General features: G+C 36.2%; 2 protein-coding genes across 4 annotated transcripts in view; both read right to left on the bottom strand.

Annotated features, from left to right (window-relative positions):
• Positions 1-16723, bottom strand: part of LanA (laminin subunit alpha) — a 1191635-nt gene extending 1174912 nt beyond the window's left edge. Inside the window, exon 1 of the mRNA XM_090391815.1 lies at positions 16319-16723. Coding sequence (XP_090247941.1) covers positions 16319-16723 — 405 coding nt within the window. The remainder of the gene's footprint in view (positions 1-16318) is intronic.
• A 39683-nt stretch (positions 16724-56406) lies between these two features.
• l(2)gd1 (lethal (2) giant discs 1) lies at positions 56407-529851 on the bottom strand. 3 transcript variants are annotated; one of them, XM_090391229.1, is made up of 23 exons: positions 529670-529851; positions 509497-509644; positions 476871-476974; positions 471247-471489; positions 459871-459967; positions 426795-426956; positions 406263-406375; positions 384645-384726; positions 366751-366873; positions 334455-334609; positions 305662-305734; positions 301280-301429; positions 275195-275334; positions 270299-270355; positions 264782-264913; positions 246423-246481; positions 232391-232507; positions 206398-206462; positions 192153-192205; positions 129128-129179; positions 111253-111352; positions 88171-88261; positions 56407-58554 (listed from the first exon to the last, which is right to left on the bottom strand). In XM_090391229.1, exons 1-23 carry the CDS (start codon positions 529736-529738, stop codon positions 58435-58437), a joined length of 2505 nt encoding a protein of 834 aa, XP_090247355.1. In that variant the 5' UTR covers positions 529739-529851; the 3' UTR covers positions 56407-58434. The 3 variants fall into 3 exon arrangements, with proteins under 3 accessions (XP_090247355.1, XP_090247356.1, XP_090247357.1); XM_090391230.1 differs by lacking the exon at positions 529670-529851 and adding an exon at positions 529364-529564; XM_090391231.1 differs by lacking the exon at positions 529670-529851 and adding an exon at positions 529417-529564.
• Between the last annotated feature and the right edge of the window lie 13563 nt (positions 529852-543414).

Raw genomic sequence — 543414 nt, 5'->3', positions numbered from 1 at the left:
TACAGATTATTGCAAATTCATCCCTGAAGTCAAAGATTCATCAGTGCAAGCTACTGTGGGAAAATGTCCATAATAATAACAACAATAATAATATTTTGCAGACTATTTTGCCCAATGTCCTCTGAACTTCAATTCCCTGTCCACCATGACCCTAAATCCCAGGCCTCAATTTCTAGCAGTGCAGCCCATCAAATGTAATACATCAATTGGAATCTTTTCAGTCCAAAGCACATAACTTTACACTTTTTCACAAATACAGATTATTGCAAATTCATCCCTGAAGTCAAAGATTCATCAGTGCAAGCTACTGTGGGAAAATGTCCATAATAATAACAACAATAATAATAACTGCTAAAAAGTTCATAAAAAATTGCTTTGTAAACCGGTGTTTGTAGAATGTCCGGAAAGCAGCACGTGCTATACATTCACGAAATTCCTTTCTTGCTCACTGAGCAGGGGAAAAAAAAAAGCAGACAGGGCATATAGTAGACACACATACACGTTATTTCAATAACATCACATTGTCTGCTTCGAGTTCCGACTAAGTTTAAACACAGGACTTTACCATTCACATGTTAAAGAAACTATGAAAGCATGCTGATATCTGATTTTAAAAAATAAATAAGGGAAGTCACTCCTACGACAATAAGATGAGATGTGATGCAGGACGCCATCCCACTTCTTTCCAGGAAGGCCTTAAACGGTTACTAGAATGAAGCTGCGGAATGCTAAGCATAATGTTGAAGTCAGGGTTAGGAAGATTAAATGCGCTGCATAATGTGGGGCACTGGTGACCCTTTTTAAGACTTATGAAAACGGTCCGCTAATGATCTGAAAAAGAACAGTTTTTAAACATGGTGCCTGACTATTAAAATCGTGTCAATATTATTTTTATCACAGGCCCTTTATGAATGCTCAAGACCATTGTAAGGAATGTTCATAATATTCAAAGCAGTGTTCTGTTGACTCTGGAATAGAAAAGAATGTTAAAGATACGCCCCATAGCTTGGTACCTAAATATAGCTAAACGGAATCTTTCAGTTCTATTTCAGCTTATTTTCGGCAGAAGAATACAGACGCGTGCGCGTATTTACAAATCATTTATTTACAAAAAGCTTAATACCTCATTGAAGAAAGTAGTACATATTTTCTTAATTTATAACATCAATTCATCATTTTATTCTGCTAACCAGTTATTAGTACTTTTTTTTCTTCAATTTGTATTTATAGCACTTTTTTCAAAACTTTCTTCTACAATACTATTCGGTCGTGGATATCAGGAATCGTAAATAATTGGAGTATTGCACTAGACTTGTATTTTATATTTGCTTGGTGTGATGAATAGACATTTTCCCTTAACAACAAATAGAATACACTCTTCAGACAGAGTCACGATCGTAGAGAATTTTCATAAAGCTTGTTTCATATATACACAAAAGAGATTCGCTAACATCCTTTCAAAGTATAATTTTTGGAAATCGGTAAGCATCCAGTTTCTACCTCTTACAATCGCCAAGGTTTGTATGCATTCGGACGGTGTGCAAGATAAGGAGCACTGTTCCTAATACTAACTGGTGTGTTTATTTATATGTGCTCTCTCTCTCTCTCTCTCTCTCTCTCTCTCTCTCTGTGTGTGTGGGGGGGGGGGGGGAATCGAACTAGTCGATTTTACTAAGCTATTTTCAACACTCAGCCACGTATCCCTGACACATGTCGCATTAACATTGCGACATGAATAAGGGATACGTGAAGTAAAGTAATAATAGGCTGACCATACATACCGTTTTGAACGGGACAGTACCGTTTTATATTTATTTATTTATTTATTTATTTCCAGGCCATCCCATCGTTTTAATAAAAATGTCAATTTTGTCCCGTTTTTAATAAAAACTATAAATATACTTTAATATTGGTCAATCATAAATTATTATTCATAACCTATAATCGCATATAAATATCATGGATACCAGTGATTTGCATAACCATGGAATTGCATTGTTCGATACTAAATATCGATATCTGCAGTAATTTATTGAGAGAAATAATTTAAAAAAAAAAATGCATGTTGGCAACACTTGCGCGTCTCAGACGTGGCGTCTGTTCTGTTGTAGCGTTAGTTTTTATTTTGCCTGTATGGTAACCGGGGCGTTGTTATTCAACTGGTGGTTTAAATTTCATATTTTTTTTTTAAGTTTTCAGTCATTTTTTAAAGCTTTAAGTCTATCCTTGCAATGTCAAAGAGGCGAAACTGCAGTTTTAATGACGATCTCCAGAAAGAATTCAAATTTATTAAACTGGACAAGCTGTGTAGTGATGGAACAAAAGTGGTACGCCAATTATTCAAATTAAGTGGATATTGAATCCAACATTATTTCAAAGCCGAATAGAGAAACTACAAGAGTTTCTGAAATAATGTTGGATTCAATATCCACTTAATTTGAATAATTTTGCATCGCCGAAGTGAAGCCTTTTTTTTTCAGGGGTATGCCAATATTGTAATGTCCATTTTTTCGTTGCTCATGGAAACAGAAGTGACATCAACCAACATCTACGTAGCCAGAAACATAAAGATGCTGAAAAGACGCTGGCTTCAGTTAAAAACATCAGCTCGTTTATGGTGAGATGTGATAGCGAAAGCGATAAAATTGCAGCAAGTGAAGCTCTTGTAGCACCGTATCATACTGTGCGCCACGGCAAAAGTTTTCGCGCAAACGACTGCTTGTCATTTGCGTGAAAAAATAAAATAAATGAACCAAAATTTTCTTCAGCACTTACCAAATCAGAAGCAGGAATTATCAATGTTTTATCACCACACACATATTATTGGGCGAAATAATAGAGGATTTGAATAAAACAAAAAGCATTGCAGTCAGTTTAGATGCATCAAACAAAAAAGACAGAAACTTTTTCCAATTGTGTGCGGTACATTTTGCCAAATTGTGGTGTTCAAGACAAAATTATAGACTTTATTTCCTTACCTGGTGAAACCTCAGACATACAGTGTGTTTATGTTGAAGGAAGTAAGTGACAAATTTGCCTTACAAAGCAAAATTGTTGTTTTATGTGCAGATAACACGAACACCAATTTTGGTGGTTGCAAAAAACTTGGCAAAAATAGTGTAATTATGTAATAAAACTTTTTTTTATCGTCTTACTTTTTTCATGAATGCAGAATATTACTTAACTGCCCCGTTTTTGTCTCAAGGAAATATGGTCAGCCTAAGTAATAATGAAGTAAATGTGAAGTAAAAGTGCAATAATAGCAGTAAAAATCACTTCTGTTAAATATTTTCTCTGTGCAGTAGTAAAAGTGCAATAATAGCAGTAAAAATCACTTATGTTAAATGTTTTCTCTGTGCAGTAGCGGACTAAAGCGTGTTAGTCCACATTTCACAAGTACTGGGGTTAATCCACTTTTACGCTCAATGCCTCAAATATCTGTGAAACGAATATTTAAATATGCTATTTTCAATGTTTGTGTTTCAATTTTTTGCAACAGCAGCTTATTTCGTATGCGATATGAAATTGGATAATTCGTGGAGGTTAATTTCGTTGCCGAAAACTGTCCATAATAATTCCGCAATAATAATATTTTCATGTAGTACTATCATTAACATCCTATACATCCCCTGAATTTACATATCAGGAATTTGATTATGATAATTTCGTTGCCATCTCCTGGTGTAAGGGCAAAATAATAATTCACTGTTATAAAGAAAATAATTTATTAAATAAAAATAATGAGTAAATTAAATAAATCAATATTCGGTATCAATTATTTTGTAACTCTTTTTGGCAAAAATTAAACTCCTCTTGAGCAAAAATTCATTGGAAACCAGGAGCGCAACAATGTAATTCGACTCAGTGTGCATTAGTGTTCGTTTCAAAGTATTATGTACTTGAACTGGATTCAGTATAGTTTCAAGCACTAGCGGTTCATTCTGTTAATTTAAAACAGCATCGCTTTCAATATAGAGATACCGCTTCATCTGAAATTACAGTACAAAAGAGAAACATGCCAGGTATGCACGTCAAGGAGGAGAATTTTATTTATTTATTATTATTTTTTATTCCCTAATTTGGTACTACTTTCGCATCACTATTCAAAACAGAAATGTTTAATTCACATGAATGACTTTCATTTATGAAATCTTGTTTCATGACTAATTTTTCATTCAACACCTATTAAACAGATAGGATCAAGAACGTTACTGTGAGATTTAGAACTCATTTGTCAGCACCCTTAACCAAAGACCAAAGGTCGAGGTGAAATGATCTGAACTGTACTGCTCACTTCTTAAGTCAATAAAACGATGACCGTGAGAAAAGGCAGGCTGTCTTCTTTCCCCTCTGAGTCCACAGAGATCCATCAATAACTATTAAAAGACATCCACCAGAATGCATTATTTGTGAGCAGTGTTTTTTTTTAATTAAATCTTTGTGAAAACGTAGAACTTCTTTTTTCTTGAAAATATGTTTTGTAATCAGCAACATAATTTTTATCTTCCTGAATTCCAGATATTCGTCAAAAATTGGAGCACCTTAAGGACATGATGGGGTCGATCTCAAGCAGACAAAATTTCAACACACATAGCATACAATGGTCCATTACAATTAAAGTAGATTACCTTTTAGGTGATAAGTTAATGCATTTTACTTAAACATGTACAATTATTTGCAATATACTTCCAATACTTTTACCACCATTCTCGAGATGGTGATTGGTCTGTAATTTTCTACCGCAGTCTTAGAGTCTCCTTTATGCAAAAGAACTATTTTAGATTCCTTCCACTCCCTAGGGACCTTACCAGAGCTCAGACTTAAGTTAAACATCTAAGCAGGAGGCATTGATAATTTCTTGCGTTTTCACGTAATACCCAAGCTAATATCCAATCCAAACCTACAGCAGTATTTGCATTTAAATTCTACAATATCCTAACTACCTCTGATTCATTAACTTCAATTATCATGTCAGTTATTGCTACATAAGATACATTTGAGAAATCTACAAATTTTGCAACCTCCCAAGTCAATTAGGTCTTCTGAACCTATGATCAGATCCAACACTCTCACACAACCAATTTTTCTGGGAGCTTCAAATAACGCTACAAGGGCTGGAACAGTTGGCTTCATCATAAATGAAAAGCTAACTAAAAATATTATTTCTTGCACAATCCATTCTGAACGACTAGGAACACTAAAATTAAAATTTGGCGAATCCGTAACAATAAAAATAATAGTAGCCTACGCACCCACCTCAACAGTTGACAAAGAAGAAATAGAAAATTTCTATGAACACCTACGAGAAACATTACAGAAAAAAAAAAAAACATACACAATAGTGTGGAGATTTCAACGCAAAGATTGGTACAGGATTTATTGAAGAAAAATACATTGGACCGTGAGGGAAAGGGGAAAGAAATGAACGAGGTGAACTCCTCGTTGTAAAATTGTAGAAGCAGAAAGGCTGTACATTATGAATAGTTTCTCTAAAAAGAGAACTGGAAAAAGATGGACTTGGCAATCTTTAAATGGAGAGACAAGAAATGAAATTGATTTCATCCTAACAGATTGCAAAAGAATAATAAAAAAAAATGTCGAAGTCATTGGGAAAACCTACTGAGACATTCATTCAGACCACCGTCCAATAAGAGCCACCCTCAAAATACATTTTAAAAAAATGAACGCATACGAGCACAGTCCAACCATAAAAAACGCTCAAAACAGATAAACCCAGACGAATTTAGAAAAAATGTGGAAGAAACCGACTGAAAATTAAAAAATGACATCGACGAAGATTTAACAAACTTTAACAATCAATTGATGAACTGCAAAGAAAGAACCTCGTATGAACCTCCTCCTAAGACCAGGGAACGCCTATCAGCAAGAACAATAGAACTATTGAAGAAAAGAATACTGAAAGATACAGGAAATGATCGTCTAGAATATAAAATTATTTGTAAACAACTGAGGCAGAATATCAAAGACGACTATTTATTTCTTTTTCTACTTTTTTTAGGCTCCGCAGTAGCCTAAAAAAAGTAGAAAAAGAAATAAATCTAAAGCAACCACTACCGTCAGCCTTCATAAACAATCAAGGAAATAGACACACAGAGGTGAAATGGAAAAAATAATAAAATCTTTTATGAGAACCATCTAAACAAGTAATCAAGCTCCAGTACCAGACGAAAATTTGGAAATACCATCTGTCCTACCTGAAAAAGTAAAAATGGCTATCCACCATATGAAAAATGACCGATCACCAGGAATTGACGGTATAAAATCTGATGAATTAAAAATGGGTGGACAAATACTCTTTAAAGCTCTAGCAGAAAGGTTTACCCGATACATACAATTAAGGAAAGTACCTACTGAATGGAAAATACCAAAGACCATAATTCTGCATAAAAAAGGTAATAAAAAAGACATTAGTAACTACAGACCCATCTGTCTATTAGCACACATATAAAATATTCGCCAAAGTCATCCTAAACTGAATACAAACCTTCATCAATGAAAATAGTTGCAAAGAACAGCTGGTTTCAAAAAAGGCTTTTCGACAATAGACCACATTCGAACTATTACTCAACTAACAGAAAGATGCAGAGAATACCAGATTCCACTTTGTCTTCTTTTTATAGATTTTAAAAAGGCATTTGACATTGTTGAGCATAACGCAGTATTCCAAGCTTTAATAGAACAAGGCGTAGAAAAAGCATACATCCAATTCATAAAAGATATCTACAAAGAAGGCACAAGAAATATCACCCTTTTCAATCATCCGATTAAAATTAACTTAAGTAGAGGAGTACATCAGGGTGATGTCTTATCACCTAATCTCTTCACATCTACTCTGGACAGCATCATTCGAAAAATTGACATGAAAGATGGAACAAACATTGATGGCGAAAATGTTAAATATCATATTATTCGCAGATGTGGTATTAATATCTCACTCACCCAAACTCTTAGAATCAATGCTGAATAACATAAGCCAAAACTGCCAAAAAAATTGGATTGGAAATACACCCGGACAAAACAAGATGGATGAAAAACAAATACTGTAAAGTTCATACAATTCCTCTAGAATCTCACACCATTGAGAAAGTTGAAGAATACATCTACCTCGGCCAGTCTATAAAAATGAATAATGATATAACAAATGAAATAGCAAGGAGAAAAAGAGCTGCTCGGATAGCCTTCAACAAAATAAAATCAATAATACCAACCGAAACATAGATATAGAAATAAGAGCCCATCTTTTCAATAGTCACATCTTACCAGCATTAACTTATGGCAGTGAAACATGGAACACAACTTTAAAAGAAGAACAAAAGCTTTAAAACAACTCAATGTGCAATAGAAAGAAGAATGTGCAATATAAACAAAATAGACCACGTAAGACACACAGAAATCAGGAAGAAGTCTGGACTCACGGATATAATAAAAGCAATCTACAACAGCAAAAGAAGACTGGCAAGACATCTCGCCAGAATGAGACACAACAGATGGACAGTCAGAGTTACAAACTGGTATCCGAGAGAAACCAAAAGGAAACCTGGAAGACTAGCCTTAAGGTGGGAAGACCCAATGATTAAAAAAGTTGGAAAAAAATAGAGAAGGCCCAAGACAGGAGTAGCTGGACTCTTTATGACCTGCAGTCATGCAGAAATCCTGACAGAAATCCCAGGTTCATCAAGATAATCAAAGTATCTTGATTATCTTGATTATATATCTTCTACGTCACCTCTTGTAGTCCCTGGACTATAGCAACAACCAACTGAATATTTGGCCACTATTTCATACTAGCTAATCACTCATTTCTTTTAACCAATGTTTAAATAAATGATTTCTCAATCATTTATTCTTTTGATATTTTGCTAATATTAATACCCTTACTTTTCAAGCAAGTGGTAACAGCAGATTCAATGTCTTCTCCACGAGTTTGTCCTGTAAGTGACAGTATATTGAGTGATTCTTCCTGAGGTCCTTGAGAGTTTATGTATCTACAAATAAGTACAATCTGTGCAATGTCATCCACATTACATAATTTGTCACAGGCAATGGAGAATCCTGGTGTTGAATTTAATCTGTAACCTGCTGATTTGTTATATCTTCTGCCATTCGTATAGTTCTGTCTCTTACAATCTTAGCAGATAATGGCATGTCTTTTATTTTTGTAATTATTTCCGCTTTGTTTTTAAAATCGCAGAAAAGATATTCAGACATTTTAATAAAACATTCTTTCACATATTCGCCGTCCGTAAAAGGTTTTCCTTGTTTAATAACTTCTTGAACGGGCAAAACCAGCAATAGTTGTATTTCTTGATTCTTTTATCCATTTGGAAAATGAACATTTAGTTAGGTTTACTTTGCGTTACAACTTTTCTACTGCCTTTTTTCTTCAATCTCCCCGTGGATATGTTTTGTCAAATGTATCGTGTTTTAAAAAATATCTTTGTATATTTGATTTTTTATTGTTTGAAAGCTTTTCATGGCATGTTAAACACATTGGAAATCCTGCTGTATTTGCTACAAATGCGTAGGTTTCGGTCCATTCAATTTTAAACTACCGATTTTCTTGTTCTACCTTTCTCTTCTTTGCTGACATGTTAAATACTATAAAAATATTTTTATTTTGTTAATATTTAATTTAATGTTTCAATATTCACGTTACCTAACACAAGCATTGCAACGTCCACTACAAAACCTTTATTTATTTTAACAAAGTGAGAAGATTTACAGTCCACACCTGCACTATATGCGAAGACAATGGGCGCGTTCAGACAGGCAAGCGCTACATATGCTAGCCTAGCGTGACGTCATAAACGTGTCAGAGTCAACTGCTCGATCGTAGCAAATGGCGACCGTAGCGATCGCCATTCGCTACAAATTAATTTAATTTGTAGCGATTAATTTTCGCTTCAAGGGGGCGCTGGCATAGCGCTCCGCCTATGCGAGCGCTCTGATCGTGCCCAATGTAAACTGACGTTTGAGTATCGACATATGGTTAGGGGTCATTTGACTTACAAAAAACTTCTTTTTACTTCTATGATCTTTTAATAACGAAAAGAGCATCAATTATTCATTCAAAGAGCCGTATGCGGCTCCGGAGCCGCAGGTTGCCGACCCCTGGGCTAGATCTTACGAAAAATAAGCTAAATTGTTAACACGCAGTTTAACAGAAATTCTCTCTAACAAAACAAACCATATCAAAAAATAGCCATCTATTGATCAAGTGGCGAGCTACAACTGTTTTCTTCTAATGGTTTCTATGTGTACGAATTTTTAAAAATTTTAATTATTTTAGTCCAAAAATAAGAATATCTCTAAAGACGAAACCGCTGAGCCATCAAATACAGAAAGTTAGCACTTAGAAAACAGGTAATTTAAATAAATAACTAAACACATCACAGGCAATGGCTAGCTAAGTTAGCTTGCAAACAAGCTTTCTTTTTAATGATAGTCCCAACCGCGAAAGGGAAAAAAAAAATTATGATCTAATTTTCTCTTCTTTTCCTTTAACAGCCTTGGTTAACACTGTGTAAAATGTGAGACATAATTCTTCAAGGACGGAGAAGACATATTGAATTTATTATTCTTTGTCACCAATTACAATTTTAAAACTCAAATAATAATAATAATAATAATAATAATAATAAATATATATATATATATATATATATAATTTTATTATTATTATTATTATTATTATTATTATTATCATTATTATCATCAACACGCGACCTCCATGGAGTCAGAGATTCATCGTGGGAGGTACATACAATGCTCATCCAACCTCGTCTTAAACTGATTCAATGTGTCCACATCCACAACACACTCAGAAAATGCATTTCACTTACCAACCACCCTTCACGCAAAGAACATGCTTCTCACTCCTTTGCTCTCACCCTCCTTATACAGTTTCCAGCAATGAAATGCGATCTTTTTTTACTACAGCGCTTTTCGTACTTAAAGCAGCAGATGATTTTGTTTTTGCTTTTTTAATACGGAAAATATTTTTTCGATTTAAATGATTTAAAGGCCTATCGAGACAGCATATGCTGAAATAGAAATGTCCTACTCTTGACAATTGTTTAATTAATGTTAATTAAACAGTTAATTAATGTTTTTAAAATGGACCTCCAAAGATTAGTCTACGGATTCAATGGAGGTGCCTGTGTATAATAATAATATTTTTACTTTTAATTAATAATTGTTAATTCAATAAATGGCTCATAATTACCAGGCCTGTTGGTAGAGCTGATAGCGTTCATGTTCCAATCGGTGGAAACATAAATTCAGTTCCCAATGCAAGCACTGAATATTCGTTGCAGATTATTTCATGTGAGATCACTACCAGCTTACTGAAGGCCTGAAATGCTCCTCTAAAACAGGATTATCCACCTTCATTTATTTATTTATTTTTGTAATTAACAGTAGGTAAGGTCATGACATCATTCTAATAGTCATGTTAGAGTAACATCACATTTTTGAAGGTGAGTTACCCGATCTCATACAGGGGGAGTAGAGTTTTATTCTCGGAAACTCGGGTTTTTAATCCCGCGTACAAGCAAATTGCCTTCAGAACACACATACACACAATTTAGAGACACCAAAATTATTAGTGGTGATGGTGGGCAGTAGATGGCATTGTGTATAGATGTGATGGTAGTAGAAGTTCTGTGTACTTGATGGATTAAATGGTGGGGCCGGGAGTTGAAGAGTGCCCTACGGCGATGAGTACTTGGAAGTGTCATGTAATAATAATAATAATAATCTTTCCAGGCAGGAGTGATAAACAAAACTGGAGGGTGGGAGGGATTTAGCGTTAAAAAAAAAAAAAAAAGCTGGAATCTCTAAGATAGATGCAAGTAGCCATCATGAAAAGTAATGTATTAGGTGTCAAATTATGAAAACATCATATAAAGTATCGCTTTAAATAACAAACAAATTTTACATAATGTCATTTCATTTATTATTTTTGACTCGATTATATATCCCGTCCCATTTTTTTTAAATATTTTCTTTCTGTCTGTGTGTGTGTGTGTGTTGGAGGGGGGGGAGAAAGAATGTGGATGGATTGGTCTAATACAAAGTTTCTAAAAGCAGAGAACGAATATTCCTGTGGGCACTGATAGGTTCAAGTGGCTGCAGGGAAAAGAATAAAATACATATAACTTTTTGTTGCAGAAATTCAATAATAATAATTGTTATTATTTTATTATTAATTATTATTATATGACTCCTTCAACGAATCGCTGAAAGATACTCTGCTTAACATAACCACCGTCTACACTTCTTAATTCTATATCTGCACATACTGCATGCAACTTACAGTGTAGTTTTTGTAGTATGTGTAGTTTTGTTTGTGAACAAAAAAAAACTACACATACTGTGATTCGGCTTATACAATCACAAAATGTATGTGATTGTATAAGCCGAAAAAACTTGGCTTATACAATCCTTACATCACCACCATCTTCACACTAAGCCATCTACATCCCAGCAACAGTATTGCTGCCTATAAGTTATTCCTGTTCTCAAGGCCAAGTTGAAAAACCCGAGTTTCCGGGAGAGACAAAATCCTGCTACCTCCGTAGGAGATCGGCTAAGACACCCATATAAAGATTTCTCTTGTCACAACGAGAATCGAGCTCAGGCCTTTTCCAATCGAAGGGCGCGCAATGTACTATCGTTCTTCCAATTGCGCTACGGAGGCGCTTAAATTGTTTTTTTATAATCTGTCGTGCGTCTCAAAAACTATAAAATCATTTTATAAAATCAAATAATACAGTACAGATTACATTATATATCGACTTTTAAAACACTGAATACTGTATTATCTGGAAATTGCAGCCTTATCATTTAGGCTGTGGTCAAGTATTGTGTTTGCTTCCATTGGTCAATGGGCAGATTCTTGTGTTGATGTGAGCCTAACAATCTTATGGCTATCAAGTCCACGATTTAGCCTTCATGTCACACACGTGTTTCAATGAGTCATTTATTATTTGTAAACTAAACGCGCTGAAATATTTTGAAATATTAAGAGTACTACATGCGATACTTGTAGCATTAATCCTATAAATATTGGGCTTCAACTGACTGCATGAGTTTAAAGGAATATGGGGGGGTGAGAATTCCTCACTTTCTATGTTCAAAACTAGGCATAAAACTGATTAACTCTGATAATTTCATCACGGTTTGAGAAAATTAATTTGCAAGCTTATAAGTTTTATTTTGTACTTCCAAAGTCAGATTCCTTGTTTGAATCTGCACTGTAACGCACGCATACTAAATTTAGAAAACTAATCAGCAATCGAATGCAGCACTGTTTCTCGTGTCTGGCTTGAAAGGGCAAGAAATATTAATATTTGAGTGAGAAAAAAAAAAGTACAGGGTGGCCATAAAATAACTTTCCCTCTTTTTAGGCATCTGTAGCTAAAACCAATAAACGGAAAGCGCCAAAATTTTCCCTATCGGCGACTTTTGGTACTAAATCTTTTTTCGCGGAAGTCATCTCCCATACCTTCGAAAGTCTCAGTATAAAATGTGGTCTCATTCCGTGTATTAATTTTAGCTACAGATACCTCCAAAGAGGGAAAGTTAATTTATGGCTACCCTGTACTTCCAATAATATACATATAAAATGAAAACAAACTTCGAAATATCGATACAATCAATCATTCTATAACTGACAGATTTTTTATCTCTAGGCAATAAAAAATTACACGAAAAAAAAAAAAAAACTTTTGTACACTACGTGAAAAACAGAATAGATCAGATCTCAGAATTGATTTCATTTGAATACGAGAAAATTTTTTTCTTAAACAGAATGCTTCTGAAGCCAGTTTAAAAATTAGTTCCTGCCAAACTTAGCCATGTCAGAATTCGCATGAAACTTGTAATTTGTGAAGAACACAAAAATCCCATACTATCTTCGTATCTACATATTACGTCCAATGACCTGTTACAAACAGCTCTTATAGAAGGCTTATACAAACCTAATTACGATATGGTTACGTCTCCAGCGTTACAGCCATGTCTGTCATTGTGTGTGCGTTCTGTGAAGGGTTGTTTTACAGGATAGGACTTCAAATGACATATGACAGATAACTTACAACTTATAGATAGATAGTCCTCGCACTCTAGATCGGATTCGAACCATGGTCTTTCAAGCTAATGGGCATCATCGTTAATATGACTGCAATATATGAACTGGTATTCCTAATCTGCCTACAGTGCGGCAACCAGTTCAGATCCCTCAATTTTCTGCTATTAATTTGTCAATTTTGCATTGTTTGCAACCATGTATATTGACAACACAAATTAACAAAACTATCACCAGAACAAAGTCCTGTGGCATACCACTTGACAACAACGCCCCCTCCCCCACCTTCTTTAAGGAGAGAGGTGGAGATGGTCAAATAGATGACGTAGGCACTTTCCGGCCAACAGGCTGTGGGTTCGAATCCTACTTATTGGAGGCCTAAAGGGAGATTGAAAAGTTCTTTGTTTGATTTCTAAGCAGGATTCCTGCATTATCTAGTCCTTAGCCCTTTCATGGTAATAATGAACCATAAGCTTGAGTAAAATTAAAAACAATAACATAAATAAATTACGGTTACTAAATATCGTACGCAGTATGGAATTATTGTTATTCTAAGTCAGGGCTATCCAACCTTAGGTAATCCAAGGACCGAATTAGAAAAAAAAAAATTATCCTGGGGGCCGCATCACAAGGCGTATCTAGTAATTTGGTGAGCAGCAGCAACACAACCTCGGAAGCTGAACAAACGAACACTTCTTCTTCTACGCGTTATTCCCGCTTCCTACGCAGGGTCCGCGTGCTACCTAGATGCGACTTCCTGTCAATACCACTCCCAACCGACCCGTCGCCTGGTCTGCCGCTGGGGGGGGGATATATTTTTGACTGTAGAGGCGTATGTTCACGGGGCCGGTTTGCCTGCTTGCGGGATGAAAAACGCCAGATAAACTGGCGGAAAAAACCCTACTGACCGCGCCCAAGACCGGCTAACTTGGCTATGCCTGAGGAAGATCCTCAAATTCCTCACGTCTACAACAGGAATCGAACCTGGGACACTCCTTCCCCAGGTATATGGTTGCGAAGCGCAAAGCCACTAGGCTAACCGCGCGCTGAACAAACGAACACTAATTGCGCAATAATCGCGCGCTCACATTCCCTGTGAGCTCCTGGGAGCATGCGCGTTGGAACAAAACAGTGTAAGAACGCTTCTTCGACACATCTAATATTTGAAAAATACGTGGGTATATAGTGATGTAAAAATACCAAATAAAATTATCAAAATCGAGATTATCGATTAGTGATAGAATTAAAATATCTAATACGCATTCGATTCAAATTGTTTTATTTTTTCGCTCGTGAAAATCAAAACCCACAGGCGGGTCGCATGCGACCCGCGGGCAGCTTTGGACAGCCCTGCTCTAAGTAATGAAAAAAGAGCACGAAAAAATAGTGATTGACTTATATAATACACTTATAATTACACTTATAATCACACACACAGACACACTAGTGTGTGTCTGTGTGTGTGTGTGTATATATATATATATATATATATATATATATATATATATATATATATATATATATATATATATATATATTCTTATAACTTCACGGGCTTTGCAACTTATTTGAAAATTCTTTATTTGTTTAATATAATTGCCTTCAACATTTCGAATTTCTGAACTTGTATTATAATCCAAAAGAGCGGGTACCAATAATTATAGTTTTCATTTTCGCCTTGCATGATGTGAGTAAAAAATTATGACGATACAAAATGTGACTTCTCTACTTCGGCACTTCTGTGAGTTCGTTAGTTGAAATTTATGATGTTTTCATATTGAAGTTATTACGAAAAACAGTTGTCATTTTAAAAGCGTTGTTTTTCTAGTATCTTGCTACTGTTCATCACAGAGAGAGAGACTTTGGATGTCCGTGATTTCTCGGAAAAAATCTCCGTCTCCCCCAACTTTGGATCCATCACTAGTTAGAGTGGGCTATCCATGATGATGACTAGGGAATTATCCAAAGAACAGGAACTGTAGAAGTAATAAATTTTATAGTCCTCTTTTACTTGCACAGTTATAAAGTAGATCTTTTGCAGCTGCTGATTTAGGATGTATGAAAAGAAAACGGGGGATAAAAATCGCCTACTCTTTTAGAAACCGAAGTAAAATTTTTGGGAAATTTTCAGTTAATAGTAACCTAACCTGTTCGTATGTTTTTTTTATTATTATTATTTATTTCAAATACGCATTTAAACCTTAAAGTAAATGTTATAACTTTGTGTGGGGGGGGGGGGGGTGCGTGCGCGCGCGCGCGCGTGTGTGTGTGTAAAATAGTAATGTGTATTCATATTAGTCGCCCTGTCTACCATATTTAAATTTCTCATACATAACAATAACAAACGAAAGTCTGCACACTGTAGCGACTTAATAATATTGGAAGATATTTGAATTTAAAATATATATTTATGCTGAAAAACAAAGTATTATTTCTGGTAATGTTAATAATGTACTCGTACGTCAGTAATATTATATTAATACAAAGACTGTATACGAGTACAGTCTTTGTATTAATATATATATATATATATACATATATTTAGAATTAATAATTATACTGACTAGAACCCGACGAGTATAATAAAAAACTTTAATGAATCACAACTAGTTTCATCGGAGTTCCGACTTCTTCAGGTGAATAAGAAATAACTAAAATTTACAAAAACTAATTCGGTAAAAAAAATGGACTTTTTTTTTTTTTTTACCGTATTAGTTTTTGTAAGTTTTTAGTTATTTCTTACTCACCTGAAGAAGTCGGAACTCCGATGAAACTAGTTGTGATTCATTAAGTTTTTTATTATACTCGTCGGGTTCTATTCAGTATAATTATTAATTCTAAATGTATACATCCCGAGTCAACACTAGTAACAACATATATATATGCGTTCAGGAACATTGACTCGGTTGTTATGATACATTTTAATAAAAAAAAAATAAATGATTAAAACCGAGAATAAATAAATTTATTTCGGTTCTAGTCATTAAATATTTTCATTAATATATATATATATATATATATATATATATATATATATATATATATATATATATATATGTATATATATATGTCAAAGATACCAAGCGCTATTTTAAACCTGGTTTTACCTAACAACCAAGTTATATATATATAAGTGAAATTTTGATTATTACTTTTCCATTTATGCAAGAAGATTATGATTTAATTAAAAAAAAATACATCACTCACCTGTCCAAGATCAATGGTAAGGTTGATCTCATTGTACCTGTTACCACGGGACAGCGGGGGACTTTGCCACCAACGTTGGGAGCCATCAATAGCGTTTTCGGCAGGATGAGCTCGTTTTGGATCATTGGGATCGCAATAATCGCAAACTTGTCCCTGAATAAGATTAACATTAGGATTGTCCTGTCTGTCAGTATTTGCACCGACAAGTTTACAATACAATTCTGGTCCAGAAACGCCTTCCCCACAAGTTGCAGAAGCCCATATTTTGCGCCCTTCAGCCAAATTAAAGAAAGGAGGATTCAGGACTTGTCCCGCTGTTCGCGGAACAGTAAAGCACGTGAGTTGCAACCATGCAGTCAACGCTGCGATAACGAACTTCCCGCTCCCTCTTTCCTCTCGTAACATCTTGTTTACTCTGAGCGTAAAGACTGGAGCGAAGAAAGTTTATAACAAGACAAGTCCATTTTCTTTAAAGGGGGAAGGAAAAGACAAGCCTCATTAATACCGTAACATCCCTGAAGGAAGAAGGAGGGAGTGACGGAGAGAGAGAAGGAGAGCATGCTAAAGTAGCGGGAATTTGAAGCAGCGTTTGTTGCAGAAAAAATGTGAAAATTGTGTATGCCCTTTCTCTCTCGCTTTGTTTGTAGAATGAATAATAAAACTTAATTTTATCAAAATGATAAGATTATTTTGAATGCTACAATTATATACTGGATGACCTTTTCTAATTAGCAATTAAGATATTTATCCCCTCCCTCGTCCACATAATTCATTTTGCAGACGCCCATTTAAGAAAGAAAACAAATCGGAAATCAACGCAAGATTCGTTCCACTACAAATAAATACATGAATAAAAATTATTCCAAATTTTGTTGAAACTACAAAAGTAGTCGGTGAACAAGTGGGTAAAAAATACTTGTGTTATTTTTTCGCTCATTCATTGATATATAATAGCTATATTTATAATACCAACAGTTATGAGAATTGTATTACAGTTTGAGAAGGAGACTATATGAGTCATATTATAAGACATACAATTACAAAAATATTAGTAGCAATGAAAGCTAGCAAAGGTTGGTCGATTGGTAGAGCCTCTACTACTAATAGTTCAGTTAAGTAGTTTGAGCGCGGTTAGTAGTTGGAAGGGATCCAATCGTTCGATGCTGTTGGCACACTCTCCCTCGATGAGTCTTTGGACTCCCTGAAGGTGTTAAATAATAATAATATAGTTATAAATCACGTTGTTGTTATTTATTAATAATATAATGATGGTGATAATTCGCGCCTTTTTCTAATTTTACATGTTTAGTAAATGTCCGTAAAAATAAAAAAGGGAATGCAAAAAATAATAATAATAATAAATTATTATTATATGTTATATGTTTCATGAGTCACGTGACTGCACAACTAGTCGTTTTTAGGGAATTTAGAATAAGCAGTCATTCTAAATATAAATATGATTAATAATTATATAAAACAGTATCTGTGAGTACAATTACGCAATGAAAACAAAAATAATTTTACAATCAAAAACAAGTCATCATTTGTATTTTGGTAAGTTAGTTCGCCAACCGAGAAATATAAGACATTTTATTTTAATTTAGGTGTATTACATTTATCACTTTAAATTATTATTATTATTATTATTATTATTATTATTATTATTATTATTATTATTATTAGCAGATTTTCTCTAACAAAATAAAGATTACTGTTGTTTAGTTTGAAGGTTTTTCGTACGTATAACAACAACCATTTCCCTGATTCCAAGACCAGCGATAAATTCGTGCCATGGAAATAAAAATATCTGAGTAAGGCTAAAGAATTTTATTAGCTCCCAAGTAGAAAACAAACTTCATTTCTTCCAATATGCAGAATTTTTGCATGAATAAGTTATTGCTTTCGGGAGGAAACATTATCTCAACACAACACAGTCGATAAAACAAGAACCTTGAATACTTAATTAAAAGCAGCTGCTTGGTCTTAGCAAATAAGAGGGATCTTCTTCCTTAGAATTTTCCCAGCACTTCGGTCCAACAACTAGACAATGGGGGAGGGGGGGTATCATCTTTTACATCTCCGATTCGATATTCTTTTTCTACAAGAAATGAATTTCCTTCGGAAAATTTTGTAGCGGATGTCACCAAGACCGTTGAATAAACTATACTGCGTGATACTACGTTATGGATAACAAGAAAGATCATTTTATGAACACTTATTTAATCTTTTTTTTTTTTTTTTTAAGTTAAGGGATATTACATTCCATATTGTTTAAAGCTTAAATAAGTTCATGTCGCCGAATTGAAGCCTTTGGCTCTTCATATAATTAGTAAGTTATTTAATCATATATTTTAAGAGTGCTGTCTACTACTAAAGAGACCATTCTCGGGAGAGAATAACCCAGGAAGAGTAAGATAAAAAAAATTGAAGAGCATGTGACAAAAGAAAAGGAAAAAAAGTGCTGCACAAATATCTTCGTAAATTTGCTTCCATTACTGTATTTGTACACGAAAGAAAACAAATCTCAAAGATTCGACAAGATTTTACAATAAAGGAATCACAAGACTGTTGGTCCCCGGAAGAAGAAGAAGAGGGAAGAGAAGATAAGTCGTATGAGACCGGCTAACTCACCTTCCGTTGAAAACCTATTACAGCGATCTAGATGAGATTCGAACGCAAGTGTTTCCATCAGATGGACCAATGTCGTGACTGTGCTATGAATAACAAGAAGTGTATGTCGTCTTTGTATATTAAAGAGCTATTATAATTCTTTGACTTTAAATATTTACTTACTTTTAAATTTCTAAATTGAAAAAAAAAAAAAAATCATCTAAAGTAGCTTCCCTTCTTGATCTCATGTTAAGAACATTCGTAAATAAATTCATTTTAAAACTTTAAGATTGGTTTCGGAATAAACATGTTTTATTACTTACATTACAGTTAAAATCTACTCATTTGGCACATTTGTTCATATGCCTACGATGAATAGTATGCATTTGTACGGCATAGAAAATCGTACTATTTTCCAAATATAATTAAAAAATATTTTTTTTTTCTTAGTTTTTATGCCTTCCACCCACAAAATGATATAAATGTATAGTATATTAATACTGTGGATAGGTTAAGGTTTATTTTGTTTAATTTTTTTTTTCTAATACACTTTAGGCCTTCATGCAATTTAACTCTCATTCATACAAGACATTCATAAAACTTTTTTTGCAAAGGGCTCGCCCGGTGAATGGATAATTTGAGGAGTGGGTGCGCTATCCACTGCGTCAACCAAGCCGGGGGAAAAAATTAATTAATTAAAAAAAAAGTCTGGTACCTGATTTTCGCTACACAATGACGCAATAAAAATATGTAACTTGAACCATCGCGCGTTTGTTAAATTGCCCTGTTGCCTACAATAAGGCATCAAACTCCTTTTTTTGAACAGCGGTTATCCCATTTTGTTTGCTTAATTAATTTTGAAATAGTTATATCATAAGGTTGACCAGTATATTATGACACCGAAAATACTCTTGTTTATTTATTTATTAAGAACAGCTTCACGTTTCACTATCTTCCTTCTGGTAGCATTCTCAAAATGAATCTGCAAAACAACTAGAAAATACAAAATATGAAATTATCCAGAACTCGCTGAAAAGAATATCAATTCTTTTATTTATTTAGTCAATCGAGTAACAATTCAGAGCAGTTTATGAGCTTGAAATATCTATCGCACGTGCAACTATTGCAGCGAATAGTTCTTAAGTAGTTGTTGGTGTAGTAACGTCCAATGTGCTGAAAGATGGAATAAGTGATTTTATCCAACGTAATTGAAAATGAGACCCTGCTTTCTGTTCAGACTAGAGTTTGGGCGAAATACTTCACTAGATTCCCCGAAGCGACCAGACGGAAGTCATTTTGAGATAAGGCATCAAAGTCGTGGACCAATCCACTTCATAGTTTTCTATGGAGACATGGGCATTGAGTCCTGACTTATCTCCTCGATTGTAAGAGACGTCGTTGCGGTATTCACTCCCCATAACTACATAACTTCTCCTAGTCTGACCTATATAAATACTGCCACCAGGATACTTTTGGAAAGCAAATACTACTGTCTGTGGGAAATCTTAAAGGCTTTGAAGCTGCTAAACTGATTTACATATAAAACTGTTTGTGGATTATATCTTCTCTGATCGTCCATCATCCACCTTTACTGTGACAACAATCTTCATATATATATATACACACTTAACAGTGTGTGTGTGTATACTGTTTAATTTAATTATATCATTTAATTATATTTGGTGTATAATAAATGCTCTACATTGATATAATTATATATCATTCCATTATTGATATACTGTATATCTTCATTACCGTATAATCATTATATATCATTAAATGATATATTTTCCTGATTTATATCAGTAATGATGTGAATCAAGGAATGTTAAGCATTTTAAGGATTTTATTTTATATCATAAGAATTTATTTGACGAATATTGACTCAGTTTTAGGACCGAACTTCGTACTAGATATCGAAACTTCTTCCCTTAAATCACTGCAGCTACAAAAAAGTTTTTCGTTTTACACTTTATATAATACTTTACATAAACATAGGATAAGAGGAAGTGCGGCATAAGAAAGTCCACGCAAAACAGAATTTGAAATAAAGTTTTGCAAGTTCCACTTTTTTTTTATTTATAATTAAAAAATCATTCTCTGTCGTTATATTTTCGTAAAAGCGCTACGAAACCGGTTGTTTATGAAACTAAATCTAACCGACAAGTTTCTATACTTAATTATGTATTAGTTTGGTGTATTAGATCCTGTATATTATTACTTTTCAGCAATAATACACAGGATCACAGACTATCAAAGACAATATCAAATAATTACTATTGTGTAGTGGCTAATTAATCTACCGCGAAATCCCGCGGTGAGGGAAGTTTCAGACTTTAGATGTGCTCAACTAAAGTTTACGGTTGCTCCACACACACACACAAACACATAAACACGAAAACAATACAAGGGGTATCTTTGTGTTAATATTTATTATATTATATTTATTATGTCATATTATATATATATAAATACCTTTCGACTAAAAATATACACCTTTCGACTAAAGGTGAGTGATCCGGTCTCACACGGAGGTAGGTGGAGGGTTTTTCGTCCCTCAGAACAGGCAAATGGGCCCCCGTGAATACACACACTTCTACAGACAAAAATACCTTCCCTCCAACCTCAGGCCCTGCGGCAAGTCGGTTGGGATTTACGCGCGTTAGGTCATATCATGTAAAAGGCTGTCCCCAAATAGAACTGAGAAAAGACAGAAGAAAAAAAAGAGGAGAATAGTCTATTTCTATTTTCTGTTTTTATTTAAAAAATTATTTCAAGGTAAACATGCACATTATAATTTTAAATCAGAAATATCACACTATTTTATTTCTCTTACTGCGGTTACTGAGAGGGAGGGTTACAATGTTGACCGTAACGACGCCGCCATTTTTGTGCAAGGGGTGGTTCAGTACCAAAGGTTTGCTGTTTAAATATTTTCATGTAGGAGTTAGATAAGGCTGGAGCCAAAGGTGAATTGGTGATTCTATTAGTATGTTATTAAGATTACGGATGAGTAACCTGTGGGTGGGAGATCTTTAGTACCGCTTAATGCAGCCTTTGAGCGAATTTCAAAAAATATTACTTAACATCACAGATGATTGAGATTAAAAAAAAAAAAATTCTTAAGCTTACAAAACCAAAATTATACCGTTCTATATAATTAAAAAATTAATAACTGGTATGAGACCTAACACTCAGAATCAGGGAAACTAAATTATAATGGGATGAATGGTGAGAATATGAGTGTAAGAGCAACATTGTTATATAATTCTGCTGATGACTGGAATGGGCAGTATCATGGAAATGACTACGAGAAGAGAATGATTTTGCCTTTGTGTTCATCCAGTGGACCCAACAAACGTGTGCAAAGATGTCTACGAGTACATCTATAAAGCACTGGAAAAGAATAGAGATCTGCAAGAATAGAATCTGCAAGTTGTCCAACTGTATCATACAGACTGCAAACAAAAGCATAGAAAAGAACATACAGGTAGATTATGTCTGTACACGAATGTTTGGAGTATCAGAAACAAAGGGTTTGAGTTTGTTTGACTTGGTCAATATGTTGGAACCTCAGATTGTAGGCAAAATCAGACATACTAACTGGTATTGAGGGTAGAGGATACAGTATTTATAGAAAGGATAGGAGATGTGGGGGATGCTGCTAATGATATCGGATGACTTGAATCCAGTTAGAGTTGAGATCTATGATTGTAGTACTACTGGTAACAGTATTTCGTGTGGCAATGAGTTTGAAGCTATCTAGTGTGATGGAATCTAACAAGATGAATTACATAGTGGGGTGTTGTTATAGATCTGGTGGATCAGTTGCTAGTGACGAAGAAATGCATTACCAAATAGAAAAGATGAGTGCAAAAAGAGTAATCATAACGGGAGACTTTCATTATTCAAATAATGATTGGATTGCAGACAGTGGCGTAGCTAGAGCTTTTGCCGCCCAGGGTGGTCCCTGAGTTTGTCGCCCCTCTCAATACACAACAAAAATACTACAAAAAGTCAAAACGATAGGGAAAGAAATTAAAACACTATGCTTATTTTAGTTGTAAGTATACAGTAGTTGTTGAAAACTAATTATTAATTAAGTAATAAAATTACTAAGTTAACATAAATAGAATAACCGCCGAAAAATAAAATTGTCTCACGTGAAAAGTGCCGCCCGGGGGGTCGCCCCTTCCGCACTCCCCTAGCTACGCCACTGGTTGCAGCAAAATCCCATGAAAAGAATGAATTTGAATTTATTGAGCTGTTGCGCGACAACTTCCTCATCAACAGGACGATGTCCGTTATGAAAATTATAAGCAGCAGGCTAGAATAGTCACAACTTTTGTACGGAAAGCTAAGTCTAAGTATGAAAAGAAACTGGCTATGCAAGCTAAAGACAATCCACAAGAATTCTATCGATATGCTGCAAGTAAAAGAAAGAATGAATATGAAATAATAACTCTTCTGAATGCAGATAGTGTGAGCGTAACAGATGCAGAAGAGATTTTTCAACTAATGAGGTCCATTTTGCTAAAAGAAATCAACCTGGTGTATGCAACACTGAGCTCACTTCTACCTCTTCACTGGATGAAGAAACTCACGTATATGATGAGGAGGTATTAGAGCAGTTGCACAAACTAAATAAAAATAGGAATAGGAATAGGAACAGCAATAGGAACTGATGGGATATAAGCACGGGTACTAAGAGAGTTTTCAGCTGAACTGGCCATTCCTTTGACCAGGATATATAATTTGAGTCTTAGAACTGGGAAGATTCCACAGAAATGGAAAGAATGTATGGTAATCCCATTGCAAAAGAGTGGTGGGAAGACCGATGTAACTAACTATTCACCAATCAGTATCTCAGGAGTGGTGGTGAAGATTTTAGAAAAATTGGCTAGGTTTCGCATTCAGAAATGGGTTGACAGTGAATCTTTACTTTGCTATGAACAGTATGGGTTTACTAAGGGAAAGTCATATTTTAGCAACTTGCTCACATTCTATAATAATGTTACTGTTGAACTGGACAAGGGGAATGGATACACCATTCTTTTCGATTTTGCTAAGGCTTTTGACAGAATACAGCATGGAAGACTGTTGCATGAATTGCAGAATATGGGTTTGGATTATAAAATATTAGTGTCGATAAGAGGACAACTGACTGAGAGATATCAAAACGTGGTATACGGAGGATGCGAGTATGCAAGATTTAAGGTAACTAGTGGTGTACCACAAGGATCAGTGCTTGGTCCACTGTTATTCAATCTGTACATTAATGATATTAGGAAAGATTTGACAAGCGACATACAGCTATTTGATGATTATGCAAAGATAGGTAGAGTAATCAGGAATGTTGCTGATATGCAGTACTTGCAGAATGATTTGAATAGGTTGGAATTGTGGGCATGTGAAAATGGATGTTATTTCTCTTTCAGTAAATGCAAAGTCATGCACTTAGACGTGATTAGATGATATCCACTGTCATATTATATTGGTGGGATTATGCTAGAAGAAACTGATTTGGTTAGGGATCTTGGAATGTTAGTGGACAGGAAGTTTAAGTTCAGGGACTATTGCAATGATTGCAAAAACAACTCGAAAGATATTTGCAATGTTGAAACAAACGTTCACATGTAAAGATAAGGATGTTATTTTGCCTCTTTACAAGACCTTGATATAACCTCACTTGGACTATTGTGCGCAGGTCTGGTCTCATGGTTTCATTTGTGATTCTGATACAGTGGAGAGAGTGTTAAAATGATATCAGGATTGTGAAATACTGATTATGAAGAGAGATTAAGAATTTGTAGTCTGCAGAAACTTTATGTACGTTATATACTTTCTGCAAACATCAGAAAGAAGGATGATATGATTGAGACTTAGAAACTTCTGAAAGGATCAACAGGATTTCAGTTGATAGAATTTTTTCATTTCATGAAAGGTGGGGAAAGGACAAGAGGGCATTCCTGGAAGCTGAGAATGAATGCCACTAAGAAGGGGATGAGGGTCAGTTTTTTCTCATAGGGTGGTGTGTGATTGGAATGGATTGCCATTGGATGTTGCCTGTGCAAGCAGTGTGAATGAATTCAAGAATAAGTATGATAGCTGGTGCGTGTAGTATGTGACCTCCCTCGATGAGTCTCTGACTCTCTGGAGGTCTCTCTCTTAATAATAATAATAATGAAATAGGTTTTGTTTGACTGTCTATAGATGAGTGCGATGCCATATTTTATTGCAACAGTAGGCTGTGATTCTGCGCAGTAATCTGTGCATGTTTTTATTTTGCACGTTTTCTTTTGGAAGTTTACTAACTGCGAATAAATTAATAAATTTGTGTATCTAAAACATATTCTGATTTAATGGCTCATTTGTGTTATCTGATAATTACTCACAAACCAAGTGATATTGATTTGAATTGTAGTCCCGTAGAAATGTCGTTTGCTTCCAAGTGCGGAAGATTGCCAGAAGATAGGCCATTACAGGTTTGATTCAAGTCTCTGACAAGTATGGTTTCCTCCTAGAAACTTGGGATTTTAAACCCCAACTTAAGTGAATCGACCATGGAATTCACACTATTTCCGTTAATGGTATACAGTATTATAGTACACCCACACTTTGTAGAGCTTGGCTTGGCTTTCTGCCAAGAAGAGTCGATTCATGCTGAAGGGTAGAAAGAAATGAAAGATGTAGGAATTGGTCGCCAACATGCGAAATCACGTGCTTTCTTGTCTGTCTGTACTAGTTTAAAAACTACAATGTTCGTAAAAGAAAAGCAAGCTAAATTTTCCGACCTGTAATAATAAACAAACTCATCACAGAAGATGGATTGATTACCCTATTATCGGAATGGATTCTCCTTTTTGTGAATCCATTCCTTTCTGCGCATGTCCGGTGATGGAACATGCGCAGAAGTGTCGAATTTGTGGGCGCACTATAGGACTAAAGGCTACGAAATGGTTGGTGTCTTTCATACTCTCCTCTCCGGATGCCTATAAATCTCATTACCTTAGCAGTGATAAAATTTTTTTCCACTTAATTATCAATTAAATTAAAAATGCTAAGAAATTGTGTTCTTGTTTAATCCTTTTTCCTAGTGTAAGTAATAGTCTGTGCGCAAAGTTTCTTCACGATAGCCTTCATGTATATAGAAGTTAATGGATTCACATTTTTGACTTATTATCCCATAATGTATAATTCTTTCATTATGGGAAGGGCCACTACTCAAACCGATAGTAGTGGCGGTGATGAGACCTCAATAAAGGTCGAAACCGTTCTGGGTAGTGGTCCTTCCCATAATGCATAGCATTATGCAGACCCAAAATAATGTGTTTTGCATTATGGAATACTAAGCCAATAAATTTGAAGTTATTAACCTCTATATAACAAAGTATTCTTCTCAAGAAACTTCACGAGAACACTTTGTTTGCTTATACTTGAATAAAGGATTAAACACGAATTACAATTTCTGGGCATTTTTAATTTAAGCTAGCAGTGAAGGCTAAAAATGGAAATTGGTCCCATCAATTTTCAAATATGTGCTAAAGCGTCCTCTCCCACTCCCTTTCAAGGATAAAAGACAGTACAGGATTTATTTATATTTTGTGAGTGTTAACGTTTAAACTTTAACACTCACTGTATTTAGTGTGCACATGCACCTAAAAGGTGAAAATCGCGTTTTGCATGTGCTTTTCAATGCACACGTAAATAAGAAAACAGTTCATTTCCAAAATGGAATTATTACATGATATACGTAGTTGAAATCACTTCGGAACAATAAAGATGTCGTATTACAGAAGTTTGGTGATATAGTTATAAAAGTCTATTTTCAAGTCTGAAATGGAGATGTTTCTAAATACGAAAGGAAAACCATTTTCTTCAATGTGACTTCATATTTGCAGTTCTGAAATATTATTCGAATAAAGTGAATGTCTATCTCAGTCTAATTTTTAAGATTTTGGATTTTGAAAACTAAGTTCCGCATGTTTTGGAGACGAGTGTTGCACTCAAAATATACTGCCTGGAAAGAAGTCAATGGAACCAGAGTGTGAGGAACAAACAGCCATGACTCCCAACTCAATAAGATGTAGGATCGCCTTTCGCTGCGATGACTGCAGCAATCCTACGGGGCATACTTTCCACAAGCGCATGATACGATCAATGGGAATTTTGGACCATTCTTCCTGTAGGCCTGTAAGAGGTCTTGGACTGTTGTGGAGTGGACGTCTTTTAGCCTAACACACGACGCTCCAGTTCATTTCACAGATGTTCATGATGGTTGAGATTAAGGCTCTGTGGAGGCAGGTCAAATGAGGTGACGTTCATGTCCAAAAACCATGCAGTTACATCAGCAGCATCCTTGTTACATGGTGCATTGGCTTGCTGAAAGAGACAACAGTCAGCTCCGTAGACACGCCACAAAACAGGAAATATTGAATTTCCAGAATGTTCAGATACCTCTCGGAGTTCAATGTTTGTGGTACCACAAACAGCAGTTAGATGCCAAACGAGGTAAAACAGGACCTAACTATCACTCATCCCCACCTCCGAATTTCATAGCTTGGGTTGCGCACTCTGGTAAGTGACGTTCATCGGGCATTTGCCACACCCACACTTCCATCTGCTTGGTAGTGGGCGTAGCGTCATTCGTTGCTCTATAATACAGCTTTCCAAGCTTCCAAGTCCTACTGTACACCCTCTTTGCACCAGTGGAGATGACGTTGCAAGTCGGTTCGGTAATGCAGGGCTTGCACATTGATTTCCTACCATGGAAACCCATGTTATATGCGTTGGTTCTGAATGTTTGTGTGTGTGTGTGTGTGTGCGCGCGTGCGTGCGTATTCGTGTTCCAGTCGATGAGGTAATGTTCATATCCAAAATAGATATCAGCAAACAATATACCCTATATATTGTCCAATAGTACCCTATTCATAGACAGCATAAGCAAACTTCTGTTTGAGGGGCCCCAATGCAAATATTAAAATGAGGTTCCTGTCTTGATGTTTTATGGGAATTCGGTTTCGTTTACGCCAAAATGCAACCAATAATAACATATAGTATGCCTTTCCGCAATTCTTTCTGGATATTGTCAAGAATAAACCTAGAATCTACACGATGTCCACATGATTAAATTTTATTGGCACAAAGTGGCAATTTCTATAAGTGATATTAATTCTTCTCTAACTGAATAAAATTTAGTAAGAATTTGTGATATCCGTCAAAAATTGCTGAATCGTTTCAATTTTGAAAAGTAGGCAAAATAATAAACTAGTATGTCTAAGAGTTCATATGTCAAAAACATATTGATGTTTCAAAAACAAACAAAAAACACTACGTCTTTTTGAAACACACCTCGAACTTTTACGAAAAGCGCCACTTGATGGAGCTCTTTGAATAAACTAAATGTGTCATTGACATGGTCATCAGCAATGAAAAATTCAACTCCAAGAAATTCAGATTGTACTGTATGCAATCAATAATAAGAGAATATTAAGCCTTATAATCTCTATCTCACTACTTTCTGCAATTTGCCTACTGAATTCCAAAGTTGGGGTTGAAAAACAGTCCGCCTACTTCCTTTTTTGCAGGAAAGCATGCGAAATGACGTTAGTTGATTTATTTATTATTTCATCATTTTGCTAATTAAAACACTTGGTGATTAGATATGTTCATCTATTTTTTTTTTTGACTGACTGAAACTGAGAAAATAGATAAGTTAATTTAATGGAGCATACAACGTTTCGTCAAAACGATTTCTTCAGGTGTAATAACACTTAAAACAAATTAAAAAGAAAATCCATAAAAACACAGTGCCATTATAATAACAGACTTGTGAACTGAAGTTAAGTTTGTCTTAAACCAACCAAGTAAAAGTGAGAACTGAAAGATGAAAAAATAAGGCATTGCATGGAAAATACCTTCACAGCATAGAGGACAGCAACTTGACCTGGCAATGGTTGAGAAATGTAGCACTAAAGAAAGAAACAGAATCGGTAATTTTTGCAGTACAAGAACAAGCCATTAAAACCACGTTATGAAGGCAAAAATACAAAAAATTCAAGAAGACAGTAAATGTAGATTGTGCAAAGAAAAGGAAATAACGGTAGACCACATTATAAACGGATACAACAAAATCGTACAAATTGAGTACCGTAAAAGGCATGATAACATAGCTAAGATAATCCACTGGTATTTATGTAAAAAGTATGGGTTTAAAGTATCTAAAGACTATTGGAAGCATAAAGTTCACCAGAAAGTGGTTGAGAATGAAAAAAAAGCTAAAATACTTTGGGATTTCAAAATTCAGACTGACAAAAGCTTGGAATGTAATACACCCGATATCACAGTGGTTGAAAAAAAAAAAAAAGTGAAAACAAGGGTGTTCAGTTTATCGAAATATCAGTACCAGGAGATAGTCGGATTGACGACAAAGAAAATGAAAAAATTACCAGTATCGCGATTTGCAAATCGAAGTTGAACGAATCTGACAAAAGAAAACTAAAGTTGTTCCCATAATAATAGATGCTTTGGGCGCCATCCCTAAAACATTGAAAGAACATCTAGAAGCACTCGAGTTAGATGGATTAAAAATTGGGCAGCTGCAAAAGGCCGCTTTGTTCGGCCCAGCTTTCATTTTCAGAAAGTATTTCCACAACTCATAGGCCCTTGGGTAGGGCTCGAATCAGTGGAATATAAACAGCCTTTTCTTAAGACTGAGGAAGCAAATCAAACTTTGATGAATATCTCACTCTCTCTCTCTCTCTCTCTCACACACACACACACACACACGAATTTGGTCGATTGATAGAGCCTCTGCTTTTAATCGCTCGCTAAAACTTATCAAGTTTGAGCGCGGTTAGTAGTTGGAGTGGGACAATCGTTCGATAGTGTTCGCACACTCTCCCTCGATGAGTCTTTGGACTCCCTGGAGGTGTCACATAATAATAATAATATTATTATTACGCCAAACTTATTATTTGAGCTTTCTAAGAAAACGAAACACGAAACTAGTTGTGCGCTCAAATAATAAATGGTGTTTTTTTCTATTTTGGTATCTCGGCTTCTAGTCATTAAATTTATTTAATCACACACATACAAGCTTATAACATGCATATATTTTTTATTTTGTTTGTGAAAAGCGAAAAAAAAAATCTAGAGGAATGAAATTCGCGTAAAAGTTTCAATAACCTAGCATATAAACGATATATACTTCGTTGAAGACAAAAGCAATGCCTTCTACATCATATCTACTTTGCTCCAATTTCTGTGCGACTACCCACCGGAAAGAGATAAGAAAATATATATACTGTTTATCAGATGGGTTTGCCAAGTCTATAGCACAATTCCGGAAGTTACAGAAGAAATGAGGCTTATCAGGATGTTGAAAAGGAAACGAGCAAGAATGTTAACTGCGTTTGTACGCAAGGAATGGTATATAAGAAATCATTAGAAAACAATTAATCCCTTTCTTTGAAAGGGATGTATTCAGAAATATTTGCTTGAGACAAAATGCTAATCATTCATCTCTTCTGTCAAAGAATTCCTTTTTGTGTTTATTTATTTATTACTATTAAAAAAAATTAGAGATATATCGTTTCTTCAAAGACAATAAATTAAAATCATTAATATGCAAAAGAACGAAATTGTTGTATTTTATTTTTTATTTATATATTACTGGTATATTTCATTTTCTGTGTAAAATTTTGGTACTGCTTTGCCCTAATTACTGACTGGGTAATTCATTCGTCGGGGAAAAAAAAAAAAAAGACTTGGTGCTGAAATTCGGAAAACGAAATCTCATTATTCCTTTCATTTAAAGCGAATATAATAGTGATATGTTCTGTAATAGTGATAAGTTCCTCCTCTTGCTACAACCGAGGTTTTTCTGTACGGTTACATTGTTTGCTTTGACTCTACTGTACTGTGCGATTTATATAGGCTATTCAGAGAAAATAGGGGCTGGTGAAGCAAGAAAGGAAGGGGAGAAGCAGATTCAGTGTATTTGAGATGGTTTCTAAAAGCATTTTGGCCTGCAGTGCGTCATCTTTCGCAGGCTTAATATAAAGCATGAGTGCTGGATCAGCAGAGTGGTGCCATGGAAATATCTGTAGAAGAGACATCATGCTGAAACGTGAACTGTTGAAATTAGTCAGTGATAGGGGATTCATTGACCAATTGGTTCTCTTTCTCTCCTCTGCACAGTATGAAAATACCTTAGGGAAGTTCTTGGGTCACTGCTCCAAACATGAAATGAGAGAAAAGTTTCATCTTGAGAAGAAAAGATGCAAAGTTTGTCAGAGACTAAGGAAGCATTTGTGGTAAATATTAGTCCAAGAAGACGTCTTATTATGTCTGGTGATTTGCGTGAATCGAAATCATTTTATGCGTGAAAAAGGATATAAATACTCGTTTACCATGACAATACCTCGAATTGTGTTTGCAAGGCAAACTGTGGTGTCTGGAGCGCTCCTGTCGGCCTTTGAAAATCCGAGGGAGAGAGTGTGATTTTCGTGCCGGACCGTACCCATATCCGCAGCAGATCTTCAAGATGAACAGCCTCTAGTCGATAGAAGAACGTAAGGGAAGTCGGCAAGACGGATCCGTAACCTCGGGACAAGAATTGGCTCTGAGGACTGGGGGGTCCGAAGCGAGTATACCACTGCACTGGGACTGGGCAAAACTGTCCGGTGATGGAACGGTTGAGCCAGGACCAGCGTCGGGGCCTTCTCGTGGACTAAAACTAACAGCCGATTCAGAACTGGCATGGACCAGGGGAATCCGACTGTCTACTTAAAACAAAGCATATTGCGAAATGGCTTTTGAGAGGTGTTGCCGCCAATGTGATTCTACAGTGATCTGAATGTTTAAGTGAAAGAATATCAATCAAGTTCGTGGGTAATTGGCGGGAGTAAACATGACTCTCCTTGAGGTAGACGTGTTGGATGAAGCTCTGGTCTAGATGGTTGATGTTTCCTACTATCTATTCTATTGAAACTTTTCTTTAGGAGAAGCCTGAGTGTGAAATAGAATAATTTATATTTTTGGTGAGAAATTTTATAAAAATATTGCAGGATAACATAATCACCAGGGGAAGCCTGGTAAGTGCAAGATAGAATAATTTATATTTTTGGTGAAAATTTTATAAAAATATTGAAGGATAACTATTTGCCTGGTGAGTGCAAATAGTTATCCTTCACTTGATAATTCCTGACGATGCTCACGCCAGTTCAGGTCCGTGGGGAATTGCCATATCACCGTGCACCTACGTACGAGCTTTTTCGTAGAGAAACCGGCTATCTGACTTCCATTACTTGAGTTGGGAAGAGGTGAGAGTGCCCTTAAAGATTCTCACTGTTCCCCTATGCACATACACCGTAGGGAGGTTCTTTCTCAATCTCAGCGGCGTGGGCGTGCTCATTGGATCGAGTTGGGGGGTTCAGAATATACACCCACCAATAAAGGTAAAATCCTTAAAATTAAAAATAATAAAACCCTTTATCAGGGTAGGGGGAATAGCTCCTAGTTATGCGTTAGTAGGTTATCTAGTAGGTTATACTTACTTACTAGTATGTAAGTTAGACAAAGGATAATGAATATTAGCATGGCAATTAATATCAGACAGGTGCAAGTTTGACCAGCCAAATCCATGGCAGGCGCTGACCTGGCGTTAGCGACAGCACGAACAATAAGCCCAATTGGTAAGAATAATAATACAGGTTTGTAACATTAATGAAAGTGGCGAGTGTGGCTATTAGTCAAACTCAGGTAAATGCATGAACTGAACGACTTTAGGTTCATGTACTATTAAGAACTGAACGTCTTTAGGTTCTTCAGACAAGGGTGATGGCTAAGAATAATACAGGTCTGTTAAATGAATAAATGTTGAGTATGGCTATTAGTCATACTGTGGTATGTGCATGAACAGAACGACTTTAGTTTCATGTACCACGGAGCATTAAGGACAGAATGACTTTAGGTCCTTAATGTGAAACGGGGGCACATTGCCAAGAGAGAGTCTGACCTGATATATACTAGAATAAGAGAATAGTAGTTGGGATGATGAACCTCAAGGCTGATGCAAGTGTATATTATAGGAGACCAAGATGGGCTGACCTGATGATAAAGATTACAGGTTAGTTTTATCCTACTGATGACTAGTCGTTGCGATAGTAATCCTGCTCAGTACGAGAGGAACCGCAGGTTCGTTCGGACACTTGGTACATGTGCTTGGTCGAGTGACCAGTGGTGCGAAGCTACCATCCGTGGGATTATGACTGAACGCCTCTAAGTCAGAATCTCGTCAAGCCACTGCAACGATACCGTTCGTGCCTTGCCCGTTAAAAGGCAGCGTTAGCCGGAGTTGCTTTCGTACTGTCACGGTGCAATCGCTCTGGAGATGAGGCCACTAGAATGGAAGCATCAAGGCAGCCGTTGAGACTATGTGGCAGCTGCTTCCTACACTGCACCATTCAGGTGTGACGTGCGGGCACCAAATCGTCCACAGACGACCTAGGTATTGGTCTGGGTGTCTTGCTTAGAAGAGCAGCCACCATACTGCGATCGATTGAGACATCCTCTGACAGTGTCTTCTGCATCATTCCCAAAATTTGTTGTGCTGTCCTCACAATTTTGACATGTCCTCTAAAGTTCAGATCCTTATCCACCATCACCCTCCACCTCCAACAATATATCCCCACCAAGAATAAATTCTGCATCACATCTTTGTTTACCAAATTTTAAAACATTGAACTGGCATCCCACTATGTTCCCATTCGTTCAATCTATTCAAGTTTTCTTGTAAGGCCACACTGCTCTACTCCTCATAGTTCATCCCAACTTTGCATCAACTGGAAACAACTGAATATTCCCATCCAAATCTTCCTCAATATCATTAACATACAGGCTAAAAAAGCAATGGTCCTAACACAGATAGATCCTGGAGGCACACCACTAGTAACTTTCCTCTTTTGGGATATTATTCTATACACACCTTGTTGACATCTAATCTCCAACCCCACTGTTCTAGTTTGACTATCAACTTTTTATCATGCAGTAATCTATCAAACGCCTTTGCAAAATCTAAGTATCCTACTATTATATACTAAATCTAAGTATACAGCTGCTGTCACCTTACTGTAATAAATAAGTAGATTACAAAAACATGACCTCTCTCTCTCTCTCTTTAGCAAATCCGTATTGTCCATTAATGATAATACCACTTTTTCTCAACCCAATTCTGGTTCTCACCAGCTTATCCAACACTTTGCTCACTACATATGACACACAGATTGGCCTATAATTTGATTCATGAGTTCTGTCACCTCCCATATGAAGTAGTACAATCTTGCCTTCCTTTCACTCCTTTGGAATTTGACTCAATGTAAGACTCATATGAAACAAATATGTCAACTCCATGGCCCATTCTTTCAAAATACATGGTGATATATCATCAAGTCTCAGAGCCTTATTAACATCATGTTCACTCAATTGCCGATACACCATCTCTTGCTCACCCACAGTCAGTCTCTTCTCCTCCTCCTCATCATCCACTGCTCTCAAACTCTCCATGTCACATTCACAATGAAAGACCTTTATGAACTGCTCCTTAAATATTTTAACTATATCCTCTGCAGCAGTTGTCCTTATACCATTTTCTCTAACATGATTCTACTATAATCTTTTTTTTTTTTTTCCCTTTTGCTGGCTGCATATAGAAAGACCTACCTACTTTTTTTTTTTTTCCTTCATTAGCTAACTACTGCTCATATTGTACTTTCGCTACCTTTACCAACTGAGTTTCCCTCCTTGCTTGTTGTTCTTTTGTACTCCTCGTGAAACTGATTATTACAATTTACCTTATGTTGCCTCCATAATGTCTTCTTTCTCTGTACTACATGCTTGATCTCTTCATTCTTCCATTTTGTACTGACGTTATGTATTTTTCTGACCCTTGGAATACATTTAGCCATTGCTTCTACTAGTTAGTTCTTAAATAGCACCCAAGTAGCCTTGATCTCCTTTTCACCCAACTCATTCCATGCTACAGTTGCAAGCTGTTTCCTGAGCTTCTCATTATCACCAGCCTTGTAGAGTCACATATACTCTTCCTTCACAGAAGTCCACACATGGCTGGCAACCACCAAGGTAATCACTTCATGGTAACTCTTACCAACTGAGAGAGATCTGACACCTGATTTATAATGACATTCTCTGATGAGATGACCAAATCCAAGAACCTGAAATCCTTGCATAGCCTCTATCTCAGGTAGCTATCACTTAAAAACTAGAGAAATTCATTTTCTCTAGTACTGGTTGCATTCTTGTCATTCCAATCGACATTGATGAAAGCATTCGGGCACCTAGTTGTAATAAAAAAAAAGTTTTAATTACATTTCTAGTACTGAGTGGGACCACCTTTGGGCTGAATGACAGCAACTACCCTTCAGGGCATACTTTTAACCAATTTCTATATGTCTCAATAAGAATATTCTTCCATTCCTTGAGCAAAACTATTCCTCACTGTTGATGATGGCCACTGTTTTCTTGAGCAATTTCGGCAATCTAATTTGTTCCAATGATGTTCGAAGGGGATGAGGTCTGGACTCTGAGTTAGCCAGGCCAACACGTCGTTTTGTGGAAAATAGTCTTGGACATGCAGTGAGGTTCAGTGTGCATGGAGCATTGCGACTCTGCAAAAATCATTGCGAAACACACAAGGGTCACTGCTAAAGTGTGTGTGTGTGGCTTGTTCACAGCAACTCTGCTGTGGTAACCTAAGGTATGCAACTCTCTGAAAACAGTTCTAGTACTCATAGATGTCCCTGCAGCATTTTCCAGGTTGACTGCGAGGTCCACCACTGATGACGAGGGATGCTCGAACATTCCAAGACAAGAGCTTATCGAACTTGATCAGTGAGTGCCAGTGGTCCAAGGGCATTTTCCTATGGTAGCACCATCAACTTTCTATCTACAAATGACATAAGCAACAGTAAATTTGATATACTGAGACAGGTAGCAATGTCATGGACAGAAAGACCACTGATGTGACACCCAACTACCATCCCATGTTGGAAGTCTGTCAGATCAGCTGAATGTTGCATCTTGATATCGAGTACAGTGCAAAATATGCAGCACCTCTCACCTTTTATTACCAGACACTCCTTAAATATTTGCATGTGGTAGATCCAAAATTTGAATGGCAAGTAAGATGTCCAAATACATTTGTCAAAATTGCATATATTGCCATAATTAAAAGCATCCATAATGAACACCCTTATCCTATTTGATTAGCTAATTTAATTACACATTTCATGGTCACAACCTTTCACATTACCAGGTCTATAACAACAATCTAGTATTTCATTCTGTTCACCTCTATCTCACCCCACTGCCACTATTTCTCCCTTGCATCTTTGCCTTGTATGGACATAACTCTTTTTCTATCATCAATAGCACTCCATCTCCCCTTTTACTCTATCTTCAGGAAAAATCATCATACCCTTCCATCTCTATTCTTGTCAGGATGTCATCCTTATCTAACCATATCACACTTATTCCAACAGTTTTTGGGTGAATAAACTCAATCCATTCCATTTCCTTTGTTTTTGATACTTCTAGCATTCATATAAACATAACAGCTCATTGCTAGATCTATAATAAGTTTTAATGATACCACTTATTAGATGTGACTTTTGCATACCTCCCTCCAGCCATTTCTTTTTGTCCTTTTCCACCTCAGTTCCTTCTTCAAATCCAGGTCATCCCATTCTCTTGTCTACATGCACGAGCACGCACACACATTCACTTTCTCTCTGAGAATCAACCTTTCTCACTGTGTTCTCCTATCCACCATGAGTCTTCCCATTTCCCTGTTTGTCTTGCACACTTATTTTCTCATTCTCTACACTCATGCTAACTACTTTTCCAATCATAAGCACCACTTCAATTACTCCTTCCTTACTTAGTCTCCCACTTTTTCACATCACGTCTTACTTGCTGAGATTCATTTGCTGTACTAATTACTCTCCCTTCCAGCAGCTCGCTCCAAATGACTCACACCAAAACCATTCAAATTGAGTCCATCACTCTTATGCAGTTGGATTCATCCTTCAAACTCCTTCCACATATTAACATACTGCACTCCTTTCTCTTTACACATTTCTGCTAACATATCATTCATAATCCTTGATCTCTGCCTCATCTTATCATTGTCATACCTGGGCAACACACACACTGACTACCTTTCCTATAACATTATTAATCCTTCCCAACAACCTCCACATATTCAGTCTTACATTCTCCTTATCACCAGTCAAGTCATTTGTTATTACTACTACTAACTCTTTTGCTCACTTACTCCTCATATCCAATGTCTCGATCACTCTAGTAATTTTACCTCCTGGAAAATAAACATGGTACATCTTATCTTTTACCACACCTCTAAAAATTGAATCCTCACACAATGCCATTGTGGGTCTTTTGCTATTGCTTTCATACCATCATTGGTTTCTGTCTTTGTTGCTCTTCCACACACATATCTACAATTCTCTTCATTTTACCCTGCATCTGCTTTATCTCTTGCCTCGTCTTCACCAACTCAGCTTTCAAATCTTGTATAATTTTTTTGCTATCATATCATCAATTGCACAGGTTTGTTCAGCATCTACCTTATTCACTCATCTTACCATTAATTGTATTCTGTTTTTCGAATTATTATTGCATGCTTTCACACAACCTTCAACTACCATTTCAAAATGCCCATTGCACATTCTTAGCACCTTCTCTGAACAAGCTGTTTAATTTGAGCCTCACTTCTGGGAAGGTATGAATGTGGAAAGAGAACAAAATAGTTCTAATGCATAAAGGAGGCTCCAAGACAGAAGTTGCAAATTACAGGTCTATCAGTATCTCAAGAGTAGTGGTGAAGGTATGGAGATGTTGGTAAAAGGCAGAATTCAGGAATGGGTGGATAGAAATAAAACACTTTATGAGGGAGAGAAACATGGTTTTGTGCAGGGTAGATCATGTTTTAGTAATCTGCTTGCTTTTTAAAGTGATTGAGTTAGATAAAGGAAATGGTCAACAGTGATAATGCTGAACTTTGCAAATACAATTGATAGGAAATTGCACTTAGAACCCTGTTATATAAATTGGATTAAACTGGGATGATGCTGATGATATGAATAAAAAGACAGCTGATGGACAAGACATAAAAAAAAAAAAAAAAAAAAAACAGTATAATGGGGGTGGGGGCTAAATCCAGTGGAATGCAGGTGACTAGCAGTATGCTGCAGGGCTCTGAACTCTGGGCGTTGCTATTTAATTGTACGTTAATGATATATAGGAAATGATCTGATGGGAAATATTCAGTTGTTTGTTTACGACACAAAAGTGGGTAGAACAATAGTTAATAAAGGTGATGTAGAGATCTTGCAGGATGATTTAAATAGTATGAGCAAAAGCGAATGGTTGTCAGTTTGATATGCCAGAATGTAAAGGTATGTATGCATTTTTGGATGTAAAGATTACCAGCTACATATACCATTGATAGAACTAGACTACAAGAAATGGATGAGACTAGAGATTTCAGGGTGCTGGTGGGCATAGAGCATACTGCAAATGTAGCTAAAATAGTCTACAGGATTACCTGGTTACTGAAGAGTGATAGATGAGGAGGTTTGTTATACCTCTTTATAAGATTTGATAATGGCCATAGCTGGACCCACAGACCTGTTCACTTGGCTTTCTTGGGGATGTGGAAGAGGTGGAGAGGATTCAGAGGTGAGTCATCAACATGGAATGCATTCGCTGAGGATAGACTGAAGGTCTGTTGGCTACAAAGGCTAACTGATAGGTGGAAAAGAAGAAAAATGTGATAGACACACAAGTTATTAAAGAAGTTTTACAGGATTGACACGAAGCCTTTTTTAATTCATGGCAAGAAGCAAGAAAACAAGGGGTGACCCCCTAGAAATTGTGTAAGAGTGTGGTTAGCAATGGTGTAAGAATATGGTTAGCAATGGTGAAAATTAGATATATTGTTTGGAAAGTGGTGCATGGGTTGCCAGAGGTAACTGTGAGTTCTCCATCAGTGGTGAATGATTACAAGTAGTGTTAATAATGGTTAGTATGGGTCCATGATGAGTCTTTGATTCCATGGGGATGCCTAAGAAAATAACAGTAATAATAATAAACTTATATTTTCATCTATCCAATTTTACATTCTGCCTATAACTGGACTTTTCATCTTCACAACCAACTGATGCACAAACTGGCCTATAGTTTGCCACCATGAATCACTTCCCCCCTTATGTAGTTAAAACTATTCTTTTTCCCTTCCTCACTTCAGGAATTGAAGGCAAAATAGTATTCAACTTTTTTTGATCAACCAAAAACACCAGGACACTATTCCAAACTTCATGGATTGCCAATATGACATGCCATCATATTAAATGATATTCCTCTCTAACAAGAAAAACACTGAAGGTAGGTGCCTTCCCTGATGTCATTAGTGCTTCATTTTTAACTGAAGTCAGTCTTGCATGCTCATTCTGCTTTCTACTAGTCACATAGCTATATGATACCAAGGTAGGTCATCTCTCCCACCACACACTTTTTTTTTTAAATATATATTTTTTAATATTTTAAAAAATATTAAAAATATTTTTTAAAAGAGTTCTTTCAACTGCACACACACACAAGTTTATAAAGCCTACAACACACCAGTACTATGTGTGTGTGTGGAGGTGCAAGTGGTTAGATGTGTGATTGGAGGAAAGTGATGGAATGGTGGTAGCTGGTTAGGTGGAGTATTGCTGATGAAGCAGTCACAGAGAGAGTCCATGTGAGGAGAGAGAGGGTATTTATTTATTAAATGGACTGCTCTCTTCTGAGCAATCTCTGGGAGGTTTTGGGGTGGATTTGGGATTTCTAAAGTGTTAGTATTTGTGATGGAGAGAAGCAGCATTTTGAATAAACAATACAAAATTTCTCAGAGGCTGCAAGGAATTAGAATATACAGGGTGTTCGGGATAAATTTGACATATTTATAATTAATTATATTTTTCCGTAAGTTACATGTATTAACACACACTTCTCTTCATTTAAAAGTTTGGACCCTTCTTCATTCATATACAAGATGTCAGAAAGGATGGATAGCTGGAACCCACCTGAATCATGGAAGAGAATAACTTGTATCATGATGATTCGTGCCCGCCATCAAAATAAGGATATTACGACTGCTGCCCAATGCTCCCTGAATACAGTAAAAACAATCAGGCATGAACTAGAGACTTGCAATGGTGACTACGAGGATGTAGCAAGAAGAAAGATCCCTAGCAGACGATCTAATTGCGTTCGTACAGCAGAATTCCTCGCAAATCTGCAGGAACAGGTGTTGAAGAACCCTGGCATTGGAATTCGGGCTTTGTTCGTGGAGTTGCTAACTGTAGTCAAGCCCTGGATAACAAGGGTAGCCAATGGTAGGCCGTATGTATGGCAGCAGGATTCGGCCCCTTGCCACACCTCTGGGAAAAGTCAAAAATGGTTGTCTGAAAATTTCTACGACTTCACCAGTCCAAATGTTTGGCCTCCAAACTCCCCAGACCTTAACCCCATGGATTATTTTGTATGGGGTGCAGTTGAAAAAGACACCAATCGCACTTCCAGTAATACAAAAGCCCAGTTAATGGATAAAATTAAAACAGTTTTTGCGGCCCTTCCCAGGGAGACTGTAGCATCAGCTTGTTCGAGGTTCCAAAGCAGAATTGAAGCTGTGATCGATGCTAATGGTGGTTATTTTGAGTAAATCTTGTTGATAGTATTGTAATTAACTCTGCCTGTAATGTTTTTTTGTCAATTCATTAAATTTAATAGATACAAAGAAGATTTTCTTTTTCCTTACGAAACTGTCAAATTTATCCCGAACACCCTGTAATGTATTTGTTCTAGGAAAGGACAGATATGAAATTCAATCCAGGAAGAGAAAACTGATCCCAATAGATAATTAAACATTATTAAAAGTAAAGGGAGAGTAATGAAGCAAGATCTTTCTTCTGAAAAACAGGACAAGACTGCATTTCAATAGCATTAAAATTCACTACCTTATCCTCACCACACTTGAGAATGGTGAGGAAGTCAGTTTTTAAGGCATAGTCTTGAAGAATGAATCACTTGACTACAAGGTTTCATGAATGAAGAGGAGGAATGGAGTACCATCAGTACAATGGCAGTACAACCAGTGCCTTAAACTTTGATCTACATACTATCCTTCAGTGGGACAAGGAACAACCTTGTCATGTTCAATGCCAACAAAATACAGTCCTATCTTTTCTCTTTCAAAAGAGTTCTCAGCTCACCTGCACTTATTCTCAGTAGTGCAAAAATCACCAGACAAGATGACGGCTTGGTTGGCGTATCCACTCTCCAGCAAAAAGGCTGATGGAGAGTGGATACGTGTGGTTTGCTGGAGAGTGGATGATGTGGTTTGCTATAGTTGGTGGATTGAATGAAGACGGTGGAGATCGACACAAAGAGTAGGTGCCCTCCCTCGATGAATCTTTGGACTCCTTGGAGGTGTCACGTAATTACAATAATAGCAATAACCAGATCAGATCTCTCTGTTTGGACTAATGTTTACCTCCAGTCTTTTCTAGCATAAATCAACAGTCTCCTCAGCATCCAAGAAACTAGGAATTCTCTTTTGTTCAAGAGGCTATTTTACACCCAACTAACTCTTTACTATATACAAATTCCAAATCTGACCATGCTTAGAATACTGCTCACATGTTTGGGATAGTACACCTAAAACTTCCCTTAAAATCCCTGATGCTGTCCAGAGGCAAGAAATTAGGTTCATAGATGATCCCTCTCTTACAGTTTCACTTTAATCTCTATCTCATAGATGCAGTTTCTGCACTGTCTATTCTACAGGTACTTCCATGGTCACAGCTCCATCAAACTGGCAACCATCAGTCCTCCACTTTCTATTGCACCTGTTACTACAAGAACAACCCAGCATTCCTCTATTATGCAACTGCAAAAACACCTAACCTGTTTCTCCTCTTTTATTCCATTCACCTCTGTCCTCTGGAACTTCATTGTAAGGTATTCTCAAGCTATAACCTGCAGCTCTTCAAAAAAAAAAAAAACATCAATAACCTTCTATAGATTTTTGAAGGCATTACAAACACATACACCATGAAGCGTAATGAAAGTCCTCAGTCCAGCAAAGATTATTTTAGTTACTTGATCAGAGCAGGTGTTTGATTTAGGAGAGCAGAAAGTGAATAATCAGCTCATGAAAAGGAGGCAAAGAAATTCCAGAGATAATCATAACTAGCGCAGTACCACAGGACATGAAGTTAAGACTGGCTGGGAGAGGGTTGATTGCAGAAAAGGAAACATGAATAAAGTTATGATAAGAGTTACCAAGAGTAGAGGTCACATCTGCACTGTATATGGAGGGAAGCTGGTTAAGAAAGGTCTAGGGTGTTAAGAGAATGATGAGATTTATCCAGTAATCTGGTAGATAGGTGAACAATTTGTGTTAATTCATTATTAGTCAGAGAAAAAGAGCCAGTTTGAATTATAAACTCAAATACACACACATATTTAGAAGGTAGCTTTTGGTATGCAACAAAGGAAAAATACCTGAAAACCTAAAATTTTTGAATTTAAGTATTAGCAGTTTTTGTGTTTTTGAAAAATTAAAAACAAAAAAAATTCCTCCTTTTTATGCATTTAACTTTCACCAGTCCAAGATATCTTGGGACTATTTACACTGTGCATGGCTTAAAAAAATCTCTGCTTATATAACACTTCTATCTTTTCTGTTTTTGGGAAAACGTTTAATTCAAAATGGAAAAATCGAACTGTTTTTAGAAAATTTTACAAAATCACTTATCAGGATTATGCATATAAAAATGTGTTAAATCCACATTCCTTCACAAGAAAAAAAAAAGAATTTAAAAATACATATATCAGTTGAGCAAACAAGGTATATTATCCAAGTTACCAAACCATTATGATTCCTCAAGAGGAATTATTGATTAAGATCAATCTGTTAGTTTTCTTTTCTGCCATTCAATTTTCAGTGGGAGTTCACTGCTGACCAAAATATGTATGCACACCATTCTTAACTTCTGTAATTTTTAATGAAACAAATTCCATATTTTCATTGCAGTAACCTTAACACTGTTTGATTGTATAAGTTATTTATTATATGCATTATATTATACAGATAAGAAAACTGTTAATACTAATGTTTAGTAATAACAGCATCAAAATATACAAGGCACAGTATTCACGTCTTAAGCATTAACAAAGTTTGCTGAATCATTACTTGATGAATGTGAAAGAACTCTCAATTTGCTTATTTTAAAGCATGAATGCTGAAAAAAAATTTACTGATTATAAATAGCTAAAGTTTTTTTATAAACTCCTATTATCTGATATGTGATTTTCTTTTTGCTAACCAAAGATTCTTTTGATAGTTCATCTTTAGAAACCTCATAATGAATAGCTTAAGTGTTGCTGATGATTATTCATAGTAGTGCTTCACATTATTAACCAATATATATAAACTAAAACCATACTATGTCAAACCATTCCAGATACACGAGGCTCCAAGAATTCACAAATCCATATTCTCCCTTTATCCCACAGTTGAGAGTATAGACAGCCCCCCACTTAAAATCTGTTACTCATTCAACAACAATCCCTCTTCTTTATAAAAATTCTATTCACTTCAAAACTTTAATTAAAAAATGCTTATCTCTAAAAATTCAGGCATCACAACCAATTTTGATATTACTTCTCTACCAGTGTACCACTCATAAAGCCACACTTATTCCATGACATATTATTTGTATACCTGAATTTGAAAGAACTCAACATCACTATATTCAAACTAGTAGTATGGCTACACTATGAAGATTACGTGCTTGCTATTTAGCCCTTACGTAATATGTTAGACAACTATTTTAGTGCAATTAAATAGCCAATATTCAAAAATACACTCCATAATGGAAAAAGAAACAAATAACTGTCTTCATTTCCTGGAGACACTGGTCACACATTTTACAAATGGTTCATTATCTTTCCTTGTTCATAAAAACCTACATATACTGAATAGGAGGTGTGTGTGTGTGTATGTATATATATATGTATGTATATATACAGGGTGTTCGGGATAAATTTGACATATTTATAATTAATTATATTTTTCCGTAAGTTACATGTATTAACACACACTTCTCTTCATTTAAAAGTTTGGACCCTTCTTCATTCATATACAAGATGTCAGAAAGGATGGATAGCTGGAACCCACCTGAATCATGGAAGAGAATAACTTGTATCATGATGATTCGTGCCCGCCATCAAAATAAGGATATTACGACTGCTGCCCAATGCTCCCTGAATACAGTAAAAACAATCAGGCATGAACTAGAGACTTGCAATGGTGACTACGAGGATGTAGCAAGAAGAAAGATCCCTAGCAGACGATCTGATTGCGTTCGTACAGCAGAATTCCTCGCAAATCTGCAGGAACAGGTGTTGAAGAACCCTGGCATTGGAATTCGGGCTTTGTTCATGGAGTTGCTAACTGTAGTCAAGCCCTGGATAACAAGGGTAGCCAATGGTAGGCCGTATGTATGGCAGCAGGATTCGGCCCCTTGCCACACCTCTGGGAAAAGTCAAAAATGGTTGTCTGAAAATTTCTACGACTTCACCAGTCCAAATGTTTGGCCTCCAAACTCCCCAGACCTTAACCCCATGGATTATTTTGTATGGGGCGCAGTTGAAAAAGACACCAATCGCACTGCCAGTAATACAAAAGTCCAGTTAATGGATAAAATTAAAACAGTTTTTGCGGCCCTTCCCAGGGAGACTGTAGCATCAGCTTGTTCGAGGTTCCGAAGCAGAATTGAAGCTGTGATCGATGCTAATGGTGGTTATTTTGAGTAAATCTTGTTGATAGTATTGTAATTAACTCTGCCTGTAATGTTTTTTTGTCAATTCATTAAATTTAATAGATACAAAGAAGATTTTCTTTTTCCTTACGAAACTGTCAAATTTATCCCGAACACCCTGTATATATATATATATATATATATGTGTGTGTGTCATCATCTGTCACAAAGTATGGCATCCCCAAAACACTTATGCACAGTCACCTTTTTAACCAATGGCTACAATTACTATACAATAAATAAAATACTACCTAAGTCCTTCACCTGACACACACATCATCATATCCAAACCATTTCCATCCGTTATATCTAGTACAGAAAAGATAGCAAAGTTCTTTGAAAATATAATCTTCATGCTATTTTTCCATTCAACTAGCAATCTTCATCCATTTACACATATTGGAACACACAAATTTCCAAGTGCCTGAAACAACTTAGTCTATTGTAGACTAGAAAGAATGAAAGATAAGATTTATTAATACCAACCTTCAAGAATATAAAAGAATATATATGCTACCATCATTATGGCAAGTTAGAACAGGCAAAACCATCTGGACAGATTTGAGGACAAGAGAAGCAATAATGAATCATATGATAGTAAAAATGTGTTGAAAGAGAGGTCCAGAATATGTGGATATTTGGAGTACACTCAATGATGGAAAAAAGTGTATGTGTGAGAGATGGGATGCATTTAAACATAGAACCTAAAGACACAGGTACCTAAAGAGATTTTTGTTGTATGGGCAAGTAAGAGGGTTAGAATAGGTAAACTAGAGTTGCCAAGGTGGAAAGAAATTGGGGAGGAGGAATAATAATAAGTATCGTACTACTGATAATGTAGTGATGTTTCTCTATAGAAATGCCAAGAGTATCAGGAATAAAAGTGAATATATTGATGGAAATGAAAACCTCAGCTTGTCCAAAGATTACTGGGGTCAGTGATATGGTTGATAGCAGTAAAAGTTTAGATCATATTTCAGAAGGATTTGAAGGGGTAAACACAGTCGTGAAATGTTCTATGATGCATAAAAAAAAGTTATTACAAATCAAAGACTTTTTTTTATGAAACAGCAATGCCTATGAAACACTACGTCAATCTCATTAATTATGACTACTAAATTAAACTACCAAAATTTGAGAGATGACAGTCATTTTAAGGCCACATCCAGTTAATTCATAAAAGTCATATTTAGGCTTCTCTGAATTAATTTCCTTTTTCCTGGCATACAGGGGGGCCATGATAGAATGTTAATTTCTTTTACCACTTACAATTCATTTGTTTCCACAACTGACTGGTTGAGTGATCTGTATTCTGTAACAGTACAGCTATTAGTGACATAAAAAAACAATACACTTTAATTAATACTATTTTAATCCTCTAGTGTTCTTTATATTGTGAAGTGCTACTATGAATTTAGAAACTTTGTGTTTTTAAAACAGAAAATAGGATTATATATAATTCTGATGAAAAAACGTATTTTAAAGATTTTTAAAAAATGATAATATTCTACTTTTTTACTATATTAACTTTATACAATCTTTTAAAACCAAAATTTCTTAATCTGTCAAATCCACATCTGATTATCTTTAGTGTTAGTATTTTTAGCTTAAATGCAAAAAATCAGAGTAACTTTTGAAGCAGCATCTTCTGTTCTGATCAGGCTCTGACTGCTATCCAAAATGCAAACTAATATGCCATGTCACATAAAGTACCACATCATTCTCAAAATATTTAGAGCAGGAGAGTAAGGAAAGAGAGATTGAAGTGGTGCTTATGAATGAAGAGGTGGGTAGCATGAGTGAGAGGAGAATGAGAGAAGAACAAGCGTGCAAGAAAATCAGGGAAATGGAGGGGACTCAGAGTGGACAGGGGAACACAGCGTGAGAAAGGGTGATGCTCTAAGAGGATGTGAATGTGTGTGTGTGTAGACAAAAACAGGAAGGGGATGACCTGGGAAGTAGGGAAAACAGTATATCTTCCAGCATATCCTGTGGTGAGTGGCCAAAAGCATGGTCAGCAGGACCCAAGTGTCTGTTCTGGTGGAACCAGATATAGTCCTTGTGCTTAAAAATTCTAATCTTGGCTGTCCTGCCTGTTTGGCCATAGTAAGACAGTTTGCAACTGCAGGGGACCCGATAGGTCTAGGGAATGTGGCTAGTCATTGGTGAAGTGGATGAGGAATGCTGAGTATTTATGTGGTCTGCAAATTTTTTTTGTTTTTTTTTTTTATATTATGCTCATAAACATAAACTGTCTGGAAATTTGGGTATCGTCAAAAATGATACTGGGAAAAAAGGTTATTTTTTATGGGAAATAGTACAGAACTGGGTTTTATTAGCATTGAAATTGATGAGGCTAGCTGAACCCCATTGTAGGATGGCTTGGAGATCAAAATTGAGGGTGGTGGCGGTTGATGTTCTGTAGGTTGAGGTGAGCTGTATAGGGTAAGGTTTATCAAATGCAAGCGAGGAGTGTAGTGTGCTGTCGTCAGCAAAACTGTGTATTGAGTTGGAGGTCAACTGAAGCAGGTCATTGATATATAACAGGAAGAGGGTTGGTGAGAGGACAGAACCTTGTGGAACCCCAGCATTAATTGAATGGTAAGAGGATAGGGAGCCATCCACCATCACACACAGTGTGCGTCCAGACAGAAAAGCTGGCAATCCAACTACAGAAGTCCTGGGTCAGACTGAATGCTGGTAGTTTGCTTAGTAAGCCTTTGTGACAGACCCAGTCAAATGCTTTGGAGATATCAAGTGCAACCACTTGAGATTTGCCAAATTTTTCCATGGCATTTGTCCAGTGTTGGGTGACATATGTGAACTGATCTCCTGTTGATCGGCAGCATTGAAATCTATACTGGTGGTCATTTATTAGGTTTGTGTCTTCAAGATAGTGTAAGAGTTGGGAATTGATTTTTTCCATTACTTTTGACAGGACTGAGGTAAGCGAGATAGGGCAGCAGTTGGATGGCAGTGACTTGTCCCCCTTCTTGGGAATGAGCTGAATATAGACCAATTTCCAATTTGTGGGATAGATTCCAGTGGAGTAAGAGTATATATATATATATATAGAAAACATATGATAAGAGTCAGTTTTGGTGAGCAAGCTTTCAGGCAAATTGGGGGAATGCCATCAGGGCCAGGAGACTTTTTCGTGTCTAATTTGGACAGTATTTTTCTGATCTCATCCTGGCAAAAGGATATAGGGGGCACTGTATGTTGGGTGTCTGGAATGGTTGGGGGACATTTGTCATCGTCAGTTATGCATGCATTGGAAGCAAAGTATGAAGCCAGAAGATTGGCTTTTTCTGTGGGTGGTGATGATGCAATAGAGCCATCTGGGTATGATAAGGGCAAGAATAAGGGTCGCCACTAGAGGGATTCGTAGTGTGTAGTGTTCGTGAAAGTTCCTGATAAGATAAGCGTTATTTTCAGTTATCGTTGATATATTTACTTTAATATTGCATAGTTTTGTTTCCTTGTGTATCTTAGTGCATCTGTTTGTGTGTTTTTGGCGTTTATAATTTATAATTTGATAAAATACGTTACTAGTAATATGGCTCCAGTACGAAGGAAAATGGCAGCCAGTAATGATGGTTCGCCATCTTCTTTCAAGAACGGTAATGTAGAGGAGATGATTCAGTGTACTATCTGCAAAATGTACGCTTTGCAGAGTGCGGTCAGAGTGTGGTTAGATGATAATAAAGGAATGAATGTGTGTAGAAAATGTAGGGAGAATGAGGAATTGGAGTGTATTTCGAATCGTGAGTGTGATATTTTTGTCAAACTTCAGAATGAGGCAAATAGGGATATGACAAGAAACGACGAGGTTGTACCAGAGAATTGTGAGAGTGTGAATATAGAAAGTGTGAATGATAGTATTAACGGTTTCTCAGAGAATAAAAAAGATGAGATAGATGCAATGAGCGAGATCGCGTTGTTGAATGGTGCGATACAAAGGGCAAAACAGCAGCTAGAGCGTATGAGCAAAAGTCGACTGATTGAACCAGCCAATAATAAAAAGTATGAGAGGAAAAATAGGCATATGAGTGTGAACATGAACAAAATGAAGGATAGAGTGCTGTATGGAGATTCGTTAGTATGAGGTGTGTTAGTAGAGGATTTGAAAAAATCGTACCAACCTGGTGCGACCATAAAGGATGTAACTGAGTCTATTAGAGAGCAAAAGGAAAGGGTGAAAGAAATGATTGTTGTGGCAGGTACGAATGATTTGAAAGGAGATAAAATGGAAATGATAGAAGACTCGAATGAATTGTTTGAGGTAGCAAAAGAAAAGAGTGAGAGAGTTAGAATGATTAATCTTTTGCCACAGTATGACAGCGAAATGTTTAAAAGGAGGGCCATAATTGTGAATGACTTTATGCATGGGTTATGTATGACGAGTGGTGTGGAATTTTGTGGATGTGTGGAGTGAGTTTGATGGGCGAAAGGATTTATATAAGATGGATGGCTTGCATTTGAATAGTTACAGTGTTAGGAGACTTGAGAAAGCGTTGCTGAATGTAGTAGATGTGCAAATTCAGGGAAACTAGATTTATTAAGGGGGGAGGGTAGATGTACAGTCCTTAGGGAGGCAGTTGAATGTATGAATGAATATAATATGCCCGAGCGAATAAGGACAACAAATCAGAGTGGGATAGTTAATATAAGGCATCAAGGTAGGAGTGGGGCTAATGGGGGTCTTAAATTCATGTACACTAATGCTAGGAGTATTAGGAACAAGAAGGAACAGTTTTTGGCCATGGTTGGCACTTCCAGACCACTGGTTATTGGTATTAGTGAATCATGGCTGACTGTAGATGATATAGATAGTGGGATTGAATGTGATGGATATAGTGTGTTCAGGAATGACAGGGAGAATAAAATGGGGAGAGGAGAATTGTTGATGATAGCTGATGAGCTACAGCCAAGGAGAATAGAAGTTGAATTGCAGGATAGAGAAAAGAGCACATCTGAGGCCATTTAGTGAGAGATTGTGGCTAGCAGAACTAAATATACTATTGGGTGCTGCTATAGACCAGGTGATGGAAAAGATGGTGGTGACAGTATGCACAAGCAAATAGAAGAAATGGGTGGAAGGAGGGTAATTATTATGGGAGATTTCAACTATGGTCGCATTGATTGGAGTGAGGAGAGGAAACATGGGAGGAAGGAATTGGATTTTATGCAGTTATTAAGGGATAACTATCTGCGACAGCATGTAATGGAAAATACTAGGGGTCAGAGAGTGCTTGACCTAGTAATTACACAGGATTTGGCTGTAACAAATATGACCACATTGCCACCAATTGGTGAGAGTGATCATAGGGTCTTGACTCGGGAGGTGGCTAAAGGTGTGGAGTTTTCAATTAAGACAGGGTACATGTGGAATTATTGGGCTGGAAAGTATGACAAGCTTAGGAGTTTGATTGGTTCAGTGCCATGGCATGTACAACTGCAAGGACTAGAAGTTGATAGTGCATGGGAGGCAGTTAAGAAGTGTTTGCATGAAGCAATGGCTGACTGTATACCTAGAGTCCGAATAATAAATCAAGTAGGGGTTAAATGTATGAATAACACCATTAAGCTTGAGCTGTAAACAAAAGAAACACTATGGAGGGAATTTAAGGAGAAAGGTGACCGGCAGGCACATGAACGGTGTAAAGCGCAGGCCAGAAGGGTAACGAGTGTGGTAAGAAAAGCAAAAAAGGATTACGAAAGAACATTGGCCATGCAGGCTAAAGAGAATCCTAAACAGTTTTTTAGATATGTAGCAAGTAAAAGGAAAAATGTACATGGCAGAATGATTTTGAAGAATGCCGATGGTAGGGAGGTAACTGAATCAGTTGATATAGTTGAGTTACTGAGTGAGCACTTTGCAAGTATATATCAACCAGGTGGTGACATTGCAGAAACGAATAAACCAGTAGATTATATGGGAATTGTGGTGAATGAAGTGGAGGTGAGTAGTCTATTGCATAACCTCAATGTCAATACATCCATGGGATTGGATGGTATACCAGCTCGTGTCGTATGAGAAGCAGCTAAAGAATTGTCGGTACCCTTGACCATTTTGTTTAATTTGAGTCTCGGGTCTGGGTTAGTCCCGAGGGGGATGGAAAGAGGGGAAAATAGTTCCACTGCATAAAGGAGGTTCCAAGATTGCTGTTGTAAATTACTGACCGATTAGCATATCAGGAATCATTGTCAAGGTCTTATAGAAATTAGTCAAGAAAAGAATACAGGATTGGATAGATGAAAATGGGATATTGTATGGGGGACAACATGGTTTTGTGAAGGGTAGATCATGCCTCAGTAACTTGCTCATGTTTTATAACACAGTGACGGCTGAACTGGATAGGGGTAATGGGTTTACAGTGATACTACTGGACACTGCCAAGGCCTTTGACAGGATACCACATGGAACCCTCATCAGTAAACTGGAGCAGATGGGGATAGATATAGGGTTGGTGAGATGGATAGGAGGATGGTTGAAGGAGAGATACCAGAGAGTGGTTTATTCAGGAGTGGAGTCTAAAAGATGGCTTGTGACTAGTGGTGTGCCGCAGGGCTCTGTTCTTGGACCACTACTTTTCAATTTGTTCATCAATGATATAGGAAAGGATTTGAGAGGAAGTGTGCATTTGTTTGCTGATGATGCAAAGTTGGGTAGAGCAATTATGAGTGCACAGGATGATTTGGATAGTTTGGAGGACTGGGCTAGGAAAAATGGATGTCAATTTAATGTGGCAAAGTGTAAGGTTATGCAATTTGGGGTGAAAAGAATAGCAGCAGTATATCGCATTGGTGGAACCGTATTCCAGGAGATTGATGAGGCCAGGGATTTGGGAGTGCTGGTGGATAGGGAATTGAAGTTTAGGGGGCACATTGCAAAAGTGACTAAATCAGCTCATCAAATCACTTGGCTTCTGAAAAATACTTTAACATGCAGAGACAAACAAGTTGTTGTTCCTCTGTATCGAGCCTTGATAAGACCCCATCTGGACTATTGTGCCCAGTTATGGGCACCAGGGTTGCTTCGTAATGGGGAGGAAGTGGAGAGGATCCAGAGACGAGTGACCAAGATGATAGCAGGTCTGTGGAATGAACCTTATGAGAATAGGTTGAAGATTTGTGGGTTGCAGAGATTGAACGATAGGTGAAGGAGGGGTGATATGATTGAGACATTCAAATTATTGAAGGGTTTTTATAAGATTGATCCAGAAGATATTTTTGAAAATATGACTGGTGGTGGGAGGACCAGGGGCCATGCATGGAAGCTGGGCAAGAGCGTGGTTGACAAGGGTGTTAGAGCTAGGTTTTTTACTTGGAGAGTGGTGAATGAGTGGAATAAGCTTCCAGAGTCTGTTGTGGGTGCTACGACCGTGAATGAGTTCAAGGCAAGGTATGATAGATACTGTGACAATGTCGAATAGTTGTTCTTGACATGATGTTAGGGCCTCCCTCGATGAGTCTGTCGACTCCTTGGAGTTGCCCGGAACAACAATAATAATAATAATAATGTTGGGCAGAAGTTGCAGCCAATTGCTTTGCTGAGAGACCAAAAGGCTCGGCTGCCATTTAGACAGGCTGCTATCCTGTCTAAAGTTTCATGCTCTTTGATCTTTCGAACTCTGTTTTGGAAGCATTAATTGTTTATTTTTTACATCTATTTCGGGCTTCAGTATAAGCTCTAAAGGAGCATGAGGTTCTTGATTTCAGTCAGTTATGATATGTCTGGTGTTTCATCTGTACAGCCTTGGCACATCTTTTGGAGAACCAAGGTTTCGTTAGGGAATGGCAGTTCAGAGTACTGTGTGGAATGTATGTTTTCATTCTAGTGAGGATTACTTTGGTAATAATTCGGTGCATATGTTTGGGTTGAAAGGCCAGAAGCAATAGTCCAACTATGGTAATGTGGCACAGAAGTTGCAGAGGCTGTCCCACTTGGCACTGCTATAATGCCAAACTACTATTGTATGAGAGTGTCTGTGTAAAGCATTGTTGCATGGGGGGGGGGTGAGCACTAGATTGTGGTCAGAATTGCCCGTGGGCTCACTACTTTCACTGTGTATTTGGAGGGGTCATTAGTGAGGAAGAGATCTAGGATGTGGAGTGGTTTGGGTTATCTGGTATTCTGGTTGACATCTGAACAAGTTGTGTAAGGTCGTTAGTGATGGCAAATGTTTCAGCATCTCTGCCTGCAAGATCTGTACAACTGGAGGAGGAAAGCCAGCTAGTGTTGTGGACATTAAAATCTCCTAGGAGGATAATTTTGCTGTTGGGAAAGAGGAATTGGAGAAAGTAATTTTTAAGGAGAGGAAATTAAAGAGCTCAGAGTGGTTGGTTGTGTTGGGGGAACGACAGAGACAGCAAATGAATTTGACTGAGTGGGGAGGAGATATTTTCAACCAAAGAAGGTCAAAGTTGGGTGATTCTAAGTTGCGTGCTCTCTGACAAGATATATCAGAGCTGTTATAAGGATTATAACAATTATAACCATAGGGATTGTAGCCAAACTACTATCCCCACAAAATATTAAAACCCTGTAACTGAAAACCTCCTTCCCTGTTCAGAACAGAGATTACTCAAGATTTATCACCATTCCATATATCTGGAGCACATCCGACAAAATTGACAAAAGTTCTAAGGAAATACAACCTTACAACCATTTACAGACCACATAAAAAATTGGCATCCCTTATCCGTTCCATCAAAGATGGAACAGATAAGGGATGCCAATTCCATCATCGCTAGACCTATCAGGTCCCCTTGCAGTTGCAAACAGTATTATTACTGCCAAACTTATTACAGCTTTGGGCACTCACCACAGGATATGCTGGAAGAAGGCCACTCAATTATTACATCTTAGCAAATACAAATATGAGAGGCTATTCCTCGGATCTTTCTGAGTCCTGAAAATCTTTCCAAACCTCAAGGTTTAGGATCACTCAGTGAAGTTTAGAGTGAGCTTATAGATCACTCAGAATTTTTGTAGAGGTATTCCTGCACTTTAACTTACCTCAATAAAGATCAAACCAGTCAGGGTAGTGGCCCTTCCAATAATGCACAGCATTATACATATACAAAAGGTTGTGTGCTTTGCATTATGGGATACTAAGGCAATTGATGTGAAGTCATTACTCTATATACAAGTAGTCGAATCGTGAAGATACTTCATGCAAAAACATTGTTTGCTTACACTTGGATAAAGAATTAAATCAAGAATATAATTTCTTGGCATTTTTAATTTACAGTATAACTAAGTGGAAAAACTGTCAACAACAAAACGTGTCAGTTATATTTGCAATTTCTGAGATCAGTTTTCTAGGTTTGTCATTGGGCTGGCAAAGGGTGTATCTGATGATCAAGGTTGCTTATGAACTTATCTACATATTTTGAAATTTGGTGAAATGGAAGAATATAATCTTTTTCTTATAACAAGAGAAATATTAATGTTCATGGGTTAGTGTTTGTGCTACATAATCATATATGATACAGATCAATATGCAGCTCTCAACCATACAAATAATGTTTTCATTAAGAAGTAAGTAGGAAGAGACTAAAAAAAATATAATCTGAAGTGTTTGTTGTCAACAATAGGTAGTAAGATATTTTAGTATGTGATAGAAAATGTCAGGAAAATAAAGATTTCAAAGGCTGGTATCAAATAAAAAAAAAGAGAACTGGTTTTCTTTCTTTCTGCTGTTTTTCAACCAGATTTGGTTAATTTAAAACACTAAATTATTATAAACTACAACATAGAGCATGGAAAATTCCATATCTGGGACAATAAGGTTTTTTGAAATTTGGAATCCACAGATAGGATGCATCATGCTTGCCTATGGAGTTATAACAAAAGAAGTGGAGTAAGCAAAGGATCTTGGGGTGATTGTAGATAGAAATTTGAATTTCAGAGGGTTTATTGCAAAGGTTATGTAGACAACGACCATGAGAAATAAAATGGTGGTTGTTCCACCATATGAAGCTGTGATTTGGAAATGACTAGTTGATAGATAACAGTGCATTCTGTATGGGAGCAGGTTAATTAAGGGGGGACGGATGACCAGTGAAGCAGAATCCTGTTCTTGGGCAAATGTTTGAAGGGAAGATGCACTGTTGTGGAAGATATTAATAAAAAACTAACACAAAATACTTTACGAGGATCAAAATAGGCTGATGTGGGGGATTTCAGTTCAGTATAATGGAACTGTGCTCAGTAGGTTGTGTATATAAGAGATCTGAAGGATAGGAGCTAAAGTTTAAGGGACATATTACAACAGTCACTCAGAGGACTGCTATATTGAGAAAGATGTGTCAGAATAAGATGATGTGCTTCAGATAAGGCACTGATCATGAATACTGTGCATAAATGTGGCATCCTGAATTTGCAGAGGACAGGAAAATGCTGAGGGGAATTGTTTTAACAGACAAGTGATTAAGATTTTATTATGAGTTTCAGATGTTAAGTATGCAAATATGTTGAAAGTAATGTGATGCGATGCATTTGATAGAAAGGAGAGAGAGAGGCAATATGATTGAAAAAAAAAAAAAAGATTAATCTTCATTTTATATATTATTTTTAGATTAAATATTTATTGTGTAGCATAAAAACTATTTGGCTTCAGAAAGTATATTTAATTTCATTTCTAAGCTCAAATATGTGTTTATAATCATTAAACATTTAATTATCACTGCTAACAAAAATATGAAACTACTGACATGCATTTCTAATGTAGCCATATCTGAATACCATATCAAATTAAACTTGCATAGAAATTATCATGATTGTTTCACCTTTAACACAAGTGTAAGAAAGCAGCACTGTTGGTGCATGAAAGTATCTTCACAACTAAGCTATTTGTATATAGATGATGATGACTTCACATCAACTGCCTTAGTATTCCATTATGCAAAGCACACTTTCCTTTTAAAACTGCATAATGCTAGTGAGTGGGGTATCACCATTACTATAAACGTGATACACTTTTTTATAAGGTGTCACTTTTTATAAGGATACACTTTTGTATAAGGGAAATATATGACTTCTGCATTAATTCAATCTTGAGTTCTAGCTTTTCACTGATGAGACCTCAATAAAGGTTGAAACTTTTATTGAGTTATCTATAGAGAGAGAGAGAGAGATGCCCCCCCCCCTCTTCTTAGCATTATGCACTTCCAAGAGGAAATATGCTTTGCTTTATAGGATACTAAGGCAAGTGATGTGAAATCATCAGCCTCTATTCACAAGCAGCTTAATGGTGAAGTACTTAATGTGCAAACTGTGTTTGCTTACACTTGGGTTAAAGGATTAAACAAGAATATAATTTCCTGGCAAAGTTTTATTTACTTAGTATTTAATATGAATATCATATATTCTTTAAGAAATCATGCATTGCATATGCACATGTACAAATTTTATCCAAAGTATCTCTATAAAACTGATTATGAAAAAAATGCTTTGTTGATGCAATGGAAAAAAATTTACAGATAAAAGTTCGACACTTCTCAGTAATAGCATTTATTTTTAATACATTGAGTTCAAAATGATCAGTTTGATGTTTACTATTATATACATTTAATGTATTTAATTTTTTTTTATTGCATAACAGAAACTACAGTGAGTTAAATCCGAATTTTCAATAACTAAAATCAACTTAACTTTAAATGTTTAGGCTTGCCTAAACATTTAAACATGATCAAAATGTTTCTTAGATATTAAAATACTTCATTAATAATGGTTACATTTTCAGTCTGAAACAATGAATAAGATTATATCAATATTACTTAGATCAACATAATTATTATATCAACATAAAGAGTGCATAATTTTAAAGAGAGAAAGATGTTTTTTTTTAGATTATTTCAACTGTGTATGCTTAATGTCTGGCACATCATATGTATTATTAACCCACTAGGTCATCTGTGTAGGTTACATTTAACACAACCATTATATTATATTATATATTTTTCAAGAAGCCTGAGTTTTCTCCACAGTTACACACTATGATTTTGGTTATGTGCAACATTTTAGAAAAAAAAAGAAAAATTACTAACAACAATTATTTTAGCCATTTACAGTGGTAAATACCTAGTATACAACAAAAATACATAGATGAAAAAAAATTACAAAGCACAGTTATATCACAGCATATATCTAGGCTAAGTAAGAAAGACAATGCATTTAACTAATACAGAAGAATACAATATATACAATATATATACTATAAATTCTGTTCAGAGGACGGTTACTGTATTTATGAAGAGAAAGGAGACTGAAAGAATGAAAATATGCAATAACGTAAAGCTCACCTAACCTATTCACAGTAAAATTACATGAACAATAAAACTGAAACTTTTTTCCAAAAATTCTCTTTGCACTGAAAGGCTGAATAACACAAAGCATGTCTCATTTTCAGAAATCACATTTTTACTCAGTAGGAGATAATTTTCAGCTTTTATTAAATGCACATTTGCTATAAGTGGAATCTAGCCATTATTACTATAATTAAGAAAGAAAATAAAAACTATACTAAAAATGTCCGTTTCTGTCATTTATGCCTATTGTTTTGGGTAATGTGAGATTTCTGCAACACATCATATAAAATTTAAATAATTCTCAGTAATTTAAAAAAAAGTTTAAATTAAATTCTCTTTTTTTTGTTCAAGAATGAAAAATATTTTAACACAAATAATCGTAAAATCATCTCATTCTAATTCTATTTCACAAATTTCTTTACAATATATTTTGCAATAAATAACTTTTTTTAAAAAAAAAAATTGTTTTTATTTATTTATTTATTATTATTTTTTAACAATTCAGTTTCATATATATATAATAATGTTACACTACTTGCATACTTAGGCAATTTGTAACTTCCAATTATTTCTATCTCTACAACTTGGCTGAGTCAAACAACATTTCTTCTATTACAAGTAGAGAATTTTTGATTTAGTGTGTGCATATATATTATTTTTTCCCCAAATTCTATAAAGAAAAATATACTGAAATGACATGTCTATGCAAAAAAAAAAAATAAAATAATAATAAAAAAAAAAGTTGGATAATTTTCATAATTTTGCAGGAAATTATATCGTTTACTCCATAGTTTACTCCAACACAAGCAAATAATAAAAGTTTATATGCAAAGTATATTTAAGACCAGCTATTTGCATAATGTGAGCAGTTGCCTTAAATAATTCACAATGTAGAGCGCACTTCCTAAGAAGTGTGATCTGCATTGTGAATTATTTAGAGCAACTTGTAGTAAACTCTACTGTGCTCATTATATGAGCAAATAGTCTAAATGATAGTTCACTTGCAAAGTTATAAAACTTTATTGCTTGCTTATACTGGGATAAAATATGGATATAAACAAAACTTTAATTTCTTGGCATGTATAACATACTCATTAACCAAATGAAAAATGTTTTTCGCAATTCTGCAACATTTTTTTAAAAATACGTTAACTTCTAGCAAGTATAACAAGAATAATGAAAAGTTTTCTTTATTCAGATTACTTTGTAGTTTTGTTAGCTACCGATGACTAACCACCGTTCTTTTACTTCCTCAATTTGTTTTGCAAGGAGAGGCTCTCGGATGCGTACCTTAATTTCAAGTTTTCCACCACATGGTTTTCTTCCTTCCATAAGCTGTAAGGGAAGCCATAAGAATATATCAGCTGTCTATAACCCAGCATTAAAAAAAAAATATATATATATATATATATGAAAAAGCTTTGACATACTGAGAGAAAAAAAGATGACTTGGTATATTTGAAAGGATACTACTAGTTTACTAGTTTCGTTGAATAGATCAACATCTTCAGGTATCACAATCAAAGAAATATATAAAGAATTACAGAGACTTAAAATTGTAATAACAGAACAAGTACAAAAAAGACAGTAGCATGTTTCAATCTCTCTCTCTCTCTCTCTCTCTCTGACGCACACGTTGTCTCTGTTCAGTATTGGCGCACTCGCGACAGCACGTGGTATACGCTTGTTTGGAACTCAAGCTTGCTTTTTGTTTTCAAACACGCTACTGTCTTTTTGTACTCATTCTGTTATTACAATTTTAAGTCTCTGTAATTCTCTATATATTTTTCTTTGATTGTGATACCTGAAGATGTTGATCTATTCAACGAAACTAGTAAACTAGTAGTATCTTTTCAAATATACCATGTGATCTTTTTTTCTCTCAGTATCAGTCATTAAAGCTTTTTCATAATATTCCAACCGAGTAAAAATGAATTCTGAAAAAAAAATTAAAAAAAAATATATATATATATATATAATCTACTCTATACTATAAAATGATAAGCTGAAATTGGAAACGGATGTGATGTCGGCTTGAAACAGATGTAGGCTGTAACGTTTTTGTGTAATGTTTTGAAACTCAGGGGCTACCCTGGGTGTCGAGTCTTCAAAATTCGAGTCATCAGAATTCAAGGAGAACTGGCCTATCAGTCCGGAACACTGGGGGGGGGGGAAGCAGACCCCACAGTACAATATAACATTGCATGAGAATATATACATGTACAGTTGTCCCTTGAACAACACGAAGGTTAGGGGTGCTGACCTTCTGCATTGTTCGAAAATCTGCCTATAACTTTTGACTTCTCAAAAACTTAACTACTAATAGCCTACTGTTGATTGGAAGCCCCTTACTGATAACATAAACAGTCAATTAACACATATTTTGTATGTTATATGTAGTATATACTGTATACTTAAAGTAAAGTAAGCTAGAGAAAAGAAAATGTTATTAAGGAAATCGTGCAAATACATTTACAGAAATGTACTGTATTTATCAATACTGTAAGCTTACGTCATCTGTTTACAAGATGAAACATACGTCTGTCAGTACCTACATCAATACTGTCTTATATGATATAAAACACTGTAGATGCTATACGTATTACTAACACTTTCTTCTTCTTCTAGCTTATCCCACTTAAGTAGGGTTGCTGTTCTTAACAAGTCTCCTCCACATCCTCCTGTCTGTAACCACATCCAAATTCTTCATCCTCATATCCTCTTCTACCAGCTTCATCCATCTCTTCTGCCTGTGCTTCCTCCTCTCTTGCACATCCATCTGCATGACCTTTCTTCCCATATACTTGTCACATGACCAAACCATCTCAACTCCCTCCTCGTCACATGACCAAACCATTTCAACCTTAACTCCTGTATCTTCACTCCTAAGTTCGTAACTTTCACTGTTCTCCTTAGATAGTCATTTCTCAGACACTCCTTTCTAGTCACACCACACATTCACCTAAGCATTCTCATCTCCGCTACCTCCATCCTGCTGATGTTATTTTTCCTCAGGGGCCACAGGTTCAATAGCATATGTCATAGCTGGTCTCACCACTGTCCTGCAGATTTTTCATTTATTTATTTACTTATATTTATATTTATTTACAGGTATAACAATTCATGTACTGATAATGAAGAAGCAGCAATATGATTATATTAACCTAGTGTAATTGCTTCATGGTAGCCTAGCCTATAAACTAATGAATGAATCATTATAAAATGTTTGTTATGCTAATTAATTTAACTAATTAATAATAGTTACTTTTATGCAGTTATGATTTAATACTGCATCTTTACGTGTGTTTACATTTCTCTCAACTGCAAATGGCGTCATGTACGATCTGTAAGCATCTGTATGCATAAGTTTTGTAAATTTAACTTTTTTATAATAGATTTGTGTATATTTTATGGTAGTAAATGTTAAAATAGACTATTATCTACATATATTTTATGCATGTGTGATATACCTAACTTTTTCTTAATGTTTTTGATATTTCTAGGCTACATGGTTCGTCTGCAAGTTTTTTCAAATTGTCGCAAATCTCCAATAAATTTTCCAATATACTTATTCAGAAAAATTCACTTATAAGTGGTCCCTGCAGTTCAAACCTGCATTCTTCAAGGGTCAACTCTACTGTTGCAAGTCTGTAACAGTTGTTACAGACTTGCAACACACACACACACACATGCACCACAAAACTAAGTGAAACATTTGGAAAAGACTAGAGTCCTAACTAGGTGGGGCACCCTGAGTGGGCACCTGTTGGTAGCCTAGGATGTAAACTGGGATCTCAAGAAGTATTAGTGTTTCCCATATTTTGGGAAGTTTAGCAATATTTATTTAAATGCAACCATATTTATTTAAATTAGGCTGATTTCTGAGAGCAGCTGAAGATCCCAGAAATAGTCTTTCTCCTCTAAATTTACTGTGATGGAGCATGGTGGTCTTTTTCTGATTCTATGAGCTCTATATCTAAAGTATGGTCTGCTAAACCTGATTGACTGCAGTCATGACTACAGATGTATTTTTTGCGTTCTTCCTATCTGTCCATAGTAGGCCAACTTGGAGGAACAGGATACTTTTTATAGTCCAGGCACAGAGAGGGGGGGGAGTTGATCTTTAGTTAGCAAGCTTTCAGTGGAGCTTGAAATCAGTGCAGAGATTGCATTTCTTTAAAATTCTGTCTATTTTTTCTGAAGTGCCTCAAACATAGGGGATGATGACAGCATTACTAAAATCTTTCTAAAGAGAAGGTCGAGGATCCTCGACCTTAGAGGTAATTACAAACACACACACAACAATAAGTAGAATAAATTAGACTATTTTAAGCATAAAGTCCTACGAGGAACACCCTCTATGGATGCTGCTGGGTGGGGGACCTAAGAATTAATCAGGCTTTGTGGACCATGCTTTCCCAAGATTTGGGAAACTTAATTCTTTCTCAAAAGTGAAGGAGAAGAGTCATTAGCGAGAGAGCAGCTGACATAAAAAGGAAACGCTAGTTTTGTTGGAAAATCTAACCAGCAGAGTAAGAAATGAATACTAGATGTATAGCAATGTTTTGGAAAAATTTAAAGAAAACAGTGAAGATAATAATAATGGTAAGCACCTGATAGATTTCTGCTTAGGATATGAACTAGTCATTACAAACTATGTTCCAAAATAAACATACATAAATTATTATTATTATTACATCAACTCTCCTGGAGTCAAAGACTCATCAAGGGAGAGAGGTTTATACCATTAACGATTACATACATTATATAAGAAATATTCCTTATATTACATTACATTACAATGTGAAATAAGTATACATATGTATACATTATACATATATATGACTTTTGTAATATATATTACAAAGTCCACAGACTTACAGAAAATCTCTCATACTTGTAACATATATGTAATACATACTGAAGCTTAAACTCATTCACAACATATTCAGGCAATGTATTCCACTTGCCATGTAAAAATAATACTTCTCACTCTCTTATTCACCACTTCCTTGCACAATTTCCAGGGATGGCCTCTAGTTCTCGCCTCTTCTTTATTTTCTACTATCTGAAAAATCTCTGTTGTATCCATCTAGTAAATACTTCTCAAGAACTTAAATGTTTCAATCATATCACCCCCTTTGCCTTCTAATCAGCTAAACTCTGCAGATTACATGACTTCAATCTATTCTTATAGCTAACATTCCACAGTCCTGAAATAATTTTTGTCAACCATCTCTGCATGTTCTCCAAAGTATCTCCATCTCCTCTAAACCACGGTGACCAGATTTGACCTGATCAGGGCCTTACAATGGAATCACTAACATTTTATCTCTGCTGATTAATGTTCATCTTAATACTGCAACAATCCTCTGAGTTGTTTTAATCATCTTTGCAACATGCCTATTAAATTTAAAATTTCGATCCACCATAACCCCAAGATCCTCTAGCATACTTTCACATAGAGTATGCAGTATTCCATCTGCGGTTCCCAAAATTTAAAACCTTACATTCAACAACATTAAACTACCATCCCCATGCCCACATTTCCAGCTTACTCAGATCCTTCTGAAGAGCCATTACATCAGCAATACTCCCAATAACCTTCTCCAGCTTCATGTCATCTGTAAACAACTGAATATCTCCTTGAATTTCAGGGACAATATCATAGATATAAAGGTTGAAAAATAGTGCTCCTAGCACAGAGCCCTGTGGAACTCCACTAGTTACTTTCTTTTTTTTGATATTGTCTCTCTCTCTCTCTCTATATATATATATACACACACAACCCTTTGATTCCTATCAGACAACCAATTGCCAATCCACTCCACCAACTTAATATCCATACCCATATGTTGTACCTTAAATATCAGTTTATCATGTGGTACCTATCAGATGCCTTTGTAAAATCTAAAAGAATTAGTGTATGTATTTCCCTCATCAACCACTCTTGTTATTTTATTATAAAAGTTAACAAGATTACTGAAACAAGAATGCCCCTTAACAAATCTGTGCTGACCACAGATAATGTTATTATATTGTATAACAGTTTTTACCAATTATTCTAATACCTTAACAACCACAGAAGTAAGACAAATTGTTCTATAATTTGATGCCTACAATCTTCCACCACCTTTTATGCAGTGGCATTATCTTACCCTCTTTCCACTCCCTAGGAACTTTTCTAGTTGCAAGGTTTCATTAAATCGGCAAGTCAAGGGAGTTGTTAGTTCTTTAGTGCATTCTTTTAAGACACATGGCAAAATTTCATCAAGTCACAGATTCTTGCTGACATCCAGAGTACTTATTGAAAATATATCCACTTCACCTACTTCTAATTTATTAACTCTCTCCATCCTCTTTGTCATAACACTCACAATCACTCTAATAAAATAATCATTAGACAGCTCTACAATATCATTTGCCTTGGTCATTAGACCACCTTTTCCATCTAGCAGGACCCATCATCCACAATTATTCTTTTTTTTTTTTTTGCTAGCCACATAATGAAAACATTTTTTAGGGTTGTCTCTTGAATGTAGTGCTAGCCTCCTCTCATATTCTAATTTGGAGAGAACATAAAGGAAATAAGAAAAGTTTTATTGACTATGTTATGAGTGATATTTTCACAATAGTTCAGGATAAAAAAGAAAGTATTCGGCAACTTTTAGAGATGAATTGTAGACTCAAATGTGCCAATATTATTCAGGATAAAAGGGGAAAAAATAAAATAAAACAAAAGAAAACCTTGGAGACTCTATGTGTTAGTATAAAAAAAAAACTAGAACTTCGTGGAATCAAGAAGTTAAAGGAGCATTCTGAAACCTTTCTCTCATGCTTACATGGTGATTACATTATGGAAAATTATGGAGACAACTACCATATTAGAGCAAAACTTTACTTTAATGTAAACCAAAATGAACACTTGACATTTCGATTTTCATATCAAGGTCATCACCTGGAGCATACATATATATATATATACAGAGAAACAAGCTGCACTACAACCTACATGGTTTGGTAAAGTTACTGACCAACTGTTACAACAATTATTGGCCCGCCCTCTGGTGAAAAAAAACAAAAACAAACCTTTACTACACCAAAGCTAGAGTCCTATTATTTATTATTATTATTATCTGTTGGGTTACAAAATTAAATTGGGCTGAGAGCAACATGTTTATATATATATATATATATATGTGTGTGTGTATGTGTTAAAGATACCAAGCAATTTTATATGCTAGGTTTTTTTAATTCTTTTTCCCAAGTAAGCAAACAGACAAGTAAGTCAAGTTAGTGGCTGCATGTTAAATTGCTTGGTATCTTTAATATAATATATACCCAAGGTAAAAAACTTTCTATATATATATATATATTATATGTGTATATTATATATATTTATGTATAATCACAGTTTTTTTAATTTTTTTATTATATATATATATAAACATGTTGTTCTCCAGCCCAATTTAATTTTGTAACCCAACAGATAATAATAATAATAGGACTCTGGCTTTGATATAGTAAAGGTGTTTTTTTTTTTTTTCACCAGAGGTCAGGCCAATAATTGTTGTAACGGTTGGTCAGTAACTTTAGCAAACCATGTAGATTGTAGTGCAGCTTGTTTCTCTGTATATATGTGTATGCTCCAGATGATGACCTTGATATGAAGGTTGAAACGTTGGGTGTTCATTTTGGTTTATATTAAACTAAAGTTTTGCTCTAACATGATAGTTGTCTCCATAATTTTCCATAACGAGCATTCTGAAACAAAAGAAAGCATTACTTTCTTTTGTTTCAGAAAATTCTTTTGTTGAAAATTCCTAGCAAGTCAGTCAACAGAGAAAAATATAAGAAAGCTGTAGTTGTCTCCATAATTTTCCATAATGTATTCTGATCACCATATAAGCATGAAAGAAAGGATTCTCATCATCCATGGAGATGGTACTCACAAGCATTGCAATCAGTATGGTAAGCTAAAGATACGCGTTTCCCTTTTGATCAATCGGCTGGCCTTTTTAAAGAGATGCAGAGACAGTAATCTTTTTCCTAACTGCATCAAGCTGAAAAAGAAATTTACTTCTGCTAAAGCACTTCGTATCTATGCACACACAGAGAAAGCAATACTTAGAGAACAAATCCAAACAATCAACAAAATCTAGCAATAACTCAAAATCCAGTTTTAAATTTGCAATCCGAATTATCTAGTTATATGAATCCAGATATTTTGAATGTGCTTGAGAGAATCACTGACAATTCGGCTAAATATATTCTAGAAAGTAATAAAGAAAAACTAAAGGCCAAATTACATAATTTAACAACAGCAAAATTTGAATGCCAATCATACGAATCCAACTGATCAGGATCTCTTCTCCAGTAAACCAATCTCTTCTTTGGTAAACAACTCCAACAGTGAACAACAAACAAGTGAGAAAAAGAGCGACCAACCACATGCAAGTAATAGTCACGTGATCAACTTATCAAGCCACACATTAAATAATGGTCAACTTGCATTACTTGATAAAGGCCTTAACTTCGTTAATAAACTGGATTATACCACATAGAAAGAGGCATTAAGTATCTTCCTATTAATATAGCTGATAAAATTCGGCTAGAAACTAGCAATGTTCGGAATAAAAAGAAAACCTTCTATAGCAATCTTACAAAAACAGAACTAGCAGCAATCGATCATTAAAAGCTAATCAAGATATAATTATAACAAAATCGGACAAAGGTAATGCCACTGTCGTCCTTGACAGATCAACTTACATCCAGCAGATGAATCAACTAGTCTCCGATAACAGCACCTATCAGCTTGTAAACTATAATCCAACTAACAGAATAAAGAAAAAAGCTGAGAAATTACTTAGTCTGTCACTTCTTGGCTGTCAGACACTGTTAAAAAAACTTATACCCCCATTACGCCCGCTCTCCCGGCCGATAGTTGAAGGAATAGACAGCCCTAATGATCACCTAATCAAGAAATTAGCATCAACACTCAAGGAGTTGGTAGGTCATTCCCACTCCTACATAAAGAACACACAACACTCTATAAACAAAATTAAAAACACAACACTCGGCAAAGATGATTTATTAGTCAGTTTTGACGTTTCTGCCCTTTTCACAAATGTCCCAATCAGTGACACAATTCTTCTTCTCCTACAAAACAAATTTCCACTCAACATTACAGCCCTCTTTGTCCATGTACAATGTCCCCCCCCCCATTGCTGACTTTTATATGGAAACTTTTGAGCAAAGTGCTCTTGATTCCTTTACTCTAAAACCTACAGTAAGGCTTAGATACACTGACAATGTTTTCGTTATCTAGCCACACGGTCGACAAACTTTAAACACATTCCTCAGCCACCTGAACAAACAACATGAACGCATAAAATTTACTATCGAAATTGAAAATCAGAATTTGCTCCTGTTCCTGGATACACTGGTCACAAATTTACCAGTGTATCCAGGAACCTTCACAGTTTACCGCAAACCTACACATAATGGCCAATATATACATGCTAACTCATATCACCACCAATGGCAAAAATTTGGAGTCATTAATATCCTTAAAAACAGAGTTATAACAATTTGCTCCAATCAACAAGCTCTTAAACAATAATTAAAGATTATTAGCAACACAATTATAAATAATGGCTATAATAAAAATACTATTAATAAAGTTCTTCATGAAACTTCATCAAAAAAGAATATAGATTACAGTAAAACCATAGCCATCCCATACATTAAAGGGTTATCAGAAAAAAATCAATAGAATCCTACACCATTATAATCTCATTGCCACTTTTAAACCACCTATAAATTAAAAAACATATTTGACTCCTCTAAGGATCCTCTCCTCCCATTGGCACATCCTGGAGTTTATTGCACCTACTGCACTGCACCTGAAACTTACCTTATATTGGTGAAAATGGATGTACAATCCCTATACATAAAAAATAACACAAAAGACACATTAAATATAACAATTTTGGTGAAGCAGGCCTCTCAGATCAGGCTTTCAACACCCTACACCAAACTGATTGGAAAAGTACCTGCTCTTTACATCATACAAAAACCTGCTATGAAAGAAAATTTATAGAAGTCCGTGAAATTCTGATTAACCACCCTAATCTCAACAATAATGGTGGCATAAAAATTCCAAGAAATTAAGATGACACATATTCAGCCTACTTAGTATCTAGCATATTTTAGGACTTGAAGCAATTTTCAGCTTTTATTGGAAACTATTCCATACCAATTAGTTGAAATTTATATGTATAATCACATTTTTAAAAAAAAAAAATTATTTTATATATATATATATATATATACATATCTAAACATGTTGCTCTCCAGCCTAATTTAATTTTGTAACCCAACAGATAATAATAATAATAAATAATAGGACTCTAGCATTGATGTACTAAAGAGTTTTTTTTTTCACCAGAGGTCAGGCTAATAATTGTAACGGTTGGTCAGTAACTTTAGCAAACCATGTAGATTGTAGTGCAGCTTGTTTCTCTGTATATATGTGTATGCTCCAGATATGACCTTGATATGAAAGTTGAAACGTCGAGTGTTCATTTTGGTTTATATTAAACTAAAGTTTTGCTCTAACATGATAGTTTCTCCATAATTTTCCATAACGAGCATTCTGAAACAAAAGAAAGCATTACTGAAAATTCCTAGCAAGTCAGTCAACAGTTACCCTGTCAGACTACAGAGAAAAATGTAAGAAAGCTGTTTAAAAACAGCTAAATAAAAGTCATGGGAAGACTTAGGTAAGAATACAGAATTTATATATCATGAATGTGAAAAAAAAATGTTCTGGAAGGTATTACTTAGCTGAGAACTAAAGGAAAGAGTAGTGTAAAAGGAATCTTGATGATAAAGATGACTGAAGATAAAGATATTCTGGATGTTTATGAATATTTATTTTGAGAGATTGTTAAATGAATCAAGCAGTAACAGAACTGGAGTAGAACATATTCGAGAGGAATATTTTCTTGTATTTATGTATCAATATTTGAGGTTCATGATACACCTAAAATGAGGAAATCAGAAATGATCAACATATGCTCAAAATTCTTAGTAGATCCTCTGCATATTTCAAAGAAGGATCAGCTCAGAATTCTGGATGCTAGAGGAGAACTCTCTTAGTATCCATCTATTTAAAAAACTGCATTTCATAATTACAGAGGAATTTTCTTACAAAGTGTTCCTGGTAATATGTAGGCATATATATACTCAAGAAGAAGCAAAGAAAAACTGTGAACATGAAACTTAGAGAAAAAGAAGTGCTGGGTTCTAGCTTAATGTTAATACAGTAATGATTTAATGCAGGCATGTCAAACTCGTTTACCTCCAAGGGCCAAATTAAGAATTATACATCAAGCCACCGCAGGCCGCAAAAGAAAAAAAAATCTCGAAATAAAGAGGAAACAGATTTTTTAATATTTAACATTAGAGTATATAAGTACAAAATAAAACCATGTTACAAAAATACATATAAAATATAAAGTTTACATATTTAAATAAAATTATACATATCAGTTTTTTGAAGAAACTTGACGTTTTTCATCAACAAAATCTTCAAAATTTGGTTGAATTTGTTGAGCTGTAGTTATTTTCAATATTGCTTGCACATGATGGTCTGTTAATCTTGCTCTTTCTGCAGTTTTATTATTCTTTAAACTTCAAAATAGTTGTTCGCATAAATATGTGCTACCGAACATAGATAAAATACACCCAATTGCACATAATACATTGAGGTATTGATCGACTGATAAATAATGCAATGAAAATGTTGAAAATTATTATTACCTTGTTCTTTGCATTTTTCTTTTAAATTTGTAACAACTCTTTTAGGCCTGTGTAGCTCAGTGGAAGTGGCGTTTGCATCCTCTGCACTTGGCCGCGTGAAGTTAGACCTAGGTTCTAGTCTAGTCGCTGACTGGAGGAACTTTTTCTAAGCCTATCTTCAACCGGTTCCCGAGTTAGTCGATCTCTGGCACAGGCAAGCGGGTTTTTCGTCCCGTAAACTCAAGAAAATCGACCGTAGTACCCACATTTTTTCAGATAGTGACATATCTTGTTAGGGTTAGGTACCAAGAGATGGCAGCACTTGTTTGACAGCCTCTTCATCGGTGGCTGCTTTAATTAGTGATAGACATGGGCAAGCTATCTCTGATTGGCTACTGGTGGAGATTGAACTGCCCACTCAGTCTCCAAAAGCTAGATAGGGCATAAAGGCCTTTTACTCCCTATTAGGGAATAAAAGGCGTTAGTTGATTTTTTTTTTACAACTCCTTTAATAACACCAGTCATGGCAGGAGCACCATCGGTTGCAAGACAAACTAGCTTTATTAATGGTAAATTGTATTCATTCAAAACTTCCATAAGGGTATCAAAAATATCAACTCCAGTGGTTGTATCGTGCATAAAAATGATTTCTAGAAGTTCTTCACTTACTTTTAAGTTCATATCACATCTACGAATAAAAACAGCCAGCTGAGCGATATCTCATATATCTGTACTTTCGTCAAATGCAAGGGAATAATAGGTCTGAAATGTTGGAATTATTGATTTTAGTTTATTCCTTAAGTGATGATAAAAGTGATGATTCCTTAAATTGATGATATGGCTATATCATCAATTCTGCTAGCAATGGTATTTCGAGATAAATTTATATTTTTAAATTTCTTTAATTGATTAGGACACAACACTTCAACTGCTTTAATAATACATTCACGAATAAATTCCCCTTCAGTGAATGGTTTCGACTTGCTTGCCATTAAATATAATAACAAATAACTGGTTTTTACCATAGCTCTATTATCTTCAATAGATTTGGTAAATACACTTTGTTGATTTTGAAGTGTCAACTTTAATTCTGACAATCTTCACGAAGCTTCGCAACATATTTGTCAGCAACTATAGTTTTCTTTATGATTTGTATCGTAATGCCTTTTAATATTATATTCTTTGCAAACTGCAATAGAGTTTCTACATATTAGGCATAATTTCAGGAATGGATGGACAGGAAAATGAAACCTTAATGGAGCAGCTTGCTTTGTGATGGGTAGGAATGCTTTATTAATTTACTCACTTTTTTTCCTTGAATACAAAAATATTGTAACTCCCATTTTTCTTGAAAACTACGATGTTCTTCTTCAATTATTCGTTTTTTACTCATACTGGTTGAAGGTTTCGACATTATTTTTATAAATTCTTTATTAATTATAAAGAAAACACTACACTTTCTTGCGACTTGAAACTTACTAACGGCTAGCTTCCGACTGCTGTGGTTAGCAGATGTAGCTGCATATGCAGACTTGCTCATTAAAATTTGATATTTATGCAGTGGGTAACAAGATTTTTTGAAATGACAAATAGAACATTATTTCCTTTAGAAATTGCAGAGTAGTTTGGCATATAAAATAATCTTAAGTGGAAATGTTAATTTTTTAAATATGTTTATTTAATTCGGTGTTGTCAAAAGTTAAATAACCATATTGGTTACAAAGTTTGGCGGGCCGCATGTTACTTGTCGGTGGGCCTCATGTGGCTCGCAGCGGCCCAGTGTTTGATATGCCTGCTTTATTGTATAGTTTTCTGATCTTTCACAATTTTTTATTGGATGTTCCCCTCTTGTTATGCATCCAAAGAAGTCTTCTACGAAGATGGAACTAGTCATGCAATCTACTTAAGTAAAATAGTATTTTTACTTTTATCTCTCAGCTTTCAGTAATTTAATCTCGACTGTTATTTATTATTCAGAGTGCATTATGAAGTGATATCCATATATATGATGAACGTGACCTAAAATCTAACAATAAAATTGGAGATATTGGTTTTCTACTTCGTGCAAATTCTATAATGCTACTAAATAAATCCAGTACAAGTCCAGGACTTCTTATCTAAGTGAGTAAAGTTTTGCAATGAGTTACTTATGAAAATAGCAATAAAAAAAAAGAAAACTAATAAAAACTAAATGAAAACATAAACATAAAAATCATCTGCATTCTCACTGCAGACATACCGAACAAGTAAAATTTTTGTCAATTATTGAGGTACAAATTTTAGTGAATATGGCCAATTAAATTTGGAAATAGATAACTGAATAACAAAACTGGTATTGTTTTTGAATCAGTTTTATCTTATGGATCCAAGAGTTTTGGGTTAGAAACAAAACAGTTGATCAAAGACTAGAAATCAAAATCTAGTTATAGAATAATAAAGTAAGTTTCATGGATTTACACATGCAACAAAAATTATATAGAATTTATTCAAAAACTCCAATATATTTCATCCATTGTTACATGGACATTGTCAGAGAGATAGACTGTTAACTACATTCAAAAGCTGAATCAAAATAATGAGTCATAAATTATGCATATATTAGTAAATGCCTTGATCACAGCTGAAGCATATGATATTATACTTTTAGAGTTCAAAGGAGCAACTGTAGTAATTTGCATAGATTAAAAAAATTATTAAAAATAATTCTTAATAATAATAAAAAATTATGAACAATTAATAGCGATCACTTTCCAAAATTTATTTACATTTGATTTAAAAGCATATATATTGTATTCCTTGGGAAACATAAAAGGAAGGTGAGGGAAAGACTTCCACAATACAATAGTGGTAGGGATAGAGGAAGAAAAGAAACTTGTTCTGTGGGTTTCAAGTTAAGGAAATGTGTAGAACTACAGGTAGGTGATTATGACTAGCTTAGAAGAAAGTAGTATCTGATTGTATGCCCAGGGTCAAGAAGATAAATAAGGCAGGACTAAGATGGATGAGTAGTATCATTAATGGGAGCTCCAAAAAAAGAAAATGTTGTGGAATGTATATATAAGGAGAAAGGTAATTGGCAAGCTCACAAAAATTACAGAATACAGACAAGAAGAGTGTGGAAGGCAAGATAAGATTATAGGAGGAAATTAGCTGAGCAATTCAAAGGAAATCCCAGAACTTTTTTTTGCTGATATGAGGCAAGTAAAAGGAAGAATGACACTGGAAGGGGAAACTTTAATGAAAGTTCATGGTATAATAAATTTAGTTTAATCCTTTATCCAAGTGTGAGCAAACAAAGTTTGCACCTGAAAATATCTTCAGGACTGAGGTAAGGTAGTAACAACAATGGGCAACTCGTAGCAAAGGTGGACCAAGCTAACATCACTCCTATCTCAGCATCTCCCAAAATGCAAAACACATTTCCTAGCGGATATGTATAATGTTATGCATTAAGGGAAGGGCCACTACCAAAACCGGTTTCGACCTTTATTGAGGTCTCGTCAGTGGGAGCCAGGCCAGAAGTGAAGATACCAAGGTAGAAGCAATGGAGAGGTCATCTTTACCTATAGGAGTTGCCAAAAGGTGTCCCACCTTATTATTAAATTACTCTGGATTTAGAGAAAGATGTTGAAAGTTTATTTTTCACTTGGTAAACTTTCAACATCTTTCTCTAAATCCAGAGTAATTTAATAAGGTGGCACACCTTTTGGCAACTCCTATTGGTAAAGATGACCTCTCCATTGCTTCTGCCTTGGTATCTTCACTTCTGGCCTGGCTCCCACTGACGAGACCTCAAGAAAAGTCGAAACTGGTCTGGGTAGTGGCCCTTCCCTTAATGCATAACATTATACATATCTGCAAGGAGATGTGTTTTGCATTATGGTAGATACTGAGATAGGAGTGATGTTAGCTTGGTCCACCTTTGCTACGAGTTTCCCGGTGTTGTACTACCTTACCTCAGTCCTGAAGATATTTTCAGGTGCAAACTTTATTTGCTCACACTTGGATAAAGGATTAAACTAAATTTATTATAGTCTAAACAAGTGAAAAATAAAATTTCAAAGTTCATGGTAGAGATGGGGTGAGAGAAACAGAAAAATAGATGAGTTACTGAGCAATCACTTATAAGAGTATCTCATTCAAGTGAAGATACAGCAGCATTAATGTGAGAAAAGAAGTCAATGATTTGGAAGTGCTTTTAAATATTGCAGAATTTTAATGAGAATGTGGATATTAGATGCTGCAATATTTAAAAGCACTTCCAATCAGGTTTTCGACCATAGAACCCACACTATTTCAGACATTAAAAATATTGTGTTAGGGACCACAAGATGGCAGTACTCGTTGAGCCATCTCTTCACTGTGGTTGCTTGGGCCAGTTATCTCTGATTGGCTACTAGTGGAGACTGAACTGCCCACTGAGTCTCCAAAAGTTAGATAGGGGTAAAATGGCTTCACCTACTCCTTATATAGGAATAAAAAGCATTAGCTGATTTTTTCTTTTTTTTTTTTAATTCAGGTTTTTCATCCTTCAAAAAAAGCAAACCAGCCAGGAGAACATGCACAATTGAAGACAAAAACAGAATATTACAATAGCTTCATATTTGTTTCATAAGATGGTGTCGTACTGCCTGTATGGGACTCACAACTGTTGTATTATCATACGCTAATTAATTAATAGCAGAGTAAGAAATCGATTCCACTAAATATATATTAACATTTTGGGAAAATCTGGAGAAAAGGTTAATAATGATAACGATAAGTATCTGTTGGACTTCTGCTCAGGACACAGACTAGTCATAACTAACACCATGTTCCAACATAAAGATGTGAACATAAAGTTCACAAGGAGAGAAAACACAAGAAATAAGAAAAGCCTCATTGACTATGTCATGGTTGACAGTGATATCTTCATGCTGGTTAAGGATACAACAGTATACAGGGGATTTGAAATTGGAAGTGGCCATCACTTAGTTCTAAGTACAATTCTAGCAACTGAATTAGAAACCTTTCTGCATATATACATAAAGTCACTTATGCAGCATATATGCAAAATACTTGGTTTTGTGCATTACCATGTCTTCTAGGCATCTATTTAAGAATGTTGCTGATCAGTCATTGCCAACAGTGCAAATCACAATGTGAAAAAGAAAGGGTCTTTCAGAGTTTGAAAAATGGCTTATTGTGGGTGTCCATCTGGCTGGAGTCATGATTTTGAAAATAGCAGAGCTAACTGGTTTTCAAAAGGTGAGACATCCCAGTGTTTTGTAAAATGTTCTGGGATGACTACTGAAAATGGTTAGAAATGGAAGAAAGAGTACTGTAAAAGGAATCAAAGATGATAAAGGTGATATGAAAACTAAAGTAATTACTCTGAAAGACTGTTAAATGAAATAAGCAGTGACTGAACAGTAGCAGAAAATCTTCAAAAGGCATGCAAACAGGAGTACATATCGATTCTTGAGATAGAAAAAAAGGCAGCTAGCGGAGATGACATTCAACCAGCAATGCTCAAATATAGAGGTATAAAAGTTTTGGCTACACTGCATAATTCAGAGGACCTTGTCAGAAGGTTGAATTCCAAATTACTGGAATAGAGATCTCATAGTTCCCATCTCTAAAAAAGTGAATTACAGAGGAAATTCTCTGCTAAGTGTTCCAGGTAAAATTTATGCAAGCATTCTTGAAAAGAGGCAGAGAAAAGTTGTGAAAGAGAAACTTGGAGAAGAACAAGCTGGGTTTAGGCCAAATAGAGGTTTTCAAGATCAGATTTTCACTTTTCAAAAGTACTTGAGAAATCATGCAAATATTATAAGGATCTGTACTTAATTAAGTTTTGTAGATCTGAAAATGGCATGTGACAAAGTGCCTAGAGAAAAGCTTTTCAAAACACTACAATTATATGGGTTAAATGAAACATTAACATTATACAAAGCAATATATAGTCTATATTTAAGTTGTAAGTCAGCAGTTAGAATTGAAGGGAATACAGGAAGATGGTTTGATGTAAACTCAGGAGTAAGACAGGGATGTACATTATCTCCACTCTTATTCTTTGTCTATATGGATCACATTATGAAAGAAAGTGGTATTAAACCTGATATTAGAATTGGAGATATAAAACTTAGCTCTTTGTTTTATGCAGATGTGTTGTACTCCTAAACATATCTAGTGCAAGTCTTCTGGATTCCTCAATAAATTGAATAACAGCTGTAACAAAATGAAAATCAACAATAAAAAAACGACAACAACCAAGACTATGAAATTAGGTAGGAATGTAGCAAGCAGCTGCATTCTCAATAGAGATCTTACAGATCTCTAAGGATTGTAATCTTTGGGGAAGGCAAGGTGTGAAGACTGTTCCAAAGGACAGAAGTAGAAGGAATAATAGAGGATGCAGTGAATTTGGTTTGGTGAGTTTCAAGATGAACTGTAAAAGGATGGCATGTCAGCAATGGCTCTTGTTTTAATGATTTTGGAGGAGAGTGGAGAAATAATAGTGGCCAATTCAGCAGAGCACTGTCCATGAAAGTATCTGTAGAAGAGGCACAATACAGAAACTTAACGTCTGTGAGAGGGATTGAAGTGGGTATGTGAGAGGGATTGTTAATTAGCTAGATTGCCCTCTTCTGGATAGAAATTGAGCAATCTTAGAGAGGATTTTGGTGCACCACCCTAAATATGGGAGCAGTATTCAATGGCTGGGCATATTTGGGTTTTGTATAGGGTTAGCAGCTGTGAACTAGTGTCTTATGCTAAAATGTACACCAAGTTTTTTTGGTGGCTGCAGAAATGTGATTGTGCCAGGAAAGATCAGAAGGGCAGGTGTCTGAGTAGAGAAATCTAGTTGTGTTTAGATATTTCAGTATTACTGAAGAGGGAGAGATGTGACAGCAAAATGACACCAAAACTCAGACAGGATTGAGTTTTGGTGGCATTGAAGTTTACAAGGTTGTCCTTGCCCCAGTGGGATATAGCTAGAACATCAGAGTTCAGATCACTGGTCATTGTAGATGTTGAGGATTCTAATATTTGAGCACTACAAGGTTTGTTGAATGGAAAAAGAGGAATGGGGTGTACTGTCATCGGCAAAGCTATGGATAGGATTTAAAGTCTTAGAGAGCAGGACATTTATATACAAGAGGAAGAGGGTGCGTGAAAGAATAGAACCCTGGGGTATTCCTGCATTGGTGGAGAAATCTGAGGAGAGTAAACTGTCCATCATGACACGTAGTAAGCGACTAGCAAGAAAGTTAGCAATGCAGTTGCAGAGTGAGGAAGGCAGACCATAAGATGGCAGTTTAAGTAGGCCCGTGTGCAAAACCTGACCAAATGCCTTTGAATTGTTGAGGGCAACCATATGAGTTTTGCCAAATTTCTCCATGGCTTGAGTCCAGAGGTGGTGATAAAAGCAACAAGATCAGCTGTGGAATGCAAGTGGTGGAATCCATACTGATGGTCACTGATTAGTTGGCATGATTCCAAATGGTTCAAGAGTTCATTGTTGATGACCTTCTCCATAATTTTGGAGAGAACGAAAGTGAGAACGGTTGGACAGTAATTCGTTAGTTGACTTTTATCACCTTTATTTGGGATGGGCTGGATGCAGACCTGCTTGCACGTTGTAGGGTAGATGCAAGTTGAACAGGATAGATTGAAGAGGCGATACAGGATAGGTGTTAGTTCTGGGGCACAATTTTTTAACACAATAGGTAGGATACCATCAGGACCAGATGCCTTGTTTGTGTTCAGGTTACTGAGGATTCTATGGATTTCTTTTTGTTGGAAGACTATGGGCAACATGAAGGGAGCTGTTCTTGATAGAGCGAAGGGAACTTTGCCCAGGTCATCAGAATTCGAAGAGAAAAGTGATGCAAGTAAGTTGGCCTTGTGTTTTGGTGAGGTAACAACAGTAACATCCAAATGTGAGAGTGGGGGAAATCTGGGTGGGCAGAAGTTGCACCCAATAGACTTGGCAAGGGACCAGACAGAGCAACTGCCATTTGTGCAGGAGGTGAGTTTGCAACATTTGGTCCTATCAAAGTCTGACTTAAACTTGGTGATGATTCTTTTACAGTTGGGAGCTGCAGTGCAGGCAGCTGGAGTTTTGATCTTGAGTCATTTCATGATAAGCAGTTTTTTTTTTTTTTTTTTTTCCTTTTACAGCATTTTTGAGAACCAAAGCTTGGATGGTGGCTGAGAATTTGGAGTGGAATGAGGAATGCCTTCATTCTTGTGAGAATGATGTCTGTTATTCAGTCCAAGCAGGTGTAAGGATTGTTTGAATCAGAAGAAATGAAGCAGTAGTTGGACCATGGAAAGGAGGAATAGAAGTCACGGAGGTCCTCCCAGTTGGCACCCTTGTAGTGCCAAAGGACACAAGACTGAGAATGAATTGGTGCATGGGAAAAGAGCAAAACTGTGGCAAAAGAGACTTTATGAGATTGTGGTCCAAGTTATCAAGAGGATAACTGACAATCATAACAGTACATGTGGTAGAGGTCAAGTGTGTTGGCAAATTGGAGGGGGTTGTCAGGTATTCTGGTAGGAAGACTGATGATCTGAGATAGGTTGTTGCTGATGGCAAACACCTAAGCCTCCCTGGTCAGTGAAACTGGAGAAGGGGAAGCTAATGTGAGTTCTGGATACTGAGGTCCACAAGAAGAATGACCTCACTATTGGGGTAATTTGACTGTAGAAAGTTGAGCTTTAGAGAGAGAGAGAGAGAGAGAAAGATAGTTGAAGAGATCAGAGTGGTTCACAGTTTGGAGAGCATATGAAAAGGGCAGGTTGGTTTCGCAGAGAAATTTTCAGCCAAAGCAAATCAAACAGTGGAGATTCAAGGATGTGTAGTTTCTGGAATGGTATGTGGGCTCTGATAGGAAAAGTACTTAGGGTTTACATGACTATATGTGGCGATGCACATAATTCATATTGCTGTTTCTTTGTGGGTGGATTTTTTTATTATTTATTTATTTATTTATTTTTTTTAATGAGTTTTTTTGAACAATCTTATGTTGGAGAATGTTTGAGATCTGTGGTAAAAATCATATTTTTTGGATTGTGGGTTATTTTACTTTGTGAGGAAAAGATAAAGAGGAAGTGGAGCATGCAGTGAGAGGTGGCAGACTCACAAACATACTACCCACACAGAGGGAACCTGGTCTCCTGTCCATCCATGGCCTCGACAGTTCCCTCTGCAGCCACAGTATTTGGTCTCCCTCCAGTGTCATGAACTGGCAAAATACGTGGCTGCAGGATTTGACACTGGCTGATTGGGAAGCCTCCAAATTTGTTACTAACTGGTTTGGTCAAGTGTACTATCCAGCAGCTGGCCCACAGAACCATTTTACTGCTGTACTCTCAAATGGAGAGGGTCCTGGTCCCTTACAGTGAGACTGGTATGTCAATGAGGGTGTCACTCTCACTGCATGGGGGGAAAGAGTGGAAGGAGACAGAAACCAGAACCCTTGCTCTAGCAACCAAACATGGCTGCAGCCATTTCAGATCTCTAATAAGCAAGGTGGTAGTATTTTACTGGGTGATGAAAGACATCTACCACCTAGAGGTCTAGTTGACATTTCCTCCAACTAGGAAAGATATACTCTTTTGGCAGCAATGCTCATCAGGTTTGCCAGAGTCCCATTTGTGGAAACAGGTTATAGGCTGGAAGATGGAGATGACTTGACTGCGAGAGGTTATATATTGCATGTTTCCAATAGCCCAATTGGAAACATGCCAAATTTGAAACATTCTCTCTTTTTCAGAACATACTTAAATGTTGCTGAAAGTGCTTATGCATGTGCATGCACACACACAATCTAACCAATGGCTATAAACCACCTCTTCAATCAAAGGGGGGGGGTCCTTTTTTTGGCCCATTTTATTGGCATATAACAAAGTTCAGCAATTTGCTTAGAAATTAATTTTATCTTGTGTGCTAATGATGTGAACACAAAAAGAGTTATCAGGATGATAGCTCGTTGTCATTTTGGGAAAATGTCTGTATGATGGGATAGTTGGCTGAGTGGTTAGTATACCTGCTCTCCAACCAATGGGCTGTCAGTAGAATCCCGTTGTGGGCATGGATGTTTGTGATTACCTTTAAGTGGAAGATGAATTTCATTGCCCAGAGTGATACCAATACCTCACTTACTGAAGATCTGAAGTGACTCAAAAAGTTCCATGTTTGGATTCCAGAGCAAGGTTTCCAGATTGTGTAAAACAAAATACAAAAAAATATATAAAAATTAATAGAAAAAATTCTTACTCATAGCACTATTCAGGGTTACATCCTTTTGTGAGTGGAAATCACATAAAGAAAAGAAAAGCACTAATGCACAGAGTTAACAGTTCTGAAGTCCACAACTGTGGATTATGGTTTTCATTTTTTTTTTTTTAGACAGTTGGAGATGTACTGAAGAGTTGTTCAGGTAATAATGTGCCTGAGATATGATTAGACAACTGCCTAAAATAATGAATGATAGGGGGATGATGCTCCTTAAGAAGGCTTACTTCATCTAATCATCATCATCAAAGCACAGAGTATCTGTTTGGAGATAAAGTAACCAAAAGCAACTGTTTATGTCTGCAACTTTTATTATTAAAAGACCAGAAGATAAATGATAAAATATACAAAGAGCCAACAAGTTTCACTAGCCACTGTCTAGCATTTTCAAGGCTGAACTGGTGTGAAAACAAATGCATTGAGTTACATTTCAAACATACACTTTAGTAACTGTTAGGCCGTTACATTTTGTTCCTTCTGTTTGAAGGCGTGCATGTGTTCGAAAGCTTCAGTCAGATTCCGGTACATGACCACATGTTTTGTAGTTATTTGCATACTGTAATTCTGTCGAACTGAGAGAGATGATGAGATTTTTCCATATGTCTTTAAGAACAATGCCCTGATTTCTATTTAAATTATTGCCTGTGCGTAATACCACAGCTGCTTCTTTTAAAGTTCTGTATCTGTAGTCATTCTCGATGTAAGGCATAGAACTGTTTTTCCAATCTATAACGTGATTTGATGTTGAGAAATGATGTGCCAAACCAGATGTGATGATTCTATTATGATTGACATCCCCCACATGTTCCTTCTGTCTTATTTCAAAACTTCTAGAAGTCTGACCAATGTAAGAAAGGCCACACGTGCATGGAATTTCATACACTCCAGGACATTTGAAGAAAGGTACCTCATCTTTAGGTGATCCTAAGATATGTTTGATCATGGTAGTTGGTTTAAAAACCACTCTGATGTTACGAGCTTTTAACATTCTCGCCAATTTTGTGGAAACTGAATTAATATATGGAATGACAGCTGTGGACACATATTGGGGTACTGTAACACGTTGTTGGTGGTTGTCTTTAAATAGCCATTTGTTTCAAATGTTAGAAGGGTATCCATTAAGAGATAGAGTGTTAGCTATTAGTGACAGTTCTCTCTGCACATCTGTTTCTTTTGAAATAGACCTTAAGGCTCTATTACTGAGCATGTGAACAAAATCAACTCACTACACAATAAGATCAAATTCACTATGAACTAGAGAAGAACAAAGAACTTCCTTTTCTTGACATCCTAGTGAAGAAAGAAGATAACAATTTCCAACTGTCCATTTACAGGAAACCCACAGATACTGGTAGATATCTACATTATTCATCCAACCATCATAGATCACAAAAACACAGCATCATTCACATGCTCTGTAATAGAGCCTTAAGGTCTATTTCAAAAGAAACAGATGTGCAGAGAGAACTGTCACTAATAGCTAACACTCTATCTCTTTAAACAAATGGCTATTTAAAGACAACCACCAACAACATGTTACAGTACCCCAATATGTGTCGCTGTCATTCCATATATTAATTCAGTTTCCACAAAATTGGCGAGAATGTTAAAAGCTCATAACATCAGAGTGGTTTTTAAACCAACTACCATGATCAGACATATCTTAGGATCACCTAAAGATGAGGTACCTTTCTTCAAATGTCCTGGAGTGTATGAAATTCCATGCACGTGTGGCCTTTCTTACATTGGTCAGACTTCTAGAAGTTTTGAAATAAGACAGAAGGAACATGTGGGGGATGTCAATCATAATAGAATCATCACATCTGGTTTGGCACATCATTTCTCAACATCAAATCACGTTATAGATTGGAAAAACAGTTCTATGCCTTACATCGAGAATGACTACAGATACAGAACTTTAAAAGAAGCAGCTGTGGTATTACGCACAGGCAATAATTTAAATAGAAATCAGGGCATTGTTCTTAAAGACATATGGAAAAATCTCATCATCTCTCTCAGTTCGACAGAATTACAGTATGCAAATAACTACAAAACACGTGGTCATGTACCGGAATCTGACTGAAGCTTTCGAACACATGCACGCCTTCAAACAGAAGGAACAAAATGTAACGGCCTAACAGTTACTAAAGTGTATGTTTGAAATGTAACTCAATGCATTTGTTTTCACACCAGTTCAGCCTTGAAAATGTTAGACAGCGGCTAGTGAAACTTGTTGGCTCTTTGTATATTTTATCATTTATCTTCTGGTCTTTTAATAATAAAAGTTATTTATTTTAATACATCAGACCAAATATGTACAATTTATGTTTATGTCTGCTTTAAATCCCCCCCCCCCCCACACACACCCACATAAAGGGATGTATACTATGAATCATGGAAAAGTTGACTCCCATGTCTTTATTAAGAACAAGGAATATATTGATATAGGTCATAGAGCATGACCATGGAGCAATGGAAATCAGTCCTGCAGTGATAATCCATGTTAAATGCTCTTTCACACTGACTGCATGTGAATATGGAGAATACATTTTAGCTAAGAGTGCCATCAAAATGATAAAATTTGGAAGTGGCAACATAATGTTACAGGGATTTTATCTTGATATGGATTAGGATGGTTACAGTGCATGCAATCCTACATTGTACGTTGATGTTCTGAAAAACTGCACATATCTGTACTGTGACAATTTTATGGTATGAGCCCTTACACCTCTAAAACAATAACTAAATTTGGAGGACTGCAAACACCTGATTTGAAAAGAATAACATCAGAACACTAATTGCCAACAGAGTCCTGACTGCAACCAAAATACAATATTTGTGAAGTGGAATGCAGAATCAAGGTGTAGTCAAATCACCCCCTTTCATTAGTGGAAGTTACTAATGCTTTAAAGGAGGGGGAGGAACTTAATGCATGACTTTCTACAGAAATTAGCAGAATGTGTTTCACAATGTTGGCATTTATTTGGCCAAAGGAGAACATATTTTTAATTTTTGTGATTAATCCTACCAAAACTTGTCTCAACGTTTGGAGGTAGTGCTTTAGTGAAAGGATACACAAGATGTCAAGTAAATATAATCTTCTCACCATTTTTAAACCACACATCCAACTAGCAGTCCTTATCCATTCAACTTCCAGTTCTTTTTTTTTTTTTTTTTTAATGTGTGTGTATTTACCCACACAAAATGTTACAAAACCTGAAATACAACAGTGGACAAGTATGGACAAATGATTAAAGAAGCAATCTCTTAACAAATTTCTTGAAAAGTTGGGGGTTGAACTCTTATGAAAAAACAGTATGGGAAATGCTGTTCCAAAGAACAGAGGTAGATGGAACAAAGAGAAATAATGAGAATTTGATCTGATGAGTTTGGAGTTAAACTAAATATGGATGTTGACCAGTGGATGCTGATGTTATTACATGATTAATGGAAAGCATTGGAATGGTGGTGGTCAGTTTAGTGGAGCAACACCCATGAAAATACTTATAAAAAAGACAATGTAGAAATAAAGCACCTACAAGAAAGGGACAGGAGGAAGTCTGTGAGAGAAGAGTCACCTATTAGTTTTTGTATACAATCAAGAATTGTCAGGAAGGTTTTAGGTGCATACCCAAATGTGAGAACAGTATTCTAAGGTTGGTCTGATTTGAGATTTATAAGGTAATAGGAGCTAAGCAGGAAATAGTATTTTGAATTAAAAAGAATACCAAGTTTTTCAGGGGTTGTGGAGATACTGATTTAATATGTCTACATCAGAATAAGCTGGAAGTGACAATTTTTTAAAAGCACTGAAGTTCACTAAGTTGTCTTCACCCCACTTGAGAATGGTGAGGAGATCAGTGCTTCAGATAACAGATATGGAAAATATGAAACTTCAATCATTTAAGTACTACAGGATTTTCTGAAATAAAGAAGAGGAAGGGAGAATACCGTCATCAGCAAACCAATGTAATAGGATTTAAAGTTAGAGAAGGTCACTGATGAAGGAAGAGCATGGGTGAGAGTACAGAACCCTGAGTTACTCTGGCATTGATAAAGAAATGAAAGGAAACAATTATGGTAGTAAAGAAACTGGTTGCTGATGACCTTCTCCATCAATGAGGGTACTGAGGTGAGGGCAATGGGACAACAGTTTGATGGCAGACTTTTCTCTGATTGTTTAGACAGGCTGAATAAAGTCTTGCTTCCATGCTGTTCTGTTGATGCTGGATGAACTTCATGGCATTTATAGATGATACAGGATGGGTGTTAATTCTGGAACACAAATTTTGAGCACAACTGAAGAATATATCATCTGGACTAGAAGACTTATTATAAAAATTAATGAGCATTTTTCTTATGTTCTCCTGACAAATGATTAGAGGAGGTATGCAGTAAGCAGTGTGTGGTATAGCAGAAGGTGATTTGCCTTGGTTATCCAAACAAGGAAAGGCAGAAGTTGTGCCTAACAGACTTAGCAGGACCCATAGAAGGCTCAACTGCGAGCTGTGTAGGAGGCAAGCTTATTGCATTTTGCCTTTACGAGGTTTGCTTTGGATTCGTTGATAATTTTTTACTTATGATGAGTATAACGCAAGCTGAATGAAACACTGGAGTTTTTAACTTGAGCTATCAAATATATGCTGTATTTTTATCATGGACTGCATTTTTTAGAGAACCAAGACTTGGACAGAGTTCAAGGATTTGCAGTGGAGTTGGGGATGATGACTCTCATTCCAGAAAGGATTATTTTGATTATTAGTTCAGAGCGAGAGTTTGGATCAGGAGAGCAGAAACACGAATTTGACTATGGAAAAGAGATATAAAAATACTGGAGGTCCTCTCTTTTGGCACATAGTGCAATAAAGGTACAAAGTTGAAAGTGGCTGGGAGGAGATCAAGCTACAGAAAAAAGAGATCTGGATAAGATTATGGTCAGATTTGTCAGCATTGTATCTGGAAGGATAAGCTGGTTAAGAAAAGGTACAGAGTAGTGGAAGAATGATGGTCTGGTATTCTGGGTGGTAGGTTCACACGTTGACTAATTGGCTAATATGTAAATTTGCCACTGGAGCAAATATGTTGTTACGTTGTCAATACAATATGAAAACTCATAGTTGGCAACCTAATACAGACTGCCAATTACGAGTTATCTCATAGTTGGCAGTCAGCTTTCTTTCTGGTTTGATTTGTGAAGAAGTAGAATGGGAGTCAGTTTTTGTTAAGAACATTACAGTCCATAGGAAGATATTCTCACAGTTTTGGTAATAGATTGTATGAACTTGGCTTTTAGAGATAAGAAGTCGTCAAAAAAAGGCAGCATAGTTGTCTGAATTAGAAGAGTGGTAAAGGGGAAAATGAAAGCTATAAAGTCAAGTAAAGAAATCTTGGGACAGAGCAGGTCAAAAAAAAGCAGGGATTCCAGGTTTGCTCTTCTTTGGCAAGGAATGACTGATTTCACAAAGCATGCTTTTCTCCCTTGTGTTTTGTGGAATGCATCATACAGTAATTGGGATTGATGAGGTGGACTGTAGTCATGAAGGATGCCAGTTGGTATTCACTTAGGAATAGCAGATCTGATTTTAATGCCTGTAAGCAGTAGTACAAGGTGTGACAATTAAATTTTTGGAATTGCCTCGTACTATTTGCACATATGGCAAGTCAGGGAGAACCATATGACAGTGCAAGTCTGGACTATCTGTGCTATTGCTATATCACATGGATGTCATTTATATCAGACAAAAGTTTGGTATTATTTTGGTCTTTTTTGGGGTATATATTTTTGTTATTTTTCACAAATTTTTTGTTGTATTTGTTATGGGAGATTTTTTATATTAAGTTTCATGACAGACTTGGTGCAGGGACTTGTGCACTAACCCCAACAAAGAGAGTGGCCACACTACAATCCAAGTATGGTCTTGACAGTGCCCTTTGCATACTACTATACTTGGGCTACTTCCAGGCATGACGTGCAGAGTAAACGGCTGGATTATTCGTCAGCTGATTGGGAAGCTTCAATAGGTGCATTACAATGAGTTCAGTCCCATGTACTGTCTAGTGGCCAGCCTACAGAAATTGCTTCAATGCTCTATTCTCATATGGAAGAGGTGTGTTGAGTATGCTCATCAAAGCCACCCACACTACATGTCAGAAGACAGGGAGAGAGACAGATATCAGAGACCTCACTCTGGAGACAAAAGATAGCTGTAGTCCATATCTGCAATAAGCAGGGCAGTGATATTTCACCCAGTGATGAAAGACCTACCACCTCATGAGCTAGTTGGCGATTCCTCAATCTAGGGATATATGCATATGAACTCACAATACTTGCCTCACCAAAGCCTTGTTTGAGGGACTTGTGCACTAACCCCAACAAAGGGAGTGGCCACACTACAATCCAAGTATGGTCTTGACAGTGTCCTCTGCATACTACTATACTTGGAAAACTGGCAATAATACAAAAAGGTAAGGTTGACTTGACCGAAAAAGCAACTATACATGAGGGTGGCCTGAAAAGTTCACGGCCTCGACCATAGATGGTAACACTATCGGCAAGATTTTTTTTTCTAAGTTAGTACGTCTGTCATAAGCATCCATGTGAAATTGCAAGTCATTCTAGCATGTAGTTTGTTTTATACAGCTGTCTGAAACAGAAGTGTTCTCTGTATCCAACTTGAAATGGATAAAATTGAGTATCGATGAAATGATAAAATTGCGGTTATAAAATTCTTTGTAAAAGAAGGTTTAACGGCAAAAGAAATATTCGAAGTTCATAAAAGTTTATGGGCACTCTTCTCTTTCGTTTTCGACAATTAAGAAATGGGCTGCCGAGTTTAAACGTGGCTGTACGAAGCCAGTTGTTCAGCGTCAAAATCGGTTCCATCAGCAGGAAAGGTCATGGCATCAGTGTTTTGGGATGCTAAAGGCAATTTGTTTATTAATTATCTTGAAAAGGGTAAAACAATAACCAGGGAAAATAACCGGGGAATATTATTCTGATCTTTTAACCAGACTAGACGAAAAAATTCGTGAGAAAAGACCCGGTTTGCAGAAGAAAAAAAAATCATCTTTCATGCACCTGCGCACAAAGGTGTTTTGGCAATGGAAAAATTAAGGGATCTGCACTATGAATTGTTGGAGCATTCGCCCTATTCCCCAGATTTGGCTCCGTCTGACTTCTATCTCTTCCCAAAACTAAAACTCTTCCTTGCTAGTCAGTGTTTTTCTTCGAATCAAGAGGTGATTGCAGCTGTATTTTGCAGATCTTACTGAGAACCACTACAGGGACGGGATAATGCCGCTGAAGCATCACTGGAATAAATGTATTAGTTTTCAGGGAGATTATGTTGAAAAATAAAAATAATTTTGAAATTATAAATTCGTTTTTTTCATTGTTAGGCCGAGAACTTTTCAGACTACCATCGTATGTTGAGCACCACAATCCTATAAAAGGTCCAAATGGTTGATCCAGTCTTTAGTGTATCCATCTCCAATTAACAGACAGTGGACTTGAATCTCACAACGGTATGGATGTTTTGTTAAATAGAAGATGAATTTTATCACCTGGTGTGAGATCACCACCCTGCTTTTACTTGAGGTGTGAGGTAGCTTGAAAAATTCAATGTTGTGTGTGTTGAGCAGTTTCTGGATTATCTAATTCTTAACTCCTTCAGAGTAGTAATTATATACTATTGGATAACAGTCTTTTGTGGGTGGGATTCACACTAAAAATATATACACACACACACACACACTCATATGCCCTAGAGTGTATAACAAAAAATAAGATTAAAAAAATAAAAAAAGAATAAGAAATAAAGAGTGCATCACACACACACACACACACTGATATGCCATATCAGAGTGTGTAATTTTTTTTTTTTAAGTGTGAATCCCACCCACAAAAGGTATAAAGTACCTAGTGCTGAAGATCGGCCTATTTTGTATAGACAGGAAGTGTTAACCACCTCGCCGGCCATTATGGATCAAATACACATCCTCATATGCTTTGTGTCCATCATATATTTCAATGGAATATCAATGGTATTATAATTTTAACATGCACTTCGCATCCATGATACCTTTGACGTCTATAGACGTCTTGGCTGGTTGCGTGGTTAATATCTGCTTTGAAGATCATAGGAAACATATAATACCACCATTAAGACAAATAATGCTAATAATAAAGTTGTGCATGACTTACACCATGATATGTCATCCTTTCATAGAAGTACATGTGAAAGAAAATGACAATGGTATACAGAGGCCTTTAAAATCTGAATTGCTATTTTTAAAGATAGAAATAATAATGCACCATTCCCCTAATCACAGAAAGTATGGCTCCATTATACTCAAAATCATGGTGCCCACTTTCAGCTCTAGCTTTAGTCCCAGAAGGCATTTGTTGGTTTTAGTCCTTGCTTTTCAGGTAGAAATTGAACTGTTTAACTGTATGTTAGTTTTTTTTTTTTGTCTAGTTGTCTCTAACAAGTGCTTTTGTGTTCCGAGGATAATGGCTTCAATTCTGTGAAATATCAGCAGAGTTTAGTAAAATAATCAGTTTATTTTCTTTTATTATTATTAACATCATTATGATGCTGTGAGATCAAATATTAACATGAATAATATCTAAAATCTGTTTCTCTACATGTTGGACATTCAATATATTTTGCAATTTAATAAAGGGACTGCTTTTGAAATTTTAATAATATGAATATATAACACTTTTTATTTAATATATATATTTCAAGTTGAAAACATTAATATAATATAAATTACTAAAATTAAAAAAAAAAATCATAAATCTGAGTTTAAAACATTACAAGCAATTCAAATATGTAAATGCATCATTCACTTACATCAAAGCTGTTATGAATAGTACATTTTTTTTCCAAGTCAACCAATTTTACATTTACAGTTCCAAGAAGGCTATCACCTCTAAAAAAACCACTAAGAAAAGAATGAAAAAATAAGAAAAAAATGATATTTTAACAGAATATATACTTAATAAGGAATACATTTTGTCATCTAAGCAACTATATCGATTGAAATTAAATGTAAGAAATATTATTTGTACTATTTGTAAGAAATATTACAACACTAGACCCTCCCAGCCAAAATGCACATAATTTACCAACTGTGTATTCAAAACACCCAACATTCTCCATTATTTACTTGCTCAATACATGGCATACTGTTAGTGGAGAGATTTATGGTAATTTGCAGAGTCATCTTTTGGTAGTGAATGAATATGGATAAGATGTAAAACAGTTTTCTCCTCTCCAGTATGAGAGGGGGAAACGTGTGATTTTAAATTTTGCATGGAGAAAATGGGCTCAAAGTAAAAAATATATGCATGTGTACAGAGAGAAGAGGAATTACCAAATAACAACTATACAATAACACTTGTCATTATATTTTACGCTAAGTTTTGTGCAGAGGACAAATGTTATGTCACTTAGTCCCAACAGGACAAAAATCTTTCAACAAGAGGTATCCCTGAAAATAATAACTACAATAAACGGATATAATAAGAAACACATAACACAGTAAATTGTTTAAGAAAGATAAAAAATTAGATACAAATATTCAAGTTTAAGTTTTTAAAACAATAATCAGCATGAATGCGTAACTGAAAATTCAAAAATAAAATAAAATAAAATAAAATAATAATAATGACAATGCAAGCATGTTATAGAGAGTGGTATTTTTATTTGTGGCACCGCTAGCTGAAAAATTATTGCACTATTAGCATTCTCTCTCTCTCTCTCTCTATCTATCTATGTATATTTATATTCTCTTTGACAGTGGGTGGATAGGGATGCAATACATAGTGGGGAGCATGACTTTGTAAAGGTAGGTCCTGTCATAGTAAAGTATTCACATTGTATAATAAAGTGACAACAGAATTGGATAAAGCTAATAGCTACACCATGATACTGCTGGACTTTTCAAACGAGTCCGACAGAATACCACACGGAAAACTATTGGATATAAAGCTAGTAGAATAAATGGGGATGGCTGACAGACACCAAAGAGTAGTATAAGGTGGAGTGGAATCTAGGGGAATAATGATGACTAGTGGAGTACATCAGGGTTCAGTACTACTGCCACTACTCTTTAATTTATATATCAATGACATAGGGAAAGATTTAAGAAGGGATATTCAGTTGCCTGCTGATGATGCAAAATTGACGAGGACAATAGTTGATAAAGGTGATGTAGATATCATGCGGGATGATTTAAATAAATTGGCATTGTGGGCAAAGGATAATGACTGTCAATTTAATCTTGCAAAATATAAGGTTATGCACTTCAGGTTGAAAAGGTTGCATATGGCATATGATATTGATGGTATTGGATTGCAGGAAATCAATGAGGCTAGGGACTTGGTGATAATGGTGGAAAAATAGTTGAAGTTCAGAGGGCATATTCCAAAAGTTAGTAAAATAGCTCAATGAATTACTTTGATATTAAAAAAACACGCTAACAAGTAAAGATGAGGAAGTTATTATCCCCTCTTTATAAGACTACATCCTGACTACTGCACACAGATTTGGTCACCTAGGTTTCTTGGGGACCAGGAGGTGGTTGAGAGGATTCAGAGAGATGAATGACCAAGATGGTGACAGATCTGTAGAATAATCCCTATGCGGTCAGGTTGAATATTTGTGGGTTACAAAGTTTGGTTGATAGGTGGAGGAGAGGAGACATGTTAGAAACTTTTAAGATATTAAATGGGTTTTATAAAATTGATGCAAGTGAAAATTTTTAATATATAACAAATAAGTCAGAGAACTACGGGCCACCTGTGGAACTTGTGTAAGTGTATAAGTGTGGTTAGTAGGGAGTGTGCGGACCAGATTTTTTGTGTAGAGAGTGAGTGGAATGGATTTCCAGAATTGGTTGTGAATTTCCTGATGGTGAATGGTTTCAAGGAGAGGTACGCCAGGATTTTGTTTATAATGGTTAATCTGGGTCTCCCATGATGAGTCTCTGGACTCCATGGACATGCTGTAAAATAATAGTAATTATAATAATAATATTCTCTCTCTCTCTCTCTCTCTCTATATATATATATATATATATACAGAAATCCCTCAATTAATGTCCTAATGCGTTCTTTAAAACAGGCGTATTAATCGAAAATGCACTAATCGAATATAATAACCTATGAGAAAAAGTATAATTCATTCCTCATTTCTTTTTTGAACTTTAATTTTTTTATAAAAGAATTAAGGTATGTCTCAAGGCCTAGTTAAAGGAAAATCATGAAGCTGAAAGACAATAAAACGTATTCAGAATATAAATTTTATTATTCTACTTCTTAACAAAGAATTTCAATTCTTTGTTAAGAAGTAGAATAATTTCAATTAAATTTCATTTCAATACCGTATTGAAAATTTTCAATACGGTATGGCCCTATTGCCTCTTCTACTCTTCTGCAAATTTTACTGCTTCTCTCTTCATCAGGGTCACCCTCTAAGCATTGCACTTAAAAACTTTGATTGTACGAAAAATATTTTAAAATTGTTTCTGTGAAATCTCTTTTGGCTGACTATCAGTGGTTAAATTTTCTTCATATTCTTCGGGATCTTCCCGCTGTGCATCTAAATTTAGCAGGTTGGAATCACTCAATTCTTCAGAATGAGATTTAATTAACTCTTGGACGTTATCATTGTCAATCTCATCAAAACCCAGTTCACGCCCGATGTTGGCAATTTCCTCAAAAACATTATCCATTTCATTTGAAAAGTTTCCAAAATCTTTTGCACAATGTGGAAGAATGTGCTTCCAAATGGCTCGCATATTGCTAGCAGTAATTTCTTTCCAAGATTGATGAATATTTTCAATAGCAGATTTAACATTAAATTTCTTCCAGAATTCTACTAATGTCATAGAGTTCTCACCAGATGTTGCTTCTATTGCGTTTAAATGTTCTTCTTAGCCCTGTAATAATCCACTGGTCCATAGGTTGCATGAGAGAAGTTGTATTTGGAAGTAAATATTTGGAACATAGTATACATAGCATACATGGAAGTAGTGTAGTATGCCATTAAAAATAACTTTGTAAAATGTTTTAAATCGGTAACAAAATTATTTCATTCTGGTGAGTGATTTTTTAAAATAGTTAGCCATAAAAATGTATAGATAGAAAATTTTTAAAATCTGTAACATTTATTTTTACAATGTATATAGGTGCACTAATCGAATATGGGTATCGAAAAAAATGCATTAATCGAAAACTCACTATTCAGGGGCGCATTAATGGAGGGATTACTGTGTGTGTGTGTGTGTGTGTGTATATACACAGAGCCAGCGCTAGGGTCTTTGCCGCCCACATGCGTCTATCTAAGCGCCCCTGTAATGATCCGGGAGTGTGTGTGGTTCTTTTACGATAATAAAAATTTAAATTATTTGAAATTTCTTAAATAAATTTTTTGACAGAACAGCCACACGTTGGTTTGCTAAATGTAATGAACCAGGGTTGTTGACTAGACAGGATAATTGATAAAAACCCTAATATTCAAAAAATTCTCAAACGTTAAAGCAAATTTTGATAAAGCCACTTCACTTTAATCATTGAATATAATGATACAGGGATTATAGCCTTCTCACCAACCCGAATCGCTAACAAAATTAAAATGAAGTTAAAATTTATTTGAACTAAAATTTAAAAAATTCTTGCATTTTACAAGTTAGTAAATTCTTAGTAACGTGTAAAAATTTTTTAATAATTTTTATAAGTGGAAAACTATCTTTTAGGAAAATAAAAGAAACTCAAAATAGATGAGAAAATAAGAAAAGAATTCAGAAATAATTAGAACATTTATTCAAAAAATAACATCTTTACAGAATAACAGAAAATAAATTAAATTACATAAATATACTTGAATTTTTTTTATTAAAATTTTAAGATTTTTGATTTCATATTCACGAAATTAGAAATAATGGTCTTAACATCTAATTCCACACATATATCATTATCAATAGCTATTAACGGCAACTAACAAGCCTTTTTTGTGACATACTTGTTCTTAAGTAGGTTTTAATTAATTTCAACTTGGAAAAGGAATGTTCACTGCTCACTACACTAACAGGTAAGGTTAATAGTATTCTTAAAGCAATTGAAAAGTTAGGGAAAGATAAATTATTGGACACAATAAAATTAAGAATATCAAAAGGACTTTTAAATATTTAAATTATCCTTCCGAAAAATATCCCGGAAAGCATAACTTGTCATATAGTTCTATTGCATTTACGTCTTTATTGTCGCAGTCCTTCAAGAGAATCTAAATCGTCACAATTTTTTCATAAATCTTCGTTATTAATTTGTAGTAATCTATACAAGAAATTGAAATTATCATAATATGTTTTTAGTTGTTCAAAACGTTCTATTAACGAACACATTGCAATGTCTAGAAGTGTATAAAACACATTCACTCTAAATTTATCTTCCGGCGATCGTGGCGTTTAGTCATGATGCTCCTAGTTAAATTGTCATGTCTTCTTTCGTCGTTGAACTTCCGTACCAGTTTTAAATTCTTGTTCTCCATCCACCTCTTCACTCAGTTCTTTTGCCGTTTTAGAACTTCTTTAAAATTTGTATCTGATTGATACTCTTGTAAGAATATTTTTAAGTTTTCGATAGATTCTAAAGCAAGTGTAATGTTCATATTTTTGTCTTGAAGCATTTTACTCACAGGGTTTATTCTGTTAAGTAAATCGTGCCCAGTTATAAGAGAGCAAATAAATTCGTAGACCTTTATTTTAGCGCACAATGTTTGTGCTTCATGCTGAGTTTCTTTATTAAAATTTCAAAAAGCGCATCATAAATTTCTCCTAACTGATATCGTAGAAGGCGGATTGCATTAATTTTGCTTTCCCATCGCGTTTCTGATGGCTGTTTCAATGTTAATTTTTTTAAGAACTTTAAAAGGATTGCCCAAAGTTTGTAAGAGAATGAAAAGAAATTTTATATTTCTTCAATAATTGCAAAGAAACTAATTGTATCTGCATTCACTTTGGCTGCATTGTTAATGATTAAATTTAGAGTATGAGCAGCACATGGCACGAAAAAGCTCGAGGATTTTTGTTCAAAAGCAAAATTTGGAGCCCATATTTTTTCCCTTTCATATTTGCCCCATTGTCATACCCTTGACCTCGCATGTCTTCAATGGGAATCTTCCATTTTTTCAGTTGTTCCATTATTGTTGCACATAAGCCACGTCCTGTGGAATCTGATATATCTGCAAAACCTAAAAAGTTTTCCTTGATCTTGACAATTCCATTGTCACAGGAAACAAAGCGAATAATAATGGTCATTTGTTCTGTTTTACTTGCATCAGGTGTGCAGTCTAAAATTATGGAATAATATTTAGATTTTCGAATTGATAATAAAATTGTATCCCTGATTGCATTACTTAAAGTTTCCAATATTTCATTTGACTGTGTTTACTCAAATAGTGTACCCGATTGTTTCGTTGTAGGGCCCTTTCAACATGATTTTCCATAACACGATCAAACATAGCAAACAATTCAACTAATTTTAAGAAATTGCCACACTACATGGAAATAGATCAACAGGCACCATAGTGTGCGGAACAAATAGCCATTGTGCCTACCTTAATAATATGTAGGACTTCCTTTTGCTGCAATCACTGCAACAATCCCATGGGGCATACTTTCCAGCAAATGCACAATAGCGATCAATGGGAATTTTGGACCATTCTTCCTCTAGGCATATGAGATACTGGACTGTTGTAGGGCAGATGTCCTTTGAACTAACCTGACCCTCCAGTTCATCCCACAGATAAGAATGAGATTTATATGGTGAAGAACTTCAGCACTTCTGCTTGAAAAGTCATTTACATTTGTAGGTACTTCTACAAATAATAGGGTTGAGATCAGGGCTCTGTGGAGGCCAGTCAGTTGTAGTGATGTTCACGTTCACAAACGACGCAGTTATAGCAGCCTTATGACACGGTGCGTTGTCTTGCTGAAAGAGACAATGGTCAGTTCCGTAGAAATAGAACAAAGTAGTTCACATTGCATTGTCCAGATAAATCTCGGAGTTCAATGTTCATGGATCCACAAATAGAGGTCAAAGGCAAGACCAGGAAAACAGGACCACACCATCACACTGCCACCTCCAAAATTCACAGCTGGTTGACACTCTGGTAAGAGACATTCACTGTGCATCTGCCACATCAACAACCATCCATCTGCTTGGTAGAGGGTGTAGTGTGTGTGATTCATCACTCAACACAGCTTTCCAAGCTTCCATCTCCCAATGCACACACTCTTTGTACTACTGAAGACAATGCTGCGTTGGTTTGAGTAATGCAGGGTTTGCATATTGCAATCCTACCATTGAAACCCATGTTGTGAGCTTGGTTCTGAATGTTTTTGTGGAGAATCATGCTCCAGTCGATGCTTGGAACTTCGCATTCAGTGTAGGCTGATGAATGGCGATTTTTACATATTATCCTTCGTATCACTCTATGGTCATGTTCAGTGAGTGTAGTGGGTCCTCCACTGTGAGGCAGCACTTGAAGTTGACTCCCTGCATTTCCATCTCAGTATGGTATCACTGATTGGTGACCTGATATGGCCCAGTAAATATAAAGAAATGTATGACATTATGTGGGTTTGTAAACTGATGTTTTCTGCAGATTTTTGCAAACATTTAAATGACTTGAACCATAAACTACAGGGCTCTGGTAAGACTCTTGATGTCTTACCAGAGCCCTGTAGTTTAAGGTTTAAGTTTAAGGTAATGACATAAAGGCATTTGAATGAAACTAGGAGTTTGTAAAAGGGATGTAGATAGTGAGAGATTTAGATATTTTCCAAAACTAAAGAAATACATCAATGATCGTCAAAAGAATGACAAAACAGACCGATGTAATGCCTTCAAAAGCTATTTTTAAACATCATTGTGTCAACTGCTGAGCAGTTCTCTCTAAGATTTGTTAAGTTCAGAGAATTACAAGAGACGGCAAAATTCATTAAATTTTCAGACACTATAAAACTGGATGAATTAAACTTGCAGATGTTTTTGTGGATAAATATGGATGATTTTGAAATGCAGTTGATTGATTTTCAAAGTAGCTCAATTTGGAGGCAGAAATTTGTTGACCTCAGAGTTGACTTGGAAAATATTGTAAAGGAGCGAATAGAGATGGGAGTAACAGAGAGAAGTGCGGAAAACGAAGTACTAAGGACTTGGAATACTATTCTGGAAACTTTTGTATGTTTAAAAACCCTTGCAACAGCATTACTATCCATTTTTGCATCTACATATACTTGTGAATCAATGTTCTCAGTGATGAACTTTGTTAAGCCTCGTAATAGGAGTAGCCTTACAGATGAAACTTGTGTCTGATTGATCTTTATAAAAAAACAAAAACAAAAAATTCAGAATTATTGTTTACTCTTTTGCTGATGTTAAAAATTGTCTTTAAGTTGTGTGGCTGTATATGGCACTAGAATTACACTTAAAGGCAAATAAAAAATATCCATGCTATCAACAACAGAAGGACTTTTAAATAAAAATTCTCATTAATTTTTACAATCATTCAATTTTACATCACTTACAATAATCACTCTTACAATATTCTTTGATTTTACCACCCTAGTGTGATTTTGATTATTTGAAAAGGTTCTTCCAATAGTTAAAAGACACCAAATAATAATATGTTCCCCAAAATTTCAGTTGGTATGTGAGAAAATTTTTGCATCAAAGATTTGGTGATTTTGGCACACATGCTTAAAAAGGTTGTCCACCCCTGAACTAGAGACAATTTACTTTGTAAACAAATGAAAACACTCTACAGTTACATCTGTTTTCCAGAGTGTTGTAACAATATAGTACACACCATTTGACTACTTGTATATGGAAAATATGTGAGTTCTACATTTGATTCAATCTTTTTTTTTTTTGAGTGCTCATCAAGTAAATGCTACACCTAGGAAGAGTTAAAACTGATCTGGATAGTGATCTTTCCTATAATGCATAGTACCAAGCTGTTGGGAAATAACTATGGAAAGGATAAGTGCTATTTTATAGAGTAACTGACAATATTGACTGCATTTCAGCAGAATCCTTTTGTTCAGTTTTGATAGCTTAGTGTAACTGATAATTTTTTTTAAAATTGAATTTTAAAGCCCACATTGAAAGAAATAGAATGTGAACAAGATCGGCATGCTGTAAGGTGTGAAGATCAAATGTAATTAACAGTCACAAAGTTTTCAAGAATCGTTCATTGTTGTGAGTGCAGCATATATGAGTGGTAGAAATGTGAGGGATATGTTTGGAGAGAAACACACACAGAGAGAGAGGGTATAGGTTTGTAGAAAGTGTGATACTTTGGATTGAAAGTTATTGGTGAATGTAAAAACTGACGGATGGAATGAAAGCTAAATATCTGCAAGTGCAAAAAGACTGTACAAGTGAAAGAATGTGCAAATGAAGAAATAAAAGCAAGTGGACATGAAAGAAAGTAGGAATGAGAAAATGAAAGTGAGTGAGACTGTGGAAGCAGCAAAGAGTGAAGTTATCAGGATGCAAGATTTGGAGAATGAGTTGATTAGAATGAGAAACGAAATGAAAAATATGAACACTGAGATTAGGCATTTGGTGGAAAGGTATGAGAGAGTGTAAATGGATAGAATGAAGGAAAGTGGAGGGAAAAAAGGTGTCAAATGACTTTAGAATATCCATGTATGGAAATTATATTATTAAAGATATGGAAAATGAAAGTCCACAAAATCTGTTTTCCAGGAGGGAGGATGTGAAAATGATTACAGGTGGTTGTGGAAACTAATGATTTGGTTGGACATAAATATAATGTGAGGATGGAATCAGAAGGTTATTGAGGAGAATAAAAGAAGGCAAAGTGGGTGGAAAAGCTGTCAGTATGCCGCCAAGGTATGATGAGTTGAGACGAAGAGAAAAAATCATAAATGATATACTGGCTGAGCTGCACGAAGAGAAGGGAGTGTAGTTTGTAGATGTGTGGCATGCATTTGAGGGAAGAATAGATTTGTATAAAAGAGATTACACTTTTATACAAATAGGAGAGTGGATATTGGGAGTAGTAGTGAATGTGTATGGGGATGGTCAGCATGGGAATAGGATAGCTTTGGATGTGAGGGGGATAGTTGAGTCTGAGGAGGAATATGGGGTAAGTGGTGATAAAGGCAGCTGGGCATGGGAAGGTGTATGGAAATTATAGCCAACAGGTGGAATGAGTAGGACTGGTTATAGACCTATATGCATGTGAACTGCTGTGTTTAAGAATGAGGATAGAAAGACAAGGGGGGGAGGGGGGAGAAAGTAATTCTCATAATAGCAGGAGAGTTATATTCACATGAGATGGAGATATAAGAGGAAAATAGTGGCAAAGGTTTTGAGATAGTGTAAAAACTCGATTGTAGCTTAAATATTCCAAAGCACATTACATCGATTTTTTACTTAGGTCAAGTCCCATGAGAATGTTGTAAAAATAACTTGTTTGTCTCTGTATATTTTGTATTAGATATTTTTGTAAATAGCCCTTTAGAAATTAACTGTATATACTCCTTCAATAAGAATATTTCAGAGTGTTAAAAAACAAGGCAATGTTTTGCCGCCGGAGCTGTATGTAATAGATCTACATGGCAGCATAAGAAAGGTTGTTTATAAACTTTGTGTGTATGAGAAAGACTTACAAGCTCTGCACATAAACACCTCCAAAGTCAGTCAGAAAGGTTTAAACAACTTTCCGATGGCCGACAAATTACAATCAACAGAAAGCTCAGAAGAGAACAAAGAGCTGACCGAACTTGAAACTTAAGATGAAAGAATCATGCCGAATTCTTCGGGGGGTTACAAGCCTCAGAGAAGGATAATAAAAAGGGACTGAGACAAGCATAAAGGGCTTCTTGGTTCGAGATGTCGCTAGAGAGAGACGACTTCCAGGCCAGAGAGAGAGGGCTTCGAGACGTTGCCGAAGAAGGAAAGGCTTCTAGTCATTGCCAGAGAGAGGGAACAAATTCGGGAGTCCATAAGAGAGAGTCAGTTGGCGGCAATTACAGTTTCTTAGAAGTGGGAGTTCAAGCTATTGGAGACGGCAGTTGTCCAGGCATTTTTGGCGAGCCAATGCAGAGGAGAAAAGGCGATGTAAATTACCCGAAGTGGCTTCGCTCGGAAGTTTTTCTTTTCACCGTGGGATAACAACCTTTTGCTGGTCATAGTTCACACCCCACTACTTTTCCGTCGAAATATATTACTGAAGCCAGACATTCCTGAGGAAGCTCAAGATCTGAGAATGAAAGAAATGCCATAAGACTGTAGTGAGACTTTTGACTGAATGTGTGATGCAGAGTCTTTTGTGTGTTAAAACCTTTTGTATATTCCCTCTCATAGTAGATTGTAGATGGACTTTTAAGAGATTGTTCAATAGTAGTAAGAATTGTCATTAAGAGAATTGATTGGCATATTGGAAGTTGATATAAAATTTGTAAAGATAACTTAACAGAGAGTTAGCTAACCGTTTTGCAAGTAACTAGAAGTTTAATAAGTTGAATTTGTAAGCGGAGAGTAAATAAGATTGTGAGTTAAAGAAGTTAATTAGTGTTAAAGTAAATAGGTTATAATTTATGCTAAAGATTTTATAAATGGATAAAGAAAGCAATCTCCCTAATGTTTAAATTCATGTATATTTCATAGTAATGTAAATAAATTGTTTTGTTCTTTTTTGTTAAAAGAGTGCTGCCTGTTAGTTTATTTTTACAACTGCACTATTCCTAAATAAATCGGACTTGTGAGCGGAAAACTAAGTGATATAACCGAAGCGTAAAGTTAAGCAAAAGTATAGACCACGACTGTTTGTGTAAAGTTTCATTGAAGGAATTTGTGTTAGAGAGAGAAATCTGCTGGCCGTATTATTGAGTTTTATGCTAATTAAATGATATTAGTGGCACAGTCTAAATTAAATAAATTTTCTAGTATCTCAGGCATAAGACTAGTAGTGTGAAGGGTAGATAAACATAGTACGTAATAATATAAGCAAGAAAGATTCAGAGCAAGAGAAAGCGCACACAGCTAAATTAGAATAACGGCATATAAAGATATAGATAATATATAGAAAGTATAGAGCAAAAGACATTACAAGTAATAAATAAATAATAACAAAATATTATTACAAAGGCGCAGTAATTCATTTACAATAGTATTGTGAGCTGGAGGTTGACAGGAAGACATATTTAGTGGGATGTTGCTTTAGACCAGGGAATGTGGAAGGTGGTGATGAAGAAATGTATCGATAACATATGTTAGTGAACAAGGGAAGGATAATACGAAAGTTATTTGAAATTTGGTAAAAAAATAAGTTAAACACATTTTTTTGGAAAAAATCACCTTTATTTCTCAACATAGTCTCCATCGAGATCTACACATTTGGTCCAGCGAGTTTCCAATTTTTTCATCCCATCTAAAAAGTAGGATTTGTCAAATTGTGCAAAATAGTCATTGACAGCCTTGATGACATCCTCGTTCAAAGAAAATTTTTTCCCACTCAGCCAAATTTTTAAGTTTGGGAACAAGAATAAGTCACATGGGGTCAAATCTGGAGAATACAGTGGATGTGGAACCAATTCGAACTTCAATTCATACAATTTTGCCATTGTAATGGCTGATGTGTGGGACGGTGCATTGTCTTGACGAAAGAGCTTTTTTTTCTGTGCCAATCTTGCCGTTTTTCTTCTTTTAAACTGTCTAACAATGATGCATAATCTATCTATCCCAATGGCTTTAACAGGCCTTTAAGGCCCACAACCTTCCAAGCATGCTTGGATTTCGTAACCGAAATACGAGGATAGAATGGTCACTCCTATGCCTCAAGGTATTCTTGGCTGTATCCCTGTGTGTTCAAGGGGCCGGTTTGCCTGCTTGCGGGATGAAAAACACCAGATAAACTGGCGGAAAAAACCCTACTGCCCGCGCCCAAGACCGGCTAACTTGGCTATGGCTGAGGAAGATCCTTCAGCTCCTCACGTCTCCGACGGGAATCGAACCTAGGACACTCCTTCCCCAGGCATATGGTTGCGAAGCGCAAAGCCACTAGATGCATAATGAACTTCTCTTATTGTCTTACTCTTTCTCAAATAGTCTATCATGATAGTTCCTTGGGAATCCCAAAAAAACGGAGGCCATCACCTTCCCAGCCGACAAAACAGTCTTCGCTTTTTTCGGTGCTCTTTCACCAGGCGCTGTCCACTGTTTTGACTGCTGCTTGGACTCAGGTGTGTAGTGGTGGATCCAAGTTTCATCTACTGTCATGAATCAACACAAAATGTCCTGCGAATTGCGATTAAACATTGCTGAACACTGCGCTGAAATGTATTTTCACATTTATTTTTGATCGACAACCAACAATCGCAGCACCCATCATACACACAGCTTTTTCATGTGCAATTTTCGTGCAGGATATTATACACCATTCAACTGAGATGCCTACAATCTCAGCAATCTCACGCACTTTCACTCGGTGGGCCTCCATGACGATACCATGGATTTTGTCAATCATTTCCTTCATAGTGAGCTCAGTCAGGCATCTGGAGCGCACTTCATCTTTGATGGCCTCATGAACACGTTTAAATTCATTTATCCAAAAATAAATAGTCTTTAATGCTGGTGCAGAGTCCCCATGAACTGCATCCAACTCGGCTTTGATCTGTGCGGCAGTTCACTTCTTCAAATAAAAGTGTTTTATCACTGCATGAAACTCGTTTTTCTCCGTTTTTATGAAAAACGCAAACATGGTCATTTTAAATGTTTGCCAAACGAGAACTACACATCGCACATGGCTAAAATTTTGCCAGGGGTCATGAAAAAGATCATACGTGCCGACACTGGTATGTATGAATGAATTGTATTACTGTCTATTGGAAATTTACCAAACTTTTCAAACAACCCTCATATATCAAGCAATTCCAATTTTGGTAACATACATTGAAATGAAGAGATATCACTCGAGAATAAAGAAAATGAATTTGAGTTCTTGAAAGACAACTATCTTGGGCAGTATGTAAAGGAGGGCATGTGAAGTTTGTCTTAGATTCGATGATTTTGTCAGAGGCAGGGCTGGTTTCATGAGTGTGTGTGACAGAACTTGTGCTTTGTACAGAATATAAATATGAAACATTCATATTTATTATTCATATTCAGATTTAATATGGAATTTACTAAATTATATATTAAATCTGGTAATTATTTTACAAAGGAAATGCAATAATGAAGATATAATTACAGAGCTCACAGATTGGTGTTGCTGTTGCCAGACAATCATGGAAATAACCACTGGTTTATATGCATATATTCTTGTGACTGGTATTAATTCTGTTCTGAATCATATCTTTGTGAGCTTCAGAAAAGAGTTGCTTGGAGTGCTATTCTTGCATTTCTTATATCAGTTTTCTTGTAATTAAAAATGTCTTTGAATAAAAAACCAATTGTCAAACATCCCATTGGGAAAAGTACTGAAAGTTATAATTTAAAAAAATTATCTGAAATTTATCCTAATGTTATAACTTATGAAATACTATAAACCAACCCAGTGATAGTTGCATCTGCAGAAAGATCTTTATCTAATTTAAAACTAATCAAAAATTATTTCAGATCATGCATTTGTCAGGAAGGTTTGCATTGCTTGTATCAATTAAAAATGAAATAGCTAAAATTAAAATTTTGAGGACATAAGAAATGACTGTCAAAAAAAAAAGGAGTAAAGCTATGTAAAACTGCAAACTTTTTTTTTTTGCAAGTTTTAACATATAAAAATTTAATAAATATATTTTTGCATCTACACCCACATAAAGACATTTGGGGCTCTGCATTTGTATTTTGCACAGGGCCCCACAAAATAAGGCATCAGTCCTAATAAGAGGAGGAAGTTATTGTGAGTAGGATTTCACATTTCCCTCTAGTTAGTGAGATGGATCAAGAAGTGATCACCTGAGTGGAGGCTAGCCATGTGAAGACTTCTGTGAGGAAAGGATATAAGTGAAACTAAAGGCCAGTGATTATGAAACGCTTAGGAAACAGCTTAGAGTTATAACGTGGAATGAGGAGTTAAGTGGGAAGAAGATATATGTTGCTATGGCACCGACTAAGAGATATTTAACAACATAAGGCTGAATAAGGTAGGTGTAAAATAAAGTACGATGAAAGAAGGGATTAAGCATGAAACCTGGAAGAAGGCAGCACAAGATGAATAATGGTAATAAGCAGTTGCACAAAGGATGTAAAAAACAGACCAGGAAGGTGACTAGTTGGTAAGGGTAGGAAGAATGCAGCATAAACAAAAACTATCAAATTGGGCCAAGAAAAATCTTAGTGTTTTTTAATCTGGTAAGTAGAAGGCAGAATGATTAATGCAAGACAATGTTAATAAGATGAAATGGTAGATTGTTAACTGCTGCAGAGGACACAGATGATGAATTCGGTGAACATTTCATCAGAGTGTTTCATCCTCATCAGCATGAAATCATGAGAAGCCCAAGTTTTGAGGAAATGGGAGAAGATGGCTTATGGGTGAGCAAGAAAAAGGTACATGAGGAGTTAAGTAAGCTTGATGTCAATGAGGCAATAGGGCTTAATGACATATCACCACAAGTTAAGTGAATGTTTCAGGGAGTTGGTTTCAGCCTTGGCTACCTTACCTGTTTAATAAGAGTCTTACAACAGCACAAGTAGCATAGGAGTGGAAGGAAGATAAAGTTGTTGTGATTATAAGGCTGTGGATACAAATTATACACCAATCTGTATATCTGGAGTTGTAGTTAAGATGTTAGGAGAGGTTGGTGAGAGCTAGGATACAGAAATGAGCTGATAGCAGTAGTCTCTGTGATTGTCAGCATGTGTATGTTAAAGGGTAGTCATATTTTATAAATTTCATTGTGTACTAAACAAGGTGATGAATGTATTGAACAGGGGAGATGCATATACAGTGATATATTTAGATTTTTGCAAAGGATTTTGATCACATGACAGCTGGTAACTAAATTGAACCAGATAGGATTTGATAATAGACTAGTGAGTTATATCAGTAACTGACTGTCAGATAGGTATCTGACAGCCATTAGGCATTATTAGAAAGTTGTATATGGCAGTGCAGTATTCTGAAAGAGGAAATCAGAGGGTAGTCACTAGTGGTATGCCACAGAGGTCTATATAAGGGCCATTAATATACAAACTGAATGAATTGGAATGGGTTTTAACTTGTGATATTCAACTGTTTACAGATGATGCAAAATTAGGAAGAGCAATGCACAGTCAAGTAGATGTTATGGCCTTACAGGACTTGAATAGATTGCATGAATGGGCTGTTAAGTGGAACTGAGAATGCAATGTTGCAAAGTGTAAGGTTTTGAAATTTGATAAGTAATGATGGGATGCACAGTACACTTGGTGGGGAAACTTTAAAGAAAGTAAAAGATATTAGAGATGTAGGAGTGGTAAACAACGTCACTCCTGAACTTGGGGCTCTTCCTGAAATTCAGGGATCATATTTCACAAGTTCTGAAGTTGACACATCCGATTGTGACAATGATGAGGAAGACCCTGATGTGCAGAAATAAAGAGGCTATGGTTCTTCTATATAAAGCTTCGACCAGGTCTCACATGGATTACTGTATATTTGGTCTTATTGGCCTGGATCTCACACAAAACTGCTTCAAATGCACAGCCACCCTCCTACCTATCTTCCCATCCTATCTTCCATGAAAATATTAAATGCTTCACAGTCTATCCCTTAACTCGATGATTTGCTATTAGCCACTGGGTTTTCATGATGATGTATTAGAAAGGATCCATAAAAGATTCACTAAAGTGGTAACTGGTCTTTGGAATGTGAGGTATGAAGACAGATTGAGGGAATGCAATTTGCAAAGCTTTGTGAAAAAACTTAAGGAATTAAGTTGGAAGCAGGTGAGTTTGTGTGAAGGCACCCATGAGGCGAGTGAGTGTGAGAACAACCAAGCGTGGAGTCTGGTATCTCAAACAAAAATATTGAAGAGGGTAGTCAATTCAGGAAGTAAGGGTGATTGAGGAACCTAAAGGGATGTTTCAGTTTCTATATACTAAAGCCAGAAGTATCAAGAACAAGAGGGAGGAGTTTTTGGCATTGGTTAGTGCAACCTCACCAATCATTTGCTATTAGCCAAGACTCACTAATGTAAACATTAGTGAGTCTTGGCTAATAGCAAATGATGGAGTTAAGAGATAGACTGTGAAGCATTTAGTATTTTCCGGGAAGATAGAAAAGATAGGATGGGAAGATAGGTAGGAGGGTGGCTGTTCATTTGAAGCAGTTCTGTGTGAGATCCAGGCCAGTAAGATCAAATATACAGTTGGTTGTTGTTATAGGTTGTGGGGGGGGGGGGGGCATGGAAGATCGGGGAGATATGCATTGGCAAATTAGTACAATAAGTGCAGGTTGAGGGATTATTATGCAGGACTTCAACTATAGAGATATAAATCGAAGGAAGAAAGATCATATGCCATGAAGGAAAAAGAATTTAGACTAGGCTCCTTAAGTCTCAGGTCTAGTGGAGTTCCAAGGGAATGAAAAGAGGGCAAAATAATTTGCTTGCATAAGGGAGGTTCTAAGAGTGCAGTAGCAAATTATAGACCAATCAGTATCTTGGGTGTCATGGTAAAAGTACTGGAAAAATTGGCCAAAAAGAGAATCCAAGAATAGGTGAATAAGAATATGACACTGTATGAGGGGGCAGCATAGCTTTGCGAAGGGTCACTCATGTGTTAGTAATTTACTAATTTTTTATAATAGAGTCACAACTGAGTTGGATAAAAGAAATGGCTATATGATGTTTCTGCTGGATTATGCAAAGGCATTGACAGAATACCACATGGAACTCTGTTAAGCATATTAGAACAAATGGGAATGGACATGACACTGGTCATGTGAATAAGATGGTGGCTGCTGGACAGATACCAAAAAGGGGTATAATGACCTATGGAATGTGGAAACCCTTAATCTACCTATGAGGATAGATTGAGGGTTTGTTGCAGAAGTTGGTTGAAAGGAGAAAAATAGGGGTTATAATAGAAACATTTAAGTTGCTTAAAGCATTTTACAGGCTTGATGCAGGGGAAATGTTTCCGCACTTGGCTAGAGGGACCAGAACAAGAGGTCATCCCTGGAAGTTGAATAAAAATGTGATTAGTAGGAGGTTGGAAGACTATATTTTTTGCTTGGAGAGTTGTGAATGAGTGGAATGATTTTGATCTCCTGCAACGAGAATTCAGACTCCATGAAGGTGCCCATACAATGATGCACAAATTTTGTTTGCTTACACTTGGGTAAAGGATTAAACAAGAATATAATTTCTTGTCAAGTATAATAGAATCGAGTGAACTTGAAGTCTTTTAGCTAGGATAGATGAGAGGAGCTGCAGTTTTAATATTAATGCAAGGTGCTACACTTTGGGATGCACAGATATAAAGCTACATACTGCATGAGTGGAGAGGTGCTTCGGGATCTTGGAGATGATTGCAGACAGTGGACTAAAGTTCTGAGGTCACACTGCAAGTATCGCAAAGATTGCACTACTACTACTACTACTACTGTGATAAAAAGTACACTGACATGTAATGATAAGTTGTTGGAGAAGCTTGTGAGAACTAGAATCCAGAGTTGGGTTGACAACAATGGTATTATCTTTGATGGACAGCATGAATTTTCTAAAGTGAGGTTATGTTTTAGTAATCTAATTACTTTTTACAATAAAGTGACTGCTTCCTTGGACAGAGGAGAAGGATACACAGTAATATACTTGAATTTCGCAAATGCTTTTGACAGAGTACCTCATGATAAGTTGACAGTCAAACTAGATCAGATGGGGTTGGATGTTAGATTAGTGCATTGGATTGCAGACTGGTTATCTGATAGGTATCAACAAGTTGTGTATGGGGGGTGCGATATCCAGGAAAAGGACAGTCACTAGTGGAGTGCCTCAGGGGTCTGTTTTAGAGCCATTGTATATTAATGATATTGGCAAAGATTTGGATGGAGATATTCAGTTGTTTGCAGGTGATGCAAAGTTGGGACGAACCATAAAGAGTAGTGAAGATGTTGTGGCCTTACAAGAAGACTTGAATAAATTGAGTGATTGGGCATGGAAATGGGGATGTGAGTTCAATGTTGCAAAATGTAAGGTTTTAAAATTTGGAAAACAAAGATGGGATGCAAAATTTATGCTTTGTGAGAATATATTGTTGGAGGTAGAGGAAATAAGAGATCTGGGGGTGATAGTGGATAAGGATCTGAAATTTAGGGGACACATTGCCAAAATTGTGAAGACAACACAAAGGCTTCTGGGAATGATGCAGAGGACACTGACATGTAGAAGCAGGGAGATTCTTGTTCCGTTGTATAAGTCTTTGATTAGGCCTCACATGGACTATTGTGCCCAGATTTGGTCACCGGGTTTTCAGAAGGATGAAGAGATGTTGAAAAGGGTCCAAAGGCGACTGACTAAGGTAGTTTCTGACCTCTGGAATGTCGAGTATGAGGAAAGATTGAGAAGATGTAATTTGCAGAGTCTGGTGGAGAGGAGGAAGAGGGGAGATATGATGGAGACCTACAAGTTGGTAAGGGGTTGTTATAGGATCAATGCTGGAGAAGTTTTACAGAGAATAGTGGGAGATCAGGGGAGAACCAGAGGTCATCCCTGGAAACATCTATAAAGAGGGTGTGAGTAGGGGAGTGAGAGGCAGGTTTTTTTCGTGCAGAGTTGTGAATGATTGGAATGCCTTGCCTGAGAGTGTGATGTCTGCAAGGAGTTTGAGTGTGTTTAAGACATGGTATGATGAGATGTGTGTGTGATAAAAGGACCTCCCAGATGAGTCTTTGACTCCATGAGATCTTGGGGTAATAATAATAGTAATAATAATAATAATAATAACTATTTTGCTTGCATAACAGTTGGGAAATTTTATCTATAAAGCACGTGATTTCGCGTGTTGGCGACCAATTCATACGTCCTTCATTTCTTTCTCCCCTTCAATGATAAAGTCCACGAGTTAATTAAATCTCATTCTGAAGAATTGAGTGATTCCGACCTGCTAAATTTAGATGCACAGTGGGAAGATACCGAAGAATATGAAGAAAATTTAACCACTGATAGTCAGCAAAAAGAGATTTCACAGAAACAATTTTAAAATATTTTCCGTACAATCGAAGTTTTTAAGCAGCAATGCTTAGAGGCTGACCCTGATGAAGAGAGAAGCAGTAAAATCTGCAGAAGAAGCAATAATGCCATACCGTCGGTTGTATGAAAAAAAAAAAAAAAAAATGCCCGCCAAACTAGGTTAGCTCAATTCTTTGTTAAGAAGTAGAATAATAAAATTTATACTCTGAATATGTTTTATTGTCTTTCAGCTTCATGGTTTCCTTTAACTAGGTCCTAAGATGCCTTAATTCTTTTATAAAAAAATTAAGGTTTCAAAAAAGAAATTTGAGGAACGAATTATACATTTTCCCATAGGTTATTATATTCGATTAGTGTGTTTTCGATTAATGCACCTGGTTTAAAGAACGCATTAGCCACACTAATCGAGGGATTGCTGTATTACATCAGATCTCCAAAAAGAACGCATTTTTTTTTATTCTTATGTCAGCCTTCTTGCTAATGACTTTTAACCTCTTTCCGATTGGTACCTTCAGTGGAACCACAGGCACAGATAGGGCTTATTGTTCCACTTCCCATTTTGAATTGAAATTGGCTTCATTCAAGATGTTTTTCTTTGTAACGCTATACCTGATTGTGTTGCCTAAATAAATCACCTTAAACTTATTATTTAAAAATATCTCAACTGCTACTATATTTCAAGCTCATGAAATCATAATTTCTATCCCTCCCCCCATTGGTATCTCTTATTGCAGTAGATATGTTCATGATGGTCTATATATTGGTAGTGAATATGGCATTAAAAAATTACTGCATCTTTTAAACATCTTTAGCCACAGATTGCAGTTATTGATTGAACATAAGAAAGATAAATTGAAAATTTTTCTTAAAAAAAATTAACCTTAACTAGATCTGCTCATCATATTAACACTAAAGTACACCACAAACCTACATATAACGCCAATTACTTGCACTTTTCTTCTTATCACCCTTACTATATAAAAAAATTTGTCATATTAACACAATCTATCAGTGCATACATTTACTCATCATTTATCATGGCTTTAAAACAAGGAACTGCACACTTCAAAGATATTTTCCATCTTTGTCAATATCCTCTATAACTAATAAGCTGTGTTATCCAGTCAGCCCAAAATCATATTTTTACCTTCCAAAATAAAATATCAAAACCCTTGACAATAATCTTAAAATTCCCATATATATACAAAACATCTACAAGGCCATCCATCACATCTTTAAATATTTAAAGCAAGTTTTCACCACTAATATATTAACTACAGAACTTATTAAAACATAAAACCAGATTAAAATCCTCTGGCTTATTATCATGGCATAATGTATATAAATTTAATTGTTAATCTGGCTGCAACATTTTTTTACACTGGATCCACCATCGTACATAATTAAACATTACTGTGATTGTAATATTCATATATCTGACTGTTTACATCCTATAGCAAAGAAACACACAAACAAAAAATGAAAACAATATCAACAGAATCTCACCACTGAAATATCACCACATGCTATACAATCCAAATACATCCCTCAGTGAGATTACCATTATTAATTTCCAAGATAGCATAAGCAAATTACAATGATCTGAATGGATTGCTATAAGAAATGACCAATACATCATAAACATAAAAAAAGATCCTACTTAATCACAACCTCACAGCAGTTAAATAAAATAATTATTTCCTGTTCTCAAACCAACTCGATTCCATTAACTTCTTTATTCCATTAACACCATGTGACCAGCACATAGCAAGTTTTCACATTCTTGACTATCTAATGTCAGTTTCTTTACAATGGCCAGCATACATCATATCACTGACTTGTGATGTATTAGAATTTTTAATTCTTACACCCATATCTTTTTAAATTCATACTTTTTTTCTTTTGAGTCATTACCTTTTATCACTTTATTTATTATTGTTTAATTCTTGCCATCTTATCTAATTCACTGATTTACATCACTAGTACTTTAGTGGTCTATAAATAAACAGGGCAAACATATACAATTCCCTAATCAATGAAATTGTAACCTGGTCAGAATGCCACAAGAGAGGCTCCTCCAGCAGGCCCTCTTTGCCAAGCCAGAGGGTGAGAGGCCACATGGAAAGGTCAAGGACTCGCTGGATAGATTATATCCAAAACCTTGGGTGGACACGTTTGGAAGTCCCACCAGAACACCTGAGATTGGTGGTGGAGGATCGTGACTATTGGAAGTTCCTTTTGCAGCTTCTTCCCCCACAATCCAATTAGGAAAGCTGGGATTTGAAGATGGATGGATGAAATTGTAAAATAAAATATACTTCTTTTTCTGAATACACTTGTTGCATGAATTCTCGTTGTATTTTTTGTCTTCTGTGACTACAAAAAACATGCAGGGCCAAGACAAATAAGATTTTTACCATCACCCAGCACAAAAACTGGATGCCATTAGCACCTTAAAAACTATTTACAAAGATGAACAAATGCTAAAAATTGATTTTATAATCAGTGACATTTCATAAATGACTGACTCGGAAATACCCTAGTAATAGTAAAATAAGGCCACAGCCATTCTTGACAAAAAAGGCATACTGAAAAGAATATGCAGAATGCTTTCCAAGTTATCTAAATATACTATTTTACAACCCCTACATGAAATTTAAAAAGTCAGTCTAACTCTATCAAAGAATTGTACTCTCCCTTTCTGATCATGTCTTAGAGACAGTCCATACAATTGAATGGAAAGGCACATTCCATGTCACACTAAAACATGGTTTTGAATGGAAATTCAAAGAAGCCTGTAAGGGCCGCATCAATCAATGACAGACCAAAAATTTTTATATATTTCGATGACTCACATTCCACATTACCCTATTTCAGTATGTTTATATGACAGCCAATCAAAATCTCCAAGCAGGATGCCAGGACATGTATAATGTTAAGGTCAACAGTAAAAAATCAGCTATTCTACAGTTTACTGTAGTAAGATGTAGTGTATATTGTGTGTGTGTGTGTGTGTGTGTGTGTGTGTGTATATATATATATATATATATATATATATATAGTCCAAATGTTATGTATCTATGTTCTAAAGTATAGCTGCTGAAATTTATGTAATTAAGTTTAATTGAATTATAGTAGAGCTTCTGTAGCTCAGTCTGTATAGATGAAGTTCTTTGGTTGGAAAGAATTGGGTTCGATCTCATTCATGAAGTGAGGAACCTTTATCTTGTCTCTTTTGACTAAAGGTGAGTTAGCTGGTCTCATACAGTGGTAGAGGGTTTTTTCAGTCAGAAACTTGTCCCTCAGAACAATCAAATTGGCCCAGTGAACACACACAGATTTATAGCCATTAATACTTATGACAATATGTGGAAGAGATAGGGTCCTCACCACATGTTGTTATGCCCATAGTCAACCATAAATCACATTATGGTAGTCAATTCCTGGACAGATGTACACGAATGAGAGTAGTCTCTACAAGTTTTTTTTATTTTAAATCATGAATCTGAATTCATTTTGGAAGGGACTAATTAAGCATTTGGACAAAGTAAAAACATTTCATTACTGATAGATGATAAAAATGTTTTATAGTGTAATCACATAGAATATAATATATGGGTAGTATAAAATGTAATGCTATAAAACTTTTCATATGTAAAACAAACTGCCTTTTATAAATATAAGCTCTTATAAATTTATAAAAATTCTGCAACAGTATTTACCCTTTTGAGAATACTTCCAATTTGACAGCTTGTCTTTTAAAACATCTTGCTAACTGTCGGGCTTTCCTATTTATGTTGAACTTAAATGATGCACTAAAGACTGAAAATAAAAAGTAGAGATTGAAATCATAATTTGATTACACATAAGTCATCTATGAAAAATGCTCCACATTTCAACATAATTTCATGAAGAGAAATTTAGTGCCGCAGTGATAGGGTATCTCGAATGATCTGAGCTACACAACACTACAACAAAACAATAAATAGAGGAACACTTCCATGAAAATTAAAATATTACACTAGTGGCCAAAATTGTGGAAATCTTTTGGAAAAAGTGTATTTCTGAGGTTTGATGGCTCATAACACCACTTTTTTTTGGAGTAATACCATAAAATTATATATCAATGGAACGATAATTTAATGAAGAATGTAATGCAATAACTTTTATGAAGGATTTTTTATTAGAACAGCAGTTATAAAGAAGAAAAGTGAAACACACAGAAAAAATGAGATATATAGATACAAAAATTCTCACAATGTGAGTTAATACTTAGTTCATCATCATCATCACGAATCATGGGCTCACTGCCCGTTGATGTCCGATGCCTGCTTCACTATCTTCTCCCACCTTTCTTTGTACAGTGCACAGTGTCACAGCTTTTGTATGCCCATTCCACACCAGTCTTTTATATCGTCTATCCATTCTCTGTATGGTCTACCTCTTCTGTTTAAACCATAATAAACCATAAACCAAATAATAGTTGGGTAACCTTTAGAGTTAATTACGGCCTTACAACGCCTTCCGATGGAGTGAACCAAGATTGAATTACTGCTTCTATTAATTGGATTTTATTGGTGGGTTGCTTCTGACTAACAAATTTCTTTGGTCGGCTCCATAGATTTTCGATTGGGTTAAGGTATGGGCTATTCCCAGGCCATTCCAGCAGTGAAATATGATTATCTTGAAACCACTTTTTGCACACAGCAGTAACACGACATGGAGCTGAATCCTGTTGAAATATAAATGCTTCATTATCTTGGAAAAGATCATGTGTAGAAGGCTTCACTTTTTGCACACAGCAGTAACACGACATGGAGCTGAATCCTGTTGAAATATAAATGCTTCATTATCTTGGAAAAGATCATGTGTAGAAGGCTTCAGCTTGGGCTCAAGTATTTCATTTATGTATTTTTGGGCATTTATATTCCCATTAATCATGCAAATTCTGCCCACACCTTTTGATGTCATACAACCCCAGATCATAACACTAAGTGGGTGTTTCACGGTAAGTGTAATGCAATCAGGATGCAAATCTTCTCTGATTCTTCTCCTTAAGTATTTTATGCCATCACTACCAAACAGGGAGATTTTGGTCTAATCACTTCAAATAACACTGTCCCATTGTTCTGCTGTCCAGTTAACATGGCTTTTAGCCCAGTTTAATCTTTTCAACATTTGTTTGAGAGATAAAAATGGCTTTTTTCGTGGAATTCTAGACCAAATTCCTGCAGTCTGCACCGAACAGTCCTTGCACTCAACTTCACATTGTATTGCGCCATTTCATCTTGTATACACCCAGATGATTTTCTTCTGTCACATAGGCACAGTCTCTCAATTCTTCTATCATCACTTGCTGTTGTGCACCTTTTCTTGCCTTTACCAGTCTGGTTTTGTAGTGAATGAGTCTCCTTATACCTCTTCAAAAATTTAGAAATGCCACCTTTGGTTAAGTTTCCACCAATTTTTCTTCTAATTACTTCATAAATGTAGACTTGTTCACTTAATAGTACTAATTTACACCGCTAATTTCTGGGTGACCAGTCAACTCTTTGCACCATTTCTTTAATTTTATTACGTTTTACAAGCTCACTAAATGAAAGAACACACAAAAAAAACCCAACCAACTTGATAGCAAATCACATAACACACTGACAAATGTCCTCCTTTCAGCTCCATTACATGATATCAATAGCTGAATTCTACTGTGACCTTATTGGCTCATTGCCAAAACAAGATGACACCTGATTGGCTCTCTAAACACTCATGCTCATTGGGTACATTCAAATGAAGGAAAGCTACGTCATATCAACCTAAGCAAGTTGTGCTTCTTTTTTCTGGTTATTTGGCTATAACTTTTCATAGAATACAGATAATTGAACAAACTTTGTTGCGTTACATTCTTGATTAAATTATCTTTCCATTGATATATAATTTTATGGTATTACACAAAAAAAAGTGGTGTTATGAGTCATCAAACCTCAAAAATACACTTTTTCTAAAAGGTTTCCACAATTTTTGCCAACGTATTTTGGCTAGTGTATGTATATTACTAGTTAACAATCTGCTGTTGGTATTCTCATGAATGGTTCATTCAATCGTCTACAACATTCCATCGAAAGAAACCCTAAGAATGAAATCTTGAAATGTGGTAGGAATTCAACTAATTCAGCTGCACTGTTAAAACTGTTCAGGATAGCAATGATGTAAAAATGCTGACTCAGCAAGATTTAAAAAAAAACAACGTAATTCTATACATTTCTTGAGTGAAAGTTACACAGGGTTAATTAAACAGCTGAGACAGATTTCATCCATTATAGTACACTACATTAGTCAAAGATTTACAAGGTTTCAAACAATATTTTTAAATTAATACTTCAGTACTTGACTCACTAGCAGCAACATAAAAAAGTGGCTCATTAAGAGTATTTGAAAACTTGATCATGCATTTTGCTAAAAATGTTTTTTAAAATTAATATGTAACATATGCAGAATATAGTTCCTTACAGTTTGTTCAATATCTAAGAATGGTGTTGACTGTGTGTACAAGAAAAAAAAATCGTGAAACTACTGAAAGTGATATCAATAACATAATATCTCTTGTCATTCTTGTCTTTTTCTATTAATTTCTTATGCTGAACACTATCAGAAGCATTATTATAATCTATAAAATAAAGATAAACATCTTTCTATGTTTCCAAGTTTCCTTCTAACATCATTTTGATATTGAAGACACTCTCTCTCTCTCTCTTATTCCTGTTTTTGCACAAATCCACTTTGGATGTCCTTTATTTCATGCACTACTTTTGATTTTATTCTTTCCAGTATGATTTGTAATGAAAATTTTATTACATGGTTCATCAAGCTTGTTGAAAATTTATTTATCACTAGGTTAGACTATAATAGATTTAGTTTAATCCTTTATCCCAGTGAGAGCAAACAAAGTTTGCGCCTGAAAATATCTTCAGGACTAAATATAGTGTTGTACTATCTTATCCAGTAAGTAGTGCAACACCAAGGCAACTCGTGGCAAAGGTGGAGCAAGCTACCAGGCACTTCTAACCCAGTATCTCCCATAATGCAAAACACATTTCCTATGTGGATATGTATATGTATACTGTTATGCATTAAAGGGATTGGCCATCTACCCAGACTAGTTTCGACCTTTATTGAGGTCTCTTCAGTGGGAGCCAGGCCCAGAGCTGGAGATACCAGGCAGAAGCAGTAGCAAGTCATCTGTGCCTATGGGAGTTGCCAAAAGGTTTATCACCTTTTTTAAAAATTACTCTGGATTTAGAGAAAGATGTTGAAAATTTATTTATCACTAGGTTAGACTATAATAGATTTAGTTTAATCCTTTATCCCAGTGAGAGCAAACAAAGTTTGCGCCTGAAAATATCTTCAGGACTAAATATAGTGTTGTACTATCTTATCCAGTAAGTAGTGCAACACCAAGGCAACTCGTGGCAAAGGTGGAGCAAGCTACCAGGCACTTCTAACCCAGTATCTCCCATAATGCAAAACACATTTCCTATGTGGATATGTATACTGTTATGCATTAAAGGGATTGGCCATCTACCCAGACTAGTTTCGACCTTTATTGAGGTCTCTTCAGTGGGAGCCAGGCCCAGAGCTGGAGATACCAGGCAGAAGCAGTAGCAAGTCATCTGTGCCTATGGAAGTGCCTGGTAGCTTGCTCCACCTTTGCCACGAGTTGCCTTGGTGTTGCACTACTTACTGGATAAGATAGTACAACACTATATTTAGTCCTGAAGATATTTTCAGGCGCAAACTTTGTTTGCTCTCACTGGGATAAAGGATTAAACTAAATCTATTATAGTTCATCAAGCTTGTTGGTCTGTTATCATCTGACAGCTGAAGACTTTTTCAGGATGTTTATAAAGATAGAATTCCTGAATTCATCAGGAATATATTCCTTAGCTCATCTATTCCATTTTTTCCTAGGGATTTTACACAGGAATGAATGTCATCTTGACCTGGTGCCTTTTCCTACCTTCATTTGCTCTGTAGTTCTTCATATTTCTTCTTTTGGTAGTGGAGGACCATCTTCAAGATTGTTGAGCTCTGGTTTAATTTCTCTCTCTCTTCTCATCTCTGAAAAGATCAGAAATATATTCACAATACATCTTTACTTTCTTCAGTTTCAAAATAACATTTTGCCATCACTGCTTTTGAAAAGTTCCATGATCATTTATTTTTTGGTATACCTCTTGAGTTAGTGATTTTATTTCTAGGGCTTCTATTTTCTTCCACTTGTTAAGCCATGTTTCTTTGACCTTTCTGAATTATAATTAATTTAATTGTAGTTATTTCTGAATCTATAATATTAACTGAATAAAATTAAATTACTAAACATTGCTCTTAAAGTGCAAGTATAGAATAAAAGTTATATGAAGCGGTAGTGCTGTGCACTTTGAAGACTTTAAAAGCACATAGGGCTGATTTAATGCTTCAAAAACAGTGTGAATATCAAAAGCATTGTAAAGCATGGAGAGGTAGGTAAAAAAAAAGTGCTGATAAAAAAAAGTAGCTGAAGCCTTTAAAAATGAATACTGGGAGCATGTTGATCAGGAGAGTTATCTTTGCCAACATATTTTAATGTAGATGAAACTGGTCTCTTAGGGAAGCAAATGCCCAAGAGAATGTACATCACTTAACATGAGTCTGGTTTACATGACCTCAATCTGATGGTTGGACGGAACCAAAGCCTGGCAGAACCCTCATCTGATGGCTTAGTAAATGTTTCCACAGCTATAAGAAGAAGTGTTTGTATATGTTCTTGGAAAATATTTGAATCAGAATATTGGGAACAATAATCTAACTAAAGAAATGAAGAATAGAAATCATGAAGCTCATCCAACTTGGTGTTTCTATAATGCAAAACAAAAGGCAGTGAGTAGCTGTGTGAGTATTGCTAAATGTGGAAAAAAAAATCAACACTAGTAAATTATACTTGACAAGCAATCATATTCTTCTTTTGATCCTTTACTTATGTGTGCACAAATAAAAGCTTACATGTGAAGTAGCTGCATGACTAGACTACTTATATATGGAGACAGATGATTTTGCATCAAATTGCCCTAGTATCCCATAATGCCCAACATACTTCACTTTGGACATGTATATACTGCTGTGCATTATGAGAAGAATCACTACACAAACTAGTTTTGTCCTTTAATGAGGTTTCGTCAGTGTAAGACCCCATGGAGATACCAAGAGCTGAATTAATAGTAAAAGTCATATACGAGTAGGAAAATTATATCACCATATCATCAAAATATTCTGGATAAGATATAGTTGCAGAATGTTTTTGATGAGGGGTAAATTTTTTGAGGAGAGAGAGGATGAGACAGAGTTATAACAGGTTCTCATTAAAGTTTGAAACCGGGTAGTACACTTCTCAGAAGGAAGTCAATGGACAATGCCATGTAATGAGTCAAGTGTTTGTAGATAGTGTAAATTGAAGGAATATGATGCTCCCAAGTCAGTGCAACTGTGTCTGCGTGAAATGGCTGCAAGAAGGGAACTGACAGAGTTTGAAAGGGGTGTTGTGATAGGATGCCATGGTGAAAGCCTGCCTGTTTGGCAAATTGTTGACAAATTGTGCCATCCCAGGTGTCAACAATCAGTGATACTGTGAGCTGAAAGCACAGGGAGCAAGCGCTACCTGCAGTGGACGACTCCCCACACTCACTGAACATGACCCTCAAGTGATATGAAGAATATGTAAAAATATGTAAAAACTACTATTTGTCGCCCAACTCCTTATTGAATGTGTCCAGGTATTGAATTGGAACACAAATCAGTACAAAAAACATTCAGAGAGGCTTAAAACATAGGTTTCCATGGCAGGACCACACGATTCAAGCCCTACATTACCCAAAACCAACATGTCTTCAGAGTACGAAGAACGTGTACAGTGGGAAATGGAAGCTTGGAAAGCTGTGTTATGGAGCGACGAATCATACTACCCTCCCTACTAAATAGGTGGATGAGTGTGAGTATAGTGTATGCCTGGTGAATGTCACTTACCAGAGTGTGTAACCCCCAACTATGAAATTCGGAACTGGCAGTGTGATGATACGGTCCTGTTTTTCCTGGTTTGGCTTTGAACTCTGTTTGTAGTGCCACAAACAATGAACTCTGAAGGATATCTGAACATTCTGGACAATGAAATGCTTCCTAGTTCGTGGAATTTCTATGGAATTGACCACTTCTTTTTTGGCAAGCCAATGCACTGTGTCATAAGGCTAGTACTGAAACTGCATTGTTGTTACTGTCATGTGGTGTTCCCCCAATTACCTCATCTATCTCTTAGGACAGGTTGGGCCCTCTATTATGGGATTTTAAGTATGTATTTTTTTTACTGCAGATCCACGTGTGTTCACGAGCCAATTGCTGTAACTGTGTGGTTTTTGGATATAAATGTCACTACATTTGACTGGCCTCCACAGAGCCTTGATCTCAACCCTACTGAACATTTGTGGGATGAGCTGGAGCATTGAGTGAGCATTCAATGGATGTCTTCTCATAACAGTCCAGACCTCATTATATGCCTACAGGAAGAATAGTCCAAAATTCCCATTGATTGCTATTGTGCGCTTGTGGAAAGTATGCCCCATAGGATTGCTGCAGTGATCGCAGCAAAAGGAGGTTCTACATCTTATTAAGGTGGATGCCATGGCTGTCTTCCTCACACTATGGTGTCTGCTGACCTCTTTCCAAGCAGCAGTGTATCTCTAGCTATAATGCATGGCAATATGCATATCCAAAAGGGGGGAGGGGTGCTGGTAATTATGGGATACTGAGGCAATCTGATATGATGTCAATAGCTTCTATATACCAGTAGTTAAGTTGCAAAGTTACTTCACAATGGAGAGACAGGAAGAACTGTTGACATCCGTTTTGGTAAACATAAAAAAAAAGACATTTGGTACTATCGTTATGGAAAGTCGGTCTAGCAGCCTATGCCTTGGATTCCCCCTCAACACAGAAGTCATAAGTCAGAGAAAGCATTTTTGGAATCAACAGCAGCTTTAAAACATACTCCAAACCTCATACGGATGTATAAATTTATCAAAAATCTGGGAGGCAGTCATTTTAAGATCTAATTAATGCTTCTTTTCTCTCCTTTTCCAACATAAATGGCACCAATTAGGATTTTAATTCCTTATGTTGCCCATCATAAATTTTTTTAAGCTAGTCCCACTGTTATACCAAATTACTGTTTAGTGTATTGTGACAAACTGTTCTTGTGCTCTGAAGATGGTGGATATAATACCAGCAAAATATCAGCTACTAAGTTAATAAATATTAATTATTCTCTTATCATTCTGTGTTGTAATCAATACCATGAAAATAACTAAATACCTAGTTGATGTACATGGTCACCTAGTTTTCCTTGTGATGTGGAAACACTAGAGAGGGTCCAAACACAAATAACCATAGTAATATCAGGACTCTGGAGTGTTGGTTATGAAAAGTGTTCGAGGCAATGTGGATTACAGTGGTTGGTGGATAGCAGGAAAAGAGGAGATACGACAGAGACTTAAGTTAGTTAAGGGATTCTATCAGATTAGTATAGAAGGAATTATAAAAAGAGTGGATGTTAAGATGGGAAGAAGAGGCCATTCCTAGAAGTTGTATAATAATAATAATAATAATAATAACAACAACAACAGAGTTTCAGGGTTCTCTGCACTGAGAGGGATTGGTGAGTGGAATGCAATGCCTGAAAGTATGGTGAGCATGGAAACTATGAATGTTTGATGATCTTTTTGTATGAGATACTGTATGAACTTTCCATGATGAAGCCTTTCACTCCATAGAGGTCAGATGTTAATAGTAATAATCTTTAAAAGCAACTAAAACAGCGATACTTCAAATTATATACAATACATTATGCTCACATAAGATCTGGCATGTGCCAATTTTGGGAATAGCTCATTGTCAAGTGCATGCTAATCAATTATAGTTTTTTCTGTGCCAAGAATTTGTCCATTTCACTCTCTGATATATCAAAGTACCCTGTAGATGTTGACTTTGTAAAAGGAATTGTGGAAGCAAATGCATCTTCATCTTTCAGTTTTTATCTATATAGTTCATATGTTGTAGCCTTGCAAAAGAACTTAAATAGACCAGGTGAATGGGCAAGTGTGTGCAGATGTCAGTTCAATGTAGCAAAGTGTAAGGTTTTAAAATTTGAGATGGAGAATATAAGATTGGTGGGATATGTTGGAAGAAGTGAAGGAGATGAAAGATCAGAGGATGATGATGGTGGATAGCAATACAAAATTTTGGAGGTATTTTACTTAAATTGTGAGAACAGCACAGTGGATTATGGCAATGATGCAGAGAATAGTGACATGTCAAAGTAAGGAAACTTTGATTCCACTGTATAAGGCTTTCATCAGACTGCATATGGATTATTGTACACAGATTTGGTAGCCTGGTTTTCAAAAGATGACTAAGTCAGTTTCGGAATGTGGAGTATGAGGACAGACTGAGAGAAGGCAAAGTGCATAGTGGACAGAAGGTGGAGAGGGACGTGATAGAGACATATAAGTTAGTACATAAGGGATAATTACCAGATTCATGTGGATGAGGTTTTTCAAAGAATGGCTGGAGATAGGCAGAGAGAACAAGAGGCCATCCCAGGAAAATGTATAAGGAGGGTGTGGATGGAAGGCAAGGAGCAGATTTTTTGTATGGAGAGTGGTGGATGATTGGAATGCACTGCCTGAAAGTGTGATGAGTGCAGAGACAATGAAGCAATTTAAGTCAAGGTATGATGAGATGTGTGAGTAAGAGTGGAACCTCTCGCGATGAGTCTCTTGATTCCATGGAGGGCTAATGATGATAATAAAGCATAAGTTCTTTCTCATTTACATATATCTGTAAAAAGCACCTAGAAGATGACTCACTCTAGTCTTTGATTTCCTTAACTAATTTTTGTTTAATGATATTAGTAATAACTGATACAAATTCTTTACATATCGAGTCATTTCAGTATTCTTTCTACTGGATTGGACCTGTATCTACAAGCACTTTTCACAGGGCTAGCTATCAAGCTTTTGAAGTCAGTTAATGGTTTATTGAATTTAGCTACATAATAGGATGTATTATAAAGGTGCTTAGGATATTTAAACATTTTAGAATCCATCTTTCCTTTCAAAGTAACTAGAGATAACGGGTTTTCTGGGAAATTTCTTTGTGTCACAGAAAATTATGTGAGAAGGATGCCTCTTGAAATCTAAATATGTTCACTTTGAAAGGTCTCAAAAACTTTGTAGCAATAAAAATGCACCTTCTTCTTCTTTTTCTTCATAGATATAATTTGTATTATATAATAGGTAGTGGTGAATATCAGTGACAAAAGATAAGTACTTTCTGGAAGTTTTTAGTGAAAATTAAATCACTCTTTTTGAACCAGTATATTTATAAGTGTTTGTGTGATTAACTATAAGGGCAGTGTGTGCTTAATTTTTGCTTATTAAAGATTTAATATTTGTTTTATTGTACACTATATTGTGCATCATGACACCGATGCACAAAACAATGGAGGGAGATTTTAATGTGCGTGATTATGTTTGCTGCAGCATGTGTGCAAAATGTATATCCTTTGCAAAACAAAAGATTTTTGGGGGAAGAATATAACTGGGGAATGTGTTTGCCGAAAGTGTTTTGTGAGTGAATGCCATAAGTGTAAAGAGAAGAGTGATAGTGGTGAGCTGAATGACGAAATGCATAATAATGTCATTCATGTAGTTAGTGTTGCAAGTGGTACGAGTGACTGTACAAATGACACAGTGGAAAATGAAGAGAATGATCAGATAGTAATGGAAAAGATAGCGCACTTATGTGGAGTTCTTCACAGGACAAAACGTGAGATTGGATGGTTGGAGAAACACCTGAAGGATGGTATGACAGAAATGAAAGAAAGAGGAAAGAAAACAGAGCATGAAAATAAGGCCTGAATTTTGTAATAAGTCAGATAATGGTTTGAGGAGAGTGTGATAAAGTCTTGTATTCCTGAAGCTAAGGCAAAGGATGTCAGTGATGCTATAAGGATGCAGAGACTTAAGGTGAAAGAGATGTTTATTTTGGCTGATACAAATAATTTAGCAGGGGACATGTATGGTATGCGAGAAGAGCTGCTAGTGTATGTGAAAACGTAGAGTGAGAAAGTGAAAGTTGTGTTGCCATGGTATGATAAAGGCAAGTTGAGATGGAAGCTATGATTACAAATGAGTCGTATGCAATGCAGAAGGAATGATTTGGAGTTTGTGGACATATGGAGTGAGTTTGATGGAAGGAAGGATTTACATAAGGTGGATGGCTTGCATCTAAATGAATTTGGAGTCAGGAGGCTTGAGAAAGTTCTGAAGTGTAAAGTCAGGAAAACTAGAATGTTTAGGGGGAGATTATTATTATTATTATTACGGGCAACTCCAGGGAGTCATTGGACTCATCGAGGGAGGCCCCAAATCATATTCATCACAACTATTTGACATTCATACAGTATCTATCATACCTCGCCTTAAACTCATTCACTGTCACAGCATCCACCACAGACTCAGGGAGCGCATTCCACTCATTCACAACTCTAAAAGTAAAGAACCCAGCTCTAACACCTTTACTAACCACACTTTTGCCCAGTTTCCATGGATGTCCCCTAGTCCTCCCACAACCAGCCCTGTTCTCAAAAATATCTTCTGAATTAATTTTATAGAAACCCTTCAGTAATTTGAATGTCTCAATCATATCTCCCCTCCTCCGCCTATCAACCAATTTTTTGCAACCCACAAATCCTCAACCTGTTCTCATACGGTTCATTCCACAGACCTGCTATCATCTTGGTCACTCGCCTCTGGATCCTCTCCACCTCCTCCCCATCAAGAAGAAACCTAGGTGACCAAATCTGAGCACAGTAGTCTAGATGGGGTCTTATCAAGGCTCGATACAGAGGAACAATAACCTGCTTGTCTCTGCTTGTCATCGTATTCTTCAGCAACCAAGTGATTTGATGAGCTGTTTTGGTCACTTTTGCAATGTGTCCCCTAAATTTCAATTCCTTATCTACCAACACTCCTAAATCTCGTGCCTCATCAATTTCCTGGAGCACGGTTCCACCAATGCAGTAAACTGCCGCCAATCTTTTCACCCCAAAATGCATAACCTTACATTTTGCCACATTAAACTGACATCCATTCTCCTTAGCCCAGACCTCCAATCTATCCAAATCATCCTGTAAAATTTTGACATCTTGTGCACTCACAATTGCTCTACCCAACTTTGCATCATCAGCAAACAAGTGAACACTTCCTCTCAAATCCTTTCCAATATCATTGATGAACAAATTGAAAAGCAGTGGTCAAAGAACAGTGCCCTGTGGCACTCCACTAGTCACAAGACGTCTTGTGGACTCTACTCCCGAGTAAACCACTCTCTGATATCTCTCTGTCAACCACCCTCCTATCCATCTCACCAACCCTATGTCCGTTCCCATATGCTGCAATTTACTGATTAGAATTCCATGTGGAATCCTGTCAAAGGCCTTGGCAAGGTCCAGTAGAATCACCGTAAACCCATTAGCCTTATCCAGTTCAGCCGTCACTGTGTTATAATACGTGAGCAAGTTACTGAGGCATGACCTACCCTTCACAAAACCATGCTGTCCCCGATACAGTATCCCATTTTCTTCTATCCAATCTTGTATTTTCCTCTTGACTATTTTCTCTAAGACCTTGACAATGATTCCTGATATGCTAATCGGTCGGTAATTTACTACAGCAGTCTTGGAACCACCTTTATGCAGTGGAACTATTTTCCCCTCTTTCCACCCGCTCGGGACTAACCCAGACCCGAGACTCAAATTAAACAAAATGGTCAAGGGTACTGACAATTCTTTAGCTGCTTTTCGTACAACACGAGCTGGTATACCATCCAATCCCACAGATGTATTGACATTGAGGTTATGCAATAGACTACTCACCTCCACTTCATTAACCACAATTCCCGTATAATCTACTGGTTTATTCGTTTCTGCAATGTCACCACCTGGATGATATATACTTGCAAAGTGCTCACTCAGTAACTCAACTATCTCAACTGATTCAGTTACCTCCCTACCATCGGCATTCTTTAAAATCAATCTGCCATGTACATTTTTCCTTTTACTTGCTACATATCTAAAAAACTGTTTAGGATTCTCTTTAGCCTGCATGGCCAATGTTCTTTCGTAATCCTTTTTTGCTTTTCTTACCACACTCGTCACCCTTCTGGCCTGTGCTTTATACCGTTCATGTGCCTGCCGGTCACCCTTCTCCTTAAATTCCCTCCATAGTTGTTTCTTTTTTTGCAACTCAAGCTTAATGGTGTTATTCATCCATTTAACCCCTACTTGATTTATTATTCGGACTCTAGGTATACAGTCAGACATTGCTTCATGCAAGCACTTCTTAACTACCTCCCATGCACTATCAACTTCTAGTCCTTGCAGTTGTACATGCCATGGCACTGAACCAATCAAACTCCTAAGCTTGTCATACTTTCCAGCCCAATAATTCCACATGTACCCTGTCTTAATTGAAAATTCTACACCTTTAGCCACCTCCCAAGTTAAGACCCTATGATCGCTCTCACCGATTGGTGGCAATGTGGTCATATTTGTTACAGCCAAATCCTCAGATGTAATTACTAGGTCAAGCACTCTCTGACCCCTAGTATTTTCCATTACATGCTGTCGCAGATAGTTATCCCTTAATAACCGCATAAAATCCAGTTCCTTCCTCCCGTGTGTCCTCTCCTCACTCCAATCAATGCGACCATAGTTGAAATCTCCCATAATAATCACCCTCCTTCCACCCATTTCTTCTATTTGCTTGTGCATACTGTCACCACCATCTTTTCCATCACCTGGTCTATAGCAGCACCCAATTGTATATTTAGTTCTGCTAGCCACAATCTCACACCAAATGGCCTCAAATGTGCTCTTTTCTCTATCCTGCAATTCAACTTCTATTCTCCTTGGCTGGAGCTCATCAGCTATCATCAACAATACTCCTCCCCCCATTTTATTCACTCTGTCATTCCTGAACACACTATACCCATCACATTCAATCCCACTAGTTATATCATCTACAGTCAGCCATGTTTCACTAATACCTATAACCTGTGGTCTGGAAGTGCCAACCATGGCCAAAAACTCTTCCTTCTTGTTCCTAATACTCCTAGTATTAGTGTACATGAATTTAAGACCCCCATTAGCCCCAACCCTACCTTGATGCCTTATATTAACTATCCCACTCAGATTTGTTGTCCTTATTTGCTCTGGCATATTATATTGATTCTTACATTCAACTGCCTCCATAAGGACTGTATCTCTACCCCCCCCCCTAACAAATCTAGTTTCCCTGAATTTGCACATCCACTACATTCAGCAACACTTTCTCAAGTCTTCTTACACCGTAACCATTCAAATGCAAGCCATCCATCTTATATAGATCCTTTTGCCCATCAAACTCACTCCACACATCCACAAATTCCACACCACTCGTCATACATAACCCACGCATAAAGTCATTTGCAATTATAGCCCTCGTTTTAAACATTTCACTGTCATACCGTGGCAAAAGACTAATCATTCTAACTCTCTCACTCTTTTCTTTTGCTACCTCAAACAATTCATTCAGGTCTTCTATCATTTTCATTTTATCTCCTTTCAGATCATTCGTACCTGCCACAACAATCATTTCTTTCACCCTTTCCTTTTGCTCTCTAATAGACGCAGTTACGTCCTTTATGGTCGCACCAGGTTGGTACGATTTTGTCAAATCCTCTACTAACACACCTCGTACTAACGAGTCTCCATACAGCACTCTATCCTTCATTTTGTTCATGTTCACATTCATACGTCTATTTTTCCTGTCATACCTTTTATTATTGGTTGGTTCATTCAGTCTACTTTTGTTCATGCACTCTAGCTGCTGTTTTGCTCTTTCTATCGCACTATTCAACAATGCGATCTCACTCAATGCATCTATCTCATCTTTTTTGTTCTCTGAGAAACCATTTATACTATCATTCACACTTTCTACATTCACACTCTCACAATTTTCATGTACAACCTTGCCGTTTCTTGTCATATCCCTGTTTCCTTCATTCTGAAGGTTGACAAAAATATCACACTCACGATCCGAAATACACTTCAATTCCGCATTCTCCCTACATTTTCTACACACCTTCAATCCTTTATTATCATCTAACCACACTCCGACCGCACTCCGCAAAGCGTACATTTCACAGCTAGTACACTGACTCATTTCTAAATGAGCAACCTAAAGGTTAGTATGTGGGAGTAAAAGGTGTCTCACCTTATTATTAAAAGAGTATTTTAAAAATAAGGTGAGACACCTTTTGGCAACTCGCATAGGTAAATATGACTTCTCCATTGCTTCCACCTTGGTATCACCACCTCTGGGTCTGGCTCCCACTGACGAGACCTCAATAAAGGTCGAAACCAGTCTGGGTAGTGGCCCTTCCCTTAATGCATTGCGTTATACATGTCCGCAAGGAGATGTGCTTTGCATTATGGGAGATACTAAGATAAGAAGTGATGAGAGCTTGGTCCACCTTTACCGTGAGTTGCCTCAGTCCTGAAGATACCTCAGGTGCAAACTTTCTTTGCTTACACTTGGATAAAGGATTAAACTAAATTTATTATTGTTAGTTATACTTCTAAATATATCTAGTACAAGCCTGAAAGTATTCCTGACTAAGTTGAATAAATGTGATAAATTTGATATGAAAATCAGCAATAAAAAGACAACAACAAACAGGCACAAATGGCATGAATGGGAACCTACAGAACAAGTAAAACATTTCAACTATTTAATAAAGTACAGTTTTTAATGAAGATGACAAATGAAATTTGGAAAGAAACAACAGAATTAGCAATGCTGGTATGGTAGGAAATCAACTGAATACAGTTATATGGAATAAGAGAGACATTATTAAAACACTAAACTGTATAAAAGACAGTATTCAAACTTAACTTATGGATCTGAGAGCTAAGTTAGAAATGAAACATTTGATCAAAGACCTGAGACCACAGATATGAGAGTTCTGAGAAAGATTGGGGGGGGGGGGGGTTGACAGATGGCATCAGTGACAGTATCATATTAACAATGAGAATTTCAAAATATTAGGAAAGAATGTGACATTGTTAACAGTTCTGTGCCAGGTCAACAAGTAAAAATAAATAAATAAATAAATACAAATTAAAAAAAAAATAAATGAATAAATAAAAATTAAAAAATAAATAAATAAAAAGAGGAAGACCAAGATGTCGGTGGATTGATACAGTAAAAAGCACCTCAGAAGACAGAAATATAAGATCTGATAATGTTGAAGTCTTGACATGATGTAACTTTTTCATGCAAACATCATGTAGCTTCCTCAATGTGAGGGTGCAGCACTATATCCTTCCAGTTCTCTCTGTTGACAGCTCTTGTTGTTTTAACAGTCATATGATCCTGTCCTTGATCTTATACCATCAAACCATGTCCTTTTTTATCTCTTGATCCTCTTCCCATAATCCTTCCTTCTTTTCATGCAACATTACCACATAATATCCTGTACACTTCCTGAGGATACACCAGGAATTTGATGATGATTATGGAAATATTTTACTGAACTACAGAGTCAACCTTTTCAAGTTCTTGTTCATCTACCTATTGTCAAAAAAGGCTCAACAAAACAGTCATCTGTATCCTTACCTCACTCACAACTTTGAAGTGGCACCTTGTCAAGTTCTGATATTAGATCTCACACTGCATTTACAGTGCAGCATCAACAATCTATCATCAAATATTGCCAACAACATCAGTCTTGACATATGTAACATTTTTATGCAAACTCTGCTGCCCAAAAGATCTCTCCAACAGCCAACTCTCTTCATAAAATATGCAAAGACAAAATTATGATAATTACTAGAGCCAGTATGGGTAACCCTGCTGTGGTTCTTAAGACTAGTGAATACAACTGAAAATGAATGTGTTGTTCAGAGACTACACTCCTTCAAACTTTTAGATTATGATGTGCAGAAAATCCCCCCCCCCCCCCCCCAAAAAAAAATCCTTAAAGAGACTTCTTATAAATGTTGCATTTTGGTCCTCTGAATTAGTTAAAAACCTTAAGACTTTTATCCTCAAATATTCACTCTGAATATAAGGATTACATAAAATTATTAAAACTCAACAACTTCTTCTACTATAGTCAGATTCCTCCCTCTTTTAAACTAGCCAAACATTTAATCTCCTTTACTGGCCATACTTCATCTTATATAAAAAAAATTCTTCCTACTTCAATCTTTAATCTAAGAAGGTTATTTTTGACATCAGTTGTTTATAACAATATCCCCACCCGCTTCTCAAACTTCACTTAAAAAAAATTTTCCCCCAACATTAGTGATCTCTTCAATTCTGCCATTTGGAAGGACAGATAGAAAGTATAACTATTGGAGCATTGTGAAATGCTCTTGCCACTGTCATTCTCAAACCTTCTGTGATATATTGATGATACACCAATGATGTGTTGTCCATTTGGTGACAAGGCTCAGACACATTAGACTCTTTCCTCCTCGACAGCCAGCACCCCAGAATTCAGTTCACCATAGAAAAAGAAACTAATAATAGCCTATCTTTTCTAGACACTCTAATCGTATGGCTTCCCAATAGTATAGTACTCTTTCTTTCTAAGTTTACAGAAAACCTGCAGGTAAATATATTCCATAAACTCCCAGTACTAAACAACAAAAATTTCTAATATCTGATTTCTTATTGACAAACTTTCTATCAATAAGAAAAACAGGTACCCATGAACTTCTGCAATATAAGTGGTTTATCTGAGCTAAATGTTAAATCTGATTAAAATTTAATTACTTTCATTTAAACAATAAATAATTAGTATTCTGCTGAAAGAATATATTTTAGAAAGCTCATAACAAAGATCTCATTGCTAATTAAAAATTAAAATTATCAGTTTTTCTTTTATTATTATTCATTAGAATCTAAATTAGTTTCCTTGGATAATCACTTATTCAAATCTGAACATCAGAATGTTTATTTAATTGGGATGTTATTTCGTATTTCATATACTGATCAGATCTAATATGGCATGATAAAGCTTTTTTTACATCATGGATTATTTTACAAACAAGGAAAGCAAAAAGGACAAGAATTTTAATGAAACTGCAAGAAATCTAATTTAATTAAATTTCATTGAGACTTTTCTATATTATACTTCAAAGCACAGCAAACAACACTTTTTTGAATCTATCCAAGCCAATAAAAGTGGATACATAATTCTTCTTACCACTGATTATTTAATAAGGGATGGTATCATACGAACAATCTTCCTAATGACACTGCAATCATTGTATTTCTGGAGGAAAATAAGTAGTTTGGCTACTCATTTTTCAAACCAATGGACAGGAAATCATGACTTCCCCTATCTATAAATTTCTTGCATTTCCTAGTCAAATTCTGCATACAAATTATTTAATATATTACTAACCTGGATTATTAGTATTCTTCACAGTGTGTGTTTTATCTCTTTGAGGATTATCCTACATAAATAAAATCAAAGTTATTGAATTATATTATCTTTATAATATATAAATACATATAAATAAGTAAAAACAAAGAAAATCAGTTTATTTTTTATCTGGTTTTTAATGGTAATCCATAAGAAAAATTTAAGATTTGTCTTATAAACAGCATTGCATGCCATTTGAGAGGTATCCTATGGAATTACAGTTTTGCTTACAGATTTTCCTTTGCATGAACTTATTACACTGATCACCACCACATTTCAGCATATCAATTAGCATACGAATAGAATCGAGATGATCACTGGGTGGTGGTCAACTATACAAGGGCTACTGTGAGGAGGGAAAATCAATGCTGCTTGGAAACAGGTCAAGAAATATTTAACAGCAAAAACAGCTGAATATCTTCCAAAAAGTATTACATTAAACAGAACAGGTGTTGTAAAATGGATGGTGAGATTAAGCATACAATGTAGAAGAAGGCACTGTAGAGGAGGTATAAGATGAGATGCAATAATCAGTTACATGAACACAAACAGCAAGCTAGGAAGACGGCATGTTTGCTAAAGAAAAAGAAAGTATGGTATAAGAGCAGTGATTAACAAATCAGGCCAAGAAAAATCTGAGGGAGTTCTTTTGATATGTGTAAAAGAAAGAGGGATTATGAGAAGATACAGCTGATGGACACAGTAGACAATTAATTACTGTGGATGTTACATTCAATGAAATGTTTAATGAGCAGTTCATTAAGGTCATTTCATGATGCTGAATGTAATATCATACAAGACTGAGTAAAAAGGCAACAATATAGGGAGGCTAAAAGGGTGTGAGCAGAAAGTATATGTGAAACGAAGTAAATTCAGTGTTAATAAAGTGACAGATAGGACATGATTACAATTACATGGGATATTAGCTCAGGTTCTATGAGAATGCACAAAGGAACTGACAATGCCTCTGACTAGACAGTTAAATTTAAGTCGCCTCTAGTAAAGTCCCAGAGTAATGGCAGGAGGGCAAAATAATTCCTTTGCATAAAGGAGGCTCTAAGTCTATGGTAGCAAATTTTAGACCAATTAGTATCTTAGAAGTAGAGGTGGTAAAAGTACTGGAAAAGTTGGTCAAAGAGAAGAATTCATGAATGGCAGATAAGAACATGATACTCTATAATGGGCAGCATGGCTTTATGAAGGTTCAGTCATGCCTTAGCTATTTACTAACTTTTCATAATAGAGTGACAGCTGAGTTGGATAAAAGGAATGTTGGGGGGGGGGGGGGGTGGGGGGGGGGGGGGGTGGGGGGGGGGGGGGGTGGGGGGGGGGGGGGGTGGGGGGGGGGGGGGGTGGGGGGGGGGGGGGGTGGGGGGGGGGGGGGGTGGGGGGGGGGGGGGGTGGGGGGGGGGGGGGGTGGGGGGGGGGGGGGGTGGGGGGGGGGGGGGGTGGGGGGGGGGGGGGGTGGGGGGGGGGGGGGGTGGGGGGGGGGGGGGGTGGGGGGGGGGGGGGGTGGGGGGGGGGGGGGGTGGGGGGGGGGGGGGGTGGGGGGGGGGGGGGGTGGGGGGGGGGGGGGGTGGGGGGGGGGGGGGGTGGGGGGGGGGGGGGGTGGGGGGGGGGGGGGGTGGGGGGGGGGGGGGGTGGGGGGGGGGGGGGGTGGGGGGGGGGGGGGGTGGGGGGGGGGGGGGGTGGGGGGGGGGGGGGGTGGGGGGGGGGGGGGGTGGGGGGGGGGGGGGGTGGGGGGGGGGGGGGGTGGGGGGGGGGGGGGGTGGGATTATTAAAAGCTTCTTTCACATACTGAAATAAATATCAAATGATCACCTAAATAATGGAATGAAAATGTTCTTTCTAAAAGCAACAAATTATAACAATGTTTGATATAGTCAAGTCCCAATATAGTAAACTTGTAAGGATAAAAGAAATAAATTAAACTTGCCAAGAAATTATATTCTTGTTTAATTCTTTATCGAAGTGTAAGCAAACAAAGTTTGCATGTGAAGTATCTTCAGGACTAGGCTACTTGTGTATAGAGGATAATGACTTTACATGAATTGCCTTAGTATCCCATAATGCAAAGCACACACACACCTTTTTCAGGCATGTATAATGCTATGCATTATGGGAAGGGCTACAACCTAGACCTCTGGAATTCTGGCATTTGTTATAGAAAGTGAATTTATTATAATAGTAAGTTTAGTTTAATCCTTTATCCAAGTTATAGCCTAACCAAGTGAAAAATAAACTCTCTTATTATAATAGTGTTTGCTATGGTGAGTGATGACTGTATAAGAATACAGTCAACACATAGTTGCTAATTAGTAACTATGTCATCGTTATTATTCTAATTATTCATGAATTTCATGACAACTTTTACACAAGATTACATCTGAAGCTATGAATTATCAAAGGAATGATAATTCATAGCTTTTTTTTTTTTTTTTTGTATTCATTGTAATTCTCGACATGAATTCTAATGGTTTGTCCAATACAAAAGAAAATAACTTTTAAAAGAAATTACATCTACAATTGTATTATCAACTTGTATATAGTAGAATGACCTTCAAGTGGCTGCTTCTGACTAGACACAAGTAACTGAGAGCTAAAATTGAAAAGAAATGTTGATTTATGGAATACATTGGTATGGATCATGGGCAGTCTTGCAAAAAAAGATTTTAAGTGCATTCACGTTGGGTCATTCTGATCTTGCAGGTTGAGAGGAAACATTCCCCATCACATATCATGACAGGTTCTTTGAATATAACCAAATCTATAGAGAGGAGGAAATACATTGCTTTGTTGTAGGATTTATTAGAAAACAATAATTAAGGAAGGTGCTGTATACGAATTACTAAAAAGGTGTAAATATGTGAATCATCATTAACACGTTCGCTGCCAACTACGAGTATACTCGTAGTTGGTATATGAGCCTCACAAGCCAACTACGAATATACTGATATGTCGATTACCGACCTCCTATACCAAGCACGAGTTAACCCTTAGTATAAGTACCTTAATTTGGACCCTTCGCTTGTGAATAAAGCGGAGAGCACGTCTGGGGGCTTGGTAGAAGGGAAATAATTTCAGCTAAAATATAGTATATTATATATGTGCCTCAGAAACCAACTATGAATATACTCGAATGTTGATTACCGACCTCCTATGCCAAGCACGAGTTAACCCGTAATTTGTAAATCAAATTAAAACTAATAAAATCAATAAAATAAAAACCATTTTATTCAAATTACGAATGATACACTTTAAAACAATTTTCCATGCACAATGGTGGTTTTTCCTGGCAAACAGGACAATAATAACATGTTTCACGTCGTTGTTTGTTTCGTGGACATACTCGGCATGGCTTTTGTCGGGCGATTATTTTTTTCTGTAGGTGGTAAAATTTCCAAATAACGAAGATTCCGAATCCTGCTGATATCCTGTGATGCTGTAAGCTCATCCATTCCAACAAAAACTGAGATAAATTGATTTCTAAATTTTAACGCAGTCATTGCATCTCCAGTAATTATATTATAAAATTTATGTGCATTTTGAATGTATATATCAAAAATGCATATTGGCAATTTCTTTGGCCATCTAAATGTATTTCGTAAGACAGAATAATAAGAAAGCATTTGATCAGAAAGATTGATGCCTGACATACCCAAATTATAGTCCCTAACGATATTTGGTTTTAATTGAATTTTACCATTCCGATTTTTTGCTTCAACCATTTCAAATTTGTGCATATTTGAAATGAAAAGAACTTCCCTCTTATTGTTCCATTTGCGATCATTAAATTCATCATCGCTCATATTAGCGTAAGCTTCTCATTCTTTATCAATAAGTTTTCTTTTACTGGTCATGGCGAAACTGAAGGTTTTTAGAGACTAGACCCAATAAAGACAGTCATCAGCGCATGTGATATATAGGTGGGGTGATACGAGATTATTCGTAGTTGGCATATGAAACAAAATTCTGTCTGATAGATAAGCAGGCTACGAGATCACTCGTCGTGACCTTGAAGATGCGAAAGCGCTTGCCGTGCAGGAACAAACTATGCCTGAGGAGCGTGGCAGCGAACGGGTTAATAAGCCAAGTGAGAATAGCAAATATAAGGGAGAAAAAGAACAGGTGAATAGAAATACTTTCATTACTGGCAATTAATTATTAATAATTTACATTTTCGATATTGTATGTGTATGTCCTATAAGTTTCTGGGGCAGAGCAAATAACATAAATTCTAGACATGTATGTTTGCATTTATGATGGACATAAAAAAATTAAGAAGAGGGAAGGAAATTTGTTTGCAAAATATAAGTAATTAACCAATAATAAACACTAGTGGCCATAAAATGTGACATAGCATTACTGTACTTTCCAGAATGGGTTATTTTTCTGTATACAGAGAAGATGAGGACAATCAGAAACGGTGGAGGCACTTGTTTTCTTCTACCTCAAGGGTAAATTTAATTCTAAGGTACACTGAATTAACTTTTTCTCGACATTCATGAAGTTCTGACAAATAAGAATTCCATATAGAAAATACATCAATAATAGTTGAAGAAATAGGACACCCTCATGTCACTTTAAAAAACTTGTTTTGACAAAAAAAAAAAAAAAAAAAAAAAAAAACCCGAGTTTATGACAAAATCAAATAATTTTACAATATCAGAAGGAAAATCAGTGCATAATGTTATAAATGTTGTTTCCTGTTCTTTTTTATTGTTATGATCTAAGATGTCATTATTTAGGTAGGGGGCATTTCTTTTTGATTCCTCTTTATATGTCTTATCGATACTCAAACTACTTATCAATTCTGTGGCCGTCACTTAGATTGCTCCTGTGTGCAAATTCAATAAATAAAGAGACTGCCCCTGGATTGAGCCAATTCCTTTATTTGAAAATCTGGAGCTGTCACCTTGTTGGGTCCTGGAAAATTTCTTTGTTAATGCTGCACCATCCAGAACCCTTAGATTAGAAAAAGCTTCTTAATCAAGGAGTGAACTCTCAGAGTGACACATGGTTATACAATCTATATAATAACCAATGTACCAAGTTAACTAAATCCCTTATTTCAAATTCTCATTGCAGTCGTGGTCTTCCCCAATTAACTAGTTTCACTCAGGTTCTACTTGATGAGTGGTGCATTGGATTCATTCATCAGGCAATTTGTTAGGTGAAAGAAAAATGGTTTATTCATAAAACTATCACAATACAAATTTACAAGACTTGTCACATAACTAAAATAAATCTTTCTTCTAAGTTACCAGACTTAACTATACATAACTTCAGTATTCCTAGTAAAATTCTACCACGAGACAATAATAATTATGAATCAATTCACTGATCTCTAACAATCGGATCTACAATTTCTCTCAATGCTTAACTTGTCAAATTTCAAGCATTACTAAACTATAACATACTACATACAAATTAACACCACACTATATCAGAATTCACTCTCAGAGATAAAACATTCTGGTATCAGGCTAAGCTCTAAAGTCCTGTTTCATATCTTATATAAGTTCCACTAATGAATAATTTTGCAAATTATTACACACAAAGTTCTTTTATACACACAAAGGAAACTAAAAGATTCGTACGTTACCGGGACCTTCGGACTTTATCGGGTCTATCTCTCAATCCTTACAATTCTTCCCACAGATCATTCCTTCTTCTTCTTGACAGTTGTTTTTTTTTGATGGGCCAGCTTGGAACTCACAATCATGAATGATCCTCTCCAATGTAGATGAGAACAGCTCTGCTTAAGTTGGTCCACGTGGTCTAGCATGACAATCAGCTTGTGTTGATTCTCCCGCTTTACTGACGAAATGCCCGCACTTGGCAGCGTAACTGCTTCTAGACATCATTCTGTTGACTGCTCTCATGTATTCGTCTCAGGGAATTACTTGAGCTTGGCCCCTCGAATGACCTGCACCAAAGTTGAGAGAGAAGAAAAAAAAGCCTACGAGAGCTCCCAAACTAGCGGCATCAAGCTTTTTATATTGTACCTTGAGCGGCGCTCCTACAGTGTCATACCTTTCCGTTCGGCACCTCCTTTGCATGCGGTTCCGGTCCTTCTCCTCGCGTCTCCCGGGAAACTCCTGCACATAACTTACTCCATGCATACGTGACTGCCGTGGGGCATGTTACTAATCCAAGTGTCTCGTTTGCGAACCTTGAACTCACTTTTACATGCTAACATAATTCTCATCAAAATTTCTTCCATTGTTAAATTTACAAGAACAGGTAATATTTTCTTACATAGAATAGTCCAATATTAAAAGCGTTTATTTAAAATTTTCAAGCAATTAACATCTCTACTTATATACAAGTATTTCTCTCAGTGCTTTGATGCTTGTAAAATCCTGAATGAGATATTTCACAATGAAATCTCTTCATTCAAGATTTAACAATAATAATTCTATTGCGTGTGAAGAGTAATCAAAACTAATTTAAACAGCTGTTGGCAGCAAAGATAATCCTGAAACTTTATCCTAAATCTTCTGAATATAGAAAGAATTTCCAGTAAATCTGGAAAGAAGTTCAGACATGTTTTTAAAATTTATAGGCAAGACAACCTATACAATTTACAATCTGTATCAAAGAAAGATTCTCTTAATGGATCTTAGGAAGATTATAAAGTCAGAAGCTCTCTTTTAACTTTTTGATCATGTCTGCATCCCAAGATTGCCCTTCACCCAGAATATTACTGTTTGTTGAATCAGATCTCTGGAGTTGTATTTATATCCAAATGATCCCAAAGTAGAAGATTCTCTAAAATAAGTTATTTTTATCATGAATGAAAACCATTTGTCCATTATCAGCCTTGGTCATAATGATATTCTTATTGTGCTTTAGCAATGTTAGAGCTAAAACATGTACTAATGTAAACAGGACATGTGTTGCATGAAATTGAATCTTACTTGCAACAGAATAAAGGATGTTATCAGGTCTTCATCCATATAAAACAAAGTCCATGACGGGAATGGTTTCAGAGCTATTGCATAATATAACCCTTCAGACAATATAGAGATTTCCTTGTTAGATAATGGACAATCAGAAATATTCATTACTGTTCTTTTGGTGTCAACACGAGCTCTAAGAGAATGATCCTTCTTGTTTAATAATAATGGAAACTTTTGGATATGATGCTATTTAACTTTCATAAAAACACTTTGTGCTGAGTTTATGTAGACAGTATCATAATTTTCTATTGATAAAACATTCGATAATTCTGCAGTGACAGAAACAAGATAGAAATTAATAAAAAAATTTTTTTTTTAGTTTCATTGATCTGATTAATTATAAGAGAATAACTAGCATGTCAATAGATGATGTGCTTATGAAGAATGATAAAAAGTGCAATTTCACAGCAATCTGAAATTACTTGCACTCATCTACGTTTTTTAAAAAGTGATAGCTCTTTTCATTTCCTTTCCCAAAACAGATGCCAAGAAATTATACTCTTGGTTTCGACCTTTATCCAAGTGTGAGTAAACAAAGTTTGCACATGAAGTGTCTTCACAACTGGGATAGTTGTATATAGAGGCTAATAACTTCGCATCAATTGCCTTAGTATTCCATAATGCAATGTACATATCTTCACAGACATGTATGATGCTATGCATTATGGAAAGGGATACTACCCAGACTGGTTTCGACCTTTATTGAGATATCTTTAAGTGTGGGGATCTCTCCAAAAACTTTGAGTGATCTACATGATCACTCTAAATCCCACTGCATGAACACATCACTCCAGGACAGTGTTAAATCTTGAATAAAAGGGGATTTTGTAAAATAATACCTTTTATTCAGATTTCACAAATATCAAAATCCTGCTAAAATACTTGTATATTAATAGATAAACTTGATATAATTCTAATAGAAATAATGTTTTCTTTCTTGAATTATTGAATAATATAATATCAAAAGCTCTGTATGAGAACAAAAGAGATTGCATAAGTATACCAAGGTCAAGCTAGAGTTCCAGACAAAATAAGAGGATTAGTTCATGACCTAAGGCCATCATGTACGCTAAGGTCAACATTACGCAGGGTTTTCCTGTCAATGTGCAAGGATAAGCAATGGTATCGGGTGTAAAATATCGAGGTGCTGAGTGGACAATGACGTTATAACGGGAAGGTCATCGGAACCACATATATAGAAGTTGCAGACGCCGAGAAGGGGGGTGGGGGCTCACTTTTTTTGTTCCTGTTATTTCCAGAGAGCAGAAGTTCCAGTACGATCGGGAGTGGAGTGGAGTGCCCGGGTCCAGTTATGCAGTCAAGTAGTGTTCCGACATAGGATTTCGGACTTTACATGGCAGAAAAGTTATCATAAACCGAGGAGATTATGCAGAAGTACGAGGTTCGACAACGGCAGCTTCGCTTCGCTGAGATTGTAGACATCGAATCGTGACCGTATTCACAGATCTACATACATGAAACAAAGGCCAAAGGAATGTAACAGCTAGAGAAACTCATCCAGGAAGAATCAGATGAACGAAATACAAGCCACAGGAATTCAGTTGATGTTCGCAAATAAAGACCAGAGAGATCCCGACTTCACAACCAAGTAAGAACTTTCCAATTGTATAGTAGGAAGAATAAGTAGTAAATTTTGTGACAGTGAATGAATTTAACTAGAACTGTACTTTATGTAGTGATGCAGGACTCTAGGAATTAAGCCATTAGTAGGAATTAATTGCTCTGTATCAGAGAACATAACTAAATTGTGAAGTGAAATTTTTTTTAGAGTTTGATCAAAATAGATAGTTCTTAAACCTGAGTTTAGTCTAAGGTATGCTGAATAATTAAGGAGAAAGAATCTAGTCACATGGTCCCAGTAAGATTTTATGTTAAGGAACAGGAGTGTATATAATATGTCGGATTGTTTAATAGAGCTTTTATGCTAGACTTAGTCAAATTTAATGGATGACAATTGTGTAACTCTTTCTTTAGTAACGAATATATTCTTTTCTTGTCAATCAATTAACTTAAATGCATCGCTCATAAACTGAACCTATACAGATAAAAACTGAATATAGTCACGACTGCATAAAGAGAGAGACTTACATATTTATTGTATAAGGATAAGGTAGAAAATTAAGGATTGTGTGTCTTACTAAGTGTTTTATTCTTGGATAAAGAAAACTCTCTTATCTAAATAATTTTGGTGGCACAGCTTAAATAAATAAATTTCCAAAATTTGAAAAAGAATAATCACTTGTAATCAAACAAAGAGATTGGTTCCAGCCCAAGGCATTTTCTTTGTTAATAGAATTTTGCAGACACAAGCATTATGTTAGTAGCGGCCAAAAAGTTTGAAGTACTCGTAGGATTAAGACTAGACAGAATTTTATAGGATAGATAGAAGACAGTTGAAGAGCTAAAGGAAATATATGTAAATAGCATAATAAGATAAATATAAACGAAAATAACAAAACATTTTACAACAGGAAACTTGGGTGGAACCCAGTGACAGGCAATTTCTATTCTATTTCCCAGGAAGGAAGCTACCATCAGTATCAGTGGGAGCTAGACACAGAAGTGATACCAAGGTTGAAGTAATACAGAAGTCATATATTTCCCATACACAAGTAGTCAAAAGCTGCCACACCTTATTACTAAAATTCACTGGATTAGAGATAGATGTCAAAAGTTTTTTCAGTTGGTTATACTATAAGTTAAAGATGCCAAGAAACCAAGAAATATTCTAGGCATCTTTAAAAATTTATAGGCAAGACATCCTATACAATTTACAATCTGTCTCAAAGAAAGATTCTCTTAATTATCTTCTTTAACTTCTTTATCTGAGTGTGAGCAAATAAAGTTTGCAAGTGAAATTTCTTCATGACTGGGCTATTTGTATATAATAATAACGTATGATACCTTTTGACCATTGTATATGGGAAATATATGACTTCTGCATTACTTCAAGGTTGTATGAGAGATAGAGGAAAAAGGCCTCAGATCTTTTATATTATCATATAGCCAAAGGCTATCAGTTTTCTTTTTCACCAGTCTTATGCAGATGAATAACCAAAAGATCAATTGAAACGAAAGCATAAAGATGACTGATGCACAGGTAGTTAGACTTATCTGTGTTAACTGCCTTGAGTTGGCCTTCTCTTCCTGGAATTACTCTTCAAATATCCGTGCAATTGATCATAACACTACATTCAACCATGGTGAATATTGCATCATGTGGGTGGTTTATACCACCTAGCCAAAAATTTGATATCTCCTAGAATGCTTCTTTCTAAATACAAAAATTGTCTGACTGAATAATAAAATTTCTGCAATACAATATTATAAAGCTTTTTATGTCATATTGCTGGTTTTCAAATGCATGTTTCTTTCTAATCTTTCATTAATTATAAAATTCAAAATTCTCTTTCCATTGCTGATGGACAGTGAGAACTGCAAAAAAAGAAAAAAGAACCTGTTCTGTTGTAAGTAATGGAATGTCCAACACATTACATTCTATTCCAAATACACAGGGAAAGAGAGCAGTTGTAGAATGCATGTTCTACTGTTTCCATTCAGTAACGGATGTCGCAGACTGAATCTCCGATTTTAAAGTACCTCCATTTGATGGTATTGACTAGAAGGTGACTATATGCAATTCTTCAAGCAAGATCCCTCCTGTTAGGATATCCTTGGAACTTCAATAGGTTATAAAACAAAGTGTTGTTGTCAGTAGCCAACTGTGGAAGTTTGTGGCGAAAGAGGTTAAAGATTTTCTTTACACCAAATTTTACTTTTTTTAATGGGAATAATGTCAATGCCAGAATGTTGTAGCAATCTTAAAGTCAAGAACGGAGTGTTGTAGTATTCAGGAACAATCTCAGCTTTTGGACTTTTATAATCATTTACTCCAAACAGGGGAAGATTAAAACCCAGGTAGTAAGAGAAGGTCTGCACACGTGTGATTTGTCTGCAACATTTTGTGGATTTCTGAAGATGTATTGCTTAAATAGCAAACTTTTAAGATTGGAAGTTCAAAGTCTCATGCTTCTCTGATAGTTGAAGAAATTCCATTTTAAATTCTTGGTAACAGCTGGACCAAAAAAAATTGCACAGGCTTACATATAATTGATTTTCTTCAGCTTCTGTAATGTCTGTAATATTTATTATGTACAACTGAGGCTTCAGAAGAAAAGGAAAATGGCCCAATTTTCCAGTCCTCTAAGGTTTCAATGTTCTTGTATTATAAGTTCTTGAACTAGTAATGATGGGTAAGTGGAGAAGTGAATTCCAAATATAGTGAAGGGTTCTCTCTTAGGGGGTTAGTCCAAAAGGAATGCCACCAAGATCCCATTTCTAAAAACTTTTAATTTTGTCTTGTCTGCATTAGCAGTTAATCCACTGATCACTTGCTGAATTTTTTTGAAATACAAAAAAAAGATGCGTCTGGAATCATTAGCCTTAGAAGCTGTTATTCTATGTGACGCACATGTATTGCCAACTTCCTGCAAGAAAGGTTCAAGAACAAATGCAAAGAGTAATTGGACTAAGAGGGTAACCTCGCTTGACTCCTTTTTGAATTTTGACTGGTTCTGATAGGAACACACTAACTAGGAAGCAGGTAGTTGAATTGGTATAGGCTCCTTTAATAAAGGACAGCAGCTTTTTACCCACACCAATTTGCTGGAGGATGTGGAACAGAAAGGGATGCCAGACATTATCAAATACTTGAGTAAGGTCAACTGATAGCACTATCATTGGCTGTTTTTTTCATATTAACTAAGAGGAGTAGCTCACATAGCAGAAACAAATTAAATTCTACTGCTCAACTCGGAACTCCATACACCTGTGCTTTTAATTATGTATCTCATTCCCAATTTGAGCCTGTTATTGATAATGCAGAAAAATATCTTGTAGTTCTCCAGCTGCTGATTAAGATATGATCAAGGCTTTGGAACGAGGATGGTATGGCTTGCTGTAAATTCACTTGGTATGCATCCTGATGAGAGAAAAGAATTAAAAAGTATAATCAGAATGGGAAGAATAAAATCCCAGACACTGTGGTAAAGTTCTATCCACAGACCATCATGTCCTGGGGATTTTCTTGTCTGGCATTCTTTATAGGATGTGGTAACTTCAGATGCTGTAATGGGTCTGTCAAACCCATCTTGAGTATGAACAGGAAAGCCATTAATGTTCCAGAGTTATAATTTCCCATAGTACTGCTGTCTTCAAACAGATTTTATAGTGTTTATGAAAGGAGTCAAGGATGTCTTGAGCGGTGCATTGATAGTGAAGACAACACAGATTTCAGTGATAGTCCTTTCTTCACAGAATTTAGTGAATTGTCTATTGAAGAATGCAACCAAAGGACTAAGTGCTGCTGTATTCTTATTTTAAAATTTCTTTCTTCTAATTGTTTCTGCCTTTCACTTCTATCTTTATTTTTTAATGTTTCTAATGCTGTTGCTACATACTATAGTATTGTGTTGGTTTGCTATAAACCAGCTTCTCTTTTTATACAGCTCTTTCAACTTTTTTCTTCTGAGAAAAGCCTGTTCATTGCCCCCATTCAATCATATTCTGTTTTACCACTTGTTTGAATTTAAACCACATATTTAAATTATTCCAGTTTGAACAGAGTCTGGAATTTGATTGAAAAGATCAATAGATAATTTGGTGGAAGTGTCTCCACAATCCAGAACTGATCTCTACTTGTTCCAAGCAGCAGAAATGAAGTAGAGATGGATTATGATCTGACATGTTGACGTCAAGATGTTTTATCGGAATTATCTTATTCATAAGAGAAGAAGAGATATAAATTTGATTAAGATGGATACCAATACCTTGATTCATATAAGTGTAAGACTGGAGATTAGGATTGCGGATCCTCCATATGTCTACTAGTCGAGAATTGTTGAGACACATTTTTAACTGTGCATATCCCACTTTTCCATCCTGGGATATCCTCCTATTTTGTCTAATGTGGGTTTTCAATACAGTTCCAATTTCCAGTTGCTATAATGTAGTCGCACCATATAAATATGGCTGTGATTCCTGGAAGATTTTTTGTCCACCTGTTCCATTGGATGGAGCATAAACATTTGCAAACCTTATTACACATCTATAGTATTTCCAGTCTATTGTCAAGTTTCTCCCTTCAGATACAGAATGACTCGAGACAGGGAGGCAAGAATAAGAACTTCTCCAGCCCTGTTAAATCTTCTAAAGCTCCAATAAGAAAGAAGTGGAGATCTATCTGTTAAAGTTTTTATATCTTTATATCTGCAGAAGTATGATTCTTGGAGAAACAAAAATCTGATATCATGACGTAGCATAAGTTTCCATATAGCTTCTTGTTTAACTTGTCTGTGGAATCCTCATACATTTAATGAGGCAATGCATAAAGGAGATCATATGATTAGTGAGGTGTCACTGGTAAGTCTTTAATTTCTAGATTTTGGATGAACCTGATGATGTCTTCAATCTCTGGAGGAGCAATTGTGTAATCTGCTTCTTGTAAAATGTTTTCCAGTTTTTTCCAGTTACTTTCCGTTATTTAAATTTCATGCTATCATTCTTAATTTAGAAGCTAGTTATTTTCTTTTCATGAAAAAGAAAAAAGAAAATTCAAAGAAAACTTTGAATCAGTGAACTTTATTATTTTTTCTTTAATTGTATCTCTTGCTTTCCCATCAATTAGTGAGATGGTTCCTCATAGTCCATAAATTCTTCTGAGCCTGAGGAGTCATTTGACGCTCCACAATCTTCTCCATCTTTACGTGTTTTTTTATTTCTTCTTCTTCTAGATTTAGTTCCTATTTTTAATACATCTTTTAATTTTTTTTTTGTTTATCCTCATTTTTTTTATTAATTCATCTTTTCTTTTTGATCATCTTATCTGCATATTAAGTTCTTTCAGTTATCTTACAATTTCTGTTTCCTCTCCAGTTTCTCCTTGTATGACAGTTTCATTCGTTTGCATTTTGTCTTGTATCTGTTCAGTTGCTATAGTAGGTTCATTATTGATAATTTCAACTAATGTTGTTCCACCCATATTTGACTGAGAAAGTAGCTCCTACAGTTCTGGAATTTTGGAGTTAATTTCTGGCTGATTTGGTCATGCACTCTGTGATTTTACCAAGTATAGTTTGTTTGAAAGCAGCATTACTTTACTAGACTGAATTGGAAGATCCAATTCAGTCCAGGAACTCTTCTTTATGCCTCTCTAATATATCTGTTCTAATTGGCTCTACCACAGTACTCCCACACTTTCGCCAAAAGTTCTGAACGTTGCATTAACACTCGAAAGGTGTTAATTCAATATTCAGAACTTTTGCATTTCTGATAGGGTTTGAGACACTGATTAGCGATATGTATGATCTCCATACAGTTGAAACATTTATCCTGGAGTACAGAGGAAGCAGGCACTGCCTCCTCTGTACTCCAGGATAATTCACCATAACTCAAGTTGTACCAATGTTGACAAAATTTAGTACGGGCATCTTCATATCCACTGTAAAGGTGACCTTACCTGAAAACCAGTTTGGATCTATATATATAAAGCATATATATACCCTTTCATATGTTACTGATTTTTCCCATTTCAAGAATGTCTGGATAAGAATTTCATGACTGTTCTCTCTATATATATTATATATATTCCATTTGAAATCTCTCGATTTTTACTGTTTTAACCTGGCTTCCTACCATTACAGGAATTACTGTGCTGCCTTTTAATGTAAAACCTTGTAAGAGTTTATCCTTGTTTCCACATCTTTAACTACAAATTAATTTTTCCCTCTGCCATATGGCATGAAAGAATAAATCTTCCTAGCACCAACTATCTCTTTTAAAACCTTAGTTCTTGCTTTTTCACATCCTGGAATTTCAATTCCTAGAGTTCGCACCCTTGGAGAAATTGGTACTATTATCTTAGGTAAGATAGATTAAAAGCTCTGCATTTAATTGTTAGAGGAAAAAAAAAAAACTTTCAGTCATAAGACTGAAATTAAATAATCCTGTGATATAGAAACAATTCTACACCACCAGCAAATACTATATTTTAGCTAATATAAAACGAATGTCATGATACAGCCAAAAGTAATCCTGTATTACAGATATTAATTACCCTACCAGAAATCTTAATATTTACTTAAAAAAAAGTGGGGGTGAAACTATCACTAGTACCAGTAAAATAAAATCAATGTAAAAAACAAAACAAAACCAAAGTACTTATCTTGCTGAAATCCGAAATATCATCAGTGGAAGCCAGACACAGAAGAGATACCAAGATTGAAGCAATGTAGAAGTCATATATTTCCCATATACAAATAATGAAAAGTTGTAACATCTTATTATTAAAATACTCTGGAGTAGAGCTAATTGTTGAAAGTTTTTTCACTTGGTTATAAATTAAGCAAGAATATAATTTCTTGGCTTCTTTAAAATTATTGAAAGTTTCTCTCAACATACTTCAATGAAAGAAGAAGTGTTCAGACCTATTCCTCCGACATGCTTTTTATATAAGAAATAGGTCTGCAAACTTATACATACATAACATATATACACAATACACACTGCTTGGAAAGAAGTCAGCAGACACCATAGTGTGAAGAACAAACAGACATGGCACCCACCTTAATAAGATGCAAGACGATTGCTATGAATAGGAATTTTGGGGCTGTTCTTCCTGTGGACATGAGGTCCTGGACTGTTGTGTGTGTGTGTGTGGGGGGGGGGGGGGGCAGACGTCTATTGACCTCACTCGAAACTCCGCTTCATCCCACAGATATTCAATAGGGTTGAGATCAGGGCTCTGTGCAGGCCAGTCAAGTGTGGTGATGTTCATGTCCACAAACCACAGAGTTACAACAGGCCTTATGACATGGTGCATTGTCTTGCTGAAAGAAATGATGGTCAGTTCCATAGAAAGGCCAAAAAAAGTAGGAAGCATTACATTGTCCAGAATGTTTAGATACTTTTTGAAGTTCAATGTTCGTGGTACCACAGAGGTCAGAGGCCAAACCAGGAAAAACAATACTATACCATCACACCACCACTGCCAAATTTCATAGTTGGGGTTATGCACTGTGGTAAGAGTTGTTCACCAGGCATCTGCCACATCTACACCTGTCTATCTGCTCAGTAGAGGGTGTGGCATGATTTGTCACTCCATTACAGTTTTCCAAACTCAGTGGTGCAAGGAGCGTGTACCAATGTACACACACTTGCACCACTAAAGACAACGTTGCAGGGTAGTTCAGGTAATGCAGGGCTTGCATATTGCAGTCCTACCATGGAAACCCATGTTGTGAGCCTTGGTTCTGAATGTTTTTGTGATGTTCCAGTCAATGCCAGGAACTCCACATTCAATGTGTTGGATGATGAATGGCAGTTTTTATATATTATCACATTTGGTGAGTGTGATTGGTCCCTGTGCTTTCATCTCAGGATGAAAGCACAGGGACCAATGATGACCTGAAATGACCCAATTTGTCAACAATTTGCTGTGAAAAATGGCATCCTATCACAATGCCTCTTTCAAACTCTGTCAGTTCCCTGCTCACAGTCATTTCACCCGGACAGTTGTCTTGCAACTGTCCAGGTGAAATGTGACTTACAACATGGCATGATGTAATTATGCCATGTAATGAGTAATTGAAGATTTAGCAAAAGATCTTAATTCAACGTCATTGATCCATTGCATTTGCAAGAACTTGGAATAGCGTCTAAACATGGCAAGTGGATTCCTCACAAACTGATGAACAAGAATCGAAGAGAGTGTGTCAACATCTGTACTGTTCTTTCTCTAGAAGTTCAATCTCTGTTTTTGAGTTGTGTAGTCACCGGTGATGAAAAGTGGATAGTTTACAAGATTGTTAAGTGCTGAAGGCAGTAGGTTCATTCAGGGGAACAGGCTAAACCTCAGTCAAAACAAGACCTTCACCCTCAGAACGTTTTATTAAGCATTTGATGGGAGATGGTTGGTATTATACACAAAGTCAAACAATCACAGCTGAAGTATACTGTGAACAACTCGATCAATTGAATGAAAAACTGAAAGAAAAGAAGTGTTCTCTGGTTAATCAAAAGGGTGTTGTTTTTCACCATGATAACACATGTCCTCATAGTGCAAAAATCACCTGTAGCAAGATTGAAGAAGTTGGCTGGGAAAAGCTTCCACGTCCTCCATATTCTCCTGATTTTGCATGTTCAGATTACTACTTATTTTGAAGTTTGCAACATTTCATTAATAAAAAACAATATGATACATTAGAGGCATTGAAATTGAGCCTATGCAATTTTGTTGCCTCCAAACCTCCTGAATTCTATAGAAATGCCATTATGAAGCTTTCAAAATGTTGGAAGAGTGTTATTGATACAAATGGAGAATATATACTTGATTAAATTAGCAAGTGATATACCTTTTATATCCTTTCAAAATGTCATGCTAAAAAACATTTCTTTTGGGATAATCTGATATATATATATTATAACATATTCAAATTAAGTGGATATTGAATCCAACATTATTTCAAAGCCAAATAGAGATACTACAAGAGTTTCATGCCAAATATAGAAACATAGAAACTATAAAAGTTTGGGTGGATCCAAGCATAAGCAAACCTTTCATGACAGGGGGTAACTTGTAGTAAAGGTGGAGTAAGCTCTGATCACTATCCTTAGTATTTCCCATAATGTAAAACACATCTCCTAGCGAGCATGTATGGTGTTATACATTATTGGTAGGGTCACTACACAGACCAGTTTTGACCTTTGTTGAGGTCTCGTCAGTGGGAGCCAGACCCATATGTAAATACTCAGGTTGAAGTGATGCAGAACTTATACTTACTTTACCATATGAGTTGCCAAAAAGGTGTCACATCACAAAAGGCACCAAGAATTACTGAAAAAAAAAGAGCCAAAAAAGTTTTACTTCGGCAATACAAAATTATTCAAATTAAGTGGATATTGAATCCAACATTATTTCAAAGTAGAATAGAGAAACTACAACAGTTTTACTTCAGCGATACAAAATTATTCATATTAAGTGGATATTAAATCCAAGATTATTTCAAAGCTGAATAGAGAAACTATAAACGATTCGGCAGATCCAAGTGTAAGCAAACTTTTCATGACAGGGGCAACTCGCAGTGAAGGTGGTGTAAGCTCTGGTCACTATCCTCAGTATTTCCCATAATGTAAAACACATCTCCTAGTGGACATGTATGATGTTATACATTATGGGGGGGGGGGGATCACTACACAGACCTGTTCCGACCTTTGTTGAGCTCTTGTCAGTGGGAGCCAGACCCAGATGTAAATACTCAGGTTGAAGTGAAGCAGAACTTATACTTACTTTAGCGTATGAGTTACCAAAAAGGTGTCATATCACAAAAGCCACCAAGAATTACTGAAAAAAAGAGAGCCAAAAGGCTTCACTTTGGCGATGCAAACGTATTCAAATTAAGTGGATACTGAATCCAACATTATTTCAAAGCCGAATAGAAAAACAAAGAGTTTCGTGCCAAATATAGAAACTATAAAAGTTTCGACAGATCCAAGTGTAAGCAAACCTTTCATGACAGGAGCACCTCGCAGTAAAGGTGGAGTAAGCTCTGATCACCCATATTTGTCACTTTTAATTATGTATTAATCATGTATTTATCACTTTTAATTATTTTAATACAGCAAATAAAACAAATATATTGGAATAAAATATTAATTTCTCTATTTTGTAAAATCAAAGTTAAAAAAACAACAGACTGATTACAAACTCACAAGTTACAGGAAATGCTGGTTGATTAAAAAAAAAGCTAATGTGAAATTTGGCATTGTTTGGACCTCACAATATTTTCATAGTGAGGTTACTATGAATAAGTGGCCAATCGCAGACAATCATCCAAATGATCATTTGTAATTTGGTTTCTTAATTAATTTTTTATGACGTTCATATTTGAAAAAGCAGATTCTGACAAGTATGTCGATCCGAAACATGACAGAATTTTTCGTGCAATATCAGTTAATACTGAAAATTTTTCATGTGTATACTTCCAAATGACTTCATTGTTTATTGATTTTAAATGTAAACTATTCTGAATGTTTATTATCTCAAGTTCTACTTCAGATTGGTTTATATCAGTGGTCGCCAAAGGGGTCGATATGACACTGTTAGGGATCGATTAGGGGTCGACAGAAAAATATAAGACATCATTGTATGGGTAATATTTAATTCGGTTTTAAGCGTCTTTTTTGCTTGTCCTATTATAATTACATAATAGTAAAATATAGGGGGGTCGATAACAAGTCAAGAAACTCTTGAAGGGGTCGACGGGCAAATAACTTTGGCGACCCCTGGTTTATATCAAACAGCCCACTAATTTTATTTGAAATTTCTGTGATGTTTAATTTTTCTTGAAATGGATTATTGATAAAAGATACAATCATTTCAGTTTTATTAAAATCTTTAAACTTGAATACATTTCTTCCTCAACTAATTCTATTTCACGAATAAATTCTTTTAAATCACAGTGTAGCGAAGCATTTCTTGATTTTGTTCAAAAATTTTTAATAAATATGGCAGATGTCTAAATTCACGGTGATTTATATTTTTCTTTAATAAAAGTAAGTACTGTTGGAAACTTTTTATTGAACTTAACATGTTAATTAAATTTTTATCTCTACCTTGTAACTCTAAATTTAAATTGCTTAATTTTGTACAGAAATCTACTAAAAACGATAAGCGTAACAACCTTCTTTTATCACTCAATTGTGGATAAATATCTCCTTTTTCATCAAGAAAATTTTATATCATTAATTAATACAAGAAATCTTTCTAAAGATTTACTTCTGCTGAGCCAGCAAACATTATTGTACAACAGAAGTTTCCTATCATCATCTGCCTGTAATTTAAATAACCGCGTTTGCAGGCTTTTCCTCGAACAGAATTTACAATTTTAAACGTAATATCCAAAACATCTTTAAGTACACAGTACTTGTTGGTGAATAAAACAGTTGTACATTAAAATATCTGGATATTTGTCATCGATTTTACATAACGAAATGAAGCCTGATTTATTACCTATCATTGCAGGAGAACCATCAGTAGTAATAGACACAAGTTTAAAAAGTGGAAGTTTGTGTTGTTTCACAAATCCATCAAATGCCGAAAAAAATGTCTTCTTCCCTAGTCCTTCCCAATAATGATACAATTTTCAAAAGTTCTTTACTTGAATAATCTTGAAATATCATGCAAATAAATACCATTAACTGAGCAGTATCAGTGAAGTCGCTTGATTCACCAAATTGTAATGAACACGCAACGCACCGGTGAACGTCTGACATTAACTGAGTATTCAGATCGGCACTTAAAATTTCAACTCTTCTCATAACCATTGTTCTGGAAAGTTGTAAATCTTTAACATTCGAAATGATTTCTTATTTTTAAAATCAGAAAATAAAGATTCTGTTGCTGCAAGAAACGATTCTTTTAACTCTCCATCAGTAAAAGACTTTTTTGCTTTTGCTAATAAATAACACACTTTCAAAGATGCAATAGTGGCTGACACGTTTAGTGGCTGATATTGGTTTATTTATTACTTTTTGAAATCATTTGTTGTCCAGAAAGTCCTGCCTTTAAATTTATAATTTTTGATTCACGTACTTGGGAATTTTTGGGAAAATCTTCATCATATTCCACATGTAGCGATCGAAAATGTCTCTCAATATTACCTTTTTTTTGGAATTGCTACAGATGAATTACAAAACAAACAACAATACTTTCCATTTATCATTGTAAAGAAATAATCCATTTCCCATTCCTTGTGAAAATGATATGTCTTTGAATTCTTTGATACAGTCATGATTATCCTCAAATTAAAAAAAAAATAACTTTTAAATATTTTATTAAAATAAAATTTTTTTATAACTTATCAATTAGCAAACAAAATAATGGTAAATTGAACGATAAATTTAGAGCAACTGAAACAACTGAAATTCTAACAGTGGGTAGCGTGTGATGTAGTTACAAGTAAACACGATTATAAATGAAACGCATACGATGTGCTTTGCTTATAATCGTATTCACTCGGCTCGCTGTTTGACTTCCACTGATCCAAATTAATTCATTTACCCGGACTTATAAGAAAATTACTGATTTGACAATTTTAACAAAAAATAAATAAACAATAGCAATACACTTAAAGAGAATTAAAAAATAATACAAAATAATGATAAATAAAATATTATGTTTTCAGTTTTAATTAAATTTGTAAGTAAGGAGGAATAAACAAGATATCGACCAAAAATCGCTCCGTGATCGACGGGTTGAATAGCACTGGTGTAGAGCCAACTGGTTCTAAGAGTTCTTCTCAGTGGCAGGATGAGCCTGTTACTGAGGGGAACAACGCCAAGATTTTGGAGTTTGTCTGGTACTTGAATATTCAACAAAGGTCGAAACCAGTCTGGGTAGTGATTCCCACTATAATGTATAACATCATACATGTCTGCTAGGAGATGTTTTTTATATTATGGAAAATACTAAGGATAGTGATCAGAGCCTACTCCACCTTTACTATGAGTTGCCCCTGTCATGAAAGGTTTGCTTACGCTTGGATCTGCAGAAACATTTATAGTTTCTATATTTGGGATTAAACTCTTGCAGTTTCTCTATTCAGCTTTGAAATAATTTTGGATTCAATATCCACTTAATTTGAATAATTTTGCATCACCGAAGTGAAGCCTTTTGGCTCTCTTTTTCCCCCCGTTTTTTAACATAGTTTAGTAAAACAAACTCTAAGGTAAGAAAATCGGTTTCATCATATAGTTTCTTGCATTAATAGATTGAAACTATTCAGTCTATTGATGCAACAGGATGACACATTCTAGATGTCTACTGAAATGAAATTAGTATAGTTCTTGAACTTTAAAACTGTTAACTCCACTAAGAAAACATTCCTAATCTTTAGTGATACTTTATAACAAATTTCAAGCCTACTAATGGGCTGGTGAAATGCAATTACAGCCTCTCATCTCACGAACTCTTCAATATTGCTCATGCTGCATTTTTTTTTCAAGGGCATGCAACATGCTGTAAAGATCTACAGCCTTCCCAATTTTGAGGTTACAGCAGTAAAGCAGATGGACCACCATCTGCTACTGTGCTATCTGTACATCACAGGTAGCGCACAACCCTGAACTTGATGGCAAATGTACTGAGAACAGTCTCAATCAGCTGTTGCATAATCCTGCTGTCTAGGCATTGCTAGACAGTGCCTAGAGTAAACTGAACAGTGGTATGCATGGCATGGGACACTGTTTATGGTATGAAGACTGGATGCTCTCTGCATGGGCAACATGTCTAAGAGACTATAACTTCTCACTGCCTGCTTCTTCTTCTTTTTGCCCTCTCAACTTCCAAAACACCACTATGGCAGTAAACTTAAATACATATAGTATCAGCACAGATAAAATAAAACACAAACCACCCTCAAAAAATTCAAAAATAAATTTTTTTTTTAAATCTCAAAAAATCTTTGCAAAAAAAACTCATCAACACTACTTTACACACCAACCTCCATGGCATAAATGCCAACTTAAACTACATGCACCACTGTCTGCAAATTTCACTTCCTGATTTGAATGAACCTGAAATTGCATCAATAATAACAACAGTCCACTGCAAGTTGCAAATACAGTCTGTAGGATTCCTTCTACTAGACTACACGTTTTTGTGTTGTCTAGTATTCCATACTGATGTGTCTATTGATTTCACAATTCCAAAAATCATGCTGAGCTCTTTGACATCTTTTCTTTGAAGCTTAATTTCCCACAGTCTAATTACCCAAACAGTGAAGAAATCTTTCTTGGTGACTTTAATGTCCACAAATCAAACTGGTTTCCTTTTCCCAATTCCATTATGCAGAATGCTAGATTTTGCTTGATTACTGGCTATGTGACATGGTTGTCTTCCAGTTATATCATCCTCCCTCCCTCCCTCTCTCTCTCCCTCCCTATTGAGATAGATGTTACATGGACTGCAAATGAGGCTATCTATCTACTAGAGATTCTTAGGCCATTATTTTTGTTGAGTTCAGAGTGAGAGATTAACATCTCACCACAATTCACCACAAGCTTTTTTTGAATTTCCATTCACACCAGGTTTTGGTATGGTTTAAGGAAATAGGTAGCTTTCAAACTTTTGTGACATGTTTCAAGGTGAGGGATCAGATTCCATAATTGCTGAATATGATGTGTTGTGTCCTTTTCTTATCAGAAATGTGTGTTTAGTTTCATTGGTTCAGACATTCACAAAATTAAAATTGCTGAATATTTTGGCTTTTGAATATTCGGTATTTGGAACATTTAGGTTACAATATGATGTGAAGATATCGTGGAAAACCAGTTGAATACATTTATATCAATAAATTAAAGATACCAAGAAATTATATTATTATTATTATTATTATTAAACAAGACCTCATGGAGTCAAAGACTCATCTAGGAGGTCCTTTTATCTTACACACACATCTCATCATACCGTGTCTTAAACACATTCAAACTACCCGCAGACACCATGCTCTCAGGCAAGGCATTCCAATCACTCACAACTCTGCACGAAAAAAACCTGCCTCTCACTCCCTTACTCACACCCTCCTTATACAGTTTCCAGGGATGACCTCTGGTTCTCCCCTGATCTCCCACTATTCTCTGTAGAACTTCTCCACCATTGATCCTATAACAACCCCTTACCAACTTGTAGGTCTCTATCATATCTCCCCTCTTCCTTCTCTCCACGAGACTCTGCAAATTACATCTTTTCAATCTTTCCTCATACTCAACATTCCAGAGGTCAGAAACTACCTTAGTCAGTCGCCTTTGGACCCTTTCCAACATCTCTTCATCCTTCTGAAAACCCAATGACCAAATCTGGGCACAATAGTCCAAGTGTGGCCTAATCAAAGCCTTATACATTGGAACAAGTATCTCCCTACTTCTACATGTCAGTGTCCTCCACATCATTCCCAGAAGTCTTTGTGTTGTCTTCACAATTTTGGCGATGTGTCCCCTAAATTTTAGATCCTTATCCACTATCACCCCCAGATCTCTTATTTCCTCTACTTCCAACAATATATTCTCACCAAGCATAAATTCTGCATCCCATCTTTGTTTTCCAAATTTTAAAACTTTACATTTTGCAACATTGAACTCACATCCCCATTTGCTTGCCCAATCACTCAATTTATTCAAGTCTTCTTGCAAGGCCACAACATCTTCACTACTCTTTATGGTTCGTCCCAACTTTGCATCATCTGCAAACAACTGAATATCTCCATCCAAATCTTCACCAATATCATTAATATATAAGTTAAATAGTAATGGCCCTAAAACAGACCCCTGAGGCACTCCACTAGTGACTTTCCTTTTCCTGGATATTGTATCCCCATACACAACTTGTTGATACCTATCAGATAGCCAGTCTCCAATCCAATGCACTAATCTAATATCCAACCCCATCTGCTCTAGTTTGACTGTCAACTTATCATGAGGTACTCTATCAAAAGCCTTTGCGAAATCCAAGTATATTACTGTGTATCCTTCTCCTCTGTCCAAGGAAGCAGTCACTTTATTGTAATAAGTAAGTAGATTACTAAAACATGACCTCCCTTTAGCAAATCCATGCTGTCCATCAAAGATTATACCATTGTTGTCAACCCAACTCTGGATCCTAGTTCTCACAAGCTTCTCCAACAACTTAACCACAACACCTGACACACAGATAGGCCTATAGTTTGATGCTTGAGTTCGATCACCTCCTTTATGAAGTGGCACAATCTTGCCCTCCTTCCACTCTTTAGGAACTTGACCAAGTGCAAGACTCGTATTAAAAAAATATGTCAAGGCAGGTGTCAACTCTCTGGCACACTCCTTCAGAATACGTGGTGATATATTATCAAGTCCCACAGCCTTATTTACATCTAGTTTACTCAACTCCCCAAACACCTCTTGCTCACTTACAGTCAGTCTCTCCTCCCCATCATCAACTGCTCTTAATCTCTCCATGAAGTCACATTCACAAGATTGAAAGATGTAGAAAGTATAGAAAGTATTTTTACCTTGGGTATAAATATGTTAAAGATACCAAGTAATTTTAAACCTGGTTTTACTCCATTTCCCAAGTAAGCAAACAGACTAAAAGTCAAGTTTGCGCCTGCAATTAATGCAAGTCTAACTGATCCCACAGGTAGTGCAGGACCAGGGCAACTCGTGGCAAAGGTGGAACAAGCTCCGATCACTAATGTAAAACATCATACATCCCCTTCTTGGAGATGTGTTTTGGCATTAAGGGTAAATATTAAGATTAGTGATCGGAGCTTGTTCCATCTTTGCCACGAGTTGCCCTGGTCCTGCACTACCTGTGGGATCAGTTAGACTTGCATTAATTGCAGGCGCAAACTTGACTTTTAGTCTGTTTGCTTACTTGGGAAATGGAGTAAAACCAGGTTTAAAATTACTTGATATCTTTAACAAGATTGAAAGATCTTTATGAATTGCTCATTAAGTATCTCCACAACACATTCTGCAACAGCTGTCTTTATACCATTTCCTCCAATCAATGTCATCCTTCCATAATCATTCTTTCTTTTGCTGGCTACATATCGAAAGAACTCCCTAGGATTCTTTTTGGCTTCATTAGCTAACTGCTGTTCATACCTCTCTTTAGCTACTCTCACCAACCAAGTCACCCTCCTTGCCTGGTCTTTGTAGACCTCATGAAATTGGTTACTTCCACTTCTCTTATGCTGTCTCCACAATGCCTTTTTATTCTGTATTGCATGCTTAATCTCTTTATTCATCCATCTCACACCTACCTTATTTAACCTTCTCACCCGTGGTATACATTTAGACATTGCATCTACTAAATAGTTTTTGAAAATCCCCCAAGCTGCATTGATCTCTTTTCCAGCTAACTCCTCATTCCATGCTACATCTGCAAGCTGTCTCCTGAGCTCTTCATAATCACCCCCCTTGTAGTTCCACATATACCCTTTTTTCACAGGGGTCCTTGCACTGCTGGCAACCACCCAGGTAATCACCTCATGGTCACTTTCACCAATTGGTGGATGATTTGACACCTCATTTATAATTACATCCTCCGATGAGATGACCAAATCCAAGATCCTTAATCCTCGTGTGCCCTCTGTTACATACTGTCTGAGGTAGTTATCCCTCAAAAACTCAAGAAACTCATTTTCTTTACTTCCAGTCGCTATCTCTTCAATCCAGTCTATATTGCCATAATTAAAATCACCCATAATGATCACCCTTTTCTTATTTGCTTGGCTTATTTGACTATACATTTCACTATCACCACCATCCACATTACCAGGTCTATAACAACATCCCACCAAGTATTTGATTCTATTCACCTCTATCTCACACCATACTGCCTCAAAACCACTGGCCCTATTTCCCTCTTGCATCTCTACCTTGTATGGACATAACTCTTTCTCTATCATCAATAGCACTCCCCCTCCCTTTTTATCCCTTCTATCCTCACGAAACACATCATACCTTTCCATCTCTATTCCTGTCAGGATGTCGTCCTCATCTAACCATGTCTCACTTATTCCAACAATCTCTGGGTACACAGACACAATTAGTGCAACCATTTCATCCGCCTTGTTTCTTATGCTTCTAGCATTGGTATACAAACACAACAAATCATTTCTGGATATACAGCTAGTTCCACTGATACCATTCACTCGATGTGCTCTCTCCATGCTGGACTGGGGCCATTTCTCTTTCTGCTTCTTCATTTTAGAACCCTTTGCAACAACATCTGTTTCCTCTTGATCCCTGGTCATCCCATTACTTTCCTGCCCACACATGCTCTCACCTCCTCTTGGAGCATCCACCTTTCTCACGCTGTGTATCCCTGTCCACCCTGGGCCTCCCCGTTTCCCTGCTCCTCTTGCACACCCATTCTCTCATTTTCTATACTCATACCACTCACCTCTCCATTCATTTCCACTTCTTCAATCTCTCCTGTCTTACTCTCCTGCTCTTCCACATCACTCCCCTCTCGATCTGATTCATTTTCTCTATTCACTTCTCTACCTTCCAGCAGCAGTCTCTCCAAGCGACTCACACCATAACCACTCAAATGCAGTCCATCGCTCCCATACAGCTCACTTCATCCCTCAAACTCATTTCACACATTAACAAACTGTACACCCATCTCCTCACACATTTCAGCCAGAATACCATTCATAATCCTTGCTCTCCGCCTCATTTCACCACAATCATACCTAGGCAACACACTGACCACCCTTCCTGTCACACTATTCTCTTTTATCTTTCCAAGCAGTCTCTTGACATTCATTTTGACATGCTCTTTGTTCTCTCTCAAATCATTTGTACCAATTAATACAATTAACTCTTTTGCTCGCTCCCGCCTCATATCCAATGCCTCAATCACTCTACTTATTTTACCGCCTGGAAAACATACCTTGTGCATTTTATCCTCTAGCACACCTTTAATAATGGAGTCGCCATACAACGCCACTCGCTCAACCTTCATTAACTCTTTCATGCCATCATGATTTATTTTAATAGTTTTGACCTGAATTCTCTTAATTTCATTCCGCATCCATTTCATTTCTTGCCTCATCCAATCTAATTCACTTTCCGAACCTCGCGACACATTCTCTCTATCATTAAATCTTTCTAACTTTCTAACTCTCGACCCCCTCTTCTCACATTCCCTCTCATTCATCCTTCTTTGTTTCCGTACTTTCGGTCCAACATACGTCCAACTTTCACTATCATTCTTCTCACTTTCACTCTCATTTATCTTTCTTTGTTTCCGTACTTTCGGACTAACATGCGTCCAACTTTCGCTATCATTCTTCTCACTTTTACTGTCATTCATCTTTCTTTGTTTCAGTACTTTCGGTCCAACATGCGTCGAACTTTCGCCATCATTTATTCTTTCGATTTTTTTTACTTGCGATTTCTGCATTACGCAAGTTCTACTTTCATTCGTTCTCTCAATTTCGTTTCTTTCCACCTCACTTTCGTCCCTTTTAACATCCATTACGGTTGTCAAATCGCTCTTTTTCTTTTTTCCTGATTTTTTAACATTTTTTCGCTTCTCTTGCTCACCATCCATTTCTTTCAAACGTGCAATCGCGACACAATCAGTACTAGCACTTTCTGTCATCAATTTCATATTCGCATTCATTAGTTCTTCGTTCAGGTCACACTTCGCACACACCCTTCTTCCATCCGCACTAAACATCCACAAATCATTTATGTAATCGAAGGAATACATATAACAGACCTCACACTTAACGAAATGACTGAAATCTACATTCAAATAATGGAATGACAATGCCGCTGCCATATATACTTGGTTTAATCCTTTATCCAAGTGTAAGCAAACAAGTTTGTGCCTATACTATTTTCAGGACTGGGGCAACCTGTGTAAAGAAGCTAATGACTTCAACATCACTTGCCTTAGTATCCCATAATGCTATACATTATGGGAGGGGCCACTACCCAGACTGGATTCACTTTATTGAGGTCTCATCAGTGAGAGCCAGACCCAGAGGTGATACTAAGGTTGAAGTAATGCAGAAGTCATATTTTCGTATAAGATATGACAATTTTTGGCTACTCGTATATGAAAATAAGACTTCTGCATTAATTCAACCTTAGAATCACCTCTGGGTCTGGCACCCACTGATGAGCCCTCAATAAAGGTCGAAACTGGTCTGGGTAGTGGCCCCTCCCATAATGCATAGCATTATACATGTCCGTAATGATATGTGCTTTGCATTATGGGATACTAAGGCAAGTGATGTGAAGTCATTAGCTTCTTTATACAAGTTGCCCCAGTCCTGAAAATAGTTCAGGCACAAACTTGTTTGCTTACATTTCGATAAAGGATTAAACTGAGTATCTAATTTTTTGGTATCTTTAATTTATAGTATAACCAAGTGGAAAAACTTACAACACATATTTATATCAAATAAAAGAGAAAATAACTAAAATAGCAACCTTTACCTTATGGATCTACAATTTGGATAGAAAGAAAACAGCTGATCAGAGATATAGAAAACAGATATGAGAATTTAAGGAAATTAGATGAGTTAACAGATGACATCAATGGCAGAATCATATTAAAAATGATAAAAATGAAGATATCAGGAAGGAACTTACCATTAGCATTCAGGAATGGATAATCTAAGGAGATATCATCACTTAAACAGAATGGGAGAATTAAGGTTAGCAAACCAAGTGTTCAAATTCTAGTATGGCAAGAAAAAGACCCAGGAAAGGACCAAGGTGCATTTCATATATTTTGCACTTCTAAGCATATTAGCTGATGTAAATATGAAATGAAAATAATGAATAATGAAAACACAGACATTTTTATTGCAGGAAATGATCCAGAGAAAGAGGAGACTGGCAGGACATGTATTAAGGGGATCAGCAGGACACTAACAGTTTTAGAAGGAAAGATTATGGGAAGAGGATCAAGAGGTAAAAAAAGAAGGACATGGTTCGATGATATAAGGTCATGGACAGGATCATGTGACTATGCTGAAACAAAAAGAAGAGCTGCCAACAGAATAGAAGGACATGGTGCTGCACTGAGGAAGCTACATGATGATGGTGAAATATGAAATGAACTGAAAAAAATTGGAGACCTGAGAAATGAATGATTTAATATGAATACAATTTGCTGATAGGAAGATGGAAATGAGATATCCTGTACACTCCTCCTCTCTTTGAGGGTATACCCATCAGGAAATGATAAGAATGATGACTTAAAGAAAGTCAAAGAACTATTTGAAATTAAATAGCAACAAGATAGAAAGCACACTTTCCACACAATTCCTCTTTTTCCAGTTATTAATTAAAGCTATTAATGAGCTATTTCAAATTACTCGCAAAGCTCTGAAGAAGAAAAATAGGATGGATTTAATTGGAACTGACCTGACTAATGGGCAGATACTTCTCTTTGAAAAATAAAAATAGCTAATTGGAATGTCCTTTGAATCACACACAAAATTCATGAGCTAAACAGAGAACTAAAAAATAGAACATTGATATAGCAGCAATAACTGAGACAAAAAAGAAAAAGAACAGATCTCAAATTCTGGAAGATTATGTTAATGATCTTCTCTGGAGTTCCAGAAGACAAATGAGCTTCATCTGGGGTTGAAATTTGGATTAAGAAAAAATGGAAAAACAAAATTTTAGATTATATTTGGGTATCAGACAGAATAATCAAAGTTAGAATGAAAATTATGAATCAAGCATTCAATATTTTCAGAATTTATGAACCAGTAGATGGAAAAGAGGAAGAGACTGAAGAATTTTATGGAAAACTTTAGGAATGTATTGATGAATCAAATAAAAATGAAGCAACAATCTTGATGGAAGATTTCAACACTAGGCTAGAGTGGGAAGTAACCCAATAATGGAATGCATTGGATCAGAGGAAGAACTGGTAATCAATAAGAATGGAATTTTATTAAGAGATTTCTGCATATTTAACAATCTAAAAATCAGCAATACTTTCTTCAGGCATAAAAATACATAAGTACACATGGGAAGCAAGAGGAACAAAATCAATAATAGGTTACATTATTATTAACAACTAAATAATCATGGATACAAGGATTTTTAGAGGGAGCAAAATTGATAGTGATTACATGTTAGTTGAAAGCAGATTTGAATTCATAAAAAGAACCACATACTTCAAAAGAAAAACGGTAACAAACCAATATCTAATAAACAATTTAAAATTCACCTCCTAGAACAGGAAAGTATTAGAAACTTATATAAAAGCAGAATAAGAGATAAAATAAAACCAACCACAAACAATATTGAAACTGACTGGAAAAATATAAAGGAAACCATACTAAAAGCAGTAGAAGAAAGTTTAGGATACAAATCAAGGAAAAACAAAAAATGGCTCAAAACTTGGAATAATGACTTAAAGGAATTAATTGAAAGGAAAATACAGGGTTTTAAAATTTTTTTTTGATGTTGAAAGTTTATTTTTCACTTGGTTAGAGTATAATAAATTTAGTTTAATCCTTTATCCAAGTGTGAGCAAACAAAGTTTGCACCTGAAAGTATCTTCAGGACTGGAATAAGGTGGTCCCTTAATGTATAACATTAGACATATTGCAACGAGATGTGTTTTGCATCATGAGAGATACTGAGACAGGAGTGTTGGTAGCTTGCTCCACCTTTGCAAGGAGTCGTCCTGGTGTTGTACCACCTTATCCCAGTCCTGAAGATACTTTTAGGCGCAAACTTTGTTTGCTCACACTTGGATAAAGGATTAAACTAAATTTATTATAGTCTAACCAAGTGAAAAATAAACTTTCAACATCTTTCTCTAAATCCAGAGTAATTTATTAAAAAGGTGGCACACCAATTGGCAACTCCTATAGGTAGAGATGACCTGCTAATGTGTCTGGCTGGTATCTCCACTTGGGGCTGGCTCCCACTGAAGAGACCTCAATAAACGTCGAAACTAGTCTGGGTAGTGGCCCTTCCCTTAATGCATAACATTAGACATATCTGCAAGGAGATGTGTTTTGCATTATGAACGATACTGAGACAGGAGTGTTGGTAGCTTGCTCCACCTTTGCAAGGAGTCATCCTGGTGCTGTACCACCTTATCCCAGTCCTGAAGATACTTTCAGGCACAAACTTTGTTTGCTCACACTTGGATAAAGGATTAAACTAAATTTATTAAGCTTTTAAAATCTATCTGAAAATAAAAACACTGCTGACTATATACAATATAAGAAATTACAGGCTGAAGTCAGAAAGCTTTTCAGAAGTATACACAGAGAAGATTGGAGTAAATATGTTAAATCATTAGAGCAGGATATCACTGGACCACAAAGAATAGTTTTTAAAATTTTCAGGCAACTACAAACAGCAGAAAATGACCAATTAAGAAATAATTTAATTTCCGAAGAGGATTGGATAGAACTAAAACATAACGTGGAATGAAAAAAACGAAATACAAAACATGACAAAACTCACAAAATTGAAGATACTAATATACAGGAAAGTACAGAAGAAATAGTAATGAAAGAATTAGAAAAAGAATTAAAAAACTCAAGAAATAGAAAAAGCCCTGGTCTGGATGGAATATGCATTGAGTTCTTTAACTATGCAGACAATAGCTTAAAAGAAAGCCTATTTAAACTCTTTAATAATATCTGGAAATATCACAAGATCCCAAAAGAATGGGAAACTGGAGTAATAATAAATATTCACAAAAAAGGTCCCAAAGAGAAATGTGGAAATTACAGAGGCATTACTCTCTTAATAACAGCATCCAAACTATATGCAAACATCTTAAAGAATAGACTACTTAAACATACAGAAAATTATTTAGAAGAAGAACAGTGTGGTTTTAGAAGAGGGAGAGGATGCGCAGATGCCTCTTTCACAATGCAACAGATCACAGAAAAAAGAAAAGAATTTAATCTGCCCACTTTTCTTCTATTTATTGACTATGAAAAGGTATATGATAACTTAAACAGAAATCTGCTCTGGAAAATATTACAAGATGATAAATACCACCTAAATTAATTAAAGCAATAAAAAGTCTATACAGAGAAACAAACATTTGCATCAAATTTACAGATGGAACATTATCAGAATCTATAACTGTAAATAACGAAGTAAGACAAGGTTGTAGCTTATCCCTAATCCTATTCAACATTTATATAAACAGAATCCTAAAAGAATGAAAAACAACTGTCAAAGATGGAATTAAACTAACAAATAATAAACAGATAAATAGAATACTTTATTACTTGTTAGTTCAGAAGATAAACTCCAAATTGCAACTAATCATCTAAATGAAATAGCAAAAAAATTTTTAATGAAAATATCTGAAACAAAAACAAAAGTTATGGCAATGAGTGGAAACACCATTCAAAATGTCAAAATTATGCTTAACAATAAAATAATAGAACAAGTTACAAAATTGAAATACTTAGGAAATATAATCTTGCAACTGATTCACAATTGGAAGCAAGACTACAAATTTACAATAGAATAAATGGCATAATTAAAAGAAATTTTGGAAAACAAATGACTAAAGAAATTCAATTAAGATTACATAATATGATCTCTAAACCATCTTTCAAATTTGGAAGTGAAACCAGGATTCTAAAACAAAGAAACAGACAAAGATTGGAAGCAGCACAGATGAAGTTTCTAAGATCTCTCCTGCAACTTACTAGATCAGATAAAAAGAAAAACACAGAAATAAGAGAACAATTAGATACAAAGAACATCATACAAGAAATAGAAGAATACTAGCAAAATTGGCTACACCACATGAATAACAATAACATTCCCAAACTAGCATATAAATATAAACCTATAGGAAGAAGAGACTGCAGATGTCCAAGACTAGGATGGAAAGACCAACTTCATCTGCAGAGCATAAACAGGGCATAAAAAGCCTATACCTGAATTGCTCAGACGACGACGATGATGAGCTATTAGTTATATCCAAATAATTAAATTATATTATGATAATCATAAAATTCCTGATATATAGCTGATTACTAACTTCCTATCAACAATTTTCCTCTTAGTCTGTTTTGTCAAGACTTCAATATTAGAGTTCATAATACAATCTTCTAATGTACTTCTAACTGCATCAGCCCACCTAGACCTCTGTTTACCACTTGCTCATCCTAGCATAAAACACCTGTTTTCCACATTTATTCTCCCATTCCATTTAAGATGACTATACCATCTTAGATTAACCTGGCTCACACATTCTTGAATGCTGACAATTTCAACTTCCTTCCTAATATATTCATGTTTAATATGATTCTGCTCACTTCCTAATTTTCTCAGAACTCTCATATCTGAGCATCTATCCCTGATCAACTGTTTTCATCTTAACCAAACTTTTAACTCCATAAGTTATAGTTGGTTGGTTGGCCTATTGATAATTTTTGCTAATTTCTCTCTTACTGAATATAAATTTATTCAACTGACTTCTCATGCCACCTCTACTTATTCTATTATAATTTGCAATCTTCACTAAAAGTTGTGCCTAAATAGTCAAACTACTTCAATAATTTTATTCAGGATGTCAATATTATTCATGATCTTAATTAATTTCACAGATTTTGTGTTTTCATTGCTGATATTTGATTTGTTACAGCACTTAATCAATTTAGCTACAATATGAAATGCATTTACTTAAGAGTATGAATCTGCATACCGGGCTGAGATTAATACTTCCAATTTTGATATTAATTCTGATGTTACTTTCCTTCACTCCATTTTTGTTCATCATTTTCTCATAAAGACTATGATTAAAATTGGAAGCATCCTTGTCATCATCGAATGCTTGACATGTACCCTTCTCAAAGGATGCACAGAATACTATGACAGTATTACATGAAAAGTTTGCATTATTAATTACTTCATATTAACAATTTTGCTCCAAATTAATCTGTCATGCTTCCAACAATTCCAGATTTTACATTCGATCTTATAAGGCACTTCTAATTGTATAAATATGCCTAGATCTCAGTCTTCTTCTGGGTCTTTATTCCTATCATCTTGGCAATCAATCACTTGGTCTGATAACCATTTCTCTCTCTCATTCTGTCTGAGTGACCATATCACATCAGATTAGCTCTGCTCACACATTCCTCTTAATGCTAACAATGTCAATTTCCTTCCTAATATCTTCATTTCTATATGACTCTGCCATTGAAGATGTCTGTTCACTCTTCTAATTATTCTCAAAACTCTCATTTTCGTTTTCTCTAGTCTTTGTTCAACAGTTTTACTTTTAATCCACTTTTCATATCCATAAGTGTTAAAATTAGTTTGAACTCTGTCGCAAATACAAATAGTTTAGTACTTTGCCTACTTTCCATTTTATTGTAGCTAAATTTGCTCAGTTAACATCTCACCTTACCATCTTTGCTAATTTTGTTGTCTATTTCCATATTTAATTTGCCATTTTTACTAAAGACAGTGCCTGAATAGTTGAATATTTCACTTGATTTATACGTTTTCCAAACAGATGCAGCTGTATAGTCAGTATTCCTGATTATCTCCATAATCTTTTTTTTTTTAACACCTCCAAGGAGTCCCAAGACTCATCGAGGGAGGACACCTACTCTACAACTCTCTGTCTCCACCACTATATCAAACCTCTACTACCATGATCAACTACATCAACGGCATCTACTGCTCACCACCACGACAAATATTTTTTGTCTGTAATTAAACAGATGCAGCTGTATAGTCAGTATTCCTGTCTATTTCGTATTTATTTATATAATATAGAAATAGATTTATATCACAAAAAAAAAAATACTATATAGCTGTATAGTATTTTTTTTTTGTGACACCTCCAAGGATTCCCAAGACTCATCGAGGGAGAACACCTACTCTACAACTCTCTGTCTCCATCATTATGTCAAACCTCTACTACCATGATCATCTACATCAACACCATCTACTGCTCAGCACCACAACTAGTATTTTTTGTCTGTAATTGCGTGCGTTCTGAAGGGCCGATTTGTCTGTATGCGGGATCAAAAAACCGAGTTTCTGGGAGAAAAAAACCCTGCTACCTCCATATGAGATCAGCTAACTCACCTTTAATTGAAAAAAATCCATATAAAGATTCCTCCCATCATGACGAGAATCGAACCTAGGCCTTTTCCAATTGAAGGGCACAACATATCATCGTTCTCCAATTGTGCTACCGAGGCATGTATTTTATTGTCAATTTTCATGCCAAATTTGTTCCAGCAGCTATTCAATTTAGTTAAGGAATCAAGCAGACTTGTACATTTATTTAGGAGTATAACATCACCTGCTTAATGTAAGGAGCTGAGTTGAATATCTCAATTCTGATGCTGGGTTTAATGCCACTTTGCTTCATATTTCAAAAAAAAAAAAAAAAAAAAAAAAAAAAAACGAAAGATCACCCCTAACCCTTGAGTACTCTAATAGCATTTGGGGAGAAGCAATATTTCATTTTTTTCCCCATCTTCCTTTAACTTACGGTGGAAGCCTGCCTTCTCTCCAATGTTTGGCCTACCCTCATACAAATAACTGTAGTATTAATTAGTGCAGCACTTTTCACTTTATCTTTGTTTTTAACAACTGTAACAATAGTAGTGCAAGTTAAGTTTAGCCTGCGATTTCTCTGATGTTCAATATACCATCACTACTTTCATAATTTGAATATTAGCATCTAATGTAATAGGTTTATGCATCTTCTTTTCACTGGAAGCAACAGCACCCTTACTCTGAATTTTATTGCTATTATTAATAGTAATAAAAGAAAATAGTTATAAACAGTTTATAATTCACAACGAAACACAGAGAGATGTACTGAACAATGAGATCATAAACAAACAGTTTACAAAACTGCACAATCGTTAATTCACAGGAGCACAATGTTGCTCAAAGTGTTGCATGAGTGAATGCAGTGTCACATACAGTAAGTACGCATGGATTATAGTTGAAAAGCATCATATGAGTGGATCATCATAAAGAAAAGCATAAGGCAGGGTATCACTGTATATCAACAATCAATGTTAGAACATTATTTAAAACTGGAAAACTTAAACTGTTGAAAGAGAATTTATTTTAAAAAATTTAAGCAGAGTATAGTAAATGTGTCAGAGACACATTGGACAGAAAAGGAATATGTTAACATCCAAAATGCAAGAATAATTTACTCAGTAAGAAAAGATGGGGTACATAGAGAAGAAACAGCAATCATAGCAAAATAAGCATCTTTTAAATTTAATAACAGAAATTCCTCACTATCTTCAAAATTAATTTTGCTAAGATTAAAGGCAAAAGAAAAAAAAAGCCTATGCACTAGATCACTATCATGGGAATGATGAATATGTGGAATTTCTCTCCACTACACAGAAATTGGTAATACCAACAGAAAAGAGATATTGATAGTAATGGGATAGAAGTGACAAAAGAAATGAAAGCGGCAACAAAGTCCTTAAAATTTGTAAGACAATAAGATTGATGATTACTAACATTTTAATTTTTTCATAGAGATAGTCACAAATACAGATGGACTCTACCTGACTGGGAAAACTAAAAACTGTATTGATTATATCTTAGTCAACAAAAAATGGAAATACATCATTTCAAAATGTAAAATCTTTAAAGAAAATAGATTCTGATCATTAAATTCTGTCAGAATTTCTATTCTATTAAATTCAAGGCAACCTTCAACAGGAAAAGACCTTTAAGACTTGACAACTCAAAATAAAAAGACTCCAACACACGTGTTTCAAGAAAAAATTAATTATAAAATGGAAGACTTAACTCCTGAAAACAGAGAAAAATTTTCATAAAAAGGAAAGATTAAAAAATAAAAGTACATATAAATTTAGAAAGCAAAATCAAATTGGATAAATCAAAAAGGAGATATATGTCAAAATGCAGGTATCGATTATAATATAAAATTAGTGTATAACACAATAAAAGAACTTTCAAAACATACAAACCGATTGACTAAAATGAAAGGTAAAAGAGGCAATCTGATTGGTGAAGTTAAAAAAAAAAAATTCTGAAATCTGGACAGATTATTTTAAACAAATTTTTGTAAAAGTTCAGACTGAAAATTATTAAAAAAAAAACTTTGACAAATGTGAGGTGACTCCAAAATTAAAGATGGAAAAGATGCTGAAATCAGACAGATGAAAAGAGATAAAGCTCTGAGAAGTGATGAAACACTGACAGAGTTTTAGAAGTATGGAGGAGAAACAGCACAGCATTATTTAGTGGTTATTCAACCAAGTCTTAAATTCTGGGGAGAAACACTGACAGAGTTTTAGAAGTATGGAGGAGAAACAGCACAGCATTATTTAGTGGTGGTTATTCAACCAAGTCTTAAATTCTGGGGAAATTCCTAATGACTAGAAATTGGGGAGAATAATTCCCATACATAAAAAAAAGGCTGTATACAGGAATGTGAAAATTATAGACCAATAATCAGGGCTACAGAAATACAACTTAAATCTACCAGCCCCCCCCCCCCCCCAAAAAAAATACTTGCCAACTGTATCAGTCTATTTTATATAAATAAATGTACCCCAGTCATTTTACTATATGATTTTTTTTTTACTTTTTGTTTCCAATTGTAGATGCATGTACCAGAGTAATAAAATTTTTAAGAAGTCACATACATGCGTAAATGACATAAATAAATGTTTTATTTATGTCAAGTAAACAAACAAAAAAATTACAATAATTTTCCTAATTGTAAAATAACAGTCAAGTAACTGTAAAATAACTGTAAAGTAACAGCAGTAGTGTGAGGTGAGTTTAGCCTATAGCCTCTCTCATCTTCGACACACTGAGTCTTCTTGTCACTAGAGCAAGATACCTTTACTTTGAATTTTACTTTAAATTAATTACAACAATAAAATATAAGTTAGAAACAGTTTATAGTACAGAGAGAAACACCAAAACACAGAGTGGTAGTGAGCAACAAAATCATAAATAAAACGAATTCATGAATACTGCACATTGCTTAAGCACTGTATGAGTGAATCATCATAATATGGAGCATTATTATAGATGATCTTTTATAAAACTAAACGTTTTGATTACAAAAGTAATACATTCCTTGTGATGAGCTGTGTTGCAGTATATTAAGTACACCACAACAGTTCATTACAACTCAGTATGTTTCTTTCATTTACTGTTCATAATGAAGGGCAAATTTATCTAAATTCTCCATAAACAATAATTTAATAGGAGAGACAAATAATTACATGAAAACAAGTTTACTGATTTACTTAATGAATGAAACTGTATTGGGAGAAAAGAATAAATATTATTTTTTAAAATAATAATTGATAACATATGTCACACATGCTGTATTATGCGTAAGGTTAACAGTGAACTAAATAAATGCATTGATTTGATTAAAAATTTATTTATTGGAATGATAACTGTAATTTTATTAAAATATATTCATGATAGGAAAAACTTACGTTTCTCGCACACTTTAAGTATGTGATATTTACTGCTTTCAAGTAAACCACCATAACTACATTATTATTATTATTTATTATTATTACCACCATACTAGCATGGAGTCAGAAGACTCATCATGGGAGGCAAACACTGTTACACATAAAGCCCATCCAACAGTACTTTAAACTCATTCGATGTATCTGCTTTCACAAGATCATGCAATGCATTCCACTCACCAACCACTATCAATGCAAAGAACCTGCTCCATATGCTCCTGCTCACACCCTCCTTATACAGCTCCCAGGTATATCTCCCCCCCCCCCCTCGTTCTATCCCTTCTCTCATTCTATGAAATATTTCATCCACAGTAACCTGGTAACAACTTTTACCAACTAAATGTCTCAATCACATCCCCTCTCTTCCTTCTATTAGGCTTTGCAAACTGCATTCCCTCAGTCTACCTTCATATCTCACATCCCAAAGACCAGTTTGCTAGTCTTCTCTGGACCCTTTCCATTATATCTTGATCACATGAAAAACCATTGGACCAAATGTGTACAAAATAATCCACACAAGGCTTTATACAATGGAATCATAACCTTTATTTCTGCACATCAAGGTCCTCCACATCATTACCATTATCCGATGTGATGAATTTACAACAGGCGTAATGTGGTCCCTTAATTTCAGATCCTTGTCCATCACTGTAACATCTCTTATCTCCTCAACTTCCTCCAAAATTGTATACTCTGCATCTAATTGTTGCCTACCAAATTTCACAACCTTACAGTTTACAACACAGCATTGACAGTTCCCACTAATACAATTAATTCAAGTCCTCCTGTAAGGCTACAACATCTGCTTGATTCCTCATCATTCTCCCCAGTTTTGCATCATCTGTAAACAGTTGTTTATCACCAGTTAAATCCATTCCAATATCATTAATATACAAATTTAATAACAATGGTCCCAAAACTCTCTTGTGGCACACCATTAGTAATGTTCCTCTTTCAAAACAGTGCCATTCCTATACATATCTGATGGCCATTCACCTACCAACTCACTAGTCTATCATCCAATCCCATCTGCTTCAGTTTAGTGACCAACTTGTGGTATGGGAATCTCCCTTGTTTAATACACTTGCCATCTTCTTATAGTATAAGCAAGTTTGTAAAATTTTGCTATACTTGTCACCTCTTTTCCCCTTTACTTCCTTTTGCTCTCATATTACTTACTTTTGTTCCATTTCTCTCATTTACGCTAACTTTCATTCCTTCAGTCTGTTTTGCATTCACTAACTAACAAAGTCTTAACAAAATATTGCAAATCCATACTTTCTCTCATCTCCTGTTCAGTTTCTCTACAAACACATCTTTCACATTTCTCCATGTATACATGCTGTACTCATGATATCAAACCACTTTTGAAATCTACATTCTTAACAGCATTTGATCTTCACGCACTTGACAAGTTGAATTGGTGAATACTACCATTGTGTTCCATTCAATGAAATTCAAAAATCCAATAAAATAAGTCAGTAACGAATCCACAAGGTCAATAATCATGCAGACACACTAAGATATCAAAAATAAACAATTGTATACTAAAATGCAAGCAATATCGCCAATTATTACACAAAATAGCACTATATATATATATATTTTTATTTTTTTTTATTTTTTTTTATTTTTTGAAACCCTTTACTAACAGTAAGCACTCAGCCTATAGTGGCCAAAAAACTATAATATGCAATGATGGTTCATTTTTCTTGCTTCATGACAGAAACATAACTTACTGCATATTTATGAAGTCTTTCATATAGAAAGAAAAACGTTTCAAACTTATCAATTGTTATGTTACAACAATGACAACAGAACAACTGTTAGGAGAAAGAAGATACAGCAGGTTGAGTTTTTAATGACTCCTCACTTTTTCACAGTTTTTCATATAGAAAGATAAATAAAGTAGAACCTTAAAGGAGAAAAAAGGATGGAAGATAGTGAAGATGATTTATTATTATTATTATTTTTTTATGTTGCTCCCACCAACAAAAGGTTATTAGCAAACCTATAGTACATTTTGTGCCGTGAGTGAGTTAATTTTATTTTTATCAAGAGAGATATTGAAAGTTTATTTTTCACTTGGTTAGACTATAATAAATTTAGTTTAATCCTTTATCCAAGTGTGAGCAAACAAAGTTTGTGCCTGAAAGTATCTTCAGGACTGGGATAAGGTGGTACAGCACCAGGATGACTCCTTGCAAAGGTGGAGCAAGCTACCAACACTCCTGTCTCAGTATCGTTCATAATGCAAAACACATCTCCTTGCGGATATGTCTAATGTTATGCATTAAGGGAAGGGCCACTACCCAGACTAGTTTCAACCTTTATTGAGGTCTCTTCAGTGGGAGCCAGCCCCAAGTGGAGATACCAGCCAGACACATTAGCAGGTCATCTCTACCTATAGGAGTTGCCAATTGGTGTGCCACCTTTTTATTAAATTACTCTGGATTTTGAGAAAGATGTTGAAAATTTATTTTTCACTTGGTTAGACTATAACAAATTTAGTTTACTCCTTTATCCAAGTGTGAGCAAACAAAGTTTGCGCCTAAAAGTATCTTCAGGACTGGGATAAGGTGGTACAACACCGGGAAACTCGTTGCAAAGGTGGAGCAAGCTAAAATCACTCCTATCTCAGTATCTTCCATGATGTAAAACACATCTCCTTGTGGATATGTATAATGTTATGCATTAAGGGGAGGGCCACTACCCAGACTAGTTTCGACCATTATTAAGGTCTCTTCAGTGGGAGCCAGGCCCAGACGTGGAGTTACCAGGCAGAAGCAATAGCAAGGTCATCCCCACCTATAGGAGTTGTCAAATGGTGTGTCACCTTTTTATTAAATTACTCTGGATTTAGAGAGAGATGTTCAAAGTTTATTTTTCACTTGGTTAGATTATAATAAATTTAGTTTAATCCTTTATCCAAGTGTGAGCAAACAAAGTTTGCGCCTGAAAGGACAACTCCTATAGGTGGAGATGACCTTGCTATTGCTTCTGCATGGTAACTCCACGTCTGGGCCTGTCTCCCACTGAAGAGACCTCAATAATGGTCGAAACTAGTCTGGGTAGTGGCCCTCTCCTTAATGCATAACATTATACATATCCACAAGGAGATGTGTTTTGCATTATGGGAGATACTGAGATAGAAGTGATGTTATCTTGCTCCACCTTTGCAACGAGTTGCCCAGTGTTGTACTACCTTACCCTAGTCCTCAAGATACTTTCAGGCGCAAACTTTGTTTGCTCATACTTGGAAAAAGGATTAAACTAAATTTATTATTATATTTTATTTTATCAATTATATATACAGGGTGTTCGGGATAAATTTGACAGTTTCGTAAGGAAAAAGAAAATCTTCTTTGTATCTATTAAATTTAATGAATTGACAAAAAAACATTACAGGCAGAGTTAATTACAATACTATCAACAAGATTTACTCAAAATAACCACCATTAGCATCGATCACAGCTTCAATTCTGCTTCGGAACCTCGAACAAGCTGATGCTACAGTCTCCCTGGGAAGGGCCGCAAAAACTGTTTTAATTTTATCCATTAACTGGGCTTTTGTATTACTGGAAGTGCGATTGGTGTCTTTTTCAACTGCGCCCCATACAAAATAATCCATGGGGTTAAGGTCTGGGGAGTTTGGAGGCCAAACATTTGGACTGGTGAAGTCGTAGAAATTTTCAGACAATCATTTTTGACTTTTCCCAGAGGTGTGGCAAGGGGCCGAATCCTGCTGCCATACATACGGCCTACCATTGGCTACCCTTGTTATCCAGGGCTTGACTACAGTTAGCAACTCCACGAACAAAGCCCGAATTCCAATGCCAGGGTTCTTCAACACCTGTTCCTGCAGATTTGCGAGGAATTCTGCTGTACGAACGCAATCAGATCGTCTGCTAGGGATCTTTCTTCTTGCTACATCCTCGTAGTCACCATTGCAAGTCTCTAGTTCATGCCTGATTGTTTTTACTGTATTCAGGGAGCATTGGGCAGCAGTCGTAATATCCTTATTTTGATGGCGGGCACGAATCATCATGATACAAGTTATTCTCTTCCATGATTCAGGTGGGTTCCAGCTATCCATCCTTTCTGACATCTTGTATATGAATGAAGAAGGGTCCAAACTTTTAAATGAAGAGAAGTGTGTGTTAATACATGTAACTTACGGAAAAATATAATTAATTATAAATATGTCAAATTTATCCCGAACATCCTGTATATATATATATATTTTTTTTGTATTTTTAATTTATTTTTTACTTCATCTGGAAATCCTTCCCTAGAGAACAAACATGGAACTTTTTCAAGCCACTTCAGTTCCTCCAATAAGAAGGGCAGTAATCTCACACTGGGCAATGAAATTCATCTCCCACATAAAGACAATCACAAATATTCATGCCCATGGTGGGATTAAAACCCACAGCCTGTTGGTTAGAGAACAAGTAATCTAATAACTTGGACATCCATGCCGGCAATTGGTTTATGTTAAGACTTTTACACAAAATCAGCAAACTAAAATTGGAAATGTTTTTGTGATTCTTTAAAAAAGGAAATACCGTAGTGTTCAAATTAAGGATTTCAGATCCAGAAGTTTTATTTCCAAATCTCTGAAAACAAAACTCCTTTAATAAATTCATTGGGAGCTACCTGTGATCAGTAATGTAACAGAAAATGAGATGTTTTAAAGTGAAAAAAAAAAGAAAGAAAGTGTAAATTATGCAAGAAAATTAAATATTTTGAATGCATTTAGAAAGAAGTTGTCAATTCACTTGCCTGTGCGAAGTTGATTTTGGAGTACTGCCAATAGCCATATTAAGTTACTCATATAAATTATTTATCAGAATTGTGCAAAACAGAATTGAAGCAACTTATAAATAACATTCTGGATAAGAGAAATGGGATTTAAGAGGGGGAGATCTATAACTGATGCAATCTACACTCTTTTACACTTAGCTGAAATGATGTAGAAAACAAAATGTTATTTTATACACTTTAAGCACACATTTGTGACTCAATAAGCAGAAATAAATTGTTTGAAAAGGAGGAAAATATGCTCAATATCATCCTTCAGTAGTATGGTGACAAAAAATTTAGAGCAGTTGAAACTTCTGCAATACCAGTTGAGAGAAGTGTCATGCATGGATGTCTGTTTTCCCCATATTTCTTTTACCTGTGCATGGAAAAACTACGTAAAAGAGTCTATTTCAGAAAACATGGGAATAACTGTGAATTGACAAAATTTACATCATATAAAATATGCAGATGATACAGTTATTAGATATTAAAGAAAATGTAAAGTACATGAATAAAAACCCATAAAAACTATGAAGATGATGTAATGCAGATAAATTTTAGTAAAATCAAAACAATGGCAATAGGCAGAAATTGAGAAGAAGTTAACTTAGAAGTGGAAAGAAATAAAGTGGAACAGAATAGAAAATTCAATTACTTAGGCAGACTGATCAGACACAGGCTAAAATTATGAAGAAACTATTAAACGCAGAATAAATTTATGCTTACAAATATATGGAAGAATGCACATCTTTCGAAAGAACTTAAAATCAAAGTGCAGCTGACTGTTGAACAAGAGTCAGCTGCACTTCGACTCTTCGCACAGTCGAAAAATTCATGTATAACTTTTGAATCCCCAAAAACTTAGCTATTAATAGCTTACTGTTGACTGGAAGCCTTACCGATAACATAAACAGTCGATTAGCACATATTTTGTATGTTACATGTATTATATACCGTATTCTTACAATAAAGTAAGCTAGAGAAAAGAAAATTTACTAAGAAAATCATAAAGCAGACACAACACATTTACACTACTGTATTTATTGATAACGTAAGTTTGCATTGTCTGCATACAAGATGAATTCTCTCTGCCAGTACCTAGCTCAATATTGTCTTATATGATACAAAACACTGTACATGTTATACATATTACTAACAGTAGGAAGTTTTTTCCCACTTGGTTAGTTTAATCCTTTATCCAAGTGTAAGCAAACAAAGTTTGCACCTGAAGTATCTTCAGGACTGAGGCAACTCGTGGCAAAGGTGGAGTAGCTCTCATCACTTGTCTTAGTATCTCCCATAATGCAAAGCACATCTCCTTGCAGACATGTATAATTCTATGCATTATGAGAAGGGCCACTACCAATGACTGGTTTCGACCTTTATTAAGGTCTCGTCATTGGGAGCCAGACCCATACTAAGGTGGAAATAATGGAGAAGTCATAATTACCTATACGAGTTGCCAAAAGGTGTCTCACCTTATTATTAAATTACTCTGGATTAGAGAAAGATGTTGGAAGTTTTTTTCCCACTTGGTCAGACTACAATAAATCTAGTTTAATCCTTTATCCAAATGTAAGCAAACAAAGTTTGCACCTGAAGTATCTTCAGGACTTAGCGAACTCCAAACTTCAAAAAACTTTTTCTAAGCTATGCGGTTCATCTGTGAGTTTTTTCAAAATATCACAAATCTCCAAAAAATGTTCAATATATTTATTGAGAAAAACCATGTATAAGTGGACCCATGCAGTTCAAACCTGTGTTGTTCAAGGATCAACTGTATATAGTTCATTGGTACTCTCCAATGCAGAGACTTGGGTTATCAAACAGAAGTAAAAACAAAGATTGATAGGCCAAGAAAACAAGTGGTTGAGGGTAAATAAATGAAACATCATGGAATGATATGAAACCCAATTGGTTCAGAAAAGAATTACACACCTCCTCCTGATTTATGTTCACACATAGACCGACACTCCACTGTGCAGGCATTCCAAACCAAAATCCTACAGAATATGTTGGTTAATACTTAATAAAAACCCCTCCACCTTCGTATGAGACTGGCTAACTCACCATTTGATTGAAAACACCTGATAAAGGTTCCTCACATCATAGATGGAATTTGAACCTGGGTCTTTTCAATTAAAGGGCTGGTCTAAAATAACTAATCTACATAGGCTCCCATTTAGCATGCTCAAATTCACCAATTTCTACTCTTTCTTGTTTGATTTAACAATGTTCAAAGTAATTACTCTAAACATCTAGAATACTTCATCATCAGTTTCATGTGACCTTTATTATATTTGATTCATTTTGCAGAATTCCTTCTGCCTTTCATGTATTTTCCTCTGTAGTGTAATTGGAAGAATAACTGCATATTGCATTCTTCAATCAGATAAGACCTGAGTTCAACTTTAATGATGATAGTTATCATTATATGGGTTTTCAGTTGAAGGTGAGTTAGTCAATCTCATATGGTGGTCTCAGTAGTCCCACACACACAGTCTAACTGGCAAGAGAATATATGCAATTAAAAGACAAAAATATCCTGGTCTTCTTGGAGGTTTCACATAATCATAATAATTTCTAAGTTTTTTAATAGTCTACAGGACTATTTTGCTACATTCCCAACAGCAAAAACATTCGATAGATTACACATGATAAGTTAATGTACAAGCTGCAGAGGATGGGAATAAATAATATTAATAGTGTCGTGAATGAACCTAGCAGTGTTTTTGAGCTGCACTAAGAAGAGTGTTTTTAAGTAGTGTATAATTGAGGCTTCTTTTTTGTAAAATTATGCTTCATAATTTTCATGCTGGATACAAGTGTCCTTCCGTAGTCATGTTGTTGAAATTTTGTTGGTTTATTTGTGTTGTGCTAGTTGTTTGTTCTTATTGCTTCTGCTTTCTGAAAATGGCATCCATAAAGAAATGCACATGTGCAGAACACAAAGCTTTGGCCCTGGATTTTTCCCAGTGAATGTATTGTGAGAACTGTTTCATGTATGCACCAGAAAATGTGAAAGATTTGTGGACTGTTGGAGTGAACGAAAAGAAGGAAAGCATTAAAGTGTGTGAAAAGCATATTGATAGGTTAGAGCATTTTGAAATGGTAGCTAGCATTGAAACTATAGTAGAAGAGATTAAGCAGGAATTGGTGAAAATGAAAAGAAGCATCTGGAAGATGAGATTAAACATTAAACACCTAAAGATGTGACTGGCAGATGAGAATGAGAAGGAAGAAGTTAATATTACAAAAAAAAAAAGGATAATTGCATATCACTGTATGATCATTAAATCATTACAGGTGTAATGACTTCACAGAGAAGGAAAGAGCAGAAATCAGAATTAGTGGTAGTGGGCTCAAATGACTTAGTTGCTGAAAAAATGAATGTTGATAGAGACTTGAGGAAGTTGCTGCAGGAAGTAAAGGATAATAGTGTTGTTGGAAAGGTACTGTGTTGCCCAGATATGACAATAGCTAATTGAGGAGAGCAGAAAGTTAATGAATAGCAAGATGGCTGAGTTGAGTGAGACAAAGATGGGTCAAGTTTGTAAATCGGCAGTGAATTTGAAGGAGAGATGGAATAGTTTCAAGTTGATGGATTGCATTTGAGTGGGTTTGGTGTTGGGCATTTAGAAATGCTACTGTTTTCTAAGAAGGCACAAAATCAAGAAGTTAATGAAGCTAATGATCAATGGGTACTTGTGAAGCAGGATAGTACAGCCAAACGAGTTGTACGACAGGAAGAAGATGGATATGAGTCTGAAGATGTAGTTGTGGCAGGGCAAGTGTGAGGGAATGCATAAAGGTGAGGATGAGACAGGTATGAATGGCAATCAGGATTAGGGAAATGGGAGTGGTCTGACTGAGGAGAGAAGTGAGAAATGACAGCTAGAGTAGAAATGTTGGTGCTGGTAGAATGGCCTCAAAGACACAGGAATTGTTATGTTTATATTCAAATGTAAGGAGTATTTGTAATAAGCGAGCTGAGTTTATTGCATTGGGTGAGTCAGTATGTCCAAAGATAATCGGTATAAGTGAAATGTAGTTGTTCTGCAGATGATGTGAATAAAATGTGAATGTTAGGAATAAAAACGAAGGATATACTATTTTCAAGAATGGTAGGAAGATGAAAGGAGGAGAGGGGATGCTCTGAATAATTGCAGGAGAATTGTGTCCACAAAATATGAAAGTTGATAGTATATGTGCAGATTTTGAATCTGTGTAGTGTGAAATTGAAATAAATAGGCTAGTATATCTGATAGGATGCTGTTATAGGCTAGGGAATGTAGAGAATACTAATGATTGTGAAATGTTAAGGCAAACTGGTTGGGCATGAAAAAAGAGGATGATCGTGATAGGAGACTTTAATTATATTTAATTTATTTGTGTGCAGTTCCTCCCGTTCTTTGACTGCCTCTTAGGACTGGTTGAGTCCTCCTAATGAGGGATTAAGTACTATATCCTATGACTGCAGCCTATGTGTTCGTGGGGGCCGGTTTGCCTGCTTGCCAGATGAAAAACCCCAGAAAACTGGGGGGAAAAATTCTGCTGTTTATGGCCAAGATTGGCCAACTTGGCTATGGCTGAGAAAAATCCTTAAGTTCCTCATGTCATCAACGGGAATCCTATGACTGTAGCCTGTGTGTTCATGGGGCCGGTTTGCCTGCTTGCCGGATGAAAAACCCCAGATAAACTGGGGGGAAAAATCCTGCTATCCACACCCAATATCAGCTATGGCTGAGAAAGATCCTGAAGTTCCTCATGTCATCGATGGGAATCGAATCGAACCTAGGACACTCCTTCCCCAGGCATATGGTTGCGAAGCACATAGCCACTAGGCTAACCGCATGAACACTTTAATTATAGGAATATCGAATGGAAGTAAGATAGTGCACAGGAACAAAGAGAGTGAGTTTGTTAAATTTCTGAGGGATTAATTTCTTAAGCAGCATGTAATTGAAGCACTTAGTATTTAGTGTTTTGGATGTGGTGAAAACTTCATAACATGTAAGGGAAATGCATCACACCATCTCATACTGCCAAAAAAAAAAGGAGAGGATACATGTGGAATTATCCTTTTTTGCACAGCTGATCTATACAACTAGCTTCAATATGTTGGATAGATCAGTTGTGCAAAAAAGATGCTGCAAGTGTATGGCAATTCACAAGGCAGTACCTGACACAAACAATACATAACTGCGTGGACAGACTTATGTGTTCATCGTACATGTTGTTTATTTTTTAACAGTATATATTAGAACACAGAAAAATAAGTAAATAATTAATTTATTAACTTATTGCTGATATTTCGCTGGTGTTATAACCGGCATCTTCAGAGCACAAAAACACAGTTTGTCACAATACGCGAGACTATAACAACATGGTGTAATCAACAGACTAGTTAAACAAAATTGTAGCAGCAACACGAAGACTAGAGTCCTGATTTTGGGGCCCTCTATCTGAAAAAAAAAAAAAAAAAAAACAGCTATCACATAAGACTAGAGTCCTAAACAGAGAAAAAAACCGGTACTAGTTTTTTTATTAAGATGATTGTCTCCCAGATTTTAGGCAAATTTATACAGCCATATTTGTTGAGATTTGGAGTGTGTTTCAGGGCTTCTGTTGCCTCTAAGAACAAGCTCTCCAACTTGTAAGAGCTTCTGTGCAGTACTTTTGTGTTCTTCCAGTTGATCCTGTGTGCAGGGGTATCCAGAATATGGTCTGCTAGGCCCGACTTGCCATAATGCCGACGTACACTCCTAGATGTGATAAAGGGGGAATGCTGTCCTTAGGTGAGCGGATAAGGGTTGCTAATTTGCTCCATGGTCTGAATGTGGTGCGTAGTTCATGTTTATTAAGAATTCTTGAAATCTTTTCTGATGTGCCTTTAATGTATGGGATGGTGACTATTTTGTTGTAGGTCTCTGTGGTGGATAGTGGGAGGGGTTTCTTAGGAGCATTTAGTATTTTGTTTATCTTATGGGGATTATAGCCATTGGCTAAGAAGGTGTGGCATAAGTGAGCCAGTTCAGCAGCAAGAGCATTGTCATTGGAACAGATTGCTCTCGCTCTGTGGGTTAGCGTTTTTAAGATACTATAATGTATCTTACCATTGAGAAGGGTGATGGTGTGATTATTTGTGTAAATATCTCCCTGTATGTGTGGGTTTTCTAAAAACTGAAAATGATAAGGAACCATCTGGAAGACGTGTGATAAGTGTATCCAGGAAGGGCAGACAGTTATTAGCTTCCAGTTCCATTGTAAAGTGGATTTTTGGATGTTGGCTATTTAAACGCGCTAAGAATGTTTTCAATGTCTCTGGGCCATGTGGCCAAATAGCAAGCACATCGTCAACATAGCGTAGCCAAAGTGTTGGTTTGAGAGTGGCTGTATTGATTGCTAGTTTTTCCAGGTGTTCCATGTAAAAGTTGGCTTGGGGTGGGGGGCATGGCTGTCCCATCTATTTGTTTGTATATTTTCCCTTTCCATGTGAAATATCCTGCATGTATTGTGAATTTGAATAGTTCAAATATATCAGGGGGGGGGGTGTGACTTCAGTAGATTGAGGGTTTCTATTAGTGGTACATTTGTGAATAGTGGGGTGATATCAAAGCTTACCATTAAGTCTGAGCTTTTTAGGTGGGCTGAATTTTTAACAAAGGAGGGAGAATTGTTTGTGAGGGTGGCTAGTAGCTTAGCTAAATGTCTAGTCAGTTTGTATGTGGGACTATTTATACTGTCCACAATTGGGTGTAAGGGTGTACCTTGTTTGTGAATTTTTGGTGCTCCATAAATCCTAGGTGTTTATACATGGAAGGGCTTGAGTTTGTTTACTGAGTCTTTGGGCCAGGAAGTGACTTTTTTCAATAATTTACGTGCCTTATTCTTTTGTGTGTTGGTGGGATTGCGATCTATAATTTTGTATGTTGACTGATCTTGTAACAGTGTCTGCATTTTGTTTTCATATTCTGTTGTGTCCATCACCATGGTTGCATTCCCTTTGTCTGCTTTTGTTATGATAATCTGGCTATTATTTATTCTATAGCTTTTTTACAGCAATGATTTCCTTATGCGGGATATTATTTTTGGGAGGCTTAGACTTGATTAGGATGTTAGCCACATCTAAACGTATGTTGTTGGCAGGTCGTATATTCCCCGTTCGATGGATGCCATTATTTCGGCTTTTGGAACTTGTTTGGGAGTCACGACAAAATTGTACCCTCGACTTAAAGCACTAGTGGCTTCTTTGCTTAAAGTGAGCGAAGATAAATTCACGACGACGAAGTCTTGTTGTCATTGCGGTCGTTGTATAGTGCTGCGTTGTTGAACTTATTTTGCTGTCGGTTTTTGACTATGTTGAATTCTTTTTTAGCTGTTGTGTCGGTGATGTTATCTAGGATTTCCCATAGTTCTGTATTCAGAATATTATATAGTGATTCACGTAGTGCATTGATGGTTGTATTTGAATTTGCTAATTCCAGACGAGTGGTGTTGATCTGTTCACATAATAGCGCTACAATTGCTCGTTTATAAATGTGTTGGGCGTTGGCTGAGTGGAACTTGTTTTTGATTTTAACATAGTTCGGTATTAAATTGGTGTCTCGACACCTCTTTAAGAAGGCTAACCTGTTCAGTTGCCGCACCAATTTTAACTTCCATTTACCATATTGTCGTGTCTTGCGTACGATATCGTCTCCGTGAAGAATCCTTAAACGTGTGGACAGACTTATGTGTTCATCGTACATGTTGTTTATTTTTGTTTAACTAGTCCGTTGATTACACCATGTTGTTATAGTCTCACATATTGTGACAAACTGTGTTTTTTGTGCTCTGAAGATGCTGGTTATAACACCAGAGAAATATCAGCAATAAGTTAATAAATTAATTATTTACTTATTTTTCTGTGTTCTAATATATACCGTTAAAAAATAAACAAAATGCATAACTACATTCCAAGGGTTAAGCGAGTAAATAGCATAGGAGTGAAATGGATGAACAGTGAAATAAAGAAAACTCTATTAAAATTAAGGGGATAATAAATCCCACATTGTTTTAAAACCGAATAAGAAACTCCTTTTACAGGCACGCTTTCCTCCATTTCTAAGCTTCTTCAACAACCTCCAGAATATCTTACACCTTCTTGATATTTATTTTCTATGTTCTTACCAAAGTCTTCCCATGACTTTTGTTAAGCTAGTTTTACACAGTGTTTAGCTTCTTACATTTGTTTCTGTATTCTCTAAGAGCACAAGCTGACTTATTTTTCAGAAACTTTTGATATGCTTTCTTCTTTTCCTTCACTGCCTCTTTAACTTCCTGTGTCCACCACGGGGGTTCTGATTTTTCTATCCTTGCAGACAACCTCACTACATGCCTCTCTGGCTGCATCAATCAATGTTTTCTTCAGGATTTGCCATTGACTCTTCAAGGTTTGGTTCCTATTCTCGAACTCTTTCATTTTTTTCTTCAATAATGCTTATGTCTTTTAGTCTACAGTTTACATCTCAGAGCTGCTCAACTTTTATTTGCTTTAAAACTTTCTTACATGTTCTTCTTTTCTGTATGAAATTCAATTTTATCCTACTCAAGACTAAATGGTGATCACTTCGAATTTCAAATCCTCTGTACACTCTAGTGTCCTGCACCAGTGGGAAAACATCACTATCAACAATAACATAGTCAGTGAGACTTTTCTTATTCCTAGCGTCTTCTCTCCATGTGAATTTGTGTACATTTTTATGTTGGAACATGGTGTTAGTAATAACCAGTCCATGCCTTGAGCAGAAATCCAACAGATATTTGCCATTATTATTAGCTTTGCTCTTTTCTCCAAATTTTCCCAAAATATTTTTGAATGTCTCACAATCATTTCCTACCTCTGCTATTTAGATCCCCAACAAGGACCAACTTTTCCTTTTTCATTGTGTCAGTTGCTTTCTCTGAAGCCTCAAAAAATTCCTCCACTTCTACCTTAGTAGAACCTTCTGTGGGACCATAAGCACAAATAAGTGTCATTGTCCAGTTCCCCATTCTCATATTTGCCCACATTACTCTACTTGAGACTGACTGCCATTCGAGAAGATTAGCATTTTTTGTGTTCAATACTATAGCTACACCTTGTTTTCCTTGATTGTCATTGCCTGAATATAACATTTTGTATTTATTGCTCAGAAAAATCTCACCAGATTTTGTCTTTTTTGTTTCAGTTACCCCTATTATGTCAATCTGGTACTTATCCAATTTCCTCAGCTAGCTCCATTTCTTTGCCATTCAAGCTTCTTATGTTGATAATACCAATCCTGAACTCTGGTGACGAGTTGGAGTGTGTTTTAAGATTTGTTCCAGTAGCTGAATTTTTGCTATTTGCCCTGGTTCCCTGGTGAAACAATGGGGTCCCTTGTTTAACTGGGTGAAGTCCCAGCCAGCATGCAATTCTGACATGTTGTACAATCATTTTATATTTTAGTTTAAGCCAATAAAAATGCAATTTGGTCGGCTAAATCCCAAATTGCCAGCCCATCCTCGTTTGTTCAGTATTCAGGCAGATACCTAACAGGGTGCACAACGAGAAGGTGAGGATTGGACATTAGGTTAGAAGCTCGGGTCGGTTCTCCACATTCCTTTAAAGGCAATGTGGAGGTCTCCTCTCAGTTATACAGCTTTGACCCTTAAGCACCCTGCAGACTGAAATTTAGAGGGAATGTTGCTAGTGTTACAATGGCTGCACATCGTAGTGCTACTATGATAAGAATTACTCTAACATACAGGGATAGGGAAGTGGTTGTGCCATGAATAAAGCATTAGTCATACCACACTTGGACTATTCTGCTTAAATCTGGTGTCCCTTTGTTTTCAGCGTGATGTGGAAACATTGGAGAGGGTCCAAAGATGAATGACTAAGACAATACCAGGACTCTGGAATGTTGGCTATAGAGAGAGGCTGAAGGAATGTAAATTCCCAAGTTTGGTGGACAGGAGGAAAAGAGATGATATAATAGACACATTTAAGTTTGTGAGGGGATTTTATTATTAATCCAGATGGGATTATAAAACGATTAGAAGATGAGAGGGGGAAAACCCCAGAGGTTATCCCTCGAAGTAATGTAAGAGTGTGATGAAGAAGGATGCGAGGAGTAGATTTTTTACATGGAGAATTTTGAGTGAATGGAATGCATTACCGGAATATGCTGTTAATGAGTGTATGGGTTAAAGGGGTATATGGGATGTATGGAGAGATAGCACCTTAGTATCAATGTCAGCCGCTGATCTCAGGGTCAGGATGTTGGGCTCTGGTCCTCACATACACTCAACTCTCACTTATGGCTCCAAGAAGTTGGTAGTGCACACCAGCGGCCACACCCCGATAAACCGCCTCAGCTGGCGGACTAAACTTAGTGAGGGTATCAGCAATAAAGAATGCTGTAAATAGGGAATGTCACCCTTTATGTGCAAGAAGTCTGGAATGGTCAAGATGGCAGAAGAATCAACACTGACTGATCAATGGCATCAAGGGCATGACAGCAAGATGTGCAGCACATCGAGGGCACACTCCTGACATCTAAGGGACTTGTGGCCAGCCATCGTGGAAGAGATCGGAGCCTCACCACATATTTATCCATTGTCAACCATGAAACACACCATGTCACAATATGAAGTTAGAGATGTGGTTGAGACTCCTGTAACCATCAGCTCTTATAGCTACATAGAAGAAGAGCTTGAAACCGGGAATTGTAAGACAAGAACTACTAAGGTAGTGTATGAAGATAATATCCCAAACCCTCCAGGGAGGATATTCTCAGATGTCCCTTGTCTGAAAACCAGGAGCAATCTCTTGAAAATAGTAACATGGAACATCAGAACACTCTACGAGGTAGGCAAATTAGATAACCTACTCCAGGAATTAGAAGTGATGAAGGCCGATATTGCAGGTATCAGTGAAGTGAGGTGGACAGATACAGGCATAATAAGAAGAAAAAATCACACTATAATCTACTCTGGCAGCGACTTACACCTTAATGGAGTAGCGCTTGTCCTAAGTAATAGAATTGCAAAGTCTCTACAGGGATATTGGCACATAAATGACAGAATCATAACAGCCAAAATAACTGCACAACAATTCAACCTGTATATTATCCAAGCATATGCGCCAACCCAAGATCACCCAGATGAAGAGTTCGAACAATTTTATGAAGACATCCAAACTGCAATCTCCAGTGCTAAGTCAGATGATGTTATTATAATGATGGGCAACCTAAATTATATGTGGAGTAGAGACATGGACACTCTCCAATCTGAGTGTGAAAAAACTGGAGGCCTCTGAAATGTGGATGCTGCGAAGAATTATGAGAATATCATGGAAAGACAAAAAGACAAATGAAGAGGTACTAGACAGAAGCGTAAACAGGAGCCTGATGAAAGAAATTAAAAAGAGAAAAGTCAAATATTTTGGACATATTTTGAGACATAACTGCCTACAAAGGACACTTCTCAAAGGAACTGTTGAGGGAAAAAGAAAGAGAGGAAGACAAAGACTGGAGTGGATGAAAAATATAGAAGACTGGATCTATCTCTCATATGAGGAATGCAGCAGAGAGGTGCAAAATAGGACATGGTGGAGACACATGGTAGTCAATCTCCAGGAAGAAGACACCTGACAGGACAGGATGATAAATATGTTGTCAGTTGAATGAACTTTCCACGATGAGTTTGCTGACTCCATGGAGGGTGTAGTAATAATAATAATATCAAAATCATCTCATGACTTCTAATTAGCTACTTTTTTTGTAATGCTTCTTGCATTTTTCTCTATTTTTTCAGGGCATATGCTGAATTACTAGCAACTATCAGTATGTTTCCTTTTTTTCCAAGACTGCCTCTTTAAATTTCTGAGTCTGCCATGCTGTTCTGATTTTTCTATCCCTGTAAATAAATCTTACCTTACAGCTCTCTGCTGAATCAATTAATGTTTTTTTAAGCCTCCCAATGATTCCTTAAGGTTTGATTATGTTTAGGAACTACTTCATTTTTTCTTTAATAATATTTGTATATTTGAGTAGTATACAGTTTACTTCTGAAACCAGTTCCACTTTGATCAGCACATTTTAAAACTTTTGTACATACTTTTATTTTCAATATGACATTTGTGATCATTTCCTATTTCAAATCTCCAGTATATTATTTATCATGAACCAGCATTAACATATCATTATCAATGATAACAATGAATGAGACTCAATATAACATAGCATGCTTTCATTGCTAAGAAGCACCCATGTGTTTGAATGAGCTGGCTTTGACCTGTGATCTTCGCAAACTTGAAATTTATAAACTTGGAATTCACCGAGATAACCCTATTATCGATAAATGGTTTAAAGTGTAAAGAATTAAAATATGAAGGTTGAAAAATACATGGCCAATGATTAAAATACCAGAAGAGGATAAATAATATGGGAAATAATTTAAACCTCAAAAAGGATAGAGGAATAAAAGTGATGTTGCATAATTACAGTATATGAACCGTTTCAACATGAAGTCATGTTTAGAAGTGTGCTCTTCACACTTCTGAAGACATACTTTGCCTTTGTGTATTTTTTTTAGCCTTCATATTTTAATTCTTTACAGTTATCATATTTAATTCTTTTGTAACTTATTCTTTTACGATGTTCAGTTTCTTATGCTTTAAACAATTTAACGATAATAGTATTATCTCAGTTAAATTTCAAGTTTCTGAAGATAAAATTATTACATTAAGTACTCCCAGTCTGCCCCAAGGTATGTATCTCAAAATGCATTATCTACGTCATAACAGTTTTAATCATTAAATCACAGGTCAAAGCCAGCACATTCAAACACAGGGGGTGCTCCTTAGCAAAATAAGCATGCTGTGTAATACTGATTTGAAATTAGAAGAGCTACATGAAAAAATTTCAGATATAGTATATCATCTCAATGAATGAGACTTTTCTTGTGTCTTCTCTGAATGTGAATTTGTGCACAACTGTATGCTGAAAATGGTATTGGTGATGAATAGTTTATGTCTTGAACAGAACTCCAGAAAGTAATTACCATTATTATTAGCGTTGCTCTTTTCTCCATTTCTAAACACATTACTAAATGTCTGGTATTCATTTTCTATTCTGCTGTTTAGATCTCAATGGAGGATCAACTTTCTCTCTGTCAATTATCTTCTCTAATGAACGAAAAAATTCTTTCTGTCATTAGATGTGAGCAAGCATCTTTTGATGCTTGCTCACATCACTCCACTTGAAACTGGGTGCAATTCAAAATCTTCTTCGTGTTCGTTGTTCATCATTACCTGAATATAACATCTTGCAGTACTAATATAATATCCTGATCATCCCTGAGGGTACATGTCAGGAATTTCATGATGTTGATGAACATCTTATACTTGCTATTTGAAAAAATATCATATCACCAGATTTTTGTCTTCTCTGTTTCAGTAACACTATTTATATTGATGGAATACTTCTCAATTCCTTCTGACAGTTCCACTCATTTTCTATTGATACTTCTCATCACTTAATTGTTGAATTTTGCTGATGGTGAGTTTATTTTCATTTCAGTAAAATTATAGAGACTACAACAATGTTAGGAATAATTACTTCAATTTCCTGACGTTTTGATCTTCATATTAGGGTCATCATCTGGAGTACACACACACACATATATAAAGACAAGCTATATCATAGTTCAAAGAGTAAGCCAAAGTGACAATAATTTGATCAACCGTTATTCTACTGGCCTGACCTCATCAAAGCTATATTCTGTTTATAATATCATCATCAGAGAACAAATTCATACAGATAGTTTAATACAGCAAAAGTGGTGGCCTAATCCATAATTTAACATGAGTGTTGCTATATGAGAGTTAAGATTCCAGATCACTGTAAGTAATCTGGGACCTTAACTATAATAGTTCCATGACGACGATAGTGCATTTTTGTTTTCCACCAATTTTATATCAAATGACCTTTCAGCATCTAATTGAGTTCTAACTTCTGTCTTAAAGGTTAAGTAAAAACTGTAATGCTCTGTATAATGTCCTGTTTACATCATATGATTTGTAATATTTTGAACAGCTTTTTTTAATTGCTACACTGTCAATGCCTTTTTCATTCTGATCATCTCTGGCTTACCTGAGATGATCAGAATGAAAGCCGGTCTGAAACCAGTTTCTTCAACAAGTTTCTCTTCTACAATTTTTTTTAGCTTCTTCTCAAGTATGTTTGTATAAATCTTAACTGGAACATATGTAAAGATATTTCTCTGTAATTCTCACATTTTATTTTATTAACCTTTATTTATTAAGAGAAGAGTGGAGAAGATGGACTCATGAAGTACTCAGCCTGTCTTGATGGAAGAGAATCAATCATTATTTATTTACTTTTTTAAAGATAGGTACTTTGAGATTTCTACTCCAATCATCTAGAATTAAAAATTCTAGCAACGCTATCTGAATTATGCAGCAACTACAAGATATTTTAGCATTTCTGGTCAGGTGTGACTGCATTCTTCTTGAATATTTTTTACCACTGGTGTGTTACTAATTCTTTCATTTAACAATCTTTATCTATATAGATCACATATGAAGGAAAGTGGTATTAAATATGATATCGGAATTGGCGATGTTAATGTCAGCTCTTTGATTTATGCAGATGATGTTATACTTCTAAATAAATCTGCTACAAGTTTGCAAGATTCTTGACTAAACTGAATAACTGTTGTAATAGATATGGAATGAAGGTCAGCAATGAAAAGACAAAGACAATGAAAATAGGTAGAATCATTGAAAATGTCAACTGTGTTGTGAATGGAGAACCCTGTGGAACAAGTAAAACATTTCAACTACTTAGGCACGATTTTTAGTGAAGATGGTAAATTAAATAAGGAACTAGACAACAGAATCAACAAAGCTGGTATGGTAGGAAGTCAATTGAATAAATTCATATGGAATAAGAGAGAAATTAGTCGGATCACTAAATTAGCTGTATTCAAGACAGTGTTCAAACCAGTTTTAACTTATGGATCTGAGAGCTGAGTCAGAAGTAAAACACTTGACCAAAGACTAGAGACCTCAGATATGAGAGTCCTGAGAAAGATTAGAGGCGTGAACAGATGGCATCAATGGCAATATCATATTAAAAACGAGGATATTAGGAAAGAACTTGACATTGTCAGCATCCAGGAATGTGTTAGCAGAGCTAATCTCAGGTGGTATGGTTACTTAAACAGAATGGGCGAAGAAAGATTAGAAAAACAAGTGTTTTCTGCCAGGTTGGCAGGAAAACAATCCAGAGGAAGACCAAGATATAGGTGGATTGATTATGGTACAAGGTGCCTTAGACGATAGAAATATAAGATCTGATAATATTGGAGTCTCAACAAATAATAGACTGATTTGGAGGAAAATTGTAAATAGGAAGTTAGTAATGATGTAAATTTTTAATGTAGTACTATCATATCCTGAACACCCCTTGAGGGTACAAATCAGGAATCTGATGATGATGATAAAGTAATTATTCCAGACATCCAAAATATATTTATTCTCTTTATTAACCTTCTACGATAATCTTTCCTCCACTTCTAACCTTCATTTTGTTAATAGCTTCCAAAGTATTTTTTCATCTCCCTGTTATTTATCTTCCAGATTCTTACTAAAGGCTTCAATGACTTTTGCTATGTTTGAAACTGGTTTACTCTTACACACAACTTAGCTTTCTTACATTTTTTTTCCTCTCTATAATCACTTGGGGAGGGATGATAACTTACTCACACGGAACTTTTGATATGTTTTTTTCTCCAGGAATGTCTTGGATCTGCTATGGGGTTCTGATTTTTCTATCCTAGCAAACACTTCACCATATACCTTGTTGGCCAAAGCAATTGATGTTTTCTTCACAAAGTCTGCTACCAAGTCTCCAGATTTGGATCTTGTTTTCCCAACTCTTTCACTTTTGTATATATTTTCTTTTCAATACAATATTCTTTTCTTTCTTTTTTTTTTAACTGCTTAAAACTATATGGTAATCATTTTGTTTATTTTTTAACGGTATGTATTAGAACACAGAAAAATAAGTAAATAATTAATTTATTGCTGATATTTCGCTGGTGTTATAACCAGCATCTTCAGAGCACAAAAACACAGTTTGTCACAATATGCGAGAATATAACAACATAGTGTAATCAACGGACTAGTTAAACAAAATTGTAGCAGCAACACAAAGACTAGAGTCCTGATTTTGGAGGCCTCTATCTGAAAAGAAGTAAAAAAAAAAAAAAAAAGCAGCTATCACATAAGACTAGAGTCCTAAACAGAGAAAGAAACCGGTACTAGTTTTTTCTTAAGATGACTGTCTCCAGATTTTAGGCAAATTTATACAGCCATATTTGTTGAGATTTGGAGTGTGTTTCAGGGCTTTTGTTGCCTCTAAGAACACTCTCTCCGACTTGTAAGAACTTCTGTGCAGTACTTTTGTGTTCTTCCAGTTGATCCTGTGTGCAGGGGTACCCAGAATATGGTCTGCTAGGCCCGACTTGCTATAGTGATAATACTGGATGTATCTTTTGTGTTCGTTGATGCAGATGTTCACAGTTCTTCCTGTTTGACCGCAGTAGGCTTGATTACATGAGCAGGGTACTTCATACGCCCCTGGATGTGATAAAGGGGGAATGCTGTCCTTGGGTGAGCGGATAAGGGTTGCTAATTTGCTACACGGTCTGAATGTGGTGCATAGTTAATGTTTATTAAGAATTCTTGAAATCTTTTCGGATGCGCCTTTAATGTATGGGATGGTGACTATTTTGTTGTAGTTCTCTGTGGTGGATAGTGGGAGGGGTTTCTTACACCATGTTGTTATAGTCTCGCGTATTGTGACAAACTATGTTTTTGTGCTCTGAAGATGCTAGTTATAACACCAGCAAAATATCAGCAATAAGTTAATAAATTAATTATTTACTTATTTTTCTGTGTTCTAATATATACCGTTAAAAAATAAACAACATGTACGACGAACACATAAATCTGTCCACACGTATATGGTAATCACTTTCTATTTCATATTCTCTGTATACTGTTGTGTCCTGAACCACCAAGAAAATAACTATTAATAAAGTGAAAATAAGACTTTTTGTATGTCTTCTCTTCATGTGAATCTGTGCATATCTTTATGTTGGAGCATGGTTTTACTAATGATCCATTTATGCCTTGAGCAGAAATACAGCATGTATCAATCTTTTCTCCAAATTTTCCCATAATGTCTGTATCTGGGATTCATTTCATACTCTGCTGTTCAACACCGACAAACTTTTTCTTTGTGTCAGCTGCCTTCTCTAATGACAAAAAAAATCTTTCACTTCTGCCATAGTAGAACTCACTCAACAGAACTTAATGTGGGAGTGCAGGCACAAATAAGTCAACTGTACAATTCTTCAGTTTAATTTTTATCCACACTACTCTACTTGAAACTGCCTGCAGTTCAATTCATAGTTTATTTTTGTGTTTAGGATTGAATGCTATAGCAATTCCTTCCCTCCCTTATCACTACCGTATGTACCATCTTCTAATTATTATTTAGAAGAATATCCCCCAAGTACTTCTTTAATTCTTCTGCCAGTGTTATGTTTTTTTTTCCACTGATAGTGCCTATTATTCTGATGTTGAGTTTGTGTTTTTCACTTATCATTTTCATATTTTATTGTTCTTCTTGGTCTATCAAAACAGCAAGGACCTTGTTTACCCAACCAATGATAAACCTCGAATAGTTAGCCTACCCCAACCCAACTATCCTACTAACTGGGAGCATCACAAGAAGGTGAGGAATGAACATTAAGTCAGAAGCACTGGTTGGCTTGCTATGTCCAGTAATGAGCTATAACATCATCATCATCAAATTCCTGACATATACACTCAAGGGGTGTACAGGATATAATAGTACTTGGAAGTCGTTTTTTTTTCCCCCACTTGGTTAGACTATAATAAATTTAGTTTAATCCTTTATCCAAGTGTAAGCAAACAAAGTTTGTGCCTAAAGTATCTTCAGGACTGAGGCAACTCGTGATAAAGGTGGATCAAGCTCTCATCACCTCTGGGTCTGGCTCCCACTGACAAGACCTCAATAAAGATCGAAACCTTTGAGGTCTTCCATCAATTATATGTCTGCATGGAGATGTGCTTTGCATTATGGGAGATACTAAGACAAGTAGTGATGAGAGCTTGGTCCACCTTTACCACGAGTTGCCTCAGTCCTGAAGATACTTCAGGTGCAAACTTTGTTTGCTTACACTTGGATAAAGGATTAAACTAAATTTATTATATAATAATACTACATGAAAAATTTATATCACCACTAACTCCCTATCTACAATTTTCCTCCAAATCTATTTGTTACCTGTCAAGACTCCAATATTATCAGATCTTATATTCTTTCTTCTAAGACACTTTTTACTGTATCAATCCACCTTCTTGGTCTTCTTCTGGGTCTTTTTCCTGCCAACCTGGCAGGGAATACTTGTTTTGCTAATCTTTCCTGTGCCATTCTGTTTACATGACGATACCATCTGAGATTAGCTCTGCTAACTTCCTGGATGATAACAATATCAAGTTCTTTCCTAATCTCTTCATTTTTAATATGATATTGCCATTGATGCCAAGTCATATTTCAAATAAGTCATATATATGCCTTTGACACCTATGTGATCTATAATCATATAGCATGTAATTAATGTAAATATTAATTATGTAATTTTTTTTGTTAATGAAAAAATTAACTGCAAAATCATGTTTTGTTTTTCTTTTTTTAGATTAAGTTAAGTCTAACTTTTCATTCTATGAAATAGATCACCTGGGAATCTATATACCTATATCTTACACTCTGAATGCATGTGTATAGTTTGAATCGCAATTTTTTCTATGATGTTTAAAAATATCTTAAAACTTACAATCAAAGATCACAATTATGATTCAAGGTGATTTATTTATTATACATTTCCTCGCGTATTATTTTTTTACTGCTAAATAATTTTTGTATAACAGACTTATTAAACTCATAAGGAATATTCTTTACTATAAAAGAAAAAGACATAACTTACATTTGGAAAGGGAAATTCAATCTTGATATATGAGTCAAGATCATCTGGTTTACCTATAAGGTTAAAACTTGATAGAAATATGTATTTTATTAAAAAGAGAAACAAATAGCCTAAAGGTGTCAAAACAATAAACCTCTAATATGCAAGCTGAAACTATCACTTTGCTTATCAGGTACATGAAGTAGCTTGAAAATTTACATTTGTTTTCTAGAACTCAGTTTTTAGATTATTATTATTATTGTTGTTCCGGGCAACTCCAAGGAGTCGACAGACTCATTGAGGGAGGCCCTAACATCATGTCAAGAACAACTATTCGACATTCACACAGTATCTATCATACCTTGCCTTGAACTCATTCACGGTCGTAGCACTCACAACAGACTCTGGAAGCTTATTCCACTCATTCACTACTCTCCAAGTAAAAAACCTAGCTCTAACGCCCTTGTCAACCAAGCTCTTGCCCAGCTTCCATTCATGGCCCCTAGTCCTCCCACCACCAGTCATATTTTCAAAAATATCTTCTGGATCAATCTTATAGAAACCCTTCAGTAATTTGAATGTCTCAATCATATCACCCCTCCTTCGCCTATCGACCAATTTCTGCAACCCAGAAATCTTCAACCTATTCTCATAAGGTTCATTCCACAGACCTGCTATCATCTTGGTCACTTTATGTGACCTTTAGGCACCCACAGTACTAATGTGCTATAGGTTTTCAACCATTTATAGGTAAGATTGCCATTTTAAAACATGATAGGAGCATAGTAATATCACAATGACACAAAGTTCACTTCTTGTGCTTTCTTTAATGAAAACAACTTACAGTGAAAATAAACAGACCTTTGTAATTTTATATATATACTGGGGGGGGGGGCTTTGCAGTTTGCATCATCTGCAAACAGTTGTATATCACCAGTTAAAACAAGGCCAACATCATCATTAATATATAAATTAAATAACAGTAGTGCCAAGACAGACCCATGTCACACGACTAGTGACTTTCCTCTTCTGAGATACTGTATTTCTATACACAACTTGCTGATACCTATCTGAGAGCCAGTTGCCTATCCAACTCACTAATTTATCATCTAATCCCATCTGCTTCAGTTCAGTTACCAATTTGTGGTGTGACAATCTATTAAAAGCTTTGGCAAAATTAAGTATAATTTTGTCAAACATATTGTATTGTATTGTAAATGTATTGGACAAGGGCGATACATATACCTTGCAGACACCAAGTGTGGTGTCTGTAAGGAGTTTGAGTGTGTTTAAGAGGACCTCCCAGATGAGTCTTTGACTCCATGAGGTCTTGTTTAATAATAATGATAATAATAATAATATACAGTGGTATATGTATCACCCTTGTCCAATACATTTGTCACCTTCTTATAGTACACAAGCAAGTTGATAAAACACAACCTCCCTTGAACAAACCTATGCTGACAAGCACAAAGAATATCTATGTTATTACCCCACTTTTGTATCCTCTCTTTCTCTCACAAACCTCTCCAATGCCTTTAACTACAACTGCAGATATACAGATTGGCCTATAATTTGCAACCATAGCTTTATAACTTTCTTTTGTAAAATGAAACAATTTCACATTCCTTCAACCCCTTTGGGACTTCTACTGTTGCAAGACTCTTGCTAAACACATACGCCAAGGCTGATGCTATCTCCTTAGAAAAATTCCTTAAGATAGGAAATAAGAGTTAATGATATATCATTAACTCCTATTGCCTTACTGACATCTTACTAAACTCCTCACATACGTCTTGCTTGTTTACTACTGTCTTCTCCCATTTCATTCTCTACACTTGAGATTCTGATTTCACACTGAGATTGAAACACATTGATGAACAGCTCACTGAATACCTCGATTATGTCCTCTACAGCAGTTACCAATCTCCCACTCTCATCCATTAACATCATGTTACCATAATTATTCTTCTTTCTACTTGCAACATATAGAAAAAAACTCTCCAAATCTTGGCTTGATTTGCAAATTTCTGCTCATAATACACTTTTGTTGTCCTTACCAACTGAGTCACTCTCCTGGCCTGTTCTTGGTATTCTTTGTGCAACAACTGATTTACCATTAATCATTTTGTGCTGCCCAAAGCCCTTTCGTTCAGATTTCATTCTTCACCTCTCATTCATCCATCTGACACCTGCCCTATTCAGCTTTCTGACTTCGTAATACATTCACACACTGATGCTGTTAAGTATTTTTACATTGCATACTCTGATGAAATGATGAGATTTAAAACTCTCAATCCTCACGTGCCTTCCTTTATGTACTGCTTAATATAGTTGTCTGTCAAGAACTCAACAAATTCATTTTCCTTATTCCCAAATGCTCCACCTATACTGTCATAATTAAAATCACCCTTCCCTTGGTAACTAATCCAAGTTGCTTATACATTTCTTCCTCATCTCCCTCCACATTCTCTGGTCTACAGCAACATCAAACTAAATATCTCTTCCTGTCAACCACCACCTTACACCACACTGCCTCAAAACCATTGCTGCTATTTCCATCTTTCACACTTACCTTATGTTGATATAACTTCCATGCTATCATCAGCATTACACACCCCTTCCATTCTTTGCTTTCTATCCTTGCAAAAAACACTGTAACTTTCCATTTCTATTCTTGTCAGGATATCATCTTCTACATTGTAATTTTCTGAAAAATAATAGTTATGAATAGCCAACATATAAGCCTTTCTACTATGATATCATCTTCATTCAACCAAGTTTCACTAATTCCAATGATTTTTGGGTGAATAAACTCAATCAGCGAAACAATTTCTGATAAGCCTGGTCTTTCTAAAACACAGTAGTTCACTTTTAGGTCTATAACCAGTCCAATCTAAGCCACTTGTTGGTTGTGATTTCCACACTATACCTGCCCATGCCTAATCACCTTTATCAATACTTACCCTTATGTACGCTGAGTCTCAACTATCCTACTTGCATCCCGATCATGTCAAATTCTATGCTGATCATCCCCATTCATGCATTTCTTACTACTTCTAACATGCAATCTCCCTTTGCCATGTCACTCTGTCCACCTGGGCTCCCCTTGTTTCTCTGGTATTCCTATCCTAGTAATATTATTTCCGATGTTGAGCACTTTGGTCTCTTCCATTCCATTCTTCCGATCTTTCACTTCACCTCTTACTACTGATCTCGTACTTACATCATTCACACACACACTGTACTTCCATCTAGCAACAGTTTCTCTTCAGTTCACTCACTCCAAAGCCATTCAAATGCAGTCTGTCACCGCTGTATAATTTCATTCTTCTCTCAAACTGCACCCTTTTCCTCACACATCTCTGTCAGCATACCATTCATGATACTTTTTTTTGTTTTGAATCATCATTGTCACTCCATGGCAACACACTGACTTTTCCTACTACACTGTTATCTTTCACTCTCCTCAATGACCTCCTGATATTTGTCCTTACATTCTCCTGATGTCCCCTTAAATCATGTCTCCCACCCATCAAAAAAATTGTTATTCTAGCTGCACCCCCAGGGTTCCCAGCTGGTCTCCCTCCCAAGTTGACCTCCTGATATTTGTCCTTACATTCTCCTAATGTCCCCTTAAATCATGTCTCCCACCCATCAAAAAAATTGTTATTCTAGCTGCACCCCCAGGGTTCCCAGCTGGTCTCCCTCCCAAGTTCCGGGCTCAGGTTTGCTTAAGTGATTTGTTGCTTTGTTGTATGATTATATCAGGTGATGTATACTGGATGGACTACAATATCATGAGCTAACAGCTAAGTCATCGTTTTAATATTGATTTAATGATATTTTGATAAGTACCGATTGCAGTAATCTTGTGTATGACTAAGTGTTTGAGTGTGTCTATTTTTGATATATTTACACCATGTATGATAGATAAATGTATTATTCATGGTGCCGAAGCGAATGAGAACAATGGCAGCCAAGACATCATTGGGTATGGGGTTTGCGTGGGGGAATTTGTGAAATGTGGCATGCATGCATGATGTATTTGTTACCTAGTGAAAATGAATTGTGGTATGTGAGTTGCAGTGGAGACAGAGTGTATCGTAGATGTTTTACAAGCCAGAAAAGCAAGACTTGTTGGAAGTGAGAGAATAAAGTAGCAGAAGTTAGCACTGAAAGAAATGTGAAAGACAGTATAAATAAGTGACTGAAGTAGCAGTAAGATAGCATACACAAAAATTAAACTGACAAACTGTAAGATAACGAGCGTGATAGGAGCAAGGATGAAATTGCAATTAACCTGGTAGAGATAGCGAAGAGAAGCAGAAAATAACTCAGGATATGACAGTGGAGTTGGCAACAAGATGAGATGAGGAAATTGCAGAAGAGATTAACAGGTATGTGTGGCAGGAAGAGGAAGGCTGGAATAAAAGAAGGCAGTGTGCAAGAGGTGTCCAATGATTCAAGAGTGACTATGTATGAGAATTCTATTATTAGAGGTGTGGTAAATGAGAAGGTATATAAGATTTGCTTTTCTGGGGGTAGACTGAGCAAGAGAGTCGATAGTGAAGTGAATGTGGCTGAATACTTTTTTAGGAGGTTTTTTTTTATCCTCCTCCCCCAAAGTTCAAGATATACATTATGTTGAGCATGATATTGGTAATAATGTTTGCCAAGTAAATATCTGATCCTTCTTTTAGTTCATTTTAACATGGAAAAAGACTATTGCTGAGTCACTTAACAAGTGTGTTAAAGCTTATACAGGATCATATCCCTTCTACCTATTTCTGCATTCAAGATCTAATTAGCTTCCCCACAACTTTTTCAAAGGTAGATACTTTTGAGGATATATCTTTGGAATGATTACCAACAAATTACACAATAACCACAGTAATTAACTTTAATGAAAGTGCAGATATTTCATACAGAATATAACAGTACATCATCAGTGTGTAGAAACAAGCAAATCAAAGAACAGGAATACAAGGTACATACAACAACGAGTTTACCAATCGAAAACAGTTGCTATGAGCTAGAAATTAATATACTAATATAAAATGAGAATCTCCCAAACTTTTCAGAGAGAAAGAGACAATCGTTCAAATTCAAGTTAGGCTGATATAAAAGGTCATCTTCTATGGAGAAGATGAGCTTCATCCCACCGGATACTGTGTTTGGTGTCAATACCAAACACGAACATATTTGACACGAGCATCTACACACTGTTGATGTACTGTTATTTTCAGTATGAAATATCTGTACTTTCATTGAAGTTAATTACTGTGGTTATCATGTAATTTTTGTTTATAGTTATGATGCCACAGGTACCTTTAAAGATTAGATTTTGGAATGATGATCAGCATTTCAAAGATAGGGCCTATAGCTGGATCACATCAGTTCAAGCTTATTCTTTGTGCAATAGAAATATTTTGTTCCCCATCCACTCTAACATCTTACATGATAAATAAACAACTATATCAACTGTATTACTAATTCTATAATACGTTTTTTCCTTCTTCTTTCTGTGTATTTAAATTATGTAAATTTCTGAATAAATTAATTCTTCAAAATTTTCAGTTATATCTCAATACAGGGAATGTATTTCATATATCTGAATTTGAGATATTAGAGACAATAAATTAACAAACATATTATTATGATTATTTGGTAATGTACATGGAGTCAACAAACTCATCGTGGGAGGACCACTCAACCAGTAACATGTCTATCATAATGAGCTTTGAAGTTATTTACACTTCCTGCACTCACAATGCACTGCATTCCACTCACTACAATTCTCCATTTAAAAAATCTACTCCTAACGCCCCTCTTCACCACATCTTTATATACTTTCCAGGGAGGGCATTTTGTTCTTCCCATCTTAGCATCCACTCTTTTCCTTTTATCCGCCAACCACTGTAATCCACATTCTCTCAAATGCTCTTCATAACCAACAAAGTCTTGATATCACTTTGGTTTGTCATTAGAGTCTGTCTAGTGTTTCCACATCACATTGAAAATTAGGTGACCAAATCTGAGCACAATAGTACATATGTAGTCTGACCAAAGCCTTAAAATAGAGGCACTACCACCTCCTTATCCCTATACATCAATGTACTTTTTATCATAGCAGTCTTTGTAATATGTGTGATGTGCCTTTGGAACTTCAGCCCACTGTCCATAATCACTCCAAGATCCTGAATCTCATCCACTTCCTGTAGTACAGTGACACTATTACGTTTGTAGCCTTATATCTCTGTATCCCAAAGTGTAATACCTTGCATTTATTAACATGAAAACTGCAACCCCCACTCATTTGTCCAAGCTAAAAGTCTGTTCAAATCTTCCTGTAGAGAATTATCAGCACTACTCCTGATAATTCTACCAAACTTTGCATCATCGGTAAACATTCGAAGATCCCCAGTCAATCCACATGACATATCATTAACAAATAAGTTAAACAGTATGGAGTATCATTCAGAGATCCAATCTCTGATCCATCTAACCAATATATTATCTATTCCTATCTTTTGCAACTTATATACCAACTTATGTGGTAATCTATCAAATGTATTTGTAAAGTCCAAGAATATTAGTGTATATGATTCTTCCTTATCCAACACATTCGCCACCTTATCATAAAACATAAGCAGATTGCTGAAACAAGACTTGCCCTTCACCAACCCATGCTGACCATCATAGAGAATCTTATGTTCATCAACCCAATTCTGTATTCTATTTCTAACCAATTTTTCCAACACTCTGATCACAACTACAAATATGCAATGCAGTCTATAACTGGAAACTTCAGTTCTTGAACCATGCTTGTGGAGAGGTATTATTTGCCTTCTTTCTACTCCTTATGAACCTCCACAATGCAAGACTTTCATTAAATAACCAGGACAAGGGTATGGCTAATTCTTTTGCACATTCTTTAAAAATACATGGTGATAAGTCATTCATTCCCACAGCCTTATTAACATCTTACCTGAGCAACACTTGACATACCTTCACATTCATTCACCTTTATTTCTAATAATTCTTGCCTCCCTTCAACTTGTTGCAAAGTATAATGCACACCACTATGATATACACTAATGAAGTGTAGGAAGTTTTTTCTCACTTGGTTAGACTATAATAAATTTAGTTTTAATCCTTTATCCAAGTGTAAGCAAACAAAGTTTGCACCTGAAGTATCTTCAGGACTGAAGCAACTTGTAAAGATGGACCAAGCTCTCTCATCACTCCTTGTCTTAGTATCTCCCATAATGCAATGCACATCTCCTTGTGGACATGTATAATGCTATACATTAATGGAAGGGCCACTACCCCAGACTGGTTTTGACCTTTGTTGAATGTTCAAGTACAGGTCAAACTCCAAAAAACTCAGTGTTGTTCTTCTCAGTAACAGGCTCACCCTATCACTAAGAACTCTCAGAACCGGTTGGCTCTACACCGTGGTGGGCTCACTTCACCACCGAACAGAGCCGCTCATTTGCTCATATCTCATCCAAGGGGTAACAGCAACAGCTGTGCCTCGGTTAAAACTTCACAGGCTACAGCATTACATTCATTACACTCAAACCAGCAACAGCCAAGCCTCAGTTAAAACTTTATGGGCTACAGCTTTGTCATTCATCACCTAAGCTTCCAACCAGTTTCGACCTTTGTTGAGGTCACGTCAATGGGAGCCAGACCCAGAGGTAGTGATACTAAGGCAGATGCAATGGAGAAGTCATATTTACCTATACGAGTTGCCAAGAGGTGTCTCACCTATTATTAAATTACTCTGGATTTAGAGAAAGATGTTGGAAGTTTTTTCCACTTGGTTAGACTATAACAAATTTAGTTTAATCCTTTATCCAAGTGTAAGCAAACAAAGTTTGCACCTGAAGTAACATCATCACAAGGAGATGCACTTTGCATTATGGGAGATACTAAGACAAGGGGTGATGAGAGCTTGGTCCACCTTAACCACAAGTTGCCTCACTCCTGAAGATACTTCAGGTGCAAACTTTGTTTGCTTACACTTGAATAAAGGATTAAATTAAATTTATTATAGTCTAACCAAGTGGAAAAAAATTTCCAACATCTTTCTCTAAATCCAGAGTAATTTAATAATAAGGTGAAACACCTTTTGGCGACTTGTATAAGTAAATATGACTTCTCCATTGCTTCTGCCTTAGTATCAGTACCTCTGGGTCTGGCTCTCACTGACAAGACCGCTATAAAGGTCTAAACCGGGCTGGGTAGTGGCCCTTCCTTTAATGCATAGCATTATACATGTCCACAAGGAGATATGCTTTGCATTATAGGAGATACTAAGACAAGGAGTGATGAGAGCTTGGTCCACCTTCACCACTAGTTGCCTCAGTCCTGAAGATACTTCAGGTGCAAACTTTGTTTGTTTACACTTGGATAAAAGATTAAACTAAATTTATTATACACTAATGAAGTGTTTGTTAAATAATTGCACTATGTCATCTGCTATGGTTACTCTGCTACATAACTATTCACCAGAATCAACCTGCCATAATCAGTTTCCCTCTTGCTTGCCACATAGCAGAAAAATTCCCTTGGAATTATCTTTGACGTGGCTGGCCAATCTCCTTCATATTTTACTTTTTCTTTTTTAACCATGCTTGTCACTTTTCTGGCCTGCACTTTACATTCCTCATGCATCTGTTTACTGCAAAATAAGAAGGTATCTGACATTTTAGTGAGCTTAATGCTCTTATTAAATTTTATTTCCCTTTTTTGCAGATGGATAATATGAGTACTCTGCTCCAATAATCTGGTTGGCCTTCTGAATTTTGTACCTCCATATTTGAGCATTTCTGGTCAAATATCATCTGCTCCAGCTATCTTTCCATATTTCAAGGTTTTTAATCGCTATTTCTTCTTCAAGTATTGATATAAATACTTCCGATTGTCTTCCTCCTGAATGTTTTTTACTACCATGCTCTGACTTTTGTTTTGTTTTAATGATCTTTCAAAGTAATTACTCCAGACATCTAGCATATATTTACCTTCAGTTTTCATGTCTCTTTTATCATCTTTTATAGTATTCTTTCCTCAATTTCTATGATTTTCAATAGCCTAAAGAATATTTTGTCACCATCCTGATATCCATCTTCTATATTCTTGATACTTATATTTATTTCTAATATTTATTTTGAGACTGAAAGAATGCAATTTGTAAAGCCTTGTGAATAGAAGAATGAGAGGAAACAAAGATTAAGATGTATAAGTTAGTGAGTAGCTATTAGATTAATATTGAGATTTTTCATAGAACAGAGGGGAAACAAGAGCAGATCATGAGTATTCCTTGGAAGTTGTATATGGATGGTGTGAGCAAATTCTTTATATGGAGAGCAGCTGGTTAGTGAAATGTGAAAGAAAAGTGTCTTTCAAGTTTTCTAGAATCAGCAACAGATTTATTAAACCAGCCTAATGTTAATAAATATGGTTGTGTTAAACTTACTAAGATTTGGGAAACTAATTCTTAGGCCTCTCAGTCAAAAGCTAAGGCTAGCTAAAAACACCCACAGAGAGTCCCCTCATAGGACTTTAGGCTTTTTAGTCTAATTTTTTTTTTCTGTTTTGAGTATTTTTGTGTGTGCTTTTGCAATTTTAAGTTGTATCCATGATGTCTCTGTGATAGAGGCAAAATACAGGATCCAATATTTTATTGTTTCTCTGTGCAGTATTCATTCCATTAAACCTAATAATGAGAGATTAAACCAGCACATAAGCTTAATACTGCTCTCCACCCTTAGTCATCAATGGGACTAAATGTCACCATATAATGTTCTTAACCCTAAGTGGTATTATTATCAAAAATAACATGAGTTTTACGGCCAAATTTTCTAGTTGTAGGATTTAAGACCCACAATCCATTACCCAAGTTTCCAGAAGTAAAAACCCTACTTACTAGCACCAAAGATTCCACTAACGAACAACCCAGTTGACAAAGGCCTAGGAAAGGCTCCTATAGTCAGTAACTATTAACAGAATCAAACCTATAATTGTTTTTTTTCTACCCATCTAGCATCATGGCAGTTACCACAGAACTGCAAAGGTTATGCTACCAACTGGTTATTAGTGAAAATATATTTTATTAATAACCACCATACTGAAAAGTCTAATCACTGTAATTTAGAAGAAAATGTGTGGGTGAGAGAGAGATATTTGATATGATATATATATATATATACGAGGTGGTATCAAAACGTTTTGAGATTAGGTTTGTAACATGCCAAAAGGTGCTCCCTGTGACTGCACGCACAGTCACAGGGAGCACCTACCTTCATAAGTTAGTGTGCCAAAAGACATCGTCCTGTGTACATCGGGAGCTGTGCAACTGATGCTATTCTGACCACCTGCGTTACCACATCTGTGATTTCATCATGGACAGCAAATTAGAACAAAGAGCAAACGTGAAATTCTGGATGAAACTGGGCAAATCTGCTACAGAGACGTCTGACATGGTTCTACAAGTTTACGGCGAATCATGTCAGATTATGCTGCAATGAGTTGTTCGAGGTGTTTTGAGTGGCACGAGTGCTTCAAGAGCAGAAAAACATCACTGGAAGATGATGAGAGATCAGGAAGACCTTCAATGAGCTCAACCCCCAAAATTGTCGAAACCATTCAGCAACTTGTGCATGAGGATCGTTGGAGAACACTCCACAACACTGCTGCCATTGTCGGTGTGTCATACAGAACAGTCCAGCCAATCCTCAGGTGTGATTTGAACATGCGCCGTGTTGCTGCTAAGTTCGTCCCAGGAGCAGAAGGAACACCGCATCGAAGTCTGCCAAGAACTCCGTCAGCGTGCCGTGGATGACCCATCCTTCATGTCGAGGATCATTACCGGTGACGAAACTTGGGTGTACAGGTAAGACCCTGAGATGAAGCAACAGTCTGAGATGAAGTGAAAGTACAGTGGAAGAGCCCATCATCTCCACGACCGAAAAAGGTGAGGCAGGTCTGCAGCTCAACCAAGTGCATGCTCATCATCTTTTTCGACGTTTGCGACATTGTGCATCGAGAATTCATCCTCAGGGGCCAGACCGTCAATAGCGAGTTCTACTGCCAGGTTTTAAGGCATCTGAGGGAGAACATTCGGCAAAAGTGACCAGATCTGTGGCGCGCGAAAAACTGGATGCTCCACGACAACAATGCACCCTGTCACCGAGCTCTCTTCACACGTGAGTTTCTCACCAGAAACAAAATGATCTCACTTCCGCACCCACCCTACTCGCCAGATTTGGCTCCTGCAGACTTCACCCTTTTCCTGAAGATGAAGATCCAGCTCAAAGGTCACCGTTTTGACACCACTGCAGAGATCCAGCATGAATCGCAGAAGGTGCTTGATATGCTTCGAAAAGAAGACTTCCAGGACACATTCTGGAATGTGTGGCAAGAATGCTGGGAGCGCTGTATTGATATGCAAGGGACCATTTTGAAGGTGATAGTGTGTAAACGTAGATAAATAAAGTAATTTCTCGTAAACAGAGCTAGTCTCGAAACTTTTTGATACCACCTCGTATATATATATATATATATATATATACACACACACACACACATGCATGCACACACAGGGGAGAGTCAAGATGGCATCTAAATAAAAATATGCAGTGCTTTCAATAACCTAATTTTTTGTTATAAAGACAGATGCACCAATATGTTGGCAAAGTCACTGCTTTTATATATATATATATATATATATATATGACAGAATGATCATTGACTTGACTCGGTTAACATACATAGTTTTATGAAAAAAATTGAATGACTAGAACCGAGATTTAATTAAAAAGGTTTTAATATAAACACACTACTAGTTTCGGCCCTGTAACAGCCTTCTTCAGGTGACATTATAAAAGAAAAAACACTAAACATTGAGGGTTAAAAGACTATGAACAACATAGACAGTCTTTATACATAATTAGCATGAAAACGTTGTAGTTGTATTTGAAGCTGTTCTTTCATTTGTTGCATTGTTGGGAGAGTGCGTGCTTGCTGCATCACGTGAACGCCAGTACATGATTACAGCTGAGTGACTATCTGGGAGGTTGTAGCTTAAGTTGTTATTTAGATGAACAGGATTGAAGATGATTTCTCTCGATTCCACAATTTTTCACTCTATTTCGTCACTGCAACGGAAGATGTTTGTAGATTTTTCCCAACAGACTTTGTGACTTTGGTTATCATCATTAGGATTAGCCGAGAAAAGGATATGACTTGATAATGCACTTGCTCGCTGTCTCTTGTAAGTAATGTCTCTCATGTGTTCTTCCATACGCATTTCGACAGATTTGTCTGTCTGCCCGAAATAAGGAATATCGCAGTCACATAATATTTTATATACGCCAGGGTATTTGAGTTGATGATGACAAGGTTTTGGGTGGCTAATTAAGGAACGGATCTTTGGAAGTGGAGTGAACAAGGTTCTGATATTGTATTTTTTTAGAACTTTTGCTAATTTATGTGAAACAGTACTTATGTAAGGAATAGATATATTGCTTCTGAATAATTTCTGGAATAATTTCCACCTTGGGACATAGAGCCCGTTCTCTTCTTGATGATCCAAATGAACTGCTTACAGAAATAAACCATCTGAAAACTTCTTTCGAAGTTAATGGATATTCCAAGAAAATCATTAACAAATTCCTTCTTAATCCTCCTAGACATCACTCAGAAGAAACAAATAGATTCAAAAGCAATATATCTATTCCTTACATAAGTACTGTTTCACATAAATTAGCAAAAGTTCTAAAAAAATACAATATCAGAACCTTGTTCGCTCCACTTCCAAAGATCCGTTCCTTAATTAGCCACCCAAAACCTTGTCATCATCAACTCAAATATCCTGGCGTATATAAAATATTATGTGAACTGCGATATTCCTTATTTCGGGCAGACAGACAAATCTGTCGAAATGCGTATGGAAGAACACATAAGAGACATTACTTACAAGAGACAGCGAGCAATTGCATTATCAAGTCATATCCTTTTCTTGGCTAATCCTAATGATGATAACCAAAGTCACAAAGTCTGCTGGGAAAAATCTACAAACATCTTCCATTGCAGTGACGAAATAGAGAGAAAAATTGTGGAATCGAGAGAAATCATCTTCAATCCTGTTCATCTAAATAACAACTTAAACTACAACCTCCCAGATAGTCATTCAGCTGTAATCATGTACTGGCGTTCACGTGATGCAGCAAGCACGCACTCTCCCAACAATGCAACAAATGAAAGAACAGCTTCAAATACAACTACAACGTTTTCATGCTAATTATGTATAAAGACTGTCTATGTTGTTCATAGTCTTTTAACCCTCAATGTTTAGTGTTTTTTCTTTTATAATGTCACCTGAAGAAGGCTGTTACAGGCCGAAACTAGTAGTGTGTTTATATTAAAACCTTTTTAATTAAATCTTGGTTCTAGTCATTCAATTATATATATATATATATATATATATATATTGGCAAAGTCAATTGCTTTTAAAAAAAATATTGCACTTAGCAATTTAGAACACTTTAACATACTCCTATAAATATAAAAAAATGATAGTTAATTTTAAAAATATATATCATAAAAGATATAGTTTTTAGTGGTGAATTTCACTGATCTGACATACATCTCAGAGTAATTCCACATCCACGTGGTAAGAAAATGCTTTCTAGGAGTAGCCTAAAAGTGCAAATAGCTAACATTTAAAGACAAACATATCTGAAGACATGATTTCCTAAATTTTTTAAATGTTACACGAATATCCATCCAGACCAAATATATATATCATTACAGTCAATATGAAATATGCTACATAGTGATAAATTCAAAAAACATAAAATAGTGATTTTAACTCCGGGGATCTCCAAACATTTTTGAGAAGTGGGTAAGATAATCAAGTGCTCTGGTTCTCATGAAATGATGATTAATTTACTTCATTTCACAAGCTACATGTTAATTAAAGTAAAACTCATGTCAGTTTATAAACAAAAAAGCATTTTTCTTTTAATCAGGTAAAAAAAAACAATAAAACAAAATGAATTTTTAGATCGCTTTGGATAACCTCTCCTCCTCAAAACTAATTTCACAAATAATTATAATTATTTCAGTCTATCACTACCTTTTCCCCACTTCAGTTTGCAGGCCAGCTAATGGTTTTACGGGATGGTTTTATAGTTTGGAGAATCTCCATTTAAATCAATTAGATGCATATTAGAAGTATTAAAAAAAAAGTCACCTGGCAGATTTATTCCTCTCTCTATGATAAGTTCAAAATCATCAGCACCTAGATCAGGATGGCATCTAAATAAAAATATGCAGTGCTTTCAATAAACTTTTTTTTGGTATAAAGACAGACTTCACTTATGGTAAAATTCTAATGAAAACTGATAATATGATATTAATCAAAAAAAAAAAAAAAAAGATGTTACTGATTCATAACTGCACTGTATATTACTTCTCCAGAAGTAATATACAGTGAATATTCCCCACCCAAGATATTTATTAAAGGGAAAATTGTCACATTAGAAGATATGAAGAAAGGCTTATATGTTGCTGATTATTCTTAGTTGTGCTTCATGATTTGAACAAAATAAATTAAATTATTTATTAAGTTATTATTTCAATTGATTTCAAATCAACATCTTTAGAGAACATAATATATACTAGTTATAAGAATAAAAAGAAAAGTCAACCTGGCAGTTGCAGAATCAATTCAAATTTTAACCGATAAAAATAACTAATTTATCACTATATTCTCTATGGCCAGATAAAAGGAGGGTTAATTCAGAGTTGTTAAGTTAGAGGTGGCCTAAACTGAAGGTTCACCAAATTTCTTAGCATTTAGGACAGTGCTTCATAGCTGATCTAATTCTAAAAATAGCCTGTCACACTTCTAGTGATTTCTACACCCTCTATCCAAAAAGAAACCGAACTTTTCAAAAATAGAAGAAACTAGTGGCACCACCTGTTGTATCTTTTTGTTGTCGAAAGCGGCAACCTTCATTAGTGTTGTGGCAATTGTTTATGACATTTGTTTCATTAGAAGTCGAGTTATAGTGCGAAGAGTGACAGTGTGTTTTGACGAACGGTCGGAAAATGAGTTTCAAACAGAGAGCTGCGATTGACTTTTGTGTTAAACTTAGTAAACGTTTTACCGAAACGCATCAAATGCTTCAAAAAGTGGTCATGAGATGCTTGAGGACGACGAAAAGCCAGGCCGTCCAAAAACTGGACTGAGTGAAGTTAACATCCAAAAAGTGCGCAAGTTCATCAAAGAAAACCCGAAACCGTCCGTGAGATTGATTGAAGATGAATTGGGGATTCCAAAATCAACTGTGCACAACATTTTGACCGAGAGTTTGGGCCTTTGTAAATTGAATTCGCGATTTGTTCCCCACAAGTTGACTGACGACCAAAAAATGTATCGAATTAAAAACTGCAAGGACCTCATTAAAATAGTATATTGCTGTTTTAAGGACTCAAACTTCCTTGAAACGATCAATACTGGTGACAAAATGTGGTGTTTTGACTATGAGCCCGAAACAAAACATCAGAGTGCTGAGTGGAGACCACCAGAAGTGGGGCATCCAAAAAAAAGTCGCTTGGAGAAGTCAAAAGTAAAGACAATGCTGATTTGTTCTACGATTCCAAGGGCATTATCCACAAAGAATTCGTTCCGCTTGGCCAAACGGTCAATGGTGAGTTTTATCTCAAAGTTTTGAAGCGATTGATAGCGAGAATTCGTCGCATATGGCATGAATATCGTGATGACCAACTGTTCATCAAAACACACTGTCACTCTTGGCACTATAACTCAGCTTCTAATGAAACAAATGTCATAAACAGTTGACACAACACTAAGGAAGGTTGCCGCTTTCGACAACAAAAAGATAAGACAGGTGGTGCTACTAGTTTCTTCTATTTTCGAGAAGTTCAGTTTCTTTTTGGACAGTGGATGTATGCAGCAGTCCCCCTTTTTCTATTTAAATATTGTGTGATGAAGTATCTAGGGCATGGTCCTGCCCGTTCCAGACTTGCCAAGATGATGATGGTACATGTCATTTTTGACATGTTTCACAATCTGTGAAAAAACACATGCAAAGCATATGGTAGGACTGGAAGATAAAGACATTCATGTTCGGTATTATGGATAGGGTAAACAGAAGAGGTAGACCATACAAAGAATAGATAGATGACATAAAGGAGGACTGGTGTGGAATGGATGTATAGAAACTGTGACACTGTGAACTGGACAAAGAAAGGTGAAAGATAGTAAAGGAGGCAGTGGACACCAACAGGCAGTGAGCCCATGGTTCATGATGATGATGATATGTTGTTATTTCCTGAAAAATAAGAGTTATAGAGAGCTGGGTAACCAAGAAACTTCAGTAAACACAATCTTCGGATTAAAGATGGTGTTCAAGTGGCAAAAAGTGTGGCAGGTTTGTATACTGATGCCGTACCTTTTTAATATTTATAGTGAATATATTATGAGAATGACAACTATTGGTGGCAGAAAAATAAATAGTTTAAAATATGCAGATGATACAACCTTCACAGCAGAAACTAAGGAAGATATGAAGCAGTTGATTCTGTAGATTAAGAGGGAAAGCAAAAAAGCCAGGCTTGATTTAAACATCAGCAAAACAAGTGATGGCTTCTGGCAATTTGAATGAATTTAAGATTGAGGGTGATAAAATAAAGGTGGTTGAAAGTTATGATTTACAGGGATCCAGAATAAGAAATGATGGTCAATGTGAAGATGAAATTAAAAGAAGGATAGCCATGGGGAAAAAACATTAGTGATGCTACTAAACTAAAACGGAGATGTTAGTAAGATTATGAATGTTAGAATTATCAGAACAATGGTATTTCCAATTGTAATGAATGAGTGTGAAAGCTGGATTATCAAAACTGGATTATCAATTCACAGAGAGTGAATCGATTCATTTGAATTATTGACATGGAGGAGACTATTAAGAATCCAAGAATGACTAATAAAAAAGGTTTTAGAGAGTCTAATGACAGGATGCTCCTTGAAGGCTCGTTTAATGATTGCTAAACAGAAGTTAATGTACTACTCTCCAGCACCACATCTCGAAGGTGTTTATCTTGTCCATATCTTTCTTGCTGAGTGTCCAAGATTCAGCACCATAAATAAAAATTGAAAATATCAATTATGCAAACAGGTGAATCCTTGGAAAAGGAAGTTATGTTGGGTAAGATTGACAGCATGAGAAGAAGAGGATCACAAAAAGAGTTGAATGGACAACATAAAAGAAATGACCAATCTGACCAAACTTTCATGAGGCAAACCGAGATGAAGAGCCCTTGCTCACAGATTACCAAGAATCAGAAATGACTGGACGGCACATAACATCAAATGATAGTTTTTGTGTGTATAAAAGTTAGTTAGTTAGTGTAGGTCTCCTCATGTCTGAGAGCTCGTAATCCTAGCCACAATGTTTCTCCATTTCTTTCTGTCTTCTATTGCAGCAGTGACCAACTCCAAAGTAAGTCTGGTGATCTTTTAAATCTGGTCCCATCATTATGGTCTTGGGTGTCCTCTTTTTCTTTGTTCTTCCACTTCGTTGCCCGTGATGATTTTCATGTCTCGAAATGTGATCGAAATATTTGAGAATTCTTTCATTTACAATGTCACACTCTCTTGATTTTTAGTTGACTTATTATACTTTCATTAGACCTTTTGTCCATCCAAGAGACTCTCAATCCTCCTCCAGCACCACATCTCGAAGTTGTTTATCTTGTCCATATCTTTCTTGCTGAGTGTCCAAGATTCAGCACCATAAATGAAAATTGAAAACATCAAGCAATTGACCAGTCTTGATTTAGTGTTGATAAATATGTTTTTGTCTTTCCATATTTTCTGCATTTGCACCATTGCAGACCTCGCCATGGTAATTCTTTCTGGTTGACATCTACTCTTGGTGCTTATTACAGCTCCCAGGTAAATGAAATCATCCACCTTCTCAAAGTCAATGTTGTGGGTGAAATTGTCATTTTCGTTTATGGTCATGTATTTTGTTTTATCACGATTCATTTTTAAACCATATTTCAAGCTTTCCCATTCAACTCTTTTAATGAGGGACTCCAGTTCTCCTTTGCTGCTGGCAATAAGAACAGTATCATCAGCAAACTTAAGATTATTCATCTTTTTGCCACCAACTGAGAAACCACTATCATGTCTGTAAAGTGTCTTTTTCAGAATGTATTCTCTGTAAAGATTGTATAAATCAGAGAAAAGTAGTATGCATCCTTGTCTCACACCTTTCTCGACAATGAGCCACTAAGCTGTTTTTTCCATGCATCTTCACAGCAGCCTGATTCTTCTTGTAGAAGTGTTTTAAAAGGTGTGTCAAGTGTTCTGGGATGCTCATTTTACTTAGCATTTTCCATAGGTCATCCCTCTTGACACAGTCAAATGTTTTAGCATAATCAATGAAGAACATATATTGTACACCCATACTTGATAGAGCATAGTCTGGCAGATTGTCAAGAATAGTCAATTCATGCTGAAGGGGAAAAAGAAATAAAGGATGTACGAATTGATCACTATGTGAAATCACGTGCTTTATACTTAAATTTTCCAACTCTTATACAAGCAAAATAGTTACCACTTTAAGAACTATGATTTTCATAAAAGAAAAGCTAATTTTCCGACATATAATAATAAATACTCATCCCATGAAACACATCGATTACTCTAATATCGGAATGGATTCTCCTTCTTTTGACATGCACAAAAGTGTCGAAGGGTCTCACATCTGTGGGTGTACAGTACAAGGGAATATTAAATTCTTGAGCCTTTTCAACCAAGTGCCTTAGATTAGAAATTTGATCTCTTGCTCTATGTCCTTTTCTAAAACCTGCTTGTTCTGCAGGAAGTTGTTGTTCAACATATGGTTTAAGTCTTTCTTTAATAATATACAGAAGAATTTGAAGAATGAGATCAAGGCAAAAGAGAAATAAAGTCCTTTTGACTTTATTTCTCTTTTTTTCTTGACTTGTTTCAGGGTTTCATTTGATATCCAGGATGAAATGATGAAATGACCCCAAAATACTTCTGGGGTCATTTCATCAGTGCAGTTCCCTAGTTCTATAAATTTATTTTCCACTTGAATGCAATATGTCTCAGTAATTCCTGTGAAGTCTAATCTGGGTGAATATTATTATTATTATTAAGTGAGATCTTCAAGAAGTCAGGGACTCATCGAGGGATGCCACATACTACACACACCAGCTATCATATTTATTCTTGAATTCATTCACACTGCTTGCACTCACAACATCCAATGGCAATCCATTCCAATCACGCACGATCCTATGAGAGAAAAATCTAGACCTCACCCCCTTCTTAGTGGCATTCATTCTCAGCTTCAAGGATGCCCTCGTGTCCTTTCCCCACCCTCCATAAATTGAAAAATTCCATCAACTGAAATCCTGTATGACCCTTTCAGAAGTTTGTAAGTCTCAATCATATCATCCATCTGTCTCCTATTTGCAAGTGTCTTCAGACTACAAATTCTCAATCTGTCTTCATAATCAGTATTCCACAATCCTGATATAATTTTTAACATTCTCCTTTGCACTTTCTCCACTATATCAGAATCACAAAGAAACCACGAGACCAGACCTGCACACAATAGTCCAAATGAGGTCTTATCAAGGCCTCGTAAAGAGGCAAAAATTACATCCTTATCTTTGTTTACGAATGTTCATTTCAGCATTGCAATTATCTTTTCAGTTGTATTTGCAATCTTTGTTACATGGCTCCTGAACTTCAACTTCCTATCTACTAACACTGAAAAATCCCTAGCCTCATTAGTTTCTTCTAGCATAATCCCACCAATATAATATGACAATGGATATCTAATCACACCAAAGTGGACTTTACATTTACTGACATCCATTTTTCCCATGCACACAATTCCAGCCTATTCATATCATTCTGCAAGTACTGCATATCAGCAACATTCCTGATTATCCTACCTATCTTTGCATTATCAGCAAATAGCTGTATGTCGCTTGTCAAATCCTTTCCAATATCATTAATGTGCAGATTGAATAACAGTGGACCAAGCACTGATCCGTGTGGTACACCACTTGTTACCTTAAACCTTGAAGACTCAGAGCCCCAGTATACCTCTTTTTGATATCTGTCAGTCAGCGATCCTCTTATACATGCTAATATTATATAATCCAAACCCATTTTCTCCAATTTATGCAACAATCTGCAATGATGTATTCTGTCAAAAGCCATAGCAAAATCCCAAAGTATCATGGTATATCCATTTTCCTTGTCTAGTTCAATGGTAACATTATAGAATGTGAGCAAGTTGCTAAAACATGACCTTCTCTTAGTAAACACATGTTATTCATTGCAAAGTAGAGATTCACTGTCAATCCATTTCTGAATGCAAGCCCTAACTACTTATTCCAAAATCTTCACCACCACTTCTGAGATACTAACTGGTTGATAGTCGGATACATCAGTATCCTTGCATTCCATCATTGCACTACCCTTGTACAATGGAATTACCATACATTCTTTCCATTCCTGTGGAATCTTCCCTGTTCTGAGACATATTAAACAGCTTGGTCAAAGGAATAGTCAGTTCAGCTGAACACTCTTTTAGCACACATGTTGATATCCCATCAGTCCCTATTGCTGAATTCTTATTCAGTTTATGCAACAGCTCTAATACCTTTTCCTCATACACCTGAGTTTCTTCATCCAGTGAAGAGGTAGCAGTGATCGCAATCTTACATCAGGTTGAAGCTTTTAACAAAATGGGTACTCATTAGTTGAGCAACCTCTTCTGCATCTGTTAACCCCCATGCCATCTGCATTTAGAAGTTATTCTTTCATATTCATTCTTTCTTTTACTCACAGCATAGCGAAAGAATTCTTGTGGATTGTCTTTAGAATGCAGAGCCAGTTTCTTTTCACACTAAGACTTTGCTTTCCAAACAACAGTTGTGACCATTCTAGCCTACTGCTTATACTTTTCATAATAGACATCATCCTTATGCACATAGTATTCCTTCCACATCATCCTTTTCTTAAAAACCTCTTGCTTAATAAGATTGTACATCCGTTGGACTCTTACTCTATTTATTCTTCGAACTCTCAGGACATATTCTGATGCATCATTTAAATATCGTTTAAATACTACCCATGCACTGTCGATATTCTTCCCATCCAGCAACCGATCCCATTCCAATTAACCCAGTATAATCCTCATCCTCATCATCATCAGTTGGTCCTAACAGGCACCTAAGCATCTACGACCTTTCAACTATTCTTGGACTTCACAACTGCAACCGTAACTTGAGGATAAGGTGATTAGCCCTATGCCTCCTGGTGTGTCCTATGTCTATAGATGCATGTGTTCATATGGTCTGCCTGTTCTGGGAGAAAAAACCCAAGTTTCTGAGTGAAAAAAACCTCCCTATCTCTGTATGAGACTGGCTAACTCAGCTTTCATTGAAAGAGACAAGATAAAGAGGTTCCTCATGATGGACAGGAATCGAACCCAGATTTTTCTGACCAAAGGACTTCGTCTATACCGACTGGGCTATGGAGAACAGTATACTCCTCAGTTGGTCATAATTTCCTGTTTTGTAGTTCAGCATGTAACCTTTTCTAAATGGAACATTCATAAACTTAGTCACTTCCCAAGTGAGTACCCCATGATCACTCTCACCAACTGGAGGCAGAATAGTTACGTCTTTAGCTGAAATGCCTCCTGACAGTATAATCAAATCTAACACTCTTTGACCTCAAGTTCCTTCTGGCACATGCTGTTCGAGGAAGTTGTCCCCACAACAGCTTAATAAATTGATTTTCATTCTTCTCATCAGATTCTACTGCTACCCAATCAATATTTGGATAATTTGGAACAGTGGGAAGGAGTGATGACAAGGGGCCATCCCTTGAAGTTACGAAAGGAAACTGTGAGCAAGAGGGTGAGGAGTGGTTTCTTTGCATGGAGAGCGGTTGAACCGTGGAATGCATTGCTTAATAGAGTGGTGAGAGCCAGAACGGTCAATGAGTTTAAGGAGTGGTATGACAGACTTTGTGTTTCCTAGACAGGACCTCCCACGATGAGTCTTTTGACTCCTTGGAGGCCTAAATAATAATAATAATTAAAGGCTCCCATTATGATTACTCTTTTTGCACTTATCTTTTCTAATGTTATGTTAATTGTTTTCAAATGTATTTTTATATCAGCAATGAGGAGTTGGTGACCAGAGCCAAAATCAGCTTAATCCAGGAAATGCTTTAATATTTTTCATCATAGACCTACATCTTTTATTAATAAAGATGTAATCAATTTGGTTCCTTGTTCTGTCTCCAGGTGTATAGTCTCTGTTTGTGTTGCTCAAAGAAAGTGTTAGTAACCATAAATTCTCTTTCTATACAAAAGTCAATCAGTCTTTCACCTCTTTAATTTGGGTGCCTAGTCCATGAGATCCCAAAGGACAGTCTTGTTGTGGTCTTCCATCCTTTTTACAACTTTTGCATCGAAATTGCCCTTAATGATCAAAATGTCCTTTTTGGTACTGTGTCTATGAATCCCATGGAATTTATAGAGGCTAAATTAAATTCAGATCCCTGTAGAAGCTATTACGAACAATGCTGTATGCATTATTGGTAATAATGGTAGGGGCAAAATTGGTAGGGGTATGATTATTATTGGATTACAGTCAATCCTTAAGGAAATTATACCATGGGTTGTAGCTCAACACTGATTTACTCATACATTTTTTGATAATTACTGCTACTCCATTTCTGTTTATAGAATCATGTCCAGCAAAATAAATGGTATTGCTTAGCCGTGATGTAAAATGCCCCTTGTTTTTCCAATGTGTTTCTGTGATTCCTAGTATATCAATTTTAGTCTTTTCATTTCATTTTGCATTATATCCAGTTTGCCTTTATTTAGTAATCCTTGTACATTCCAAGTACCAATATGTGTAATTTTCTTTAATTGGTGCTTTTTGGTCATAGTTGAACTGTGGCTGAGAAAGGTATCAGTTCTTTGAAAGTCATAGGTTCTCATTAGGTGTCAAGATTGGGAGTGTATGTTCCTCTAGAGTGGTTTCCCCTTGCCTTCTCTACCACAGAGCTATTGCCAATAATGCTGATTCGACCATGCCAAAGAGCTGTGTGGATATGACCCCTTTGGCGATATTGCATATTTTCAGCCTTATGCCAGTATTGGAATGTGATGTTGTCCACTTCCAGGGTATCTCGTATAGTCTTCATGTTGGAGGCTTAATGGATTTTTTACAACACTCAAAAAGAATTAAAATAGAATTTAATACTTCCTATATTTCGTCCTAGTCACTAGGACATCTACGGGGATTACAAAAACAATTAATGTAACATATGCACAAATAACAAACAATACTAAGCCCAACCACATGGGTGACACTAAAGTCCTATCTAGGTAGAGCGCCCTCTAAGGGCAGTAGTAGGTGGCCTGGAATGTACAGTGGGAACTCTGGTGATGAGTGTTTCCCAAATCTTAGGAAGTTTAATGCAACCATATTTATTGAGATTTGGTTGGTTTTTGAGAGCTTCTGCTGCTTCTAAGAAAAGTCTCTCTTTCTTGAATTTGCTGTGGTGGAGCATGGTGGTTTTCTTCCATGATACTCTGTGGGTGGTGTCCAAAACATGGTCAGCCAAGCCTGAATGGGCCATAGTTGTGTTTGAAGATGTAAGACTTGTGTTCCTCTAGACGGATGGATGCTGATCTGCCTGTCTGTCCAAAGTACGCCAGCTTACAGGAAGAGGGTACTTTGTAAACTCCAGGCAGAGAGAGAGGAGGGAGCTGATCTTTTGTAGAACGGATAAGGGTAGCCAGTTTGCGGTGGGGCTTATATGCTGTGTATAGATTGTACTGTTTTAGTATCTTGGCTATTTTTTCAGATGTGCCACGGATGTAGGGTATGGTGATGGCATTTTTAAAATCTTGTTGATGAGAAGGAAGGGGAATGGGGGAGGAGTTGATTATTTTTTTGATACTGTGATCGCTGTAGCCATTGGAGAGGAAAGTGCTGTGTATGTGGTTAAGCTCATTAGTGAGGGCGGTTCCACTGGAACAAAGATTGTGGGCTCTCTTGGTAAGAGTTTTAATAATGCCATATTGTTGAGAGGGATGGTGGTGGGAGAGTTTGTGAATGTATCTGCTTGTGTGTGTGGGTTTTCTGTATACGGTGAAGGTAAGTGTATCATTAGGCAGGCGTGTGACTAAGGTGTCTAGGAAGGGTAAACAATTGTTCTTTTCCTTTTCCATAGTGAACTGGATTCTTGGATGTAGACTATTGAGATGACTGAGGAAGGAGTCTAACGTGTCTGGGCCATGAGGCCAAATAGAGAACACATTATCTACATATCTTAGCCAGATAGAAGGTTTGAGTGGGGCCGAGTCTATGGCTTGTTTTTCGAAATCTTCCATATAGAAATTGGCAAGGGGGGGGGGGGTGAAAGAGGGGAACCCATGGCAGTTCCCTCTATCTGCTTGTAGATTTTGTTGTTCCAAGAGAAATACCCAGAGTTAATGGCAAAGGAAAAGAGATCTAAGATGTCAGAGGGAAAAACGTTTTCTAAGAGAGATAAGGTGTCAATTAAGGGAATATTGGTAAACAAAGAGGAGATATCAAAGCTTACCAATATGTCTGTCTTCTTCAAGGTTAAATTTTCTGTGAGGGCTTTAAAGTGGGTCGAGTTTTTTTATATAGGAAGGGGACCTTCCGGTGAGGGGGATCAGAGAGTTGGCCAGCTGTTTAGATAGTCTATAGCAAGGTGCATTGGTAGCATCTACTATAGGCCTGAGTGGGGAATTGGGTTTGTGGATTTTTGGTAAACCGTATATTCAGGGGGGACGGGAGCGGAAAGGTTTATGTTTTTTCGTGACATCAGGGGGCCAGGAAGATACTTTTTTGAGTAAAATTTTAAGTTTCTTAACTTGTGTTTTTGTGGGGTCGTGTTCTAGCGGGATGTAGGTAGCGCGATCGCGGAGGATAATGTTCATTTTACGCTTATATTCACTGTTATTAAGAACGACTGTGGCATTACCCTTATCCGCTCTGGTGATGACGATACCTTTTTTTTTACGTAGTTTCAGGAGAGCCGTGCGTTGGGCATATGATAAATTACTTTTTGGCGGAGAAGAATGCGCGAGGATGTTGGCTACGTCAAGTCTGATGTTGTTAGCTATCTAGCTATAACTTAAACCTTTCCGCTCCCATCCCCCCCGAATACACGCTTTACCAAAAATCCACAAACCCAATTCCCCACTCAGGCCTATAGTAGATGCTACCAATGCACCTTGCTATAGACTATCTAAACAGCTGGCCAACTCTCTGATCCCCCTCACCGGAAGGTCCCCTTCCTATATAAAAAACTCGACCCACTTTAAAGCCCTCACAGAAAATTTAACCTTGAAGAAGACAGACATATTGGTAAGCTTTGATATCTCCTCTTTGTTTACCAATATTCCCTTAATTGATACCTTATCTCTCTTAGAAAAGGTTTTTCCCTCTGACATCTTAGATCTCTTTTCCTTTGCCACTAACTCTGGGTATTTCTCTTGGAACAACAAAATCTACAAGCAGATAGAGGGAACTGCCATGGGTTCCCCCCTCTCACCCCCCTTGCCAATTTCTATATGGAAGATTTCGAAAAACAAGCCATAGACTCAGCCCCACTCAAACCTTCTATCTGGCTAAGATATGTAGATGATGTGTTCTCTATTTGGCCTCATGGCCCAGACACGTTAGACTCCTTCCTCAGTCATCTCAATAGTCTACATCCAAGAATCCAGTTCACTATGGAAAAGGAAAAGAACAATTGTTTATTTGAAACGTTTTGAAACTCAGGGGCTACCCTGAGTGTCGAGTCTTCAAAATTCGAGTCATCAGAATTTTCAAGGAGAACCGGCCTACCAGTCTGGAACTCGGGGGGGGGGGGGGGGGGGGGGCACTGTAGGCGCCGGGGAGACGGAAACCCCCTCTCGAGTTTTCAAAATGCGAGTCATCAGAATTCAAGGAGAACCAGCCTACCAGTCCAGAACAAAGGGGGGGCACCATGGGCAGAGCCCCCTAACAATAATAATAAATTCTTTTCAAGTGCCAGAAATAAAAAAAAATCTAACCATGTATCCTGATGCTTGCTTAATTTTCCATTTCTTTTTTTCTTTTGCTTTGTTTGTTTGCCATAAAAGCAGATGTGAGAGTACTTTGTGAAAGCAAAGTGAGTTGCTAATTACAAGTATAACAAAGTAATGCCTTTGCAAACAGAAAAGTAATGAGTACAATAAGAAGTTTTGAAAAAATAAACAAAAGTTGCAACAGTTGGTAACACATTCAGTGATTTAAATAGTTCTGAAAAGACATTAGGTATCGGTTAATCTACTTTGATGAAATCTTCTTTTCTTTTTGCTCAATTGTTTTCTTTGATGATTTGCTGCTTCAATGAAATGGAGATTTTTGATAAACTATCTTTCAACCAACAGCTTTATTGATTATTTGTTGTTCAATTAATTGATGTTTGATGAATTATTTCTTGCATGCCTACTGCATGTAATAACTTAAAGCATCATTGTTTGGTGGTTCCCTCTTACAACTAAAGCCCCAACATAAACCCTTGCAGATCTTATCTAAGAGACTGTCAAATTTGGCAGCTCTAGCTCATGGGATGATAAACAATATTATGAGGATTTCATCTAAATAGTAAGTAGAGTAGAGCCACCAGATTTGGCATATAACTTCTGGATGCACCATCTTACATGCATAGGATCATAATCAAGGACATGAGAATTAAGAGGGACCAACCAAAATTTTACCTAAACAAAAGCTAGACTACCAAATGTATGCAATTTATTCCTCATGTTATAAAATACCTTTTATAGTCTGTGCGCTAATTGGTGTTTTAGAAAGAAATAATGGATTTAGATAGTTTATAAATATTACAAGTAGACTTGATCTCTTCCTCCCACCTCCTTTCTTTTATTGTTTTTTTTAGTAACCTAAATTTTCAATACATTTTCTTTTTATATTTATTTAATATCCTTGAGTTATCTTGACACACACAAATTAAAAGCATATACCAGGAAGTGCTTTGTTGCTTTGTTTATCCCTCCGCTTGGTCTCATGCTGCTAAAATTGTAAGGCAGTGCTGCTCCTAAACCACTTTTCTATTTGATCTATATCATTACTCCAATGTTATATCAACTACTGTATCCAAAAACAGTAAAGATGACTTATTTCTTTCTAATTCAATTGTGAATTTAATTCTTCAAGGATGAATGCTGTTCAAAAAAAAAAAATAATTAAAAAAATGACAAAATCTTTTAATTGAATGGAAGCAGACTAGATGATAAAAATATCACCACTCCATGAATAGGTCCATTCATTTTAGAAATTATGGACTTTACAACCTTCCATGTTATAAATAAGTAGTATTTTAATTTCCCGATGTTTCGCCCTTCATATTAAGGTCATCATCTGGAGTATATGCAAATATACAAGGACAGGCTGAGTTACATTTCACACAGTAAGCTAAAGAAACAATGATTTGATCACCGGTTATTCTACTGGCAAGTGAAAAAACAAATATAGATAAAATTAAATATTTAGAAACTACAAAGAAAAAACTAAATTCTATTTAAGATAACATGGGGGAAACATTCTTTCATATAGATAGTTTTCTTAGAGTAACAGTGATGTCCTATTTTTAACATGACAATTGTTATATTAGATTTAAGATTCTGGATTATCTACAGTCCTGTTTATAGTTAGCTCTTAGGGAGAAAGGTTCTGTGGGTAGAATATGTGCCTTCCATATGCTTGGGATTTTTAGACCATCATTATTGTTCAGATTGGGGGTGGGTGATAAGAATCTAACTCATACCATGTTTGAGTGTGATGTAAACAACTGGTGTTTTTCCAGTCAATTCTATGTAAAGTGTTCAGGATATGATCAGAAAGGCCAGCTTTACCATAGTTAATATATTTAATGTGTCGTTTATGTCCCTTTTCTCCGATAGAAATTGCGCGTCCTGTTTCCCATATATATGGTAGATTACAGGTGCAATAAATATGGCATACTCCAGGATGGGCCAGCAGAGGGAGTGGGTCTTTGGATGAGTTGAGCAAGCTTTTTTAATTTTGCAGGAGGTTTAAAGGTGGCTTTGAGGTTATATTTCTGTAGTATTCTGTTTATTTTATCTGATGTCCCTTTAATGTAAGGAATGGTTATAGTTTATTGTAGTCTGGTTTATCTTTTTTATTGAGGTCTTGTAGAATATTTTGTTAATAGTGTTTTGGCTGTAACTATTTTTTAGAAAAGTATTGCTGATAAATTTAGATTCGTCTTCAGCGCTTGTTCATTGGAGCAGATCTTCAAAGCCCTGTTTTTTAGAGTATTAATGACACCTAGTTTTTGTGTTGGGTGGCGGTAGGAGTTTATGTATATATATTGGCCAGTATGTGTCGGTTTCCGGAAAACAGTGAAGGAAAGACTGCCAGAAAGAAAACGTGTGATAAGTGTATCTAGAAATGGAAGTGTGCTCTGTTTTTCAATCTCTGTGAACTGTATGCGTTTGTGTTGTTTGTTTAGGTGGCTAAGGAAAGAGTCTAGTGTCTGGTGGCAATAGGGCCAGATCGCAAAAACATCGTCAACGTATCTAAGCCAGACTTTGAGTTTTATAGGACGGGAATCTAGATCATGTTGCTCAAAATGTTACATATAAAAGTTAGCATTGGGGGGAATAATGGCGAGCCCATGGCTGTGCCTTCTTTTTGTAGGTAAAAAGTGTTTTGCCATACAGGACTGTAGATAATCCAGAATCTTAAATCTAATATAACAATTGTCATGTTAAAAACAGGACATCATTGTTACTGTAAGAAAACTATCTATATGAAAGAATGTTTCCCCCATGTTATCTTAAACAGAATTTAGCTTTCATGTAGTTTCTAAATATTTAATTATTTTAATTTTATCTGTTTTTTTTTTCCACTAGTCATGCCAGTAGAATAACCAGTGATCAAATCATTGATTCATTAGCTTACTGTGTGAAATGTAACTCAGCTTGTCCTTGTATATTTGCATATACTCCAGATGATGACCTTATTATGAAGGTTGAAACATCGGGAAATTAAAATAGTTATTTATAACATGGTTATAAAGTTCATAATTTCTAAAATGAATGCTGATCACCATGTAACACTAAAAGAAAGGACCATGAAAAAGTCAGCTAACATAGGAGAGAGGGAAGAGCCCATTGCTAATCCTTGTATCTGTTAAAAAAAAAAAAAAAAAAAAAAAGTGCTAGTCATGCAATGTTTAAATAGATTCACTGTGTCTCGTGGGAAAATGTCCTGAAGTAGTTGTATGATTTTTATGCTTGGAACTAATGAAAAATTTACTGTCCAGGTTTGCAATTATATCAGTAGGAGCTAATATGTGATGTCTTTGATATTTTCTATGAAATATAACTTTTGTGAGGTCTTGATAACTATTTTATTGAGTGGTAATCTGTTATTATAGCTGTTTCTTTCCTTGATAAAGTTTGAAAGCTTCTTCTTAATCTCTCTTTACAGTGATTAAGAAGAAATTTAATGTGTTCAGATTTCTCATATGAGAGTTTGTATAAGCTATTTTGAAATAAAATGAAAGAAACAACCATAATGACAGATTACCATTCAATAAATATTTATCAACAAATCTTCAAAAAAAGTTATCTGATCCTGAAATGAGAATCCTTTCCATGATTTCAATTTTGCGATCTCTCCCAGTAAGATCCCTAAATCAGATATGGCAAATGGAAAAAAGCCTCCAAAGAATACTAACAGATTATTATTATAATTAAGAGAGAGACCTCCAGAAAGTCAGAGACTCATCGAGAGAGGCTACATACTACATGCAACAGCTATCATGCTTATTCTTAAATTCATTCACACTGCTTGCACACACACACACACACATCTAATGGCAATCCATCCCAATCACGCACCACTCTATGAGAGAAAAATCTAGCCCTCACTGCTTTCTTGACAGCATTCATTCTCCGCTTTCAAGGATGCCCTAGCATCCTTTCCCCACCCGCTATTAAATAAAAAATTCCATCAACTGAAATCTTGTATGACCCTTTCAAAAGTTTGTACATCTCAATCATATCATCCCACTTTCTCCTGTTTGTTAGTATCTGCAATCTAAAAATTCTCATTTTGTCTTCATAATCAGTATTCTACAATCCTAATATCATTTTTGACACTCTAACTGACACCAATGGCTTCAAACTCACTACCTCATGAAAAACTGTTACTAGTATTACAATCATGGGTCTCAACACTAACTGGATTCAAGTCTTCCAATATCATTAGTAGCACCCCCCCCTCTCCTATCCTGTCTATCTTTCCTAAAAATACTGTACTATTTCATTTGATAATAGTTAGTATGTCTAATTCTGATAGCCAGGTCTCATTAATGCCTACAATCTGGGGTCCCAACATATTGACCAAGGCAACAAACTCTACCCCTTTGTTTCTGATACTCCTAGCATTCGTATACAGACATAATAAGCTACCTACATGTTCTTTCATATACTCTTGTCTGCAAGTTATCCAACTGTGTTATGTAGTTATAAAGCCGACAAAGGCAACTAATTCAACAGTGGTTTTGAACTCTGCAGAATACATGGAAAAGATGAAATCACTTGCCTTTGAGACAAATTGTTGATGCAAGATTCTCTCCAACTTCTTTATCCAACCATCTAGCAAACAATTGGTCATAAGAGGCAAATGTAAAGAACACCATACACTTCATAGAAAATATCAAAGACATCACATTGGTTCCTACTGATATAATTACAAGCTTGGACATAGTAAATATTTTCACTACCATTCCAAGGATAAAAATCATACAACTACTTCACGACATTTTCCCATCAGACACAGTGGATTTATTTAAACATTGCATCAATAGCACTTTTTTTTTTTTTTTAATTTTAAGATTTTTTTTTGAACAGATAGAAGGATGAGCAATGGGCTCTTCCCCCTCTCCTATGTTAGCTGACCTATTCATGGAGTGGTTTGAAAAAATAGTCCTCCAATATCAAGGAACACAACCAAAAATTTGGAAAAGTTATGTCGATATTTTTATCATCTAGCCTGATTCTTCTACTCAATTAGAAGATTCATCACCTTCCTGAACAACATTCATCCCTGAATTAAATTCACAGTTGAATTAAAAAGAAATAAGTCTTTACTGTTTTTAGATACAATAGTTGAGATATCAGAACAAAACACTCAACTTTTCAGTCCAGAGGAAATCAACTAACACAGGATGTTATCGACACACAACATCTCACCACATCCAGTACAAAAAATGGGCATCATCCATTCCTTATGCAATAGAGCCTACAGAATTTATACAAAAATAGATAAAAGAAACCAAGAGCTACAGCAGTATCTTAATTCTGATCTTCCTAAAAATGGCTACAAAAGAAGATTAATAACAAAAAAATAAAAAAAAATCTCAACCTCCAAACCAAGCAGAAGAACAGATTAACCAAGAATACAAAGGAGCAGTAATTCTCTCACATATACAATCACAGATTGTATATGTGAGAGAATTTGGTAATTCAAGATTGCATTACCAAAAAAACCAAAAAATTGTTCTCTACCCAATCATCTAAAACCTCCTAAACCTTCACATTTGCCACTTACAAAACCATGTGTGTGTCTACAAGATCAGTTGCAGTTGTGGTCTACACTACAAAGGACAAACTGGTAGATCTGGTGATATATACAGGTTGGAACACTTAAAGGATGTTGAGAATGAAAGAAAACACAAATCAGGGCTGGCAGCTTATACAAGTGATACAAAACATCTAGTAGAATGGCAACAAACTGAAATGCTCCACATTGATTAGCACTGTTACTCAATCAAAGAATCAGCTGAAATGATGAAGCATCCTCTACAGTGTAACAAATAACAAGAGATGATTTTACATCAAGTATGGTCTTCCTTAATCCATCACGACATACTTGTATCTACTAGTAGTATACAGCAGTCCACTAACCAGTATTCAACACAACAGTGAATGAATGCTTTCCACTGTTTAAATGTTTTCAAATATTTATTCACAAAAAATGCTAAATGTTATTACTTTCCTTCTAGTTTTTTAATTTATTCATGCTATTTCCTAATGAAGGGAAACAAAGATTTTCACAAAACTAGTCGAATTAAAACATAGTTTCTAATTATTACCATAAATAATTAGAAACAAATATGTCCTTTCTTGACAGAAGCATACACAATGAAAAAGTTTGTAAATTCCAAGTTTTGGGGAAGGGTGGTGAGCAGGCATCCAGTACCCACTACTAGGACATCAATAACCCATACTTCTTTTTCTTTCTTTATTATCAAATCTGGTTTCCTTATGCCTCTGCGGAAGTGAGGTTCTACCATGGTCTTCAAACCTTTATTTCTTAAACAGTTATTTAATATGGAGACTGTGGCATCATGCTACGGTCTCCATATTAAATAACTGTGGTAAAGTGGGAATAAGCTCTGATCACTATTCACTACTTTGTGGGTCACCTAGACTTGCATTATGTGCAGTCGCAAACTTGACTTATTTGTCTGTTTGCTTACTTGGGAAATGGAGTAAAACCACGTTTAAAATAGCTTGGCATCTTTAACATATATTATACCCAAGGTAAAAAACTTTCTACATATACAGCAATACCTTGCAAAGCATGGTTTTGAACAGCACGGATTTCACTATAGCACAGTTTATAATTTTTAACAATTTTAAAAAATTTTAACAGTAGCACTGTACTATATTACTGACATTCTGACTCTACTAAAACAGTACTGCAGTGATTTAGCATACTACAGTAATGACTGTATTGATGCAAGAATTAGTATTATTTCAACTTTGATGGAGAAAAGTAGTGGTCGCTCTACAAATTATTTTTATTACATACGAGCATACCTTGATAAGCAATTATGAGTCAGAAGAGTTAATTCAATGAAGCTTGTAAATAAAACAAACATAAATGTTTAACACACACAACTTGAAATTATGAAGTATTATGAAGAAGAGCATCATCTGTTAAATAACATGTGACAGAATAAATGAGGCACCAGTACAAATGCTAATCAAGAAGAGAAAGCGAAATCAAAGCAAGTAACATGGATTAGCCACAGCATCTTGTATGACAAAAGTCACTGATAAATGAGCATCTGTAGCTCTTTGGTTGGAAAGACGTGGGTTTGAATCCCGTCTATGATGTGAGGAACCTTTATCAGGTGTTTTCAATCAAATGGTCTGTTAACTAGTCTCATATGAAGGTGAAAGGAATTTTTCTCCTGGAAACTCAGGTTCTTGGTCCCTCAAAACAGGCAAACCAGTCAGAAGAACGCGTGCAATATACAGGTATAGGACACTTCAGGAAAAAGGATGACTAACCAATCTATTCCTTCAGATTTTGTTTTGAATACCTGCATGGTGAAGTATAGTCCATGGTAAGTGTAAATCAGGAAGGATTGATAAAAAAAGCAGTTCTGCAATGGATATTATGGAACATTGTTTAATGATATGTATTGAAGACTGTGATCAGAAAAAAAAATCCATTAAGCCAGATGATAAGCTAAAGCAATAAGGTAAAAGAAAACAGAGAAGAAAATGATGATGGAGGGGAAACTTTTTCAGCAAGTCATGGCTGGTTTTATAACTTTAAAAAACATATGGAACTCCACAGCTTTCAAATTTTAGGTGAAAGTGCTAGTAATGATAATGATGCTGCTTCAAACTTTCCCAATGAATTAAAATAAGTGATTGAAAAAGGTGTCTACAAGAATGAACAAATTCATAATGTTGATGAAACAGGTTTTTTCTGGAAGAAGATGCATTCTCATGCTCTTTTAGCAGAAAAAGAAAAGTTGCAACTATGATATAGAATATCAAAAGACCATTCACAACAATTTTATTAGGTGGAAATGCATCTAGTGAATTTAAATCAAAGCCTTTACTTGTTTGTCGAGTTGAAAATCCACAGGCTCTTAAGAGCTATGTTAAAAGTGCTTCCTGTATGTAGTATGGAAATCAAATAAGAAAGCATGAGTGACATAATAAATATTTGAAGAATGGTTCAAAACTTATATTTGCCTTGCATATATGTCAAGTGTTACTGCAAAGATAATGATATGCATTTTAAAATTTTGTTAACAGACAATGCACCAGGTCATCCTACTGCTTTTATAACTTGCATTAAAATTCTTTTTCTGTCACGCAATACATTATTATTGCAGCCAATGGATCAGGATCTCACTACTACATTTAAAGTCTATTATTTGAGATGAACTTCTCTCAAGCCATAAAAGCAACAACAGGAGATTATTGTTATTATTATTTGAGACCTCCAGAGAGAGAGAGAGTCAAGGACTCATCAAGGGAAGCTATAAATCACCCAAACCAACTGTCATATCTTCTCTTGAATTCATTCACGCTATATGCACTCACTATCCCTAAAGGCAAACTATTCCACTCACTAACTACTCTGTGAGAGAGCAAAACCTAGCTCTTACTGCTTTCTTGTCTGTGAACAAACTCAACTTACATGGATGCCCCAGTGTTCTCTCTCCACCGTCCATATAATGAAAATCATCAGACGATATCCTATAACACCCATTCAAAAGTTTATATACTTCTATCATATCATTCCTCTTATTGTTGTTAGCCAGTCTGTAATCCACACTCGCAATCTGTCCTCATAATCTAAATCCCATAAGCCTGATATAATCTTTGTAACTCTTTTTTGCTCACTTTCCACAACTTTTTTTTATCACCTTGGAACTAAGGAGACCAAATCTGTGCCAGGGTGGTGTTATCAAGATCTTATAAAGAGGCAAAATGACTTCCTTATCCTTACATAGCCAGATTTGCTTCGACATCGCAATTATCCTCTGAATTGTATTTGAAACTTTTGCTATGTGACCTTTGAACTTCAAATTCTCCACCATTATGGCAAGATTCCTAGCCTCATCAGTTTCTAGTAGCATAAGACTGCTAATATAATATGCTGCTGGAAATCTCATCACACCAAAGTGCATTCTTTGGTGTGATGGGATTTATACTTACTAACATTAAACTAGCAGCCGTTTTCTTTTACCCAAATTTCCAGCCTATTCAAATTATTTTGTAAGTGCTGGATATCAGTAGCATCCATCCCCGATTGCCATGCCTATCTTCACATCATCAGCAAACAATTGCACATCTCCTGTTAGACTCTTCCTAATGTCATTAATGTATAAAGTTAACAACAATGGCCCAAGGACTGAACCCTGAGGTACACCACTGGTCACCTTAAATCTGGCAGATTCACACTCACCATATACCACTTTTTGATATGTGTCTGTCAACTATCCACTGATTTAAGTTAAGAGTTTATATCCCAGGAAATACTTTTATTGGGATTATATTGATCAAGTGCATATAAACGTTTTTTTAACAGTTTATATCCCAATATCCCAATCCCATATTCTCCAGTTTATGCAACAGCCTTTCATGTGGTATCCTATCGAATGCCTTAGCAAAATCCAACATTATCTCTGCATATCCATTCCCTTTATTTGACTTGACTGTAGCATTGTTATAAAATATGAGTAAATTGCTAAAACTTGACCTTCTTTTAGTACACCTATGCTGCTCCTTGCAGAGGATCTTGTTTGCCTACCCATTTCTGTATGCGAGTTTTTACCAGCTTCTGTAAACTCTTGACAACAACACCAGAGATAATTATTTTTTATTTATTTATTTTGTATGATGATTCAACAGCTGTGAGCCTCCTTTATGGGGAGGTACAGTACCATCTCCATCCTCCTAATTTTATCCAGGCTTGGGACCGGCATAGCTGGCAAATCATGCCTATGGCTGGGTCTCAATGAAGTTCTGTCCGCGTGGTTAGCCTAATGGCTGTGCACTTTGCAACCATATAACTGGAGAAGGAATGTCCCAGGTTCGATTCCCGTCGAAGACGTGAGGAATTTGAGGATCTTCCTCAGCTATAGCCAAGTTAACTGGTCTTGGGTGCAGGCAGTAGGGTTTTTTCCGACAGTTTATCTGGCGTTTTTCATCCCACAAGCAGGCAAACTGGCCCCGTGAACACACACGGGGCCGGTTTATGTTCACTACAGCCATAAATACTTAACCCCCCATGAGGGGGCTCAACTCTCCCCAATAGGGATGGGGGAGAAAAAGGGAGGAAACTCCATACGAATAAATAAAATAAATAAATAAATTAAGTTCTGGGCATAACAATATGCTCAGAACAGGTAAACTGACTCAAGTTATACAGACAAGTAAAAGGCCTAGGCAATTTGGCTGAACTCATTAGCAAATGTGCTGATACTCCATCTATCCCTATTGACAAATTCTTATCCAAGTTATGCAACAGCTCCTCTACCTCATTTTCATGCACCTCTAACCTTTCATCAAATGTAGCACTATGCACCATATTACATATGCCTGGTTGATATATCTTAGCAAAGTGAGCACTCATTAACTGAACAATCTCATTACCTTCCGACACTCGAGTACCATCTACATTCAATAAAGTTATTCTTCTGCATTCATTCATTCTTTTGCTTGCAGCATAACGATAAAATTCTTTTGGATTGCCTTTAGCTTGCATAGCCAATTTTTTTTTCATATTCTGATTTAGCTTTCTACACAACAGTTGTTATTACTTTTCTGGCCTGGGTTTATTTCATAACTCCTATCACTTTTATTCTCATGATATTCTTTCCACATCATCTTCTTGTGGATCTCTTGCTTAATAAGGATGTACATCCATTTCACTTCCAACCTATTTATTCTTTGAACGCAAGAACTATAACATAAATTTCTGATATTAATGTTTTAATATCAGAAATGCTGTTGAAAACACTGGCGCATCATGGTTTAAAGTAACTCCTCATAATATGAGAGCTGTGTAACAATATGTTTTACCTCATTGTGTGAATGGTTTCACTAGTTTTGAATCACAAATTAAAACTGCTTCTAAAGACAGTGTGCAGATTAAGAAAGATCTTGGATTTGAAACTTTAGATACTGACATGTGTACGAATGCACTGACTCACATTCAAATAATCAAGTTGATGAAAACTCTTGTGGAAATGGATCAACAATATTTATCTGAAGAAGAGGAAATGAATTAGATGAAACTGAATCTGAAGCACTTACTAAAGAATTCTCATTACATGAGCTTTCGACTTTTATTGGAAAAATAGGCAATACTATCAATTTTTTATGGATGTCAATTCTAATTTTCAACAAAGCATTAAAGTTCAGCAAGCATGCAAAATGCTGTTAAATGTTACAAAGATATGCATGCAGTGAAAATGAAGAAAAACCTTATGCAAACTGCACTGATTAAATAGAATTTTTCCAAATAAACATGTGTTTAATTATCAACAATAGCAATCTTTATTATTTTTTCATTTTAATACTTTTTAAATTTTCCTTGCACATTAGTTAGTATTTGGTGAGCTAGCAGTAAACAAATGATGTGTAATTGTTTTTTTTTTAATTTTTAAAACCAATGCTGTAATTGTCTGTTTGGAGTGCATTATACTATAAAATATTATAATAATGTTTTAAACAGTGTAGTTTGGCATAACATGGAAGTTTTTTGTTTTTTTTTGCATCTATTAAACACACTATGCAAGGTATTACTGTGTGCATGCGTGTATGTACAGATCAACCCACATGACAAATCTCAGAGACACAAAGATATATAAATAAAAACATTTTTCTGAAATAATACATAAAACCCCTTAATCCTTTAAATCATTTATTCTTCTAATTAAACGACTAGGAGAAAAACTGTACGCTAAACAGAATTTTTATCTTATGAATAACTGAGTCCAAATCACTAAAGTTTTACATTAATTAAGCTCTGAAAACTTTAACCCAAACAATCCTCTGAATCTACTGATATTTTATTTCAAAGGAAGTGATCGGTTTTTTCAGAAAGATTATTAATTGAAAGAGAAGAGAATTTCAAAAAGAAACACTTGATCTTCATTGATTATGAAAATGCCTTTGATAAAATTTATACACAAAAATTATTTAAAATATTAACCGATCTAAATATACCAAACCAGCCGATACAGTCTGTTCAAGAAATATATATATATATATATATATATATATATATACAGGAAATAAAATAGCAATCAAATTAGAACAAATATCAGAATGGAAAGACATATCCAGGGGAGTGAGTACAGCAAGGATGTACCTCATCATCTCTACTTTCAAATATATATATATATATATATAAATAAAATGACAATCTGGAAACAGAATAACCCATTTAGTATACAAATAAATCAACGAATAAAGATGAAAACATTATTGTTTGCAGATAATCAAATTGTATTAGCTACATCAGAAGATGACCTACAAAGATCACTAAAATCATTAAATGAAATTTCAGAACAATATAATATGAGAATATTAAAAGTAAAGACAAAAATAATGACTTTCAAAGGGGAAAAAACCAATAAGAAGTAAAACAGTGATAGATAATAAAATATCAGAACAAGTAAATACTTTCAAATACTTGGGATGTGACTTCATATGAAGGTGAAAAAGATATAGACATTAAAATGTCAAGTTTTTGTTAAAGAGTATAATAAACAATATATTTAAGCCATCCCTGGTACAAAAACACCAGAATCAGACCTATAAGAGGGTGGTCTGAAAAGTTCTCGGCCTAACAATGAAAAAATGAATTTATAATTTCAGAATTATTTTTATTTATCAACATAATCTCCCTTAAGACTAATACATTTATTCCATGATGCTCCAGTACCATTATCCAGTCCCTGTAATCGGTCTCAGTAAGATCAGCAAAATACCCCTCTACAGCAGCAATCATCTCTTGATTCAAAGAAAAATACTGCCCAGTAAGAAAGAGCTTTAGTTTTGGGAAGAGATAGAAGTCAGAGGGAGCCAAATCTGGGGAATCGGGTGGATGTTTCAACAATTCATAGTGCAGATCCCTTAATTTTCCCATTGCCAAAACACCTTTGTGAGCAGGTGCATTTTCCTGATGACAGATGATTTTTTTCTTCTGAAAACTAGGTCTTTTCTCATAAATTTTCCCGTCTAGTCTGGTTAAAAGATCGGAATAATATTCCAAGATTATTGTTTTACCCTTTTCAAGATAATTAATAAACAAAACGTGTTTCACATCCCAAAACACCGATGCCATGACCTTTCCTGCTGATGGAACCGGCTTTGTCTTCTTTGATTCTTTAAAGATACTTGTGACATTAAGATTATAAAATATACACACGTTTACACAAGAATATTATTTAATTTGCCAAATATTTCAGTCTGAATATTACAGACCATCTTCAGTGGCTACATAGGAAAACTATTTCTATGTAGCCACTGAAGATGGTCTGTAATATCCAGACTGAAATATTTGGCAAATTACAAATAAATATTAAATAATATTCTTGTGTAAACATGTATATATTTTATAATTTATCTTCTTTGGCACTGAACAACTGGCTTCAGTCCACTGTTTTGACTGCTGTTTGGATTCTGGTGTGTAATGGTGAATCCAAGTCTCATCCACAGTATAAATCAATGCACAAAAAAGTTTTATTCTTATTAAAACGCTCCAAGCACTGTTCAGAGATTTTCATGTTAGTGAGTTTTTGATATTCTGTGAGCAAGCATGACACCCATCTTATGCAAAGTTTTTTCATTTGCAATTCTTCATGCAAAATATATCCTACATGTTCTTTTGAAATGCCTATAGCAGAAAAATATACCAAATGAGACCACAAAACAAATGAACAAATTTTACAATCTCTGAATATAAAAATGATTAACTACCATATAAGTAAATATACACAAAAATGGTTAGAACAACTGAATTGAATGGACAATAGCAGGCATCCAAAAATATCATATAGATATAAAATAAATGGAAAAAGAATTGGAAGACCAAGAAAGTGATGGTACAAAACCAGAACAGGCCACTTGGCCTAAAATCCATGATAGGAAGAAGAGAAAAGATTACACTCAAGAAAAAACATAAAAAAGATTTAAAATAAAATAAAATACACTTGTCAAGTGATTTCATTAAATGTAAATCTAACTTACTGAACCATTGAGAACAGTCTTGTTTCATAGTGGAAACGTGGCAGTGGGTGATTCTGTTGCCACATATGTTGGATTACTGTTAAATCTTTCCTTGTCTCTTGAGAGAGTTTTTCAAACCTACAATATAAAATACAGCAAACGAATGTAATAGGGTTTCACATAGTGAAAACTTACTACTATAACTATATGATGATTATTATTATCATTTTCATCATCAAAGACCTACAGGGAATTAAGGACTTATTGAGGAAGGCCATACATCACTCACACTAACTGTCATACCTTCTCTTAAAACTAATTCACAACAGATGCACACACCAAGTCAGCAATCTAGCAGTTACATTCAGTCACTGCCTGTGAGAGAGAAATCTAGTTCTCACTCCCTTCTTACCCATATATAGACTCAATTTCTACAGATGCACTGTTGTCCTCTCCCCACCTTCTACATTAGAGTGACCAGTTTTTCGAAACAAAAAAAGGGACATTTTGAATTTTTCAGCAATTAACAAAAAAGGGACAAAAATGGGACACTTCTGGTATACTCTACATAAAAATGGAATAACATATAATTATAATTCCAGTACACATGACTGAAGCGTGCATTATAATTATAGAGTATCAGCATTATCATTATATTTATATGAAGATATTATTTCTTCCAAAAGTGCTGGTTCTTTCAAGAGGCACTCACAAAAGTCAATACATGAAATGTCAAAGTGTGTCATGTGTCTTGATAACAATTATTGCTTTCACAGTCTTGTGTTGAAGCGATTCTTTTCATCAGACCACAAAGCACTCATGAGAAAAAAAATTCTCTCTCTCTACAGCTGCATTTGTTCCTGTGATTGCCATAACAAATGCAACAACTGGCAGTAGGTTTTGTAGTAGATGTTTTTTTCTTGGAGCACCTTAAACACGTCACACCACTTTTTTTTTGTCCACTTCGGTGTTTGTGTCCTTCTATTCTTCCATCTTGGAATTCACAACATTATTTATATGGCTGACTTCATCAAATAACTCATCTTCATCAACAATATTGAATATTATGCTGTCAACATCACTGACTGCTTTTAGGCTGCTTGAAACTTCAGCCCAAGTTTGTGGAGTTTGCAACTTAATCTAGTGAAATGCTTTCAATGGCTGGAAATGATAAGTCCATTTGCTTAAATATTCAAGGAAAGTATCATAAAATAAATTTGTCAGCTATCAGCTAACGCCTTTTTATTCCCGTATATACGGGAGTAGGCGAGGCCATTTAGCGCTATCTAACTTTTGGAGACTGAGTGGGCAGTTCAATCTCCACTGGTACCCAATCAGAGACAGATGGCCCAAGGCTATCACTAATTAAGCGGTACGCAGTGAAGAGAGACGGCTCAAATGTGCCGCCATCTCGTGGTCTCTAACCCTAACACAATATATTTAATGTCTGAAATAATGTGGGTTCTACGGTCGATTTTCTTGAGTTTACAGGACGAAAAACCCGAGTTTCCGGGAGGAAAAACCTGCTATCTAAAAATTCTTTTTATCAAAGACACCCTCATCTTTGAACTCTGAAATAACAATTTTTTATGACATTTTAAATGTTTGAAAGTTCTCAGCTTTCCTATTTGTAATTTTCTGTCTGAGCAATTTCAATTCTCCTACCACTTCAGTTGCTGAAATATTTTCCCTTTCTATTTTCATTATTTTGCTGAAAATATTTTCAGCTGGCTTTGTATGAAATGAAGCCAAAGTATCGATTGTTGGTTACTGAAAAATGATTTCAACAATGTAGGGCATTTATCTTGTGATAAAAAGTAAGATCTGAGTCCATCATACATGTCAATAATCCTATTCACGGCTGGTAGTCATGCTAACCATCTTGTTTGTACACTACCTAGAACACATCTGTATTCAATTTCTGTAAATGCACAGAAATTCTTCAATTCCTTTACTCTCACAGTGTAAATGTGGAAATACTGAAATATTTTATTTACAACTGTTTCAATATCAATAGGCAAAATATCAGCACTTGTCTGTACACCATTATGAACAACATGAACAGCACAGCCAATAGCATGAATGCTCATTTTTAACCCTTTGTTGAGTCTTGAAAATACATTGTTGGAACCACATCGTTTGTATCCACTGAAGTTGGTGTTGCAGTTTTCTGCAGAAAATGCAATAATTTTCTCAGTCAGCTGCTGTTTCTGCAAAATACCCAATATATGATTTGCAAGCAGTTCTGCTGTCTCTCCTGTTATGTTCTAAAAATGTATCACTTTATTCGGGATGAAGTACCTAACAAGGACAGGCACCAACTTCAAATCTCTGTGGTTTGATGTATCTACCATAACTGATACATAATTTGACTTGTTTCAATTCAATTGCCATTTCTCATATTGCATAAGGTGCCAGGACATTCACTAAAATTGATTGGCACTTTGTTCACCCACATGTAAATTTCTTTTGAAATAAATTTCTCACTATTGCAGAGGTGCAATCCATTGACCTTAAAGATAGGTTATGTTTCACTGCATGAAACACAAACAAACCTTCTTGAGCTGCAAGACATTTACTTTCACCAGTTAATTTCCCTTTTGAATTTTTTGTGAAAACTGATGCAATACCTTGACTTGAACTGCAAGTAGCAGCTGCCAATTTATGTTTTTGCTTTGTCAAATACTGTTTAATATCATAATGTCCTCCATGTTCAATTGAAAAAACTGAACATACAGTATTTTGCAACTTGTTTGTTGTTTCATCATCTTTCAAGAAGGGATATTCTTCTTTTAAATCGTGAGTGAAACTACACTTCCTTTTCGGCATGATAAAATTTGGATGAAATATCACCACTCACAATATATTTCATCATTTTAACTTTCATCAGTTTAACTGATGAAAACTTTAACTTTCATCAGTTTCTCAATTCACAATTACTAACAGACCAGCATAAGAAGCACAAAACAATGGTATGGTATGGTAGACAAAGTAACCTTGTTACAGCCCGGATGCAGCAGCGCTGCCACTGGTTGCAGCATTTTCATCCTATCACAGGGAGAGTGCATTCATAACGGTTGTCAATCGTCATAGCACGCATGTCTTCGATCTCAAGCTATGACATGTCACCAGCATTATCCTTTTCCTATTTGAACATACAAGAATGAAGTCATGCCACGAATTCAAAAAAAAGGGACAAAACAGGACTAAACTTAATAAAAAGGGACAATTAGCATCCTGTTAAGGTTTTGTCTGGGCGATGGGACTAGAGTCTAAAAAAGTATGGTAATGTTCACTCATTACCATACTCTTTTCACTTGTGCATGCTCCAGCACACATAACTCTTCCAGTTTCTGTTTCAGCCATGAAGTGAGTATAAAATCTCTCATGATATGTGACTTCGTAACTTATCATGTTTGTTTTTACATGTTTTTTGTTTCAGAGAATGTACTTAGAGAAATGTTAATTTTAGTAATGATCTTGTAATGAGCCTTTTAAAATAATCTGGCTCATGACATCATCATCTAACGATATTAACTCATGTTAAATCAGTCTAATTAAAAAAATAGTGAAGAATTCCAGGAATTGTCATGGATGGAAATTTCCAAAGACATGTGAAGAATGACATTGTCATGTCCAAAGGTCAATACATGACCATAGTGAAGAATTCTAAGAATTGCTATGGACAGAGAACTCCAAAGATGTGTGAAGAATGACGTCACCATGTCTGAAGATCAATATGTGCCCATTTTTGAGACACATGCGCAGGTGCACAAGGGAAGTCTGAGAGTATATAAGGCAGGTAGCTGAGGAGGAAATTTGTTTTGGGGTTTTCTAAGCCTTCTCTTACCTGGGTCCGCCATCAAGTAAGGTTGTTGTTGGGAATTGAAAGAGAAGGAAGTTTGACTTGGGGTTTTCTAAGTCTTCTCTTACCTGGGTGCACTGTCAAAAATCTAAAGAGGAGCGTCATGGATTCTGAATCTTTTGCCTGGGTCCATCACCACGTAAGAAGTATTGTGTCGATTATCTCTAAAGGAAAGAGCTGTGCCTAACCACCAAGTTAAGGGTCCTATATGGTAAGAAATAATAGATGACTCACACAAAAATTTAGCAGGAAAATCAGGAACAAGCTGTCACACGGAAAGAAAGACAAGAAGAAGAAGATTTACGTGTAAACAAAAGGTTAATGTGAAAGACTGAGTGCTGAACAAGAATTGTAAGTAGTTATAATACTGAACAACAATGTATGTCAAGTGTTTATGTTCATGAGGTAATGTATATTAATACTGAATTAGGCTTAAACAAAGTATGCCTTATATTCAGTTAATGTTATGATAGATTGTGAATTAGTTTAGAACTAAGGTTAGATTAGAAAGAATTAAGACTAGCAAGAGAATTGTAATGACATTGTGTATACATGTGAATGTCAATCATTCTGTAAATATTTCTTTTTGACTTAATTAAATGGTTTGTAAACAACACATTGGACTGATTCTCTCAATGCACTATCCTAAAAAAATTCGAGCCTGCATAAGATAGAAGTTTATGGGATTTATAATTAAGCCATGACTAATTTAAGATAAGGATTAAAATAAGCAGGGAATACAAAAGATATCTGCTTTGTCTTTGATTTAAGATCTTATAACCTCACACACTCAATATATAGTCTAACTGGTACAGTCATAAAACAAATAAATTTGTAGCCTATAGAGCGTGGGAAATAGGATATAGTAGAAATAGATAAATGGCAGCCGATAGTTAAGGTAGTCAACCATTTACGACACTTCACTTGAGTTAATTAGAGAAATTAAAGACAAAGCAGGGAAATAGAAAGGCAGAACGTAAATATAACATGAGAGAAGGGCACTGTCATTACTTGTTAACTTCATGGCACTGTACTTGAAACCGGTAAAATCTCATACTTTCAGTGAATTAAGTAAGTCTTTTAAACTTATACATTACACTTTAAACATATACAAACATTAATTTATAATACTTATTTTGGACAGACCAACTTACAATCAAATGAATTCATATCTATTCATTTTTAACTATGGGGAAAAACAATATATAAACAATGCACAACTAAAACTGGTGCTGTTCTCACATCATAAACACACTAAGAACATAAACTAGTCATTAACAAAAAGTAAATTTAAATTTACACTCATTTATTTAAATTAAATTAAAATACTGTGGAACATCTGTATACATATACTGATGATCTACAAAATCAGGACAGTTAACTGGAAACAGGGTAAAAGGCATTTCAAAAAATAACATCAAAGAAGTTTGCATTGATGGAAGGGAATTTTAACATTCAAGTGAATTTCAAATAGTATTATTTCTTATATGCTAACTTATGAAGCTTATGAAAAATTTTCATTGGCTTAAATTATTAATTGGAGAAATTTAACCATATTATGGGGATTTCTGAGTTAAAGCTTAATGAAAACATTCTTAATAAAGTGCATAATATCATAGTAACATTGTCAAAACAGACTGATTAGGGAAAATAAAAGGAGACACAGTATTCCTTAACAGGGAAGAATTAGACTACAAGATATCAATTATATTTCTCATCAGGGCAGTTCAAGACACAGTGTAGTACTTAATAAGTATGCATTTTCTAAGTTGAAGGTGGTCAATGCTTTCCTCACTACATTACTGTAGTGAAGAAAGCAGTGATCATGAGCTAGTTACTCAATGAGATAAGCAACAGCAAAGTATTATTAATAGGGATTACAATATGACAGATAATGACTGTGAGAATGACACAGCTAGTAAACAATGGGTAGTAAATTTCTGGAGAAACTTCATGATAATATAATAAATATAATGACTATGTGGCATGCAGTGATTGCGGCATGTATGCTTCCCAGGAGTTGGATATGTGGCAGGTGAGAGAAGGGGGGAATGCATATATGGGCAAAATGCAGACAATGGGAGGAAATTAATGAATTAGATATATCGATAACTGACCTAGTTGCTTCAGGAACGGGAAATGAATGTCGGGAGATGAGTAGTGCGATAGGAAAGACTGACGAATGGAAGACGAGTATTGTGATAGGAGAGAATGAAGAGCAAAGTATGAATGAGAAAATAAGAGTCCGGGAGTGTGGAAGGCTTGAATGATGGTGAAGTTTACGGAGATGGTTTTGATTGGGTAAATGAATGGCAAGTAAGGGTGACTAACTTGCAGAGAGAGGGATAGATGAGCTGAAAGAGGAGGTGAAATATCTTGTGAACGAGATGAGAAGTATGAAAGATGAGATTAGGAGAATGGAAGAGACGTATGCAAGGCAAATCAGAGAAGGAGTGAGAGAAAGTTTTGGGAATAATAAAAGAGGACAGAACAGAAGCAGTAGGAGAGAGGGAATGAGAGAGAAATTTGGGAATGATAGAAGAGGTGAGTATAGATGCAGTAGGAGAGAGGGAATGAGAGAGGGGTTTGGGAATGATAGAATAGGAGAGAGTATAGAAATGGTAGAAGACAGGGAATGAGAGAGAGGTATGGGAATGATAGAAGAGGAGAGAATGGTAACAGTAGAAGAGAGGGAATGAGAGAGAGAGTTATGGGAATGATAGAAGAGGAGAGAATAGGATAAGTGGAAGAGAGAGAGCTATGGGAATGATATAAGAGGACAGAATGGAAACAGTAGGAGAGAGGGAATGGTAAGAGGTGTAATGTATGGTGACTCAATGATCCATGGTGTGAGACAGGATGTGTGAAGAGTGTTTGCATGGAGGAAGGATAGAAAGTGTGGCTATGGCAATTAAGAGAGATGAAAGGGTGGATGAGATGATTGTGATGGTAGGAACAAATAACTCGAGAGGTATATGTAAATTGGGCAGCGAGAGATATGAGATTCTTTTTTGAGGTAGTACGAAAGAAGACGCAGAGAGGAAAGATAGTGTGCGTGTTGCCTAGGTATGATTGTGATAAGCGGAGCTGAAGAGCAGTCATATTGAATAACATAATAGTTAGAATGTGTCAGAAAAGAGGATTGGAATATGTCGATGCTTGGAGAGTGTTTGAGGACAGAGAGGAATTGTATGCAAGAGACCGTTTGATTTGAATGAGGAAGGACGTAGGCATCTGGAGAGATTGCTGTTCTGAACAAGTCAGTGTGTCAATGCAGGGAAACTAGAATGCCCAAAGTGGATGTAGCAGGGGTGGCCTCTTGTGGGAAAGGGTACTTGGGAGAAGGGGGAACAACATCAGGTAGCGCTGAGCCCAGTGGAGTCTAGAGGGGATAATGCTGGGTATAGAAATAGTGGCATTTTTATGCGTTATACTAATGCCAGGAGTATCCAGAATAAAGGAGAGGAATTGGTGGCACTGATAGCATCAGCCTGGCCAAAGATTATTGGGATCACTGAGACGTGGTTGACAGAAGAGGATAATAACAGGAATAGAAGTAGCAGAGTACAGCATTTTTCGGCAGGATAGAAAGGGAAAGCGTGGTGGTGGAGTACTGCTTATAATAAGTAAGAGTGGAGGCTTTGGAAGGCAGTGACACTAATGATTTTGAAAGCATATGGTGTGAGGTAGAGATAGGCAAGACGGGATATTTAGTGGGGGTGTTGATACAAACCAAGGAGCACAGAAGGTGGGGACTAGGAGATGTTTAGACAGTTGAGCTTGGCAAGTGCAAGAAGAATGATTGTTATGGGAGAATTTAACTAAAGCAGTATAAATTGGGGAGAGGAAGATGCATGTAGCAATAAGGGAATGGAATTTCTAGAATTCTTGAGGGACAAATATCTTAGGCAACATGTAATAGAGAGAACAAGAGGTTCAAGAGTTTTGGATTTGGTTATAGCATCAGAAGAGTTGATAATAACTGAGATGACATCTCTCCCACCAGTTGGAGATAATGACCATGTGATTTTGACTTGGAAGATGAATAGACATGCAAGGGTATCAAAGAGATGGGAACATATGTGGAATTATAAGGCAGGTGATTATAATAGTCTTAGACATTAACTTGGGGAAATTTCATGGAGGGGGGAACTGGAAAGCTGGGATATCATTAGTGCTTGGGAAATTGTGAAGGAATATTTGTTAGCAGCAATAGTAAGCTGTATTCCACAAGTGAAAAGGACACAATTTGGTGTAAAGTAGATGAAAAAGAACATTAAACAGGAGCTGCATGTGAAAAAGAGGCTATGGAAGAGATATAAGGAAACAGGCGAAGAGCAGATGCATGAAGAATATAAGACACAGACCAGGAGAGTGACTAGTATGGTAAGGAAGGCGAAACTGGAATATGAGAAGAGATTGGCCCTAAGATCTAAAGAAAATCCTAGCAAATTTTTTGGCTATGTGGCCAGTAGGAGGAGAAATGATTGTGGAAGAATGACATTGTGGGATAAAAATGGGAATAAAGTGACTGATGCAAAGGACATGTGGAATTATTCAATGAACACTTTATTGGTGTATTTCATCCTGGAGGAGTAAATTTTAATACTAGAGGGATAGGGCAGGTTCAAAGTTTAGAGGTGCAGGAGGAGAGTGTGTTCCAAATACTGAGTACTCTGGATGTCAGTAAAGCTGTGGGACTGGATGGTATTTCACCACAAGTTTTGAGAGAATGTGCTAAGGAACTGACAGCTCCTTTGACCTGGTTTTTCAATGAAAGTCTGGTTATGGGAAAGGTGCCCAGGGAATGGAAGGAAGGTAAGATAGTGCCATTGCATAAGGGTGGTAGCAGACTGGAAGTGTCTAATTATAGGCCAGTTTGTGTGTCATCAGTAGTTGTTAAGATCTTGGAGAAATTAGTTAGGGACCGTATACAACATTGGGCAGATGAGGGTAATGTTATCTGTGAGAGTCAACATGGATTTGTGAGGGGGTGCTCTTGTTTTAGCAATATGCTAACCTTTTATAATAAAGTTACAAGAGCAGTAGATGAGGGAAAGGCATATACTGCCATTTTCTTGGATTTAGCGAAGGCATTTGACAGAGTGCCACATGATAAGCTGATATTTAAGTTGCAGCACATGGGTTTGGATGTCAGGTTGGTCAACTGGATTCAGGATTGGCTGTCCGATAGGTATCAGAGAGTTGTGTATGGTGGGGCAGAAGGTTACAAGTGGGGTCCCACATGGCTCAGTACTGGGATCTATATTGTTTAACCTTTATATCAATGACATTGTCAGTGGATTGCAGAGGGATATTCAGTTGTTTGCAGATGATGTGAAGCTGGGAAGGGTTATTAGTAATAGTGCAGATGTGGTAGTCATGCAAGAGGACTTGAATAAGCTAGACAGATGGGCAAATGAATCGGGATGGCTGTGTTTAATGCAGCAAAATGCAAGGTCTTGAGGTTTGGGACACATCAATGGGATGCTGCATACTCTATTGGAGGATATATATTGGAGGAAGTAGGGGGAGACAAACGATCTCTGTGGTTGATGATTGATAGAAACCCGAAATTCAAGGGACATACTGCAAAGGTGGTGATGGTAACACAGAGGATTGTTGCAATAATGAGAAGGAACTGACCTGCAGAGATAAAAAGAGTTATCATTCCATTGTATAAGACCCTGATCAGACCACACTTAGACTATTGTTCTTAGATTTGGTCCCCAGGATTTGAAGGGGATAAATTAACTGTGAAAAGGGTACAGAGGTGGATAACAAAGACAGTTTCAGCACTGTACAATGTTAGTTATGAGCATCGTCTGAGGGAATGTGGACTGCAGAGTTTGTTGGATAGAAGAAGGAGAGGTAATATGATTGAGACTTTTAAACTGTTGAGAGGTGGTTACAGGGTTCACACTGGGGAGTTCTTTCGCTTGGTTGAACAGCAGGAAGAAGTGATGACAAGGGGCCATCCCTGGAAGTTACAAATGGAAACTGTGAGCAAGAGGGTGAGGAGTGGTTTCTTTGCATGGAGGGTGGTTGACTGGGGAATACATTGCCTGATAGAGTGGTATGATAGACTTTGTGTTTCCTAGGCGGGACCTCCCATGATGAGTCGATAGACTTGTGTTTCCTAGGAAGGACCTCCCGAGATGAGTCTTTTGACTCCTTGGAGGCATAATAATAATAATAAGCAGTAACAAGTATACGAAACAACTAGAAGGGAGAAGGCCTTGGATTTCGTAACAGTGTCAGAGGAAATAGTGACAGAACTATTGTAACAGCAATCATTGACAGAAAATTGAGACTATGGAGAGAAGCAATAATTAAGAGCTATCATTGATGAAGTTTTCCTCTTAAATACAGAATTAAATGGAAAGAGCATCTAGAATGAATGGCATATGATAGAATAACCAGAAAGATGATGAATGAACTACAAACTCAAGTGTCAAAGAAACAGATGCGAACTAATGAAACACTGGAATGACACTGAAACAAGCGAACAGGATGTATTTATGAAAAGAAGAAGTAGTTTTCCTCTTAATGAAGCTAAATCTGAGGGTATGATAAGAGAATTAAGAAACATTAACAAAAGAAACAAGTGACATTGGCTCAAAATGCTAAGGACCAACTTCCATAATATAATGCAACATTTATCCCAAGAAGAAATAATAACTTTTTTGATAAATCTAGAGTCGGTTAGATGAATGCTCAAGTTTTTAAAGATATACACTGTAAGAAAAATGCTACAAAGAGTATAGGCTATTAAGTATGAAGAAATTATAACTAAATTATTAATTAAGGATTTAAAAACAAAATCCAAACAAGTTTAACAGATAGCTAAAAAGAAAGTAACACAATACAAATGAAGTAAACATAACCAGCTCTTCAGGAATAACTTTGAATGATCCAGTTTGGTTATGAAAGAGCTGATCAGATATCATGTGAGTGTATATCTGAATTCTCTATCAGATCAAAGAGAATATACTGCTTCTTATATTATGTCATTAGATAAATCTCGAGAAGCAAGATTTATTTAATAAAATAACCAGGAAGAGGAAGCTGTTGACATTGAAAGTGATATAGTTGGAGGCAGGAATGACATATCTCCTTTAATAAATAAGATAAATATCATGAGTAATGATGATATGCTTAATCTATTTTTGATGATCCTTAATGAACTGTTAAGACTGGAAATAAAACTAGCACAGGATAATATTTATCTTACGGGTGTTAGAGATAAGGATAAGGGGAAAATAAAAATCAGCAATTATACCCACGATATTCTAGACAAGGATCACCCAGCATCATTTCATTAAGAGAAGATTGATTATGGAAAATGCACTTCATTAAGTGCATTTTCCATGAAATGTATTTTAATGAAATGGTCAAGAGAGAAACAGATTGTGATAATGGTGAATTTATGTGGATTTCAGCAAAATAACAAATAAACAGCAATATCATTCGACAATGTTCCACATAAGAACTTTTCAGTTAAACTGTACCAAACAGATATTAATGGTTATTGAATAAGATGGACAGGAAATTAACTAAGAGGTAGATGAGGGAAAATAGTGATGAGAGGAGAGTTTCCTTAGAGCATGTTGTGTACTCTAGGGTTAGGTATTAGGATTCTTGAAACAGCACTGTAACAAACTCAAAACCACAACATCAGCAGAATTGAAGCTAGAAGAACTGGAGAAGTACAGCATCAAATATAATTGGTGTTATGGAGACAAAGACTAAAACAAGAGAGATTCTGCTAAATAGTAAGTTTTTATGTTCAGGCAATAGCAATCAAGGAAAGGAACAAATATAGTATTCATCAATAAACAAACTTTTTGAATGACAGACAGTTTTAAGAAAAGTGATGTCACCAAATTCCGAAATGGAAAAATGGACAATAGATTTGCTGCCATTTCTCCTATAATATGTCTATATTTTGTAAATTTGTTCATATGCAATACATCAATAGGGTGAAATCATGTTAGCTCATATGCAATTTTACACAAGGTCACCATATTTTGTTCTACAGAGTAACATTAGGTGAATGCCAAGAAAGGCAATTGGCTGAACATAGGACCAGCAGAGAAATACATAAAACACACATTTTCTCTATTACTCCAGTATACCTACATTCAGTACTGTACTGTATTTCTTTATTATTAGGTATTTAAAGTTGTTTAAAACTGTGGTAGCATTTTTATTGGATTTGTTATTATTGTTATTTATTTTATTATTATTATTTTTTTTAGTGTATTAATTATGAGACTGTACATGTTTTAGGTATTTTATCCGTAACCCTATTTTTCCTATCAGCCCTGTTATTTTTATTGTGCAAAATTCTATAACATGGTGATTTTTAAGAACATCTATAATGCATTATAAGAGAAATGACAGTACTTGTGCCTATGATCTCTAGGAAAGTTCTACTCAGGACAAAGTAGAGGAATATTTCTGAATCTCTGAAGATGGAAGCTGACAAAGAAAAGCAGGTCCTTGTTGGTGATTTAAACAGAAGCATAGGAAGTAAATACCAGATACATAAAAATGGTTTGGAAAGTTTTGGAGAAAATAGCAAAACTAATAATAATGAGAGTACCTAGATCATTATCATGTTTTAACATAAAGATGTGCACAAATTCAAATGAACAGAAGACAAAATAAGAAAATTCATATCTCATCTCATCTTCTTTATACCCTCTTTTACCTTGCGGTGTTGAGGGTTTATTAACACGTTCGCTGCCACGCTACTTTGGCATTGTCTCTTCCCCTACGCCGAGCAGTTTTTCTTCTTCAAGGTCAGTACGATAATCTCGTTACCGGAGGTAAACCTCCTACGAGTATACTCGTAGTTGGCTTGTACAGAGCATATACGGTCTATGAGAATACACAGTTTTGATGCTAGCCCCACAAGCCAAGGATTTTCACTTCTTCAAGGTCACTACAATAATCTCGTTCCCGGCGGTAACCGTCATACGAGTATACTCGTAGCTGGCTTGTGAAGCAGGTTTACCCACTATGAGTATACTCGTAGTTGGCAGCGAACGTGTTAATCATCGAACCTCAAACAGTTCAGAGGATAAAGTGGTCAGCCCTATGCCCCGGTGTATCCTATGTCCTGTAGTGTTGAGGTCTCAAGGCCGATTTGCCTGCTTTGTGGGATGTAAACCCCAGGCTAAACTGGGGAAAAGACCCTACTGCCCACGCCCAAGACCGGCTAACTTGGCTATGGCTGAGGAAGATCCTTCAACTCCTCACGCCACCGACGGGAATCGAACCTAGGACACTCCTTCCCCAGGCATGTAGTTGCGAAGCGCACAGCCACTAGGCTAACTGCGCAGAAAATTCATATTAACTATGCTATTGTTGACAGTGATGTCTTCATACTGGTTCAAGATACAAGAGCATGCAAGGAATATGAAATAGGAAGTGATCTCCATTTAGTTTGGAGAAGGATAAAAATGAACATCATATGGAAAAGAAAAACAGATATAAAAATTTTAGAAAGAAACAAAGGTGGGCAGCTTTCAGAGGTGAGCTATTAATTCAAATATCTTGTCTACTCCCTATAAGGGAATAAAAGGTGTTAGCTAATTTGATTTGAAATATACTATTGGACACATCAGAGTGCAAAAACAAGGACCAAATCTTAGAGAAAGACTAAGAAAAAAAATCTCATGATTGCTTCAGCCAAGTATTCATGTGATTAAGTTGTATACAAGTACAGAAAAAACTTTGTGGTTGGCAGAAGAATGAGTCTGGGAAGAGAAGAAATCATACAGAAAGCTTCAGGCTAAGTAAGTCACAAGAAATGATGATGATCATACTGCACTATCTTCTTTGATTTACTGAGCATCCTTCCATCATTCACTATGAATATTTTACCAAATTTACCTTTTAATTTTAAAGGTAAATTTTACCAAATTTACTTTTAGCTAATGATAAACCAAAAATTTTCTACAGAACAGAACAAAATAATCCAAGTTCACATAATAATTCCATATTGATACCTTTTCAGAATCCAGTACAAACTTTTTAAAGTACATAATGTTTATTTTCTTTACAATTACTGATGATGATCTACAGTTTCAGTTAAGAAAAATTATTCATAAGGATTATCATTATATTTCAGGAAGTAATTTAAAAAAGAAAATGAAACTTCGGTTGTAACAGGCTTACTTTGATGCAGAAGAGACATCACCAAGACTAAGAAAATGGTTCTTATTTCTGAGGCAGATCTAAAAACAAACAACAAAAAAAGTATCACCATATTATTTTTAAGTATATAGCCTTTAAAGATTAAGAGTAAGAAAAGTTAATAGGATCAAGAATCAGAAATTCCTGAAATGAGTAGGTACATAGGTATTTCTCTTACTAATATAATGGGCATGACAACTTGATATGGCAGGCTGCTGATTCATCAATATTTGTGACATTGCACTATTTCCTGCTTTAAGCGAGTAATTAATCAGTTAATGCAATTTTTTACATTATGCGAAATTTCTTGTCGCCAATCTGTAGTGAGCGGCAGTACTTGTCAATGTAGCAGCTAGTGGGCAGTGCTGCAGGCGGTGGCCGGCAACATTCGGCATTTGACTCGAAGCTATCATCACAAGTGTATGGGCAAACTCTATTCTCTTGCTCAATCACTTTTCCTTCATTTTGCTTTAATTTAGATACCTATAAGGCTTTATTATATTCAACCAAAATATGGAAAAGAGAAAGACTGATAGAGAAAGCGGCATTAATAGAAAGAGAAGAAAAGCAATTGCATTAGAGGAAAAGCTAGAAGTCATTAATAGATATGAAAGTGGTGCTAGTAATACAATGATTGTGCGAGACATGGGATACAGCGAGTCTACAGTTTCGACTATATTAAAGAAGAACAACTTTTCAAGGAAAAGTTGCTACTGCTTCTTGAAACATGCAGATCACCCGAAATAGAAGCCATTTAATGATTGAGATGAAACGTCTTCTATCACTCTGGATTGAGGATTGTAACCAAAAAATAATACCTCTTAGTACAAGGAATATTCTGGCAAAAGCTCTCAATATTTTTACCTCATTGAAAGAGATCAAATTTCAAGAGGAATGTGAAAGCTTTACTGTGAGTTTAGACTGTTTTAAAAATCAAGCGGGACTGCATAATGTAAGAATAACTGGGGAATCTGCTAGTGCTGATAAAAGATTCTGCAGCCAAGTTTCCTAAGAATTGCAAAAGATAATTCAGGAGGGTGATAATGACGATTATCAAACTTTTAATATCAATAAAACTGGTTTCTTTTGGAAGTGTATGCCAACAGAAACTTTCCTAGCTAAAACTGAAGCATCTCAACCAGGATACAAAGTATCTAAAGATCGTTTTATGCTTTTATTAGGAGGCAATGCAAAAGGCGACTTTAAACTCAAGCTTTTCCTTTCAAAACAGTTGAGCAAGAATGATCTCCAACTAGAAGAACAGCATGCATACGAAGAAGGAGATAAGAAGTGCGAACAAGAAGAGAATGTTACGACTAAGAAGCTAATTGCAATAGCCCTTGAGCTAGTTTACAATCACACTGAACATACTAAGGAAATTTTGTTTGAAGCTGATCCTGATATGGAACAAAGCTTCAAAGTTCACCGAAATCTTGATAAAGCGATCGCTAGCTATCGCAAACTGCATGACAAGATGAAAAAGTCGAGCACGATTCAAACATCTTTATCTAATTTTTTTTTGTAAAAAATTAGCTCAATCAAATGATTAGACATTAAACAAAAATTTAAGCGATTGAATTTTATTAACTTTGATGATTTTACCCTCTAACATAACATATATTTTTTCAAATGTATGCTAACTGATGGATGAATTATAATTATTCCTATTGTTTATTGTATTCGCTTAATGCACATTAATTGATGGATTAATTAATCGCATTAAGCAAAGTTTTCCTGTAATTTTTATGTATGATGTCTGTATCATCTATCACAATCCTTAGCAATGCTGTGATGACACCACCACCTTAGCATACACGTCGTGCAAACGTACCCGACTCGATTTAACCTTTGCCCAGAGAGAAAAAAGACGCCAACTCCGAAGACAACTAGAAGAAAAACACCAAAATGGAGACAACAGTTGGGTGATAGACTACAAACAATCCAAACTAGTACAAAACCCAAGTGAAGCCACTAGCAGCCACTAAGGACACAAGCATATCCACTTCACCAACATCCACAGCCTCAACTCCAACCTTAATAACATCCACTACCATCTGCAGTCCACCAAACCCCACCTACTCCTTTCAACAGAAACTCACCTCTCATTTCCCCCCAGCACTATTCATCTCAACCTTCCTAACTATACACTTTTTAACCTCCTTTCGACCCAAGGATGGCGTTGTGCGTATATCCGCTTTGACATATCCTGCCAGAGAGCAACTAACTTAGAATTGCCTGACTTCGACTTTCTTTGGCTGAAGATATGCCTCCCTTACTCAGTCAAATTCATCTGCTGTCTCTATCACTCTCCTAATACCACCAATCACTCTGAGCTCTTTTATTTCCTCTCCCTAAAAGTTGATTTTCTCCAGTCCCACTCTCCTAACAGCGAAATCATCCTCCTGGGTGATTTCAAAGTCCATAACACCAATTGGCTTTCCTCTTCCAGTTATACAGATCCTGCAGGCAGAGATGATGAAACATTTGCAGTCACCAATGACCTCACACAAATTGTTCAAAAACCAACCAGAATACCAGATAACCCAAACCGCTACCCAAATAGTCTAGACCTCTTACTCTAATGACCACTCCAAATATGTAGTGAATGTAGTGAGCCCCCTGGGAAATTCTGACCACAACTTAGTGCTCATCTCCTCCCTCATGCAACAACGCTTACACAGTCACTCCCACACAAGAGTAGTTTGGCATTATAACAGTGCCAAATGGGACAGTCTCCAAGACTACTATGCTTCATTCCCATGGTTAGACTATTGTTTCCGGTCTTCCAGTCAAAACGTTAACATATGCACTGAAAGCATCACCAAAGTGATCCTCATTGGCATGAAAACATATATTCCCCACACTACTCAGACCTGACGTCCCTTAACTAAACCCTGGTTTTTCCAAAAAATGTGCCAAGGCTGTACAAATGAAAAATCAGACATACCACAACTGGCTAAAATCAAGAACCATATCTTCATTCAATGCCTACACTGAAGCCCGTAACAAATGCAAGGAAATTATCAATACTTCCAAAACAGAATTTGAACAGGCCAAACGCAGGAAGCTTGCAGCCTGTCCAAACGGCAGCAGTGCCTTTTGGTCTCTTGCCAAAGCAATTGGCCGTAACTTTTGCCCTACACTATTCCCAACTCTATCATACCCAGATGGCTCAATTGCAACATCACCCATAGAAAAAGCTAATCTCCTGGCATCACACTTTGCCTCAATGCACACATAACTGACAATGGCAAATACCCTCCAGTCATTCCAACTGCCCAACATTCAATGCCTCCTGTATCCTTTTGCCAAAAAGACATCACAAACCTGTCATCTAAATTAGATACAAAAAAGTCTCCTGGCCCTGACGGCATTCCTCCAATTATCCTGAAGGTCTGTGCATCAGAACTGACTCCTATCCTATGTCACCTGTACACACTCTCTTACTCCACTGGTATATATCCCAACACCTCGAAACTGGCCTATATTCAACCCATTCCCAAAAAAGGGTGACAAATCACTGCCATCTAACTACTGCCCTATCTCACTCACTTCAGTCCTATCTAAAGTAATGGAGAAAATCATCAACTCTCAACTTCTAATCTACCTTGAAGGTACCCGGCTATTAAGCGACCACCAGTATGGATTCTGTCAAAGCCGTTCAACAGGAGATCTACGCTCATACATTACTCATCACTGGACAAACGCCATGGAGAAATTCAGCGAATCCCAAGTAGTTGCACTTGATATCTCCAAAGCCTTCGACTGAGTGTAGCACAAAGGCTTACTAAGCAAACTCTCATCATTTGGACTGCCTCAGGACTTCTGTAGATGGATTACCTGTCTGGATGCACACTATGAGTGATGGTAGACGGCTCCCTATCCTCTCACCATCCAACTAATGCTGGGGTCCCACAAGGTTCAGTTCTCTCACCGACCCTCTTCCTTCTATATATCAATGACCTACTTCAGTTGACCTCTAACCCAATACACAGTTTTGAAGATGACAGCACATTATATTTCTCCCTTTCATTTGACAAACCCAACTAACCTCACCCCACAGAACATCAACCACCACCACCCTTAATTCTGACCTCCACGCCATCTGCCAATGGGGCTCAGATAACCTTATCAACTTCAATGCTAGTAAAACCCAGTTCTGTCTTATTTCTCACAAAAAAGAACCATTTTCACCCAGCATTGTTTTCGATAACACTCGAATTCTCAGACAAGATGAAATTTCTCTTTTTGGAATTACTTTGACATCAAGCCTCTCCTGGCATAAACACATCACAACCAATGCATCCTCAGCTTCCAAAAAAACTAGGTTTTCTCTTTTGCTCAAGATGCTACTTCACCTCTAAACAGCTGTTAACACTATATAAGTCAAAAATCCACCCAGCTCTTGAATACTGCTCTCACATCTGCTGTGGGGCTCCAAAAAGCTCCCTCAAAATGCTTGACTCAATACAGAGGAGAGCAATTAGACTAATAAATGACCCATCCCTCACCAACTCACTCCCCCACTTTCAAATAAATGTTTGGTCTCTGCAATCTGTATATTCTATAAATATTTCCATCGAAAATGCTCATCTGAAACAGCATCAATAATTCCCCACCTGTACTAAGCCCATTGGAACACGTACAGCTGCCACCCAACATCCTTTCACAGTACACCTCGAAACCCGCAGAACAAGTTTCTTTTCCTCCTCATTCATACCTGCTACTGCAGTACTGTGGAACAGTCTTTCCCCAGACGTATTTCCCAAGGAATACAACATACAAGCATTCAAATCAAATGTAAACAAGTTTTTCCTTTTGCAACACACCACCCATATACGGTACTAACGTACAATAGGTTGACCAACCAACCAACCTCCTGTATATGGGCCCAACATAAAAAAAAAAAAAAAAAAATGACATTAGTGGTGCATCACGCTGACAAGTACATGACATTTAATCATGATTCATCAAATACTCTCTATATACCCTAACCTCCACCTCTGTCTTCTTAACATGCATGATGTTATCATGATCCTTTATATCAGAAATCACAGGATTTTTCATGAAAAAAAAATCTTGGATTATAAGACTTGTTATTAGGATAAGTTGTGGGATCATATCACTCAAAAGGTATGGTATGTTCATTTACTTTAATCATCTGTTTGTCTGACATGTTGATAAACCAGTCAAAACCCTCTAGAGGACCTGTAATGGCAATGATATGATATGATATAGACTGGAGGAGAATAACTCACTATCATTCTTCAAGATTTATTTATTTTATTTTATTAATTTTTTTTTTAGCCTATGGTGTGTGCACAACTGAAACATGAGATGATAATAATATATATGATAGCATACAGTTATCATATATATTATTAATTATTGATACATTATTAATTATGCATAAATAAGTGACCAGCTTATTTATGCATAATTAATTATTTGACAGGCAAAACATTCAGGCTACATAAAGTGAGCAGGCCAGAGAATTTTGTGGGTCGGTGGATGGTATTACCTGTTCATAGTTCAATACTTTAACGACCAGCAGCACATCATACGAGGGTGGTCTGAAAAGTTCTCAGCCTCGGCCATAGATGGCAACACTATCAGTAAAGATTTTTTTCTAAGTTCGTACATCTATCATAAACATCCATGTGAAATTGCAATCATTCTATCAAGTAGTTTGTTTTATACAGCTGTCTGAAGAAAAATGTTGTCTGCATCCCTTGAAATGGATAAAACTGAGAATCGTGCAGTTATAAAAATTCTTTGTAAAAGAATGTTGACCACTAAAAGAAATTCATTCTAAGTTCATAAAAGTTTATGAGCTCTCTTCTCCTTCGTTTTCGACAATTAAGAAATGAAATATCGAGTTTTAACATGGCCATACCAGCCTTGAAGATGATCCATGTGATGGATGTCCAAAAAGTGTAACACCAGAAATCATTGATCAAGTGCATGATATGGTATTGGATGACCGGCAAGTCAAAGTGCATGAAATTGCTGAGACTATAGGCATTTCAAAAGAACACGTAGGACATATTTTGCATGAAGATTTGCAAATGAAAAAGCTTTGTGCAAGATGGGTGCCGTGCTTGCTCACAGCATATCAAAAATGCACTCAAATGAAAATTTCTGAACAGCGGCTTGGAGCATTTTAACAAGAATAAAACTGATTTTGTGTGTCGATTTATTAATATGGATGAGACTTGAATTCAACGTTATACAGCAGAATCCAAACAGCAGTCAAAACAGTGGACAGAGGCCAGTTTGTTCAGTGCCAAAGAAAACAAAGTCAGTTCCATCAGCAGGAAAGGTCATGGCATCGGTGTTTTGGGATGCTAAAGCCATTCTGTTTATTAATTATCTTGAAAAGGGTAAAACAATAACTGAGAAATATTATTCAGATCTTTTAACCAGACTAGATGACAAAATTCGTGAAAAAAGATGCAATTTGCAGAAGAAAAAAATCATCTTCAATCAGGACAATGCACCTGCCCAGAAAGGTATTCTGGCAATGGAAAAATTAAGGGATCTGCATTATGAATTGTTGGAACATCCACCCTATTCCCCAGCTTTGGCTCAATCTGACTTCTATCTCTTTCCTAAACTAAAACTCTTCCTCGCTTGTCAGCTTTTTTCTTCAAATCAAGAGGTGATTGCAGCTGTAGAGAGGTATTTTGCAGATCTTACTGAGAACCACTGAAGGGACAGGATAACAGTACTGGAGCATCACTGGAATAAATGTATTAGCCTTAAGGGAGATTTTGTTGAAAAATAAAATTTATTTTGAAATTATAAATTCGTTTTTTTCATTGTTAGGCCAAGAACTTTTCATACCATCCTTGTAAATGACTCAAGAGTATGACAGCATTGCATGTGCCAGTGCTAAGGAATTAACTGCCATCCTGTTGGGATGTTCATTCATGAAAATAGTGTCCAGGGTTCCCAGAATGGTGCAACAACACATTTACCCAATGCAAGTATAATATGATAATGCACAAACCCAGTCATGATTGATGTGTAGTAGTAGATAATCTCATTATGTTTCACTTGATATAAGCAAGTTCCAGCTATCAACTATATCTGCTTCTTAATAGCTGCAAAAATAGCAACATTAGAACATGAGTAGAAGAAAATACACCAATTCTAATGAAATCCAGTTCTAGTTGATCAAATGTGATGGTAGGATCAGGATGTGACAAACACAGATAAACTGATGGCTCCATCACATTAGATAGCAATATAAGAGATCTGTTTGATTTGTTTGAGATGATTTAGACTAAAGCAGGCATAAAATAATGGCTGTGAAAGCCAGCATTTTATACTTGTTCATGAGTCGGATATGCCTGTTTAGTGAGATGAGTTTTCCCTCTGGGAAATCTTACTGCATCCATATGCAGGGCTTGACGAACATGCCCACTCAACACATGACAAGTAGAATTTGACAGCTGCTAAGTAGCTACGGACTGGAGAAAATAGAATATTTTTAAATTTAATAAAAAACAACTTTCTAAACAAAATTTTTTAATCTTTAAACATGAAAGAATATGCCTAATATAAAGTGTCATTCTAGTAAGAAAAATTAATGTAATAAATTATATTTTTCAAAAAATCAATGTTCTATTCTTATTGTTTACTGAACTTTCCTTCTTACAATAGTTCTTAGTGCAGGCCTGGTTGGCCGAGTGGTTAGCATATCTGCTCTCCAGCCAAAAGGCTGCGGGTATGAATCCCACTGTGGGCATGGAAGTTTGTGATTGTCTGTGAAAACATGAGTGATGGTGGTGGACAGTAGATGGTGTAGATGATGCGGTTTATTATAGTCAGGGTCACATTTTAAAATCTTACATTTGAACAAACATTTGAAAATTCACAAAAAAAAAAATTCTATATTGTCAGTCAAGTGAAAGAACATAACGTTGTATGCTCCATTGCAGTAATTTGAAGAATAAAAGGCACAAAAAAAATAAAATTTACTATTACTAAATAGATTCATTGCAAAGGCTGATCTCTGGTCATTTCAGAGTTGATTATTTTCGCACATCTGAAATTCGTTTTTATTTTTGGGAAGAGACACAATAAATAAATTGTGCAGCAAAAAAGAGTCAAATATAGTAGGCTACTAAAGGAAATTACAAGTAATACAGTACATGTAAAGACAAGTGACACAAAGGTTGCTCCACCACAGTTAATCCATTAACGGCTCTAAAATCGCTGTTCAAGGATTAACGGTGGATGGGGGGGGGGGAATTGCATGATAAAAGGTAGAATGCTGATGAAGTTTTGATCCATGAAAAATGCTGGAGCGGTCTTTCAATAGAACTAATTAACGTACGGAAATTATTAATTTAACTTCTGTACTGGTCATACCAAAGTTAAGTGTCATTCATTCACATGCATAACAACTGATAGCTTAGTTACCGTTATTTGGCTAGAATTTGTAAAGCAGTACAGGAAAACCTTGCCTGATGCAAGTAATTAATCCATCAATTAACGCGTGCTAAGCCAAATCGCATTAAGCAAATAGAATAAACAATAGAAATAATTATAATTCATCCATCAGTTAGCATAAATTCGGAAAAAAATCACAATATAAGCTATATTCTATCTATATGTTCACTGGGCATCTATAGATGCCATATGGTCAATCCAATGCTCAGTGATGTGCCACATCAGGCCATGCCATGCCATGTAGTCCTGTTGTTTGCTTTTCTGGAGGCCTCAACTCTCTGAAGATCAGTCACTCCACACACACACCATCCATCCATCTCATTGATGGTCCACCCCTTGATTGAGCTACTATTTTACAAATCAATTAAGTAAAGATGTTTGAATTGTGCTCAACTGTATCATTTTGTCATGGAATTTGCAATAGCTGACGATCACTTTATCAAGATTCTGGCAGTTTTCAAAACTTCATTCCATATCAGGATCAGCAAACAAAATTTCCTTATCATTCTTAATATGATAGAAAACTAGCTCAAGTTCTTTTGCAGTTAGCTTCTCAGTCATAACATTCTTCTTGTTTGCACTCCTTAACTTCTTCATATGCACGCTGTTTTTCTACTTGAAGAAGATCATTCTTGCTTAACTGTTCTGAATGGGAATCCAGCAAGTTTCTTACATCTTTATTATCCAGTTCATTAAATCCAAGTTCCTTACCATTTGTGCTGATTTCTTCATTAAAGTTAGATCTAGGATTTTGTGCATGATAAAGGTTTGAGTTTAAAATCACCATCTGCATTGCCTCCTAATAAAGCATAAGATGATCTTTAGATACTTTGTATCCTGGTAAGATGCTTCAAGCTTTAGCTAGGAAAGTTTTTGTTGGCATACATTTCCAAAAGAGACCAATTTCTTCGACATCGAATATTTGCCGATCGTCACAATCACCCTCCTGAATTATCCTTTGCAGTTCTTCAGGAAACTTGGCCACAGAATCTTTATCAGCACTAGCAGATTCCCCGATTATACTTATGTTATGCAGTCCAGTTCAGTTTTTAAAACAGTCAAACCATCCTAGACCAGCAATAAAGCTTTCACATTCCTCTTGAAATTTGATCTCTTTCAATGAGGTAAAAATATTGAGAGGTTTTGCCTGAACATTCCCTCTACTAAGAGGATTCTTTATTGGTTATAAGGAAAAGATTCTTTATTGGTTATGGGCTTATAGGACTAGTGCCACTTTCACATCTCTTAATGCTTCCAGCTTTTTCACTCGCTGCCGATTCATGACAAAAAATTTTGCGTAACGTAAAAAATCACGTTAATCGATTAATCACTTGCTTAAAGTGGGAAATAGTATCATTTCACTCAATCATGCTAACTGATTTGTGCACATATCAAATTCGCTTTAAGCGAGGTTTTCCTGTATACAAGCGTATATACCTAATTATATGGTTAAAGTAGTTGTCACAGTCAGTAAGAACATATTTTTCAATGAATTTATTATTCTTATTTTACACGTTTACTTTAACAAAACCGAGATACTACTGTTTGTATTTTTTAACTTTTTAAAGTAATTATTTATATGTTTATTTTGGATTTAATAAATATTTATTTCGCTTTTAATAGTATAATACACATAATGATGTCAAGAAAGTTTGAATCCAGAGTTAGAAAAATAAAACAACTCAGAGAAAAGGAAAAGAAGCTAAATATTCAAAAGGTGACAATCTTGCTTTCTTACATTCTTCTGAAAATGAAGAAAGTGAAGCATTTCATAGAACTGAAGTTGTACCTCAAACTTACCTTGTTGTGCTACGGAATGAAAGTGAAACATCGGTATCAGTATCAGGAGGAGACAAAAGTGAAAATGAAGAACATCAAAATAATGTGGAAAACATAGAAGGAGAGAAAGAAGTAAATGAAACAAATCAATAGAGTTTTGAAGAAAATTTTCAATCGGAGTCTGTAACCAGCAAGCAAGCTATCTCTTATCCTACCCATATAGCAATGTGGCCAATTAGTATTAATGAACAATTAATCGAGCATATTTTAATAAATATTATTATCATTACGTGACACTTCCAGGGAGTCCAAAAGAGGGAGATTCATTTAGGGAGGGCACCTACTCTACAACTCTGTCTCCATCATTCAATCTACCAATTACAACGAACAGCAACTACCATCATCATCTACACCAATGCCTTCTACAGCCCACCACCACCTAGTATTTTCACAGATGGTTCAGAATATTGGTAAAATCAAAATTTTAAAAAAAGAATACACAGAAGAATGCAATAGAAAGAATATATGTTAGAAATGTAAATGAATCAAAATTTTACTGTAAAAAGGCGAATGGAACAAAGAAGAAAATGAGAGTTGCTAATTTTTTTCAAAAACCAGCAAAGCAATTTACTACTTTTATTGTAAATAGTTTTCTAAGTCAAATAATAGCTTAATGAAGGGATTTTAATGATTGGAGAAACATAACACAAACCTTATGTGATCACAAGCGTTCTACTGAGCATATATGAGCAATGTGCACATATTGCAAAAGAAAATCAAGTTCTGTAAATAAATAGCTGAATTGATGAAACAAATACAATCTGAAGACATTTATTGGAGAGAGAGGTTTTAAAAAGAATAATAGCTACTATTAAGTTACTGAGTAAACTCGGGCTAGCATTTAGAGGCAATATAAATGATATGTTTTCTGATTCTTGCAGAAATTATTTATTGTGTTTACATGATTTAAGTGAATTTGATGATTTTTTAAAACATCACATGAAAATGTATGCCAACTGTGGTTCTGGCAGGTCAAATTATCTTTCTTACCACACTTATGATGAATTCATAGCGTTAATAGCTAATAAAACAAGAGAAATATTAATATCAGAAATTAAGGAAGCTGTTTATTTTGCAGTAATACTCGATTCAATGCCAGATGTTGCCCATAATGATCAACTAGCTATTATATTTAGAGAAACATTAATGAGTTAATCAGTATTACACAATATAATTCCTTATTATTTCTATGACTATTTTGCCTGCTTTTGTTTAGGAGTGCCCCTGTTTTAATGTCATTGGCTTTTTACTCAAGAATTCTTAGGGCAGATTGCAGATGTATTTTAGAGAACAAATATATGTAGCATAATAGAAGAAAATTCGCACATACCTTTTCTTGGATGTTGTTGCCTGTCTTCTTTCTGCAATGTGCATACTTCTGCTGTTATGGTGTTGAAAGGGGGAGTGGGGGGGGGGGGGGCTTAGGCAATTTGGGAGAATTAATTTGAAAAAACCCAGGTCTTTTGTATAATATATACATATACAGTAGTATCTCGCTAATCCGAACTTCTTTAGTCCGAACCCTCCAGTAATCCGAACTGCGGTTTGAAAGAAAAAAGTTTTATTACATATTATTATTTTGTGTACTATTATTTTATTTAATAATTAATATTTTAACTGTTATTATTTATTTTATTATTATTACAGTACAGTAGTTTTTTCATACTGTCGATTGTACGGTTATACTGTAGGCCTATTTTGATTTATTGTGTGTTCACGTTTGCTTTTTTATACTGTACACTAACGTAAATTTCACAAACAGATCTTATGGAATGGATTACAGGTAGAACCGAAAATGAATTTGAAATCAAATCAGATGCTGAAATTATAAATATGACGCTACAGAATGAATTAGAAGACGATAATGACGATAAAGAACTCGAAGAAAAAAAAAGAGTAAAACGTGAAGAGGCAGTTGCCAATTTTAATGTGTGTAATGGGCTGAGCAGAATGATACGCCATTCCATAAAATTTTATTACTAATGCAGCTCCTAGAAGAAGCATTCGAAAAAAGTTTAGCTTCCAAGAAGCAAAAGAAAATCAGTGACTTTGTTTACAAAGAAATAAAAAAACTTTTTTTGTGTTGTATACAAGAAAGTGATTTTTTTAAGCAAATTAAGTTATGTACTGAACTATACAATTTTATTAAATCAGAATCCTCAAGAATATAGGTACATACAAACTAAATTTTTTACTAAAATAAACTTGCATACTGTATTATTTTTTAAGTTTTACATTACAGTACAGTAGCTTTTTGTTTTTCTATCAGTTACTTCATTTATTCACAGAATTAAATTGATGTACTATTAGAATCTGATTATTTTTGAATTAAATGGTACTTATTGTTGTCTCTTGGGGAAAAATTCGATAATCTGAACGAGCGTGGTTTTTATTAGTTCAGATTAGCGAGATACCACTGTGTTATTTTTAAGGGTGGGCGGAGCGCTTTTTTTGTAGGGCGGGAAAAATATGAAAAAGTGGGCTGAAATTGGCAACTGTTTTTTTGAGGAAGGGGGGAAGGGTTTATGGGAAAAGGGGGATAGGAAGAGTAACATGGGAGTTTTCTCAGAAATAATGCCTATAATTCCTTATCTTTAGAAGAGGTAGTATTAAAAAAATTAGAAGAATTATCTTTGGAGATAAAAATGTGCAGAGGGCAAAGCTATGATAACATTGCCAATATGAAAGGTGTCTATACAGGTTTAAGAGCTAGGCTGAAAAAACATAGTCCCTCTGCACATTATATATCATGCTCTAGTGTCATTCCTTAAATGCAATTGGCAATTATGCCACAGAATCTTGTCCGGAAGCAGTGCAATATTTTTGTTTTATTCAAAATGTATATAATTACTTTTCAACTTCAACAAGATAGGCTTACTTCTTAAACATTTAGAAAAAATATCTTTAACAGTTAAAAGACTAAATGAAATGAGGTGGTCCACATGAACTGAAGCTATATTGGCTTTGAAACGTGAATGTAAACAAATTAAAGAGGCAATACTTGAACGATCCATTTCTCTTCATGAAAAACCTATTTCTAAATTAAAGAGCTGATCAATGGCTGAACATTTTGACAATTCAGAAAGCAATTTTAACAGTTGTGTGGGACAAAATTTTACAACAAATAAATGCTACTAATAAATTTCTATAAGATACCACTATGGATTTGTCGCTAATAATTTGTTACAGTTTTTAGTTGGTTTTATTTTAGATATAAGAAATAGTTTTACTGTTTTAAATGAAATAAGAAATTTATTAAAAGATGAGAAGGAAAGAGTGAAAAAAAAAAAAAAGTGTGACAAAGTTTTATAATCTAACGATGATATTATATTATATTATATGGAAAAGAAAATTTCACGGTTACTACTTTTAATGTCATTTGCAATAAGCTAATTTCAGTAATTAATAAAAGAGCAAAAAGCTATTTAGACATATTAGATATGTTTGATATTTTTTTTGAAGAAAGATCTAAATCAAGACAAATATTAACAAAATTTTACAAACATATGGGACTGATATTGATTCAAAAAAATTTATTGATGAAGTTAAGCAATTTTTAATAATGATAAAGGAAAAAAATTCCTTAATTAAAAATATGTACAAATTTATAAATGATGGGTTAAGGTCTACTTTTCCGAATGTAGAAACAATTTTAGAAGTACAGTCGGGTCTCTTTTTATGAGGTAGATACGTTCCACAGAAAACCGCATATAAAAAAAATCGCACAAAAAAAAGACCTAACTTACGTTGAAAAATTAGGGATACATTCCATAATTTTCCAAAACCGCATAAAACCGAAGCAATGAATTAACATAAAATTAAAATCGCATAAAAAAAGTTTATGAAAATTCAGGAAAATAAGAATGCCTAAGTTTGTTTTAAAGCTTTATTCATTTAATTTTATTGAAAAGTAACTTTTTTTTTTTTTGTCATCAGAATTATCGTCACCATTAAACAATATTCGGCAACGTTTGCGAACTGGTTCAAAATCACTTTCACCACAGCGCATCAGATCTGTAAGGTAAAGGTAATGATTCTTCACAAACAGAATTAGCTTCACCCTTGTTCTGTGCTGATTTTTTCCTTCTGACAATGTAATCAGTGATTAAACTTTGCGATGATGATTTCACTAATTTTTTATACAGCTCGCGATATCCAGACATACAATTCTTTGGCTCACATTGGAATTTAAAGGCTCGTGCAGATTTTGTGTCATTAACACCCTCCCAAGTACTAACTGGGCTCAGGTTTGCTTAACTTCAGTGATCAGATGAGAACTGGTGCTTTCAAACTGACCCTTCTGAGAACTTGACAGCTGACCTCTTGGACAGTGGAAAAAGGAGCGCTGTCATTTCGGAAAAGCGTTCAAGTACATCCCTCGTGACAGACACAAGGAAGTTTTTACTATTATTGCAGTTCCTGTTTTCTATCTTAACTGTACTCAAATCATCCAATATCATTACTAGCACATCTCCTCAATGCCTATCTGTCTATCCTAACCTATCTGTCCTTCATAAATATATACTGTACCCTTTACATTCAATACCAGTTAGTGTGTGTATGTATATATATATCTTCCTTGGTTAGCCAGGGCTCACTAATGCCTATGATTTGAAGTCTCAACATGTTCACTAAGGCAACAAACTCTATCCCTTTCTTTCTGATACTCCTCACATCCATGTATAGATATAATAAATTACCTGTATACTTTTTTGTATACTCACTCTGTAGTCTGTGACTCGGATAACTTGCAGATCTCTATTCTTATCCAATGCTTCGCTTATGCTTGACAACCAAAGACTCACTCTACTCTCTAAATACATCCAAATGCTTGTAACCATTCTTTCTACGCAGCCAAATCATCAATTTGGTAATATATTAAGCATTCTAGGTAATATATACTATTTTCACTATCTTCCCACTCTTCTCTCTCACTTCATCAGACAGTTCTTTCTTATCCTCTCTCATAATGAATTTATGAGACTACCATCTTTTTTGCTTTTCAACTGCATTCATTAAGTTTTTTCACTAATTTTTTATACAGCTCGCGATATCCAGACATACAGTTCTTTGGCTCACATTGGAATTTAAAGGCTCATTCAGAATTTGTGTCATTAACATGATCAATTATTAATTAGTAATAAAAATCAGCTAAATTAACAATTAATTATTAATTAATACATTACAAAATAACCAAGGTGTTCCATGAAAATTTCAGGATTTGTGTTGTGTTCCGTTGTAGGAAAAGTTTGGGAAACGCTGGATTACCCTATTATCGGAATGAATTATCCTTCTGTTGACATGTGCAGAAGTGCAGATTCGAAGTTATGCAGTGCATAACTTTGAATCTGCATAAAAAAGATCCACATAAAAAGAGACCAGAGTGGATTTTTTAAGATGACTATTTCAAATGCAAGTGCTCATTTTCAGTATTGAAATGAATAAAAAAATTATTTAAGAAGTAACTTGCACCAAAATAAAATGAGTGACCTGTCATTATTATGCATTAAATCAGATGAAATGGACTCGGTTAATTATTATTATTACGGGCGACTCCAGGGAGTCCTTAGACTCATCGAGGGAGGCCCTAAACATCATATCCACACAACTATACGGGATTCTCACAGTATCTATCATAGCTTGCCTTGAACTCACTCACCGTCATAGCACCCATAACAGACTCTGGCAGCTTATTCCACTCATTTACCACTCTAAAAGTAAAGAACCCAGCTCTAACACCCTTGCTAACCACACTCTTGCCCAGCTTCCATAGGTGTCCCCTAGTTCTCCCACCACCAGTCCTGATCTCAAAAATATCCTCTGAATTAATCCTATAGAAACCCTTTAGCAATTTGAATGTCTCAATCATATCTCCCCCTTTTCCACCTATCAACTAATTTCTGCAACCCACAAATCTTCAACCTGTTCTCATAAGGTTCATTCCATAGACCTGCTATCATCTTGGTCACTAGCCTCTGGATCCTCTCCACCTCCTCCCCATCAAGAAGAAACCTAGGTGACCAAATTTGGGCACAGTAGTCGAGATGAGGTCTTATCAAGGCTCGATACAGAGGTACAATAACTTGCTTGTCTCTGCTCGTCAAAGTATTTTTCAACAACCAAGTGAGTTGATGAGCTGATTTAGCCACTTTTGCAATGTGCCCCCTAAACTTCATCTCCCTCTCCACCAACACTTCCAAGTCCCTGGCCTCATCAATCTCCTGGGAGTATAGTTTCACCAATGTGGTATACTGCTGAATGATGACATAGATATATTTGCTAAAACCAAAGCCAGAAAAAAAAAACTTTTAGTTATTAATTTTTGTTATTTATTTAAATTTAAACTGATTTAGTTTTATACTTTTTTTTTTAAATGCAAATATATGTATACCAATGTTGTTATTTTTATTTTATTAAAATAAGTTATGGAAATGGTGACTTTAATTTTCAATAAATTAAAAAAATATGCATATGAATTTGATTAACTGAAATAGACTTGTTCTTTTGAGACCTCATAATGATGTTGTGCCTAGGACCTCCAAAAGTATAAATATGGCCCTGGCTGTAGTTGGTAGAATGAGTGGTGGAGATAGAGTTGTAGAGTAGGTGCTCTCTCTTGATGAGTCTTTGGACTGCTTGGAGGTGTCACATAATAATAATAATGAAAATATCCTCCAACCATAATACAACTGCTAATCACATTACTGCCTGATTGAGAAATATTATTATCATTATTATTACTACGTAACACCTCCAGGAAGTCCAAAGGCTCATCGAGGGAGTGCATCTCCACCAACCGCAACTACTTTCATCATCTACACCAACACGATCTACCGCTGACCACAACTACTAGTAATTTCACAGACAATCACAAACATTTATACCCACCTTCCATCTTAATATCAAGACCTCTAGGTCTGGTTCCCACTTTTGAGACCTCAATAAAGGTCGAATTAGTGACCGGTCTGGATAGTGACTCTTTCCATAATGCATAGCATTATATATACCCATAAGGATATGTGCTTTGCATTATGGGATACCAAGGCAAGTGATCAGAACATATGCCACCTTTACCACGTGTTGCCCCAGTCCTGAAAATACTACAGGTGCAAATTTTGTTTGCTTACACTTGGATAAAGAATTAAACCAAATATATAATTGGTAGCATTGCCAAGTGAAAAGACTTCCATCAAATCTCACACTAATAGTTTGGGAATGATTCCAGTGCATGTGGATGAATTTACTATATAAACATGGCCTACTCATTCACAAGATCTCAACCTATTTGAGCATGCATGGAATGTGGTGATATGTGCTGTTTCAAACAGATTATTTTACAACATTCAACAGGGATCTATTGCATCCAATTTTAGGTAAGAATATCAAGTCTGTATGAGTAAGCAACCATGTAGAATGTTTTTCAGATACAAGATGTTCATGTTCCAATGGGTGTATGCCAGAGGCATGGCTAGGGGGGGGGGGGTGGAGGGGCGATCCACCCCAGGCAGCACTTTGAACCTTTTTGAACGTTTGCAGTTAATTCTAAAATACAGTCTTGAGAACTCATTTCCAAACAGTGTAATACTACTGCGAATTTTCTTCACAATTGCTCTAAGTGTTGCTAGTTGTGAGAGGAGGTTTTCTAAATAAAATAGATTAAGAATTACCTACATTATTATGAAATAGACTTCGCCAATGTCATTGACAATTTTGCTAACAGAAAAGCAAGAAAAATAACATTTTAGAATGTTGAAATTAAAGTTTTTACTTCAAAAATAAACATAATTTTTTAATTTATTTCCCTATATGTCATTTTGACATTTTGTAGTATTTTGGGTATGTATTGAGAATGGCGGCAAACTTAGGGATCACCCCAGGTGGCAAAAGCTCTAGCTACACCACTGGTATATGCTGAAAAGAAAAATGGATCGCTAATCATTATAGGCTAGGCATACTAAACAACTGGTCACAAAGTGCATATTCAGAATGTATATTTTCTTAAGTAATATTTTGAAAATTATGAGAATACAATGTCAAATTACTTCTATCTGACGAGTAAGATCTTTTTCTAAATTACGAAATAATTCCTCTTTGTTTCCCTCTGTTTCGGGTAAAAGACATTCTGATTTGTCAATTATCTCAAAATCTTCTTGAAGCTGTGGCGGGGTTGGAATCTAAAAATGATGATAATAATATAAATAAATAAATATTATATATATATATATGTATATATATATATATGAATATATATATATTCTTGAAGTAGTGGTACTATTTATTATCTTGAATGCACAACTAGTTTTCATCTTCTTAGAAGATTTCATCAGGTTCTTAAAATGAAAAGAGAAATACAAAACATACATTACAAGAGAACAACAGTTACAAATTAAGTTACAAATGGAGCAATGACATTTAAAGGCATTCTGGATCCCAGAGTATTCATTACAATATATTAAATGAAGTGTTAGTTATCATTTGTCACATTTTTTGGTAGAAAAATCTACATACTCATTAAAATAGAGTATTGGATTGTAAGACTATTTGTGCCTGTGGTCCCACAGAAAGTTTTACTAAGGAGGAAATAAAGGAGTTTTTTTGAGTCATTAGAGAAGGCAGCTGAAAGAATAAGAAAAAGTTGGTCATTGTTGGTGATCTAAACAGCGCAGTAGGAAATGATTCCCAGACATACAGAAATGTGTTGGGAAAAATCAGAGAAAAGAGGAAAGCTAATAATAATGCTAAGTATTTGCTGGTTTTCTGTTCAGGACATGGACAAGCCATTACTAACCCCATGTTCCAAAATAAAATTGACACAAATTCATATGGAGAAGAGATATAAGAAAAGTCTCATTAACTATACTATTGATGATATCATTTTCTAGAGTAATAAGAATATACTGATTGAGTCCAGAGTTGACTCAATAAGTTAAAAAGGCAGACCTGAAAAACAAAAAAAGGTGTATTGTAATATTCTAGCAATTAAGCTGGAAGGTACTCTGAAAGAATACTGAGAAAATGTAAGAATGTATATGATCAATATCAGGTTGACAAAGTGTTCTGGAGAGCTACAAAAAATAAGAAGAGTACTATCAAGGAATCAGAGATGACAAGTGGCAAGATAGCTGAAGATAATGATATTCTTGTTCTCTGGAGTATTTCTTTGAAAGATTGCTAAATGAAACAAGCACTGACAGAACAGTGATGGAAAGTATTGAAAAGGAATACAAGAAGGAGAATACATATCATAAAAAACCATCAAAACTCTAAAATCCATGTGTTAAATACCGAATTTAAATAAATGCGACTGGTAATTAGTTTACGAAATTAACAACACATATAAAGTATATTAATTAAAGGTAACTTTAATGAATAACTTCTATATTTTGGCAACGTCACGTTGCCATCTTCAGGAACATAAAGATACGGTATGTGCACGCAGGCACTAACAAAAGCAAATGAGGAAGAAAGCAAGAAACTAATATTGTTCCTAAAGTCCTAATGGTGCCCTCTGGCGGGCTAATTTGGTTGTCTTGGCAGTTGGGCTGAAGTTCTCATAATGTAAGTCTCCCAAATTTGGGGTAGTTTCATGCACCCAAATTTGTTGAGGTTAGGAACGTTTTTTAGAGCTGCTGATGATTCCTTGAATAATCTTTCGTATTTAAACTTGCTGCGGTGTATTATTTTCTACAAACAGATAGAGGGGACAGCCATGGGTTCACCACTTTCCCCACCCTTGGCCAATTTCTTTATGGAGACCTTTGAAGAGAAAGCCTTAAACTCCGCCCCACAAAAACCCACTATTTGGCTTCGTTACGTGGATGATGTGTTCGCTATTTGGCCACATGGCTCAGACACACTCCACTCCATCCTAACACACTTAAACAACCAACACCCCAGAGTCCAGTTCACCTTAGAAAAAGAGGAAAAAAACAACACCCTCCCCTTCCTAGACACTTTAATCACGTGCCAGCTTGATGGATCTTTGGTTTTCTCTGTTTACAGAAAACCCACCCATACTGGCAGATACATTCACCAGCAATCCCCCTCCCCCCCTCACAACAATATGGGGTTATAAAAACACTATATAACAGGGCAAAATTAATCTGCTCAGATGACAAGGCCCCTAACTACTGAACTAAACCACACCCACAACACTTTCTTAGCCAATGGCTATAACCCTCAAAAAATCCAAAAAATACTAAACCAGTAAACCACAATTTCCCCCCACCTCCACAATAAAGATTACACCAAATCTATCACCATCCCCTACATCCAGAGCACCTCTGAGAAAATAACCAATATCCTCAAAAAATGACCTTACTGTTACAGACCATATAAAAAGTTGACATCCCTTATCTGCTCTAACCAAAGACCAACCACTTCCCATACCTACCTGGAGTATACCCGGTCCCTTGCAGCTGCAAATTGTCCTACTTTGGCCAAACAGGCAGAACAGCAAATATCAGAATTTCAGAACACAAAGACTACATCCGGTTTCACCAGTACAGCCACTCTGCTGGCAGACCATGCCTTAGATACCACCATAGAATTCATTGGAAGAAAACAAAAATAATACACCGCAGCAAAGTTTAAATACGAAAGATTATTCAAGGAATCATCAGCAACTCTAAAAAACGTTCCAAACCTCAACAAATTTGGGTGCATGAAACTAACCCAAATTTGGGAGACTTACATTATGAGAACTTCAGCCCAACTGCCAAGACAACCAAATTAGCCTGCCAGAGGGCACAATTAGGACTTTAGGAACAATATTTGTTTCTTGCTTTCTTCCTCATTTGCTTTTGTTAGTACCTGCATGCACATACCATATCTTTATGTTCCTGAAGATGGCAACGTGACGTTGCCGAAATATCGAAGTTATTCATTAAAGTTACCTTTAATTAATATACTTTATATGCGTTGTTAATTCCATAAACTAATTACCAGACATGGGAGGATTATCAGCCCTTAGTAAATAAGAATGTGTAAGATGACTGTGACTTATGCAAAGTCTAACAAGAACAACTTCCTCTCTTCTCTTTATATGTCGACTATAATGCCAATGCTTAATGTCATATAATTTGTTTGTCGATGCTTCCTGCCATTCAGCAATTAGGTTTGATCTTATAAACTGTCTGTAGTCTGTATATGGTACTGTCAAACAGTATGTGGAGAAAGTATGAGCTGATTTAGCTGCTGCATCTGCAGCCTCATTTCCCTTAATTCCAATGTGGCCAGGAATCAAGCACAACTGAACATCAAAATTAAGGATTTTCATTTTGTACAACAGGTATAACACCTCATAGAGCAATGAATGTGGATTATACATAGGAGAGGAGATAGCCTGTAGAGAGCTCAATGAGTCTGTATAAATTATACAGTTTTGGTAGCAGTTTTCTTTTATATGCACAAGTGCAAGCTGAATGGCATACAACTCTGCTGTATAATTGTTGCAATCAGGTGGGATCTGGTTGGAGATAATAATGTCAGAAAACACAGCAGCATAGCCAACAGAGGTATCAGTTCTTGAACCATCAGATGGGCAAGAAATCAAAGTGGACTGCTCTGTGTGCATTAAACAAATTGCAGGTAGACAGATGATAGAGTATGAGACTTCTCTAGCTGAAAAAGTGAACGGTTGCAGGATGGAGTGCAAACCTGCCATGGAGGGATGCTGTAAACATTCATATCAACAGCTTGCAGAGTCTCTTTAACACACATACCAAAAGGACGTATGGGAGTCTGAGGTATGTGATATTGAGCTTCCCAATGCAGAGAAAAGAGACTAGTCCATGTAGGATGATCTGGGAGAGACTTTATCTTTGGTATAATTAAGATACAACTGTTTCTATCTAAATGATAGAGCTGGTTCATTTGCTTCAACATAAAGACTTTGAGTGGATGATGCACGAAAGGCACCAGTATCTATCCATATACCCTGATGATGGATGGAATCCAATCATCACAGGTTAATCTCTCTTGCAGAACCATAGACTTGTGACTCATAATCCAGCTTTGAACATATAAGGACGTGATAAAGACGGAGCAATGAAGATTGATTGGCACCCCCACTCAGTAGAGGATAGAGTGCGAAGGAGATTCAACGCTCTCTTGCACTTTTCTTTTAGTTGACAAACGTGCTAGAAATGTAAGCTTTCTGTCAAAGATGAGTCCCAAGGACTTGGCTTCTGCAGCTGCTGGAATAATAATTTATCCCATTCTTAATTCAGGATGTGGGTGAAGAGTGTTTTTGACAAAAGTGTACAGAGAGACTTTTTTCTGTTGAAAACCTGAACCAATTACTAAGAGCCCACAGAGAAACATGATCAACTGCTTGCTGAGGTTGTCTTTCAATTACCCTCATGTTATGAGCGTGACAGTAAATTGTGAATCAAAAACACATAGAACCTTCTCTACAGTGGGAGGAAGCTGTTCAGTGATTGAGTTAACTTTCATAATAAAAAGCATCACACATAAGACAGAGCCTTGGGGAACATCCTGTTCTTGATGATATGGATGAGATAGCATACTTCCCACTCTGACTTGTAAAGTCATCCAGAAAGTTTTTAATAAATACAGGAAGATGTCTTTTGAGATCTTGGTTATAGAGTTCTTTTAATATGCAATATCTCTAGGCTGTGTCATAAGCTTTTTCCATGTCAAAGAAAACTGAAACAAGATGTTCTTGCTTCAGAAATGCATCTTTTATACAAGTTTCTAAATGAACCAAATGGTCTAAAGTTGAACGATGTCTACAGAACCCACAATGTGTATTGGAGAGAAGATCGTTGCTTTCTAAATACCAGAGAAGCCTGGCATTAACCATTTTCTCTCGTATTTTACAAAGACAGCTGGTCAGAGCAATAGGTCAATAATTATTTGCTTGTGTTAGATCCTTTCCTGGTTTTCAGATAGCAATGACAACTTATGCCAAGAATCTAGAAACCCTTCCTACAAGTATTTTGTTGTATATTAAGAGAGGTAGATCCATAGAAGATGATGACATCCATTATGTTTTATCATTTCATAATGGATGTCTTCAGGCCCTACTGCACTAGGGTAGAAGAGCTCTTATTAGTTCCTCCTTAACAAATGGCTGATTGTATGGCTCAAACATATTGGTAGACAAATTTAGTCTTTGTTTCTCTTGCTGCTCTTTCAGTATTAAAAATTGAAGAGATGATATGAAGCTGTTGCTGAGGTTCTGGCAAAATTTTCCCAAAAAGTGTCTGCAAAAGCTTTGGGATCAGCAATAACACTTCCATTATGGTCTAAGGTAGACAAAACAGTGTGTTATATATCTAACTCCCATAATTCTAAAAAAATATACATTTTAGTTTAAATGCTTAGTAATTGTTTCCAGTTGCAAATGATCAGAAGCATTTTATATAGTATGATGTGTATCAAATTTATACACATCACACTATAAAAAATATTTAAAAGAAACAATTGGTAAACAGTCCAGTCTTGTTGAACATCTAACGATATTTGCAATTTAGTTTCTTTATAAAATCTCATTATATTACAGGTTCCAAATTTTTAACTTAACTATATCATACCGTTGTTGCATCAATAGGCAGACCACATCGAGTAGCTTCCACCATGGGTTCTATACCCTGTGAGAAGAAGAAGAAACAGAATACTCTATATTAAATGTCTTGTAATTTTGAAATAAATATAAATGTTTTCAAATAGATTAAAAGAACTTAGAATGAACTTAAATATACATATCACAAGTGACAAACATTTTACAGTATTTTAAAAGTGTTTCTGCAGTTGATTAGTAGTAAAGTGATTTCCTAATTGTGTCTGCATACATGCATGCATGTTGAAGGTATATTTAATATGTGTACAATCAAGAACAATAAATCTGTATCACAATTTGCCTAATAACAACTAAAAACCTTGCAATATAAAATCAGCATATGGAAACAATGTTCTAAAGAAAAGTTTTGTTTGTTTTAGGATGACCACATCTAATCAAGAACCAATGGACAACACCATTATAATTTCTAGTGTATTATTTCCTAAAGATCAGATTATCTACAAGCAGTTTAAGAAAATGCTTTTGAAAGGACTGAAAAATATTGCCACTTGAGAAAACCTCGTGTGTGTACCATATGATTTGCTCAATAAGAATTCCTAACGCTATAAATTTAGTTTGTTTGGTTTAAATTTAAATAAAAATGCAAATGCATCATTTTATTTTTTGCAAATTAAGGAAAAAGGAAGCTTTGTCAATATTAACAATATTAGATCTTGTCTGAGGACTTAAGCAATACTGAATGTAGGAAAAGATGAAATGAGATCATTTGTTGGAAAGGAGTATTTTGGCTCTTTATACCTACCCAATGAAGATCAGTATTTCAAGGATTACATATGGAAAATCTTGAAGCTGGAATATTTGAACACTGCAAGATCTGTCAAATAAGGAGGATGAAAGGTGTAGCATCATTAGCAAATATATGGAAAGGATTTAAGATACGTTTAGAAATGAGAAAAGATTATTACATATAGGAGATTTAGGTTAAGCAAAAGAACAAAATCCTGAAATGCCAGAGAGGAAACTGGTCACTTATTATAATGAGTAGAAGAGAAAGACCAAAATAGCTCACAGAACTCCTATGTTCCATTCAGTCCAATTTTCTTTTTAGATTCTCATGGAAAGGCTTAGATGTTGGTTATGCATTTTTACTAAATTGCTTAAGGAAATTACAACGTATACTAGGATAAACATTAAAATAAATTTTAATACACTTCCAATATTTCGGCAACTTCACATTACCATTTTCACAGGAACTTAAAAACAAGACACGTGCACTCAAGCACAACAAACAGTAAATGAGGACGAAGCAGGAAGCTATTCTTTCTCCTAAAAGTCCTGATGGTGCCCCCTAGCAGGCAATGTAGGTATTCTTGGCCGTTTGGGCTGAAGGTCTTCTGATGTAATTTTCCCAAATTTGGGGCAGTCTCAAGCAACCAAATTTGTTGAGGTTTGGATTGTTTCTTAGGGCTGAGGCTGATTCCACGAATACCCTTTCGTATTTGAATTTACTATGGTGTATTATTGTGGCTTTCTTCCACCGTATTCTATGGCATGTATCCAGCGCATGGTCTGCAAGACCAGAGTGGCTGTACTGGTGAAACCGGATGTAGTCCCTGTGTTCTGATATTAGCTGTCCTGCCTGTTTGACCAAAGTAGCAGCTTACAGCTGCAAGAGACCTGGTATACACCAGGTAGGTCTGGGGGGGGGGGGGTCTTTAGTAGAGCGGATAAGGGATGCCAATTTTTTATATGGTCTGTTTCCTTTTGGATGTTCCATAAAACAGTCTAGTCTTCTTCTTCTTCTCTCTTCCATCATCTATGTGGATGATGATGAGGCCAAATGAACTCTTTCCACTTCTGTCTGTCCCTGGAGAGTCTGAACAATCCTGTCCAGTTTGGTGTCACTTGTTGTGATTTGGTTTTCAGATCCTCTTTTATTTTGTCTATCCATCTGATTCTGGGTCATCCTCTGGATCTTTTACCTTCCATTGTTGTATACGTTGTGTCCATTGCAGTCTTCTTTCTTGGATTTTGTCAATTACTGTTATTTCTTGTTTTAGTCGTTTCCTTATGTCTTCATTTCTTTAGTCTATCCAGCAAAAATACTCCAGATAATCATCTGGTAATGCACACTATTTCATAGACCACCTAGAAAGCTAACTTTTTACAAAATTCCCTTAACATCACATTTGGCCAAATTTTGTAGATGGCATCTTAGCAGCTTGGTCACACCCAGAGAAATTACTACAATTTCTAAATAAAACAAACTCCATATACAGCTGCATCAAGATTACCAGTGAATGAAACAAACAATACAAACATTTGCAAGAAATATTCAATCTCTGCCTATCATAAATCTGCTTTGACTTGCAAATATATCTATCCATCCTCGCATCATCCTGCTGCAGAAGGTAGGCATTATTAAAACTTTGAGCCCACTTTACCTGTTTTATTGAATCCCTACAATAAGAACTAAACACAATGAAAATCGCCATGATTGCTGATATACATGACCAGGCCTCCATTTAAAGAATGCTAGAAAAATATCATCTCTCAACCATATTGCAATTAGAAGTTATAAATTTTAATCTATGCACTACCTTCAAAAATGTTTCTTGTTTTCTTGTTTCTAGCAACTGTTATTTTAAACAGATAGTTCTAGCGGCTGAAATTAAAATCTAGGAATATCAAGTACTTGGAATCTGATAATTCTGCATTGCTCTCCCTGCCATTGACAATAGCCATCAAAATTCCAACTGTGTGTGTATATATATATATATATATATATATATATATATATACAGGGTATCCCATAAGTCCCAAAATATTTCAATAATTCATAAAAATCAGAAAAATTGATATATTAGAGTGCAGTTTGCACGAAAGTGAATTGCAAGGAGGGTGATTTTTTTGGCAAGGAGAAAATATTTAGTTCAAAATTTCACTGATAGAGAGCTGTACCACGTGCCTCATTTACAAATATGTGCAAATGAGAGTTCTATGAAACACAGGGTGTACCGCTGACAACTCATAATGAATACATGCAAAATCCCAGTCATTAGGGCGAACAGAATTATTTTTGTGAAAAGAAAAATTTGTTGCTTGATGCTTACATTGGTGGATAAGTCATCATAGTGAAGTTGTTTTATGTAAGTGGGGAACTGGTAGTGGAAGCTTTACAAAAGTTTCAAATGCAGAAAAGAATGAAGAAAGGTCGAGGTCCTATCACTCCTGCCAGACTACAGTCTCTAATGCACCATTTTGAGGAAACTGGAAATTTGTCAGATTGCCCTCACACCAGCAGGCCAGTGTTATCCAAAGTCCACACCAGCGTTGTGGTATCACAAATGAATGCCTTAGTAGCATAATCAATAAATGGTGTAAGCAGTGCATGGGAAGCTGTAAAAATCACAGGTATAGCAAAAACGTCCATATTCCATATCTTCATGGTGTGTTAAACTTGTATCCATACAAGCTGCAATTTCTTCACCAGTTGTTACCAAGTGATACCACTTTCGCAATGTGGGCTTTGACAAAAGTTGCAGAAGATTCACAATAGCCATACAACATCTTCTGGACAGATGAAGTGCATTTTTCATTACATGGGACAGTTAATACGCATAACTGTCAAATTTGGGTGCAGTACACACAGATGAGCTGTTGTGTTCTCCGTGACTCACTGTTTGGTGCAGCTTCACTGCATCCACCATTGTTTGTCCCTTTTTCTTTGAAGAGCAATGTGCAACAAAGGGCTGGAAGATGTCCTCAGTAAATGTAGAGCGAAACTTGCAACTGCTATGCAAAAATGGGGTAGCATGCTTGCGGGAAAAAATGTTCTTCACAGTTACGTTCTTGCAGGATTGGATGCAACCTCATATTACATCTCCTGTGAAGCAGTTTCTTATCAGCATATTTGGTGAAGAATGACTCGTCAGCTGTAATTGCCACTCCACATCATCAGGGATAATGAAAGAGACTAATTTTTGCTATACACTATACATACATTTACATAGCTATGTTGTGACTGGCTGGCTATTTTTCAATACACCTGTGCACTTTCTAGAAACAAAATTGGAGACCTCTTATTGGTCTTAATCCATTAAGATAAAATCAGTGTTAATTGATAAAAACAATTGTTTGTGATGATCTGCATGCCAAAATAGTTGAAGAAGTAAGGCAAAAATACCAAAATTATTATTTTTTTTATGTGGTTCCCACCCACGAAAGGTTATAAGCTTATAATACATTAGTACAATAAGTGAGTGGGCTAAGGATTTTTTTATTTTCATTTTTATTAATTTTTATAATTTTTTTTTGTATTTTTTACATAGTATGGAAAACTTGTTCTAGAGATGAAACATGGAACGTTTTTCCCCAGCCACTTAACGCAGGACAGTGGCCTTACACAAGGCAATGCGATTCATCTCTCACCTAAAGACAATGGCCTGTTGGTTGGGCAGTAGATACGCTAACCACTTGGCCAACCAGACCAGCATATTTATCATAAAACATGCCATAGACTCAACATTACATACCCACTACCCTTTTGTTTTTTTTTTTACTCATCAACTCAAAATTCTTCTTCATCATGGACAAGCAGACAAGGACATTTTTCAAGCCTGATGTGCAACAAAATAGCAAATTTTACATGGCCTACACTATAAAATTGCTCTAGTAGAATATATATAAATCAAAAATTTCATTCCATTTAAAATCTAATATATGATAAAATGAGATTAAGTCTTTACATTAAAATACCTAGAGAGAAATGAAATCCCTCTATTTCAGTAAACATTTTTATACTCAAAATTTTAAATCATTTTATACCATTAAAAATTATATAAAAAGACATTATGAATGGAAAATAAAAATATTAAAATGAAAGAAATGATTAACAGTTAAAAGAAACCTTGCTCATTCGAAGATATTCCTTAGCTTGCTGAATATCGCCATTTTGTTTTGATTCCAAAGCGGCTTGTCTGAATAGTTTCTGTCTTTCAAGTAGGAAATTCAGCTGTTTTTCCATTACAGATGAAGGATTTCTCTGAACTAACAGACAAATTTTTACCATTAATTTGTTAAAACTAGTCAAAATATCTACAAGATATCATTTTTAACACATTTCTTAAGCAATTTCTAAATTATTCAAACCACTACTTCATAACCAGCTACAAGTTACACAAATACAAATATAATTATTGCATTTGTGTATTTTTATTTGTGTGTAACTTTTGTGTATTATTATTATTATTAGACACCTCCAGGGAGTCCAAAGACTCATTGAGGGAGGGCACCTGCTCAACAGCTCTGTCTCCACTCAATCCACCAAATGACCTCAACTCCACCAATGCCATCTACTGCTGACCACCACCAATAGTATTTCCACAGACAATCACAAACATCCATGCCCAGGGCGGGATTCAAACCTGGAGCCTTTTGGTTGGAGAGTGGATATGCTAACCACTCGGTCAGCCAGGCTGGCTAAATTAACTAAATTGTTGCTTAATGCAATTGAACATGTTCTTGAGAGGTGAACATGGGTATGTAAACTGATGTGTAAAGTAGATATTTAGGAATTATATAATGAAACATTAACTGAATTAACTCGGCATTAGTAAGGTGGGGTCCTGCACTAAACTTGCTTGCGCGCGACAGCCTGTTGTCTACGGTGTCAAGTAGTGGGTTATGGGAGGGGAAGCTATACTGAGGCATGACTCACTGCCATGCGTTGTTAAAAAGTTATAGTCAATTTAAAATCTATGGGGTCTGTGACACCCTACCTTAATAATGCCGGGTTAAAATATGAAGATGTTTTAGTTTAAATTAGACTAATAAAAACTAACATATGTTTTGCTTGAAGTAAATGAAACTAATGAGGTAACAAACATGCATTATATTTAAAACAATTCCACATTCAGAGTGTAAATTAGAGGTGCATGCTATTGTTACAGGAAACAAAAAAGCACCATCAAGAATTAACAAAAATAAAAGTGATAACAATAAGGTGCACTGAAGTTACAGCTAATAATAAACAGGACTAAGCATTAAAATGGGATTTCAGGCAAGGTTTCAATGTCAACCAAACTTCATTTTTATTGCGACTATTTTTGAATAAGATTAAGCTTGAAATGTTGAGAAAGGAGATTATACAACAGATTATTATCATTATTATTATACGGTCACCTCCAGGGAGTCTGAAGACTCATCACAGGAGACTCAATCTATCATATCTTATCTTGAACTCATTAACAGGCAAAGCACTCACAACTGACTCTGGCAACTCATTTCACTCATTCACAACTCTCCAAGCAAAAAATACAGTCCTCGCACACCCCTCCTAACCACACCTTTATTCAACTTCCAGGGATGACCCCTTGTTCTGGTTCCTCTGGCCAAGTGCTGAAACATTTCCCCTGCATCTATCCTATAAAACCCTTTAAGCAACTTTAAGGTTTCTATCATAACCCCTCTTTTTTTCCTATCAACCAACTTCTTCAATCCACACACCCTCAATCTATCCTCTTCATAGGGAATATTCCACAGGCCACTCACCATCTTGGTCACTTTCCTCTGAATCCTCTCCACCGCTTCCTCACCCCCCCCCCCCACAGCCAAGAAACCCAGGAGATGAGACAAGCATAGTAATCCAGATGTGAGCATATCAAGGCCTTGTAAAGAGGAACGACAACTTCCTTATCTCTACTTCTTAATGTGTTCTTTAATATCCAAGTAATCTTATGGGCTACCTTAGCAACATGTCTTCTAAACTTTAACTCTCTGTCTACCACCACCACCCCTAAATCCCTAGCTTCATCTATTTCCTGGAGTACAGTGCCATCAATGTGATACGTAGCTTGTAATCTATTTATCCCAAAATACATAGCTTTACATTTCTCTACATTAAATTGATACTGATTATCTTTTGCCCATACTGACAGTCTTACTGGCTTTAATCTCACACAAGATGGTTTCAAATGAACAGCCACCCTCCCACATGTATCCTATTCTTCTTGGCTGCAATTCATCTGCTATCATCAGCAGTACTCCTCCCCATCCTATTTTAACTGAAAATACTAAACCGTTCTCATTCTATTTTTGTAACTACATCATTTGCTGTTAGCCAAGTCTCACTAATGCCTATAACTTTTGGAAATGTTGCATAACCAATGCCAAAAACTTGTCCCTCTTGTTTCCGATACTTCTGGCATTAGTACATAGAAACTTCAGCATCCCTTTAGTCCCCCACTCACCATTACTCCCTGAATTGACTATGCTATTCATTATTTTTGTTTGAGACTAGATTCTGCACTTGGTCATTCTCACACTCACTCGCCTCATGGGTGCCTTCATAGCAACTCACTTGCTTCCACCCTAGTTGTTTAAGTTTTCCTGAATTTGTGCTTCAGCATGCTCTTTCCAGACACCTAACACCAAAACCATTTTGATGCAGTCCATCAGATTGTACAAATCCTTCTTCAAACAGACCACAGATCAACAAATCCTACATCGTTCCTTCTGCACAATCTATGTATAGATTCACTGGCTACGAACACCCTTCTTCTCAGTTCACCCTCTATCATAGCATGGTAGGAGACATACAATCTTCACCTTCTCACTCTTCAGTTTTGTCTCTTCTAACAATTCCTTTACATCCTCCCTTATAGAATACTTCTCACCTCTCAAATCATTTGTACCAACCAAGACAATCAATTTTGTTCACTTACCTTTTTGCATCTGAATGGCGTGGCTAGTGACCAGGATGGTAGCTGGTCTATAGAATGAACCTTACGAGAACAGGTTGAAGATCTGTGGGTTACAGAAATTGATTGATAGTCAGAAATGGGGTGATATGATTGAGACACTCAAATTACTGACGGCTTTCATGAGATTAATTCAGAGGAAATTGTTCAGACCAGGTCTGGTGGTGGGAGAACTATGGGACATCCATGTAAACTGAGCAAGAGTGTAGTTAGCAAGGGTGTTAGAACTAGGTTTTTTACTTGGAGAGTGGTGAATGATTGGAATAAGCTGCCAGAATCTGTTGTGGGTGGCATGACTGTGAATGAGTTCAAAGCAAAGTATGACAGATACTGTGTGAATGCTGAATAGTTCTTGACATGATGTTTAGGGAATCCCTCGATGAGTCTAAGGACTCCTTGGAGGTGCCAATAATAATAATAATATTTTGAATTTTTGCACCTGGGAAATAGGATTTTGTCTCACTTTTGTTAAGTATTTCACTGATCATTTAGTACATATATAATGTACAGGGTGGCCATAAAATAACTTTCCCTGCTTGGAGGCATCTGTAGCTAAACCAATAAACGGAATGAGACCAAATTTTATATTGACACTTTTGAAAGCATGGGGAGATGATTTCTGCGAAAAAAAGATTTAGTACCAAAAGTCGCCGATACGGGAAATTTTGGCACTGGCGGAGCAGAAAACAAGCGGATAATTAAATTAAAGGCAGCTAAAATGGAATAATAACATTTTGACGGTGTAAGCGACAGCCGCGTCACTCATTCCAGCTGGATATCTGGCACGTTACAATGATAATAATAATAATAATAATTAAACTAAAACAACAACTTGCAAGAGACAGAAATTAATGTAGTGATTGAACTCACAGGAAATAATGTTTTTAATTCATCAGAATCAGGGCCCTCTGGACCACATATACGATTTTCAATGTGCTGACCTTTCTTGTGTATAACAAACTGCATCTGGTGTGCGACATGCTCTACAGCTGAGAGTAAGGAGTCAGATTGGATGTTCATAACAGCCCATTTTATGTTCTCTTTCAAGACATGCAAGATGGGAAAGCCACCAACATACACAACAGATTTCAAATACCCCCCCCACAGTCAAAAGTTACATGGAGTGATGTCAGGGGATCGAGGCAGCCTTGCCGTCGGAAAGAACTGACCGATAACCCTCTCATTAAGGAAATGCTGGGCGTAAAAGGCGCTGTACTGAATGTTCAATATGTGGCAGTGCTCCATCCTGCACAAAAATTATGGAGTCCAAACACTGTCTTTGCTGCAATGCAGGAATGATAAAATTTTCCAGCATTCGTCGATAAATCTCTCCATTAATGGAGCAGGTTACAGGTCCTGTAGGGGTAATATGCTCAAAAAAGTATGGTCTTAATATGAAATCGGCTGTGAAGCCACACCATATGGTTACTTTTGGAGAATGCAGCGGTACTTGCTGGATCGCTTAGGGATCTTCAGATGCCCAAATTCTGCAGTTGTGAGTGTTGACCGACCCATTCAGATAAAAATGAGCCTCTTCTCCCCACAATATTCTCTGAGGGCAGTCATTGTTGACCTCCATTTGGGCAAGAAAAGTTAACGCGAAGGTCATGCGCTTATCATAATCTGCGGTAGTTAGTGCTTGCACACGAATGAACTTATATGGATAGAAGTGAAGCAGTTTCAAGAAGATTTTTCAGACTGTACCATAAGCCATATCAAGTGTGTGAGCCATGGCATGAGCGCTTGGACCAGTACTGGTCCCTGTGTCGTCGAACACCACAGTAGCAACGTCTGTTACTGTCTCTTCTTGCACTGCTTTCCATCCTCTGCCAGGTCTAACTCCTAGTGATCCAGTTTCTTCAAACTTCTTAATCATAGCTTTCAGTGCTACAGCTGACATAGGACCTGTATGCAGGTTATGAAACCTTCTAAATTCCCGAACGGCTGCTACGGCATTGCACTGTTTAAGGTAAAACAACTTAACAAGTAAAGCACGCTGAGGTAAAGTAGCATGCATATTGAGCACAATTCATCAGTCATTCGAATAACTGTCTGAACATTCCTAATCCCTTTTTAAGTGGAATTGTTGGCACTGCTGTCACGTACGCACAGCATAATTTGCATAATCCTTTTTACCTACATTTACTGCAAATATCTGACTACTTTCGGCTCCACCAGTGCCAAAATTTATTGTTGGCAACTTTTCGTATTGAATCTTTTTTTTGCCGAATTCATTTCTCCATGCCTTCGAAAGTCTAAATATAAAATGTGGTGTATTAGTTTTAGCTACAGATACCTCCATGTATTAGCGTAGATCATTATGTGAATTAGATTTAGCTACAGATACCTCCAAAGAGGGAAAGTTCATTTATGGCCACCTTGCATATGCCATGCATAATTTTCTGGTTTGTTTGGTCAGTCTTTATTATTCCTTCAGGACTCGCCTGCTAATTTCTCTTCTCAGCCCTGCCCTTAGGAAACATCCTATTTGGAAAATCCAAGAGTGCATGCAGTTTTTTTTTTTTCCCCTACCTGTCTGTCCTATTTTGAATAGACCGGAAAACTGCTAATATCTGCCTCAAAGAACATAAGAAGTACACAATGCTACTATCATTATGGCAAGTGAGGTCCAATATTAATTTATCCGTATCATGCTATGGACAGTCCTTCATACAGGGGGGGGGGGGAAGTGAATGAAACAACAATACTACACAGAGACCACTGCAAATGTGAAAGGCTATTTTTGGATCAATAACAAAAATGAAACACTCTTGCAGAGAAGCAACTACATTAATTTATCCAAAATTTGGAAGAGCATAAATACTTCCAAATCATCAGACTTTGGCCACTCTTGTCTGTAACTTAGACAATCCTAGCTAAGATCTGAGTTCTTGCTTTTCAGGAAATCACCAGATTATTTTCATCACCATCACCGAAAACAAATTATTTTCATTATATATATATATATATATATACAGGGTGTTCGGGATAAATTTGACAGTTTCGTAAGGAAAAAGAAAATCTTCTTTGTATCTATTAAATTTAATGAATTGACAAAAAAACATTACAGGCAGAGTTAATTACAATACTATCAACAAGTTTTACTCAAAATAACCACCATTAGCATCGATCACAGCTTCAATTCTGCTTCGGAACCTCGAACAAGCTGATGCTACAGTCTCCCTGGGAAGGGCCGCAAAAACTGTTTTAATTTTATCCATTAACTGGGCTTTTGTATTACTGGAAGTGCGATTGGTGTCTTTTTCAACTGCGCCCCATACAAAATAATCCATGGGGTTAAGGTCTAGGGAGTTTGGAGGCCAAACATTTGGACTGGTGAAGTCGTAGAAATTTTCAGACAACCATTTTTGGCTTTTCCCAGAGGTGTGGCAAGGGGCCGAATCCTGCTGCCATACATACGGCCTACCATTGGCTACCCTTGTTATCCAGGGCTTGACTACAGTTAGCAACTCCACGAACAAAGCCCGAATTCCAATGTCAGGGTTCTTCAACACCTGTTCCTGCAGATTTGCGAGGAATTCTGCTGTACGAACGCAATCAGATCGTCTGCTAGGGATCTTTCTTCTTGCTACATCCTCGTAGTCACCATTGCAAGTCTCTAGTTCATGCCTGATTGTTTTTACTGTATTCAGGGAGCATTGGGCAGCAGTCGTAATATCCTTATTTTGATGGCGGGCACGAATCATCATGATACAAGTTATTCTCTTCCATGATTCAGGTGGGTTCCAGCTATCCATCCTTTCTGACATCTTGTATATGAATGAAGAAGGGTCCAAACTTTTAAATGAAGAGAAGTGTGTGTTAATACATGTAACTTACGGAAAAATATAATTAATTATAAATATGTCAAATTTATCCCGAACACCCTGTATATATATATATATATATGGGGTGCTTAAGGGTCAAAGCTATATAACTGAGAGGAGACCTCTACATAGCCTTTAAAGGAATGCGGAGAACTGACCAGGGCTTCTGACCTAATGTCCAATCCTCACCTTCTCATGGTGCACCCTGTTGGGTATCTACCTGGACACTGAACAAACGAGGATGGGCTGGCAATTAGGGATTTAGCTGACCAAATTGTATTCCTATTGGTTAAACCAAAATACAAAATGATTGTACAAAATGACAAAATTTCATGTCACTGGGGCGTCACCCAGTTAAACAAGGCCCAAGTTGTTGTTTGCGCCAGGGAACCAGGGCGAACAGCGAAAAGTTAGCTACTGGAACAAATCTGAAAACACACAACAACTCAACATCACCAGAGTTAAAGATTGGTATTATCAACATAAGAAGCCTGAATGGCAAAGAAATGGAGTTAGCTGAGGAATTAGATAAGTACCAGATCGACATAATAGGGGTGAATGAAACAAAAAAGACAAAAACTGGTGAGATCTTTCTGAGCAATAAATATAAAATGTTATATTCAGGCAATGACAATCAAGGGAAAAGAAGGAGTAGCCATAGTATTCAACACAAAATACAAGGCTCATCTTCTTGAATGGCAGGCAGTGTCAAGTAGAATGATTTGGGCAAATATCAGAATAGGGAACTGGACAATGAGAATTATTTCTGCCTATGGTCCCACAGAAGGTTCTACTAAGGTAGAAGTGGAGGAATTTTTTGAGGGCTCTAGAGAAAGCTACTGACACAATGAAAAAGGAAAAGTTGGTTCTTCTTGGGGATCTAAATACAAGAGTAGGAAGTGATTGTCAGACATACAAAAATGTTTTGGGAAAATTTGGAGAAAAGAGCAAGCCTAATAATAATGGCAAATACCTGTTGGATTTCTGCTCAGCACATGGACTGGTTATTACTAACACCATGTTCCACCATAAAAATGTGCACAAATTCACATGGAGAGAAGAGGCTAGGAATAAGAAAAGTCTCATTGACTATGTTATTGTTGATAGTGATGTTTTCTCCTTAGTGCAGGACACCAGTGTGTACAGAGGATTTGAAATTGGAAGTGATCACTATTTAGTCTTGAGCAGGATAAAATTGAATTTCATATTGAAAAGAATAACATGTAAGAAAGTTTTAAAGCAAATAAAAGTTGAGCAGCTCTCAGATGTGAACTGCAGACTAAAATACATAAAGATTATTAAAGAAAAATGAAAGAGTTTAAGAACAAGAACCAAATCTTGGAGATTCAGTAGCAAGGCTTGAAGAAAACCCTGATTGATTCAGCCAGAGAAAGGCATGTGGTGAGGTTGTCTGCAAGGATAGAAAAATCAGAACTCCAGGGTGGACACAAGAAGTTAAAGAGGCAGTGAAGGAAAAGAAGAAAGCATATCAAAACTTCCTGGCAAATAAGTCAGCTTGTGCTCTTAGAGAATACAGAGACAAATGTAAGAAAGCTAAACACTATGTAAAAGTAGCTAAACAAAAGTCATGAGAGGCCTTTCGCAAGAATATAGAAAATAAATATCAAGAAGGTGGCAAAATATTCTCGAGTTGTTGAAGAAGCTCAGGAATGGAGGAAAGAGTGTTGTAAAAATAGTTAGAGATGATAAAGGTGATATGAAAGCGAGAGAAAAAGATATCCTTGAAGTATGGAGTAATTACTTTGAAAATATGCTAAATGAAACAAGCAGTGTTGACAGCACAGTGATAAAAAAACACTGACCAGGCATGCAGTCAGGAATACATATCCATACTTGAAGTAGAAAAAGCCATCAAAGGCTTGAAATGTGAAAAGGCAGTTGGAGTATATGATAATCAACCAGAAATGCTGAAGTATGGTTGTATAAATGTCTTACAGTGGCTGCACTGCATAATTCAGAATGTCTGGAAAGAGGGACGAATTCCTGATGATTGGAGTAGAACTCTCATAGTACCCACATATAAAAAGGGAAATAAAAATAAATGTGAGAATTACAGAGGTATATCCCTACTGAGTGTTCCTGGTAAGATATATGCAAGTATACTTGAGAAACAGTTGAGAAGAATTGTGGAAGAAATGCTTGGTGAAGAACAAGCTGGATTCAGGTCAAATAGAGGCTGTCAGGATCAGATCTTCACTTTACGACAAATAGTTGAGAAAGCATGGGAATATAACAAAGATCTGTATTTAAGTTTTGTCAATTTGGAAAAGGCATATGACAAGGTGCCATGAGAGAAGCTATTCAATACGCTAGAGTTATATGGCGTCAATGGGGCACTATATCAACAATACTTAGTCTTTATTTGAGTTGTAAGTCAGCAGTCAGAATTGAAGGAAGTACAGGAGATTATTTAACATTAAGATGGTTTAATGTTAAATCTGGTGTGAGACAAGGATGCATATTATGAAGGAAAGTGGTATTAAACATGATATAAAAATTGGAGATGTTAATGTCAGCTCTTTCCTTTATGTGGACGATGTTATACTTCTAAATAAATCTGCTACAAGTCTGCAAGATTCTCTGAGTAAATTGAATAACTGTTGTAATAGATATGGTATGAAGGTCAGCAATAAAAAGACAAAGACAATGAAAATAGGCAGAATCATTGAAAATGTCAACTGTGTTGTGAATGGAGAACCTGTGGAACAAGTAAAACATTTCAGCTACATAGACACGATTTTTAGTGAAGATGGTAAATTAAATATGGAAATAGACAACAGAATCAACAAAGCTGGTATGGTAGGAAGTCAAATGAATAAATTCATATGGAATAAAACAGAAATTAGTCGCAACACTAAATTAGTTGTATACAAGACAATGTTCAAACCAGTTTTAACTTGATCTGAGAGCTGAGTCAGAAGTAAAACACTTGACCAAACACTAGAGACCGCAGATATGAGAGTCCTGAGAAAGATTAGAGGCGTGAATAGATAGCATCAATGGCAATATCATATTAAAAACGAGAATATTAGGAAAGAACTTGACAGTGTTGACATCCAGGAATGCATTAGCAGAGCTTATCTCAGGTGGTATGGTCACTTAAACAGAATGGACGAGGAAAGATTAGCAAAACGAGTGTTCTCTGCCAGGTTGGCAGGAAAAGGACCCAGAGGAAGACCAAGATATAGGTGGATTGATACGGTACAATGTGCCTTAGATGAAAGAAATATAAGATCTGATAATGATAATATTGGAGTCTTGACAAGTAACAGATTGATTTGGAGGAAAATTGTAGATAGGAAGTTAGTAATGATGTAAATTTTTCATGTAGTGATATCATATCCAGTACACCCCCTTGAGGGTACATGTCAGGAATTTGATGATGATGATGATAATTTAGGTATGACAATCAGCAATAATAAGACAAAGGCAGTGAAAATCTGCAGAAACATTCAAAATATGAACTACATTGTTAATGGAGAACTTATAGAACAAGTAAAACGTTATAGCTACCTAGGTACGATTTTTAGTGAAGATGGTAAATTAAATATGGAAATAGACAACAGAATCAGCAAAGCTGGTATGGTAATGAAGTCAACTGAATAAATTTATATGGAATAAGAGAGAAATTAGTCAAAACACTAAATCAGCAGTATACAAGACAGTGTTCAAACAAATTTTGACTTATAGATCTGAGAGCTGGGATAGAAGTAAAACACTTGACAAAAGACTAGTGACCGCAGATATGAGAATCGTGAGAAAGATTCGGAGCATGAACAGATGGCATCAATCGTAATATCATATTAAAAACAAGGATATTAGGAAAGAACTTGATATTGACAGCATCCAGGAATGCATTAGCAGAGCAAAACTCAGGTGGTATGGTAACTTAAGCAGAATAGGATGATACCAGTATGCTGTCATCAGAAGAAAGAATAGCAAAACAAGTGTTCTTAGCCAGGTTGGCAGGAAAAAAGACCCAGAGGAAGACCAAGATATAGGTGGATTGATACAGTAAAAAGTGCCAGCGAAGAGAGAAATATAATATTTGATAATGTTAGAGTCTTTACAGATAACAGACTGATTTGGAGGAAAATTGTAGATAGGAAGTTAGTAATGATGTAATTTTTCATGTAGTACTATGATATCCTGTACACCCCTTGAGGGTATATATCAGGAATTTGATAATGATGATAATGAATGAATGATATATATATATATATATATTTTTTTTTTGGGGGGTGCTTAAGGGTCAAAGCTGTATAACTGAGAAAAGACCTCCACATAGCCTTTAAAGGAATGCGTTGAACCGACCAGGGCTTCTGACCTAGTGACCAATCCTCACCTTCTCGTGGTGCACCCTGTTGGGTATCTACCTGGATACTGAACGAACGAGGATGGGCTGGCAATTTGGGATTTAGCCGACCAAATTGTATTCCTATTGGTTAAACCAAAATAAAAAATGATGGTACAACATGACAAAATTTCATGCCGTCTCGTGCATCGCCCAGTTAAACAGGGCCCAGGTTGTTTTTGCCAGCAAACCAGGGCGAACAGCGAAAAGTCAGCTACTGGAACATACCTGAAAACACACCGCAACTCAACATCACTAGAGTTAAAGATCGGTACTATCAACATAAGAAGCCTGAATGGCAAAGAAATGGAGCTAGCTGAGGAATTAGATAAGTACCAGATTGACATAATAGGAGTGACTGAAACTGGTGAGATCTTTCTGAGCAATAAATACAAAATGTTATATTCAGGCAATGACAATCAAGGAAAAGAAGGAGTATCCATTGTATTCAACACTAAATACGAGGCTAATCATCTTGAATGGCAGGCAGTCTCAAGTAGAGTGATGCGGGCAAATATCAGAATGCGAAACTGGACAATGAGACTTATTTGTGCCTACGGACCCACAGAAGGTTCTACTAAGGTAGAAGTGGAGGAATTTTTTGAGGATTTAGAGAAAGCAACTGACACAATGAAAAAGGAAAAGTTGGTCGTCGTTGGAGATCTGAATAGCAAAGTAGGAAATGATTGTTAGACATACAAAATATTTTGGGAAAATTTGTAGAAAAGAGCACGGCTAATAATAATGGCAAATACCTGTTGTAGTTCTGCTCAGGACATGGACTGGTTATTACTAACACCATGTTCCAACATAAAAATGTGCACAAATTCACATGGAGAAGAGGCAAGGAATAAGAAAAGTCTCATTGACCGTGTTATCGTTGATAGTGATGTTTTCTCCCTGGTGCAGGATACCAGAGTGTACAGAGGATTTGAAATTGGAAGTGGTCACTATTTAGTCTTGAGCAGGATAAAATTGAATTTCATATTGAAAAGAATGACATCTAAGAAAGTTTTAAAGCGAATAAAAGTTAGGCAGCTCTCAGATGTGAACTGTAGACTAAAATACACAAAGATTATTGAAGAAAAAATGAAAGAGTTTGAGAACAGGAACCAAACCGTGGAGATTCAGTGGCAAGCCTTTAAGAAAACCATGATTGATTCAGCTAGAGAGGCATGTGGTGAGGTTGTCTGCAAGGATAGAAAAATCAGGACTCCATGGTGGACACCAGGAGATAAAGAGGCAGTGAAGGAAAAGAAGAAAGCATATCAAAAGTTCCTGTCAAAGAAGTCAGCTTTTGCTCTTAGAGAATACAGAGACAAACGTAAGAAAGCAAAACACTGTGTAAAACTAGGTAAACAAAAGTCATGGGAGGACTTTGAGAAGAACATAGAAAATAAATATCAAGAACGTGGTAAGATATTCTGAAGGTTGTTGAAGAAGCTTAGAAATGGAGGAAAGAGTACTGTAAAAGGAGTTAGAGATGATAAAGTTGACATGAAAACAGGAGAAAAAGATATCCTTGAAGTATGGAGTAATTACTTCGAAAAATTGCTAAATAAAACAAGCAGTGATAGCACAGTGGTAAAAAACACTCAACAGGCATAAAGTCAGGAATACATATCCATTCTTGAAGTAGAAAAAGCCATCAAAGGCTTGAAATGTGGAAAGGCAGTAGGATAGATGATATTCGACCAGAAATGCTGAAGTATGGTGGTATAAAAGTCTAGCAGTGGCTGCACTGCATAGTTCAGAAAACTTGGACAGAGGAATGAGTTCCCGATGAATCGAGTAGAGCTCTAATAGTGCCTATATATAAAAAGGGAAATAAAACTGAATATGAGAATTACAGAGGTATTTCCCTACTGAGTGTTCCTTGCGAGATCTATGCAAGTATACTTGAGAAACGATTGAGAAGAATTGTGAAAGACAAGCTTGGTGAAGAACGAGCTGGATTCAGTTCAAATAGAGGCTGTCAAGATCAGATCTTCACTTTACGACAAATAGTGGAGAAAGCATGGGAATATAACAAAGATCTGTATTTCAGTTTTGTCGATTTGGAAAAGGCATATGACAAAGTGTGAAGAGAGAAGCTATTCAATACGCTACAGTTATATGGTGTCAATGGGGCATTATATCAAGCAATACTTAGTCTGTATTTGAGTTGTAAGTCAGCAGGTAGAATTGAAGGAAGTACAGGGAGATGGTTTAATGTTAAATCTTGTGTGAGACAAGGATGTACATTATCCCCTCTGTTATTCATTATCCATATGGATCACATAACGAAGGAAAGTGGTATGAAACATGATATCAGAATTGGAGGTGTTAATGTTAGCTCTTTCCTTTATGCGGACGATGTTATACTTCTAAATAAATCCACTCCAAGTTTGCAAGATTCCCTGACTAAATTGAACAACTGTTGTAATAGACATCTCTCGAGGTCAAAGAGTGTCAGAGGGCGTTTCAGTTTAAGACATAACTATTCTCCCTCCGGTTGGTGACACTGATGATGTGGTACTTAAGTATTATTTAAATGATGCGATATCAGAATGTGTCCCAAGAGTTTGAAGAATAAATAGGGCAGGAGTCAAATGGATATGTAATCTTAGTAAGCAAAAGATTTGTAAGAAAAGGATGATGTGGAAGGAATAATTTGTGCATAAGGATGATGTCAGTTATGAACGTTATAAGCAGCAGGCTAGAATAGTCAAAACTGTTGTATGGAAAGCAAAGCCTGAGTATGAAAAGAAACTGCTCTGCATGCTAAAGACAACCTACAAGAATTCTATCGACATGCTGCAAGTAAAAGAAGGAAAGAATATGAAAGAATAACTCTTCTAAATCCAGACAGCATGAGGGTTACAGATACAGAAGAAGTTGTTCAGCTAATGAGTGCCCATTTTGTTAAAAGCTATTAACCTGGTGTAAGCAACATTGAGCTCACTGCTACCTCTTCAATGGATGAAGAAACGCAGGTGTATGAGGACGAGGTATTACGGCTGTTGCACAAATTGAATAAGAATTCAGCAATAGGGACTGAAGGGATATCAGCAAGTATGCTAAAAGAGTGTTCAGCTGGACTGGCTATTCCTTTGACCAGACTGTTCAATACAGGTCTCAGAACAGGGAAGATTCCACAGAAATGGAAGGAATGTATGGTAATTCCATTGCACAAGGGTGGTGCAAAGAACTGATGTATCAAACTATCCACCAATTAGTATCTCAGGAGTGGTGGTGAGGATTTTGGAAAAATTGGTTAGGGCTTGCATTCGGAAATCGGTTGACAGTGAATCTCTACTTTGAAATGGCCAACATGGATTTACTAAGGGAAGGTGATGTTTTAGAACTTGCTCACATTCTATAACAATGTTACCATCGAACTAGACAAGGGGGGGAAATGGTTACACGATGATACTTTTGGATTTTGCTAAGACTTTTGACAGAATACAGCATGGTAGACTGTTGCATAAATTGGAGAATATGGGTTTGGATTACAGAATATTAGAGTGGATAAGAGGAGACAGCTGGCCGACAGATATCAAAAAGTGGTATATGGGGGATTTGAGTCTGCAAGATTTAAGATAACAAGTGCTGTACCACAAGGATCAGTGCTTGGCACACTGATCCTTGTGGATCAGTGGTTATTCAATCTGTAATTAATGATATTGGGAAGGATTTGACAAGCAACATACAGCTATTTGCTGATGATGCAAAGATAGGTAGGGTAATCAGGAATGCTGCTGATATGCAGTACTTGCAGAATGATTTGAATAGGCTGGAATTATGGACAGGGGGAAAATGGGTCAGTTCAATGTGAGTAAATGTAAAGTCATTCACTTCGGCATGATTAGTTATCCAATGTTATATTATATTGGTGGGATTATGCTAGAAGAAACTGATGAGGCTAGGGATCTTGGAGTGCTAGTAGATAGAAAGTTGAAGTTCAGGAGCCATGTAGCAAAGACTGCAAATACAACTCAAAAGATAACTGCAATGCTGAAACAAATGTTCACATGTAAAGTTAAGGATGTCATTTTTCCTCTTTACAAGGCCTTGATAAGACCTCACTTGGACTACTGTGTGCTGGTCTGGTCTCCATTGTGATTCTATTCGAGAGAATACAAAGGAGTGTAAAAAATTATATCAGGATTGTGGGAATACTGATTATGAAGACAGATGGTAATTTGTATACTGTAGACACCAGCAAACAAGAGAAAGAGGGATGATATGATTGAGACTTACAAACTTCTGAAGGGGTCATACAGGATTTCAACTGATGGAATTATCCAATTTATGCAGGGTGGGGGAAAGGACAAGAGGGCATTCTTTGAAGCTGAGAATGAAGGCTGTTAAGAAGGCAGTGAGGGCTAGATTTTTTTCTCAGAGGGTGGTGCGTAATTGGAATGGATTGCCATTGGATGTTGTGAGTGCAAGCAGTGTGAATGAATTCAAGAATAAATATGATAACTAGTGTGTGCCTCCCTCGAGCATTCCACAGATCACTCACCATCTTGGTCACTTGCCTCTGGATTCTCTCCACCACTTCCTCATCCTGATGAAACCAAGTTGACCACGCTTGAGCACAGTAATCTAGATGTGGTTTTGTAAAAGAGGAATAATAACTTCCTTATTTCTGCCTGTTAGCGTGTTCTTCAATAACCAAGTAATACTGTGGACTACTATCCTGCCAATTTTAGCAATATGCATTCTAAACTTCAACTCTCAATCTACTACTTACCCCAAAATTCCTGGCTTCATCAATTTCCTGGAATACAGTTTCCTTAATGTAGTACAGAGGTTATAATCTTTGTATCCCAAAATGCATAATTTTCCACTTTTCCACATTAAATCGACATCCATTATGTTTTACCCAGAGGTATCACCCTATTCGAATCATCCTGCAAGCTCTCTAGATCACCTTGATTAACTATTACCCTAATTTTGCATCACTAGCAAACAACTGAATATCTCCCTTCAAATTATTTCCTATATCATTTATGTACAAATTAAACAGCAGTGGGCTATGCACAGACACCTGTGGCACTCCACTAGTCACCTGCCTTCTCATGGATTCTTCTTTTATACGTATTAGACCTAGTGGCCTGTTACGGAGCTGTCCTTAGTCCTTCCAAACGATACCCATCCTGAGGATAAGGTGGTTAGCCCTACACCTCCTGGTATGTCTGTAGATGTGTGTATTCAAGGGGCCTGTTCCCTCAGAATAGGCAAAAGCTGTTTGCCTGTTCTGAGGGATGAAAAACCCAAGATTCTGTTGAAAGAGACCAGATAAAGGTTCCTCACGTCATTGACGGGAATCGAACAAGGTCTTTCTGACTAAAGGGCTTCATCTATACTGACTGAGGTATGGAGGCTCTTCTTATGGATTCTGCTCCTACATATACCACTTTTTGGTATCAGGACATGATCTTCCCATCTTGTAGGTGGTCTTCCTGCTTTTCTCTTTATTCTTGGTTGCCAGTTGAGTATTCTATATGTCCATCTGTTATCCCTGAGTCTGGCTATGTGGCCTGCCCATCTCATCTTGCTTTCATATACTGCAGTTACCACATATTTCATGCCTGATCTCTTTCTTAGTTCCATGTTTCTAACACGTTCCATTTTGCTGATGTTACAAATCCTGTGTTCTATTGCACACTGAGTTATTCTGAGAGTTTCTTCTTCTTTTCTTGTCGTATTCCACGTTTCTTATTCATACGTGAGTGATGGAAGTATGTCACTATTAAATAGTTTTGCCTTTGCAGAGATGTCAAGATTCAGGATCAGGGTTTCAACATGCAGCTTTCTGTCTTTTTGCTAGTTCTTCAGATAAATCATTATTCATTTTTATTGTTTGTCCTAAGTAATTGTAGGAGTCAACTTGTTCTATAGGGATGTTATCAATACACAGGTGATTGTCACTTGTGTAGATGTTTTTGATCCATTTTGTTTTTTCTAGATTCATTTCTAAGCCTATCTTACTGCTATTTGTGTATATTTTTTCACCCATTTCTTCTAGGTTTTTGGGTTGTGGGATATCAGTACTAGATCATCGGCAAACAAAACAGCAGCTAGAGTGCATGAACAAAAGTAGACTGAATGAACCAACCAACAATAAAAGGTATGACAGGAAAAATAGGCATATGAATGTGAACATGAACAAAATGAAGGATAGAGTGCTGTATTCAGACTCGTTAGTACGAGGTGTGTTAGTAGAGGCTTTGACAAAATCGTACCAACCTGGTGCGACCATAAAGGATGTAACTGAGTCTATTAGAGAGCAAAAGGAAAGGGTGAAAGAAATGATTGTTGTGGCATGTAAGAATGATTTGAAAGGAGATAAAATGGAAATGATAGAAGACCTGAATGAATTGTTTGAGGTAGCAAAAGAAAAGAGTGAGAGAGTTAGAATGATTAGTCTTTTGCCACGGTATGACAGTGAAATGTTTAACAGGAGGGCCATAATTGCGAATGACTTTATGCATGGGTTATGTATGACGAGTGGTGGGGAATTTGTGGACGTGTGGAGTGAGTTTGATGGGCGAAAGGATCTATATAAGATGGATGGCTTGCATTTGAATGGTTATGGTGTAAGAAGACTTGAGAAAGTGTTGTTGAATGTAGTGGATGTGCAAATTCAGGGAAACTAGATTTGTTAATGGGGGGGAAGTAGATATACAGTCCTTAGGTTATTCTTGTTGAGAGGCTTATACGCTGGTTAAACATGATAACTAACATTTAAGGAATTGACAGCGTATACTAGAAATATAGATTAAATAAACTTTAATATATACTTTCCGATATTTCGGCGAACGTCACGTTGCCATCTTCTTGAGAACTTACTACAAAGACACGTGCACACAAGTAATAATAACAGCAAATGAGACTGAAGCTAGGAAGCTAGCGTTTTCCTAAAGTCCTGATGGTGCCCCCTGGCGGGCTATATTGGTAGTTCTTGGCCTTTGGGCTGAAGTTCTTCTGATAAAAGTTTCCCAAATTTGGGGCAGTCTCATGCATCCAAATTTGTTGAGGTTTGGCATGTTCCTAAGGGCCGAGGCTGATTCCATGAATAGTCTTTCATACTTGAACTTGCTGCGGTGTATTACTGTGGCTTTCTTCCATCTTATTCTGTGGCGAGTATCCAGAGCGTGGTCTGCAAGCCCAGAGTGGCTGTACTGGTGAAATCGGATGTAATCCTTGTGTTCTGAGATTCTGATATTTGCTGTCCTGCCTGTTTGGCCAAAGTAGGACAGTTTACAGCTGCAAGGGACCTAGTATACACCAGGTAGGCCTAGGGGAAGTGGTTGGTCTTTGGTGGAGCGGATAAGGGATGCCAGTTTTCTATGTGGTCTGTAACAAGTGGTCAAGTCATGTTTTTTTAAGATTTTATTGATTTTTTCCGAGGTGCCTCGGATGTAGGGAATGGTGATGGATTTAGAGTAATCTTTTTTGTGAAGGAAAGGGGGGGGGGTTGTGGATAACTGGGTTAAGTATTTTTTGGATTTTTTGGAGGGGGTAGCCGTTGGCTGAGAAAGTGTCACGGATGTGATTTAGTTCAGTGGTTAGGGCTTGATCATTAGAACAGATTATTTTTGCCCTGTTGAGTAATGTTTTAATAACTCCATATTGTTGTGAGGGGGGGGGGGGGATTGTTGGTGAATGTATCTGCCTGTATGGGTGGGTTTTCTATAAACTGAGAAAACCAAGGTTCCATCAGGTTGGCGGGTGACTAGTGTGTCTAGGAAGGGGAGGTTATTGTTTTCCTCTTTTTCCAGGGTGAATTTGATTCTAGGGTGTTGGTTGTTTAAGTGTGTTAGGAAGGAGAGGAGTGAATCCGGGCCATGTGGCCAAATAGCGAAAACATCATCAACGTAGCGAAGCCATATGGTAGGTTTTTGTGGGGCTGAGTTTAAGGCTTTCTCTTCAAACGTCTCCATGAAGAAGTTGGCCAAGGGTGGGGAAAGTGGTGAACCCATGGCTGTCCCCTCTATCTGTTTGTAGAATTTTTCCTGCCAAACGAAATAGCCGGAGTTCATTGTAAACTGAAATAGGGCTGAGATATCGGGAGGAAATTTAGGTTGGATTAGCTCTAAGGTTTCTTTGAGGGGGACATTCATGAATAGGGAGGAGACATCAAAACTGACCATTATGTCATTATGTTAGAGTGTAAGGGTTTCTGTACTGGCTTTGAAGTGGGCTGAGTTTTTTATGTGTGATGGTGTATTACCAGTATAGTGTGAGAGCGCTTTGGCTAAATGCTTGGCTAGTTTGTAAGTGGGGGAACCAATGCCATCCACTATGGGACGTAATGGCACATTTTCTTTGTGTATTTTTGGGAGCCCATATATGCGGGGGGGGGGGTCTAGAGTTATAGGGTTTTAGTCTGTTGGTAATCTCCACAGGCCAAGAAGTGACCTTCTTAAGGAGCCTATGGAGTTTTCTAATTTGTGAGTTGGTGGGATTGTAATCAATGGGGGAGGTAAGTGGAACGATCTAATAATAAAGCCTTGAGCTTACCTGTGTAGTCTTTAAGATTGAGTACCACAGTGGCGTTCCCATTATCCGCTTAGGCGATCACTATTTTTTGTTTCTCTTCAATTCTTGTAGTGCCTTGTATTCACTAATGGATATGTTGGATTTTGGAGGTTTTGCTTTATTGAGAACACAGGCTACATCCAATCTAATATCGTTGGCGATGTGGTTTGGAAGTTGGCGAATCCCGCGTTCAATTTGGATCATTAATTCCTCGGCTGGTAATTTCTTAGGAGCAATGGCGAAGTTGTGACCACGTGACAGAGCGTGGAGTGCTTCTGGCTTTACGGTAGCTGACGAAAGGTTAACAACAGTGTTGGTTTGTAGTTTAAGTTTGGACGCCGAGTTCTTTATTAATTTATCAAACTTGTTGATATGTCGGCTCCGTACTCGTTCAAATTCTTTTTTAGCTGCCGTACACGAGACGTCATGTAGGACTGACCAAAGCTCGTGATTCAGTCCTTAGGGAGGCAGTTGAATGTAAGAATGAATATGATATGCTTGAGCAAATAAGGACAACAAACCAGAGTGGGGTAGTTAATATAAGGCATCAAGGTAGGGTTGGGGCTAATGGGGATCTTAAATTCATGTACACTAATACTAGGAGTATTAGGAACAAGAAGGAAGAGTTTTTGGCTATGGTTGGCACTTCCAGACCACAGGTTATTGGTATTAGTGAAACATGCTGACTGTAGATGATATAGCTAGTGGGATTGAATGTGATGGGTATAGTGTGTTCAGGAATGACAGAGAGAATAAAATGGGGGGAGGAGTATTGTTGATGATAGCTGATGAGCTACAGCCAAGGAGAATAGAAGTTGAATTGCAGGATAGAGAAAAGAGCACATTTGAGGCCATTTGGTGTGAGATTGTGGCTAGCAGAACTAAATATACAATTGGGTGCTGCTATAGACCAGGTGAAGGAAAAGATGGTGGTGACAGTATGCACAAGCAAATAGAAGAAATGAGTGGAAGGAGGGTGATTATTATGGGAGATTTCAACTATGGTCGCATTGATTGGGGTGAGGAGAGGACACACGGGAGGAAGGAATTGGATTTTATGCGGTTATTAAGGGATAACTATCTGCGACAGCATGTAATGGAAAATACTAGGTGTCAGGTCAGAGAGTGCTTGACCTAGTAATTACATCTGAGGATTTGGCTGTAACAAATATGACCACATTGCCACCAATCGGTGAGAGTGATCATAGGGTCTTGACTTGGGAGGTGGCTAAAGGTGTAGAATTTTCAATTAAGACAGGGTACATGTGGAATTATCGGGCTGGAAAGTATGACAAGCTTAGGAGTTTGATTGGCTCAGTGCCATGGCATGTACAACTGCAAGGACTAGAAGTTGATAGTGCATGGGAGGTAGTTAAGAAGTGCTTGCATGAAGCAATGGCTGACTGTATACCTAGAGTCCGAATAATAAATCAAGTAGGGGTTAAATGGATGAATAACACCATTAAGCTTGAGCTGCAAAAAAAGAAAAAACTATGGAGGGAATTTAAGGAGAAAGGTGACCGGCACATGAACGGTATAAAGCGCAGGCCAGAAAGGGTAACGAGTGTGGTAAGAAAAGCAAAAAAGGATTACGAAAGAATATTGGCCATGCAGGCTAAAGAGAATCCTAAACAGTTTTTTAGATATGTAGCAAGTAAAAGGAAAAATGTACATGGCAGAATGATTTTAAAGAATGCCGATGGTAGGGAGGTAACTGAATCAGTTGAGATAGCTGAGTTACTGAGTGAGCACTTTGCAAGAATATATCATCCAGGTGGTGACATTGCAGAAACGAATAAACCAGTAGATTATACGGGAATTGTGGTGAATGAAGTGGAGGTGAGTAGTCTATTGCATAACCTCAATGTTAATACATCTGTGGGATTAGATGGTATACCAGCTCATGTAGTATGAGAAGCAGCTAAAGAATTGTCAGTACCCTTGACCATTTTGTTTAATTTGAGTCTCGGGTCTGGGTTAGTCCCGAGCGGCTGGAAGGAGGGGAAAATAGTTCCACTGCATAAAGGTGGTTCCAAGACTGCTGTTGTAAATTACCGACCGATTAGCATATCAGGAATCATTGTCAAGGTCTTAGAGAAATTAGTCAAGAAAAGAATACAGGATTGGATAGATGAAAATGGGATATTGTATGGGGGACAACATGGTTTTGTGAAGGGTAGATCATGCCTCAGTAACTTGCTCACGTTTTATAACACAGTGACGGCTGAACTGGATAGGGGTAATGGGTTTACAGTGATACTACTGGACCTTGCCAAGGCCTTTGACAGGATACTACATGGAACCCTAATCAGTAAACTGGAGCAGATGGGGATAGATATAGGGTTGGTAAGATGGATAGGAGGGTGGTTGAAGGAGAGATACCAGAGAGTGATTTATTCAGGAGTGGAGTCAAAAAGACGCCTTGTGACTAGTGGAGTGCCGCAGGGCTCTGTTCTTGGACCACTACTTTTCAATTTGTTCATCAATGATATGGGAAAGGATTTGAGAGGAAGTGTTCACTTGTTTGCTGATGATGCAAAGTTGGGTAGAGCAATTGTGAGTGCATAGGATGTCAAAATTTTACAGGATGATTCGGATAGTTTGGAGGACTGGGCTAGGGGAAAAATGGATGTCAGTTTAATGTGGCAAAGTGTAAGGTTATGCACTTTGGGGTGAAAAGAACAGCAGCAGTATATCGCATTGGTGGAACCGTACTCCAGGAGATTGATGAGGCCAGGGATTTGGGAGTGCTGGTGGATAGGGAGTTGAAGTTTAGGGGACACATTGCAAAAGTGACTAAAACAGCTCACCAAATCACTTGGCTTATGAAAAATACTTTAACATGCAGAGACAAACAAGTTGTTGTTCCTCTGTATCGAGCCTTGATAAGACCCCATCTGGACTTCTGTGCCCAGTTATGGGCACCAGGGTTTCTTCGTGATGGGGAGGAAGTGGAGAGGGTCCAGAGACGAGTGACCAAGATGATAGCAGGTCTGTGGAATGAACCTTATGAGAATAGGTTGAGGATTTGTGGGTTGCAGAAATTGGACGATAGGCGAAGGAGGGGTGATATGATTGAGACATTCAAATTACTGAAGGGTTTTTATAAGATTGATCCAGAAGATATTTTTGAAAATATGACTGGTGGTGGGAGGACTAGGGGCCATGCATGGAAGCTGGGCAAGAGCGTGGTTGACAAGGGTGTTAGAGCTAGGTTTTTTACTTGGAGAGTGGTGAATGAGTGGAATAAGCTTCCAGAGTCTGTTGTGGGTGCTACGACCGTGAATGAGTTCAAGGCAAGATATGATAGATACTGTGTGAATGTTGAATAGCTGTTCCATACATGATGTTAGGGCCTCTCTCGATGAGTCTGTCGACTCCTTGGAGTTTCCCGGAACAATAATAATAATAAGGATTTGTAGTTTTTCACCATCTATGCTTATTCCTCCGTTTAAGTCTATTTTTTTCAGAATGTATTCTAAAGTGCTGGTAAATAGATTTGGGGAGATCACATCGCCTTGACGGACCCCCTCTCTTTATATCTATATTTATAGGTTGATCAAATAGGGTTATTTGTGTGGTCTGATTTTTGTTAATTTCTTTTATCATGTGGATGGAAGTAGGATCCACATTTATTTACAGTAAGGCACTGATGACTGCATTGTGTTCTATGGTATCAACTGCTTTTTTAAAATCAATAAAGAGGAAACATAGAGGGATTCGGTATTCTCTGCACTTTTCTGTTAGTTGTGAAATGACCTGGATATGATCTATTGTGGAGAAGCCTCTTCTGAATCCTGCCTGCTCTCTACTGGAGTTGTCTTTGATAGTGTTTTAGATTCTGTTCAGTATTACTCTGGTCATGATTTTATATATGTGAGAGAGTAGACAAATTGGACGATAGTTTTTTTATGTCTTCCTTGTTCCCTTTTTTGAATAAAAGTATGGTTTTTGAGGTCTTCCATTCCTCTGGAATCTTTCTTTCTTTGAAGTACCACATGAATCTGGCAGCAACCCTTTGAAAATAATCGGTCCACCTTGTTGGATTTCTTCAGCCTTAACATGATCAAGTCCTGAGGCTTTACCTTTACTCATTTTCTTAAGGGCATGTTCTATTTCTTCTGGAAGTACATCTGGTATATTGCTTGGTTTTGGAATGATAAGTTCTGAAACTTGGCACTTAGTTGAATAGAGATCATTATAAAAATCAGCACAATTTCTTCTATCCTTTTTCTATTAGTATGTTCTTCTCCATTTTGATCCTGTAAAGCAGATGGAATTGACTGTTTAAAATTTAAGTCTTTCTCTATTTTCTCCAGGCTGGTTTTTGCCTGCACTGCTTCTCTTAATTTTTGTATCTTGAAAACTTTGTAGTCTTCTGGAATTCTTTTCCTTAGTAACTTACAGATAATTTTGTATTCTAGAAAATTTTCTTCAGATTTCTTCAGTTCTTTTCTCTTTTTCAGTAGTTCTATAGTTTGAGGTGAGAGTCGTTCTCTTTTCTTTTGTTTCACAGGAATTTCTGATTTTTTCTTGCACTCTTTGAATTTATTAATAAAGTCAATATAGTCATCATTTATGTAACAGTTCTTAATAGTCCATTCAGTCTCTTCTATATACTTCTGAACTTGTGGTAGTCTATTTGTTTGGGTTGTCTTTTGTGGTTTGATGTTGCCCTGACATGTCGTTCTTTTTTGTGGTCTATTCTTATAATGGCTCTGAGGAGTCTGTGGTCAGAATCTATGTTGAAGTATGTTTCGCCTATTGTACCAACATTTTGTCCAGTCTTTTACAGTCTGTTAAAATGTAGTGAATTTCATTTTTTGTGTCTCCATTTGGTGATTGCCAAGTCCATCTTCTGCCTGGGTATTTGTTGAAAAAAGAGTTCATGATAAAGAGTTGTTCAGCTGCAGCAAATTCAGCTAATCTCTCTCCTCTTCTATTTCTTTCTCCCAGGCCATGTGATCCTATAAACTTTTCGTTTTCTTTACCACATCCTATTTTGGCATTAAAATCACCACCAATGAATGAGTATGTTGACTTGTAATTTAATGCCTGTTCAAAATTCATTTAAAAATTTTCTATTTCTTGATTGTCAGCTACAAATGTTGGAGCATAGCAGGATATTAATTTTATTGTTATATTGTTCTCTATTCCAATTATGAGTACACCTATTCTTTCAGATATGATGTTACAAGAAAGGATCGACTTGGTGAGCTTAGATTTAACAATGAATCCCACTTTGCCTTGTTTGCCATTGTTTGAGGATGCTCTGAGGGGTATTTGTGAGCCATTGTAACATCTTGCTGTCAGTTCTTTCAATCTTTTTGTTTCATTCACTAGCAGGATATCCAAGTTGATATTGGTTAGTTCTTTGATTAATAAATCTATTCTGAAGTCTCTTGCCAAAGTTCGAGTATTGAGGGTACCGATTACCATTTTCATAGATTTAAGAGGCGGCCTGTTTTCATCTGCGAGATTCTTAGCCCCCCCCCCGGCCTCACTCGGTGCCTTACCGCAGCTGTAGAAAGGGGAGTGTGGGCAGTTTCTGTTGTTGTAATGGCGTCTTTGCTGTGGTCGCATATACACTTCTCCTGACCAGGGTTCTCAAGTGTTTACCAGAGCTCTGTTAGTGGTGTTGGGTCCAGGTCTGATAATGGTTAGGATTCCCAACACCCCAGGGTGCACCACGGGGAGGTAGAATTAGACTTTGCACCCCTAATTCTTCATATTTTTTTAAATTTTATTTTTCATCTATGTAACTTTTACAATTGTTCCTTTGAACTCTAATAGTGTAATCCTATGACTTAAGCTGTGACTGAAACCCAAGCTTGTAGGCATATGCTTCGTGACTCATTCTTATGATTTGTTTTGAATGTAGTCAACAGTCTGTCTTCCTGATGATGATGATGTTCATGTTACGTTAGATGAAATATATCAAAATTTTTGAATAAAATTCTATATTTTTTACATGTGTAAGCCATAAAAATTTCTATAAATATGTTTAATGACTAGTTTCATACATCTTGTCATGTGCACCCTCAGATTAAGTTACAAAATTAGGAAAGAAAAAAAAACATTAACAGAGATTTCTATATTAGCAACTGTTATATAATGAATGAACTTAAACCAGTTGTTGAATATTGCATTGAACTGTCAGAAGAGTTGCTTGTTGCAATATATAGTGTAACTTCTGTCATAGTTTAATTCATTCATATATATTCTTTGTATATACGTCGACTAAAGATGGTTCAGATGAGATCTTGGTTTTTATTACATTGGTTGGACACCTTAGCATTCTAGAAGCTTCTTTAAATAGGTTATCTATGTTATCTTCTTTAAATAGGTCAGTTGTTATCTACCATTGTATCCACCTTTCCATTAAAAATTTCAGATTTCAGAAGCGAATGCAGCTAAAACTTTAGCAGCCAGAAAACATAACAGACGAGGGTACAACCTGCACATATATAACAAGCATAAGAATAACTATACTGACTTACGTGGATTTCTTGTACCACCTTGACCCACTCGTGTACGTGGTTTAGTAACTGGGGTTGGCACAGGCTTACTTGGAGATGGAGATGGTTGTAATGATTCAGATTTTGAAGTTTCCTGATTTGAACTATCTTCTTTTGGAATAGGAGCAAATCCTGAAAAAAAAATATATATAATTACTGAAATTATTCAAATACTTAATTTTGTTCATGCTCAATTCATTTATCACAGCAATTTAACAGTTATTATTAGTATATGAATGAATTTGCCAAGGGGTAACTAAAATTCATATTACGACAGAAGCATGGGTGTGACAGAATAAGTGGTTTATAATATGACACTGCAGTGAAAATCGTCATCATCATCAAATTCCTGATATGTACCCTCAGGTGGTGGGTGTACAGGATAATTATGATAATACTACATGCAAAAGTTACACCATTACTAACTTCTGATCAACAATTTTCCTTCAAATTAATCTGTTATCTCTCAGGATTCCAATATTATCAGGAGTACTTAAAATGGTCAAAGCTGTATAACCTCCACATAGCGTTTAAGGAATGCAGAAAACTGACTGGGACTTCTGACCTAATGTCCAATCCTCACCTTCTCATGGTGTACCCTGTTAGGTATCTACCCGGATACTGAACAAACAAGGATGGGCTGGCAATTTGGGATTTAGCTGATGGAATTGAATTCTTATTGGCTTAAACCACAATGTAAAATGATGATACAACATGCATTCAAAATGTAATAATCAATGTGAAAGTTATTTCATTTAACCAAAATAAATGGGTAATTGATATGACATTTTAAGCAATGAATAATGCACAACAATTTTTAAATACTGTTATCAATAAAATCACTGCTGATAAAATGATGTTGGAATAACAGAAATATAGTGGTGCAAGTTTGGTGTATGTAAACACAACACAAAAGTTAATTATTAATTAACCTTCGTGTTGCTTAATACTAAAAAAGTTTCTTTCAAATTTTTCTATTACATGTCAGAATCCAAGATGATCAAGTCTCATATTTTTGTTTTTTAAGATCCTCTTTGTCATATCAGTCAATATAGATCTTGGTCATCCTATACAAATTTTTCTCATTTTTGCATTGAACGCTTCTTCTTCTTTTTTTTTTTTTTTTTTACATATCCCATTTTATTTAAGCGACCATACCACTTTAGATTAGCACTGCAAACAGAGTTTGACAACTAATATGGTCTAGTTCTTTTCAAAAAGCTGCATCTTTAATACATTCTTTCAATAATGCCATCTACTCCTTCTCCTGATTTTCCTCAGAACTCTCATATCTATGGTCATCAATAACTGATTAATTGTTCAATTACATATCTGGTAAGATTCCACAAGAGTGGAAAGAGGACAAGACAGATGTTACATAAGGGAGGCTCCAAGACAGAATGGCATATTACAGACTGATCAGCATCTCAGGACTAGTGGTTAAGATAATGGAAAAGTTGATTAAAAGCAGAATTCAGCAATGAGTGAAGAGGAATATGATATTCCATTGGGGGGGGGGGGGACATGGCTTTATGAAGGATAGGTGCATAGTAATTCACTTACTATACACAGAGATAGACGCACAATTGACAACTGTAGTAAAACACAGTACAGGTATCCCTTGCTTAATGCGGGATTTGATTAACATGGCGAAATTAATTGTGACAATCCCTTGATATACGCGGTAAGAGTTTTAATTAACGCCTTTAAATTTACCAAAATTCCACCAAATACGATGTCATTGGTACAACCCATGGACATGGGCAACTTTCAAAGCCTATTTTCTTAAAAAGACATTCTCAAAGGCAGTAGAAACAACAACAGGAGAAAATGCGATTAGGCTCCAAGAATTTTGGGAAAATTTTAACATTAAACATGCAGTTGAAAGCATTCATGACTCGTGGGAGCAAGTGTCTTCTAGCTGCAGGAGAGCTGTTTGTAAAAACCTTTTGCAGAATGCATTAATGACTTAGGTGGTTTTCAAAATCCTGTGAACAACGTGGTTGAAGAAATTGTTGCAATTGGTGAAGACATTGGCTTTGATGGTGTTGATGCAGAAGATGTTAAAGAATTATTAGATTCAAATTGAAAAGATTTCAGTGATAACGATCTTCTTGAAATTGAACAACAGCGTGCATATAAAGACAACGAACAAATGGAATTTGAAGATGAGGTTCCAAAGAAGATAACAATCGAAGAACTGGATGGAATATTTTGCAGTTTAGAATCGCTTAAGCAACAAGTAATGGATATGGATCCAGATGCTAATCGAAGAATGCTTGTTTGCCAAAGTCTAAAGAGCCATTTTGCTTATTATCGTAGAACTTATGCTGATAGGAAAAAACTAAAACTGTTCAAATGACTCTTGATAACTTTTTTTTGATAAAAAATGTGCAGTAACTAATGTAAGTACAAGCATTTGTTAAACATTCACTTTGCATTCATTTTTAACCTTTCCTAAAAGAGTACTATATAAAACGAATTATTAATATAGTAATTGATCATGGACGAATTGTAATTTTTACCATTGATTATTATATTTGATTAACGCGGTTTTGATATAAGCAATAACACTGAGGGATTAATTAATCGTGTTAACCAAGTGATACCAGTACTTATTAGACGGTTGTAAAAGCAATTCAAACTGTAACTAAAAAAGGAACCAACATCCTAACATGGTGAAATCCAGGAGTTGGATAACAACAACAAAGTTAATTCAGAGAAATTAGGCTAAACGTGGTCTTAGAATGACTATCTACCAGGTCATTGGCAAAATACAACCATACATTGTTGAGGTTAGGGGAGTAGTTGATGCTGCTGTTTCTAAAAATTATCTCTCAGATTTAATGCATCCCAGTTTTTTCTTCTCTTTCCTGGGTGAAGGAATATTCAGAGGATGAGGATGGTCTGCCATTCCTGAAATGTCATACAGATAATCACAGATCTACCATTCTGTCCAAAGGAGGCTAAACTGTATACACTCCAGGATGTACAAAATGATGAAGCTGATTCTTATGAGAACAGATGAAGGTAGCTGCACCAAATGTGTGGTTCAAAAGTGGCATGGAAATTATATTTTGCAGAGAAGTTAAGCATCTTTTCAGATATATCCCAAATATAAGAGATGGGACATGCATTTTTCTGTCTATTGTATAGAGTTGTAATCCATTACTGATCTCTATGTGAGATCTATAATGTGCAGTAGAAAGATAAGAAGGTAAGGTTCTAATCTTTTCCATTTTGCAGTCAGTATCCCATGCCTGTAAATGTGTGTGTTCATAGGACCAGTTTGCCTATTTTGAAACCTCAGTTTTCACAAGGGAAAAAAGCTTCACTTCCATATGAAATTGGCTAACCTACCATTTGATTGAAATCATTATAGGATTCGAATTCAGGTCTTTTCCAGTCAAAGGATTTGTCTATACCAAATGAGATACAGAAGCTCTCTCATGTGTATGCGTGTGTGCGGTTCTATAAACCAAATAAGAATTTGATGGTCATATCACTAGTGTGTCTAAGAAAGGAAAAAAGTAGTTAGTGAAATATATTTTTGGATGTGGCTGTTTTAATATAATAAAAATGTATCTAATGCTTATCTAATAGACCTCAAGGCCAGCAAACAAGGGAGAGGGAAAAATCCACTGCAGTCCAATCTAATAACTCTTTGTATATATTTTTCCTTTCCATGAAACAAAACCCGAATAAATGGTAAATCTGAATAATTAAAAAATCTAAGAGGGAAAATGTAGCTTAATGAGGTCAAAGGTCTCTGTGAAAGATATACTGATAAACAAGCAATAAAGCAATGTCAAAGCTGACAATAATTGCTGAATATTTCAGGATAAGATTTTTTTTAAAGATTTCTTATTATTAAGGTTTACTTTAGTGAAAAGGAGAGAGAGAAAGATCCATGGTGGGGGGAAGTATTGGAAGAAATGGAATGTCTGCACAGTTTTCTTTGAAATAAAAAGCTTGATAATTGAATAACTCACTAACACAAAACTCTTATTACAGAAAACAAGGCTATTCTCATCATACACATCTCTAAAGAGATAATGCAGTGTAGCTTATTCTGTACAAAATCCATGAAAGTGTGTAGCTCCTCATCCCCATCTAAAGACCAACTGTGGAAGAAATGTTTCAGCAGGATTTTTCAGAAGAAAAAATCCTGTTGTGTCCATTTTATAGCGGCTAACTGGATAACATAATTCTCTCAAAAATCCTCTAAAAAAGTATTTCCAGTCAAAGTAAGAGATTAGGTTCAAATCCTTATGATTTGAAACTAATCTCTTCATTAGGCAAGCAACAGCAATTCTACAACATGTTTGCAAAAATGCAAGATTATATCAATAAAATAAAATTACCTGGTGGAACTGGAAGATCATCAATGGGTACAGTTTTACCAGCCTTGTATAATTTTATGGCTTCATCATATTGCTTTGGAGGGAAAAAATCCAGTTAATAAACAACATTTTAAAACATTTATAAATATATAAAACCTTTCATTTTTACATATTTATAACACCCTCTATATAGGAGAATGTTATTATCTCTGAACATTAGACTGATTTAATATCAAAATATCTCCCTTCCTTTCCTTCCAAAGATTTTTTCATTATACCACTGTCAGTTTCTAGCAGGAATTTTTAGAATAAATTTTCACTAGAGTTAAAGCCTGAAGCTAACATCAATTTCTGCCAGATGCCATGTGTAATATGAGACATGTTCTATTTGACAAGAAATGTGTGCTGCTGTTTGACTTAACCTGCTTCACTATTGAACAATACTTTGAACTATAAAGCAATCACATTAACCTATCCTATCCTAACAGTATGGCATTCTCAATCTCCAAGCCAGAGCCATTTGTTCAAATGACACAGCCCCCTGAAACTGAGCTCAGATATCTGCACAACACTTTTTCAGGAATGCTACAACTCCCTATACAACAGATAAATGATTGACCCCCCCCCCATCCCACCTGCAACAACCAACAAACTAGATCACAGCAAAACTATTCTCATCCTGTATATTCAGGGTGCATCAGAAAAGATAGCTAGAAAAGATTCTAATCAGAATAAAGGTATACCCAGTGAATGTTACACTCATACAGCTGTATGCACTCACTACAGATCTCTGCACATATGATCTTCATGTAATTTTCAAGTCACTTGCATATCTTCATCCATTCTCCTAATCAGTTAACATCCACCTCGAAGAACACAAAAATTATACCCTTGTTCATCTGTATGGCAAGTCAGGACTGGGACCATGCTCTGGATACTCCTTCACATAGGATTAAATGGAAGAAAACATTGGTATTACATGGAAGTTGCTGGTCTGAGAGACTATTATTAGAATCAGCCTCAGCTATGAAACACTCAACCTCAACATGTATGGTTGTATTAATTTGCTAACGATCTAAGAGGCAATCATTCTGAGGCAAGATAGCTTAATTATATGATTAGATAGACATGATAGATAAATTAAGTTTATGGTTATCTCCAGCCTATAGAAAGATTGCCATGTTAGAACATTAGTTCTTTTTCAGTTACAATTGGGGGGGCATCCATCATGTAATGAAGGTCATAGAAGAAACTGGCCACTGGATAGCAATTTAAATATCTTAGAAAAGTCAGCAGCAAAAGTATATGTTTTTGCATTGTCCAGAGGTTTGGTGATGCAAGCAAAAGGTATACCGGGACTCAAGTCTGATGAAATCCATACTGTTGGTTGCTCATTAATTAGAAAGCCTCCAGATGATGAAGGCAGACTATTAATGACCATCTCCATTTTCTTATAGAATGGAGATGAAGCCAAATGGAAGATAAGTGCTTGCTTCTGTGCAATGGGATAAATGCAATGTTTTCTCCTATAACACAGTATAAGTGTTCCTAAAAATCACTGTGTTATGGAATTTTGTGCAATAAAAATAACAGGGCTTATGGGTGGGGGAGGATTACAGATATAACACTCAAAACCTTAGTTCTGTAATATACTAAAAAAAAAAAGTAAATAAAATAAATTTAAAAAATGCCACTACAGTTTTAAGCATATTAAATTTCAAATAAATAAAAAAATGAATTTCTTTTATTTCCACAGCCTTGTCTCTCTCTCTGTTGTATACAATGTTGATTCCTTTAGGCCTGTTGCTCTCACAATATCACACATTCTCTCGTTTCTTTCAAAACACTTTCATTACTTCAAGCTTCTCCTTAATACTTAAGACCTTTATTTTTTCCCACTTGGATTCTTATAATAAGCAGGATGCTTATTCCTGTTTAGAATGCTGTATTAAACACTTTTAGCAAGAAAAGTTCACAAACTCAGAAGAACAATGCAATACCATGCAGGTATACTGGGGTAAGAGAGAGAAGTTGAGATGCATGTTTTGTGTGTCCCTTTGTGTTCACCTGGTGTTATTCAATAATGCAGAGCACAGCCACCATGTGAAAAACTGTGTATGAGTCAATATGTTTAGCATTTTAGTGATTTCATTCCCGTATTTAACTACTATATATGAATAAATTTGTGCATCACAAACATGCATTATAAAAGAAAAGACAGCTAAGTATGAGAAAGAATGAATGGAAAAATGAGACAGGTATTAGTTGTGAGTATAGGAGGGGAAGGAATACTATCAGGTATAGAAGACTTGTCGGCATCTAAGCTATTTGAGATTCTTTGGGATTGTGCTTTGTTGTCTGGGTAGGATCTGCATGATGTGAATGATACCAGAACTTAGCTTTGCCTATGATATTACCATGGAGTCATCTGGATACAAGACAAACAGTAAGAGGTGAAAGCAAAGATCAACAGAAATTGCACCCAGCTATCTTCATAAGAAATCAAAGAACATACCTGACATCTACAGGAGGCAAAATTTTGCATTTGGTTCTTTCTAAGCAATTTTTTTTTATTAAATATTTTTTTAACAGATGTTGTTACAAGCTTCAGTATAAGATGAACAAAGTTTTTGTCTCAACCCACTTGCAATATGCAGATTTTTTTTGCTCAAATTACTTTGGCACACTTGTTGCTTAAACCAAGACCTCCATAACTTAACTGAAAGAATGATGGTACATTGCATCCTTCGATTGGAAAAGGCTTAAATTTTATTGTAGAAGGTTTTTTACCTTGGGTATATACTGTGATAAAGATACCAAGCAATTTTATAAGCTAGGATTTTAATCCTTTTTCCCAAGTAAGCAAACAGACAAGTAAGTCAAGTTTGAGGCTGCACGTGGTGCAAGTCTGAATTGCTTGGTATCTTTAAATTTTATTTTCATCATGATGAGAGGAATCTTTATATGGAATTTTTTCAATTGAAGGTGAGTTAGCTGATCTCATATGGAGGTAGCAGGCTTTTTTCTCCTGGAATCTTGGGTTTTTTCATCCCATATACAGACAAATCGGCCTTCAGGACATGAGCAATTTAAAGACAAAAAAAAATACTACTGGTTGGCAGTAAATGGTGTTGTTGTAGATAATGATGGTAATAGCGGCTTGGAGTGTTGAAGAAGTGGAAGAGATGGAGAGTTGTAAAGTAGGTGCCCTTCCTTGATAAGTCTTTGGACTCCTTGGAGGTGTCATATAATAGTAATAGTAGATAAGCATTTTGAATTGAATGGAAGATGAAAATCATCATTCCACATGAATTATTTCAGATCTCTAACCATGGAAAAGCAGAACAGAAGTTTCAGAGTCCATCCTACTCAGTACCATTGTAGTGCCAAAGTACACAAGACCGAGTGAAAGATATCCTTGTAGGAGAGGAAACTTTCATGACATTGTCTGAGTTACCTGGTATATAGAGCTTACTTCGCTACAGTATACTTGGAAGGGGTATAAGATAAGAAAAAATATGAGAAAGAGAGAGAGAGAGAGAGGGGAGAGGAGAGTGTTATCTAATATTTTACTGGGTAAAGGGACAGTGAGTCATTGCTTACAGCAACTACTTCGGCATTACCTCATGGAACTGAAAAGGAGGAAGGGAAGGGAAGAGGAAATGAAATTAAACAAACTGGCAACAGAGATATACACATAAACAACCACAAAAACATATCATAAAAAGAAAATATTAGAATAATCAACTTACAATTAGATTTCAAGAATTCAAGATGACCTGAATAATAATAACTATTTAAAGAGAGAATAAAAACCTTAATGGAAATTGATGTAGACATATTTCTTTTCTACAATTCATATTCTGAAAAGGTATTTGGATACCATATGTATAGATAGCATAAGTGCTGGTGGTTATTCATAACACTGCTTCATAAACAACACAAGAAGAAAATTATTAATTTATTGAGCTTACCAATATTCTGCTGGATTTCTAACCAGCATCTTCACACAAATTACTAATGCAACACTCAATGCAACTGTTTGAATTGTTTAAACAATTCAAATTGTAACCGAAAAGGATGGACCTAGTGTCCTATTAAGGCACCTCTAAGGGTCAGACAAAAACAAATTCAGACAAGTTATGCTAAATATGATCTTTGAATGAATCTCTCCCAAATCCTCAGCAAATTAGTGCAGTCGCATTTTTTTTTTTTTTTTTTAAATTAGAGAAGTATTTCACAGCTAATGTTGATTCCACAAACAGTCTTTCAGACCTACAGTAATTTAGGCAGCACATTTGTCTTTATTCCATTTAATCCTGTGTGAAGGAGCATCCAGAGTGCGGTCTAAAAAGTCTTGTGTCATACAGATGATTGCAAATGTAATTTGCATGTTCTTCAGGCAGATGTTAACAGCTGTAGCAGTCAGTTCAAAGTAGACTAAGCTGCAGGCACAAAGAACTTCATACACTCAAGCATGTGCAAGAGGATGAAATTGATCTTTAGGAAAACGGATGAAAGTAGCTGAATAAGTATTTTGAAAAGTGGCATGGAGATTACATTTGTGAAGACTTTTAGCTATCTGTTCAGATGTATCATGGAATAGTTTTTACTATCTTCTTGTGTGTGTGGTGGTGGATGTAGAAAGAGTGGAGGGGAATGCAGTATTTTGTCTATTTTAAAAGGGATGCAGCTGATAGTTTAAAAAAGGAAGTCCTGTGAAGGTACCCAAGTTTAGTGGGAGGAGTGTGTCTTTTAAATAAATAGCACTCCCTTTGTGTGCAAGTTTTTTAAGATTAATTGTTGGTATGGCTATGGGGTGACTGCTTATTTAAGTACTTTTCAGTATGAGTGTGTGTATTGTGGATTATTATTATTCTTTTCTATAAACAGAAAAGAATAATAATAATTTCTTAATCACGTAACTGGTGTGTCTATGAACAGAAAATATTATTAATTCCTTTTTCTGTAGTAAAATGTATTTCTGCATGATGACCGTTAAATGATACAAAATACAAGACTTATTGTTAAACTGACCATATATTTAATACGTACGTATGTTCGTACAAATTGCCTACCGATTTCGCTAGTAACTGACTAGCTTTCTCAAGGCTTGCACAGTACAAAAAATGGTAAATGCAAAAAAGGTTTAAGAATACAAAAAAACGTTAGTATCTGTTAGGTAGCTAAGGTAACACATTCGCGTGACATTTCTACTCAGCATCATGAACACGCGTTACATGCAAACGCGTAATATGATTTTTCGCGTACTGTAATTCTGTTGAACTGAGGGAATTAATTAGATTTTTCCAAATATCGTTCAGTATGGCCCCTTGATTTCTGTTTAGGTTGCTGCCTGTACGTAGCACAACTGCTGCTTCTTTAAATAATCGATGTCTGTAATCTTCATCTATGTAGGGCATAGAGCTGTTATTCCAGTCTATTGTGTGGTTCGAAGTTGAAAAGAGAAGTGCTAACCTGGAGGTGATCGTTCTGTTGTGATTAACATCGCCAACATGTTCTTTCTGTCTTATTTCCAGGCTTCTCGAAGTTTGTCCAATGTAGGAAAGACTGCACATGTATGGAATATTATACACACCTGGATATTTATAAAATGAAACACTGTCTTTAGGAGATCTTAGAACCTGTCTAATGCTATTAGTTGGTTTAAATCAAGGGGCCATACTGAACGATACTTGGAAAAATCTAATTAATTCCCTCAGTTCAACAGAACTACAGTACGTGAAAAATCATTACGCGTCTGCATGTAACGTGTGTTCATGATGCTGAGTAGAAATGTCACACGAACGTGTTACCTTAGCTACCTAACAGGTAGCTAAGGTAAGAATATTAAGGATAATAAGAATAATAAGGATAATAAGGTTTAAGAATACAAAAAAAAAACTAACTTTTTTTGTATTCTTAAACCTTTTTTGCATTTACAATTTTTTGTACTGTGCAAGCCTTGAGAAAGCTAGTCAGTTACTAGCGAAACCGGTAGGCAATTTGTACGAACATATGTACGTATTAAATATATGGTCAATTTAACAATAAGTCTTGTATTTTGTAACATTTTATCACCAAAAACATGTATAATTTAGACCGTTAAATGAATTAAAAATCTATCTAATGTGTCCATTAGGCCAAATTTCAAACACATCATCTACATAAACATAGCAAAAGTGTTCGTTTGTGTGTAGCAGCATTGAATGCCTGGTTTTCTAGAAAATTTCATATAGAAAATGACTAAAAGGGAAATCTAGTCATTCATAATTTTTGCTTTTCAAGAAAAATAATCTGAATGCATGATAAATTTGAATAATAGAAATGATTGGGGGAAGTGGCTTAATAAGGTCAAGGATTTCTGTGAGCAGTGCACTATTAAATGATGAAGTAACATCAAAGCTGATAATGATGTCTAAATCTGTCATGTTAAGATTATTAATAAAGGTTTTCAAGTGAACATCTAATCCTCTATTGGATTAGACAGAAGAAAAACCAGTGTAAGGTTACTATATGAAGTCATTACAGGTTGAAAAGATTATTTTTAGAGTCAGTAATGGCTATGAAAAATTCCCCTAACCTTAATAAGTATGGCTACATTCATTTGCCAAAAATCTGTGAGACTGTTATCTTAATATCAACTTCTACAAAACACTTCTTCTTTTTTACAACATTAGGACTTCAGCTCTTTTGTCTGTTATAATTTGAATTGTTTTATTTGCTTGCTATGGCATGTAAACTGTAACATGTTGTTTGCTCTGAAGATGCTGGTTTGAAATCCATTAAAATATAAGCTACTTAATAAGCATTTTTTTTAATAATTTAGTCTGTTTGGTATTTTAATATCATTAAAATAAGTTATAAATAATGACCAACACAAGCTTGTCAATTAGATTATTAACATTTAAATAGCAATGGCTATGAAGAATTCTCCTAACCTTAACAAGTATGGCTGCATTAATTTGCCATTTGGGTATGCATAAAGGTGATGATGAGACAGGTAGGAATGAAAATCAGAGTCAGGATCACAGAAATGGGAGTGGTCAGACCAAAGAGAGAGGTGTGGTATAGCAACCAGAATAGAGAATGTTGGTGCTGGTAGAATGGCCTCAAATACACAGGGACTGTTATGTTTGTACACAAATGTAAGAAGCATTCAAAACAAAAGAACTGAGTCTGTTGCATTGATCGAGTCAGTATGTTCAAAGATAATTGAAATAAGTGAAACGTGGTTGATTGAGGAGGATATGATGTCAGGAATAAAATTAGAAGGATATATAATTTTCCAGAAGGATAGAAAAGTGATAAGAGGAGGGGGGAGTGCTATTGATGATTACAAAGGAATTGTGTCCATAAAGTGTGGAAGTTGATAGTGTATGAACAGATTTTGAATCTATGTGGTGTGAAGTTGAAATAAACAGGTTAGTATATCTGATAGGATGCTATTATAGGCCAGGGAATGCAGAGAATACCGATTGTGAAATGTTTAGGCAAATTAGTTGGGCATGTAAAAAGGTAATACTGATGGGAGACTAATTACAGAAATATAGAATGGGAAGAGGATATAGTGTATGGGAATAAGGAGAACGAGTTTGTGGAATTTCTGAGAGATAAGTATCTTAAGCAGCACGTGATTGAAGCAACTAGAGGCTTTCATGTTTCAGATTTGGCGATAACTTCACAAGATGTAGTTGTAAATGAAGTGTTGACACTGCTGCTGGTTGGTGAGAGTGATCATGAGGTACTTGTTTGGGAAGTGATAAAATAAGAAAAGGTCACTGCCAAAAATGGATACATGTGGAAGTATAAAGCAGGTGATTATAGGAAGCTCTCTAGTCAGTTAGTATCAGTACGTTGGGTAGATGAGCTGAGTGAAAAAGATGTTGACAATGCATGGAAAGTCACAAGGCAGTATCTGACAAAAGCAATTTATGACTGCATACCAAGGGTTAAGCAAGTAAATACAGTAGGAGTGAAGTGGATGAACAGTGAAATCAAGCAAGCTGTGCTGGAAAAGAAAATGTTACAGAGGAAATAAAAGACAGTTGTTGGTGACTGTATCCATGAAAAGTATAAAGTGCAGGCTAGAAAGATGATGAGCATGGTAAAGAGAGAAAAGGTGCAGTATGAGAGGTGATTTGCTGGTCAGGCCAAGGTTAACTCAAGGGAATTTTTCTATATGGCAAGCAAGAGAAAGAATAAGTATGGCAGATTGACAATGGTGGATAGTCATGGCAGCAGAATAACAGCTCAAAAGGATATAGTGGAATTATTGAATGAGCACTTTATCAGGGTATATCATACTGGTGTAAATGATGCCGTGCAAAATTTTAGAATCTGAATTTTAGAATCAGGGATGTTTCAGATGTTGGTTGGGTTAGATGTTAATACGGCTGTGAGAATGGATGACATATCACCACGTATTCTTAAGGAATGTGCACAAAATTTGGCTAGGCTCCTAACTTGGTTATTTAATGAAAGTCCTGCAGTGGGTAGGGTTCCTAAGGAGTGGAAAGAAGGCAAAATAGTACCACTCCACAAGCATGGTTTTAGGACAGGTCTCCAACTATAGACCAGTCTGTGTAACTGTGGTTGTGGTCAAGGTGTTGGAAAGATTGGTAAGGAATAGAATACAGGATTGGGTTGATGGACATAGCATTCTTTATGATGGTCAGCTTAGATATGTAAACGGTAGATCCTATTTTAGTAATTTACTTGCATTTTATGAAAGGTAACAAGTGTGTCAGATAAGGGAGAATCATATACGATATTCTCGAACTTTGCAAAGACATTTGATAGATTACCAGATGATAAGATTGTGTACAGGCTGCAGAAGATGGGAATAGATAGTATATTGATTAGATAGATCAGAGATTGGCTCTCTGAATGATACCAGCAGGTTCTGTATGATAGAGCAGTGTCTCAAAAAAGGAGGGTAACCAGTGGCATGCCCCAGAGTTCTGTTCTTGGGCCCCTGCTGTTTAACTTGCTTTTGTAAACGATATATCATGTGGGCTGACTGGGGATCTTAAATTGTTTGCTGATGATACAAAGTTGGAAAGAATTACAAGTAGCACTACTGATGTTAATTCCCTTCAGGAAGATATGATTAGACTTTTACTTGGACAAAGGAGTGAGGTTGTACAGTGGTATCTCGCTAATCCGAACTAATAAAAACCGTGCTCATTCAGAATAGCGAACTTAATTAGCGAATTTAATTCTGTAAATAAATGAAGTAACTGATAGGAAAAAAGCTACTGTATACTGTAATGTACAACTTAAAAAATAATACAGTACACAAGTTTATTTTAGTAAAAAATTTAGTTTGTATGTACCTGGATTGTCGAGGATTCTGATTTAATAAAATTGCATAGTTCAGTACATAACTTAATTTGCATAAAAAATATCACTTTCTTGTACAGAACACAAAAAAATTTCATAAAATAACACAAATTTTTTTTTTTATTTCTTTGTAAAAAATTCATTGATTTTCTTTTGCTTCTTGGAAGCTAAACGTTTTTCGAATGCTTGTTCTCGGAGCTGCATTAGCAATAAAATTTTGTAGAATGGCATATCATTCTGCTTAGCCCATTCTATATGCATATTAAAACTGTCACCTGCCTCTTCATGTTTTACTTTTTTTTCTTCGAGTTCTTTATCATCATCTTCTAATTCATTCTGTAGCGTCACATTTATAATTTCAGAATCTGATTTGATTTCGAATTCGGTGATTCATGCTGACAATACAGTACGTACAAAAAAAAACAAATGTGAACATACAATTAATCAAAATAGGCCTAGTATAACCATACAATCGACAGTACGAAAAAATACCACTATAATAAGAATAAAATAAATAATAATAGTTAAAATAATAATTATTAAATAAACATAATAGTACACAAAATAATTTTTATTTATTTATTCGTATGGAGTTTTCCTCCCTTTTTCTCCCCCGTCCCTATTGGGGCGAGTTAAGCCCCCTCATTGGGGGTTAAATATTTATGGCTGTAGATCCATGTGTGTTCACGGGGCCGGTTTGCCTGCTTGCGGGATGAAAAACGCCATATAAACTGGCAGAAAAAACCCCACTTCCTGTGCCCAAGACCGGCTAACTTGGCTATGGCTGAGGAAGATCCTCAAATTCCTCACGTCTTCAACGGGAATTGAACCTGGGACACTCCCTCCCCAGTCATATGGTTATGAAGCACACACAGCCACTAGGCTAACCACGTGGACACAGAAAATAATAATAAGTAAGAAATAAAACTTTTTTCTTTCAAACCGCAGTTCGGATTACTGGAGGGTTTGGACTAAAGAGGTTTGGATTAGTAAGATATCACTGTAGTTTTAATATCAATAAGTGTAATGTGTTGCATTTTGGAGTGCAGAAATATAAGACTGTGTACTATATTGGTGGTGCTGTACTGCAGGAAATGAATAAGAATCGAGATTTGGGAGTGATGGTTGACAGTAGACTGAAGTTTAGAGGGCATATTGCTAGTGTTGCAAAGGCTGGACATCGTAGTGTTGCTATGATAAGAAGTACTATAACATGTAGGGATAAGAAAGTGGTTATGCCACTGTACGAATCACTGGTCAGACCACACTTGGACTACTGTGCAGAAATCTGGTCATTCTGGATTTCAACGTGATGTGGAGACATTGGAGAGGGTCCAGAGGTGAGTGACTAAGACAATGTCAGGATCTTGGAATGCTGGCTATGGAGAGAGGTTGAAGAAACGTAGTTTACGGAGTTCGGTGTATAGAAGGAAAAGAAGTGATATGATAGAGACATTTAAGTTAGTAAGAGGATTTTATAAGATCGATCCAGAGGGGATTATAAAAAGAGTGGAAGGTGAGAAGTGAAGAACCAGATGTCATCCCTGGGAGTTATGTAAAAGTGTGGTGAAAAGGAGTGTGAGGAGTCTATTTTTTACATGGAGAACTGTGAGTGAATGGACCACATTACCAGAATGTGTTATTAATGCAAGGAGTGTTAAGGATTTTAAGATTTTATATGATAAATATGTTGTCAGTTGAATGAACCTCCCACAATGAGTCTGCCAACTCCATGAAGTGGAATAATGATTATAATATAAATTTAAGATGCCAAGACATTATATTCTTGGTTTATCCCTTTATCCATTTGTAAGCAAACAAAGTTTGTGCCTGAAGCAATTTCAAGACTAGGCAACTCGTATATAGAAGCTAATGACTTTACATTATTTGCCTTAGTATCCCATAATGCAGAGCACATATCCTTACGGACATGTATAATGCTATCCATTATGGAAAGGGTCACTACCCAGACTGATTTCAACCTTTATTGAGGTCTCATCAGTGGCAGCCAGACCCAGAAGTGATACCAAAGTTGAATGCAGAAGTCATGTTTCCATATATTGCATTTTATGAATAATGCATAGCACTATACATGTCTGTAAGGATATGTGCTTTACATTATGGGATGCTAAGGCAAGTATGTGAAGTCATTAGCTTCTATATACGAATTGCCCAGTTCTGAAATGACTTCAGGTGCAAACTTTGTTTTCTTACACTTGGATAAAGCATTAAATCAAGAATATAATTTCTTGGCATCTTTAATTTATAGTAATCAAGTGGAAAAACTTCCAACAAAAATGATGATGGTGATGATGATAATACAACACAGAAAAAAAAAAAAAAAGCAAAATAAACAACAAAAACAGAGGAAATTAGGAAATATTTAATTTAATGAAATTCATTTTTATTCATAGGAATAAACAGAATGACTATTCTAAAAAAAACCATGCCTATTCTTTTAGAAGACAAATAAACAGAATAACTATTTTGAAAAAACTATGACTATTCTTTTGGAAGACAAATGAAAATGTCCTTGTATGATGATAAATATCCCTTCCCTAACAGACACCATACTGCAAATGTAAGAAAAACAAGTAGCTTTATTGTACCACAAAATAGTATGAACACGCTTATATTCTATGTAGCAACAATTAGCATAAATTGGAGACAATCTGGAATGAAATGATCAGACTCTGCCTAATGATAAACAATCCTCCCCACACACCTACACTATATATTATCATTAAGACAATGCTCACTTTACAATTAAAGTTTATCGAAACCATGAAACCCAAAAGGGAACTCATGTAAGTTCCCTTTTGAATAGCAATGCAAAATGTGACACTGCCCAGCTTGAATGTGTTAAAGATACAAAATCTATGAGTTACACTCTGATATTTTCTATTATATTTCATTTTAAAAAATATTGGTTACAGTCCACTAACAGGTTGCAACCTGCAATTTTAAAAACACAGGCGTAGACACATCAGACACAATTCAACATATTGAAACTGCCAACATCCAAAGTTACACTTTACTTATGGGAGTGTGGGAATTACTTCCACAACTAACAGGAAAATATTCCTATCTCGTATATCCAGTGTGTGTTACATCTTAAAAGCTAACTTAAAGTTCTTCAGAATCTCCATGTTACATTTTAGGTAAGAAGAATAAAGATGACTTCAAAAAGGAATGGACTTACATGTAGTCTTCAGAGAACCAAGTTCTCAAATGAAAGATTGCAGAAACATTACAAGATTAGTAGAACTTAGAAGAGAAAAATGCAAGAAATGTAAGAAACAAGGTCATATGAATAAACAAGAGAAAGATGGTAAGGAGAAATTTTTTATGGTGATTCTATGATAAGAAAAAATCTTGTTTCCATGGTGCAAAAATTAATAACTTAGTGAAGTAATCAGAATGCAAAAAGAAGGTTGGGCAAAAGAAATTACTGTTTTAACTGGGACTAATGATCTGAAAGGTGAAAATTACTGTATGAGAGACGATATGAATGAGTCCTTGGCAGAAGTGAAAATGAACAGCGAGAGGGTGAAGACTGAAAATCTGCTGCCCACTATGATAGAGGCAAACTGAAGAGAAGGTCAATGAAAGCAAATGAATCGCAGCACAGATTGTGCAGAATGACCTAGGGACTGAATTTGATGGATGGAAGGACATATAATGCTGATAAACTGCACTTCCTTAGATTTGGAGTAAGGTGTCTAGAAGGAGCTCTGTTCACTGAGAATGTGGAAGTGCAAAGTTAGAAAATTAAAGCAATTAGAGTGAATGCAGGTGTGTGTGGGCACGAGGCAATTGAGTGCGAGAATGATGAAAATGTGGAATAATATCTCTCAAGAAACAATATTGAATGGGATCATCTATATGGGATGTAATCTGGAGGTTTAAGGGGGATGATGCTACAGTTTATGTATATATACTAATGCTAGAAGCAAAGGTTACAGGTATCAATGAGACTTGGTTGACAGTAGATGATGCAGTTATGGAGATAGAATGTGAAGAGTCTAGTATTTTCAAGGAGGACAAAGACAGGATGGGGAGCTACTGCTGATGACAGCAGATGAACTGCAGCCCAAAAAAAAAAAAAAAAAAAAAAAAAACAGGAGGCAGGCATGTAGATACTGGTCCTTTTGGTCTCGGGGTGAGATTGAGGCAAATAAGACAAAATATGCAGACAATTTCTGCTACAGGTTGGGATGTGAGGAGTGCTAGGGATCATGTAGAAGACATGTATCTGCACAATGCAAGGTGAGTGATTATTATGGAAGACTACAACTATGGAGAGATACTAGGAGGAGGAGGAGAGAGAGAAGATCACATGGCAGGAAGAAATGGAATTTATACACCTACTAAGAGATAATTACTTGAAGCAGCATGTAATGGAGGGGACTCCAAATATGATAGTGATAGATCTGGTCATAGGATAAAAATATTATTATTATTATCTAAGACCTCCAGGGAGTCAAGGACTCATCGAGGGAGGACGTAAATTACCCAACCCAGCTATCATACCTACCCTTGAATTCATTCACACTGGATGCACTCACTACCCGTAAGGGCAAATTATTCCACTCATTCACTGTTCTCTGGGAGAAAAACCTAGCTCTTAACCCTTTCTTGAGCGAGAACAACCTTAACTTCCATGGATGCCCCAGTGTTCTCTCTCTGCCTTCCATATAACAAAAAATTTCATCAGTTGAAATGCTATAACACCCATTCAAAAGTTTATAGACCTCCATCATATCACCCCTCTTTCTTCTGTTAACCAGAGTCTGTAATCCACATATTCGGAATCTGTCCTCATAATCTAAATCCCATAATCCAGATATAATCTTTGTAACTCTTCTTTACACCCTTTCCACAGCTTCTTTATTCCCTTGGAACTTGGGAGACCAAATCTGTGCATAGCAATCCAAGTGTGGTCTTACCAAAGCCTTATAAAGAGGCAAAATTACTTCTTTATCCTTACATATCAAGGTTCACTTCAACATACCAATTATCCTCTCAGTTGTATTTGCAACTTTTGCTATGTGACCTTCAAACTTTAAATTCTTAGCAATCAATATGCCAAGATCCATTGCCTCTTCAGTTTCTTGTTGCATAACTCCACTAATATAATAAGCTGCTGGAACTCTAATCACTCCAAGGTGCATAACTTTACACTTTGATGTTTTAAGGATACTTGTGACATAAAAACTGAATAATATAAGCACGTAAACACAAGAAAGATATTTAATTAATCAAATATTTCGGTCTGGAAATAGCAGACCATCTTCAGTGGCACTACAAGAACAGTTTTAAAAAAATACAAGGTGGAATACTAACAACAGATCATTTAAAAATAGAACAAGCCGCGTGATGTTATATCACTAAGTATTAAAGGGAATATTTTAAGCAGAGACATGATTGAAATAAAGATATTAATTAATAATATTAAATAACATAAAATTAATATGAATTAATGAGTTATCCTGATTAGACGTTCCCAGATTTTTGATATAGATATACAGTCATTCCGATTCAGGTTAGGACGATGGAGTAAGGCCTCTACACTTTCTTTGAATAAATGTTCAAATTTATAATGGGATCTATGTAAGAGGTGAGTTTTTGACCAAAGGATGTTGTGGTTAGTTTCAATCCCGTGCTGAGCCAATCCAGATTTTTCAGGTTTGTTGTGATGAATGGAGGATTGAGGCCAAACTTCCTCCTTCCAACATATCTCTTTCTGAAATGAAATCTTTACAGTCCTTGAGAAAAAACAATCACCTCATCATCACCAAAGCTGACAAGGGAAAAGCAACAGTAGTTATGGACTCAGCAAATTACAGAAGAAAACTTTTTCATTTACTTCGAGATCGCTCCATATATCAAGAACTTCATTATAATCCAACCAACAGACAACTAAAGAAATTAAATTCTCTCTTAGATGAAGTCATCAGTTTAGATAGAGACACAATTGAAAGACTTAAAACTCATTTTGCAAGACCTCCTAGATTTTATGGTCTTCCTAAAATACATAAGATTGACTTTCCTCTTTGTCCAATAGTAGATTGTATTGATTCTCCTACTTACCGTATAGCCAAATATCTAGCTAAATTATTGAAATCTCACATAGGCAACTCTAGTTCCTTTCTAAAAAAACTCCTCAGATTTCTTAGAAAAATTGAAAAATGTCTCATTGCAACCTACAGATCATATGGTGTGCTTTGATATAGAATCTTTATATACAAATGTACCTCTCAAGGAGACTTTAAAATTACTTGCTGACATCTTTCCAGAAGACATTATAAAACTATTTGATTTCATAATACACTCTGGATGTTTCTTATGTCAAAACAAATTTTACAGCTAAGTAGAAGGAACAGTCATGGGAAGTCCTCTCTCTCCTGCTTTAACCAACTTTTATTTAGAACATCTAGAAAAAGTTCTCGTCTCATCTATTTTCATTTAACCATCCTTTTGGGTAAGATATATAGATGACATCTTTACTATTTGGCCACACAGCAAAAACTCTTTACCTTCTTTTTTAAACAGTATCAATTCCTTACATCATCGTATAAAGTTTACTATGGAAATGGAAGAAAACAACCAGTTATCTTTTTTAGACGTTCTCCTCATCCAGTCACCTTCAAATACTCTTACAACTACAGTTTACAGGAAACCAACATTCACAGGTTGTTATATTCTTAAAGAATCAGCCCATCATCCTTGTCAAAAAACAGGAATCATAAAATGTCTAATCAGAAGAGCGAAAACTAATTGTTCTACTTCTAATTTTCTATAGAAAGAACTTTCTACTATCCAACAACACATGAAACTCGATGACTTTTCCGAAAAGAGAACTCAACATCTCGATTCTTATAATCCACCACAAAACAACAAAGGTTCAATACGTCGAGTTCCAATTCCATACATCTCCGGGATTTCAGACCCTATCGCAAGAATTCTGAAGAAATATGAGTTAACAGCTACGTATTCACCTATTAACAAATTATCTTCCCATTTTCCTTCTCCTAAAGACAAACGCTCAACTATGTCTCTTCCTGGAGTTTATCAAATTCCCTGCAATTGTGATCTCTCCTATTTTGGACAAACTGGACGTTCTCTTGAAAAAAGAATCCAAGAACATCAATCCTCCATTCATCACAACAAACCTGAAAAATCTGGATTGGCTCAGCACGGGATTGAAACTAAACACAACATCCTTTGGTCAAAAACTTGCCTCTTACATAGATCCCATTATAAATTTCAACATTTATTCAAAGAAAGTGTAGAGGCCTTACTCCATCGTCCTAACCTGAATCGGAATGACTGTATATCTATATCAAAAATCTGGGAAAGTCTGATCAGGATAACTCATTAATTCATATTAATTTTATGTTATTTAATATTATAAATTAATATCTTTATTTCAATCATGTCTCTGCATAAAATATTCCCTTTAATACTTAGTGATATAACATCACACGGCTTGTTCTATTTTTAAATGATCTATTGTTAGTATTCCACCTTGTATTTTTTTTAAAACTGTTCTTGTAGTGCCACTGAAGATGGTCTGCTATTTCCAGACCGAAATATTTGATTAATTAAATATCTTTCTTGTGTTTACGTGCTTATATTATTTAACTTTACACTTACTAACATTAAACTGACAGCCATTTTCGTTAGCCCAGATTTCCAGTCTATTTAAATCATTTTGTAATTTCTGAATATCAGTAGCATCCCTGATTGCCCTGCCTATCTTTGCATCATCAGCAAACAATTGCAAATCTGATGATAGATCCTGCTTGATGTCATTAATGCATAGATTGAACAATAATGGCCCAAGTACTGAACCTTGAGGTACACCACTGGTTACCTTAAATCTGGCAGATTTACACCCACTGTATACCACTTTTTTATATCTGTCTGTCAACCATCCTCTGATCCAAGTCAATAGATTATGTTTTAGTCCCATATTCTCCAGTTTACACAACAGCCTATCATGTGGTATCGTATCAAATGCCTTAGAAAAATCCAACATTATCATAGTGTATCCATTCCCTTTATCCAACTTGGCCGTAACATTGTTATAAAATATGAGCAAATTGCTAAAACATGATCTTCCTTTAGTAAACCCATGCTGTTCCTTCATAGTATATAATGCTTGTCTACCCATTTCTGTATGCGAGTTCTTATCAACTTCTGTAAAAGTTTCACTACCACACAAGAGATACTAATAGGTCAATAGTTAGACACATCAGTTTTTGCACCCCTCTTGTGCAATGGAACTATCATACATTCCTTATCATATGTGGTATCATTCCTGAGCTGAGACTCAAGTTATACAAATATGTGAAAGGCCTAGCCAATTCAGCGGAACATTCCTTTAACAAACGGTAAGATATTCCATCTGTCCCTATTGACAAATTCTTATCCAGGTTATGCAAGAGACTTCAACCTCATTTTCATAAACCCGTGACTAAAATAGCAGTAGCACCATGCACCTGGTTGATATAGCTTAGCAAAGTGAGCACTCATTAACTGAACAATCTCCTTAGCTTCTGACACTCGTGTACCATCTGCATTCAATAAAGTTATTCTTCCACATTCATTCTTTTGCTTGAGACATAACGAGAAAATTCTTTTGGATTGTCTTCAGCTTGCATGGACATTTTCTTTTCATACTCTATTTTAGCTTTTCTCACAATACTTGTTACTTTTTTGGCCCGAGCTTTATATATTTCATAACTCCTCTCACTCTTATTCTCACGATATTCTTTCCACATCAACTTCTTCTTGTGGATCTCTAGCTTAATAAGGCTGCACATCCATTTCACTCCCAACCTATTTATTCTTTGAACACTAGAGATACATTTAGATACCGCCTCATTCAAGCACTTTTTCAAAGATTCCCATGCATTACTGACATTTTTTACATTCAGTAACTGATACCATGGGACCAAAGATAGTATTCTTCCAAGTTGAACATAATTTCCAGCTTTGTAATTTAGCATGTAGCCTGATTTAATCAGAGCTTCAATACAAGTAGATACTTCCCAAGAAAGAACAGCATGATCACTGTCACCAATTGGTGGTAAAATAGCCATATTCTTAACAGAGATCCCTTCTGATGCTATGAGCAAATTCAACACTCTTTGACCTCGAGTTCCTTCTTTCACATGTGGCTTGAGAAAGTTATCTCGCAACAATTCAATAAATTCCTGTTCTTTCTGATCATAAGATTTCTCTTCTACCCAATCAATGTTTGGAATATTAAAGTCACCCATAATGATCATTCGCTTGGTAACCATAAGGCTAAATTGGCAATGCATTTCTTCGTCCCCTACAACTGAGCTGCCAGGTCTGTAGCAACACTGCACCATATATTTCATTCTGTTAACCTCCACTTCACACCAAATAGACTCAAACTCATTGCTACATGGAACATTGTTACCCTCATTGTTTTCTTGTATTTCTATCCTAACTGGACTTAAGTCATCTGATATCATTAGTAGCACTCCTCCTCCTCTCCTATCTCTTCTGTCTTTCCTAAAAATAGTATATCCGTTACACTCGATCCCACTTACCATATCTGATTCTGATAGCCAGGTTTCACTAATGCCAACAATCTTAGGCCACATCGTATTCAATAAAACAACAAATTCAACCCCTTTGTTTCTGATGCTCCTAGCATTTGTATATAGACATAATAAATTACGACCTAGCCTATTCTTATAATTAGATATGCAATGTATTTGGTCTCGTTCTAGAATTTTCTCTTTTCCCTCCCCAGACATACTTAAAAGGTCTGAACCCAAAGCATATTTTTCCACTCCTTCGCAACATACATAACCATGTTCAAAGGCATTCATATCTTCATTGCATTTGTATACCATAGTTGAACTTTCATTTTTCCCATTCCTCCCTTGATGTTCTAGTTTAGGGAAATATTTCCAAAGGTGGTCATATTGCCTCTGACTGGGGGGGGGGGGGGGGAGCAAGCAGCATGGGGATCTTAACTTTATAAGCTGAGAATGTGGAATTTTCAGTTTTCAGTTAAGAAGGAGTATATGTCAAATTACAATGCAAGTAATTGTGATAAGCTTAGGGGACAGCTTAAAGCAGTGGTATAGCATAAAACTCTATAAGGGAAGAATGTTAGCAGTGCATGGAGAAGTCAAAGGGTATCTGAAAGAAGCAATTTCAGGCTATATATACCTAAGATCAGGAGAATAAATAAGGTAGGAGTTAGATGGATGAGTTGTATCATTAAGCAGGAGCTGCAGAAAAAAGAAAATGTTATGGAGGGTATATAAGAAGAAAGGTGATTGATCAGCAAACGCAAACAGTACAAAATCAGGCAAGAAAGGTGACTAGCATAGTAAGGAAGGCAAAATCAGATTATGACAAGAAATTAGCTGAGCAGATCAAAGGAAATTCCAAAGAGTTCCCTTGTTATATGGCAAGAAGAATGAAAATGGAAGGATAACTTCAAAAGTGTTGATGGTAGTGAGGTGACAGAAGAAGATGAAATAGTTGAGTTACTGAGTGACCACCTTGCAAGGGAATATTATCCAAGAAGTAAGGATACTGCTATGATAGATGTGACAGGAAATGATGTATGAATAGAGGTTGACGAATTGGAATAACTTACAATATTGCAGAATCTCAATGTAAATATAGCTGTGGATTAAATGGGATATCAGCTCATGTTTTATGAGAATATGGAAAGGAACCGGCAATGTCTCTGACTAGTCTGTTTAAGTTAAGTCTCAAAGTTGGTAAAGTCCAAGGGAGTGGAAGGAGAGCAAAATAATTCCTCTGTATAGAGGATCTAAAACTGTGGTAGCAAATTATAGAGCAATTGATATCTTGGGAGAGGTGGTTAAGTAAAGTATTGGAAAAGTTGATCAAAGGCAGAATTCAGGTTTGGCTGGTTGATTAAGGCTTTATTGGTGAAAGAACAGCAAAGATCACACTAAGACAAAGGTTACAGCAGTACTCAATGTAATAAACAGTAATAAAAAGATAAATTAGTAAATATCTTGTCATGTACAAAAAGAAAATTAAAAACATTAAGTTATCAAGCCAGTATCTATATATATAAATAGAATATATAATCACATGTGTTTGTATAAATTAATTATTTTTAAAAAGTTAAAAATATTGTGCAATCTGTTAGTCTGATAAGATCTGTCTGAGGGTATATGGTTCAGACAGATTAGTAAAAAAATGCATTCCTTTCTTAAGTGAAGTGTTAACACTCAAAGAGAACATGATGAATGGTGTGACAAGTGTTGCACTGGTCACACATAGCCAGGTCATCAGATCTCAGTAAATATGAATGTGTAAGATGACTGTGACCCATTTAGAACCTATCAGAAACAACTTCCTTCTCTTCTGTTTCTTTGTTGGCTAGACTGTCAATCCTTAATTTCATACTTAATCTCATGCAATTTATTTGTCAGTGCTTTCTGCCATGATGACTGCTGCTAAGTTATTAGATCTGATCTTATAAACTGTCTGCACTCTGTATAAGGGACTGACAAATGGTATGTAGAAAAATTATCAGATGACTTAGCAGCTGCATCTACAGTCTAGTTTCCCTCATTTCCAATGTGGCAGGGAATCCAGCACAGCTGAATATCAAAATTACAGACCTTCACAATTTGTACAACAGTTGTAGACCCTCGCAAAGCCCTGGATATGGATTGTACACAGGAAACAAGATGACCTGTAAAGAGCTCAAAGGGCCCGTAAAAAATCTTACACTTTTGATAGCAATTTTCTTTTATATGCACAAGCTGAACTGTATGCAACTCTGCTGTATAATACTGCAATGAACCGAAATATCATTGGATATGATAAAGTCAGGAAATACAGCAGCACAATCAATGGTGGTCTCAGATCTTGACTCATCAGTATAGATGAGTAGGAAATCAGAATGTTCTGTTCTGTGCATTAAATAACTGCAGGTAGATGGATGGATGATGGATTGTGACACTTCCTCAGTTGGTACAGGGAAGAGTTGCAGAGTGGTGAAGGTAATGTTGTCAACATTCATAAATGTTTGCATAATTGCTTTAACATGCATACCAAAGGGATGTATGGTAGTCTGATGTGTGATATTGAGTCTCCCAACAAAGAGAAAAGATACTAGTCCACATAGGATGCTGCTCTGGAAGAAGTTTTCCTTTTAGGGTAGGGTTAAGAGACAACTATTTCCATCTACGGTTCATTTGCTTCAGCATAAAGATTGAGCAGCATTGCAGTAATCCAGAATTGAACATATAAGTGCAGATTCAATGCATCTCTTAGTTGATGAATGTGTGCAAGGAATGTAAGCTTTCTGTCAAAGATGAGTGCAAAGAACTTGGCTTCTGTTATTACTAGGATAATACTTTGTCGCATTCTTAACCCAGGATCTGGATAAAGAATGCATTTTCAGCAGAAGTGTACAAAGGCACTTTTTTCTGCTGAAAACCTGAATCCTTTATTAAGAGCACATGGAGAAACACAATCAATTGCTTGCTGAAGTTGTCTTTCAATTACCTTCATGTTAAAAGAGTGACAGTAAATTGTGAAGTCATCAACATATAGCATTGCATACATTGGGAGGAAGCTGTTCAGTGACTGAGTTAACTTCAGACTGCAAAGCGTGTCACACTTGGACATTCTTAATAAATACAGGAAGGTACCCTCCGAGACCTAGGTTATAGAGGTCTATTAATATGCCATATCTTCAGGCTGTGTCATAAGCTTTTTCCATATCAAAGAACACTGAAACCAGATGTTCCTGTTTCAGAATTGCATCTCATATGTATTTCTAAATGGACTAAATGGTTTAATATTGAACAATGTCTACAGAAGCCACGTTGTGTATTGAAGAGAAGATCACTGCTTTCTAAATGCCAGAGAAGTCTGGTATTAAACATTTTACTCCAATATCTTACTTTTTTTTTTTTTTTTTCAGCCTGTAACTTTTCCCCACTGCTGGGGTAAGGGCCTCTCCCATTGCAGGAGGGTTGGGTCTACTTCTCCCATGGTGACCCACTCTATCTTGGGAGAGTGTTTATTCACTTGTATGAATGAATGCATGAAGGTAGAAGATAATCACAAACCAAACATCCATGCCAAGGCAGGATTCGAACCCACAGCCTCTAGGCTGAAAAGCGAATACACTAACCACTTAGCCAACATCAGAGAGAGAGAGAGAGAGAGAGAGAGAGATAGTTGCTTTCTAAATACCAGAGAAGTCTGGCATTAAATATTTTCTCCACATCATACAAAGATAGCTTTTCTTTAGTGTTACATGGAGATCAGAATTCATTTTAGACAAAAACACACTTCTGTTTCTAGATACACTTGAGGTCTTCCTTCGCTGTTTACCAGAAACCTACTCATACTAGCCAATATATACACATAAACTCCTACCACCACCCAACACAAAAACTAGGTGTCATTAACACACTAAAAAACAGGGCTTTGAAGATATGCTCCAATGAACAAAACCTTAAAGATGAATTAAAAGTTATCAGCAATATCTTACTAAAAAATGACTACAGCCAAAATACTATCAACAAAATTCTTCACAGGACCTTGCTTAAAAACAAAAATAAAGTAGACTACAATAAAACTGTAATTATTCCATACATTAAAGAGATATCAGATAAAATAAACAGAATACTACAGATATACAACCTTAAAGTCACCTTTAAACCTCCTACAAAATTAAAGAACTTGATCAACTCATCAAAGGATCCACTTCCACTGCTGGCCTACCATGGAGTATACCATATTCATTGCATCTGTAATTTGCCCTATATAGGGGAAACAAGAATGCACAATTCCTATCAGAAAAAATGATAGGAATTTAATTCCTATCGAATTAAATTCCTTTTCCAGAACTGACTGGTAAAGCACCTACTGTTTACACATACCAAAACATCGTATGAACGTAAATTTAAGGAGGCCTGTGAAATTCTTATCAACCATCCTAATCTTAACAATAATGATGGTCTAAAAATGCCAAGAATATGAAGGCACATATTCTCCCCAAGAGTTAATTATAAACAGGACTACAGGTAATCCAGGATCTTAAATCTAATATAATAACAAATTAGGACATCATTTTTGCTGTAATAAAACTATCTCTAAAAAAATTTTTTTTTCTCTGATGTTGTCTTAAATAGAATATAGCTTTGATGTAGTTATTTTATTTCATTTATCTAACAGATAAGCTTAGGCATTGATGGTTATTCATGACTTATTTTTTTCACGGTATTAACAACACCACAAACACTTTTATCAACAAAGATGTTTTATTAACGCTAATATTTCGCTGATTTTCAACTCAGCATCATCAGAGCACAACACACATGTAAACGCGACAATGAGTGAGTGAAACAATATAATTGCAAAAGACAAAAGATCTAAAGTCCTATTTTTGGCGCCCTCTAACGAGAAAAAAAAAACAGCAGTTATCCAGGAGTTTTTCTTAGGATAACCGTCTCCCAAATTTTTGGCAAATTAATGCAACCATATTTGTTAAGGTTGGGAGAATTCTTCAAAGCCATTGCTGACTCAAAAAATAATCTTTCAGATTATTTTTTGAGTCAGCAATGGCTTTGAGGCAATATGCCACGTAAGCAAATAACTGCCCTAAAAAAGTTATATAATAATAAAAATATTATTATTACAAAAGCCGATAAAGGAAATGCAACAGTTATCATGAATAAAGAAGAATATAACAGAAAAATGCAAGATCTCATATGACAGTTCCACATATCAAATTATACATCGAGACCCTACGATGTCGCAAAAGAAAAAAGTCTGAAAATTACTGAAAAAAGTGACATCATGGCCCAAAGAAATCATCAGGAAAATAAAACCAATTCATGTTAAACCACCCCGTATTTATGGATTACCAAAAATCCACAAAACTAATATTCCCCTTCGCCCCATAGTTGATAGCATAGATAGTCCCACATATAAACTGGCTCGGCATTTAGTTAAGTCGCTTGCCCCTCTTACTGGCGACTCCTCTACTTTTGTAAAAAATTCAATCCATTTCAAAACACTGGTTAAAAATCTAATCCTAAAAAATTCAGACATAATGGTTAGTTTCGATGTCACCTCCCTATTTACCAATGTACCACTTATAGACACTCTTGATTTAATCAAGTCTAAATTTCCCCCAGATATTTTTGAATTATTTCAATTTACCATGAATGCAGGTTACTTTACATGGGGGGGGAATTCTACAAACAGATTAATGGTACTGCTATGAGTCCCCCCCCCCCCCCGTTAGCAAATTTTTACCATGGAACACTTTGAAAACAAAGTACTTACCACAGCTACATACAAGCCACAAGTGTGGTTGCGCTATGTAGATGATGTGTTTGCCATCTGGCCACATGGACAAGACACTCTGGATGCTTTTGTCACCTACCTAAACAGCCAACACCCCAAAATTCACTTCACAGTAGAAAAAGAATCAAATAACTGTTTACCATTTCTTGACACATTAGTCACCTGCCTTTCAGATGGATCACTATCTTTTTCTATTTACAGAAAGCCCACACACACAGGAAGACACCTACATAAACAATCACATCATCATCCAGTCCAACAGTACGGCATTTTAAAAACACTTACACACAGAGCCATTTGTTCTAACGATACAGCTCTGACCACTGAACTCCACTACCTGCGCCATACGTTCTTAGCCAACGGCTACAATCCCTACAAAATAGATAAAATACTACATAGGCCCATTACTCGGCCCTCCCCTAATACACAAGAATACAACATGACCATTTCTATTCCCTATATCAGAGGTACATCGGAAAAGATAGCCAAAGTATTGTTGAAACATGGCCTTCGCACCACCTTCAAACCTCATGTCAAGCTGGCAACGCTGATCCGCTCGCCAAAGGATAAACTTCACCCTTTAGCACACCCAGGAGTGTATGAAGTTCCATGTGACTGTGACTTGGCCTATTATGGGCAAACAGGAAGATCAGTGAACATCTGCCTGGAAGAACATGAAAGATACATTCGCTACTATTACTATGGCAAGTCGGGACTGGCAGACCATGCTTTGGACACTCCTTCACACAGGATTAGATGGAGGAAAACGAATGTGCTATTTAGGAGTCGTTATAGATCTGAAAGATTATTTTTTGAGTCAGCAATGGCTTTGAAGAATTCTCCCAACCTTAACAAATATGGTTGCATTAATTTGCCAAAAATTTGGGAGACGGTTATCCTAAGAAAAACTCCTGGATAACTGCTGTTTTTTTTTTCTCGTTAGAGGGCGCCAAAAATAGGACTTTAGATCTTTTGTCTTTTGCAATTATATTGTTTCACTCACTCACTGTCGCGTTTACATGTTTATTTCATTTATTTATTTTAATTTAATTGTATTTTCTAGAGGTGAAAATAAAATTAAATATGACGTCTGCATTACTTCAAACTTGGTGTCACCTCTGGGTCTAGCTCCCACTCTCAGAGACCCCAATAAAGGTCGAAACTGGTGTCTGGGTAGTGACCCTTCCCATAATGCATAGCATTATATATGTTCATAATCATAAGGATATGTGCTTTGCATTATGAGATACTAAGGCAAGTGATGTGAAGTCATTAGCCGCTATACATGAGTTGCCCAGTCCTGAAAATATTTTAGGTGCAAACGTTTGCTTACACATGGATAAAGGATTAAACTAAAAATATAATTTCTTGGCATCTTTATTTTATAGTATAACCAAGTGGAAAAACTTCGAACATCCATTATGTCCCAAGTTATACAAACAGTGTGTTTTACATCTGCCTTTCATATTTTAAGAATTTATCCCACACAGTTTTCGCACTGGTTGTTTCATTAATCGATGATCTAAATTGATACAAGTTTTTCACTCTAACTTCTCACATAGTATGCTTTGGCCAGATGCACATTTAAATGCTATCGGATTTGAAGTGGTAGGGAATCTATGCTCTGTCTCAATCTTTTTTGGCTGCTTGGCACTCTGGGTTCCAACAAGGATTTAGATGGAGTGGAAATTAAGATGATGTTTTTGGAATTGTATGTGTGTTGTGTCCATTAAAGTCCCCACAAGAAATATGGGCTGAGGCAGTTGCTGTATAAGATTATCTAGTTTATTCTCATTTAACTCATAATCCAGGTAAATAAATGGAACATACTGTAGCAAGAAATCCCAGATAATGCAAATTGCTATTGTTTCCAGGGCAGTATTAAGTTGGACATGTTGGAAAGGAGTATGACTACCCACCAGGATAGCTACTTGACAATGAGCAAGACCATCTCCAGTTTTGCCCTTTCAAAACAAAAGTGAAATTGGGTCCTCACTGGGTTTTAAATAATGCTACTGCAGATAATATCAAGGCTCTGCAGAAACAGAGCCTTGATATTATAAACATTTTGCCAAAAATCACAATAGTTCCAATGTAAAAATTTCTGTTTTGGCTTTGTATACTTCTGATTTCTGAGATGCCAAGGGCTTACCTTTGTCTATTGATTTAGGGGAAATATGAACAGCCAATGATCATCTCTTCCTCTGGAAAAAAGTTTAATACATCATATGATGTAATTGAGACCATAGGTCATGTGACTGATGTGCTCCAAAGAGGAGCACTCATGCTCATAAATTTCGAGTATGGTGAAATAGGCATACAAGCATGAATTGCTGTTGCCATCTTCTTAGCTGTCACCTTCTCAGTGTAAGAGGATTTCAAGACAGGAGGTGGTAGCTAGTTTCTTCTTTGCATCCTGTTATGATATATTTTAAGAGAATGTTTGTTTGTTCTGTTTTTGCTTTTTGAATTTCTTTGTGATCCTTCCACCTGTGACATGAAAGGAGTAGGTGGGATGATCTACCCACATATAGTTTTCTTTGCAGAGCAGAATTTATTATCATGCTTATTTATCATCATAGTAGAGCCACCATATGCAGTTTAAGTCTTCCCATATTTCTGAGAGTTAAAGCATTTTAGTGGATTATGGATGTAGAGTTTAATGGGACAGTTGGAGGTACCCTTCTTTTCCAGATGTTAGAGGTTTAGGTGTATCAAAAGTAAGGATGATATTCCTGGTTGGAACCAGGTGACCATCCCTATATATCAAGCTGGCCTTTAAGCTCTAAGCATATCTCCTCATCTGGAACATCAAAGAGAGCCCATTCTGACATAACTCCTCTAGAAGTTCAGTGTTTATGAAATGTTACTGTAATTGGTATTGCTTTCAGTAATTTTTCTGTGTGTGTTGCTGACTTGATATTTCCACAAGGATATCATCAGAATGGAGATCTGTTTTAGGAGATCTGGCAGTCCTTCTAAACCCTTTTGAATGAAGAAGAGTGACATTTTACCTATTGGCTTTTCACATTATGAATGATGAGAAACATTGATACATTTATACTGGTGTCATATATCTTTTGTTTCTTACTTCTTTCATCAAATGATGCATCTATGGTTTCAGTACGTGGTGGAAACCTGGTGAGGGTCCCTGAAAAATTTGAGAATGAAAAATTCATGCTCAAGGGATTTTTTTTGCTCAGCATCAGAGTTCCCCACCTATCACAGAGCGACACATGAATTCCCACCACTCTCCAGCAAGCAATGACTGCACGTGAGAGTGGAATGCCAGAGCTACTCAAGAGACTATAGCAGCACTACAGCAAACCTTGGACTCTGTGCCTAGGCCAGAAGCCTTACTGCAACACCACTGACCCTTGCAGGAGAGCCCACTGGCTGACTAATCCAGGCTGGGCCATCCAGGACCGAAACCCACCTTGCTGAAACAGATGGGTCACACATCAAAGAAAACATGGCAGCAAGGCATTGAATCCCAGTGATAGTAGTCTGGAAGACAAGATAAAGACTAAGGATAAATAAAGCAAACAGTATAGGAAGGGGAAAAAAAACAGAAAAAGAGGTAGAACTAAAAAAAGGCTATTACAATGAGAAGTCCTCTCATTCATGGACAGGTGCCTCATGAGGAGAAAGAAATGACAAGGCTGCATGCACCAAAAGATAGTAATCTCATAACAATATCCTTGTCTTTGATCATATTGTGTCCTATCAACACATTAAATGTTAGAATTAGGTCAGTAATCTCTGAAATGAAATAAGCTCTAAGACAAAGAAAGCTTCTGAAACCTCTTTTACATGAATATTTTGTTCTTTTTGGATTACAGAAAACCCCATTTTGTCTATAAACAAAATAATCCACTAAAACAGTCATGTTCTAACAACAACAACCATATATATCCTGTCTTCATTCTGTTGCATTATTTGACTAGGAGAGTGTGATCAAGAGAATCAAAACCAGAGAGTTGAATTTATTTTAAATAATAAATACAAAAATGTTTAATTATGGTAACTTATTTTAAAGCTTTTTAAAAGAAAATCTTAATTAACATCATAATCATCTTATAATCACTTAATACCTGCACAATTCTTCCTAATCTTCTGGCTTTGCTCTTATTTCCTGCTGCTACAGCCTCATTCATTGTGGTTTGAAACTTTTCATACCGCTGTTGCAAAGCTTCCAGAAGTGATACTGGAGGAGGTGGTGCATTAAATAAACTTGAATCTTCAGGTTCTGAACACACACACAGAGAGAGAGAGAGAGAGAGAGACAAGTTAAAGATATGAATATTTTTTAAATTAAAATGGGGGGGTTACAAATAATTATTGTAAAAAACCTGGTTTAAATAATTTGCATAATCTCTTAGCAAAGTGAAGAGTGAAAAGTGTTTTAGGTTAAATTTTATTTCAGGAACCACTAATGCTTAAATAAAGATGTGAAGGAAAAAATTCAGTGTACATGGAAATAAAGTCTTACATACACCTAATGGAATTCCATATTTACAGGTTTTATGCATAATCACCATAACCATGTTAAATACAGGAATAACTTTTTTGTTTTTCTGTATTTCACAATCAACAGGACTTATGACTGTTTTCTGCAGTTGCATAAATAACACATTTACCAATGTAGGAACAAGCTATAACATGGATTACTAACTGAAAATTAAAGTCCACATGAAACAATGCAGATCATTCATAAGTGTCTGTCCCTCTAATGTATGAATCAACTGTCAGAATCATTTATTAAACATGACTAGCTGACAATTAAATCAATCACATTTAATAATTTATACTGTTAAACACTATTAGTAAAAAAAAAAAATTATTTTTAAATATTTGTCTGCAAAGAACTAATTAATGATCAATTATCAGATGGTATACCCTGCACTACCCGGATTTTTAATGATTCAATTAGTTGCTGTTTGTTAAGAAGAAGAAACATTTAATCTCACTAGTTTCAAAGAACTCATTATTTTTTTCTCTAATCAAAAATGACCATTTTGATTGGTCAAAATGGTCATTTTTGACCAATCAACTAAACTTTGTAACCCACACTCCTTCATCCTATCCTCATAGGAAGCAATGCACAGATCAGTTACCATCTTGGTTGCTCACTTCTGAATCCTCTCTATCATATCCTCATCTCTAAGAATGATCACATCTAGCATGGTAGCCAGATTTGCTATGTCAAAATCATCTAAAGAGGGAAAATAATCTGCTTATTTCTACCTATCAGCGTGTTGTCCATCCTTTTAACTATTCTGTCGCTTTTGCAATATGCCCTCAGAACTTCAATTCCGTGTCCACCATTACTAATAAAAATCCTTAACCTTTCCAGTTCCAACAATGTAATGCACAACTTGTTACCTTATCATCCCAAAGTACATAACCTTAGATTTTGCAACACTGAACACTGCCATTTTGCAAACATTGACAGTCTACTGATATCATCCTGTCTCTATATTACCTTCCCCAGTTTAGTCATCAGCAAACAGTTGGAAATTCGCTTCATTTCATACTTGACACCATTAATGCACAAATTAAACAACAGCAATCCAAATGCAGAGCTCTGTTTCATATTATTGGTCACCTGTCGATTACATGAAATACTCGTGTCAATCAGCTCTCCTTAACCATATCACCAATTTATGCAATTATCTAAAAAAAAAAAAACCTGTTACTTTACTGTACAAAATTAAGTAAATTGCAAAGAAAAGATTTCCACTTCACAAAACTGTGCTGTTTCCCCACACAGAATCATATTTTTATCCATCCATTTCTGAATTCTGCCCTTCATCAATTTTTCCAATACTTTAACTAGCATTCCTAAGATATTAATTTAACTATAATTTGTTACCTCTGTATGAGATTACTGCTTTCATATAACAGAACTGTCTTTCCCATCTTTGCACTCCTTGAGACCCTGAAAGAGAGCTGAGACTGAAAATAAGCAGATTGGTCAAAGGCACTGCCTATTATCTTGCATTCTTTTGACAAACATGCCAACATGCTAATCAGTCCCATGGCAGTAATCACAGTGAGAATTTGTAAAATTCTATGCATCTTCATCTATATCTTATTCTCTCATTGGTTCCTGTCATATCTGTCACTATAATACCATATCAGAATAATACAGTAACAAAATGATCACTCTTAATTCAACTATTCCTTCTGTTTCTGTCACCTCTCTGCACATCACCATTCATTAAAACAATCCTTCCATTATCATTCCTTCCTTTCAACTCACCAAGTAGTACTTTGGAATTTTTTTTGGTCTGCTTGGTTAATTTCTTCTCATAATATGGTTTTACGTCTATCATGTTGCTCACTTCTCCAGTTTAGTCATCTCTACCCGTTAGTATGGCTAACCCAATGACTAAGGTCGCCACTTTAAGGCTTACAATAAGCCATGTAAGAGATTTAATGGAATATTAACAGTACTGAAAAAGGATTAAAACTAATTTTAATACTTCCAATATTTCATCTCCATCACAGAGACATCTTCGGGGATTACAAAAACTTTTTGTAACAACACACACACACAAATACAATACAAAGTGAAACTAAAGTCCTATCTACGGTTGCATTAAACTTTCCAAATTTTGGGAAGTTTAATGCAACCGTATTTTTTAAATTAAGTTGATTCCTGAGTGCAGATGCAGATTCAAAGAATAGTCTTTCTTTTTTGAAATTACTATGGTGGAGCATTGTAGTTTTTTTCCAGGAGATCCTGTGGGATGTATCCAAAACATGGTCTGCAAGGCCAGATTGACCATAATCGTGTTTGGTTTGCAGATGTAAGAACTGTGTTCTTCTAACCGGATGGATGCTGACCTGCTTGTTTGTCCAAAGTAGGAAAGTTTACAGGAACAAAAAATCCGGTTAGAAGAACACAGTTCTTACATCTGCAAACACGATTATGGTCAATCTGGCCTTGCAGACCATGTTTTGGATACATCCCACAGGATCTCCTGGAAAAAAACTACCATGCTCCACCATAGTAAATTCAAAAAAGAAAGACTATTCTTTGAATCTGCATCTGCACTCAGGAATCAACCTAATTTAAACAAATACAGTTGCATTAAACTTCCCAAAATTTGGGACTTTAATTATCAGAGATCCCTCTTTACATCCCCAGGCCACCTGCAAATGCCCATAAAGGGCACACCACCTAGATAGGACTTGAGTTTCACTTTGTATTGTGTTTGTGTGTGTTGTTACAAAAAGTTTTTGTAATACCCAAAGATGTCTCTGTGACGGAGACGAAATATTGGAAGTATTAAAATTAGTTTTAATCCTTTCTCAGTGCTGTTAATATTCCATTAAACTTCTAACATGAATTCTTCACAGCACTTAAGCCTCAACACACATTTACAATAAGTGGGGACAGTGGTTTCACACCTAAAGACAATCACAAACATCCATGCCTATAGTGGGATTCAAACCTGCAGCACCTGTTGGTTGGAAAGCAAGCATGCTAACCACTTAGCCAGCCAGGCCAACAGTTGTACTGCTCTTGAAAAAGTGTGTGTGTGATTTCTATCTCTCACACACACGCACCCCCCCCCACCAACCATATAGCAAATACAGTCTTGTTTTCTTGCAGAACTTCTACCCATGTTGGTTGTAGTTCTACTATCTTCAGCAATTCTCTCTTTCCTGTTTCTTCTGTCCACCCTGAAAATACAATATCCCTAATATTCTCTATCAACAAGTCTCATTAATCTCAATAATTTTTGGCCCAAGCAGAACTGCAGGCTTGATTGGCATATCCACTCTCCAACCAACAGGCTGCAGGTTTGAATCCTGATGGCCATAGATGTTTGTCACTGTCTTTAGGTTGGAAATTAACTTACCTGCCTGGTGCAAATCCACAGCCCCTTTTACTGGAGGCCTGAGGTGGCGTGAAAAAATTTCCATGTTGGGTCTCTAGAACAGGACTTCTGCATTACATAAAAAAATAAATGAAAATGATAAAAATTAATAATAGAAAAAAAAAAATCCTTAACACAGCCACATGAGTACTATAGCCTTACAATCTTTTGTGGGTGGGAGTCAAATAAAAGACTTACCATAATTCCCAATGACTCAAGCATTAGTAGACATAATTGCACCTGTAACTACCATCAATCAGTTTTATATATATATATATATGCGTGTCCTTCCATCGATCAAATTTATGTTTCTAATCACCCCTTCTTGATTAATTCCTATCTGTAAAGCTACCATAGATGTACAATGACTACCTCATTCTACTTTTAACTTCTTCCAGTGACTCTTTTATATGTTCTCTCATTCCATACTTATTACCTTTCAAAATCAATCCAGTCATTCAGTTTCCCTCACTGTATTCTAATAGTGTAACAAATATCCTTCATCTCCAAACCTGGAAAACTAAATTTTGTCATGAAATTACCAAAAAAATACTCTTTCTTCTCACCTCCTTTATACCTTCTTTCATACTTCCTGTTTTCTGGTATATAAATTGCAGACATTTCTACAATAAAAGATGTCAAAAATATCCAAAAAATGATTTAAAAAATCCACAAAAATAGAAAAAACAAAAACATCACTCATCAACTTCATGAAGATTTGTCACCTTAAATGATACATAAATGATGTGCACATCACTTATCATCCAAACCTATTATTCTTTATAAAACCACAGCAAGTCGACCTCAAATGCAAAAATTACACTCCACACGATTCCTCAAGCACTGGACTACTGTTGTTAAACCTGTACATTAATGACACTAGAAAGAATTTAACAGTAGATATTTAATCAGAGATGCTACTGATATCCAGCACTTATAGAATGATTTCAGAACACAAGCAATTTACAGACAAAAAATACTAGTTGTGGTGGTAGTGGTGGGCAGTAGGTGGCATTGATATAGATGATTGAAAAAAATCATCTAAATGGTAGTAGAGGTTCAGTGTAGTCGTGGAGTCAGAGTTGTATAGTAGGTGTCCTCCCTTGATGAGTCTTTGGACTCCTTGGAGATGTCACAAATAATAATACTACTAATAATCTGAATGAATGAAAATGGCTATCAGTTCAATGTTAGTAAGTGACAAGTTATGTACTTCAGTGCAGTATGATTTCCAATCACATTATATTAGCAGGTTATGGTACAAAAAGCTGACGAGACTAGACATCTTCATGTGTTGGTGGATAGGAATAGTAAAATTTCATAGTAAAAACTGCAAATACAACTCGGAGCATAATTTTTTTTTATTCATGTGGGGTTCTCCCCCCCACACACATTCCTCAACCACCCCTTAAGACTAGTTGAGCCCTCTTAATGATGGATTAAGTACTATATCCTATGACTGTAGCCTGTGTGTATATGGGGCCGGTTTGCCTGCTCGTGGGATGTAAAACCCCAGATAAACTGGGGGAAAAACCCTGCTGTCCACACCCAAGACCAGCTAACTTGGCTATGGCTGAGAAAGATCCTTAAGCTCCTCACGTCATCAAAGGGAATCGAACCTAGGACACTCCTTCCCCAGGCATATGGTTGTGAAGCACATAACCACTAGACAAACCATGCAGATGGAGGATAACTGAGATGTTGAAACAAACCTTGACATTTAAGGATAAGGAGGTCATTTAGCATCTTTACAAAATCTTGTTAAGACATCACCTTGACTAATATGTGCAGATTTGATATGATATGATAAATATCTCTAAACTTATAAATAAGTGCTATAGGATATCGTATGATGAAATTTTTTGTTACATGGAAGGTGGGGAGAGAACACAGGGGGTATCTATGAAAGTTAAGTTAGTTAGCAGTTTAGAAAGTGGTAAGAGCTAGATTTTTCTCTCACAGATCAGATAGTCAGTGGAATCATTTTCTTCTTGAAATGATGAGTGAATCTAGTGTGAATGAGTTTAATGGAAGGTATGATAGCTGGATTGGGTAATGTATAACCTCCATTCATGAGTCCTTGACTCGTTAGAGGGTCTCAGATAATGATAATACTAATAATAAAATCAACAATAAAAAGACAAACTATGAAAATAAGCAAGAATACAGAAAACTTCAACTGCATTCTTCAGAGAGAACCTATAGAACAAATAAAGTACTTCAACTACTTAGGTACAGTTTTCAGTGAAGATGGAAAATTAAATATGGAAATAGACAGAATGACCAAAGCTGGTATGGTTAGATGCTAATTAAATACATCTGCACTCTTCTAGGTCTGGCTCTCACTGATAAGACCTCAATAAAGGTCAAAACTGATCTGGGTAGTGGCCCTTCCCATTATGCATAGCATTTTACATATCCGAAAGGGATGTGTGCTTTGCATTATGGAATATATATACTAAGGCAAGTTATGTGAAGCCAGTCTCTATATACAAGTAGCATCATCATCATCAAATTCCTGCCATGTGACAGTACTACATGAAAAAATTACATCATTACTAACCTCCTATCTACAATTTTCCTCCAAATCAGTCTGTTACTTGTCAGGAAGCCAACATTATCAGATCTTATATTTCTATTGTCTAAGGCACTTTGTACCGTATCAATCCACTTATATCTTGGTCTTCCTCTGGGTCGTTTTCCTGCCAACCTGGCAGAGAACACTTGTTTTGCTAATCTTTCCTCTCCCATTCTATTTAAGTGACCATACCACCTGAGATTAGCTCTGCTAACACATTCCTGGATGCTGACAATGTCAAGTTCTTTCCTAATATCCTCGTTTTTAATATGATATTGCCATTGATGCCATCTGTTCACGCCTCTAATCTTTCTCAGGACTCTCATATCTGTGGTCTCTAGTCTTTGGTCAAGTGTTTTATGTCTGACCCAGCTCTCAGATCCATAAGTTAAAACTGGTTTGAACACTGTCTTGTATACAGCTAATTTAGTGTTACGACTAATTTCTCTCTTATTCCATATGAATTTATTCAATTGACTTCCCACCATACCAGCTTTGCTGATTCTGTTGTCTATTTCTATATTTAATTTACCATCTTCAGTAAAAATTGTGCCTAAGTAGCTGAAATGTTTTACTTGTTCCACAGGTTCTCCATTCACAACACAGTTGACATTTTCAATGATTCTGCCTATTTTCATTGTCTTTGTCTTTTTATTGCTGACCTTCATACCATATCTATTACAACAGCTATTCAATTTAGTCAGAGAATCTTGCAGACTTGTAGCGGATTTATTTAGAAGTATAACATCATCCGCATAAAGCAAAGGGCTGACATTAACATCTCCAATTTTGATATCAGGGTTAATACCACTTTCCTTCATAATGTGATCCATATAGATAATGAATAACAGAGGGGATAATGTACATCCTTGTCTCACACCAGATTTAACATTAAACCATCTTCCTGTACTTCCTTCAATTCTAACTGCTGACTTACAACTCAAATAAAGACTAAGTATTGCTTGATATAATGCCCCATTGACACCATATAACTGCAGCGTTTTGAATAGCTTTTCTCTTGGCACCTTGTCATATGCCTTTTCCAAATCGACAAAACTCAAATACAGATCTTTGTTATATTCCCATGCTTTCTCGACTATTTGTCGTAAGGTGAAGATCTGATCCTGACAGCCTCTATTTGGCCTGAATCCAGCTTGTTCTTCACCAAGCTTTTCTTCCACAATTCTTCTCAACCGTTTCTCAAGTATACTTGCATAGATCTTGCCAGGAACATTCAGTAGGGAAATACCTCTGTAATTCTCACATTCAGTTTTATTTCCCTTTTTATATATGGGTAGTATGAGGGCCCTACTCCAATCATCGGGAATTCGTCCATCTGTCCAGGCTTTCTGAACTATGCAGTGCAGCCACTGTAAGACTCTTATACCACCATACTTCAGCATTTCTGGTCGAATATCATCTACTCCTGCTGCCTTTCCACATTTCAAGCCTTTGATGGCTTTTTCTACTTCAAGTATGGATATGTATTCCTGACTGCATGCCTGGTCAGTATTTTTTATAACTATGCTGTCATCACTGCTTGTTTCATTTAGCAGTTTTTCAAAGTAATTACTCCATACTTCAAGGGTATCTTTTTCTCCTGTTTTCATGTCACCTTTATCATCTCTAACTCCTTTTACAGCACTCTTTCCTCCATTCCTAAGCTTCTTCAACAACCTCCAGAATATTTTGCCACCTTCTTGATATTTATTTTCTATATTCTTGCAAAAGTCCTCCCATGACTTTTGTTTAGCTAGTTTTACACACTGTTTAGCTTTCTTGCATTTGTCTCTGTATTCTGTAAGAGTAAAAGCTGACTTATTTGCCAGGAACTTTTGATATGCTTTCTTCTTTTCCTTCACTGCCTCTTTAACTTCCTGTGTCCACCAGGGAGTTCTGATTTTTTTATCCTTGCACACAACCTCACCACATGCCTCTCTGGCAGAATCAATCAATGTTTTCTTCAGAGTTTGCCACTGAATCTCCAAGGTTTGATTCCTGTTCTCAAACTCTTTTTTTTATTTTCAATAATCTTTCTGTATTTTAGTCTACAGTTCACATCTGAGAGTTGCTCAACTTTTATTCGCTTTAAAACTTTCTTACATGTTATTCTTTTCAATATGAAATTCAATTTTATCCTGCTCAAGACTAAATAGTGATCACTTCCAATTTCAAATCCTCTGTACACTCTGGTGTCCTGCACCAGGGAGAAAACATCACTATCAACAATAACATAGTCAATGAGACTTTTCTTATTCCTAGCCTCTTCTCTCCATGTGAATTTGTGCACATTTTTATGTTGGAACATGGTGTTAGTAATAATCAGTCCATGTCCTGAGCAGAAATCCAACAGATATTTGCCATTATTATTAGCTTTGCTCTTTTCTCCAAATTTTCCCAAAATATTTTTGTTATGTCTCACAATCATTTCCTACTCTGCTATTTAGATCCCCAACAAGGACCAACTTTTCCTTTTTCATTGTGTCAGTTGCTTTTTCTAAAGCCTCAAAAAATTCCTCCACTTCTACCTTAGTAGAACCTTCTGTGGGACCATAGGCACAAATAAGTGTCATTGTCCAGTTCCCCATTCTCATATTTGCCCACATTACTCTACTTGAGACTGACTGCCATTCAAGAAGATTAGCCTCGTATTTTGTGTTGAATACTATGGCTACTCCTTCTTTTCCTTGATTGTCATTGCCTGAATATAACATTTTGTATTTATTGCTCAGAAAGATCTCACCAGTTTTGGTCTTTTTTGTTTCAGTCACCCCTATTATGTCGATCTGGTACTTATCTAATTCCTCAGCTAGCTCCATTTCTTTGCCATTCAGGCTTCTTACGTTGATAGTACCGATCTTTAACTCTGGTGATGTTGAGTTGGGGTTTGTTTTCAGATTTGTTCCAGTAGCTGACTTTTCACTGTTCGCCCTGGTTCCCTGGAGAAAACAACGGGGGCCTTGTTTAACCGGACGAAGCCCCAGCCGGCATGAAATTTTGTCATGTTGTACCATCATTTTTTATTTTGGTTTAACCAATAAGAATACAATTTGGTCGGCTAAATCCCAAATTGCCAGCCCATCCTCGTCCGTTCAGTATCAAAGTAGATACCCAACAGGGTGCACCACGAGAAGGTGAGGATTGGACATTAGGTCAGAAGCCCTGGTCGGTTCTCCGCATTCCTTTAAAGGCTATGTGGAGGTCTCCTCTCAGTTATACAGCTTTGACCCTTAAGCACCCCCTGAGCTATACAAGTAGCTCAGATGTGAATATATTTCACATGCAAAACATTGTTTTGCTTCCTTTGGTAAAGGATTAAAACTGAGTATATAATTTCTTGGCATCGTTAATGAAGAGAAAAATTAGTCAAAACACTAAACTAGCTGTATACAACAAGAAACAAGACAGTGTTCAAAACCAATTTTAACTTAGAGATCTTAAGATCTGGATTATAAATTATGCACTTGATCAAAGACTAGAGACAACATACAAGTTCTCAGAAAAAATAGGGGAGTGAACAGATTGGCAGAATCATATTAGAAATGAAGATATTAGGAAGGAACTTGATGTTGTTAGCATCCAAGAATATGTAAGTAGAGTTAAGCTAAGTTAGCATAGTCACATAAACAGAATGGGAATTGGAAGGCTAGAAAAAACAGATGTTTGATGCCAAGATGGCAGGAAAAAGACACCCAGAAGAAGACAAGATCTAGGTGGATTGATTCGGTCAGAAGCACTCTAGAAAACCAGGATATTAGATTCGATAATACTAAAGTGCTGACAAGTAATAGATTGGTTTGGATAGCAGATTCAAATGTTTAAAATGCTTAGGAGATTAGTAGCAATGTCAACTAAATCATGTTTTACTCAGAATATTCTGATATCCCTTGAGAGGGGTATCAGAATATTCTGACCAAGAAATGATGATGATTTTTCATTTCATTTCTAATATGATTCTGCCAATATGAAAATCTGATCTTGACAACCACGTTTTGGTCTGAATTCACTTGCTCCTTTTCAAGTTTCCGTTCCACAATTTTTCTTAACATTTCTCAACAAGTAAGCTTATATAAATCTTATCTGGAATACTTAAGGAAATTCCTTTTGGTTGGGAAGCCTCTTAACTCATTATTCTAATATTACTTTGGTCCCACATACTATCCAGCAAGTAGTCTGCAACAGCTTGACTCTCAAATGAGAGAGGTTATGAGGCCCATACTATTTGACATGCCTGGAAGGTAGTCACTGAGGAAAGCAGCTAAGTGGTACCCTAGAGGTCTTGTTGATTTTTCCTCCACTCTAAATTTCTGGAGGCATTAGCTGTATTTGCCAGAGTCCCCCTCCCTGTGAAAAATTGGACTACATTGTGAAATGGTGGGGTTGGTTTCAATGGGAGAAGCTGGGATTAACTAAAGCTGAGTAAGCCCTCTACATTCTTTACAGACTATGCAGATGGCCAACTGCAGTTTCTGACCCCTAATATCAAACCTTCATTTTCCTGTAGCAACAGTGCTTGGTAGGTATTCACCCAAGCACTGAATAAACAAAGACACTCCATCATGCTAGATGGAGTATTGGCTAGTTTAAAGAAGACCCATGTAATTTTTGTCAGAGAACTAGGACAAACAGTGAAAAATCAGCTATTGGAACAACCTTAAACTAGACAGAATTGAAAACTGACATAACATAAAAAGCATCAAAGAAAAAGATGTGGAGCTAGTAGAATTACAGAAACAGCACAACAACATAACTCATGTTACTGAGACAAAAAAACCATAGGTGAGATACTTGTAAATAATAACTATACGATGATTTATTCAGGCAACAATAATAACAGAAAAGAAGGAAGGAGAAGCTATGGTATTCAACACAAAATACAAAGATAAACTTCTTGAAAAGTAGGTGCTTTAAAGTAGAATTATAATAGAATTAGAGAGATGACCAGAGTAGAGGATATTGCGAAGTACTATAAAGCCTGCAAATGAAGATGAATTGGCCATATTAGTAGATTAATAGATGAAAGATGGACAAAATCAGGTAGTGAGTGGATATCAAGAACATGACAGAGGGATGATCTACAATGTTTTAACATAAGATGTTGACAATCAGTCAAGGACAAAGACAAATGGAAATTTTTGTGGAGAACTATAACCTGAAAGGAAATATTCAGTTTGCTGATGATGCAAAATTAGGTAGAGTAATAGTTAATCAAAGTGATGTGGAGAGCTTGCAGGATGATTTAAATAGGCCGTCAGTATGGGTATCAGTTTAATGTGGAGAAATGTAAAGTTATACATTTTGGAAAAAATAGATTACAAGCTATATATCATATTGATGACACTATACTTCAGGAAATAGATGAAACTAGAGATTTAAGAGTGGTGGTAGACAGAGGGTTAAAGTTTAGAGGACATATTGCTAAGGTAGCCCATAAGATTACTTGGCTATTGAAGAACACATTAACATGTGGAGATAAGGAAGTTGTTATTCCTCTTTATAAGGCCTTGATACACTCACATCTGGATTACTGTGCTCAAGTCTGGTCCCCTGGGTTTCTTCAGGATGAGGAAGTGGTGGAGAGAATTCAGAGGCAAGTGACCAAGATGGTGAGTAGCCTGTGAGATGTTTCCTATGAGGATAGATTGAGGGTGTGTGAATTGCAGAAGTAGGTTGATAGGAGAAAAAAGAGAGGATATGATAGAAACATTCAAGTTGCTTAAAGGCTTTTATATGATTGATGCAGGGAAAATATTTCAACACTTGGCTAGAGGACCAAAACAAGGGGGGGGGGGTCATTCTTGGAATGTGAATAAATGTGCGGTTAGTAGGGGTGCAAGGACTAGATTTTTTGCTTGGAGAGTTGTGAATGAGTGGAATGTGTCACCAGAGTCAGTTGTGAGTGCATTGTCTGTTAATGAGTTCAAGGAAAGGTATGATAGATTGTGTGGATAGATTGGGTCTCCTGCAATAAGTCTTCGGACTCCATGGAGGTGCCCCTATAATGATTATAATAATAATATCTAGGAAAGAAACTTGAGAAAATGCGGGAAATTTCCAAAATGGTAACATTGGACAATGAGATTTATTTGTGCTTCTGATCTCAATAATAGTACCATTGTGAAGAAATAAAGAAACTGAGTGAATGATCAGAGTGAGAAAAACAATGACAAAGGCAAAAAAAGGAACGTTGGTTCTTGTTGGAGACCTAAAAGCATAATAGGAAATGAATAAGTATTCATTTCCTAATAAGAATATAAATATTTATATATATAAATATTCTAAGAAAATTCTTAAATTAAATACATTTTAAAAATGCTAAAATAAAAATTCTAAGAAAATCTACAGAAAATAGCAGGGCAAATAATAAAAGTAATCATGTTACCCTTCAGTTTAGAATTAGAATTCATTACCTTCATTACTAACACCAAAATCCAACTTAAATATATGCATAAATCCACTTGGAGAAAACACACTTTAACCCTCAGATACATGCAAAATGTTTAATATAAATATTCTTACACAATTCAGTGTATAGTTTGGAGGTCATCAGTAGCTGTGCAATCATATGTTAAGAGTGATATTCGCACTGTTTTTTGCTGTCAGTTTGGTCTAACACGTTATGTAAAGGTTTGCGATATTTGAAAGTAAATTGTATCTGAGAAATATACTGATCTCCAAAGTCAGCATAATATGGTTTAGTTGTGTTTTTTATTATTCTTTGTTCAATTGTAACTGAAAATAAATAAACCATCATGCATTACTGAAATAGAGAGCCAAAGGCTTCTTTATCATACATGTCCTCTAGGAGATGTGCTTTACATTATGGAAAATACTAAGGAAAGTGATCTGGAGCTTACTCCACCTTTACTACAAGTTGCCCATAAGGTTGCTTATGCTTGCATCAACTGAAACTTTTAGTTTCTATATATTCGGCATGAAACTCTTGTAATTTCTATATTCGGCTATGAAATAATGTTGGATTCAATATCCACTTAATTTGTACCTTCAAGTATTATATTTGCAGTGTTTTTTCTTTATGTTTTATTGCATTTTAGTGCATACTAGTAATGAATGTATCTCTCAGATATACCGTGACCTATGCTGCAATTTTTACCGCTGCGAGCTCCCAAGTGTTAAATAAGAAAAATCTTACTGATTATGCTATTAATAATAGTAATATCTTCATAATGCACACATATAAGAGAGGATATGAAATAGAAATTGCTGCATTTAGTTATGAGCAGCATAAAAATAAGTATCACAATGAAAATAAATGTGCACTTGACCATAAATACTTTGAGTTCTTGCAGTATCCATCCTTGAAAGAAAAAAATAAAACTGAATGCAAGAATTACAGAGGATTAATTAGTGAACTTATCTGAGCAACCAGTACTCTACTAGTTTCAAATTCTGTCAAGGTGAGTGAGGGAGATCTGTTTTTTATGACCAGAAATCAAATCATTCATATTACCTCTTAACACATTTGTACCAGGCAGGAACTGTACGTGCATAAACTGCTGGCGGGAACTAGCTTTAGAATATGTATGCTGCTTCTACATTGGGCAGTCACATTTTCACAAAGATTATACAGCAAGTTAGTTGCAAAAGAATAAAATAGAATTTTATTTATAAAATTAGCAACTGTGAAGTGTCTTGATGATACTGAATATCTCAAATGTAATTAGAATTGATTTCAAGTTATATATATATATGTGTGTGTTAACTATTATCTAATGACTGAACTCTAAGATTATAAGGAAACAAGTAACTTTAATATATCCACACAACTAGTTTCGTCGGGATGCCAACTTCTTCAGGTGTGATAACACAAAAGTAAATAAAAGACCGTAAAAAAATATTGCACTTCTACAACAACAGAGCATAAAAATCTGTGGTTACGTTTGAATTGGAGTCCGAGTTATAGTTCTAGTGGGAAGAGTTGAGGATTATTTCTTTTGATTCAAGGATACGACGTTCTAGTTCGTCATAACATTTATGTATGCTGGATGTTAAATTCCAGTCTATTTGATGTTAGTGGCCTTAATCATTGGAGTTAACTGAGAACAAGACGTGGCTAGAGAGAGCGCTGGCTCAGGTTCTGTTATATGAGATGTCGCTCTAGTGTTCTTCGAGATGCAGAAAGATAGACTTTTCAGTTTGGCCGTAATATGGCTTCCCATAATCGCACACCATACTGTAGACACCTGGAAACTGAAGATGTTGATGATTTTCTTTGGGGTGGCTTAGGATTGACCGGAGTTTTGGTAAAGTGGAGAAATGCGTTTTGATATTGAACCTCTTCAAAATTCTTGCCAGTTTAGGCGAGAGGGAACTGATGTAAGGTAAGGAGATGTAGGCTCTGGGGCTAGTAGAAACCTCATTAGTATGTTGATGACAGTGGTACAGTAGTTTGTTAATACTTTTTGAAGAGTAACTTATTTATGAAGGTTCTTTTAAGATGTTTCAGTTCATTTTTGAGCTCTTCTCTGTCTAATAATATGAAACTGGGACAATGAGCGAGAGTGGATATGATGCCTAATTTTTGTGGTGGATAGTAGTGAGAGGAAGTTTTTTTGAAATCTTGTTTCTAAGAAGAGTAAAAACATCTTGGGTGGGTACATTAGTAAACAGCGATACTATGTCGAAGCTTGCCATGATATCTGAGTTGTTGAGTTTGAGGTTTTTATCTTGGTAACAAAGTCAGTTGAATTTTTGATGACAATGACAAAGATTTCCTGTGAAGTTTTTCAAGGAGGCAGGGAGATATTTCAATAAGTTATATGTGGGAGAGTCAATACTTTCAACTATGGGCCTTAACGGAATATTTTCTTTATGCATCCGCCTATCTCTATGATCTCTTCATCCGCTCATTCCCCGATTGTACGGCCTTCCAAAGATACATAAAGAAAATACTCTGTATACTGTGCCAGTTCTGTATTATTAGACGAAGAAGAAGAGCTCAAAAATGAACTGAAACATCTTAAAAGAACCTTCATAAATAATGGTTACTCTTCAAAAAGAATTAACAAACTACTATACCACCATCATCAACATACTAATGAGGTTTCTACTAACCCCAGAACCTACATCTCCTTACCTTATATCAGTTCCCTCTCCCCTAAACTGGTAAGAATTTTGAAGAGGTTCAATATCAAAATGTGTTTCCCCACTTGACCAAAACTCCGGTCAATCCTAAGCCATCCCAAAGAAAATCATCACCATCTTCAGTTTCCAGATGTCTATAGAATTGTATGCGATTGCGGGAAGCCATATCATGGCCAAACTAAAAAGTCTATCTTTCTGCATCTCGAAGAACACTAGAGAGACATCTCATATAACAGAACCTGAGCCAGCGCTCTCTCTAGCCACGTCTTGTTCTCAGTTAACTCCAATGATGAAGGCCGCCAACATCAAATAGACTGGAATTCAACATCCAACATACATAAATGTTACAATGAACTAGAACGTCGTATCCTTGATCAAAAGAAATAATCTCAACTCTTCCCACATGAACAGCAATCCCAGTTGCAGCTTGCCAGACTCACATAGCTCTGCTATTCAGTATTGGCGAACAAGAGAAGTCACATGCTTGCATGTGCATAACACTAGAACTGTAGCTCGGACTGCAATTCAAACATAACTACAGTTTTTTATGCTCTGTTGTTATAGAGGTGCAATGTTTTTTACAGTATTTTATTTACTTTTGTGTTATCACACCTGAAGAAGTCGCCATCCCAACGAAGCTAGTTGTGTGGATATATTAAAGTTACTTGTTTCCTTATTATCGTGGAGTTCAGTCATTAGATAATAGTTAACATGTCTAGAAACCGAATCAATCTGCTTGCTAATATATATATATATATATATATATATATATATATATATATATATATTCTAATATGTATCTTTTTACTTTATGTAAATTGTATGCTTTCTGTATCCAGTGACAGCTGTTATAGGTATTTTCTGGAACAAAAATTTGAAAGAGGACGTTAGGACAAATGTGTTCAGTTAGCTACCATGTTTAGTACTACAATTAATCTGTTTTGCTTGTATGCATGCTATATGGAGTCTGTAGGAGGGAGTGTTTTTCATTATGAAGTGTCATTCCAGTTGTCTCTAATTACAATAATTGTTGCCAAATATAGTACTAAGACTCTCAAATGTCTTTGTATTGTATTTAGTGATAAAATAACACTACTCATTTTTTTCTGCTTCTACAGTATAGCAAATGTTGTGGGTGATTTTCATGGTATAGGAACATTTTATTCCAGGCTTCGGAAACAACAGACATAGTAAAAATTGATCTATTCCTGAATAAAAATGAATACTTCTATGTGTTATAAGTAGTGGTTGATCTACAACTAAATACTAGCATATGTGAGATATCTATTATAAAAAAGACAGAAGAACCACTGACAAAAAAAAAAAAAAAAGTGAATGTAGAATTCGTGGAAGAGTGGATAATTCTGACGATCAGAATTTATTCATGTATCCTATTACTATGTAAAAAAGTGTATACTGATTCTCAATAAATAAAACAGAGAAATAAATACACATAACAGCCACAACAAATTTGACAAGATGATTTGCTGCTCCATCAACTCACATTTATTCCTGGCATGCCTAAATGAATCACTTGATCAACATTATTAGTTCATTGGATTAAACCCTCTCAACAGTTATTTACTGAGATACCAAATGTATACAGCAGCTGTTTATTATTGGTTAGTTATTTATATTTTACAAAGAAATCTCTTTAAATAATAAATTATACGATAAACACAGTAATTAACTTTAACGAAATAAAAGGTACAAATACTTCGTACTGAATTTAACAGTACATCATCAGTGTAGACAACAAGCAGTTCAAAGGAATAGAATAAAAAGTACATAACAGTCAGTGGATTACCAAAAAACTCTTGCTGTGTGCTAGAAATTAATATTAATAAAATAGTATTAAATAATTCTTAAAAACTAAGAATCTCCCAAACTTTTGAGAGAGAGAGAGAGAATCATTTTGATTTAGATTTGGCTGATGTAAAAGGGCTTCACAACTTTCTTTGAAAAGGCATTCATATTTATGGAGAGGACGTACTTGCATCTATGGAGAATATGAGCTTTATCTAAATTGAAATGATTGTCTCTCTCTCTCTTCCAAAAGTTTGGGAGATTCTTATCTTCTGTAACCATCAAAGAAATAGTTTTTAAGAATTATTTAATAATATTTTATTAATATTCATTTCTAGCACACAGCAACAGTTTTTAATTGGTAATCCAATGACTGTTATGTATTTTTTTATTCCATTCCTTTGAACTGCTTGTCTACACTGATGGTGTACTGTTAATTTCAGTACAAAATATTTGTACCTTTATTTCATTGAGGTTAATTACTTTAATCGAGATTGTTTAACGATTTAATCTTTAAGGTACCTTTAAAGATTAAAAAAATCTCTTTCTCTCTACTCATATATATATATATATATATTTAATTATGCCATCATAAATGCATATATGCATGTCTAGAATTTACAGGATCATGATATTTGCTTATAGAACACACGTATATTACAAATGTTAATTATTAATAATTCATTTGCCAGTAATGAAAGTATTTCTATTCCCACCTGTGCTTTTTCCGTCCTCACATGGCTTTATTAATGATGGTTCACATATTTACACCTTTCAGTAATTCGAATATACCAACAAATATAGTCTCCTTAATTATTGTTTTTTATATGTTTCCTAAAACAAACACATTAGTTTCCCCCAACCATACACACAGATCTGGTTGCAATTAAAGAACTGTCATGATATGGAGTGCATTTGCACCCCATATCATGACACTAGCATGAAATTTCTGCAGGGAACAGCATTTTTTTTTCTCACTCCACCAGATCGAGTGATGGTGAGAGTGCCAATCATACCGACATAAAAAAAAAAAAAAAAAAAATCAGCTGACGCCTTTTTTATTCCTGTATAGGGAGCAGGCGAGGCTGTTTTAGCCCTATCTAACTTTGGAGACTGAGTGGGCAGTTCAATCTCCACCTGGTAGCCAATCAGAGATAGCTGACCCAAGGCTATCACTAATTAAGCAGCCCACAGTGGAGATATGCCACAACAAGTGCCGCCATCTCGTTGTCCCTAACACAATATTTTTACTGTCTGAAATAGTGTAGGTCAATTTTCTCGAGTTTAAGGGACGAAAAACCCAAGTTTCCGGGAGAAAAACCAGCATGCCCGTGGTCGAAAAAAGGCTTAGTAAAAGTTCCTGTAGTCATGGACTAGACTTGAATTCGAAGTCTCTCTCTGGGCAGTTTTGCGCTGAGGAGTGCAAACACTACTTCCACTGAGCTACACAGGCCAGCATGAACATGTTAATAAAAAATATTATTGGTAGCCTAATCAAACTAATTGGATTTAAAAAGAAAGCCATAGAATTACTTAAATTGGTTGCTTTGTAGCTGTCAACTGTAATATGCTTTTCTGTATGTGTGTACACCCACACATATATATACTCCAGATGATAACTTTAATATGAAAGTTGAAATGTTAGGAAATTAAAATTATTGCTTAAACATGTACAATGTACAATTTATAATGATGAATGTGGTTACCAGAGAACAATGAAAGAAAGGACCTTCCTTTCCACAAATTTTTTTAGCCTTTTCTCAGGTATACTTGAATAAAACTTACCTGAAGCACCCAGCAGGGAAACTCCTTTGCAATTCTCACATTCAGTTTTAATTCCAATTTTATATACGAGTACCATGAGAGCTCTATTATAATCACTTGAAATTCGACCTTCTGAACATACACTATCTACCAATAACTGTCCAGACACTTTGGCAATTTACAACTGATACCAGCAGGCAAGCCCTAATTTCGGGAATGTCCACCTTTGGCTTTGATTACCTCCTGCATCCTTTGAGGGAGGTTTACCACCAATATGGGACAGATATCAGGTGGAATTTGTCTCCATTCCTCCATCACAGCAGCACCGAGTTCAGCGACAGATAAGGATGTTGCTCTTGACCTCAATCGTTGCTCCATTTCGTCCCACAGGTGTTCAATGGGGGTTGAAGTCAGGACTCTTGTAGCCAGGGCAGTCGTTTAACACCCATCTCTTCATACCATTCCATAACAGCTGCAACTTTGTGGCATGGGGCATTGTCATCTTGATAGTAACACAGGTCCGTTCCATAAAAACTCCACAGTGTAGGCACCTGATTATCCAGAATAACTGAGCTGCCTTCATAGAACCATGGACAACTACCAATGGTTCCATTTCAAACCAGCTGAATGCACCTCACACTATTACTCTTCCACCACCACCAAGCTTTACTGTGGGTCCAACACACACACACATTGTGGTAACAAGCGTTCACCAGGCTGCCTAAACACACAACTTGTCATCAGACTGGAAACAGGTGAACCTTGATTCATTGCTCCAGAGTACCATTTTCCACTGGTCAATTGTCCAGTTCACATGCTCTTTGCATCAGGCCAGATGAGCTGCCTTGTTCGTTCTTGTGATGTTTAGCTTGTGCACCCCTGCTCTTCTGTGGAAATCGAGTAAATGGAGTTCTTTTCGTACAGTATAAGTGCTCACCATGGTGTTACTGGCACTCTGGAACTCATCACAGATAGCCTGTGCTGATTGTAGCCAGTTTTTGCATGCCACCTGTTTTAGCACCCACCTGTTTTAGCACCCTCCTGTCAGTCATTTTCAGTTCTTATTGATTCCTTTGACAGTAATCTTTCCTCCATTTCTGAACTTTTCATTAACACCAGATAATTTTACCAGTCTTGTGATATTCAGCTTCTATGTTCTTACAATTTTCCATGACTTTTATTTAACTAATTTTCCATACTGTTTAGCTCTCGTACGTTTTTCTCTGCATTCTCTAATGGCAAATGTTGACCTGCCAAGCAATCTTCAATATGATTTTCTTTTTTCAGAAGACTATGTGATTTCTTGGGTACAGAAGTGCTGATTTTTCTGTTCTTGTGGAAGAAAATGCTGATTCATGAAAAATATGAATCAAGGTTTTCTTCAGATTTTGTCAATGAGTCTCAAAGGTTTGGTTCTTCTTCCTTCATTTTCAACAGAATAATATTTGAGTTAACAGTTCACCTTTGAAAGGTACTTCACTTTGATTCTTTTAAAAATTTTGTAAAGATTTTGAATCCGTGGCTGTTCAAATCTAATTGTTTGCATGTTTTTTCTTTCCACATGAAATAACCAACATATACTGTAAATTTGAATAATTCAAATATATCTGGGGAGAAATAAGACTTTATCAAATTAAGAGTCTTGGGTAATGGTACATTAGTAAACAGTGAGATAATATCAAAGCTAATCATTATGTCTGAAATTTTTAGAACATGGTTATTTAATATACTTTTAAATGAACAGAATTTTTTACAAAAGAGGAAGGAATACCTGTATGGGAGGGCTAGTGATTTAGCCAAATGTTCAGCAGTTGTAGGTGGGACTGCTAATACCATCAACAACTGGGTGCAGGGATGTATCTTGTTTGCGAATTTCGTGCACCATATATTCCGGGTGACTTGACACGAAAAGTCTTGAGTTTGTTTACAGTTTCTTTGGACAAAGAAGTAACTTTTACAAATTTTATTCTTTTGTGTATTAGTGAGATCATGATGTATGATTTTGTAGTAGATTGTGCATTTTGTTAGCATATGCTGTTTGATTCATTACCAAAGTAACATTACTTTGTTTGCTTTTGTTATAGAACTTATAGCAAATTGGCAACCCACATCTATTCACTTAAGACAATTCTCTCCTTTATCATATCCAGGAGAATATATGAAGTACCCTGTGCTTGTGACTTGGCTTACTATGGACAGACAGGAAGAACTGTTGACATCCACCTTGGAGAACATAAGAAATACATTTGGTACATTGTTATGGCAAACAGACTAGCAGACCATGCCTTGAACATCCTCTCACACAAGATTAGATGGAAGAAAACAAAAGTGTTACACAACAGTTATTACAAGTCAGATAGGCTGTTTTTGGAATCAACAGCAGCATTTAAACATTCTCCAAATCTCAAAAAAGTATGGCTGTATCAACCTACCAAAAATCTGAGAGACAATCATTTCAAGATCAAATTAATACTTGTCAACCCCTCTCTTGTACATCATTAATGTACAAGATAATGTACATTCAAGGGGTGTTCAGGTTACTATGACAGCACAACACAATTAAGTTTACATTATTATTAATCTCCTATCAACAATTTTTCTCCAAATTAGTCCATTACTTGTAAGCACTCCAATACTGTCATATCTGACATTTTGTTCTTCTAAGGCAGTTCTGAATGAATAAATCCACCTAGACCTTGGTCTTCCTCTGGGTCTCTTTCCTGCCATCTTGGCATCAAACACCTGTTTTGCTAAGCTTTCTTTCCTCTCCCATTCTATTTAAGTGGCTATACCATCTTAGATTAGCTCTACTTACACATTCTTAAATACCAACAGTCAAGTTCCTTTCTAATATCTTCATTTTTAATATCATTCTGCCATTGATATTACCGGTTCACTCCCCTAATTTTTTTCAGAAGGCTCATATTTGTGGTCTCAAGTCTTTGATCGAGTGATTTATTTCTAACCCAACTCTCAGATGCATAACTTAAAACTGGTTTGAACAATGTCTTATATAATGCTAGTTTGGTGTTTTGGCTAATTTCACTCTTATTCCATATAAATTTATTCAGCTGGTTACCCACTGTATCAGCTTTGCTTATTCTGTTGTCTATTTCCAGATTGAACCTGCCATCTTCACAAAAATACTGTGCCTAAATAGTTGAAATATTTTACTTGTTCTATAGGATCTCCACTCAGAATGTAGCTGAAGTTTTCTATGTTTCTGCCTATTTTCATAGTTTTAGTCTTTTTATTGCTGATTTTCATGCCAATTTTTTTATAGCTGTTATTCAATTTAGTTAAATAATCCTGGAGACTTGCATTAGGTGTGTTTAGGAGTACAACATCATCTGCATGAAGCAAAGAGCTAAGTTGGACATCTCCAATTCTAACATCAGGCCTAATGCCACTTTTTTTTCATAATGTAATCCATATAAATGATGAAAAAGCATGGATATAATGTATATCCTTGTCTTACCCCTGATTTTAAACCAAACCATCTTCCTGTATTTTTCAATTCTAACTACTGATGACAGCTTAAATATAGATTATGTATTGCTCTGTATAATGTTCCATTCACACCATACAATTCTAGTGTTTTGAAAAGCTTATCTCTGGGAACCGTGTTATGTACCCTTTCTAGATCTACAAAACTTAAGTATAGATCCTTGTCATATTCCCATGATTCTCTCAACTATTTGTCTAAAATCTGATCTTGACAACCTCTATTTGGCCTGAACTCAGCTTGTTCTTTTCCAAGTATTTCATCCACAATCTTTCTTAAACTCTTTTCAAGTATGCTTGCATAAATCTTACCTGGAACACTACGTACAGAAATTCCTCTGTAATTTTCACATTCAGTTTTATTCCTTTTCATATATTTGGTTGGATAGAAGGTCAAATTCCCAATCATTGGGAATTTGACCTTCTATCCAACCTTTTTCTGGGAATTTGACCTTCTATCCAACCTTTTTCTGAATTATTCAGTGTAACTACTGCAAAACTTTTATACCTCCATACTTCAGCATTTCTGGTCGAATATCATCTACTCCAGATACCTTTCCGTATTTCAAATTTTGACGTTTTTTTCCCTACCTCAAGTATTGATATATACCCCTCTTTTAATTCTTCTTGAACATTTTCTGGTATGATTCTGTCACTGCTTGGTTTGTTTAACAGTCTTTCAAAGTAATTACTCAGACATCTAGGATATCTTTATTTTCAGTTTCATGTCACCTTTACAGTACTCTTTCCTCCATTTCTAAGCTTCTTTGATAGCCTCCAGAACATTTTGCCATCTTCCTGATATTTATTTTCTATATTCTTACCAGTCTTCCCACAATTTTTGTTTATCTACTTTTACACATAGCTTAGCTTTCTTACATTTTTCTCTGTATTTTTTATGGAATCTGCTGACTTATTTACTAGGAACTTTTAGTATGCTTTCTTTTTCAGAACTGCTTTTTTTAACTTCTTGTGTCCACCATGGTGTTCTTATTTTTCTATCCTTGCAGACAACTTCACCAAATACCTCCCTAGTGAATCAATCAATGTCTTCTTCAGAGTTTGCCAATGAGACTCGAAGGTACAGTTCTTAAGATATATTTCGGTGATTACACCACATTTTTTATTATTCAGTTATACAAAATACTGAAATAATAGTTCCCAACAAGTTTTGTAAATCATAGGATTTACATCTTCAGAGGGTAAATAGTATAACTTAAAGTTTAAACAAGAGAATTAATAAATACAAATCATAATGGCTATTCATAAAACTCAAATAACAGAATGCAGATATAAAACATTATTGACATTGAACAATACTGGAAGATGTCATGTGTTCTTGTTCTTGTTCATACAGTTCGAGCTCAGATTGAGGTAGATTTTTTATTAGAGCTGACCACACTTGATGGAGAATTAAACCTTGATTTTTATTGCACTGGGTTGGGTGTTTTTAGCATATTAGCAGCTTCTTTAAATTTTCTTATATAACTGTTGTTTTCTATGTATGACATCGTCATTTTTTGCCAGAGTACATCATGTCCAGTGGAAGTGGCATGGAAAGCAAGACCCGTTTTTTGTTCTCTTTTGTATTGTACGTCTTTTTGGTGTCCAGCCATGCGTATTTCTCCAGATCTTCCTGTCTGTCCTACATAGCAAATCCTGCAAGAGGAGCAATGGATTTTGTAGACTCCTGGTTTTTTAAGAGGATGATGAGGTGATTTTGGTGGATGTAGGAATCTTGAGATTTTTTCCATAGGAAGGAAGGCTACTTTTATTTAAGCCTTCTAAGAGATTCAAAATTTCTTGTATCGGGACATTTGTAAACAAGCTGATAATGTCTAGACTTAATGTCTAGACTTGCTAAGATGTCTGTTGGACATATGTATATCTTTCACTTTTCCTATGAAATGTTTACTATTTTTTATGAAGGAAGATGTTTTTCCTATATGTTGTGAGATCATGTTGGTGAGGTATTTCGCCAAGTTGGAAGTCGGTGAATCTCTTCCATCTACTATTGGTCTTAAAGGTATATCTGTCTTATGGATCTTTGGAACACCATATATTCTTGGTATCAAAGGATGTTTTGATTGTAAGTATTTTTTAAGTTCTTCTATCCAGAGAGGCACATTTTTAATTAGATCATTTGTTTTTTCGTGTGTATGCCAAGTCGGGTCTCTGTCTATGGGTTTGTAGGTGTTTATATCTTCCAGGAGACTTTTCATTTTGTTATCATATTCTGTAGCATTTAAAACGACAGTTGCGTTGCCTTTATCCGCTTTTATTATGACAATATTTTTGTCATCCTTTAACTTTTTAAGGCAAACGTATTCATTGTAAGGTAGATTCCTACGAGGTAATCTGCTTTTTAATAGTAAAGCTGTACTTTCTATATGGATAAGATCTGCCGTGTTGTCCGTTTTTTTTTTTTTAAACTATGCAAACATTTTTTTCAATAATGTTTGCATAGTTCTACAATTTACCTGTAAAAGCTGCTCAACTTTAATTCTTTATAAAACTTACTATACATACTGTTCTTTTCAACATAATATCCATTTTTATCCTGCTTAGTACTAAGTAATGATCATTTCCAATTTCGAATTCCCTGTACAGTCTTGAAACAGCCTTATGATATCACTGTCAACAATGCCATAGTCAATGAGGCTTTTCTTATTTCTTGTGCATGCGAGCTTGTGCACATTTTTATGTTGAAAGATAGTGTTAATAATGACTAGTCCATGTCCAGAGCAGAAGTCCAGTAAATACTTACCATTATTATTAGCATTGCCCTTTTCTCCAAATTTACCCAAAATGTTTCTATATGTCTGGTGAAATTTATTTCCTACTCTGTTGTTCAGGTCACCAACAAGGGCCACATTTTCCATTTGCTTTACATCAGTTGCCTGTTCTAATGACTCAAAACATTCCTTCTCTTCTTCCTTAGAAGAACCTTCTGTAGGATCATAGGCACAAATAAGTTTCATTGTCCATTTCCCCATTTTGAAGTCTGCCCACATGACTCTTGAAACTGCCTTCCAATCAAGAAATTTATCTTCATGATTAGTGTTGAATGCTATTGTTACTCCTCCCTTTCCTTGATCATTATTGCTTGAAAATAGCATCCTATATTTATTTAGTAATATCTCGCCTGTTTGTGTTTTCTTTGTCTCTGTAATGCCAATTATGTCTATATGGTACTTTTCCAATTCTTCTGCAAGTTTGATTTCCTCTCCATTCCTTATATTGATGGTTCCTATCTTCAGTTCTTCTGATGTTGGGTTTATTCTTCTTTTTCTTCTGGATGATGAGTTGGAGTTTGTTCCAGTAGCAGACTTTTCACTGTTCACCCTGGTTTCCTGACAATAACAGCAGGGACCTTGTTTAACCAGGTGACACCCCCAACTGGAATGAAATCTCATCATGTTATATCATCATATGCATTTGTGGTTTAAGCCAATAAAAAGTATAATTTGGTTGGTTAAGTCCTAAATTGCCAGCCCATCCTCGTATGTTCAATAGCCAATAGATACCTACTAACGAAGCACATCACTAGAAGATGAGGACTGGACATTAGGTCAGAAGTCCCAGTCAGTTCTCAACATTCCTGAAAGGTAATGTGGAAGTCTCCTCCCAGTAATTTGGCTTTGACCCTTAAGTGACCGCTCTCTTCTCTATATCCAATAATAGATGGTGCCAATTAGAACTTTAGTCCTTTGTGATAATTTTAAACCATTCACGCTATTTACTAATTGTTGCTGTTTGTGCACTGACAAACTAGTTTGTACTATGAAAATGCTGGGTACAAAAACCAACAAAACATTAACAATGAAGTAAATAAATGTTTTATTTATTGAAATCAAGAGTAATTTAATCTCTAAATCCAGAGTAATTTAATAAAAAGGTGGCACACTATTTGGCAACTCCTATAGGTAGAGATGACCTTGCTAATGCTTCTGCCTGGTATCTCCACTTGGGCCTGGCTCCCACTGAAGAGACCTCAATAAAGGTCGAAACTAGTCTGGGTAGTGGCCCTGAGATAGGAGTGTTGGTAGCTTGCTCCACCTTTGCAACGAGTTGCCCAGTGTTGTACCACCTTACCCTAGTCCTGAAGATACTTTCAGGTGCAAACTTTGTTTGCTCACACTTGGATAAAGGATTAAACTAAATTTATTAAATGTTTTATTTAGTTTCTTATTCGTGTCTTGTGATGTGAATTAAACTGTTTTACAAAAACATTCATACACTGTCAACACAAAAGGCTTTCTAGTCATCTACTCCATACTGTGAACTTTTTTTTCATGCAGTTACTTAACATTAGAATTAGCTTTGTTCATTTCTTCATATTTTCCTAAAAATATTGCGATGGGTCTGGTATTCATTTCCCACTCTGCTTTTGAATTTCTAATAAGAATTAGCTTTCCATTTTGCTTCATGTCAGCTATCCTCTCTCTCTAATGACTCTGAAAATTCCTGCACTGTATTTACTTGAATACAACACGCTCTCATGTATATCTTGCACTCCTGATTCTACTTTACATAAAAAGAAATTAAAAAGTTTTGCATATACCTCATACAAGAAAAAAGTTTAAAATTTTAAGAAAGAGATAGTGAATGTTGTTATGGCAGTTTCAGATATTTTGGAATTCGGTTGAAGAGAATCATCACTTCAACTCAATAATCATTGGCTTGCCTTTGTTGTTGTTGAGTTAGATGATCTTTTGTTAATAATCATATGTACGTCTTCATAACTGCACTATCTCTACCGGCCTACTATTGCTGTCCATTTCTCACTCTGCTTTCACATCTCATTAGTCATTCATGAAGGATTGTTCATGATGTATCTCAAATCTTGTAAATTACTTGTCACTAAAGATTGAAATATATCACGTAATGAAGGAAGGTGGGCAGCCGATTGTATAAATAATGTTGATAATCAAAATTTAAATGCATTCATTTTATAAATAAAGTGGGCAATTATAAATTATAATGATACTGAGGATTTAATTCCAAATGTCAATTTATTTTTTATTTTTCCTGAAAAATATCAGTTTCCAAAAATCTCCGCATATATCTCAAACCACGATTTTTTAACTTTAATTTTGGAGAAAGAAGTGCGAGTTATATTCGAGTAAGTACAGTACTTCTTCCTTACTTATAACCTTGATGAGCATATAGACACAAATACATCTCAAAATATCTGTGCACATATCAATATTGACTGCTATAAGCTACTTCTTCCTTTAACTGCTAGTATCTGAATATAACATTTTATAGTTATCATTTAACATAATTATTATTTATCAGTATCTTGCATGCCTGTTTTAGTCTTTGGAAGTTTATTTTTCACTTGGATAGACTATAATAAATTTAGTTTAAGCCTTTATCCAAGGGTAAGCAAACAAAGTATGCATCTGAAAATATCTTCAGGACTGAGGTAAAATGGTACATCCCTTGGCAACTCGTAGCAAAGGTGGACCAAGCTCTCATCACTCCTTGTCTCAGTATCTCCCATAATGCAAAGCAGACATGTATACTGCTATGCATTAAGGGAAGGGCCACTACCCAGACCGGTTTCGACCTTTATTGAGGTCTCGTCAGTGGGAGGCAGACTCAGTGTGGTGATATCAAGGCAGAAGCAATGGAGAGGTCATATTTACCTATACGAGTTGCCAACCGGTGTACCAGCTTATTATTAAATTACTCTGGATTTAGAGAAAGATGTTGGAAGTTTATTTTTCACTTGGTTAGACTATAATAAATTTAGTTTAATCCTTTATCCAAGTGTAAGCAAACAAAGTTTGCGCCTGAAATATATCTTCAGGACCGAGGCAAGGTGGTACAAGGAGGGACGAGAGCTTGGTCCACGTTTGAGTTGCCAAGGGATGTACCACCTTACCTCAATCCTGAAGATATTTTCAGATGCAAACTTTATTTGCTTAGACTTGGATAAAGGATTAAACTAAATTTATTATATCTAACCAAGTGAAAAATAAACTTCCAACACCTTTCTCTAGATCCAGAGTAATTTAATAATAAGGTGGTACACCAGTTGGCAATTCGTATAGGTAAATATGACCTCTCCATTGCTTCTGCCTTAGTATCATCACTCTGGGTCTGCCTCCCACTGACGAGACCTCAATAAAGGTTGAAACCAGTCTGGGTAGTGGCCCTTCCCTTAATGCATAGCAGTATACATGTCTGCAAGGAGATGTGCTTTGTGTTATGGGAGATACTGAGACGAGGAGTGATGAGAGCTTGGTCTGCCTTTGCTACGAGTTGCCAAGGAATGTACCACCTTACCTCAGTCCTGAAGATATTTTCAGGCGCAAACTTTGTTTGCTTACACTTGGATAAAGGATTAAACTAAATTTATTATACTGTTTTAGTCTTCTTTGCCTTGTTAACATCAATTGCATTGACAAGGCACTTGACTATTTCTTCTATTCAGTTAATATGTCTTACAGTGATAGCTCTTCATTTCTGCTGAGGTTTAGTTTGAGTTTAGTTCCGCACTGACCTTTCACTGTTTTCCCTGGTAGTAGATGAAAACAGTGAGAGCTTTGTTTAACACAGCAATGACCAACCAGCCAGAATGACTTGCATCATGTTATACCATCATTTTTGTTTGTGGTTTAAGTCAATACAATCTGGTTCATTAAGTCACAAAGAAACTATCAGACAATTCTTGTTTGATCCCAAAATAAAATAATGGATTCTCAAATTAACAGCCATCAGTCAGTATGCATTATCTAAAAAGCAATCAACTTCTGATTTTTATTTTGTGCATGTGTGTGCGTGTGCGCGCGCATGTGTGTGCGCGCGTGTGTGTTGTTTTTTTCTCTAAGGTAGATACAACTTGGAATTTAAATTTTATCCACTAAACGTTTATTTCAACTTTATTGTGTTTCCTGAATTACAGTGGGCACACTGCTTCTCAGGATAGAGAGAAAAGGCAACAGCCATTTATAGCAAAAGAGTACAGTTCAAAATCTGTGTGCTTTTCAAGTAAATACAAGTTTTTTTTTCTTTTCTTCTCTGATCACATTTTCTACTCTCTTCTTGCACAAGTTTGGTTGGCTGTAACATTGCTGAAGCAAATAAAGCTACAAAGCTAGCATATTACATCTGTTAACTATGTGTTCTCTGTCCCACCTGCCCATTTTATAGCATGAAAAAAAAGTTCCTATGGGGATGCCATCTTCCTATAAGAGTAGCTAATTATCTGCATTTGAAAATAAAGATTCTTCACATCCTAAACAGTATTTGAATCAGGTTTTTCAAATGAAGGGTAATGTTGGTATGTCCCCCATTACTGCATTAATTTTTCCAAAAGAATCAAAGTGTGCATATATATTTTCTGTATTATATAATATATTCTTGGAGGCATAGGGCTAACCACTTTATCCTCGATACAGCAACAGTTAAATGTAGAAAAATCCTCAACATCGCAAGGTAAAAGAGAAGGGGAAGAATAATAAGAAGATAATATATTTTCTATGTAAAAAATATAGATTTTACACACACAATTTATAGCATCTAACATGCAATAAATTTATGATATGTTAATTGAGAAAAAAAATGAAACTTAAACAGTTACTGAAGTTTAAAATCTGAGATCACAAATTACAGTCAACTAACTATAACAAACATGTTAAGGAACATAGGTATAGTGAGCTGATTTTTTTAGCATAGCATTATAGAGTGGCTTTGAATGGGACTTTGACAGTTATAGAGAGTAAATTTGTTATAGCAATGTTTGCTGCAGTGAACTGTACAATGAAATTCAAAGTCCCTTCACTTTAAGAAAGTATTTAAACCAGTGTACTTAAAAACAATGTGAATTCATCAGCATGATAACACAGATAAGGCAATTTTTTTTTAATTTTTTTATTATTATTCTTATATGTGAATCCCATTTGCAAGAAATATAAAAAGGGAGGAAAATGCATGTAAAAAACTTTGATTATGCCAACTCACAGTATTCCATTACTGAAACAAATCCCATTCACAAAAGGCCATTAACCTATTAACATCAATATTAGTACCATGGACAGGCTAAGAGTTTGCTAAGCAGTTATCTCTAGAGCAAGATTTCTGCTCTAGAGATCAAACATGGAATGTTTTCAAGCTATTTCAGGCTGTAATACTAGAAAGATGTTAATTTCTCAATAGGAAATTAAATGAAATTTATATTTATGAGGGTGTACTAAAAAAATAACTGGAATCTGAACTTGGCACAAGTGTATTTTCTAGTTACGGATGATGCCAATAGGCATCATGAGTATGCAGTTTTCCGTTCCAGTCCGGCAAATGGTGTCATCCTGTCTGAACTGGTTCACTGTTCTGGATGCTTTTTTGTTAGTACTTACAAGCAATATTGGTGATTTTGTGATTACTAACAGAGTATGCATGAAATTTTGTTTTCTTTTGGATAAAACTGCAGCTGAAACTATCTTTATGCTTTGGCAATCCTTTAAAGTCGATGCTTTAGGCAAAAGACAGGTCTACGAGTGGTTTTCCCCATTTAAAAAATGGGGACATGACAGTTGAAGACCAACCACAAGCTGGCTGACCTTCAACAAGCAGAAATGATAAAAATATCAAAAAGGTTTGTCAGGCAATCAATGAAGATCATCGAAAGACCACTGAGCAAGTTTCTGAAGAGATGAATTTGTCATGGAGTTTGTGCCAGCGAATTTTAACAGAAGATTTGCAAATGAAACGTGTGTCTGCTAAATTTGTGCCTTTTTTGCTAACAGAGGATTAAAAAAAATCTTGTGAATGTTTGCTGGAATTTGAGGGAGTAAGTTCTTAATCATCAGAACTTTCTTTCGAAAAGTTGTGACCAGGGAGGGGGGCAGAGTCTTGGTGCTACAGTTATGATCCAGAAACAGGGTGTACAAGCATCGAGCCAATAAAAACATGCAAATTCACCAAGACCCAAGAAGGCACATCAAGTTTGATCAAACATCAAGACAATGTTGATATGTTTTTTTTGATGTGATTGGAACTGTACGCAAAATATTTCTTCCTCCTGTGCAGGCAGTGAACCAACATTTTTAGCTCAACGTTTTGAGAACACTGTGTGATAGTATGCAACAAAAACGGCCAGAAATGCAAGTAGTGGAGATTGGTTACTGTACCACAACAATGCCCCAGCCAATAGGGTCACATGGCCTTATCTGTCCAACAGTTCTTGATGACAAACAACATGGCAGTTGTTCCTCACCCTCTCTACTTGCCCAATCTCTCTTCATGTAATTTTTTTTATTTTTTTTATTTTTTTTTTATTCCCACAGATAAAGAAAACCATGAAAGGGCAGTGATTTGTTGATGTGGACGAAAAGTCGCTGGAGGCCCTAAACAGTATTCCAGTTGAACAGTTCCAGAACTGTTTACAGCACAGTGGAAAAACACTGAGACAAGTGCAATGACTCACATGGAGAGTACTTTGAAAGAGACTAGACTTAAAAAAAAAAAAAAAAAAAAAAAAAAAAAAAAAAAGCCAGTTATTTTTATGAGGTATCTCCTCATACTTAAACACATTAATTACTACTTACTCTTAATTTTTATCAAGATGAATTATTCTATCAAACAAGTTTTAAATTTTTCTTATTCTGAAAAAAATATTCTAAGAAAGAAGTGAATTAATTCAGTTAAGATACAGTATACTGCATACAGTAATTATGCTAAATCACTTTTGATCTCTAGTAAAAGAAAACTGTAGTGCTACAAGTCACTTACCACCAATGTCACTGGGCTCTGATACAGCAGTTTTGAGTGAAATGCTTTGGTCACCACTATCTGTCTTTATTTCTAATTTCTGAAACTCTTGTTTAGGTTGACTTGGTGAGGCCTGCATAGTTTCTGGTAAAAATAAAAAGGGGAAAAAAAATATATATATATATTGTATATGTATATTTTAATAATGATTCCATATGTAAGAGGGAGAAGAACCTATAAGCACTTCAATACCATATGTGGGGGTACAGAAGTACCTTCCCCAACCTATGTGAGGAATGGGAAAGAAGAAGTTTACTGACATTTTTCTTTAAGAGTAGCAGGTTAAAATTGTTTGGGAACACTCCATGAGGAAGGCTGTTCCAAAGGACAGAAGTAGATGGAATATAAGAAGAAGATAAGAAGCAGGTTCAGAGTGATTGCAGTTGTACTGAAAAGGGATAGTGGGCAGATGCTGCCCCTTTGAAAGTAAGGGTAAGTGAGCTGAGATCCTTTCTGAGAGAGAGAGAAAAGGCAAGACTGTGCTTTGGTGGCACTGAAAGCACCCAGGTTGCCCTCACCACACCAAAGGATGGGGTAGTGAGGGCAACTAGGAATACTACTTGGAAACTGAGGATAGGTCATTTATGTATATCAGAAAGAGGATAGGTAACAGAACAGAACAGAGCCCAGGGACACTCCTGCATTGGTGACAAAGCTTGAGGAGAGGGAGCTATCCACCATGACACTCAGTAAATGCTGAGAGAGAAAGCTAACTACTCAATTACAAAGGGTGGAAGGTAGACCAAAGGATAGCAATGTGGTTAGCAAGTCTTGATATCAGATGCAATCAAGAACTCCGAAAATGTCAAGAGCAACAATACATTTCTCCTAACCTTTTCATGGCACATGCCTAGTGGTGGGTGATGTAAGTGAAAGAAGTCAGCAGTGATTCTTGAGACTAGTGAAATCCAGACTAGTAGCTCTCTAAGTAATGGAGAAGTTGATTGTTGATGACTTTCTCCATTATTTTGGAGGTGATGGTGATTGGTCAGTAGTGTTTGATATATTTTACTCCCCCCCCCTGCTTTTTTTTTGGGGAAGAGTCTGGATTTGGTATAAGTGTCAACTAATTATAGACGCTTGTAGAGACAATAGGACAGGTGTTAGCTCTGGAACACAATTAACTTTTTAGTACAACTGGAAAAATGCCATTGGGACCAGAACACTTTTTAGTGTCCAAATTGTTTAGTGTTGTCCTGATGACTCTATTGCTAAAAAACCACAAGGAGACATACAGTAATTAGATTCTGGTATAATAGGAATCAATTTGCATTGGTTATCTATGCAGGAGTGGGTGTAAAAGAGTGGTGCCATCCAGATGAAAGATGGAACTGCAGAAGATCAGAAGATGAATCTGATGGCTCTGCAAGGAAACAGAAGGCATAGCTTCCATTTGGATAGGAGGTTAGTTTTCTGCTATTGGCCTTTGTCTGATTTGGATTTGCTGATGGCTGCTTTGCATTTATTGTGTGCTTCGGCACAGGCTGAGTATGGAATACAACGTGTTGCAAGCCACCTGTGATAAGCTAAGTTGATTTTTTTTTTTTTTAATTTCAACTGCTTTGATACACCTTGAAACTGCTTTTTCAACTGCTTTGAAACTCAGAAAGAGGATGAGAATTTTGGGTAGAATGGAAGAATGAAAGCCTCCATTCCAGTGAGAACAATTTCTGTGACTCTCATAGAACTCATAGACTCTCAACCACGCCCACTTGGTACCTCTCTAGTGTCAAAGACAGGAGATTGGGAGTGGTTGGAGTGTGGGCATTCTGTGTGAGAGGAGATTTGCACAAGATTGTGATATGAGTTATCAAGAAGGAGAGATGATCTCTACAGCAAATCTGGAAGAAGTGGTTAAAAAAAGATCAAACACATCAGGTGAGTGGAGAGGAGTATCTATGTAGTATTATCTAATCCTAGTAGGTAGAGTTACAATTTGCCCGAGGACACTGTTTATAGCAAAAACTTCCAAATCTTGCACAGCTTGGTTAGTGGTAGGCAGATATTGTGGGCATTAAGGTTGTCCAGGAAGATGACTTCACCATTTGGATAGACAAATTGCAGAAGTTCAAGATTCATGGATAGGAAGGAGAAAAAAGGTCACAGTTGGTTTATGGACTTTGGAGACTGGTGAATACTGCAGAATGAATGTGACTAAATGAAGAAGCAATGAAAACCTTAGGAAAGTCAGAGGAAAGCCAAAAGCAGGAGATTCTAAATTAGGCATTCTATGGAAAGCAATGCCAGATCTCACAAAGGCACAAATGCCACCCTTACAGTAAAATGAATCATGATCCAAATAGAACGTGGGATTTGCAACCTTCCTAACCATATCGCCAACAACGTCAGACTGGATGTAGTCGGTGTTCTCACTAAAGCCAAATCTCCAAAAACGAACTTATCCAAAGATGAATATGCAGCCCTACAAGAAATGAAGAATAACAAAAAAATAGTAATCACCAAAGCAGATAAGGGAAACTCCACTATTGTGCTAAATCAAAAGGACTACAAAGGTAAGCTTAATGCTTTAGTACTAGACCGTACTACTTACCTCCCTATTGAATATAATCCTACCAGCTCTCAGATTAGAACTCTCCACAGACTCCTTAAGAAAGTCACTTCTTGGCTTGTGGAAGTCACTAACAAACTAAAACCTTATAACTCTAGACCCCCCCCCCACGATTATATGGAGACCCAAAAATACATAAACAAAATGTGCCATTACGTACCATAGTGGATGGCATTGATTCCCCCACATATAAATTAGCCAAACATTTAGCCAAAATGCTCACACACTATACTGGCAACACACCATCACACATAAAAACTCAGCCCACTTTAAAGCCAGTATAGAAAACCTCCCACTCCAACACACTGACATAATGGTCAGTTTTGACGTCTCCTCCCTATTCACTAATGTCCCACTCAAAGAAACTCTAGAGCTCATCCAAGCCAAGTTTCCTTCCGATATCTCAGCCCTATTTCAGTTCACAATGAACTCAGGCTATTTCGTTTAGCAAGGAAAGTTCTACAAACAGATAGAGGGGACAGCCATGGGTTCACCACTTTCTCCACCCTTGGCCAATTTCTTTATGGAGACCTTTGAAGAGAAAGCCTTAAACTCCGCCCCACAAAAACCCACTATTTGGCTTCGTTACGTGGATGATGTGTTCGCTATTTGGCCACATGGCTCAGACTCACTCCACTCCTTCCTAACACACTTAAACAACCAACACCCCAGAGTCCAGTTCACCTTAGAAAAAGAGAAAAACAACACCCTCCCCTTCCTAGACACTTTAATCATCTGCCAGCTTGATGGATCTTTGGTTTTCTCTGTTTACAGAAAACCCACCCATACTGGCAGATACATTCACCAGCAATCCCCCCCTCACAACAATATGGGGTTATAAAAACACTATATAACAGGACAAAATTAATCTGCTCAGATGACAAGGCCCTAACTACTGAACTAAACCACATCCACAACACTTTCTTAGCCAATGGCTATAACCCCCAAAAAATCTAAAAAATACTAAACCAGTAAACCACAACCCCCCCCCCTCCACAATAAAGATTACACCAAATCTATCACCATTCCTTACATTCAGGGCACCTCTGAGAAAATAACCAATATCCTCAGAAAATATGACCTTACTTCTTGTTACAGACCATAGAAAAAGTTGGCATCCCTTATCTGCTCTACCAAAGACCAACCACTTCCCCTAGACCTACCTGGTGTATACCAGGTCCTTTGCAGCTGCAAATTGTCCTACTTTGGCCAAACAGGCAGAACAACAAATATCAGGATTTCAGAACACAAAGACTACATCTGGTTTCACCAGTACAGTCGCTCTGGGCTGGCAGACCATGCCTTAGATACCCACCATAGAATTTGTTGGAAGAAAACAAAAATAATGCACCGCAGCAAGTTTAAATACGAAAGATTGTTCAAGGAATCTTCAGCAGCTCTAAAAAACGTTCCTAACCTCAACAAATTTGGGTGCATGAAACTACCCCAAATTTGGGAGACTTACATTTTGAGAACTTCAACCCAACTGCCAAGACAACCAAATTAGCCTGCCAGAGGGCACCATTAGGACTTTAGGAACAATATTAGTTTCTTGCTTTCTTCCTCATTTGCTTTTGTTAATGCCTGCGTGCACATACCATATGTTTATGTTCCTGAAGATGGCAACGTGACGTTGCCAAAATATAGAAGTTATTTATTAAAGTTACCTTTAATTAATATACTTTATATGCGTTGTTAATTCGGTAAACTAATTACCAGTTATGTATGACCAACGTATAAGCCTTGCTACTAGAAACATACATATGGGATCACTTTATCCCAGAGGAGTGATCCGAAAGAAGTAAGGTAGCCTTCATTTATGGTTATCTCCTCTGAAATCATCACTGCATCCACTGCTTCTAATCCTCAGGTTGTCTTCAACAGATATTCTTGAAAACTCTTGATTCCCTTTTCTTTCTCCTATATGCTATTTCCTCCTTCCAACCTCCATTCCAGTGATTTTACTTGCCTTGTATTCCAGTAATCTAATTTGCCATTATATTTCAGTTATCTTTTTTCTTATGTACCACTGCCAGGTATATAACAACAGTCAAGTAAATTTTTTTTCATGTTTATCCTACATCTCACACTAGTGTTACTATCCTTGTCCTGTACTGCCTCTGTCAAGTCGAATTCTTCTACTGTTGTTAAAATCCCTCATAGTATTCCTTCTATTTTCTTTGAAAATACTACATCCTTTATATTCCATTTGTGGAAAAATACCTTTATATATATCAACCAATCCCTATTATCAATAAATACTTTTGCCCAAACACAATGATTAATGCCACAAATCTCCATCTCATCATCTCATCTTCCTTATACCCTCTTTTACCTTGCGGTGTCGAGGGTCCATTGATCATCGGACCTCACTCCGTTTACAGGATAAGATGGTCAGCCTTATACCCCAGTGTATCCTATGGCCTGTAGTGTTGAGTTCTCAAGGCCAGTTTGCCTGCTTTGTGGGATGAAAAACCCCAGAATAAACTGGGGAAAAAACCCTGCTGTCCACGCCCAAGACTGGCTAACTTGGCTATGGCTGAGGAAGATCCTTCAGCTCCTCACGTCACCGACGGGAATCGAACCTAGGACACTTCTTCCCCAGGCATATGGTTGCGAAGCGCAACGCCACTAGGCTAACCGTGCGGAAATCTCCATCTTTATTTCTGATACTTCTAGCATTAGTGTATAAGCAGAGCAAGTGACTTAAAGGTAAGGCAAATCCTTATTATCTGTCATGTTCCTATTTATTATTACAATGCCTTTTATTCTAACTTATCCTGAGCCACCTTTACTATAAGGGTAAGTCAGTAAGACAGTTACAAACCAAAACAGAATAAATGAATTGGAAGGGAATGATTTTCAGTACGCATCACTAGATTATTCTCATGAAGATGCAATTTAACTTTGCCAAAATATCAGAAATAATAATTAAATTTATTTAGTTATATAGCCTGGTTGGCCGAGTGGTTAGCATATCCGCTCTCCAGCCAAAAGGCTGCAGGTTCGAATCCTACCGTTGGCATGGGTGTCTGTGAAAACACTAGTGGTAGTGGGCGATAGATGCCGCTGGTGTAGTTGCAGTTCGTTGTAGTTGGTGGTGGAGGCAGGGAGTTGCAGAATAGGTGCCCTCCCTCGATGAGTCTTTGAACTCCCTGGAGGTGTTATGTAATAATAATAATAATATTGTCTATGTTGTTAATTTTCTTAAGCAACATTGTGTGTAATAATGTATGTATGAGCATAAGCACCAGAATTACCTGATTATTGTTACAAAATAATATCATGCCTGTTTTCAGTGCTTTGTTGTTTCTCCTTTTGCTGCTTAACTTTCTTGTCCTTTCCATGCTTCTCTAACTGCAGCTCAACTTTATCAAATTCTCACATTATCTGTCTAATAATTTGTTTTGGTCTTGAGATTTCAAAGGTTAATTCATTTTCAACATCCTCATTATTTTTGGTACTGGCATATTTCTATTCACTGGGGGCAAGCCTCCTTGTTTTCAACTTCACTATTCAGATACTGGCACTTCTCTTTGATGCTCTCTACTGTTCTTGTGAGTTTCTGGTGCCATTTTATGGTACTATTTTAATACTGCAATATTTCAGCAAAATATCAAGAAATATACCACACACACACACACACAATAAAAACATGAAATCAGTAGTAATATATTATAAAAAAAAAAACTGATTATTCTAATAAGAAAACACAACAAAACAGATTTTAAAAAAATCACTATTTCACAGAATCATTAAACAAACTGATCTTTAATGAGCCTATGGTGGTAGAACAAATACCCAGAGTTTGACATTTTAGAAACACCCTGATATGAGGGGCACTCCAAAAGTAATCCCTCCATTGTGATAGTCCCTTCTTCAAAAAAGATGTGTTTAAAAATAAAAAAAAGTTTTAAGTCTCTATTGCATTTTTAGCTTTTCAACTGAAGGTTGAATTAAGGAAGTCAGCAAGTTTGAGTACCTGGGATCGATCCATTATTAATGTGAAGAGTTGCTATTCAAATGACATCAGAAGAAGATTAGGAAGGGCCAAAACAACAGTCAGAGACTTGTCTAAAATCTGGAAGGATGGATCTATTTCCATGGGAACAAAGTTGAGGATTTTGGATTCAGTTGTTTTTCCAACAGTGACTTATGGATGTGAGACTTGGAACCTACAGAAGTCAGATGAGTAAAAGGATAGCTGGTTTTGAGATGTGGTATTACAGAAGGCTGTTGAAGATATCATATATTGAAAGGCATACAAATGAATGGGTGTTAGAAAAGATCAGTAGAACTTTAAGGCTTTCTTAAGGATAATGACAGAAGAAAGTTAAAATATTTTGGACACACTGAAAGGATGGAAGGAGGACTTCTCAGAACAGAAATAGAAGGTAAAGTTCCTGGAAAAAGAGGAAGGGGTAGACCGTCAATGAGATGAATGGATTGTGTGTGTGTGGAGCGACTGATCTTCAGAGAGTTGAAGCCTCCAGAAAAGCATACAACAGGACTACTTGGTGAGGCCTGTTTTTGCACATCACCAAACATTGGAGCCATCATACGGCATTTGTGGATGCCCAGTGAACATATGGATGGATGGACTGAAGGGGAGTTAGCCAAGTCTCATAAGGAGGTTATTTTCTTCTGATTATTTCCTAAATTAAAGACACATCTGAAGGGTATCCATTTTGAAAATAATGAACAGGTCAAAGCAGAAGTAAAAAAATCATTACAAAAACAACCTAAAGAATTTTACTATGACGGTTTAAAAAACTTATGTGGCAAATCAAGTGCACTGAAAGAGAAAAATATTATGTTGAGATATAGTGTATAAAAATAAAGCAGAGAATTTGAACTGATTTCAGTTACATACAGAGTGTCCCAAAAAACTCACTACGTACTTTGGTGAAACAGTGTGATTTTCAAATAAACTTCAGTACGACAAATATATTTATTTTTTTTAGATAAAACATAAGTATTTGTAATGTGTTAGAGATGTTTTTATAAGTTTTATTAATTTTTTAATGTTTTCTTTTTCGTATCCATCATTTATCAAAGGAATGAAGTGTAGGGAAATTAGACAAAGATTTTCAAGGAAATTTCATAGACCCGGTCATACAGACAATGTAATTAGAGGATTGAGAAATAAGTTTAAAATAACTGAGTCTGTGTGATGTGGAGAAAAGTGGATGCAAAAGTATCAAATCAGTTCAAGAAATGTTCAAAGAGGAACTAACATTATCAGTTAGGAAGACATCTCAAAGACTAAACATACCCAAGACAACAGATTACAGAATTCTGTGTTCAACACTGATGAAAAAGCCCTACCACGTTTAACTGTTGCATGACCTGCATGAAGAAGGGGAATGGCAAAGGGACTGCCCTGAAGTAAATGTGTGGCTTGGGACAACAAAATCAAAAATTTATGGACTCTATTTTTTTACAGACTTCATGATGGTGGTATTCTTGAAAGTATAGTGGTTCAAGCAGTATCGTGTGAGTGGGACCAAGACATTGGGCAGTGCATTTTCTTGTCTCAAGCACAGACCCAGTTCTTTTAAAATTATTCAAGAGTGCTCTAATCGCACTGTCTGCATGATCAGGATTATGAAATCTCCTTGAAAAGCTTTGTCTGATTTCAAATTAAAAATACTTGTCTTATGTAAAAAAGAATACAAATATCTGTCATAATAAAATTTATTTGAAAATCACCCTGTTTCACCAAAATATGCAGTGACTTTTAAGACACCCTGTATTTTGTTTGAATTCAAAGCTGTCACAATGGAGATATTACTTTTGCAAATGCCCTCATAAAACGGGGGGGGGGGGGTATCAAAATAATGGAAACATCTACAAATTTTTTGGAGAATTTGTAGATGGAGAATATAAGAATTTATGCTTATCGAAGATTATGACACGGTATGGAGATGGATAAGCCATTCTCTCCAATCAATTCAATCACATTTTCCACCTGCAACATCACTTGCACAGTTGAGACATATTTTGCAGGAGGAATGGTCCCAAATTCGATTATCATATGTACATGACTTGTATCAGTTTGTTCCACATCATATTCATGGTGCTCTGACAGTCCAAGGTGGACCTATAGCTTATAAAAAACCATGAATATGACGTGGAACAAACTGATACACGTCATGTACATATGACAATGGAATTTGGGACCATTCTTCCTGCAAAATATGTCTCAACTGTGCAAGTGATGTTGCAGGTGGAAAAGGTGATTGAATCATGGAGAGCTGATTGGAGAGAATGGCTTATCCGTCTCCATACCGTGTCATAATCTTCGATACTATGGCTCATTATACACCTACAATTTTTGCCATTTTGGTTACGGAAGCACCTGCAAGCTGCACTCCAATGATCATATCTTTTTTGGAGGTCACTGAGGTCTGACATTTTGCACACTAACTGCACAACAACAATCACAAAGACAACATCACTTGCAACGTGAGGTATATAATATGGTGCAGTATGATATCGGATATCACAAAGCAGTGCCACAGTCAATGTTGAATTAGCTTATTAATAAAAAATTCTCCAACAAATTTGTAATGTTTCCATTATTTTGATAGCTTCCTGTACTTAGAGTAAGTAAAGGAATGATGATTATTCTTGGAGTAGCACTCATGAAGATATCTGCAGAAAAAGGCAGAAAAGAACATCTATGAGAAAGTGGTTGGAGTATGTGTGAGAAAGAGAGTGGGGAACCTGTGAATTAACATTAAGTGAATATACATAATCAAAGTAGGAATAGCAATAATTCTTTCATGGTAATTAAATTTTCATACAAGTATTTCAGACTGAAATTAAAAGTTCATTTTCAGTATAAAAGCAAGCATTGAAACAATGAAAATTATTGCATGGCAAACTTTAAGACAGGTGCCACATGCTAGAGGAATTAAATATATTACGAAATAAAATGGAATAATTGCTCTGAGAATATGAAAAAGGGGGAGGAGTTGGAGAACAGAAAAATTACATCCAGGATGGGGGAAACCTCACAAGTCCATAAAAGTTACTTTAAGCACAAACAATTGTTCAAGGCTCTCAAAGGACATGTTGTACTGCCCTAATTTAAATCACAATTACAATTTTTCATGGAAGAAAGTTAGGGAGATTCTTATTGTATGCAATAGTAATTAGTACTTTTTTCCTTAGCCATATTTCAGCCAACATCATTATAACTCATTTAGTATAAAAAACTACCAAAAAGATGCAAAAGCATCCCATATGCATAATACCATTCTAAAGAAAATTTGCTATAACAAACTATTCCTATCCTGTGCAAGTTTGTTATAGTGAAAGTCAATTGGATTTTGGATTCTTTTCATGATTTTTAATTTCTCTAGTACCCACGTTAAAACAATTACCCAAATTTTAGCATTCTAGAAAGTTTCTAGACTGAAGATGGGCTCTCAGTTTCAATCAAAAATATCTGTCATTCTAATTATCATTAAAGTGTTGTTTCTACTGTGGATACATGTATTCACTTAATTAGAAGATCGGAGTTTAAGGCAGCAGTTATAGAAATTTTTAAGCTTGGATTACTCAAACACTATAATGTTTCTTAAAGAATTTATGATTGGGACTTTTAAATATCCATTCCTGAATTATTGCAATAAGCTCCTAAGTACAAAAGTAAATCATGAAGTATACTGAGAAGGATATATGCTAAGATTAACTCTTCAACTTACAGTTCATTTACATACATTTTTAGTATGCTGCATGGGAAACTGAAGGTAAATTGAAGAGTTAATCTTAGCATATATACTTCTATACATCATGATTTACTTTTGTACTTAGGAGACTTATTGTATTAATTCAGGAATAGATATTTAAAAGTCCCAAGCATGAATTCTTTAAGAAACATTATAGTGTTTGAGTAATCCAAGCTTAAAAATTTCTATAACTGCTGCCTTAAACTCCAATCTTCTAATTAAGTGAATATATATATCCACAGTAGAAACAACACTAAAAGGATAATTATGCTTTCCAGATATTTTTAATTGAAACTGAGAGCCCATTTTCAGTAACTCGAGACCAAACTTAAGCATGTGAGAAAGATGCAGCCAAACCCTTGATCCCTAGTGATTATGTGAGTGTTGAGGAAGGAAATATAAGTCACAAAAAGCCTTAATCAAGAGAGGGAGGGGATAAGAGGGGAAAAGGTAAGAGAGAGAGAGAGAGATAGATAAGACACATGAAAGTGAGGAGAGAGCATGAAACCAAAAAGAAAACAAGAAGATGAGAGGAATAAAAAATGGAGAGAACAAAGAAGAAGAAGAAATGACTGAAACTGTAAGTAGCTCATGAGTTAACTGGCAAATATCTTAAAGAATCAGCTTTAAGTGACTATATGGATGCTACAAAGTAAGGAAGAAACGCCTAAAAAAATCTGTTTAAAAATTTAGTTTGATTTAGTACTGATAACAGCTCCTTACAAGTGGTAACTTCTAAAAAATCGTAAAGTGTGCAATGAAATCTCTAACGTACGAATGAATGAATGGACTCTTTCCATAATACGCAAGATGTGCAGCTAGTAGAACTAAAAAACTGAATCTCTGTCTTTTTGCAAGGTAAGACCATTCTTCATTTTCCATGTGTAAGTGAAGAATAGATTATATGAAATGGTACTAAAACCTTTGAATGGCAACATAAATTTTGTCAAAGAGAAAACTGTCATAGCGGTGCTTAAGGGTCAAAGCTGTATAACTGAGAAGAGACCTCCACATAGCCTTTAAAGGAATTCGGAGAACCGACCTGGACTTCTGACCTAATGTCCAATCCTCGCCTTCTCGTGGTGCACCCTGTTGGGTATCTACTTTGATACTGAACGAACGAGGATGGGCTGGCAATTTGGGATTTAGCCAACCAAATTGTATTCTTACTGGTTAAACCAAAATAAAAAATGATGGTACAACATGACAAAATTTCATGCCGGCTGGGGCGTCGCCCGGTTAAACAAGGCCCCCCGTTATTTTTGCCAGGGAACCAGGGCGAACAGCGAAAAGTCAGCTACTGGAACAAATCTGAAAACAAATCCCAACTCAACATCACCAGAGTTAAAGATCAGTACTATCAACATAAGAAGCCTGAATGGCAAAGAAATGGAGCTAGCTGAGGAATTAGATAAGTACCAGATCGACATAATAGGGGTGACTGAAACAAAAAAGACCAAAACTGGTGAGATCTTTCTGAGCAATAAATACAAAATGTTATATTCAGGCAATGACAATCTAGGAAAAGAAGGAGTAGCCATAGTATTCAACACAAAATACGAGGCTAATCTTCTTGAATGGCAGTCAGTCTCGAGTAGAGTAATGTGGGCAAATATGAGAATGGAGAACTGGAAAATGAGACTTATTTGTGCCTATGGTCCCACAGAAGGTTCTACTAAAGTAGAAGTGGAGGAATTTTTTGAGGCTTTAGAAAAAGCAACTGACACAATGAAAAATGAAAAGTTGGTCCTTGTTGGGGATCTAAATAGCAGAGTAGGAAATGATTGTGAGACATACAAAAATATTTTGGGAAAATTTGGAGAAAAGAGCAAAGCTAATAATAATGGCAAATATCTGTTGGATTTCTGCTCAGGACATGGACTGGTTATTACTAACACCATGTTCCAACATAAAAATGTGCACAAATTCACATGGAGAGAAGAGGCTAGGAATAAGAAAAGTCTCATTGACTATGTTATTGTTGATAGTGATGTTTTCTCCCTGGTGCAGGACACCAGAGTGTACAGAGGATTTGAAATTGGAAGTGATCACTATTTAGTCTTGAGCAGGATAAAATTGAATTTCATATTGAAAAGAATAACATGTAAGAAAGTTTTAAAGCGAATAAAAGTTGAGCAACTCTCAGATGTGAACTGTAGACTAAAATACAGAAAGATTATTGAAAATAAAATAAAAGAGTTTGAGAACAGGAATCAAACCTTGGAGATTCAGTGGCAAACTCTGAAGAAAACATTGATTGATTCTGCCAGAGAGGCATGTGGTGAGGTTGTGTGCAAGGATAAAAAAATCAGAACTCCCTGGTAGACACAGGAAGTTAAAGAGGCAGTGAAGGAAAAGAAGAAAGCATATCAAAAGTTCCTGGCAAATAAGTCAGCTTTTACTCTTACAGAATACAGAGACAAATGCAAGAAAGCTAAACAGTGTGTAAAACTAGCTAAACAAAAGTCATGGCAGGACTTTGGCAAGAATATAGAAAATAAATATCATAGAAGGTGGCAAAATATTCTGGAGGTTGTTGAAGAAGCTTAGGAATGGAGGAAAGAGTGCTGTTAAAGGAGTTAGAGATGATAAAGGTGACATGAAAACAGGAGAAAAAGAAATCCTTGAAGTATGGAGTAATTACTTTGAAAAACTGCTAAATGAAACAAGCAGTGATGACAGCACAGTGATAAAAAATACTGACCAGGCATGCAGTCAGGAATACATATCCATACTTGAAGTAGAAAAAGCCATCAAAGGCTTGAAATGTGGAAAGGCAGCAGGAGTAGATGATATTCGACCAGAAATGCTGAAGTATGGTGGTATAAGAGTCTTACAGTGGCTGCACTGAATAATTCAGAAAGCCTGGACAGAGGGACGAATTCCCGATGATTGGAGTAGAGCTCTCATAGTACTCATATATAAAAAGGGAAATAAAACTGAATGTGAGAATTACAGAGGTATTTCCCTACTGAGTGTTCCTGCAAGATCTATGCAAGTATACTTGAGAAACGGTTGAGAAGAATTGTGGAAGAAAAGCTTGGTGAAGAACAAGCTGGATTCAGGCCAAATAGAGGCTGTCAGGATCAGATCTTCACTTTACGACAAATAGTCAAGAAAGCATGGGAATATAACAAAGATCTGTATTTAAGTTTTGTCGAATTGGAAAAGGCATATGACAAGGTGCCAAGAGAAAAGCTATTCAAAACGCTGCAGTTATATGGTGTCAATGGGGCATTATATCAAGCAATACTTAGTCTTTATTTGAGTTGTAAGTCAGCAGTTAGAATTGAAGGAAGTACAGGAAGATGGTTTAATGTTAAATCTGGTGTGAGACAAGGATGTACATTATCCCCTCTGTTATTCATTATCTATATGGATCACATTATGAAGGAAAGTGGTATTAAACCTGATATCAAAATTGGAGATGTTAATGTCAGCTCTTTGCTTTATGCGGATGATGTTATACTTCTAAATAAATCCGCTACAAGTCTGCAAGATTCTCTGACTAAATTGAATAGCTGTTGTAATAGATATGGTATGAAAGTCAGCAATAAAAAGACAAAGACAATGAAAATAGGCAGAATTATTGAAAATGTCAACTGTGTTGTGAATGGAGAACCTGTGGAACAAGTAAAACATTTCAGCTATTTAGGTACGATTTTTACTGAAGATGGTAAATTAAATATAGAAATAGACAACAGAATCAGCAAAGGTGGTATGGTGGGAAGTCAGTTGAATAAATTCATATGGAATAAGAGAGAAATTAGTCGGAACACTAAATTAGCTGTATAAAAGACAGTGTTCAAACCAGTTTTAACTTATGGATCTGAGAGCTGGGTCAGAAGTAAAGCACTTGACCAAAGACTAGAGACCGCAGATATGAGAGTCCTGAGAATGTCTAGAGGCGTAAACAGATGACATCAATGTCAATATCATATTAAAAATGAGGATATTAGGAAAGAACTTGACATTGTCAGCATCCAGGAATGCGTTAGCAGAGCTAATCTCAGGTGGTATGGTCACTTAAATAGAATGGGAGAGGAAAGATTAGCAAAACAAGTGGTCTCTGCCAGGTTGGCAGGAAAACGACCCAGAGGAAGACCAAGATATAGGTGGATTGATACGGTACAAAGTGCCTTTGAAGATAGAAATATAAGATCTGATAATGTTGGAGTCTTGACAAGCAATAGACTGATTTGGAGGAAAATTGTAGATAGGAAGTTAGTAATGATGTAAATTTTTCATGTAGTACTGTCATATCCTGTACACCCCTTGAGGGTACATGGCAGGAATTTGATGATGATGATGATGATGTTATGTCATATGAAAAATGGAGATAATTAGAAAGTTTCACAAAGTAAAACATTTTGGTTCATGAAGTACTGATAGATATGAAAATTGCTACTAATTAATAAAAAGTGATTGAACATTGTTATTAATGTGTGATCCTTTTTTGTTGTTGTTGTGATCTATGTTTATAGCATGTACCATGGAAATTAAGAAAGAATTCCAGTGTCTGTTAAAGTGAAAGCATGTCACTTAATTGTGGAATGCTAAATTGCCACACTAAATGCTGTATAATCTAATGTTAAAGTTACTAAGTAGCCAGGGTGAATGCTAAGATAAGATAACTGAATTCAGTTTCTGTTAACTGTCATATTAAGCATTATATATAATTAAATATTACTATTTAAAGTGTGCTATTAGTGTTCAAAGAAATTGTGTCTTTCTGAAATCTAAACAAAGGTCAGAAAGATCTTTGTTATTTGTCTCATAAGAAAACCTACTTTTAACCAATTGAAATTTTAGCCAAATGAAAGTTGAAGGTAGTGTAAAATTCGATGTAGCCTTAGAATTTTATAAGCGCTTTACATATATTTTTACAAAGGTCACATATCAAAAGTTTGTGTTGTAACAATAAACTTTGTATAAAGAATGTATAAATTCTGATGGGAAATTAACCTGTTTTCAAATGTAGTAAACAAAGAATGTCTAAAATTAGTAACAACAAGAGAAAATGCTGTGTCACTGGAAACTATATTTTATTGTTTTAATTAAGTGCTTTGAAAACCTTTGTTTACAAGCTCTGTGTAGTCCCACCTTCAAGGTCATTCTTAAAAGGGTCGGCGCAGATCAGACAAGGTTCCGCTGCCTGACAAATCGGATTTTAGAAGTGCACTTGAGATAACAAAGAAATGGCGGGCTTTAATATCAGATCAAGGAGTTGAGCCGAATTCTTCGGGGGTCTCAACCCTTCATGAAAGGTCCTGGAGACAGAGAAATAAAAAGGTGTTGAGGAGAACATCGATATCGGTGTTCCAGTGACACAGCAGTTGAGAATAGAGGACACAGCAGAAGTCAGCAGAGAAGAAAAGGATGCTGGTCCACTAGGTTGTCTAGATCTTGGACGTTGCTGTGGAAATTACTGGAAGCTATTACCCGTGGAGTGGACTTCAGCGCCTGGAGAAGAATACATTGCCATCTGAACGAGACTGCATGAGTTCCGGACATTGGGCCCTCACAGGAAGCCATCAGTCGGAAACAAGCGTTCCAAAACTCCACCAACACCTTGATGAGATGCATGTGAAGCAAGACACTGTAGAAAGAAATCTAAGGCCCGAGATAGAAGAAACGTCTGAGAACCCTGGAGCAGAACCTTGAATGAGTGCGCAACCCAGATGACAGAGTCTATGTGAGTTTATTCCAATTTAAGTTCTATGTTACTTTTATGTAATCCAGGTGAAATAATTTAGATGGACTGATAAGATATAAGATACTAGGAATAAGCAGTGTCTATAAGCTAGCCTTTTGGTTTGTTAGTAATTGGAAATCAATTGTGAGATAACTTGTTATGATTAGTTAATTTCTTTATGAATAGATTAGAATTTGTTTTTCAATAAGCAGAGAAGTAAATGAATATTTATACTGTATAGTTTGTTTAGAATTGCAAAGGGAAGTCTTTAGTGCTAAGTTTTAAAGAATAGGTTGAGAGAGAGAGTGACCTCTCTATCGTTTAATTGATGTACTTTTGTATTAGTGTAAATAAATGTGTTTTAATCATATGTCAACAGAGTGCCATCTGATCTTTTGATTTACAATACACATTCCTAAATAAACTTGGACCTGAGAGCGGTATTAGAAGCATAATTTAAGTACATGTGGACCACGACTGTTTATGCTATTTTTTGAAGGAATTTATGCTAGAGAGTGAGAGAGAGAGATCTACCGACCGTATTACTGAGTCTTATGCCTAGAAAGGAATACTGGTGGTGCAGTCTGAACAAACAAATTTTCCAGTACTCTTGGACATACGACAAGTAGTGTGAAAGGTGGATAAATTTTGTGCAAAAGAGTAAGTCACTAAGGAGACACAAGATAGAGTAAGAACCATAGTAAGGATAGAGAATAACTAAGATATTACAAAAGGTGCAGCTGAACACAACATAATAAATTAGAAATAATATAAAGAAGCAAATATAGAGAAATGTTTACAAAAATAAAATAGAGTCAGATTTTACAGTAGCATCGATTTGCAGAAAACTTAATTTCCAAATGATTCAGACTGCAGCCACAAAAAAATTCACATATTCATTTTCCTAAACAAACTGTGAGTTCGGCTTTCAAAACTTAACTGATTCAGTGTGCATTAATGGTGTGCAAATAATAACTGCATTTGTAACAGTGTAAGTTAATGCCTTTTCACTCACAGTGTCATTTCATTAGTCTATATCATTGATTCATAGAGTAGGAAAGACATCTATTTAAAACTTTGTGTGTGTGGGGGGGATAGTGATAAGAGTGAGTGGTCGATTGGTAGAGCCTCTGCTACTAATGGCTCAGTTAAGTAAGTTTGAGCGCGATTAGTAGTTGGAAGGGGACCAATCGTTCGATGCTGTTGGCACACTCCCCCTCGATGAGTCTTTGGACTCCCTGGAGGTGTCAAATAATAATAATAATAATAAAAATAATAATAATAATATACAGAGATTTTATTAAGAGGTACAAGTCTATTTTTATAACAGGGGAGACCCACCATACCTATATTATTCAGCAATTTACAGTTAAATATAATAACGTGTATAAATAATATAGTAACAATGATGTTATTTAGCAGTATTGTTAAGATATTACCTAACAATCATAATGGAAACTTTCAAAGATGGTATTTATTAAAAATATAAAATTAATGATTCAAAAAAGCTGAAAAACATTACATTGTTACTTCCATAAATAAAGTAAAAATGCAGAGTTTCTGATTTTTTATTTTTCTGAGTCCATCCTGACATCTGAATATTTTAGTGTTGTGACTTAGTGCTAGCTAAGAAGATCAGAAATCATGCAGCTCACTACATTACTATAACTGCAGAATAGGATGAAAAGTAAAATTAATTTTTTTCCCTATTATACATTATCAAGAATGCTAAGTGAATGAACCATTACATGAAAAAATATGAACTAATGAATGGATTCACATATATAAACACACAAAAGCATACATTTTTACAGAAAGCTATTTTCATTTATTTATTTTTACTATAAAATACCTGAAAGAGGAGGAGGAGGAGGCATGTTGCTCAGATCAACTGGCTGTCCCTTATCAAAAGCATCAATTACAGCATCAAATTGCTATGAGAAAAAAAAAAATCTTAAAATAAAACAACTGGCAAAAATGATTTAACAAATTATGCTGATTTTTTTTTACATAAGCATTTTTTCAGGTTCTATGGTTAACTTGAAAATTTTTCAGAGATTATGCCTCATGGAATAATTTCCATATATATCATAAATATAAATATTATTCTATTTTATGCTTATTTACAGTATTACAGCTAGTTAGATAATAATAATAATAATAATTATTATTATTATTAAGATTGAACTGCCCACTCAGTCTCCAAAAGTTAGATAGGGCTAAATGGCCTCGCCTACTCCCCGTATACGGGGAATAAAAAGGCGTTAGCTGATTTTTTTATTTATTTATTTTTTTTTTATTATTAAGAAAGACCTCCAGGGAGAAAGGGAACTCAGCAAGAGAGGTCACATACTATTGACAGCAGCTGTCTTACCTGTTCTTGAATTCATTTACACCATATTATTTACTATAATCACCACGTACTATACAGTATGCAGAGATTAAAAAAAGGGTTACAGAGAAAGTTTTCAGTTTGTTTTATTGAATTCTAATGGAATGGCTATCTCTTCCATAACTGGCTCTGGGACTGTGTGGTAAAACCAATAAGCATAGTGGTTGTATATGTATGGCTCCATATATATGCAAGGGCTCTAAACTGGATGTTGGAAAAGGCTGGATGTTGATAGTGCATGGGAAGTAGTAAAGGACTGTTTGAGAGAGATAATGGTTGACTACATACCTAGAGTCTGGAGAATAAATTAAGCGGGAGTTAAATGGATGAACACCATTAAGTTTGAGCTGAAAAAAAAAAAAAAAAAAATTCTGGAGGGAATTTAAGGAAAAAGGTGACCTACAGGCAAATGAACAGTACAAGGCACAGGCCAGAAGGGTAACTAGTGTGGTAAGAAAAGCAAAAGCAGATTATGAAAGGAAGTTAGCAACACAGGCTAAAGAGAATCCCAAACAGTTCTTTAAATATGCTGCAAGTAAAAGAAAAAGCAAATAAAAAACCCTCAAGGGCTCACTTTAGTGAGTACGGGCATGGCAAACCTGAGGTACCTGATGCTGGACCATCCCTTACTTCATGTAATATACATCTGTTATATTATCTGTAGACTGGTCCCTCCTCTTCCTTCCTTGCTTCTTTCTTCTCTTCTTGCTCCTTACCCCAATGCTATTAGAGTATTCAAGGGCTAGGGGTGAATCTTTCCTAGTTTGCTGTGTCATTTCATCTTATGCACTATTGTGAGGACCAACCCGTCTGCCCAGCATGGTGCTATAAAGCCAAATATCTCCCCATGAATGAATGAATAAAATAGGAAAATTACATACTGGCTCGTCCGTTGCCCAGCATAAAAAGGGACGTCCTGGACTTAGGCAGAGGGTCTAGGTCGAAAAATATGCTACAGTCTCCATTAGCTATAATGAGTCCACCTACAGTGCACAATGATAAAAGGATATTAGTAGGAACATATAACTGCATATCTCTATGGGATGATGATAGAATGGAAGAACTGATGAAGGAATTGGAACATATAAAATGGGACGTTGTGGGCCTTTCAGAGATAAGAAGAAAAGAAGAAACTCTCATGCGATTAAAAGATGGACATCTACTCTACCACTGTGAATGTGACAGAAACTCAACTGGTGGTGTAGGATTCCTAATAAATAAAACAATCAAGGACAATGTCTTGTTTGTAAATAAAATAACATCAAGAATAGCTGAACTAAGTCTCTTCATAAATAAAAGATACCAACTGACAATTATGGACCATCCAGATGAAGAGATAGAAGATTTCTATGAAACATTAGAATCCACATTCAATAATTCTAAAGAATTCTACATAATTATAATGGGCGATTTTAATGCCAAAATTGGAAGCAGAGATGACCATATGAACTCCATCAGTAAATTTGGATTTGGACAGAGGAATGAAAGAGGAGAAAGATTTATTGAATTTGTAGAAGAAAATCAACTGAAAATGGACAAACTCACAATGAAATAGACTTCATCCTCTCCAACAGAATATATATAATAAATAATACCGAAGTGCTTAATAGATTTAACACAGGAAGTGACCACAGACTAGTAAGGGCAAAAGTATGGATCAACAAAAAATGGGAATGGAATAAGCTCATAAGAAAAAAATCCAATTTAGTGAATCTAAAAATCGCTACCACAATAAAAGCTGTTATAGAGAATCACTCAAAAATGAACTAAAAAAGTTAAACACAGCTACTACCATCGATGATGCTAATGAAATATTAACAAAATCTATCTTGAATTGTGCACTAGAAATAGGAAGTGTAAAAAGGCACCAAGGAGAGGAAAAACTAAGACAGGAAACCTTAGATCTGATGAAGAAAAGAAGATTTATGAAAAGAGATTTGAATGACACCAATAAAATAGAATATACGGAAATTTGTAGAACTATACGTAAAAGGATGAAACATGAACTTAGATTGTATAATACTAGGAAAATTAAAGAAACAATAGAAAACAACAGTAATATGAAGGTCCTAAGATGAACATTATCAGTTAGAACAAAGGAAATAGCTGCTGTAAGAAGAAAAAATAGTGAACTGATAAAAAATAGAGATGTAATAATCAAAAGAATTCAGGAATTTTATACTGAACTCTATGAAGACAAAGACTGGGACATCCAAGAATCCTCTATGGATAACTCGAGTGAGGAAGAACATGATGCCCCTGAGATCTTACAAGGTGAAGTGGAAATGGCACTGTGGGAAATGAAGAATGGAAAGGTCCCAGGAGAAGATGGAATTATGGTAGACTTCTTAAAACTGGGAGGAAGCCCTGTTATCAAACAGTTGAGTAAACTCTTCAATAAATGCCTAAAACAGAGAAAAATTCCAAAAAATTGGAACAATTCACTTCTAATATTAATTTTTAAAAAGGGCAATAAGGAAGAAATTAAAAACTACAGACCTATAAGACTATTCCCCACCATATATAAAGTTTTCACAAAAATTATAAATAATAGAATAAAATCTAAACTAGAGGGAATGCAATCCTGTGAGCAAGCTGGATTTAGGAAGAATTACAAAACTTTGGACCATATTCACACATTAAGACAGCTCATTGAAAAATCAATTGAATACAATAAACCCTTATGTCTAGCCTATACAGACTACGAAAAAGCATTTGATTCAGTTAAAACATCTGCAACACTAAAAGCACTTGAAACCCAGGGAACTGAGAAACCATATATTGAAACACTAAAACATATTTACAATAATGCAACTTCTGTAATTAAATTATATAAAAAAGTGAAAAGTTCCCAATACAAAAAGGCATCCGGCAAGGCAACACTATATCTCCCAAATTATTTACAGCTGCACTAGAGGAAGTCTTTAGAAGCCTTGATTGGGAAACAAAAGAAATAAACATAAATGGAGAAAGGATGCATCATCTGAAATTTGCAGATGATATTGTCCTAATAGCAGATAATCTTGAAGATTTGGAAGAAATGCTAAATCAGCTAAATGAAGCCTCCAGAGAAATTGGATTCAAAATAGAGAAAAAATAAAAATAATGATGAATAAATACATAAACCATAGAACTATCAAAGTTGAAAACCATGAAATAGAACAAGTTACTTCATATGTATATTTAGGCCAATTGTTATCCTTTGAGGAGTGCCAAAGAAAAGAGATTGAACGAAGAATTCACCTTGGTGGGAAAATGAGAGACATATTCAGAAGTGACATCCCTATGAGTCTAAAAAGGAAAGCTTTCGACCAGTGCATACTTCCTGTCCTAACATATGGAGGAGAAACATGGACTTTAACAGAAGCCCTAAACAAAAAGCTGAGAACAACACAACATCGCAGGGAAAGAAGTATGCCAAAAATAACATTAAGAGATAGGAAGACAAATATCTGGATAAGATCTCAAACAGGTGTCATGGATATTGTAAAATACATTAAATACGAATCATCATGATACAAGTTATTCTCTTCCATGATTCAGGTGGGTTCCAGCTATCCATCCTTTCTGACATCTTGTATATGAATGAAGAAGGGTCCAAACTTTTAAATGAAGAGAAGTGTGTGTTAATACATGTAACTTACGGAAAAATATAATTAATTATAAATATGTCAAATTTATCCCGAACACCCTGTATATATATATTTTGTGTGATTCACACTTGAACCTGATCAAATCACAATCCAAATCTTGGAAAAAAAAAAAAAAAAAAAGAGATCACACATTATTAACAATGTATGTAGATATATCTACTCTATAATATAAAATGATAAGGTTTTTTTTTGTAAAATTTTTGTGTCACGTTTTTTGTCAAGTTATTTGAAACGTTTTGAAACTCAGGGGCTATCCTGAGTGTCGAGTCTTCAAAATTCGAGTCATCAGAATTCAAAGAGAACTGGCCTACCAGTCAGCAACTTGGGGGTGGGGGGCACTGCAGGCACCAGAGGGGGCTGAAGTCCCCTTTTGAGTCATCAGAATTCAAGGAGAACCAGCATACCAGTTCGGAACTCGGGGGGGGTCCCCCTAGTGTGCGTATATATATATATAACTTATATATAACCTATATAATATAAAATATATATATATAGGTTTAATTTTTCATAAAACATTTCATTCGGGATTTAACTAGGATAACAAAATTTCTCAAAGTACTTGTATATAAATGGGTATAAATGAAACTGTAAATAACGTATTAGTCCTTTGTTTTGTAAATTCTCTAAAAATTTTTATTATTGTTAACTGTCCTGTGAATGAAAGACAAAAACTGAAATTTAGTGAGAATTGTAACAGAACAGGAAAGGTTAGATCAAAGTTCACAGTGAAATAATCGGCTTAAAGGCGTGACCCGAGGCAGTAGCATATGCAAGGTCCATGCAATATATCCACGGCGAAAACGTAACGAGCAGAAGATAGTACTGAGTGCAAAAGACTTAGGTACCGTGAGGAATCGGTGATGTAGTAGGGTAAGCAGCTATGCGAGGATATAAGAAATTGGGTGGCGTGAACTAGAGGCTTTTTTTTGCTTCTTATCCTTTTGGCTTTCGGGTACCGGTGGAAGTCGTTCGAGCGGAAGAACGGGTGGTCAGCGGCAGCTATGCGACGAGGTAGTGTTCCAGTCCAGGCATAACAACGGTGCAGCTAGACTGTCAGTGAGGACCGAAGTTTCATGCCGAACCACAGGGACCTATTCAGGCAGAACAGTTTCGCCCACATCAGCAAGAAGGCGATTCGTGAACGTAATCACTAATTGGTCGTATCCGAAGATAATGGACCATAGAATGAGAAGACCAACCAATTGAATTCAGCAAATTGTTCGATTGGAGATGCCAGCGTGATCTAAATGGTCGGTAATGTAAAACCTTTCTAGTTCCATTGTATTCTGAACAAAGCTAGAGTGTAGAAAAGTGTTGGTATATTATGTGATAGGACTTGTTAACTGGTAGCAGGACTCTAGTATTTAATCCACTAGCTAATTGTTTAATTCTAGAGGTGTTTGTAGTAGAGTTTGATATTGAATTGTTGAGGCATGTCATAGTCTAACAGCCTTAGAATGAATGTAATAATCTCTTGCATAATGTGTTAAATGAATGAGAGTAGGACATCTTAAATTGATATTGTCTTTTAATGTTGCGGTATTGATTGTGGTGAGATTTTGTCTGGTTAAATAGCGTTAACATGCAAGTGTAACTCAGCTTAGTTAAGTGTAATTTTGATAATTGTGTAACGTACTATAGAATGAATAAACATTCCTGTTTTCTTTACCTTATAAAATTGCCTGATCTCTGATATTAATGCACCGCTCATTAAAGATTAGGACCTGTACGAATTCAAATGCGGGGGATTAGCCACGACTGTATTTAGAACAAGTTCATTAAGAGTTTGAAATTGGATATATTAATAGCTAAATTCCAGAGTCATAGGTTAGTCTAGTTGTTAACTCTCTGACAAGGATACTTCTCTTGTATAGAAAATAAGATGGCACAGCTGTAACAAACAAATTTTTCTTAATTCTAAAAAGGAGTTAATTCCAGATTTGCATTTGAAGAAATTTGGCTCAAACCAAGTCGTTCTCTTTGTTTGCTGAGATTTGCACACACTTCCAATAGGAGCGGCCACAGAAAGGATAGAATTTAGCTAAAGCAAATTGTAGTAGTAGCGGGGCTTAAGAAGGACAGGATACTATAAAAGCTAGAATTAAGGAAGTAATTAATAGAAAGAGAGTTTAGACAAATATAATTAATAAGATACGTATATAACATAACCAAGCTCTAGGATCCATAAGTTAAAACTGGTTTGAATACTGCCTTATATATAGCTAATTTAGTGTTTTGATTAATTTCTTTCTTATTCCAAATAAATTTATTCAGCTGACTTCCTACCATACCAACTTTACTAATTATGTTGTCAATTTCCATATTTAATTTACCATCTTCAATAAATATTGTGCCTAAATAGCTGGAATGTTTTGCTTGTTCTATAGGTTCACCATTCATGAGACAGTTGATGTTTCCAATGTTTCTGCCTATTTTCAATGTCTTTATCTTTTTATTGCTGATTTTCATACCCAACTATTATAACAATTATTCAATTTAGTCATGGATATAGACTTGTACTGGATTTATTCAGAAGTTTATTATCATCTGCATAAAGTAAAGAGCAAAGATTAACATAGCCAATTTTGATATCAGATTTAATACCACTTTCCTTCATAATGTGATCCATATAGGTAATGAATAATGTGCATCATGCTCATTAATCTGATTTTACTTCAAACCATCTTCCTGTACTGCCTTCAGTTCTAACTGCTGACTTACAGCTTAAACAGAGACTATGTATTGATCGATATAATGTCCCATTTACACCATAGCATTTTGAAGAACTTTCTTCTTGGCACCTTGTCACGTCTTTTCTAGATCAACAAATAGATCAACAAAACTTAAATATAAATCCATGTTATATTCCCAAGAATAAGTGAAAATCTGATCCTGATAAGCTCTATTTGGCCTGAATCCAGCTGGTGATGAATAATTGAATGGAGTTTGAGGCCATACAGAGTAAGGATCAATTGTATTAATGCCCTTGTAAAATAGTTGATTTTTTTTGTTGTTGTTGTTCTACTGAATGTTTCCCTAGATTATTTAGTGTATGTATGTTTAGTATATTATTGTGCTTTTTAGATTAATTTGGTGTATTTACTAATACATCTGTACATATATAAGCAATTTAAGCTATAAATAAAAATGGTGCAAAAATCCATTGGAACAACAGAGATTATGGGTATCTCCACTGGATGCAAGACTCGCCATGGGAGACCCACACTAACATTTACACACAAAACATATCAAACCTCTCCTTAAATTCATTCGCTGTCAAGGTACTCACAACTACTGGTAATCCATTCCACTCATTCGCTGCTCTCAACACAAAAAATCTAGTCCACACATCCTTACTAACCAGACTCCTACACACCTTCCACTGATGATCCCTAGTTCTCATTCTCTCTCTATTTGTTACGTATTGAAAAATTTTCTTCGTATTAATCTTTAAAAACCACTTTATCATCTTATATTGTGTCCCCTCTTTTCCACCTATTAATTAAACTTTGCAACTCATACATCTTCAACTTATCCTCATAGGTAGCATTACTTAGACCTGTCACCAACTTGGGCACTTACCTCTGAATCCTTTCTACCAACTCTGGCACTCTAAGAGACCTAGTTGACCAAATCTGTGCAGTAATCAGATGTGGCCGAATCATAGCCTTATAAAGAGGGATAATAGCTTCCATATCTTTACTTATTAGCATGTTTTTTCCAACATCCAAGTAGTCCTCTGAGCAATTTTACCAACTTTTGCGATATGTCCTCTGAACTTCAACTCTCTGTCCAATACCACTATCATTATCCCCAAATTTCTAGCTTCATCAATTTCCTGAAATTCTGTACCATCCATGGGATACATAGTATGTAACCTTTCAACCCAAAGTGCATAACTTTACATTTTGCAACATTAAAATGTTAATCATTATCCTTGGCCAACAATGACAATTTATTTAAATCATCCTGCAGAATATTATTATTATTGTACGGGCACCCCCATGGAGTGAGAGGACTCATCGTGGGAGACCCAATTTATCCACACAATCTATCATTTCTCTCCTTGAACCCATTAACAAAAAAAGCTTTAACAACTGATCTCTGGCAATCCATTCCATTCATTCTCAACTCTACAAGTGAAAAATCTAGTCCTCATGCCCTTACTGACCACACTCTTACTGAACTTCCAGTGAGGACCTCTTGTTCTGCCCCTATACCTAAATATTGAAACATTTCTCCTGCATAAATCCTAGAAAACTCTTTAAGTAACTTAAATGTTTCTATCATATCATATCTCTTTTTCACCTATCAACCAACTTCTGCAGTGCACATACTCTCAATTTATCCTTAAACGTTCTACATACCACTCACCATCTTCATTACTAGCCTCTGAATCCACTCCACTACTTCCTCATTCCCAACCCAAACGAGACCTGAGCACAGTAATTCAGATGTGAACTTATCATGCCTTATAAAGAAGAATAACTTCTTTATACCTACTTTTTAGTGTGTTCTTTAATAGCCAAGTAATTTTATGTGCTACCTTAGCAGCATTTCCTCCAAACGTCAACTCTCTGTCTACCAACCACCACCACTATCCCTAAATCCCTAGCTTCATATATTTCTTGAAGTATAATTCCATCAATGTGGTGCATAGCTCATAATCTATTTATCCCAAAATGCATAACTTTACATTTCTCCACATTAAACTAACATTCGTTATCTTTTGTCCATACTAACAGTTTATTTAAATCACCCTGCAAGCTCTTCATATTGCCATGATTTACTATTACTTTACCTAATTTTGCATCCTCAGCAAACAACTGAATATTTCCTTTCAGGTTATTTTCAATATCATTTAGGTACAAATTAAACAGTACTGGCCCTAGCACTGAACCCTGCTGCACACCACTAGTCATCAGCTTTTGCCTGGATTCTGTTCTTCCCTATACCACTTTTTTATATCTGTCCGGCAGCCAATTTCTTATCCACATAACCAGTGTCATATCCCTCCCCATTTGTTCTAATCTGTGTAAAAGAGTTCCATGTGGTTTTCGGTCAAATGTCTTTGCAAAATCCAGCAGATTCACCATGGAGCCATTTCCCTTACCCAACTTGGTTGTCACTTTATTATAAAAATTTTGTAAATTATTAAGACATGACCGATCCATCACAAAGTCATGTAGTCCCTCATACAGTATCATATCTTTATCCATCCATTCTTGAATTTCCTTTTTGACTACCACCACTCCTGTGCCCTCTTTCCACTCCCTTGGAACTCTACCAGAGTTGAATGCAATGCATTTCCCTTGAACATTCCCTCAAAATGCAAGCTGATATCCCATCTAATCCCACAGCTGTATTCACACTGAGATTCTGCAATATCCCAAGAACCTCCAATTCATCCACCTCTCTTTCCACATAAGTTTCTATCACATATGTCACAGCATTAACCTCACTTGTATGATATACCCTTGCAAAGTGGTCACTAAGTAACTCAACTATTTTATCTGTTTCTGTCAATTCATTGCCATTAGCACTCATCAAGGTTAATCTTCCATAGTCATTCTTCCTCTTACTTTCTACATAGCAAAAGAACTCTGGGATTTTCCTTGGCCTGATCAGCTAGTTTCTTCTCGTAATCTGATTTTGCCTTCCTTAACATACAGGTCACACTTCATGCCTAACCTCTGTACTGTTCATGAGTTTGCGGGTCACCTTTTTTCTTATATATATATATATCCTCCACAGCATTTCTTTTGCTGTGGAGGATATATATTATTATATCCTCCACAGCAAAATAATATTAATGATATTATTCATCTAACTCCTACCAGATTAATCCTCCTTACCCTACAGATATACAATTTAATATACTTTCCACTAGATACCCTTTAACTATCTCCGATGTACAACTGACATCCTTCCCTTACAGAGATTTATGCCATGATACAGCTTCAAGTTTCCTCCTAAGCATGTCATAATCACCTACCTTTTAATTCCACATATACCCTTATTTGACAGAATATTCCTCATTTTTTACAATCTCCCAAGTCAAGACTGCATGGTAATTTTCCCCAACTGGAGGCAATGTAGCCACTTTAGTTATGAATAGCTCTCCAATACCATTGCACCAAGAGTTCCCCTTCATCACATGCTTTCCCCAAGTCAATAGCTCTCAGCAGGTGTACAAATTCCATTTCCTGCCTGCCATGTGATCTTTCTTCCTTCCAGTCTATATCGCCATTGTTGAAGACCCCCATAATAATCACTCAATCTGTACTCATTGTACTAATTTGCTGATGTCTGCTTCGAGATCATCCTCAGAATCCTCTCGTCACGACGGGAGGAATCTTTATCTGGACGATTTCAATCGAAGGTAAGTTAGCTGATCTCATACAGAGGTAGCGGGGTTTTTTCCTCCTGGAAACTCAGGTTTTTCATCCTGCATACAGACAAATTGGCCCTTCAGAACACATGCAATTTCCAGACAAAAAAATACTAGTTGTGATGGTGGTGGTGGAGGTGGGTGGTAGATGGCGTTGATGGAGATGATTCGTAGTAGAGGTTCGGTGTAGTGGTTGAGACAGTTGTAGGTGTCCTCCCATGATGAGTCTTTGGACTCCTTGGAGGTATCAGGAATAACAATAATAATAAAGCAACCACATATTTTGTCTCATTGGCCTTGATTTCACACCAGCCTTGTTCAAATGAACATACACCCTCCTAACTATCTCCTACTATTCTCTTTGGCTGCAATTCATCTGCCATCATCAACAGTACCCCTTTCCCCTCCCCATCCTATCTTCTTTATCTTTCCTGAAAATACTAAACCCTTCACTTTCTATCTCTGTAACTACATCATCTGCTGTTAGCCATGTCTCTAATACTTATCACTTTTGCAAGGTTGCACTAACCAATGAAAAAAACTCCTCCCTTTTGTTCTGGATACGTCTGACATAGTATATATATATACAAATTGCAGCATCCCTTTAGCTCCCCCCCCACACACAAACCACCTTTACTTCCTGAATTCATTCCCTTACTCAATATTTTGGCTCGAGAGACTAGATTCTGCACTTTGGGTCATTCACTTGCATCATGGGTGCCTTCGCACACACACACACATTTATCTAGATCCACATAATTGCTTAAGTTTTCATGAACAAAGCTCTATCTAGACACCTACCTTGTAATCTTGACTGAAAGTGTGGTGTCTGCAGAGAATTTGAGTGTTTAAAGCACGGAATGATGAGCTGCGTGTATGATAAAAGGACCTCCTAAATGAGTCTTTGACTCCATGGGGGTCTTGGGTAATAATAATAATAATTACTGATTAAATAACAAACTCTTCTGGATACTTTGGCCTGCTTAGTTAATTTTCTCTCATAATCTGATCTGGCCTTCCTTACTATACAAAATGAAAGCAAGAAGGGTGACCCCTTCTTGCTTTCATTTTGTACTGCTCATGAGTATGCTGATCACTTTATAATTCTTCACATTGTTTTATTTTTTTTGCAATTCTTGCTTTATATCTCTACTTATCTGATTAACCTCCAATTGGTTTATCCTCCTGACCATGGGTGTGCAGTCTAATACTGCTTCTCACAAACGATCCGTGACTACTTCCCATACATTACTGACATTCTTTCTTTGTTGCTTCTCAAGCCCATAGTACTGTTCCAAAATGCCTTCTAAGTCTGTATTACCAGCTTTATAGTTCAACATAAACTCTTTCTTGACAGAGAATTCTATTTATTTAGTAGCTTCCCAGAAGTAGACTGCATGGTCGCTCTTCCTGACTGGAGGCAAACCGACTTGAAAAGAAGAGAAAAGAAGGTTAAAGTAATTATAGGACTCATGGGGGGAAAAAACAAAAAAGTTTAAACAGGGATAAACAGGATATGAATCAACTGCTGGAAGGAGTGTGAAAAAAAAAAAGTAAAAAATGTTAGTCTATTGTCAGGATGACAGCTGAGTTAAGAAGAAGAAATGGGTGTAATTTTTTTTTTTTTTTTGAATGTGTACGTATGATGGTAGAAGAATTGGCATGCTGGTAAAGTGAGTAGCATACCCACTCACCAACCAACAGGTTATGGGTTCAAATCCTGCCATGGGCATGAATGTTTGTAAAAGCCTGTTCTGGATGAGTTTGTAGAGCTCCAAGTTTATAAGGTTGGTCTGCACTTCAGTGAATTTGTTATCAGGAGTCTTGAGAAATTAATTTTAACAGAGTAAGACCTAATGCAAAATTAGGGAAGTCAATGAGCATGGTTATGCTCATTAACCAGTGGGTACAGGGTGGACCTGTATCCACTCGGTTCTGATGTTTCAAGTATATATAATGGATATAACTTTTTATGTCTATAAACAAATGGGTTCAGTTTTGAGTGTGGTGAATAAATTGTGTCCTATGATTATTGGCATTAGTAAAACCTGGCTCTTAGATCAGATGTAGTAACTGGAAGATTTATGGAAACATATATTACTTACTCACTGACCAAACTGGAAGAGAAGCAGAAATTTATCTTAAACAAGGACATAAAACAAGATCATTCATTTCCCTACCAGAATTCCTGACAATCCTCTTCACACATCCAACACTCTGGACCTCTTATTAAGATTCAGCCATTCACAACCTCACGTGCTCAGGCATTGCAACAATGCCAAGTGGATGGACTTGCATGACTTTTACTCCTTTCCGTGGTCAGACCACTGTTTTCATTCCTCAGATCCAGATAACTGTTGTGATCTTGTTACAGAAATAATTCAACTGGAATGGACACTTTCATTCCTCATTCTGTTCAAATTTCCCAACCCATATCTAAGTATGGTTCTCCAAGAAGTGTAACAGAGCTGTCCAAGAAAAGCAAACAGCTTTTCACAAGTGGCTTGGAACCAAAACACCTGCTTCCTTCACAGCCTGCACAGTTGTCTTCAACACTTGTAAAACCACCATTAAAAGGGCAAAGTCTAAATTCAACAAGGATAAAAAACAGAAAACTCACTGCTAGTACCACTGGCAATTGCACCCCAAATTGTTGGGTAAAACTTTTGTCCATCTGTGCTACTTCCTCTATCTCCACGCAAAAAATCTCCTCCTCACCCCTTTGTTCACACCTTACGCAGCTTCCAGGGATAGCCTCTTGTTCTCCCCCCATCTCCAGATATTCTATGAAAAATCTCATCCATGCTAATCTGGTAATTACTCCTTATCAACTTATAAGTCTCAATCATGTCTCTGCCTCTTCCTTCTATCCACTGAGTTCTGTAATCTGCATTCTCTCAATCAGTACTCATTTTCCACATTCCAGAGACCAGAAACCAACTGAGTGAATCATCTCTGGACCCTCTCCAACATGTCATCATTCTTTTTGAAAACCTGGCGACTAAATCTATGCACAGTAATCCATATGCAGCCTGATCAAAGTCTTATATAATTGAATCAAAACAGCATTACTTTTACATGTCGGTGTTCTCTGTATCATTCCCATAATCTGCTGTGCCAACCTCACAATTTTATTATATTACGAGGTGGTATCAAAAAGTTTCGAGACTAGCTCTGTTTAGAAGAAATTACTTTATTTATCTATGTTTACACACTATCACCTTCAAAATAGTCCCCTTGCATAGCAATACAGCACTCACAGCGTTCCTGATACTTTTGGAATGCGTTCTGGAAGTCTTCTCTTTGAAGCATGTCAAGCACTTTCTGCAATTCGTGCTGGATCTCTGCAATGGTGTCAAAACGCTGACCTTTGAGCTGGATCTTCATCTTTGGGAAGAGGGCAAAGTCTGCAGGAGCTAAATCTGGCGAGTAGGATTGGTGCGTAAGTGAGATCATGTTTACGGCGACAAACTCACATGTGAGGAGAGCTCAGTGACAGGGTGCATTGTCGACATGGAGCATCCAGTTTTTCGCGCGTCACAGATTCAGTTGCTTTCGCCAAATGTCCTCCCTCAGACGCCTTAAAACTTGGCAGTAGAACTCGCTATTGACGGTCTCCCCTCTGGACAAATTCTTGATGCACAATGCTGCGAATGTCGAAAAAGATGATGAGCATGCACTTGGTCAAGCTGCGGACCTGCCTCGCCTTTTTCAGTCATGGAGATGATGGGCTCTTTCACCGTGAAGACTGTTGCTTCGTCTCAGGGTCGTACCTGTACACCCAAGTTTCGTCACCATAATGATCCTCAACATGAAGAATGGGTCATCCACGGCAGGCTGACGGAGTTCTTGGCAGACTTCGACGAAGTGTTCCTTCTGCTCCTGGGTCAGCAGCCTGGGGACAAACTTGGCAGCAACATGGTGCATGTTCAAATCACACCTGAGGATTGGCTGGACTGTTCCGTATTACACACCAACAATGGCAGCAATGGCAGCAACCGATGATCCTCATGCACAAGTTGCCGAATGGTTTTGACATTTTCAGGGGTTGAGCTCGTTGAAGGTCTTCCTGATCTCTCATCGTCTTCCAGTGATGTTCTTCTGCTTTTGAAGTGCACATACCACTCAAAACACCTCGAACGACTCACTGCAGCATTGCTGTAAACTTGCCGAATCATGTCAAATGTCTCTATGGCAGATTTGCCCGGTTTCATGCAGAATTTCATGTTCGCTCTTTGTTCTAACTTGCTGTCCATGATGAAATCGCAGATGTGGTAACGCACGTGGTCAGAATAGCACCAGTTGCACAGCTCCCGATGTACACAGGACAATGTCTTTTGGCACACTGACTTATGAAGGTCGGTGCTCCCTGTGACTGTGTGTGCAGTCACACAGTCACAGGGAGCACCGACCTTCATCTGTTGGCGTGTTACAAAACTAGTCTCGAAACCTTTTGATACCACCTCGTATTATTATTATTATTATTATTATTAAGTTACACCTCCAAGGAGTCCAAAGACTTAATCGAGGAAGGGCACCTACTCTACAACTCTGTCTCCACCACACAATTCACCAACTAGTGAACTGCAACTACCATCATCTACACTATCTACTGTTCGCCACCACCACTAGCACATTTTCACAGACAACCACAAACATCCATGCCCACTGCAGGATTCAAACTCGCAGCCTTTTTTTGGGGGTGGGGGCTGGAGAATTGATTTGCTAACCACTTGGCCAATCAGGCCAGTAAAATGTCCACAGAATTTCAAGTCTCTATCCCACAACCCTAAAATCCTTCATCAATATTCCAATCCTATAGTCTGCATCCCATCTTTGCTTCCAAAATTTTAAAACCTTACACTTTGCAACATTAAACTGACACCCCCCCCCCCACGCACACACCTCCCATTCACAGTCTATTTAGGTCCTCTTGCAAAGCAACAACATCTGCTCTACTTCTCACACCTCTCCCCAACTTTGCATTTATCTGCAAACAACTGTATATCACCATTTAAGCCCTTTCCAATGTCATTTATATACAAATTAAACAACAATGATCCCAAAGCAGACCTCTGGGACATGCCACTAGTGACTTTCCTCTTCTGAGACATCATTCTCCCATACACAACCTGCTGATACCTATCAGGCAGTCAATCTCCAATCCAACACACTAATCTACTATGCAACCCCATGTTTCCATTTAACTACAAGTTTGTCATGTGGAAATCTATCGAAAGCCTTCGCAAAATCTAAATATACTACTGTATATGCATCCTCCTTGCCCAATGTATTCGTCATCTTATGTTGTTGTATTATAATAAGCAGATTTCTAAAACATGATCTTCCTTTAGCAAACTTATGCTGTCCATTAAAGAGAATTCTACTGCTCTCCATCCAGTTCTGAATCCTTGTCCTCACTAGCATCTCCAACACCTTGACCACAACTACAGACAAGTAGATTGGCCTATAATTCAAAGCTTTAGTCTTATCACGCCCTTTATGAGCAGAACAATTTTGCCATCTTTCCATTCCTTTGGGACCTAGACTAATCTAATACTCATGTTAAAAATGTACATTAAAGCTGTTGTTAACTACATGGAACATTTCTCAAGACATGGTGATATACCATCAAGTCCCATGGCCTTGCATCAGGTTTACTCAATTCCTCATATACCTCCTCCTCACTCACCATCAGTGGTTCCTCCCTCCATTCTCACTGCTTCTGAAGTTCTGCATTATGTTACAATCACAAGGATGGAATACTTTAATGAACTGCTCATTTAACACCTCTATTATATCGTCCTCAGTTTATCATTCTCCCATTATCACTGATAATAGTCATCCTCTCATCATCATTCTTCCTTCTACTGACCATATATCGAAAAGCTGTTGTTAACTACATGGAACATTTCTCAAGACATGGTGATATACCATCAAGTCCTATGGCCTTGCATCAGATTTACTCAATTCCTTATATACCTCCTCCTCACTCACCATCAGTGGTTCCTCCCTCCATTCTCACTGCTTCTGAAGTTCTGCATTATGTTACAATCACAAGGATGAAATACTTTAATGAACTGCTCATTTAACACCTCTACTATATCCTTCTGATTGTTTATCATTCTTCCATTATCACTGATAACAGTGATAATGGAAGAATGATATATCAAAAAAAAAAAAAAAACTCCCTAGGATTTCTTTTCGCATCACTTGCTAACTGCCGCTCATACCGCACTTTTGCTATCTTTACTGATTCACCTTCCTTACTTGCTCTTTGTACTCCTCATGTAACTGATTATCTCCGCTCATCTTGTGTCATTTCCACAATGCCTTTTTCTTCCAGATTGCATGCCTCACCACTTCAGTCATTCATTTTACACCTACCTTATTTAATCTCCTGACCTATGGAACATACTCAGATATTGCCTCTGCCAGATAATTTCTGAGGAAAGACCAAGCAGTACTGATTTCCTTCCCACACAATTCCTCATTCCATGATAATAATGCAAGCTGCCCACCTAAGTTTGCCATAATCACCTGCCCACAATCCTTCTCACAAAAGTCCTGATATGGCTGGCCACCACCACTCAAGTGATCCCTTCATGGTCACTTTCACCAACTGGAGGATGTGCAACACTTCATTTACAACAATATCCTCTGATGAGATAATTAAATCCATGACCCTCGATCCACGTGTGGCTCTGTTACATACTGCTTAAAGTAGTTATCGCTTAAAAACTCAAGAAATTCATTTCCTTTAGTTGCTGATGTTATCTCTCATTCCAGTCTATATTACCATAACTGAAATCACTGATAATGATCACCCTTTTCTTATTAGCCAGATAAATTTGTCGAAACCTTCTCACTATCTTCCACATTACCAGGTCTATAGCAACACCCTACTAAACTTTTCATCCTTTCCACTCCCACTTCACACCATACTGCTTCAAAACCACTGTCAGCATTTACTCCTTGCATATATACACCCTAGATGGGCACAACTCCTCTGTATTCAATAATAACACTACTCCTCCCTTTTTGCTTTGTCTGTCTGCGCAAAAGATTACTTACCCTCGATCTCTATTTCTGTCAGAATGTCATCCTCGTTCAACCATGTCTTACTTATACCAACAATTTTTGGGCAAATTAACTCTATCAATACTACAATTTCATTCCCCTTATTTCGAATACTTCTAGCATTTGTAAACATACACACTAGCTAATTTCTGTTTCCATAACAAGTCACACTTACCCCACTTCTCAGAAATGACTCTTCTACACTCTTCCCTGCACATTCCTGTCTATCATCACTGATATTATGCCCTTCCCCAGACCTAAATATCACCCCTACATCCTTGACTGTCTTAATCCATTCTTGTGAACTCACACATATCTTGTGCACTCTACTCCTGAAACCATCATCTACACTTTTCACACATTGTCCCCCTATCAACTCTGACCTCCCCTGTTTCCCTATCCACTCTGTGTTCCTTCTCTCCTATTCGCTTCACTGGTGCCACTTACCTCTCCATTCAGAAACTTGCCTGCCTTGCCACCTTGCTGCAAGAGAGAGAGAGAATGAATCCTTTCTTTTAAGCTTACACGGTGATCCGAATGCATTTTTGAAAATTATGGAGACAACTACCATGTTTGAATAAAAACTTTAGTTTAATATAACTAAAATCTACAGTCGACGTTTCAACCTTTATATCAAGGTCATCTTCTGGAGCATACAACTATACACAGAAAACAAGCTACACTACACTCAAACTGGTTTGTTAAAGATACTGACCAACCGCTACAACAATTGTTGGCCTGACCTCTGGTGGAAAAAAAAAATTATACATCAACGCTAGAGTCCTATTATTAGTGTTATCTGTTGTTTTTGAAATACGGGCACAACAACAAGTATCTATCTATATATGGGTGGTTTATCAGGATTTCGCAGGCTTCCTTAAATCCTGATAAACCACCCAAATATCAACAACAAAGATGGCATGAAAATTCCAAGGATCTGGATGGCGCACATTCAGCCTACCTAGTATATAAGATTCAGCACAAGTCAGGACTCTAACCAATCTTCAACTAGTATTAGAAACCATTCCATACCAACTGGCTGGAATGTACAAGTATAATCATGATGTTAATATATGTATATAGATAGATACTTGTTGTTGCACCCAATGTATTTCAAAAACAACAGATAACACTAACAATAGGACTCTAGCGTTGATGTATAATTTTTTTTTTCCACCAGAGGTCAGGCCAACAATTGTTGTAGTGGTTGGTCAGTATCTTTAACAAACCAGTTTGAGTGTAGTGTAGCTTGTTTTCTGTGTATAGTTGTATGCTCCAGAAGATGACCTTGACATAAAGGTCGAAACGTCGACTGTAGATTTTAGTTATATTAAACTAAAGTTTTTATTCAAACACGGTAGTTGTCTCCATAATTTTCAAAAATGCAGAGAGAGAATGACTTACTGGGCAACAGTCATTCTCTCTTGCAGCAACAGTTTCTCCAACTGACTCACACCAAATCCATTCAAATGTAGCCCATCTGTTTTATACAGCTCTATTCACCGCTCAAACTCATCCCACACATTCACAAAATGAATTCCTTTCTCCCCACACAAAACTCTGCTAGCATACCATTCATAATCTTCGCTTGCCTTCTAACTCATCATTATCATACCTGGGCAACATGCTGACTACCTTATCTACTACACTGTTATCTTTCACTCTCCTGAACAGCCTCATGACATCTCTTCTTACATTCTTCTTGTTACCAATCAGATTACTCGTGTCAACTAACACTACCAACTCTTTTGCTCATGTACTTCTTTAATCCAATGATTCAACCACCCTGCTCATTCTACTGTCCAGAAAACACAACTTGAGCACCTTTTCATTCACCACATCTCTTATCATCAAATTTCCATCCATTGCCACTCTCAAATCATTCGATAATACTTTCAAATCTTTTGTCCCATTCTTCCTCACATTCCATTACAAATCCGTAATTCTCCTCAGTTTATTCTTCATACATTTAATCTCTTGCCTCATCTTTGCACACCTCTGCTTTCATATCTTGAATGAAATTAATTTTTTAGTGGCATTTACTCAAAACACATTTTCACTACTATGCGCATCTGCTGTCTTCTTGCCACTCACTATCGCAAACTCCCTGCCATCTCTCATAACCACTTACCGCCCTAACTTTCCATCATCTACGGATGCTGCCTTACCACACAACCTCATTCACTCATCACTACTTTCACCCACTGTTGTACTGGTACCGCTCAAGCACTCAGCTGTACCATCAATTCTACTTACTCCTGTAGCTACATCCACGATCTTCAGCCTGCTACCACTTACATTCAATGATATCTCATAATCCATAAGTATGTTGCAATTCTTATACAATAAAAATATTTTAATCCCTCTTATTTTTCCTCTCCACATAAATTTCTTCAATCTCATCCCAAGCATACATACTGCATTCACAGCATCTCACCATTGTGTTTTCTCATCCCCACTCCTCAGATTTGATGAATTAATAATTTTGATGTACTGAGACAATTTCATATTATTTCTTTATATAAATCACATCATCAAGAGAATAAAATAAACAAGACAATGATCTCTGAATGCTGTCTTACCATACAACCTCATTAACTCATCACTACCTTCACCCACTGTTGTATCGTTACTGCTCAAGCACTCAGCCGTACCATCAACTCTGCTTACTCCTGTAGCTACATCCATGATCTTTTGCCCACTACCACTTACATTCAATGATATCTCATAATCCATAGGTATGCTGTACTTCTTATACACCCAAACTCTCTCTCGTCTCTCTTATTTTTCCTCTCCACATATATATATCTTCAAGCATACATACTGCATTCATGGCATCTCACCATTTTCAAAAAATCCATGCCACTTGTGTTCATCTTTCACGCCATCTGATGTTTCACTGCCATTTCACTCACGTTCAAAACTGCACACAACACAAAACAGAAACACAAAAAATATAATAAATACAGAATTACAATGATCTTGACAAATACATATCTCTCTGTAAGGAACTCTTAAAACATTATAATATTTATTAAACTTTATTTATTTATTAATATTATATAATATTAAACCATTTATTCATAATAAATACAGCACACAGAATGTCCAAAGAAACGTACCAATATTATAGTTCACCCACAGTTTGTAGATCCCTGCTTGGCATCTTGCCAAGAATAGTCGATTCATGATGAAGGGGAGAAAGAAATGAAGGACGTACGAATCGATCGCCAACACGTGAAATCACGTACTTTATAGGTAAAATTTTCAAACTGTTATACAAGCAATATAGTTAATTACAATGATCATAAAAGAGAAGTTAATTTTCCGATGTGTAATAATAAACAACTCATCCCACAATAACTGATTACCCTATTATCGGAATGGATTCTCCTCCTGTTGACATGCACAGAAGTGTCGAAGGGTCTTGAATCTGTGGGCATACTACATCTGTGTGTGTGTGTGCGTGTGCGCGCGCGTGTGTGTGCGGAAGATGGGATTTCAGAGAATGAAGGAAATATGGGTTAAAACAAATCTCTGTGCAAAGAGCTTACACCCTGTGCAAAGAAGAAATCATGTCAACATTTGGTGATTGTTATCAACTTCAGTCCACCTGATTATTGCCACAGAATGTTTTCTATAGGCTTTTTAAAGGAGAGGGCATATAGAGATGGACTAACTTCACACATTTCAAAGATAATCTTTTACAAGTAGGGCTATCTATGAGATGTAGCAGAATGTCCTATTAAAATAAAGCTGTCACACCATTTCTTTCTTTAGAGTGCTGAATGAAAATAAAATCATTATATCAGGTATTTTACAACTTGTACCTTGGATAAGATAGTTTATTCAACTGCAGAATCAAGTTGCAATCATCAATGGTGAACAAAACTTCTTAAAAAACAATTACAAAGTAATAATATTATCCTAAAAACATAGAACATACATGCATACCTTGGCAATTCGAACATATTTTAATGCAGTTTGGTTATCACCAGCTTTTTTTGCTTTAAGGGCAGCTATTTTATACTGATCTCGCCTTGAACACAATAATGGACGTGTTGTGCCTGAGAAGAGGTATTATTTTTATAAATTATTATTTAACCATTGACTTAAATGACACACATTTTAGAATACTATATTTATAACAAATGGCTTCAGTACTATCAGAATATTTTATATTTTTCAACAGTATATAACACAAGAAATGCCCAGTGTTTTTGTTACATTACTTTAATGCTACTTTCATGGGTATCTTCTTTATCTTCTTCTTCTTCAAGTGTCATCCCCTAGAAGGAGGTTGGCAACCATGCAAAGAACCTTTTTCTTTCTTTTGCTGCTCTGGAACATTTATGGTAATTCAAGCGAGTCCAGTCCTTAATGTCTTCAAACCACATTCTCATAGGTCTACCTCTCCCTCTTTTTCCATCCAATTTTCCTTCTAATATTAATTTCTGAATGCCTTCTTGTCTAGTTAGATGTCCAAAATATTTAAGTTTTCACTCTTTAATTATTTTCATTAATGTTCTTTTCATTTTTGCATTCTTTATTATCTGTTTTCTTTATCACATCAATAAATTTAATAGTGAAATAAACTGGAAAATATGAATGTAATAAAATTCTCCCTCTCTCTCTATCTCTCTCTCTAACAAGAAAGCAGTTTCATTTTCTTTGCAGTCTAAGACTGATGTGATACAACACTTACAAGTTTCCACGGCAAGTGGGATTCTGTGTGTTTTCCCATCCCTGCTCCTCAGATTTGATGAATTAATAATTTTGATATACTGAGACACTTTCATATTATTTCCTTATATAAATCATATCATCAAGAGAATAAAATAAACAAGACAATGATCTCTTACAGAGATGCTGACAAAGCTAGCACCTAAACATAATTTTACTTCTTTAAGTACCAACTAGTTCAAAAACATATTTATCAAACTTGTTGATCAAAGCAAGCTGGCTATTTTCTGTCTTCTAAGAAAGTAAAATTGCATATTCCCACCAATGCTGGAGCAGCTCTTTAGGAGTAAAAGCATAAATGATCTTCTCTCATTGACCTTAAATCCTATCTATAGCACTGCATATGATGGTACACTCCACTCTTCTTCCTCACTTGATTAACTCTGCAATGTACAATCATTGAACACTTCAAGATCTTCCATAACCAAGGTTTTAAAATTTATCAGTAAGATTAGGATGCTAACAAAATACAGTTCTGTGTTATTTTTCACAAGATCCCACTTCAATTTTCCTTACTTTTTGATAATACCCAGATCTCCATTAGATTTCTATTCTTGGGCAAACTTAACCTCTATCCTTACCCAGCACAAGTGCATCTCAGCCAATACCTCTTTGACTTCTGAAGAAGCAGGTGTATTTTTCTGCCTGCCCATCAAACATTTGGAGCAGTACACTACCCCCCCCCCCCAACTAAATAATGTTTGTTGTAGAGGGCAATTTGATTAAATGATCTCTCTCTCTCTGTGAGAGAGGGATCAAGAGTAACTCCTAATTTTCTCAAAAACATCATTCTGTTTCTGTATTATATTACTGTCAAACTCCTCTACCAAACCAACTTATCTTTCTTCTCCTCTTTCATTCTACCTGCCTCTGTTCTCTTTGGAAGAGACTCTCTCTCAATGTCTTCCTCAAAGACAACCACCTTCAGCTCTTAAAGAAAAACATAACCCATGCCCATTAACCTTCCTCCTACACAACTGACGTGTATAGATTTTCCAACATTTCATGTGTAGGACTGATATTTAAAAAAAAATACATTTTAGTTAAGATTAAAAGCCAAATGGCTAGTTTTCTGGCACCTTAATATAGAAAATGAGGGGATAAACATCCTTTGTTGTTTTATAGCCAGTAAGTGAAACTAAAGATCGAAACCGGTCTGGGTAGTGACCTCTCCTCATAGTATAATGCCAGTATTACATCTCCTAGGAGCTGTGTTTTACATTATTAGAAAATATCACGAATAGTGAGGGAGCTTGCTCCACCTTTACTTTGAATTGCCTTCGCCGATAGTTTTTCGGCATGAAACTTATAGATCGTAGTTATCGATCTTTAGTTTTGCTTACTGGCTATAAAACAACAAAGGATGTTTATCCCCTTATTTTCTATATTAAGGTGCCAGAAAACTAGCCATTTGACTTTTTATCTTAACTAAAATATAATTACACCTTTATGGCATTCGTATAGTGAAGGTATGCAAGTTCTTTTCACTAAGCTTTGATATCTTCCAGGTCTACCTACTCACTGATGAGACCTCAAAAAAGGTTGAAACCGGTCTGGGTAGTGACCTCTCCTCATAATGTAATGACAGTATTACATCTCCTAGGAGCTGTGTTTTACATTATGTGAAAATATCAAGAATAGCGAGGGAGCTTGCTCCACCTTTACTTTGAATTGCCTTCGCCGATAGTTTTTCGGCATGAAACTTATAGATCGTAGTTATCGATCTTTAATTTCGCTTACTAGCTATAAAACAACAAAGGATGTTTATCCCTTATTTTCTAAAAAATACATTTTTTATAATTTTTTCGGAATTTCTTTTTTCAATCACTTAAACAGAACATAATCATTGTTAATTTTTTTTTAAAATAAAAGTACACCCATAAAAGGCCAAAAAATCAATGGCATACTAAAAACATAAACAGCAAAACAATGGTTAAAAGTCAGGAAATCATGTATATTATTTCTGGGAAAAACTCCCATGTTACTCCTCTTTATAAACTATTATGATTACAGCTATTTTGCCTGCTTCAGTTTAGGAGTACCCCTGTTTAAATGTCATTGGCTATTTACTCATGGATTCTTAGGGCATTATGGATGTAGATGTACTAAAAAGTATATGTAGCCTAAGGAATAGAAAATTGCACATACCTTTTTCTGGGTGTTGTGGCTTTTCCTCAGTCTGCGATGTCGAAAACTGCAGAGTGTGTGTGTGTGGAGGGGGGGGGGGTAGGCAGTTTGGTAGAATAAGTTAGAAAAACCCGGGTTTTTTTCGTAACATATAGAAACATATACTTTTATATAGGGTGGGGAAAAAATGAAAGGGTTAATTTTTTTAAAATAGGGAGGGGGAAGGGGAAAGGTGGTTGACGGAGTGTGGACCATTTCGACTATTCGTGGTCGTCATCTGAACACATTGGGAAAGTGGAAGCCTACGCAAACAAGACGGCAAAAAAACGCCAAAACAACCCAAGTACCAAAACGAACTTCCCTACACAAAAAAAAAATTATCAAACTACCATACACCCAAAACACATACAAAGCCTATAAATACATCTTCAAACATACTGACTACAAACTGGTATTCACCACTAGCCAAAAACTGGCAAACCTCCTAAAATCCACCAAACCTCACACACAAAAAGAAATATTTGAACAGCACAATGTAGTCTATAAATTTCCCTGCCAAAAAGACTGTGACATTACCTACACAGGTTCCACCATCAGGTCTTTATGGGCAAGACTACAAGAACACTTCCGTGACTGTAACATCCCTATTCCAGAACATTTAAACACTAAAAAACGCAACATCAAAAAGAAAAATCGTATACACAACACAGGAAAAACGGAAATAGCTGTTCACGCCCTTGAACAAAAACACACCCCGCAGATAGACAAGGCCATCATAATAGACAGACAAGACAACGAAACAATGCTCAGAATATCGGAAACAATAGCTATAAAGTGTGACGCGAACTCTATCAATGTACACAGGCCCTACATAATCTCCGAGGTTTGGAAGCTTCACAACATAAAATTGAGGTCACAACCCCGACCAATAGGAGACAACACAAACACCTCTAAAGCAGAAGCACTCACCCGACCTGACATAGCTTCCACTTTCCCAATGTGTTCAGATGACGACCACGAATAGTCGAAAAAGGCTTCCACTTTCCCAATGTGTTCAGATGACGACCACGAATAGTCGAAATGGTCCACACCCCGTCAACCACCTTTCCCCTTCCCCCTCCCTATTTTAAAAAAATTAACCCTTTCATTTTTTCCCCACCCTATATAAAAGTATATGTTTCTATATGTTACGAAAAAAACCCGGGTTTTTCTAACTTATTCTACCAAACTGCCTACCCCCCCCCCTTCCACACACACACACTCTGCAGTTTTCGACATCGCAGACTGAGGAAAAGCCACAACACCCAGAAAAAGGTATGTGCAATTTTCTATTCCTTAGGCTACATATACTTTTTAGTACATCTACACCCATAATGCCCTAAGAATCCATGAGTAAATAGCCAATAACATTTAAACAGGGGTACTCCTAAACTGAAGCAGGCAAAATAGCTGTAATCATAATAGTCAGGAAATCAGTTTTGGAGAGGAAAAAGAAAACAGTTTTTGTGGCTTCAGGAAAACAAACAGACAAGGATGCAGTATCGCACTGAGTAATGAAAAATTCCTTAGCAAATATGCATCAGTTTCACTAACAATAGTATTGTTAGTGAAACTGATGAGCTATAGTATTTCATTACTGACTGACCAATTAGAATATCAGTTCTGTTCTAAATTACAACTATGTCAGTCAAAATAATGACTCCTAATATTTCATGACCTGATAAAACTTCAGAACAATTTAAGTATACCTGAATAATTTGTCCATACATATTCAGTTATGCTGTTATCTAACAGATGATTTGCTACCATATTGTAAGTTTATGGTTTAATTTGCTACCATGTTTTAAGTTTATGCTTTACAATATCTTACCGATGATCATTACTATTTATTAATAGCCTTTAGCCCTCAATATCTAGTTATTTATATAAGTACTTTTGAGAAAGCCATCTTCAAAAGTAACAGACAGAATTACCGCATCAGGTATGAACACAAGAAAGGCCAAGGACTCAAATGTTTTAACCCAGTTTATTCCTACTGTTAATTAAAGGGAATTACATTACAGACATGAAATTACAAGAAAGAAACAAGATTCTGCAAATGACAGACAGACAGAGACACACACACACACACATATACACAGGTAGTTCTCACTTTATGAATTCCCGCTTTACGAATTTTTTGGATCAGAATTTTTATTTTAAACTGTGTGCAGCAAAGGTGATTAGGGGCATGTACGGAGAATTACTCAGTATGTAATGATGTAATGATCAGTTAGAACGAGCCTCAGTCATGAGCCTTGGCGACATGAGTGTGTTATTCATAATTTCTTCAATTACACCTGATTTTTTATTTCGTTTTCTTTTTAACTATAACCCTTTCACTTTTCCAACAATGTCAAAAAGAAGCAACAATGCTTCTTTTTGACAAAGAAAAGCAATTACGTTAAAGAAAAATATGAAATTATTACCAGCCATCAAGTGGGTAGCACTGTTAAAGCTCTTTCTGAGAAATTTTCTCTTGCCACTTTCACAGTTTGTACCATTTTAAAGGATAAAGAAAAATATTTGAAAGAAGTAAATAATGTGCAATCTATGCAGTCTACAAGGTTGTGTAATAAAGAAACAGGTAGTATAATTCCTCATATGGAAAAAACTTAAATGCTTGGATAAGAGATCAAACTCAACTATTAAACATGCCCATTACCTACGAAACGATTTGTATTAAAGCATTAGTCATTTTTAAAATGCTGAAAGAAAAAAGGGGATGACTGCAAAGAGACTTTTGCTGCAAGTAGTGGGTGGTTTGACCACTATAAAAAGTGAACTGGTTGGCATAACATTCAAGTATAAGGTGAAGCTGTAAGCGCTGGTAGTGATGCTGCAATAACTTATCCAGAAAAATTAGAAGAAATAATTAAAGAAGGAAATTCCTCGTCATCACAGATTTTTAACTTTGATGAGCCTTTTTTTGGAAATGGATGCCTGCAAGAACTTATCACAAAAGAAGAATCGTCAATGCCAGGTTTTAAAGCACCAAAAGATCGCATTACTCTACTATTAGGAGAAAATGTTACTGTCAATTGCAAGTTAAAATCCTTATTTGTGCTTCAATCAGAAAATCCAAGAAGCTTAAAAGGAATTAATAAAGATATTCTATCAGTAATATGGAAGGCAAATAAGAATCCTTGGCTCACGGGTTACCTATTCAAAGAATGACTTATGCATCACTTTGTTCCTGAACTGAAACTCTTTTGTGAGGAAAAAACAAATTCCATTTAAAGTGCTTCTGATAACTGATAATGCACCTAGCCATCCCTCATCAGTAGCTTACATTTGCCTTAATACGTTTAAAGCACATTATCTCAAAGAGACTCTTGAAATGTTAATAGAAACAACTGATAAAGATGGAAACTTTTCTATCAAAGAATTCTGGAAGAGATTTAATATTTTAGATGCAATTCAGGTAACGCAGAGTGCCTGGCATAAAGTTTACGAAAAAAACTATGAAAGGCATAAACTTTGTCCTCAGTTTAATGATAATTTCAAAGGCTTTAAATCCAACAAAGACTGTGAATTCTGAAACTCAAGCAATCTTAGGTATGGCTAACCAGTTTCAGAAGGTGATGTTAATAAGCTGCTTCAAGAACTCTCACCCAATGATCTTCTTGAATTAGAGGAACAAGAACGAAACGAAGAAGAAAAAGACAAAGAAGATAATGAATATGTTTTTCACTTTAAAAGGCCTAGAAAAAGCATTTAAACTTCTTGGCTCAAGCAATCTTTGAATCACAAGATTCAGACTTTGAACAATTTAGTAAATTTTCCAGTGAAATGAATAATGCTTTTGCTTGCTCTCAGCCAGTAGTGTTACCTTGTGGTACATTGCTGGTGCTTCAGACAAAAGAGGCCCCAGAGATGAAGCTAATGTCTTCATGTTACCTGAAGACATTAGCTTCAGGTAACATGAAGCTAATGTCTCAAACAAGGCATCCAAAGGTACCATGCCTCCTGGACCACTTACAGCAACTATGATGAATACAAAACTTAAAAAACTCCATGCCGGCTCGATCGTCGCCAGGAATAACAAGGATTGCGTTGCTTGTTTGGGTGAAGGGCAAGCTTCGAATAATAAGTTACAGTCCCCCCTAAACAACACTCTCTCAATATATGTTCCTTAAACATAGAAGGACTATCTAAATCCAAAGCCGAAGTCATTGGCAAAATAACCAAAGACAAAGTAATTGCCATCTTGGCTCTCCAGAAAATCCTTGTATCTGACACAGCGCTCAATAGACTAAAGATCCCAGGGCTAATTCTCGTGTCTTATAACTGCCGTCCCAAGCATGGCCTGGCAACCTACATCCGGCCTGGCCTCAAGTATAACCCAATGTGTACTTGATGCAGAATATTCCATAGGTAGCAAAGTTCAAAATACCACCATCTACAATGTCTACTAACCACGATCGCAATCCCGGCCTGATCAGATGGACCGGCCACCACCTTACCCTGCTATCTATGTTGGTGACTTCAACTCTCATCACACCATGTGGGGCTATTCCGCTAACAGCTGGGACAGTAATAATCTAGTTAACTGGATGGATACATACAACCTGTATTTGATTTACAATGCCAAGCAGGAAGGCACTCTCCACTCAGCCAGATGGAACAGAACCTACACCCCATGCATAGTCTCTAAAGATAATCCTCTGCAACAACCTGAACCATCCTCAACAGATTCCCTAATAGTCAGCATTGTCTTACACTAATAGAGACTGGCACTTCAATCCCAGTCATCAGCGGAACACCAATCGCTAGATGTAACCTTCACAGGTCCAACTGGAATACATTTCAGAAACAAATCGAGCAAACCATTAGAGCAATTCTACCAAACCCTAATTGCTATTAAAGATTTGTTAAACTAAGCAAAACTATATGGATGTATTGTTTTCAAAGCCTCTATTCCCAGAGGCTACAGAAAACAATACATCCATGCTGGAGTAGAGAAACTGAGGAACTTTTAGCCAAATATAGACTTTAGAAAAAAAAGAGACTGAGATCCAAGTGTTGCTAAGGAGCTCATAGCAACGCTGAATAAAAACAGAAAGGAAAGATGGATCTCAACCATCCATGAACTCGATTTCACCACATCTAGCCAAAAAAGCCAGTCACTTCTGAGAAAATTAGATGGGGAAGAACCAACAACACACAAAACAACAAAGATAACTTCTGATCAAATGGCTAATCATTTATTGAAAACCTCCAAGATATGTACCAGCTCTATCAGCAAAATTACTGTGCACTCTTCCATCAGACAAATCCTGAAGATGGGCCCTGAGCTTCCTGAACTTGTACACACAGTATCTTGGGAAGAGGTACAGGTAGCCTTAAAACTTGCCAAGAATGGCAAGGCTGAAGGAGTGGATGGTATCCTCCCGGAGTTTCTAAAGCATTTCGGTCAACAAGACCAAACATGGCTGGCCGTACTTTTCTCAAAAAATTATAATTACTGGAAAACTACCAAATCTGTGGTGGGAAGCCAAAATAATTACCGTGCCCAAACCAGGGAAAGATCCAAATGATGTCAAAAATCTACGAGCTATCTCATTGCTTTGCTCCACCTTTAAGCTCTTTGAAAGAATTCTCCTTAAAAGAATTTCACTACTCATCGAAAGAACACTTCCGACTGAACAAGCTGGCTTCAGGCGGGGAAGAAGTTGCTGTGACCAGGTCCTGGCCCTGACAACACAGACTGAAGCAGGCTTCCAGAAGAAACTTAAATCCAGAGCCACTTTCATTGACCTAACATCAGCTTATGACACAGTCTGGATGAGAGGTCTCCTCCTAAAGCTAGGAAATATTATAAGGTGCAAAAAAACTTTCCAGCTTTTTGAATCCATTCTCTCCAACAGAAAGATCTGGGTCCATATTGGCAGAAAAAAAGAGCAGGCTCAGATTCCTTCACAAGTCTCTCACAGGGTGGGCTTTGTGTTATCCCCTTTAATCTTTAACATCTGAGTGTACGACTTACCACAAACCAGCTCAAGCAAGTATATGTACGCTGATAACCTAGCGATCCTACATCAATCTACCTCCTTTGCCAACCTGGAATCAACCTTGAACACAGACCTGAACATCCTGGAAGAGTACTTCAAGCAGTGGTACTTGAAGCCAAATCCACCAAAAACTGTCCACAGTATTTCACCTGAGCAATGCAGAGATGAATTGACACTTCAACCTTTCTTTCTGTGGAAAAATGGTAGAACACGAGGCTCACCCGAAATACCTTGGAGTGAGCCTGGACAGAAGCCTAACCTATAAAAGGCACATCACCAACCTGTCCAACAAAATTAAAATGAGAAACAATATCATTTCAAGGCTTGCTGGAACAACCTGGGGTTGTGGTGCAGAAGTCCTAAGGTCATCTGCACTAGCCCCTCGCATTCTCTGCAACAAAATATTGTGTCCCTGTCTGGGAAGGAAAGAGGTGCACACGCTAACATTATAGACACCCAGCTAAACTCTACCATGCACACAATTAGTGGGACAGTGAGAAGCACCCCTCTCTCCTGGCTGCCTGTCCTACCTAACATTGCTCACCTAACATACAGAGAAGACAAGCCTCGATTAAAGAATTTAATAAAGCAACGAACAATCCACTCCTGCCCCTGCACCAGACTCTCATAAATCCACTTAGTCTTCGCCTAAAATCTAGAAAGCCTTTCTGGTCCATGGATGAACTCTCTTAAGCTGCCCTGCCATCAACACCTGACATGTGGAGAGAATACTGGTCCAACAATCTCCAAACAAACGGCTTCCTGGTAGAAGATCCCAGTGCTCTGCAGCCTGGTTTTGCTCTTCCTAGGAAGATTTGGTCATCAATCAACACGATCAGAACTAACCAGGGCAGATGTGACTACCTACTACATAAATGGAGGTTGATAGACATCCTTACTGTGATTGTTCTCCAGTGGCTCAGACAATTACTCATATTTAACGACTGCCCAAGGTGCCAATTTCATGGTGATGTCCTACGGGACATCCACAAGGTGATGGTTGAGGCCTTGGATTGGCTTTCCAGACTGGATATTGACCTGTAGCTGTTCTGTATTCCTTTTGCCATAATAATAAATAAATAAATTCAGGAAGATTGCCTCATGAACCACTTTTTTGTCGAAGATCATGAGGAAAATAGACCACGATAGTCTATAAGAAGATTTATTTGGGATTTCAGTAAACACTTAATTGGCGTTGCACACATGAGGTAGCATAAAAATTCACCAAACAGATACTGATGATTGCCGAGTGAGCTGAGGAGGTAAATAGTTAGATATAAAAAATTAAGTTTAGGGATGATTAGAAATAGGATAGCCCATTATTTGGTATTAAAGCACTTTTTAATGCAGTAGATTCCAGTTATTTAATTGGGACAGCCATTATTAGGACAACTCTGGAAGGGCAAAAACAAAATGAGAATATAACAAGAATTTACTTGGTGTATTGGGGACACAATGCAATTTAAATAGGCCAAATAATAACCTCTATCACATGGAGTGTTAGAAAAATTATGTAATCTTGCTTCAAAAATTAAGTGCTGATGGAATATGCAATGCTGACAAAAATGGTCTATTTTATCATGTCACAATGGATGGTTCCCTGTGTTATAAAATAGCTACACTGTTGATGATCAATAGATCAAGTAACAGTGTTATGATGTTCAAATATGTAGGGAATTAGCAAAAAGCTGGTAGTTATTGAAATAGAAGGACCAGGCCCCCTCGATAGTTTAAATCAGTGCTTCCCAAACTGTGGGCCGTAAAATAATGAAAACAAATTTAAAATGTTTTAAGACTAAGTAGATTTTTTTTTATTTTAAAAGAAACGTATTTAACTTTTATTATTTATTATTTCTTTTTTGTTATTTTTTATATTTTAATGGAAAAATTCACACATCGGTGTTGGTTCACAAACTTTGCTTCCTGCGTATTTCGGCGCTTAATGAATATTAGTAAATATTGCTTATTCATATGTTTCATTTCAAAGCAGTGGTTAATTGTATTTACTTCGAATGCTCTCTAGGGAAGCTCCAAATCTTCTTGTCCCTTTCATCACACATTCGTAATCAGGGACTGTTGATATTAACTTTATATACATATCAAAACTCGTTTTATATTATCACTGTCTTCTGAGCAAGTTTTCTGTTACCAATAAAAGTTTCGCATATACTTCACACATGAAAAAAAAAAGCATAAACAAGTTCATGTGGGGAGATAGTAACTCGCTTGCAGTGGTAAACAACACGCCCTCCCTAACAGCCACTATACTGCAAAGCCAATAAAAACAAGTACTTTTATTATGCCAGTGAATAAGGTATGAGCAGTCTGTGTAATATATTTCTCAACAAATAGTGCAATTAGAGACAACTGGGATAAAAACACACTAATTAATGAATCACATGTCCCCTCAAACAGAAACTATGCTGTATAGACTGAAATAAAACCATATGTTGAATGGGCAAACACAGTATCTAACTAAAAACTATTGTTATTAATTAGATGTGTGTGAGTTCGATTTCCCAAGGCAGCAATAAAATTCAACCGAACATGTTAAAATTCGTAAAAGTGTTAAAACTAAGTAATATATATATATATAATGAATGTTATGGCAGTTTCACATATGGAATTCGGTTGAAGAGAGTTAGCATTTCAACTCAATTGTCAACTATGCTTTTATCTTTCGGTTGCGCGATCTTTTGTTAATACCGCACCAATCATGTGCACGTTTTAATAACCTGCCTTTGCTTCTGTTTCACGTTAGGCTTAATTACCGTAAAGGGAGAAAAGTCACAAAAGAGAAAAATGTTCATGGTCCTGGGATTCCTTTATTCAGGTAATATTCACTAATTTCATGTTATCAGTCTGTGGTGTGCCAGTATCGGTAAGTAGTGATATTATTTGATCTATTCTATGTTAAAAAATTTAACCCTGAGATGGATAAGTGGCTGATAAAAAATAAAAAAAAAAGGACAGTATTTCATATTTTACCAGAACAGCCCGCATCGTCTTCAGAACCAAACGGTAAGAGGCAAAAAATGTAATATATGCATTTGATTTTTGCAATATTCACTGTATATGTTTTGTATTGAATATAAATACAATAAATATTATAATAATATACCTCTCTATTACGATTTTTTTTCAAGGGGGACTATGAAATATTTTAATTTTTGCAAAGGGGGCTCTGATATCCAGAAGTTTGGGAAGCACTGGTTTAAAGGGATTAGAATGGAGAGTTTACTGGTTAGAACCATGCAAACAAAAATGTGCAGATGGCATCTGAATTTTTTAAGAATTGTCTAATGAGTTAAGACATGGAATTACAATGGAAATTTATTTTACTGGTTCTTGCCAACTGTTAGTAAAAAATTAATCTTTAACAGACAATACAGTTTATGACTGGCATTTTGTGAGGAATAAGCAGCAATACCATTCAAAACTGTTTTGCTCACTGTGATTTTAAGCATTCAATCACGGATATGCCATATACCACAGAGTGAACATGACATCTCATTAGACATGAACCACATCCAAAACTATGAAGAGTTTACATCCATTGATGATAGTCTTTAACACTAGAATAAAAATGAAGACTTCAAAGAAGAAATTGTGGACAATATCGGAACAAAACATCAGAGAACATCAGAATAACATGAAAGCGATGAAGATGACACTCCCAAGTTTGAATAAGTGTGTGTCCAGATGCCAGAAAATTTATTAGTGGATTTTGACTATTTCATGGAAGCAGGTAATGCTATATCTGCACTAAATACCTGTGCTGATTTTATTTGTAGTCAATCAGCGAAAAAAAAAGGCCATGCTCAATCAATTTCAACATCATTAACTACTAATAAAATTATTTTTACGGAAAATGTCTTACTTTAATTAAAGCCAACTGTTTATCAATAAGTTAGTAATTTTGCTACCCAATACATAAAAACTCACTTAAACTTGAATTTTGTCTTATGTACATAACTTTTAAACTTTATATGAAATTCCATTTCATTGGGCCAAATTATGCTATTTCTGACATGACTGATTAACTGGAATCCACTGTATATTTATAAATGATTTAGATTCAAATATTTAAGAGTAAATTTATTTTTTCTCTCTCTCTCTCTGCTGATTATATAAAATTTTATGGAGTGGTCAATTGTTCAGATAACTTAAGTTCTTTAGAGGGTGATTTGGACAAGGAAGAAAGATTAATATTTGACGTGTAAAAATTATAAGTATATACAATTTAGTAAGAAGGTGTGGTAAGCAAGTTAGGAAGAATTAATCTTACAGATACAATTCCTTGTATCTGTAAGATAAATAGCATAATTTGGCCAAAATAACTAATAATGCTTGACAAGTTTGCCAAATTGTCAAGCATTATTAGTTCTCCTATCATAAATCCTCCTTAATCTCTAGCTTTTGCTATAATCCAACATTAGATTATGGCTCACTACTTGGCTCACTCAAATTTTTTAATGGATATCAAGAGAATCAATGGAATTCAATGAAGGTTGACTAAATATGTAGGGAAATTTTATCAAGACACGTATGCAAAATGGTTGGTTAGTTGTAATTTGTGGAAGATTATAGAAGATGAGATTTAATTAAACTTAAATTTGTGGAATGGCCTTCAGTGACTATTGATTAATTTTAATGGTATAGATGAGAACACAGACTGATAAGAAATAACTATTTATTAACTTATTGCTGATATTTCGTTGGTATTCTATCCAGCATCTTCAGAGCACAAAAACAGTTTTGTCACAGTACGTGAGATAACCACAATCCGGTATAATAATGGGACTAGTTTGAACAATTGTAACGTGCAACACAAAGAAAGACTAAAGTCCTAATTAGGCACCATCTATGTTGAGGGGGGGGGAAGACAGAGAGAGAGAGAAAGCAGGTATTAATTTGGTCTTAAGTTGACTGTCTCCCAAATCTTTGGCAAATTTATACAGCCATACTTAGGTTTGGAGTATGTTTCAAGGCTTCTGTTGATTCCAGGAACAACCTCTCTGACTTGCAAAAGCTTTGGTCTGCTAGACCTGACTTGCCATAGTGATGGTGCCAGATATATTTTTTATGTTCACCGAGCCAGATGTCCACAGTTCTTCCTGTCTGTCCATAGAAGGCTCAATGACATGAACAGGGAACTTCATAGACTACTGGATGTGATAAAGGGGAGATTCTGTCCTTGGGTGAACGGATGAGAGTTGCCAATATCACATATGGTTTAAATATGGTGCGTAGCTGATGTTTGTTAAGCACTCTAGATATCTTTTCAGGTATTAATTTGATCTTAAGATGACTGTCTCCCAAATCTTTGGCAAATTTATACAGAAGTGATTTATACTCCCACAGTCGTGAGACTTGGAGTATGTTTCAAGGCTTCTGTTGATAGGTATTAATTTGGTCTTAAGATGACTGTCTCCCAAATCTTTGGGAGACAGTTATCTTAAACAATACAGTCATCCTGAAAAGATATCCAGAGTGCTTAACAAACACCAACTATGCACTGTGTTTAAACTGTATTTAAATTAAACCAAGTATAACCAACTGGATAAACTTGCAACAACTATCTATCTCTAATCCAGATTATTATAAAAATAAAGTGTGGCAACTTTTGGCAACTTGTACAGAAAAATATGACTTCTGCATTACTTAAACCTTGGTATCACCTTTGGGGCTGGCTCCCACTGATGAGACCTCAATAAAGGTCGAAACTGGTCTAGGTAGTGACAATTCCCTTAATAGCATTAAACATGTCCACAAGGAGATGTGCTTTGCATTATGGGATACTAAGGCAAGTGATGTGAAGTCATACCACCTTTACCATGAGTTGCCACAGTCCTGAAAATACTTCAGGTGCAAACTTTGTTTGCTTACACTTGGATAAAGGATTAAACCAAGTATATAATTTCTTGGTATCTTTAATTTATAATATAACCAAATGAAAAAAACTTTCAACAATTCTTATGTTTAAATATGTTATCCCATCCATCATAACACAGAATTTCTCTAGTCAATCATGACAATCTAGCTCTGTTCAATGTCTTTTTGTCTCAAAAACAACTTTACTTCTTTGAGACATGTCACAAATCATATCAATAGTAGTGACTCTAGAAAGCCATCTTATTCTGTTATGCAAAAGAAGTAAAATGCAGTAGTTTAAGAAGTTCACAATTTGTACAACTAAATCCATTACCTTTGTTATCTTGTATGGAAAAGTTTGTGAAGAAAGTGCCTCTTGTCGAATAATAAATATAATGAAAGCAAAATACATCGCATGAAATTTGTGTTTTAAATAACAAAATAAAACCATTATTTGTTCCCTTCATACCAATGCCAAATCACTGGCATAGGGAATGAAGGGAACTAATGATAAGGAAACCTGTGCAATATCTACATCATATGACTTGTAACAAGCAATGGTAAATCCTGGTGTTGAAATTTAGATCAACAACCGGCTGAATGCACAGATCTCCTGTCATTTATACAGATACTGCTAAGATATGATTAATATACATCATGGACAATAGGTTGGTTATAATCAACACAAATATATATATATAAAGAACATAATTTTTGCAATTAAATCGAAAGGTATAATAAATAACATATATAAAGGAGCATGGTTTGTGTGCTGTGGATCAAATGACTTGGCAGAAAGGGGGGGGGTAATTTAACAAGATTTTTGGATATCATATACATGTTATTATTCAATCATGTATTAGAACTTTATAATCCTTTTTTTTTTTTTTTTTTTAATGCCATCTAGATGATAGATTAAACCTTGAAAACCTGACCCCAACTGTTATAAAATGCATTAATGGAGGTATTCTGTTACTTTGATAGTCAGCCGCTAGAGGGACTCGTGGTGTGTAGTGTTTGTTGAGAGCTCCTGATAAGATAAGTGTTATTTTAAGTTATCATTGACAATTTTGCTTGAATATTACGTAGTTTTGTTTGCTTTTCATACCTTAGTGTGTCTGTTTGTGTATTTTGGTGTTGATTCGATTATTAATTCGATAAGATAGATAGCACATGGCTCCGCTAAGAAGAAAAATGGCGGCTAGTAATAATGGTTCGCCATCTTTGTTCAATAACGGTAACATAAAGGAGATTATTCAGTGTACTATCTGCGAAATGTATGCGTTGCAAAGAGCGGTTGGAGTATGGTTAGATGGTGATAGTGGAGTGAATGCGTGCAGAAAATGTAAGGAAAATGAGGAATTAAAGTGTTTCAGGTTGTGAGTGTGATATTTTTGTCAAATTTCAGAATGTAGAAAATAGCGATATGATAAGAAATTGCGAGGTTGTACCAGAGAGCTGTGAGGGCGTGAATGTAGAAAGTGTGAATGAAGGTATTAATACAGAGCAAATTAATGGTTTAACAGAAAATAAAAAAGATGAGATAGATGCAATGAGTGAGATCACGCTGTTGAACAGAGCGATACATAGAGCAAAGCGGCAGCTGGAGCGTATGCACAAATGTCTACCAAGTGTACCAACCAATAAAAAGTAATAGGAAAAATAAGAATATGATTGTGAATGTAAACAAAATGAAGGAACAAGTGCTGTATGGAGATTCATTAGTACGAGGTGTGATAGTAGAAAATTTGACAAAAATTGTACCAACCTGGTGCGACCATTAAGAACGCAAGTGAGACTATTAGGGAGCAAAAGCAAAGAGTGAAAGAAATGATAGTTGTGGCAGGTACGAATGATTTGAAAGGAGATAAAATGGAAATGATAGAGGAACTGAATGAATTGTTTGAGGTAGCAAAAGAAAAGAGAGAGAGTTAGGATGATTAGTCTTTTGCTGCGGTATGACAGTGAAGAGTTTAGAAGGAGGGCCATAATTGCAAATGACTTTATGTGTGGGTTATGCATGACGAGGGGTGTGGAATTTGTGGACGTGTGGAGTGAGTTCGATGGGCGAAAGGATCTATATAAGATGGATGGTTTGCATTTGAATGGATTCGGAGTAAGCAGACTTGAAAAAATGTTGTTGAATGAAGTGGATGTGCAGAATCAGGGAAACGAGATTTATTAAGGGGTGGGGGAAGTAGATATGCAGACCTTAGGGAGGCAGTTGAGTGTATGAATGAGCATAATATGCCCAAGCGAATAAAGACAACAAATCAGAATGGGATAGTTAGTATAAGGCATCAAGGTAGGAATGGGGCCAACAGACATCTGCAATTCATGTATACTAATGCCAGGAGTATTAGGAACTAGAAGGAAGAATTTTTGGCCTTGGTTGGCACTTCCAGACCACAGGTTATAGGCATTAGTGAAACATGGCTGACTGAAGATGATATAGCTAGTGAGATTGAATGTGAGGAGTATAGTGTGTTCAGGAATGACAGGGAGAATAAAATGGGGGGGGGGGAGTATTATTGATGATAGCTGATGAGCTGCAGCCAAGGAGAATAGAAGTTGAATTGCAGGATAGAGAAAAGAGCACATTTGAGGCCATTTGGTGTGAGATTGAGGCTAGCAGAACAAAATATACAATTGGGTGCTGCTGCTGCTATACACCAGGTGATAGAAAAGATGGTGGAGATAGTATGCATAAGCAAATAGAAGAAATGAGTGGAAGGAGGGTAATTATTATGAGAGATTTCAACTATGGTAGCATTGATTGGAGGGAGGAGAGGACACATGGGAAGAAGGAATTGGATTTTATGTGGTTATTAAAGGATAACTATCTGCGACAGCATGTAATAGAAAATACTAGGGGTCAGAGAGTGCTTGACCTAGTAATTACATCTGAGAATCTGACTGTAACAAATAAGACCACATTGCCACCAATTGGTGAGAGTGATCATAGGGTCTTAACTTGGGAGCTGGCTAAAGGTGTGGAATTATCAGGCTGGTAAGTATGACAAGCTTAGGAGTTTGATTGGTTCAGTGACATGGCATGTAAAACTGCAATGGCTGGATGTTGATAGTGCATGGGAGGCGGTTAAGAAGTGTTTACAGGAGGCAATGGCTGACTGTATACCTAGAGTCCGAATAATAAATCAAGTAGGGATTAAATGGATGAATAACACCATTAAGCTTGAGCTACGAAAAAAGAAACAACTGTGGAGGGAATTTAAGGAGAAAGGTGACCTGCAGGCACATGAACGGTATAAAGCCCAGGCCAGAAGGGTAACAAGCGTGGTAAGAAAAGCAAAAGCGGATTATGAAAGAACATTAGCCATGCAGGCTAAAGAGAATCCCAAACAGTTTTTTCGATATGTTGCAAGTAAAAGAAAAAATGTATATGGCAGAATGATTTTAAAGAATGCCGATGGTAGGGAGGTAACCGAATCAGTTGACATAGTAGAATTACTGAGTAAGCACTTTGCAAGAGTATATCATCCTGGTGATGACATTGCAGAAATGGAAGAACCAACAGCTTATATGGGAATTGTGGTGAATGAAGTGGAGGTGAATAGTCTATTACAAAACCTCAATGTCAATTCATCTGCGGGATTGGATGGTATACCAGCTCGTGTCGTACGAGAAGCGGCTCAAGAATTGTCAGTGCCTTTGACAATTTTGCTTAATTTGATTCTTGGGTCTGGGTTAGTCCCAAGGGGGTGGAAAGAGAGGAAAAATAGTTCCATTGCATAAAGGAGGTTCCAAGACTGCTGTTGAAAATTACTGGCCGATCAGCATATCAAGAATCGTTGTCAAGGTCTTGGAGAAAATAGTCAAGAAAAAAATACAGGATTGGATAGATGAAAATGGGATACTGTATGGGGGACAACATGGTTTTGTGAAGGGTAGATCATGCCTCAGACTTGCTCACGTTTTATAACACAGTGACCACTGAACTGGATAAGGGTAATGGGTTTACAGTGATTCTACTGGATCTTGCTAAGGCCTTTGACGGGATACCACATGGAATTCTAATCAGTAAACTGCAGCATATGGGGATGGATATAGGGTTGGTGATATGGATAGGAGGGTGGTTGACGGAGAGTCCAAAAGACGGCCTGTAACCGTCTTTTGAACTCTACTCCTGGACAAGAACAGAACCCTGTGCCGCAGGGTTCTGTTCTTGGACCACTACTTTTCAATTTGTTCATTAACGATATAGGAAAGGATCTGAGAGGAAGTGTTCACTTGTTTGCTGATGAGGCAAAGTTGGGTAGAGCAATAGTGAGCGCACAGGATGTCAAAATTTTGCAAGATGATTTGGATAGTTTGGAGGACTGGGCTAAGGAAAATGGATGTCAATTTAATGTGGCAAAGTGTAAGGTTATGCATTTTGTGGTGAAAAGATCAGCAGCAGTATAACACATTGGTAGAACCATACTCCAGGAGATTGATGAGGCTGGGGATTTGGGGGTGTTGGTGAATAGGGAGTTGAAGTTTAGGGGGCACATTGCAAAAGTGGCTAAATCAGCTCATCAAATCACTTGGTTGCTGAAAAATACTTTAACAAGCAGAGACAAACAGGTTATTGTTCCCCTGTATCGAGCCTTGATAAAACCCCATCTAGACTACTGTGTCCAGATATGGGCACCAGGGTTTCTTCTCGATGGGGAGGAGGTGGAGAGGATACAGAGACGAATGACCAAGATAATAGCAGGACTATGGAATGAACCTTACGAGAACAGGTTGAAGATTTGTGGGCTGCAGAAATTGATTGATAGGCAAAAAAGGGTGATATGATTGAGACATTCAAATTACTGAAGGGTTTCTATAAGATTAACTCAGAAGATATTTCTGAGAATAGGACTGGTAGCGGGAGAACTAGGGGCCATCCATGGAAGCATCGTAAGAGTGTGGTTAGCAAGGGTGTCAGAGCAAGGTTTTTTACTTGGAGAGTGGTAAATGAGTGGAATAAGCTGCCAGAGTCGGTTGTGGGTGCCATGACTGTAAATGAGTTCAAGGTGAAGTATGATAGATACTGTGTGAATGTTGAATAGTTGTTCTTGACATGATGTTGGGCCTCTCTCGATGAGTCGAAGGACTCCTTGGGGTTGCCCGTATTAATAATAATAATTAATTCTGCAAACCTTTACAATCTTAATTTTACATAAGTCAAAAATGACCTGTGCTTATCTATATGTGAACACAGTGAAAAAATACATTTTATATTAAGTGAATTCGTGCAAAAAAAAAAAAAGAAAAGCATTTTGCATAAAGAAAATTAAACTTATTAAATGGAATAATGAGGCACAATATACCACATTGTAGAGCATACCATACATTTGAAATAACACAGTAAATGATGCAACACAGGCAAGAAAATAACATGATGGTTGCTTAACAAATATTCCATAATTGCTATGCAATAGATATTCTTTCTCCAGAAGACACTTTTACATTATATTTTACATATCTAATAAGTTTTACGACACTGACAAAATTTTATAGGTCCCAAAGGAAGTTATACATAAAGTAAAATTCACACAATTGAAGAGTTTCCCGATCCCCAATAAGTAATATGAATTAATTAGTATCTGTTTGTGAGATATTTGGCTATCTACTATCAGTTTCTAACATAGGATCAGTATCTCTCCTGTGTGAGTGTTTCTATTATATCAAGACTTACCCTCTGAGTTGCTATCTCTTTTAATTTCACATCTTACTTCTTCTGGTGGAAGTGGTGATGGTAATTCTGTAGGAGATGTCTGTACATATGGTGAACTAGGCACATTAGGCGATACAGACAATGGTGATACTGCAGGACTATTATCATCTGATGATGGTTGTACTAGTAATCATGCAGAAGAAGAAGACATATATTTTTCTTAAATTCTCATAGTTTTTTTTTATCTTGATATGTATTATTCTTTTACTGATATAAGAGATAAGATTTAAAACAAACTGTTAATTATTTACCTGTGAAACTCCATGAAGAGATTATCATTTCATGATTATATGAATACATTATTTGACTATTTCTAAACAAAGACAGATATTCTTTCTCCAGAAGACACTTTTACATTATATTTTACATATCTAATAAGTTTTACGACACTGACAAAATTTTACACACTGCTGCAGAACTTTTAAAATGATCTGTTGCTAAACCAAACATTTATTTAGTAGAATACATTTACAACTCCTCAATATGCTTACTAAATAGCTTAAGGAAATTACAACGTACAATAGAATATACATTAAAATAATTTTTAATACACTTCCAATATTTCGGCAATGTCACATTGCCATTTTCACAGGAACTTAGAAACAAGACACATGCATGCAAGCACAATACACAGTAAATGAGGACGAAGCAGGAAGCTATTCTTTCTCCTAAAAGTCCTGATGGTGCTCCCTAGCGGCAATGTAGGTATTCTTGGCCGTTTGGGCTGAAGGTCTTCTGATGTAGGTTTCCCAAATTTGGGGCAGTCTCATGCAACCAAATTTGTTGAGGTTTGGATTGTTTCTTAGGGCTGAGGCTGATTCCACGAATAGCCTTTCGTATTTGAATTTACTACGGTGTATTATCGTGGCTTTCTTCCACCATATTCTATGGCAGGTATCCAGAGTATGGTCTGCAAGACCAGAGCGGCTATATTGGTGAAACTGGATGTAGTCCTTGTGTTCTGAAATTCTGATATTAGCTGTGCTGCTTGTTTGGCCAAAGTAGGACAGCTTACAGCTGCAAGGGACCTGGTATACACCAGGTAGGTCTAGGGGAGGAGTTGGTCTTTAGCGGAGTGGATAAGGGATGCCAATTTTCTATATGGTCTGTAACAAGAAGTCAAGTCATGTTTTTTTAGGATTTTTGTAATTTTTTCTGAGGTGCCTTGGATATAGGGAATGGTGATGGATTTAGAGTAATCCTTGTTGTGAAGGGGGGGGGGAGGGTTGTGGTTTATTGGTTTCAATATTTTTTGGATTTTTTTGGGGGGATACCCATTGGCTGAGAAAGTGTTGAAATGTGGTTCAGTTCTGTGGTCAGGGCATTGTCATTTGAACAGATAAGTTTAGCCCTGTTGTGTAGTGTCTTAATAACTCAATATTGTTTTGAGGGGGGGGAGGATTGTTGGTGGATGTATCTGCCTATGTGGGTGGGTTTTCTATAAACTGAGAAAACCAAGGTTCCATCAGGCTGGTGGGTGACTAGTGTGTCTAAGAAGGGAAGCAATTGTTTTTTTCTTCTTCCAGGGTGAACTTGATTTGGGGGTGTTGGTTGTTTAAGTGTGTTAGGAAGGAGAGGAGTACATCAGAGCATGTGGCCAAATAGCGAACACATCATCAACATAGCGAAGCCATATGGTTGGATTTTGTGGGGCAGAGTTTAAGGCTTTCTCTTCAAACGTCTCGATAAAAAAGTTGGCCAAGGGTGGGGAGAGTGGTGAATCCATGGCTGTCCCTTCTATTTGTTTGTAGAATTTTCCTTGCCAAACAAAATAGCCTGAGTTCATTGTGAACTGAAATAGGGCTGTGATATCGGGAGGATTTCACAGCCCTAGCTGGGATTAGCTCTAAGGATTCTTTGAGTGGGACATTTGTGAATGAGGAGGAGACATCAAACTAACTATTAAGACAGTGTGTTGGAGTGTAAGGATTTCTATGCTGGCTTTGAAGTGGGCTGAGTTTTTTGTGTGTGAAGGTCTGTTGCCAGTATAGTGTGTGAGAGCTTTGGCCAAATGTTTAGCTAGTTTGTATGTGGGGGGAATCAATGTCATTCACTATGGAACATAATGGCACATTTTCTTTATGTATTTCTGGGAGTCCATATATATATATATATATATATATATATATATATGGGGGGGGTATGGAGTTAAAACGGTTTTAATTTGTTAGTGACTTCTACAGGCCAAGAAGTGACTTTCTTAAGGAGCCTGTGGAGTTTTCTAATTTGTGAGTTGGTGGGATTGTACTCGATAGGGAGGTAAGTGGCCCGATCTAACAATAGACCATTAAGCTTGCCTGTGTAATCCGTTTGGTTAAGCAATACTGTGGCGTTCCCTTTATCCGCTTTGGTAATTATGATTTCCTAGTTTTTCTTTAATTCCTGCAGAGCTTTGAATTCCCTATTGGGCATGTTGGTTTTTGGTGGTTTTGCTTTGGTCAGAACACAAGCCACATCCAGTCTAATATCATTGGCGACATGGTTTGGAAGGTGTCGTATCCCATGTTCAATTTGTATCATAATGTCTTCAGCAAATATTCTTCTGGGCTCAATGGCAAAGTTGTGGCCATGTGACAGAACGTTGAGTGCTTCAGGTTTCAAACTAATTGGTGAAAGGTTGACTACCGTGTCGGTAGGAAGTTGTAGTTTAGAGGTTGAGTTCTTTTTTAAATTCTCAAATTTCTTGATGTGTCATTCTCGTACTTTTTTAAATTCTTTATCTGCATCAGTGTACGATATGTCATATAAAATAGACTGAATCTCATGGTTTAAGGTGCTGGAAAGCTCTTCGAGTGCCTGGATAGTTAAGTTAGTGTCATTCAGGGAACGGCGAGTAGCGGCAATTTGTTCCCTGAGCAAAGCTTGGCTGGCGCTGTTATAAATTCGGAGAGTCTTTTGCAAAAAGAACTGGTGCTTAAAGTTAACACAGTTAAGGATTACCTGGTTATCCCTGCAGCGTTTTAGGAAAGAGAGACGATTCAGTAGTCTTGATAGCTTCAATTTCAATTTACCGTAATGGCGGGCCTTACATGCGATGGCATCTCTGTGGATTATTGTAATTCTCGTGGAAAGGCTTAGATGTTGGTTACACACACTTACTAAATAGCTTAAGGAAATTGCAACTACAATAGAACATACATTAAAATAAATTTAATGCACTTCCAATATTTCAGCAACTTCATGTTGCCATTTTCACAGGAACTTAGAAACAAGACAAGTGACTGCAAGCACAATACACAGTAAATGAGGACGAAGCAGGAAGCTATTCTTTCTCCTAAAAGTCCTGATAGTGCCCCCTAGCAGGCAATGTAGGTATTCTTGGCCGTTTTTGGGCTGCTGAAGGTCTTCTGATGTAGGTTTCCCAAATTTGGGGAAGTCTCATGCAACCAAATTTCTTGAGGTTTGGATTGTTTCTTAGGGCTGATGCTGATTCCATGAATAATCTTTCATATTTGAATTTACTACGGTGTATCATCGTGGTTTTCTTCCACCGTATTCTATGGCGGGTATCCAGAGCATGGTCTGCAAGACCAGAGCAGCTATATTGGTGAAACCGGATGTAGTCCTTGTGTTCTGAAATTCTGATCTGACCTGTTCTGACCAAAGCAAAACCACCAAAAACCAACATGCCCAATAAGGAATTCAAAGCTCTGCAAGAATTAAAGAAAAAGAAGGAAATAATAATCAACAAAGCAGATAAAGGGAACGCCACAGTATTGCTTAACCAAACGGATTACGCAGGTAAGTTTAATACTCTATTAAATTGTTCATATTTGGTCTAATGTATTAAAACTAAGAACTTTTATTGTTAAAGACCATAAAATTTAATAATTAAAAATACAAAGAGCCAACAAGTTTCACTAGCCACTGTCTAGCATTTTTAGGCTATACTGGTGTGAAAACAAATGCATCAAGTTACATGAAAACATACACTTTAGTGAACTAAATTGGCTAGTGAAACTTGTTGGCTCTTTGTATGTTTAATCATTAAATCTTATGGTGTTTTAACAATAAAAGTTCTTAGTGAACTAAAGTGTATGTTTTCATGTAACTTGATGCATTTGTTTTCACACCAGTACAGCCTTGAAAATGCTAGACAGTGGCTAGTGAAACTTGTTGGCTCTTTGTATTTTTAATCATTAAATCTTATGGTCATTTAACAATAAAAGTTCTTAGTTTTAATACATTAGACCAAATATGAACAATTTAATAGAGCATTAAGCTTACCTGTGTAATCCATTTGGTTAAGCAGTACTGTGGTGTTCCCTTTGGTGATTATTATTTTCTTGTTTTTCTTTAATTCTTGCAGGGCTTGAATTCCTTATTGGGCATGTTGGTTTTTTTAGTGAACTAAAGTGTATGTTTTCATGTAACTTGATGCATTTGTTTTCACACCAGTACAGCCTTGAAAATGCTAGACAGTGGCTAGTGAAACTTGTTGGTTCTTTGTATTTTTAATAATTAAATCTTATGGTCTTTTAACAATAAAAGTTCTTACTTTTAATGCTCTATTGTTAGATCGGGCTACTTACCTCCCTATTGAGTACAATCCCACCAACTCACAAATTAGAAAACTCCACAGGCTCCTTAAGAAAGTCACTTCTTGGCCTGTAGAAGTCACTAACAAATTAAAACTGTTTTAACTCCAAACCCCCCCCCACCCCCGTATATATGGACCCCAAAAATACATAAAGAAAATGTGCCATTACGTCCCATAGTGGATGGCATTGATTACCCCACATACAAACTAGCCAAACATTTGGCCAAAGCTCTCACACACTATACTGTCAACACACCTCCACACATAAAAAACTCGGCCCATTTCAAAGCCAGCATAGAAAACCTTACACTCCAACACACTGACTTAATGGTCAGTTTGATGTCTCCTCCTCATTCACAAATGTCCCACTCAAAGAATCCTTAGAGCTAATCCAAGCTAAATTTTCTCCCGATATTACAGCCCTATTTCAGTTCACAATGAACTCAGGCTATTTTGTTTGGCAAGGAAAATTCTACAAACAAATAGAAGGGACAGCCATGGATTCACCACTCTCCCCACCCTTGGCCAACTTTTTTATCGAGACTTTTGAAGAGAAAGCCTTAAACTCTGCCCCACAAAAACCAACTACACTAGTCACCCGCCAGCCTGATGGAACCTTGGTTTTCTCAGTTTATAGAAAACCCACCCACATAGGCAGATTACATCCACCAACAATCCTCTCCCCCTCAAAACAATATGGAGTCATTAAGACACCATATGTGTCTTAATGACTAAACACAACAGGACTAAACTTATCTGTTCAAATGCCAATGCCCTAACCACAGAACTGAACTACATTCTCAATACTTTCTCAGCCAATGGGTATCCCCCCAAAAAAATCCAAAAAATATTGAAACCAATAAACCACAACCCTCCCCCCCTTCACAACAAGGATTACTCTAAATCCAACACCATTCCCTATATCCGAGGCACCTCGGAAAAAATTACAAAAATCCTAAAAAAACATGACTTCTTGTTGCAGACCATATAGAAAATTGGCATCCCTTATCCACTCCACTAAAGACCAACTCCTCCCCTAGACCTACCTGGTGTATACCAGGTCCCTTGCAGCTGTAAGCTGTCCTACTTTGGCCAAACAGCAGGACAGCTAATATCAGAATTTCAGAACACAAGGACTACATCCGGTTTCACCTATATAGCCGCTCTGGTCTTGCAGACCATGCTCTGGATACCTGCCATAGAATACGGTGGAAAAAAGCCACGATAATACACCGTAGTAAATTCAAATACGAAAGGCTATTCATGGAATCAGCCTCAGCCCTAAGAAACAATCCAAACCTCAACAAATTTGGTTGCATAAGACTGCCCCAAATTTGGGAAACCTACATCAGAAGACCTTCAGCCCAAACGGCCAAGAATACCTACATTGCCCGCTAGGGAGCACCATCAGGACTTTTAGAAGAAAGAATAGATTTCTGCTTCCTCCTCATTTACTGTGTATTGTGCTTGCGTGCATGTGTCTTGTTTCTAAGTTCCTGTGAAAATAGCAACGTGATGTTGCCCAAATATTGGAAGTGCATTAAAAATTATTTTAATGTATATTCTATTGTACGTTGTAATTTCCTTAAGCTATTTAGTAAGCATGTATAACCAACGTCTAAGTCTTTCCACGAGAACTCCTCAATATAATCTCCATTCTACCCAATATTTGGGTAAATCTTATATTCCTATAATCAAATTTTTTTTTTTTTATTAATGTATTTGAATCAGGCCATTTCAGCAGAAACCTCATAAATAGTAGTGAACCAATCCCTACAGAGTGGTTCTTCCAACTTAGGTAACACATTAAAATTTGGATATCTTAGGTCAGGTCTTTACAGGGAGTGAGGAAGAGCTTGCCATCCATACTTCTCCCATAAGATCAGATACTTCATGTGAAATATGGCTTTATATTGTTATGCAATAAAGGATATTACTATTATTACATGGACATCTCAATCTCATCATGGGATACCCACACTAACCATTATTGACACAATGTCTATCATATCACTCCTTAAAGTGGTTCAGTGAAAAATCACCCATAACTTCCCCTTGTAACCTCTTCAACTCAATTCCACTATTTGTGGAAAATATCTAGTCCATACATAGCTTCCACGAGTGACAATGATTACTACACTATCTTCTCCTGAACAATACACACTTGCAAAGTGTGTATCATTAAAGTTATTCTTCTGTAATTATTCTTCCTTTTGCACACCATGTAGTGATAAAACTCTATGGAATTTCCCAAAGATTTTTGGAAATCTCTGATTTTGTTTTCCTTACCATGCTGGTCAATTTTTTTTTCCCAGTGTTTGCACTGTTCATGAGCCTATTGACCAACCTTTTATTTAAGTATCTTCCATAACATATTCTCTTTTACAGTTCTTGCTACTAATGGTGATTACTCTATTTAATTCCCACCTGATTTATCTTCTTAAGCCCAGGCAGAAAAATCTGATACTGCTTTCTTTAAATATTTTCCATGTATTGCCAATAATCCTTCCATTGCAGTTTCCTTGCACGATTGCCTCTCAATTTTCTCATTATCACCAGCTTTATTATTATTATTACCATCCTAAGACCCTATGGAGTCAATGACTCATCTAGGGGAGGGGGGGGCCCTTTGTCATACACACTGCTCATCATATCTTACCTTAAACACATTCAAATTCTCTGCAGACACCACACTCTCAGGCAAGGCATTCCAATCATTCACAACTCTGCATGCAAAAAACCTGCTTCTCACTCCCCTGCTCACACTCTCCTTATACAACTTCTAAGGATGACCTCTGGTTTCCCCCTCAGATCTCAAATCATTTTATGAAAACCTTTTTGACGTTGATCCTATAGCAACCCCCTTACCAATTTCTTACATATGTCTTACCCTTACCTATGTCTCTATCATATCACCCCTCCTCCTCCTATTCACTAGACACTGTTAATTGCACCTTCTCAACCTTTCCTCATATTCAACATTCCAGAGATCAGAAACTACCTTAGTCAGTCACCTCTGGACCCTTTCCAACATCTCCTCATCCTTTTGAAAACCAGGTGACCAACTCTGTGCACAGTAGTCCATATGTGGCCTAATCAAAGCCTTTTAAACAAGATCTCCTTACCTCTACAAGTCAGTGTCCTCTACATCGTTACTAGAATTCATTGTGCTGACCTCATAATTTTGGCAATGTATCTTCTAAATTTTAGATCCTTATCTGCCATCACCCCAAGATCACTTATTTTCTCCATTCCCAACAATATATGCCTACCAAGCATAAATTCTACGTCCAATCTTTGTGTCTCAAATTTTTAAACATTACATTTCACATTGAATTGCCATCCCCCACACCTGTGCCCATTTACTCAATCTATTCAAGTCTTCTTGTAAGGCCACAACACCTCCTCTACTCCTCATAATTTGTCCCAACTTTGCATTATCTGCAAAAAACTGAATATACTCATCCAAATCTTCCCTAATATCATTAACATGTAGGTTAAACAGCAATGGCTCTAAAACAGACCCCTGATGTACACCACTAGTGAATTTCCTCTTCCAGGATATTGCTCCCCCATACACAACTTGGTGATACCATCAAATAGCCAATCTCCAATCCAATGCATTAGTCTAATATCCAACCCCCCCCCCCCATCTGCTCTAGTTGGACTATCAACATATGCAGTAATCTATCAAGAGCCTTTGGAAATAAGTATACTACTGTGCATCCGTCTCTTTTATCCAATGAAGCTGTCACATTATCCTAATAAGTAAGTATATTACTAAAACATGACTGCTGTTTGGATTTGGGTGTGTAATGGTGAACCCAAGTCTCATCCACAGTAATAAATCGATGCACAAAATCAGTTTCATTCTTGCTAAAACGCTCCAAGCACTGTTCAGAGATTTTCATGCGAGTGCATTTTTGATCTGCTACAAGCAAGCATGGCACCCATCTTCCACAAAGCTCTTTCATTTGTAATTCTTCATGCAAAATATATCCTACACTTTCTTTTGAAATGCCTATAGTCTCAGCAATTTCACGCACTTTGACTAGCCAGTCATCCAATACCATATCATGCACTTGATCGATGGTTTCTGGTGTTGTTACACTTTTTGGATGTCCTTCATGTGGATCATCTTCAAGGCTGGTATGCCCACGTTTAAACTCTGCAGCCAATTTCTAAAATGTTGAAAATGAAGGAGAAGAATGCCCATAAACTTTTATGAACTTCTAATGAAGATGATCCACATGAAGGACATCCAAAAAGTGTATCATGTAGTTATACATGATACACTTGAGTATCATGTAGTTATAAAATTCTTTTGGCGTTAAACCTTCTCTTACAAAGAATTTTATAACTACATGATACTCAATTTTATCCATTTCAAGGGATACAGACAACACTTTTGCTTCAGACAGCTGTATAAAACTAACTACTTGATAGAATGACTTGCAATTTCACATGGATGCTTATGACCAACTTAAAAAAAAAATCTTGCCGATAGTGTTGCCATCTATGGTCGGGGCCGAGAAGTTTTCAGACCATCCTAGTAGCTAGTTCTACTGATACCACTTATTTCATGTGACTTAGAGAGAATACTAAACCAGCATTCTCTCTAATGGTTTTAGTTTCCTTGATTTTGTTGTTTATTCTTTCACTGAATAACAATCCCCAAATCTATTCAAGTACAATCAATCATGTGTGTGCAAGTCCTTCTGTCCATCAAACATCTAAAAACTTCAAACCCCTCCAAATATCTAAAAAAAATACACCTTAAGAACAACCTTAAGAGGAATTTCTACACAACCGATGCACTGGCTCATTTGAAATCGTGGCCCTTCCTCTCAATCCCTACCTATCTTACCTTGAGAAGAGAACAACTTTTACTTTTTTCTCTCTCTCTCTCTCACCTGGCTTTTTTTGCTTCTTCCAGTGCATGATGTTATGCATGAAATAATGCAAAGGCATAATTGAGGAAGCATTATTAGTTATTAATTGTATTATTAATTAAAAATTTAATGATATGTAATTTAAGTAAGACTCTCCTATATCTTTGATATTGAGTGACAGTCATTCTGATTCAAGTTTGGATGATCGAGTAAGGTTTCGGTACTTTCTTTAAATAAATGTTTGAATTTATAGCAACAATGATGGAGCAAGTATGTTTGAGATCATAGGATATTGTAGTCTGAATCTAATTCATATTTTGCAAGGCCAGATTTCTCAGATTTTTTATTGATGATATAAGAATGGTGTTCATGTATTCTTTTTTCCAGAATGCCCAGTTTGTCCAAAGTATGAAAGGTGACAGTCAAAAGGAATTTGGTGGATTCCCAAAAGAGCAAGAGGAAAAACATTTATCTTTAGAATATGGGAACCATGATGATAGTTTGTTGACTGAAAATGCAGCCACTAGACTGTACTTCTTAAGAATTCTAAAAATTTATTCTGAGATGCCAGAAATGTATGGAATAGGGACTCTACATACTGTTTTCTTGTTATTAGAACTAGGAATATAGGAATAAAAAAAACATTCTGTGGTCTGTTCTGAGAAGCCATTGAGTTTCATATATCCTTTGATGTTTAAAAGATCTTGTTGTAGTTCTTGTGCATAGAGCATATAGGCTGAGCATATCATAATAAAGTTTTAATAATTCCAATCCTCTGAGAGGGAATATGAACAGATTGCCATTGAATGTAGCACCCAGTGAAAGTAGGCTTTTGATAAACAGTACTAATTAATTCACTTGATGATAAGCAGAGGAGTAGGATGTCTAAGCATAATAATTTGTTTTCTATTTCCATAATGCAATTAATATGTGGATAGAGATTGTTTATGCTTGCTAGAAAGGTGGGTAATGTATCTTTGTTGTGGGACCAGATCACAAAAACGCCACTATATAACATACCCACAATGAAGGCTGAGGGTATATGGATGAGAAAGGATGCCTTCTAAATGTTCCAAAAAGAAGTTGGCAAGAGCAGGAGAGATTGAACTTCCCGTGGAAGTTCCTTCAAAACTTGTCTGTACATTATGTTTTGATAAAGAAAATAACCAGAATGAATGACAAAGTTGAATTATTTCACTATATCTGATGAAAAGGATTGTGAGAGTAAATCAAGTCTGTCTTCTAGAGGTATGAGGGTGGTCCGAAAAGTTCTCCACCTCAACCATAGATGGCAACACTATTGGCACAATTTTTTTTTTTTTTTTTTTTTTTTTTAAGTTGGTACATCTGTCATAAGCATCCATGTGAAATTGCAAGTCATTCTATCAAGTTTGTTTTATACAGCTGTCTGAAGCAAAAGTGTTGTCTGTATCCCTTGAAATGGATAAACTTGAGTATCACGGGGTTATAAAATTCTTTGTAAAAGAAGGTGTAACGCCAAAAGAAATTCATTTGAAGTTCATAAAAGTTTATAAGGCACTCTTCTCCTTCATTTTCAACAATTAAGAAATGGACTGCCAAGTTTAAACATGGCTGTACCAGACTTGAAGATGATCCACATGAAGGATATCCAAAAAATAACACTCGCATGAAAATCTCTGAACAGTGCTTGGAGCGTTTTAACAAGAATAAAACTGATTTTGTGTATCGATTTATTAATATGGATGAGACTTGGATTCGCCATTACACACACCAGAATCCAAACAGCAGTCAAAATAGCCGGCTGTTCAGCACCAAAGAAGACAAAGTCTGTTCCATCAGCGGGAAAGGTCATAGCATCGGTGTTTTGGGATGCTAAAGGCATTTTGTTTATTAATTATCTTGAAGAGTATAAAACAATAGCTGGGAAATATTATTCCAATCTTTTAACCAGACTAGACGAAAAAATGCATGAGAAAAGACCCGGTTTGCAGAAGAAAAAAGTAATCTTTCATCAGGACAATGCACCTGCCCACAAAGGTGTTTTGGCAATGGGAAAATTAAGAGATCTGCGCTATGAATTGTTGGAACATCCACCCTATTCCCCAGATTTGGCTCACTCTGACTTCTATCTCTTCCAACTAAAACTCTTCGTTGCTGGTCAGTTTTTTCTTCAAATCAAGAGTTGATTGTAGCTGTAGAGGGGTATTTTGCAGATCTTACTGAGAACCACTACAGGGATGGGATAATGGTGCTGGAGAATTGCTGGAATAAACGTATTAGCCTTAAGAGAGATTATGTTGAGAAATAAAAATAATTTTGAAATTATAAATTCATTTTTTCATTGTTAGGCCAAATACTTTTCAGACCACCCTCATACAAGAGTGAAAAGTGCAATATCAAAACTGACTATTAAATTATTAGACTGTATGGAATCCAGAAAATTGGCAGAATTTATGAGTCTCTATCCAATACATTTCTGGCATCTCAGAACCAATTGCTAGAATTCTTAAGAAGCACATCTAGTGGCCACATTTATTCCTGTTAACAAACTATCATCATGGTCCCCATCTTCTAAAGATAAATGTTACCATCTTGCTCTTCCTGGAATCTACCCAATTCCTTGTGACTGTCACCTTTAATACTTTGGGCAAACTGGATATTCAGTTTAAAAATGAACACAAGAACACCATTCACATATCATCAAGAGGAAATCGGAGAAATGTGGCCTTTCAAATAATGGATTAGATGCAGACCAAAATATCCTATGGTCTGAAACACACTTACTCCATCATTGTTGCTATAAATTTGAACATTTATTTAAAGAAAGTACTGGAGTCTTACTTTGTTATTCAAACTTGAATCGGAATGACTGTCTCTCACTATCAAAGATATGGGAGAGTCTTATAAGAATTACATATCATTCAAGTTTTAACTAATAATACAGTTAATAACTGACAATGTTTCCTCAATTATGCCTTTGCATTGTTTCATGTATAACATCATACAGATCTCACTGTTTAAAATCAATCCATTGTTTCCTTTGTTCTGCATTCTACTTTGTATTCAACTACCATTTGCTACTGATGATGATGGTCTATAACATTCAAATTGAGATATATGGCCTTTGAATAAATATTATTCACTCCTTTACTTGCATTATCGTATCTCCTCTCAACCGAAGAGACCCCGAAGTCAAAATCAGTCTGGATAGTGGTCCTTCCCATAATGCACAGCATTGTACACACCTGAGAGGATGCATACTTTGCTTCATGGGATACTAAAGCAATTAATGTGAAGTCATTAGGCTTTATATTCAAGTCAACTTCTAGCACGCATAGTACATATGAAATGCTGTCTTAATGGCTATTCTACCGAAGAAGTTAGAAGATTATTACTAGGAAAAAAAGCAATGACAAATTTAAGCAAGATCTTTAAACATAAAGATATTAGCCTCACAACAAAACTCAGAATCGTGAAAGCAATGGTATTCCCTATGGTGTATGGATGTGAAAGTTGGACCCTGAGAAAGAGTGAAAGAAGGAAGATAGATGATTTGAATTATGGGTTTGGAGACGCTTACTAAGAATGCCACGGACTGCAAAGCAAACTAATAAACCAATGATTGACAGAATAAAGCCAGATTTCCCCCTTGAAGCTATGATCATCAAGCAAAAATTGTCATACTTCGGACATATTATGCGAGCAAATGACAGTCTGGAGAAGATGATTACACTTGCTAAAGTTGATGGAAGCAGGAGAAGAGGAAGATCAAGAATTAGATGGGTGGATGGAATTAAAGAAGCAACTAGAGTGTGCTTGGAGGTTCTGAAAGACATGGTCAGGGAGAGATCGGAATGGAGAGTGTATGTTCGTGGAGTCGGAAACGACTCGATGGATCATAACAACAAACAAAAGCCTAGTTGTGAAGATACTTAACACGAAAACTCTGTTTGCTTACACTTGGATAAAGGATTAAACAAGGATATAATTGCTGCTGACCATGCATACAGTGTGCAGAAATTATGAATGCAATTTGTATATTATATAAATAAAATATGCAATGGGAAAATGTCATCATCAAATTTCTGCCATGTACCCTCAAGGCGTGTACAGGATATGATAGTACTACATGAAAAATTTACATCATTACTAACTTCCTATCTACAATTTTCCTGTAGATCAGTCTGTTACTTGTCAAGACTCCAATATTATCAGATCTCATATTTCTGTCGTCTAAGGCACTTTGTGCCGTATCAATCCACCTATATCTTGGTCTTCCTCTGGGTCGTTTTCCTGCCAACATGGCAGAGAACACTTGTTTTGCCAATCTTTCCTCGTTCATTCAGTTTAAATGACCATACCACCTGAGATTAGCTCTGCTAATGCATTCCTGGATGCTGACAATGTCAAGTTCTTTCCTAATATCCTTGTTTTTAATATGATATTGCCATTGATGCCATCTGTTCATGCCTCTAATCCCTCTCAGGATTCTCATATCTGTAGTCTCTAGTCTTTGGTCAAGTGTTTTACTTCTGACCCAGCTCTCAGATCCATAAGTTAAAACTTGTTTGAACACTGTCTTGTATACAGCTAATTTAGTGTTCTGACTAATTTCTCTCTCTTATTCCATATGAATTTATTCAATTGCCATACTACTATACCAGTTTTATTGATCCTGTTGTCTATTTCCATATTTAATTTACCATCTTAACTAAAAATCATGCCTAAATAGGTGAAATGTTTTACTTGTTGCACAGGTTCTCCGTTCACAATGCAGTTGACATTTTCGACGATTCTGCCTATTTTCATTGTCTTTGTCTTTTTATTGCTGACCTTCATACCCTATCTATTACATATTCAATTTAGTCAAGGAATCTTAGAAACTTGGAGTGGATTTATTTAGAAGTATAACATCGTCCGCATAAAGCAAACAGCTGACATTAACATCTCCAATTTTGATATCATGTTTAATACCACTTTCCTTCATAATGTGATCCATATAGATAATGAATAACAGAGGGGATAATGTACATCCTTGTCTCACACCAGATTTAACATTAAACCATCTTCTCCTGTACTTCCTTCAATTCTAACTGCTGACTTACAACTCAAATAAAGACTAAGTATTGCTTGATATAATGCCCCAATGATGCCATATAACTGTAGCGTATTGAATAGCTTCTCTCTTGGCACCTTATCATATGCCTTTTCCAGATCTACAAAACTCAAATAGAAATCTTTGTTATATTCCCATGATTTCTCCACTACTGATCCTGACAGCCTCTATTTGGCCTGATTCCAGCTTGTTCTTCAGCAAGCTTTTCTTCTACAATTCTTCTCAACCGTTTCTCAGTATACTTGCATATATCTTACCAGGAACACTCGGTAGGGAAATACTTCTGTAATTTTCACATTCAGTTTTATTTCCCTTTTTATATATGGGTACTATGAGAGCTCTACTCCAATCATCGGGAATTCGTCCCTCTGTCCAGGCCTTCTGAATTATGTAGTGCAGCCACTGCAAGGCTTTTATACCACCATACTTCAGCATTTCTGGTCGAATATCATCTACTCCTGCTGCCTTTCCACATTTTAAGCCTTTGATGGCTTTTTCTACTTCAAGTATGGATATGTATTACTCACTGTATGCCTGTTGAGTGTTTTTTACCACTGTGCTATCACTGCTTGTTTCATTTAGCAATTTCTTGAAGTAATTACTCCATACTTCAAGGATATCTTTTTCTCCAATTTTTCATGTCACCTTCATCATCTCTAACTCCTTTTACAGTACTCTTTCCTCCATTTCTAAGCTTCTTCAACAACCTCCAAAATATTTTACCACCTGCTTGATATTTATTTTCTATGTTCTTACCAAAGTCCTCCCATGATTCTTGCTTATCCAGTTTTACACAGTTTAGCTTTCTTACATTTGCCTCTGCATTCTCTGAGAACACAAGCTGACTTATCTGCCAGGAACTTTTGATATGCTTTCTTCTTTTCCTTCAATGACTCTTTAAGTTCATGTGTCCACTATGGAGTTCTGATTTTTCTATCCTTGCAAGCAACCTCACCACATGCCTCTCTGGCTGAATCAATCATTTTCTTCAGGGCTTGCCACTGAATCTCCAACTTTTGGTTCTTGTTCTCAAACTCTTTATTTTTTCTTGAATAATATTTGTTTTTTTTTAGTCTACAGTTCACATCTGACAGCTGTTCAACTTTTATTCACTTTAATACTTTCTTACATGTTATTCTTTTCAATATAAAATTTAATTTTATCCTGCTCAAGAATAAATAGTGATCACTTCCAATTTCAAATCCTCTGTACACTCTGGTGTCCTGCACAAGGGAGAAAACATCACTATCAACAATAACATAGCCAATGAGACTTTTCTTATTTCTTGCCCCTCTTCTCTCCATGTGAATTTGTGTACATTTTTATGTTGGAACATGGTGTTAGTAATAACCAGTCCATGTCCTGAGCAGAAATCCAACAAATAATTGTCATTATTATTAACTTTGCTCTTTTCTCCAAATTTTCCCAATATATTTTTGTATGTCTGACAATCATTTCCTACTCTGCTATTTAGATCCCCAACAAGGACCAACTTTTCCTTTTTCATTGTGTCAGCTGCTTTCTCTAAATCCTCAAAAAATTCCTCCACTTCTATCTTAGTAGGACCTTCTGTGGGACCATACGCACAAATAAGTCTCATTGTCCAGTTCTCCATTCTGATATTTGCCCACATCACTCTACTTGAGACTGCCTGCCATTCAAGAAGATTAGCCTCGTATTTTGTGTTGAATACTATGGCTACTCCTTCTTTTCCTTGATTGTCATTGCCTGAATATAACATTTTGTATTTATTGCTCAGAAAGATCTCACCAGTTTTGGTCTTTTTTGTTTCAGTCACCCCTATTATGTCGATCAGGTACTTATCTAATTCCTCAGCTAGCTACATTTCTTTGCCATTCAGGCTTCTTATGTTGATAATACCGATCCTTAATTCTGGTGATGTTGAGTTGGGGTGTTTTTTCAGATTTGTTCCAGTCGCTGACTTTTCGCTGTTCACCCTGGTTCCCTGGTGAAATTCCTATCATTATTATTTTATTATAAATAATAAACAAACAAAATTCAACACTTCAATATGGTCACAGCATTGATATTTACATTTCCATTAATGACATCAATCATAATTGCATCAGTCCACTTAAAAGTTGGTCTTTCTGTGCAGACTTTTTTTTTGCTATTTTGGCATCAAAAAGTTGGCTTGCCTAAATAATTATACCACCTTAAATTATATTTATGGTCCTAGTACACTTTTTTTTAATATGGTTTGACCCTGCTCCCTCCCACTCATTTGATCAAACAGATATGATCTGAGACAGGAGAAAAAGTTTTCATCTTCTCAGATCCATATTTTAAAACCAGGTTTGAACACTGTTCCATCTAATGCAAATCGTACACCTACCTACCTAAATTTTTGATAACCTTTCTCCACTTTCTTAATATCTTTGATATTTCCTAATGGAAGTCAGCTCTCCTCTTGGAAACTCAGATCAAAATTACAAACTGTTAAAACACAGTTGTCTAACAAGTTTCTCATTCCAGAAGACAGACAAACTGGCTTCTTTGGCCAGTTTGTTAATACACATTAACAGCAGATATGAATAAAGACAGACCACAAAATACATAAATCCATACTTATGTAAGAAATTCCGAAGATACACAATATTTACGTACAGCACTTATGTGCAAGTCAACACTAAGCCCCACATGCTGCATCATCTCAGTTCCCACATGTGTCTCTTGCTGTGAATGCACCTATATAATGTTGTACTTATTTTCACATTTTTGGTGTTTTTTCTAAATATTATTTACAATGGCTGGTGATAAATGTGCCCTTGAATCAACATGTGAACACCATCTCTTAAACATACTCATTCGATCTAGAGATGAAATTACAGATAACAAAGAAATATGAAGGTGGACGAAGCTCATCAAGTATAGCATGTGAACTTGATCTATAATAAATACCATAGTAAAGGATGCTTTGCATATAAAAGAACATGTTAAAGAAACAGCCATCATAAAAACAACCATGCAAAAAAAGGCGAAGGCACGCTAATGGAGATGGAAGACGAAATCCAGAAAAGTGTTTCTTTTGAGCCTTATGACAACACAGACTACTGCAAGCTTATTTGAGGACCTTAAGGAAAAATATACTAAAGGAACACTGTTGTTTACTGCAAGCAATGGTTGGTATGCATGTCTTAAAAATTGCGCTGGCTTTCATAATGTGCACATATTTGATGAGCCTGCTAGCGATGATGCCGAAGCAGCCAAAAATTTTCCACAGTGGAGTTAATCCATAATCAACAAAGGTCCATATTTGTCTGAACAAATATTTAATATGGATGAAACAGGCTTGTTTTATCAAAAAATGCCATCTCACACCTATATTTCCACAGAGCAAAAAATTATGCCAGGACACAAAGCATCGAAAAGATGGGTAATACTTTTTTGCTTGGTGAAAACACATCCAGAAGATGCAAGTTGAAACCACTACTTGGTCATGACTCTGAAAAACCTACAAGCATTAAAAGGCATCACCAAAACAACACTTCCAGTGCATTACTGATCCAACCAGAAAGCATGGATGACTCTAGCATTATTTGGACTGGTTTATCAACTGCTTTATTACTGAAGTAGAAAAATATTGCAATGTAAATTACATTTCCTTTAAGAAATACTGTTTATTTTAGATAATTCTCCAAGCCATCCTCCATTTGAATGATTTCCATCCCAATGTAAAAGCTGTTTACCTTCCACCCAGCACATTACTGCAACTGATGGATCAGGGTGTTATAGTTAACTTCAATATATACTATTTACACAGAACATTTGTTCAAAGCAATTTAAGCACTGGATGCAAATCCTGAAATAACACTTGGAAAATTCTGGAAATCTTATGATATTTATCATCATGAAATAAGGAATATTGCAAAAGCTTGATGTTTGAAATGAGTGTGGGGAAAAAAAATCTGTCTGCAATTTGTTCCTGACAACTGAAGTTTCGAAAAGGACTAAACATTTGAGGAAGTCAGTGAAAAAATTAAAAAAAAAAAAAAAAAAAAAAAAAAATTGATGAACACGATGTGGAGGAACTTATAGAATCGCATGATGAACAGTTATCAAATGCTTACCTCATTGAACTGAAAGCTGCAGATGAAGAAAGACACAAAATCTTGGAACCAAAAAGTTTCTTAGCAAAAAAAGAAGGCTGAAGTACTTCGAGAATTGATTTCCTATTTAGCTCGGTTTGAAAAAATGGATCCAAACGTTTTCTTAATGTGCAAAGAATGGCTGAAGATATCTTTGCCTGCTATAGAGAAATTTATTAGGAAAAAAAAAAACAATTCAAAAGTTCAAATATCTCTTGAGAGCTCTTTATGATAACTAGCAACCAACCAACATGCAACAATATGTACCTTTTTTTATTAAATGTAATCTTAATACTGGTTGCACTTCTTGGACTGTATTTTTTAGTTGATTATTCTCGAATTTTTTCTCTTATTTATCCATAGAATAACTTTGGGATTATTGAAAGCCACAAGTTAAAAGATAATGTGCAGTGACAATTTCCTATTAATATATTGTGTTGCAGCACTGTGTGGTCAAATTGTAACATATATTTGGTGTGTTCAGTATTTAAAAATTGTCCAACTGATATGGTATAAAATATATATTTTTTTATGTATTTAACACAGGATGCTATCATTTATTTTACTACTTGATATTTATGCATTGCATTACATGTTTTTTTTTTTTTTTTTTTTGCATATGTATTTGACATGACAAAGTCTATTATGAAAGATTGAGGGAAGTGGGGTCGGTATGACTTACGTAAATGACTTGTGTAAGGCATTGCAGAATGGTCTATTAAGTTTCCATGAAACCAAGTTACTTGGACAACCTAACATGGAAGGGATAGATAAAGATGATGAGGAGCCAAAACCAACTAAAATGGGAATTATTTTAAATGTGAAAAGAGGAAGTACTAGAAAATTAAAAAAAATGGGAAAGATTATAAAGTTTAGGATAAAGTTAAAAAACAAAGTCAGAAAATAGAAAAATGAAATATTGAACAGCAACATTAGAACTGACAATGAAGCTTCACGTTTAACACAATTTTAGAGGACCTTTCCCTCTCCTCTGAATCAGTAGAAAGAAGGAACAAAAAATTCCAGTTCTAATGATGCAAGAAATTATGGTGTTCTTTTTTTTATTATTATTATTTTCTTGAAATTTCAATCTTCTGATTTTTAAAGTCTTCCCCCCCCCCCGACCTTTCTAATCCTGTTAATTTTTTCCACTTTTCTAGTTCTTCCTCTTTCCTTCAAGTGATTAATATCTCTATAGAAGAGTCACCTGAATACTTCAATATTTTTGTAAATTAATTCTGATTGAACTTAGTTTTTGGTCCTGTTATCTTTCATTATCAAGTTCCTGATAATCCTGAATTGGTACAGAGGATACTATGATAGCACCACAAGATTAAGTTTATATTATTACTAACTTCCTATTTACATTATTACTATCATATTTATTTCTATTATAATTTTCCTCCAAATTGGTCTGTTGTTCATTATAACTCCAATGCTGCCATATCATATTTCACTCTTCTAAAGTACTTCTGACTAAATTCAATCCTCCCAGATCTTGATTTTCCTCTTTCCTGTCTTTCTTTTTTTAATGTAATCTTGGCATCACACATGTTTTGCTAACCTTCCCTTTCTCCTCCTGTTTAAATAGTCATACTATCTGAGATTAACTTGGCTCATCTGTTCATTTCCCTAATTTTTTTCAGACCAATAAGACATTGTTCAAACCAATTAAAATTGGTTTGAACAATGTCTTGTATAAGCTAATTTAGTATTTTGACTAATTTGTCTCTTATTTCATATAAATTTATTCATTTGACTCACCATCATATTATTATTATTATTTTGGTAGCTTTCACGGAGTCAACAGACTCATCGTGGGAGGTCCACTCAATCAGCAACATATCTATCATAATTTCTTTGAATTTATATCTATCATAATTTCTTTGGGCTTTGAATTTATTTACACGATCTGCTTCACAATGCACTCAGGTAATGAATTCCACTCACTAACAACTCCCCCACGTAAAATTCTACTCCTCATACCCTTCTTCACCACATTTCTATACAACTTCCAGGTATGGCTTCTTGTTCTTCCCATCTTAAAATCCACTCTTTTAATAATTTCTTCTTTATTAATCTGATAGAATCCTTTAACTAACTAAAAGGTCTCTATCATTATCTCCTCTTTTCCACCTATCCACCAACCTCTGTAATCCACATTCCCTCAAACAATCTTTATAACCAACATTCCAGAGTCTAGTGTTTCCACATCACAATGAAAACTAGGTGACCAAATCTAAGCACAATAGTCAATATATAGATGCACCACCATCACCTCTTTATCCCTACATGTTAATGTACTTTTTATCATAGCAGCAATACAATGTGAAGTCTTTGCAACACTTGCGATGTGCCCTCGAAACTTCACTCCACTGTCTACCATCATTCTAAAATCTTGAATCTCATCCACTTCCCGGAGTATAGCTCCACCAATACAGTACATAGCTTTATATTTCTGTATCCCAAAGCTTGCATTTATTAATATTAAAACTGTAGAACCCACTCATTTGTCCAAGCTAAAAGTCTATTCAAATCTTCCTGTAGGGAATTAATATCAGCTCATCAGCTAATATCAGTTTATTCTGTTGTCTATTTCTATATTTAATTTGCCATCTTCATTAAAAATTATTCTTAACAGATGAATTGTTTCACTTGTTCAACAGATTTCCCCACAAGAGGCAGTTGATATTTTCAATGTTCCTGCTGATTTTCATAGACTGTCTATTTAATGCTGATTTTCATATCAAATTTAATACAACAGTCATCCAATTGAGTCAAGAAACTCTGAAAATTATACCAGATTTATTTTAGAGTATAACATTATTAAAATCATCATCAAAATTAGTGATTAACATCTCTAATTCTGATATCAGGCCTAATGCTGATTTCTTATATAATGTGATCTGTACAGAGGAATAATGTTGGAGACATTGTACACTCCTCACACTTCATTTGCATCATATAATCATCTTGTATTTCCTTCAATTATAACTGAAGATGGTGTATTTAAATACAGATTATGTATTGCACAATATATGTGCCATTTATTCTATATAAATTTCTTTTAGTATTCTGAATAACTTTTCTCTTGGCACCTTGTCATGTGCCTTTTCCAGATCTACAAAAGTTAAATACAGATCCTGCAAGGATCTGTATTTAACTTTTGTTAAATACTCCCATGATTTCTCAACTCTTTCTCTGAAAGTGAAAATGTGATCATGACAATTCCCAATTTGGTCTGAACCTAGCTTGTGCTTCTCCAAGTTTTTCTTTCACTTTTCTTAGCCTCTTCTCAAGTATGCTCATATAAATCTTACCTATCATAAATACTCAGTGCAGATATTCCTCTGTACTTTTCACATTCAGTTTTGTTTCCCTTCTTATAGATGGGTAATATTGAGAACTTTACTTCAGTGCACTGTATTTGCACACTTGATGGCATTTTCTATCTCAAGTATTACTATGTAGTTCTGAATGCATTCTTCTTGAGTATTTTAATATATTAAAATACTCAATTTTAATATATTAATTTTAAATATCTTAATTTTAATATCTTAATTTTAAATATCTTAATTTTAATATCTTAATAATAATTTAATATCTTAAACTGGTCCATATCACACTGGAACCATATTTTTTTCTTTTCCCTCTTAATCATTAAGGATTTCTTTCTGTACTCTTTCCTCCATTTTTAAGGTTTTTTAATATTTTCAAGAACATTTTGCTTCCTTCTTGATATTTATCTTTGATATTCTTATCAAAATCTTCCCATGACTTTTGCCTAGATCTTTTTATACAGTTCTTCACTTTATTACATTTTTCTATATATTCTCTCAGAGTACTCATTAACTGGCTTAATAGGAACTTTTGATAATGCTTTATTCTTTTTTTGACTGCCTATCTAACTTCTTGAGTGTATCATGAAATTCTGATTTTTCTATCCTTGCAAACAACTTCACCACCTGACTCCCTGGCCAAATCAATGGGTTCTTCAGGGTTTGCTAATGAGTCTCCAAGGAAAGTTTTTTTTTTTTTTCAAACTCTTTCATTTTTCCTTGAATAATATTTGTGTATTTGAGTCTACAGTTCACCTCTGAAAGCTATTTAACTTTGATTCTTTTTTTAAAACTTATGTAGATTTCCTCTGACCACCATCATATGTTGTTAATTTTTATCTTACCCACAACTAAATGGCAATCCCTCCCTATTTTAAATTCCCTGTATACTCTTGTATCCTAAACCAGCATCACTATCAATAAATCAAATTTTCATACTTTTCTTTCCAGAGGAATTTGTGAACATCTTTACACTGGAACATGGTATCAGTAATGACTGGTCCATATTCAACACATATCCAGCAGGCAGTGACTGTTATTACTAATTTTGTTCCCTTCTCCAAATTTTCTGAAAACATCTATATGTCTGGCATTCATTTCCTACTCTGCTGTATAAATCATCAACAAGAACCAACTTTTCCTTTTTCTTTTTGTCAGATACCTTCTCAAATGAAATTCCTCTTGTAGTTGCACAGAGTTATACAAGATTAAACTGTATAATTCTGTGCAACTACACCTATTCTCTATATCACAGTAGTGATGTAAAAAGAAAAACTTTATAAAACAAAGAATGACTTAAAATGATATATTATAATACCAGAACTAAACTGAAGAAAATGAAAAATAGACAAAACACCAGGAGAAGACAATATAAATATGAAACTATATAAAAACAGAAGTGAAAAATTTAATGAAAGCCTCCTGAAAAAGTTTGCATTTTTGGAAAAACTCCTAACTCTTGAAAAAACACTGGTTATTCCAGTTTATAAAAAAAAAAGGAAATAAAGATGATTGCAATAACCATAGGGGGATTAGTCCACTAAATGCAGGGTGCAAAATATATGCAGGAATATTAAAAGATAAGCTAAACAATATTGTAGAGAATAAACTACTAGAAGAACAAAATTGATTCCAAAAAGGTCAATCTTGCTTAAACTCAATTTTCAAAAAGGAATACATGTGACCTTGAATGATGGAAATAGGCACACTTATTTGCAGATAAAGAAAGGTTGCTAAATATCAAGATGGTGGACATTGGCTAAACATAGACAGAACTAGAAAGTTAAGGGGGGGGGGGACTATATCCAGCAGTAGATGGAAAGAGATTAAAGAAAAAGAAGATAGTACTGTAAATCATCATCAGAAGATGATTCACAAAGTTCAGTAAAATCATTAAATGAAATCTCAGAAGAGTATAATATGAGAATATCTAAAGTAAAAACAAATATAATGGCTTTCAAAGGAGAAAAACCAATAAGAAATAAAACAGTAATAGATAATAAAATATGAGAACAAGTGAATACTTCAAATCCTAGGATGTGATTTAGCGTATGAAAATGAAAAAAAAAATACAGACATTAAAATGTCATATTTTGTTAAAGTAAATGACATAATAATAATATATTTAAGGCATCCCTGGTACAAAAACATAACCTATAATATCTGATATAAAAACATATCAAAATTAGACTCTATAATGTTTTGTCCAAACCAACTTTATTATATGAAAGGGAGGGATGGACCATAAAAAAGTAAGATGCAAAACAAATTCAAACAGCGGAAATGAAATTTCTCAGAAAAACAGCTGGATATACCAAGTGGAACAATAAAACAAATGAAATTTTATAATTTTTGAATATAAAACCAATTAATTATTACATAAGTAAATATAAACAAAAATGGATAGAACGTTTAAATTGAATGACTGCCAAAAATACTATACAGACATAAAATAAATGGGAAAAGGAAAATTAGAAGACCAAGAAACCAATGGCATGAGACCAAAACAGGCCACTTGGTGTAAAACCCATGATAGAAAGAAGAAGAAGAAAAGTTGTAACAGGAAAAATGAGCCACGTTCAATAAGGGAACTATGACTATCTTTAAAGCAATTAATTTTAAAAACATAGTCTGCAAAGAAGTTGGTTTTATATTAAAAAAGGAGGATACTCTAATACAAGAATAATATTAATGTCATTAATTCATTCATTCATTTCGTATGGTGATTAAACGGCTGTGAGCCCCTTTTACGGGGAGGCATGGCACTACCTCAACACCCCCTCCCCATATTTTTATCCGAGCTCGGGACCGGCATAGCTGACAATTCAGACCTATGGCTGGAGGGATTGTCTTAAGTATTCTTGACTGTATCCGTGTGTGTCCACAGGGGCCGGTTTGCCTGCTTGCAGGATGAAAAACCCCAGATAAACTGGGGAAAAAACTCTGCTGTCCACGCCCAAGACTGGCTAACTTGGCTATGGCTGAGGAAGATCCTTAAGCTCCTCACGTCGTTGATGAGAACTGAACCTAGAACACTCCTTCCCCAGGCATATGGTTGCAAAGCGCATAGCCACTAGGCTAACCATGCAGATATGTCATGAATGATGTTTTAGTATATTACAGGCATCTCGGAAGCACATATTAAGTTTATGTACAGATGGTACTAAATGCCTGCTCTATATTTTAATGCAGTATCAACAATAAACACTGTGTGGCCACTTTATTAAGAACAGCATTTAATAATGAGTGGGAATCTGTTTTGCCAAACAATGACCTGTATTCTCTGTGGCATTAATTCTACTAAGTATCTAAGACATTGCTCTGGGATGTTTATCCATGCTGCCACAATACAATCACCGGGTTCCTGCAGACTGGATGATGGCATGTTTCTGATGCAAACTGCTCAATTTTAATTCATCTCATCCAAAAGATCCTCTATTAGGTCAAGATCTGGGAACTGAGCTGGCCACTTAAGTAAAAGAAAACTGATATCGTGTTCCTCGAACCACATCAGCATACTACGAGGGTGATCTGAAAAGTTCTCAGCCTTGACCATAGATGGCAACACTATCGGCAAATTGGTACATCTGTCATAAGCATCCATGTGAAATTTCAAGTCATTCTTATCAAGTAGTTTGCTTTATACAGCTGTCTGAAGCAAAATTTTTGTCAGTATTATCCCTTGAAATGGATAAAATCGAGTATCGTGTGGTTATAAAAGTCTTTGTAAAAGAAGGTTTAATGCCAAAAGAAATTCATTCAAAGTTCATAAAAGTTTATAAACACTTCTCCTTTGTTTTCAACAATTAAGAAATGAGTTGCCGAGTTTAAACGTGGCAGTACCAGCCTTGAAATCATTGATCAAGTGCACGATATGGTACTGGATGACCAGCGAGTCAAAGTGTGTGAAATCGCTGAGACTATAGGCATTTCAACAGAACGTGTAAGATATCTTTTACAGGAAGAATTGCAAATGAAAAAGCTTTGCGCAAGTTGGGTGCGCGCTTACTCACAGAAGATCAAAAACATACTTGCATGAAAATCTCTGAACAGTGCTCAGAGCGTTTTAACAAGAATAAAACTTATTTTGTGCATCGATTTATTACTATGGATGAGACGTGGATTCACCATTACACACCAGAATCCAAACAGCAGTCAAAACAGTGGACTGAAGTCAGTTGTTCAGCGCCAAAGAAGTTGTTCAACACCGAATCTTGCTGATTCGGTTCCATCAGCAAGAAAAATCATGGCATCGGTGTTTTGGGATGCTAAAGGCATTTTCTTTATTAATTATCTTGAAAAGGGTAAAACAATAACCGGGAAATATTATTCTGATCTTTTAACCACACTAGATGAATAAATTTGTGAGAAAAGACCCAGTTTGCAGAAGAAAAAAAAAAAAAATCATCTTTCATCAGAACAATGCACCTGCCCACACAAAGGTGTTTTGTCAGTGAGAAAATTAAGGGATCTGCACTGTGAATTGTTCAAGCATCCACCCTATTCCCCAGATTTAGCTAACTCAGACTTCTATCTCTTCCCAAAACTAAAACTCTTCATTGCTGGTCAGTTTTTTCTTCGAATCAAGAGGTGATTGCAGCTGTAGAGGGGTATTTTGCAGATCTTACTGAGAACCACCACAGGTACAGGTTAGTGGCGCTGTAGCATCACTGGAATAAATGTATAAGTCTTAAGGGAGATTATGTTGAAAAATAAAAATAATTTTGAAATAATAAATTCGTTTTTTCATTGTTAGGCCAAGAGTGCACAATTGGTTAGTGCCTGGTACAAGACAGTACTTGTAAGTTATGCCGATGTTGTGAGTTCGTGCCTCACCTGGGAAAGATTATGAAAAGTGTTAAAAGTTTATTTTTCACTTGGTTAGACTATAATAAATTTAGTTTAATCCTTTATCCAAGTGTAAGCAAACAAAGTTTGCGCCTGAAAGTATCTTCAGGACTGGGGTAAGGTGGTACAACACCAGAGCACTCCTTGCAAAGGTGGAGCAAGCTACCAACACTCCTATCTCAGTATCTCCCATAATGCAAAACACATCTCCTTGCAGATATGTCTAATGTTATGCATTAAGGGAAGGGCCACAACCCAGACTAGTTGTTTTGACCTTTATTGAGGTCTCTTCAGTGGGAGCCAGGCCCAAGTGGAGATACCAGGCAGAAGCATTAGCAGGTCATCTCTACCTATAGGAGTTGCCAAATGGTGTGCCACCCTTTTTTAATAAATTACTCTGGATTTAGAGAAAGATGTTGAAAGTTTATTTTTCACTTGTTTGTTTGCTCACACTTGGATAAAGGATTAAACTAAATTTATTATACTCTAACCAAGTGAAAAATAAACTTTCAACATCTTTCTCTAAATCCAGAGTAATTTATTAAAAAAGGGTGGCACACCGTTTGGCAACTCCTATAGGTAGAGATGACCAGCTAATGCTTCTGCCTCATATCTCCACTTGGGCCTGGCTCCCACTGAAGAGACCTCAATAAAGGTCGAAACTAGTCTGGGTAGTGGCCCTTCCCTTAATGCATAACATTATATATATCTGCAGGGAGATGTGTTTTGCATTATGGGAGATACTGAGATAGGAGTGTTGGTAGCTTGCTCCACCTTTGCAAGGAGTGCCCTGGTGTTGTACCACCTTACCCCAGTCCTGAAGATACTTTCAGGCGCAAACTTTGTTTGCTCACACTTGGATAAAGGATTAAACTAAATTTATTATACTGAGAAAGATTAATTTTTGGGATGGCACTAGTGTCGCTAGTGAACATGGTGGTCGTGTTGAGCTATGCTAGAAAAAGTGTTTTTAAATTAAAGTATAGTGTGGCTTTTTGTCTCAAATTTTGCTGCAGTTGTGCTTTGGTTGAATACAGGTGTCCTTCAGTGGTGTTATTGTTGAAACTTTGTTGTATATATTGTGTTTTAGCTGCTGTTTGTTGTACTAGTTCAGTGTCTACAGATGGCGTCCAACAAGAGATGTACGTCAGCAGCTCGGAGGACTTCTCTACGAAAGTCTGGCTCTGCCTTGGATTTGTTGCAGTGAATGCGTTGCAGAAACTGCTATATGCATGTACCAAAGAATGTGAAGGATCTTTGGACCGTTTGGCTAAATGAGAAGAATAAAAATGTCAATGTATGTGAGAAGTGTCGGGATAGACTGGAGCGATTAGGAATGGAAGCAAACGTCGGGACCGTAGTGGAAGAGCTTTGGCAGGAGTTCATGAAAATGAAAAGTGACCATCTCCTGCAAGAGGAATTGGAAGTGCTCAGTAAGGAGGTTCTGGAAATTAAAACTGAGTTAAATATGTTGAATAGAGAAATTAGGACTTGGAGATTACTTTAGCTGAAGTAACTAGTAGAATTGGATTAAATAAGTGAGAACCTTTGGTGAATGATGTAGTAATAAATAGTATGGGAGTGATTGGGTGTCATCACAATGAAAGCACAAGAGGTCTAGAAGAAATGAGATGGTATGAAAGTGAGAGAGTAAGTAAAAGAGTGTTGAGGGCAAGTAATGAAACAGGGATTGTTATGCTGAATAGCATAGAAAATGAGGCCGTGAGTGATGCTTGTTTGGATTTGAATGAAGTTATGAGTGGTACAATATATGGTGATTCTATGACTGGAGAGCAATATGCCTGAGGAGTGCTTGTCTGGCTAAACAAGAGAGAATAGCTTTAGCAATAAAGAGAGGGCATGATGCAGAAAAGATAATAGTTATGGTGGATACAAATGACCTGAGTGGTAGTATTAATCAGGTAGCAAAAGATTTAAGAACATTGTTAGATATCATGAAGAAGAAAGTGTCAAAGGGAGGATAGTGTGTGTGTGCTGCCTCGTTTTGATAATTATGAGTTAAATAGACGAGTGATGATAATGAAAGATATGCAAGAATGTGCAAAAAAAGAGGTCTGGAATTTGTTGATGTCTGGATTGTGTTTGAAGGCAAAAGACAGCTGTATGCAAGAAATAGTTGCATCTGAACATGAAAGGTCATAAGCGATTGAAGAAGTTACTGTTTTCTGAACAAGTTGAAGTAACTGGGCAGGGAAACTAAAATTGAAAAGGTTGACTGTAAGAGGAAGAAACTTATGCAGTGAATGTATATTTGTCGATCCTTATTCGTGGAATAAATTGCAGAATAGAGTGAATAAAAATCGGCATGGGACTACTGAAATTAGCGATATGTATATCAGTTCTAAAGCTGGTACAAGAACTAAAGGGAATCTGCAATTTTTGTATACTAATGCAAGATGCATTTGAAATAAGAGGGAAGAATTTTTGGCATTAGTCAGTGCAATCCCATGTAGGCATTAGTGAAACTTGGCTGTCAGCAGAAGATGTGGATACTGGAATTGAATGCGATGGGTACAGTATTTTCAGGGAGGATAGAAAAGATAGAACGAAAGGGGAGGGGGGAGGGGAGGAGTACTGTTGATGATAGTTGATGAGTTAAAGCCAAAGAAAGTAGTATATCAAGAGGATAAACATGTGAATGATAGTTCATTTGAGGCGGTCTGGTGTGAAATAGTGACCACCGCAACCAAATATCCAGCTGGTTGCTGCTATAGGGCGGGGGGGGGGGGAACAGGGGGTGATATTGAATTCATGCATAAGCAAATTAGTGCAATGAGTGCAGGGTTAGTGATTATTATGGGGGATTTTAATTATGGTGATATCAATTGGAAGGAGGAAATATCATGTGGCAAAAAGGAAATGGAATTCATACACCTTCTAAGAGACAATTACTTGAAACAGCACATAACTGAAAAGACTCGTGATGTGAGAGTGTTGGACCTGGTCATTGGTTCAGAGGACATATGCATAAGTAAGGTGTCCTCGTGACCTTCAATTGGTGAGAGCGATCATGTGGTATTGACTTGGAAGGTTGAAAAATTTGTGAATTTCTCTCTTAAGAAGGGGTATATACAAAACTACAGGTTAGGTAATTATAACAAGCTTTGGAGTGAGCTTACAGCTGTCCCATGGCAGAATATATTGCAGGGGGGGGAAGATGTTAGCAGTGCATGGGATAAAATCAGTGGGTATCTGAGGAAGGCAATATCAGAATGTATTCCCATGGTCAAGAAGACAAACAAGGTATGGAACCTTGATGATGGAATGGTACTCCAAGAGATTGATGATGCTAGAGACTTGGGGGTGTTGGTGGATAGGGAGATGAAGTTCAGAGGACACATTGCTAAGGTCCAAATTTGCACATAGGATTACTTGGTTATTGAAGAACACACTTAACATCCAGAGATAAAGAGGTTATTATTCCTCTATATAAGGCGATGATACTTCCACATTTGGATTGCTTGCTCAAGTCTGGTCACCTGGATTCCTTGGAGATGAGGAATTGGTGGAGAGGGCTCAGAGGAGAGTGATGTAAAAAATGCTCCCTACATTGATAGATTGAGAGCTTGTGGATTGCAGAGGTTGGTTGATAGGCAAAGAAGAGGGGATATGATAGAAACATAAATTACTAAGAGGTTTTTATAAGATTGATGCAGGGGAAATATTTCAGCTGTGTGATAGCGATGGAAGAACAAGAGGTCATCCCTGGAAATTAAGGAAAAGTGTGGTTAACAAGGGTATGAGAACGAGATTTTTTGCCTGGAGGGTGGTGAATGAGTGGAATGCATTGGCTGACTCAGTTGTGAGTTCTTCATCTGTAAATGAATTCAGGAAGAGATATGATAGATATTGTTTTGATAGTTTGGGTCCCCTGTGATGAGTCTACTGACTCCATGGAGATACTCGTAATAATAATAACTTTTCAGACCACACTCGTACATGCTTTATCTCAATGGAATTGATGTGGCATTCAAGTAGTGTTCAACTGATGTTAGGACCTAATGTGTGCTACATCAGCATTCCTCACACCATTACACCTCTGGCACTAGCCTGAGTTGTTGCTATTTGGCTGGAAGGGTCCATGGCTTCATGTTGTTGCCACCATATTCTAGTTTTGCCATCAGCATGCTACAGTACAAACTGGGACTCATCAGGTCAGGTGACATTTTATCATTCATCAGCAGTCCAGCCAAATAGCAACAACTCAGGCTAGTCTATAGGACTACCATTGGCTTGAAGTTGTCTGATTATGATACACTCTAAGCACTGTTGCACATGAAAAGCCCAGAGGAGTAGACAGTCGGTGAAACTGTGTCTGGGTGAAATGACTGCAAGAAGGGTACTGAGAAAGTTTCTGAAGCATTGTGATAGGATGTCATGTTGCAGGCCTAACTATTCAGCAAATTGTTGAAAAATTGGGCCATCCCAGGTTAACAATCAGAGAAACCATACTCAAATAGAAGCACAGGGAGTCAAATACAAGTGAACAATCCACTACACTCACTGAATGTGACCATAGAGTATTATGAAGGATAATATGTAAAATTTGCCATTTGTCGGCCAACACGTTAAATGTAGAGTTCTGGGCATCGACTGGAACATGAATCTGAACAAAAGCATTCAGAACCAAGGTTCACAATATGGGTTTCCATGACAGGACCACAATATTCATGTCCCCACATTACCCAAACCAACATGTAGTGTCATCTTCAGCGGTGTAAAGAGCATGTAGAGTGGGATGTTGAAGTTTGGAAAGCTGTGTTATTCAGTGACAAACAACACTAAACCCTCTACCAAGTGAGACAGTTGTGGGTGTGGCAGATGCCAAGCGAACGTCTCTTACTAGAGTGCATAATCACAACTATGAAATTTGGAGATGACCTTTGATGATGCTTAGCTTAATCAAGAGCAGATCTCTCTTCTTGGAATGACTCATACTCCCAGCATTTTCTGGCACAAGCACGTTATTCTATAGCATCCTCGAGTTCCAAAAAACTTGGCATTCTTTTTTTGTTCAAGACAGTACTTTTCACCTGTTCATATTGCACTTTTGCAATATGCCCTTGAAAGCAGCTCATCAGATTACCTGGTTATTGAAGAAAACCCAATGAGAAGATAACAAGCATTCATTTACCTCTTTATCGAGGCTTGGTATGACCCCATGTTGACTATTGTGCGCAGATCTGGTCACCTGGGTTTTTCTTGTGGATGGAATCCATAGGTGAGTGGCCAAGATGGTAGCAGGTCTATGGAATGAATGTGATTAGGACAGGTTGAACATTTTGGCTTTACAGAAATTGGTTGATAGGCAGATAAGGGGTGATATGATTGAAACATAAATTACTGAAGGGATTTTTACATGATTAATACAGAGAAAATTTTTCAGAACAGGTCTGATGGTGGGAGAATTAGGGCCCATCCTTGGAAACTGAGCAAGAGTGTAATTAGTAGGTGTGTCAGGACTAGATTTTTTGCTTGAAGAGTGGTGAATGAGTGGAAGGTTGCCAGAGTCTGTTGTGGATAAACATCATGACAAATTGGCATGATGTTTAGGGCTCCATCGATAAATCTAAAACTCCAAGGAATTGTCCATAATAATAATAAATTAATACAGCCACTCCTCTGCTGCATCTCCTAAGGGCTAGTATTTTATGCCTGTAAATCTGTAAGTTTACGAAGCCTGTTTTGAAGTATGAAAAAATCGGAGTTCCTAGGAGAAAAACCTTCCACATCCATACGAGACTGGCTAACTCACCATTTGATTGATCTGATAAAGGTTCCTCGCATCTAATTCAAACTGAGGTTTTTCCAGTGAAAGGGCTTGTTTATAATAACTGAGCTATAAAGACTTGCTGACCTGACAAGAAATTTTATTCTGGTTTTAATCCTTGGTGAAGCAAGTGTGAGCAAATTAAAGTTTCTGCATGAAGTATCTTCAGTCCTATCTCTCACATATTGACATACATACATATAAACATTAATCAGGATTGTGGATATCACCTTATCATGCCTCAGAAATGTACTGAATAGTAGCAATAATGAAAGATACAGAAAGGATGTTTACTCCCTTGAATGAATGAAAAGCCATTAAGAGGATTTATTTATTAGAATTATACCGACTAATTCATGTAAAGAAAATAAATGATATTTCATTTGTTTCATTAAATTACATTATGTAAAAAAACACATACCTGGTGTTCTAGTCTTTGGAATAGCAACAGGTGGTGGAATTTCATTTTCATTTACTGATTTTCCTTCTTTTGCAGTCTTTAATAAGCTGTCTAAAGTCTTTCAAATGCAATGCAAAAGAAATACAACCTATCATTACAAAATAATAGTTTACTTATACAGATAATATTATTTTATTTCTAAATAGCAACTTCATTTTCAATTATATTATTCATGTCAGACATACAAGTTTCATATCTAAATAGCAATTTCATTTTAAATTATCTCATTAACATCAGACCTATAAGAAGTCAAAAGAGTCATCAAGGAAGGCCAACACTCTCCCAAAAAAAAAAATAATCAAACTGCATCTAAAATGCATTCACAGATTCAGCACTCACCATGCTCCGGCAATGCATTCCATTCACCAATTGCTCTCCATGAAAAGAACATGCTCCTCACTTCCTCCTTTATAAAGCTTTGACTGATGGCTTCCTATTACATCCATCTCCCTCTACTTTATGAAAAATCTTCTCTGAATCTTGTAATACTCCTCACTAACTTATGTGTAAATCAAATCTTCCTCTCCTCCTCCTATTCTAAAGGCACTGTAAACTGCATTCTGTCAATCTGTCTTCATATCCCAGATGCCAAAGGCCCAACTTATTGAATCTTCTCTGAAATCACTCTAAGATATCCTAATTCCCTTGAAAACCAAGTGATTAGATTTGCACACACACACACACACACACACACACACACACACACACACACACACACACACACACACACAGTATATTACACATAATATACTCTATTACACACAGTAATCTATATTCAGTATATGCCTTATACAAGGGAACCATAACCTCTTTGCTTCCGTAAAATTCTGTACAATAATCCATTATGATGTCCTCACAATTTTAGCAATGTGGGCCCTAAATTTCAAGTCTCTGACCACTTGTCATGTCCAAATCTTTCATCTCCATTTCACTGAAAATTCCCATTAATCGTATACTCTGCATCCCATCCTTGCCTATAAACTTTGAAGACCTTACACTTTGCAACAATATAGCAACTCCACTCACCTGTGCACTCACAGTCTATTCAGGTCCACCTGCAAAACCAACATCTCTATTTCACAGCTCTTCTCAACTTTGCATCATCTGCAAATAGATGCATATCTCCAGTTACATCTATCTCAATATCATTGACACAAGCTAAACAATAATGGTGCCACAACAGATCCCTACGGCACACGACTAGCAACCTTACTCTTTTGGGATACCACTGCCATCATGTACAACATGCAGATACCTATCTGACACCCAATCACCTATCCAAATTCACTAATTTATGGGCAAATGTGAATGGTGAGGTGTTGCAAATTTAGTTACCAGCTTGACATGGCAATCTAATCTATCAAGGGCCTTCAAAAAATCCTAGTATAAACCATTATATGCATTTCTCTTGTCCAATGAATTAGTCACCTTGTTGTAGTGCATAAGCAGATTGCTAATACATGACCTCCCTTTAACAAACCTATGTTGACCATCATAGAGAATACTGCTATTATCAACCCAATTCTGTACATCCATTTTACTCCTACCTTCACCAACCTTCCAATACCTTCACAATGCCAGACACACACACACACAGATTGATCTATAATGTTTAGTCCAAGTAGTACAATTTGATGAAGTATGCTGTTAACTCCCTGCAGCATTTCTTTAAGACACATGGTGATGTGTTGTTACATCTTACTGCCTTATTAACATCAAGTTTACTTATTCTTTCTAACCGTCAGCCACTATACACTCTATGCTCAAGTCCCTCCTGATGATGCATTTATGAAGATGAGATATACTGCTAAACTGTTCATTGAGCATTTTAGTAGGGTCTTTCATCCTGCTACACTATTCATGAATCCCAACTACCATCTTCATCCACTAACATCATTCTCCCACAATCATTCTTTCTTCTACTTGTTATATATAAGACTCCAGGATTTTTCTTAGCCTAATTGGCCAATTTCTGCTCATACTGCACTTTTTCTCTCTTTGCCAACCAAGTCACCTTCCTAACCTGCTCTTTTTACTCCTTGTGAAAATTATTATTACACTTAAAATTTTGCTGCCTCCATAAAGTCTCCTTTTTTTAAAATGCATGCTTAATCCCTTCATTCATTTAGTCTTTTCACATATATTATTTTCTCACAGAAGTTCTCATATGACTGGATACAATCCTGGTGATCACATTATTGATTTGTTCTACACATCAATATGCTGCACCCTTTTCTCATCATAAAACTCTTCCAGTACACCATTCATGATTTCATTTTTGTTCACCATCTTATCATTGTCATACCTGGACAACACACTAGCCACCCTTCCCAACTACACTTGTCTTTCACTTTGCTAAATGGTCTTTTGATATCCTTCATAATGTGATCCATATAGATAATGAATAACAGAGGGGATAATGTACATTCTTGTCTGACATCAGATTTAACATTAATCCATGTTCCTGTACCTCCCTCAATTCAATGCTTACTTACAACTCAAATAAAGACTAAGTATTGCTTGATATAATGCCCCATTGACCATACAACTGTAGTGTTTTGAACAGCTTTTCTCTTGGCACCTTGTTATATGCCATTTCCAGATCTACAAAACTTAAATACAGATCTTTGTTATATTCCCACGATTTCTCAACTATTTGTCGTAAAGTGAAAATCTGATCTTGACAGCCTCTATTTGGTCTGAATAAAGTTTGTTCGTACCAAGCTTCCCTTCCATTTCTCAAGTATATACTAGAATTAGAGTACACTGCAGAGTTAATTAGTTTAGACTAAAAAATTTGTTTTAAATAGTGTCAATTTAGTCTTTTTTGATAAGATATAGTAAGATATGTAGCATAGCACATGGCATCAATACGAAGTAGAGCAATGGCATCCAAATCTTCGTCACTGTTTAAAGAATTTAATCAAAGAGAGTTCATCCAGTGTAAAGTCTGCAGAATGTATGCTTTGCCAAGAGCAACTGGAGTTTGGTTTGGGAGCGATAGTGGTGGGAAAGTGTGCTGAAAGTGCCATGAAAGCAAGGATCTAAAGTGTGTCTCGGGTCACGAGATTGATGTGGTGGATCAAAGTCAGAATGCGATAGAAAATTGTGATGTAACACCACATAGCATTGAGAGTGAGTTTAAAAGTGATACAGTTGCAAGTGAGAGTAAAAGTACAGAGTGAGAGAATGGTTTGACTGATATAAAATATGAACAGTTAGCTGCAACGAGGCAGTAGCTCGGCTGCGCGGAGTGATACATAGGGTGAAGCAGCAGCTGGAGCGATTACAAAAATGTCTACCGAGTGGATCAGCTAACAAAAAGAAGCAAGTGAAGATAAGAAATATGAGAACATGATCAAGAACGAAAGAAAAATTAAGGAGCAAGTGTTATATGGTGATTCAGTAGTAAAAAGTGTAATAGATGAGAGTTGAGTGGATATGCAGATATCAATGAGGCAGTTTGAGTGTAAGAATGTGTATAATATGCCTGAGTTAGTATAAGACATCAAGATAGGGGTGGGACTAGGGTGCTTTTACACTTTAGGAACACTAATGCCAGGAGTATTTGGAACAAAGAGGAGGAATTTTTGGCCTTGGTTGGCTCTTCCTGGCCACAGGTTATTGGCATTAGTGAGACATGGCTAACAGAAGATGATATAGTGATATAGTTAGTGGGATAGAATGTGAACAGTATAGTGTGTTCAAGAAAGACAGAGAGAAAAGAATAGGGGAAGGAGTGTTATTGATGATAGCCGATTAACTGCAGCTAAAGAAAATAGAAGTTCAACTGCAGATAGTGAAAATAGCATATTTGAGGCTATTTGGTGTGAGAATGAGGCCAATAGAACAAAATATACAGTTGAATGTTGCTATAGACCAGGCGATGGAATAGATGATGGAGATAGTATGCATAGACAAATACACTCAATGAGTGGAGGACAGGTAATTATTATGGGGGTTTCAACTATGGTAACGTTGACTGGAAGGAGGAGAGGACACATGGGAGGAAGGAAATGGATTTTATGCAGTTACTAAGGGATAACTACCTGAGACAGCATGTAATGGAATATACTAGGGGTTCGAGAGTGCTCAATCTAGTCATTGCATCTGAGAATTTCACTATAACAAACTCCACACATTTTCTATTAAGATAGGGTATATGTGGAATTACCAGGTTGGTAAGTATGACAAGCTTAAGAGATTGCTTGGATCAGTGCCATGGCATATAAAGATGCAAAGGCTGGATGTTGATAATGTATGGGAAGTGGTAAAGGAGTGTTTGAGGGAGGTAAATGGCTGACTGCATACCTAGAGTCTGGAGAGTAAATAAAGTGGGAGTTAATTAATGGATAAATATCACCATTAAGCTTGAGCTGAAAAAAAAAAAAAATATATATATATATATATAATTCTGGAGGGAATTTAAAGAAAAAGGTGACCAGCAGGCACACAAACAGTACGAAGCACATGCCAGAAGGGTAACCGGTGTGGTAAGAAAAGTAAAAGCAGATTATGAAAGGAAATTAGCAATGCAAGCTAAAGAGAATCCCAAACAGTTCTTTCGCTATGCTGCAAGTAAAAGAAACAACGTTATATGGCAAAATAATTTTAAGGAATGCCAATAGGCAGGTAACCGAATCAGTTGAAATAGTAGAATTACTAAGTGAACACTTTTGCAAGAGTATACCATTCAGGTGGTGATATTGCAGGAATGAGGAAACTGATGGTTTATACAGGAACTGAGGTGAATAGCACACTACAGAACCTTAATGTGAATACATCTGTGGGATTGGATGGTATAACAGCTCGAGTCTTATGTGAAGCAGCAAAGGAACTGTCATTGCCCTTGACCATATTGTTTAATTTAAGTCGCAACTCTGGGTTAGTCCCAAGGGGGGGGGGGGGGACATAAAGAGGGGAAAATAGTTCCCTTGCATAAAGAAGGCTACAAAACTGCTGTTGCAAATTTTCTAGAGCGATCAGCATATCAGGAGTCGCTGTCAGGTTATCGGAAAAATTAGTCATGTGCAAAATACAAGAATGGATAGATGGAAATGAGATACTGTATGGGGAGGACAGCATGGTTTTGTGAGGGGTAGAACATGTCTCAGTAACTTGCTCACGTTTTTTAATACATTGACAGCTGAACTGGATAAGGGCAATGGGTTTACAGCGATACTGCTAGACTTTGCTAAGGCCTTTGACAGGATACCACGTGGAATTCTATTCAGTAAACTGCAGCACATGGGGATGGATGAATAGGAGGGTGTGTGATGGAGAGATATCAGAGAGTAATTTATTCAGGAGTAGAGTCCAAAAGAAAGCCTGTGACTAGTGGTGTACTGCAGAGTTCTGTTCTTGGACCATTGCTATTTAATTTGTTCATTGATGATACAAGAAAGGATCTGAGAGGAACTGTTCATTTATTTGCTGATGATGCAAAGTTGGGTAGAGCAATAATGAATACACATGATGTCAAAATTTTGCAGGATGATTTGGATAGATTGGCAGACTGGGCAAAGGAGAATGGATGTCAGTTTAATGTGGCAAAGTGTAAGGTTATGCCTTTTGGGCTGAAAAGATTAGCAGCAGTATACCACATTGGTGGAACTGCACTCCAGGAAATTGACAAAGCCAGAGATCTGGGGGTGCTGGTGAAAATAGAGTTGAATTTTAGGGTCACATAGCAAAAGTTCTAAATCAGCAAATCAGATCACTTGGTTACAGAAGAATACTTTGACGAACAGAGACAAGCAGGTTATTGTTACTCTTTATCGAGCCTTGATAAGACCCCATCTTGACCACTGTGCCCAGACCTGGGCAACAGGGTTTCTTTTTGATGGAGAGGAGGTAGCGAGGATCCAGAGCTGAGTGACCAAGATGGTAGCTGGTCTATGGAATGAGCTTTACGAGAACAGGTTGAAGATCTTTGGGTTACAGAAATCGGTTGATAGGTGGGAAAGGGGTGATATGATTGAGACATTCAAATTACTGAAGGGGGTTTTTTACAAGATTAATTCAGAGGAAATTTTTCAGAACAGGACTGGTGGTGGGAGAACTATGGGACATCCATGTAAACTGAACAAGAGTGTAGTTACCAAGGGTGTCAGAACTAGGTTTTTTGCTTGGAAAGTGGTGAATGAGTTGCCAGAGTCTGTTGTGGGTGCCATGACTGTGAATAAGTTCAAAGCAAAGTACGATAGATACTATGCGAATGTTGAATAGTTCTTGACATGATGTTTAGGGCCTCCCTCGATGAGTCTAAGGACTCCTTGGAGTTGCCCATAATAATAATACTTGCATAAATCTTTCCAGGAACACTCAGTATGGAAATACCTCTGTAATTCTCACATTCAGTTTTATTTCCCTTTTTGTATATGGGTACTATGAAAGCTCTACTCCAATCATCTGGAATTTGTCCCTTGGTTCAAGCATTCTAAACTATACAGTGCAGTGACTGTAAGACTTTTATACCTCCATACTTGAGCATTTCTGATCAAATATCATCTATTCTCGCAGACTTTCCACATTTCAGGCTTTTGATGACTTTTTCTACTTCAAGTATGGATATCTATTCCTGATTGCATGCCTGTTGAGTGTTTTTTACCACTGTGCTGTCACTGATTGTTTCATTTAGCAATTTTTCAAAGTAATTACTCCAAACATAAAGGATATCTTTTTCTCCAGTGTTCATGTCACCTTTATCATCTCTAATTTCTTTTACAGCACTCTTTCCTCCATTTCTGAGCTTCTTCAACAACCTCCAGAATATCGTGCCACCTTCTTGATATTTATTTTCTATATTTTTACCAAAGCCTTCCCATGACTTTTTTTAGCTAGTTTTACAAAGTGTTTAGCTTTCTTACATGTGTCAGTGTATTCTATAAGAGCACAAGCTGATTTATTTGCCTGGAATTTATATGCTCTTCTCTCCATGAATTTGTGTATATTTTTATGTTGGAACATTGAGTTAGTAATAACCAGTCCATGACCTGAGCAAAAATCCAGCAGGTATTTGCCATTATTATTAGCTTTGCTCTTTTCTCCAAATTTTCCCAAAATATTTTTGTGTCTGACAATCATTTCCTACTCTACTATTTAGATCCCCAAACAGGACCAACTTTTCCTTTTTCATTGTGTCAGTTGGTTTCTCTAAGGCCTCAAATAATTCCTCCACTTCTACTTTAGTAGAATCTTCTGTGGGACCATAGGCACAAGTAAGTCTCATTGTCCAGTTCTCCATTCTGACATTTGCCCACATCACTCTACTTGATATTGCCTTCCATTCAAGAAGATTAGCCTCATATTTTGTGCTGAATAACTATAGCTACTACTTCTTTTCCTTGATTGTCATTGCTTGAATATAACATTTTGTATTTATTGATCAGAAAGATCTCACCAATTTTTGTTTTGTTTGAGTCATCCCTATCATGTCGATTGGTACTTATCCAATTCCTCAGCTAGTTCCATTTCCTTATCATTCAGTCTTCTTAAGTTGATAGTACCAACCTTGAACTCTGTTGACATTGAGTTGGGGGTGTGTTTCAGGATTTGTTCTACTAGTTGACTTTTTGCTGTATGCCCTGGTTCCCTGGCAAAAACAACAGGGGCCTTGTTTAACTGGGCAGCGCCCCAGCTGGCATGAAATTCTGTCATGTTGTACCATAATTTTATATTGTGGTTTAAGACAATAAGAATAAAATTTAGTCAGCTAAATCCCAAATTGCCAGCCCATCCTCATTCGTTCAGTATCCAGGTAGATACCTAACAGGGTGCACCATAAGAAGGTGAGGATTGGACATTAGGTCAGAAGCCTGGTTGGTTCCCTGCATTCATTTAAAGGCTATGTGGAGGTCTCTTCTCAGTTATACAGCTTTGACCATTAATTTTTCTCAGAAGATAATGATATTTCATGCTGTTTCTCCCTTCCCTTGCAATTTATTATAGTAAAAGTGGTATTCTCACCACTTTTGAAAACATTTAAACAAGTTCTGTATTTTGAAAACTCAGCAAGTATATCACACATGATAATGTGTGATATACTTGCTGGGTGATGATAATGATGACACAGAACATCTATAAATATCTCTTGAAAATGAAGTCCTAATTACATGACATTCACAGTGGGGTGAAGCAAGACTCTTTGAGCACAATGTATAACCATAACGGATTTTCTAAGAGAAAGATTGTTGCTTTGTTTCTGAAGGTCATATATGGGTGTAAATCATTAACAATGAAGAAATTGTAGTTACCCCCCCCCCCCACTCCCGAAAGTTTTTTTCTGAACATCCCAGTACATTGTGAATAAAACTTTCTGTCCTTCCTCCCTTCTACATATCCTCAAGAGATGAGGGGCAAATTTCTAGAGATTTAGTGTAGATGCAAATCATATATGAAACTGTTGTGCCATGCTCTAAATGAGATTTGTGATTTTTTTTTTTTAAGTATTGAATCCATAAACATTCTATAGTACATTAGTATCACGTGTGGGCAGTGATTAAGAAAGAGACACTATATTGATTCTTCTTAAACAGTAAGAGGTTTTTACAAGCCAAAAGGCTATTTTAATAAAATAGCCTTTTGGCTTGTTATAGTAGTAATAACAATATATAAGTACACCATTTTGGCAATTCGTTAGTAGAGGTATATGTAAGTTCAGTTCACTTAAAACCTTGATATTCCAGGTCTACCTACTCACTGATGAGACCTCAAAAAGGGTTGAAACCGGTCTGGGTAGTGACCTCTTCTCATAATGTAAAACAGTAATACATCTCCTAGGAGCTGTGTTTTACATTATGAGAGAATATTAAGGACAGTGACGGAGCTTGCTCCACCTTTGCTGTGAGTTGCCCTGGTGTTGTACTTCCCAAGTGATTACTTACACTTGGGCTTGCCGATAGTTTTTTCGGCATGAAACTCTAGGATTCAATGGATTTCAATCCGAGTTTCATACTCGGCTGTACAATAATACGGGATTTACCATCTCCCTTAAACTTAGTAAGAGGTTTTGTCGTTGAGAAGTATCTGATAAGGGAATTTATTCCAGAGAAGAGAGAGAAATGGAATGAAAGAGGAGGTGTGTTTGTAGTTAGACTGTGAAAGGATAATATGCTGCTGCTCATATTATTATAAGCTTATCAAAATGCAGAGAAATTATGTTAGCCAGATCAGCTACCTCATTGACAGCAATGTATGTATTTTCTTTAATAACATGCTTAAACTGTACCACAGTTTCATCTACTTTATTCATCAGTGATATCCCCAAAATTTGATATCTGTTGATGATGCCATCCTACACTGAACTAAGAAGAAACAATCAAATGTTTATGTTCTGTAAATTGTTTCCCTTTCCAAAAGAAAGTTTTAACATCTCAAAGGTTAATAAGTCATTCCAACCCCCCCCTCCTATCTTAGAATGAAACAGCGATATGTAATGTTAGTGTCACTGAACAAGGCCGATACCTCATCATCATCTTAATATTTCTTAATATGTATCATGAAGGGGAGTACAGGATACTATGCCAGTACTTCATGATTAAGTTGACATTATTGCTGATCTCCTATCAACAATTTTCTTCCAAATCAGTCATTACCTGTATGCACTCCAACACTGTCATATCTAATATTTCATTCTTATGGGGAACTTCGGAACTGAATCAATCCATCCAATCATGGTCTTCCTCTGGGCCTTTTCCCTGCCATCTGGATATCAAACATTTGTTTTGCTGACTTTTCTTCTCCAATTCTGTTTAAGTGACCATACACCTTAGATTTGCTCTGCTCACAGAAGATATAATATAAAAGGCAAACAGATGTACTCCTAGAATTCACTTACATCTGTCAACAGCAAGTGGAGAACTTATTGACTTCGAAAGAGCCCTTATCATAGACAGTCACATCAGTAGCCTATCGATTTGTAATTAGTAAAAGAATGCATTACACATAATTAGTGGTAGACAACATATCACATATCATTCAACTGTAATGTGAAGTATCACTTCAGCAAAGAAATGCACAGAACAAACCAAGAAGCGAAGCTAACAGTAAGTTAGGTTTTCAGAATTCATAGAAGTTCAATATAGAAACAATCAAGCAGTCTGCAGGTTTTAGTTAGTAGTAGTAGTATAGTAGATAGACTTAAAATAAAAGCTACACAGATTGGTTTTTATGGAAGTGGAACTGCACATAAGACATACATCAAATGTCAACTATGGCAGTCAACAATGCAGAACATATCATGACTAGTCTGTAAAACAGAGAAACAAATCATACTATACTCTTTTCTGATCAACAGGTTAGTGTAAAGAGGGTTTTTTTTTTTTTTTTTTTTTTTTTTTTTTTTATGTTGCTCTCCTCCATGAAAGATTATTTATAAACCTATAGTACATTTTGTACTGTAGATGAGGTACGGATTTTTTTTTTTTTTTTTTATCAATTTTATACACACACACACACATTATTTTTTACTTAGTCCATAAGCCCTGCTCTAGAGACAAAACATGAAACTTTTTCAAGCCACTTCAGCCCTCCAATATTTCATTTTATTTCATTCATTTATGGAGGGTAGAGAAAGGACAAAAGAGAATCTTTGCAAGTCGAGAATGCCATCAAGAAAGGGGTGAGAGCTAGATTGGAATGGGATTGGAATTTGTTAATATAATTCCTACTTATAAAAGGTGGGAATTATATTAACTATGTAAACCTATAGTACATTAGTAATATGGATAAACTGCTGCTTTTTTTAATTTTAATTTATTTATTTATTATTATTTTTTTTTATGTTTTTCATAATCTTGAACGCTTGTTATAAAGACTATACATAAAACTTTTCTAGTCAATTTAAGCTGCCAAGAAGTATGGCAGTGGTCTTGCCATGGGTAATGAAATTCACTTCCACCTAAATACATTAATAAATGTCCATGCTCAATTGGATTCAAATCTACTGCCTGTTTGTTGGAGAGCAGGTGTGCTATCCAATGGACCAAATAGGTTGGTGTTTATGTGAGGGGGAACAAGCAAAGTGAAAAGAAAGCAGCACTGTATAAATAAAAATTAAATTCATAATGAATAAAGTACAGGAAACAAAAGTGAAAACATTTTAAAATCATATCAGTAACTAAGGTTGGTAAATATCACTGAACAGGAAGAAAATTTTGCTAATAGTTATTTTTATTTATTTTTTTTTTCAGTGACTAATTGCAATTACAACTTTAAAGTTAGAATTATGACTTTTAGTACATACTAGAATGCTTTAATCATAAAATTTATATCAGAATATCAACAATCAACATAAAAGGTCTCTGATTTTATGAAACTTTTTAGTGTCAGACTTACCTTAACAGCTCTTCCATATCTTCTGGATTTTGACATATCACCCATTGATTTAGCTGCATTTGTTGCTTCCCTGTATAATTTTAGTCTTTCTTCAAGAATGCTAACTACTGAAGTGGATTCTTTTTCATTTTCTGGTTGAGCATAATCCATTTTGGATCTTGGTGGAACTGGAGGTGGTGGTGACTCATGAGAAGGTAGAGAAGTAGAGTCTGATGCATCACGGGTAAGGTCATGAAGTTCTGCCTAATAATAGAGGATTCAATTTACTAAATATACAAAATGTTCTCAAATAAGTTTCTTGAAGTTTTGCAAACTTTAGTCTTTATCTCTATGCATATCAGTTATGCTAAACATACAAATGTTCTAATTTTTATAATTAATTTAAAAAAATAAACAGAATATCTTCATCTTCATTAGTGTTCTGTCTCTTGAGAGGTCCAATGGTATATTTCAGCAGATTCTCTTCCTCCAATTTCCTCTTTCCCTTGCTTCCTCCATTTCTTGATATTCTCTTTCTTGTGCCCATTATATCATCAAGCATCATTAGTTGTCTCCTTCCTCATGGTCGCTTTTCTTCAATTTTCCCAAAAAGAAAGCATAACTGGATAGGACATGTATTAAGAGGAGACAACCTACTAAAAACATGTTTTTAGTAGGTTTTCTTTCTTTCTTTTTCTTATGGTCTTTAGTAAATTCCTTTCTTCTTCAACTCTTTGTAATACTTCTTCATTGGTGATTTTTTCAGTCCACTTTATTTTCTCCATAACCACATTCCAAATGCCTCCAACATTTTAGCTTCTTTCTTCCCAATTGTCCATGTTTCTGATCCATATAAGGTCATACTCCAAATAGAACACTTAATAAGTCTTTTCTTTAAATTTTTAGTCATTTTATTAATAAACAAATTTTTCTTGCTATAAAATGCATATTTTTCTTTGTTAATTCTTTCTTTTATTTCCATGTCACATTTTCCATTTTCTTGTATTATACTACCAAGGTATTTTTATTGTCTCACTTGCTCTACACTTTCCCCATTCATCATTTCTCATCACTTTTGTTTTCTTTGTGTTAATTTTCATACCATATTTCTTGCATATACGTTCAGATTTTTGCATTATGTGCTGTAGTTCATCTTCAGTATTAGCTAATATTGCTTGATCATCTGCGAATCTAATATTTTGTATTGTTCTTCCACCAATAGTGATTCCTCTTTTCTCTTCTTTTCTATCATTTCTTCTGCAAATATATTGAAGAGCATCGGTGACAGGCAGCATCCCTGTCTTACACCTCTGCCAATCGCACATTTTTTAGTTTTTCCTACTTTTGTCTTTATTATGGCAGTCTGGTTCATATATAATTCAGCTATTAACCTTCGGTCTCTCCAATCTAAACCTATTTTGTGTAACACTTCCATCAGATTTTCCCATTTCACCATGTCAAACGCTTTTTCAAGGTCGACAAAACATATACTAACTTCTTTATTTACTTCTATATTCCTATCACATATGGTCCTCATTACTCCAACTGCATCTCTAGTTCCTCTGTCTTTTCTAAATCCAAATTGATCATCTCCCAGAAAATACTCCACTCTATTATACAATTGTCGATTTAATATTCTTAGCAGTACTTTAGAGGCATGCGAGAGTATACTTATAGTTCTGTAGTCACTGCACTTAGTAGGATTGCTTTTCTTTTCAATTGGTGTAAGAATACTCTGTGAAATCTTTAGGCCATTCTCCTGTTTTGTAAATGAGGTTGCAGAGTTTCCATGTTTCAGTTATACCTTTGTCCTCCAGTTGTTTCAGGAGGTATTCCATCCACTCCTTCCATCTTTCCACTTTTCATTCCTTAATTGTTCTACTTCACTCTTTAGTATTTCAGGACCTCTTTCTTCTGTTGAGATTTCATTTTGTTCTTCTAATTCAATTTTCGTTGGTCTTTCATTTTTTGCATAAAGTTCTTCGATGTATTCCTTCCATTTTCACCTTGTATTTCAATATCATAAATTAATTTTCCTTGCTTATCTTCTAATGGCAGATTTCTTACTTTTTTAAATATTTGTAAGTTCTTTTGCTTTTTAAATATTTTATCGTATCACCCCTTTATCCATTTCTTCAATTACTTCACATTCTGCTTTTAACCATTCCTCTCTTGCTATATCAGTTTCTCTTCTCAGTTCATTATTTAATACTTTGTATTTTCTTCTTCCCTCCTCAGTGTTTACATTTTTACATCTTTTTCCTCCATTTTTCTTATCATTTCATTTGTAATCTATGGCGTCTTAATTCTTTTCCCTTCCACAAAACCTATCTCTTCAGCAGCTGTTTCATATATTAAGTTTTTCAGTTTATTCCATTTTGCATTAACATCAACAGTCTCTTCAGATACATCTTCTTTTTCTTATTTTATTCTCCAGTTCTTCTCTGAATTTCTTACCCACATCTCCTTTGAGTTTTTTAAGGGTCCACCTTTTCTTGCTTTTACCTTTGTTTATTTTCTTAAATCGTATCCTTAATTGCATAACAAGTAAATTATGGTCTGAGTCAATATCAGCTCCTGGATATGTTGATATCCTTTATACACTGTTTCTATACCTGTTTTGTATTAACATATAATCAATCTGGTATCTTGCAATATCTCCTGGCATTTTCCATGTATATCTCCTTGGAAGTTTGAACCAAGTATTACCAATGATTAGTTTGTGTCTTTTACAAAACTCTATAAGTCTTTTGCCTCTCTCATTCCTTTTTCCAAAGCCATATCTTCCTGTTATTTCCTTCTCTACCTTTTCACCTACCACTGTATTCCAGTCTCCGATCCAGATGGTACACCTTTTAGTTCTGCCTTCTTCCATTATCTCTTCTATTTGATTATATATCTCTTCTACTTCATTTTCATCATGGTCACTTGTGGGCATATATATCTGTATAATCATTATGTCCACAGGGTTTGCTTTCAGTTTAATCATAATCACCCTGTCACTTTTATATATTGTTTTTCTACTGAATTTTTAACCTTTTCATTCCACACAAATGCTACTCCAATTTTCTCCCGTGTTCTACAGGAATATATAATTCTATAACCATCACTTTCAAAATCTCCTATATCTTTCCATCAAGCTTCACTTAGACCAATCACATCCAATTTATTCCTCTCCATTTCTTTCTTCAAGTTCTCTAATTTACCAGCTCTCAACATTGTTCTTACGTTCTAAGTTGCCACATGTATAGTTTCTATCTCATTCTTTCCTGGACGTCTTATTTTATTCCTACTTTCCTTAATACTTCGGATCCCATTCTCGTTGTCCATATGGGGTTTTTGTAGGTTAATGACCTGAGAAGCCCCATTTCTTCTCCTGCTGGGCATGACATCCATCGTTGGCCGATAGATTTGCCAGTTGTGGAGACTAAATTTGCCGAGTTTGCCATATTTCTTGGAAATAACACTGAGGTGATTTCTCATTGCCTTCCTAAGGAAACCATTATGGTATGGTCTCAAATCTGGGAGAGTAGCAGACTCCCACTGCTTAGAATAGGCTACTCCTCTCACTGCTAAAGGTAGAAAATAAGGTAAACAGAAAAGATTCACCCATAACCCTCGAATTACTCTAATAGCACTGGGGGGAAGGAACAAGAAGAAGCGAGAAAGTATAAAGAAAGAAGTAACAATGTAACAATGCAGTGTGTGTGTGTGTGAGAGAGAGAGAGAGAAAAAAAAAACTATAACGATGATAAATAAACTTAATAACTTTTGCTTCATGTTTGTTTTTTTTATATTAGTATATTTTGTTACTTTAAATGTGTTTGGCTTTTATCTGTATAGGTTTTGTTTCATTTCATTTCATCATAATTTTTCATACTTTTCTTCATTTATGTTCTGCTCTCTAAGCTCTCTATAAAGAATTGAATGACTAGAACCGAGATTTAAGTAAAAAGGTTTTAATATAAAAACACGAAGTTTCGGCTTGTAACAGCCTTCATCAGGTGACATTATAAAAGAAAGAAAAAAAGAAAAAACACTGAAGCTTAAATAAACTATGAACATCATAGAGAGTCTCTATACATAATTGACATTAAATTGTTGTGGTTGTATTTAAAGCTGTTCTTTCGTTAGTTGTATTGTTGGGAAAGTGCGTGCTAGTAGCATGCACTTTCCCATGATATACGCAGCAAGAGTTTTGATTAACGTGCCTTTAACCCTGCGGAGCTCGCAGCTGATATGACAGATACGTGCAAAATGTTTAATATAAATATTCTTACACAATTCAGTGTATAGCTTGGAGGTCATGAGTAGCTGTGCATTCTTATGTTACGAGTGATATTATGCACTGTTTTTTGCTGTCAGTTTGGTTTAGCACATGTTATGTAAAGGTTTGCGATATTTTACAGCAAATTGTATCTGAGAGATACCGAGACCTCCGATGTCAGTATATTATGGTTTAGTTTTTTTTCTTTTTAATTCTTTGTTCAATAATTTCTAGATTGTAACTGAAAATAAATAAACCATCAATTATTACTGAAATAGAGAGTCAAAGACTTATCATACATGTCCTCTAGGAGAAGTACTTTATATTATGGAAAATACTAGGGAAAGTGATCTGGAGCTTACTCCACCTTTACTACGAGTTGCCCATAAGGTTGCTTATGCTTGTATCCGCTGAAACGTTTAGTTTCTATATACTCGGCACGAAACTCTTGTAGTTTCTATATTCGTCTAAGAAATAATGTTGGATTCAATATCCACTTAATTTGTACCATCATGTATTATATTTGCAGTGTTTTTCTTTATGTTTTATTGCTTGTTTTCCGAAGTCCGGAGAGTCATTTTGCTAGTTATTGTAGAATTTATGCCGATAAGAAAAAACTAAACTGTTCAAACGACGCTTGATAAATTATTTTGATAAACAAATTGCAGCAAATAATGTAGGTACAAGTATTTATTAACCATTTACTTTGCATTCATATTTTATCTTTCTTAAGAGAGTATGATATAAAATGAATTATTAATACAGTAATCGATCATGGACGAATTGTAATTTTTACCATTGGTTATTAGATTTGATTAAAGCGATTTTGATATACGTAGTAATATCGAGGGATTAATTAACCGCATTAATCGAGGGATACCTGTATATACTAGGGGCTCCACCCCTGGCGCTTAGGCCGCCCAAACCCCCGTGTTTCGGACTGGTAGGCCAGTTCTCCTTGAATTCTGATGACTCGACACTCAGGGTAGCCCCTTAAGGGGATTCCCCCCCAGCGCTCAACCCCCTAAGTTCCGTACTGGTACCCCCCCCCCCCCGAGTTCTGGACTGGTAGGCCGGTTCTCCTTGAATTCTGATGACTCGACACTCAGGGTAGCCCATGAGTTTCAAAATGTTTCATAAAAAGGCTTATCATTTGATATTATAGAGTAGATATATATAGATATTAATAATATAGTCAATTTCTTTTAATAATAATATAGTCAACTTTCACTAAGAAAAACACATACACCAAAGTAACAGCATTATGTTAGTGGGAAAATTTATTATAATAGTCTTTGCTAAAAGGAGAGTTGCCTGTCAGAAAATAATATAAGCAAAAGTAATACGATCAACAGATATAAAAGATTTTATTAATTACCACAAGTGCTTCATCATCAGATATGTTATCATCATCATCATCATCACTTGTGACATCTTTCATGCATGCAGATGCTAGCTGATCAATATCACCCAAATCAACAGCTAAACATGGAAATAAACATATCATGCACTAAGAAACATACTGATTAAGCAAAATGAGCAAAAATAACTGTTGAATTTCTAATTTTAATTACTTTCTTAATAAATGTTTAACTCAAGATTTGCTGGAACAAATATAAAGCACATATCTTCTGAAAACAAGTTTCAATGTCATGAAAGATGGGGCATCTGCTAAATTCTGTATTTGATGGGAAGGAAAAAAATAATTATATGTTATATTATAAACTGAATATAAAGTCTTGAAAATTAGTAAAATAATCCAACCCATCCAGCCCATCCAACCATGCCTTAAAATGATTCAATTAGTCTACATTCACAACATGCTCAAGCAACATACATTCCACTCTCCATGAAAAGAACCTTTTTCCCACTCCTCTGCTCACATCCTCCTTATACAGTTTCTAGGGATGGCCTCTTGTTCTAACTCCTCTCCCATTCTATGAAAAATTTCTTTGATGTCAACCTGATAACTCCTGACTAATTTATGTCTCAATCATTTCTCCCTCCCTTTTACTCCTATTCACAAGGCTTTGCAATTTACATTCTTTCACTCTATCTTCATACTCTACTCCAAGTTTAATTCAAGATATTCAAGATTATAAAAGAATACTGAAGAATTACTTCTTTTTTTTATGCTAATAAAACTGTGAATTAAAATGAAAGAGTGTTGAATTGCACCATTCTCAGCATGGATGACAAGCAATCAAATGTAAATTGTTGTCTCTTCTTTACTTTGCCCTATTCTGATACAGCATGCCATACTAAATCTCTATCAAACTGCTAAAAAACAAGTGTTATTCAGTTAAGCTTTTTAAGAGAAATCTGAATAAAAATTTATGTTATCTAAGAACCCTTTGGGGTTTTTATGCTTGTTTAATTTTATACAATGTATTAGAGTATTTCTGAAAACAGCAGATAAAAAGATATAACACTCAAGTTTTGGCAATTCCAAGTTATAAGAATATGTAACATTAAAGGAACATTTTAACTTTTTAGGGAAAGAGGACTCTCTTTCCCTAATCAGTACAATTTAAACTGGTAAAAAATGAAATATAAGACATGAAAAGTGCACAGATGAAGAGCAAGTTTGCTAGCATAAATCTGAAAAATATAGTCCTCTTTCACTGGAGAGTGACTTAGAACAAATCTGCTCCAACAATTAAAACTTCAAATCCCACACTGTATTCGCTTTCTTAACACCTTCCAATTATTCTCTGTCCTATTTCATTTCTCTCGCCCTCCTGCCTCCAGCACCAGCATAAAACCGGAGGCACCCAGGCTGACCACCTCTCAGGAAGGATTTCTTCACTCGTCAAATTATACAATAGCAGACAGCTAAGCAAGTCAGGCATGCTACCTCATTTTCATCAAAAAATTAGCAACATCAGGGTGAATTAGTCCTCAGTATAGCTCATCACAGTCTGATTTCATTATCTAGAGGAAATGGAATGAAAATTCAGAAAAATTTATTCACACTACTTGCACACACTATATCCAATGGCAATCCATTCTAATCATGCACCACTTTACGAGAGAAAAATAGTGCATAATTAGAAAAATATAGCTCCTACTCACCTCTTCACAACATCCATTCTCAACTTCCAAATATGCCCTCAGGTCCTTTACTCACCCTCCATAAACTGAAAAATTCCATTACAGAAATCTTGTATGAGTCTTTCAGAAGTTTGTAAGACTTAATCATAACACGGCCTGGAGTCTATAAACTGTCTGGTTGTCTTCATAATCTGTATTATACATTTCCGATATCATTTTTAGCACTCTCTCAACTGTATCAGAATCACCACAGAGATCTTATCAAGGCCTTGTAAAGAGGAAAAACCAGTTCCTTATATTTACATGTCAAGGTTCGTTTCAGCATCGCAATTATTCTCCGGGTTGTTTTTGCAATCTTTACTATATGGCCCTTGAACTTCAACTTCCTGTTTACTAAAACACCAAGATCCCTAACATCCTCACGAATATAATATGCCATTCAATATCTAATTACATCAAAGTGCATGACTTTACATTTACTAACATTAAATTGACAGCAATGTTCATATGCACACAATTCCAGCCTAATCAAATCATTCTGCAATTACTGCCTATCAGCAGCACTCCTGATTACCTTACCTATCTTTGCATCATCAGCAAATAGCTGTGTTGCATATCAAATCCTTCCCAATGACATTAATGTGTACATTGAATAACAATGGATCAAGGACTGATCCTTGTGGTACACCACTTGTTACCTTAAATTTTGCAGACTCACATCCCACACATATGACTTCATGATATGTCACCATAGTACTATTATATAATCCAATCCCATATTCTCTAGTTAATGAAACAGTCTTTCATGCTGCATTCGGTCAAAAGCCTAGCAAAATCCAAAGCTATCATGGTGTATCCATTCCCTCTTTTCTAATTAACAGTGAGATTATTATAGCATGTGAACAAGTTGCTCAAACATGACCTTCCCTTAGTAATTTCTCTGTCAATCAATTTCTGTATGTGAGCCCTAACCAATTAATCTTTACCATGACTTGGAATATACTGATAGGTCGAGAGTTGGATATATCAGTCTCTGTACCACCCTTGTGCAATGGGATTACCATACATTCTTTCCACTCGTGTAGAATATTCCCTGTTCTGAGATGCAAATTACATAGCCTGACCAAAGGAATAACCACTTCAGTTGAACTCTCTTTTAGCATTCATATTCCATCAGTAGGGACACTGATGGAATATCAATCCCTACTGCAGAATTCGAATTCAATTTGTGCAACGGCTCAAGTATACTCTGCATACACCTGAGTTTCTTCATCCATTAAAGACATAGCAGTGAGCTCAATGTTACGCACACACTAGATTGATAGCTTTTAGCAAAATGGGTTGCTCATTAGTTGAACAATCTCTTCAGCATCAGTTAGACATACTATTTGCATTCAGTAGAGTTATTCTTCATATTCATTCTTTCTTTTACTTGCAACACTATGATATAAATCTTTTGGGTTGTCTTTAGCTTGCAGAGCCAATTTCTTTTCATACTCAGACTTTGCTTTTTGTACTCATTTTGATTCCTGTGGCTGGACTTATAATTTTCATAATTGACATCATGCTAATACACACAGCATTCCTTCCACATAATCTTCTTCTTACCAATCTCTTGCTTAATTAGATTATGAGGGTAGTCTGAAAAATTCTCAATGAAACTAACAATGAAAAAACGAATTTATAATTTCAAAATTATTATTTTTCAATATAATCTCCCTTAAGATTAATACATTTCTGTATGTGAGCCCTAACCAATTAATTTTTACCATGACTCGGAATATACTGATAGGTCGAGAGTTGGATGCTCCAGTGCCATTATCCAGTCCCTGTAGTCGTTCTCAGTAAGATCTGTAAAATACCGCTCTACAACTGCAATCGCCTCTTGATTTGAAGAAAAACGAAGATCAGCGAGGAAGTGTTTTAGTTTTGGGAAGAGATAGAAGGCAGAGGGAGCCAAATCTGGGGAATAGAGTGGATGTTCCAACAATTCATAGTGCAGATCCCTTAATTTTCCCATTGCCAAAACACCTTTGTGAGCAGGTGCATTGTCCTGATGAAAGATGATTTTTTTCTTCTACAAACCGGTTCTTTTCTCGCAACTCTTTTCGTCTAGTCTAGTTAAAATATCGGAATAATATTCTCCAGTTATTTTTTTACCCTTTTCAAGATAATTAATAAACAAAATGCCTTTAGCATCCTAAAACACCTATGCCATGATCTTTCCTGCTGATGGACTGACTTTGTCTTCTTTGGCACTGAACAACTGGCCTCTGTTCCACTGTTTTGACTGTTTGGATTCTGGTGTGTAATGGTAAATACAAGTCTCATCCATAGTAATAAATCGACACACAAAATCAGTTTTATTCTTGTTAAAACACTCTAAGCACTGTAGAGAGATTTTCGTGCAAGTGCGTTTTGATCTGCTGTGAGGAAACGTGGCACCCATCTTGTGCAAAGCTTTTTCGTTTGCAAATCTTCATGCAAAATATATCCCACACGTTCTTTTGAAATGCCCATAGTCTCAGCAATTTCAAGCACTTTGACTCGCTGGTCATCCAATACCATATTGTGCACTTGATCAATGATTTCTGGTTTTGTTACACTTTTTGGATGTCCTTCACATGGATCATCTTCAAGGTTGGTACAGCCACATTTAAACTCGGCAGCCCATTTCTTAATTGTCGAAAACGAAGGAGAAGAGTGCCTATAAACTTTTATGAACTTAGAATGAATTTCTTTTGGTGCTAAACCTTCTTTTACAAAGAATTTTATAACTGCATGATACTCAATTTTATCCATTTCAAGGGATACAGGCAACACTATATAAAATACAGACAGCTGTATAAAACAAACTACTTGATACAATGACTTGCAATTTCACATGGATGCTTATGACAGATGTACCGACTTAGGAAAAAAAAAAATCTTGCCAGTAGTGTTGCCATCTATGCTCGAGGCCAAGAACTTTTCAGACCACCCTCATGCACATCCCCTTCACTCCTACCTTATTTATCTTTTGAATCTAGAGACACATTCTGATAATGCTTCATTTAAGTAGTTTTCAAACACTTCCCATTCAATGTTGATATTCTTTCCATCCGACAACTAATATCATGGTGATGAACCCAGCATACTCCTTAGTGGTCATGATATCCTGCTTTGTAGTTCAGTATGTAACCTTTTCTGAATGATGGAACACTCAAAAACTTGGCCACTTCCCAAGTGAATATATGATTATTGCCACCAAATGGAGGGAGAATAGTTACATCATTTTCAGATTTCGCTGCTACCCAATCAATGTTTGGATAATTAAAGTCCCCTATTATGATTACTCATTCCATCATTTTTATAAATTTCTTCATCACCGGCAACTGATCCAGTAGGTCTGTAACAGCACCTTACTATGTATTTCATCTTGTTAGGCTCCACCTCACACCAGATGGGTTCAAACTCACTGCTACATGAAAAATGATTACTAGTATTGCAATTATAGGTCTCAACTCTAACTGGATTTAAGTCATCAGATATTAGCACCACACCCCATCCTCTCCTATCCTGTGCTGTCTATCTTTCCTAAAAATACTGTAACCTTTACACTCAATACCAGTTAGTATGTCTGCCTCTGAGACATACCAGTTAGTATGTCCCAATCAGTATGTTGGGACCTCAGATTTTACAATCTGAGGTCCCAACATACCGATTGATTAATCTCATCCATCTCTTTAGGACAGGTAGAGTCCCCCTAATGAGAGGTTCACGATGAATTTTAATGCTGCTGATTCATCTTCTCTGTGTGTGTTAACAGAGAAGATGAATTCAATTTTCCTGTTCTGAGAGACAAGAAACCTGAGTTTATGGGTGAAATCCCTCCCCCCACCTCTGTATGAGACCGGCTAACTCACCTTTTGTTGAAAGAGACCAGATAAAGGTTCCTCGCATCACTGACGGAATCGAACCCAGGTCTTTCCAAACAAAAGGCTTCGTCTATACACACTGAGCTATGGAAGTTCCCAACATACTGACCAAAGCAACAAATTCTACGTCTTCGTTTCTGGTACTCCTAGCATTCGTGTACAGACATAATAAGTTACCTACATGCTCTTTTTTTGTATCGTCTTCTCTGTAGTCTGTATAACATAGTTGGACAAGTTGCAGATCTCTGTTTTTATCTAGTGCCTTATTTATGCAGACATTTTTGCCCATGTTCGATAGGTCTGAACCAGACAAAATTATTCTCTTCTCATAATCATTTCCATAATAGTACCCATTCCCATCATCAACACTGTCAATCTTATGAACAGACTGGTATGGGTGACATTGAAAAATTAATAATTTTTCAAGACTCAATTATTTCAGGCATTCAAGTGTAGGCCATCTCTCTTATATAAATCCATTCTTCCCTCAAACTCACTCCACACATCTGTTCCTTATACAAAACCTATGCATTAAATTGTTTGTTGTCAGAGCCCTTCTTAATTTATTCCTATCATATTTAGGTAATATACTTATGAATTTCACTTTATCGTTCTTCACCTTTGCTTCTTCAAACACCTTTTCATATCCTCTCTCATACTGAATTTATCACTAGTTAAGTCGTTTTTATCAACTAGAATTGCGATCTCTTTTGCTTTTTTGTCTTTCAATTGCATGTACTATATTTTTTTATTTTTGCTCTGGGAAAAACTTAAAATTACAACTCATTCATCATCAATGGCATGCTTTATATTAAAGTTGCATAATAAATAACAATCTTCTTTTTACAATCAACTTTACTTACCAGATTTCCGTTAAGCACTAAATTACATGATTCTATGCTTTGTTTTCCATTTTGCTGTTTAATTTTGTTATTATTATTATTATTACTTCAAGACCTCATAGAGTCAAAGACTCATCTAGACAGTTCTTTTGTGATATACACACAGCTCATCGTACTGTACCTCAAACACACTCAAATTCTCTGCAGACACCACACTCTCAGGCAAGGCATTCCAATCATTCACAACTCTGCGTGCATAAAATCTGCTTCTCATACCCTCTTTATACAGTTTCCAGGGATGACCTCTGGTTCTCCCCCGATCTCCCACTATTTTCTGTAGAACTTCTCCAGCAGTGAGCCTATAACAACCCCTTACCAACTTGTAGGTCTGCATCATATCTCCCCTCTTCCTCCTATCCACTAGACTCTGTAAATTGCATCTTCTCAACCTTTCCTCATATTTGACATTCCAGAGGTCAGAAACTAACTTAGTCAGTCGCCTCTGGATCCTTTCCAACATCTCTTCATCCTTTTGAAAAACAGGTGACCAAATTTGGGCATAGTAGTGCATGTGTGGCCTAATCAAAGCCTTATACAATGGAACAAGAATCTGTATACTTCTACAAGTCAGTGTCCTCCACATCATTCCCAGAAGTCTTGGTGTTGTCATTACAATTTTGTCAATGTGTCCCCTAAATTTCAGATCCTTATCCACTATCACCCCCATGATCTCTTATTTCCTCCACCTCTGACAATATACCCACCAAGCATAAATTCCACATCCCATCTTTGTCACAAATTTTAAAAACTTACATTTTGCAACATTGAACTCGTATCCCATTCCCAAGCCCTTTCACTCAATTTATCCAAGTCTTCTTTTAAGGCCATAACATATTCTCTACTCATATTAAACGATATTTTTTCTTGACCACAGAAGCTATGTGAATTGACTATTTGGGAAATGTTGATCAAGTATCTGAGAAAAAACTATTTTAATACCAACTAGTTTCACCAACTTAAACTGTTGGCATCTTCAGAATACAGGACTGATGATAGGAACTAAAGCTAACAAAACATGTTACAGACAAGACATTAACAGAATTCTAATTTATAAATTACAAAACAACACTGAACGTGTGCAATACACGTGTGGCGCTTACATGATTTCAATTGTTGTTTAGAAACGTTTTATAGTTGGTACTAAAGTTCATTTCTTGTGTGTTTAGGGATCTAATTAGGGTCTTCCAGATCTCAGATAAGATTAAACCTTGGTTCCTATTGAGATTTTCTACAGAATGGGTGACTGTTGTGGCTTAAGGAGTACAGCTTTTATCCCACTCAATGACATGGTTGGTTGTGGAGAAATGGGAAGATAAGCCCGAGATGTCATGTCTGTTGTTTTTGACATATCCGATGTGTTCTCTCTGTCTTATCTCAAGGCTTCTTGAAGTTTGGCTGATGTAACTTAAACCACACGAGCATGGGATATTATAAACTCCAGCATATTTAAAGAAAGGATGGAAGTCTTTTGGAGAACTTAAGAGTTTTCGAATTGTATCTTTAGGTTTAAAGGTCACTCTTATTCTATGTGGTTTGAGGAGTTTAGAAACCTTGTTGGAGGCTGTCCCCACATATGGAATGGCGATTGTGGTAATATATTGAGTGTCTTCTTGTTATCTTTGTGGTGGATCAGAGAACAGAATCTTGTTAACAAGTCTCTGGGGGTAGCCATTCGAGATGAGGTTGTTGGATATCAGTGTCAATTCGTCTTGGAGATCTTTTTGGTCTGTTGTAATCCGGACAGCTGTCTTTAGCATATATACAATGCTGAGTTTTTGAGAAATGTGGTGGGAGGAGCTGAAGTGTAATTAACGTTCTGTATTCATGGGTTTTCTATAAACTGAGAGGTTGAAACGACCATTAGGATATCCAGAAATGGCAGTTGTTTTTCTTTTTCAAGGTCCAGAGTGAATTTGATTGAATGGTGACAGGAGTTGATCTTATTTAGGAATTCAAATAAGTCATCTTTTTTGTGGTTCCAAACAATGAAGATGTCATCCACATATCTCCACCATATTGTGGGTTTGGGGTCTACTTGAGATAAAATTCTACTTTCAAGATCTTCCATGAAAAGATTGGCATAAGATGGTGAGAGGGGCTGTCCATTGCCAAGCCAGTCAATTGCTGGTAAATGGTTTTCTTCCATAAAAAATAGTGTGAAGTTAGGCAATGACTGAACAGCGAAGCGAATAGAATTTGTTGATGTTGATGACTTCTACCATAGGGATGTTTGTAAATAACGATTGGACATCTAAGCTGGCCAGTAGATCGTTTTTGGAGATGGAGATGTTTTCTAATTTCTCTACAAAATTTTGTGAGTTTCTAATATAAGTATCCGAATTATGGATATGTTGTTGTAGGAGTTTTGCGAGGTGCTTAGACAACAGATAGGTAGGAGAGTTGATACCGTCCACAATAGGGCGTAATGGAATTCCATCTTTGTGAAATTCAGGAACGCCATATAGTCTAGGAGTTAGAGGATGCATCGACTTCAATTTTTTAATTAATTCTGTTGGCCAGGTTAACCATGTGGTGTAATAAGTAGTTGGTATCATTGTGATTTTTTAATGTTGGATCTGTTAGACTTCAGTTTTTTTTTTATTTACACTTCAGCTCCTCCCACCACATTTCTCAAAAACTCAGCATTGTACATATGCTAAAGAAGAGAGCTGTCCGGATTACAACAGACCAAAAAGATCTCCAAGATGAATTGACACTATTATCCAATAACCTCATCTTGAATTGCTACCCCCAGAGACTTGTTAACAAGATTCTGTTCTCTGATCCACCACAAAGATAACAAGAAGACACTCAATATATTACCACAATCGCCATTCCATACGTGGGGACAGCCTCCAACAAGGTTTCTAAACTCCTCAAACCACATAGAATAAGAGTGACCTTTAAACCTAAAGATACAATTCGAAAACTCTTAAGTTCTCCAAAAGACTTCTATCCTTTCTTTAAATATGCTGGAGTTCATAATATCCCATGCTCATGTGGTTTAAGTTACATCGGCTAAACTTCAAGAAGCCTTGAGATAAGACAGAGAGAACACTTCGGATATGTCAAAAACAACAGACAAGATATATCGGGCTTATCTTCCCATTTCTCCACAACCAACCATGTCATTGAGTGGGATAAAAGCTGTACTCCTTAAGCCACAACAGTCACCCATTCTGTAGAAAATCTCAATAGGAACCAAGGTTTAATCTTATCTGAGATCTGGAAGACCCTAATTAGATCCCTAAACACACAAGAAATGAACTTTAGTACCAACTATAAAACGTTTCTAAACAACAATTGAAATCATGTAAGCGCCACACGTGTATTGCACACGTTCAGTGTTGTTTTGTAATTTATAAATTAGAATTCTGTTAATGTCTTGTCTGTAACATGTTTTGTTAGCTTTAGTTCCTATCATCAGTCCTGTATTCTGAAGATGCCAACAGTTTAAGTTGGTGAAACTAGTTGGTATTAAAATAGTTTTTTCTCAGATACTTGATCAACATTTCCCAAATAGTCAATTCACATATCTTCTCTACTCTTTATAGTTCGTTCCACTTTGCATCATCTGCAAACAACTGAATATCTCCATCCAAATCTTTGCCAATATCATTAACATACAAGTTAAATAGTAATGGCCGTAAAACAGACCTCTGAGGTACACCTCTGAGTGACCTTCCTCTTACGGAATATTGCTCCCGCATACACAACTTACTGATACCTATCAGATAGCCAGTCTCTGATCCAATGCACTAATCTAATATCCAACTCCATCAGCTCTAGTTTGACTATCAACTTATCATGTGATAATCTATCAAAAAAGCCTTTTTAGAAATCTAAGTATATTACTGTGTATCCCTCTACTCTGTCCAAGGAAGCCATCACCTTATTGCAATAAATAAGTAGATTACTAAAACATGATCTCCCTTTAGCAAATACATGCCATCCATCAAAGATAATGCCATTGTTGTCAACCCAATTCTGGATCCTAGTTGTCACCAGTTTCTCCAACAACTTAACCACAACACCTGACACAGAGATAGGCCTGTAATTTGATGATTGAGTTCTATCACCTCCCTTATGAGGCAGAACCATCTTGCCCTCTTTCCACTCCTTTGGAACTTGCCCCAGTGCTAGACTCATATTAAAAAAATATGTCAAGGAAGATGTCAACTCCCTGGCACATTCCTTCAGAATACATGGATATATTATAAAGTCCCACAGCCTTATTAACATCAAGTTCGCTCAATTTCCCTCATACACCTCTTGCTCACTTACAGTCAGTCTCTCCTCCCCATCATCTACTGCTCTCCATCTCTCCATGAAGTCACATTCACAAGAATGAAAGACCTTTAGGAACTGCTCATTAAGTATCTCCACTATGTCTTCTGCAGTAGTTGTCCTCATACTATTTTCTCCAATCAATGTCATCCTTCCATAATCATTCTTTTTTTTTTTTTTTCTGGCTACATATCGAAAGAACTCCCTAGGATTCTTTTGGGCTTCGTTAGCTGACTGCTGTTCATACCTCACTTTTGCTACCTTTACCAACTAAGAATAGTTTTTATCAACCAAGTTATTATTCCTGTGTTCCTCTAACACCACTTGACTCTGTAATTCCCACATGATCTGTCTAATAATCTGCTTGAACCTTGTAATTTGGAGGTTAAATTATTTTCAATATCCTCTTTAGCAGGGAAACCTTGTTCTCTACTTTTCTGTTCTTGTAAGCGTTCCTTGTGCATACTTTGCACCATTTTACAGCTGTATTTAATATTCCAATATCACAATAAAATGTTATAAAAACATTAAATACTTTAGAAATACAAAAATCTTACTCTAATATACTATAAAACACAATAAAACAGATAAAAATCACCATTTTACATGAGCACTAAATACAGCAACCACTCACAATGTAGCCATATTTATAGCAGAAAAATTATTTACAAAATATTAAGTATCTCTATAGCTCAGTCAGAAATAATAGTGCCCTTTGACTAGAAAGATATGGTACAAATCCTGCTCTGGCCATGAAGAAATTTTATGACAGATGTTCAAATGAATATGATAAATTTAGTTTAATCCTTTATCCAAGTGTGAGCAAACAAAGTTTGCGCCTGAAAGTATCTTCAGGACTGGGGCAAGGTGGTACAACACTAACTTTGTGAACTTTGCTTGCTCACACTTGGATAAAGGATTAAACTAAATTTATTATACTCTAACCAAGTGAAAAATAAACTTTCAACAAATGAATATGAGTTATTCAGTCTTAGATAGCAGTTACAAAAGTTTGGCATCTTTTCCACAAAAAATGGGCAAACTGGCTAGATAACATGTACAGCTGATAACAGATCAGACTACAGAGGTAGGATTAATCAATATATCATAGCACTAATTGAGTTTATATAATGCCAATTTATCTGGCCAACAAATCACTGAGCATGCTGTTAAGGAGAAGGTAATATATCAGAAAAGGGAAGTTAATATTATTTTAGATTAAAAAAAAAATATTGACATCCCCACTAACATTTTGCTTATCAACTCTAATAAAAATACTTTAAAAAGTAACTTTTGAAGGAATAATACAACTTTTTGAAACAAAATTTATACATAGGATATATACTATATATATATACTAAGGTTTTAATAACTGTTCGTAATATCCAATATTCCTGAACAACTTTGTGTAGATTAAAAAGGCTTGAAGTTCAAAAATAACACTACGTTAATTCATAGAATTAACGTAGTGTTATTTTCATAGATGTATTTTCGTATTTTCATAGAATTCATATATGTACATGGTTCTTACATTTGGGTTAGTGAAAACCAAAAATCTCTCCCTGTGAATGCTTGAAGATATCCAGAAGAAATCAATTCACTTAAAGATGACTGACTTTCTAACATGCTGTTTCTGCACTGTGTCTATAGATATTTTCAAGGGTACAGCTCCACTGAACTGGCTATCATCATCATTCCTTTACATTCTTCAAAACATATTTAAACACTGTTATCCATTAGTCAACATCCGCACATATTCATATACAGTTCACATTCAAACTTATTCAAACTCTATGACCTCCAGCTGTTCAAGAAACATATCAACAGATTTCTTCTTTCTCCCTAATCTCTTACCCACATAGCACTGTTATATTATAATTGGAGCCTTGCGCGCACGTGTGTGTGTGAGAGAGAGAGAGAGAGAGAGAGAGAGAGAAGGGGGGGGGTCTGGAAATGAATAAGCTAGAGGTGTAAAAGGTGTTGAGTGGCATTGTTGTTAATAAGACTGGACGACACATGACCACATATTTTTATGGAATGTTCAAGGCAGTTGATTGTTCCCCTGATCTAGTTACTTAATGAATTTTGCACACACAAAAAAAATTCTAAATAAGCAGAAGGATAGCCTAATAGTGCCAAAGCAAAGAGCAATGCCAAGACAGGTTTCTAATTATAGACAAGTTTGTAAAAATTTTAGTTAATGTATTGGAGAGGAACAGAATACAGCTTGGTTAATAGATAAAGGGTTCTCTATGAAGGTCAATATAAGTAGAAGGTGCAATGTATGCAATTTTATTATTGAATACAGTGACTGAGTCAAGAGAAGCCTATACAGTAACTATATAGTGATATTCTCTAGATTTCGTAAAGGTATATCAATGCATGCCAGACTGGTGTATACAGTGAGATAACAGATAAGTTAAATGGATATGAGATAAGTTATCTGTAGATATTATACACAACTTAGATATTAGCAAGCATGTGTTTATGTTTTGTTGAAGCTCCATTTAATGAAATAAAGAGAGTACAGATGAATTACATGATAGTGATAGTTTAATGATCCAGTATTTTTTCTCTAGTACAGAGACATAGAGAGGATATGCTACAACTTCAAATCTGATGCACATTCAACAAAATGAATGTGCATTTATATAATGTCCTTGTGATGTCTGATCCAATGTTCAATTTCAGTGCTAGTAATCAGAAATGTTTGCTGATTTTCACTGATTAACAGCTCAGCTTCTTGCTTATGTAAATCATCAAGTGTGGTTTCTGATTGCTCACTTCATGATCAGTCATTAATGACAAGTCCATTATTTGCTGTTTATTGTTCCTTATAACCAACAATGTATGCAATACTCATTTACAGTTGTTTCAACATAAAAATAATTATTTTTGTGCATCAAAGTGATTAGTATACCCTGTTATACACATACTTCAATAGACTGTTGAAAGTTTATTTTTCACTTGGTCAGACTATAATAAATTTAGTTTAAACCTTTATCCAAGTGTGTGCAAACAAAGCTTATGCCTGAAAGTATCTTCAGGACTAGGGTAAAGTGGTACAACACCGGGCAACTCCTTGCAAAGGTGGAACAAGCTACCAACACTCCTATCTCAGTATCTCCCATAATGCAAAACACATCTCCTTGCAGATATGTATAATGTTATGCATTAAGGGAAGGGCCACTACCCAGACTAGTTTCGACCTCTATTGAGGTCTCTTTCTCTTCAGTGGGAGCCAGGCCCAAGTGGAGATACCATTATGGGAGATACTGAGATAGGAGTGTTGGCAGCTTGCTCCACCTTTGCAAGGAGTTGCCTGGTGTTTTACCACTTTATCCCAGTCCTGAAGATACTTTCAGGTGCAAACTTTGTTTGCACACACTTAGATAAAGGTTTAAACTAAATTTATTATAGTCTGCCCAAGTGAAAAATAAACTTTCAACTTTAAACTTTTAATAAAAAGGTGGCACACCATTTGGCAGCTCCTATAGGAGGAGATGACCTTGCTAATGCTTCTGCCTGGTATCTCCACTTGGGCCTGGCTCCCACTGAAGAGACCTCAATAAAGGTCGAAACTAGTCTGGGTAGTGGCCCTTCCCCTAATGCATAACATTATACATATCTGCAAGGAGATGTGTTTTGCATTACGGGGAGATACTTGATTGAGTCTTGGTTGTTGAGGAACACACTGACATCCAGAGATAAAGAGGTTATTATTCCCCTTTATAAAGCATTGATACTTCCACATTTGGATTACTGTGCTCAGGTCTGGTCACCTGGATTCCTTGGAGATGAGGAGGCTGTGGAGAGGGTTCAGAGAAGAGTGACCAAGTTGGTGAGTGATATAAAAAATGCTCCCTACATTGATAGATTGAGAGCTTGTGGATTGCAGAGATTGGTTGATAGGCGAAGAAGAGGGGATATGATAGAAACATTCAAATTACTAAAAGGTTTTTATAGGATTGATGCAGGGGAAATGTTTCAGCTGTGTGATAGTGATGGAAGAACAAGAGGTCATCTCTGGAAATTAAAGAAGAGTGTGGTTAACAAAGGTGTCAGAACAAGGTTTTTTGCCTGGAGGGTGGTGAATGAGTGGAATTCATTGCCTGACTTTGTTGTGAGCTCTTCATCTGTAAATGAATTCAAGAAGAGATATGACAGATATTGTTTTGCTAGCTTGGGTCTCCCGCGATGAGTCTACTGACTCCATGGAGATACCCGTAATAATAATAATAATAATAATAATAATACTGAGATAGGAGTGTTGGTAGCTTGCTCCACCTTTGCAAGTAGTTGCCCGGTGTTGTACCACTTTACCCCAGTCCTGAAGATACTTTCAGGCGCAAACTTTGTTTGCACACACTTCGATAAAGGTTTAAACTTCAATAGACTTTTAAAGACTTGTCCATTCTGTACACAATAACAAGAGAAATACAATTTCAGTCATACATTAGTATATATTTTCTGTAGCAGAAGGATGAAGGAACAAAACAAGCAAAGTTATATATAAAAGTAAGAGGGTGGTCTGAAAAGTTCTCGGCCTCGACCATAGATGGCAACACTATCGGCAAGATTTTTTTTTCTAAGTTGGTACATCTGTCATAAGCATCCATGTGAAATTGCAAGTCATTTTATCAAGCACTTTGTATTATACAGCTGTCTGAAGCAAAAGTGGTCTGTATCCCTTGAAATGGTTAAAATTGAATATCGTGCGGTTATAAAATTCTTTATAAAAGAAGGTTTGACAACAAAAGAAATTCATTCGAAGTTTATAAAAGTTTACAGCAAACATTTCCGATTACTAGCACTGAAATTGAAAAGTTTAAAAAAATAACCGGGGAATATTATTCCGATCTTTTAACCAGACTAGATGAAAAAATGCGTGAGAAAAGACCTGGTTTGCAGAAGTAAAAAAATCATCTTTCATCAGGACAGTGCACCTGCCCATAAAGATTTTATGTTGGAGGTTTAATGGACTTTTTACAGCACTCACAAAGAATTAAAATAGAATTTAATACTTCCTATATTTCGTCCTAGTCACTAGGACATCTACGGGGATTACAAAGACAATTAATGTAACATGCACACAAAAACTTACAATTCTAAGCCCAACCACGTGGGTGACAATAAAGTCCTATCTAGGTGGAGCGCCCTCTAAGGGCAGTTGTAGGTGGCCTGGAATGTAAGGTGGGACCTCTGGCGATGACTGTTTCCCAAATCTTCGGAAGCTTAATGCAACCGTATTTGTTAAGATTTGGTTGGTTTTTGAGAGCTGCTGCTGCTTCTAAGAAAAGTCTCTCTTTCTTGAATTTGCTGCTGTGGTGGAGCATGGTGGTTTTTTTCCATGATACTCTGTGGGTGGTGTCCAAAACATGGTCAGCCAAGCCTGAATGGCCATAGTTGTGTTTAACGATGTACGACTTGTGTTCCTCTAGGCGGATGGATGCTGATCTGCCTGTCTGTCCAAAGTACGCAAGCTTACAGGAACAGGGTACTTTGTAAACTCCAGGCAGAGAGAGAGGAGGGAGCTGATCTTTCGTAGAACGGATAAGGGTAGCCAGTTTGCGGTAGGGCTTATATGCTGTGTGTAGGTTATACTTTTTTAGTATCTTAGCTATTTTTTCCGAAGTGCCACGGATGTAGGGTATGGTGATGGCATTTTTAAATTCTTGTTGATGAGAGGGACGGGGAATGGGGGAGGAATTGATTATTTTTTTGATACTGTGTTCGCTGTAGCCATTGGAGAGGAAAGTTCTGTGTATGTGGTTAAGCTCAGTAGTGAGGGCAGTTCCACTGGAACAAAGATTGTGGGCTCTCTTGGTAAGGGTTTTAATGATGCCATATTGTTGTGAGGGGTGGTGGTGGGAGAGTTTGTGAATGTATCTGCTTGTGTGTGTGGGTTTTCTGTATACAGTGAAGGCAAGTGTATCATTAGGCAGGCGCGTGACTAAGGTGTCTAGGAAGGGTAAACAATTGTTGATACACTTGCCTTCACTGTATACAGAAAACCCACACACACAAGCAGATACATTCACAAACTCTCCCACCACCACCCCTCACAACAATATGGCATCATTAAAACCCTTACCAAGAGAGCCCACAATCTTTGTTCCAGTGGAACTGCCCTCACTACTGAGCTTAACCACATACACAGAACTTTCCTCTCCAATGGCTACAGCGAACACAGTATCAAAAAAATAATCAATTCCTCCCCCATTCCCCGTCCCTCTCATCAACAAGAATTTAAAAATGCCATCACCATACCCTACATCCGTGGCACTTCGGAAAAAATAGCTAAGATACTAAAAAAGTATAACCTACACACAGCATATAAGCCCTACCGCAAACTGGCTACCCTTATTCGTTCTACGAAAGATCAGCTCCCTCCTCACTCTCTGCCTGGAGTTTACAAAGTACCCTGTTCCTGTAAGCTTGCGTACTTTGGACAGACAGGCAGATCAGCATCCATCCGCCTAGAGGAACACAAGTCGTACATCGTTAAACACAACTATGGCCATTCAGGCTTGGCTGACCATGTTTTGGACACCACCCACAGAGTATCATGGAAAAAAACCACCATGCTCCACCACAGCAAATTCAAGAAAGAGAGACTTTTCTTAGAAGCAGCAGCAGCTCTCAAAAACCAACCAAATCTTAACAAATACGGTTGCATTAAGCTTCCGAAGATTTGGGAAACAGTCATCGCCAGAGGTCCCACCTTACATTCCAGGCCACCTACAACTGCTCTTAGAGGGCGCTCCACCTAGATAGGACTTTATTGTCACCCACGTGGTTGGGCTTAGTATTGTAAGTTTTTGTGTGCATGTTACATTAATTGTCTTTGTAATCCCCGTAGATGTCCTAGTGACTAGGACGAAATATAGGAAGTATTAAATTCTATTTTAATTCTTTGTGAGTGCTGTAAAAAGTCCATTAAACCTCCAACATAATGTCCTCACAGCACTTAAGCCTCTACACAAGAATGCCCATAAAGATGTTTTGGCAATGAGAAAATTAAAGGATCTGCACTATGAATTTTTGGAACATCCACCCTATTCCCTATATTTGGCTCCCTCTGACTTCTATCTCTTTCCAAAACTAAAACTCTTCCTCGCTGGTCAGCGTTTTTCTTCAAATCAAGAGGTGTGATTGCAGCTGTAGAGGGGTATTTTGCAGATCTTACTGAGAACCACTACAGGGACAGGATAATGATGTTAGAATATCACTGGAATAAATGTATTAGTCTTAAGGGAGATTATGTTGAAAAATAAAAATAATTTTGAAATTATAAATTCGTTTTTTCATTGTTAGGCTGAGAACTTTTCAGGCCACCCTGTTGTAGCTATCAAATCATCTTCCAAGCTGAAATTAACCAGGAAATTAAGGTCAGATGGCCACAAGTCATGGGAGGACTTTGAAAAGAATACAGGAGCTAAATATCATAAAAATTGAAAATGCTCTGGAGAATAGTGAAAATTTTCAGAAACAGAAGAAAGAACTAAATGAGCATTTTTGTTTGGAGAGTGGTAAGTGAAATGCATTACCTGTGAATGTGGTAAGTGCAAACGTTTAAGGTATAATTTTTCTATTTGAGTTTTTTTTTTTTTTCAATTTTCCATTTGGTTTTTCCATTGAGAATGCTGTTGATGTTTTCCATGTTCCTACCTATTTTCATAGGTTGTCTTTTTAATTGATTTCATAACAAATTTGATTTGTTACAGTAGTTATTCAACGTGGTTAAAGATTTGTAAGGGGGGTTTATTAAGGAGCAATAATGTTATATGCATAAATTAGAGAGCTGAATATCTCTGATTTTGATGTTAAGTTTAATGTAACTTTCTATCAAAATGTGCACACACTTGATTTTTCATCAAACCTTATTGAACATCTTTTAATTCTAACTAATCACTTATAACCTACATGTCAGCTATATATTTCTGGATATATATATATATACAGCTCTGTATAATGGTCCAGGTATATCATGTAATTATAGTGTTTTGAACACTTTTCTTATGCATTTCCCAGAAATACAAAAACCTAAATACAAATACATCTTATATTCCTATAATTTTTTGACCATTTGCCTTGAAATAAAAATCTGATCCTATTTGATATGAACCGAGCTTGTTTATCTTCATCTTTCTCTTTTACTATTTTTTGTAACCTATTCTCAAGTAAGTTTGCATAAATCTTACCAGAAACCCTCAGCAGGAAAACTATATAATTCTTATATTTTATTTTCCTTTTATATAGATGGATAATAGGAGAGTTCTACTGCAAACAAAATTAATCTGAATTATGCAATACAGTCACTGTAAAACCTTTTATACTTCCATATTTCAGTATTTCTAGTAAAATATCATCTACTTCAGCTGCCTTTCCACATTTGATTTCTAGTGTAGTAGGTTTTTCAATCTTCAGCATTCATACTCCTGATTGCATTCCTCTTGAATATTTTCAATCACTATTCTGTGATGGCTTACTGCATTTAACAATCTTGTAGCATAATTACTCTGAACATACAAAATATCATTATCTTCAGTTTTTAAAATATGATTATCATAATCTCTGATTCCTTTTACAGTACTCTTTCTCCTAATTACTGAAAAAGCTCAGAAGAGCTTTTACAATAGCTTCCAGAACATTTCGCAACCTTTGTGATATTTATACTCTAGATTGTTACCAAAGGTTTCCCATTACTTTTGTTCTACTTTTACACAAAGCTTAGCTCTCCTACTTTTTTCTCTGTATTATCTAAGAGCACCTGTGGACTGACCTACCAGAAACTTTCAATTTTCTTCTTTCCTAAGACTAACTCTTTTAACTTCCTGAATGCACCATGAAGTTCAGATTTTTCTATCCTTTCAGATAACTTGAATATCTACTGAAACAATAAACATTTTTTGCAGATTTTGCCAAAAAGTCTCAGGTTTTCATACTAATTTGTATACTGGAAGTAACAGCTCATCTATAAAAGCAGCTCAACTTTGATTCTTTTTAAAACATTCTTTTCAATATGAAATTATTTTTTTATCGTACTAAATGGTAATCACTTCCTATTCCAAACCCCTCTAGCTTATCATACCCTGAACCAGTATGAAGATATCAACAATAACAGTCAATGAGACTTTTGTTTCTTGGGTGTTTCTCCATGTGAATTTATGCATAACGTTATATTGGAAAATGATGTTAGTAAGGACTAGCCTGACCTGAACAGAAATCCAGCAGATACTTCCCATTTATTAGACTTTTTTTTTTCCAGCTGCTCTTTCCAATATCTCAAAAAAAAATCGAAAAAGGAGGAAGGAAAACTGAACTTGGACCACACACACATAAGTTCAATCCCCCAACCTTGGAAATTTACTGATATCGATATTTAAAACTGCTTGCATTCAAGAAATTTAACTTCTTGTTTAGTGTTGAATGCAATATCTACTTCCTTTCCCTGTTCACTATTTCCCAAATATAACACTTCATAGTTATTATTTAGCAGTGCCTCACCTCACCTCAGGCTTTTTTGAAGTAACACCAATATATCAACGTGACAGCTCTCTAATTCACTCATGATACCTGCAACATATTAATAGTGTCAAACATGTTACACACAGTAATAAATTAATTGAAATTTAGCAAAAGATACTTCATATGAAAATTAAGAGTATACATCATCAGTGTGGAACAAGTAATTTGTAGAGACAAAATATAAGATAAGTACCACAATCAGTTAAACAGTCACAGCAAGTGCTACAAATTAGAAGGATGATGTCAAATAGATAATTAATAATTTTTGATCTTTGCTGAGGATAAATCTCTCACATTTTTTGAGATTGAGAGGCAATCATTCCAATTTAAATTTGGATTCAGTAATAAGTATTTTTTTATATATCTTGTATTCTGTTTCTTCGAATTATTTGTTTGTGCACAATGATGATGATGTACTGTTATCAATACAAAATATCTGTTGATAAATTTTAAATTACTTATTATAGTGTCTAACAGGTTTTACACTCAATTGAATTCTTCTGCTAGTTCTGCTTCTATTACATCAATGCTTTTTTCATACTGTGGTGCTCATCTTCGATTCTACTGGGGATGACATTATTCTGGTAACTGAATTTTCTTGTTCACTCCGATTCTCTTATAAAAAGAGTGAGGCCCTTGTTTAATCCACATGGTGCCACATCATTCTGTACCATTATTTTTATTTGTAGTATAAGCCAGTACAGAATATCATTTTGTTGGCTAAGTCTCAAAGTGTCAGTCCATCCTTGTTCATTCAATTTGCAGGTTGATACTTGATAATAATATACACCAAGAGATGTCAAGAAATGGACACTGGGTCAGAAATGATAGCCAGCTCCACATTTCTTTTACTGACTAGTGGAGAGCTCCTCCCAGTTTATCTGGGAGGAGCTCTGGAATAAACTGTGTTTTAATGAAAAAAACCTCTGCTATTAAATTCCGAAGTTGTCCTCATCATTCCAGTATATATCGATGGATAGAAAAAAAAAGGATTCAGATATATTGAATTATCCCATAATAAGATAACTTAGAATGGATCTTTTAGATCAGAAGATGAACATTTTATTAAAAAAAAGGCAATACAGAATTAAGCTATAATGAGACACACATCTCATCATACCGGGTCTTAAACACATTCAAACTCCTTGCAGACACCACACTCTCAGGCAAGGCATTCCAATCATTCACAACTCTGCACGAAAAAAACCTGCCTCTCACTCCCCTACTCACACCCTCTTTATACAGTTTCCAGGGATGACCTCTGGTTCTCCCCTGATCTCCCACTATTCTCTGTAGAACTTCTCCACCATTGATCCTATAACAACCCCTTACCAACTTGTAGGTCTCTATCATATCTCCCCTCTTCCTTCTCTCCACTAGACTCTGCAAATTACATCTTTTCAATCTTTCCTCATACTTGACATTCCAGAGGTCAGAAACTACCTTAGTCAGTCGCCTTTGGACCCTTTCCAACATCTCTTCATCCTTCTGAAAACCAGGTGACCAAATCTGGGCACAATAGTCCATGTGTGGCCTAATCAAAGCTTATACAATGGAACAAGAATCTCCCTACTTCTACACGTCAGTGTCCTTCTCATCATTCCCAGAAGTCTTTGTGTTGTCTTCACAATTTTGGCGATGTGTCCCCTAAATTTTAGATCCTTATCCACTATCACTCCCAGATCTCTTATTTCCTCTACTTCCAACAATATATTCTCACCAAGCATAAATTCTGCATCCCATCTTTGTTTTCCAAATTTTAAAACCTTACATTTTGCAACATTGAACTCACATCCCCATTTGCTTGCCCAATCACTCAATTTATTCAAGTCTTCTTGCAAGGCCACAACATCTTCACTACTCTTTATGGTTCGTCCCAACTTTGCATCATCTGCAAACAACTGAATATCTCCATCCAAATCTTTGCCAATATCATTAATATACAAGTTAAATAGTAATTAAATTAATTTAATACAAGTTAAATTAAATTAATTAATTTAATTAATACAAGTTAAATTAATACTAAAAGATGGAAAATTCACAAAAGTTGACAAAATATCTGTAACTAAGCAGATAGTTACTACCATCTGCTTAATTACCTACCTTTGAGCAATATGCACTGGAAGGATATGACCACAAACAAAAAAAGTGGATCAGATGTGTGGATGGCATTTTCCTTGTGTGGTCAAAATTTACAGAAACTGTTGAATTTACACTGAACTAAATAGTTTTTATGAATGCTTCCTTTTGTGAACATATTATTCGACATCTCTATCCACAACAAAGTAATGTACACAATATACAAAGAGAAAATAAATATACTGACATCCACATGCAAACATTGCAACCACCTCAGCATAAAAATTACCCCAAGGGACAGAACATGAGCTATATTAAATGATGAGAAAAACTAAACAGCTTTAGCTTTTCTCATACCAAATAGATATCTTAAATAAAAATAGATATAATACAAACAAAGTTATTAATATGTTAGAAGCGGAACCACACAGATATCCAATAGTCAAGAAAATCATAACCTACAGCTTTTGTCACTCTTTCTTATATAAAAAAAGGGATCTTGAAATGCAACAAAAGCAAAGACAAATGCAACAAAAAACTGCCTTAACTTTACTAAACAACAGCTCTTTGATCAACAGCCACTGTTTAGTGGAGTGAAGGCAACCAACAAGTTGCAGGTTCTAATTGTACCATGGGCATGGATGTTTGTTAATATCTTTAGGCAAGAGACAAATTTCATCTCATACGTTTAAAGTCTAGTATGATACATTTGAAGAAAAACTAGATTCAGATAGCATTGGGAAACTGACCGAAGAATTGAAGCAGATATCACCATCAGGTAATGAGTATGATATCGACATTTTAAGAGGAGAGGTAGAAAAAGCAATATGACGGCTGAAACACAACAAGAGTCCTGGTAACGATACCATTACTGGAGAAATGATTAAATATGGTGGTGAAAGTATGGTTACTAAAATGCATCCACTAAGTAATATGGTATGGAAAGAAGGGAAAATGCCAGAGGAGTGGGTGAAATCAATATTAGTAACATTATACAAGAAAGGAAATAAGCTAGAATGTAAAAATTAAGAACAATTGCCTTGATAAGTCACCTAGTGATGATGATCATACTGACAGAAAGATTGACAACACAATTGGAAGCATACCTTGCAGACGAGCAAGCAGGATTTAGGAAGGATAGAACTACAATTCAACAGATTTTGACAATGAGGTTAATAGCAGAGAAAGCTAGGAGAAAAAAAAAACATATATACTTGCTTTGTTGATTTTCAGAAAGCATTTGACAGTATTGACCAGAAAGTGACATTAGCAGTTCTGGAATCCTATGGAATTGATAATTAAAAGATGTTTATCAGAATGCAGTTGCAGCAGTTAGAATAGGTCATGATTTGGAGAAATGGTTTAAAACTAGCAGAGGTACTAGACAAGGAGACCCAATATCACCAAGCATTTTCATCGCATGTTTAGAAAGAGCAATGGACAAACTGAAGGAAGATGCCAAAAGAATATCTGTACACGGAATGAGAATTAACAATCTGAGATTTGTAGATGACATTGTTATTATGGAAGAAGATGAAAGAGAACTACAAAAAACACTGAAACTGTTAAATGAGGAAGGGATGAGATTTCGACTTGTTATGAACTTGAAAAAAAAAAAACAAATACAATGGTATTTGGTGAGAACATGAAACAAAAGATACAAGTGGATGGAACTGATATAGAAAATGTAGAATAATTCACATATTTGAGAAGTAAACTGACATATGATTTGGACTGTAAAAAAGAAATAAAGATCAGGATTGCAAAGGGAAGAACAAATCTGAAGGCCACGGATAATATCTCGAAAAGTAAAGTGATCAGTCTGCAAACAAAACTAAGAGTACTGGAAACATGCATCTTCAGCGGTGTACTGTATGGATCTGAAACATGGGTAATAAATAATCAAGAAAAAGAATTTTGGCATTTGAAAGAACTTGTTACAGAAAAAGATTCTAAGAATAGGATGGGTACAGAAAATCACCAATGAAGAGCTCTATCAGAAGATACAACCAAAACAGAATCTAATGCAGAAGATTATAAAACGGAAACTGCAATTATTTAGACACATCTGTAGAATGAGTGAGGACTGGAAGATAAAGACATTTATGTTTGGTATTTTGGATGGTTTAAACAGAAGAGGTAGACCATACAGAGAATGGATAGACGATATAAAAGACTGGTGTGGAATGGGTGTACAAAAACTGCGACACTGTGCACTGGACAAAGAAAGGTGGAAGAAGATAGTGAAACAGGCATCAGACATCAACGGGCAGTGAGCCCATGGTTCGTCGTGGTGATGATGATACATTTGCTTACATACAGGAATCCTGAATTGACTTGAAAAATATCCAAGTTCAGTCTCTAGAGAAAGATTTCTGGACTGCAGAAGAAAATAAAAATATAGATAATATTACTAAAATTAAGGGGATATTAAATCCCACATAGTTTTAAAACCGAATAAGAAACTCAAAGATAGGAATCAGAGAGTTTCTTGCCGAATATAGTATAGTAAACTATAAAGTATCGGCGGACACTAGCGTTAGCAAATGCAAGTGATCCTAGTACGTAGTACAATCTCGGGCAACTCGTTGCAAAGGTGAGTAAAGTTCAGATCGCTATTCTTAGGTATTATCCATAATGTAAAAACACATTTCCTAGGAAAAGTATGCTGTTATTACATTATGGAGGGAGGTCACCACCCAGACCGGTTTCAGCCTTTTTTGAGGCCTCATCAGTGAGTGGCTAGACCTAATACCGAAGTGTATAGCGAAAAGAACTTATATACTCTGCGAACGAGTTTTCCAAGTAGGTGCAACCATTAAGTTACTTAAGTATAAAGAGCTAATAAGCTTCATTTCGGCAATGAAAACATTACTAAAATTAAGGGGATATTAAATCCCACATAGTTTTAAAACCGAATAAGAAACTCAAAGATAGGAATCAGAGAGTTTCTTGCCGAATATAGTATAGTAAACTATAAAGTATCGGCGGACACTAGCGTTAGCAAATGCAAGTGATCCTAGTACGTAGTACAATCTCGGGCAACTCGTTGCAAAGGTGAGTAAAGTTCAGATCGCTATTCTTAGGTATTATCCATAATGTAAAAACACATTTCCTAGGAAAAGTATGCTGTTATTACATTATGGAGGGAGGTCACCACCCAGACCGGTTTCAGCCTTTTTTGAGGCCTCATCAGTGAGTGGCTAGACCATCTAAACTTTACTCACCTTTGCAACGAGTTGCCCGAGATTGTACTACGTACTAGGATCACTTGCATTTGCTAACGCTAGTGTCCGCCGATACTTTATAGTTTACTATACTATATTCGGCAAGAAACTCTCTGATTCCTATCTTTGAGTTTCTTATTCGGTTTTAAAACTATGTGGGATTTAATATCCCCTTAATTTTAGTAATGTTTTCATTGCCGAAATGAAGCTTATTAGCTCTTTATACTTAAGTATAGATAATATTAATAAAATAAGGAAAACACTCTTAGCAGCACACTCATGGTACTAATGTACTATAGGTTTACAAAAACTTCTCATGGATGGAAGTCACATAAAAAAAACGAACTTTCCCATTGATGAAGCCAGGAGTTTGCAAGGCACAGTATGTTTGGGAAATGTATTATGCACTGAAGATGGACTGCTCAAGAGAAATTACAGCATAAAAAAAAAAAAAGTAAGTGCATAATCAGGTTGTCTTCCACACATTACAAGGAAGAAAAAATGACATCTGGCATCAAACCAAAATGCATTACATACTATACAATAGCTATATCTGGAATTTTAAAACATCAGAAATAATTCGTTCACCCAGTGCAATAAAGAAAAACAAAAGTAATATTCAATCACATGTAGTCTGCCCATATAAGTCAGTTTAACTTACATAATATTAGCCACTATTCATCACAGTATGAAGACTAATTGCTGTTATGGCAGAAGAAATTTGTAAGAGTTTTAACTTTTGAATTATGTCCAAATCACTCTGTATAATTAACATCTTTAAGCATATTTTTGTCAACTTCATTCTGAAGTTGATAAAAATATAAACAAACAGGATCCAGAAAGTCTGTAAAATCAATTTAATAAATTTATATACTTCTTCAGTTGGATATATCAAATATTATTTTTGTGAAACACATTTATTTAATCATAGTTTTCTTAATTTCAAAATTTCACCTAAATTTCTTAACATAATTGTCATACTTATGAAGGTGGTCTGAAAAGTTCTCGGCCTCGACTATAGATGGCAACACTATGGGCAAAAATCTTTTTTTCTAAGTTTGGTATATCTATCATAAGCATTCATGTGAAATTTCAAGTCATTCTATAAAGTAATTTGTTTTATACAGCTGTCTGAAGCAAAAGTGTTGTCTGTATTCCTTGAAATAGATAAAACTGAGTACCGTGCGGTTATAAAATTCTTTGTAAAAGAAGGTTTAACGCCAAAAGATATTCATTTGAAGTTCATAAAATTTTATGGGCACTCTTCTCCTTCATTTTCAACAATTAAGAAATGGCTACCAAGTTTAAACATGGCTGTACTAGCCTTGAAGATGATCCACGTGATGGACGTACAAAAAGTGTAACACCAGAAATCATTGATCAAGTGCACGATATGGTATTGGATGACCGGCCAGTCAAAGTGCTTGAAATTGCTGAGACTATAGGCATTTCAAAAGTAACATCATCATCATCAAATTCCTGCCATGTACCCTCAAGGGGTGTACAGGATATGATAGTACTACATGAAAAAAATTACATCATTACTAACTTCCTATCTACAATTTTCCTCCAAATCAGTCTGTTACTTGTCAAGAATTCAACATTATCAGATCTTATATTTCTATCGTCTAAGGCACTTTGTCAATCCACCTATATCTTGGTCTTCCTCTGGGTTGTTTTGCTGCCAACCTGGCAGAGAACACTTGTTTTGCTAATCTTTCCTCGCCCATTCTGTTTAAGTGACCATACCACCTGAGATTAGCTATGCTAATGCATTCCTGGATGCTGACAATGTCAAGTTCTTTCCTAATATCCTCGTTTTTAATATGATATTGCTATTGATGCCATCTGTTCACGCCTATAATCTTTCTCAGGACTCTCATATCTGCGGTCTCTCAGATCCATAAGTTAAAACTGGTTTGAATACTGTCTTGTATACAGCTAATTTAGTATTTCGACTAATTTCTCTCTGATTCCATATGAATTTATTCAATTGACTTCCCACCATACCAGCTTTGCTGATTCTGTTGTCTATTTCTATATTTAGTTTACCATCATCAGTAAAAATCATGCCTAAGTAGCTGAAATGTTTTACTTGATCCACAGGTTCTCCATTCACAACACAGTTGACATTTTCCATGATTCTGCCTATTTTCATTGTCTTTGTCTTTTTATTGCTGACTTTCATACCATATCTATTACAACAGCTATTCAATTTAGTCAGAGAATCTTGCAGACTTGTAGCGGATTTATTTAGAAGTATAACATCATCTGCATAAAGCAAAGACCTGACATTAACATCTCAATTTTGATATCATGTTTAATACCACTTTCCTTCATAATGTGATCCATATAGATAATGAATAACAGAGGGGATAATGTACATCCTTGTCCCACACAGATTTAACATTAAACCATCTTCCTGTACTTCCTTCAATTCTAACTGCTGACTTACAACTCAAATAAAGACTAAGTATTGCTTGATATAATGCCCCATTGACACCATATAACTGCAGCATATTGAACAGGTTCTATCTTGGCACCTTGTCATATGCCTTTTCCAAATCGACAAAACTTAAATACAGATCTTTGTTATATTCCCATGCTTTCTCAACTATTTGTCGTAAAGTGAAGATCTGATCCTGACAGCCTCTATTTGGCCTGAATCCAGCTTGTTCTTCACCAAGCTTTTCTTCCACAATTCTTCTCAACCGTTTCTCAAGCATACTTGCATAGATCTTGCCAGGAACACTCAGTAGGGAAATACCTCTGTAATTCTCACATTCAGTTTTATTTCCCTTTTTATATATTGGTACTATGAGAGCTCTACTCTAATCATTGGGAATTCGTCCCTCTGTCCAGGCTTTCTGAACTATGCAGTGCAGCCACTGTAAGACTCTTATATCACCATACTTCAGCATTTCTGGTCGAATATCATCTACTCCTGCTTCCATTCCACATGTCAAGCCTTTGATGGCTTTTTCTACTTCAAGTATGGATATGTATTCCTGAATCCATGCCTGGTCAATGTTTTTTACCACTGTGCTATCATCACTGCTTGTTTCATTTAGCAGTTTTTCAAAGTAATTACTCCATACTTCAAGGATTTCTTTTTCTCCCGTTTTCATGTCAACTTTATCACCTCTAACTCCTTTTACAGAACTCTTTCCTCCATTACTGAGCTTCTTCAACAACCTCCAGAATATTTTGCCACCTTCTTGATATTTATTTTCTATATTCTTGCCAAAGTCCTCCCATGACTTTTGTTTAGCTAGTTTTACACAGTGTTTAGCATTCTTGCATTTGTCTCTATATTCTCTAAGAGCACAAGCTGACTTATTTGACAGAAACGTTTGATATGCTTTCTTCTTTTCCTTCACTGCCTCTTTAACTTCCTGTGTCCACCAGGGAGTTCTGATTTTTTTATCCTTGCAGACAAGCTCACCACATGCCTTTCTGGCTGAATCAATCAATGTTTTTTTCAGAGTTTGCCACTGAATCTCCAAGGTTTGATTCCTGTTCTCAAACTCTTTCATTTTTTCTTCAATAATCTCTGTGTGTTTTAGTCTACAGTTCACATCTGAGAGCTGCTCAACTTTTATTCGGTTTAAAACTTTCTTACATGTCATTCTTTTCAATATGAAATTGAATTTTATCCTGCTCAAGACTAAATAGTGATCACTTCCAATTTCAAATCCTCTGTACACTCTGGTGTTCTGCACCAGGGAGAAAACATCACTATCAACAATAACATAGTCAATGAGACTTTTCTTATTCCTTGCCTATTCTCTCCATGTGAATTTGTGCACATTTTTATGTTGGAACATGGTGTTAGTAATAACCAGTCCGTGTCCTCAGCAGAAATCCAACAGATATTTGCCATTATTATTAGCTTTGCTCTTTTCTCCAAATTTTCCCAAAATATTTTTGTATGTCTCACAATCATTTCCTACTCTGCTATTTAGATCCCCAACAAGGACCAACTTTTCCTTTTTCATTGTGTCAGTTGCTTTTTCTAAATCCTCAAAAAATTCCTCAACTTCTACCTTAGTAGAACCTTCTGTGGGACCATAGGCACAAATAAGTGTCATTGTCCAGTTCCCCATTCTCATATTTGCCCACATTACTCTACTTGAGACTTAGTGCCATTCAAGAAGATTAGCCTCATATTTTGTGCTGAATACTATGGCTGCTCCTTCTTTTCCTTGATTGTCATTGCCTGAATATAACATTTTGTATTTATTGCTCAGAAAGATCTCACCAGTTTTGGTCTTTTTTGTTTCAGTTACCCCTATTATGTTGATCTGGTACTTATCTAATTCCTCAGCTAGCTCCATTTCTTTGCCATTCAGGCTTCTTACGTTGATAGTACCGATCTTTAACTCTGGTGATGTTGAGTTGGGGTTTGTTTTCAGATTTGTTCCAGCAGCTGACTTTTCGCTGTTCACCCTGGTTCCCTGGCAAAAACAACGGGGGCCTTGTTTAACCAGGCGACGCCCCAGCCGGCATGAAATTTTGTCATGTTGTACCATCATTTTTTATTTTGGTTTAACCAATAAGAATACAATTTGGTCGGCTAAATCCCAAATTGCCAGCCCATCCTCGTTCGTTCAGTATCCAAGTAGATACCCAACAGGGTGCACCACGAGAAGGTGAGGATTGGACATTAGGTCAGAAGCTCTGGTCGGTTCTCCGCATTCCTTTAAAGGCTATGTGGAGGTCTCCTCTCAGTTATACAGCTTTGACCCTTAAGCACCCCCAAAAAACCCAAAAAAAAAGTTTTACTACAAAAGTAACATGTAGAATATATTTTGCATTTAGAATTGCAAATGAAAAAGCTTTGCGTAAGATGGGTGCCACTTACACACAGCAGATCAAAAACGCACTGGCATGAAAATCTCTGAACAGTGCTTGGAGCATTTTAACAAGAATAAAACTGATTTTGTGCATAGATTTATTACTATGGATGAGACTTGGATTCACCATTACAGACAAGAATCCAAACAGCAGTCAAAATAGTGGACAGAAGCCGGTTGGACCAAAGAAGACAAAGTCGGTTCCATCAGCAGGAAAGGTCATGGCTTCGGTGTTTTGGGATGCTAAAGGCATTTCGTTTATTAATTATCTTGAAAAGGATAAAACAATAACTGGGGTATATTATTCCGATCTTTTAACCAGACTAGATGAAAAAATGTGTGAAAAAAGACCCGGTTTGCAGAAGAAAAAAAATCATCTTTCATCATGACAATGCACGTGCCCACAAAGGTGTTTTGGCAATGGGAAAATTAAGGGATCTGCACTATGAATTGTTGGAACATCCACCCATTCCTCAGATTTGGCTGCCTCTGACTTCTATCTCCTCCCAAAACTAAAACTCTTCCTTGCTGGTCAGCGTTTTTCATCAAATCAAGAGGTGATTGCAGCTGTGCATGCGTGAAGTGACATGATTTAGAGACTGATATAGACAAGTTTTTAATACATAATTTTCTATAAATAAATTATAACATTTTTTCCCATATTTACAACAGTGTTGACAATCTATTGAATGTTCAATTTTCTGCACCCAGAAATCAGTGGCTGTGATTGGTTATATTGTCAACCAATCCAACTGAATGTTGTCATTTGTCATGAGTTGCTGTTTTTGTTTTCTGAGTTTCATCTGTTTTGCATGCGTGAAGTGACATGATTTAGAGACTGATATAGACAAGTTTTTAATACATAATTTTCTATAAATAAATTATAACATTTTTTCTCATATTTACAACAGTGTTGACAATCTATTGAATGTTCAATTTTCTGCTAGAGCTTTTTCGGATTGTATGACTGTAGTCAAAGCCTCATCCTCCTTTTCCAAATTACACCTTTGAGTAATTCAAATATACCAACCAAATATAGCATTCTCCTTCATTATTGTTTTCTAATATATCTTAAGACAAACACATTGTCCCTCCCCCACTGTATGCAGATTCGATTACAATTAATTGATAAATTAAAGTATTCAAAGTTATCCTACAATAAAATGTATTGGACCAATTAAGATGAGCACTGATACACTATGCATTCTTAAAACTTTCATACATCAATAAAAATTCAATCATACTGTCAAATTAATGTGAATTTTGTAGCGTGGGGGTTCATAAGACAGCACACATCCAAATGAAATGGGCACATGACAACACTGATCATTTGGTTATAATATATATATCATTTGGTTATAATATATATATATATATCATTTGGCCTTTCAACAATTTTCTAGGTGTTTAATTCTAATTAAAATATTCTAAATATCAGTGATACAATATAAAATTATATGAAATATTTTTCTATCCCAAAAAAGTTTCAGCTCTCAAAATAAAGAATTAATATAAATTACTACTTAATATGTGATTTAACATAAAGACAATTAGATGAAGCTTTTCTTTAAACTTCTTCCTCCTTTCAACAAATCTAAGTTAAGTAGTCTGTTTTGGCCTTGGCCCAGTGTTTTATTGGTCAGCCTCTGTTTCTTCAAATCTTTAGTTCATCATCCTTTTGAGTATTCTATCATATGTCATTCATTCTAAATGCTCTTTCCATTTGGTTCTGTATTTTTCTATTGTTTCCATTATTGGAATTTGGTTTAATTCTTTCAGTATGTCTTCACTCCTCTTTTTATCTAGATGTATAACCTGCTGTTCTTCTCATATATTTCATATCTGTTACAGCGATTCTTTTCTTATTGTACATGGTTCAGTGACATATAATGTTTGGTTTTGATAAATTATACATTCTTGTTTTTTTTTTGGGGGGGGGGGGAGGCAACTATTGCTGCCTTTAATGTTTTTGTTTATTTTTCCATTTAATTTGAAGAATTTATTAATTTTGTTAGAAATGTTTAAATCTCCACTGTAACTTAATTTATACTCCAAATAATTAAAACTATTAACACTCAATTATTTTATTGTCTATTATCTATAAAACTTAAAATAACATTTAATAATAAGGCAGATAATTTCATCAGTTACCTTTTTTTGGTTTTCTTACAGGTCTTGAAGGGGATTTTCCAGAAACTAAGGCTGAAAGTTCTGCTTCTAAAGCTTCTTCATCTTCATCACTCACAGTATCTTCTATTTCTCCTAAACCTGATATATCTGGCATTTCAAGAAGGCCAAGCTACAGAAAATGTAAAAAAGCATTAGAAAATATTAGCCACACAGATAACATTTTAAAATGCATAGCTTATGAATTATTATTATAACTTTAAACTTCCATAAAGTCCCAAGACTATCATGTAAGTGCCAGGCTATAAAATCTCTCAATGCCTAGCACTGTTCTCTGCTTAAATACATTCAGATTCAATGTATTTAACATCCCCAAAAAATGCATTCCATTTTCTAGCATTAAAAACTAATCAGCATTGCCCATTTTTAACTCAATTGTCATCGGGTATTACTCACTTTCCCGGTATGAATAGCATCTCTCACGTTTATTATCTCCTACATTTTTGTTGCACTATGAAAATAACTCTCCCCTCTCATTTGTTTATGTTTATACATAGATTATCTTTTCTACTCTTTACTAAATGTTACTGCGTAAATCCCACAAATTCATCTTCGTAGTCAATTCTGGACCAAACATGTGCATAACAGTCCAGCTGTGATCTGATTACAATATACCTATATATAATAATTAACGTAAATCTTTGTGATGCACTTAGCATTTCAACAATCTGATGTCTGAATTTCTTCAGTGGTGTAAATATGATGCTGCAAAAGTTCTTGTGTGTGTGGAGGGGGGGGAACAAAAAGTCACCATTTCATTATTAAATCACCCTTAGAATTGTCTTAATTTTTACATTGTAGAGTTTCATCAATATATATATATATATATACATTTTTTTTTTTTGTAACTGATATACAATAAATCAATATAACAAAATATATCACGTGACCTGCCTGTCATTTGTTCATTCCAATTTAAATCTAAAATAAACATTACACTTGGTTGCACTAAATCACCATGCAATTTAATTTGACTACAATGCCAGCCTACTGTTCTCTACAATTTTGCATCTTCTGCAAACCCTGGATTAGATCCAAAACCTTACTGAAAATGAAATTAATCATAGCTTGTGCAAAAGACATTTTTTTCCCTTTGTTAAATGCATTTTTTTAAGTCAATCATCTAAAATTTCAACATTTATATAATTTTGTTATATAACTGTTATATAATTCAGCATTTATATAATTTTGAAACATGGGCATCTCAAAAGAGAGAAATAAATAAAGCTGTAGAAAAATACTTCGGAAAAGATGAAAAAATACAATATCAGCCACGGATCACTAGAGAGAGATATCAGAACTAATGACAAAGAAGAAAGCGCAATGTAAACTGCCAAGAGGAGTATATTAAATATAGAAACATAGTGAACAGAGAAGCCAAGACAGCAAAAGAAAACTGGATTGAACAAATGCAAGGCAATCAATATAAACATGAGTAGAGGTAACATTGAAAGGGCATATAATGGTATACAAAAACAATTCAGAGAAAAGATAAAGACACGTAGCATGATCAAGAGTAAGGATGGAAAAGTGCTAATTGAAGATGATGAAATAACGACAAGATGGGTGCAATACATTGAAGAAATTTGCAGAGGAGAGAAAGTAGAAAAATCGATCCTGTAGGAAGATGAGAAAGGACCACTTCTCTTAAAGTCAGAATATGATAAGGATCTTAAAGAAATGAAATAGTCTAAAGCACCAGAAATAGACCAAATCCCAGGAGAAATTTTACAAGCAGCAGACAATGAAGCAAAATGTGAACTATATAAAATGTTCAATCAAATGTACGCAACTTTAGAAATCCCAAAAGATTTTGAGAAAAGCATTATGTTATCAATTCCAAAAAAAGCCCTTTAGCACAGACATACGAGATCACCGAATGTTAAGCCTATTACTCCACAGTCTTAAAATCACAAATAGAATTATTATTATTATACGGGCACCTCCATGGAGTCTGAAGACTCATCGCAGGAGACCCAATCTATCATACCTTTCCTTGAATTCATTAACAGAAAAATCACTCACGATTGACTGTGGTCCATCCACTCATTGCTACTGACCACACCTTTATTCAACTTATAGGGATGATCCATTGTTCTGTTCCCTCTAACCAAATGCTGAAACATTTTCCCTGCATCTATCCTATAAACCCTCTAACCAACTTCTGCAATCCACACACCTTCAATCTGTAATCATAGGACCCATTCCACAGGTCATTCACCATCTTGGTCACTTACCTCTGAATCCTCTCCACTGCTTCCATGACCACAAGAAACCCAGGGGACCAGACTTGAGCACAGTAATCCAGATGTGGGCATATTAAGGCCTTATAATGAGGAATTACAATTTCCTTATCTTGACTTGTTAATTTCTTCTTCAATAGCCAAGTAATCTTATGAGCTACGTTAGCAATATGTCCTCTAAACTTTAACTCTCTATCTACCACCTTGGAGATACCAGGCAGAAGCATTAGCAGGTGTAAAAAAGGGTGGCACACCAATTGGCAACTCCTATAGGTAGAGATGACCTATAGGAGTTGCCAGGCCCAAGTGGAGATACCAGGCAGAAGCATTAGCTTCTGCCTGGTATCTCCACTTGGGCCTGGCTCCCACTGAAGAGACCTCAATAAAGGTCGAAACTAGTCTGGTAGTGGCCCTTCCCTTAATGCATAATGTTAGACATATCTGCAAGGAGATGCGTTTTGCATTATAGGAGATACTGAGATAGGAGTGTTGGTTTCTTGCTCCACCTTTGCAATGAGCTGTCCTGGTGTTGTACCACCTTACCCCAGTCCTGAAGATACTTTCAGGTGCAAACTTTGTTTGCTCACACTTGGATAAAGGATTAAACTAATTTTATTATACTCTAACCAAGTGAAAAATAAACTTTCAATTGTATATTATGTCTTACTGGTCTTAATCTCACAACAGAATGCATCAAATGAACAGCCACCCTTGTTGCAATTCATCTGCTATCATCAACAGTACTCCTCCCCCCATCCTATCTTCTCTATCTTCCCTGAAAATACTAAACATTTCACATTCAATCCCTGTAACTACATCATCTGATGTTAGCCAAGTCTCATAAATGCCTATAACTTTTGGTTTTCTCCCAAAAAAAACCCAAAAAATTCCTTTCCCTACATGATAATTTATTGTGAATTCATTTTGATTGTTAAATCTATAACTGTTCTCTATATTTTCAATTTAAATTAAAAGCTCTGTTAATATTTTTATTTTGTTATTTATAAAATAAAGGCAATATTTTTTCTGATTTTTAGGCTTTTTTTTTAAAATAAATGTTCCCTATTAAATGACAGTTTTATTAAATTGAGGTGGAGGATATTATGGATCCATCCATATTTTATACCAAAAGTTTCAAAATTTTACAAGAAAACTATTTTAGATGATGCAAAGTTGGGACAAACTATGAAGAGTAGAGAAGAAGATGTGGCCTTACAGGAAGACTTGAATAGATTAGATGAATGGGGTTGATGATTGATAGAAACCTGAAATTTAGGGGGACACATTGCAAAGGTGGTGAAGGTAACACAGAGGATTACTGCAATAATGAGAAAGATACTGACCTGCAGAGATAAAAGAGTTATCATTCCGTTGTAAAAGACTCTGATCAGACCACACTTAAACTATTGTTCTCAGATTTGGTCCCCAGGATTGGAAGGGGATAAATTAACTGTGGAAAGGGTACACAAAGGCAGATAAAGATTGTTTCAGGACTGTACAATGTTAGTTATGAGGATTGGCTGAGGGAATGTGGACTGCAGAGTTTGGTGGATAGGTGATATGACTGAGACTTTTAAACTGTTGAGAGGTGGTTACAGGGTTGACCCTGGGGAGTTCTTTTGCTTGGTTGAACAGCAGGAAGGAGTGATCACAAGGGGGGGGGCATCCCTGGAAGTTACAAAAGGAAACTGTGAGCAAGAGGGTGAGGAGTGGTTTCTTTGCACGGAGGGTGGTTGAACCATGGAATGCATTGCCTGATAGAGTGGTGAGGGCGAGAATGAGTTTAAGGAGTGGTATGATAGACTTGTGTTTCCTAGGAGGGACCTCCCACAATGAGTCTTGATAGACTTTGTGTCTCTTAGGAAGGACCTCCCGCGATGAGTCTTTTGACTCCATGGAGGCCTGAATAATAATAATAATCTAAGTTTTTTAAATTTGGAAAACAAAGATGGGATGTAGAATTTAGGCTTGGTGAGGATATATTGTTAAAGATGGAGAAAATAAGAGACCATGGAGTGATAGTGGATAAGGATCTGAAATTTAGGGGGACACATTGCCAAAATTGTGAGGGCAACATAACAAATTCTAGGAATGATGCAAAGGATGACTAGTAGAAATAAGTTGATTCTTGTTCCATTGTATAATCCTCTGATTAGGCACACATTGACTGACTACTGTAAACAGATTTGGCCAACTGGTTTTCAAAAGGACAAAGAGATATCAGAAAGGATCCAGAGGAGACTGACTAAGGTAGTTTCTGATCTCTAGAATGTCGAATATGAGGAAAGGTTGAGAAGATGTAATTTACAGTCTAGTGGACAGGAGGAAGACAGGTGATATGATAGAGACCTACAAGTTAGTAAGAGGTTGTTATAGGATCAATACTGAAGAGGTTTTAGAAAAAATGGTGGGAGATCAGGGGAGAATCAGAAGTCATCATTGCTGGAAAGTGTATAAGAAGGGTGCAAGCACAGTAGTGAGAAATTTATTGTATGCAGAGTTATGAATGATTGGAATGCTTTGCCTGAGAGGGTGGTGTCTGCAGAGAATCTGAATATGTTTAAGGCACGTATGATGAGCTGTGTGTATAACAAAAGCACTTCTGGATGAGTCTTTGACTCCATTGGGGGGGGGGGGTCTTAGGATGATAATAATAACTTATGCAAACATAACCTTTGGCATTAGAGTTGCCATTGTCTGCACTATTTAAAAGACAAAACCTTGGTTCAGGAGCATGTATATTTGTCTTTTATTACCATATTAATTAAGTTTCACTGGCCTGAAAACTGCTTTGAATGTTGGTTCTTATCAGAGACCAAGCACTACTATGGTATCCTATGATAAAAAGTAATGTTCATCATAAGTGATTTCGAACTTTTCACCAGAAAACGGAAAATCATTAAAAGAAGACATCAACAAATTAGCAGAAGAATGCAACATTGATTCTAAAAATATCATCAGGTGCCATCGTTTTGGGCCCATAATAAAAGAAGGGATGGAACGAACTTTCCAGTAAAAGTTACTTGTAACATGCTGACAAGCACATCTAAATTAATAACAGTGATCAACAAGTTCAAAAACACTTGCCCCCATGCATACGTGATCAACAAAACCAAACATATGCCCAGTGGGAACAATGATGCTATCTTCGAACAGAACCGTAAGAAAAACACCAAAATAGAGACACCAGTTAGATCATCGACTACAAACAAGTTAAATTAGTACAAAAATAAAGTGGTGGCACTAGTAGCCACCATGGAAACCAGTATGCAGTCACTGCATAGGAAATGTGCAGGACCCTTGTAGTTTAATATATGCCTCAGAGTACCTTGCATATCCACTTCCCCAACAGCCGTGGACTAAACTCCAACCTTAATAGTGCCCACTACTACCACCTTCAGTCTACCAAACCCCATCTACTCTTTCTGGTAGAAAATCAAATTTCATCCCCCCCCCCCAAGCACTATTCATCTTAACTTTCCAAACTACACTCTTTAACTCTGTTTGACCCAAGGGTGGTGGCATCTGTGCATACATCCTCTCTGACATACCTTGCCTGAGAGCACCCAACCTAGAATAGCCCAACTTTGACCTTCTTTGGTTGAAAATATCCCTTCTCCACTCAGTAAAATTCATTTACTGTCTCTATCGCTCTCCCAATGCAACCAACCACTCTGAGCTCTTTAATTTCCTCTCCTTAAAAACTGATTTCCTCCAGTCCCACTTTCCCAACAGTAAAATCATCCTCCTAGGAGATTTTAATGTCCACAACACCAACTGGCTTTCCTTCTCAAGTTGTACTGAACATGCAGGCAGAGATGCTGAAACATTTGCCATCACTAACAACATTATACAACTTGTTCATATGCCAACCTGAATACCAGATAACATGAACCACTCCCCAAACACCCTAGATCTCTTCCTCACCAATGACCCTTCCAACCAAATACACAATGAAAGTAGTGCCCCCCCCCAGGTAATTCTGATCACAATCTAGTGCTCATCTCCTTCCTGATGCAACACCACTTACAAAGCCATCCCTTACAAGAGTAGTTTGGCATTATAACAGTACCAAATGGGACAGCCTCCGTGACTTCTGTCTCATTCCCATGGTTGAATTATTGCTTCCAGCCATCTAACCCAAACATATTAACCAAACTTATCACCAAAGCAATCCTCGCCAGCATGGAAACATACATTCCTCATACTACTCTGAACTGACATTCCCTAACTATACCCAGGTTCTCCAAAGGATGTGCCAAGGCCGTACAAATGAAAAATCACACATACCATAACTGGCTCAAATCAAGAACTCCATCCTCTTTTAGGGCTTGTACTCAATTGAGTATAAGCTCCAAAGGAGTAGAAGTAAACACCGCTTCCCCAAAATAGATGCAAAAAAAAACAAAAAAAAAAAAACAATCAATGCTTCCAAAACAGAGTTCGAATAAGCAAAAAGCAGGAAACTAGTAGCCTATCCAAACAGTAGCCGAGCCTTTTGGTCTCTCAACAAAGCAATTGGCCGCAACTTCTGCTCAACACTATTGGGCAGAAGTTACGGCCAATAATGTTGGGCAGATGGCATTCCTAAAATTGTACTGAAAATTTGTGCACTAGAACTGACTCCTATCCTGTGTTGCCTGTATATACTCCACTGGTGTCTTACTGCTGTAAATTGGCTTATATTCGACTCATTCCCAAGAAGGGTGACAAGTCACTGCCATCCAACTACCGACCTATCTCGCTTACCTCAGTCCTGTCTAAAGTAATGGAAAAAATCATCAATCCCCAACTCCTACACTACCTTGAAGGTACCCACCTAATAATGACCACCAGTATAGATTCCATCACTGCCAATAAACAGGAGCTCTGCTCACATATGTCACACATCTCTGGACGAATGCCATGGAGAAGTCTGGTGAATCTCAAGTGGTTGCACTTGATATCTCCAAAGCTTTTGACCGGGTCTGGCACAAAGGCTTACTTTGTGCCAGAACTACCATCATTTGGTCTGTCTCAGGACCTCTGTAGTTGGATTGTCAGCTTTCTGTCTGAAGTACACTGTGTGTGTGATGGTGGATGGTTCCTTATCCTTTCACCATTCAACTACTGCTTGGATTCCACAAGACTCTGTCCTCTCACCAACCCTCTTCCTGCTATATATCAATGACCTACTTCAGTTGACCTCAAATCCAATACACAGTTTTGCAGATGACAGCACATTGCACTCCTCCCTTTCATTTGATAAACCTTATTCTACACAACTCACCTCAACCTATAGAACATCAACCATCACCACTGCCCTCAATTCTAATCTCCAAGCCATCCTTCAATGGGGTTCAGATAACTTCATCAATTTCAATGCTAATAAAATCCAGTTCTGTCTCATTTCTCATAAAAATAACTATTTTTTCCCAGTTTTATTTTTGACGATATACAAATTTCCAGACAATTTGAGATTTCTCTTCTTGGAATTAACCTGACATCAAACCTCTTCTGGCACATCACAACCATTGCATCCACAGCTTCAAAAAAACTAGGATTTCTCTTTTGCTCAAGATATATAACACCCATGAACAGCTGTTAACGTTATACATATCACAAATCCTCCCAGTTACTGAATATTGCTCACATATGGGATGGGGCCCCTAAAAGCTCTCTAAAAATGCTTGGCTCAATACAGAGGAAAGCAATTAGATTTATTAATGTTCTATCTCTTACCAACTCACTCCCCTCCCCCCCCCCCACTTTTGCATAGATGTTTGATTTCCGCAATATGTATATTCTACAAATATTTCCATTGGAAATGTTCATCTGAAATAGCATCAATAATTCCCCCACTTAGTACTAAGCTTGCTGGAACATGTGCAGCTGCTGCTCAACATCCCTTCACAGTGCACCTTGAAACAAACAGAAGCTTCTTTTCCTTCAGCCCTACAACTGCTGCATTGTGGAACCGTCTTTCCCCGTTGTTTCCCAAGAAATACAATACAATAGTCCTTTAAATAAAATGCAAACAAGTTTCTCCTTTCTCAACTCGCTACCCATATATGGTACTACTGTATTATAGGTTGATCAACCAACCTCTCATGCATGGACTCGACATAAAAAATAACTCTTTGTAAGTTCATAATCAAATATTAAAATATTTAGCTACAATGCTTTAATTTGTAGTTAGAAATGGAAAATATTATGGATCCATGCATATAAAACATGAATGATTCAATAATATCCTCTGAAGCTGGTGCTATACTTTAATATTTTAACATGCAGTTTTATTATATTTAGTGAAAGCAAAAATTTTATTTTTCCTTTTATCTAAGAAGAGCCTAAAAGTCGCCATTCTAGCAATGCAAAACATGCAGAAATATATTATTATTATTATTATTATTATTATACGAGCACCTCCAAGAAATACAAATACTCATTGCGAGTCTTCAGACTCATCCACATAATCTATCATACCTCTCCTTGAACCAATTAGCAAGACAAAGCACTCACAACTGACTCAGGCAACCCATTCCCCTCATTCACAACTCTCCAAGCATAAAATCTAGTCCTCACAACCCCCCCCCCCCCCACCACCACCACCACACCTCAACTTCCAGGGATGACCCCTTGTTCTGGAAGCAACTTAAATGTTTCTATGATATCTCTTCTCTTTCTCCTATCAACCAACTTTTACAATCCACACCCTTCAATCTATCCTCATAGGGAACATTCCACAGGCCACGCACCATCTTAGTCACTCGCCTTTGAATCCTCCCCACTGCTTCCCCAAGAAAACTAAAGGACCAGACTTGAACACAGTAATCAGATGTGGGTGTATCAAGGCTTTCTAAAGAGGAATAACAACTTCTTTATCTCTACTTGTTAATGTGTTCTTCAATAGCCAAGTAATCTTAGCTATTGAAGCTACCTTAGTAACATTAGCAATACGTCCTCTAAATGTTAACTCTGTGTCTACCGCAATCCCTAAATCTCTAACTTCATCTATTTTCTAGAGTACAGTGCCATCAATGTGATAGATGACTTGTAATCTATTTATCCCAAAACGCAAAACTTAACATTTCTCGACATTAAACTGACATCCATTGGCTTTTCCCCGTACTGACAGCCATTTTCTTGCAAACTCTCCATTTCATTAACTATTACTCTATTTAATTTTGCAGCATCAGCAAACAACTGAACAGGTTATTTTCTATATCATTTATGTACAAATTAAACAGCAATTGTCCCAGCACTGAACCTTGAGGCACACCACACTTGTTTTTGCTCCTCCATGTACCACTTTTTGATATCTGTCCAGCAGCCACCCTCCTATCCACTAAGCCAGTGTCATATCCATCCCCATTTGTTCTAATTTGTGTAACAGAGTTTCATGTGGTATTCTGTCAAATGCTTTTGTAAAATCCAGCGAAATCATCATGTAGACATTTCCTTTAGCCAACTCAGCTGTTACTCTATTATAAATAGTCAACATAAAGCCATGATGACCTTCATACAGTATCATATTTATTGGAAGTTTTTTCCCTCCTTGATTAGACTATAAATTATATATTTAGTTTAATTCTTTATCCAAAGTGTAAGCAAAAAATGTTTGCACCTGAAGTATCTTCAGGACTGGCACAACTTATGGCAAAGGTGGACTGAGTTCTCATCACTTTATCCCATAATGCAAAACATATCTCCTTGCAGACATATATAGTACTATGCATCATGGGAAGGGTCACTACCCAGACCAGTTTCAACCTTTATTCAGGTCTATTCAGTGGGAGTCAGACCCAGAAGTGATACCAAGGTTGAAGAAATGCAGAATTCATATTTCCATATGTCAGTTGCCAAAAGGTGTCACAACTTATTATTAAATTACTCTGGATTAGAGAAAGATGTTAGAAGTCCCCCCCCCCCTTGGTTAGATTATAACTTATATATTTAGTTTAATTCTTTATCCAAGTGTAAGCAAACAAAGTTAGTGCCTGAAGTATCTTCAGGACTGGAGCAACTCATGGCAAAGGTAGACTGAGTTCTCATCACTTTCCTTAGTATCCCATAATGCAAAGCACATCTCCTTGCAGACATGCATAATACTATGCATTATGGGAAGGGTCACTACCTAGACTGGTTTCAACCTTTACTGAGGTCTCTTCAGTGGGAGCTAGACCCAGAGGTGATACCAAGGTTGAAGCAATGCAGAAATCATATATTTCCATATGCCAAAAGGTGTCATGCCTTATTATTAAATTACTCTGGATTAGAAAAAGATGTTGGAAGTATTTTTTCACTTGGTTCAACTATAAAGGAAGGTGATGAGAACTCAGTCCACCTTTGCAACGAGTTGCCCCAGTCCTGAAGATACTTTGAAGCTTACTTTGTTTGCTTACACTTGGATAAAGGATTAAACTAAATACAGGCAGCCCTCGGTTTACACCTCACTTCCATTCCTGAAAAAATGGGTGCAAACCGAATTGGCATAAAACGAACCCAATTTCAATGGGAGGTACAAAGTTATGTTCTGCACAGTCAAAAAAATATGCACACGAAGTATGTGTAACATTATTATATTTAAAGCTCTGATAATACATACATATATATTTGTTAAAATAAAATTATGAATAATGAAAACAAAACAAAATTATATACAAAAAATATGAAACTTCAAAAAGATATTACATATTTCTATGTTGAAGTTCTGGTTTCGGATCACCTGCATTTTTTTTGAAAAAAGTATCCAGTTTTAACTGCCTAGATTTTCTTTTTCCTTCTTTAAGGAGTTCGGTGTAAGGTCGAATAGATGTGATTACACTCCTTTTTACATTCGCACTCCATTCCCAATCGTGGTCCATTTCGCAGAGTTCATCAGTCAATGTCTCTATGCTTGCAAGGATACGCTGTAAATCGGCTGTTTTTATACCTCTCAGAGGACCTTCTTCATTTTCTTTCTCCTCCTTTGGATGTTGACTTAATTATTTGGCTAATTCTTTTAAGTCTTCATTTCAAAGCAGTTTATCATGCTGTCTAAAGCTTCTGTCACATCTTCCACTGTAATATCATCCAATTCCACCTCTTGTGCAAGATTGGTAGTGTCTTCAATAACATTCTCCTCTTGCTCTAATTCCTCGAAGTTGTGTATAAATGCTGGAAGAAGTTTTCACCATGCTCCTTTTAAACACTTTGCTGACACTTTGTTCCAAGCTACCTTGATGTTCTTAATGCTCTTCAAAATACTGAATGACCACGAATAGTCTGTAATAGTTTTTCCTGAAGTGTCCAAGACTCTTACCATTTCCATAAATGCTATATGGAGGTAATAGGCTTTGAAGATTGATATAATCCCCCTGATCCATCAGTTGCAAAAGTGATGTGTTTTGGGGCATGTAAACAACCTTGACATTCAATGGTGTTCTTACTTAAGCAAGGTTTTGAGGATGTCCAGGGGCATTATCCAAGAGAAGCAATGCCTTGGCTGGCAAATCATTTTCTTCACAGAAGCGAAGCATGGTAGGACAACAATAATTTGTGTACCAATCTATAAAAACGTCTTGTGTAACCCAAACTTTCTTGTTCCATTTCCAATAGACTGGCAGCATGGCTTCTGTGAATGGTACACTAACATTGGTTTAAGCTTCAAAGTTCTGGAGACATTTGCACTCAACAAAAGCGTAAGTCTATCTTTTGCAGCTTTAAAACCTAGAGCAGAATGTTCTTCACAGGAAATGAAGGTGCGTGATGGCAATTTTTTCCAGTAGAGCCGAGTCTCATCTCATCTATTCAGGACTGGAGCAACTCGTGGTAAAGGTAGACCGAGTTCTCATCACTTTCCTTAGTATCCCATAATGCAAAGGTATCCTCCTGATCTCATTAAAAATGAGATCAAAAGGATAACTTCCTTGTTCTACACAGTCTTGAAATTCTTTAGGAAAAGCAGCTGCTGCTGCAACATCTGCACTTGCTGCCTCACCACATAATTTGACACTATGGCACTTACATCAAAATTTAAAGCTCATGAACCAATCTTTGCTTCATAGAAATGTTTCTTCACCTCCATCTGTCTTTTTAAGATCCTCAAAAATTGTTTTTGCTTTCTAGTTATAACAACCTGTGTTAGAGGAATGTTTTTCTGATTCAAGTCATCCACCCATAATGATAATAATTTTTCCATTTTTTCATGGTAAACTCGATAAAGTTTACCCCTACTATAACTTACATGTTTTGCATTTAGTAATGCTGTAGATTGCACAGACTGTTTTATTCTATCTGCATTTTTTATAATTGTGGTAACAGTCGATGGTAAGTTCATACTTCTACAGACATTAGCACGTGTCTGCCCATCTTCCATTTTTCGAATAACCTCCATCTTCTTTTCATGTGTGATTGATTTCTGCGCCTTCTTAATACCAAGTTCTGCTAACTTTTCTGCACTTCTTTTATCAGACATGGTATGTAATTATGCACTTTATCAATTTAAATACGTATGTATGTAAAAAAAAATTAAATAGAACAATTAGGTGGATTCAACAGTAAAACTAGGTTTGATACATATATATCATAGTAGCTCGGTAAACACTCAAACACTAGAGTGCCTGCTAGCATCATTTCTCAGTCAGACCAAACTACAGTAAGAAAGCAGGTGCAGGCATCTCGCGTTATTGTGAATCGGCATAAATTGAACCATCATAAACCCGAAGGCTGCCTGTATATAATTTATAGTCTAACCAAGTGAAAAAGAAAAAAACTTCCAACATCTTTCTCTAATCCAGAGTAATTTAATAATAAGGTGTAACACCTTTTGGCAACTGGCATATGGAAATGTGACTTCTGCATTGCTTCAACCTTGGTATCACCTCTGGGTCTGCTCCCACTGAAGAGACCTCAAATAAAGGTCGAAACCGGTCTGGGTAGTGACCCTTCCCATAATGCATAGCATTATACATGTCTGTAAGGAGATGTGCTTTGCATTATGGGATACTAAGGAAAGTGATGAGAACTCAGTCCACCTTTGCCACGAGTTGTCCCAGTCGTGAAGATACTTCAGGTGCAAACTTTGTTTGCTTACACTTGGATAAAGGATTAAACTAAATATATGATCATATATTTATCTACCCATGCTTTGAATTCTCTTTTTTACCAATTTTTATAGTATTTTACCACCACACACCTGAGATACTGATTGGCCTATAATTCGCTAGTGAGTCTTAGAACCTTCCTTATGCAAAGGAATTATTTTGCTCTCTTTCCACTCCCTTGGAACTCTACCAGATATGAAACTTAAAGAACCTAGTTAAAGGCACTGCCAGTTCTTTTGCACATTCTCACAAAACCCTACCTGATATCACATCTAATCCCACAGCTGTATTTACAGTGAGATTCTGCAATATCCTAAGAACCTCCAATTCATCCACCTCTGTTCCCACATTAGTGTCTGTCACATAGGTTAAAGCAGTAACCTCACTAGGATGATATACCTTTGCAAAGTGGTCACTCGGTAACTCAACTATTTTATCTGCTTCTCTCTCCTCATGGCCATTGTCACTCATTAAGGTTAATCTTTCATAATCATTCTTCCTCTTACTTGCCACATAATGAAAGAACTCTTGGATTTCATTTGTCCTGCTTGACTAGATTCTTGTCATAATCTGATTTTGCCTTCCTTGACAGATATATATATATATATATATATATATATACACACACATGACTATGCAGTGTGATTGATCTATATATTTCACAAAGCCAAAATGAAAACTTTTAGACTGTTCTTTGATAATTACTCTTATGAAGTGACAGCAATTCACTTATGAAAAATACAACTGTTTGATATTGGATTGCATTGGTACTGAATGCAGGTTTTGTCTTCTTAAGGATTCTGAATTATCTTCACGACATCTGTAAGGCTAGCGAAACTTAATCAAAATGCACTAATGAAAGGCAAATACAGGTATCCCTTGGTTAATGTGATTAATTAATCCCTCGATGTTACTGCATATATCAAAATCGCATTAATCAAATGGATTTTGATTAAATGGAACTTCACATTCCATTTAATCAAAAAAAAAAGTTACCAAGAGTTAAAAAATGTTTAATTTTCTTGATCAAAAAGCTCTGGAAAGACTTTTAATGGGATTATATTGATCAAGTGCATATAATAAACAACTAAGTTATACCAACTAGTTTCACCAACTAAGTCAGTTGGCATCTTCAGGGAAGATGCCAACAGACTTAGTTGGTGAAACTAGTTGGTATAACTTAGTTGTTTATTATATGCACTTGATCAATATAATCCCATTAAAAGTCTTTCCAGTTATCAAGAGTTGTTTGAACAGTTTTAATTTTTTTTCTTATCAGCATAAATTCTACAATAACAAGCAAAATGACTCTCTAGACCTCGGCACACAAGCACTCTTCAATTAACATCTGGATCTACATCCATTACTTGCTGCTTAAGTGATTCTAAACTGCAAAATATTCCATCCAGTTCTTTGACTGTTATCTCCTTTGGAACCTTATCTTCACATTCCATTTATTCATTGTCTTCATATGTGCAGTGTTGTTCAATTTCAAGAAGATCGTTGTCAGAAGAAGACTGAAATCTTCTGAATATCAATCCAATAATTCTTTAACATCTTCTGCATCAACACCATCAAAACCAAGGTCTTCACCAATTGCAACGAATTCTTCAACCATGTTGTTCACAGAATTTTGAAAACCACCTAAGTCATTAGTGCATTCTGGCAAAAGGTTTTTCCAAACAGCTGTCATGCAGCTAGAAGACATGAGCAATGAGAACCAATAATCCTTTGAATTTTTTTTTTACAGCTCTTCAACGGATGTCATAAAACTGAATAGTTATTTGTTTGGTTGGTTTAGATTTATGGCTAAAGGAACTGAGGCTATGGAGCCTCGTTTTTCTGAGTGATTTGTTCATTTTGCGAGATTTTTAATCCTCAGATAATCGGGATGAAAAAATTTTCCTTGATTTGTGAATACATTTCCATCTTCTCAAAAGATTCACTGAATTAACAGAGATTAAGAGTCTTTTTTTTAATATAAAATTCTTTTATTTTAACGAAAAGTTGAGATTAATTTTACAGATATAAAAAAACCATGACTAATATCTCAAAAATTTTGAAATCCCATTTAGGTGGTTGGCATTATGATACATTAAATACGTGCCATATTATACCTCCCTGGAAAAATCATTCTTCAACAATAGAGAAGCCTAGAAATAGAGTTTAGAGATTGAACACTGAGATTATTGTTGTTCACAGTTTATGGTTACTTCTTGTTCATCACAGATTGTTGTTATTCACAAATCACAAAAATTAGGATGAACTTCGTCCTGATTTTTCAGATTAAGAAATCAGAATGATGTCATCATGCTCACGACTTTCTTTCTCTCAGCCAGGAAACATTCCTCAAAGCTTGTATGTTTATTTGCATGGTAAATTCAGAGGCGCATTAATTAAAACTCTTGCTGCATATATAAAGGAATTGTTGCAATTAATTTTAATTTTGTTGCATTAATCAAATCTCGCGTTAACAAGGTATACCTGTATATGGACACTGGGTGTCACTCGTGTCTCTTAAGCAAGCCAAGGCAATTTCCAATGCAAGGATTGTATTCTCATAAGTTTCTAATCTGTTTTCAAAACTTTCCAAGTTTATATGTCTATATATAAATTCAGTTATAAAATAGGGATGGGATGGTTCTTTTTATTTTTGCATTTTCATGTGGTTACATGATTAGGTGAAGTATTATTACACACATTTTTTTTAATATTTCCTCATTCTGCAATTTGGCCAAAGCATATCAAATTAAATTTTAAACATTTTGAATTAAATTCTATAAAAAAATGTTTTCAATAAACAAAATATACTTATTAAAATTTTTATTAATTATTATTCATTAATTAGAGCCTGTGTAGCTCAGTGGATGTGGCGTTTGCACACCACCGCGCTTGGCCGCACGAAGGAAGTCTTGGTTTCGAGTCTAGTCGGCGACTAGAGGAAATTTTTCTAAGCCTTTTTTCGACTGGTTCCCGAGTTAGTCGATCTCTGGCACGGGCAAGCAGGTTTTTCCTCCCGGAAACTTGGGTTTTTCGTCCTGTAAACTCAAGAAAATCGACCGTAGAACCCACATTATTTCAGACATTAAATATATTGTGTTAAGGTTAGGGACCACGAGATGGCGGCACATTTGAGCCGTCTCTCTTCACTGCGTACCGCTTAATTAGTGATAGCCTTGGGCCATCTGTCTCTGATTGGGTACCAGTGGAGATTGAACTGCCCACTCAGTCTCCAAAAGTTAGATAGGGCTAAATGGCCTCGCCTACTCCCATATACGGGAATAAAAAAGGCGTTAGCTGATTTTTTTTTTTTTTTTTTAATTATTATTATTATTATTATTTGACACCTCCAGGGAGTCCAGACTCATTGAGGGAGAGTGTGCCAACAGCATCGAAACAATTGGTCCCCTTTCAACTACTAACCACGCTCAAACTTACTTAACTGAGCCATTAGTAGCAGAGGCTCTACCAATCGACCAACCTAATTTAAAAAATTTTTTCTTTTTTTTTTTTTTTCAAAACATTTGTTTATAAAATTTAGTTTAGTACGCCTCATCCAAATATTCAGTGCTCCAGCCAAATTTTAAACCAAATATTTGGTATTCAGTGCTTTGACCAAATCATGGTTCAGCACATCCCCAGTTGAAACTAACAGTCATCTTCAATATTAACAATTATCTTCAAACATCTGGAGAACTCATCGCAGTAAATTTACTCACCTACATCACCCACCAACTCAACCACATCACAACTCAAGATCCACAGTAGATTTCTTCACCTACATCACCCACCTATGGAAAGATTTGGAGAAAACTGGTGTTGCACTCAATATTTCCAAGGAATAACCTAATAGGATACGACATCAAAGGCTTCTCAGGAATCTGCATTTTCTGATCTGCCTTTCTCCTTCTGTAATAGGATTGTATATTTTCTGTCAGGTCATTCAATGCATACAGTAGTGAAGATTTTCTAATTCAAGATTTCCTCAGGACCCAGTTATTTAACTTGTCCACTTCCTCATATACATAAATGACCTCAAATCCCATTCCCAGTTTTGTTAATGATAACACTCTCTACTCATCATACTCATGCAACAAATCATGCACTGCTCAAGCATCTCAACCTTCAATATCATCTATAATAAGTGCCAAATTTACTATCACCAAGACGGAGCACCACTACAATTCTCATGATGTTACAGCCTATTGTGATGCTGAATTTTTATACTACTGAATGTCAAAGAGGAAAGCTTGACTGCCTTCTTGAATTATATAAGGATGTAGTGTACAATATTGACATATTATTATTATTTGGCACCTCCAGGAAGTCCAAAGACTCATCGAGGGAGAGTGTGCCAACAGCATCGAACAATTGGCCCCCTTCCAACTACTAACCGTGCTCAAACTTACTTAACTGAGCCATTAGTAGCAGAGGCTCTACCAATCGACCAACCTTTGCCGGCCATGCATATATCCTGGTACAAATCTTTGTACCAGGATATATGCATGGTTCAAGTTTTGTGCTCAGTCATCTATCTCAACTAATGATGCCTTAATGTTACATGTAAACATGAACACCTGCAATAATGAATAATGTAACCAAATCATTATTTTACTATAATCAAAAAATGTTTATCAACAGAGAAATATTCTCACATGAAATGTATATATGTAGATCATGCTAAATAGGATTGAGACTAAAGTTAAGACAGAGATGCCTAATGCACAAGCAGGATTTAAGAAAAGTAAGGGCACCAGAGATCAGACCCTTTGCCTTAGTTAGATCATAAAAAAATGTAAAGAATTTAGACTCCCTTTGGTAATAAGTTTCTTAGACTACTCTAAAGCTTTTGACTGTGTCCAGCATGTGAAACTGTGGGAAGTAATGAAAAGAATGGCTTTTCCTCAACACACTATTAGGTTGATAGCCAACTTGTACAAGGAGCAAGAAGCCACAGTAAGAACAGGTGTTGGATTAACTAATTGGCTTCAGGCTGGAAAGGGAATTAGGCAAGGATGCTTACTTTCTCCTCATTTGTTTAGTGTATATGCTGAAGACATCATGTGTGAAGCATTGGATGAGCTCAAGACATTGATTAGGATAGATGGTAGATTGATCAGCAATCTGAGGTATTCTGATGATATGGTATGACAAGGAAGAACTAGGATAAATTCTTGATAAAGTTAACAAGATCAGTAATAACAGAAGACTTCAACTCAATCCTAGCAAGACAAAGATTATGGTTCTCAAAGAAAATACAAACATAGAAGCTCTTGAAAAACAAGTGTACCTTAATGGAGAATGAATTAAGGAAATCACCAAGTTTGAGTACCTGGGATCCATTATTAGAGGATTAGAAATGGCTAAAACAACAGTCAGAGACTTGTCTAAAATCTGGAAGGATGGTTCAATCTTCATGGGAACAAAGTTGAGGATTTTGGATGCAGTTGTTTTTTCCAACAGCAACTTATGGATGTGAGACTTGGGACCTAAAAAAGTCATATAAGAAAAGCATAACTGCTTTTGAGATGTGGTGTTATTATAGAAGGCTGTTGAGAATATCATATACTGAAAGGTGTACAAACGAATGGGTGTCAGAAAAGATCAGTAGTAGTTTAAGCTTAAAGATACTGACAGAAGAAAATAGGTTGCCAAAGTCAGTTGTGAGTGCTTTGTCTCTGTTAATGGGTTAAGGAGATGTATGATAGATTGTGTGGATGAGTCTGATTGCAATGAGTCTTCGAATTCCTTGGAGGTACTTATATAATAATAATAATATATTTCTGTCTGTTAATGGGTTCGAGGAGAGGTATGATAAATTTGTGTGGTTAGATTGGGTCTCCCGCGATGAGTCTTCAGACTCCATGGAGGTGCCTGTATAATAATAATAATATTTCACACACTAACTGCATGCTTGCTCACACCAAGGTAAAACAAGAATGAAAACAAGAATAAAATTTCTCAATAAGTATAAATAATAAGCACTCCAGTCAAAAGAATTCATTACATCTGCAAAAAATTTTAAATCTTTATCATGAAAATCAAAACAAACTTTATTCTAACTGTGCCTATAGTGTATCAAGTGATATATAAAAAAATTAATAATAATATGAGGTAACTTATTTCATGGTCCCTTCCTTACTTGTTTTTCAGGTAATACATCACCTGCATAAAAATTACACCATTTAAAAATTTAATGAAGGTAATTTACTGAAGAATCAAACGTTGTAATGCGAATAATGTTATTTAGTTTTTATTATTATTCATAAGCTCTAACAATGCATTACAAATAACCAAGTAAAATGGAAATGGCAGAGGTTCTGTAAAGCATTCAGTACACCTCACTTAAAATTTTTTTTTAGCTTCTTTAAATGAGTTGATTTTACCTTTAAATTGGGTATTACGAAGATTTAAAAATAATGTATACAAACACTTATATATTTATTATTATTCCTATGCGGAGAAGTTATAAGAACGTTCTCCATATTTCATAAAATAATGTAAATACACGCTTTTGCAGACCTCTAGAAGAGGGAAGCTCACGTGATAGTTCAGATAAGTTTCCCACCACTAACCCCTTAAGATGATTGGCCTTGACCACAAGCTACGAAGAATATATATTTCTCCTCTGTATAGCTTGCTTCCCTTATACTTAAAACATACATGATACTCAATACTATCAACATTCTGTCAATTTATAGAATTGTAAGAGACATCGAAAAGTTTTCCATGGTGGGGTGAGAGCGCCAACTCTCAGACTGTATTTAAATTGTAAGACCAAACTGTACTGTACAATGTATAAGTTTCTTTTTTAAAAAACTCCCATACTTGGGCAAAAGAATTTCCTCCGGCCTTCCGTTTATTTCCTTCAGGTGCACTTCTGCGACGTCCTGCCATTTACAAAACAGAATCACATGCGTCGAAATCATCCACATAAAATATTATGTATAATCTGATTTATTGATGTTTTTTTTTTCAGATCAAATAATTGCAAAATTTGCGTCAAACATCTTCATAGCAGTTCACAGCGCCACACTGCAAAATACATATCAAAACAATATCATGTCATTGACAATGTTCTAAGGAAATTTGATAATTATAATCATTCATTTTATATATCATTCGGCCTCATCATCATCCACATTGATGATGGAAGAGAGAAAAGAGAATCCAGAGATTCTTATTAAAAATAAAAACACCTTGTTGCAACTTGTACAGGCAAGGTTGATAGGGCTCTGCATTACTAAAACCTTGGTATTTAGGGTCTAGCTACTCACTGAGGAGACCTCAAAAAAAAAAAAGGTTGAAACCGGTCTGCGTAGTAACCCCGTCCATAATGTATTGTAGTATACATCTTTTAGTGAGATGTGCTTTACATTATGGATATTAAGAATAATGATCAGATCTTTACCCACCTTTGCAATGAGTTGCCTTGGTGTCGTACCATCTTTAGACTTGAACTATGTTTCAGGCGCAAACTTAATTGTTTGCTTACTTGGGATTATATATACATATATATATATATATATATATGACAGAATGATCATTGACTCGGTTAACATACATAGTTTTATGAAAAAAATTGAATGACTAGAACCGAGATTTAATTAAAAAGGTTTTAATATAAACACACTACTAGTTTTGGCTTGTAAGAGCCTTCTTCAGGTGACATTATAAAAGAAAAAACACTAAACATTGAGGGTTAAAAGACTATGAACAACATAGACAGTCTTTATACATAATTATCATGAAAACGTTGTAGTTGTATTTGAAGCTGTTGTTTCATTTGTTGCATTGTTGGGAGAGTGCGTGCTTGCTGCATCACGTGAACGCCAGTACATGATTACAGCTGAATGACTATCTGGGAGGTTGTAGTAAAAAAAAAAAAAAAAAAAAAAAAAAAATCAGCTAACGCCTTTTTATTCCCGTATATACGGGAGTAGGCGAGGCCATTTAGCCCTATCTAACTTTTGGAGACTGAGTGGGCAGTTCAATCTCCACTGGTACCCAATCAGAGACAGATGGCCCAAGGCTATCACTAATTAAGCGGTACGCAGTGAAGAGAGACGGCTCAAATGTGCCGCCATCTCGTGGTCTCTAACCCTAACACAATATATTTTAATGTCTGAAATAATATGGGTTCTACGGTCGATTTTCTTGAGTTTACAGGACGAAAAACCCGAGTTTCCGGGAGGAAAAACCTGCTTGCCCGTGCCAGAGATAGATTAACTCGGGAACCGGTCGAAAAAAGGCTTAGAAAAATTTCCTCTAGTCGCCAACTAGACTCGAAACCAAGACTTCCTTCGTGCGGCCTAGCGCGATGGTGTGCAAACGCCACATCCACTGAGATACACAGGCTACTTTGTAGGGAGGTTGCAGTTTAAGTTGTTATTTAGATGAACAGGATTGAAGATGATTTCTCTCGATTCCACAATTTTTCTCTCTATTTCGTCACTGCAACGGAAGATGTTTGTAGATTTTTCCCAACAGACTTTGTGACTTTGGTAATCATCATTAGGATTAGCCGAGAAGAGGATATGACTTGATACTGCACTTGCTCGCTGTCTCTTGTAAGTAATGTCTCTCATGTGTTCTTCCATACGCATTTCGACAGATTTGTCTGTCTGCCCGAAATAATAGCTTGGACATAACTTCTTTGTTCACTAATGTCCCAACAGATGAAGTCCTAACATTACTCAAGGACAAGTTATCCAAAAAAATGTTAGCCTTGCTTACACATTGCATCAGGTCCGGTTACTTCAAATTTCAAGATAATATATAGAAACAAAATCATGAACTGGCTATAGGCAATCCTTTATCGCCGGTTCTTGCAAATATTTACTTAGAAGATTTTGAAACATAGGCTATCTCTTCCTTTATTTTAACACCTAAAGTTTGGAAACGTTATGTGGATGATGTCTTCATTGATTGGAGCCATGGACATGAATCCCTTATGGTGTTCCTCGAACATCTCAATAGGCGACATCAAAGTATTAAGTTTACTGCTGAGCTTGAAATGGATAATTCCTTGCCTTTTCTTGATGTCAAACTGACTCGCACTTCTGGTAAACTAAAAATATCGATATATAGAAAACCCACACATACCAACAGATATCTGCACAGTCAGTCCCATCATTTCCCTCCTCATAAGCTTGGAATAATTTCCACCTTGGGACATAAAGCCCGTTCTCTTCTTTATGATCCAAATGAACTGCTTACAGAAATAAACCATCTGAAAACTTCTTTCGAAGTTAATGGATATTCCAAGAAAATCATTAACAAATTCCTTCTTAATCCTCCCAGACATCACTCAGAAGAAACAAATAGATTCAAAAGCAATATATCTATTCTTTACATAAGTACTGTTTCACATAAATTAGCAAAAGTTCTAAAAAAATACAATATCAGAACCTTGTTCACTCCAGTTCCAAATATCCGTTCCTTAATTAGCCATCCAAAACCTTGTCATCATCAACTCAAATACCCTGGCGTATTTAAAATATTATGTGACTGCGATATTCCTTATTTCGGGCAGACAGACAAATCAGTCGAAATGCGTATGGAAGAACACATGAGAGACATTACTTACAAGAGACAGCGAGCAAGTGCATTATCAAGTCATCCTCTTCTCGGCTAATCCTAATGATGATAACCAAAGTCACAAAGTCTGCTGGGAAAAATCTACAAACATCTTCCGTTGCAGTGACAAAATAGAGAGAAAAATTGTGGAATCGAGAGAAATCATCTTCAATCCTGTTCATCTAAATAACAACTTAAGTTACAACCTCCCAGATAGTCATTCAGCTGTAATCATGTACTGGCGTTCACGTGATGCAGCAAGCACGCACTCTCCCAACAATGCAACAAATGAAACAACAGCTTCAAATACAACTACAAAGTTTTCATGCTAATTACGTATAAAGACGGTCTATGTTGTTCATAGTCTTTTAACCCTCAATGTTTAGTGTTTTTTCTTTTATAATGTCACCTGAAGAAGGCTGTTACAGGCCGAAACTAGTAGTGTGTTTATATTAAAACCTTTTTAATTAAATCTCGGTTCTAGTCATGCAATTTTTTTTTCATAAAAAAAAAAAAAATATATATATATATATATATATATATATATATTATATATATATATATATACAGGGTGTTCGGGATAAATTTGACATATTTATAATTAATTATATTTTTCCGTAAGTTACATGTATCAACACACACTTCTCTTCATTTAAAAGTTTGGACCCTTCTTCATTCATATACAAGATGTCAGAAAGGATGGATAGCTGGAACCCACCTGAATCATGGAAGAGAATAACTTGTATCATGATGATTCGTGCCCGCCATCAAAATAAGGATATTACGACTGCTGCCCAATGCTCCCTGAATACAGTAAAAACAATCAGGCATGAACTAGAGACTTGCAATGGTGACTACGAGGATGTAGCAAGAAGAAAGATCCCTAGCAGACGATCTGATTGCGTTCGTACAGCAGAATTCCTCGCAAATCTGCAGGAACAGGTGTTGAAGAACCCTGGAATTGGAATTCGGGCTTTGTTCGTGGAGTTGCTAACTGTAGTCAAGCCCTGGATAACAAGGGTAGCCAATGGTAGGCCGTATGTATGGCAGCAGGATTCGGCCCCTTGCCACACCTCTGGGAAAAGTCAAAAATGGTTGTCTGAAAATTTCTACGACTTCAAAAGTCCAAATGTTTGGCCTCCAAACTCCCCAGACCTTAACCCCATGGATTATTTTGTATGGGGCGCAGTTGAAAAAGACACCAATCGCACTTCCAGTAATACAAAAGCCCAGTTAATGGATAAAATTAAAACAGTTTTTGCGGCCCTTCCCAGGGAGACTGTAGCATCAGCTTGTTCGAGGTTCCGAAGCAGAATTAAAGCTGTGATCGATGCTAATGGTGGTTATTTTGAGTAAATCTTGTTGATAGTATTGTAATTAACTCTGCCTGTAATGTTTTTTTGTCAATTCATTAAATTTAATAGATACAAAGAAGATTTTCTTTTTCTTACGAAACTGTCAAATTTATCCCGAACACCCGCCCTGTATATATATATAATATGTGTGTGTGTGTGTGTGTGTGTGTGTGTGTGTGTGTGTGTGTGTGTGTGTGTGTGTGTGTGTGTGTGTGTGTGTGTGTGTGTGTGTGTGTGTGTGTGTGTGTGTGTGTGTGTGTGTGTGTGTGTGTGTGTGTGTGTGTGTGTGCGGGCGCGTGTGCGTGCGTGCGTGCGTGTGTGTGTGATAATCGGGTTTTTACTCGGTTGTTGTGATACAGTTTAAAAACATAAGCTTCAGGTGCAAACTTAATTGTTTGCTTACTTGGGATTAGGAGTAAAATAACCAAATGTATATAATTACTTGGGTGTCCTAATATACAGTATCCCCAAGTTAAAAATTCATTTATATATATATATATATTATTATTATTATTATTATTGTTCCGGGAAACTCCAAGGAGTCGACAGATTCATCGAGGGAGGCCCTAACATCATGTCAAGAACAACTATTCAACATTCACACAATATCTATCATACCTTGCCTTGAACTCATTCACGGTCGTAGCACCCACAACAGACTCTGGAAGCTTATTCTACTCATTTACCACTCTCCAAGTAAAGAACCTAGCTCTAACACCGTTGTCAACCACGCTCTTGCCCAGCTTCCATGCATGGCCCCTAGTCCTCCCACCACCAGTCATATTTTCAAAAATATCTTCTGGATCAATCTTATAAAAACCCTGCAGTAATTTGAATGTCTCAATCATATCACCACTCCTTCACCTATCGTCCAATTTCTGCAACCCACAAATCTTCAACCTATTCTCATAAGGTTCATTCCACAGACCTGCTATCATCTTGGTCACTCTTCTCTGGACCCTCTCCACTTCCTCCCCATCACGAAGAAACCCTGGTGCCCATAGCTGGGCACAGAAGTCCAGATGGGGTCTTATCAAGGCTCGATACAGAGGAACAACAACTTGCGCGTCTCTGCATGTTAAAGAATTTTTCATAAGCCAAGTGATTTGGTGAGCTGTTTTAGTTACTTTTACAATGTGCCCCCTAAACTTCATCTCCGTATCCACCAACACTCCCAAATCCCTGGCCTCATCAATCTCCTGGAGTATGATTCCACCAATGCGATATATTGCTGCTATTCTTTTCACCCCAAAGTGCATAACCTTACACTTTGCAACATTAAACTGACATCCATTTTTCCTAGCCCAGTCCTCCAAACTATCCAAATCATCCTGTAAAATTTTGACATCTTGTGCACTCAAAATTGCTCTACCCAACTTTGCATCATCAGGAAACAAGTGAACACTTCCTCTCAAATCCTTTCCAATATCATTGATGAACAAATTGAAAAGCAGTGGTCCAAGAACAGTGCCCTGTGGCACTCCACTAGTCACAAGACGTCTTTTAGACTCCACTCCTGAATAAACCACTCTTTGATATCTCTCCTTCAACCACCCTCTTATCCATCTCACCAACCCTATATCTATCCCCATCTGCTCCAGTTTACTGATTAGGGTTCCATGTGGTATCCTGTCAAAGGCCTTGGCAAGGTCCAGTAGTATCACTGTAAACCCATTACCCCTATCCAGTTCAGCCGTCACTGTGTTATAAAACGTGAGCAAGTTACTGAGGCATGATCTACCCTTCACAAAACCATGTTGTCCCCCATACAATATCCCATTTTCATCTATCCAATCCTGTATTCTTTTCTTGACTAATTTCTCTAAGACCTTGACAATGATTCCTGATATGCTAATCGGTCGGTAATTTACAACAGCATTCTTGAAACCACCTTTATGCAGTGGAACTATTTTCCCCTCTTTCCACCCGCTCTGGACTAACCCACACCCGAGACTCAAATTAAACAAAATGGTCAAGGGTACTGACAATTCTTTAGCTGCTTCTCGTACAACACGAGCTGGCATACCATCCAATTCCACAGATGTATTGACATTGAGGTTATGCAATAGACTACTCACCTCCACTTCATTCACCACAATTCCCATATAATCTACTGGTTTATTTGTTTCTGCAATATCACCACCTGGATGATATATTCTTGCAAAGTGCTCACTCAGTAACTCAGCTATCTCAACTGATTCAGTTACCTCCCTACCATCGGCATTCTTTAAAATCATTCTGCCATGTACATTCCTTTTACTTGCTACATATCTAAAAAACTGTTTAGGATTCTCTTTAGCCTGCATGGCCAATGTTCTTTCGTAATCCTTTTTTGCTTTTCTTACCACACTTGTCACCCTTCTGGCCTGCGCTTTATACCGTTCATGTGCCTGCCGGTCACCCTTCTAATTAAATTCCCTCCATAGTTGTTTCTTTTTTTGCAACTTAAGCTTAATGGTGTTATTCATCCATTTAACCCTTACTTGATTTATTATTCGGACTCTAGGTATACAGTCAGCCATTGCTTCATGCAAGCACTTCTTAACTACCTCCCATGCACTATCGACTTCTAGTCCTTGCAGTTATACATGCCATGACACTGAACCAATCAAACTCCTAAGCATGTCATACTTTCCAGCCCGATAATTCCACATGTACCCTGTCTTAATTGAAAATTCTACACCTTTAGCCACCTCCCAAGTTAAGACCCTATGATCACTCTCACCGATTGGTGGCAATGTGGTCATATTTGTTACAGCCAAATCCTCAGATGTAATTACTAGGTCAAGCACTCTCTGACCCCTAGTATTTTCCATTACATGCTGTCGCAGATAGTTCTCCCTTAATAACCGCATAAAATCCAATTCCTTCCTCCCGTGTGTCCTCTCCTCACTCCAATCAATGCGACCATAGTTGAAATCTCCCATAATAATCACCCTCCTTCCACCCATTTCTTCTATTTGCTTGTGCATACTGTCACCACCATCTTTTCCATCACCTGGTCTATAGCAGCACCCAATTGTATATTTAGTTCTGCTAGCCACAATCTCACACCAAACGGCCTCAAATGTGCTCTTTTCTCTATCCTGCAATTCAACTTCTATTCTCCTTGGCTGGAGCTCATCAGCTATCATCAACAATACTCCTCCCCCCATTTTATTCTCTCTGTCATTCCTGAACACACTATACCCATCACATTCAATCCCACTAGTTATATCATCTACAGTCAGCCATGTTTCACTAATACCTATAACCTGTGGTCTGGAAGTGCCAACCATGGCCAAAAACTCTTCCTTCTTGTTCCTAATACTCCTAGTATTAGTGTACATGAATTTAAGACCCCCATTAGCCCCAACCCTACCTTGATGCCTTATATTAACTATCCCACTCAGATTTGTTGTCCTTATTTGCTCTGGCATATTATATTCATTCTTACATTCAACTGCCTCCGTAAGGACTGTATCTCTACTCCCGCCCCCTATCAAATCTAGTTTCCCAGAATTTGCACATCCACTACATTCAGCAACACTTTCTCAAGTCTTCTTACACCGTAACCATTCAAATGCAAGCCATCCATCTTATATAGATCCTTTCGCCCATCAAACTCACTCCACACATCCATAAATTCCACACCACTCGTCATACATAACCCACGAAAAAATCATTCGCAATTATAGCCCTCCTTTTAAACATTTCACTGTCATACCGTGGCAAAAGACTAATCATTCTAACTCTCTCACTCTTTTCTTTTGCTACCTCAAACAATTCATTCAGGTCTTCTATCATTTCCATTTTATCTCCTTTCAGATCATTCGTACCTGCCACAACAATCATTTCTTTCACCCTTTCCTTTTGCTCTCTAATAGACGCATTTACGTCCTTTATGGTCGCACCAGGTTGGTACAATTTTGTCAAATCCTCTACTAACACACCTCTTACTAAAGAGTTTCCATACAGCACTCTATCCTTCATTTTGTTCATGTTTACATTCATACGTCTATTTTTCCTGTGATACCTTTTATTATTGGTTGGTTCATTCAGTCTACTTTTGTTCATGCATTCTAGCTGCTGTTTTGCTCTTTCTATCGCACTATTCAACAATGCGATCTCACTCAATGCATCTATCTCATCTTTTTTGTTCTCTGAGAAACCATTTATACTATCATTCACACTTTCTACATTCACACTCTCACAATTTTCATGTACAACCTTGCCGTTTCTTGTCATATCCCTATTTCCTTCATTCTGAAGGTTGACAAAAATATCACACTCATGATCCGAAATACACTTCAATTCCTCATTCTCCCTACATTTTCTACACACATTCAATCCTTTATTATCATCTAACCACTCTCCGACCGCACTCCGCAAAGCGTACATTTCACAGCTAGTACACTGACTCATTTCTTTTATGCTACCGTTCTTTGATAACGATGGCGAACCTTCATTACTGGCGGCCATTTTCCTTCGCACAGGTGCCATCCTTATTTGCAATGTGTTTTGTCAAATTATACGTTATAACACACTAAAAATAGACGCACTAAAATACGCAAGGCAAACAAAACAAAACTACTCAATATTAAGTAATTTGTATCGATAACTGAAAATGATACTTATCTTATCTGGAGCTTGCACGAACACTACACATTACGAATTCATCTAGCGGCGACTTCCCGACATAGATTATGTTATAAAACACTTTAGTACACTAACCACGCTAATAAAGCTCCAATAATATACCAAAATTACACACTTAAGTCCATTAAATTGAATCCAAAACACCAATAAATCAACAAAAAAATTTGATGAATATTATATATATATATATATAATAAGAGCCTGTGTAGCTCAGCGGATGTGGCGTTTGCACACCGCCGCACGAAGGAAGACTTGGTTTCGAGTCTAGTTGGCGACTAGAGGAAATTTTTCTAAGCTTTTTTTCGACCGGTTCCCGAGTTAGTCGATCTCTGGCACGGGCAAGCAGGTTTTTCCTCCCGGAAACTCGGGTTTTTCGTCCTGCAAACTCAAGAAAATCGACCGTGGAACCCACATTATTTCAGACATTAAATATATTGTATTAGGGTTAGGGACCACGAGATGGCGGCACATTTGAGCCGTCTCTCTTCACTGCGTACCGCTTAATTAGTGATAGCCTTGGGCCATCTGTCTCTGATTGGGTACCAGTGGAGATTGAACTGCCCACTCAGTCTACAAAAGTTAGATAGGGCTAAATGGCCTCGCCTACTCCCTTATATACGGGAATAAAAAGGCGTTAGTTGATTTTTTTTTATATATATATATAATATTCATCAAAGCTTGATTGGCTTCCTCATTCTTAAGAAAAGGCTGGTTATATTCCACTTATTCGGGCCGTACCCAAGGGCCTATGAGTTGTGGAAATACTTTCTGAAAATGAAAGCTGTGCCGAACAAAGCTTCCTTTTGCAGCTGCCCAATTTTTAATCCATCTAACTCGAGTGTTTCTAGATGTTTTTTCAATGTTTTAGGGATGGCGCCTAAAGCACCTATTATTATGCAAACAACTTTTGTTTTCTTTTGCCAGATTCGTTCAACTTCGATTTGCAAATCGCGATATTTTGTAAATTTTTCATTTTCTTTGTTGTCAATCCTACTATCTCCTGGTACTGATATTTCAATATATATATATATATATATATATATATATATATATATATATATATTAAAAACATAGATTTAATGACTAAAAAACGAGAAATCCTCCCCCCCATTTTATTCTCCCTGTCTGTCCTGAACACACTATACCCCACACATTCAATATATATATATGTTTGTGTGATAATCGGCTTTTACTCAGTTGTTGTGATACATTTTAAAAACATAGATTTAATAACAAAAATCCGAGATAACTTATAAAGATTTTAATGAGAATAATACGACTAGTTTAGGCTTATAACAGCCTTCCTTAGGTATTCTTAAAGGACAAGAATAGTAATAAACATTGAAATATCAAAACAAACTGGAAATTACAGATAAAAATTACCGCACATAATTGATACATAAAAAACGATGTATTTTTTCAAGGTTGTTCTAACAGGCGTGCCATTGTCAATTGCAAGTGTGCGTGCAGGCTCACGTGAACGCCAATATTGAATAACTGCAGCATGGCTATCTGGGATGTTATAACTCAAATTGTGGTTTAAGTGGACAGGGTTCAGCAGGATTTCCCTTGATTCTACAATTTTCCTCTCAAACTCATCATCACAGCGAAAGATATATTCTGATCTATCCCAGCAAACGGAGTGGCTTTGTTGATCATCATTAGGATTATTTGAAAAAAGAACATGACTGGATAACGCAGTTGCATGAGGTCTTTTGTAATAGATGTCTCTCTTATGCTCTTCTATACGTTGTTCAATAGATTTGTTAGTTTGTCCAAAATAAGGGATATTGTAATCGCACCATAATTTATATACACCTGGATATTTTAGTTTGTAATGAGTACGTTTTGGATGGCTGATTAGAGAAGGGATTTAAGGAAGTGTGGTGAAGAATGTCTTGATATTATATTTTTTAAGTACTCTAGCTAATTTTTTAGAGACTGTACTAATGTATGGAATGGAGATGCTACCTATAAAATTAATAGTTTCTGTTGTGCACTGCCTAGGAGGAACCAGAAGAAATTTCTTTATCGTTTTTTTCAAAGTATCCATTTTGTTTAAAGATAAGAGTGAGATGATTTATTTCTTTTGGTAGTTCATCTGGTTCATTCAAGAGAAAGTGTGTGCTCCTGCCCTAAGGTTAGATATAGTTTCAAGTTTTTATGGTGGAAAATGATGAGAAAGATTATGCAGATATCCATTGGTATGAGTAGATTTTCTGTATATAGAGATTTTTAATCTTTCAGAGCATCGTGTAAGCATGACATCCAGGAAAGCTAAGGAGTTATTATTTTCTAGATGAGCAGTAAATTTTATATTAGGATGTTGGATGTTTAGATGATGAAGAAAATCTGTGAGAGATGTGTGCCCGTGATTCCAAATAATGAATATATCATCAACATATCGTTTCCAAACTTTTGGTTTAAATGAGCAGGAAGATATTGCTTTCGATTCAAAATCTTCAAGGAAGATGTTAGCTAGAACTGGGGAAAAAGGATTGCCCATTGCCAGGCCTTGTTTTTGTTGGTAAACGGAGTTTCGATATCTGAAGTAACCAGAATGAATGCAATGTTTTAATAAAGTAAACATTTTTTTGGATAATTTGTCCTTTAGTAATGTAAGTATTTCGTCCGTAGGAACTTTTGGAAAATAAAGGTATAATGTCAAAACTTGCTAGAATGTCATTTTCATTGATGGGAATATCTTTTGTATGCGAAACAAAATCTGTGGTGTTTTTGATGAAAGATGAAGATTTATTGGAGAAACACTTGAGGTACTTTGCTAGATATTTTGAAAGTTTATACGTAGGTGAGTAGATTCCTTCTACAATTGGGCGAAGAGGGATGTTTTCTTTATGTATTTTGGGAACTCCATAGATGCGTGGGATAAGAGGATGTGAAGAGCGTAAAGAGAGGCGAACATTCGTTTGATTGGTTCAGTGCCATGGCATGGCATGTACAACTGCAAGGACTAGAAGTTGATTGTGCATGGGAGGCAGTTAAGAAGTGTTTGCATGAAGCAATGACTGACTGTATACCTAGAGTCCGAATAATAAATCAAGTAGGGGTTAAATGGATGAATAACACCATTAAGCTTGAGCTGTAAACAAAAGAAACACTATGGAGGGAATTTAAGGAGAAAGGTGACCGGCAGGCACATGAACGGTATAAAGCGCAGGCCAGAAGGGTAACGAGTGTGGTAAGAAAAGCAAAAAAGGATTACGAAAGAACATTGGCCATGCAGGCTAAAGAGAATCCTAAACAGTTTTTTAGATATGTAGCAAGTAAAAGGAAAAATGTACATGACAGAATGATTTTAAAGAATGCCGATGCTAGGGAGGTAACTGAATCAGTTGATATAGTTGAGTTACTGAGTGAGCACTTTGCAAGTATATATCAACCAGGTGGTGACATTGCAGAAACGAATGAACCAGTAGATTATACGGGAATTTTGGTGAATGAAGTGGAGGTGAGTAGTCTATTGAGTAGTCATTAGTGTAAAGACTGAATAGCAAAAGGACCAGGTAATGATCCCTATGGGATACTTCTCTGATCACCTTAAATCTTGCAAACTCACATCCTATATACACTACTTTTTTGGTATGTCAGTCAGCTATCCTTTTTTATCATCTAAGTTAATAGCTTGTAATCAAACCCGTCAATACATATATATATATATATATATATATATATATTGACCGCCAAACAGCGTTTGGCACGGTCAATTAATTCGTTAAATGAGTTCACTTACTCGGTTTTTGAGATACTGTTGAATGGTCGTAGTTACTGCTGATTGAACGTTTTCAATGGTGATGCATCGCTTTCCTTTCATCGGCAATCGGCGGAAGAGAAAGAAGTCACAGGGTGCTAAATCAGGTTAATACGGCGAGTGATCCAACACACAAACTTGGTTTTTGCTCAAAAACTGTCTCAGAATATTTGAACGATGAGATTGTGCATTATCGTGCAGAAGTAACCAGCTGCCTGTATCATGATATTCATGCCACGCGACGAATTCTCGGTATCAATCACTTCAAAACTTCGAGATAAAACTCACCATTGGCATTTGGCCAAGCGGAACGAATTTGTTTTGGATAATACCCTTGGAATCGTAGAAACAAATCAGCATTGTCTTTATTTTTGACTTCTCCAAGCGACTTTTCTTTTGGATGCCCCTCTTCTTGTAGTCTTCACTCAGCACCTTGGCGCTTTGTTTTGGACTCGTACTCAAAACCCCACGTTTCGTCACCAGTAACGATCGTTTCAAGAAAGTTTGAGTCCTTTCAAATGGTTTTAATGAGGTCCTTGCAATGTTCAATTCGATACAATTTTTGGTTATCAGTCAACTTGTGTAGAACAAATCGCGAATTCAATTTACGACGGCCCAAACTCTCGGTCAAAATGTTTGTCTACAGTTAATTTCAGAATCCCCAATTCATCTTCAATCAATCTTTCGGATGAGGGTTTTCTTAGATGAAACTTTTTGGATGTTAACTTCGCTCAGTTCAGTTTTTGGGCTGCCCGGCTTTTCGTCTTCCTCAAGCGTCTCAAGACCACTTCGCAATCGCTTAAACCACTCGAGTACGGGATAAGCATTCATTACCTTTAAACTTGAGTATGGGATAAGCATTCATTACCGTATGCTTTTTGAAGCATTTGATGCGTTTCGGTAAAACTATTACTGGTTTAACACAAAAGTCAATCGCAGCTCTCTGTTTGAAACTTATTTTCCGACCGTTCGTCAAAACACAGTCTTGGCACAGTAACTCGGCTTCTAATGAAGCAAGCAAATGTCATAAACAGTTGACACAGCACTAATATATAATTAATATTGGGTGTATATATTAAGTTTGGGTGTAAGGGTGTATATATATATATATATATATATATATAGCTTCATGCTTGAAAGATCCCTTAATTACACCAAAGTTGGAAGACACTGATGTTTCTTCTTTACGTCCCTTTCTATCATTTCCGAGATTTTTTAAATAACATTCAGAC

Source organism: Typopeltis vanoorti, chromosome 4 (assembly GCF_054136105.1).
Source record: "Typopeltis vanoorti isolate ZY-2024b chromosome 4, IOZ_Tvanoo_1.0, whole genome shotgun sequence".
NCBI lineage: Eukaryota > Metazoa > Arthropoda > Arachnida > Uropygi > Thelyphonidae > Typopeltis > Typopeltis vanoorti.
This window is presented reverse-complemented; position numbering and strand designations above follow the sequence as displayed.